This window comes from Aotus nancymaae, unplaced genomic scaffold (assembly GCF_030222135.1).
Source record: "Aotus nancymaae isolate 86718 unplaced genomic scaffold, 86718_ANA_hifiasm-v0.15.2.pri h1tg000057l, whole genome shotgun sequence".
Lineage (NCBI taxonomy): Eukaryota > Metazoa > Chordata > Mammalia > Primates > Aotidae > Aotus > Aotus nancymaae.
Window position 1 is genome coordinate 41,893,575 of NW_026988471.1, and position 487,587 is coordinate 42,381,161.

General features: G+C 43.1%; 2 protein-coding genes and 1 non-coding gene across 8 annotated transcripts; 1 reads left to right on the top strand and 2 right to left on the bottom strand.

Moving 5' to 3' along the window:
• Positions 1-112,796: 112,796 nt before the first annotated feature.
• Positions 112,797-116,991, bottom strand: ZFP36L2 (ZFP36 ring finger protein like 2). The gene is made up of 2 exons (XM_012450608.2): positions 116,650-116,991; positions 112,797-116,136 (listed from the first exon to the last, which is right to left on the bottom strand). Exons 1-2 carry the CDS (start codon positions 116,698-116,700, stop codon positions 114,706-114,708), a joined length of 1,482 nt encoding a protein of 493 aa, XP_012306031.1. The 5' UTR covers positions 116,701-116,991; the 3' UTR covers positions 112,797-114,705.
• Positions 116,992-120,100: 3,109 nt separating this feature from the next.
• On the bottom strand, positions 120,101-477,494 carry THADA (THADA armadillo repeat containing). 6 transcript variants are annotated; one of them, XM_064364035.1, is made up of 39 exons: positions 477,402-477,494; positions 474,640-474,684; positions 474,111-474,210; positions 473,406-473,500; positions 472,258-472,388; positions 468,225-468,373; positions 468,073-468,105; positions 467,801-467,849; positions 462,531-462,718; positions 460,257-460,351; positions 458,790-459,010; positions 456,094-456,785; positions 454,547-454,725; positions 453,124-453,279; positions 451,682-451,804; positions 449,769-449,892; positions 443,808-443,959; positions 440,264-440,471; positions 438,353-438,488; positions 437,933-438,066; positions 435,389-435,547; positions 433,513-433,670; positions 419,583-419,692; positions 404,164-404,296; positions 400,840-400,953; positions 394,795-394,917; positions 381,206-381,297; positions 325,592-325,681; positions 322,895-323,026; positions 291,023-291,191; positions 231,772-231,887; positions 208,501-208,595; positions 181,406-181,785; positions 180,696-180,814; positions 179,979-180,051; positions 176,327-176,480; positions 168,790-168,921; positions 122,359-122,528; positions 120,101-121,307 (listed from the first exon to the last, which is right to left on the bottom strand). In XM_064364035.1, exons 3-39 carry the CDS (start codon positions 474,184-474,186, stop codon positions 120,912-120,914), a joined length of 5,856 nt encoding a protein of 1,951 aa, XP_064220105.1. In that variant the 5' UTR covers positions 474,187-474,210; positions 474,640-474,684; positions 477,402-477,494; the 3' UTR covers positions 120,101-120,911. The 6 variants fall into 6 exon arrangements, with proteins under 6 accessions (XP_064220105.1, XP_064220103.1, XP_064220104.1 ...); XM_064364033.1 differs by having other exon boundaries at positions 437,933-438,069; XM_064364034.1 differs by having other exon boundaries at positions 437,933-438,069; positions 477,105-477,494.
• On the top strand, positions 300,819-300,927 carry LOC135269780 (U6 spliceosomal RNA). Its single transcript, XR_010338038.1, has one exon. It is a non-coding gene; the product is annotated as a U6 spliceosomal RNA (small nuclear RNA).
• Positions 477,495-487,587: the final 10,093 nt, after the last annotated feature.

The window sequence follows — 487,587 nt, forward strand, 5'->3', positions numbered from 1 at the left end:
AAGTCCCATCTGGAAGAATGGATGGAATGCATGACCTTTAAATAACCCCCATGAACTTTACTTCTCTCAACTGAGCTTTTGATAAAACCCGGGCAGCGGGAGGCAGTTGGAGGTTGTAACCGCTGACAAGGGTCTGGCAGGCAGCGCTTGAGCTGGGTGAGGGTGGAGCCGTGGGTCCCTGGCACCTGCAGAGGCATCATTCATGGATTCAGCTATTCACAGACTCCCCCGAAGGCCCAGAACAAGCAGGGCTTTCGTATTTTGCTCTGGCCTGAAGTGGACTGGGCTGAAAGGCTGGTGGATGTAGGAACAAGCCTCAGAGCTGGCTGGGGACACTGGCCTGTGCTCAGCACTGAAAGCCCCCACAAACAGCTTTGGGTTTTCTTTTTCTTTTTTGTTTTTTTGAGACAGGGTCTCTCTCTGTCACCCAGTGCAGTGGGGCAATCTCCGTTCATTGCAACCTCCGCCCCCTAGGCAATCCTCCCACTTCAGCCTCCCAAGTAGCTGGGACTACAAGTGTGTGCTACCATGCCCGGCTAACTTTTATATTTTTTGTACAGACAGTTTCACCATGTTGTCAGGCTGGTCTCGAACTCCTGGGTCCAAGTCATCTGCCCTCCTCTGTCTCTCAAAGTGTTGGGATTACAGGCGTGAGCCACTGTACCTGGCAGAGTTTTCATTAAGGGTAATGAGTCCCTATTTATTATGGGTCCAGACATTATGTTACTACCTCAATGAAGCTTCGCGACCAAGCTACCAGGTAGATACTGTGATTCTCTTCGTTTTACAGATGAGTAAACTGAGACTCAGAGGACTTTGCCAGACACAACACAGCCAATAAGAGCAGAAGCTGCGATGCCCACTCAAATCAGTCCAATTCCAAAGCTCACACACTTTCAACAGCTACACAGTGGGACCCTGCCGCACAGAAAGAGAGATAAAATCTGTGGGAAAAGTGAAAAGGCAGTTAATCTGTGGCATGAGAGAACAGGAAACACATAACTCTCAAGAAAACACCATTCAGGAGAAAGCCAGAAGCCCATTCTAACATTTTGCATTCAAGACTGTGGGGCTTGTGGAAGGTCTGTGGACAGAGCCCCCCAAACATCAAGAGCCTGCTGGGTTGTATCAGTTGCACCCAAGTTTCTGCAAAAGTCAGAGGGCAAGAGGTGTTGCAGAGAAGGGCCCAGGTTAAACAAAGGCTGTGGGTTGTGGGTGGCGGACATTCCATAATTGCTTGTGGAATTGTGGAATGTCCGCCACCCACAACCTGCAGTCTTTGTTTAACCTGGGCCTTCTGTGGAGCTCAAGACACTCCCCAGAAGCTCCGGTGCATCCCTCCCAGTATCAGTGAGCGAGCAATGCAGAGCCCAACACTCCCTGCCTGAGCATAGGCCAAGCTGATTTGGACCAGGGATACCTGATGGGCACAGCCATATGTCCCCCTGTCACTTCCCCAGGAAACCAACAGGCGGGTATATCAGGGATAAAACAGAACCCAGGAACCTGTCCATGGTTGAGCTCCTAAGCACTTCACAGCAGGGCCGGGGAGAATGGATGGACTGTGACTCTCTCGTACTCAAGACACTGAAGCCCAGCCAGGCGTGGTGGCTCATGCTTGTAATCCCAGCATTTTGGGAGGCTGAGGTGGGTGGATAACTTGAGGTCAGGAGTTCGAGACCAGCCTGGCCAACATGGTGAAACCCTGTCTCTACTAAAAATACAAAAATTAGCCAGACGTGATGGTGTGTGCCTGTAATCCCAGCTACTTGGGAGGCTGAGGCAGGAGAATCACTTGAATCCAGAAGGCAGAAGTTGCAGTGAGCTGAGATCACGCCACTGCACTCCAGCCTGGGCGACAGAGTGAGACTCCATTTCAAAAAAAAAAAAAAAAGACACTGAAGCCCCACCTCCTTTGATTGGATACACAGGACATTCTCTTCAGAAGAGGGACAGGAGTGTCCGAGCCACAGGAAAGCTTTTCTCATCATGAGCAATATACCCAGGCTAGGCCCCAGGAAATCTGATGACTCAGGACACAGACATGTTTAACCAGGTGTTAGGGATAAGCTGTACCTGAGCCAGCTGTAAGGGTAAAGCCCATTTCCTGCCCTCATGGGGCTTACAGTCTATAAAAGGGCACAGAGGTAGAAACACCTTAGTGTGTCTTCACAAGTCACTCCTAGAAAACCAAGAAAGGAAGAGGAAGGAGGGAGGTACCTACCAAATAGATGCAGAATCTAACCACTTCTCCTCTCTTACCCACTGTTACCACCATCATCTCTGGCCTGGATGAAGGCAAAGGGTCCAGAACACAGCAAGCCTGCTCTTGGCAACTGCTGTTTCCTCTACCATTCCTGAAATATCCTCATGTTTCAGCATCTTCATGTCTTTGCTCAAATATCTCTTCTCAGTGAGGCCACCCAAGTAAAGTTCACAACAATGCCCCTCTCTCTGGCAGTCCACAAACATTTAATTATGTGCAATACAAGAGGCTTTGCTCACTGGCTCCTTACAGCCCACTCTCTTCAGAAACTTGGGACAAATTCCCCATTGGCCTTGGCCAGAGGCTATTTCTGTGGCTCACAAAAGTGTACCGAGAAGCAGCCTTCCTGCCACCCATTCAGCCAGTGCATGGGATCAAGTGTGGTTCCTTCAGCTTGCTTACCCCAAGGCTGGTCCTCTCCCCTCCTGGATAAGTCCCAGCAGAGCCTGGACAACCTTTCTCTTCCCTCTCCTCCACCTTAACCAAGAGGCCTAGTCCCAGCTGGACCCTGGGAGCCTGACCTGGAGCAGCTCAGGTTCCTGTCAAGTAAAATATGTCTCTCTTTACCAGGCTCCTGAATATGATATTTAGGATGTAGACATTGGCTCTGACCTGTTATATCAGGACTGAGAAGCTTATCACCAAAACTCCCTTTCCCTTCTTCCAAGGTGCCCATCTAGACTACAGTTCCAACTCCCCTGCCATCCTGGATGGCCAGTGGAGTGTGAGCAGAAGCAATGTGTCTCTCTTCTGGGCTGAGGATGTTAGGCAGATGTGCTTCATCCATCTCTCTTTCCCCCACTGCCTGACCTCATGGCCTAGAGACAGCAGAGCCACAGGTGGAAGGAGCCTGGGTGCCTGAATCTTCACTCAGAGGAAGGCTGCTTGCCAGGCACAGCATCTGAGCCTTTATGTGAGTGAAAAAGAAACCTTGTGAGCAGCCCACATTTGGGAAATTGGCTACGACATTAATTTGGTGCTTAAATTTCACCCTTCTCACGCCAACTCTGCTCTGTTTCCTCCACTAATTGCATTTCCCACCTTAACTATGTCCCCTCCTCCCCACACATACCAGACCTCCAGTGATGGCTGAGGAACTTATGGATGAATAATTTCTGCTCCTGGGCTTTGTGAGCTGATGTTGAAGGCAGCCTGGCAGGGAGGGAAGGCTCTTCCCATCACCTCCCTGTAAAGCCTGGTTCCGAAGTATGTGGATTTGGGCAAGACTCCAGTCTTGCAGACTCAGTTTCCTCTTCCTTAAAAATGGAGCAATAGCGTCTGCCCAGGCTACTTCAGAAAGCTTGATACGCAGGAACATCTGCTCAAGCCAGATTCTCTACAAATATCATCTCACACCACTTATCTCAGATGGGGAAACTGAAGCATACAGGGGCTTAAAAGTAACGTGCTCAAGTTCATGCAGTTGGTAAGTAGCTGCCCCCAGCCCTAACTTGGTCCTCCCCATCTTCTCTCCCTAACCAGATGGCACCACCACTCACCTGGGTACTCAACCCAGAAACCTCAGATCCTCCCTGCTCCTCCCTCATCCTCACCTCTTGTCCTTTCCTCCGTCTCTGTTGCCATCACCCTGGTCCAAGCTCCCCACATGCCTCTCACGACTCCTGCAGGAGCCTCCTCACCAGTTCCTATGCAAGTCTTCTTCCACTCCACCCATGCTCACCCCCATAGCAGCCTCAAGCACCTTTTTGGAAATGCAAATCTGGCCATGCCAACTCCCAGGTTAAGCCAGCTCAATGGCTTCCTACTGCTCTTTGTTTTTTTTGAGACAAAGTTTTGCTCTTGTTGCCCAGACTGAAGTGCAATGGAGCGACATTGGCTTACCACAACCTCTGCCTCCTGGGTTCAAGCGATTATCCTGCCTCAGCCTCCTGAGTAGCTGGGATTACAGACATGCACCACCATGCCTGGCTAATTTTGTATTTTTAGTAGAGACCTGATTTCTCCACGTTGGTCAGGCTGGGCTCGAACTCCCAACCTCAGGTGATCCACCCACCTTGGCCTCCCGAAGTGCTGAGATTACAGGCATGAACCATTGCGCCGGGCTCACACTGCTTTTATGACAAAGACTTGCTGGGCATGGTCTGCCAGCTGGTGCAATCCAGCCTCTTCTTGAGCCCCGCCCACTCTGCTCCTCCTCTCTCAATTTCAGTCACAGTGGCCTTCTTCCAGTCCCCTGAACACCCACCAGCCTCCTCCTTGGTAGAAGCACTCTTTGCACATGCTGTTCCTTCTGCATGGAACACCCTTCCTCCCCGTCTTCACCTGCTTGACTCCTAATCACCCTTTGTATCTCAGGTCTGGTGTCACTTCTTCAAAAACTTTTCCCTGACCTCCTTGACTAGCCGACATCCCCCTACAGCACTCATCGCTGTTATTATTTTATGTCTATTTGAGTATTTATTTGACAAATATGTCTCCCTTACATGATTTTTAAGCTCCTTGAGGACAAGAACCATGTCCATTTTGCTCACCATTGAAACCCAGTGGGTGTAGAAATCAGTAGACACAGTGTCCAGCACATAGCAGAACTCAGCACATAGCTGAATGAAAGCTAGAATTGAAATCTAAGTCTTCATGACTCCTCTGCAGATTGCTATGGGGAATTGTATTTGTCTACTTGGGCTGCTATAACAAAATACCACAGATTGGGTGGCTTAAACAACAAGAATTTACCTTCTCACAGTTCTGGAGGCTAGAAGTCCAAGATCAAAATGCCAGCAGGGGGCTGCGTATGGTGGTTCATGTCTGTAATCCCAGCACTCTGGGAGGCTGAGGCAGGCAGATCACTTTAGGTCAGGAATTCAAGACCAGCCTGGGCAACATGGTAAAACCCCGTCTCTACCAAAAAAATACAAAAAAAAAAATTAGCCAGGCATGGTGGGCGCTTGTAATTCCAGCTACTCAGGAGGCTGAGGAAGGAGAATCACTTGAACCCAGGAGGCAGAGGCTGCAGTGAGCCGAGATCACATCACTGCACTCCAGCCCCAGCGATAGAGTGAGATTCTGTCTAAAAATAAATAAATAAATAAAAAGCCAGCAGGGTTGGTTTCTGATAAAGCCCCTCTCCTTGAATCGCTCCTTCCTGCTGTGCCCTCTCACAGTCTCTTTTCTTGGTGCATCCATGCAAGGAGGAGGGCTGTGGCGCGTCCTCCTCTTCTATAAGGACACCAACTTTTAGAACCCTACCCTTAGAACCTCATTTAACCTTTTTTTTTTTCTAAGATGAAGTCTCACTCTGTCACCCAGGCTGGAGTGCAGTGGCGCCATCTCAGCTTACTGCAAACTTCATCTCCCAGGCTCAAGAGATTCTCCCTGTTGTCAGGCTGGTCTCGAACCTCTTGAGTAGCTGGAACCATGAGCAAGCCCCACCACCCAGCTAATTTTTGTATTTTTAGTAGAGACAGGGTTTTGCCATGTTGGCCAGGCTGGTCTCAAACCCTTGACCTCAAGTGATCCACCCACCTCAGCCTCCCAAAGTGCTGGGATTACTAGTGGGAGCCACCATGCCCAGCCTCATTGAACCTTAATTACTTTCTCAAAGGCCTTATCACCAAATAGGGTCACATTGGGAGTCAGAGCTTACATGTGAATCTGGCTGGGAGATACAATTCAGTCCAAAACATTCTGCCCTCTGGTGACCTAAAATTCATGTTCTCTCATGCAAAATCCATTTGGCCCATCCCAACAGCCGCAAACATTTTAACCCATTCCAACATCAATTCCAAGTCCAAAGTCTCACTGAGTATTTAAACCAGGTATGAGTGAGACTTGAGGTATGATTCATCCGGGGCAAAATTCTCTCCAGCTGTGAATCTATGAAACCAGACAAGCTTATGTGCTTCCAAAATATGATGGTGGGACAGGCATAGAATAGACATTCCTATTCCAAAAGGGAGAAATAATTGGAAAGAAGAAAGGGGCAATGGGTCCCAAACAAATCCAAAACATAGCAAGGAAAATTCCATTAGATCTGTAGTCCATTAGGCTGTAGTGCCAGCACTTTGGGAGGCCAAGGTGGAAGGATTATTTGAGCTCAGGAGTCCAAGACCAGCCTGGGAAACATGGTGAAACTCTGTCTCTACAAAAAATACTAAAATTAGCCAGGCATAGTGGTGCACGCCTGTAGTCCCAGCTACTCAGGGGTGGGAATGCTAAAGTAGGAGGATCACTTGAGCCCAGAAGGTCAAGGCTGCAGTTAGCCATGATTGCACCACTGCACCCCAGCCTGGGTGACAGAAGGAGATCCTGTCTCAAAAAAAAAAAAAAAAAAAAAAAGAATAATCCTCTTTGGCCGAATGCTCAGCCCACTGGGGCAGCTGCATCATCCCCACCATCCTAGGTGACAGACCCCATTCTGCAGTTCTGCCAGTCACCTTGTCCCTGAGGACTGGGCAATAGCATTCTGACCCACTGAAAACAAGAAGGGGGCCCCACGCTCTGAAAACAGGAAAAACAACTATCCCCTGGGCCTGGGGTGTGAGTGGCAGCCCTGATAATCTCCATATTGTCTTCAGGGGTCATTCTTCCCTTTTCTTGAAGGATAACATATGTTCAAAACTGGATAACTCTATTGTCCTGTCCTGTAGAATACCAGAAGTCCAACAGCCTTCTTTCATTCTGTTCCGTTTTCTCTGTTTGCTTCAGTCCCAGCTGGAAGTGTTTCTGCTAGTATAATCCCATCTCTATTCCTGGCTTCAGCTGAGATGACTGATTAAGTTCATGAGAATCTTACTATGGAGTGATTGTCCACACAGGACTTTGGTGTTTGCACCAAGCAGAGAAACGTCTTTCTCTTTTTTTTTTTTTGAAATATGGATAGGCTGAGCATTTCCAAATCTTTAAATTCTGGTTCCTTTTTGCATAACAATTCCTTCAACTTATCTCTTTTCTCTTGCATTTTACTATAAGCAGTAAGGAGAAACCAGGCTACACTTTCACCACTTTGCTTAGAAATCTCCTGTGCTAAATATCCAAGGTTCACCTTGGTTGAACAAAATTCAGCCAAATTCTTTACCACTTTTATAACAAAGATTGCCTTTTTGCCAGTTTCCAACATTATGCTTCTCATTCAAGACCTTACCAGAAATATATTTAATATTCATATTTCTACCAACATTCTGTTCATGATGATATATGTGTTCTCTTAGATGATAGAAACTTTCTCTACAGCACTTTTCTTTCTGAACCTTCACCAGAATTGCCTTTAATGTCCATATTTCTACCAACAGTCTCTTCAAGGCAATCTTGGCTTTTTCTAACATGCACCTCAAAACTCTTCAGCCTTTGCCCATTACCTAATTCCAAAGCCACTTCCACATAGGTTAGGTATTTGTTATAGTAGCATCCACTCTCAGTAGCAAAATCTATATTAGAGTTCTCTAGAGAAACAGAACCTATAGGAGATAGAGATGTCTCCTATATATATATATACACATAGATGGTTCACAACTTATGGTGGTTCAAAATTATGATTTCTTTCACTTTATGATGGTGCAAAAGCAGCATACATTCAGTAGAAACCATAATTCAAATTTTCAGTTTGGATCATTTCTGGGCTAGCAATATGTGGTATGATACTCTCTCACAATGCTGGGCGGCAGCAGTGAGCTGCAGCTCCCAGTCAGCCATGCAATTATGAGGATAAACAACTGATATTCTACAGTTTACTGTGTTGCCAGATGACTTTTGCCCAAATGTAGGCTAATGTAAGTGTTCCAACCACATTTAAATTAGGCCAGGCCAAGCTGTGATGTTCAGCAGGTTAGATGTATTTACTGCATTTTGATTTATGATATTTTCCATTTATGATGGGTTTACTGAGATGTATCGCCATCATAAGTCAAGGAACATCTGTCTCTCTCTGTGTGTGTGTGTGTGTGTGTGTGTGTGTGTGAGAGAGAGAGAGAGAGAGAGATTATAAGGTATTGGTTCAAGCAATTATGGAAGGTGGCAAGTTCAAAAGCGATAGAGCCAATGTCTCAGTTTCCATCTGAAGGCCAGCAGGCTACTGCAGAATCAGGAAGAGCTGATGTTCCAATTTTAGGTTTGTCAGGCAGAATTCTCTTTTATTCAGGGGAGGGTCAACCTTTTGTTCTATTTAAACTTCCAACTGATTAGATGAGGCCCACCTTCATTATGGAGGGCAATCTGCTTTGCTAAGTCTACAGATTTAAATGTTAATCCCATTCAAAAACACCTTCATAAAACACCCAGAATAATGTTTGACCAAATATCTGGACACTTGGTGACCCAGTCAAGTTGACACATAAGATTAACCATCATAGGAATCATACCAGAAAACAGATGTGACCAATGCTTAACGAGTATCCAAGACCAATGTAAGAGATTAGCACCAAGGCTGTAATTGTGATTTGCCATTCACTCATTCCATACACATTTATTACACACCTATTACAAGTATCTCGGTTATCTATTGCTGTGTAACAAATCACTCCAAAACTCAGTGGCTTAAAATAGCAATGATTTATTATTTCTCATAATTTTCTGGGTCAGGAATTTGGGCAGGGCTCAGCTGGTTGGTTCTTCTGCTCCAGGTAGCATCTTAGTGCCACTCATTCAACTGGGTTAGCCTAGAAAGTCCGAAATGGCTGCACTAAAATATCTGGTGCCTCAGCTTCTCCATATGGCCTTTCTCCATGTGCTATCTCATCATTCATGAATCTACCCAAGCTTCTTTTCAGCTAGGTGGCTAGCTTCCTCAAGAGCATTCCAATAGGACAAGCCCCAAGAGAAGATGCAAGTGCTTATCAGATCTATACTTGCATCATGCTTATTAGTGTTACATTGTCCAAAGCAAGTTACATGCTCAAGCCCATGAGGGGAAGACAGCAATATGAGGACATGAATGCCAAAAGGTATGATTCACTGGAGGCCACCAATATAACAGTTCACCCCAAGATGTGAGGGGACACTAGTCCTGACTCTTGTCCTCAAGTATCTCACAGACCAGTATAGCACTTCTGAAATTCTCAACATCATTCATGCATTGAGCAAGCCATAATAGGAATTGCTGACATCTGAAAAGTGTCCCATTGTGTAAAGACAGATTATCACATAAGTATAGTCACATATTTATAATTTTCATACATATATTAATGCATTTTTCAACATAAATTTTAAACGGCTGGGTGCAGTGGCTCATGCCTGTAATCCCAGCAGTTTGGGAAGCCAACATGGGTGGATTACAAGACCAAGAGATCAGATCGAGATCATCCTGGCCAACATGGTGAAACTCCATCTCTACTAAAAATACACACACACACACACAAATTAGCTGGGCATGGTGGTGCACGCCTATAGTCCCAGCTACTCGGGAGGCTAAGGCAGGAGAATCACTTGAACCCGGGAGGCGGAGGTTTCTTTGAGCTGAGATGGTACCACTGCACTCCAACCTGGCGGCAGGGCAAGACTCTACACAAAATAAAAATAAATAAATAAATAAAAATTTAATGAAAAATGTTACTAGTTTTGGCCAAGCACAGCTATTCACACCTGTAATCCAGCACTTAGGGAGGCTAAGACAGGAGGATCGCTTTGAGCTTAGGAGTTTGAGACCAGCCTGGGCAACATAGTGAGACCCTGTCTCTACAAAAAAAATACAAAAATTAGCCAGGAATGGTGGCATACACTTGTAGTCCTAACTATTCAGGAAGATGAGGTGGGAGGATCACTTGAGTCTGGGAGGCCAGGGTGGCAGTGAGCCATGATTGGGCCACTGCATTCCAGCCTGAGAGACTGGAAGACCCTGTCTCAAAAAGAAAAACAAAAGTTACTAGTTTTGTATGTTTGTGAGAGGAGACGTTTTACATTCCATGGTATGCTAATGTTGCTCACAGAAAGTTCTGGAAATCCTGGCCTGGTAGGAATTTAAAGCTTATAAAGAAGTGCTTTGGGTGTCTAGGACCATAAATGTAGGCTGCCCACAGTGGATCAGACACACTTTGTTCAGGAGAATGGAAAGCCCTGCTTTCTGTGGAACTGTGTCCCTTGTGTCACTTGGCCTTGAGTGATGGGAGGTCAGGGAGCATCATTGCTGCACCACCTGAGGAGTGCCTGGGCCAACCCATGTCAGTCAATCCCAACACATTCCACTGCATCACTGACCCTCTGTCACCTGGCACCAGAGAGTACCACGCCTCACAAACTGGCAACATCCACCCCACTCTACCCCACCCCATCTCACTGCACTTCAGAATGATTGCAGCTTCAAGAGGCAGTTTTCAAGAGCTTAAAAGTTCTGCCCCATTAGCCAGGCACGGTGGCTCACACCTGTAATGCCAGCACTTTGGATGGCTGAGTCTGGTGGATAACAAGATCAGGAGTTCAAGACCAGCCTGACCAAGACGGTGAAACCCAATCTCTACTAAAAATACAAAAAAAAAAAATTAGCCAGGCATGGTGGCACACGCCTGTAATCCCAGTTACTCGGGAGGCTGAGGCAGAGAATTGCTTGAACCCAGGAGGCAGAGGTTGCAGTGAGCCGAGATCACGCCACTGCACTCCAGCCTGTCGACAGATCAAGACTCTGTCTCTCAAAAAACAACAACAAAAAAACAGTTTACTGGGCTCAGTCACTCATGCCTGTAATTCCAGCACTTTGGGAGCTGAGGCAGGCAGATCTCCTGAGGTCAGGAGTTTGAAACCAGCCTGACCAACATGGAGAAACCCTGTCTCTACTAAAAATACAAAATTAGCTGAGCATGGTGGCGCATGCCTGTAATCCCAGCTACTCAAGAGGCTAAGGCAGGAGAATTCCTTGAACTCGGGAGGCAGAGGTTGTGGTGAGCTGAGATCCTGCCATTGCATTCCAGCCTGGGCGACAGAAGTGAAACTCCATCTCAAAAAAAAAAAAAAGTTCTACCCCAAAGCCTCCCTCCCTGAGGCACTATACAAAGAAAGGCCCCCAACACAGACCACCTCCAGGAGCTCACCGAGCAAATGCCAGCCAGGGCCTACGGCTGCCCGGGGGGACTTCCTGCACTGGCTGCAGCAGAATCCCCAGTAGCTGCTAGGAGATTCCAATTCATTAGGTTGGAAGGGGCCTGGAAATCTTCATTCTTAGCCTCTGCCGTGAGTATTATCACAGGTCACAGGGTGCCAGGCCCTTCCCAAATGCAGGGCTTCTGTGTGGTTGTTTCTGAAAGGTCCCCATGGGCTGCTGCCACTTTAGGACAGTGGGGGCGGGGGAGGGAAACCACCCCTGGGATGTTGCCCCAGCTGATGTCCAGGCAGGACGCAGGTGACCAGCAGCCAGGGATTCGGGTCACTTCACGTGCCGAGTGGGCTTTTTATTTTTCAAAATCTTTATACACATTTGTCTTACACCCTTAGACACAACTTGCCTCCTCAGGTTCTCCTCACAGAACAATTCTCCGAGATTAAATCTGTTTTGAGTTCTATTTTGATAAAATTGGATCCTGGTTCCGAGTGGGAGGAGAGGAGAGAGAGGGAGAGAGAGGGAGAGAGAGGAAGTTCAGGAGGGAGGCAAAAGGCATAGATTTCCAGAACCTTCCTCATGGTTTCCTCTCACGTGCACCTCATCCTGGGCACTCCTACCCCTGAAGACAAAACCCAGCTCTGGCTTGAATCCAGCCCCACCCTTCCTGCCTCCCTCCCCCTCATTCCAAAGCTGCCCACAGCGCCTCTGGTCTCGCCCGGTCACCAGCTCAGCCTGAGTCCTCTCCTCCAGGAACTTCTCCCCAAAACAGCCCAGATCCCCAAGGGTCAGCCCGAGGCTGGTTGCTCAGGAAGGACAGGGTCTGTCCACACAGTCCACACTGGGTGGCAAGGGCCTTGGAGAGCAGTGCTTAACCCCTGGTCTGCAGCACTGGTCAGGCAGTGCAGGTAGGAGCATACTTAGTGTCTCTCCTGGGTCCTGTGGGCAGCCATAGAGCCCCCTACACACTGGCCCATGCATGCAGGTTCCCATCATGTTCCTGTCTGATTTTCTGATTTCACCCCACTTCCTTTATTTTATTTTTATTTTTATTTTTTAGATGGAGTCTTGCTCTGTCACGAGGCTGGAGTGCAGTGGCACTATCTTGGCTCACTGCAACCTCCGACTCCCTGGTTCAAGGGATTCTCCTGCCTCAGCCTCCGGAGTAGCTGGGATTATGGGCATGGTGTCACCAAGCCCGGCTAATTTTTGTATTTTTAGTAGAGATGGAGTTTCACCATGTTGGCCAGGATGGTCTCGATTTCCTGACCTCATGATCTGCCCATCTTGGCCTTCCAAAGTGCTGGGATTACAGGCTTCAGCCACCATGCCCGACTCACCCCACTTGTGAGCAGAAGCAACTCTTGCCTAAACTCTTTTCTAATCCTCGTGAGGGTTTTCCTCGAGAGCACGTGCTGTTAGCCTGGATTGCACCAATGCCCCCTCTCACCCAGAGGTCCGGAATAGATGGGGTTCCATGAATGTGGGAGCTGTTTTATTTCCTTTTTCTCTTTTCTATCTTTCCTATGATGCTGACATTCATGAATTCAGATGAGAAAAAAAGTAGATCTTTCTTTTCACTAGGCTCCCACTGAAAGGCAGCGTTTCCTTCCGATATGGATGTAGGAAAAATCTTCAGTTGTATTTGCAGAACCTGAAGCTTTGTCACCAGTTGAAATCACGGACATTTTTAAATCACATCAGAGTTGTTGCAGGTCTTTTCAAATATCATTTATATTCATCACCACTTTAAAGTGATCACCACTGAAGTGTCAGTAAAGAAGCAAACATATTGCTATATCAGAGCTGTTTTCTGAATGCTTTGATAAGTGTATTTTAGTGACACTGGTTTCTTCTGCAGCCCTGTGGATTTCATTTTACATATTTGAAAACATTATTCCAAGAAGGGGTTCATCCACAGGCTTCATCACGTGCCCATGGGGTTTATGGTACATGAAAGGTCAAGCCCCAGAATTCCCACACTCTTCAGTAGAAAACCATACCCCGAAATGTGTCCCTCTGCACTAGTAATTATGCTTTTGGTGTTCTCTTAATTGAGAAAAAGTTTTACACTTGATCATAGCCAAAAGGTCAAGAAGCGATGAGAAAAAGTTTTAATAGCAACAGCCATTATGCAATGCTTGCCTTGGAGCAAATGTGCATTTTATTCATTACAACAGTATTTCCTAACATTTGAAAACCAGCAGCCATATCGGCAGGAAAGCTTTCCTAAGCCAGTCTGGTTTCCTGAGCCCACCATTCAGGTCCACTGAGTCAGACCATGTGGATCTACTAGGCGAAAGCCTTGGGCCTCAGACTGAGTAACCCCCATGCTCCTGGCAGGAGGCTGAACCCCAGGAATCACTCAACAGGCATGAGCCAACTGGGGCTGCCCTGAATTGTCTGGCCAGGATGGAGCAGGACCTCTGGGTCTCCCTATTTCTCCACCAGCCTCTTAGCCCATTTGGCGTTAAAATAAGAATGCCCAGTTAAATTTGAATTTCCAAACAAATAATGAATAACTTTTAGTATAAATATGTTCCATGCAATATTTACAGCATTCTATACTAAAAACACTGTTTATCAGGAACTCTACCCTCTAGGGGCTCATTCCCAGACAAATCCGTGCCAGGCCCAGCAAAAGACTGCACAAGTCCAGATTCTCTGCTAACAGTTCTTTTTCGCCCAGGCTGGAGTGCAACGGCGCGATCTTGGTTCACTGTAACCTCTGCCTCCCAGGTTCAAGCGATTCTTCTGCCTCAGCCTTCCAAGGAGCTGGGACTACAGGCATGCGCCACCACTCCCAGCTAATTTTTGAATTTTTAGTAAAGATGGGGTTTCACCATATTGGCCAGGCTGGTCTCAAACTCCTAACCTCGTGATCCGCCTGCCTCAGCCTCCCAAAGTGCTGCGATTATAGGTGAGAGCCACCATGCCCAGCCTCTGTTGAGACTTCTACCTCTGCCCAGAGTCTGGCCCTGGAGAGGCACCATTCAGGGTAGGAAGTGGGGCCAGGGAGGTTCCCAACAGCAGCTCATAGCCCCCATGGCCCACACCTCAAGCCATTCCCCATCCCTGGCTAGGTCTCAGATCCCCAGCTATAAAATAAGAGTTCAAGGTGGAACTCTTAACCCCATTGTGGCTCGGAATTAGATTTAATAACATGACAGTCTTTACTGCAGGAAAGAGGAATCTTTAACTTCCACTAGCATGAGAAGGATGTTTCCAGACCCAGAAGGCCTCCACACTCAACCCTACTGAAGCAGCAGGCATGTGCTACCTCTATTCACTCAGCCCTGGAGCCCCCTCATGCAGCAGAAGCTCCCACAAACCTGCCCACCAGGGCCAGGTACCCACACACAGCAGCAGACACACAAATGCACTCACTTGGGGAGCAGTGGGGCACAGAAGCCCTCACACACACGGGACCGAGAAGCATTCCCATATGGTGTACACAAGGGACACACGCCCCCCCATCTAGAGCATGCATGCATGCCCCACCCACACACATGCCCAGACAGGGTGCAGACCGCACGCGTTCACCCTCACACACTCAGCACACACACTCCCGGAAGGCGACAGGAACACAGCCATCTCAGCTGCACCCCCAGCCACCCCACATCTATGGTCCTCATCCTGTACTCCAAATGTCCAAAGTGTTCCTGGGCTAAAGCTTCTCCCAACTGCCTCTGTAAGCTCCTGCAGGGGGGCCAGGAGTGGGAAAGCCAGACAGTGCTTTTTCATATCAGACTAAAGCAATAGATCACCTAAAGGCTGGATTCTAGAAATCAAGATGTTAACTCAAATGGTGATGATGAGGATGATGATGACAGCAGCAGCAAAAGCCACACTTGCCAGCATTCATCGAGCACAATCTGTGCCCCAGCAACTATGCTAAATGCTCAACACACATTCCCTCATTCGACCCTTGCAACCATCTATAAGGTAGGAACTGTTACTGTGCCCATTTATAGATGAGGAAGCTGAGGCTCGGAGGAGTTAAATGTCTCTGTGGAGATTCCAGCATCTGGCCCAGGGCCAACTCCAAACTATAGCCTTACCTTCAAAGCCACATGGTAGGACCCAGGGATGTTCCAGCCCAGTCGCAGTTCAGCAAGTGTACACAGGCGTGTGTGTGCGCGCACACACACACACACACACGCTCTACTCGCAGGAGGGGCTGCTTGGGCAACAATTTCCTTGTGGAAAGTGCTAAAAAGGTCTTGACTGGCAGAGAGGCTTCTGCTTATTCATTCTCCTCCAAGGCCAATCCTTTCCTGGTCTCAGGTGTGGACCCCGGCAGAGCTCGTCTGTGTAAGGCGGGTCTGTGAGATCTGGAGAGGGAGTTGCTCCAGGTCCCCTTGATAACCAGAGACCAGGTTATCTCTGGGAGAGCTGAGAGGGTCTCTGCGGGCTAACTTTCCCCTGCCCTCTGTGTGGACCCCTGCCCCAGGGAACCAGAGCCAGGCCCCTCGTGGTACAAGAGATATTCATACCGGGAGAGTGCCACCTCTGCTCTGCAGCCTAGAGCCCTGCGTCACCTGAGCCCACCCCAGAAGGGCACAGAGACAGCCCCTGAAGAGCCCCCAGAGAGGCCCATCTCAGGGTGACCAGCCTCTTGGACATTCTTAACCCCAACCAAAGTGGGACCACCCTGTGCAGCCTCCACCTCTGCATGGGGGCCTGGCCGACAGCTGCTCCCAGCTGGAAGTTCTTTACGCTCCCCCACCCAGTCAGTCCCCAGGAGACATGAAGGAAGCTTTGATGGAACCTATCAAAGCATTCTTGTTCTCACAGCTGTTTCCCGGAAGGGCAATTAGAGCCACAATAACCCCACACATCTGGTGAAGGGGCCAAAAGCCGGTACTCTACCCTCAGGAGGAGCTGCAGGGAGGAGCTCAGGGAGGAGATGCTGGAGAGGTCCCACCCATCAGCAGAAGGAAAAATGACTTGTGCACATCTGAGACTCAGTTTTGGACCCTGGACCATTAGAACTGGAAGGGGCCAGCCATCCTATCCCCATTTTACAGATGACTAAACTGAGGCCAAGCCACTCCCTGTTCCCAAAGAGCTCCCCACACAGAGCCCACTTCCCCACGGACTCTCTAGACAGACCCTGGCTCCTCCTCTAGCCCAGGTGGGCCTCCACTTAGACACTACCAGGCCTGGAAAGGGCGTGGGAGGGACCTGGGACTGTGGCAGTCACTTGGAGGGAAGGCTCCTGCGCTGTCTCCTTTAGAAGGATGAATATTGCTCCTGCCTGAGCCATTGCCTCTTCTTGGCCACTATATTTATACCTCAATCTCTGAATGTATTTCAATCAGGATTTCTAACCTGGCACTGCTGACATATCAGGCTAGGGGCGGGCTGGCCTGTGCACTGCAGGATGTTACAGCATCTGTGACCTCCACCCACTAGATGCCAGTAGCTCTGCCCCCTCCCCAAGTTGTGACAATCAAAATTATCTCTAGACATTGACAAATGTCCCCTGGGGCAAAACTGTGCCCAGTTGACAATCACTGACTTAAATGAGCATGTAGGGACTGTCCCGTGGGTCTTCCCAGGGGTGCAAGGAAGGAGGTGGCATAGACCTTCCTTCCTGAGGCGTGGAGCATCTAGGCAGATAGGATAAACGTACCTAGGACAAAGCAGTGTGTCTCAGGAGATCCTGCAAAAGTCTAAAGCTGGGAAGAGTCACAGAGACTGAGATCCAGCCAGGGAGGCGACCTAGAGGAGATGGAATTCCACTGGGGACTTATGTAGGCAGTTGGGGGAGGAGGGATTTTGAGGGGAAAGTCTCAAAGACAGTAAGCAGAGTCCAGGATGTGGGGTGACTGGGAGAGCATCTGGGAGAGGACAGGAGGATGACCATTACTGGCTGGATTTTAGTCTGGGGGGTGTCTGTTTGCCCCAGCTGCCTTCCTTCCGGAGCACGTCCCAGAGCCCAGGGAGCAGGGAAGACACTGAGGAAGAAGGAGGGAAGGGGGATTGTGGGGTGGGGGGATAAGGGCAGATCTGAGATCCCGGAGAGCCAGTTAAGGGCTGGCTCCTCCCAGAATCCCCAGCACCCAACACAGAACCAGGCTAAGGTAGAACTGAGATGATGAAGCCACTGACTGAGAAAAGGTTCGACGCAGGAGGAAGGCGCCTGGGCTCCGGAGGGCTAGAGGCTCCTCCACTGATGCCAGCGGGGGGCCCAGCCCGAGGGCCAGTCAAGGACCTGACCAGTCCGCACCGGCCTGACTTCTCAGGGTCTGTCTTTGCCCATTGTCCCCGCCCTGCCACCCCACAGTCCACTTGGGATGGGAGTGGGGTGGGGGCATCCCTAATCGAGGGGTGGCTGCTGGTTTTGGAGTGGACCACCAGCTCCCTGGCAGGCTGTTGATCTTCCTCTGCAGGAGGATTTCAGCAGGTTTCTCAGAGCAGAATGATGCGCTCCTGGGCCTAAGGAACTCCTCTCTCAGACAAAAGCCCTGGATCCCCACGCCCCATCTGGGCTCCCTGAGGCCTGCGTACACGTCCCTCCTCCTTTGGGGCTCCCTGAGGCCTGGGTACACGTCCCTCCTCCGTTAGGGCTCCCTGAAGCCTGGGTATGCGTCCCTCCCCGATGGGGCTCCCTGAGGGTAGGGGCCGCTCCTTCCCCGTGGTCCCTGCAGGGGAAATGTGTGGGCTGGTGCTGCCCACAGGGAGCTTCTGGGCCGGCTCGCCAGCAGGGGGCGCTGTGGACTCAGACACACGGCTCTGGCCAGGGATGGGAGGCAGCTGAATGGGTGGCGAGGTCTCCCTGCAGCTCCTCCTGTCACATCCGCCGCCCCAGCCAGGCTCGCCTACCTGCCAGCCACACAGCAAGGTCTCCACCTCATCACAACTTCCCGGCCCAGCCCCATTGTTCTCCTGGTCCTCTGGCTGAGGAAGCAAGAGAAGCAATTATTATCCCCATTTTGCAGATGAGGAGACTGAGGTCATTCAGATGCCAGAAGAAAGGCAGAAGGGGGCAGTAGCAGGGCGGAGTGGATAGCATCTGGGCTTTGGAACTAGAAGCCACTGGTGTACTCTGTGCCACCTTAGCGGCTCAGACCCCATGTGGTCGCAGCAACCTTTGGGACCTTATTGAGCAAAGCCCTGCAGTTGGAGCCAGGGAGAGGAGTGTGGCAGCCCACACTGTCCCGGGCTGAGAACGAGTCTCACACTGGACCCTGCAGCTGGTGAGGACAGCACGAGGTCCTCAGAGGAAGTGCTGCAGAGGGGAAGAGGCGGCCTTGCCCAAGCCCTCATCTGGGTGGGGAGAGCAGACGGCCAGAAAGGGGAAGAACAGGAACACTGTGCTGGAGAGCCCTGGTCCCTCCACACGGTCTCCCAGGTCCTAGCAATTCATCACAACAGCAGGTGCCACCCGGGCGCCCTGTGCCACCCCTCACGGAGTGCCAGGCCCAACCACCCATCCTGGGAGGCAGGTTGTGTTACCCTCCCATGTGACAAATGATAAAAGGAAGGCCTAGCAAGAGACAGTCACTTGTCCGAGGTCCCCAGTGGGAAGTGGTAAAATGAGATACCCACACTCCAGTCTGCCTGGCATGTAGCCACCACGTGGGGTTGGTAGGCTGCAGTCTGGGTAGAGAGAAGAGGGCCCTGTCTGCGGCCAGGGTCAGGGCTGAGTCTGTAGCTGGGGATGCGCCCAGCAGCCTGAGCACAGGTCACAAGGCAGTTAGGCCCAGCTGTTTCCTGATGCACATGATCTGTGTCCAGCAGGGTCGTAGCATGAAGCTGGAGGGGCCGGCAGGAGTCACCAAGAGGGGAGGGCACCACGGCATCAGAAAAGAGCCCCCAGCAGCTGTGTGAGATTGGCCTTGGAGGTCTGATTGGTTCCACCGGCTGTTCTTAAAGAGATGAGGATCTAAATTACTACAGAAACTGAGGGGTGGTGAGGAACAGGGAAGAAGGGATGAAGCCTTAAGACACCAAAGCGTTAGAACCCACCAGAGAAGAGGGTCAATGAGACACACTGGACAGAAGGCAGCGGTCAGGGGCGGCTCAGCCTCTGGTGTGGGTGATGGGATGCGTGACTATGAGCTAAGATGTGGCATTCAAGTGGAGGAATGGGCCAGTGAGAGAAAGACAAGCTCGGTTAGGATAAATGAGTGTAATGTATGCATGGGCTATGGAAGTAGAAGGGAGCTTTGGGTTCAGAGTTAAAAAGGGAAAACAGGTCAGGCCAGGCATGGTGGTTCTTTGGGAGGCTGAGGCAGGAGGATCACCTGAGGGTAGGAGTTCAAGACCAGCTTGGCCAACGTGGTAAAACCCCATCTCTACTAAAAATACAAAATTAGCTAGGCATGGTGGTGCACACCTGTAATCCCAGCTACTCAGGAGACTGAGGCACAAGAATCACTTGAACCCGGGAGGCAGAGCTGAGATCGCACCACTGTACCCTGGTCTGGGTGACAGAGTAAGACTCTGTCTCAAAAAAAAAAAAAAAAAAAAGAGGGATAAGGGCGCAAACTAGAGCTGAAGTCAGGCTGCACTCTCCCACTGAGGGGAGCAATCAGGGTTGACCAGAATTTGAGCTTAGTCTGCAATCAACAAGGGAAGTACAACAGTAAGAACACCCATTAAATCTGGTTAGGTTTTATCCCAGAAGGAGCCAAGGGTCTGAGCAGACCACAAGCCAAGTTCAGCAATGGTGCCAGTCACTGTCAAGGTGTGCACTTCACTAGAAGCATTAATAAGAACTCAACTCAGGACTTCAAGGGAGCCTAACAGATCTGAGGCCAGATGTTGTCAACTGACCTTAAATCATTAAGGTGGGGTCTCTTTTCTGCAATTTTCCCTGTCCCCTTTCCCTTCTCTACAGGACCCCAGCCTCTCAGTTCACTTTCACACTTAATATCTCAATAGCTCCTCTACTCAACAGGCGAGGAAGCATCTGTCCAGCGAGAGTGGCGTGTGTGGGGATGAGCCCAGGCTTGCTCTGACCTCTCTCTGGGGCCCCCCCTCCAGAAGGTTGAACAGCATTCTGCAGCATTCCAGGATGTGGAGGCAGCAGCAGCGTCCGTGTGCAGAGTGGCGGGGCCGACCTCTGATCCCCTTCCCATGGGAAGAATGAGGTGGGGGCACTCGCCCTGCCCAGGGGTGCTCTCTGCACCAGGACTTAGCCCACAGGGTGATCAGCATGACATCAATGGTGGGGTTTTGGGGTTTTGTTTTTTTCTTTTTCCTTCTAAGGAACAATTTGTTTTGGTCAAATAACTAGAGTAAAGGTGACTGGTGTTTAGACAACTCTTTCCCCAGCCTCTGGCAGTGCCACTGGAGGAAGTGTCCCCTGAGGGTCATAGAGGAAGCTGTCCGGCAGCTCCGAGGGTTGCCCCTTGTCCCTGCCCAGCCCCACCCACTTCCCCTCACTGCCTCCCTCGAATGCCAGGCTTGGGCAGCTTCCCATCACAGATGGAGGTCCAGCCCAGGAGGTCCAGCCCAGGAGACCCACGCTCAGCTCCTCCCTGGGCCCTCTCAGCCTCCCCACTCTGCTGTCCGACTCCAATGGTGGGGAGGAGGTAGAGCAGGACAGTTCGGGGAGAGGAACAAATTCCCTCCCTCATCCCACTGGGATGCAGAGGCGGAGACCAGGCTGAAATTGAACCACAGGCATCTCCGGTCACTTCTGTCACTGCTATACTGACCCTGCCTATGTGCCACTGGGGCTGCAGGTTGGCACTGGGGGGGGTCAAGGTGAAGGGACGCAAGAGGGAATGCTAGGCTGTGGTGGGGAAGGGCTGGCCTGGGCTTCCAGGTGAGGGGCTGAGTTCCAGGGCATGGTGGCCTGGTAACAGAGGTGGGCAGAAGGCTAGCAAGGCTGCCGCACCTGAGCCTATCATAGAAGCTCAAAGGCAGCTGGGCCCATGCTAGACAGAACTTAGGCTGGACTTGGGGGTGCGACCCCAGGATACACTTGGACACATAGCAGGGCAGGCAGCTTGGCTTCCATGAAGGCCTCTGTCTGACAGGAAACCCCCTCTGCACAAGGAGAGAGGGGATGAGCATGGAGCGGGGGCGTCATGTGCTTCCCAGGACTTCACAGCAAAGAGCACCTCCTGGGAGGTAAACTGAGGCCCCTGCGTGCAAAGCAAGAAGCCAGGCCACGCCCCTTGGGGCTAAAGGCCAAGGACCTGAAGGTCCCAATTTACCTGCCCTGCTAGTTTCTGGCAAGAGAGACCTCCACCGCCTTCCCTTCCAGGATATGCCAGGCTGCAGGCTACAGTGCCGAGAAGGAGAAGACGGAGGCGGTGGTGATGTCAACTGAGGAATTAAGTAAGCGGGGAGCTGATAACATCGTCCAGCCAGGCTCGCTGTGGGCAGGGTGACTCACTGAAGGCGGCCCGAGATCACCAGGTGACTGTTATTGTGCCCAGCCTGTGGGGCCGGGGAGGAGGAAGGGGGCCGGGCCGACAGAGCTGTGACAAGTTCCTCACCGAGGCCCCAGTGCAGGGGAGAGACTTCAGTACACGGTGTCCTCCACCTCCCAGCCGGGGCTGGCTCAGGAAACAGCCCTCCCTCTGCCTGCTGCGATTATCTTTGTCCACAGTGTTTGATGTGTGTTTGTGGGGTGTGTCGGGTGATTTTCCTGCCCACAGCTCACTGGGTGCTCCAGGTACTAGCGATTGCTCGCAGCAGAGCAATCACCCCCTCCCTGGTTGGACAACTGTCTGTGGAGACAACACCGGATGGCAAACTGCTAACCGCAACCACGTGGCATCCTCACACAGGGAACAGCCTGTTCCTCCTGCTACAGGCACCTGCAGACGTGCCCCACTCACAGCTCACTTCTCCCTCGGTCCCTGTTGACAGCATGGTCTTTTCCCACCCTCAGGGGCACCATGGACTGTTGTCCAAGTTGAGAACTGTCCAACTGCAGGGGGCATCATTCACTTGGCAGTCTCCGTGCGAGACGCTATGGCTGTCCACACTGGCCCTGCCCCTTCCCTTTTGTAAATTACTTCTCAGTTTCCTCCTCCACCAGAATCATCACACCAAAATCTTTCCTCCATGTATGCTTGCTTCTTGATCACCTGACACTCTCATTCATTCATTCATTCCACAAAAAATTGTTGAGTTTGTGCAAGGTACTATTCTAGGCAAGGGAACAAGACAGACCCTCCCCAAGCTCATGGAGTTCACATTCTAGCATGGGGGGGACATAATGAATCAATAATTGGATACATAAAACTGCAAGTGACAGTAAGTGCCATGAAGAAAGCTAAAGCCAGCCCAGGGGTAGAGGGTGACAGTGCCCTACTTCAACTAGGGCTTCCAGAAACGCTCCTCTCTGGGGAGGTGGCCTCTGAATGGAGACCTGGAGGCAGCAAAGGAGGAAGGCTTCCCGGCAGAGCTGTTCCCATCGGCACCCAGTGCCAAAAGAGGGTTCTGTAAGCCATCCTGTTTCTGCCAGGAGCCTGCGGCATGGCCTGGGGCGCTCAATTCCCAGCGCTGGGTGTCCGTTTCCTCCTTGACAAACAAGAGACCTCATTGCACAGTCTCTTTCAGCACAAATCCACTCACCTGTCGGCTGGAGGAACCTCACGACAGAAATCTGGGTTGGAAGACCAACTCAGCCACCCACAAGCTGTGTCATCTCAAGCAGGCTATTCAGCCTCTCTGAGCCAGTTTGCTTTCCTATAAAATGTCAGGGAATTGTGGAGGATTAAATGAGGGTGTGGAACTGAAACCACCTGGCACATAATAGGTGCTTCATGGATATTTTCTAGGGCTGCGCCTGGGTGAGGTGGAGCAAGGTAGGGCCTGGAGTTGGGGGTGCTGTGAGGAGGTGTGGCTAAACGGCTTTCATGGGGGAGCCTGGTGAGGGCAGTGCTGACCCTGAGATGCACAGCTCTGGTGGCTGCCCAGGTCTGCAGTAGCAGAGCCCAGGAGCTGGCCCAGGCTGGGATCCTGCCTCTACTTACCCAGGACCTGTGTGCTCCCCACTGACAGCAGCCGGAGGGGCAGGAAGGGAGCTGCAGTGGGGCCCCCAAGAACTGTCACTCCGTGGCCTGGCTTTCAACTTCCTCTGGGGCCCGAGCCACTCAGTTCAACCTCTCTTCCTTCCTCCTTCACTCAGCTGTTTGTAGTGAGGGCCAGCCACCCTCCGACTCCAGCCATGGTGCTCCCTCTCAGCTCCCAGAGCCCAAGGCAAGGAGGTGGAAGGTGAATCAGAGCCCACCCTGGTCATCACATCTTTCTCAACACCTGATGTGAGTTCAGGTGCTTAGACCCTGCCGGGAGCCCGAAGGAGCATGCAGGTGCTGAGCAGGTGCGGGGTTTGGGCAATCACAGCAACAGCAGTAATGATAACCAGGCTTCTTGGCTGCCCCAGGCCAAGCACATCGCATCTAAGACCTCGCTTAACGTTCATCCTGAGATGTGGGCGTTTTTATCCCCTTCCATACTTGAGGAAACTGAAGCTCCAGAAAGTAGGGGTTGTGGAGCCGTGGGCGGCAGGGTTCATGGGCCTACTTCCCACTGGAGAGGAGCCTTGCAAGGCAGAGGGGATATGGAGAAGCAGAGTGGAAAGGGTCTGGTGGGTGGACCAGCCTGAGGCTGGGGAAGGGCCTTGCGGGGGATTGCTGTCTCACAGATGCCTGCAGGCCCAGGTGTGGGGTCCCCAGCACCACCACCCCAGCCCAGCCCACAGCTGCTGTGTCACAACCCCTGAAGTGGCTAGGGACTCTGAGTCTCCAACAAGCTCCCAGGTGACCTGGAAGCAGCTGGCTCAGTCTGGGAGGCCAGAGCTGGGCTGTAAAGCCTTCACAAGCCATTTCTCAGATCCCCCTGACTCTGAGCCAGGAAATGATCATCATGGCAGCTAATATTTATGGACAACTTTCCTGCACATTAGGGGCTGTGCTAAGCATTTTGCATATATGAACCTACTTAACCCTCACAATAGTTCTGCGAGGGAGGGAACCTGGGCACAGAGAGGCTAAGTGACTTGCCAATCATACAGAGCTGGCATTGAACCTGGACATCTGGCTCAAGGCCTCACTCATCTCCCCACAAAGCAGGATGCCTGGAGTAGGGAAGGCAGCAGGGCAGGACCTCGAGCACTGGGTCCAAGTGCAGGGCTGGACCTGGCAGGCCCTGGGCGGCAGCAGGTTTCTGAGCAGGGGCCCAGCAGGCTCCCCGGGACTGGCCACATGGTGTGTGCATGAGGGAGCCCTGAGCAGACAAGGTTGACACCACTAAGGGCTGAATGTGGAACCTGTCCCGCAGGGATGTGGTTTTGACATGAGAAGGCAAAAGAAATAACGCTTCCCTCAAAGGACAGAACTGACAAACAAAGCTGGGCACCCATGCCTCAGGCACAAACACTAAAGGTGGAAGTTCAGACGCTAGGAAGAGTGCCCACACCACTTCCTCTGCCCCCTCCCTCCCTGCAGCAAGGCCTAGTACAGATAGGTGCACAGCTTCTGGGCCTGAGGTCTAAGGACAGCCAGCCTAGGGGACCACCTGTCTGTCCACATGTGTGTGCAAGGGGGTCTGGGAGAAGGGGCCTCTGTGTGCTTGCTTGCAGGGGTTACCTGTCTCCACCCCACCCCCCTGCTGCAGCCGCAGAGGACAGACGCCCTGACTCTAATCTGTACCTCTGGGGCCTCAAAACCACAGGCACGTCAGCTGCGCGTGCAGAAGGATGAGGTAGGAGGTGGGGCTACGGATGCAGGGTACGCAGGTGTGCGCCAACATGCGTGTGCGGGGAGGGCACGCCACCCCAGGGAGGGGGGCAAGTGGGGTAGAGGGGTCCAGAGATCCAGTGGCCGCCTGGTTCCTCTCCCTCGCTTGCCCCTGCCCCTGCCCCCTGTCTGAGGAGCAGCCATGGCTTTGAGGACATCCTTCCTCCCTCAGGCTTCTCTCTGCTCTCAGCTCCAGTGCCAGAGACAACCAAAGGAAATGTCTATGGAGCACCTAAAATGGCCTGGCAAGTTCTGGGCACGTGGGAGACATCAGTGAGAAAAGGAAAGATTCCTGCCCTTGGCTGGGCGTGGTGGCTCACACCTGTAATCCCAGCACTTTGGGAGGCCAAGGCGGGCAGATCACGTGAGGTCAGGAGTTTGAGACCAGGCTGGCTATCTCTACTAAAAATGCAAACATTAGCTGGGTGTCGTGGTGTCCACCTGTAGTCCCAGCTACGCGGGAGGCTGAAGCAGAAGAATCGCTTGAACCTGGGAGGCAGAGGTTGCAGTGAGCCGAGGTCACGCCATTGCCCTCCAGCCTGAGCAACAAGAGTGAAACTCCGCCTCAAAAAAAAAAAAAAAAGATTCCTGCCCTCATGGGTCCCCATATTTTGTTGGGGAGTTGCAATAGACAGAATAAATACATTCCTTTCTTCCTCTTTTTTTATGTTTTAATTTTATTTATTTATTTATTTATTTTGAGATAGGGTCTTCCTCTGTGGCCCAGTAGAGTGACACAATCACAGCTCACTGCAGCCTCAAACTCGCATTCTCAAGTGATTCTCCCTACCTGAACCTCCCAAGTAGCTGGGCTACAGGTATGTACCACCACACCTGGCTAATTTTCTTTTTCTTTTTTGTAGGGATGGGTCTTGCTGTTGATCCCAGGCTGGCCTCAAGGGATCCTCTTGCCTCAGCTTCCCAAAGTGCTGGGATCACAGATGTGAGCCACTGCGCCTGGCCTTACATTCTATCATCCTTATGTAGGCATTGGGTTCTATAGAAAGAAAGAGGAAGCAGATGGGGTGGGGGTGCAAGGGGGAGAGATGAGGAGTGCAGGAGGGTGAGGGGCATGCACTCACACAGGTCACAGTAGGAAGCTGGGTGCCCCAGGTAGGCCCCATAGAGAGGCCAGCATTTCAACAGGTGCTTAGAGAAGGAAGAGCCAAGCAGAGTCTGAGGGAAAATATTTCAGGCAGAGGAAACAGCTAGAACAGAAGCCCTGAGGCCGTTGCCTGGCCCAGACAGAGGGAAGGGCAGGCTGCGGGGGGTGGAGGCTCAACTGGCCTGTGCCTCCAGGATCTCCAGCGCAGACCAGGAGAGGATGGCTGGCTCCTGGCCAGGTCGAAATGATTCTCTAGTTTGTCAGGCAACTCCACTAACAGCAAAGGCCTGATTTCCAGAGGATTAAAGAGAAAGGACCCTGCAGTACCTACAGAAGGGGCCAAAGGGTTCACAGAGGAACCAGTGCCCTGGGAGGAAGAAGGAGATGGAGAAGGAGAGGGGTTTACAGCAGAAGGAGCCCTGTTCTGGGGCCCAGCCTGGGGGTGGGTGCAGGGGAGGGAGCAAAGGATGGGACCAGCTACCCTGAGGCCCACAGGTCTCTCTAGGGGGGCAAGTCTCTGCATTCCCAGGGCCCCCATTAGCCCACCCTGAGAGCTCACTGAGAGAGTGCAGTGTAGAGTTCCATCCTCCGGCCTAGAGACTCAGCTGCCACCCACAGGGAGGAAGGGAGCCGGGTACAGCCACCTCTGTGCACCTGCCTCTGCCTGCTGGAGGCCACCAGGCCTGCCTACTAGACCCTACTGAGGCTGGTGCCCCTCATTCCCCAAAGCACCATTAAACAACACACATCGGGGGCTGGGGGAGGTGACCTCAGGAGGTCTAGCCTGATGGTTGAACTTGGGCAGTGATGTGCACCTGCATGCCCACCTTGCCCTGCAGCATGTGGCAGCCGGCATTCTAGGAGGTAGATCCACTCGAAAGCAGAGCCCTGGAGTGTGTGGTTCTGATGGAGGGGGTGGTGGGAGGTCAACAGGAAGGGCTTCTTATGGCCTAGTAAGGGGGCTTCTTGGAGAAGTGGGCTTGACCCGAACCTTTCAGGTTGGGAGCAAATTTGAAAGAGGAGAGAGGAGAGAGGATACCTCCATGTGCTCACACATTTGCACAAACATTTACACTCATGCACACACCCAATCCCCTAAGCCCCCCATCCATAGGTGCTCACAGCCAGCAACATGCACACACACCTCACACACAAAGTATGTCACACACTCAGAAACACACACACCGGGGTATTAACACGCTTATGAGGCACACCAATGCCACAAGGGTCACCCACATACACTCAGCACCAGAAACATACAGGCCCCTTAGAAATGGGCTCGGGAGGCGTGGTGGCTCACGCCTGTGATCCCAGCACTTTGGGAGGCTGAGGTGGGCGAACCACGAGGTCAGGAGATTGAGAGCATCCTGGCTAACAATGGCGAAACCCTGTCTCTACTAAAAATACAAAAACTAACTGAGCTTGGAGGTGCACGCCTGTAATTTCAGCTACTCGGGAGGCTGAGGCAGGAGAATTGCTAGAATCCGGGGGGTGCAGAGGTTGCAGTGAGCCGAGATGGCACCATTCCACCGCAGCCTGGGCAACAGAGCAAGATTTCATCTCAAAAAAAACAAATAAAAAGAAATGGGCTTGGGAGAAGGCGAAGATACGTCTGCTAATCATCAGGAGAGCAGAAGCTGAAAGGTGGCAGTGGGGGGCGTGGAGATGGGGTGACGACAGATATGAAGCCCTAGAGAAGGGCAAGATAGACACACCCACGTGCAGACCACACATCCGTTACAGTCAGCTTCAGGCAGACCCCGCAACCTTCCTGCCTTCGGAAAGACACCGCTTAGTAACTACATGACACAGTGCACGTCATCCAGGCTCGTCAAGGTTTGGTGCTGTCCTCCGTACCGTGAGGATTTGATAACACCTGCTTGCCATGCCAAATTGATTTCCTGTGATTTGACAGGAAAGTCCTGTCTGTATAACTCCAGAGCACTGTTCAGAGTTCAGCCCCTGCTCCCATGTCCAGTGGGATGCCCCTGGCCAGGCCACCCTCCCTCCAGTCTCCCTGCCTCTTCTTACTCACACTATGGTCTTTGGCCTACTATAGCCTGCAGCCACTGCTCTCCTCCTCCACGCTGGCCTCTGCGATTTCATCTTATTCATAGTAAAAGACAAAGTCCTTAGGGCAGGGGGAGCTTCCTGATCCGTCCTCCCTGGTTCCCTTATCTCTCCCCTTCTTTTCTCCTCCAGCCACCTGGGACCCCTCACTGCCCGTCACTCACCCAAGACATGCTCCCCTCTCAGGGCCTTTGCCCTGGCTGTTCCTCTGCCTCGAACATCCCCAGAGGTCCTCCTTTAGGATTTATCAAAGGACTTCTACTCAGTGAGGCCTTCCCAGGCCGCCCTAGCAAACACCGGGCCCTCACCGCAGCACTCTCTAGCCCCCATCCCATTTTTTATCCCTTCTCCTTGGCTTCTTTATTCCCCAACACAGTATATCTTTTATTTGTTTGCTTCATTTAGTCTGTCTCTCTTATCAAAATGAACTCCAAGGGGGCAGGGACTTTTGTCTGTTTTATTCTCAGCTGTGATGCCTGGCTCATGGGACTCAATAAAGATGAAACGAATGAATGACTGAAATGAGACAGAAGTCACTAAGCATTTTTAAAGCACGATTAAGAAATAGAAAGGGACTGGGTGCAGTGGCTCACACCTGTAATCCCAGCACTTTGAGAGGCCGAGGTAGGTGGATCACCAGGAGTTCAAGACCAGCCTGGCCAACATGGTGAAACCCCATCTCTACTAAAACCACAAAATTAGTAGGGCATGGTGGTGCACACCTGTAGTCCCAGCTACTCAGGAGGCTAAGGCAGGAGAATTGTTTGAACCTGGGAGGTGGAGGTGCAGTGAGCCACCTCCACCTGCACTCCTCTTCACTTTGAGAGGCTGAAGGAGGATTGCTTGGGCCCAGGGGTTCGAGACCAGCTTGGGCAGCATAGCAAGACCCTGACTCTACAGAAAATTTAAAAATTAGCCAGGCATGGTTATGTGCACCTGTAGTCCTAGCTACTCGGCAGGCTGAGGCAGGAGGATCCCTTGAGCCCGAGAGTTTGAGGCGGCTGTGAGTTATGATCACACTATTGCATTCCAGGCTGTGTGACAAAGCGAGACCCTGTCTCAAAACACACACACACACAAAATTCCCTTCAACACTATGTAGAGAAAAAGTGAGCTGTCCCGCCAAGCCCTGCCCAAATGTTAGAACCGTGAGCAATAACCAGCTGTTGTTTTGAGCCACTAGGTTTTGTGGTGGCTTGTCACACGGAAGTTGATGACTGATGTAATGGTCGAGATCACAAAGCTAGTAAAAGACCAGGCTGTGGTTGAACCCACATTGGTCTGAATCTCAAGTCCACACTCCTCTCTACCCCACCCACGTTTCCTTACAAAGCTTTCATAGCGTTAATCCTTCTCTACTCCATGGTGAGTTGATAAGTTTAGGGTTGAGCTAGGGGGTGAAGGTTGCTTCGCTGCAACAAATCAAAATTATTATTAGAACTTGGAAGAAGCCACATCTGGACTTGATGTGGGGACAGGAGGTTGGGGGACGGGTCAGTGTTGAGAACAGGCCCAGCCTCTATCCAGGGTGAATCTGGGCCCAGCGGGGTACTGGGACATCTGTTTTCCATCCAGATTCGGAAAATAAAGCTGCTTTCCTCTGCCTACCCCATCCTCCACCTCTGCTGACCCTACAGGAAATGGGAGTTGGAAGTCTGGCTGGCCGGGAGCGGCCCCTCCCCTAATGGGAGCTCTCTGCCTGCTGACACTGGAACAAGACTCAGAGTGCAGGGCCTCGGCTGCCTGTGCTTCTGCGCTCTCTCCCTCTTCCCCTCCCAACCAGCAGGGAAAGGAATTCTCAGGGCCCCCCTTAGTCAAGGAATCAGGTTTTCCCCCTTTAACTGATGGCTGTTGTTCCTGCTGCAGCTATTAGCATACCAAATTAATAAGGACGTTTTCGTGGCAAGAAACAGAACTTCTATTCAACTGGCTTAGACAAGAAGAAAAGTGTGTTATCTCACAGAACAAGAAGTCCAGAGGAAGGGCAGTTTCAAGAGAGGTTAATCCTGCAGTTTAACAATCAAGGACTCAGGTTGTTTTCTATTTCTCTTACCCTCTGCCATTCTCAGCACACCACCTTGTCCTTGGTTAGGTCACCTCATAGTCACAAGATGACTGCCACAACCCCAGACATCACGTCATCACCCAACGGTGTCCATAAGCAGCAAAAACAAGTGAATAGCAGGAAATATCCTTGTCTCTCATTTTAAGATTAAGAAAAACTTTTCTCAGAAGCCCCTAGGGGACTGTCCTTCACTCATCATTGGCCAGAATTGTGCCACATCTCGTGTCCGAGTCTAGCCTAAGCAAGGGAAATATTGCCACTAGTACCAACTCAGCAACAACCTTAAGCCAAAAGGAGAAGGACAAATACCCACAGCACCCAGGCTCAGCGGGTGCCGAGGACAAGCAGTGGGACAGAGAAGGGGTGTCGGGTAGGCCCCAGACAGTGCGCCCTGCTACTCATTCGCTGGGACGGTGCTTCTTTACAAGTGGGGAGAGACAAAGGAGGATCAGTATTTACAAAGTGAGTCAGATCCCTAGATTTTATTACTAAACTACATTGCTTCACAAAGTACTTACAAGGATTGTATTTTACTTAAACAAAATACTCACGGGAAGCACAGTCTCTGCCTCAATCCCAAACATTTCTTAGTATCTGTGGGGGACTGGTTTCAAAACTTCCATGAATGCCAGGCATAGTCGCTCACGCCTATAATCGCTGCACTTTGGGAGGCTGAGGTGGCAGATCTTTTGAGCTCGGGAGTTCGAGACCAGCCTGGGCAACATGGCGAAACCCCAGCTCTACTAAAAATGAAAAAATTAGCCAGGCCTGGTGGCGGGCACCTGTAATCACAGCTACTTGGAAGGGTAAGGCATGAGAATTGCTTGAACCTGGGAGATGGAGGCTGCACTGAGCTGAGATCACACCATCGCACTCCAGCCTGGGTGACAAGAGCGAAACTCCATCTCAAAACAAAACAAAACAAAACAAGATCTCCATGAATACCAAAATCCACAATATTCAAGTCTCCTATCTAAGATGGTGTAGTATTTGCATGTAACCTGCATATATCCTCCTCCATATTTTTTTAAATTTATTTATTTATTTATTTAGAGACAGATTCTCACTCTTGTCACCAGGCTGGAGTGCAGTAGTGTGATCTCGGCTCACCGCAACATCCGACTCCCAGGTTCAAATGATTCTCCTGCCTCAGCCTCCGGAGTAGCTGGGATTACAGGAGTCTGCCACCACGCCCAGCTAATTTTTGTATTTTTAGCAGAGGTGGGGTTTCACCATGTGGGCCAGGCTGATCTTGAACTCCTGACCTCAGCTGATCTGCCCACCTCGGCCCCCCAAAGTGCTGGGATTACAGGCGTGAGGCACCGCACCCGGCCCTTCCTCTGTATTTTAAATCATCTCTTGATTACTTTAAATGCCTAATATAATGTAAATGCTATGTACATAGTTGTTACCGTATATAAGTGTGCATACTATATTGTTCAGGGAATAATGACAACAACAAAAGGTCTATGTATTCCGTACGGACGCAACTTTTTTTTTCAAAACCTGTTTTTTTGAGACAGGGTCTCCCTCCGTCTCCCAGGGTGGAGTACTGTGGTGTGATCTCGGCTCACTGCAGCCTCTGCCTTCCAGGTTCAGGTAACCCTCCCACCTCAGCCTCCCAAGTAGCTTGAACAACAGGTATGCACCACCATACTCAGCTAATTTATTTTTGTATTTTTAGTGGAGACGGGGTTTCATCATGTTTCCCAGGCTGGTCTCAAACTCTTGCCCTCAAGCCATCTGTCTGTCTCGTCCTTCTCATTTTTTTTTAAATTTGTTATTTATTTATTTATTTATTATTTTGAGACAAAGTCTCACTCTGATGACCAGGTTGGAGTGCAGTGGCACAATCTTGGCTCACTGCAACCTCCGCCTCCTGGGTTCAAGCGATTCTCCTGCGTTCAAGCAATTCTCCTGCCTCAGCCTCCTGAGTAGCTTGGATTATAGGCGTGCACCATCATACCCAGATAATTTTTGTATTTTTAGTAGAGATGAGGTTTCACCATGTTGGCCAGTCTGGTCTTGAACTCCTGGCCTCAAGGAATCTGCCCGCCTCAGCCTCCCAAGGTGCTGAGATTATAGGCATGAGCTACCATGCCTGGCCTTCAAATGTTTTTAATAGCAGTTGGTTGAATCTATAGACGAGGAACCCACAGACACTGAGGGCTGATTATATAAAAACCTAGGGGGTGAGGCAGAAACTTTACTTCCTAATCTGAGCACCTACTGAGGTTGTTATGAATATCAATGTCAGACTTAGACAGACTCACGTCTGAATTCTGACGCTGTCCCTTTCTGGTTTTCTAATCTTATTCAGATTGTTTAATCCTTCTGTAACACAATTTTCTTTGTAGGTAAAATGAGGGTAATACCCATCCCTGGATGTTTTATTAATCAATACATTGCCTGGCATGTAGAAAAGCGTGAAAAAGGCCAGGCACGGTGGCTCACACCTGTAATCCCAGCACTTTGAGAGGCCTAGGCAGGCGGATCACCTGAGGTCAGGAGTTGGAGACCAGCCTGGTCAACATGGTGAAACCCTATCTCTACCAAAAATACAAAAAAATTACCTGGGTGTGGTGGTGCGTGCCTGTAGTCCCAGCTACTTCGGAGGCTGAGGCAGAAGAATCTCTTGAACCTGGGAGGTGAAGTTTGCAATAAGCCAAGACTATACGACCGCACTCCAGCCTGGTGACAGAGTAAGACTCCCTCTAAGAAGAGGGGAGGGGAGGGGAGGGGAGGGGAGGAATATTTTAAGCATGTGGAACCATGTGACCCAACCTGGCTATCTCCTGTTGCAATGCCACCTTCCTCTCCTTCCTGAGTCCATCTCTCTCTTCCCGCCCAATCCTCAGTCCCCAGCTCTAGGCTCTCCCCTCTTAGATCCCTCCTACCCCTTACGCGCAGCACTCCTTGTCTGGGCTTCTTCACCTAGCACCTAGACGGGGTGTCCCATCCACATTTCAGACAACGCAACGAGATTCCTCCACAGCTGCCCATGCCTCAGAATCACTGCTCATCAAGTCCAGATGTGTCCACACTCCAGGCCCCCCTTCCTTGCTATCCCCATGAATACTGATTTCTTTGTATGTATTAGTCAGGGTTCTTGGTTGCAAGCAACAGAGAACTAACTCATGGACTTCTCGGCCTGGCTGGAGAGCCAGGCTCACAGCAACCAGGGAGGGGACTGGATGGCAGTCAAAACCCCAGCCCAGATCACACCTTGAGGACAGACCAGAGAGGACAACTGAGTTACTGACCTGAGGACTGGCCCTGCAGCCCCACTGCCCCTGCAACTCCCTCCTGCTGCTGCTGCTGCCTCCCCTTGGGGCAGATGCACTCCATCTCTGCTTCTTTGTATCCTCTGCTTAAGAGTCAGCGTTGCTGAATGCATGTATCTGATTGGCTGAGTCACAAGCCTGGGAAAGTGAGGCCTCGTGCCTAGAGTCTGCCTCTGGGTGAGACTCACAAGGCCAGGAAGGTTCCAGACAGAGGCCAGAGAGTCTGGAAAAAATAAAGGTGGGCTGGGCGCAGTGGCTCATGCCTGTAATCCCAGCACTTTGGCAGGCTGAGGCGAGAGTATCACCTGAAGTCAGAAGTTCGAGACCAGCCTGGCCAACGTGGTGAAACCTTGTCTCTACTAAAAATACAAAAATAGCTGGGCATGATGGTGCATGCCTGTAGTACCAGCTACTCAGGAAGCTGAGGTGGGAGAATCGCTTGAACCCAGGAGGCGGACGTTGCAGTGGGCCAAGATCATGCCACCACACTCCAGCCTGGGCAATAGGGCAAGACTCCATCTCAAAAAAACAAAAAAAAGATAAAGGTCCCCTCTGCTGGGTGAGAAACACTTTGCTCCTGGAGCAGGGCCTGTGTCTGCCTATCCCAGCCCCCACCCCAGCATTAGGAGTGGCTGTGCTCTCAACAGGGCACAGGAAACCCTCCTCAGGTAAGGGTCCCATCCAGAATCAGAGACCACAGGAGCTAGGGGGCCACGCAGTGGCATCTCTGCAAAAGAAGTCTGTGGACTAACATACAACCACCCAGTTTTTATTTGCCAAGTAAGAATATCAGAGAAATAATAAACCACTTTTTTTTTTTATCTGAGACAGGGTCTTACTCTATCACCCAGGCTGGAGTGAAGTGATGCAATCTCAGCTCACTGCAACCTCCGCCTCTTAAGGCTCAAGCAATCCTCCCACCTCAGCCTCCCAAGTAGCCAGGACTACAGGTGCATGCCACCACACATGGCTAATTTATTTATTTATTTTTTGTTGCCCAGGCTGGTCTCAAACTCCTGGCCTCAAGTGATTCTCCTACGTCAGCCTCCCAAAAGGCTAGGACTGCAGGCATGAGCCAAGCCTAACAAATCACTTTCTCCTGGCACCATCATTTCATCTAAAAAGAGAGAAGAGACATCTTAAAGACCAATAAAAGATAAAAAGAGAGGAGAGCAGGTTTTAGAATAAAGCATAATTGGCTGGGTGCAGTGGCTGGTGCCTGTAATCCCAGTACTTTGGGATGCCAAGGTGGGCGGATCACAAGGTCAGGAGTTCGAGACTAGCCTGGCCAATTTTTAGTCTCTACTAAAAATACAAAAAAATTAGCTGGGTGTGATGATGGGTGCCTGTAATCCCAGCTACTCGGGAGGCTGAGGTAGGAGAATTACTTGAACCTGAGAGGCAGAGGTTGCAGTGAGCTGAGATTGTGCCATTGCACTCCAGCCTGGGTGACAGAGAGAGACTCCATCTCAAAATAAATAAATAAATAAATAATAAATAAATAAAGCATAATCCTTTTTACTCGTTGGCTTTAAGAAAAACTCATGATATTGCCCTAAATTTTCAGGCCATTTCAGAACTTTTGTTGGAAACCTGTGAAAAAATCATGACACAGGTGAACTTGAACACGGGCTGTGGATTAGATAATAGTATTGTATCAATGCTGAGTTTCCCGGTGTCACTGTGCAGGAGTTACGTAAGGACACTGTAAGAGAGCATCCTTGTTCTTAGGAAATACACCCTGAAGTATTTAGAGGTAAAAGGGCACAATGTCTGCAACCTACTCTTAATTGGGAAATTTCGGGAAAAAATTACACATACACACATACACATTCACACGCATACACATATATAAAGACAAATAAAAGGGCTAAAATGTAAACAATTAGTATATCTGTGAAAAAGTTATGCCAGAGTCTCTGTGCTACTGTTGCAAATTTTTGGTAAATTTGAAACGATGTCAGAACTAAGTTACCCCAAAAAAAGCCAGCAGTGAGTTAGCAGTGAGTCTCAGGGTTGCTTTGTCCTTGGTACGTCACCTCTTTTGGAAGTGTTTGAATTTTTACGAACATGAATGATGTTTGTACTCAGAAAAAAGAGAGACTAAAATTTTTAAAATTAAAGCAAAAAAGAAAAGGCCATGAAAGACTCAGTCTAGCTTTTTAAATTTTTTTTTGAGACCAAGTCTCGCCCTGTCGCCCAGGCTGGAGTGCAGTGTCGCAATCTCAGCTCACTGCAACCTCCGCCTCCAGGTTCAAGCAATTCTCCTGCCTCAGCCTCCCGAGTAGCTGGGATTACAGGAACACACCACCACGCCTAGGTAATTTTTTGTATTTTTAGTAGAGACAGGGTTTAACCATGTTGGTCAGGCTGGTCTCAAACTCCTGACCACCCACCTCGGCCTTCCAAAGAGTGGGATTATAGGCGTGAGCCACCATGCCCAGCCTCTTTTTTTTTTTTTGAGATGGAGTCTCACTCTGTTGCCCAGACTGGAGTGCAGTGGTGTGGTCTCAGCTACTGCAACCTCTGTCCCCTGGTTCAAGCAATTCTCCCACCTCAAAGGCACCCCCCACCACACCCAGTTAATTTTCGTATTTTTAGTCAAGACAGGGTTTCACTATGTTGGCCAAGCTGGTCTTGAACTCTTGACCTCAGGTGATCCACCTGTCCCAGCCTCCCAAAGTGCTGGGATTACAGGCATGAGCCGCCACACCCAGCCGATTATACTTTATTCTAAAACCTGCTCTCCTCTCTTTTTATTTTTTATTGGTCTAGCATTTGACACTTGCTGATCTGGCCTAAGCTCCCATGCTACAGAAAAGGAAACTGAGGCCCCGGCAGGACTGTGGCTTGCTCAGTGGCACACAGTGAGTGTCGTCAGTGAGGACTCAGCCAGGGCTGCTCCCAGCACAATTCCTTCCATGCCGGGATGCTGCCCCTGAAGCAGAGTGTAGGTCCCAAGGGTAAGGAGGGCCAGGCAGGACTCGACAGGACGTTGGGACTTGTCCCCTCAAGACTGCCAGGTCCCATAGGGATGCATTTCTTCAACATTTTACCCCAATACGTTCCCTTCAAGCCAAGGAGGATGATCAAGAATTGCTTCCTACGTGTTTACTTATTTCTCATATGGGGAAACTGAGACCCTGAGGGTTTCTGGGACTTGCTGGAGATTATCCTGCAAGCAAGTTCCTGGCTCTAAAGTCAAGGGACAGAGTAACTGGCCAGATCTGGCTAAGTTGCCTGAAGCCCAAGTTGGAAAGGAACAGAGGAAAGGGCGGTGAGAACTGGAGGGAAAAGGGAGGGAAAACCTGCAGTGTCAGAGTTGGGAGATCCCCGTGCCCTGAGCCCTTTCACTTTTCATGCGGATTAAGTTCACTTGAGTTTAGAAGAGGAAGAAACAGTTTTGCAGCCGCACCACGTCCCACAGCTTCAGGAGGCATCACTTGCGTGACAGTCTAGGAAAATGGTGCCTCCTGGAGTTGTGCAGTGGACAGTCCATACAGCTATCCATGGCAGCCCTGAGAAGGTCACCTGTTGTTGTTTGTGGGGTGTATGTTGGGGTAGGAAAGGGGAGTAATTAATTCACTGTAGCCTGAATTCACCAGTGACTGATTCCATCCATTCAATCAACCACTATTTATTGCCATAGATGGTATGCCACGTACCACCCTAGGGGCTGGGACTTCCCAGGCTTCACGTACACTCCAGGGAGGAGCCAAGGTTCAGGACAGGGGAGACAGGCAAGCCTCCCAGAACAAAAACCCACAAACCACCCCCACCATTCCTCCTTCCCCTTGGTTCAGCCTTCTCTATCCTTCAGTCTTCTGGGGAAAAGCCCTCCTGACTCCTCTGGGCCCCTCCTCCCACAGTTGCATAGAGCATCGGGTTCTCTGACCTTTCTGTGTCTCCCCTACCAGGTAGTGGGAGCTCCTTGGGCTCTGGGATGCAGTGCAGTTCTTTTCTTTTTTTTTTTTAAAGAGACAAGGTGGAGGTCTGTCACCCATGCTGGAGTGTAGTGATGTGATCATGGTTCACTGCAGTCTCAAACTCCTAGGCTTAAGCAATCCTCCTGTCAGCCTCCTGAATAGCTGGGACTACCGGTATGTGCCACCATACCTAATTTTTTTTTTAATTTTTGTAGAGATGGGGGTCTCGCTGTGTTGCCCAGGCTGGTCTGAAACTTCTGGCCTCAAGCGGTCCTCCCACCTCAGCTTCCCAAATTGCTGGGATTGCAGGGATGAGCCACCACACCTGGCCTCCAGTGCAGTTCCTTCCCCAACCTAGCACCTAAAATTCATTCTCCCATTCATTTAGTCATTCATTCGTTTGTTTTACTTATTTTATTCCACAGTCATTTGTCTATTTGTTTGATGAGAGATGTTAGCTTTTTTTTTTTTGAGATGGAGTCTCCCTCTGTTGTTCAGGCTGGAGTGCAGTGGCACCATCTCAGCTCACTGCAACCTCCACCTCCCGGGTTCAAGTGATTCTCCTGCCTCAGCTCCTGAGTAGCTGGGACTACAGGTGCCCGCCATCATGCCGAGCTAAGTTTTGTGGGGTTTTTTTGGTAGAGATGGGATTTCACCATGTTGGTCAGGCTGGTCTTGAACTCCTGACTTTGTGATCCACCCACCTTGGCCTCCCAAAGCGCTGGGATTACAGGTGTGAGCCACCGAAACCAGCCAGAGATGTTAGCTTTTTTTTTTTTCATGTTTCCAAATCATTTGTATTTCTCTCTCTCTCTCTCTCAATCACTTCTCTTCAACAATATCCAAGGAGCCACTCTGGCCCAGGCTGTTTGCCCTTTAAATCACATAGGCAGTATCTGGGGCCTATGAAAATTTCATGGTCCTGCAAAAAGGTTTGAGACCAGGAGGGAGGGAGGGATGTATTGGCTTTGAATTATTATTACTTTTTTTTTTTTGAGATGGAGTTTCACTCTTGTTGCCCAGGCTGGAGTGCAATGGCGTGAGCCACCACGCCCAACCCAAAATATTTTTAAAAGACCAGAAAGCATGGTGGCTCATGCCTGTAATCCTAACACTTTGGGAGCCCTGGCTGGTGGATCACCTGAGGTCAGGACGAGACCAGCCTGGCCAACATGATGAAACCCCGTCTCTACTAAAAATACAAAAAAAAAAAAAAAAAAAAATAGCTGGGCGTGGTGGCAGTAGCCAGTAATCCCAGCTACTCCGGAGGCTGAGGCAGGAGAATCGCTTGAACCTGGGAGTTGGAGGTTGCAGTGAGCCGAGATGGCACCATTGCACTGCAGCCTGGGTGACAAGAGCAAGACTTGTCTCAAAAACAAATGGAAATGAAAATTATGTCATTTAATGTCAATAAACCATAATTGTATGACAATCTCATTAATTGGAAAGCCTGGAAATCATGAACATTTCGTTACATTTTAAATCTGTTGCTTGGTTTAGATGTTCTCATTTCAAAGAAGTCTCAAATATGCATGATGCTTTTTAAGAAATTAGAGCCTGGCGTGGTGGCTCATGCCTATAATCTCAGCACTTTGGGAAGCCAAGGCAGGCAGATCACCTGAGGTCAGGAGTTCGAGACCAGCCTGGCAAACATGGTGAAACCCTGTCTCTACTAAAAATACAAAAATTAGCCAGGCGTGGTGGTGGGCGCCTGCAATCCCACCTACTCGGGAGGTTGAGGCAGGAGAATCAAACCTGCGAGTTGAGCCGAGATCGTGCCACTGCACTCCAGCCTGTACCTGGGCGACAGAGTGAAACTCTGTCTCAAAAAAGGAATTAAAAATTAGAGTCAATTTTTTGTTGTTGTTTTTTAAAGATAGAGTTTCACTCTTGTTTCCCAGGCTGGAGTGCAATGGCACAATCTCAGCTCACCGCAACCTCCACCTCCTAGGTTTCAAGCAATTATTCTGCCTCAGCCTCCCGAGTAGCTAGGATTATAGGCGTACGCCACCACACCCGGCTAATTTTGTATTTTTTAGTAGAGACGGGATTTCACCATGTTGGTCAGCCTGGTCTCCAACTCCCAAACTCAGGTGATCCACCCACCTCAGCCTCCCAAACTTCTGGGATTACAGGCATGAGCCACCACACCCAGCCTAGAGTCAGTCTTAAACAAATGAACTGTAGTTGGATAATGTCACAATCAGAATTAGTTGAAAATCTTTTGAAAAATTTAACCATAAAATTACATTTAACTTGGGATCAGACTGCATTTTATTATGTTTCATGCGCTTTTTGCAGGGCCTTCAAAAGCATGCATGTCCAATGAGAACACATGGACACAGGGAGGGGAGCACTACACACTGGGGTCTGTTGGGGGGAAATAGGGGAGGGACAGCGGGGCGTGGGGAGTTGGGGAGAGATAGCATGGGGAGAAATGCCAGATATAGGTGAAGGGGAGGAAGGTAGCAAATCACACTGCCACGTGTGTACCTATGCAACAATCTTGCATGTTCTTCACATGTACCCCAAAACCTAAAATGCAATTAAAAAAAAAAAAATGCATGTCAAGGCCTAGGGTGGTTTTCATTTTAAAAGATTATAAACCTGTAAGCCAGACAGATCAGCTCTGTGCCCTCAGAGAGCTTTCTGTCCACAAACAAGCCAACCTTTCAACAAAAGTAGGGGATGGTAAAGGAGATCAGATCTAAGTCTCGGGCTAGCCAAGGACCCCTGACTTCCCTCCCAACCCCCAAGTGTCACAGAGAAGAAACCCTCTCATGCGTCACTCCCCAGCCACAGCCTAGTGGCTCAGCACCAGACTCTGGGATTTGGAGAAAGCTGGAGCAGGGAAGGATGGGCGGACGTGATCCTCTGTGTGGTCTTAGGACCAGTCTGGGTTGAAGGTGAGGGAGGAAAGAGACAGATATAGGGAAGAAAAGGAACAAATTGCCCCAAATGACAACTTGAAACTGCAGAACAAAATGTTTTTCTCTTTCATACGCTCCCCCTCTTTTAAAGGGAAATAGAGCTCTTTTCTTGAAAGGGACCATCTGGGGGTCTAAGTGACAAGTGTGAAGGTTTTAAGACTGGGAGGTGAGCAATTCAGCACCTACCGCCTCCTCCCTGTCTGCTTTCCCTCTCATTGAAACTGAGAGGAAAAGGGCAGAGAGGACCAAAGGACGTCCCACCACCTGCCAGTGGGGAGGTATCAGAACGTGTGTGTGTGTGTGTGTGTGTGTGTGTGTCCGTGTGTGTATGTGTCCATGTGTGTGTGTGTGTGTGTGTGTGTGTGTCTGTGTGTGGGGGTGTATCTGTGTGTGTTTGTGTATGTGTCTGTGTGTGTCTGTGTGTGTCTGTGTATTTGTCTGTATATTTGTGTGTGTGTGTATGTGTCTGTGTGTGGGGGGGGTGTCTCTGTGTGTGTTTGTATATGTGTCTGTGTGTTTCTGTGTGTGTGTGTCTGTGTATTTGTATATTTGTGTGTGTGTATGTGTCTGTGTGTGTGTCTGTGTGTGTGTGTCTGTGTATTTGTCTGTATTTTTGTGTGTGTATGTGTCTGTGTGTGTCTGTGTGGGGGGGTGTATCTGTGTGTGTTTGTGTATGTGTGTCTGTGGGTGTGTGTGTCTGTGTGTGTGTCTGTGTGTGTGTCTGTGTATTTGTCTGTATATTTGTGTGTGTGTGTCTGTGTGTATGGGTGTGTGTGTGTCTGTGGGTGTGTGTGTGTGTCTGGGCGTGTGTCCGTGTGTGTATGTGTCCGTGTGTGTGTCTGTGTGGGGGGGTGTGTCTCTGTGGGGGGGTGTATCTGTGTGTGTTTGTGTATGTGTGTCTGTGGGTGTGTGTCTGTGTGTGTGTCTGTGTATTTGTCTGTATATTTGTGTGTGTGTGTCTGTGTGTGTCTGTGTGTATGGGTGTGTGTTGTGTCTGTGGGTGTGTGTGTGTCTGTGTGTGTGCATTCAAGTGCATGTCCATTCTCCCTCTCCCCCAACAGTCTCTATCTCCAGTCCTTAGCACAGGGCTTGGCGCTGAGTTACGCTCAGTAAGGATCTATGAAAGGCAGCTGCACTGCATGGCACACTGGAGTCAGGTGAGCCGCTTTGGAATCTCACTCGTGCTCTTTTCTAGCTGTGTGACCTGGGATTACAGGCGTGAGCCACCTTGCCCAGTCAAAACTTACATTTGTAAAAGAAGTTTACCTCTCCAAAAAAACCAGATTAGACAGTTTCGAGACTATATTAAATAAGACTAAATAAAGATTTTTTTTTTTGAGATGGAGTCTCAATCTGTCACCAGGCTGGAGTGCAGTGGTGCGATCTCTGCTCACTGCAACCTCTCACCTCCCAGGTTCAAGTGATTCTCCTGCCTCAGTGTCCTGAGTAGCTGGGACTACAGGCACGTGCCACCACGCCCAGCTAATTTTTTTTTTTTTTTGTATTTTTAGTAGAGACAGGGTTTCACCGTGTTAGCCAGGATGGTCTCAATCTCCTGACCTTGCCATCTGCCCACCTAGGCCTCCCAGAATATTTTAATTATTACAAAACAAAAGTCAGTACATCAGGGCAACATCACCTCCACAAATGTTGAGCCGATTCAGGTGTTGCTCGTAGAATCCTAAAGCGTGATGCCTCTGGTTCCTGTGAACAATGTCCACTGTCCACAGTCCACACCCCTCGAGGATACAGCCCAGATCCCAGCAAGACTATGGCTGGGAGGAGAACAGCAGAGCGTGATCCCAAGGCTGCTGTACAGGTAAGGGCTCTCCAGAACCTGGGCAGGAAGCCCTGCTCTATCGCCTCCTCACTGGGTGATGTGGATGCCTCTGAGCTGCAACTTTCTCCCTTCTAGTGGAATAACAGTGCTGACCTCACAGGGTCGTTGTGAGGATTAAAGGAGAGCACACAGGTAAAGCACTTAGCATCATGCCTGCTAACAGATCAACGCACGACTGTTAATAACTCAGAGTAGTGATGAGGGCAAGAGAAGATAAGGTAAATGGGACACACAGTAGAGAGAGTGAGGGAGTGTCAGAGGCCAGGGAGGGTGACACCTAGGCAGCCCCAGCTTCCACCTGCCTAGATGGTCTACTTGCAGCCAGGAAAGAAGACCCCATGGAAGGAGGGGGCGATGGAGGGGTCAGACATTTGATAAGATGGGAGGTCAGCCTGACTTGGTGGCTCGACCAGCCTGGCCAACATGACAAAACCTCATCTCTACTAAAAACATAAAAATTAGCTGGGCGTGGTGGTGGGTGCCTCTAATCCCAGCTACTCGGGAGGCTGAAGCAGGAGAATCACTTGAACCTGGGTGGCGGGGGTTGCAGTGAGCCAAGATGGTGCCACTGCACTCCAGCCTGGGTGACAAAGCAAGACTCCAGTCTCAAAAAAAAAAGAGATGGGAGGTCATCATTGATCACTTCCCTCCTCCCCTCTCACCTCCAGCCCTGCCTGGCCACTTCTCAGGGTGATCAGGCTGGGTACCATCAGTCAGCGGAGCCCTGGAGGGTTCTAGAGCTACACCTCATGCACGGGGGCTCTGCTGAGAGGCAGGACGGAGGGCTGCAGGTGTGAGGCAGGGAGCTGGGACTCCACATCGATCTGCAGGGCCCCAGGCTCAGTCCCCACTGGGCACCTGGGGGCCAGAGGCTGCTCCATTTGAAGTGTGGGCTCTCTCTGCAGATAGGCCAGCCAGGCCCTCCCCAGAGGCTAGGCACCTGAGCAGGTGTGGGCTGGGGGCAGGGGAGTGCAGGGATTTGCAGGCTGTCACTGCTAAAAATAGAGCCCTGCAGCCTGGGAGTCAGCCAGGTGTGGCTGCCACACAGCCTCCCAAAGGCTGATAGGCACATGTCAATTCTGGGCCTGCACAGACACATAAACTCCTTGGCACAGACCCCAGCGGACACTCCTATCCACCAAAGACAGACACTTGAGTCTGTACACCCATGTCCTGACTCAGACCTGGCCCTGTTCGTGTTCGGGCCCCTTCTCCACAGGCTCTCACCACCCTCAGTCACTCACACACCCGGACACTCACAGGCCCAGCAGCCTCCTAGGTGTCCCTGGCTGGGATATCTGCCTCCTGAGGGCAGGGGCCATTGGTTTTGCTCACCGCTCTCTCTCTAATGCCTGTAATGGTGTTTGGCACCTGCCAGTGCTCAGGAAATGTTTGTTCTATAAATAAATGCCACACATGCTTGCACACACACACACACACACACACACATTCCATGATTAATTACCCCACCCTCACCCCTCCCCACCCTGATGCTCTAAGTGGCACATGGAGGTCTGTCCTCTCTGACCCAGCCCCGCACCCATTGTCCAGGCAAGGGAGGGTGGAAGGGGGCCCAGGGAAGCAGAGCTTTGGGAAGCAGCAGCTTTGAGTCCGTGTTTGGAAGGTGAGTGGGGATCCTGGTTTTCTACAGGAAGAATCTCCCGAGGGGGACAGAGCACCATGCCGGAATTCTGAATGGGAAAAGTTCGGGCTGGGTTCATGTCATTGGTAATCCCTTTTGGGAGAAAGGCTGGGTTTCCCCCAGGCTGAGCCCAGCTGTGACAGATGAGACCTATGAGTAGAGCATGCGGTGGCCGCAGAGCCCATGGGTGGGTAGTCAGGGAGTCCTCCCTGGAGGAGGGGAACTTTGTCCAGGTGAGGGACAAGAGGACCGTCTGGGAACAGGACTGGCAGGGGAACCTAAAGCTGTTGGTGTGATTATTTCAGGACTGGCAAGGAAGCATCAGATCTGTTTTAGGAGTTGATGACACCCTCTGGAGTGAGGCGGAAGCTCACCGGGCAGGCCCACGCACTAGGAATTGGGCAGGCCCAAGATGCGGCCACAGGAGATATTGAGAGGCCAGAGTGAAGCCCCTGATCATAGCCTGTGACCGACAACTCGAGGATGAGGTGCCTGGGGGAACAGGCAGGTGACAGAGAGGAGCAGAGACAGACAGGTGGCTAATGGGAGGCCAAACGGATAGACTAATAGATGGACAGAGAGATGGAGGAGGACAGACTGACAAACAGATAGGCTAATAGATGGACTGAAAGGTGGAGGAGGACAGACGGACAAACGGATAGACTAACAGATGGAGCGAAAGGCAGAGGAGGATGGACAGATTGATGGAAAGATAGAAATGGGTGGATGGAGGAATGGAGATTTGGAGTGGGGCTGGATGGGGGTTGGAGAGGCAGGGAGTGAGGGCTGCTGGACCTCTATCCCCACAGTCACCCTCAGGAGCCTTAAGACCCAGCTACTCCCACTCCAGACCTCCCACTCTGCACCTCCCCAGGCCAGGCTGCAGGGAAGCCAATGCCTGCTTGGCCTGGTGCCCAGAGATGCACCTTCCAGCCAGGTACAATCCTGCTGCTGTTACTACTGCAAGCCCAGATGTAGAATCACCTCCAGGTGTTCTCACCAGGGCAGGTGTGCCTAGGATGGGATTGGGGTAGGCTGTATCTATGGACTAATATTCATCAGCCCTCCAGCACCTGGGGAGTGCCCCAATCATGGCAGACACCTGCACCACGCGCACACATGCACGTGCACGCGCACACACACACACAAGCATGCGCACACACAGCCAGTGGCTGAACCACAGTCCACAGACACTCGCTGACACACACAAATGGGCACAGTCACGAATGCCCAGACACCAGGCCCCAGATGCCGCAGAGACACCATGTTGTACAACTTCACAATGAGTCAATCACGTGGTCTGCAGTGTCTGGGGTGACCTGGATCCTCAGACTCACCCACCACTCACGCTGTCATTTACCAGCCAAGACTCACTGAACAGCTCCTGGACCAGGCCTCGTGGGATGGCAGGAAAGCCACCTTCAACCTCTGGATATTTGAAGTTGGACCTTCAAGGGTTCCTTCCAGGAGATGCTGGACCCCTGAGCCTGCCTCACAGGGCCGTTCCTCATCTCAGCGCCAGCCCTGCCTCCTGCCCTGCCCTCCTCCCATTCGCCCTCCCTTCGGCCACATTTTCCACCTTGGGCAGGCTTTCCCTTTTCACTGTGCTTGGGCCCACACAATGCCTGACGCCAGGAATCCCTTTCTCATTGCAATGATCCCATCCTTCAAGACAGAGACCTTTGTATATGACCACTTTAATGGAGTGACATGCAAAATGTTTGTTGACTGCCTGACTGACTGACTTGCTGGATGAAATCATTAGAAGTATAAGTTAGCGGCCAGAAGTGGTGGTTCATGCCTGTAATCCCAGCATTTTGGGAGGCCGAGGGGTGCAGATCTCAAGGTCAGGAGACCAAGACCATCCTGGCTAACACGGTGAAACCCAATCTTTACTAAAAACACAAAAAAGTAGCCGGGCATGGTGGTGCACACCTGTAGTCCCAGCTACTAGGGAGGCTGAAGAAGAAGGAAGAATCACTTGAACCCAGGAGGCGGAGGTTGCAGTGAGCCAAGATCGCTCCACTGCACTCCAGCCTGGGCAACAGAGCAAGACTCCGTCCCTCACCCACAAAAAAAAGAAGTATAAGTTAGTTCAGAATTAGTTCCAGATGGACTGGCCTGGACTTGCCGCTATGGGTTCTAGTCAGAGCAGGACAGCACCCATGGGCTGGAGCATTTTGAGTCCCCAGAAGCACACACTGTAGTGAGTCCTGCACCCTCGCACCCTCCACATGCCATGGGAAGGATGTACAACTGCCCCATGGCAGGCCCAGCCACACAGCCAGGGCTGTGGAAGGGTCTCAGCCATGGTCAGGGGCTCCCGATCTCCTGTTCCCTCTACCACTGACAACAGGGGAAGCCCCGGCACTTTTCTAGGGTGTTCTTCGGGCTGGGGAGTGTCAGAGCAGGCCCTCTGCCAACTCAGCAGGTCGGGGGACTTTGGATGTGCTGACACTGGCTGCCTTGCCACACCTCATGTGGGCCCAGTTGGCCAGAGCTTTGACCGGCCTGGGCCTGGGCCTGGCAATAATCGATTGATTGACATGGAATTTCAATCCTTCAGCAAGGATCAATCACACTTGCATAGAGTTGACGTGGAGTAAGGCCCGTTTCATTTCATTCTTGTAATGACCCTACAGGGTAGATACAGTTCTGATGCCCATTTCACAGTTGTGGAAACTGAGGCACAGGCACAGATAAACTGACTTCCCACCATCAAAGCAGTTAGGAGTGGGCAGTCAAGGTCCACACCCAAGCTACTGGGCTCTGGAGTCTGCACTATGTTTTTTTCTTTTGAGACAGGGTCTCGCTCTGTCGCCAGGCTGGAGTGCAGTGGCGCAATATCTGCTCATTGCAATCTCCGACTCCCGGGTTCAAGTGATTATCCTGCCTCAGCCTCCTGAGTAGCTGGTATTACAGGCACTTGTCACCACACCCAGCTAATTTTTGTATTTTTAGCAGAAACTGGGTTTCACCATGTTGGCCAGGACTGTCTTGATCTCCTGACCTTGTAATCCACCTGCCCCAGCCTCCCAAAGTGCTGGGATTACAGACGTGAGCCACCACACCCAGCCATTTATTTTTATTTATTTATTTATTTTTCAGACAGAGCCTCACTCTGTTGGAGTGCAGTGGCACAATCTTGGCTCTGCAACCTCCACCTCCCAGGTTGAAGTGATTCTCCCGCCTCAGCCTCCTGAGTAGCTGGGATTACAGGCACCCGCCAACATGCCCTGCTAATGTTTATCTTTTTGTAGAGACGGGCTGGGCACAGTGGCTCACACTTGTAATCCCAGCACTTTGGGAGCCTGAGGTGGATGGATTGCTTGAGGTCAGGAGTTCGAGACCAGCCTGGCCAACATGGTAAAACCCCATTTTAAAAAAAAAATTAAAAAATAAAAATAAAGAGACGGAGTTTCAGCATGTTGGCCAGGCTGGTCTCAAACTCCTGACTGAAGGTGATCCGCCTGCCTCAGCCTCCCCAAGTGCTGAGATTACAGGCATGAGCCACTATGCCCAGCCTGGAGTCTGCACTTTCAACCACTATACTTTACCATTCCTCTTCTTTTTTTTTTTTTTTTTTTTGAGACAGAGTTTCGTTCTTGTTACCCAGGCTGGAGTGCAATGGCACGATCTGGGCTCACCGCAACCTCCGCCTCCTGGGTTCAGGCAATTCTCCTGCCTCAGCCTCCTGAGTAGCTGGGATTACAGGCACATGCCACCATGCCCAGCTAATTTTTTGTATTTTTAGTAGAGACGGGGTTTCACCATGTTGACCAGGATGGTCTCGATCTCTTGACCTCGTGATCCACCCGCCTCGGCCTCCCAAAGTGCTGGGATTACAGGCGTGAGCCACCGCGACCGGCCCCCATTCCTCTTCTTTAACATTTTTTATTTAAAAAAAAAAAAAAACTGAGGCTGGGCATGGTGGTTCTTGTCTATAATCTCAGCACTTGGGGAGGCCAATGTGGGAGCATCACTTGAGGCCAGGAGTTTGAGACCAGCCTGGGCAACATGGCGAGATTCCCATCTCTAGAGAAAATTTTAAAACTAGCCACATGTAATGGCACACGCCTGAGGTCCCAGCTCAGGTGGGAGAATCACTTGAGCCCAGGAGGTTGAGGCTGCAGTGAGCTGTGTTCGTACCACTGCACTCCAGCCTGGGTGACAAAGTGAGACCCTGCCTCAAAAAAGAAAAAGAAAAAGTGATATTACTTGCCCCAGGCAGCCTTTGGCATTAGGGGCATGGGCATGTGACATTCCAGGTCTTGTCCAGCCCTGCATCTCACTCACACTCACGCAATACCTGCCTCATCCTGATGTTGCCAGGTGCACCCTGTAACCTCCTGGTTCCTCCACAGCCAGGCATCAGGCTCACAGGAACTTGGTGCTCTCAAGTTTGGGTTCCAGTCGATTCTGGAACATCCCACCCCTACAACTGTCCTTCCCTGCCACCCCCGCTCCGCCCGAGGCCAGCATTCCTGGAAAGCTCAAAGGCACTTGGTTCAGGGGGGACGTTTCTAGACAGCTTCTGCAGCTGGGACTGGGCAAGGCGGAGAGGGGCCCGCCCACAGCCCCACAGGGACTGCATCTTGAAACCAGAATGCTTGGAGTGGCCCTGACGGATCAGTGCTGTGACCATCCTCTGTGGTTGGGGCCTTGGCAGGTGTAAGACCCAGAGTGCCCTCCGCCAACCTGAGGGGCTGCTCCTGGACACAGAGCTCAGGCCTCAAGCATGTCTTTTCACCAGCTTTCCTGGGGCCTGCCCCATTCCTAGAGACAGAGTTCACTACGCTCCTATCTGTGTGCTGGGCTCGGGGCAACGGGTAACCTCCAACAGGTGCCGGCACAGCCTCTCCATGAGCCATCAGGGACCCAGGGTCCCATCAAATCCCCAAAGACTTTCCTGGGCCCACACTGGGCATCAGCCTGGGATTCACCTTCCAGGCCTCCAGCAGCTGCTGAGCGGAGCAGAGGTGGGGAGGCAAGAGCATGTCCTAGCCTGCCTCCTGGCCCCCAGCCCCAGTAACGCAGACCTAGAGTGCTTATTGTTTCACGGTAGGAATCCCCCTGCCCCCTGCAGCACTGCTCCTCTCCCCACCCCCACCACCAGACTAAATGCATTACCCACAACCCAGCAGGTGATGGCCTGCTCCTCCTCCACCATCCTGACTCAGAGGCCTATCAGGTGCCCCTGCCCATGAGGCCTGGCAGATTTGGGTGGGAGGAGGCTATCTGGGTGCCATGGCCTGAGGAGATGGCCATGCTCTTACTCCTCACTGACCTGACCTTTAGCAGGGCCTCTGAGCGTTCTCTGATCTAGAAATGCCACATGTACACACGTGTGCGCACGTGTGCACACATACACACACATACGCTCACACCCAACCGCCCTATGACCTGATGAAATAGTCTGGTGCAGGGCTGAGGCGGGCCAGGGAGGAGAGTTGGGATGAGCAAAAGCAGGGTGTGTGGGGGGCAGCCTCCGGGCCTCTCCCACAAAGGCCACTGCACTTCCAGGCACTAGAAGGCAAAGTGGCTCGGTCTGGGAAAGAGACCTGTGCTGATTGCTCCCTCCCCAGAACAGGCATGAATTCTGGCTGCCCCTTGGCGTAGTCCTCAACCTTCTAGTTCTCCCCCTTTCTTTCTTTCTCTCTCTCTCTCTCTCCTACACATGCCCCTCTGGACTCCTCCCCTGCAACTCCTCAAAATCTCTCACCTGCCCTCACCCCACAGAAGGAGCATCAAGGCCCCACACAGCCTCGGGCGTCTCTCAACCCCTAGGAGCTAAGATCGGGCCCTGGTGGCCCAGTCTTGGGGACTTTCCCCTACCAGGGTTGGCCCTCTTGGGTCCATGCCCCTTCGGCTGGACTTCTGATTGCTCTAGCGGCCACCCCACAGCTTCACCACACCTGCTCCTGCCTGCAACACACAGAGGTTGGCAGCGGCTCTGCACTGCTCCCAGCAGCAGCCGGAGGGCTCAGCGCTGTGGCATTTTTTTTTTTTTTTTGAGACAGAGTCTCACTATGTCACCCAGGCTGGAGTGCGATGGTGAGATCTTGGCTCGCCGCAACCTCTACCTCCTGGGTTCAAGCAATTCTCCAACCTCAGCCTCCTGAGTAGCTGGGATTAACAGGTATGCACCACCATGCCCAGCTAATTTTGTATTTTTAGTAGACGGAGTTTCTCCATGTTGGTCAGGCTGGTCTTGAACTCCTGACCTCATGATCCACCTGCCTCAGCCTTCCAAAGTGCTAGGATTACAGGCTTGAGCCACCGCGCCCGGCCTGTTTTCTTTTGTTTTTTGCCTTCATGTCTGTGCTGTTCTCTGTGCCTGAAATCCCTTCCCCTCTTCCCCTCCTGCCCGTAGCATCATGGCCTGCATGTCAGCACCTACCACTTAGCACCAGCGAGGCGCTGTCCTATCCTCCTAATGAGGCCAATGAAAATAGTCCCATTAAGTATACCCACTGTTGGCCAGGTGTGATGGCTCTCACCTGTAATCCCAGCACTTTGGGAGGCCAAGGCAGGAGGATCACTTGAGCTCGGAGTTCAAGACAAGCCTGGGCAACATGGCGAGCCCTATCTCTACAAACAATACAAAAATTAGCTGGGTGTGGTGGTGTGCGCCTGTAGTCCCAGCTATTTGGGAGGCTGAGGTGGGAGGATCACTGGAGCTCTGGAGGTGGAGTTTGCTGTGAGCTGAGATCATGCCACTGCACTCCAGCCTAGGCAACTGAGGAATACTGTATCAAAAAAAAAAAATTATATCATTGTTCAGAGGATGAAGCTGAAGCTGACAGAGGCCAAGGAAGATGCATTTCTATCCACCTTCCTCAGACTCTCCCTCTGCCTCTTCACCGCCCCACTATACCTGTCCCCTGCCCTGGGCAGGAGAAACTGCCCGCAGCCTACAGCCACTGCCCCTTGTAGTGACTTCTGTTTGATGCTGAGACCTCAGGCCCCAGTCCCTGATTTTTGCCCTCCTCCCTCGGTCTCAGGCCTGTGAGACTGGGTGGCTGGGCCCAGGCCTGAGTCACTGCTGGCCTCACCTGCCCAGCCCTGAACAAGGCAAGTTTTGGTGCAGGTGACCCTGCTGCCCAGAGAAGTGGGTGGTGGGAAGGGTGATCAGGACCTCCTCCCTTTCTCCCCACTCCCGCTCGCCCCACTCCCGGCCACTTACCTCCGTCTTTTCACCCCCACTTCTCTCTCTGTCCAACCCCATCTACACCCTTCCTGCCAGTTCCCACGAAAAGTAACTCAGACCTTGCGGATAGAAGCAGAAGCAGGGCTAAAACTAGGAGAGGAGTCGGGCAGTGCCTCCAGCAACTCCCCCAGCTCGAAGGAGCCCAGCCTGGACCAGACCACCGGGAGCCCTGGCTCAGCACCGGGGTTTAACTATGGGTGCCCACTTCAGCGTGCGTGTGTGTGTTGTGTGTGTGTGTGTGTGTGTGTGTGTGGTGGGCAGGGAGGGGAGGGGAGGGAGAGGCATATACAGATGAAGGAGGGGAAATGGACCATTGGACCCCTGCCCCAACGCCACATTTATTTACTGGGCACCAAGTTAAAAATAGACCCCAAGTGTCCCTAGAGCAAGCCGCAGATAGGGAGAGGGATTCCAGGAGCCCTGGAAACTGTCTGCGCCTCAGGGCCCTCCACGTGACCTCCCTCTCCCTTCAAGATGGATCTATGATTCTGTCGAGTGTCACACACACCCCGTGTTGCTGGGTGGCACCAGGGCAATGTTTTGAGCACTTTGCAGATTGCAGTGTTGTGTCACAGAAGAGCACGGACTTTAAACCTAGACGGGATCCCAGTAAGGGATGACTACACACCTGCCCCACTTCTGGCCTCCATCTTAGAGAGGGAGACTGTGGCTCAGGGAGAAATGACCAGCTCAAGGGCATGCAGAACCAGGCTGGACTTGGGTCCTTGGCTCCCAATTCAGGACTCTTTTTTTTTTTTTTTTGAGACGGAGTCTCTATCTGTCGCCCAGGCTGGAGTCCAATGGCGCAATCTCAGCTCACTGCAACCTCTGTCTCCCAGGTTCAAGCGATTCTCCTGCCTCAGTCTCCCAAGTAGCTGGGACTACAGGTGCCCGCCACCATGCCTGGCTAATTTTTGTATTTTTGGTAGAGACAGGGTTTCACCATGTTGATCAGGCTGGTCTAGAATGCCTGATCTCAGGTGATCCACCTCCCCAAGTGCTGGGATTACAGGTGTGAGCCACGGCGCCTGGCCACAAGTCAGGACTCTTTCCACTGTGTTATATGGCATCCATCACATTGGATTCTGTTTTATTACATCTTGTGTTATGGTATGTTATGTAATGCAGGCAAAGGGCTGGGAGGTAGTGGTTGATGGTGGAAAAGTGGCCAAGCCGGGTGCGGTGGCTCACACCTGTAATCCCAGCACTTTGGGAGGCCGAGGCGGGTGGATCACGAGGTCAAGAGATCGAGACCATCCTGGTCAACATGGTGAAACCCCGTCTCTACTAAAAATACAAAAAATTAGCTGGGCATGGTGGCACGTGCCTGTAATTCCAGCTACTCAGGAGGCTGAGGCAGGAGGATTGCCTGAACCCAGGAGGCGGAGGTTGCGGTGAGCCGAGATCGTGCCATTGCACTCCAGCCTGGGTAACAAGAGCGAAACTCCATCTCAAAAAAAAAAAAAAGAAAAGTGGCCAAAAGGTGACAAAAAAGCAATAGGCTAAGGTCCAGGCAATGAGCCCACACCCTCCCCCACCTGAGATTTCTCCTCCATCAGGTGTAGGGGGCGTGGCTCGCCGGGCACCCAGTGCCCTAATTAGCTCCTGTTGACAGTTTCTGGTTTATGTGTTATCACCTTGGGCCTGCTTATCTTTATCAGAGCCAAAGGTTGATTGGGGCATTCTGGCCAGAGCTCAAAGCAACTCCACTCCAATTTCACAGGGCATTTATGACTACTGTGAATAATAACTCTCTTTCCTCAAGATAGTAGGCCATTCAAGACCTTCCCAGCAGTCCTTGGTGTGAGCCTCACCATCCCCACCAGCAAGACAGCACAGAGTCCCTCTCCCATTGGCCAGGAAGAAAAGCGACCCAGGCCCAGTGTGAGCTGGCCCGGGACCCAGGTCTCCTGAGCCCTGTCCTGAGCACCCAGCAGCAATGCCCCAAGCTCCAGAACCTGACAAAGCGAGACCTCCCTACCAGGGCCACGGCCCCTGCTCCTCCTGCCTCGCTCTCTGGACAAAGGTTTCTGGTCCTTATCAACGGAGGAGGTAGAATATTAATCTGGCCATCTATGCCCCAGCCCTGACCTGCATAGCCAAGCAGCCATCGTCCAGGTGGTGGGAGTATCTGTGCATCGGGACAGAGTGAGGGCAGGGCCCTGTAGGTGACCTTTGTGGCCGCTGGAGGGGCTCACCCTAGGTCTTTTCCCAAAGTCAGCCTCGGAGCCACGTTCTTAGGTTCTCACAGCTACCCTCTGAGCCCCGGGGGATAGATCTTGTCTGAGAAGTGACCCAAACCCTTCCTAACCCCTGAGATTCCTACTTGGACTGCCTTGGGCGCAGCTACCAGAGGGTTTGTCACTGTCAGAATAGACCTGGGTCCGACTCCCAGCTCGGCCATCGTCTCCATCCTTGGTACCCCAGGCAAGCCACTCTACGCACAGACCTCCACTGCATCACTGTAAAATGGGAGTAGACTCTGATCTGTCCCAGAATATCCTCCTTCCCTGGAGATACGGTAGCCGAGTCTGGGTGGTGACCCCTCCTCGTCTGCATAGATCCACCTGGTACTGGATCTCCAGGCCGCTGGATGTCACTCTTTTGTGTTTTACACTTCACTGGCCTCATTTAGGGCCACCTAAACCCCTTAGCTCCTGGGCCAAACCTTCAGGGACCCCAAGGGAGATGGAGATGCCTTGCAAGGATGTCTTTCGAGACCTCAAGGGGGGCAGGTCCCTGCCTAGCAGTTGTGTGTGTGTGTACATCCACCCTCCCCAGGCGGGCAGGGGTGTGTGTGTGTCTGTGTGTGTGTGTGCCCACTCTCCCGAGGCATTGTCTGGAGGGCGTATTGTCCGGAGGGCTGGGCGGTTGCCTTTATGGCCAGGCATAAAAGGTAATCATTGACCACATCAATGCCGCCCTGCGCGTCAGCGCCCCCTGAGCCTCGACGCTGCCAGGCCCTGGATTACTTTACAGTCACATAAAAGGAGCCTCCAGACTGGCCCCTGGGGACTTTGGCCCTCCAGCAGGAGCAGGAGGGGAGCCGTTCCCTGGAGACAGCCTTTTCTTTTAATATTTACTTGGCCAGAGAAGAGCCTCCACCTTTTATCAAATACCACTGCGACGTCTCCGCCCAGCCTGCCTAAGTCACAGAGTCCCCGTCACCTGGTGCAGCTCCTCTTCCCCTCCCTCCTCTGCCTCTCCCTTGAGGACCTACCAGCAGTTTGGACGCACCCAGCAAGGCTCTCAGGCTGGAACTCAGACACATCTGGGAGGCACAGGCAGGAAAACTTGAGCTCAGAGAGGCTGAGAGACTTGCCCAAGTCACACAGCCAGTAAACAACCAACTGCAACAACTCATGGAATCTGCACAGCGTCGGTCTCCGGGCTTGTTTGATTGTGTTCTGCTATCAGGAAGAAACAACTCCCAGCACACAGCTTCAGGATAACTACATTTCCACAAATCATATGCACGTATGACTGAAATGCGTTTAGTAAATATTAGCAAATATCTGCGCATCTGTTCTCATCCCATCTCTCAAACCAGATCAAATCAACAGAACGCACTTCCCGAGTCTCCAATCCAGCTGGGCCATCTGACAAAGAGACAAGGGGGGAATGGGGCTGAGCTCAGGAGGAAAAGTAGGCCTCAGGCAGAAGGATATACTTGGGAAAAGCATTCCAAACACAAGGAACAACTTGAGCAAAACTGAAATAGCAGGAACTGGGCTGGGCAGGACACGATGACTCATGCCTGTAATCCCAGCCCTTTGTGAGGCCGAGGCAGGAGGATCACTTGAGCCCAGGAGTTTGAGACCAGCCTGGGCAACATAGTGAGACCCCATCTCTACAAAAAAAGTAAAAAATTAGCCAGGTGTGGTGGCATAAGCCTGAAGTCCCAGCTACTTGGGAGGCTGAGGTGGGAGGATGACTTGAGCCCAGGAGGTTGAGGCTGCAGTGAGCGGTAATCACACCGCTGTACTCCAGCCTGGGCAACAGAGAGATACCCTCTTTTGGAAAAAAAAAAAAAGAAGAAGAAGAAGAAAAAGAATTGGATGCAACCAACAACAACAATAAAAACCAGTAATACACGCATCGTGGATGTTAGCTGTGACAGGAGGAGAATTAGAAAACTACCCAATTCAATATCTGGCACATAGCTGGTGCTCAGTGAATGACAGTTGCTCTCATTATTAGAATGCTCATTCTCCCTGCTCTGCCTAAAGAAACTAAACTCACCCTTCGATAGCTAGTATCTCTAGTTCAGACTTCACTTTTGAGGACCTCAATAAACATATTATCCCTTTCCCTGGCTTGCCTAGCTCTGGACTCTTAATGGTAATACAGCACTTAGCACATCATGCGACGGTTACTCGTATATATGTCTGTCTGCCAGCCACCCGCCATCTCTGTGCTCCTATACTATATACATACTAGTGGGCCTGGATAACTTCCTGTGACTTGGTTCAAAGTGGCATAAAAAGAGAAATAACACTGGAAGAGAAAGGGAAAAAGGAGGAAGCAGCAGCAGCATACTTTCAGGTACTTTGCTAAGCTCTCCACTTGTATTATTTAGTGAACAATCTTATCACTAGATAATCTCTTCAACCCTATAAGGTAGGTGTATCAGGCAGAAGAGGCTAGTTTATGCTGCAGTAACAAACATCCCAACGTTTTGGGGGTTTTGTTTTGTTTTGTTTTAAAGACAGGGACTCGCTTTGTGGTCCATGCTGCAGTCTGGAACTCCTGGCCTCAAGCAATTCTCCCACCTCCTGAGTAGCTGGGACTACAGGCATGTGCCACCACATCAGGCTTTTTTTTTTTTTTGAGATGGAGTCTTCCTCTGTCTCCCAGGCTGGAGTGTAGTGGTGTGATCTCAGCTCACTACAACTTCCGCTTCCTGGGTTCAAGTGACTCTCCTGCCTCAGCCTCCCAAGTACCTGGGACTACAGGCACGTGCCACCACGCCCGGCTAATGTTTTGTATTTTTAGTAGAGACAGGGTTTCACCATGTTACCCAGGATGGTCTCGATCTCCTGACCTCGTGATCTGCCCGCCTCGGCCTCCCAAAGTGCAGGGATTACAGGCGTGAGCCACCACACCCAGCCATTTTTTTTATTTTTTGTAGAGACGAAGTTTTCCTATGTTGCCCAGGCTGGTCTCGAACTCCTGGGCTCAAGTGATCCTCCTGCTTAGGCCTCCCAAAGTGCTGGGATTACAGCCTTGAACCACTGGTCCTGGCTGTAATCCCAATGTTCTGGTGGCTTAAAAGAGCAAAGATTTATTTCTGTCATGGCAAATGAGCATTGCAGATGACTTGGAGGATTCTGAGCTGTGTCGCGCTAGCCCAGAGACCAGGGCTGAAGGAAGCTTCCTATCAACCATTGCGAATAATCACTTAGTGGCAAGAAGGGGCTATGGGGACTCACATGTTTGCTCTTATTGCTGCTACCTGGAAGGGAGATGTATCCATTCTACTCATATTTCTTTGGCCAAAGCAACTCACATGGCTACACTTACTTGAAGGGGGTAGTGAAGTTACCAGGCGAGTGAAGTTACCAGGCCTGCACCCCCAACTCTGTGTCATGAAGGCCACCATCCCCAGGTGTGCTAGCAGCCACTCCCAACTGTACCACCCAAAGTCCCCTTGTGGCAAAATGTGGGCCCCACCCCTCCAAAGGCTATCCATCTCCCCCTTTCCCTGGAACTCTCCCCACATAGTATCAACACACAAGAATCTTGGTCAGTCTTTATCTTCCAGCAAAACCCAACTCATCAAGGAATCCAGCCTTGACTTTGGTTAGGCATGAAAATCACAACCATATTTCACAGAAGACACCACAGGTCTGGCAACCAGCAATGGGGAGTGGAAGAAAACCAAGGACTGCTGGCTCGGGGTTGGAATGTGATTTTTTATCAAATAATTACATGCTATGTGCAGGCTGGGATCACACGCTTGAGGACGTGCCATGAAGAGAGTCTGTCCATGCATTTCCCAGCACCCATTACCTGCTTTTCCCATCATCGCTTGCAAGGGAGATTCTGTGGGCTCTGAAGGCAAGTCAGCTTTGGTACGTGTGCATGCAAGGGACAGTCGCCCAGAGAGGTGCAAACAGATAAGGAGAGCCTCTTGGGATCACAGCCCTTGCTGGTACCTGGAGAGGGAAGGACAGGTCTGTGTCTAGCTTCTGAGTTCAGGTTTAAGAAAAGCCTTGCATACTTTCAGAGGCCGAGTTGGGTGGATCACCTGAGGTCAGCAGTTGGAGACCAGCCTGACCAACATGGTGAAACCCTATCTCTACTAAAAAAATACAAAAATTAGCCAGGCATGGTGGTATATGCTTGTAATCCCAGCTACTTAGGAGGCTGAGGCAGGAGAATTGCTTGAAGCCAGGAGGCAGAGGTTGCAGTGAGCTGAGATTATGCCATTGTACTCCAGCCTGGGTGACAGAGTGAGACTCTGTGTCAAAAAACAAAAAAGAAAAGCCTTGCAGTGGCTCACGCCTGTAATCTCAGCACTTTGTAGGCAGATGGATCATTTGAGCCCAAGAATTTAAGACCAGCCTGGGCAACATGGTGAAATCCTTAATTAATTAATTAATTATTTGAGACAGTCTCGCTCTGTCACCCAGGCTAGAGTGCAATGGCGTGATAGCTCACTGCAACCTCTGCCTCCCAGGTTCAAGTGATTCTCCTGCCTCAGCCTCCCATGTAGCTGGGATTATAGGTGCGTACCACCACATCTGGCTAATTTTTTTATTTTTAGTAGTGACGGGGTTTCACCATTTTGGCCAGGCTGGTCCTGAACTCCTGACCTCAGATAATCCTCAGCCTCCCAAAGTGCTGGGTATATAGGCATGAGCCACTGCATCCAGCCATTTTAAAAACTATATTTTTTGGCCAGGCATGGAGGCTCACACCTGTAGTCCCAGCACTTTGGGAGGTCAAGGTGGGCAGATCATGAGGTCAGGAGCTCAAAATCAGCCTGACCAACATGGTGAAACCCCGTCTCTACTAAAAATACAAAAATTAGCTGGGTGTGGTGGCGGGCACCTATAGTCTCAGCTACTTGGGAAGCTGAGACTGAAGAATCGCTTGAACCTGGAAGGTGGAGGTTGTAGTAAGCCTAGATCGCGCCACTGCACTCCAGCCTGGGTGACAGAGTGGAGTCTGAGACTCAAGTCCCAAAATATATATATATATATATACACATTTTTTTTTAATTAAAAAAAGAAAAGCCTTCCACATCCAAAAGTGTGTGCTAAGCCTCGCTCCCTCCGAGAAACAGCACAGAGCGATGCCTGCAGCCATGGGTGGCCTTCCTTCTGCTCCAGGGGTGAGTCAAAGGAGGTGCAGTTAGCAAAGGGGTGGAGGCTTGGGAGAGTTATAGGAAAAGAAACGGGCAAAGTTTCAGAGCAAAAGTTTGAGGTCCAAAACCAGCGAGATTCAGAGGCAGGGGCTGCTGGGGGCAGGGACGGTGGGGAATGGAGGAAAAAGCATGGATCCAGGCCTCTGCTGCTTACCAGTTAGGTGACCTGGCAACCCCCAAGCCTCTCTAAGCCTCAGATTCCTGAGCTAGTGGAAGCCCCCAGGTCACAGGGCTATTGTAGGGGTGGATGTGCTCCTGAGGAAAGCTAGCACACGCTTGGCACCAGGCAGGTGAGGCCATGTGCTGCTCTCTGGGCCCCTGGCTGTGTCCCTGGACCCTGGTGTCCAGCAGGGCCTGGTGAGAAATCCTCACTGCCCTAGCCTGCCTGAGCTGTGGAATTGGGAGGGGCTTGTCCAGGAGAATCAAGTCAGGGGGGAACCAGTTACCTGCCGGGCAGAGGCTGCAGAAGTGCTCACCTGGCCTTTTCAGTCCCTCTCAGTCCCTTACTGTCTGTCTCTCAACAACACCCTGGGCACTTGCTGGTCCACTGCCCTGCTGGGGTTTCTGGAGGCAGAAGAAGAAATTCCAGGGCCTGTCCTTGATGGGTTCATGATCTAACTGGGACGAGAGGGGTGGCTCACTATCCAGAAATCATGGAAAAGAGATTGTGGTTTGGAGAGAGCAGGAATTGTTCAGAGGCAGGAGGCAGAACAGGGGGAGGCGCTGGAGCCTGAAGGATGGAGAGGACGGAGTGTGGAGGAGGTGGAGGACACTGCAGGCAGGAGGTGCAGCAGGAAGAGAGGCCGGGAGGTTGAATGGGGAGCAACTGGGTGGGGAATTCAGGGTCCTAGAGGCGGGAGCAGGGGCCAGATTGTGAGTGGTGGGGCTGCCTCTGCTGGGGAGTTATGGTAAGGATAAACAGAAGGGCTCTGGGGCCGCCAAGCACCTAAATAGGTACCCCTATCCATCAAGAGGAGATGGACGTTGAGAAACAGGATGCTGGCTGGGTACAGTGGCTCACGCCTATAATCCCAGCACTCACTTTGGGAGGCCGAGGTGGGTGGATCACCTGAGGTCGGGAGTTCAAGAACAGCCTGACCAACATGGAGAAACCCTGTCTCTACTAAAAATACAAAAAAATTAGCTGGGTGTGGTGGTGCATGCCTGTTATCCCAGCCACTCGGGAGGCTGAGGCAGGAGAATTGCTTGAACCTGGGAGGCGGAGGTTACAGTGAGCCAAGATCGTGCCATTGCACTCTGGGCAACAAGAGCAAAACTCCGTCTCAAAAAAAAGAAAAACAAGAAAAACAAAAAACCAAACAAAAAAAATAGTTGTTAAAATTAATTTAAAAAAAAGAAAAGAGAAACAGGATGCTGAGTTCATACCCACCAGGGTGCAGACAGGGGAGCAGTAACTGTTTCTGGGAGGGATCCTCACCTCCCTATCTCATCGGCCTAGGAGACAGGACCTCACTTGACTGGCCCACAGCCAGAGCCTGGCTGTGTTGACAAATGGCCCTTCCTCCTGGCCTGGGGAGCTGAGATGTGGCATTGTTAAGCTGCAAGTGAGTCACAGAACTTTTCCTTCCCTCTCTTCCTCTCTGCTCTGCTTGCCCCACACCCTGCTCATTCTCTCTCTTACACACACACACCCTTGACTTTCAAAACCTGTGAACTATAAATAAGTGGTTGATCAACATAAATGACTTGATCCAGGCCAGGGTGGTGAGGGGCTTGGCTCAGGGTCCTGGGTATGCGGAGTGGGTATCTAACGCATGAGGACACAAGCATGCAGTCTAGGACACGGCTGCATCTCAATGTGAGCTTGCTGAGGCCAGGGCAGTGTCTAGGGAGTGGAGGCACCTTTGTATTTGTGGGGTTGTGGTGGGAGGGAGGTTTTGGGGGCTGTGGGGTGGGCACAGGCATGCGTGCTGTCTATGCCCCTGAGGGGACAGAGCGTGGGTGGAGAACGTATTTGTGCCCGAGGTGTGTCCACAGGGATATCCGCGTGGTGAGTGTGGGAGGAGGGGGCGCTGGGCATGGAGGAAGTGTGTCTGTCTGTCTGTGTGTGTTGTGGGGGCCAGGGGGGCCTGTGCCTGGCTAGCCAACCTTTGCCTCTGGTTCTGCAGGATGTGACAGGGTTTGTGACCAAGGCTAGTGTCACCCTCCAGTCAGATCAGAGGGTTGGAGATAAACCCAAGGGAGCAAGCGTTGGCAGCTATGGTTGGAGTGGGATCCCATTCCTGGGGGTCTCCAAGAGATCAGGAAGCTCATCTGACTTCCTGAGGGCCTGGCAGCCCCTCCTGCCCTCCTCAAAGTGGCCCACCTGCCACGCCAAGCCCAGCCAGAGAGAAGGGGCACCCGGAGCACAGGGCCTGTGACCATTGCCAGGCAGGGCACAGCCGGGCACCGCAGGGAGGACACATTCTGTTCCCACTCATGAACCCCTCCCACCTGATGCCACCCCAGCTAGACTGAGAACCCCAAGAGGCAGGGCTTGACTTTTCTTTCTTCTCCTAGCCTCAGTCTCCCCAGGTGTCAAAGGAGGACAATGATCTCTACAGAGAGGGGCTAACTGTACTGAGGTGAGCTTGGCGTCGTGGCTGGCAGGGAACAGAGGCTCCCTTCCTTCACCTCCCAGCCTCCAAAGCAAACGTTCAGTTGGGGCCTCCGTGGGGGCAGGCGCAGGTCATTGGGCCATCTCTAGGGGGTGCTGACAGGCAGCCAGCACGAGCCTGCACTCGCCCCTAGATTAAATGAGCAAAAGACAGTTGAAAAAAAAAAAGAAAAGAAAAAAAACCACTCAGACCTGGGGGAGGGGAGAGGGGCTTGAGGCTAAGTGTGAATGGGGGTGGAAGTTCAGCGGGGACTGACTGGAGGTTTGTCTGTGGGATGTGTGACTTCTGTCACCCACTGGCTTAAGAAAGAGCACCAAAGGCCCTTCTGAGAATAATCTCAGGCCAACTTGGGCTGGGCTTCACGGAAGGGATGGAAGGGAAGGTAGTCTCTGGATGCTTGGGTGAGGTCCCACTCCTGGGATGGTGGGAGGAGGATGATGCAGCATCCTTGGGGGCTCCTTCTTTCCCGCTCCTTTGTGAGCCTTACCAAGGCAGGCCTGACGCCCTGAGCCCCTCAAGAGATGACAATCCACAGTCCCCATGCCAGGAGATGTCAGCAGGCAGAGTGATGGGCACTGGAGGGAGGCGTCACTCAGGGCACTGTCGCCTTCCAAAGGCAGCTGCTTTCTCCTGGGATTACCCCCATGATTTGGGGTCCCTGAAGGCAAAGCCATGGACTCCATGCGACCAGGCCTCCTGGGTGCCTGCATCGCTGGCATGGAAGCAGTTCAAGGTCAATTCTGAGCTCTGTGGGGTGGTTCCAGTCCCAAGAGGACCTGCCTCCCTCCGGCACTGCCCATCCATAAAGGGTATTTGTGCCCAGGCAACACCCGCCCACCTGGGGCTGAGGGGCCAGGGCTGCCGCGAACACAGTGCCACAGTGAAAGTGGGACAAACGCGCCTGTGTGCATGCTGGCTGAGGTGCCGGAGGAAGCCTGGTCGGGAAAGAAGTGTTAATGGGCCTCCTTCCTGTCGTGCCCTGCCGTGCCAGCTCCTCGGTGCTCATCCCAGCTCCCTGAAATGCTTGTTTCCGCTCAGGGCCCGCGCACTCCCTCTGTGTCCCTGGCTGCAGATCTGTACCGCTTTGACAAACATCCAGCTCAGTCTTCGGGTTTATGGCTTTTCCGTGTGCCTTCCTTCATGTGGTTGGGAACCAAGCTCTGGTCCCCAGAGCTGTGTGGGGCTGGGAATGGGGCCTGGGCCTGCAGGGCTCCCAGGCAACAGAGCTGGGGAACTGGAATCCTGCTCTCAGGAAGACGGGGTCCATCAGGGAACCACACAGGAGGGCCCACTTAGAAGGGCCAGCACCAAGTGCTGAAGGGGCACAGGCAAGGGAACAGGTCTGCAGGGACAGGCTACAGGAGCCAGGAGGGCGTCCTGGAGAAGGCTGAGCTTGAAGGATGACGGGGTCAGAGGAGACTATTCCAAAAGCAGACAGCACCAGCCCACAGAATGACGAGCAGCATCTGCAAGAAGGGAAGCTGGGGCGGGTGTGGTGGCCCACTCCTGTAATCTCACCACTCTGGGAGGCCAAGGTGGGCAGATCACTTGAGGTCAGGAGTTCAAGACCAGCCTGGCCAACATGGTGAAACACCATCTCTACAAAAAATTAGCTGGGCGTGGTGGCAGGCACCTGTAATCCCAGCTACTCGGGAGGCGAAGGCAGGAAAATTGCTTAACCCGGAAGGCAGAGGTTGCAGTGAGCCGAGATCCAGCCATTGCACTCCAGCCTGGGCAACAGAGTCTTACGGAAAAAAAAAAAAGAAGGCAAGCTGGGACACTCATGGGTTTGTTTGTATTTTTGCTTTTAAATGCAGTATTTGTTAAGCAACAACTGTTCCCTGTTCTAAGTAAGTCTCATGAGTTCATCATCTCATTAAATTTCACAAAAAAAATCACAAATACTGTCAACCCCATTTTATAGGTGACGATGCTGGGGCCCAGGAGGTACAGCAGCATGCCTGGGTAGCACAGCTGGTTAGAGCAAGGATAGAAGCCCTGGTGGCATCCAAGGTAGGGTACATGTGTTAAAGAAAAACTACTGGCCAGTTATGGTGGCTCACACCTGTAATCCCAGCACCTTGGAAGGCCGAGGCTGGGAGATCATGAGGTCAGGAGTTCGAGACCAGCCTGACCAATATGGTGAAACCCCATCTCTACTAAAACTACAAAAATTAGCCAGGCGTGGTGGCGGGCGCCTGTAATCCCAGCTACTCAGGAGGGTGAGGCAGGAGAAGTGCTTGAACCCGGGAGGCAAAGGTTTTGGTGAGCCGAGATCACGCCATTGCACTCTAGCCTGGGCAACAAGAGCGAAACTCTGTCTCAAAAAAAAAAAAGAAAGAAAGAAAAACTACTATACTGTGCATTCTGGTCAGTCACTGTTGGACTTTTGCCTTGAGCCAGTGACTACCCATTTGGTGTCCCTGAGTCCCTGGGTCTGCCTCAGGAGGGTCAAAGAGGAATCAGCTAATTCCAGGGCTATCTGTACCCTCAAAGACACAAATTAGGGCACACTGGGAGCCTCAAGCCCCCAGCATCCACAAGCTGATGCCTCCCACATAAGGGGACACATTTTCTTTTTTCTTTTTTTTTTTCTTTTCTTTTTTTTCTTTTCTTTTTTTTTTTTTTTTTGAGTCAGAGTCTTGCTCTGTTGCCCAGGCTGAAATGCAGTGGCTCAATCTCGGCTCACTATAACCTCTGCCTCCTGAGTTCAAGCTATTCTCCTGCCTCAGCCTCCCGAGTAGCTGAGATTACAGGCACCCATCACCATGCCCGACTAATTTTTTGTATTTTTAGTAGAGATGGGGTTTCACCATGTTGGCCTGGCTGGTCTCGAACTCCTAACCTCAGGTGATCTGCCCGCCTCGGCCTCCCAAAGTGCTGGGATCATAGACATGAGCCACAGCACCCAGACAAGGGGACACATTTTCAAATATACTTAGGGCTGCTCAATAAAATATACACTCATCTGAAAGCATTGCTGAAGGTATGCTTGCAGATGGTCATTTGTCTTTTTATTCTCAAAGGATTTTAAAAGTACAACTACTGTCACAGAGTGCAGGTCTGCAAAGTGGTTCAACTCTACAAAAGAGTGTTTGTATTTTAAAAGTTCGGGAACCACTTTACAAACTGAGACACTGAGGCCCTAGAAGACAGGACTTCCTAGCCAAGTTGCAGAGCCAGCTGGGGCCCAGGGAGTTTAATGTGAGTGGTGTGGGGCTCCCTTCCTCTCTGGTCAGGAAAATGCCCCTTTCATCCCCTCAGAGAAGGGCCCCTGCCCCAGGACTGCAGAATAGGCCCTGGGTGGGCCGCAACCTTGGGAGGCATGAAGCTTGAGGAACTGGAGGGCTGGGAGAAATTCAAGGGCGAGGCTCAGCGGCTCACGCCTGTAATCCCAGCATTTTGGGAGATCGAGGCAAGTGGATCACCTGAGGTCAGGAGTTTGACACTAGCCTGGCCAACATGGTGAAACCCATCTCTACTAAAAATACAAAAAGTTAGCTGGACATGGTGGCAGGTACCTGTAATCCCAGCTACTCAAGAGGCTGAGGCAGAAGAATCACTTGAACCTGGGAAGTGAAGTTTGCAGTGAGAGAAAAAAAAAAAAAAAAAAAAAACAAGAAAGAAAGAAAAAGAAATTCAAGGGCAAGGTTAGATTGTCTCCCAACAGACTGGGGACAACCCCAAGAACTAGGAAAGCCCCCCAGCCTCACCTATTATTTACTTCTCAGAGCCTTATGTGAGCCCAGCATTTTCAGGAAGCCCAGCATTCTTTCATGGAAGAAGCTGGCTCTGTATGGACAAGAAGGAAGACAGGAGAGCGGCCCTGGATATACCATACCACTGGGCTCATGGTACAGACCCCTCAGTGGAAGGAAGCAAAGGAAAGACATTTCTGGGCATTTAGTATAGGCCCAGCACTGTGTTTTCACACGCGAGTATTTTTGTTTTTAATCTCAACAACCCTATGACTCCCATTTATACAGATACACCTCAGACCAGTGAAAAGCAGTTAAAAGGCAGAGCCAACACTTAAACTTGACCCCACACTGTGGCCTGATCTGCATTCTGGCATTCTCCCTAGGCCCTGAGCTGCCAGGAGACGGGTTGCCAGAGGGAAAGAGGGAGACGTGTTGGTCCAGCCCCCACAGTCCCAGCCCAGGCGAACATCCTCTCAGCCTGCCTTTATTGTTCACAAAACCGAAAAAGTGATGATGGTTTTCCTTCCTCTCTTTAAGAAAACAACAGAATCAAAACAAACAGAGAAGGGGAACTCCCCTCCTGTAGCTTTTGCCAGAAATAAGAGGAAGAAATAGTCCCAGTCATGACCTAGGCTGCTCCACTGCTGGAACAGGGTCTGGGAAGGGAAGAGAAAGAACCCCCCATAAAACCCAGCGCTTCTGCTTCCTGATACTGATCTATGCTCAACATCATCCCCAGCAAATCCCCCACTCTCCTTCCCTGTCCATCCCCTCGTACCCAATATTTCACACACATACACGCACAGCTGAAGCAGCTGAAACTTCCCAAAGATCTTTAGTAAATCCTAAGGAAGGGTAAAGAGGAAATAAAAACATACAAGTCCAGGAAATAAAAACAGCCCCCAAAATGCATTCCACCATGTTTGACCTCCCATAGTCATTTCCCACTTGAGACTCCGAGGTTCTACCCCATTTCTCACTCCTAAGCTACCTGCACTGAGGCCCCCAAAGGACTAGAATAGCCTCAGAGGGTCCTTTCAGCAAGCTCTAGATTTAGGCTTGCCTGTATCTCAGCTGCCTCAACAGCCAAAGTCTAGAGCAGAATTCAGCTTATGGTAATACAGAACACCAGCTCCCACCCTCAAAGGAACCCTTTCGTTCATAATTTAATACAGCTTTTAATTCCAGATAGCTTGTGCTGATTGGCTTATTTGGAGTGACTGACAGCCTTCAGAGATCACCCTGTCCGCAGTATACAGGACTGTGGCCTTAAAGGCTCAGCAATGTCATCATTCCTGAGCTTCCAGTAACAGCCCCATGGTCTCATAAAATGGACCTACTTGGTCAGCCTCATTCTTTAACAGGGGCTCTCTAGGGCCAATAGCACCTTTTGAAAACTGTCTGGATAAATTAAGAGGTTTGTCTGTGGTCTGGATTCAAGGTCAGTGGGAGAATAGTTTTTCTCCATTAAGACTAATTAGCCTCAGCAAATACTAAATGACTACTTAGTAATGTACTCAGTACTGAACTTGGTCCTGTCGGAAGTGTACAGATGAAGATATATGAGTCTCAAAGCCTCCCAGGGACAAGAGAGGGATGGTGACAGAGAGAGGATTCTGCCTAAACAATCAGAAAAGAGTCTATATGAAAACTCCTTTAAGAGGTGTTGCAGGGTTGGAGAGGAGAAAGCAATATGTATGACATTGCTAACTGTTTGAGGATTATGGACCACAACACCCTGAGCTCCCTGAGGTCAGAGACTGTCTTGCCCCTGTTGGATCTCAGGGCTGATAGGTCCTGCACTTAGGAAGGGCTCAACTGGCATCTGGGCCACTGTCTGGCCTTCACTGGCAGCAGATGGTCAGAGGAGGTCAAGCAACAACTATTCTCCTGAAGAGGAGACCAGACCAGGGCTAAAGCCAGATCGTCTACCTCTCTGAGCAATCCCTTTTCCTCAGCACCCCCAATGACCCACTCAGCCTTCATCCTTTCTCAACTGAACAGCAAGGCAGTCATCCTCCTTTGCGTTGTACTTTTAATATATTCTCCAAGTACATTAGTGTCACTAAAGTTGGTATACAACCCCCCACTGCTAAATTTGACTGGCTTAATACACACACACACACACACACACACACACACACATATATATTCTCCAAGTGGCCTCGGAGTTATTTTGCCAAAACACGGGTCAGACTGTGTTGTGCCCTTCCTCAGAAGCCTTTGCTGCATCTCCATTGCCTGATAAATAAAGTCCTGGCTCTTTAGCCTGGCAGTTAAGGCTGTTACTGCTGCCTCTCCCATCCCTCCACACCCTGGAACTGGAATGAGCAGAGTGGTTAAAGGCTCAGGCTCCACATGCAGGCTCCTGAGTTAAGATTCTGGCTCCACTCCCTACCAGGTGTAACTTAGGACAAGTTACTGATACTTTCTGAGCCTCTGTTTCCTGTTTATAAAATAGAAATAAGAATGTCTCCCTCATAAAGGTTTTGTGATGCTTAAATAAGGTACTTTTTGTTTTTTGAGACAGAATCTTGCTCGGTCACCCAGGCTGGAGTGCAGTGGCTCAATCTCAGCTCACTGCAGCCTCCCAGGCTCAGGTGATCCTCCCACCTCAGCTTCCCGAGTAGCTGGGACTACAGGCGTGCACCACCACACCCAGCTAATTTTTGTATTTTTTGTAGATATTGTTTTTGGCTGTGTTGCCCAGGCTGCTCTTGAATTTCTAGGTTTAAGCAATCTGCCTGCCTCAGCCTCCCAAATTGCTGGGATTACAAGCATAAGCCACTACGCCCCGCCAAATAAGGTATGCTCTGTATAGAGATATAGTAGGCCCTCCTTATCCTCAGGTTCCACATCAATGGATTCAACAAACCACGGATGAAAAGTATATTAAAAACACTATAAAAATAACAATACAATAAAAAATGAGACAACTTTTTTTTTTTTTTTTTTTTGAGAAGGAGTTTCGCTCATTACCCAGGCTGGAGTGCAATGGCGCGATCTCGGCTCACCGCAACCTCCGCCTCCTGGGTTCAGGCAATTCTCCTGCCTCAGCCTCCTGAGTAGCTGGGATTACAGGCACGCGCCACCATGCCCAGCTAATTTTTTGTATTATTAGAGACGGGGTTTCACCATGTTGACCAGAATGGTCTCGATCTCTTGACCTCGTGATCCACCCGCCTCGGCCTCCCAAAGTGCTGGGATTACAGGCCTGAGCCACCGCGCCCGGCCCGACAACATTTTAAAATAGAGTATAATAAATATTTATATAGCAGCCAGATCTGGTGGCTCACATCTGTAATCCCAGCACTTTGGGAGGCTGAGGCAGGAGGATTGCTTGAGCCCAGAAGTTCAAGACCAGCTTGGGCAACATAGAGATATCCCAGCTTTATAAATTTTTTTTTAATTAGCTGGGCATGATGGTGTCCTCCTGCAGTCTCAGCTAATCCAGAGGCTGAGGTAGGAAGATCATTTGAACTTGGGACTGCAGTGAGCCATGATCACTGCACTCACACCAGGGGCCACAAAGCAAGACCTAAAACCTAGAGACGATTTAAAGTATACGTGAGTCATTCATGCCTGCCTAGCCAAAAATAAAGTATATAAGAAGATATGCATAGGTTATATATAAATACTACACCATTTTATATCAGGGACTTGAGCATCTGTGGATTTTGGTATCCATGGGAGTCCTGGAACCAATCCCCCTGCCACAGTACCCCCCAGGATACAGTGGGAGGGATGACTGTTCACAGAGGAGCCCCCAACACTTGGCTTTCCGCAACATAGTTGTTGCTTGATGAAGGTTTTGTCTTCCTCACTGGCCCAGGAAGCTTCTTGAGGGCAGGTACCATGTGATAGTAGCCTTGTGTCCATACACACACCACCCCCAGGTCCCAGCTCAGCACTGAGCCACTGTGGGAGCTAAGTACTATTGACTGAGTGGTTCTGTAGACGTGACAGTGGGAAGAGCCAAGCCAGAGGGCCTGGGAGATTGTGGATATCATCACCCCCTGGCCTGCTATACTCTTACTCAGTTCTTAAGACCCAGCTCTTTCTGACTCCTCCAGGAAGACTTCTCTGTCCCTCAGGCTGGGTCAGGCCCCTCAGTGTCCCACTGCACACATGGCAGATAAGTCTTGATTGATGCACTGTGATAGAGCAGTTATCTGTGTGTGCAGCTGGCTCCCCAAGAGAAGGTGCCCTCCCTTCTCACTCTTCTCTGGAGTCAGGCTCTGTAGCAGCACAACACCGTTTGGATGAATGAATTAATAAATTTGCTCTGTGATCATGAGCAAATTCCCTCTGTCCTGTTCTCAACAACAGGAAGGCACTAACTTTGCTGAACAAGTGAGAGGAAGGGGGCCTGGAGGTGGAGGGGGCAAGGCCAGGCGAGGAATGGACACCCACTTGTGACACCCACTGTGGGCAGATGGGATCTGTTAGGAGTGGCTACATTGGCTCATTGGGGAGGGCCAGGGTAGAGAACTGTCGCATACCCTGGTGCCTCTGGTGAGGAGCTCTGGTGCCATACGGGAATAGAAGTGCACGGTCCCTTGGCAAGGCCAACTTTTTTTTTTTCTCGGAGACGTAGTCTCACTCTATGGCCCGGGTTGGTGTGCAGTGGCGTGATCTCAGCTCTGCAATCTCTGATTCCCGGGTTCAAGCAATTCTCCTGCCTCAGCCTCCTGAGTAGCTGGGGTTACAGGTGCCTGCCACTGTGCCCAGCTAATTTTTTTGTTTTTTGAGTAGAGACGGGGTTTCACCATGTTGGCCGGGATGTTCTCAAACTTCTGACCTCGCAACTCACCCACCTCGGCCTCCCAAAGTGTTGGGATTACAGGCGTGAGCCACTGCAGCCAGTCCTCAACTTTTTTTTTTTTTTTTTAAAGGAAATCAGGTTTCCAGCCTCTTCCTGTCTAGGGACTTGGTCCCTGAGACCTGCCCACAAGGTCTGCCCACCTGCCCAGGCCATAGCACCAGCCGTGTGACCTTGAACCGGTCACCACTCAGTCCTGGACCTCCAAGTTCTCATCTCTACTGACGGGGCTGCGGTGCCTTCATGGGCTGCTGCCTGCCTGGGAGGGAGCCCAGGGACAGAATCCTGGTTCGCTTGCCACCTCCTGCTGGGGCGTTGGCCCGGGCTGCCAGGTTTCAAGTTTCAACTTTCAGAGTGTTTTCCTGTCTAGGGCACTTTCTATTTTTCACTACTTTTCCTATCACAGCCAAACAACAAAAAAGGAAATTGGTTGAGCCTTCTGAAGACTAAGGGCTGGAAGGGTGGGGGTGGGTAGAACCCACCATGGGAAAAGCTGGAGGCAGGGCTGGGGGAGGAGAGGCCCTTCCACCCGATTCCCCAGCACCCCTACTCCCCTCCCTCTGGGGCTGACTCATTGTTTTGCAACAAACAGCAGGCAGCCAGGGCCCAGCAGTTTCTCAAGTCTGGCCCCCAAGCCGGCTGGGCTCAATCCGGGCCCTCCCAACTGCCCAGCCAGGCCCTGGATGATTGGGTTATCTCCACCCGCATCCCCTTTGTTTGGGGCGGCCACTGGCTCACTTGAGGTAAACAAACTTTGGGCCTGTGTGAAAAGAAAGGAACAGTTATCTCTGAGGCCCTCAGTGGCCTGGCTGAGGAGCAGAACTTTCAGAGGCCTCTCTCCCTAAAGACAGGAGGGATTTCGAAGCAGAGCGTCCAGAAGCCAGCCACCTGGGTTCAAGCCCCACCTCTGCCACTGACTGTTGATGACCTTAGGCAAGTCCCTGCCCTTCTTCTGCTTCAACTTCTTTACCTGTAAAATTTGGGCAAAATGGCCTGGCACAGTGGCTCTGGACTGTAACCCCAGCACTTTGGGAGGCTGAGGGGGGAGTGGATCATTTGAGGTCAGGAGTTCAAGATCAGCCTGGCCAATATGGTGAAGGTGAAACTCTGTCTCTACTAAGGATACAAAAAATTAGCCGGGCATGGTGACAAGCACCTGTAATCCCAGCTACTCAGAAGGCTGAGGCAGGAGAATTTCTTGAACCCAGGAGGCAGAGGTTGCAGTGAGCCAAGATCGCCATTGCACTCCAGCTTAGGCAATAGGGCCAGACTCTGTCTCAGATAAAAGAAAAAAACCTTGGGACACAATAACACCTGCATCATAGAGTTGTTCTGAGGATTGATGAGTTCGTATTTATAAGAGGCTACATAAACGATGTGAGTTTTTTTGGTTTCTTTGGTTTTTTGATTTTTTTGTTTTTGTTTTTTTTGAGACCAAGTCTTGCTCTGTCACCCAGGCTGGAGTGCAGTGGAGCAATTTCGGCTCACTGCAACCTCCACCTCCCAGGTTTAAGCAATTCTCCTGTCTCAGCCTCCCAAGTAGCTGGGACTACAGTCACGCACCACCATGCCCAGCTAATTTTTGTATTTTTAGTAGAGATGGGGTTTCACCATGTTGGCCAGGCTGGTCTCAAACTCCTGATCTCAGGTGATCCACCTGCCTCAGCCTCCCAAAGTGCTGGGATTATAGGTGTGAGCCACCATGCCTGGCCTGATGTGAGTTTTTAAAAGAGCTACATACAAGGGATGTGAAATGGGGAAGAAGGTGGGGCGGCTGCAGGTAACTAAATAAAATAAACTGAACACCCCAGGCCAGGCTCAGAGGGATTTTTCAGTGCCCCCTCCTCGACCCCACACCTGCTCCCAGCACCACCCCCTCCCCAGCAGGCTGGGTTCCTCCACTCTGCATCCCAGAGCCAGGGTATTGATGGTCCCAGCAGGGTGGGTACCAAGGCCCTAAGCTCCTTTTCAAATGGAAGCCGTGCAGGGGAAATCCTCCGGGGAGGTAGGCGCCAGCTTGGGAGGGCTTACTCACAGAGGCTTTGGGGTTTGCATCCAGAGCCTTTGGAATTTCAAAAAGATGTCCCCACAGACGACGGGCCTGCAGGGGTGAAAGGATGGAGGAAGGGTGGCCATGTCACCACCTCTCACCCACAGTGGGCTCTGTCCTACCATTTTCTTGTCTGGACTGATTTTCCCAAAGAGCTGATTTCTCAGGCTCCAGCTCTGGATTCCATCTGGTTCTGGCCCTTCCTAGCTGGGAAACTTTGAGCAAGCTACTTTTTGTCTTTCAAGCTCCGTTTCCTTGTCTGTAACAGGAGATATTAATCCCTGCCTTGCATGGTGGGCAGGGTAGTAGATGTGGCAGCACAGGCCAAGCTCTTTGTGTGGGGCCTGGGTGTGAGGCCAAGGTTCCATGTGTGATGTCCTCTCCCTCTCTCCCACCTCCACCCTCATCTCTACCCCCAGCTCCATCCCTGAGCCACACTGGCCTTGAATAGCTTGGGTCTCAGCTTTTGTACTGAGTGCCTGAGAATCTCCTTACCCCTAAGCTGACTCCATTTGGCAGTGGCTTGGTCGCCCCCACCCCACTCCACCTCCAGCATCCTTTCAGATGAGCCTAAGGGCCTGGGGCCTCAGCCTCTCCCTTCCTGGTTCTCCCAAAGGTGCCAATATTGCACAAAACTAACAGAGTGTACTTGAGAGCCCAAGAGATCGGGGTGACATCTAGACTTCTCCATTCACTGGCAGCATGAAGCTGGCACAAGCGCCGGCACAAGCCACAAGTCCTCTCCAAGCCTCTGTCATTCATTTATTCAGCACATGTTTCTGAGCACCTGCTCTGTGCCTGACACTGCGCTGGGTGCCACAGGTACCATGGTGAATGACACAGACCCGATCCCTGCCCTCGGAGAGTAAATTGTCTAGCAAGGGAGACAAATATTCAATACACACCCAACGCAGTTAGTGAGTACCGCAGAGAGTAAAGGGTGGGATGGGATCAGATTTCCCAGCGGGCCCAAGAGAAGGTATCCCTAAAACTTAACACCAGCAACTGAAGGATATCTAGGAATGAGAGGAGCTGGGGAAGTAGAGATGGGGAGAGCCCTGGACAGATAGCAGAAATAGCAGGTACAAAGGCCCTGAGGTCAGAAGAGCTGGGTACTCCTCATATTGAAAGGAGGGCATAGTGAGGGCAAAAGACAGACCCAATATGAGGATGGGAAGTAGACAGGGCTGAATCTGGTGAAAACACACAGGCCTTGGGAAGGACTCTGGACTAGGACCAGTGAGTGGTTTTAAGTGGTGGGGGACAGGGTTACAGCTCTTGCTGTACTCTGGCAGCTGAAGGGGTAATGGCTTACAGCGGGTTTCAGGAGACCAGGGAGGAGGCTGTCTTCCAGGGGAAGATGTGCTTGGACTAGTAGGGGATAGTGGAGCCAAAGAGAAGGGGCAGAGCCAAGATGTGCTCAGGGAGTGGGTACAATAGGACCTGGTGATAGGGCAGTTAGGGAGGTCAAAGGAGAAGATGTCAAATATACCGCTCAGGTTTCTGACCTGGGAACCTGAGTGGGGCCAGTTACTGAGAGGGGAAACCCCAGGGAAGGGGCAGATTTGTTGGGAAGAGGGAGAGCAGGAGTTTAGGTTTTGAGATCTATGTTTGAGATATCTCTAGCAAGTAAGCAGCTGGATATATCAGTCTTTTTTTTTTTAAGAGATGGGGTCACTAGGCACCGTGGCTTGTGCCTGTAATCCCAGCACTTTGGGAGGCCGAGGCGGGTGGATCACCTGAGGTCAAGAGTTTGAAACCAGCCTGACCAACAAGTTGAAACCCCATCTCTACTAAAAACACAAAAATTAGCAGGGCATGGTGGTGGATACCTGTAATCCCAGCTACTTAGGAGGCTGCGACAGGAGAAGTGCTTGAACTTGGGAGGTGGAGGTTGCAGTGAGCCAAGATCGTGCCACTGCACTCCAGCCTGGGCGATGGAGCAAGACTCTGTCTTAAAAAAAATAAAAAAAGAGAAGGGTCTCACCATATTGGCCACAATGGTTTTGAACCTCGGCCTCAAAAAGTGCTGGGATTACAGGCATGACCCACCGTGTCCCGCCTGGGTATGTCAGTCTTAATTTTAAAAGAAAGAGGCTGGGCACGGTGGCTCACACCTCTGTAATCCCAGCACTTTGGGAGGCCAATCCAGTTGGATCACTTGAAGTCAGGAGTTTGAGACCAGCCTGGTCAACATGGCAAAACCCTGTTTCTACTAAAAATATAAAAATTAGTCAGCATGTGGTGCACACCTGTAATCCCAGCTACATGGGAGGCTGAGGCATGACAATCATTTGAACCTAGGAGGTTGCAGCGAGCCAAGATCAGGCCACTGCACTCCAGCCTGAATGACAGAGCGAGACTCCGTCTCAAAAAAGGAAAAAAAAAATGCCAGGTGCAATGGTTCACACCTGTAATCGCAGCACTTTGGGAAGTCGAGGTGGGCAGATCACCTGAGGTCAGGAGTTCAAGACAAGCCTGGCCAACATGGTAAAACCTTGTCTCTACTGAAACACAAAATTAGCTGGGGGTGGTGGCACACACCTGTAATCTCAGCTGCTCGGGAAGCTGAGGCAGGAGGAGAATCACTTGAACGCAGGAGGCAGAAGTTGCAGTGAGCTGAGATCTCGCCATTGCACTCCAGCCTGGGTGACAGGAGTGAAACTCTTGTCTCAAATTTAATTAATTAATTAGTTAAAAATAAAAGAAAGGTCAGCCAGGTGCAGTGGCGCACACCTGTAATCCCAACACTTTGGGAGGCCAAGGAGGGCAGATCACTTGAACCCAGGAGTTTGAGACCAGCCTAGGCAACATAGCGCAACCTCATCTCTATAAAAATATAAACAATTAGCCAGGAATGGTGGTGCACGCCTGTAGTCCCAGGTACTCGGGAGCTTAGGAGGCTAAGGTGGGAGGATCATCTGAGCCTGGGAGGTGGAGGTTGCAGTGAGCGGAGATTGTGCCACTGCACTCAAGCCTGGGTGACAGAGTGAAACCTCGTCTCAAAGAAATAAAAGGAAGAAATTTTCTAGATTGAAAATTGTTAATCATAGAGGTGGAATTAAAAAGACAGGAATGGGAAAATTGTCTGAGAGAGTAATCATGGCTTTCAAGTAATCAGCCAAAGAGAACTCAACCCAGGACCTGAAAAGCACCCCACTTAAGTGTCTGGTGAAGTCGGAGCCTCAGTTTAATTAACTGTAAAATGGAGGCAGGAGCACCCACAGCTCACAGCGTAACTTAAGATGCTACTAAGTAATGGGTGTAAATTATATGCCTGGCAGACAGCAAATGAGCAATAAATGATGGGGAGGAATGCTGTGATGATGCATTTGGTCAGCGACTTTCTTTAACTGCAAGTGATAGAAACTCAAACTCACTTTAGAAAAAGAGGTCTTTGCCAGGTACAGTGGCTCACGCCTGTATTCCCAGCACTTTGGGAGGCCAAGGTGAGCCGATCACCTGAGGTCAGGTATTCGAGACCAGCCCGGCCAACACAGTGAAACCCCGTCTCTACTAAAAACACAAAATGAGCCTGGGGTGGTGGCACACGCCTGTAATCCTAGCTACTCAGGAGTCTGAGGCAGGAGAATCACTTGAACTCGGGAGGCAGAGGTTTCAGGGAGCCAAGATCACACCAATACACTCCAGTCTGGTGACAGAGTGAGACTCTGTCTCACAAAAAAAAAAAAAAGAAAAAAGAAAAGAAAAGAAAAAGAAAGAGGCATTTGCTGGGTGCAGTGGTTCATGCCTGTAATCCTAGAACTCTGGGAGGCTGAGGCAGGGGGATCATCTGGAGGTCAGGATTTCAAGACCAGCCTGACCAACATGGCGAAACCCCATCTCTACTAAAAATACAAAATTAGCCGGGCATGGTGGCGCATGCCTGTAATCCCAGATACTCTGGAGGCTAAGGCAGGAGAATTGCTTGAACCCAGGAGGTGGTTGCAGTGAGCTGAGATCATGCCATTGTGGATCTCTATTTTACAGTTGATTGTAAATCTCCATTCTACAGTTGATTAAACTGAGGCTCCGACTTCACCGGACACTTAAGTGGGGTGCTCTTCAGGCCCTGGGTTGAGTTCTCTTTGGCTGATTACTTGAGAGCCGTTGATTACCCTCTCTCAGACCATCTTCCCATTCCCATCTTTTTAATCCACTCCAACCGGAGCAACAAGAGTGAAACTCCATCTCAAAAAAGAAAAAGAAGCAGCCAGGCATAGTGGCTCACGCCTGTAATCCAACCACTTTGGAGGCCAAGGCAGGTGGATCACCTGAGGTCGTGAGTTCAAGACCAACCTGACCAACATTGTGAAACCTTGTCTTAAAAAAAAAAAAGAAGCATTTATTCAAAGAATTTGGGTAGCTCCTACATCAGAGGAAGAACTGTCGCAAAGCCACACTCAGTAGAAGGGCACGAATGCAGGCCTCTCCGGGACTCACACTGAATCCCTTCCTGGTGGGATCAGCTTCATTCTCTCCTGAATTTTCTGACTTCCCTGCGGTAGGCAACACAGCTGCTGGCCAGGCCTGCGGTTCACATCTTGATGTCTCTGCACGCAGAGAGGGACTAATACTCTCTCTGATCTCAAGTGAACACGACTCTTAGGGAAAGACCCTGATTGGCAGGGCTTTGTTCAGATGCTACCCCTGCACCAGTCAGTGGGGAGGAACAAAGGAACTGGTGGTGCCATGGCGGGGAGGAGGAGGGAAAGGACAGCTACTAGGTCAGCAAAACAATAGGCAGCCCCTTCACGTTAATGCGGAAAAGTCCTTGCAGTCAAAACTGCATTTAGGTCCGGTGAGGTGGCTCAAGCCTGTAATCCCAGCACTTTGGGAGACTGAAGTGGGCAGATCACAAGGTTGGGAGTTCGAGACCAGCCTGACCAACATGGTGAAACCCCATCTCTACTAAAAATGCAAAAATTAGCCGGGTGTGGTCGTAGGCACAAGTAATCCCAGCTACTTAGGAGCCTGAGGCAGGAGAACTGCTTGAACCCGGGAGGCGGAGGTTGCAGTGAGCTGAGCTCGTGCCACTGCACTCCAGCCTAAGCAAGAGAGTAAGACTCCGTCTCAAAAAAAAAAAAAAAAAAAACAAAAAAAACTGCATTTAGTGCTGATTTAGTGCCTGCAGGCACATTCCCTGGGGCTGTTTCTATCTATACATCCTGGCACTCCCCAGGAACCCCCACCCCACCACCCCAACTGCCAATCATATGGATTCACCAGCAACTTCCTAGCATATCTCTAGCCCATGGTGTCTTCCCCTACCCCCCCAGTCCCCCAGCCCCCAGGCTGCGCCTGTAGATGAACCTCCCCTTGGCCCTATTTTGAAGGGTGCCCCTTCTCAGAGCCTTCAATGGCCAGACCCCAGGATTGAGTTTTCTTGGCCTGACCTCTCCAAAGTTTCTCTCTCTTTCCATCACTGCTGGCCTCATATCAGTTCAACTCACCCTAGACTTCCTCCAGGATGGGACTCCTGACCTCATTAGGCTTTGCACACCATCCTGCTGACCTCCCAATGGCCTGCCGCGAAGTTCACAGCTCACAGCTCACCTGCAGGGTGTGGCTGCCACAAGCCGGTCACTGAAGTGAGTAAGTGCTTTCTGTGTTTCATCTCTCTCAGTCCCTGAACAGACACCACCGTCCCCGGTTGACAGGGAAGAAACACAGGTTCAGCGAGGCTCAGTAATGTGCCATGACTCACACCAATGGTTAATGAAATAACCAGGACTCGAATCCAAGGCTGACTTGACGACTGAGCTGTAAAACTTAGCTCCATTTCACAGGTCAGCAAACTATGGTTGCTTCTGTGCAACCTGACAGCTAAAACGCTTTTTTACATGGTTGCGGAGAGAACATCAAAAGCAGCATAACATTCTGGCGCATGTGAAAATCATATGAAATTAAAATGTCAGTGCCCATTAAAAAATGTTATTGATGGAGGCGGACACGGTGGCTCATGCCTCCCAAAGTAATCCCAATACTTTAGGAAGCTGAAGTGGGTAGATCACAAGGTCAGGAGTTCGAGACCATCCTGGCCAATATGATGAAACCCCATCTCTGCTAAAAAATACAAAAATTAGCCGGGTATAGTGGCTGGCGCCTGTAATCCCAGCTACTTGGGAGGCTGAAGCAGGAGAATTGCTTGAACCCGGGAGGCGGAGGTTGCAGTGAGCCAAGATCGTGCCATTGCACTCCAGCCTGGGTGACAGAGTGAGACTGTATCTCAAAAAAAAAAAAAAAAAAAAAAAGTTACTGAAGCACAGTTATGCCTAGTTATTAGGTACGGCCTTGTCCGGTAGTTGTGACACAGACAGGAGACCACAGCCTCCAAAGCCTTATTATTTTCACATCTAGCCCTTTACAGAAAGCATTTGCTGAGCCCTGCGCTTGAGAGTTCTCCCACAGCCGCAGGGGCCCTAACACACAGCCTACATCTAAGGGTCGATGGAAGACCCTGGAGGAAAGGTAAAGTGGATTTCAGCCCTTTGAACCCCAGGTACTCAAGACTTGCTGAAGATTCAACACCTGCAAACATCCAGAAAATGCTTCTAAACAACCCCTGCTGGCATCCCCCAGCTGAGCCAGACTGTCTGTCCCAGGGTCTGCGGTGGGAGACCTTGGTCCCTACAGGATCTGACTCATCTGGTGGAGTGCTCTTTGGGTCTTGTTTGGTTTTCAAAGAACCTACTTCAAGGGAAGCAGCAGAAGGAAGAAGGCTTCATGGGAAGAATGAGTCAGAAAGTTGTTATGGGGACTATGCGGGACCCAGAAAGAAAGGCCTAAGCCTGAAAGGATAGCAATTGATGGGTGCTGATGACCTGCAGCTCTTGTGGGGAGGAGGAGGAGGAAAATAGGGAATTCTGGAAACCTGTGTGGGGCTTTTGTGTAAATTAGAAAAAGGTGGCTAACGCCTATAATCCCAGCACTTTGGGAGGCCAAGGCCGGTGGATCATGAGGTCAGGAGTTTGAGACCAGCTTGGCCAACATGGTGAAACCCCGTCTCTACTAAAAATACAAAAAAATTAGCCAGGCGTGGTGGCGGGCACCTGTAATCCAGCTATTCAGGAGGACGAGGCAGGAGAATGGCTTGAACCTGGGAGGTGGAGGTTGCAGTGAGCTGAGATTGTGCCACTGCACTCCAGCCTGGGCAACAGAGTGACACTCTGTGGCAAAAAAAAAAAAAAAAAGGCTCCCATTCCTCTAGCACATGTGGCCGTACCCAACAAGGGCACCCTGGTGACACACTACCTCGGTGAGTGGAGAGGGAGCTGCAGTTCAGCCCCACCCTGTCCACCCCCAGGCCGGACACCCTTGTGCAGTGCTCCCACTCCATAGCTGTCTGTGGCAGCCTGGCTTGACCTGAAAGTAGGCAGGTCTGGAACCAGGTTGGGTTTCCTGAGTTTTCCTCTAACTTTGCTCCTCACTCAAGCCCGTCCCCCAGCCTTCCTGGGTTTCGGTTTCTTCTTCTGTATAATGGGAATATAATGGGAATGCCTGTCCTGTCTCCCTCCACCAGTTCTGGGGCTGCAGTGATGGAGCAGATGTGGATACCAGGGTGGAGGGTTTTGATGTCAACCCGATGACCAAATGAAAGCCTTCCATTTGGGGTCCTCCAGAAGCTATTTACAGAAAGAGTTTGTTGTTGTTTTTAAAAACAGATATGACGAAGAAAATCTGGAAAACAATGGGGTGTATGGCTGCCGTCTACCATGGCTAACGTCATTCCTACACCTCTATCTTGCTTTGGGGGCCAGGGAGGGAAGACCCTTGAGCATTATTTCTCAAATATCTCAACTTTCCCCAGGGAAATTGTTAAAAGCAGGTTCTGGCTTCTAACAGGGTTCCAGGTGACACTCAACTGAGGCCAATACTCGGAGTCTCATGGGGCCGAGAAGACCTTAGCACAGGTTGAAGAGGTGAGGCCAGGGTGTGCTTGCCCTGAGGGGCAGTGGGGGCCCTGGCAGGTCCTACCCCGGCAGGCCTTCCTCTTGAAGTAAGGGGCAGGGGCAGCCTCCCAGGACCCAGGGATCAGCCATCAGGCCCCCGCACTGGAAACTGTGGGAGTGAAGACCTCAAGGGCTCAAGCCCTCGGGTGGGGGCAGAAAGAGGTCTCGAGCTGGGGAGGCCGGGAAGAGCTGGGCTTCCCCAGATCAAAGCAGCTTCCCTAGCCTTTGATTCCCCAACAAGCAGCCTCTTTGGACTCGGACTGGAGTTTGGGGCCCGCTGGCCTGGGGACCTGGGGAAGGTGGTGGGAGGCCCTGACCCGCTCTCTTTTTGCATAACAGCTTGGCTGCCTAACAAAAGGGCGGTCCTTAAAAGGCCTTATGGGGCTGTTAAAAGCTTCCGGCAATAGTTTAATTGGGGGCGATTAAAGTATCCTCCCCAGGAAGACCTGCCCTTCAAAGGCGAGCCAGGCCCAGCACCCTGCCTTCAGCACTTCTCCCCTCGGCCTCTCCCCAGCCCTCAGCACCTCTCCTCTCGGACTCCCCCAGAACGGTGGCCCAGCCCTCAGCCTCTCCCCGCCCCAGCCTCAGCCGCACACCTAGGAGGTCCAGGGCTGGACCCTTTGGCCAGCCAGTCTGTGGGGATTCCATCCCAGCCTGGACAGCAGCACCATCTGCTCACACAGTTTGTTCTCTTGGCTGAGTCTGGCACAAGAGGGAGGGAAGGCTGGGTTAGAGACACAAACAGCCCCAGAAATAGGGGACCCCTTGCAGCACTCTCTGTCTCCCCCCAGGATGCTTCAACGGGCAGGCCCTTGTGCCCCTCCTTGAGCTCCAGGTCACCAGCCCTTCCCCAGGACCCCTCCCCCCCGCCCCCGCCTGTCTGGAATTCACGGTCTCTGCTGGGGGCCCCAGCTCCCACCACACATGAATCTTCAGGCATGAGTCCTGGGAGATGCCTGGAAGGGTGCAATCCTCTGAGCACATTCCTTGGAAAGTGTCAGAGATGCAGAGGTGACCAGACAAGGACACCTCCGTGGAGGAGGGGACAGTGGAGGAGTAAGTAGGCAAAGCGATGGGGTGTGATGTGGGTGGAAGAAGCCATGGTGGGGTGGGCCACAGAGAGCCAGGAAGGACTTTCTGGAAGCAACAGCGCCTACAGTTAGAATGTGACCAGCTTAATTGGGCCCATTTGCCAACCCTGATGTTAACAACAGGACCACATCCAGCTTTACTAACAGACTTTGCCCATGCTACCAACTCCAGGCTCCTGGGAGGGAGGTGGGGTAGATGGCCCATCCAGTCTAGAAGAGTCACTCTGGGGGCATCTGATTCTTCTTTTTTTTTTCTTTTTTATTTATTTATTTATTTTTATTTATTTATTTTTTTTTTTGAGACGGAGTTTCACTCGTTACCCAGGCTGGAGGGCAATGGCGCAATCTCGGCTCACCACAACCTCCGCCTCCTGGGTTCCAGCAATTCTCCTGCCTCAGCCTCCTGAGTAGCTGGGACTACAGGTGTGCGCCACCATGCCCAGCTAATTTTTGTATTTTTAGTAGAGACGGGGTTTTACCATGTTGACCAGGATGGTCTCGATCTCTTGACCTCGTGATCCACCCGCCTCAGCCTCCCAAAGTGCTGGGATTACAGGCGTGAGCCACCGCGCCCGGCCCTTTTTTTTTTTTTTTTTTAAAACAGGGTTTCGCTCTTGCTGCCCAGGCTGGAGTGCAGTGGCATAGTCTCGGCTCACTACAACCTCTGCCTCCCAGGTTCAAGCAATTCTCCTGCCCCAGCATCCCAAGTAGATGGGATTACAGGCACGTGCCACCACACCCAGCTAATTTTTGTATTTTTAGAAGAGAGGGGGTTTCACCATGTTGATCAGGCTACATGGTCTTGAACTCCTGACCTTGGGTGATCCACCTGCCTCAGCCTCCCAAAGTGCTGGGATTACAGGTGTGAGCCACCACGCCTGGCCTTCTTTTTTTTCCTTGAGGCAAGGTCTCACTCTGTCACCCAGGCTGACATGCAGTGATGCAAACATAGCTCAGGGCGGCCTCAACTTCCTGGGCTCAAGCCATTCCTCTTCCTCAGTCTTCTGAGTAGCTGGGACTACACGCATGCGCCGCACCTGGCTAATTTTTGGTTTTTTGGGTATGTAAAGAAGGGTTTCTCCATGTTGCTCAGGTTGGTCTCAAACTCTTGGGCTCAAGTTATCCAACCAAAGTACTGGGATTACAGGTGTTAGCCACCACGCCCAGCAGGCATCTGATTCACACATTTCCCCAGAGCCCACCACGGCCCTCAGATATTAATCCATTCTTTTGGTTGAACCGCTAGGGAAGTGTCTTAGGGGCTGCTTTGGATGCAACTTGCCTCTCTCATCCCCTCAGGCCCATCACCCAAGCAAAATCCGGAGCCTTCTGCCCTCAGGTACTCTGTTCCCTGCACGACCCTTGCTCTCATCTCCGCTTCTGCACCTATCCGAGATGGGGTGTCAGGGCCAAGGGTCTTTGGGATTTTCGACTCCTGTGTCAGCACTGAGGTAATGAAAGGCCATGATTTGTTTTTTTTTTTGAGACGGAGTTTCGCTCTTGTTACCTAGGCTGGAGTGCAATGGCGCGATCTCGGCTCACCGCAACCTCCGCCTCCTGGGTTCAAGCAATTCTCCTGCCTCAGCCTCCTGAGTAGCTGGGATTACAGGCACGCGCCACTATGCCCAGCTAATTTTTTGTATTTTTAGTAGAGACGGGGTTTCACCATGTTGACCAGGATGGTCTCGATCTCTTGACCTCGTGATCCACCCGCCTCGGCCTCCCAAAGTGCTGGGATTACAGGCTTGAGCCACCGCGCCCGGCCTGATTTGTTTTTTTTTTTTTAGACGGAATCTTGCTCTTGTCACACAGGCTGGAGTATAATGGCACAATCTCAGCTCACTGCAACCTCCACCTCCCAGGTTCAAGCGATTCTCCTGCCTCAGCCTCCCAAATAGCTGGGATTACAGGCGCCCACCACCATGCCTGGCTAATTTTTGTATTTTTAGTAGAGACGGGGTTTCGCCATGTTGGCCAGGCTGGTCTCGAACTCCTGACCCCAAGTGATCCTCCCACCTTGGCCTCCCAAAGTTCTGGGATTACAGGCATGAGCCACTGTGCCCAGCCAAGGCCATGATTTTTACAGGGTGAGGGTGGGAGGAAAGCAACCCCAAGGCAGGGGGCTGGGGGGCTTAGGGCAGAAGAACAGGTTACAGAGAGTCTCCCTTCTGAGTGCCCTGTGGGGAGGTGTCCCCGGGTGTCCCTCTGCCCTCTTGACAGCTTTCCTGTCCAGTCCCAGCAGCCTGTTCTGACCCTGTCAACAAGCACCACCTGAACCCTGAGCCTCAGTGCCTCCCTCACGCAGGGCTCCTGTCTCCCGACGGCCTTCCACCTGGGCTTCTCCCTCCAACAGGCCCTGCGCTTTGCTGCCAAGCTCAGCCTGACCGATGCTGGGGCTCCCCTCACAAGCCTCTAAGGCTTCGCCTTCAAGGCATCCGGACATTGCAAACCCTCCCTGACCACTCCCCACCCCAATCATTACCCTCACTTCCATCCTCCAGGCAGGACTGTGGCCTCACAGGCTCCTGGTGACCCCAACCATTGCCATGTCCTTTCCTGCCCACACTCGCCCTGGCCTCTGCAGGGAAGTGGTACTTCTCCTCCCTCTGGGTCTCTGGGGGCCCTGCTGGTCCTTCAAGGGACTGCTTATATGTCTCCTACTCCAGGAAGCTCCCCTGAATCTGCCAGTCAAAAACACATTCTCGGCTGGGTGCGGCAGCTCACATCTGTAACCCCAGCACTTTGGGAGGCCGAGGTGGGTGGATCACCTGAGGTCAGGAGTTCGAGACCAGCCTGACCAATATGGAGAAATCCCGTCTCTACTTAAAATGCAAAAATTAGCCAGGAGTGGTGGCATGCACCTGTAGTCCCAGCTACTCGGGAGGCTGAGGCAGAAGAATCGCTAGAATCCGGGAGGAGGAGGTTGCAGTGAACCGAGACCGCACCACTGCACTTCAGCCTCGGAGACAGAGCAAGACTCCATCTCAAACTAATTAATTAACTAATTAAACAAACAAATTTAAAAAAACCCATCCTTCAAATGACTGTAGCACTTACTACATGCCAGGCACCGAGCTCAGCCCTGGACTCATCCAACCCTCACAGCAACACAAGCGTCGAGTTCACTCCACTATCAATTCCTTGTTGTAGATAAGAAACAGAGGCACAGAGAGGTTAGTAATAGACCCAAGATCACACAGCAGACAGCAAAGGGCCCTGAGAGGAGAAGAGAAGGGAGTCCTGCCAGGGCTCTGGGCCAAACCTTCCAGCTGGGCCCTAAAATGAGGCAGATGCCCTGACTGATTTTCAGCAATTTCTCATCTCAGAGCTCTCCTGCTGGCCACACCTGTGGCATTGGAGCAGCTCACAAAGCAGAGCAGCAAGTTGTGAGGCCACATCCAAGCCCCATGTCACCTTAGAGGTCTCTTGGAGACAGAGGGGCAGGTATCCGGAGCGCCTGCTCCCCCACGCCCGTCAGTGTCCCCCGTGAGCTTGTCTGCCTCCTTGGTGACCCAGCCCCAGCATGGAGAAACCTCGTCTCTACTAAAAATACAAAATTAACCAGGCGTGGTGGCACATGCCTGTAACTCCAGCTACTCGGGAGACTGAGGCAAGAGAATCGCTTGAACATGGGAGGCGGAGCTTGCGGTGAGCCGAGGTTGCCCCATTGCCTCCAGCCTGGGCAAGAAGAGCAAAACTCCATCACAAAAAAAAAAATACAAAAATACAGAAATTAGTCAGGCTTGGTGGCGTGTGCCTATAGTCCCAGCTACTGGCGAGGCCGAGGCACAATAATCATGTGAGCCTGGGAAGTGGAGGTTGCAGTGAGCTGAGATCGTGCCACTGCACTCCAGCCTGGGAGACAGAGCAAGACTCTGTCTCAAGAAAAACAAACAAACGAACAAACTGGATGGCCCCAGGCAAACCATCCTGCTTTGCTCAGGACAGGGGTTTCCCAAGACAGGCTTTCCACTCAGAAACTGGGAAAGCCCCAGGCAAGCCAGGACGAGTTGGTCACCCATCTGTTACCCCAGAGACTGGCCTCTGCCCCCAGCAGTTCCCTCAGTGTCCAAAGGCCACCACCAACCCTCAGAGGCCTCTCCCTCCTCCTGCCCATGGGGTGGCGTAAGGCTGAGTGGTACCCAATTGCCCTGCAGGGATGCAGTGGGGCTAGATGAGGGGCAGGGCAATGCTAGTCTGGAGCAATGCCACCCCCCAGCCCAGCCTCACTGGTGGCACCTCTCCCCAAGCCGGCTGCAGGGCCTGGGCCTTTTATCATCCCTCGCACTATCAGGCTGCTGAAGGAGTAGCTCCTCCGTGCCCACCCCAGCTCTGCCCTGACCTAGATAAGCAGAGGGGCCAGCCCAGGAGGAAAGAGGCGAGGCTGTGGCCTGGCTCCTCCCAGCTCGGAATCTCCCTGCCTGGCCCTTGGCTGTACGTTGTCCAGGAGAGCAGCAGAGCCTCCTCTTGGGACTTCCACATCCCAAGATCACAACACCTCTCCAATCCTATGGGCAAGGACGGTAGGCAGGAACTCCTGTGTCCACTTTGCAGATGAGAAAATAGAGGCCGGCGAAGTGACCTGCCCAAGGTCATCGGGCCAGACCCATAGGAAGCTGGGCTGGACAGGGCCTCAGCATGTCTCCAGGCTCTCTGATGGGGCTTCGTGGAGGATGCTTTTTGAGTGAGTCCAGTTGGAGAGACCAGCCTGCAGATGAGAACTGCCTCCCAACACCACCTGTGCCCAGAGCCCTGGTGCCTCCCTCAGGCGGGGTTCCTGTCTCCCGACGGCCTTCCACCTGGGCTTCTCCCTCCAACAGGCCCTGCGCTTTGCTGCCAAGCTCAGCCTGACCGATGCTGGGGCTCCCCTCACAAGCCTCTAAGGCTTCCCCCTTCAAGGCAGCCGGACATTGCAAACCCTCCCTGACCACTCCCCACCCCAATCATCACCCTCACTTCCATCCTCCAGGCAGGGCTGTGGCCTCACAGGCTCCTGGTGACCCCAACTATGCCATGTCCTTTCCTGCCCACACTCGCCCTGGCCTCTGCAGGGAAGTGGTACTTCTCCTCCCTCTGGGTCTCTGGGGGCCCTGCTGGTCCTTCAAGGGCCTGCTTATATGTCTCCTACTCCAGGAAGCTCCCCTGAATCTGCCAGTCAAAAACACATTCTCCTTCAAATGGTTGTATCACTTACTATATGCCAGGCACCACACGGAGCCCTGGGTCTCATCTAACCCTCACAGCAACCACGAGCAGCAAGTTCACTCCACCATTATCACCTCCATGTTGTAGATAAGAGACAGAAGCACAGAGAGGTCAGGTAACAGACCCATGGTCACACAGCCGGAAACAGATCAAGGCAAGATTCAGGCTCTGGCAGTCTGGCTCCCTGGCATCCACTGGACTAGCAGCTCCTTGGGCAGGGACCATGGGTCAAGACCAGCTTCCTGTAGGAGTCTTAGTATTTGCTTAGAGAGCTCAGAGCAGGACCCCTCCCCCAGACCTCTAGCCCTCAGAGCCCCCTCTAGGAGGCAGGACCGGGGAGGAGGACAGAGTTCTGTTTATTACCACTCAGCCCAGTTCCTCAAGGGCCACTGCCTGGCTGCTTTTTGGTTCTGGCAGCCTGGGCCCAGATCTAAGTGTGGGATGAGTGCAGCACCCAAAGGAGGGCTGGGGGCTTGGCTCCTGGGGGCTCCAGAAGCTCCCTGCGACCTCTCTCTACCCCTCAAGTACTCTACAGGCCAGCTCCACGCCTACCTCCTCCAAAAAGCCCCAGCTGCTGACCCCTAGCCTGCCTCCGCCTGCTCGCACAGCCCCGTCCTGCCTGTCTCCTGTCCCAGGCAGGGCCATGCCCCGGGCTCCGTGGCAGCTCCACACGCTCTGCCTGCAGCTCTCTCATGTCCACACTGGCTCCCAGCTGGAGCCTGCGCAGCTTTGAGGGGACACCATGGTTTCTTGGTGTACCCTAAGACTTCAGAACCCCAGAATTGTTCAGTCCTCTGGTGGGTGTCAGCCAGGCCCTGAAAGCCTGCAAACTGGGGGACACAGATGCTGAGTTATCCAGAGAACCTCAGGGCTGGGGCCGGAAGGGGAGGCGCAGCCATCCCGAGGTGCTGGTGCATCCACACGCCCGTGGGATGACCGGGTGCATGGTGTGTGTGTGAGCGTGTTTGTAGGTAGGTGGCTGACCACTCTGAGTGTGTGTGTGACTCATGTGCACTCTTGTGACAGGCTCTGTGTGCAGATATTCTGCTTCTGTGCTTGAATCTGTGTACACAAACATCCCCGGCGCAAGCTTACATGCTATTCCTCCACACCCAGCTCCTACTCATCTCTCAGGGTCCTCTCCCAGCCCTGCCTCAGCCTCAAGGGCTGTTCTGACCCTCCAGCCCATCCCACTGACCTGCTGACCTTCGTCCCAAACACTGCTGGGTTCAGCCCTGGAGTCTGGTCAGCCTTGCTCCCTGAGGGTGAGGTTGACTCCTTTTTAAATTACCGCTAAAGCCTGCTTAGGGAGACACAGACTTATCAATCAACACTCATTGAATGAATTAAAACAAGCTCCAAGGAAAGGAACCGCATTTGGTGGATGGAAACAAGAGTTGGCAGGCTGTTTTCTTTCCTCTTTACCCTTTGCTCTGTCTCTTCCCACCTTACTTTCTCTAACTTGTTTGTTAACTCAATTGTCAGCTGAGAAAGTATTTCCTTGTACACACTCATCTCATTCAAATCTCATGACAATCCTCCAAGACGTGAATAATTATCCTCCTTGCACAGATGAGGAAACTGAGGTTCAGGAAGGCTACGTGACTGGCCCAAGGTCACACAGCCTGGCAGGAGGGGGCAGGGACTAGAACTCTCACATCTGAATGGACACCACCCCCTGTCACTTCCCACCAGTAAGTGCTTCTCGGGGTAGAGGGTAGAGGGCGAACCAGGGGCTTAAAGAGAATTGGCCTCTTCATGCCCTCTCCATGGCCCAAGGTCACCATGGGAGGGAGACGCACCAGGCCCCCCAGGGCCAGGGGTTACCCCACCCAGCCAGCAATGGGAGAGGCCATGAGGTCTGTGGACATTGTCCCTGGGCCTGTGGTTACTGATTTGACAACAGCCCTGTTCCTCCCCAGCCAGCCAGGGAGTTAATGATTAAGGAGGGGATTAAATATTAACCACCTGTCGGGCCATGGCGTAATGTCTCAGTCTGCACCTGAGCCTCCCTAAAAATACCTCCCACCTGCTGTGGGCCAGCCCCGCACAGGGCCTGAAAGCCCCTTGCTGAGGGACACTCCTTCCCCATGCCCTCATCCTGCCCTGGCCCTGGGCCGTGGCCACCCCATCTCACTCTCTCGTACCCACAGCAGACGGGAAGACTCTTTCCTGTCCCTTAGAAGCCACAAGCCACAATCTTGGTGGGCTTTCTGGAGGAGAGGATTTGCCTGAAGCCAGCTGTTGGTGTGTTCCTGGGGCTTGGAGAGTCCGCAGGTTACATTCCCACCTGTGACCTTGTTTATCAGTGCTCTAAAGGCTCCTCTGAATCTACACATCGCAGGCCCCAGCACCCTGGGCTAAAGCAACTCCCCAGCACGCCATTCTTTTCTTTCTTCTAGCAGTTAGAATCTGGGTGCCTTCTCCAGGAAGCCTCTCATATTAACCTGGCCCTAAGCTCTCTCTGGGCCTCTGCTCCACAGCTTCCCTTAGACAGGGGTGATTCAAGTTGGCGTGGGCTGCTGCAGGGCTTTGGGAAACAGCTGCCTCTGCTGGAAGGTCCTTTGAAGTTGAAGTGCACAGCCTCCAAGGGCCGGGGCTGGGACAGCTCTATCGCACCTAAGCCTCGGGCCTGCCCCTGGGTGAGCAGGCAGTGATCAGCCTCCCCACAGCAGGAACCACTGACGGTATGACGCAGGGTTCGCCTGTGTCTTTTTCTATAAATACAGAAAAATGGAATTCTTTATTCAAGTAACAAGTCTATTGATAGGCTCTCATTCCTGCTCGAGGGAAAGCCCCTAGTGATTATGTGGGTAAGTTACTATGGTGGGTAAGCCCCACAGTAGCCTGGGCCTGCACTACCCTCTCTACATGTCCCAGCGAACTGCATTGCCACCATAGACCTAGTGACAGGCATTGTCATCCCCATTTTACAGCTGGGAAAACTGAGGCTGGGTAAAATTCAAGGACTTGGCCACGCACAGGGAGTGGCAGAAGCTGGCCTGCCTGATGTAAAAGCCATCCCAAACTGAAAAGAACCTAACAGTGTTCCTGCCGCAGCTATCTAAGCCCCCAGCTCAGCTTTTTCCAACCACAGTTCCCAACCGTGTGTGTGTTTTTTTTTTGGAAATGGAGTCTTGCTCTGTTGACTTCTGCCTCTCAGGTTCAAGCCATTCTCCTCCTGGGTTTAAGCCATTCTCCTGCCCCAGCCTCCTGTGTAGCTGGGATTACAGGCATACACCACCAATCCCTGCTAATCTTTGTATTTTTGGTAGAGACAGGGTTTTACCATATTGGCCAGGCTTGTCTCAAACTCCTGACCTCAAGTGATCCTCCCTCCTCAGCCTCCCAAAGTGCTGGGATTACAGGTGTGAGCCACCACACCTGGCCTTCTTTTTTTTTTTTTGAGACAGGGTCTTGGTCTGTCACCAAGGCTGGAGTGCAGTGATGCAATCATGGCTCACTGCAGCCTTGACCTCCTGGGCTCAAGTGGTCCTCCCGCCTCAGCCTCCCGAGTAGCTGGGGTCCCAGGTTTGCTCCACCATGCCTGACTAATTTTAAAACAATTTTTTTTTTCAGAGATGGGGTCTCACTGTATTGCCCAGGCTGGTCTCAAACTCTTGGGCTCAAGCGATCCTCCCACCTCAGCCTCTCAAGGTGCTGGGATTACAGGTGTGTGTCACTGCGCCTGGCCCCTTTCTCCTTTCAACTTTCTCTTACCTGCATTGAGACCTGAACACTTAACAACCCCTTATGGCCTCCATTATGTGGGACAGATGACTTTAGCTCTTCCAAGACAGGGTGCCCCGATCTCCTCAGAACTGAGGATATGTCCCCAGGAGACTCCATATGGAGACTGGACGGGGATTTCTCTCTCCCTCCTAAAATGGGGCTCATTCCTTTAAGATGTTTCACTAAGTATTTTGCAGAGACGTCTGGAAGGGCCTGTGGTTCTCCTCTTCCTGCATGTGACAAGTCATCTCCCCGGGGCAGGATGGCGTGGAGTCAGCACTGCACTGCGGTTTCCTCACGCCAGTGCTTGTGTTTACAGGTGAGGAAAGCAAGGCCCCCGGAGGTCAAGAACCTCGCTGGCCCGGTGGCCCCTGCACGAGCTCCTCAGAGCAGCAGCGACATGAAGGAAGGGGATGGCCTCTGACTGGCTCCGATGGGGCTTCCAGGTCCACACCTCAGAGGCTCAGAGGTTTCCTCAGGGGCCCCAGCCCCTTGTCCCACACTCAGAGCTGAACCCCCAGTGCATCCTCAACAACCTCAACCTGCTCCCCTTTGCCGCTCACCCTTCCCTGGACCACTGCCTCCAACAGTCGGGCTACCCCACCCTTGACAGTGAGCCCAGGGTTTGCCAGAGGGCACTGGGAGCCTGGGAAACACACACGTGCTTCTTAGCCAGTGTTCCCATATCCCAGCACAGCACGTACGCTTTGAGTCAGGTTTCCTGCTGGGCCTACCACGCTGTCTTTTGCTCTGTGTTTCTCTCTCTCTCTCACACACACTCTCACTCATTCACAGAAACTCACAAATGTTGATAAATCGGGCGGAGCAGAGAGGAGGGAAGCAACACTTAGAGCCCAGATTGGCTTTAACTGGGGATGCTCACATTTCTGTTTGCATCTCTTTTGCGTGTATTTGCATGGGCTGTTTTGGACTATTCTCCAAGTCCTAAAGGGCACTGGGAAGTAACGGATTTGTGGTCCTCAGGAGGCCCCAGGGCCTCTGTGAGGCCCCCAGATGTGTTAGGTGGGCCCTGGAATGCAGGGAGAATAGGGAGGAGACAGGGCATCTGGTTAAATTGGGCGGGGGCAGGCTAGAGGGAATAGAGGAGCTGGGGGCTGGAGGAACCTTGTGGGCCTTGGCTGGCTTCTTGTGGCAGGGTCCCCCACTCAGTGCCCCGTCACCTGCACCCCACGCTGTCAGTGGGGGGTGGGGGGGCAGGAATTTTCCAAAAGTCCAGATGCCTGGTGAGGCTCCCCTTGTGGGCCAAGTACAGAAGGCAGCAAAGAAGCAAGAGGATGGACTCTGCTCCTAACCCCGACCCTGCAGAGCACGGACCCCCAAACGTCCCATTCTGCACCCACAAAGAGAAGCTTCTCCCCAACACACTCCACTGGAGGAAGGCCTGGCCTTTCCTGTTTGTAAATAGCCTCGCTGAGGTGGGGCCCACATGAGCTTGCCCTTCTGGGGCAGCCCCTGCAGTGCCACCCTCCCTGGCTCCAGGGAGTGTGGTGGGGCCTCCCCCAGGGCAGGACCGCCCTTTCCCAGCCACAGCTGGAGGGCTGTGTCCTGTGGGCCCTGTGAGTCTGGCCCCACCCGCTCCCTGCAGCCAGGAAGTACTGCAGTGACCTCAGCCTCTGCTCACCTGGCGAGCCTGCTTCTCGGTGGGGGCAGCAGAGCCAGACCTTCGGGAACTGTGATCCCGCTGACACTTCAGGGCAACTGAGGCCTTTGGCCAGTTTTGGACCCCAGGGAGTGGAGTAGGGAAGTCAGGATGGGTGGAAGCCCATCCACGTCAGGTGCCATCTGCCTCTGCATGTCTGCTAATGGATCCCCTTTCCCAGCTTCTCTTTTTTTTTTGAGATGAAGTCTCGCTCTGTCACCCAGGCTGGAGTGCAGTGGCGCCATCTCAGTTCACTGCAACCTCTGTCTCCCAGGTTCAAGTGATTCTCCTGCCCCAGCCTCCCAAGTAGCTGGTACTACAGGTGCCTGCCACCACACCCAGCTAATTTTTGCATTTTTAGTAGAGGCAGGGTTTCGCCATGTTGGCCAGGCTGGTCTTGAACTGCTGACCTCAGGTGATCCACCCACCTTGGCCTCCCAGAGTGCTGGGATTACAGGCCTGAGCCACCACACCCAGCCCCTTTTTCCAGCTTTCTATGCCAGGCTATCTCCACTTACTCTGGAACAACTGACTTGAGACTCTTTTTTTTTTTGAGACAAACTCCTCTGTTGCCCAGGCTGGAGTGCAGTGGCGCCATCATGGCTCCCTCAACCTCCTGGAGGGCTCAGGTGATCCTTCTACCTCTCCCACCTCAGCTTCTTGAGTGGCTATGCACCACCTGGCTAATTTTCAAAAATTTTTGTACAGACAGGGTCTCACTATGTTGCCCAGGCTGGTCTTGAACTCCTGGGCTCCAGCAGTCCTCCTACCTTGACCTCCCAAAGTGTTGGAATTACCGGCATGAGCCGCCTAGCCTGGCTGAAACTCTCTTTACCTAAGAATCTTTCCTTGAAACTTGGCCTTCCCATGCTGCCACCCTGAGTGAATACTTAGCAAAATATGTCTGTCTCTAGCCTGAACCACCCTGGGCTATCTGAGTGTGGGCCTGCCAGCTACTCCCCAAGACCCCTGGCAGGTCTGGAACTGGGATTAAGTTTTTCGGGTGTGAGGGGCCACAAGGGGCAGAGGTGAGGGCCAGGTAGGAAAGAGTAGGGGACAGGCTGGGTTTCCTCTCTTCTGACCTGTTCAAAGTATGGGCTCCATCTGCCATAAGAGTAAGTGCAGATTGCCAGCCTGTGTGCCTGTGGAGTGGGAATTCACGGATGGCGAACCTGGGGCTCAGCTGGACAAAGGGGCCTGCTCAAGTCACACCAGTAAGAAGGTGCCAGCCGGGCGTGGTGGCTCACACCTGTAATCCCAGCACTTCGGGAGGCTGAGGTGGGTGGATCATGAGGTCAGGAGATCGAGACCATCCTGGCCATGGTGAAACACCATCTCTACTAAAATACAAATAATTAGCCAAGCGTGGTGGTGAGCGCCTGTAGTCCCAGCTACTCAGGAGGCTGAGGCAGGGAAATCACTTGAATCCAGGAGGCGGAGGTTACAGCGAGCCGAGATCATCCCACTGCAAAAGAGCAAACTCCGTCTCCAAAAAAAAGAAGGTGCCTGTGCAGCAGTAGCAGGTCAAGGCAATGGCCACAGCTCAGTGGCCCAACCCTGATATATACTGAACCCAGGTAGGGGCTAAACTAACTGAGGTCTCAAAGGCTCTGGTACTGAGGAGTTGAGCATCCAAATGATTACAGCTGAGGCTCCAACCCACCCTCAGCTGCTCCTTCTCTAGGCTAGCAGCTCCTCAATCCACTCCCAGCAAGTGCTCTCCCTCCCACCAGTTCATCTGGCTCCCAGTTCAGCTGCAGAAACGGCCCAACCTCAACGTCTCTCTGGAACCCAAACAGGAAGCCAGGGAGAAGGGGGCCAACGGCCAGGGAGCTTTGAGGCTCCTCCAGGAAGTGTGAGGGGAGATGAGAGGGGGTGAAGGCGGGCCTGCTGTCTTGCAGCCCCCAACACTGGGAGCCCACCAAAGCCTGTCTCACTTTCTCATGCCAGGAAGGAGCGGAGCATCCCCCACCCCACCTCCCCAAGGGCAGGGACCAGAAAGGGCCTTGAGGAGAGTGTCAAGAGGTGCTTTTTGGAACCCTTGCTTCTGGGTCACTCTTTTAAAACTAGGCTTTCTGCCAGGTGTGGTAGCTCATGTCTGTAATTCCAGCATTTTGAGAGGCCAAGGTGGGCAGATCACTTGAGGCCAGGAGTTCGAGGCCAGCCTGGGAAACTTCATCTCTACAAAAATACAAGAATTAGCCTGGTGTGGTGGTGGCTGCTTGTAGTCCCAGCTACTTGGGAGGCTGAGGTGAGAGAATTGCTGGAGTCTGACAGGTTGAGGCTGCAGTGAGCTGTGATCATGTCACTGTACTCCAGCCTGGGTGACAGAGCAAGACTCTATCTCAAAAACAAAACAAAACTCTCTCACCAAGGCTGGAGCACAGTGGCTCGATCTCAGCTCACTGCAACCTTCACCTCCCTGGTTCAAGCGATTCTCCTGCTTCTGCCTTTGGAGTAGGCGGGACTACAGCCGCACACTACATCTGGCTAATTTTTAAAAATTTTTTAGTAGACATGGGGTTTCACTATGTTGGCCAGGATCATCTCGATCTCCTGACCTCATGATCTGCCCATCTTGGCCTCCCAAAGTGCTGAGATTACAGGCATGAGCCACCTCACCCGGCCAAGGCTTTCTTTTTTTTTTTTTTGAGACGGAGTTTCGCTCTTGTTACCCAAGCTGGAGTGCAATGGCGCGATCTCGGCTCACCGCAACCTCCGCCTCCTGGGTTCAGGCAATTCTCCTGCCTCAGCCTCCTGAGTAGCTGGGATTACAGGCACGCACCACCATGCCCAGCTAATTTTTTGTATTTTTAGTAGAGACGGGGTTTCACCATGTTGACCAGGATGGTCTCGATCTCTTGATCTTGTGATCCACCCGCCTCGGCCTCCCAAAGTGCTGGTATTACAGGCATGAGCCACCGCGCCCGGCCCCAAGGCTTTCTTTTTTTTGGTGTTTTGGGTTCTCAGCAAAATTGAGCAGAAAGTATAGAATACTCATACACCTCCTTCCTGCCCCATTATCCATATCTCCCACCGGCGTGGTTCACTTGTAATCAGTGAACCTACATTGACACATAGTATCACCCAAAGTCCATAGTTTGCATTAGGGCTCACTCTTGGTGTTATATTTTCTGTGTTTGGACAAATGTATAACGACATCATACAGAGTCGTTTCTCTGCCCCCAACACCGTCTGTGCTCCATCTACTCATTTCTCCCTCTTCCCAACTTGATAGCTTAATTATTACTATTATTATTTTGAGACGGAGTCTCGCTCTGTCGCCCAGGCTGGAGTGCAGTGGCACAGTCTCGGCTCACCGGCTCACTGCAATCTCCACCTCCTAGGTTCAAGCGATTGTCCTGCCTCAGCCTCCCAGGTAGCCAGCACTACAGGAACATGCCACCGCGACAGCTAATTTTTGTATTTTTAGTAGAGACTGATTTCACTATGTTGGTGAGGTTGCTCTTGAACTCCTGACCTCATGATCTGCCCACCTCAGTCTCCCAAAGTTATGGGATTACAGGCTTGAGCCACCATGCCCGGCAGAGAGCTCATTCTTTTTAGCACTTAATAATATTCCATTGTCTGGATGTCCCACAATTTATTTCTCCATTTACCTACTGAAGGACATCTTGATTGCTTTCATGTTTTGGCAATTATGAATAAAGCTACTATAAGTATCTGTGTGCAGGTTTTTGTGCAGACATACATTTTCTTTTCTTCTTTCTTTCTTTCTTTTTTTTTGTTTGAGACAGGGTCTCACTCTGTCACCCAAGCTGGAGTGCAGTGGTACAGTCTTGGCTCACTGTAGCCTCTACCTCCTGGGCTGAAGTGATCTTCCTGCCTCAGTCTCCTGAGTAGCTAGGACTACAGGCACGTGCCACCACACCCTGCTAATTTTTGTATTTTTTGTGGAGATGGAGTTTTACCATGTTATTCAGGTTGGTTTCAAACTCCTGAGCTCAAGCAATCTGCTTGCCTCAGCCTCTCAGAATATTGGGATTACAGGTATGAGCCACCACTCCTGGCCGTGGGTCACTTTTAAGGCAGGCTTTTCCTCACATAATCCTGAGATCCTATTAACTTCATTTCTCATCAGCCCACCCTTGAGGGGCAGGCACCGGGATGGAGAGATACCTGCTCTCAAGCTCTGTGCTGTCACCAGCTCACCATGTCCTTGGCAAGTCACTTTACCAACCTGGCCCTGAGTTTCTCAGCCTGTGAAATGGAGCTCACAGCCCTTTTCCCACCTGAGGGATGTTGGGGAGGCCTCTGTCCACTAGGGAGGAGGATCATGGCTTGGCGTAGTGGTCAGGGCAGTTGTGACTGACACCAGAAACCACGGCCTGTCCCATCTGGGGCTGGGCCAGTGGCGATGGCAACCTAGGGAACCCGACTGGCCAGACCACAGGGAGAAGTGGGGTGTCATCTCTGCACCCCTGCAGCCCTGGCATCCTCAGGCCCTCCAGGACTAGCCAGCAAGGTGTGGCTCCTGCCCAGGGGTCTGCCACAGGGATGGAGGGAGGCAGCTGTGAGCGAACACTCCACAGAGAGCCCCTGGCCTGTGAGCTCCTTCAGCTCCGCCTTCCATCTGCCACAGACTGCGGTCAGAGGCTCAGGGAGAGGACAGGCAGTGGGGACCAGAAACTGTGAGCAAACCCCAGGCATACAGACAGAGGTCTTGCTTCACAGCCCCTGAGTAAAGGAGCCAGTGCTTTGGGAGGCTTAGCTCAATGGGAAGAGAGCGCGCCAAAGCCTGAGGCCCCACCCAGGCCCCTCAGAGGCCGACCCAGCCAATGGGTGGGAGGAAAAATCAGCCAGGTGGGACCCCTACCCTATGCAGTGACTCCTTCATCCCCTTCTGGGGTCCTTGGGTCCTTCATTCCCTTGCGCCCAGCCAGGCCCTGCCCGCAACAGCAAGACCCAACAAACCCATACCGGCTCCCTGCCAACTTCCATTACCACTTTCTTCTTTGACATCACAGAAAAAGAACGGAAAGACCCCTCATCCCAAGTGCTCAGATAACATCTATTGGACATTTAAAAAAATAATAACAGGCTGAGCATGGTGGCTTATGCCTGTAATCTCAGCACTTTGGGAGGCCAAGGCGGGTGGATCATGAGGTCAGAAGTTCAAGATCAGCCTGGCCAACATGGCGAAAACCTGTCTCTACAAAAATACAAAAATTAGTTGGGCGTGTTGGTGCATGCCTGTAATCCCAGCTACCTGGAGGCACGAGAATCACTTGAACCCGGAAGGTGGAGGTTGCAGTGAGCCGAGATTGCAGGGAGCCAAGATCCTGCCACTGCACACCAGCCTAGACAACAGAGCAAGACTCTGTCTCAAAAAAAGAATGCTCAGGGAAGGATTCCAAGGGTCAAGGGGACCCTGAACCCTGAACCTCCAGCTCATGAGAAGCCCCCAGGGCACAGCCTTGGCTGATGGGTCTCTGGATCAGAGCCTGGCCTTCTTAGCCTTCTTAGAGCTGAGCAGCCCACCTGGGTTACAAGACCTCCTACTTGAACTATGGGCTCCCCTGCCACAGGTTTATCTGAGGTTGAACTTGGAGTGAAAGGCTCTTAGGGTCAAAAGAGGAGAAAGTAGAGGCCTCATCTCCTACCCTTAGACAAAGCTGGTGGGTTACAGGAGCCCCAGCCTCCCAAGCCTCGGGCTATGCACACCTCGTCCCTGCACAGCCCCAGGCAGCTGGCCTGCCCTGTCCACCTTCTTCCTCTGAAATCCACCTGAGCTTGGGGAAGGGGAGAACAACCCTCTGTACTGTGATGAGGTCAGAGAGGGGAGATGGGCTGTGGGCAGGTAAAATCCCGGAAGCCTTTCTGTAAGAGGTAGCATGATTCAGCCAAAGTACCATGATTCAGCATTGGGAGGGCACTGGGGCAAGAGTATAAACAGAGTCAGGGTAAAGGTGCCTGGCATGAGTGTGCAACGCGCTGGAGGAGGGTGGAGATCACGCAGTCATTCCTTCAAGTATTTGTTGAGCACAGTGGAAAAAGATCCCTCCTGTCTCCTGCCGCAAATCCCTGCAGCTGACAGTTTAGTTAGACAGACAACGAAGACAACTCTGTAAACTATAGTGTGCTGATTGGTGAGGAGGTTGTGGAGAAACAGCGCAAGAGGGGAGGAATGGCAGGCGGAGCAGCTGCTGCAATGTTAGCTACAGGCCGGGCAGGTGCTGTAGGAGGGCAGGGCCAGGTGCAGGGGCCTTGCCTGGGATGCCAGGTGCAGAAGCTAGGACTTGACCGTGAGGGCAGACAGGACTGAGATGATAGAAGTGAGCTTTGTGGCCAGGCGCGGTGGCTCATGCCTGTAATCCCAACACTTTGGGAGACTGAGGCGGGTAGATCACAAGGTCAGGAGTTCAAGACCTGGCCAACATGGTAAAACCCTGTCTCTACTAAAAATACAAAAATTAGCTGGGCGTGGTGGTGGGCGCCTCTAATCCCAGCTACTTGGGAGACTGAGGCAGAGAATTGCTTGAACCTGGGAGGCAGAGGTTGTAGTGAGCAGAGATTGCACTGCTGCACTCCAGCCTGGGCAACAAAGCGAGACTCCAACTCAAAGAAAAAAAAAAAAGAAGTGGGCTTTGGGGGCCAGGGGCTGCACTCCCACCTATAATCCCAGCACTTTGGGAGGCCGAGGAGGGCAGATCACCTGAGGTCAGGAGTTCGAGACCAGCCTGGCCAGCATGGTGAAACCCCGTCTTTACTAAAAATACACAAATTAACTGGGTGTGGTGGCAGGCACCTGTAATTCCAACTACTCAGGAAACTGAGGCAGGAGAATCACTTGAACTTGGGAGGCAGAGGTTGCAGTGAGCTGAGATTGCACCATTGCACTCCAGCCTGGGCAACAGAGCAAGACTCCGTCTCAAAGAAAAAAAACAGAAGTGGGCTTTGGGGCAGATTGTCCCAAAGCCCTACATTGGGAAGGGATGGGGAAAATAGGGGGATAGAGGTACAGCACTCAGGTTCAGCCCATGGACCCCAGACCAGGCCAGGCTGGAGGCCTTCTAGAATTGGTGGGCTAACAGAGCAGGTCATCCTGGAGGGACAGGCTCAGCCTCTCCTAAAGGGCCTGGAGCCTGTCTGAGACAGGATGGGAGGGAGGGCCTTTTGCTGTGGCTCCATTTCTGATGCCAGAGGGAAACCCAGCTTGGAGGGAGCATAGAAGCCCAGGCCAAGTTCACCTCTGAGCATTTGGATCCTGTGCCACAGTTTCTTCCTCCTTTAAAAAGACAGGGTTACTCTGATGCCCACCTCCTCCTGGAAGCACTCCTTGGTTAATCCCTCCCTTCACAGGGGTAGAAAAATGAGAGTACCCATCTTTCCAAGAGGACACAGCCCTCTTGCTGAGCAGAAACTTCTGTAAGTTCTAGAAAGTATTTCCCTCCATTGACTGCACTGCCTCTATCCACACTGACCTGGATGAAAAACGCTGGCCTGTTGTTCAAGCTTCCAGGCTAGGAACCAGCCATGTGCAGGTGCAGTCCAAGACCTGCAGGATCTTGGGAAAGTGGTTTCTCTGGGCCTTAGTTTTCCTCACCGTTAAAATTGGGGGAAATGTTTGCTGCAGCTCTTCCCTGAAAGTGGAGTAGCAGCAGGTGACATCTGTGACTGCGAAATGTGTGTCAGGCGTGATGTGCCCATCGCACACAGCGTTTCAGGGAATCCTCTCAGTGACCTTGTGTGGAAGACACAAAGGCGATTCCCATCTTGCAGATGAGGAAGCTGAGGCTCAGCGGGGTCTGTGGGCTCCCTAGAGTCATGCAGCTGAGTGACTGTATCCTCTCAACATACCACTCTATTGTTCCCAGTAAAAGATTGTATTCAGTCCTGTTCAGTTACTCAGTCAACTAGCATTTAGATGGCGCCAACTGCATGCAGCCACTGAGTAAGCCACAACCGTGATTTGAGTATCTTGTGGCTGCCCAGCTGGCACTATGTTGGGGAACGTAGGGGGTGGGAGGCAGGGGAGTTGCTGCCCCCCCAAGAGCCTAGAGGTGTGGAGAAACAGGGCTCAGTCACAGGAGATTGTGAATACAGGTTCTGCCACCAGCCACTTCTAGGTGTGGCTGCGTAACCCTGGATAAGTCACTTAACCTCTGTCTGCTGGGGTTCTGACTCCCATAATGGTGGTTAGAACACCACCTCCTATAGGGTTGGTTCAAGGATGGCATGGCATAATAAGAACACCTTGGGGGATGGGGTTTGGCAGAGTATACTCCATAAATTATGTTCATTATCATTATTATTATTGAGATGGAGCCTCGCTCTCTCACCCAGGCTGGAGTGCAGTGGCACAATCTCAGCTCACTGCAGCCTCCAGCTCCCAGGTTCAAGCAATTCTCCTGCCTCAGCCTCCCTAGTAGCTGGGATTATAGGTGTGCACCACCATGCCCAGCTAATTTTTGTATTTTTAGTAGAGATGGGGTTTCACCATGTTGGCCAGGCTGGTTTTGAACTCCTGACCTCTTGATCCACCTGCCTCAGCCTCCCAAAGTGCTGGGATCACAGGTGTGAGCCACTGTACCTGGCCATGGCTATTATTATTAAAATGAGCAGCTGGAGAACAGGGGACTAGTGTGCTTGGCCAGCTTGGCCAGATGTCCGGCTATGTGTCCACAGCAGCCTCAGGAGTTTTCAGAGCGGAGAACAAGGCCTCTGGCCTGGAGCAGACAGGGGCAGCTTTCTAGAAGAGGGAACCTCAGGTGCCAGGCTGAAGGGCTGGAAGCTGGGAGCTGGCAGGAGGGAAGGTGTCTGGGCTGGGATGTGGAGCATGGTCAGGGAGGAGGTGGGCCTTTGAGTGCATGTGAGGCAGACAGAGACAGCTGGCCTGAGGCTACCATACAGGTGTGAACAGGTGAGCCATGAGCCCCACACTGGTTCATTACAAGGCGAGGGGCTCGTATGCCAGGCAGAGGCCTCTGGGATACAGGAGACCCTGAAAGCTTTAAAGAGAGGAGCGCTGTGGGGTGGGGAAGGCCGCATGCCTCACTCGTGGGGGATGCATGGCCTGCAACTGACCAGGAGAAGCCCAGGTCAGCCCTGGCTGGGTTCTCCTTTGGTGCTACCCCTTGGGCCAGGATCAAGAGCTGCGGATGTTCATGCTTACGGAGCTCTTGGGACCCTCAGCCTCAGCCTGGATGCCCCCATCATCACTCCCCAGTCAGCCCACAGGGCCTCAGGCGGCGGAAGGCAGGACCACAGGGGCCTGTGGCAGGGCAGGGAAAGGCACAGCATGGTGTTTACATTTTGCCTCCTTCCCTGCTGGCCTGGCGGTTACACCACTGCGGTTTGTCGGCCCCAGGGAGTGCCTCCCTTACATAACGCCTGACACAACCGCCCCAAAACACACACACGGTGTCCCCCCACACCACTGCACATGCTGTCACGCCGGACTCACCCTACATACTCACACACACTCACAGAGCCGCACCTACCACCTCCACAACTCACACGCACCCTCCCACACAGGCCTTCATCCCAATGCTGTCTCGGAAAAGATTAATTTTGCTCCCACCATGTGCCACACAGGCCAGGCCACCCCCAGTGGCTTCAGTGGCTCTGGTTCCTCAGGCCCTGGGAGCCCTGAGCCCACTGGGACCATGCCAGGCCTCTCCAGGGTCTCCCAGGTGACAGCCTCAGACTGTGGTGCCAGCCTAGGCAGTGGAGGACAACAGGGGGACTTGAGAACAAGGCAGGGAGTTGCAGAAAGACCAGGACCGCGGCTGGAGCCCCTGAGACATGGACTCCAGAAACTCAGAACAGGCATGGGGGAAGGATAGACAGGGGACATGGCCTCTACGGTATTATATTTAGTGCAACATGTTACTATGAGAACAGGCCTCAAGCGTTTAATTGCATGATGGGCCAGGCATGGTGGCTCAAGCCTGTAATCCCAGCACTTTAGGAGGCTGGAGGATGGCTTGATCTCAGGAGTTTGACACCAGCCTGGTCAACATAGCGAGTCTACAAAAATACAAAATAATAGGCTGGGTGTGGTGGCTCATGCCTTTAGTGCCAGCACTTTGGGAGGCCGAGGCAGGTGGATCACCTGAGGTTGGGAGTTCGAGACCAGCCTTGCCAACATGGAGAAACCCCATCTCTACTAAAAGACAAAAAATTACTTGGCCTGATGGTGGGTGCCTGTAATCCCAGCTACTAGGGAGGCTGAGGCAGGAGAATCGCTTGAACTCAGGAAGCAGAGAATGCAGTGAGCTGAGATCACATCATTGCACTCCAGACTGGGCGACAGAGCAAGACTCCATATCAAGAAAAAGAAAAAAGAAAAGGAGGAGAAAATCAACACAGGGTCCCTTGCACCAAGAAACACTGCATCTTTCCCTCTTCTGAATGGCTGGGATGCTCCGCCCTCTCCGTGGGGGCATGCGGCGGCATCATGGCCCCACCACTCATGCGCTGGGAGACCCTGGGCAAGCATCTTCCATTTTCGGAGCTCCATTTTCCTCATCTGTCCCATGAGAGTAAACAGGCCAGTGTCACAGGGCAGGCTGGTTTAGTTGTACACAGTTATTGACGCCTTGCGAGGAGCCAGGCTTGGGGCCTGCAAGGAGGAACATGTTGTTCTTGATTTGAAGGAACTGACAGTCTAGAGAGGAAGACAGACGTAACCAGCCGTTGTGGGACGCTGTGATATGTGCTCTGATAAAGGCCTGGACAGGCCCGGGTGGGCCAGCGTAGGGTAGAGAGGCTAGATCTGAGGTCGAGATTCAGCCGGGGCTGACTGCTGGGGGAAGAGGCGAGGAAGCAGGGGGTCACCAGGGGATGTCCCAGGCAGGAGTGGAGGGAAAGCAAAGGGCCAGAGTGTGAACAGCATCTCTAGCAATCCTTGGCGCTCCCGCGCAGCTGAGGAGCAAGGAGCATGGGCAGAAGAGGGAGGCTTTTCCAGATCCCAGAGCCTCTTTGGACTTGCACAGTGGGTAGTGGGACCCTGTGTATCATCCTAGGGCAGAGAGGAGTATGATCACCCAAGTACTTTAGAAGCTTGCTCTAGAGGAGTGGTGGCCGAGAGGAGGACCAACCAGGGGGTCCTAGCTGACCAGGTGTCCGGATGAGCGTTGGGGAGTCCTGAGTTGCAGAGAAGATAGAGGCAAAGGAGGCAAAGTCAAGGCCTGGTTAGAAAGCAGAGTCAGGTTGGGCGCAGTGGATCACGCCTATAATCTCAGCACTTTGGGAAGCTGAGGCAGGTGGATCACCTGAGGTCAGGAGATCAAGATCATCCTGGGCAACATGGTGAAACCCTGTCTCTACTAAAAACACAAAGCTGGGCATGGTGGCGCAAGCCTGTAGTCCCAGCTACTTGGGAGGCTGAGGCAGGAGAATCGCTTGAACCAGGGAATGGGAGGTTGCAGTGAGCTGAGATAGTGCCATTGCACTTCAGCCTGGCAACAGAGTGAGACTCTGTCTCAAAAAAAAGAAGCAAGAAAAGAAAGCAGAGTCATGAGGTGTGGGCAGCCTATGAGAGAAGGCCTAGAGGGAAGTGAGAGAAGACTGGGAAGCCTGCCACGTTCTGCCATGGGTGTCTAGAGAGATGTGGTGTCACATGCTTGGGGACAGAGACAACTGGAGGGGTTGGTGTGAGGTGCATCTGGGAGGAGGCGAGTCCCAGACTGCTGGGTGGGGCTGAGAGGTGCCACCACGTGTGGGCAGTTAGGTAGAGCTCAGTCCCCTCCCTTCTCCACTGGCACTTTCAGTCTGCTGGATGGAGCAGTAGTTTGGGAATATTCTGGAGTCTCTTGGCCTTTGGAAGGCTGGAGAACCAGCAAGGGCATCATGGGCTATCCTAGGACCTGCTGCTGGAAGTGTCTTTCCTTCCGTTATTGGCATTTTCATAGAACATTCTAGACTCACTGTGCTGTCCAACATAACTTTTGTGATGACAGAAATGTTCTGTGCTTTTTAATGCAGTAGCCCCTAGCTCTGCAGGGCAAATGAATACTTAAAAAGTAGCTAGTGTGGCTGAGGAAGTGAGTTTTACATTTTGCTTAATTTAAATTAATTTAAATTTAAATGGCCACACGCACAGCTACAAACCCTAGGAGTTTGGTGGGGGCAGACCATGGGGCCTTCCTGATGCCCCTCAGATTGGGAGCCTACTGATTAGGAGTGGAAAAATACCCCAAGATGGTAATAACAAACCATAAATATTGCACTTTTTTTTTTTTTTTGAGACTGAGTTTCGCTCTTGTTGCCCAGGCTGGAGTGCAATGGCACGATCTCAGCTCACTGTGACCTCTGCCTCCTGGGTTCAAGCGATTCTCCTGCCTCAGCCTCCCTAGTAGCTGGGATTACAGGCATGCACCAACCATACCTGGCTAATTTTTGTATTTTTAGTAGAGACGGAGATTTTCCATGTTGGTCAGGCTGGTCTCGAACTCCTGACCTCAGGTGATCCGTCTGCCTCAGCCTCCCAAGGTGCTGGGATTACAGGTGTGAGCCACTGCGCCCAGCCTACTTTTTTTTTTTTTTTTTTTTGAGACAGGGTCTTGCTCCATCTCTCAGGTTGGAGCGCAATAGTGTGATCATGGCTCTGCAGCCTCAACCTCCCAGGCTCAAGCAACCTCCCGCCTCAGCCTCCCCAGTAGCTGAGACTCTAGACACACTCCAGCATGCCTGGTTAACTTTTTATTTTTCATAGAGACGGAGCCTCACTATGTTGCCCAGGCAGGTCACAAACTCCTGGCCTCAGGTAATCTTCCAGCCTTGGCCTCCCAAAGTGCTGGGATTTCAGGTGTGAGCCACCATGCCCGGCCATAATACTGCACTTTCTCTATGTCAGTTTCTATACTTACTATGTGGGTATAAATAATCTTGTGATATGGGTCTCGGCATTTTATTTTATTTTATTAGTTTTGAGACCAAGTCTCATTCTGTCACCAGGCTGGAGTGTAATGGCACAACCTCAGCTCACTACAACCTCCGCCTCCCAGGTCCAAGTGATTCTTTTGCTTCGGCCTCCTGAGTAGCTGAGATTATAGGCACGCGCCACCACGCCAGACTAATTTTGTATTTTTAGTAGAGATGGGTTTTCACCATGTTGGCCATGCTGATCTCAGACACCTGACCTCCTGTTCTGCCCGCCTCAGCCTCCCAAAGTGCTGGGATTACAGGCAGGAGCCACTGCGCCTGGCTGGCCCCACGGCATTTTAAAAATGAAATCAAGGCACAGAGAGCAAGAGCAGCTGGCTTATGGTCTCACTGCTGGCGGAAGCAGAGCTAGGCTGCGAGCCCGGTCTGGCCACTCTGCTAGTCTACACATAGTTTCTTCTGTGGGACCCTGAGCAAGGTGCTGTTCTGGATTCTTCACACATGGTGTCATATTTTCACTCGCAAGGGGTCTTAGTGTCCTAAGAACTGCATTATCAGCCCCATTTTCATAGGTAAGAAAACTGAAATTCTGGCTGGGTGTGCCATGTTGGCCAGGCTGAGTTCAAGACCAGCCTGGCCAACATGGCAAAACCCCCTCTCTACTAAAAATACAAAAATTAGCTGGGTGTGGTGGCATGTACCTGTAATCCCAGCTACTCAGGAGGCTGAGACAGGAGAATCACTTGAACCTAGAAGGTGGAGTTTGCAGTGAGCCGAGATTGCACCACTGCACTCCAGCCTGGGTGACAATGCAAGACTCTGTCTCAAAAAAAAAAAAAAAGAAAAAGAAAAAGAAAAAAAAAAGAAAATTAAAATTCACATTTGCTCAAGGTCATGCAGGTAGGAGGCAGCACAGGGCTGAGATTTGAATGCAGGCCTATGGGAGCCCCTGCTTGTAACCCCTCCTGGCCAGGCCCTTCCACAGCCTTCCCCTCCGGCCCCAGCTCCTGCAGTAGCTCTGGACCCATAGGGCTGTTGTTGATAAGCTCCTGCCTGTCCGTCCCACAGACTCTCTGAGCCCTCTCTCAGAAGACTGCTGGATAGAACATCCAGGGACCAGCCACGCCGAGGCTCTTGGCCAAGAAGGATTTGGGTTTGCTTTGGTGAGAATCATTGGCACAGCCCACGCTTATGGAGGTGTCCTGGGTTCTTTCTTTTCCAAGTGCTAAGTAGAGACCCAGAAACTGGCAAGTCTTCAGAGGGGTGCTCCTACCCCTTCTCAACCTGTTTTCTCATCTATAGAATGAGAGGGCTATACTAAGAGGGTTTTGTTTGTTTGTTTGTTTTTTGAAACAGAGTTTTACTCTGTTACCAGGCTGGAGTGCAGTGGCGCAATCTCGGCTCACTGCAACCTCCACCTCCTGGGTTCAAGCAATTCTTGTACCTCAGCCTCCTCCGTAGCTGAGATTACAGGCATTTGCCACCATGCCTAATTTTTGTATTTTTGGTAGAGACGGGGTTTTTGATGATCTGCCCACTTCGGCTTCCCACAGTGCTGGGATTACAGGTGTGAGCCAACACACCTGGTAGTCACTGGTTTTCAAACTTTTTTTTAGCATTAAAACTATTATTTTTTAAAATTCTTACAATTTTTAGAGACAAAGTCTCACTCCGTTCTCCAGACTGGAGTGCAGTGACATGATCATAGCTCACTGCAGCCGGCTCCTGGGCTCCCGTGACTCTCCCACCTCAGACACCCAAGTAGCTGGGATTACAGGTGATTACCACCACTCCCAGCTAGTTTTTGTTTTGTTTGTAGAGATGGGGTTTCGACATGTTGCCCAGTCTGGTCTCTTGCCTGTAATCCCAGCATTTTGAGAGACTGAGGCGGGCAAATCACTTGAGCCCAGGAGTTCAAGACCAGCTTGGGCACAATGGTGAGACGCTGTCTATATATTTTTTAAAAAGCCGGGCACGATGGCTCACGCCTGTAATCCTAGCACTTTAGGAGGCCGAGGTGGGCAGATTACCTGAGGTCAGGAGTTTGAGACCAGCCTGACCAACATGGCGAAACCCTGTCTCTACTAAAATACAAAAATTAGCCAGGCGTAGTGGTGGGTGCCTGTAATCTCAGCTACTTGGGAGGCTGAGGTGGGAAAATTGCTTGAACCCAGGAGGTGGAGGTTGCAGTGAGCCAAGATTGTGCACTGTAGCCTGGGCAACAAGAATGAGACTTGTCTCAAAAAAATAAAAAACCCAAAAACAAAACAAAAACAAACAAAAGCACAGATGAGGCAGGACACTTGGAATGAAGCTGGGGGGTTTCTCAAAGGATCAGGGCTTTATAGACAGTTGGGAGTAAAGCAGGAAGAAAGGGGTGAAGAAAGGCAGCCTGGGGTATTTGAAGGAGCAAAAGCTTGGATTCCTTTGGATTCTCCCTTAACAGTTCTTCTCTGAGCTCAATTTCCTCATCTTTGAAATGGGAATAGCAATAGGACCTCGGTCTTGGGTGGTTATAAGGAATTCGTTAACGTATGTAAAGCTTTGTATATAATAGGAGCTCTATAAATAGCAGCTATTAAAATTGTTAAGGCATTCTGACCTGGAGAACTGTGAGCTTGGGCCAGGGGAGGAGGGGCAGCAGAAGAGGATGAAGCATTCTATTAATAATAGCAGCCAGCCCGAGCTCCTCAACACACCACCTCCAGGCCACAGGCAAGGCACTTTGCCTGTATTATCTCACTTAATCTTTACAACAGCAACAATGGATTAACCCAGTTTTCAAATGAAGAAACTGAGTCTCAAAGAGGCTGTGAACTGTGCTCGAAGTCACCCAGCGAGTAATTCACAGCACCTGAGGATCCGCTGCCCCCATCTGACTCCAGAGTTCCAGCTCTTTCCACATGTGATAACCCTTTGTGCTCTGGGGTGAAAAAAAACCCTTTTTTGGGAGACAGAGTCTTGCTCTGTTCCCCAGGCTGGAGTGCAGAGGTGTGTTATCACTCCCAGCTAATTTGTTAAAGAATATTTTGCAGAGAAGGGATTTCACTATGTCACTCAGGCTGGTCTCCAACTTCTGGGCTCAAGTGATCCTCCTGCCTAGGTCTCCCAAACTGCTGGGATTACAGGCATGAGCCTGGTCCTTTCTTACTTCTTCTTCAGGCACTTTCTGGACCCTATATGTGGTCAATTTCCCTGACAGATGCTCCCTTAGTATCTTGTCCTTCCCTTTATGGCCTGGATTTCAGCTTGTGAGTATATTTTTTGAAAAAACTAAGATGGGCCGGGCGCTGTGGCTCACACCTGTAATCCCAGCACTTTGGGAGGCCAAGGTGGGTGGATCACCTGAGGACAGGTGTTCAAGACCGGCCCAACCAACATAGTGAAACCCCATCTCTACTAAAAATACAAAAATTAGCCGGGCGTGGTGGCGTGTGCCTGTAATCCCAGCTACTCAGGAGGCTGAAGCAGGAGAATCACTTGAACCTAGGAGACAGAGGTTGCAGTGAGCCGAGATTGTACCACTGCACTCCAGCCTGGGTGACAGAGTGAGATTCCATCTCAAAAAAAAAAGAAAGAAAGTTTATGTTCACACATGGACTTGTACACTTGTGCATAGCAGGATTATTCAACATTCAACAGTAGCCAAAAGGTGGAAACAACCCAAATGCCCATCCACTGGAATATTATTCAGTCATAAAAAAGGAATGAAGCATTGATTCCTGATGCAACATGAATGAACCTTGAAATCATTATGCAGACTCCCTGAAGGCAGGAATAACACCTGTCAGCTCCCCTCTCTTAGCCCAGGGCAGGCATTTACTAGACAATGGAGAACTATCTGTGGGATGAATGAAAGGGCAGGGCCAGGCCAGCACACTCAGCGTCCTGCCCCACTGCTGTATGGGCTGAATGCAGGAGCCGGGGAGGGAATCCCCCCAGCTCTGGCCCTCAGCAAAATACGCCTACCACCCTGCAGCGTTCCCGACTTCCATCTGCATAACATGTGGTCCTGGGTCTGTCAAGTCCCACCCAACTCCGGGATTTGATATCCGTCTGGGCATCTTATAGGTGCTCAATAAAGTCCTGGCACATTGGCCTGGTGGGAGCTGAAGGCTCCACAGCTGCCAGGCCAGGGAGAAACCACCAGGTAGCAGAAAATCACATGGCCACAGTCCTCAGCCAAGTTCCTCTCCCTGACGTGCACCCCCCTCTGCTCAGGTTATTAGTGGTGCAGGGGAAACAAACAGCAGGTTTCCAATTACCCCGCAGCCCCTTCTCAAGTGGTGCAGGACTCAGAGACAACCCGCCTGCAAGCAGTCACCACGCCAGCCAGCGCTCACCACGGGGGCGGAGGTGGGATTTAATAAGACAAGGCCTGGGTCTGCATTTCAAAGGCCCAGGTTCCCTCTCCCCATAAAAACCAGCACTGACCCCCGTGGAGGGGACACTGGGGGCCCCACTGCCTGGCCTGTCCCCCTGCAGAGGGGTCACCGGGAATTCTGTGTTTCATCAAATATTGCTGGGCCGTGGAGTTTTATTTGAAAATAATTTTAATTAGCCGGAAACTAGGAGTTTAATAAATGGAAAACAGAGAACTTTCCAAGGCCACAGCTGGGAAACACTTGGTTTTTTAAAAATTCCGCCTGGCGTCCTAGACTGGCTAAGCACCCTGACACGAGGGCCGGAGGAATCCACAAGAAAAACAAAGCTTATTTTTAGAGAAATATTTTAAACTTGGGTTCAGCGAACTCAGGAGTTTTCTGGTCTGTCTCGAGTCCTTAATATCTTTCCTTCTATTTCAGAGCTGCCTCTTGCCCCAGAGGGCACAAGAGCTGCTATCTGACAGGAGCTATTTCTGCCCAGATGAAAATAAAAGGGCCCCTCCCCCCCCAAGTGAATTCTTTCCAAAAATGTCCCTGCAGACCGCCAGTGGCACCGAGGACTGTCCTTGGCAGGTGTGCCCAGCAATGGAGGTGAGTCTGCGGTCCCTACAAGCCGGGGGCCCACTGGCCGCCCTCCCACCCGGCCCAGGCTGGCCTACTGCTCTGCAGGAAGTGGATGCCAGCCTGGCGGTCATTTCTGGGTTTTGAAAGCAGTTTTTAAACTTGAAAGAGCCAAGCTAAGAAGGTCGGCTTTTCCTCCGTAGGTGTTGGTAACACCCACACCCACATACAGACACACCCACACGCACACCGCAGCAGACACAGCCAGACCCAAACACACAGCAACACCTATAGCTGCTCACCCCCCACAGAGCCACACAGCTATCCACACACAGAGGCAGCTACACACAGGCACACCCAAACCCACTCCCATAGATACACACACACACACACACACACCCCTATGCATATCCGCATACACACCTAAACCTCACCTCACAACAGATACACCCACACCCATACATACCCCAAAGACCCACATACCCACCCACACAGAACAGACATACCCAAACCCACACCAGCACTCACACATCCACACACACACAGACACATCCATGTACACCAACCCACACACACCGGCATACACACCAACCCACACATCACAACACACACACCCACACCACACACCCCAAAGACCTACATACCTACATAGCAACAGATACACCCAAACCCACACCAGCACTCAGACACACACACACACACACACACACATCCAAACACAGCCATACCACAGTGAACCACACCTCACATCCCACAGACCTACATACCCACCCCCGCTCCGCCTGCAGAAGCACACGGATCCACACACCAGTACTCCCCTAGGGCGACACCACACCGCAGACCCCTGAACACCTGTGCACGGAGCAACACCCACAAACCTCTGCACACCCAGACAGAGAAGGACACTGGAACATGTACTAATACACTTCCCAGGTAGGTAGGCGCACCCACCACACACGTGCACGCACGCATGCATGCGCGCGCGCATACACACTCACACACACACACACACACACACACACACACACACACACACACACACACACAGACTCTTTCAAGGTCTAGCAAAACCCATCAGGAGAGGCTGGGGCCCTGGAGGTGCCGAGGCTTCCTGCTGCCCCGCTCCCTCCCGCCTCCTCCCTGCCAGGCTCGGCCTGGGGAGGCCTGTCCAGCCGCCAGGCCCCGCCCCGCCCCAGCCCCCGCTCTTCTCCTCCCTCCCTCAGCCGCGCCGGCAGCGGCACAGAACTGGAACTGCCCTGGACTGCCACAGCTCTGCACATCCCCCGGGAGTGTGAACAAGAAAAAATAAACACAATTAGAGTTCACGACAATGGGCCCCTGATGGAAGGTAAGCCCGGCCAGCCTCTATCTAAGGGCTGTGCCGGCTCCCACGAACTTCCAAGGCCGAGGACGGTGCCGAGACCCAACTTCCGGTCTCAAGAAAACTTGGTGAGAGTCACATCCGCCCTCACTTGTCACCACAAGCAGAACTGAAGGAGAGCGGGTGTCTGGGGGCGGTTCCCTTCCGAGGTTCAGTGCTCTCCAGCGGGCTTCTTCCCTGCACGTGGCCGGCCACCCTGGGGTTTTCTGAGCCCCCCATGCAGGTTTAGCACCGAGCCTACTAGTGCCAGACCAGGCTGGTGGCCCAGAGCTCCGCCGGCTTGTTTTCCCTGCGTCGGGCCCACCAGGACTCTGTCATCCGGGGTCCTGAGCCACTGCAAGGCTCACAATCCTCCATCTATTCCCTGGGGCTGGTGCAGAGCTTTGGCTTTCTGAATAGTTTTTTTGTGTGTGCTTTTTTTTTCCTTTTACACACTCAGCAGTAGATTCAGACAGCATGGGGGGTGGAAACTGTGTATATGCACACATCCTTTCTCTGAAATAATTTAGAAGGTGGCACACACTAATTGGGCTGCTTAAAAAAAACCTTAGCCTTCAGACATCCTGTGGAAACGCCATGAAGACATTCTAAACACCATCACATTCAGGGCTCATTTCACAACTGACTACGGAGGAATTTTCTTCCGCAGTTTCTAAGTGTTACTTGGTCTTGGAGCCAGCAGTCCGTGATGGGAATTTTAGTTTGTCATTGCTTGTAATCTTTACTTCTGTTTCCTTAATTTATAAGAAAACTTTCCTAAGGGTGATCAAGCAGTGGGAGAGTTTTGTTTGCTGTTAATTTCCAGACGCTGCAGAAAGACAATGCCCTAGTACCTTCCATTGATCTGGGGCGAGAGGAAATTTCTGAATGATCCCCCTCTAGCTTTGCACGCTCCACTGGGTCTGCGATACAAAACTTCAGATCCAAACGGTTGGGCTTTTCAAACAAACCCGTTTTTAAAAATGAATGTGGCTTACCCCAACATTCCAGCTGATCAAAAGTACTTGTTTAGAAAAATAAGTTTAGGAATGAAGTGGAAACAAGGCCTTTGAAACGCAACTTAACCTAAAATAGCACCACATTTTAGACTTTCTCTCCCCACTGCATATTCTTTATGGTGTAGGGGCCGGGGAGCCTGCAGTCTTCGCCCCTCCTGAGCCCTCCTTGGCCTTGGGCTTCCCCTCCCCCGCTGCTGCGGCCTTCAGCCAGGGGCTGGCATCCGGGAGAACCTTGAAACTGTTTCCCATCCCCTTTGGCAGCGCACAACAAGCACCACAACGCTCCAGTTAACACCAGTGCAATCATCGTTAACGTGAAACAGCTGCCCGAGGCCTGGCGTATCCTCCAGACCGCCCCCTCCCCTCCAGGCTCAGCTGTGAGTCACCAGAGACCCGGTTAAGGCAGGGCCCGTGAGGGAGCGGGGATTCGAGGATTGTTGATGGAGCCCAGCTGTTGTAGATGAGAAAGCAAACTATTGCTAAATCTCTTACCTACTTTGGAAAAAGTGTCTGAACTATGGGTATGGGGGGCGGCGGTCGAGAAGTAAAATGCATGAATTATGAACCCGATTTAAGTTTCTAAAGTGATTGTTTTAAAGTTAGAAAGAACGAGTCACTATAGTAAGATTTTGTTCAACTGTTTTCGAAATCAGCAGGCAAATCTATGTTTTTTCCTACCTTTTTCTAGAGACCTGGGTTGAATGCTTTCAGGGCACTTAAGTCCTCTAAAGCACAGACATGAAGTCTTTTTGCATAAATAACTTGTACGTGTTCATTCCCAGAGGAAGTTGTTCGCATAAGCAAACATCACCCAGATATAAGTTTAACCTGTTTAATCTTCCCCTCCACCCTGAACAAGGACATACCAGGCTTTCCAAAAATCCAGGCAAAACTCCAGTTCTCCGACCCAGAAAAAGCCTGGCCTCACTCTCCACCTCCAGCTCAGCACTGAGGCCTGGCAGGCCACCGGCTGCCGAAAAGATCCTCCTCCCCTTCCCCACCCAAGCAGTTCTGTTCCCAGCGAAAAATCGGACCTTCAGCTGCTACCACAGCCACGTGATCCACTCGGTGACTCACAGTCAGGCCACACCCCTTCAGGCCTCCGGGCCAGGCCCTGCCACCGGCCAGCCAACTCTGGGATGCATCTTATTACCAAAGGGAACAGCTAACTAATGCCCTTGACAGTCCCAATAATTACTTTCAGTTAGAACTTGCTTATAAAATATATACAGGCATGAGAGGGCGCAGGCTCTTCTGAACTCTGGCTCTGCCAGCTCTCCGACCCCCACCATCCCAAGACCTGGGAGTGAATGCCTGCTGTGGTTAGCTGGGGGGAGCTAGAAAACCAGACATTCCTGTTTAAAAAGAAAAGCTCTTACACGTTAATACCTTTTTTCCCAAAAGTTTTATTGGGGGAAAACTACAAAACATTTACAGTACAATGTTTACAGTCACAATTTGTAGTGAACTGATTCCCCAAAATATATTACAACTCAAGTTGACTTATCTTGTACATTCAAAAACCTACTTCTGTCAAAGTAGTCCAGAGAGTACATATAGTGCTCCAACTGTACCTACGTACAAACTAAAGCTACCGCTCATTCATCTGCTGTCCAGGAAAGCTTAGGAAACATTCCTGCCTTTCTACATGAAAAAAAAATAGTACAAGTTTTGGAATTTTCTGTAATTAAACAAGGCATATTCATGTACTACATACTTCAGCACTAAGAGGCGGTCGCTTCACTTTATATCTATATAAAAAAGTGGTAAAAATCTATTCCTTTTGTGCAGTTGAACCCATCCTACATTCAGATTCTCTCAAAGCACTAATAAAATACTTATTTGGTTGAGGAAGATTTAAGGCAAGTTCGGGCCCTTCCAAAGGCACTGTGAGACTCCCCCCCACTCCCCGTTATTGCTACATGTCTTATTCTTGAGTATGTCACAGTAGAACTGGTGGAATAAGCAAACACTTTTTTGCTAGTTTATAAAGTTGGAATTAGAAAAGAGTGCCACATCTAAGCCTGATTGCAAAGTATGTGGTCACTTTTTTCTTTAAAGTTGGATGGGCTACAACCTTTATACATTCTAAGAAAACTCATAGGATGTTCTTCAAACTACTTCCACAGCATCAAGATAGATTTCTGTCAAGAAATCATGCAATCTTTCAAAATTTACGTAAACAAGAAAAGAAATTAATGAAATAAATATTACATACAATCTCTTAAATTAAGAATTTTGTACTCATTTACAATAAAATAACCAAGTGAAGTTACAAAAGGCATATATTACTGTGAAAAGAACATACACTCCACATTTTGCCGATTAATAATGGCAATCATAATTTAACATAATAAAAGAATATATATCTATTGCTTTTCATCATACTTGATAAATACAGTATGAACAAAATTTTCAATGTATACTTTTCACAAGATAATAAATAAGTTAAATAGTTTTTTTCATATTGAGTTGTGGTGCAGTGGTGCTAATCAACTCAAAACAGCTAAAAATTCAGCAGTTATTCTCCAACAATTACAAAGTAAGCTCTGCCCAAGGCTTCCAGAGGGAGCAGACAAAATGGTTCTAAACTAAATATCCACTAAGTGGTGGCAATGAAACCAGTAACCAGTATGGACCTTTGGAATGCAAGGGTTTTTTTTTAAACCCCCAGACATATATAACTCTGTTAAAAAACAAAAAAACACCACATATGGGCTGAGGGATAACTATCAAGGCATATTCCTGGCAGAATATTGGATTCTAAAAAGCTTATAGTTTTAGCAAGGTGGTGGCTGGCTAGCTTGTTTACACCAGTCTGAGACAAACAATTAGGAACTTCTTCCAAGAGGAGAGTTCCCACATCTGGACTTAACTAATGCTGTTCAAGTGAAGAGATGGAATGGTGGTTGATGGCTGCTGGTGTTGGGTTGATTTTTCCTGAAGTCCCAAACTCATTGGAGTCCTAAAAAAAGTTTTTTTTTGTTCTACTCGTATCACAACTGCCCTGTTGTGAATATTTTGTTCAATACAAAAAGTTCGTCGACATTTTTGCTCAAAAGAATGAAACTTCGTAATAAAAATAAACAGAACAAGAGGAAACCGAAAAGGGAGGGGTGGGGGCCCCTCCCAGCACAGAGTTCGAGTCCAAGTGCTGGTAGGGCTTGCAGTCTGCCTGGGGCCCATGTCACCCCCCACACTCCCGTGCCCCCAGCAGGGGCGAGATGGCGAGGGGTGTCCTCCACCATCTCTGAACTGCCTTCCCTTCCTTCCTCCTCACTGGCGCCCTCTTGCCTCAGTCGTCGGAGATGGAGAGGCGGCTGAAGATGGGCAGGCGGCGGCCGGGGTCGAGGCTGGGGGACTCAGAGCCGCTGAGGCTGCCGGAGCTCAGGGAGCCGCTCAGGTAGCTGTCGCGGTCCGACAGCGAGTCCGGGGGGCTGGGGGGCGCGTCGAACACGGGCGAATCGGACAGGCGGCGCGGCAGCTGGAAGCTGAAGGGCGGCGAGGGAGGCGCGGCGGCCCCGGCGGGGAGGGGCGCGCTGGGCGGCGCCGGGGGCTGCGCGGGGGGCGCCAGGCCCTGCTGCTGCTGCTGCTGACTGCGGTAGTAGGCGGCGGCGGCCACGGCGGCGAAGTTGTGGGTCTGGATGGCGAGCGGCGTGATGAGGCTGCTGAGCTCCGGGCCGAAGGCGAAGGCGTTGTTGGCGCAGGAGGTGGACGAGCAGGCTGCGCAAGGGGGCCCCGGGGCCAGCAGGTCCTCGGCGCCCCCGGTGCCGTAGAGCAGAGCGGCCGCAGCTGCAGCCGCCGCGGAGGCGCAGCACGTCGGGGCGCCCGAGGGCGTGGAGGCCGCGGAGGCCGAGGAACAGGAAGAGGCGGAGGAGGAGCAGGACGAGGCCGAGGAGCAGGAGGGCGGCGGCGGCGTGCGCGACGTGGGACTGTCCAGCAGCAACGGCGACTCGAGGCCGCCCGGGGGCTGGTGGTGGCCCGACGGGAAGCCAGAGAAGCTGAGGCTGTGGTGCAGCTTGGGCCGCGGCTCCCGCGGGAAGCCCAGGTGCAGCGCGTCCCGCGTGCCAAAGGCGCGCAGGTCCCCGGAGGCGCCCCCCGACGGCGCGGGCCGCCGCTCATCTGCGTTGTGGATGAAGTGGCAGCGCGGCCCGTAGGGGCAGAAGCCGATGGTGTGGAAGGTGCGGCACAGCTCGGTCTTGTACTTCGGGTGGCGAGTCAGACTGCGCAGCTCGTGGAAGCCGTGCGCGAACTGGCACTTCTCGCCGTACTTGCACGTGCCGCTCTCCTCGAAGGGCCGGCACAGCTCGGTCTTGTAGCGCGTGGAGTTGATCTGGGAGCCGCCGCCCCCCTTCTGCTGCTGCTGCAGGTGCAGGAGGTGCTGGCTGCGGTCGCCGTTCTCGCTGAACGAGCGGTCCCGGAATTTGTTCTCCTTGTTGAGCAGGGCTGTGCCGCCGCCTCCCGACGGCTCCTTAAGGGCGCCATAGGAGGCCGGGCCCCCAGCCGCCGCGCTGCCGCAGCTGCTGCCGTTAGCGGCGCCCGGGAACTTGGGCGAGCAGCTGCCGGGGCTGGGCGCAGGGTGGGCGAGTGCATGCAGGTTGCTGGCCGAGTGCCGTCGGAGGAAGCCCGGCGCGAAGCCCGAGCTGGGGGCGGCGGCCACGGGCGTCCCCACCGCTTTCTTGTCCAGCATGTTGTTCAGGTTGAGGTTGGCCAGGGATTTCTCCGTCTGCCAAAGGGAGGGGAGCGGGGTAGGGATGAAAAACGGAAGGGGAAGACAGACTCTGGGCAAGCTGCAGAGGAACTCCCAGCCTGATTCTTTCCTCTTTTTTGCCCCCCTCTTGGCGGATCTCGACTCGGCCTCCACCCTCCACCCATACACGCGCAAAAGCAGCAAGATAGCGCTGGAAGGAGCGGGAGAGGGGAGGACGCCCACCGCGGGCCGCGCTGGGTTTCGACACGTGATCCTTCGCCCCGGGCGGCCGAGGTGGGCGGCGCGAAGCCCGTCCGGGAAGCCCCGGACAGCGTAGCGGCGGTCCGCAGTGGAGAAACTCAAAGCGACAGCGGCGCCCTCCCTGCCGCTCTCCCCGCCTCCAGGGCGCTCGCACACTTTTTTGCAAACCCTGGGACTTTCCCGACCCAAAAGGCAGGGCGGGAGGGGGGGTTCCCCCAGGACCGGGGGACAGAGGCAAAGTCCGAAAACTGAACGGCTGCTGCCGGCCCGGCCCGCTCCCCTTCGTACCTTGCACAAGAAGTCGACATCGTAGAAGGCGGACAAAAGTGTGGTCGACATGTTTCTGGATCCCGCAGTGGCCGGAGCGGCAGGCAGGGCGGTCGGGAGGAGCCCTCGGGGCGGCGTGGCCGGGCTAGAGCCACGACGAATAACGGGCGAGGGGCGGGGAGAGGCCGAAAGTTTGCCGCGGGGCGAGAGGAGAGGGCGAGGGCAGCGGCGCGGGCCGGCGGGAGGGTCCGGCGGAGTGCGGCTTGGGGGAAGGAGAGAAGCTAGGAGCGCTCCTCCGCGCCCCGGGGTGCCCGGCCCGCCCCCCCCGCGGAGCCGACGGCAGCTCGCGGACTGCTGGAACTCGGCGGCCCGCAAGCGCGCGTCCTATATAGAGCCCAGGGACCTGCGGCTGCCACTGGGCGGGCGCGCCGGGGGAGGGGACAGAACGCGGCCCCCGCCGGGGTCTCCAGGCAACGCCGCCCGCCGACTGGCGGACGTCAGGCGCTTCCCGGCCTCCCATTGGCCGCCGCCAATTTTTTTCCTCCGGGGGAGGGGGCGGGAGGCCTCGGGGCGGGGCCGGCGGCCGGAGCGGCGTGGAGCGCTTGGCCCCAGTGGGTGCCGCCGGGCGGCGGCGGGAAGGCACGGCTCTCCTCTTCGGGGGCTGCGCAGTCGGAGTGCCCTGGTGCGTTTAGCGTGGCCGGGATTCTGCAGCCCCGGACGTGTCTTTCCCTGCCCTGTTCTCCGAGGCAGACCTGTGGAGCTTTTAGCTCCCACCTTCGGTTTTGTGCTGGGCGCGGGAATTGCAAAATGCCAGAATATCGCAACCGTTCGCGCGGCCCGGCGTGTTTGCAAAGGGTGCTCCGGCCAGGAGGCGAGGGCTCGGGGCCTGCGTCCCATCGGTGGCGGCTCCAACTCGACTGCACGTGGAGTCGCAGTGGGGGTGGGGGCAGCCACGCGGGCGGCCGCCGCGGCAGTCTCGCCCGAGGAGCCCGGGCTCGTTTCTCCGCCCCGTCCCCGCCCAGGCTCAGTAAACAGGGCTTGAGCGCCGGGGCCTGCCGGGCAGGGCTGAGTGTCTGAGGACAAGGCGCTGGCTTTGCTAATCACATCACAAGACCTTGAGCCGGGGCCAAAGGCGCGGAGTGGCGCGGGGCGTCCCGGGCGGGGGAGCTGACTCCGAGGACAGGAGGAAGGGCTGGGAGAGCGCGCAGGCATGGAGGCGACTTAGCGCCACCCTTTCCGTCTGTTGGTCTGCTCGGCCTTCCCCGGCCCTCCAGGGCTGGGGGTGCAGCTGTCCGCCGAAGCTCCCCGCCCGGCATAGCCTGGGCCTGTTGCGCCCTCTCAGCCTCTTACCTCCCCGGCCGTGGGGGCGCCGCGCTGGATGAGGGCTGCAGGGTCCGGTGGGGCTGCACGGACGCAGATGGTGGGCGCGCCCCCCTCTTGTTTTCCCTCTCTCGCCAGCCCCACACCCCAACAGCTTGCTCTGGAAAATGCGCTTTGCCAGCGGGCGCCCCGCCCACGTATGGGTATAGAGCAGACACCCCCATCTAGTGCCCGGTGAGGCTAAAGCCGCTGACAGCCCCACTCAGAAAGATCTGGGGTCTGGTCTAGGACACTTACGCTTCGCGTTCATACAGGTTGCCAAAAAGCTTGGGCCTGAAGCTGGAAGGTCCAAGGACCCTCTGGGGAAAGAACTAGGCCTGCCACTCAGGGATTCGAGTCCCTGGAGTGTAGCCTGCATTTCCCACTACTGTACTCCCCTGACGGCCCAGGGAGCCAGAGTCCAGGGTAAGGATCAGGAATGCTGGGCTGGAGTTCAGGCCCTGCCCCTTAGAAATCATGTGGTCTTAGGCAAATCGCATCATCCTTTGGTACTTGGGTTTCCTTGTCAAACGAAGATCATATTCCTGCTTGACTCATTTCTCACGCCTGTCAAGGTGCAAATGGTGTTTGTGAAGGTGTTTAAAAGACAAACAAGGACTAAACCGTCTTTATGTATTAAACCAAATTGACAACGCATAGAGGTGGAGAAAGCCAGGCTTCTGAACTATGGCCAGATGGACGGAGCCAGTCATTAGTGCAGAGCTGTGGGGGCACCCAAATCCTGAACCTTAGGACTCAGAGCTGAGAGTACCAGTTTCACTTTTAGCGCCTACCTTACACTGGCCCCTTGACAGACCTGGGCAACTGCGGTCTGGTTTGTTCTTTGGCGAGATGACCCCAAACATCTCACCAAATGGTGTGAAACAGCCACTTCCCTAGGCACTTGCATTAGGTAACAAGATTTCAGATACAGAACCAGTGAAGCATCTGTTTGAATCAATGTCCAAATCTGGGGTGAGTCCCAGTCAACAGTTGTGAGGACACCCACTTTGTGGATGACGTAGGATTCTGGAGGTAATATGTGGACGTGTTATGGGACATGCTTGTGTACAGAGTACCTGCTAGTATAAAATTCATGATATACCTGCTTTTATTTCATTTTAAATGGAGAAACAAGAAGTGCTGGCCATTTCCAATGAGCTGGGCTTTGTTGGGCCAGTTTCATAATTATTTTCCTATTCTGTGGTTATCACATTTATGCCACCAAGTCCCTGACTTCTCACCAGCCAGGTCTTAGAACAAAAAGTGTTAGGTTGGCAACTTTCCATCAGGTGTGGGCTACACAGCTGCCTAACTAGGTAATTAGTTCAGGATCACAAAAACCACATTTGGGGCCAAGTGGTTGCAAAACCACCCAGGGAATTTCCTGTTCTCTTTAGGACAAAACTTTGGACACTGAGCTGCTTTCCTGTCTCTTCCACCAAAGCCCTTTTCCTATACTTCCAGTACAGCTGCTTTTTTGTTCTTAAATTCCTCTTTCTTTTAGTGAAGGGGTTTTGCTGTGTTAGGCTGGAGTGCAGTGGCATTTCACAGGCATGAACTCCTGGGTGATCCTCCCACCTCAGCCTCCCGAGTAGCTGGGATTACAAGTGTGCACCACCATTCCTGGCTTACAGCTGCGTTTTTAGTGTTAGATGTATTTCTCTCAAAAAGAGATGAATTACATTTGAACTATGAACTTTTCTGCAGTAGGAAATGATCGTAAACTCTCTCTAACCTACCCCTTCAGACTCTGAAACATCAATGAAATTACTCTATGTGATCATTCACCTGAGTATTGGAAATTTTTTTTACAGACTCTAAAATCTGGAACAACTTTATATACTATGATTGAAATGTTTTTTTTTCAGATCAGTAGGATGGAAAATGAATGTAGATGAGGCTACGACCCATCCAAACTGTGATTCTCAAAATAACTTATTCTGAGTTATTCTGGGTAACACTTAGTCTGAAATTATAAATTAAAAATGGTGAACCAATGAAAAACTGGACCAGCAGCAAAACGTATGCAAGAGCGCCACCTGCTGGGTGTGTTAGGAAAAGGGCTGGGCTGGGCGTGAAAAGGCAGAAACATTAAGGTTTCTAGATTAAATCACTGCAAAGGATAAATGTGTTTAATGGCATCTTAAGTGAGTATCTTGTTACTGCCACCAAGCAAATGATAAGTAAACAATGTAGGCATGGAATAAGTCATTTTCTCTGGCTGTCCTTTCCCCAGGCTCCTGCTCACAGCTGAGAGCATGGATAGACTTTCACTGGGTGGCAAAATCAGGTTTCCTAGCATTAGCATACTTTTTTGGGGCTAGGAGGAGCTCTCAATGGCTCTTTTAATAATTAGGATGGAATGTGTAGGTCACTGCAGGACTTACACACGCAGACAATAAAAATAAATTATTTGTGTAAGGTTGATCCTGAATTCTCCCAGGATCCAACATTTGGAACATATTTCTGCTTTGCTAAAATGGAACAAAATTTATAAATCTGACCAAATAGGCTGTTTGCCAACTAATTCATTCCCTAAATAGAGCCAGAAAAGAGGAGGGGGGGAGGCATCATGTGTGTGCTAAAATGTGGTCCCTTCACAGAGAATGCAGGGCAGCTATGGCAGGACATTAGAGGCCTGAGGGATGAAAAAGGCTCACTCAGGCCTGCAGGGGCTGGGGACAGAGTAAATCTGCACCTGAGTCACCTTACTTCCTACAGTAGCAGTAAAGTGGGCTGCCCTGAATGACTGAACTGAAGAAAAGTTTCTCTGTAAGAAGTGACAGAAACCTGGACTCACAGAAGTAGGGGAGGCATGAAGGGGATAACATTTTTCAATTTATGTTCAACACGTTTCCTGCATATTTAGTGGAGGGATAATCCACACATACGCCCAATCCAATCCCCACAATTTTCTTTCTTCAACATGCTGCTTCTGTTCTTGGAAGAGTTAACTGCCTCACTTCTGCAGGAGAGTCCAAAACACTGAGAACTAGTGTGTCTTCCCCTTCCTTTCCTTCCAGAAAGGCCAGCAGCCTCAAGCAAGCCAAAGTCCTTTCCTTTTGAATGCACAGTCTTGTGAATTCTACTGTCTTCACAAACTCAGCAGCTGGTGGAAGCTCTCTGAAGAGCTGAGACAGGAGGTGGCACTGCTCTGACACCATTCTTTGAAGGTGACAGAGCAGCTCAGGGCTTGGGGGATGCCAGCCAGACGTGGAGAGGAGAGAGAAGAGGTGCTTGCAGAGGTATTTCACAAAGATCAGGGTCTCAGCCCAAAAGTTGACTGCTTCTTTTTCAAACAGGTAGTCTTCTTCCACCTAAATCAGATGAAAGCGCTGAAAGTCAGTCTTACAGGGAATGATGACAAGCCCCAGTCCAGACCAAGCAGTGCCCTGCCAGATGCAGGCGGGGGTCCCTTCCCCCACCTGACAGAGGGCGCACTCTTGCCTGTCAACACCCATGTACACACACCACTTGCAGCCTTGAAGGTCACCTTCTATTTTCACTCACTGTATTTCTCCACCAGAGAGGAATTTTTTCTCCATACTTAACATGACCTTGGATAAAGATGTGTTTGTGGTTCAAAGTCAGGATACTTTGGGGGACTGATGCTGAAATGAGACTTCAACAGGGAGTGGGCCCTAGAGCCTAAGGTGCAGCTGGAAATGGGAGAGGAGGGAGGAAAGGTAATCTCTGCAGCAGGCCAGAGAGGAAAGAATCACCACACACAGGACACTAGGCTGTGTCCTGTTTTTATAACACTGTGATTCTCAAGGTCATTTTATCAGACTCTTTATCATGTCTCCACATTTCTCATAAACAGGGACAATGCTTTTTGAACCCTTAGCCTGCTGGGGATGCCAAGAAGGCCAGCTGAGACAGACGCTGGTGGCGATGAACTTTAGTTCTCAGGATGCTTTTGCTGCCTGTCTTCATCCTCAGTTTCCCTATCTGTGACTGCACCCACCTTGGAGGGGGCTAATAATTTTCTTCAAATAGGAAGTTCCCAGCAAAGATCCTAATTCTCTGAAAATGCTTCACCCTCAGACCTGACTGGGAAGTTCCAGGCTAACTCCAGTACTAAACAAGCAGTCTCCATAGTGAAACTCTGCATCCAGGGGCTTCTGAGTTCTCTCCCCTGACTAATCTGGAGGCTGACCATCAGCACCCCGGAAGTCAGCCTGAGAGTGTCCCTGTGCCCGCAGCAGCACCTAGTGGGTGTCTTTCCTAGTGGTTCCTGCTCTGTCTAAGCATGCAGAAACCCACCTTCACCAGTGGGCTGAAGCCCAGCTGAGGCTGTAGGTGCTGCATCCAGCAGGTTTAGGATACTCCAACCCCACCTCCCACTCCCTGACACCTTGGCATCACCTGATGCATGCTCTCCACACAGACCATGAGGTCATCACTCTCTCCCAGCACCCATCCCAGCATGATGGGCAGTCCAGGGGCCAGCTGGTCCCACTGCTGGAGCAGATCACACAGGACAGCCAGGGCCAGGCCCAGAGCGATGGAGGCATCCACCTGGCAGAAGGCAAACTCTGCAGAGACGGGAGAAAGGCGAGCAATGAATGTACTGCACAGGGCTGGCCCAGGGCAGCCTGCAGGACCCTGGGAACACGAAGGGCCTCAGGTAAGATCGCTGCCACCAGCACAGCAGGGAAGACTATTAATCACCTTCTGAATCCTGCGATCTATACTGCCAGAATGAGTCAGGGCTGAACCCACTGTTCCCAGGCCCCCCTAACTTAGCGTGGAGAGCAGTAGTCCGACCTGCAGGACTAGAGAGTTATCTCCCCTCGGCTCCTCCGGTGTCACTGGGAGGATCAGGGAAGCTTCCCCGGCCGGTGTCTCCTCTGCACACCTGCCGGGATTCGACTGGTTTGCCCTTTCCTTGGAAAACAAATCTCCTGGGCACAAGACACATCCTAGAGCAGGGCATCAGCGAGCTTTTCCTTAAAGGGCTGGAGAGTCAGTATTTTAGACTTTGCAGGCCTATACCTCCTCAACTCTGCTGAAAGCAGCCAAAGACAATTTGTAAACAGGTTGTGGCTGTGTTCCAATAAAACTTCATTTATGGACATGGAGATCTGAATTTCATGTGTCACAAGATATTATTTTGATTGTTTTCAACCAATTAAAAATGTAAAAACCATTGATAGCTCACAGGCTGTAAAAAGCAGGTGTGGGCTGTATTTGGCTCTGATTTTGCTGCTCTGTCTTGGAGTTTTTTGCTTTTTGGACCCTTGTCTTCCTGGGTGCCTGGGGGAAGGGCACTGAAAGAGTACAATAGGTGCAGAAAGAGGAAGCGGGAGCCTTGGGGAAACCATCGCTCATTTCACCATTTGACCTTAGACAGTCCTAAATATGGGTTTGGAGGGAGGCTCAGGGGTGTTGCCACTTCCCCTAACAACTCTGCCCCTCCCACCCCAGGCCTGGAGGACGTCTGAAACACGGGCCTGAAAGCCCACTGCACAGACAATGGACTTCAGTAGGCCCATCCTGCACCAACACCTGTCTTTCAGTGATGCACTTCTGTTGAGCCCTGATCTGTCCCAGATCCACACCTCTAACTTCAGCACACAGACTTACCCTGACCATAAGCCCCCGAAGACACTTGCTTGGCACACAGGCAGACAGCTGAGGGAATGGAACAGCAGGCTGAGTTCCCCGCCCCTCAGAGTTACCAGGATAGCCCCACTGAGGGCCTAGTGAGTGCCAGGCCCTGATCAAGGGTTTTCTCCCCAGTCTTTCCAGCATCCTATGGGTTGGGTATGACATCACCCACTTGCACACATCAAGAAATTAGAGTTGGCAACAAGTTTCATGGTGTGTGCAAAGCACAGATTTGGAGAACTGGCATCAATATTCCAGAGGTTCTGATGGTGGGATCAGGGGAGTTAGTGACCCTGCAGTAGGATCAGGACTATTCATAGGTCACACAGCAGAGCCTAGTTGCATGTAAACAGCTGAAAGAACTGATCTCACCATCTTTAGAGCCCCAGGTAAGTCCCCCAGGACACCTGGCCTTTAGTGTCCCCATTCCCCATGCTCCTTGTTGTGCAGCCTGGAACCTAGATTTAAATCAGGAAAACAGAAAAGAGGAGGGGGTGAAGTGCGTTTTGGCTGTAAGTCTGAGACACGTGTTGGCTGGGCTTCTACCTACAATACAATCTCCTTTAACCTCTACCTTACTCCTTTGTGCAGTTCTCAATTGGCTGAGAATCTGTATGGAGAGGGGATACAATTAAGTGGCCTTTTTCTTTTTTCCCCTTCAACTTTTCTTTCTTCCCCCTGCCCCGACAGAGTCTCTGTCATCCAGGCTGGAGTACAGTGGCATCACACTGGCTCACTGCAACCTCCACCTCCTGGGTTCAAGCACTTCTCCTGCCTCAGCCTCCAAATAGCTGGGGCTACAGGTATGTGCCGCCACACCCAGATAATTTTTTTTTTAACCTGCTCAGCTAATTTTTCTATTTTTAGTAGAGACGGGGTTTCACCACGTTGGCCAGGCTGGTCTCAAACTCCTGACCTCAAGTGATCTGCCTGCCTCAGCCTTCCAAAGTGCTGGGATTACTGTTCTGAGCCACCGTGCCTGGCCCCTTCAACTTTTAAGTTCTGGGGTACATGTGCAGGACGTGCAGGCTTGTTACACAGGTAAGCATGTGCCATGGTGGTTTGCTGCACAGATCAACCCATCACCTAGTGATTCATTAGCTACTCATTAAGCCCAGCATTCATTAGCTACTCTTCCTGATGCTCCCCCACACCCTGCATAGGTGGCCTTTTCAAACCCCCATACAATTAAAGACACACATGAGGACCCACATAGGATTCAATACAGAGCAGATGCTCAGGACATCCCTGTTTATGGCTGGAGATCATGAGATCTCTTCCTTTATCCCATTTGATCTAATCTGAACTCTAACATAGAGACTGGCACAAAGAAAACATTCAATGAACAGTAACTAGTGTTACTATCGATAATGAACGCTTTGCTCCTACTGAATCCTTAATCGCTCCTGCCATTCTGCCATACCATAAGGGAGGTATCCCTATTTATCCAACAAGGAAACTGCATTCATAAAGGTTAGGTAACTGGTCCACGTTTGCTGGTAGCTGTGATGCTGGGCTAAGTCTATCTCCAGTGCACAGACTGCCCCTACCCTGCAGGGAGACAATGGAGGTGAGTAAGTCAGACTTGGTTGTATCATCCTTTTTTTTTTTTTTTTTTTTTGAGACAGGGTCTCATTCTGGCACCCAGGCTGGAGTGTAGTGGCTTACTGCAGCCTTGACTTCCCCAGGCTCAGGTGATCCTCCCACCTCAGCCTCCCTGAGTAGTTGTGAATATAAGCATGTGCCACCACATCAGGCTAATTTTTGTATTTTTTTTAAAGACAGGGTTTTGCCACATTGTCCAGGCTGGTCTTGAACTCCTGGGGCTCAAGTGATCTGCCTACCTCGGCCTCCCAAAGTGCTGGGAATACAGGCATGAACCGCTGCACCCGGTAGGTTTATCACTTTCTTTTTTGAGATGGAGTTTTGCTCTTGTTGCCCAGGCTGGAGTGCAGTGATGCAATCTTGGCTCACCACAACCTCTGCCTCCTGGGTTCAAGTGATTCTCCTGCCTCAGCCTCCCGAGCAGCTAGGATTACAGATGCCTGACACCACGCCTGGCTGATTTTATATTTTTAGTATAGATGGGGTTTCTCCATGTTGGCCAGGCTGGTCTCGGACTCCCGACCAAAGGTGATCCACATCAGCCTCCCAAAGTGCTGGGATTATAGGCGTGAGCCACCGCGCCTGGCCTCCCACCACTTTTTTTATGTTCTCCTTAAGGCAAGGACTGAAAGCCCAACAGGGAAGAAGAAAATGTTACCATCCATCAGCAAAATCAGTACCTGCAGCTTAAGTGACACTCTGTTGAGTCCATAAAGAACCTATGGGGTGACTAGAGATGCCACCAGGGAGGCCAGGCTGCTGCACTAGCCCTACCTCCATCCTGCACCATTTTGCCCATTTTGCCATGAGTCATGCTTAGGAAGGGACAGAATTGCTTGAACCTGGGAGGTGGAGGCTGTGATGAGCCAAGATCGTGCCATTGCACTCCAGCCTGGGCAACAAGAGCAAAACTCCATTTTGCCCTGAGTCATGCTTAGGAAGGGGCAGGAGAGTGGCGGGATGACAGGCACAAGGGAAAAGCTGGTGTGATGTGGCCAGAAGTGGGTCTAGATAGAACTCTAACTACCCAGACTCCAAGACTGCAAGGCAAGGAGGAAAGAGGAAGGAACGCTGAGATGTTTTGGGGAGGGTTGGGGAAGGATGAGTTGGATTTAGATCTCCTGCTTGAGGGACCAGATGCAACCTGCCAAATGTTTTTTATTGCCTTGCCCTGTACTAAGACAGCTCAGCCAGAACTGCCTAGATCTCTACTGGCCAAATGCCTTATGAAGGGAGGTTGGAGTAGGGACAAGAATTTTTCACTTAAGCGTGCAGGCCAGCTAGGTTCTCACAGGCTGGCCAGTCCATCAAGGAAACAGGAAAGCAAGCAACAAGTGTGTTTTAAGAATCTGCTGAGAGGCTGGGCTCCTGTGGTCCCCAAATTTTGAGAGGCTGAGATGGAAGGCTCACGTGACACAAGACCCTGTTGCTACAAAAAAAATAAAAAAAAAGAATCTGCTGTGTATCAAAATGATCTTGAAAAAGAAAACAAAATTGGAGGACTCACACTTCCTGATTTCAAAACTTACTACAAAGCTATAGGAATAAAGACAGTGTGGTACTGGCATAAGGAAAGACACAGATCAGCAGACAGAGTCCAGAAACACTTCCTCACATTTATGGTCAAATGATTTTTGACAAGGGTACCAAAATAACTGGGGGGAAAAAACAGTCTTTTCAACTAGTTGTCCTGGGACAACTGGATATACACATGTGAAAAAATGAAGTTGGACCCCTACCTCACACCATATACAAAAACTAACTCAAAATGTATTGAAGACCTAAATGTAAGAGCTAAAACTAGAAAACTCATAGAAGAAAACACAGGAGTAAATCTGTATGACCTTGAATTAGGCAACTATTTCTTAGATATGACATCAAAAGCACAAGCAACATTAGAAAAACTAGGCTTTGTCAGGATGGGTACAGTGGATCACCTGAGGTCAGGAGTTCAAGACCAGCCTGACCAATATGGTGAAATCCCATCTCTACTAAAAACACAAAAATTAGCCAGGTGTGGTGGTATGTGCCTGCAGTCCCAGTTACTTGGGAGGCTGAGGCAGGAAAACTGCCTGAATCTGGGAGGCGAAGACTACAGTGAGTGAGACTGTGACACTACACCGTAGCCTGGGTGATAGAGCAAAATTTCATCTCAAAGAAATGGGCTTTGTCAAAACGGAAAACTTTTGTGCCTCAAAGTAACACCAAAAGAAAATGAAAGGACAAATCACAGGAAGGGAGAAAACAGGTAAAAATCCTATCTGGCAAGGAACTGTATCTAAACTACATAAAGAACTCTTAATACTTAGTAATAATTAACACAGGAAAAGATGCTTAGCATCATTAACCATCAGGAAAATGCAAATCAAAACCCCAGTCGTATTCCACTTCACATCCACCGGGATGGCTATAATAAAAGTTAAGTTTTGGCAAACACGTAGAGAAACTGGAACCCTCATACATTTTTAGTAGGAGTGCAAAATGGTGCAGCCACTTTGGAAAACAGTCTTGCAGTTCTCCTCAAAAGATTAAACCTATGACCCAACAACTGCACTCCTAGGAATGTATCTAAGAGTGAGAAAAAGACATGTCTGCACAAAAACTTGTACCTGAATGTTCAAAGCAGCCTTGTTGATAAGAGCCAAAATGTGGAAATAACCCAAATGTCCATCAACTGATAAATGGATAAATAAAATGTGGTTATAAATTCGTATGATAGAATAGTAATCAGCCATAAAAGGGAACGAAGAAGCAGGTGGTCTAGGTGGGAAGGTAAGACAAACACCCAGGCAACAGCAGGGCCATCAGGTGCTCAATGGAGTTGTCCAGATGCCAAGAGCTGTGGGAGCGGGGGTTGGTGAGAGGAAGACGTCAGTGTGGGGAATAAATCATTTCCAAGGTTGTTCTTCCCACCAGCTACACTGCTAGGGCAAGATGAAATATGCCCTAGAATCTTCCTGGAGTGCTTCAAATAGGTGAGGTTTGCTGGTACACACTTATGTCTGTGTTAGGCCTGCATAAGGGGGATTAACATGCAGTCATTTGGAATCGTGTTGGAAATGCAACAGATCAGCATTTAGAATTGGTTAATCTGGTGCCTTCTATCCTTGTGAATGGATAACTCACTGGGATTGCAGAGGAGGGAAGCAAACCAGAGGCTTCAGGGATGCTGCAGTACGGCTTTCCTCTTGCTACTGCCCCAGCCACATCAGGGCTCTCCATCTGGCCGATGCTTAACTATCAGAAACCCTGTTATGTGCCGATACTCCCTGGTGCTTCTGTTCTGCCTTCATGAAGAGGTCCCCCTGGCCCCCAGGGCTGGAGGTGACAACCCAGGCCTCATGCAGTGTGCTGGCTCCACTACAAATCACAGCCTCTCATTTCTCCAACTAGAGGAAGTGTCATTAATTTCTAGGCAGGTAGACAGGTAAGTCACAGGCTTTGAGGTTGCTTTCAACTGTACTGACTGAAAGATGTCAAAAGTGGATGTTTTCCAGGTGCCAAACTTGAAAATGATTTCAGACCATGGATTAAAAAGCCCACGGTCTGATTTTAAAGTATTGTGGGGGAGATGCCTTCTAGACTAAGGCCATTGGTCAAGTCTGCCTTCTAGTCCTTCTCAAGAGAGGGCAATTGGCACAGTAAATGCTGTGCAAATGGCGAGGGGTTGAACTCTCCCTCTCTCTAGGTCTGGAGAATCTTCCTTCAGGCATCTGAAAAATCCCTCAGCCTTAGCGGGGCTGGCCAAGGTGGGTGGCCCTGCCATCCAACCAACTCACCACACATCTACCCACTCACCCATCAATCTGATATTTTATCTACACACAAGTATTTATTGATCACCTGTGTGTGGACAGGACTGTGTGAAACATGAGGAAAACCTCTCACTCTCTTCCCTCAGACAGTCAAGAGATGTTAGAGGCAAGCTGACCCACACCAAGTGTTAGAAAGCAGTCGAAGATGGTGTGTGACACAGGTGAATTATATCATGAGTATGAGTAATGAAGGGACAGAAAGGAAAATAAATGTGGAGCGGGGAGGAGGCTTCACAGAGGGGACACGGCCAAGTAGGGCAGGTGAGAGGACCCCAAGCTTGGGCCACAGGGAGACAAGCTGCCTACTCACTGAAGGGAGGACTGGACAGCAAAGGCAGCGTTTGATGGAGTGAGTGTTACTGCACTTTGTTTTTTCCTGATAAAAAATACACTCAGGTTTCATGAGGCTGTTTCCAGATAACCTCATTATTTCTAGTCTTGTCCATGGTCTTCTTCACTTCCCCTCAGCAGGGCAAAAGCCTGAACTTTAGCCATGAAAAACAAGCTTGGTTCAGCTGACTCTGCCATTCAACTTTTCCTGGTGCTGCCAGAAGCCTCTCTGTCCCCTGCCTTCCCTTACCCTCTACTCCTAGACTAGCCAGGGCTCTCCACCTTCCAGGGCCATCAGAGCTCAGAGCTGGGATTCCAGGCAGGGCACTCTGTGAGTACATTCATGTCCATGCCATCAAATGCCATCATTTCAACCTTTACTACCGATCAGAGCTCCCAGCTGACCCCTACTGGAGACAAATGGTCCCGAGGAAGGTCAGTGTCCTAAGGAATGGAGCAGGATGGTCCTCCCAGCTTCAAAGAGCCCAGTAGGAAGTCTAGGTCAGGGAACATGGGTGTTTGTGGTATTAGTCTCTGTTCTTTATCTGAAAATTTCATCAAAGAAGAACCAAATGTGCTGGCTACAGCTCTCAAGGGCAGCCCTAGTCCCAGCATGCACTGGGCCAAGTGCCAGGGCCATGTGCAGCACCAGGGCTATGGCTCACCCTCCCTCTCTGCCCTCGTCCACAGCCATCCCTTTCCCCGACTCCCTACCTGGCCATAGTATTAAGTCTAGGGGGAACTCAGACTTCACCTGACCCACGTGGACCCCTCTTCCTCCTTTTTGTTTATGTTTGTTTATTTTTTTGAGACAGGGTCTTACTCTGTTGCCCAGGCTAGGGCACAGTGACACAATCACAGCTCACTGTAGCAACCTCCCAGGCTCAAGACGTCCTCCCACCTCAGCCTCCTGGGTGGCTGAAACTATAGGCATAAACCACCATGCCCCGCTAAGTTTTGAATTTTTTGTAGAGACGGGTTTTTTTCCACGTGGCCCAGGTTGGTCTTGAACTCCTGGGCTCAAGTGATCCATCCACCTATGCCTCCCAAGGTGCTAGGATTACTGGTGTGGGCCACCATGCCTGGCCTCCTTTTTATTTTAAGTCTTAGAGCCTACTGTTTAAAAGAATGTATATTCAGAGACAGAACCCAACCAAACACACACAGCTAGGGTTCTAAGCTGAGTTGTGTCAGCTAAACTGTACTGAACGGTCTCTTGCACCCTGTCGGGACCCATCAGCAGTGTCTAGACAGGAGTGCAAAGGAACTGTTATTACAGCTCACATGGACTTAAAAAACAGGACGTTTCTTATAAGGATCCAATTTTCTAGCATCTTTTGAAAATTCAGAAAATTCGATTGATATCTCTAGGTCTGCATTAGAGGATGGCAATGGCTACCTGGAGCAGGGCGGTGGCCACGCCTACAGAAGGTGGCTGTGCTTCCAGCCTGGGACCACCCTACTGCCTTCCACTGCACCCCTTTCACACTCATGCTCACTTGCCTGGTCTCTGTGGACATGGGAGTCTGTGACCCCTATGTAATGATACAATAGTACTAAGGAAGGCAACTGGCCCCAAGCCCTCCCCTTCCTTTTACAGGAGAGAACACTGAGTCCCTCAGCCAAACCTCTTCTCGGTGGTCTCCCCCTACTGCGATCTGGGCCTTCCCCTCCCTTCAACTCTCTTGGCTTTGATTCACTCGCCATTCCCCGCTCTGGTGTTCCTTCTTCCTCCTTGTAACTTAGCCTGCCCGCCTGTCCCTCAGAACACAGCGCGGATCCTGTGGTGTTTCTCAGCCCACTGGGACCTCCTTCTCTGCTGTATCTGCACAACGCTCAAAGATGCTGAGGGGTGCATTCTGTGGCTGAACCCCGTGTCTTTCCTTTCCCAGGATTGTTCATAAAAGCAACACTGGGTACTTCCCAGATACCACCCACTTAGCACTTGATTGTGGTCTGATACTGTGCAATTTACATGTGACTTGTATTTTCCCCGCTGGGGAAAAAAATCCAAGATTGCAACAATAAGGTCACATAGGTAGACAGAATTATTGTTGCCATTTTACACTCAAGGTGACTGAGATTTAGATAAGTAACTTGTTCAAGATCATATAGGATACAGGTCACAAGTGGTAGGGCCATATATAAATCCAGGCGTATCTGACTCCAGCATATACACACACACACACACACACACACACACACACACATACATACATATATACACACACACACACACACACACACATATATACATAGTTTTTTTTTTTTTTTTTGAAACAGGGTCTGGCTCCTGGCTCTGCCACCCAGGCTGGAGTGCAGTGGCATGGTCTCAGCTCACCACAACCTCCATCTCCTGGGTCAAGCCATCTTCCCACCTTAGCCTCGCTCTCTTTTTTTTTTTTTTTTTTTTTTTAAGACAGAGTCTTGCTCTGTTGCCAGGCTGGAGTGCAAAGGCGTGATCTCGGCTCACTGCAACCTCCACCTCCTGGGTTCAAGCGATTCTCCTGCCTAAGCCTTCTGAGTAGCTATGACTACAGGCGTGTGCCACCACGCCCAGCTAATTTTTTGTATTTTTAGTAGAGACGGGGATTTCACCGTTAGCCAGGATGGTCTCGATCTCCTCATCTTGTGATCCGCCTGCCTCGGCCTCCCAAAGTGCTGGGATTACAGGCTTGAGCCATCATACCTGGTCCCCACCTTAGCCTCTCAAGTAGCTAGGACTATAGGCACACCATCCTGCTTGGCTAATTTTTGTATTTTTGGTAGAGATGGGGTTTTGCGATATTGCCCAGGCTGGTCTTGAACTCGTGAGCTCAAGCAATCTACCCACCTCAGCCTCCCAAAATGCTGGGACTACAGGTGTGAGCCACTGCGCCCAGCCCAGCACCTACATTCTTGACCACTTTGCTAAGCTGCTCGTAAGTACTGAACGAATGGATGGACAGATGGATGGATGGACAGACAGATGGATGAACAGACTGATAATTTTGTTTTCCATTCTTTGCCCTTCTCCACCCTGCTCAGTGCCCCAGGATGCTGATCTCTAAAGACTGCCTTACCCAGGTGTCCTTGCCACCAGCCTTCTAGCTGGATTCTCCTAATGGAAAGGGAACACTGGTATACAGGAGAGCAGAAGAGAGAGGAGTTGGGAGTATTTCTTTCCTGCACCCTCCCTGGAAAGTTGTGAAGATTCCAGCAGTGGCTGCATCCCCCATGCCTAGGACACCTGCGGGGCAGCCCCTCCTCCCCGACTTCTGCTCTCCCAGTTCTCCCTTTCAGCCAGAGGGTGGGGAGGGCTTCCTACTACTCTACTCTAGATGCCTCAGCATCACTACTGCTTCCCTTCACCCATGGTTCTCAGGGTACATCTGCCAGTGTCTGGAGACATGTTGGCTGTCACAATTAGGAGGAGGTAGTGCTACTGGCATGTAGTAGGTAGAGGCTAGCGATGCTACTCAGCGTCCTCCAGTGTTCACAACAGCCCTACTACCCAATCAGTGCCACAGTGGCAAGGACGAGAAGTGCTGCTGTAGGCCTCCTTCCAATCCTACACCGCCATCAACAGTCCCTTCGTGAACGTCTCTGCAAGTGGTCAGTCTAGAACACTGGTCTTTCTTTGGGGTAGATGTGGAGGGGGGGCTCATCTCCTTTTTTCTGAAAGGCATCCCCTAATTCACCCTTCCTCACCAGCTCCTGGGCAGAGAGGTGGCCACAAGTGAGACGCAGCCCCTTCCCGGCCACAGCTTCCGCAGAGCCCTTTCTGTCCTGATGGGGAAATGTGATTCCAGGTCTGAAGGGATGGGATACAACACCATCATTTGAAATTTTAAAACTACTTGAGAGAAAACCTTTAAAAATGTTAAGAATTTGCCTTTTCTTCATGTTTTAGCTATTTTCAAATGGAACAAATGGCCTGGGTTCTCCAGAGTTCCTTCAGGTCCAGCTCCCAAAGAATACAAACTCCACATAAGTGTTATGTGCCTAAAACCTGTGACTGCCTGATGTAAACATGCTTCCTGGTGACCTATGATGAAACCAGAAATACCCTAGCAAATCCTTTGTTTTCATTTTAAAGAAAAGATAATTTCAAAATCTTTATTATTTTTAATCAACAATACATTCCAAAAGATCTTTATTTTTAAAGTTAAAATAACTATGATTTTTTAAATGTGAGCCCACCTCAAATCACTGGGTAAATAAATTTTTTTTCCCCTAACTGATTTTAAAAATGGATACAACCAGTCTGAATGAAAACAAGTAAGCATTTCATAAGAGTTCTTCTTCTTCAATAGGGACATACTTCACCAAAAAGGGGCTGATGAATTATAGCCAGTTAACAACGTACTCAGCTCAAACCCTAGAAAAATACTTGCATTTGTTTACTTCACGAAACCAACAAATAAGGAATGGATTAAAACAAGTATCGGCCGGGCGCGGTGGCTCATGCCTGTAATCCCAGCACTTTGGGAGGCCGAGGCGGGTGGATCACGAGGTCAAGACATCGAGACCATCCTGGTCAACATGGTGAAACCCCGTCTCTACTAAAAATACAAAAAATTAGCTGGGCATGGTGGCGCATGCCTGTAATCCCAGCTACTCAGGAGGCTGAGGCAGGAGAATTGCCTGAACCCAGGAGGTGGAGGTTGCGGTGAGCCAAGATCGCGCCATTGCACTCCAGCCTGGGTAACAAGAGCGAAACTCCGTCTCAAAAAAAAAAAAAACAACAAACAAACAAAACAAAACAAAACAAAAAAACAAGTATCGCTCTCAGAAAATAGCATCTGGGAAAAAGACCTGGTTCTCCAGGGGGCTTACAGCCTGGAGCTGACCCACCAGCCTCCAGCCCTTCCGGGTGCTTCCATTATACCCAGTTTTGAGTGCAACTCACACCTATTTCTTATTCAATCTCTGGAGCTCAGCAGGAAGGGTTACAACATCCATGGGCTGAGCACATGGGCTTTGTGGCTATTCCAGGGCAGGTAACAAAGGCCAGTCCTTGGGGCCCTGGTGTGTGAAGGGACAGCAGGGCAAACAATGGGCCCTGTCCAGCCATCTTGGCCTGCATTTGGCATTCTTGCATTTGGTGATGATTCCTTTGGCCTGAACTGTGTCATTCCCTTCCTGTGCAAAGTGCAAAGCCAGTCCCTCCACAGCAGATGAGCCCCTCCCTCTGCTCCTTGGTGATTTCACTCTGCAGAGCCTCCCAGAGGGTTTGATCGCCTCCAACTCTGCACAGGTGGTAAGTGCCTCGCACTTCATTCCTATCTGCATGGCCACTCACCCCCGAGCACTCCTCCTGGACATGGCAGCACCCAGCCCTCTTCTTTCTTCCCTGCCCATGTCATGAGCCAGTGAGGGAGGCTTCCACAGACTGGTAAGTGCTGGGCAACTTGAGGTCTGCCTTCCGTCAGCCTCCTCTTCCTCTGCCTGGGCAGAGTTCATCACCGGCTCTGAGGACACATTCCACATTCCTTATTGACCAGCCTGGATCTTGAAACTGCTCTTTTTCTTTTCCTTGAAGTCACTTCAGTTTTCTTTAGCTTACTTCACTACTGGAACTTCCTTTTGTAGGAAATTTCTTCTCAGCCTGAGCTCCTAAGACTGACTGGCTCCCTCTGAGCTCTTTGTGAAGCTTCCCTGGCCCTCAGCATCACCTGCCTGGCTTCTCACTACCACCCTCCACCCTCTGAGCTTATTCAGGGCTTGAGGTGAGAGAGAGGAAGAAAGCAAGTAACCAATTCATTTCAACAGAGCTGTCATGAGCAAAAGGCACTGTGCTAGCCTTGAAGAATGTGCCCAGTTCTGTGCTGTAAACACAGCACAGAACTCAAGACAGGGGACTGCCTGGCTCCCAAAACACTCTGGTGGGATACGCGTGGGAGTGGTGCAGATGGTCCTGAGGTGTAACTGAAGACCAGAAATTGAACATCAGAAAAATTCAAGAAGATAATGTTTCTCTCCTGAAGTTTTTACCGCCTCCCAGCCTTACACAGAATCCAGAAAGTTCCCTTATTAGGCACCCCTACCTCACAGCTAGGCTTTTATGGCCTTAATAGAACAAACACAGTATATGGTAATGTAATGAGCAAATCAAGGTATGAATGACTTTTAAACTCACCACGTGATTTTAAGATTTACAGTGTTGAAAATGAAAACGCCTGCGATTTCGAAGTTTTGGGAATTTTGTATCTTGAAAGGGAGTTTACTCCCAGCCCTCTCAAGGCCTTTCCTATCTGTCCTGGGTGGCCAACACTCCCCAGCAGCCTCCCTGGAGTGACTGTACACTTCCCAAAAGCATGGGAAACCACCTCCGACATGGCCCTAGGCTGACGCCGAGTGTGAAGAAGCCTGTGGGGCAGGTAAGAGAAGGGAGAGGTCCACAGAAAACCTCTTTCAGGAACACGCCAAAAAAGAGAGAACAAGTCAGAGATTAGAGGGCAGTGAGACTCTGGGTTTTGGGCCAACTAAAAAGGAGGAAAGCTCAAACTGTGGCAGGATGGCTTGAAATTACCTGCTAAGAGGAGCATCTGAGTAGGGTTTTGGGACCCCAGGAGTCCACTGCTCAGAAAACCTCCCTTCCTTTAAGCACCAGGCCTTCAGTGGAGAGGCTGGGAGAAGGGACTCCGGGAAGAAGCAGGCTTTCTACTTTGCAGTGAATGTCACTAGTGAAGAGAATCAGACTACACTGAAAATGGCAGTACATGAAAAAATTCACAGTAACTGACCCCACAAATCATTTTGTTAGTAATACTGAAAACTGCAACTAACAACAAAACAATGACTGGGGGAAAATTGTGATTTGGTGGAAATAGACACAAAAAACTTACAAGGTCTAAAACTGGGCATGAAAAGTCCTACTAAAATCTTTGAATAAAAATAAAATCACTATTAAAGGCTAGGCATGGCCAGGCACCGTGGCTCACACCTGTAATCCCAGTACTCTGAGAGGCCAAGGCAGGTGGATCACCTGAGGTCAGGCGTTCCAGACCAGCCTGGCCAACACAGTGAAACCCCATCTCTACTAAAAATATAAAAGTTAGCTAGATGTGATGGCGGGCACCTGTAATCCCAGCTACTAGGGAGGCTGAGGCATGAGAATCGCTTAAACTCAGGAAGCAGAGGGTGCAGTGAGCCGAGATCATGCCACTGCACTCTAGCCTGGGCAACAGAGCCAGACTCCATCTAAAAAACAAACAAACAAACAAAAAAAAAGCGCTGGGCATAGTGGCTCATGCCTATAATCCCAACACTTTAGGAAGCTGATGTGGGAGGATCACTCAAGCCCAGGAGTTCAAGACCAGCCTGGGCAACATGGTAAGACCCTGTGTCTACAAAAAAATGTAAAAATTAGCTGACTATGGTGGTACATGCCTGTGGTCCCTGCTACTTGGGAGGCTGTGGTGGGAGGATCACTGGAGCCTAGGAGTTCAAGGCTGCAGTAAGCTGTGATCGCACTGCTGCACTCCAGCCTGGGTACCAGAGCAAAACCCTATCTTAAAACAAAACAAACAAAAAAAGAGTTGATATTTAAGAAAATAAGGGAGAACATTAGGAAATGGCTTCGCTGCTCTGTATAGAATATGTGTGTATATATATACACACACACACACATGCATGCACACACACATATAGAGAGAGAGTCTTGCTCTGTCACCCAGGCTGGAGTGCAGTAGCAGGATCTCGGCTCATTGCAACCTCTGCCTCCCAGATTGAGGTGATTCTCCCACTTCAGCCTCCTAAGTAGCTGTGATTATGCCTGGCTAATTTTTTTTGGATTTTTAGTACAGATAGGGTTTCGCCATGTTGGCCATGCTGGTCTCAAACTCCTGACCTCAAGTGATCTGCCTGCCTAAGCCTCTCAAAGTGCTGGGATTACAGGTGGGAGCCACTCAATCTGCTCTGTATAGAAAATTGATGAAGGAATTAAACTGGACTGTTGGAGTTACAGTGGAAAATAATTTCTTGATGAAATGAATTAATGTTCATATAATTCAGATTAGAAATTTGCATTTATGTAGAGTCACAGTGTCCTCCAAGTCAAAATGTTGAAGTCAAAACACGCGGAATCCATTTTGAAAGTTCTGTCACCTGAAGGAAGAAAAAGGAGGCAAGTCTCCTCTGCATTTAGCCATCACTGAGGGGAGTGCCTTGGGGGCCTCCACAGCCTTCCTGTCCCTATGCTCTTGGCTTCGAGCTCGCATCTGACTGGGCTCTCTGGGCAGTGTGTGCAGTACTCTGGAGCTCTCTGGCTCTAAGGCTCCCTCCTCTGCTGCTTCCTGCTTTATCCTTTCTTCTCCGCAGCATCTCGTGCTCTGCCTTCACCTCTGTAGCCACAGTTACCCGTCCTGACAACTGTGCTCCCTTTTAAGCACCTCTCAAACTTGTCTCCTCTCCATCCCCACTGCCATTTCCTTGGTCCATCCTGACCACCCTTCCTCTCAGAACAATGGTAGTCTTCTTTTTTTGGAGATGGGGTCTTACTACATTGCCCAGGCGGTCCAGAGTACAGTGGTGCAATCATGGCTTACTGCAGCCTCAACCTCCTGGGCTCAAGTGATCCTCCTACCTTAGCCTCCTGAGTAACTGGGACTACAGGCACATGCCACTACACCCAGCTAATTTTGTATTTTTTGTAGAGACAGGGTTTCGCCATGTTGTCCAGGCTGGTCTCGAACTCCTGGACTCAAGTATTCCTCCCACTTTAGCCTCCCAAAATGTGGGGTTACAGGTGTGAATCGCCGTGCCCAGCCAACTATGGTAGCCTTCTAAGCAGGCTCCTTGCTTCCAGTCTTGTCTTGACTTCAAGCTCTCCCCTTCCCTGTGGTCAGGGTGACCTGTTTAAGACAACTCTCACCTGACTACGTCTCAGTCTAAAAGCCTTCAGTGCTTCCACAAAGCCCAAATGGGCTGACATCTTTAACATTAAAGACTCTTTCTCCCTGGCTTCCTGGCCCCTTAAGATCACAGCTCTCTTGTATCCCTAGTGGATTGGCTGCAGCAGCCATGGGTATTTTAGGCTTACAATTTCCTTCATTCTGGGTGGCTGAGTCTCTTTCTCTTAAGTTCTTCCTGAGCTTTGGTCAAATCTTTTCAAGTGACCCTGAATCTTCTCGGTGCCCCCTCCCCTTCTCACCCCCATCCAAACTTTCTTTCTTCTATTACCAGCATCTCTCTTTGGTGACCATACTCTTTTTCCTTCAGTTTATTTCCAGGTCTAACAGAATGATGACACTGTGCCAATTCTCAGTGTCTCGGGAGGTGGGGACAGGGTGGAACATGCCTGCTATTCCTTGTCAGAGCAGACCTGGGGTGGATGTCATCGAGAAAGGACCTCAAGTTCCTCGATAAGTCAAAGAATGACCATGTGACCCATAATTCCACTCCTAGGTACATACCCAAGAGAACTGAAAGCAGGCATCCAAACAAAAGCTTATACATGAATGTTCATAGCAGCGCTATTCACAATAGCCAAGAGGTGCAAACAACACAAATGTCCATCCAGTAATGGACAAATGGATAAATAAAATGTGGAACAGCCATACAATGGAATATTACTTAGCCATTAAAAGAATTAAAAGTGCTGATTCATGCTACAACATGGATGAACCTTGTAAACATTATGTTTAATGAAAAAAGCCAAGCACAAAAGGTCATATATAAATCCATTTATATGAAATAACTAGAATAGGAAAAGTCATGGAGACAGAAAGCAGACTGATAGTTGCCAGGGGCTGAGGGATAAGAGGTGATTACTTAATGGGGACAGGGATTTTTAGGGGAGTGATGAAACCATTCTGGAACTACAGAGTGGTAATGATTGCACACTATTGTAAAAGTACTAAACATTATTGAAACTGTATACTTTAAAATGGTTAATTTTATGTGAATTTCATCTCAATAAAATATAAATATGAAAAAAGAAAGGGGCTGGGCACAGTGGCTCACACCTGGAATCCCAGCACTTTGGGAGGCCAAGGTTGGAGGATCCTTAAGCCCAAGAGTTTGAGACCAGCCTGGGCAACACAGTGCGACCCTTCCTCTATAAAAATTGAGATAAAATAAAATAAAATAAAATGAAAGAACTCTTATGGGGATGAGCAGGAGAGTGTGTCAAGAACAGAAGACAATGGGTAATTTAATTCTGTGCCCCTGAGGCTTTAAAGCAAGGGAGTGGGCAGGAAAGTGGGCCCACTTCAATGAATATTTCTCCCCAGGACACATTCTCCAAAGACTAACCCTAAGAAGGGAGGTAACAGGCACAGATGAAGGTGAACAGAGGGGTTAAATAAAACAAGAGTGAAAAGGGGTCAGGCCTCCTTCCCTGCTTGTTGGGGCCTAGGCTCACACAAGGACAAGAGGACTCGATAGCAAGACATTTCACATCCAAAATCACCTGCATGGTAAGACTCAAATGTAAGTGGATCCTGTGAAACACAGTTTTATGCAGAGAGCAGAGATCAGATCAGATCACAAAGCTGCAGAGAAATCTCTTTACCCAAATTACAGAGACTCACTCGTCTGGTTTCCATTTCACTGCCTGAGTCTGTTTTATAGTTGTGCTTTCTCATGAAGGCTTTTAAGGGAGGCTATTCCCTGACATCATGTGGAAAAAATGTCCAAATACAATTACATTACAGAGCAGCACTCTTGGAAGAGAAGGCAGCCTCGAAGCCTGCTGGTGTCCTATTTCCTCTCCTTTAAACCCATTTGTTGCTCTCTGCTCTCGAAAAGCAGAAACCCCCAATCCCAGCTCTCCTGGTCTGGTTCCTCTCTCTGCCGGCGTGCCGAACACCGGTCTGGGAAATACAGCAATCCAAGGTACCACGGGACTGTGCTCCTGAGTGGGAGATGTGGCAGGGAGCTGTGTCCACCTGGGGCAAGCCCAGCACCTGCCCACAGGCCTGAGCTAGCTTTTCTCACGTCACACACCTCACAATCAAGGTGAGGAAACAGGGCCTCCCTCTGTTGGTTTTCTCAGAAATCTACTCCAAAACCTCCTTTCTACCTCCTCCCCTATCCTCATGACTTTTTTCAGACGTGTCCCCATAATCAGGGAATAGTTTTGCTCAAAAGCTCTTATGAAAAAATAGTTCCCCTCAATCCAAATCTGTTATATTGTGAGCAGATTCTCCATAGGTCTCATCCTTTCTGTGTTTCTTCCTCCTCCTCGCAGAAGCTACCATTCTCTTTCCAGTTGGGGCTGTTCCTTCTGTCCCTCAGTCTCTGACTTGGATGGAACGGCACACTCCTCTGCCACTCCTAGACAATCTCCCTGCCTCCCCCACAATCTCTCTTTTGAAGTCCATACTAACCACCTCCCCATTCTTGTTCTTCAATGACTGCATCATGGCCACCCTATCTGTGACTTCCACATCCATAAAGATGTCCCTCCCAGTAACTGCTTTCACCATTCTTCAGCCTCTTCAATTCAAATACTCCCCATCTCTGATTTTACTCTATTCTCAATTAACCATGATGACATCTGAGAACTTGTCATTATTTAGAATGGTTTCAACTCAAGATCTCAAATTCTAAGTTTTATCATCATTTTGAAATGAACATACTCAGTATCATTGTGAAGGTTTCGTGGTAATTACGTGTAAGGCACTATCATATGTACTTCATATATATTAATTATAATGACCTTTTAAAGTAGGTTTTCTGAGCCCCATTTTATAATGGGGTACAACAGAGAGATGCAGTTTAGAGTTTGGGATTTAAGCCACACAGTCTACACACAATGGCTCCCATATCATATGGCCTCTTTAATATTCCTAATACAACGGTTTAACCTCCTACCTCTTCCACAGAAACTACCCACGTCCCCCAATCCTGACCACATCCTTGACCTTGACCTTTCTCCCAGGCTATTATTCTACATTATCCAGGACTCCCTGAGCCTGTGATGATTCTCCCAGTCCTCAATGCCCTTGTCAATCTGATCTGCCACCAAGCTCAACAATGCTCCCTAGCCACCTCTCCCCAAATCCAATCTACTGTCCTACTTTGAGCCACCAATTCCAGCTGAGCAGCGGCGTTCTGCTGATGGAGCTCTATAAATTCATATTGTTTAATCTCAGCTGGACTCTCCGTGTCCTCTGGTAATTCTTTCCTTCCTATTCTGGTGATTCCTAACTGAACCTCTATATGAACTGTTCCAATTTTTTCTCTGTCCCTACATTTTACTCCCTAACCACGCATTCTTACAGATCATCTTGACTTCTGTAAGGACATTCAACATAAGCTCAAACTTCCGTCCCCGTCAAAGTCAACATTTCTCTAATGACTCTTTTGAAACATTGGCTTGAAGATAGATCAGGGTCCAAGAGATGAGGTTTTAGGGCAGGGGAGTGATGTATATATTTTTATGAGAAGGAATTGCTGGAGGGAGAGAAGGAGAGCCTGAAGACGCCTGGGAGGAAAGGGAATTGTGGCTGGATAGAGGTCATGGAGGAGGCATAAGGTGCTGCGTGAAGGATGTGTGCAGGGGAAGGAGCACCTTTTTATTGCTGAGTTTCAATTGGGGAGGATAAGAAGATAGATGATATAACAGAGTGGTCAACACTTGGCCCCCTTGCCTACCTCCTTACTTTATTTTTTTATTTTGAGACTGAGTTTTGCTCTTGTTGCCCAGGCTGGTGTACAATGGCATGATCTCGGCTCACCGCAACCTCTGCCTCCCGGGTTCAAGCGATTCTCCTGCCTCAGCCTCCCGAGTAGCTGCGATTACAGGCATGTGCCACCATGCCCAGCTAATTTTGTATTTTTAAGTAGAGATAGCATTTCTCCATATTGGTCAGACTGGTCTCAAACTGCCAACCTCAAGTGATCTGCCCGTGCCCAGTCTCCTGCTACTTACTTCTAAACTTCTTAAAGGTGGCTCTAATCTCTCACTATTGAAACTTCTTTCTCAACTCTCACTCATGACATTTTCTCAACCCTCATCATTCTTAACCTGACCTTTCGCAGTGTTTGGCGTGGGTGACCAAGACTGCCCTCTTGATAGTTTTTCCTTATGTGGGTTTCATGACAACGGAACCTCCTGGTTTTCTTGATGTGACCTTGTTACTCCCTTTGCTAGCTCCCCTTCTGAACTACTACAATGACCTAAAAATGCTACCCATCTTTAATTTTTCTCCCCTCTCTCAAGCTATGCAACTATCTCTCTTTTTGCATTCACTCATTCAATATGTAATTATATTAAGTACCTACCATGTGCCAAGCACATGGCAGCTATTAAACTGTGGCTGAATTAATGTTAACGTGTAGCTCTGATCACCTTGCTTATTTGTTAAAAAGTCTTTACTGGTTCTCTAATGTAAATGATATCCAGATTCTTTGGCCTGGTGTTCCAGGTTTTAGCAAACATCTGTTGTTTTTGGTGCCTAGCTTCTTGAACTCCCGACCTCAGGTGATTCGCCCGCCTTGGCCTCCAAAGTGCTTGGATTACAGGCGTGAGCCACCGCGTCTGGCCTTCTGCTGCCTAGCTTCTATCACCCTCCTTTGGATAGCTGTCCCCAGTCTTCCCCCAAGACAGCCAGCCTCCCCCACACCTTTTAGTCCATGTGGTTTGAGTGGAGCTAATCCTACCCTCAACTCCAGGCCTGGGTACCTGCCCCAGATAGGTTCCAGGCCTAAACCTGAACTAACCTCAGAGGCTAGGAATACGATGCCCTCATTGGCATCTGGCCTCTGAGATTAGTTCAAGTATAGGCCTGGACCCCAACTAGAGCCAATAAAATGCAATGGATTATACTGACACAGGACTTGAGTAAATGAATATATAAAGGCTAGAGCTGCTGTAGCCATCTTAAACTCCAAGAAAAGTGTGAGCTGATCGAAAACAGAATCAACCTAGGAGCAGAAGGGAGAAATGCAAGAAACCAGGTCCTCGGGACACTGTTTGAATCCTTGAATTATGCCATGTCTGAAGCCAGTCTTAGTTTTGGAATTCTCAGTTCCGTGATCCAATAGGCCTCCCTATGCTGAAGTGGCAAGGAGACACTCTGTCACTTGCATCTGAAAGAATACTATTCGATTCAAAAGTCCTTTATGTCATCCTGTTTCATCTCAGCCCACTCTACTCATGCGCTTGAGGCTTGTACCAAACTAACATTCCTTTCCTCAACAGGCCTCGCACTTTGCCACCCCTGTCTTTCTGGAATGTTCTCCATCTTTCCCATCTTTTCCTCCTGAAATTCTGCCCATCCTTTAAGGTTTGGCTCTAATGAACTCTCCTCTAAGCAGCCATTCTTCTCTAATTTCCCCCAATGACAAATGTTTGTTGGATAAACTCTAACTGAGCATGAACTGACATGGAGAACCCGGATCCAAGGTTCCTCAAACCTTATGGAGAGACCTTGGCCTCCAACAAACTCGTTCATCTCCCCTCAGGACCTGGGATGTGTTTTCTTGGTCCTCCCACTGGTCTCCGTCCTTGTTTCCTGCACTCTTTGGCCATCACTTCCCAAAAAGTTTTCCTGGGGACACTGGCTTTTTGGAACGTTAGTAGACATTTAAAACAAAACAGAACACTCCAAACTTCAAAACCAAAAAAGACGCTTGACCCAGCTGGAAACAAAAGAGTGTAACTATTTAATAAGTTTGGGAAATTCTGGGTTAAACAAAGATTTCCATTTTAAAAACCTGGAGAGGTAGGGATGGGGCAGAGTATGCAGCTTTTCTTCAACTTACTCATAAAGCAGGTACCAGTGCAGAGGGACGTGCCACATTCTTCTCTGAAAACATATTTAGGTTTAAGGTAGGTGCGGGTTATTTTATATACACATATAAATATCCTACCCTTTGTTCAAGGTGCCTATTTGCTCTGCACAGTGACTATTATGAACACAGAAAACTGTTCATTGTTAAATATGGCATGCTAAGTGGTTTTGCTTTCTGGCAAATCTCCAAACCATAATTATTAAGGGACTGGAGCTGCTGAGGAACTCTTGGGTTACAAGAGGCTTTGATCCTTCGCCTGCCTTCTTTCCCTGACATGAATTTCCACGGGTGTGGCTGACTTTCATTGTTTTCACTGCTGTGGTGCTGCTGTGAAAGTGAAGGATTAAACAGAACTTCAAGGTGATAAGGGATTGGGCCCCCCAGCAACTGCTGAGAGGAGGCTCTGGCTAAACCTCTCTGCCTTTTGGAGACCCAAATGGCTGTAACCAAGGGAATGCACAAGCTCCATCCAAGTCTCGGAGTCGGGGAATGCTGTGGCCTCTAGTATTTGGTTTCCCACACACTCTGGGAAGCTCAGATTTTTAGGCCTCACTCATTATCGAGTTTCCAGCTGGGGTGAAGCCTCTGCCTGTACTAAATGGCTGACAGGACTTCGCTCAGCAAAAGGCAACAGGCCCCAGGTGGGTGAGGCTTTGTTATTTCATTCCCATCAAAGGTGAGAGATCGGATCCAAAATTCTTTGGGCAACTATAGCCATTTGACAAGTGTAGCCCTCAAAGTCATGTAGCTGCCTCCTTTACAGGGTCAAGAGGATCCCTCAGCTCAGGCACAAACCATTAGGTGAAACTTTTGAAAGAGCCAATCTCGTTTCTGCTGAAGCATCTGCTGAAATGTCAAGAGGCCATACATATTCTTTCAGACTCTTTTAAATTCTCCCTGCCTGTAAGAAGAGGTAAGAATGCACACCTGGATGTTCTTGAATCCAAGACAGAAGGAATAAAAACACTCCTCCCAAAATGAAGTGGTAATGTCCTCTTAACTTGGTGAACAAAAAGGCTTCTCTAACAAACAGCAAGTCTCTGGTTTTCCAGAATTAAAAAAAAAAAAAAAAAGAAAAACACTTACGTCTAGGTGCTGTGGTAATCACAGCACTTTGGGAGGCCGAGGTGGGAGTTATCACATGAGCTCAGGAGTTTTGAGACCAGCCTCAGCAGCAGAGCAAGACCTTGTCTCTCTTCTGTTTTTTTTTTTTTTAACCCAGTTAGCATTTGAATTGGGGATGTTGCTCACTTTTTGACATTATATTTATTTATCTTTTTGAGTCAGGGTCTCGCTCTGTCTTCCGGGCTGAGGTACAGGGGCATGATCATGGGTCACTGCAGCCTTGACCACCAGGTGGGCTCAAGTGATCCTCCTACCTCAGCCTCCGAAGTAGCTGGAACCACAGACGCGCGCCACCATTCCTGGCTAATTAAACATTTTTTTTCTTTTTTTGTAGAGACAGAGTCTTGCTATGTTATGTTGCCCAGGCTGATCTCAACCCCCTGGGCTCAAGTGATCCTCCCCTCTCAGTCTCTTGAGTAGCTGGGACCACAGGTGTGTACTATCAAGCCCAGCTAATTTTCTTGTGATTTTTTTGTAGAGATTAAGTCTCACTACATTGCCTAGGCTGGCTGTGACCTCCAGGGCTCAAGTGATCCTTCTACCTCAGCCTCCCAAAATGCTGTGATTATAGGTGTGAGCTCCCACGCCTGGCCAACATTTGTTTTTATTCATATTTTAATATAGACAAAATCACCTTCATTTTATAGAGAAACAAGCCAAGAGGGTAGAAGCAAATAGTTGAGAATAGAGGGTCTCCCTGATTCCCACATCAGTATTCTCTATCCAAGATGGCAACTGTCCTTCAAAGTCTTCCTCCCAGAGGGGAAAAGGCCTCCCTGGTTATTGGTAGAGGTCCCTCTGGTGGTGGGTGGAGAGTGGAGATGGAAAAACAAAGGCAGACAGAGAGAATGGGAGAAAAAATAGACATCAGAGTCCCTGAAGGCAGCAACTAGAAACCGGAAGCTTCTTACACAGGGGGACGTTAGAAAGTTGTCCAGGCTCTACCTGTTATAGGAGGGGTCAGTGTGGAGTTTCCTTCAAGTGTCTGCTCTCTGTGGGAAAGGCAGAGAGGGAAGGCACAAGGTCCTTGGGGCACTAGTCTTTAACCCCAAGCCCTGTGCCTCCCTATGACAGGCTGCTTCTCACTGGAAAGGAATCAGGCGATAAGCATAACGAGGAGAGAGGGGGCTTCTCCCCGGCCTGCTGGGCCCAGTTCCAAAAGACTGGGCTTCGGGACAGCACAGGAGGCTTCTGAGTCTCCTTCTTTCCTGAATGGGTCAACCTAGTGACGTCTCCCTTCACTCTGCCACCTTGATCTATCCCCCTCCCCACCTCCTCCGCTGGCACCTGTTCTAGGAAGATGTGCATGAGTTCATTCCAGATATGGAAGGCCTTTCTCTCGGCTTAAGGTGAAGGTCAGTGATTCACATGGCTAAAAACGAACTTACGGCCACCTATCAATAAAAGCAAAATAAAACACACACAAAAAGTTAAATTCCCCTGCTATTTAAATTATAGCAAGGAACACAAAACCTTATCTAGTAATTACAACCAACACTCAAATATGTAAACTTTAATTACATGTTACGGATCAGTGAGAGCAAAATGAGGAAAAAAGAGGAGAGGTGAGGGTGGGGGAAAGCCACAGACTGAAAGAAAGAAAATCCAGAGACAGGAAGCGAGGCCCCAGCTCAGAAGCAGAGAAGCCAGCGGGAGCAGGAGGGAGGTACAGAAAAGAGGAGTTGGAGGTTCAGGAGGCTCTGGGGCTGAGATGACTTGTCACGCCCTGGACGGTGCTTATTAGGGAATATTACTGACACCTTCTACTGCTCTTGATCCTCACAATTTCAGGTGCATCCCTTAGAAACGGAGAGCTCTAGCGGCCCATGGAGCAGGCTTGCTGGATTAAATATGAGACTGAGTCGGTCTGAATTTCAGGTGAACAACGAATAATCTTTTAGTGTAAGTATTCCCAAATATTGCATGGGGCATACTTATACTAAAGAATAAATTATTTGTTGAAATTCATTTAACTGGGTGTCCTGTATTTTTATTTGCTAAATCTGGCAATCCTACACAAGAGACCAAATCATTCTTTAGATGACAGCCTCAATGACCAGGCCAAAAAAATTTTTTTTTTTCTTTTTTAAGAGATGGGGTTTCTCCATGTTGGTCAGGCTGGTCTTAAACTTCCGACCTCAGGTGATCTGCCCACCTCAGCTGCCCAAGGTGCTGGGTTTACAGGCATGAGCCACTGCGCCCGGCCGACCAGGCCAATATTTACACTCAGGGCCAGGGGAAAATCAAGTTGAGGGCGCTTTTAGAAATGAAGACTGAAGCAGCAGAGAGACTTTGCTAAGCAGGATAGAACTTGGCAACCGGAGGATATCAACCCTCAAGTTTTCTCACCCATTATCTGTTTATTTCCAGCTGTTCTCCAGTACAGCTGAGGCTGTTTTGGCCTCCTCTCCCTGCCAAAGGTCAGAAGAACTAAAAAGAGTAACTCTACACAGGGCTCACATTGGGACTATGGGTAACTTGGCCTGTGAGGCCTCCTGAAGATTCTGGAGGTTCTGTGTTGGAGAGTGAACCTCCTGGAGCACTAAGGAAACAGCAAAGCCAAAATGAACACTTTTTTTTGAGATGGAGTTTTGCTCTTGTTGCCCAGGCTGGAGTGCAATGGTGCCATCTCGGCTCACGGCAACCTCCGCTTCCTGGGTTCAAGAGATTTTCCTGCCTCAGCCTCCCGAGTAGCTGGGATCACAGGCATGCGCCACCACACCCAGCTAATTTTGTATTTTTAGTAGAGACGGGGTTTCTTCATGTTGTTCAGGCTGGTCTTGAACTCCTAACCTCAGGTGATCAGCCTGTCGTGACCTCCGAAAGTGCTGGGATTACAGGCATGAACCACTGTGCCCAGCAAAAACAGTCTTAAACTTAATGTCAACTGCTGTCAGTTTCAGAGTGACGTGACGAAGCCCATTTCACCATGTCAAGGGGAGAGGGGCAGTGAAGCTGCCCTCAACTAGAAGCTCCAGGCACACCCAGCACTTGCTGAAGAGGACCCAAAGTGATGTTGATAGGGGTCACTGCTACTGCCCTTGCTAGGGGGCCAGAAAAGGCTGTCCCGAGGCTGCAACAAAGAGCTACTGCTCCTGAGTGCTGATCTATGAACACTGGCCAGGGAACCTGGCAAGGTCAGGAATCGCAAGCATTGGTTACAACTGAGACAGCATGTGACTGTCCATTTCCTCCCAGTCCCTCCTACTCTGAGTGCATGTCCTGCCAGTTCACGAATTTATGCTTTTTGCCAGGCCCCCGTAAGCAGCAGAAGCCCTACAGGCAGTCATTTATAATATGGAGCTTTCTAGACTTGAAAAAAATTAGACTTACAGAGAATAATAATTTATTATAGCTTCCAGTGGAATCACTCCAGATGTTCTGTTCTGACTTGCTTTTTTCAGTTAACAATATATCACGGATGCCTTTGCACATCGGTTCATACTGATTTACTCCATTATTTTTAACTGTTGCATAGTATGTGGAGGTATTAACATTTATTTAACTAATCCTTTGATGAATATTTAGGTTACTCCTTTTCCTGTTATAAACATCGCTGAAAGGAATACCTTATACATATATCTTTTTGCCCTTGTGCAAATATTTCTATAGGATAAATACCTAAAAGGGAACTGCTGGCTCAACTGGCATAAACATTTAAATATCTATTTCTATAGATACCATTAAACTCTCTCTAAAAATGTACCAATTTATAGTTTCCACCTGGTATGGTCATGCCTGTTCCTTCATAGCTCTCACCCCAGGTGAGAGCAATCTTTTTTTTTTGAGATGGAGTCCCACTCTGTCACCCAGGCTGGAGTGCAGTGGAGTGATCTCAGCTCACTGCAGCCTATGCCTCCTGGGTTCAAGCAATTCTCCTGCCTCAGCCTCCTGAGGAGCTGGGATTACAAGTGCCAGTCACCACGCCCAGCTGGTCTTGAACTCCTGACCTCAAGTGATCCTCCAGCCTTGGTCTCCCAAAGTGCTGGGATTACAAGAGTGAGCCACCTCACTCAGCCAAGAGCAATCTTTTTATTCTGTGCCAATAAAATACAGGGAAATGACAGGGTGCTGATGTTCTAATTGGCATTTCTTTTTTATTAGTGAGGATGAGCATTTTTTTATGCTTGTACTGTTCACATCTTTTTTCTTCTACAAAGTGTTGGTTTTTATCTTTTGCCTCTTTTCTATTATCTTCACTTATCAATTTTTAAAGACTTCCTCGTACATTATTCATAAAAATTTAATTGCCTCATATATTTTGCCTAGAGTCACAGCTACTTGGGAGGCTGAGGTGGGAGGATCACTTAAGCCCGGGAGGTACAATGCAAGTACTTCCTGTGAGGAGAGGTTCATCCACAGCCTTGATTGTGTTTTCCTCTGTATGGGCCTCTAAGGAGTCTTTAATTTTTGTGTGTCATTGGCATAACTTATTTAGAAGACTGTGCTGAAATATCTAAGTGGCATTTTGTTGTTATATTTTTATTTAAAATTTCTAGTGTGCTTGCAATTTGGTCAGAATGTGGCCTAGGAAGATTTATGAAATGGAAATTTTCCTGGTAACATGAAATATGATCAGTTTTTGTAAATGCTATATAGCTATTTGAAATGGTTGTTTATGTTCTGTCAGTGTGCAAGGTTTATACCTATACAAACTTTTAAGTACGGTATTTAAATCCTTTAAGGCCTTATTCATCTTTGGTTTACTTGACCTTTTACATTTTGAGAAAGGAAAGGTATCCTACTATGGCTGCATTTTAGTAACTTTTATCTAATATTTCTTAGAGTGTTTTTGGGTAAATTTTGATGCTATTCTGCCTGATATGTAAAGGCTCATGCCTGTTACATTTTCTTGGTGGATCATAACTTTTATCATTATCCAATGCTTCTCTTCCTGTCCATCTTTATCATACTTTTTGTCTTTGTTTGCCTAATATTTTTATTGCCATCCTGCTTTCTCTTACCATTTGCCTGAAATAAATTTGTGCATTTATTTTTTTTTGAGAAGGAGTCTTGCTATGTCACCCAGGCTGGAGTGCAGTGGCCTGATCTCAGCTCACTGCAAACTCTACCTTCTGGGCTCAAGCAATCCTCACACCTCAGCCTCCTCAGTAGCTGGAACTACAGGCATGCACCATCATGCTCAGATAATTTTTGTATTTTTAGTAGAGATAGGGTTTCATCATGTTGCCTGGTTTGTGATTTTTTTTTTTTTTTTTTTTTTTTTTTTGAGGCATAGTCTCGTTCTGTTGTCCAGGCTGGAGTGCAATGGCACGATCTCGGCTCACTGCAACCTCTACCTCCTGGGTTTAAGCAATTCTCCTGCCTCAGCCTCCCAAGTAGCCGGGACTACAGCCATGCACCACCACACCTGGCTAAATTTTTTTTTTTTTTTTTGGAGATGGAGTTTCCCTCTTTTGCCCAGGTTGGAGTGAAGTGGTGTGATCTCAGCTCACTGCAACCTATGGCCCCTCCCAGTTCAAGCAATTCTCCTGCCTCAGCCTCCCAAGCAGCTGGGATTACAGGTATATGCCACTACACCCAGCTAATTTTTGTATTTTTAGTAGAGACAGGGTTTTACCATGTTGGCCAGGCTGGTCCTAAACTCTTGACCTCAGGTGATCCACCTGCCTCGGTCTCCCAAAGTGCTGGGATTACAGGTGTCCACTACCATGTCCGGCAATTTTTTGTATTTTTAATAGAGATGGGGTTTTGCCATGTTGGCCAGGCTGGTCTTGAACTCCTGGGCTCAGGTGATCCACCCACCTCGGCCTCCCAAAGTGCTGGGTGTGCATTTCTTTATTTTCAACCATTCCATGTAATTTAGGCTTATTTCTTTATCAAAGTGACATAAAGTGACATATAGCTAGCTGGATGTTTCCTTCTTCCTTAGTAAAAGAACTCTAGGTAATGTGCTTAGCCCAAAGACCATGTTTCTTTGCACATCTTGCAGCAAAATATGGCCAGGTAAAGAGAAGTGTTTTATGGGACTTTGGGAGGGCTCCTTGAAAGGGGAGGGGGCACACTCTTTTTTTTGAGACAGAGTTTCGCTCTTGTTACCCAGGCAGGAGTGCAATGGCGCGATCTCGGCTCACCGCAACCTCCACCTCCTGGGTTCAGGCAATTCTCCTGCCTCAGCCTCCTGAGTAGCTGGGATTACAGGCATGGGCCACCATGCCCAGCTAATTTTTTGTATTAGTAGAGACAGGGTTTCACCATGTTGACCAGGATGGTCTCGATCTCTTGACCTCGTGATCCACCTGCCTCGGCCTCCCAAAGTGCTGGGATTACAGGCGTGAGCCACTGTGCCCGGCCGCACACTCTTTACTGTTCTCCTTTCGTTTCATCTGTTACAAGGAAGAGCTAGCTAATGCTTCTAGCAACCATCATGGATGAAGCAGTGACCTTGGGGATGGAAGCCACATGCCAGGAGAGTGAAGCAGAGAGACAGAAGCAGCCTGGGGCCTACCAACCAGCCTGGACTCCCTCATATGGAACAGACTGCAGTCACTTGAGAGAGAGAAAAACTTCCACTGTGTTTAAACCACTCTCTGGCCTTTTTGTTACATGTAGACATCAGGATTCCGAAAAGATACATCAGATTTTGCCTTTCTTTAAAAAGAAAACTCAATCTGTAATCTGTTTGCATTTTTTTCCTTTAGTGATTCGAGAGAATTTCTATTTCAGTTATATTAGCAGTTACTTTAAAATGCTTAACAAACATGTTTGCACATTTATTTTTGAAGCGCATCCTTTAAGACCTTGCTACTCCGAGTATGATCCCCTGATCAGCTGTATCAGCATCACTGGGGAGTTCGTAAGGAATCTCATGCCTTATCTAGACCCACAGAAACAATCTCATTTTAACAAGATCCTCAGGTGACCTGTGTACATATTGCAGTGTGAAAACCACTGCTTTGGAGACTGGTGTCCCCTCCCCACTTCTGTGTAACGTGCAGTCATCTCCCGCTTTCCTACTTATAGCCTGTGACAGCTTCCATAGAGAGCCAAGTCATCAGCAGAGCATCCTTGGCCTTTGAAAATCTGGTCCGCACCTACCTTTGGCTTTAGTTGTTGTCCTTCCCCTACCCTACCCCAACTCTCCACTCCTCATCCTGGACTAAATGTGTCACAAAGTTCCCTAAATGTCATGGTGCTTCCTGGGTCTACACTAAGCCCTCCCAAGTAGCCCACCCAACAGCTATCCCACTTCTTCCTTGCTAATGGAAGTCCAATTTTGTTCTGGGAGGTGATGATTCCAGTTCCAAGTGATAAGCCTAGACCTGTCTCATTCTCCATTGCGTGATACTTTCTCCTTCAACCTACCTTCATTTCTGGGATGGCCATGTACCTGACCTGGCCAAGGATGCATACAGAAATATATGCTGGGGATGGGGTGGGGGGTATTTAAATACCTGGATAAAAAGAACACTGTGATAAGAAACATATGTTTTCATCCCTTCCTTCCTACCTAAAATGTTGGGGTGTATCTGAGGTACACCAGCTATCTTGTAACCATAAGGACAAGCATGAGGTCAAACAGCCAACATGCTAAGGATAAGAAGCAAAAGGACCAAGCCAGGTCCTCAGTGACAGTCTGTTTCTCTCTCCCCCATTCCTCCTTTCTCTTCTATCTGCTCCAAATTCCACCCTCCTCTCAACTCTCCTTTAGTGACTATAACATGGAACTGAGGTATGTTCTAGCCAATAGCTATATTATATTATAATCTTATTTATTTTTAGTTCCAGGATACATGTGCAGGATGTGCAGGTTTGTTACAAGGTAAACATGTGCCATAGTGGTGTGCTGCACCTATCAACCCATCACCTAGCTATTAAGCCCAGCATGCATTAGCTAATTTTCCTCATGCTCTCCCTCCCCCATCTCACCCCTCAACAGTACAGCTAAGCCTTTCATTATAAATACCACCCCGTCTCCCCAAATCTCCCCACCCACCAAATCCACCACTCTAAAATAACAACAGTGGGTTTTTAGTTCCCTGAGACTGAAATTATTTTCCTCCATAGGCTGAGCCAGCTAGCCCCCAAATGGGCAAACCTGCCCTTACTCTCACCTTCTTCCCTTGTTCTAGCTGGCTATGTCATGGGGCACCTTGCCTATTGGGGACTGATTTTTTTTTAAGCCTGTGGTTTCGGGGGAGTGGATGTTGTTGTTTTCAGGTTTCAGACTTCAATTTCAGAAATCGAAGTCTGAATGTAGTGAACTTTTCCCTGCCCCTACATGTGAATAATGACTTGCTGATAGAAGTAGCTTTTTTTTCTCCCCCTCTCTTTTTTTTTAAAGATGGAGTTTCATTCTTGTTTCCCAGGCTGGAGTGCAATGGCGTGATCTTGGCCCACTGCAACCTCACCCTCCCGGGGATTCTCCTGCCTCAGCCATCAGAGAGGCTGGGATTATAGGCATGCGCCACCACACCCAGCTAATTTTGTATTTTTAGTAGAGATGGGGTTTCTCCACGTTGGTCAGGCTGGTCTCGAATTCCCAACCTCAGGTGATCTGTCTGCCTCGGCCTCCCAAAGTGGTGGGATTACAGGCGTCAGCCACCTGCACCTGGCCAGAAGTAGCTTTTTCAAAGATGAAAAGCAATCTAAGATTTGTGGACAAGACTGTTCAAAGAGACTCAGTGCTGTTTGTAGCCAAGGTGGAAATTTCAGATTCCTAGATCTATTCTGGATTGGGAGAAAGGAAGGAAAGGGAGGAGCCTGGGGGGAAAAGAGAGCACAAGGATAGAGGGCAGGGTTAGAAGGGGCTGGGGCAGAACACAGGAAGGTCAGCACTTTGGAAGATTTCTTGAGGCCATCTCTAAGTTCTACAGTACTGTGAACATGACAACAATTTCCAGCAAATGGTGGTGACAGAAACAAATGAACCCACTTTGCTGGCACTGTTTTTCCCTAAGTGCCATTCTGCACACACTTTCAGCAGGCTGGAAGGGAGATGGGGACCAGCACTGCATATTGGAGAGGAATGAACATTTTATCTGAAACTGGGAATGCTGCTTCTACAGGTTCTGACCCCTCGCTGTGTGCTTGGGAAGCCACCAGAAAAAGATTCCTGCTAGTTTCTCAGAGTCAAATCTAAAATATTTGGCCAGAAGCTTGCTTGTGGTTGGACCAATCTCTTACAGCAAACTCCTGCCCATTCCATCCGTCCCCAAAGGCCAGGGGTGGGGGCGGGGGCACTGAAAGGCGGCTGGGAGTGGCCTGACCCTGAGCATCTGCACAACCTCCTGGGCCTTGCGGGTGCCGAGCCAACATTTTTGAGTGTATATTTTAAAACCACAGCTTCAAAGTATAAAAATAGTGTGAAAAATAAAAACAGGACTCACAATCAGAGCCTCAATCACTCTGCTGGTTAGAGAGGTTAGAGAAATAATAAAATTAGAGTAACGAAGCTGAAAACTTTAAGAGCATTCGTTCCCTTGCTTGGCAAAGAGAATCCTGGGGCCAGACTCCTAATCCTGGGGCCCTTCCCTAAGTGCTTAAGGCAGTTCGGCTCCCACTTAAAACGTCTGTTATCACTCCTGTCTCCCCAGGGGAGTTATTTATGAAGAAGCTTTCCCAGCCAGCCTGCCAAGCAAGGCATCTCTAACAGGGGCCGGGCAGGCAGGAGGAGCTCAATGAGAAGCCCACAGATGCTGTCCGACCCTACTTCTCCAAACATGCCCAAGCTGTAACTCAAAACCTGAAAACAACCCGAATCCTTTTCCAAACACAAACCCAACCTCTTCTGTCAGGTTCTATATATTTTCCTGACTCCATTCCCCCACCCCGACCCACTCCACAGCAGAAACCAATTTTCTTAAGAGAGTGGGTTCTTGGGAGTTTTCTTCCTAAGTGTTCTCATTTGGAACAGATTAAGGGGGTGGGGATGATGATCTGATTTTTTTTTTTACTTTTGGAAAAAAATCCCACACACTTGAGAGTCTGAAGCAGAACCACCACTATGTTTTATGAGTGGCCCTTAAAAGAGGGGAATTTCATTTTCTGGTGTTGGGACTGGGTTGCTTGGGGAGCCCCACTCGCCCAATCTAACCTGACCCTACAGGCTCATCAGCGGAGCTCTTGGGCTTCCCGGAGGCTGAGCAGGGACTGACTGAAGCGAAGCTGGCCTCCTCAAACCCCAGGTCCACATTCAACTCCAAACCCAGGCTGTGCAACAGAAGCAATAGGGCAGCCTGCTGTGAGCCACTCTAGAATGTAACTCTGCTGTGATGAAGGCCTTGGCCCTTAAAAGGCTTAGTGTGGGTGAGAGGAGGAGACTCCTGAGAAGGAACAATGTAAGAGCTAAACAGTGTGGGTCGACTCAAGGAGAGACACAAAGACCGGAAAGGCTTTGTGGGAAAGGAGGGCCCAGGGCTGGGCCTCATAGAATTGAGACACTTAGCCAGGTTGACCGGCACAGGGAGGACCTGCACGCGCAGGCACAGTGGTGGAGCAGCAGGGTGTGTGGAAAGAGCCACACTAAGGCGCCTCCTCTCCACTCCCCCATTCCCACTCCTTCTGAGTGTGGCGCCCTCCCTCCTGCCAGTGCTCCATTTTTTTTTTTAATCTCTACTAAGTGTATTCTTCCTCCCCAGCCCCTCTCAATGAAAAAGTTATCTTTCTAGTAAATTCTTGCTATGGGTAATGCAACTGCAAAGCGGTGGGCTGGTTTCCTAATGAAGTTTCTGTATTTTGGGTCATGTGCGTGGTTCTAAGAGATGGAACAGGGATCAGCAACCAAACTTACCAAGTTAGTGAGAATGTTTAGAAAAGAATTCTTAGTATTAATGGTTACTTCCTTTTGTTATAAAATTCGCCATGTGAGTTGCTAACAGAAAAAATGATTAGGATATAAGTAAAGGAAGGTCTGTCGATTGCAGGTGGCATACCACCTGAGAGGTGGACTCCCAACAGTTCAGGAGCAGGCGCTCTATCTCATTCATCCCTGTGTCCCCAGCTGTTAGTGCACATGCAGCTAGCACTTTCCAGAACCTTAGCGATTAGGGCTTGATAAAAATAAGAAGACGGCAAATTGCGGGAAGTAAAGATCCTATCTCCCAAAACCCAGTCTTCCCTCCTTACATAGAAATGGGCTTTTTAGCTGAGTGTGCATCCATGTAGCTCAACACATGATTTCTGAGCCTCTTTGGCTGAGACCTGTGGAAGGTGACAAGGACCTGGCTGAGGAGACCCACGGACATGGTGCATGTGACTTCCAGGCTGGCCCTTCCCTCCTGCCTTCCTGCTCACTGGATTGTGGACGTGGCAGTGGAGCTGGCACTGCCATCTTGGGCCACGTGAGGGATGGTGTGTCTTGAAAATGGCAGAGCACCAAGAAAGAAGGTGTGGGCCCCTAATCATGCTGACCATCACACCAGTCTACTGAGTGTTCTGTGTGAGGAAGAAATAAGCTACTGACTTGTTGAAGCCACCATTAACTTGGTTCTTTCTGTTAGATGCCAAATCTACACCCAGACTAAAACACCAGCTGTTTCATGCTTGAAACCCCAGAAAATACTTCAGAAAGTCCACTTCAAGATATGCCCCAGACTGAGAGCCCTAATTGTACTCCAGTAACTTCAGACTTCAGCTGGAGGCGGGGAGGCAGAGAGGGGGAAAGGAGGGAGGAGAGAGGAGGGGGAGAGGGAGAAGACAAGCTGCCGTCAAGGCCAATTCTTTGTTTTTGATTCCCACATGCTGTTCTCTGCCTCTGCTCCTGTATGTAGATCAGCCTCACAAGAAATTCACTTCTGACAAACGCAATTACTGAAGTACAGCAAGGATTCCCTGGCCATTTTGACATTCAGGGAGGCGTTTCTTACTTTCAGCTCATCACAATGCATCAGTGAGCAGGTCAGAGCACATCTCTCAAATGCCATTCTCCTCCTGACGGTCATCTAGACATTCACATCCAAACTGGGGCTGTGTACTCTTTACAAACAGATATTCTGAAAGGCGCACAGATTCCCAACACGCCATTCCATCTCAGTGTCCATACCCTGCCCCATGTGTCCAGAGAAAAACCGTCGCTGTACCAGCCTGCCACCACCAGAGCCACTCTCCATTCTGCTCTTCTGCCCATGAGAAGTCTTGCCATGGGCGCTGCTGTAATAAAAGAGAGCAGCAAACACAAGGAGGCCCAGGCTTTTGCCCTCCACCGAGCATCCTCTGAGAGATGTGGGAACAGAACTGGAGAGTTTGGTGAGGAGGATGAGGGCTTCCCAGGTCTCTGATGTCACCCTTTATGCTTCCTTGGATAACAGCAGGATGATGAGGAAGCAGGGGCCACTGTGGCTGGTGAGGAGGGCCCCCTGCCCTGCACAACTTCAAGGGCAGCAGTGTCATGACAGCCTGGGTCTGACCTTCATCTGGCTGTCGGGATGGAAGAAGTCTGTGGCTGAGTGAACTTGGGAGGGCAAAGGGCAGGTGCCAGCACTGGCTGGGGTGCTCAGGAGGGGTGCTCCCGCCCGACGGAGTCAGGCCTTAAGCTGGGGCTAGGGGGAGGGCTGCCAGCCAGCAGGCTCCTAGTTTTCCTCACCAAACCAGGGGTGAATGAGAAGCGGGGGGCACATCTTGCCACCCCTGACAGAGCAGTGACCCTAACACCTGAAACTGGCTTAGGTTCAGAAAGGAAGCCTGCTCATCACAGTGAAAAGGCAAATCCTGCTGAGGGCCTTCCTGAGGAAAGCGAGAGTTCCTGAGGAAAAGGAAAGCGCACAAGAGGAGCGTCGAGGCCACGAGCTGGAGAAGGAAGATCACCAGGCACGGGGCTCACCCTGCCCAACAGGGAAGACAACACTGCCAGCCGCGTCAGCGCCAGATGGCCTAAGCCTCAGACTGAGGGCTTATCGTCACCCACAGGGGTCAGTCACCTTGGCCAGCGAGCTCGGCTTTCAGGAGCAGCAAGAGTTGGGGCGAAATGATGCAAAAATGACCCTCATTTCCTCGAAAGGAGCCTGTTGTTGTCTCTCTGGGGCTTAGTCACAGGGAGGCCACGGAAACAATCCCATCACCCCAGCAACCAGGCCCAGCCAGGGTACTCACTGGCACTCGCGCCCGCCTAGCAGATCGAAGACGGGAGCATTAGTTTGCACCTGCTTTTGCACATCACGGGAGCCGGCTGCCAGTGACGCACTTGCTGAGATGCAGGTGAACGTCAGGGGCCCCGGCTCTCCGGAACAGCAACTGATAGTACACGCAACTTGGAGTGCGGCAACTGGAGCCCCGCCGTGCCCGCCCACTGCAGTGGCAGGAATGGGGGTGGAGGTATGGATGATGGCCTACCTTGATCCAATCTCTCTTTTGAGGGAATAAATGAGAAAACAAATAAGTGGCTCCCACATAACTATCTTCCTTCAAAAGCATTTCCCCTCACCCTCCGCCAGGTCACAGGGCGTTAGGACTGCAATTCCTAGCCTCTGTGTTTCCTCCCCTGCAGCCCCACTGACAATACTGAGGAACACCCAGTCAGCCAGGGAGAGAGGCCCAGAGAGACCGAGGCAGCAGAATCCCCGGCTGACTCAGGGCGTGGTTTGATTGCTCACTGCTGAGACATGGGTGGTTTCACAGAACGCTTTGTTCTTCCCACCTTAGTGTTGCTGGAGTTCCTCCAAGCCCTCTTCTCAAGGCAGTGTTCCATCTTCTCTGCCCTAACCCTACACCACCCCATCTCACCACTGCCAGCTCCTCTCTACCCCAAGAGTCTGGATGCTATTCAGGTGGGCATCCCTACATTTCTGTCACTTCCTCTGTATAAATCAAGGCTTGGGGGACGGTAGAGAGGTGCTGTCCTGGGCCTCGGGAGTCTGTGTTGTAGACCTCATTTTTCTACTCACTATGTGACACTGGGGAAACCATTTACCTTTCCTGGGCTTCAGTCTGCACATCAGTAAGTCAGCACTCTAAAACCCTGGAGTCATGGGGTTCCCTCCCTCTAGGAGGGGCGTGGAGAACAGGAACAGCAGCAGGAGGCCCGTCTGCCTTCTCCTGTTGCATCCGCCTTCCATTCCCTTTCCCCAAGGCATATCTGTTATCTCAGCTCTGGTCCCCAACCCATTTTCTTACGCTCTGACTCCAGTGTCTTCTTTCAAACATAACAGTGAGTTTAGAAGACTTTCAATGCATCCCTTTCTCTTAACTCCTGGGTTCTAAACTAGATGCTAGGTTTGGACTCCTTTCCCTGTCTCAGAGAGGCTCTGAGAGGGCAAGGCCTCTGTCACCACAGGGGCCGGAGCTCCAGCTCTGGCTCTGACAATGATCTGCCTTGGGACTTTGGACCCATACCTTCAACTCTCTGAAATTCTGCGTATTTACATTGAAAGTGGAGGAAGTAGGTCCCTATGGTTGCAGCCACTCAGAAGGCTCAGGTGGGAGGATCCCTTGAGCCCAAGGGTTCAAGGCTGCAGTGAGCTATAATCGTGCCTGTGAACAGCCACTTGTTCTCCAGCCAGAGTGGCACAGTTAGACCCCACCTCTAAAAACATAAAAATATAAATAAAATGGAGGGAATAATGAAGTATCTCATAGTATTGTGAGGATCAAAGGGGGTAAAATGAAACAGGAGCATCAAGAGGGAGGTGATGAGGTTCTTCCCCTGCTCCCCATCCCCACCCCAGCCTGCTCAGAGTGGGAAAGAGAGGGCAGATGGTGCTCTGGGAGGAAGGGGCCACCTCCCCTAGGCCTTCCAGATCGATGCATGCAGCCTTGGTCCTGGCCCCCCACCTGGGACATGAATGAGAAACTGATAAGTATCCCTCTGCCGGGCAGTTTCCAGGGCCAGCCCTGTGCTAGGCATGTGGGCCCCTATGGATGAAACTTGCTCAAGGAATTCCATCCTGCATGATTCAGTATGGAATGACGAGGGATGGGATGGAGTTAATCCAGGATTTTCCACAGTGTCCAGTCTTAGTAGATGCTCCATCAGTTCCTCATCAAGCTGTTGAATTAATGTCTCTAGAAGAGGTGAGGACTAAGGCATAACAAGAAAATGCAGTGACCTCAGGACAATTTCATAACACAGAATCCAAACAGCTCCCTCACCAGGTAGATTCAAAAAACACTAAGCTTCTTACTGGGTTTAACTACTTTGATAGATGCGTTTCTCGATTCATTCATTCAATGGATCATCAAACAGTGATTCTTACTGAGCATCTATTATGTGCCAGGTTCTGGGAATATAGCAGCAAACAAACAAGACAAAAATCCTACTCTTTTGGAACTTTTTTTTTTAGATGGATTTTTGTTCTTTCGCCCAGGCTGGAGTAGAGAGTGGTGCAATCTCAGCTCACTGCAACCCCCATCCCCCGGGTTCAAGTGATTCTCCTGCCTCAGCCTCCCAAGTAGCTGGGATTACAGGCATGCGTCACCATACCCAGATCATTTTTGTAATTTTAGTAGAGAAGGAGTTCCACCATGTTGGCCAGGCTTGTCTCGAACTCCTGACACCTCAGGTGATCCACTTGCGTTGGCCTCTCAGAGTGTGAGGATTACAGGCGTGAGCCACTGCGCCCAGCCTCTTTTGGAACTTGTATTCGGGTGGAGAGAAAAAAATAATCAATAAATAAAATTATGCAGAGAATTCAACCAGTGGGGTGAGTGATAGCAAATGACTGATGACTGTAGTCTGAGGCCAAGGCAGGGCCCCTGTGGAGATGACACTGAAGCTGAGATTGGAATGATATAAAGGAGTCAGCCATGAGGGACAAGGGAAGAATATTCCAAGCAGAGGGAGCAGCTACTGCAAAGGCCCTGAGGTTGGAATGAGCTTGAGAGTTGGAAAACAAGGCTGGAGTGGCTACAGGAGGGAAAGGGGAGGAGTGGTATGGGCTGGACTATGTAGACTTTGTATATTACTTTAGGAGGTTGGGTTTTACCCAGATTAAGATGGGAAGCTGAGAGAGAGTTCTGAGCATGAGGGCAGTATCATCTGTTTTACTCCTGAAGAAGCGAACCTGAACTGCAGCGACCAAGAGTAGCGGCAGGAAGACCAGCCTGTAGAAGTCCAGGGAGAGATGGTGGTGGCTTACACTAGCACATGAAACAAACCTGGTAGACAGGCATTTTATAAGTATTTATTGAATGGATGAATATTCTTGATCTGACCACTTATCATCTCATACTTAAACAGTAAGAAAAATCTGTAGACTATCTTAGGTAGGAGTAAGAGAAGGGGTCAGAAAACAATTTAGAGTTTGGTTTCATTTTTTTTTGAGACAGGGTCTTACTCTATCGCCCAGTCTGCAGTGCAGTGGCATGATCATAGCTCACTTAGCCTTGACCTTCTGGGCTCAAGTGATCCTCACACCTCAGTCTCCTCAGTAGCTGGAACCATGGGCATGCATCACTACACTTGGCTAATTTTTAAATTTTTTTGTAGAGAGGAGGTCTCCCCATGTTGCCCATGCTGGTTTTGAATACCTGGGCTCAAGTGATCTGGCTGCCCCAGCCTCCCAAAGTGCTAGGATTACAGGTATGTGCCACTGTGCCTAGCCTCAACTTAGAATTTTCAAATAGACACATATAAAATGATAGATGGCCAGGCTTGGTGGCTCATGCCTGTAATCTCAGCATTTTGGGAGGCCAAGGCAGGCAGATCACTTGAGGTCAGGAGCTCAAGATCAGCCTGGCCAACATGGTGAAACTTCATCTCTACTAAAAATACCAAAATTGTCGGGTGTGGTAATGCATACTTGTAATTCCAGCTACTAGGGAGACTGAGACTGGAGAATCACTTGAACTTGAGAGGTGGAGGTTGCAGTGAGCTGAGATGGCAACACTCTCCAGCCTGGGTGACAGAGCGAGACTCTGTCTCAAAAAAAAAAAATGGCTGGGTGCAGTAGCTCACCCCTGTAATCCCAGCACTTTGAAAGACCGAGGCAGGTGGACCACCTGAAGTCAGAAGTTTGAGACCAGCCTGGCCAACACGGCAAAACCCTGCCTCTACTAAAAATACAAAAATTAGCTGGGCATGGTGGTGTGTGCCTGCAATCCCAGCTGCTTGGGAGGCTGAGGCAGGAGAATCACTTGAACCCAGGAGGTGGAGGTTGCAGCGAGCCAAGATTGCGCCACTGTGACAGAGTGACACTCCGTCTCAAAAAAAAAAAAAGAAATGATTGAAGCAAATACGTTAAACTTGTCTGAAGAGGAATTTAGGCCAGGCTTGGAGACAGGTAGGAGGATATAGTCGAGTAAAGTGATTCTTAACTTTTTTGGGTCATTCTTCTTTAGAAAAAGGTACATGGTACCTGTATAAAATTGAGTCTGGGGCCAGGCTCTGGCAACAGAGCAGAAAGGCCACTTTGAAGACGATCTATCTGAGTCGATTTGAAAGTGCCTACTGGAAGGCAGAGGGAGGAGGGAGGCAGTACTTGGGGAGCCCTTCTAGGGCCTGACCCTGTGATCTGGCAGGAACCAAAAAAAGCACAGCGCCTGTGCGGGTCTGAGACTGGTGGGCAGCCTTAGAGGTTCTGGGGGTGGAGCCATCTGTGACTCAGTGTGAAGTCCCACAGGCCCAGGGCTTTGCTGACTGTGCTGTCTCACGCTCTGGGGACACTGGAAAATGTCACAGTGACCCAGGCCTCCCTATCTCTCCTCCCAGGCTTCCCTCCCCGTTTGCTCAAGGGTCGGAGCATATGAGAAGTGTTCGAACATTCATGCTGGCTCACGGGCTCTGTGTGGGTGATGACGGTGCACACATATATATATGTGGATGTGGAATGGGAATGCATTTTTGGTGAAATTGGGCAGATGTTGGTTTTTTCCTTCTTTGCCTTGCCCCTGGCTACATGGCTGCTTGGACTCACAACCTGACAACGCCACTTGCCTACTGCTCCATTCGCTAACCTCTGAGTCTCATTTTTCTGTATCTCGCTCCTACTTCCCCTGTTCCACCTCCCTGCTGAACACCAGTGTCATTCCAGTCTCTACGGGTCACCATGCCAAGCACAGGAGGCTCCTTCGGTGTTGCCCAGGTAACCCAGGGCCACGGTCCCTGCAGCCCCAGGCTGGCTCTCTGGTCCTGTAGTCCGAGACCCAGACTTCAGAGGTAGGAGTAAGGAGGAACCAGATACTATAGGCCTGCAAACTCAGCCTGGCAGACCCAGACAGTGAGAGACTCAGAAAGGCTGCCACCCTAGTTGGCATGAATCAGTGAAAACTGCTGCCCTTGAGCTGGTTCTAGCAGGGAGGGTCTGCCTGCTTGTTCCGGAGCTTTCTTATTTCAAAGCGTACTCTCATGCTTCTTTCACCACCTGACTGGTGAGAGATCAATCCATTAACACAAATTGAGCGCCCACTGTGTACCTAATAGAAGACAGTCTCTAAGTTCATTAGAGCTAGTTAGGAAGAGAGAACTAAAGCACAGGAAAGAGGAAATGGCAAAAGCATAGAAAGCAAAGCCTCTGGGATGATACAAGAACCAAATGCTGCCGCGGTTCAGGGAAAGGGGAGATCCCGGAGGGCAGCGGTGTTGTCGAGGAGGTGAGATTTAATGCATTCCCACTAAAGGTCCATATTAGGTATGAGGAACAGAAGTTTTATACGACTTTTTGTGGGCAAGAGGCCTGCTAGGAGAGAGGGACCAGAACTACAGGGAGCCAGGACTCCAAGAAAAAAAGTCCCAGCTAATCTGCCTGCCTGCCTACCCGCTACCCCCTTTAAAGGTCTTACATATTTTTTTTCATAAGAAAGTTTCTACCAAGAAGTCATCTGTCTTGAACTGAAACACTGAAAACACACGTGAGATCTGGCACCCCTTAAAATTCCTTGTTCGGTGCCTTGTCTTATCCTGTATCAACTCAAGCAGAAACTGTTTTTGTTGTTGTTGTTTATTTTGTTGCAGAAACTGTTTTTTTTTTTTTGAGACGGAGTCTTGCTCTGTCATCCAGGCTGGAGTGCAGTGGTGCGATCTTGGCTCACTGCATCACTGCAAAAACTCTGCTTCCGGGGTTCAAACAATTCTCCTGCCTTAGCCTCCCAAGTAACTGGGACTACAGATGTGCACCACCATGCCCAGCTAATTTTTGTATTTTTATTAGAGATGGGGTTTCACCATGATGGCCAGGCTGGTCTTGAACTCCTGACCTCAGGTGATCCGCCCATCTCAGCCTCCCAAAGTGCTGGGATTACAGGCGTGAGCCACTGTGCCTGGCCAGAAACTGTTTTGTGAGCCTCACAAATGGAGATGGGAATGGCAGTAGGCCATCAGAATTAGGTGGCCAACACTGGCTGAAGCTCAAAGAGCGAGAGAGGGAGATCTTGTGCCAGGAAAAGCAAGGAGCTTGAGGGCAGTTCAGAAGGCCAGCCCCCTGCCTGTCCTGTCCCCATGGCCCATCCAGCTCCCAGAGGCCCCTGGCTTCTGCTAAGTGGAACATATGGGTGTCCGCCTGGGGACCTCCTGATCTAGCCATCCTTAAGCCCGTCCTGGAGTCCTTCAGTCTAACTCTCTGCAGCATTTCAAGCTAAATCACACCAGATACCTTGCATCAGAGTGAAAGAGCTCTACAAAAAGAAAAGACTCAAATACCCCTGGCTTGTAGAAAAGGCTATGGAAGAACCCCAGTCACCAGATTCTATCTTCTAGGTATCTTTTTTACCTTCTCTGCCTCCAAAGGCAGCTTCACAAATTGGTACCTTCATAGGTTCCTCCTCTGCAGCTCTCACCCAGAACTCTGCCTAACTCAATAAAAAGTTAAGTATTGTCCAGGTGGCTTTTTCCCACACAGAGGCCCTTGTTCAAATGAAATCTAACATTAAATCCCAGATGTGGTATATAAAACACATCTGAGTAGGCCACTTGGTGGAAGCGGGTGGGGAGCTGCAGAGACAGTCTTGAGCATCTCCTGCTCTTGCATTAGAGCTCTTTCCAGAGCATTTCAAAGCCTAAAGTTAGAGCAGGGAAAGGAGGAAGGCGGAGCCTTGCCTGGAGTCCGGCCCACACATTTTTTTTTTTTAATCCTACCTGCAAATTTCAATCCTTTACTCTTAAGTCCTGGAAATGTCATTTCTTCCATTCCTTTCTGCAGGCTCCATGATTGCTATAGAGTGGGGAGGGAGGGACAGAGAGGATCCTGCTGCTGGGGCTCCCTTAAGTCCATACTTCTAAGCGCTGAGGGTGCTTCGGACATTGCAGGGAGAGAGCTGTTAACAGGCTGTGAGTTTCATGCTTCCCTATGCGGCGTGAAGCATGTGCAGCAGATTCCAGCTGGCAAAATAGGTGAATAAGAAATCCATTCTCAGGAGGGCCAGCTAAGCATGGTATTATTTTCTCCAAGCTTTCTAGAATCATGAATGAATTCAAATCTAGACCTAAAGCCAGCCATGCAAAAGGGTATGTTAGGGTGAGGAAGTCTGGACGACTGCATTTAATGCTTGCCTCTTCTGCAGGTTCCAGAAAGTGCCCCTGGGGACTGATAACAAGCTCTGTTAAGGAGCACTGGAGATCCTAGGACAGCTGTGCTGCGTTCTGAAGAAGGAGGACAGACCCCAGACAGTTCATTCTGTTCCCATAGCAGACAAAGGTCTCCTTTGGCCCTCTCCATTTCCACTGTCGATCTCTCCAAGGCCTAAGGAATACTTTGTCCTCGATCACAGTGACTTGTGGCCTCTGAGTGCCTTTCCCGATTTTCTGGTACTTTCACTTCCTGGAATGCCACAGTCCGACTTCTACATCAGTGCCAGAGGCATGTCTCAGTATATTTCCCTGAACACCTCATAGTTTTGAAACCTTGAAGTCACCTCACACTTTCCCTTCTCTCCCACCTCCCATAGCAGCAGTCTCCCTGTTGAGATTACCCAACCCCCAACCAGTACTCTCACACATCAGTCCTCTCCTCTCCATCCCATCCCCACCGAGAGCAGCTGGGAAGGACTATCGCTGCCAGCCCCCAGCTGATTTCCCTGCCCCGCAATCCCCCTCACTCAGCCCCAGCCCTGGCCCATCTCACACACTACTGCCAGAGACTCCGAAAACTTGTTTCTGCTCACATCGGTCTCCTCTGAGTGCCTTCGCACCTCATTCCTGCTTTAAACCCTCTCCAGCTTCCCATCACCTGCAGGAGGTCGGGGGGTTAGCACTGAGTCATCTCACAAGCGGATACCCCTGCCTTGCTCAGTTCATTTCCTGCTCCTCTTCCTTGCCTGGCCTGAACCTGTGTTCTGACCACAAAAATCCACTCACTGCTGCCCAATCAGCCCCTGGGTTCTCCCCAACTACAGGCTTTGGCTCCAACTGCTCTTTCTGTATTGACTGTTCTGCTCTCATTTGTGTCACATCTCTCCCTTCCTTTGGGCCCACTCCACTCTCCAGACCCTTTCCAGAGAGTCCCCACAGAATGCACCTCCTACTTCCCCAAGCTCCTCCTACAGGCTGCTAGGACACAGTCAGAGAGCAGAGCTCTGTCTGAATCCAGCCCTTACTGACAGGTGAGATCTCAGAGGTGTGGAGCTCTCATGTTGTATTTCTTTCTTTGAAGGAAAACTGAGAATTAACTTTAATTTTTTCATTGTAATTTTAACTTCTCAAAGAAGACATTAAATATTAACACAACTTAATAAATAATATTATCTTACTGTGGCACTTAGTCAACCACTGATTTGGAGACAAAAGAAACAACATGTGCTTTTCAGGTAATCAGGATTCCATGGTAATTAACTTGGAACACCAAGGAGGAAAACATCAGCAGTGTATTCCACAAAATCCTTGTATGCTGAAGGAATGTGAAGTTACCGCCAGTGCTTGATATCCTTGAGAGATGGTAAGACAGGACAATATTGTTCTTTTTTTTTTTGAGAGGAAGTCTTGCTCTGTCATCCAGGCTGGAGTGCAGTGGCACAATCTCGGCTCACTGCAACCTATGCCTCCTGGGTTCAAGCGATTCTTTTGCCTCAGCCTCCTGAGTAGCTGGGATTACAGGTGCCTCCACCATACCCCAAAATACAACTAATTTTTGTATTTTTAGTAGAGACAGGGTTTCACCATGTTGGCCAGGCTGGTCTTGAATTCTAACTGCAAGTGATCCATCTGCCTCGGCCTCCCAAAGTGCTGGGATTACAGGTGTGAGCCACTGCGTCTGGCCTAAAACAAGACAATATTGTTCTGATGCATCAGTTGCCTAACTTCTGATTAAAGCAAAAAATCAGGGTGATTTTCAGTCCTCAGCTACTTTTCAGTCTAAAGAAAAAGATCTATATTTTATGCTTAAGAAAATCAAGCGGGGAGGGGTGCAGAATCTACTGAGTATTATATTCCAACAAATGTTTACAGAGCACTCACTGGACATTCTGTGTGTCCTAAGCAAAAGCTGCAATTGGAAAAAGGAATAAATTGCCAGTGGCAGATTTCAGCTATTGGGGAAGTCTGTAGATTGGGGGCTGAGGGGAGCCTGCTTGCATATCACTTGTGGCCTGTTCCAAATGCTGTCCTGCTGAGAGGAAAGATCTCAGCGAAACCTGCCCTGGTGTGCTCACTGAGAGATTATTCAAAAACCAGCTTCTTCCATACAGACAAATAAATGCACAGAGACCATTATGACTGAGGATTCAGCTCCTGGAAGGTTCACCCATCTGGGGAGGCCTCCAAGGAACACAGTCCTGTGTCCTGCCTTGGCAAGCAGCCACAGTAACTGATGAGGGGCCTTGCATCAGTTACAAAGGCTATCTGGCCTCCTCTTCTCTCATTCTGCTGTCTATTAAGGTGAACTTCTTTGCTTAGCTTTGATCTCTTGCCTCAAAACAGTGTTCTTGCTTCTCATTGGGATGATTGATCCAGAGATCTTTCCTGACACCCAGCCCCAAGTCCAGAGAACCCAAGTCCACTAAAGCAGGCACCCTCCCAGATGGCCGCTTGTCCAGAAGTGTGACCTTGCTTCTACTCCACCTGCCCCATCTCTTCCATCCAGCAGCCCATTCTCTACCCACAGCCTGAGCTCCCTTTTGCTTTCGTAGCATTTGCCATTACGTGCACATGACCCCGGGCCTGGGGTTGTAACTGCTTACACTGTGGCTCTGACCTCAGAACTACCCATCTAGGCTGCTCTTCCTTCCACTCCCCTCCTGCCTCCTGGGTTCATGTCATTATCAAATGAGCAGCCAGGGCACAAAGTAGAGAGACTTAACTTACACATAATTATCAGTCACTTTCTGTCACATATGAAATCTCACACAGGAACAAAATGATGGTTTTGTGATTCTTGAGTTATGGAACCACACAGATAACAGAGATGGCCTTATTTAAAATGGATGACAATGTAACTAGCAAAAGATCTAACAGTTTATTAAATTTCTACCTTTAAAAATAATTTTTCTCTAGAATGTTCTAGAGTAGGGGTCAGCAAACTATGGCTAGCATATCAAATCTGGAAAGCTGCCTTTTTTTTTTTTTTTTTTTAAGGAAAGTTTTACTGGAACACAGTCATGCCCATTTGTTTACCTATTGTTTGTGGCTTTCCCACTAAAATGGCAGAGTTGAGACAGAGACCAAATGACCAAGAATGCCTAAAACACTGTCTGGCTCATTATGGAAAAGTGTGCCAACCCCTGTCCCACAGCAATAAGGCAATGCGAAAGGATAAGAACAAGGTACCTGTTGACCGGCAGGTATTTTCTTGTGACATGGCAGTTGTCACAATTTCCGTGGCTGCGTCTCTAACAGCTTGCTCCTCACTCTGCAGAAGGGTAAGGACACACTTCCAGAGAGCAAGTGTATCCTGCAACTCTAAGAAGACCAAAAGGAATCTGAATTATGTAGAATGCAATTAACAGGCAGGTGCAAATACTCTTCAAATCCCTGGTGGAAGAGAGGAGCACTGAATGAGGTACAGCTATTCCTTTTTTTCTGGGTACACGGAGAGAATGTTAGACAAACATTGGCAAAGAGAGGATCCTAAGGGGCAGATGTGAAAATGTCTTTTTTGGGAGTGAGGAGGTAGGCTTTCTGGAGGCAACCAGCCCTAGGCAAGGCCTCCAGAAGATGCTACCCAGCTGAGAAAGACCCTGTGCCCTGCTCTCCTAGGTGAGTCCCAATTCTCTAGAAGAAAACTTTATGCATGAGACTGCTTTGGAAAAACTAGCCCAGTGTTGATTCAAGTGTCTGAGCCTATAAATTCTCAAAGTGAAGCATCAATCAAGATTATGCTTTGGGGGCAAGAATAAAAAAAGAGAGGCTGGGCGCAGTGGCTCATGCCTATAATCCCAGCACTTTGGGAGGCTGAGGCAGGTGGATCATGAGGTCAAGAGATCAAGACCATCCTGGCCAACATGGTGAAACCCCATCTCTACTAAAAATACAAAAATTAGCTGGGCATGGTGATGTGCCCCTGTAGTCCCAGCTACTCAGGAGGCTGAGGCAGGAGAATCACTTGAACCCGGAGGCAGAGGTTGCAGTGAGCCGAGATTGCACCACTGCACTCCAGCCTGGTGACAGAGCGAGACTCCATTTCAAAAACAAAAACAAAACCCAGAATCATCCATGATAAAGGCAGCAGCTTGTGTCCATGTGTCCATGTATGTCAGGGGTCCACTGTCTGACTGCCATTACTCCTGGACACTGACCTGTTTATTCAGCCTGTGCTAGGTGCTGCTGTAGACAATCAACAAGAAAAGATAATATCTTCTCCTGAGCAACCAAAAGGAATATAAAGTCAAAAACACAAAGCAATGAGTTATCAAGAACAAAACTGCGTGGCTGTGACTCACAACAGGAAAGATGAGAGTGGACTGTTGTAACTGACACAGACTTCATGATGAAAGTCAGAGGTGAGCATGGCCTCCCAGAAGGGGTACCTCTGGTCCAGGCGGGGTGGGCCTGGCCTGTGGAGGGTCGTCAGTGGAGGGCCATGGAAGACCACCATGCAGCATCCCCATCCTTTCAATGGGGAAACCACACTGCCCTAAGAACTTTCCTTTGTCTATCTTCTCCCTGATCTGTACATGGAGAACCTGGTTTCAGAGTCACTGATGCTTTAGTCATACCAATAAGAACAGTGGCTTCATTTGGGGTTTTGTTCTCTTCTTTTCGTTAAAGATCTGGCTTTAAATTTTACTCAGCCTTTCAGTCTCCATCCTTTCTGGTTGTTCTGTAGGGTTTAATATCTTTCTTTCTTAATATTTTCCTCTTTTAACATGGTCATTTATATCCTTCCTTCTTTAGTTCCTTTCAATTTTTCTTTTTCGGTAAATGACTTTGCTGTGCCCTTGACTTTTCTCATGTACTTTTTTTTTTTTTTTTATGAGACGGAATTTCACCCTTGTTGCCCAGGCAATGGCGCAATCTCTGCTCACTGCAACCTCTGCCTCCTGGGTTCAAGTGATTCTCCTGCCTCAGCCTCTGGAGTAACTGGGATTACAGGCATGTCCCACCATGTCCAGCTAATTTTGTATTGTTAGTAGAGACAGGGTTTCTCCATGTTGGTCAGGCTGGTGTCAAACTCCCAATCTCAGGTGATCCACCCACCTCGCCTTCCCAAAGTGCTGGGATTACAGGCGTGAGCCGCTGCACCCGGCCTCTCATGCACTTTTTATGTCTTTTGCTTCTACCTATTCAGTACCTTTTTTCATTGAGATGAGGTCTCACCATGTTGCCAAGGCTGGAGTGCAGTGGTGCAATGGCTCACTGCAGGCTCGACCTCCTGGGCTCAAGCAATTCTCCTGCCTCAGCCTCCCGAGGAGCTGGAACTACAGGTATGTGCCACTACATCTAGCTAATTTCTTTTTTCTTTTTTCTGTAGAGATGAGATCTTGCTATGTTACCCAAGCTGGTCTTGAACTCCTGGGCTCAAGCAATGCTCCTGCCTTGTCCTCCCAAAGTGCTAGGATTATAGGCATGAATTGCTGCATCTATTGTTCATGTTCTTATAGGCACAGGACCCAATTTCACATAGGAACTCCAGGTTATTCCATACACATTTTACCTGTTATGAGCTAGGGTTCAAGTAGTTAAAGTCACCTAGAAAATGTGATGTGCTGCAAAATGGTATTAACCTTACTAGAGAGACTTGACTAAAGTTTGTCATCTTTTGCTCTTATTCCTTTGGGTCTAATGATTAAACTGCAATCACACAGCCCCTTCTCAATATCCTTCTGGTTTTAAGAAAAATATCTGAAAGTCACTAAGAAGAAAAAAGTTAAAACAGTATTGAAGAAAACATTGTCTCCCAGAGAAATATAGGGACACGAGACCCTTTATTGGTCTGAACTCCTCAAACATTTGAAATTTGAACCTCACATCTCACCATCTAAAAAACAGTTCTTTCCTTTATTCTGGAAATCCTTTCTCCACACTATACTGAATGCTCCTTGGAGGCAGCGGCCATGTCTGATTCTTGAGGGCTGAGCATGGAAGAGGTACACAAAAACAGAATTCCACTAATAGGTGAGAAAAGAATCATACCATGTTAATATGGGATTCAACATGGCAGGAGAGGGCAAGGTTGGGGTTGAAGCATAGCTTTAGAACCCGGGTTTTCCTTTTATTAAACCCTATGCTTAAAAGCAAAACAAAAAACAAGTTAACACAATTTAAAAATTTTTAAAAAGAACAATGTTTTTCAATTCCTTAGCAGTTTCTCAAGCTTGGTATTCTTACATATCACTGACATGCTACCCGTTCCTATTACTCTTGACACACAGGGTAGCAGTGAGGAGAGACATGGAGGTGTAGAACATGCTGGAAACCAGCTAAGATCCGTACATCCGTTTAATTTCAAAATATTTCCATCATTACATCCCAAAGATACTGATATGGCTTGGATTTGTGTCCCCACCCAAATTTCAGGTCGAATTGGAGGAGTGGATGGTGGGAGGTGAATGAATCATGAAGGCAGATTTCCCCCTTGCTGTTCTCATGATAGTGAGTGAGTTCTCACAAGATTGATGGTTTAAAAGTGTGTGGCACTTCTCCCTGCTCTCTGACTCTCCTGCTCCACCATGGGAAGATGTGCCTTGCTTCCCCTTTGCCTTCTGCCATGATTGAAGTTTCCTGAGGCCTCCCAGCCATGCTTCCTGTTGTGCCTATGGAACTGTGAGCCAATTAAATCTCTTTTCTTCATGAATTATCCAGTTTCAGGTAGTTCTATATGGGAGTGTGAGAATGGACTACTATGGAAAATTGGAACTGGAAGTGGAGCACTGCTATAAAAACATTTCCACCTGAAAATGTGGAAGTGACTTTGGAACTGAGTAACGGGCAGAGGTTGGAACAGTTTAAAGGGCTCAGAAAAAGACAGGAAGATGTGGAAAAGTTTGGAACTTCCTAGAGACTTGCTGAATGGTTTTGACCAAAATGCTGATAGTGATATGGCAATGAAGTCCAGGCTGAGGTTCTCTTAGATGGAGATGAGGAGCTTATTGGAAAGTGAAGGTCACTCTTGCTATGCTTTAGCAAAGAGACTGGAGGCATTTTGCCCCTGCCCTAGAGATCTGTGGAACACTGAACTTGAGAGAAATGATTGAGGATATCTGGCAGAAGAAATTTATATGCAGCAAAGCATTCAAGATGTGACCTAGCTGTTTCTAAAAGTGTACACTGATATGCATGAACAAAGAGATTATCTGAAACTGGAACTTATATTTAACAGGGAAGCAGAGCATAAAAGTTTGAAAAATTTGCAGCCTGGCCATATGATACAAAAGAAAAACCCATTTTCTGGGAAGAAATTCAAGCCTGCTGCAGAAATTTGCATAAATAAAGAGGAGCCAAGGCTGGGCGCAATGGCTCATGCCTATAATTTCAGCACTTTGGGAGGCCAAAATGGGTGGATTACCTGAGGTCAGGAGTTCAAGACCAGCCTAGCCAACATGGTGAAATCCCATCTGTTGGGTAAATGGGGGTGAAACCCCGCCTGTTATCTCAGCTACTCGGGAGGCTGAGGCAGGAGAATCACTCAAACCCGGGGGGCAGAGGTTGCAGTGAGCCAAGATTGTGCCACTGCACTTCAGCCTGGGCAACAAGAGTGAAACGCCATCCAAAAAAAAAAAAAAAAAAAGGCTGGGTGTGGTGGCTCATGCCTGTAATCCCAGCAATTTGGGAGGCTGAGGCAGGCAGATTACGAAGTCAGGAGATCAAGATCATCCTGGCCAACATGGTGAAACCCCATCTCTACTAAAATACAAAAAAAAAATTAGCCGGGCATAGTGGCACATGCCTGTAGTGTTAGCTACTCGGAAGGGTGAGGCAGAGGAACTGCTTGAACCCAGGTGGTGGAGGTTGTAGTGAGCCGAGACTGAGTCACTTCACTCCAGCTTGGCAACAGAGCAAGACTTCACCTCAAAAAAAAAGAATTAAAAAAAAAAAGGCTGGATGCAGTGGCTCACACCTGTAATCCCAGCACTTTGGGAGGCCGATGCAGGTGGATCATGAGGTCAGGAGTTCGAGAACAGCCTGACCAACATGGTGAAACCCTGTCTCCACTAAAAATACAAAACTCAGCCAGGTGTGGTGGTGCACGCCTGTAATCCCAGCTATTCAGGAGGCTGAGAGAGACAACTGCTTGAACCTGGGAGGCGAAGACTGCAGTAAGCCGAGATCACACCACTGCACTCTAGCCTGGGTGATACAGCGAGAATCTATCTCAAAAAAAAAAAAAAAAAAGAAGAGCCAAATGTTAATAGCCAAGAGGATGGGGAAAATGTCTCCAGAGCATTTCAGAGACCTTCACAGCAACCCCTCCCATCACAGGCCCAGAGGCCTAGGAGGAAAAAATGATTTCTTAGGCCAGGCCCAGAGCCTGGTGGCTTTGTGCAGCATTCGGACATGGCACCCTGTGTCCCAGCTGCTCCAGCTCCAGCCGTGGCTAAAAGGGGCCAAGATACAGCTCAGGCCATTGCTTCAGAGGGTGCATACCCCAAGCCTTGGTGGCCTCCATGTGGTGTTGGGCCTATGCGTGTACAAAAAGCAAGAGTTGAGGTTTGGAAACTTCCACCTAAACTTCAGAGGGATGTATCAAAACATCTGGATAACAAGGCAGAAGTCTGCTGCAGGAGCGGAGCCCTCATGGAGAACCTCTATTAGGTCAGTAGAGATGGGAAATGTGGGGTTAGAGCCCCCACATAAAGTCCCCACTGGGGCATTACCTAGTGGAGCTGTGAGAAGAGGGCCACGGTTCTCCAGAACCCAGAATGGTAGATCCACCTACAGTTTGCACTGTGTGCCTGGAAAAGCCACAGGCACTCAACACCAGCCTGTGAAAGCAGCCACAGGGGCTGTACCCTGTACAGCCACAGAGGCAGAGCTGCACAAGGCCTTGGGAGCTCACCCTTTGCATCATCATGCACTGGATGTGAGACATGGAGTCAACGGAGATTATTTTAAAGCTTTAAGATTTAGTGACTGCCCTGCTGGGTTTTGAACTTGCATGGGGCTTGTAGCCCCTTTGTTTTGGCCAATCTCTCCCATTTGCAATGAGGGCATTTACCCAACACCTGTACGCCCATTGTATCTTGGAAGCAGTTAACTTGTTTTTGATTTTACAGGCTCATGGAATGAGGGCATTTACCCAACACCTGTACCCCCATTGCATCTTGGTAGTAGCTAGCTTGTTTTTGATTTTATAGGTTCATGGGTGGAAGGGACGTACCTTGTCTCAGATGAGACTTTGGACTGTGGACTTTTGAGTTGATGCTGAAATAAGTTGAGACTAGGGGACTGTTAAGAAGGGATAATTGTATTTTGCAATGCGAGAAGGACATGAGATTCTAGAGGGGCCTGGGATGAAATTATATGGTCTGGATTTGTGTTTCTGCCCAAATCTCATGTTGAATTGGAGGAGGGGCCTGGTAGGAGGTGACTGGATCACATAGGCAGATTTCCCCCTTGCTGTTCTCATGACAGTGAGTTCTCATGAGATCTGATGATTTTAAAGTGTGTGGCACTTTCTCCTGCTCTCTCTCTCTCTCTTCTGCCACCATGTGAAGAAGGTGTCTGCTTCTCCTTTGCCTTCTGCCATGATTGTAAGTTTCCTGGGGCCTCCCAGCCATGCTTCCTGTTAAGATTTGGAACTGTGAGTCAGTTAAACCTCTTTTTTTCATAAATTACCCAGTCTCAGGTAGTTCTTTATAGCAGTGTGAGAACAGACTAATAAAGATACCTTCAACTTAAAACCAAAATCACTGAATGCAACTAGCAGGTTATCCAGTCACTTTAGCCAGATGCCTAGAAATCATTCTTGAATTTTCCTTTTATATCAACCTCAACACCACCAAGTCCTGTTGATTCTACTTCCTAAATTTCTTTTAAGCCCATCCTCTCTTCCTTGCTGTCACAGATTCACACTTACCCATTCATTTCTCACTAGATTATTCCAACGGGCCTCCCAGGAGAGGAGACAGTTAGGCTTGAGTCTTGACAAATAGAAGTCAGTCAAGCAGTGGTTTGTTTAGTTTAGAGAACTGTTCCCTACTGATGACACATAGGGCCCGTGTTAGGGAGTGGTAGATGATAAGGCAGGAAGGGGGACCAGGGACAGAACAGAAAGGGCCTTATGGGCTGTGCTAAAGGGTGTTTAGGCTTTATACTAAAAGCAGTGGGAACCCACTCAAAGGTTTTAAATAGTGGCCTGAAATTACCAGACTTGCATTTCAGAAAGAGGTTCTTTGTGAAGAAAAGTTTAGGGGGTAAGACTGAAAAACAAGAGGCTAGTTAAGAGTATATTGGTGGGCCAGGCACAGTGGCTCACACCTGTAATCCCAGGACTTTGGGAGGCTGAGGTGGGTGGATCACCTGAAGTCATTCAGGAGTTTGAGACCAGCCTGGCCAATATGGTGAAAACCCATCTCTACTAAAAATAGAAAAATTCGCTGGGTATGGTGACGGCCACCTGTAGTCCCAGCTACTCGGGAGGCTGAGGGAGGAGAACTACTTGAATCCAGGAGGTGGAGGTTGCAGTGAGCCAAGATCGTGCCACTGCATTCCAGCCTGAGTGACAAGAGAAAAACTCCATCTCACAAAAAAAAAGTGTGTTCGTGAAAATGATTAGAACATGAACTAAGATGGCAGGAATATATCTGAAAGACATAAAGGCAAGGTGCAAGTTGCCATCTTTCACCTTCCCTTCTTTTTAGGTAAGAATATCTATCCATATTTTAAGTGAGTTTGGTACAACAGACTCTCCTCTCAGCACACTTACCAAGAATAGGACGGGGGTTGGTGAGGAAAAGTGGTGCAGTACTGGTGAGGACTTCAACAGCGGCCAGCCTAGACTCTGTAGGAAGATGGTCTTCACAGGACAAGATGACCAGCTGAACCCACTGTTTCAGCTCAGCAGCTATCGATTCCCTGTTCTAAAACACAGAACAGGGAATCAGTAGTTCAGAAGAGACAACCAAGGGCTGACCTACATCAAACTAGGGCTGCAGATTAGCTCTTAGCTCCATGAGAAGAAAGCTGTTTCTCAGTTGCTTTTCTATTCCAACTAGAGAGAAATATGCCCAAGGAAGAAAATCTGACTTGTCTTTCGGTAATAGGGAATCACTAAAACTAGACAGCAAGTTCCTTTAGTCTTTTTCTTTCTTTTTTTTTTTTTGAGACAAGGTCTTGCTCTGTTGCCCAGGCTGGAGTGCAGTGCTGCGATTCTTGGCTCACTGCAACCTCTGCCTCCTGGGTTCAAGCGATCTGCCTCAGCCTCCCGAGTAGCTGGGAGTAAAGGTGTGTGCCACCACACCTGGCTAGTTTTTATATTTTTAGTAGAGACAGGGTTTCACTATGTTAGTCAGGCTGGTCTTGAACTCCTGGCCTCAAGTGATCTGCCCGTCTTGGCCTCCCGGTGTTGGGACTACAGGCATGAGCCACTACCCCTGGCCTTCCTTTAGTCTTTTTGGATGCAAATCAGGTTATGAGAACACTGGCATACTTGATACCTCTGGGAAAGACCAAACTTGTGGGGAAAGACCGTCCAGCAAATAATAACTTATTGTCACCAATAACCAGATACTCCTCCTATAGCAACAGAACCCCAGATTTTTGGCTGGGCCCAAGGGCACCCAGCTAGAAACTACATGTGCCAGTCTCTGACATTTGGGAGTAACATGTGATTAAGTTCTGAAGACTGGGATGACACTAGAAGTAGTAGTATTTGTGCACTTTCAAGTCATGCCTTAGGAAATGGCCATGATCTTTATTTCCTGGGTTTCCCCTTCCTGCTAGCTAAACAAGGATAAGATGGCAGAAGCTGGAGCAACCAGGTGGGGACCTAAGATAGAAGCTATGTGTTTAGGACAGCAGAATAGCAAAGTATGAGAACCTGGTGGCTCAACACCGTCAAGCTACATTTGCTTTGGATAGCTTCTATCTGATTTAAGCCACAGTATTTATGAGTTTCTGTTACAACATTTAAAGCAGCATCACAGGCTGGGCACAGTGGCTCACAGCTGTAATCCCAGCATTTTTGAGGCTGAGGCGGTTGGATCACCTGAGGTCAGGAGTTCAAGACCAGCCTGGCCAATATGGTGAGACTGTGTCCCTACGAATATACAAAAATTAGCTGGACATGGTGGCTCATGCCTTTAATCCCTGCTACTCAGAAAGCTGAGGCAGGGGAATCGCTTGAACCCAGGAGGCAGAGGTAGCAGTGAGCTGAGATCATGCCACTGCACTGTAGCCTGGGAGAGAGAGCAAGACGAAGGAGGGAAGGCAGGGGAGAGGAGGGGAGGGGAGAGGAGGAGAAGGAAGGGTTGGACAGGGGAGGGGAGGAGTGACTTTAAGACACACATAATAACTGGTTAGAAACAGCTTCGGATAAGAATAATGCCTTGGCAGGCTTGTTAAGCTGCCTGGTGACTTCTGTCTTAGAACTTGGTGTTTTTTTTTTTTTTTTTTGAGACGGAGTCTCACTCTGTTGCCCAGGCTGGAGTGCAGTGGCATGATCTCAGCTCACTCCAACCTCCATCTCCTGGGTTCAAGTGACTCTCCTGCCTCAGCCTCCTGAGTAGCTGGGATTACAAGCACGCGCCACCATGCCTGGCTAATTTTTGTAATTTTTAGTAGAGATGGGGTTTCATCATGTTGGCTAGGCTGGTCTCAAACTTCTGACCTCAGGGTGATCCGCCCACCTTGGCCTCCCAAAGTGCTGGGATTACAGACAAGCCACTGCGTTTGGCCCTGGTGTTTTTTTTTTTTTGAGACAGGGTCTCACTCTGTCGCTCAGGCTGGAGTGCAGTAGTGTGATCTCTTGGATCACTACAACCTCCGCCTCCGGGGTTTAAGTGATTCTCCCGCCTCAGCCTCTGGAGTAGCTGGGATTACAGGCACCCGCCACCATGCACAGCTAATTTTTGTATTTCTTGGTAGAGATGGAGTTTCACTGCTGGTCAGGCTAGTCTCAAACTCCTGACCTCAGAGTGATCCACCCACTTCAGCCTGCCAAAGGATTGGGATTACAGACATGAGCCACCATGACCGGCTGGTGCTTTTTTCTTCCCCCTGGGCTATAGTTTTTTAGCAAATCATCTCCATTCCTGTACTCTCTCCACCCCACCTGACTTTCTTTTGGGCTTTCTGTATCTCCTAGTGATCTCCTAGGTTTGGCTCCCTGTCCTGCCTTTGAATGACAGATCCAAGGAAATTGGGCCTGCTTGTTAATTTCTACCCTCGGTTTTATCTCTGCCCAGCCTCATGCTCTCTGAACTTCACAATCTCCTCTATGAAGTCTTCTTCAGCCTCCAAACTCTCACTCCCTCCACTGGGTTCCCACGGCCCCTGCACATCTTCCTGCTAGAGCATATAATGTAGTTATCTAATGTTCTCTTTCTTTCATTAGACTGTATCTCTAGTCTCTGCTCATCTTTGTATTTCAGTACCTATACATCAGTGCTAGGTTTATTGTAAGGGCTCTGGATTCACAGTTTTTTATGCCATCACCATTAGTGTGGCTGTGTGGAATCCAGATCTTCAGGTGATTTTTCCTGTGGTATTGGCTGCCTTCTACTTGTGATTCTATGATGGTGCTATCCCAAGAAGCTTGTTTTTCTTACTTTTGTTCTACTTCACTATCAAAGGACATGTAAAACAGGTGGGGTGCATCTGGGCCTCCATCCAGAGCCAGCTGGGCCATGTTCTGGGGGAATATTTAAGCCTTAGTGATGTATTTTCATACTTAGTTCATTAGGTTGCAAATATTTTTGGAAGTGACATGTTTATTCCTCTTTAAATAAAGAGTCTAGCTATAGAAATAGGGAAGCAAACAAGGGATCTGAGGATAAGTGTTTTGAGGGGAAGGTCCTGTTGCCCCTAGGGACTCTAATTTAAAAAAAGCCTAAAACAGGCCAGGCACAGTGGCTCACGTCTGTAATCCCAGCACTTTGGGAGGCCAAGGCAGGTGGATCACCTGAGGTCAGCAGTTCAAGACCAACCTGGCCAACATGGTGAAACTCTGTCTCTACTAAAAATACAAAAAATTAGCCAGGTGTGGTGGCAGGCACCTGTAATCCCAGCTACTCGGGAGGCTGAGGCAGGAGAACTGCTTGAACTTGGGAGGCAGAGATTGCAGTGAGCCAAGATCATGCCACTGCACTCCAGCCTGGGCGACAAGAGCAGGACTTCATCTCAAAAAAAAAAAAAAAAAAAAAAAAGCCTAAAACAAGAGAAAAGAAAGGTGGTGTTCAAATAAGTCTTCTTGAGTTATACTTGAAGTGAAAAAGCAGCATGAACAATATTTCTGTAGATGTTACATACACATGTCACAGGGGTTCTGCCTGCTGAGACAGTTTACTTCTACTGACACCTTCTGAGTAAATGAGAACACAAAAACCCAGGTCCCAGAACAAGAACAGAACCAGCCTTACCTCCACATATGTCTGCATATGGTGGGAAATGATTTTAGAGGCAAGTCTCAGAGCTACACTCTGTATTTCAGATCTAGAAAAATAAACAAACAAAAAATCACACAAAATTACAATCAAACATATTTCATACATTGGTTTTTTTTTGTTTTTTTTTTTGAGACAGAGTCTTGTCTTGCTCTGTCGCCCAGGCTGGAGTGCACTGGTGCAATATTGGCTCACTGCAACCTCCGCCTCATGGTTCAAGAGATTCTCCTGCCTCAGCCTCCTGAGTAGCTGGGATTACAGGCGAGCACCACCACACCTGGCTAATTTTTGTATTTTCAGTAGAGACTAGGTTTCACCATGTTGGTCAGGCTGGTCTCAAACTGATCTCATGATCCACCTGCCTCGGCCTCCCAAAGTGCTGGGATTACAGGCATTAGCCACTGCACCCGGCTGATACACTGTTTTTTGCAGACAGTCTGTAACCTATGCAGATGTGAACACTGGAAATCTCTACCTCCTGGTTACAAAAATGCCTCTGGAAGCAATTACCTTTGGTTATTAATGTGAATCACTGATATCACTCTATTGCTTGAGTTTAGAACTCTTAGGCTGAGGCTTAGAAGAATATACAGGACCTGAGACCTGAGGCCAGGATTGTGAGCAAGTTCATTACATAATGACCGATGAGACCAGACACCCTACCAGGCTACATGGGAGGCACTGGGGACAAACCTTTCATTGGAAGCAATATCCATCGTCCAGATCAAGAACTCCTTTGGGGTCAGATGGACACAGTGCTCCGTCTGGGGAAGCCACTCACTAGGGTTCATGCAGTGGAGAATTTTCAGTATCTGTTAAGTCAAATCCATGAAAAAAAAGAGAAGTAAATACTCAGGGAAAAGTCTCCAGATGTTAAATAATAGTTGTATCAACAAGGGGGTCTATCTTTCAAAAGGCCCTCACTGACTTATTTCCCCCATAATACCTTTGGGAGACTGAAGCAGGGTGAATGACTAACCAGAGGACCTCTAGTGATGGGATGGGAGCCAGATGCCCTGAGTCCTAGGCCCCTGCCCTTTCCTGGATTATGCTTTCCAGGTGGCCATCTGCCCTGAAATAGCCATGTCAGCAAAGACTACCTCTGACACACTCTACAGTGAATTTTTAATGATCTGTTTCCTAAACATCCCAAAGTGGTTTGCTCTGTCTTTGTTTAATCTCTGCCATCAATACCCCATCATCAAAAGCTTTTCTTGGTGCCCTAGGTATGAGGCCGTGCAAACCATCATACAAAGAGAATCTTTATCCACTGGATGCCGAATCTACTTCCTACTGCCCCAGAGAGCACAAACCCAATCTTGTCTCCATGATCCCACCATTCCAGTGGCTCACAAAAGAATGTGGGGAGTGGAAAGGGGCTGTCAGTACATCAGAGGCCTTACCTTGCAGAAGCATTCTGGGTGACTCTCCTTCATGGCCAATAATAAGAACTTCTCTCCCATGTTGCACAGCAAGGGTGGCAGTCCCTTCTCTCCGAGTCCAGAGGCTGCCGACAAGAACTTTTCCAAGAGAGCTTCCAGTGTCAATGAGCGTACTTCAGGGAAGGCAGATTCTAACAGCTGAGAGAAAGAGATGGGGACGTCCCTCTCCCGCTCTCCACTCTTGGCTGCTGCGGCCCACACTGCAGCAATGGCTAGTCTGGTGAGGCTCTGGAGGTACTGGGGCAGGCCTGGCACCTTGAAGGCACTGGGAAATCCCGTTATTAACTCTGATGCTGAGATAATCCCTCTGACTTCCTCCCAGAAGCCAAGATTCTCCAGAACTAAGAAGCAGAAAAAGCAAAGGGAAAGAGATAATCACTTTAACTTTCCACAAAAGGGTAAGAAAGAATGAAAGACTGAAGACACTGGGTGAGACTGGCAGATGTCTTCCATAAGCACATTTCAAACAATGTCATCAGTGGCCCACTAAGGTTCAGACTTCTAGTCCATGACAATTTCTATTTAGGTAATGTATCATTTTTCCAACAGGGGGACAAAGGCATTACTATTACAAGTTGCGTTTCCGGCACCTCTCCTCAACATTCAATCAATATGAACTCAGTGACCTCTTGTCACGTCTAGTATAAACTTCCTTCAGGGGCTCGGCTCCCCTCTGTAACCCCTCTTCCCAGAAGCTCTTGGTTGAACCCTACAGTACCTTGGAGCTCATGAGACAGCTTATTCCATTGTTAGTAGATCTAATTGTCAAAAAGCTCTTTTTGTGTTTCTACTCATTGGCTTTATGCTACGTTTTGAGGCTCCCAATGATCGCTCTTTAGGCATTTGATTACAATTCTTGTGTCCCCCATCTTCTTCAGGTGAAACATGCCTACTTCCTTCCCCAGATGATGGGGTCACCGTCTCTCATTATTCTAGCTGCTTTCCTTTGAACATGCCGCACCCTCTCTTAAAAAATGGCCCACAGGTAATGCACATGAAATAATCCCATCGCTGTCCCTCAGATGACCCAGCCATGGTTGGTGATTGTTGAGCAGGAGGAAGGGGTCAGTGGGAGGTGCTGGGTGCTGAGGTGCAGTAATGTGCATCCATTCCAGAAAAAAAAAAAAAAAAATGGCCCACAGGCTGGATCACAACTCTCCTGCATGGTTTGACCTGCAAGACTATTACTTTCCCTGTTCTGAACTGGAGTTGCATCACACTGTTGACTCACATGGAGCATAAAGTCAACTGAAACCACAGCCCTTCTTTCTTGACATGGTCTGCTGATGGAGGTGAGTCATCATCTTCCTCACACTTTGTACTCAGTACTTAGGTCGAGATGGGTTTTTGTTTGTTTATTTTAAGCCCAAGCATATCCCTGTTAAATTGTATCTTCCTGTTAAGTTTTATGGTCTGTCTTTCAGTTGCTGAGATCTTTTCATAGTCTCATTTCTCATTAAAAAATTAAAAACCAAAAACATATTGCCTGCTTACTATGTGCTAGGAGCTAAATAAGATCACTGCCCTTAAGGAGTTTATAGTCAGTTTAGTTTGAGAAAGAGAAACGCATAAACAGGTAATGCCAATATAATGGTTTAAATGATAACCTAAGTCTCAAAGAGGAAGAGAGGTGGTAATGTGTTAGGAACACCAAAGACAAGGCAACCAGCTGAGCAAAGGCTAACAAAGGCATGAAACGGAATGGACCATGTGGGGAACTACAGGCCATCCCATAACACTGGAGCATGAAATTCAAGGTGGGAAAGAGCAGGAGACAAGGCTAGGGAAGAAATGTGTCTAGAACACAGAAAGCCTCCTAGACAATGTGAAGCAGATAGTTCTGTGTGCAAGGGAATGCCACTGAGGGGTTTTTTAAGCAATAAAGTCAGGGGCCCATTTTCACTAAAGTGCTCTTCTTGTTGAGAAGGCAATATTAGAGGCAGGGAGACCAGTTACAACACTACTGCACCGTAGTCCAGGAGAGAAATGATGAGGGCCTCAAGTTTGGAAGGAATTGGGAGAAGGTGGGTTTAAGAAATTAGACTAAAGGTCTGAAGCCAAGGTGATCATTTAAAAAGGAAAAAAGAAAGAGAGAAAAATACTGAAGGGATAAAACTGGCAGGACTAGGGAATGAGGGTGCAGAATAGGGGAGGAGTCTTGGGTACCTCCCAGTGCCCAGTTCTTCACACGTGTACTTCATCTAATAGAAGTCAGGTAAACCAGCCAGGTGTGGTGGCTCACGCCTGTAATCCCAACACTTTTGGAGCTCAAGGTGGGAGGATTGCTTGAGCCTAGGAGTTCGAGACCAGCCTGGGAAATATTGTGAGAATCTATTTCTATAAAAAATTAAAAAAATCAGCTGGGTGGGGGAATCACTGGAGCCCAGGAGGTAGAGGATGCAATGAGCCATGATGCTGCCACTGCACTCCAGCCTGGGTGACAAAGTGAGACCCCATCTCAAAAATGCATAAAAAGTAGTTGGCAAACTTCAATTCACATGAATGCCTAAATGACCACAATCAAATAATTACTAAAAATGTGAGCCAGGTGGAGGGTGGAGGCCTTTGGTGAGCAGGCTCCCTGCTGGCCCTTGCCTCAAATCCTCTTTAAGGCTCTTACCAATTCATTAACTAGCCCTCTTTGGTTCTAGTCATCCCCAGTTATGAACCCTCTTAACTATATCATTCTGTCCGTCAAGTTTTATCTACAAGAACTTAGGACAGACTTCACCAAATGCCTTGCCAAAATTTAGATATTATATTCATAGCATTCTCTGATAAACCCTCACTGAAAATTGTACTCATGATGTTAACAAGTTTATCCTGGATTGGCTTACCAGAGAGCATTTAAGTGATAAGCATTTATAGCTAATAAAACACTGTTCACATTCATCATCTCATATAACTCAGAGAACTCTGCTGACTTCTAGAAAGCTAACATAAACATAATGCAAATGTAAAACATTAAGGTAATACTTAGAAAAATTTATCTGAAATTGAAAATTTGCATAGGCTTGCAATTTGAGAATTAAAAAGTACAGATTTATGTAACACACCAAACTGTTTCAAAGTCTGCCACAGGGGGCAAAATGGGGACTGGACTTGGGCTCCAATATGATGGTATTCCATGGAGGCCACCATCTGCGGCTGCAGACACACCTCTACTCTTAGCTCAGATGTTGCAGAAGTCCCAGCTCACCAGTAGGCATCTCTTTATTTTTTTATTTTCTCGGAGACAGAGTCTCCCTCTGTCGCCCAGGCTGGAGTGCGGTGGCACGATCTTGGCTCACTGTAACCTTTGCCTCCCGGGCTCAAGTGATTCTCCTGCCTCAGCCTCCACAGTAGCTAGAAATACAAGCAGGCACTATTACGCCAGGCTAATTTTTGTATTTTTAGTAGAAACAGGGTTTCAACATGTTGCCCAGGCTGGTCTCAAACTCCTGACCTCAGATGATCCACCCGCCTTGGCCTCCCAAAATGCTGGGATTACAGGTGTGAGCCACTGAGCCTGGCCAGGCAGGCATCTTTATAAAGCAGTGGGGGAAACCCCAGGCAGTTGGGATCTTCAACCTCTGTGTCATCTCTGTTTCAGTGTCTAAAAACTCAATCTCATAACAATTTAGCAATAAGAAGAGCACAGTACTATCATCTCCAGGTACCATTTCCCCATCCTTCCTACCCACTGCTGCCAGAGGACAACACTAAAATCAAAAGGAATTTCATTTGTTAGGCACAGTCAGAAATACAGCTCAGAAATCTGCTCTTAAAATTGTAATTAAAAACAGGAAGAACTATCTGGGCCGTTCTGGATAATTTTTAAAGGAACTTGTTATCTGAAAGAGATGCAGTCCAGGCTGAGTTTAAGTGTAGTCTGCTGGACTTGAGAGCTGCACACCCAGACCCATTTGCCTGGTCTGGGGCCTTAAGAAGGGATGACGTCACTAGGAAGCCAGGGAATGAAGGCACTACCCCAAAGAAGGAGGAGATGGGGAGCAAGCATGTTGATGAAGGGAATGAAGGGACGTGTTCCTTTGGGACTTCTTGACCTACACTGCCTGTGACTTGAGTATTAACTCTGTAAGAATTTACTAAGCATATACAGGTTGAACATCCCTAATCTGAAAATCTGAAATCTAAAATGCTCTAAAATCAGAAACTCTTTAAGTGTCGAAATGATGCCACAAGTGGAAAATTCCACACTTGACCTAATGCAGTCAATACACAGATGCAATATATTCAGTGCCCCCAAGGAAAAAATAAAATCACCTTCTGGTTATGGGTATAAGGTATGTATGAAACATAAATGATTTTTGTATTTAGACTTCGTTTCCATCCCCAAGATATCTCATTGTATATGCAAAGAGACCAAAATCCAAAAAAAAACCAAACCTGCAATCTGAAACATGTCTGGTCCCAAGCATTTTGGATAAAGGATGCCTAACTGTATTAGATACTTTGGGAGATACAGAGATACAGAGCTGAGAAAGAAAAAGATCTGTCTCAAAGAGCATTTTTTTTTTTTTTTTGAGATGGAGTTTCAGTCTTGTTGCTCAGGCTCACCGCAACCTCCGCCTCTTGGGTTCAAGCAATTGTCTTGCCTCAGCCTCCCAAGTAGCTGGGATTACAGGCATGCACCACTACGCCCGGCTAATTTTGTATTTTTAGTAGAGATGGGGTTTCTCCATGTTGGTCAGGCTGGTGTCAAACTCCCGATCTCAGGTGATCCACCTGCCTCAGCCTCCCAAAGTGCTGGGATTATAGGTGTGAGCCACTGCGCCTGGCCTCAAAGAGCTTTAAGACCAATGGGAGGACAAAGAACAAGTATACAATAACAACTATAAAGATATGGCTGGGTGCAGTGGCTCATGTCTGTAATCCTAGCACTTTAGGAGGCCGAGGTGGGTGGATCACCTGAGGTTGGGAGTTTGAGACCAACCTGGACAACATGGTGAAACCCTGTCTCTACTAAAAAAATAAAAAAATTAGCCAGGCATGATGGCAGGTGCCTGTAATCCCAGCTATTCAGGAGGCTGAGGCAGGACAATCACTGAACCTGAGAGGTAGAGTTTGCAGTGAGCCGAGATCACGCCATTGCACTCCAGCTTGAGCGAAGAACAAGACTGTCTCAAAAAACGAAAACTATAAACGTCACAAAATGTTTAGTGCCCTAAAATTTTTACTAATAAAAGCTGACATTTGGGCTGGCCACAGTGGCTCATGCCTGTAATCCCAGCACTTTGTGAGGCCAAGGTGGGCGGACCACCTAAGGTCAGGAGTTTGAGACCAGCCTGACCAACATGGCTAAACCCCGTCTCTACTAAAAATACCAAAATTAGCCAGTTGTGGTATTGCATGCCTTTAATCCCAGCTACTCAGGAGGCTGAGGCAGGAGAATTGCTTGAACTCAGGAGGTAGAGGTTGAGGTGAGCCGAGATCATGCCATTGCACTACAGCCTGGGCAACAAGAGCAAAACTGTCTCAAAAAAAAGCTAACATTTGTTGAGTATTTAGGTGTCATGTACTATTCTGTAATTATAAAATATTACATATCCATGATTTAGTGCTATGAATAAAAATTACTTTTATTTTGAGACGGAGTCTGTCGCCCAGGCTGGAGTTCAGTGGCACCTCTCAGCTCACTGTAACCTCAGGCTCCCAGGTTCAAGCAATTCTCCTGCCTCAGCCTCCCAGGTTCAAGCAATTCTCCTGCCTCAGCTTTCCGAGTAGCTGAGATTACAGGTGTCCACCACCATGCCCAGCTAGTTTAGTTTTGTATTTTTTTAGTAGAGACGGGGTTTCACCATGTTGGCCAGGCTGGTCTCCAACTCCTGACCTCAGATGATCCACCCACCTTGGCTTCCCAAAGTGTTGGGATTACAGGTGTGAGCCACCCCATCCAGCCAAAAATTACTTTTAGAACTGAAACTTGTTGATATTATTCTGAGCACCTAGACAAGCACTAACTCATTAATGAGGTAGGTTCTATTATTATTCCTATTTTACAGATGAGGAAACAGAGAGGTTAAGTTACTTGCTCAAGATCACTAAGGAAATGGTAGGTAAAGAGAATACATACTAAAGTCGTATGAAAGACCAAAATGAATGTGATGGCATTGATTTTCTACTGGAAAAAATTGAAAAAGGGCTTTTAAGAGGGAACACAATTTAAGGCCTTGCTGGGAGAGAAGAGGAGAGGGCAAACGTGCCAGGGAGAGTTAGGAGAGAATAGACACCAAGAGACATTTAAATAAGTTTGCCGAATTAATGTCTCAACAGAGGAGCAGCAGGACAGGTTAGGTCTCTAGCCAAAAGGGAGAAAATTATCAAGTGATATTCATTTAGGCACTTTCTCCAAACTGCTGCTTGGAAAAAATATCGTTTGTGCAGCAACTCTGACTCAGGGAGATGCCCTGAAGCTGAGGTCTTAAACTTGAGCGTGCATCAGAAGGCTCTGGAGGGCTTGTGAAATCACGGACTGCTGCCTAGACCTCAACCCAGAGTTTCTGATTCTAGAGGTCCTGGGTAGGGGCTGATGATTTGCATTTTCAACAAGCTCACAGGTGAAGCTGCTGCTGCTGATCTAGGTATTTTAAAAACCACTGCCCTCAAGTGAAGGTAATGACTAAGGTTATTAAACCACACATGCCTGAATTCCACTCTTGTAGATTTTGATTCAGTTGGTTTCAAGTTGGGCGCAGACAGCTGTAATCTTAAGAGCTGGCAGGTAATTCTGCTCTGCACTCCAGCTGAGAACCACACTTCTCAGAGCCAACTTCCACGTGGGCTGGCAGGGTTTATGGGTGGGTAGGGCGCTGGAGTTCTAAGCAGAGCACAGCTGACTGAAGCGCGGGACTTCACAGTAGTGAAGAACTAGAAAATTCACCATGCCCCTATTTGTCTTTCAAATAAAAACACCAAAGGAGAGAAAATAACCAAGAATTCAAAAGAATGAATAAGCACTATAAATGTTCCTGCCAGGCAGGCCAGCCAGCTAGCCAGACCTTCAGCAATGTAAACCCTGGCTTGCTATGTGCAAATTCTGTTCTAGGTCTCAGATGTAGAAGTGAATTAGAAAGACTGGCTTTGCTCTCGTGGAGCTTCCATTTGGGTGGGACCATAGGAACCACGTTCCCCTATTCTATCTTAGTACCCAGAGTGAGAGGATCTCTAAGTAGAACAGGAGGTTGGAGGCAGAAATGTCTAATACTTCAGCATAAGCTACTACAGCGACTAACAAAGAAGTGCTGCTTTTCTCTTGCACAGTGGTTCTCAGCCCAGGAAGCACATTACATTCACCTGAGAGCTTTAGAAAAATACTTAGGTCAGGGGCACTTGACCACATCACTGGGTGAGACCTGGCAGTCTAGTTTTAAAGTGACCTAGGTCCAGCAGGGATCGACGGCTACCGTTTTAGTGGTGGAGTCTGTTTCCTGCTGTAGAGTTCGTCAAAGGACTTTCACAAGCGGGATTTTCCCCTGGTACAACAACATGTGTGTTACCACAAATAGTCTAGATGAACACGTGGTACTTACTTTGATTTCGATGAGTGCCCTTCATTTGCTGGACACAAATAACTGAAATTAGATCCTCAGTCTGAAATTCAGCAGCCTTCTTCTTTAGCAGATTGTAATTTTTAAACCTTCTTTGCCTTTTCATTTTTTTAAAAAAAAGAAAGGGCCAGGCGCGGTGGCTCATGCCTGTAATCCCAGCACTTTGAGAGGCCGAGGTGGGCAGATCACAAGGTCAGAAGATAGAGACCATCCTGGCTAACATGGTGAAACCCCATCTCTAATGAAAATACACAAAATTAACTGGGAGTGGTGGCACGTGCCTGTAATCCCAGCTACTCAGGAGGTTGAGGCAGGAGAATCACTTGAACCCGAGAGGGGTGGGTTGCAGTGAGCCGAGATCATGCCACTGCACTTCAGCCTGGGCAACAGAGTGAGACTCTGTCTCAAAAAAAAAAAGAGAGAGAGAGAGAAAAGAGATAGTTTATCACAAGCTGGTCTCGAGCTCCTAGGCTGAAGTGATCCTCCGGTATCAGCCTCCTAAGTAGCTAGGACTACAGGTGCATGCCACCACACCCATCTGAAACCTTAACTTTTCTACTCGCAATCTCATTGCTCTGGATTTCTTCTTTGTTGGAAAGCCAAATGCTTGAGTGAAATAATCAAGTCCCTGCTTTAATGGCTCCATTGTATTTTTTGGAAGTTAGGATGATTTTTTTCTCTTACTGGCTGGGGCTTTTTTCCGCCCTCCTTGTTTGGAAAGTCTTTGCACTTTCCCACCAGTGCAGTCATCTCAACCTCTCAAGTATGTGTGACTGATTCTTGCATCCAATTTGATTTCATTTTTGGAATTAACTTATTTTTTCTTCATTCTTCGGAGCAAGTATATTTCTGGCCTTCAAGGGAATGGCTGAATGGCTGGATTCACATGGAAGGACAATACCTCCTACTGTGCTATGTCCTGGTTCCCTGGAGAAGTTAATTACTAATGAAATGTCACAATGTGGCAGACTGGTATAAGTTGCCAGCTTTTTATTTTGCAAAGGATGTTAAAAACCTACCATGTATTATTATCACTTCATGAAAGAAAGCCTCTTACCCCCGCAAAAGGGAAAAAAACCATAGTGTCATCATAAAAGAAATTTGTGGCTGGGCGTGGTGGCTCATGCCTGTAATCCCAGCACTTTGGGAGGCTGAAGTGGGTGGATCGCCTGAGGTTAGGTGTTCGAGACTAGCCTGGCCAACGTGGTGAAACCCTGTCTCTACTAAAAATGCAAAAATTAGCTGGACATGGTGTCAGGCACCTGTAATCCCAGCTACTCGGGATGCTGAGGTAGGAGAATTGCTTGAACCTGGGAGGCGGAGGTTGCAGTGAGCCGAGATGGTGCCACTGCACTCTACCCTGAGCGACAGAGTGAGACTCCATCTCAAAAAAAAAAAAGAAAGAAATTTGTTTTTAAGAAAAATTGTAGCCAGGCATGATGGGATGCACCTGTAGTTCCAGCTAGTTGGGAAGCTGAGGCAGGAGGACTGCCTGAGTCCAGGAACTTGAAGCTACAGTGTGCTATGAGCATGCCTGTGAATAGCCATTGCACTTCACCCTGGGCAACATAGTGAGACTCCATCTCTAAAAACTAAAAACTAAGAAGAAAAAGACAAATTTGCAATAGTATCATTTTGCTATAGTTTCCTTGTGACATGGGCTGGTGAAATCACCAGGGAGCAGCACTAGTGAATTACAGTTTTGGAGAAGTTGATAAAAGCTTCTTGAGGCTGGTCTGTTTGGATAGCATAACTATTAGGAACCTCTGTTCTCAGGAAGAAACTGAAGGAACTTTGCAGAGTCCTTCATGACACTGGGCAGAGTGTCTTGTATGGAGTATGGTGGCCCATTCACGCAATTCCCTCTGGTAATATCAGATGTATTATCTTAGCAGTTTTTGGTTCTTTGGTAGGTCGGAGATTCCAGTGTAATGTCTGCAACCTGAGCAGTGATTGGGAAAGTTAACTTTAGATCTCAAAACTGCCACTCCCTAACCAAGGGAGAGTGCTAATTTCGACAGGTTGCTCAAAGAGGATTTCACAGTAGCACAGACCTTGAGCAGAATGGCATCATACTTAGCATGTCCTGTTCTATCATTTAGGGAAGTCTGTCTCCTCCCTAGAGAAGAAGCATAGCCCCAAAGGGAAGGCCTGTGGGCCATTTGCCTTTGATCTTCTGAGCTATTCATATCGGTTTGTTAAATTAAAAAAAAAATCAATATAATTTTTAAAAGGTGCATGTTAATCTAAATAGCTTTAACAAAGGGCATTCTGAAAAAACAAGTGGATAATATCATTACCACATAACTATGGATACAGTGGAGTTACACCATAACAGCATTTAATTTAGGTGAATTTAACTTTGGTGGGAGGAGGGAGGAATAATAATTAGAGCAGGCAGTTTCATCTGGCATTCCCATCAGCGATCAATGTTCCACGTAAGGTTGCTGTACTGTTACCTCAGACCAGCGGTTCTCAAACTTTAGTTGCTCACCCCGAGTTACTAATTCATTAAGTCTGGGCAGGGCCCCCTCAAAAGTTACATTTCCTAACAAATTCCCAGGTAATGCTGATGCTGCTGATGCAGGGACTACACTTCCACCTCAGACCCTCTGAGATCATCCGTGCTTTCCACAGTGTAAACATCTTGCCATGATGAATGTTTAATTCTAGCGTTTAATGGTATTTGTTTTTGTACACCATAGCCCTTCATCATAAGTCAACCCCTTCATCTAGTGCTCAACCAATGAGCTCCTGCATATTATACAGTTCCTGGCCTTCACTCTTATGTCACTCATCAAGATAGCCTGATCATCCTGTGCCAAAATAAAAAGGGCAAGAAAAAGAAAATGCAAGGCCCGTTTGGCAAGAAAATGCCAACATTTTCTTGGCCCCAGCAAAGATGGCTATGGGGGAGGCAAAAGCCCCGGTAGTCATACACGACTTGCTCTACTTAGAAGCAGCAGTCAGTATCCACGAAGGCAGAAGGATCCTCTTCAGGACTGAAAACACCAACCCAACAAAAAGAATGGTTTCACTAGTATAAAATGTCACTTATGGAAATACTGTGCAAATGGCAGTGATACTGGTCATGCCACTGTGGAAGGTCATCTGCCACCAAGTCTCAGAAGAAGATTCCTCATTCTGTCTGAACCTGCACATGCTGTTCCTTCTGCCTCAAAGGAATGAATGAATGAATGAACAAATGAATTAATTTCTCCTTTGCAGACATAATCATTCTAAAGTTTTCTCTATCCTCCCCTTTCTCTCCCAGTATCTCTGCCGTCCTTAAATAAGTAGGAGATGAAAAAACACAAAGCAGACTTCACTTGCTTTCTTTTTTTTTTGAGACAGAGTCTCACTCTGTTGCCCAGGCTGGAGTGCAGTGGTACAATCTTGGCTCACTGCAACCTCTGCCTCCTGGGTGCAAGTTATTCTCCTGCCTCAGCCTCCCGAGTAACTGGGATTACAGGCGCCAACCACCAAGCCCAGCTAGTTTTTGTATTTTTAGTAGAGACAGAATTTTGCCATGTTGGCCTGGCTGGTCTCGAACTCCTGACCTCAAGCGATCTGCCCGCCTCAGCCTCCCAAAGTGCTGGGATTAAAGGCAGAGCCACCATGGCCCAGACTTCACTTTCAATGCATTGCAGACGGCCTACTTTTGCTTTTTCTACTTCAAAGAATTGTAGCGTTGGTCAGAGCTCTGTAATCAGATCCAACAAAAGTTTTGATCTGAAATGGTGGATAAACTGGTTCTAAAAATAATCACAGATGGTAATTTGTACACTCTGAACATTGATGTCCTGTTACGCAATTTCTTAGTTAAAAAAAATTTATTTCTAGAGAAAAGGAAACCATAGGAACAACAATAACAACGAAACAAACTGATTTAATAAATCTTGGCTTCTCCTTATCAAGGGGAAATTCCATTCTTCTATTTAATCCTTGCCCCTCCCAGTAAACTGTAATCCTGACCCCAGGGGCTATTCCAGTTATAAACATGTTGAATGACTTGGTGGAGGGATTTGGAAACTAACTTTGTCTCACCCTGAACTAGTACTGGTTGTTTATTTCTTGCCTAGGTTTGTTTCTGGTTCTCTGAACCCCATCATCTCTGCTTACACAGGTGTGGCCCCCATTACACATATCCCTTGGAAAACATTCCTTCTTTCCCTTGTCCCAGCATATTCTCAAAGGCATGTATTTTTCAAGTGTAGGACTCCCCATCAGCTGCTGAGGAAGGAGGATGTGCTTCTGAGGATACCCTGAAGACTATCCTGGCAGCCCACAAAATCAAAACAGTCTCTCTGGCTTGGGAGACAGCAGGGACAGAAGAGCTCAAAGGGTCTGGGTAGGCTAAAGATGAGCTCATCAGGGCCTGGGTGGGACCCACAGCTTTCACTTTTGCCTCCACCCACCATCCCATCTCAGTCTTTGCCCAACACAGGGAGGAAGTCCAGAACTACTGTGGATAAACACGTGACAACCCAAAGACACAAACACAGTTATTTCTAAGCATACACTATTTCTGGTTTCCTTTCCCCTTTCCTTTTTCCTTTCCTCTTTCCCCTTTCCTTTCCCTTCCTCCTTCCCACCCTCTCTCCCTTCTCTCTCTCTCTTTTGTTTTTTAAGACAGGGTCTTACTCTTGTTATCCAGGCTGGAGTGCAGTGGTGTGATTGCAGCTCACTGCAGCCTTCCCAGGCTCAGGAAGCAATGGAAATAAGCCTGGGAGGTGATTCTCCCAACTCAGCCTCAGTCCCAGGGAACTGGGACTACAGGCAGGAGCCACCATGCCTGGCTAATTTTTGTATTTTCTGTAGAGATAGGGTTTTGCCACGTTGCCCAGGCTGGCCTGGAACTCCTGGGCTCAAGCAGTTCACCTGCCTTGGCCTCCCAAAGTGTTGGTACTAGAGGTGTGAGGCACTGCACCTGGCCTACTTCTGGCTCTTTTGGTGAACTGGCCCGAAGGACAGGATTGGGAATCAGAAATTTGCCCACCATGACCCTGTTTAATTTAAACTTTTACTCACAAAGGACGGGGCTTCTCTTCCACACTTAGTCCATGGGATACTGTCAAACCAGCTTGGGAGTCAGTTGCTAACTGAGAAGATTCCTTTACATAATGGGCTTACCTCTGTTGCCTCACCTGTAATAAGAGAGACTAGGACCACCCATCTCAGTCCCTTGCTAGTGCTAAAATTTAGTTCTGGGAATGTCCCTCAGGTTGAGGGTCTGCAGAGTCTAAGACTGAAAAGGTTCCTGACACCAATGAATTGTAGATCAAATCAGTGATGTTGCAAGGTGCAGTATACAAAATCCAACAAAATCTGGCTGTACTAGGAGTGCTCCCATTTTAATGTGAAGTCCAGCCCCAACATGGAGAGAGGAGTTAGGTTAGTTCTGTCAGGTAAGCAGTGGAAATGAGCCTGTGAGTAAGGACCCAGCTGCTTCTACCCTGGATGTGAATCAGGCCATTCATTTTTTTGTTCTTGCTATCAGTTTTATTTCTTGATAGCTGCTGTTCTCCCAATGTTGGCTTTTTCTTGTACTGTAACTTTTCACAATTTTTATGACATTTACCCCAATCCTCTGAGGGTATTATGCCCACTTCACAGTTGAGTAACCAAGAGGCCTCAAGACAAGGTGATGGAGGTGATTTCTACTTCTGCCTATGAAAGATTAACCATTACAGGAATTGTCCTTCTACCATAAACAATTAGAAAATAGAACAAAATGTATGAAATTATTGTTTTTAATCCTTGGATATGAGCAGTGCAAGACTCAACAAGAAGACAATAATAAGGGAAGCTTTACAATTGCCTGAGCTTACTGCCAAGAGGGAATTTCTAAGCCCCAGTACAGAGAAGAAGAACCCTTCCCAGAGGTCTTGCTCAGTGAAAAGATGAGAGATGAGAGTTTGAAGACTCAGGAAGCTGGAATTTGTGGGGCACAATACTGGAGATGGCAAATCTATACAGTGAGAGAGCTCTGGAGATCTGTGGACCAAGGGACCCTTCAATCTTTCAGCTGAACACTGATTTGCACATGCATGGGGTGAAACTCTAAGAGGCTTAAGAACTGCAAGAAAGCAGTGAGCTGGACAATTCCTGGAGCTCACGTAGGCTCACAACAGTTTTGTGTTCTCCCACCCAGAGTAGAGACCTTGTAACACATGGGACATCAAGTAGGAACTCAGAATAGGGGAGCTCCATCTGCCCTACACTAAAGGTTCCTCTTTGGATTGAAACCACTAGAACTAAGCTTAAAAGCAAGTCTTGGAAGAATCCAACCAATCCTAAGAAACTCAACTGTGTGCTAAAACAAAGTCTAACACTCTAAAGAATAAAACAAAATCCAACACTCAACAACATAAAATTAACATTGTCTGGCAACTAATAAAAAGTTATAAGTATGCAAAGAAGTGGGAAAATATAACACATAACCAGGAGGAAAAATTAATTTAAAAATATCCTAAGATAACAGCAATAATGAAATTAGAAACAAAAACATAAAAACAGTTATGTACACATGCTACATATGGTCAAGAATCTAGAGGAAAACTGAACATGATAAAAGGAGATATAGAAGATATAAAAAGGACACAAATGAAACTTCTAGAAATGAACAATATAGCATCTAAAATTTTTAAAAAATCACTAGATGAAAATAATAGCAAAGGCTGGGCATGGTGGCTCACATCTGTAATTCCAGTACTTTGGGAAGCCGAGGCAGGGAGGATTGCTTAAACTTAAGAGTTCAAGACCACCTAGGCAACATAGTGAGACCCGGTCTCACTTTTTAAAAAGAAAATAGTAGCAAATTATACACTGCAAAAGAAAAAGTTTGTGAATTTAGAGACAAAAAAATTGAAGCTATTAAAAATAAAACAGATTAAAAAAATGAGCATCAGTGATGTATGGGACTTCAAGTGACAATTTACATGTGAATGGGGTCACAGAAAGAAAGGAAAAAGGTGAAGGGACGGAGGAAATATTTAAAGCAATAATGGTGTTTGGGCTGGGCGCAGTGGGAGGCCAAGGTAGGAGGACTGCTTGAGCCCTGAAGTTCAAAACCAGCTATGGGCAACAAAGCGAGACCTTGTGTCTACAAGAAATTTAAAAATTAGGGCATGGTGGCATGTGCCTGTAGTCCCAGTTACTTGGGAGCTGAGGTTGGAGGATTTCCTAAGCCTAAGGAGTTTCAGGCTGCAGTGAGCCATGATGGTGCCAATGCACTCCAGCATGGGAGACAGTATAAGATCCTGTCTCTAGAAACGAACAGACAAAAAATGGTGCTGAAACACTGGATAGCCATAAGCAAAAAATAAAAAAAGAATGCCAACCATATCTCATGATACACAGGAAAGTTAACTTGAGATAGATTACAGATCTAAATGTTAAATGCAAAACTACAACACTTTAGAAGAAAAATGAGAGAACATCTTTGTGACCTTGGGATACGCAAGGATTTCTTAACTAGGGCACAAGACACAAAAAATGAATAAACTAGACCTTATCAAAATTAAAAATGTCTTCTCTTCTAAAGACACTGTTAAGAAAATAAAAAGTGAAGCCATAGACAGGTAAAAACTATGTGCAAAACATTTATCTGTATAAAGGACTTGTATTTAGAAAAAAAACCTCTTACAACCCAGTAAGACAAACAACTAGAAATTAAAAAGCAATGTATAAAAGATGTGAACAGGCACTTTACCAAAAAAGACATACATAGTCAGATGTAACACATGACAAGATGCTCAACATAATCAGCCATTAGGGAAATGCAACCAACAGAACAATGAGACACCGCTATACACACTGGAATGGTTAAAATTAGTAAGAGGAATAATACCACATCTTGGTGAGAATTAGAGTGACTGCACTTCTCATGAATACAAAGTGGGAAGGCAAAGTGGTAAACATTTTGGTAGTTTCTTCTAACATTAAACAATCCTTATCATGATCCAGTAATCCTTTTCTTAGGTTTTTACCCAAGAGAAATGAAAACACATGACCAAACACTTCTATGTGAATGTTCAGAGCAGCATTATTCACAATCTCCAAAAAGTGGAAACAACCCAAATGACCATCAACTGGTTAATTAGTATAAACAAGCCATACACACAATGGAATACTACTTAGCAGGAAAATGTCACAACTCACACCATATTGACAGAATGAAGGATAAAATTACAACATCATCTCAACAGACAAAGCAAAGTCGTTTGCCAAAATTCAACATTCTCAAAAAAACTTCTTCAACCTGACAAAGGGCATCTATAAAAAAACCCACAGCTAACATCATACTTAATGGTGAAAGAGTGACTGCTTTAAGACCCCCTAGGATGAGGAATGAGACAAGATGTCTGCTCTTGCCACTTCTATTCAACATTGTACTGGAGGTTCTAGCTAGAGCAATTCGTCAAGAAAAATAAATAAAAAACATTAGACTGGAAAGAAAGAAGTAACAACTATCTTTATCACAAATAACATAATCTTGTATAAAGAAAATTCAAAGGAGTCCACAATTAAACTATTAGAGCTAATAAATAAGTTCAGTAATGTTGCAGGAAAAAAGATCAAAATACAAATATCCACTGTAGTTCTATACAGTAGCAACGAATAATCCAAAAATGAAATTAAGAAAATAATTCTAACAGTATCAAAAAGAATAGGAACGAATTATTTAATGAAAGATGTGCAAGATGTATATGTGCACTGAAAACTATAAAACACCACTGAAATAAAGAGACCTAAATAAATGGAAAGACATTCTGTTTTTGTGGGTTTGAAGACATCATATTGTTATGATGCCGATACAGATTTAATGCAATCCCTATCAAAATTCCAGCTGGCTTTTTCTTTCCTCCTTCCCCACCCACCCCCTGCCCCACCCCCATTTTTTATTTTTTATTTTTATTTTTTGCAAAACAAGATGATCCCAAAATTCACATGAAAATGCACGGAACCCAGAATTGGCAAAGCAATGTTTAAAAAGAAGAAAGAGAACTCACACATCCTGATTTCAAGTTACTATGAAGTAATGGTAATCAAGACAGTGTGCTCCTGGAATGAGGATAGATATATAGATCAATGGAATAGAATTAAGAATCCAGAAATAAACCCCTAATTTATGGTCAACTGACTTTTTGACAAGGGTGCCAAAACAATTCAATGGGGGAAAGGATAGTCTTTTGAAATACAGTGCTGGGATAAATGGATAGTCATATATGCAAAGGAATGAGGTTGGATCTGTACCTCACACCCAATATAAAAATTAACTCAACATGGATCATAAACTTATGAGCTGAAGCTCATAAGGAAAACATAAAGGAAAACATGGGTACAAATCTTTGTGACTTTGGATTAGGGAATAATTTTAGACATGAAATCAAAAGCACAAGCAACAAAAGAAAAAAAATAGATACAATGGACTTCAAAACTAAAAAACTTTTGTCCATCAAAGAACATTATTGAGAAAGTAAAAGTCCACAGAAAGGGAGAAAATATTTACAAACTGTATATCTTATAAGGGATAAATATCTTGAACATAAAAAGAACCCTTACAACTTGAGAATGGAAAGACAAATAACTCACTTAAAAATGCCCAAAGCATCTGAAGATACTTTTCTTTGAAGATACACAAATGGCCGACTAGCACTAGAAAAGATGCTCAAGCTCATTTGTCATTAGGGAAACACAAATCAAAAGCACAATGAGATCCCACAACTAGGAAGACTATTAATAAAACAGATGGACAATAGAGTTGGTGAGGATGTGGAGAAACTGGAAACTTCATACACTCCTGGTAAAAAGACGGTTGCAGACTCTTTGGAAACAATTTAGCAATTCTTCAAAAAGTTAAACTGAGAGTTGGCATATGGCCCAGACATTCCACTTCTAGGTAAACACCCAAGAGAATTGAAAACACTGGGCCTGGCAAAAACTTGCCCATGAATGTTCACAGCAGCAATATTTGTAACAACCCAAAAGTGAAAACAACCCAAATGTCCATCAAACTGATGAATGGATAAACAAAATGTGATATCGATATACTGGAATATTATTCAGCCATAAAAAAGAATGAAATGAACAACACTGATGAACCCTAAAAACATGTTAAGTGAAAGAATCCACACATGAAAGGCCACAAACGTATGATTCCATTTACATAAACTATCTTAAACAGGCTTTCAAAAACTACTTGCATAAACATTTAACTGACATGGGCAACTACTTACAGATTATCTGTAATGAGGGGCTGGAGTTGGGAAAGGCAGGAACACAGAATATTGAAACCACAGATGTGGCCGGACATGGTGACTCATGCCTGTAATCCCAGCACTTTGGGAGGCCAAGGCAGGAGGGTTGCTTAAGCTCAGGAGTTTGAGACCAGCCTGGGCAACAAAGGGAGACCTCTCTCTACAAAATAAAAAATTAAAAACAAAAAAACCACTAAGTGGGCATGGTGGCATGTGCCTATGGTCCCAGCTACTTGGGAGGCTGAGGTGGGAGGATTGCTTGGGCCCATGAGGCTGAGGCTGCAGTGAGCCATGACTGTGCCACTGCACTCCAGCCTGGGTGACAAAGCTGGAAAAATAAAATAAAATATAAGAAATCACAGATGTTCTGAGACCCTAGTTGCTCACTAGAACAGTGTTTCATTCCTGGGATGAAAACGTGGGTAGAAAGTTTCATGACATAGTTCTTTCAGAGATACAACTCTCACATTACATGAGGCCCTTAACTTTGGTCACAGAAATGGACAGCGAATAAGGAGTCAGGAAAGTTCAACCTTTTCACTAACCAGCTGTGTAACCTTGGGTAAGTCACTTAAATTGCTATGATCTCTGAACTAAATTTCTAAAAAATTGTGGGCCTCTGTACTCAGCATGAAGTTTGGAATTAACAAAGAGTAAACACCACATTAACCTAGCAATCTAATAACATACCCTATATTATTCTGACTTCTGAAAGACAGCTAGGAATCATCTGCTTATTTTAGAAGCTCACTGTTCCCTGGGAAAGATAATTTTGGCACAAGCAGCAGTTCAGATGACAGTTCCAGTGTTTTGGAGAAAACCAACTAATTTATTGACAACAAAGCCTGCTTTTTTTTTCCTCCTTGAAATTTCATAGCTGTAGGCTCAGAAATACAAAGTCCCCAGAATACTCTAAAAATATGTTCTTAATTCCTTTTTATTTCCCACCCAGAGCCGAGAGAATAGCACCAACTGTGTCATATTAAACACATCTGCACCCAACACTGATAAAGCGCATGACCCAGGAACAGATAAGAATTGTTTTCAATTTGTTCAAATGGAAATAGTTAAATTTAACCTAATTAGACCAAATAATCAAAGCAGGTGTTTGTAAGACGCCAATGTTTGTTTTCATTCTCCGTAATTGTTCAGCTATATTTCCCAGGAACTTAGGTAAAGGAAATTGATCTGTCATAAAAATCACTGGCCTATTTGTATCACACATGTATTATTCATGTTGTAGGCAGTACAAATACAGGGCATTGTTGAATACCTCTCACAGATTTTACCACTTAAGCATCATCAACATCTAAGCTGGCCTGTGGGGTGCGGGGTCGGGGGGGTGCTTTTGTTACCTAACTTCCATCACATAAATACAAGCAGTAATAAATAAGAACCTGTTTTCTAATCGTACACTAATCTACAAAGCACACTGACTTGGCATTTAGACTATTTAGAGTTTCTGACTCCACTCACACAAGCTGGTCACTTTTGAGACATTTAAAAGAAAAATAATAACAATAATAAAAGTCGTATTCCAGTAAAAACAAAATGTTTATTGCACTTGGCAGAGTGATGAGATCTGAACTATAAATACCAACTAACAAAGAAACCACAAAATGTAGTCACCAGCATTCTGGTATTAGGAAGTGTTTTGTGCAGTGGCCATAGGTCCACTTTCCAAGGGAAAAAGGGCAGGTGGCTGCCCGGGAGCAGTCAAGCATGCTCTTTCTAATAACACGCTCCAGCCCTGGTAGGCTCTCATATTATTCCACACACGCTCGGGATGGAAAACAGAAACACAGGCAAGAAACGCCCCATAAAAGCCTGTGACTTGGAAGCTCCTGAAAAGGGGATCCCTCTCTGAGGCCTGGGGGTTCTGCAGCAGCGACATAAGCCTGGAAAGTTGAGTCCACAAAGAGGGTTCTCGGATTCCCTTCCCTATATGAGTGACTGGTGTTTCCTGACTCTGGCCTTGGCTGTGCTGTGGGGTCACAGTACAGGCAGTTGGAGAGCTCAGGATCTGCAACCTTAGCACATATGGGACGCTGGGCACTTCTCGCTATGCCTCAGTTTCCACGTGTCTATGATGAAAGAACATTAGAACTTTCTTCATTAACGTACATAAAAATGCTTGGCACAGTGCTTGGCATAGAGACAGATGCTCAATAAATGTTGGCCATTATTATTATAACCCCTCCAAGGAGGATGAGAATGAAAACAATGTTTCCTAAAAATGAGAGTATAATGGACATCCTATCCACATTTCCGGGGTAGGAAAACAGCCTTCTGAGATCACTTGTATGAAAGGTATAGATGGACAAATCCTTATCCACCAAAAACATTTCTATCTCAGATTGCTATGTCATTTCCTTAGCATTAATCCTCTTCAATAGTCATATTTCAATATATTATACATACATGTAATTATAAAAGAAAAAGTTGCATTAAATTTATAAAACGGAGACTAGGAAAGGAAAAGCCCACTCACAAACCTACAAAGAGAGCTTAAAATGAAAGTGTGAAAATGCAGGTAAGTATCTGTTTAAATACTTGGTAAAAGAAAATGTTCAATTCAACAGCTGTGACAGACACAATTTTAAGGGGTGTGGGCATAAGAGAAACAGAAAGTCCATCTCTCAGAGTAAAAGGGGTAAATATTTAGTCAAGTCTCAGATGGTATTTCTGTAAACAGAAATTTCAATGGAAAGTTTCCAACCTGAGAGCAAATAATTTAAGAAGGGTTTAAAATAAGAATTCAAGCTCTTGTCTCCATGTCCCTGCCCAGCCTGAAACCCAGAGCTCTGTCTTCCTTGTTCCCTCAACTATAACTGGGGACTATAATTTTCTTTCCATTCCAGCAGGAAACTGATATATACTAATGATGACAGCTGGATTCAGAAGAGGAAAAAGAATACAGGGGACAGAGAGTCCCTGTGGGTTTAAAACTCAAAACAAAACCCCCAGATTTGAAATTTTTAAAACCTAGTTAATGGCTGAGGAAACCTCAAATGATTGGGAAGCACTCAGATAAAAGTTTGAATTACACAAAACACATCATTATCTTAAGCTTTTCTAATCATCTTCTCTGCCTTTCTCCTTCACTGTTTTTCTCCTTGTTTATGCTCCCAGCCCTTCAATGTGGTTCTAAGATATTTTAGAGGTAGGAACAGCCTTCCAAGGTCATTTACAGAATAGGATTGGAGAGGGGATGAGCCCTAACATCCAAAAAAGTTTCTGGGAAAAAGCTCCTCCATCCAAATATGTTTCCCTGAAACTGTTATTACTTCATTTCCTTTGGAATAATCAATCCCTTTCAAGATTTATATTTAAATACATTTAATGTTTAAACATATGTATATATACATTATTAACGAAACAGAATTATGTTTCATAAAATTACTAAAATAGAAAACGAGAGAAGGAATCTCCCCTGTAATCCCACCATTCTAAAATAATTACTTTTACCGTAGCGCTCCCTTTAATTCTAGTCTGGTCTTCCATTCCCCACTCCCTACCTCCCAAACCCCTAATATTGATTATCAAAATGGCTGGGCAAAGGCAAAGTGAATGAATCTCTAGTTATATTCTTTTTTTTTTTTAAGAGACAGGGTCTTGCTCTGTCACCCAGGTTGGAGCGCAATGGTGTGATCACAGCTCACTGCAGCCTTAAACTTATGGGTTCAAGGGATCCTCCCACCTCAGCATCCTGGGTAGCTGGGACTACAGGCACATACCACCGTATCCAGCTAATTAAAAAAATATATTCTGTAGAGATAGAGTCATGCTATGTTGTCCAGGTTGGTCTCAAACTCCTGGCCTCAAGCAATCCTCCTGCTTTGGCCCCCCAAAGTGCTGGGATTATAGGTGTGAGCCATTGTATCCAGCCACTTACATTCTCTTGGAGTGGCACTAGGAACTTGGTTTCCATAAGGGTCCTAAAAATCCTGTAAGGATGAGGGCAGAGAAAGAAATGTCACATTGTCTTAAAAACCACACAGTCCTACTCTCTGTCTTGTATCTTCCAATAATCTCCTTTGTCTACAGGGTCAAATTCAAGCGCCTTAGACTTTGGCCTATGAATGAGGCCTTCCATGACTGGGTTTCTGCCTCCCCAGCCTTACGAGTCACACCCGACTGGCCTTGAACCCAGCACTCTAGTGACCATGTCCCTTTGAATGCGGTGCTGATTTGTGCCCTTACAGCTTTGGCCATGCTCCTACCTCTGTCTGTAATACCCACCTCCACCTTGCCCATCCTGGTGAATCCCTACCCACTGACAAAACTCTGTTCAACCACCTCCTCTTCTAGGAAGTCTTTCCTGTCCTCTCAAGTAGAAATGATCTAACTTTCTTTAACGCCTCCAATGTGTCCCATACATACTTCCTTTAATACAGCATCTGAAAAATCCTTTACTGCACCTACTTATAAGCCCAAGGCATACTCATGTCTATCTCCAGATATAAGTGCTCAATATGTCTCTGAGGCTAGCAGGTCTGATGAATGAAAAAATAAATAAGAAAAAAACATGATCTTTTTCTGGATCAGCCAGAGGGACAGGGGTAACCCTAACCAAGTGGACTCCTGACATTCTAAGCCAAGTATGTTATACTGCAGTGTTTTCCTAGGAAAGCAAGCCTTTCTTCTTTCCTGAAGATGTTTAAAAATATGTGGAGAATAGTGAAGGTGAGGAGTTGAACACAGTGCTGCCCGGCTGGAGGAGACTGGATTAGATGCATAGCTTCCAGCGAATAGTAATGACAAGAATATTAATAATACTTAATATTTGTTGAGCATTTACTCTGTGCCATGCAAAGCACATTCTTCACACAGAGCTTTACATGTATAAACTGCAATCACTCTAAGATAGAGATCTTATTATCCCCTTTTACAATGGAAAAACCATCCCAAAGCAGCTAAATAACTTGCCTAAGGTCACAAAGTTAGTAAGTGGCAGATCCAGGGTTCAAACCCAGAGGTCTGGCTTCAGTCTATGTGGTATACTTCCTACTCTGAGCTTTGTGAGCTAATAATGGAGGCAGATGTTTATATACATATATATACGTATATATATTGCTTGAATTCAGAAAAAGTCGCATCTGATACATGAGTTTAAATAAAATCTGTAATTTGATAACAGCTGTTACTATTCTAAAAACTGAGGAAAACTGCATTTCAATCAAACAGTTAATAAATCCATTTTATGAGGGCCTACTATGTGTTCAGATGACAAAGAATTAAGACATGGTCCATTCTTTCAAGGACCTTATATGCTAAGACTATAATTTCATCACATTATTTTGAAAGTATATTGAAATCTACATGTCAAAATAAGTGATCGCCATATTTGGTGATGTATTTATCTATTGCTTAACCTGTTTCAGGGAACAATTTATAAAACACACAAGTATAGATTTCACTACATTAAGCACAGTTTATTTTTACCCCAAAGAATGCTTTCCATCTTAACTGCCACTTTATTTGGTATTTGGTAAGTTCTAAAAATCTATTCCATCCTCAAAGAAAGAAAATATACTCCCACTATTTGTGTGGATGTATTATATGAACATGCACATTCACACAGATAGATACACAGATACATAAATATATACATATCCACCGATTTTATGAGGGCAATTCTCTAAAGACTGATCAAAATTTGTGCTGTCCAATAAAAATATGAGTCATATATGTAATTTAAAATGTAAACAGCCACATTTTTCATCATTAATAATGTTAGTTTAATGTGTCTTTCGAATTATAATGATGTCATTTGCAATTCTTCCTATCTCTCCATTTGACAAAGTTAAATACTTTCAAAGTTAAATACGTATATTTCAATGGCAGTTTTACTTTTTTCTTTCTTATTTTTTCCCATTCTAGTTGCCACATTTAAGTTATTTTTTTTTCTGGAGACGGGGTATCACTCTGCCGCCCAGGCTAGAATGCAATGGCGTAATCATAGCTCACTGCAGCCTCGAATGCCTGGACTCAAGTGATCCTCCTGCCTCAGCCTCCCATGTACCTAAGCCTACATATGCATGTGGCTAATTTTAATTAATTAATTTATTTTTGAGGCAGAGTCTTGCTCTGTTGCCCAGGCTGGAGTGCAGTGGCACAATCTTGGCTCACTGCAACCTCCACCTCCCAGGTTCAAGTGATTCCTCCTGCCTCAGCCTCTTAAGTAGCTGGAATTATAGGCACATGCCACCACACCTGGCTAATTTTTGTATTTTTAGTAGAGACAGGGTTTCACCATGTTGATCAGGCTGGTCTCGAACTCCAGACCTTGTGATCTGCCCACCTCTGCCTCCCAAGGTGCTGGGATTACAGGTGTGAGCCACCACACCCGGCATATTGTAAATTTTGTTTTTTACAGATGAGGCCTCACTATGCTGCCAGGCTGGTCTCAAACTTCTGACCTCAAGTGATCCTCCTGCCTCAGCTTCCCAAAGTGCTGGAATTATAGGCTTGAGCCACTACGTCTGACTTCAGCTGCCACATTTTAAAAAGTAAACAAAATAGGTAAAATTAATTTTGATAATACATTTTAAATTTAATCCAATATATCAAAAACATCATCATTCCAACACATACATAATTAATATAAAATTATTGAGAAATTTTATTTTTAACTCATACTAAGTCTTTGAAATCTAGTATGTATTTTACACTAACAGAACATCTCATTTTGGACCAACCACATCTCAAGTGCTCAAGATCCACATGTGACTAGTGGCTGCAGTACTGGATAGTGCAGGATAAAATATTCATACTATATATACAGGATAAAACATTCACACTATGTATACAGGATAAAACATTCACACTATGTATACGGGATAAAACATTCACACTATGTATACGGGATAAAACATTCACACTATGTATACGGGATAAAACATTCACACTATGTATACGGGATAAAACATTCACACTATGTATACGGGATAAAACATTCACACTATGTATACGGGATAAAACATTCACACTATGTATACGGGATAAAACATTCACACTATGTATACGGGATAAAACATTCACACTATGTATACGGGATAAAACATTCACACTATGTATACGGGATAAAACATTCACACTATGTATACGGGATAAAACATTCACACTATGTATACGGGATAAAACATTCACACTATGTATACGGGATAAAACATTCACACTATGTATACGGGATAAAACATTCACACTATGTATACGGGATAAAACATTCACACTATGTATACGGGATAAAACATTCACACTATGTATACGGGATAAAACATTCACACTATGTATACGGGATAAAACATTCACACTATGTATACGGGATAAAACATTCATACTATGTATACGGGAAAAAACATTCACACTATGTATACAGGATAAAACATTCATACTATGTATACAGGATAAAACATTCATACTATATATACAGGATAAAATATTCATAGAATATTCTAGTTGCCATACTAGAATAAAAGCGTCCTGCCTCACATCTTACTCGGCAGAGTAACAACTTTAAGAGGAGTAATATATAGATGGAAGTGAAATAATGCTAAGTTATTAAACATAGCTTGTGAAACTCTAAATGTTAACAGTTTGGAGAAATAGATGGTTCAAAAAAGCCAAAGTCATCTTCAAGGAACCCAGTTCATCGGTCAAGGTTGGACAGTTGGGGAAGAAAGAAGGTATTTTACAACATGTAAGGGTTAACCATTCTAGACAAGGAATTATGGCACTAAATAGGCCAAGAAAAACTCGGTTCAAATAAACTAATGATGATAGTCAACCACAAACTCAAAATCCCAGTGAACAAATTTGTAAGCAATGAACAAATCTGTGATGGCCAAACCCCTTTAGATACATAGGCAGAGAAGTATTATAAAGCTACGTGGAATTTGGAACTGAAATACAGAAATGGTGGAAATCTAAAGCAATTTACTTGGTAATACTGGATTCATAATCTCTTTATAAACTCTGGACTCCAGTTAACTCAAGGGTAAACTAAAGGAGATGCAACTCTGGGGTCCCTTACAGCCAGGGCGACCAATAATTTATTATGCAAACCTGGTCACTTTCAAGAGTAAAAGGGGACACTATTAATAATTATGCTAGGAAAAGAGGCATAAACTGGGATTGTTTTATAGCTATAAAACCACACGATTTTACACTACAAAGAGGATACAACAGCTACCCCTATCCAGGGATGTGGAGTTGATGAGAGTCTAGCATGTTCTTATTACCTCTGCATGGCCACAAGGGTTTTGTGGGCTAATATACATCGATCCGGGTGAGATGGTTTTGCATGCTCCCACCTCCCCAACCTCCTTCCTGCAAAGCATTTTAAATTGGTTTGAATTTGGGAACAGGGTTCCATATGGACAGAGCTGGACACTGACAGCCTGAATGTATTTACTGAAGAGACAACAAATCATTGACAGACTAAATGTAACAGAGGAAAGGCCTGGTCTGCTTGCACTCAGAATCCGACTTTGTAATTGTAGCCTCCTTTAGACAGGTCTAATCAATTAGAAGAGGCTGATTTTAACCAGTTGCAGGTTCATTACCCTGCATTCCAGTTTGTGTTGATGAAAATCAGTTTCAGTCCGTGGCCTGGAATTCATGTACAGCACTTTCGGCAGCTTCTTATATAAACACATCAAAAAAATTTTATTTGGAGTTGCCCTTCTCCCTTAAAAAAGAAAACCACTTTGTGAATCATGATTAAGAAAGAACAACTGAATGTGGATCTGGGGTCCATACCCAGAAACATACATGACCAAGAAACATGAGGAAAGTCAGAGCCTGAGGCAGCAACTCGTAAGTCCATTGGTGTCGAGGTCGATTTGAGAAGAGTCTCAAATACCCAGCATCAAATGAGCCCAGCTCAGTCATCTCCACAGAATGGAACAGAATGAACTTGCAGCTATTCAAAATGATGACCTTTCAAAGAAAATACCTAAAATAGCAAAAAGCCAGGGCTGTAGAAGCACAGAGGGTATCTGAGTAGAGTTCACTCTTCCCTGAATGATCAACTAGAAAATAAATAACAAACTTCCAAACAAAGAACAAGTTTCCCCGAGAAAATTCTATGAGGGAACTATATGACATTGTCTAATTTTGATGTGTGGTTAGTTTTTAAAAAGTAGAAGGTGGAGCAGTGTGTGGCAGAGCCACTCAAAACGTCATCTACATTTCAAAGATGTGCAACCATTCCAAAATATAGTATAACTATGAATCATACCTGGCTGGTTGTCCTTTGTAGATTTGTTGAGGCAGCAAGTCAACAGGAAGAGAATATCAATATATACAGCTCTGGTCACCAAACATGGATTTTGCCTAGAAAGGTAAAGAACAGAATATATACTGATATTTTATCTCCCTTAAGTCTGGGTCTCAGGAAGGAGAACATGGGTATTTTTTATGGTATATGATGGGGTTTAAGCAGCTATGGCAAATGGTAAGAAAAGATGTACAATCATTGATGGCAAGAAAATAAGCAACTCGTGAGAAAATGAAATCCTTGACCATATGATGGAGGCCAAGGCTATGTGTAGACAACATAGATAAAAACTCTATGCTTTGGCTTCAAATAAAATAAAATGAAAACAAACAAATACCAAAATCATATCCTGGTTAGTTGAAAACAAGATGGGGCAGAAGGGGTGGGGAGATGGTATTCTATTATTCCTCTCTTAAGTGTAGAAATTCGGAGAAAAAAAATCATCAGACATGAAAATCAGATTTAGTGTTTTGGAGAAGGAAAACTAACTCACATATGAAAAACCGTATCTATGGATTTGAAATAACTAGTTCAACAACAGACATGTGGCAAGATTAACAAACATTGGGGATGACATTTTCCTCAATAAACGGAATTTTTTCTTCATTCAATATACGGAGCAGCTCTTTGAACCACACAGTGGAAACAGTAGGTGGGCTCAGATTTGGGGGTCTAAATACAAAAGGAAGAACAAAGACTTTCTTTTTAAGAACAGTACTGAAAGGCCTTGACTCTTGAGTGTCTTTGGCATAAAAAGGCCAAAACATCTTTGGTGTACTAATAATAAAACGTGAGTAGTAGAGACAGTAGGGACAGACCTACATTTGAGTCCCGGCTTTCCCACTTATTATTTATGTGACCTGAATCAGACTCCTGACCTGTAAAATGGGAACCATATTATCACCTCTGCTATGGTTTGAATGTCCCTGCTAAAACTCATGTTGAAATTTAATGCCATTGTAACAATGTTAAGAGGCAGAGCCTTTAAGAGGTGACTGGGTCATGAGGGTTCTGTCCTCATGAATGAATTAATGCTGCTATCTCGGGACTGGGCTAGTCATTTGGAGCGTGGGTTTGTTATGAAGACAAGTTTGGCCTGATATCCTCTCTCTCTCGTGTGCTCTATTCTGCTTTCACCCTTCCACCCGTACCAGATGCCCGTGCCATGCTCTTGGACTTCTCTGGCTCCAGAACCATAAGCTAAATAGATTTCTTTTCTTAATAAATTATGTAGTCTGTGGTATTCTGTTACAGAAATAGAAAATGGACTAAGACAGCCTTACTGTGAGTCACTGTGAGTGTTCAATGTGGTACAGGAAACTTAAAATGCCCATCTCAGTGCCTGGCCATGGCAGATGTTCCAGAAGTGTTCATTCCCTGCCCTTGTCTACTTCCAACACGGATTAGGAGATGGCATTGAAACTGGCACAAGTGTTCTGGCTAGTGAGTTTACATGTGGCTTAATCCTGAAATCTATCCTTCTCATTTCCTATAAACAAACAGTTTTACCATTTCCCTAAAGTTTATACACACCTCTATCCTGAACTGCCTATATCTGGAGCTGGCATATGTCTAACACGAAAAATGTATCAGATACGTTTTTCATTTTTTAAGACAGAGTATCACTCTGTCACCCAGGCAAGTGGCGCAATCTCGGCTCACTGCAACCTCCACCTCCCAGATTCAAGTGATTCTCTTGCCTCAGTCTCTTGAGAAGCTGGGATTACAGGTGCATACTACCACATCTGGCTAATTTTTTGTATTTTTAGTGGAGACAAGGTTTTTCTATGTTGGCCAGTCGTCTGGTCTCAAACTCCTGGCCTCAAGTGATCTCACCCACCTTGCTTTCCCAAAGTGCTGGGATTACAGGCGTGAGCTACCACACCTGCCCTGTATCAGATACTTCTGATTAAGATCTGTCCGGTATTAAGGGTCTCTTTGTTGCTGAACTGCCCCAGTTCAGCCTCACTTACATAATTGCTTGCTCTCTGACCTTTACCTAGTGAAACTGCTAGTTTATACATAATATACCTCAGGTCTGGCCTAATTTCATACCTATACCTAGTTATTTTTAAAATTTCATTTTTTTGTTTTTTTTTTTATTTATTTGGTGACAGGGTTTTGTTCTATCACCGCAGCTGGAGTGCACTGGCATGATCTCTGCTTACTGCAATCTTGACCTCCTGGACTCAAGTGATCCTCCCACCTAAGCCTCCTAAGTAGCTGGGACTAGAAGTGCACACCACCACGTCTGGCTAATTTTTGTATTTTTGTTTTTTTATAGAGACAGAGTTTCATCATGTTGCCCAGGCTGGTCTCAAACTCCTGGGCTCAAGCTATACACCTACCTTGGCCTCCCAAAGTGCTAGGATTATAGGCATGAGCCACTGTACCAGGTCTAAAATTTCATTTAAAAAAAAGTAGGTATTTGAGAGGCTGAGGCAGGCAGATCACCTGAAGTCAGGAGTTCGAGACAGCCTTGCCAACATGGTGAAACCCCATTTCTACTAAAAATACAAAAAATTAGCCAAGCATGGTGGTACACGCCTGTAATCCCATCTACTCGGGAGGCTGAGGCAGGAGAATCACTTGAGCCTGGGAGGCAGAGGTTGCAGTGAGCCAAACAGCCCATTGCACTCCAGCCTGGGTGACAGAGCGAGACTCCGTCTAAAAAAAAGTAATACATGCAAAAATAATAGAAAAAGCACAAAAGGACATGCAATGAAAATGAAGTCCCTTTTCCACAACCCTGCCCCCTGCCCACATTCTGTTCCCCTGAGGCAACCACTATTACTACTTTCTAGCACGTCCTTCCAGGCACATTCTATTCTTTTATAAGCATCTATCTGCTACCCACTTGTTGATATACATGGTGGCTTACTATATATATTAGGTTCTGATCATTCTTTTCACTAATATATTTCGGATACCATTCTATTAAGAACATAGAGATCTGCCTCATTTTCTTTTCTTTTTCTTTGTTGAGACAGGGTCTTGCTCTATCACCCAGGCTGAAGTGCAGTGGCATGACCACAGCTCACTGTAGCCTCAACCTCCTGGGCTCAAGTGATCCTCCCACCTCAGCCTCCCAAATACCTGGGTCTACAGATGCATGCCACCACACCCAGCTAATTTTTAAAATTATTTTTTTAGAGATGGGGTCTGGCTATACTGTCCAGCCTGGGGTTTTGCTTTTTAACCTTGCCCCTATCTTTTGTCTCTAGTTTACCCTGGGACTCTCAATCATCACTTCCTGCTGTTACTCTTCCATTCACTATGGAAAGCCCACAATCTATGAAAACTTCAATGATATCATTCCCAATGGTAAAGATTTCTACTGTTTAACTGTTGGGTCTGCCCCCTGCTAAAGCAAGAGCCACTCAGGGAGGAAAGCCAGTGGCCTGAGAAAGCAGGTAGGGCATCTCCTGTGCATCCAGCCTTGAGCTAGGTGCAGGGAGGACGTGCATAGGAGATGGCTTCTGACCTGAGAATTTTGTCTAGTTTTGGAGACAAAAAACAAAGACAAACTTTAGAATAGGATGTAAGGCGTTAAGCCAAAAAACAAACAAACAAAACCCACCAGGGTAGACTGGAGAAATGAGGTTATACTTCCAACTGGGCCATGTAAGATGGGAAGAATCCAGAGACAAAGTTGATAAGGAAGGGCATTCTGAAAGAGGATAAGTGAGAGGGAATTCATTTGGCTTCTCCAGATCTGAAGAGAGCCAGCCTGGGAAGATGAGATAATGCGTTGAGAATGTAGAAATAAGAGCAAGGCAGGTCAGGCTTTTAAGTGATTGGATACTTCACGCTAACTGGGTGTTCCTCAGTATAATAATTGACTGCCTGCTCCCATGTGGCCTCACAGAGTCATAGCTTCTTGCCCCAAATGTTTTTCTGGTTTTCGGTGGAGCCTTACAGAGCCATAAAGAAAAGTTGTTGAGAAACTTGTTTGACTTTCAAGTCTGATGAAGAGACCGGTTTCCATGAGATTTTCAGCTAAGTTAGCATATTTTTAAAAGTTTCTAAATGAATAGAGGAAAGGTTGAGGATCTTTAGAGCCTCCTGCCAGACTGAAGTGTTTTGCATCTTCCCTAGGCCCGGTACAGGCTGGTGACCTTACTGGCCTCCTGGGACACTTCAGGAATCACGGACTGCTCCCACAACTGTGAGGCTTGGGGCCAAGTCTGATGTAGTCAACGAGATCACGGGAGGCTCCCTCAAATGCCGCTGCTTTGGAGTCCAGGAAACAGAAGATCTGCGGCCACAAAGGAGGCCATCCATGGCTTCTCCTTTGAGATGACTCTGAGAGAAATTCTGGCCTGGAGCCCACTGCTCATGACTCCACCCTTGAGGACAGCCAAGGCCTCATAACATAACCTGTCTGGAGTCACAGAGCTGGGCTTCACTCTGAACTGGCTTCTAAGTCAGGAAAATAATTTTTTTTCATTCTTTTTCTCTTGCTATTACTTGGTGTTTGTTCTGACTTGGAAATGGTGCACTGTGAGTTTAGGGTGAGCCAGAGGTTTGTTCTCAGTCTGTCAAGCCACTTTGATGATGGGAACAAAATCCCAAAGAACAGCACGCCAGCTGGACAGGAAACTAAGCCACAGGGTTTTGGTGGGCTTGGGGATTTTTTCTACCCCCAAATGGAAAAATCCTGGCATGGAGCACGGCATAATGAAGATTTATAGTGCTTGAAAAAAATCAGAAGTGATCAGGTTCTAGCAGATGCACTGAAAAGCAGCATAACAGTGGCTTTCGAAGGAGGAAAAGGAATCCAGTACTATGTGGATGAAGTTGACATACAGAAGGTGAAATGAAGGCCCTGTTAAGACTCTTGTTTTCTTCCACTCTTTTTTACCATTTGTTCCTTACAAATACCCACTTGAGAACCTGATTAATATGTTTTTGCCTTGGGAAATTGCTGAACTTCTTTAAATCTCCTGCCCTCTCTCCTAGAAATTGGGAGAAGCAGAAGGCAGGGAGAGAGTGGGGCTTCCCAGACACGTCCACAAAGGCCCCAGTGTCTAGAGGACAGCAGGAGTCTTGGGAAGTCTGTGATAAATTATTCACTTTTCCTGTCCCTTCCGGAATCCCAGTGGCTGCAGGTTTTTTTTGTGTTTTTTTTTTTTTTTTTAAACTGAGGCCTATTCATTCAGAAGACATTTATTAAGAGGCTACTGAGAGCCAGGAATAGTGGTGGGTTTGGAAATATGAAGATGAAGTGATTCAGTGACACAGTCACTGCCCTCAAGGAACTTAGAGTCCTGAATAGTGTTTTTCAAACTGCAGGTTATGATTCATTTAGTTGGTTATGAAATCAACCAGTGGGTGGTGGCCACCAAAAAGGAAGGAAAGAAGAAAGGAAGAAAGGAAGGAAGAGAAGGAGGAAGGGATGGAAGAGGAGAGAGATGGGGGCAGAGGAGGAAGGGAGAGAAGGAGCTAGGAGGAAGACAGAGGGAGGAAGGAGGAAAATAGAATCAGAGCGTATCAAAGTAGTGTAGTAAGGGTAAGCAACGTTTCATTAAGGTTTTTGTTACATATCAGGTTTCCATAAAGTCCTTGCCAAGCATGAATTTTTAACAAGTTATCTTTAAGATGTAAATAACCAATAAAATGCAATAAGCTTAATGGTATCAAGAGAATTATGCTTTGTATCCAAAATGAGAGTAGATATGTTGAAAGCAAACATTCCTTAAATTAAATATGCTATATCTTGAGCAAATTCCCTCTGTTACATTTTTGACAGATGATTTCTATCTTATATAGCTACTAAAATTTCAGACTATGCATGATTTCATGTGTGTGTGCACAGTATATACACACAAACATACGCATTAGGACATATGTAAAAGCTATTTCTTGTTATGAATGGCTGTCAAAAACAAAAACAAAAAAACTTGAAAACCACTTGTGTGGTTGGGAAAACGCACAACCACTCATGCTAGAGTATGATGGGTACCCCAAAAGGAGAGGCTGACAGAGTAACTGTTTGTCTGGGTGAGTCAGGAAGGGCCTTGGCAGAGAGGTGGAGAATGGGGAGGACGCAGACCAGGGCAAAGTGACCCCGACAGAGGAAGTAGCATGTCCAAAGACTTGGGGACATGATATGTTTAGAGAATAACAAGTGCTAAAGGGAAAATGGTATGGGGGGGATAGGCAGGAAATGATACAGGATGAGTCAACAGGGTCCCAAAATAGAAGTGGTCTTTCAGAGCTCCAAAAGTTCCAGAGAGTGAAGACCCCAGTGGGACCCTGTCAGCTCAAGTCACACTGGACAGCTGGGGTCCCCACTCAATACTGTGAAGCCTTGGTGGGTTCCCTGGAAGAGAGAGTGAATTCACTTTGGACATACCAAGCTCCACCAGAATTCACTGCCATCTTCAGAGGGCTGGACACTGCTGCTCTGGCTTTAGGTTGCTAGTGTCTGTTAAGGTCTCTAAGACCCATGCCTTAACTTTATTAATACAGAAACATTTACTGAGAAGTATGGGTGATATCCTACCTGGGGTGGTAAAGGAAGGGAGAGGAAAAGGTTCTGGCTTTGCAGAGGTTATGATCTTGTTGGGGGAGGGGTACAGGTAAAGGGAAAAAATACACATAAAAACAATCAGCATGTCATGGAGGAAGGCTCTAGAGGTATTGGAGAGATCTGAGCTTGTAAAAGAGAAGGAATTCCAGAAAATCAAACAGGTGCAGCTGGCAGGCTCATCCTAGCCTATCTGGGCTCATTCTCTTAGTTCCTATATAAGCAGCTCAGATCTCTTCTGTTCTCAAACACAATAAGCAAGAAGCATTAGAAGCTTCTTGCCACGGAGCCAGCACTGGAGTTAATGAAGCAACATCCTAGGGACAACCAGCAGGCCCATAACGGGCTGAAAAGAAAGAAACCAGATTGAGAGGAAAAGTAGGTGAGGTGCAAAGGGAGAGAACGCAGATGAGGAGGAGAGTGGAGGTTAGAAGAATGGGAGAGGGAGGCCGGGTGCGGTGGCTCACGTTTGTTATCCTAACACTTTGGGAGGCCGAGGTGGGTGGATCATGAGGTCAGGAGTTCGAGACCAGCCTGGCCAACATGGTGAAACCCTATCTCTACCAAAAATACAAAAATTAGCTGGGCGTGGTACCACACGCCTGTAATCCCAGCTACTCGGGAGGCTAAGGCAGGAGAATCACTTGAACCCGGGGGGCGGAGGTTGTGGTGAGCCAAGAATGCACCACTGCACTCTGATCTGGGCGATTGAGGGAAAGTGGTGGAAGAGAGAAAGGGGAAATTAGTCTACACCATGTTTCCACATCCTGTTAAGATCCCTCCACTTGACACATGTCCAGCCACCTTATGCCCTTTATTTAAAATTCACTTCAAGCTGGGTGTAGGTGGCTCAGGTACCTAGAATCCCAGCTACTCTGAAGGCTGGCATGGAAGGATTGCTTGAGATCAGGAGTTCAAGACCAGCCTGGGCAACATAGTGAGATCCTATCTCAAACAGCAATAACAACAACAAACCCCCCTAAAAACCAACTCGCTTCAAAGCCCCTCCTCTATTTCTTGAGGATTACCTTCCTGACTACCCAGAAAACTACCTCTAAGGACAAGCTGAACGGCTGACTCGACCCCGGATATTTTGTTAACCCTTCTCTGGTCTCCAGATCCCACTGGCCATCTTCATAGTCTTGGCAGTTCACATCACTGTAACAGCCGTCCACAGACCAGACACTGCCTCTCTTTGTATTTGGTTATATCCTGTGGATAGGAGTTAGGAGGTACTTCTTTGATGGAGGCCACATTAAGTCATGTAAATATGGAAGTATAAATTAAATAAAAAGAATCCACCTCTGCCATTCCGATTTCCATTTTTTTACCACGCCCCACAGCCAAGTAACCATCATGTGGCACTCATAGAGAAACAATAAGGTATCTGTTTAAACCAAAATGCAAAATGGTGAACTGTAGAATATATATATTTAAACAAGTTATTTCCCCCACTGTAGCATGGAGAGTTTAGCTGAGCACGCAGGGCCAGCTGGCAGCAGCATGCAGGACCTGGCTGGCTACCAGGGACTGCTCGTTTACCTTGCCCTCTCTGGGGGAGGTGTAACAGCAGAGCTGCATTTTTATGGTATGCCCCAACATCCATCCTGCCTTTCTTGGCCTGGAGCTTTGCGAGTGTTTATACTCACAGCCACATGTATATGCGGCCCCACAGCCCTCCTACTTGGATTTTCCTTTTAAAGTGAAGCCATCCTCTATGCCCTGCTCTGGTGGTTGACCAACTTATAGGGAATTCTTACAGAGTCACCACGCACAAAGTGAGAGACTGTGAGTCTGTCCAGAAAGTGACTGAAAGTCCAGCCATGCACTGCAGAGCACAGTGGGCTTTCCCTGAAAGAGCAGGTTTTGGTCCTGGGGAATGTAATCTGTGAAAGCAGAGGGTCTTACCCACTCTGCCAAGGTTCTGGGTAGGCATTCAGCAAGGCCCCAGCAGTCTGCAGTAGGTACTTGGGTCCTCTTTTTAGGTTAGGGCCAAAGCCACAGCCTCCTCTGTTTCCCTTAGGAATGCTGCTGCTGGAGGAAGCCCAAGGCTTCAATGCCATGGCTTTGCCTTTCCCTCCTAATATTAATCACCTGCCTTTTCAGAGAGCCCCCAGGGAGCCTCCAGAATCCTCATATTTTTCAATCTTTCTATTAGGCATCTTGTTCTCATTACTGTACTAACACTCAAGCTATGTGCAGAGAATGATGAAAAAGAGACCTTGGTGTGGGGCTTGGGGTTTGTTCAAAGACTGGGGAAACTGCTTTAGAGTGTGTATGTTTTTTATTCCTTTTATGAGAGATGCGTGTTTCCCTCCCTCTGTGACTTGTTTAAAAGTAAAGTTTAATATGCTGCCAGAGAAATTGCTGGTTAATAACTTAATAAGCTATGTGCTAGGAATTATGGGAGAAAAGTAGTACCCAAGAAAACTTTTATTGTACAGTTTGGGGCTTGGAAGACATATACCTTCAATTCTTACAAAGAATGTTAACAGAAGTCCCCTTTCTTTTCAAACCTTACTTTCTAAAAGCATAAAAAAGAATAAATAGGTGAGGTGAATAAAATCTTCCGGATGCTGCCGGAGCTATGTAAATCACAAGGTAAGAATTTCTAACAGCACCGCCAACAGGACCACGGTCATGTGAACTTGGCAAGGCACACACTTGGAAATTAGCCCTGGTAAAAATAGTAGTAGTGATAATAACAATATCAACATCTTACTATATTAAAAGTTTTCTCTTTAAAAATATTCTTATTTCATTTTATCTTTATAAAATTCTTAAGGAAGAAAACAGACATTATTATTCCCATTTTTATAAATCAACAAAGTAGCCCAAGATTAGGGCAGAAACCAAGAATAGAATCAAGGTTTTCTAAACAACAAACTGTATCTATGTGTCCCAAACACAATCAGGTGAACAGTGAGTCAATGGGCCAAGCGATCAGAGACCACATAGACTGGTGCTATATGCTGGTAGCCAGTCTGGTGAAAAGCATGGCTCCAAGTGCAGCAGTTTTTGTGAGGACCAGCATAAAGGCACGTTTCCAGCATGGCAATTATGCTGATAGAGACTTCCTTATTTGACAGTAGACATTTCCTGTATCTTCTCAGCACATTTATGTTTATACTTCCATTACTCACTATGCCCTCCCTTGCTCTCTTCTATTTCACATCTTCATTTTAGAGTTTCCCACTTTACAGATGAAAACTAAGGCCTGAAGAAATGACAGGCCACACCTTGCTGGTCGGTAGTCCAGCAGGGGCCGGACCCCGGACTTACTAACCCTGAGTATACTCTGCCTCTCCTCAATGGCAGCGCACTGTGTTTTCTGGCTAGAGGCTTCCACTCACCAAGTGCCTCTAGACGTGACTCTCCTTATGGTTATGCAGGAACGCAGAGCTTGCAACTGGTGAGGGCCCCTCTGGCTTAGGGAGTCCTAGAGTGAGCCCCTGAACTTGTCTGGGAAGGTGTTATTCCCAGAGGCCCCAGGCCAGTCTAATTGCTGAGGAAGCCTGGTCATCACCAGGGGAAGGAAAGAATAGTGAGACTTTGGAGGACCTCTCTCCAAGATGCTCCCTTGGCCCATTCATGTAAGACCAGCTCATGTTGCCTTCAGCCCTCCTGGAGGTGGCTGAAAGCCTGGCTGCATGGGACAAACATATCAGGGCTGAGTAGCTCAATATGACGGCAGACGAGTGCTCCCGCCAGGCCGGGACACTGCTGTAAAGTCTGCGTCAGTTACTGACTTCAATTAAAAGTACTTCTCTACCAGGTCACTCCTGGAAAACAGCTGTGTGACCCAGAAGAACTCATTTACGTGTTAAAATTTAGGGACAGCCAGCCAGCTGAGAGTGGATTTCTGAGGAAAAGGGATATAGAATAGCTAAGTTTTGATGGCAAGAAAGTCTGGAGCATGCAGACCTATCCATGGAGGGCAGCTCCTGAGAGAGGCCCTGGCAGCCCAAGGACATGGAGTTGTAGAATTTTCCACAAGGATGATCAGGCACCAGGAGAGGAAGAAAGCGGGTCAAGAGACAAAAAACAAACTTGCTATTTACATCCCTAACTTGAGCCATCTTCTGAAACAGCCACATCTTTCAAGTAGGGAGAAGTTGCCTGCCCCCGTGTCAATTACCTTTTCTACAAATATCGGCTTAGATTAGATCACTGTTTTGAAACAGGGAGTCAGGGTGCTTCTCTTAGTCTCTTCTGGGGCTACCAATGTGAGGGAAGCCATATAGGTGGGTCTCCAGGCCCCCACGACAACTTAAAACCATATTGAAACCATCTCTACTATCTTCAATATCTTGAATTTCCACATAAGCTTATTTGAAGAAAGAATTCCACCAGATGAGATGATCTCTAAATTACCTTTACTGTTATAAATTCTGTGACTCTATGGTATTCTTAGCAATGTTGGAAACACAAAAGCCATGTGGTCTCAAGTGCATACAAATATCTCTATTCCCATTACTAGTAGGCAGGCAACAGGGGCTTCCAGGTGACAAGGACTGCTGATAGAGAGATTTCTATTAATCCTGAAGAGAGACTAGAAACTCTGATGACCACTGAAGGAGGATGGAAAGATTTAAAGCATTCAGTGTATTTCATGTGCATATAGATAGCAGCCTACTTACCAGTGTCAGCCAGAGCTTGCGGACTTCCTCTTAACTCCTGGATCAAGTCCATATTTCTCTGGCTGACATCTGAGGGCTTCCACAACTGGTATCTTATCAAACTTTGCACTGCTCTCTACAGCACAGCACCTCTCCTTCAGCTCAGTCTCCTCATTGGCCCATGATCTATCATGTGCACTCCTTCTAGTGTCCCACTGCACACGGTGTCTGCCATCTTGACGTGTTCTTTTCCCACCACTTTTTGGTTTTTCCAAATCACACTCTACTCTCAAATATCTAACTCCTCTTAGAAGGCCTTCCTTGACTATCTCAGTTCACATTCTTTACTCTTGTACTTACTGTATGTACTTCTATGTGCTTCACTGTCTAGATTTTCTTTTAGATTCAGCCATAACTAAACTCTGACAACAGAGACTCCATTATATATATATAACTATATAACTAACACACACACACACACACACACACACACACACACACACACACACACACACACACACGGTTCCTACAATGCTGAGCACTGTACTAAGATTCCTTTTTCAGACTTGGGCAATGAGACCTTCACCATTTATTGGCAATAAAGGTTCTACACCAGTATAACTTTACTCAGCCTCCAATCTGAGACAATATTTTTTTTTTGATGGGAGACAGAATCTTGCTCTGTCACCCAGGCTGGCATGCAGTGGCACTATCTCAGCTCACTGCAACCTCTAACTCCCAGGTTCAAACAATTCTTGTGCCTCAGCCTCCCAAGAAGCTGGGATTACCAGCCCATGCCACCACGCTAAAAAATTAACCTTATCTAATGATTAAACTCACCTATCCTTCTCTCTCCTCCTGAAGACTTCCTTGACAAACTGGCACTTATTTCTCCCTTCTCTGCTTCTGTAACACACTTTGACTCATTCTAGCATTGACACAATCTTGTTTATAGTTAACTAAATCCTTACTTGTCTTACTTGTGGGATTTCTGAAACAATTACCATTCATTCATATATTTCCCACTGTGCCTGCTACATTGCCTTGTAATATTTGTGACTCTGAATTGACTCTAATTCACTGGAAATGGCTTAAAGAAGGTAACAAAAGTACTGATTTATCCAAAAGATGGCAGATGTTACATGCTAAAGAAAGAAAAATAACCCACTATATTAGGGCTTTACATAATATTATGAGAATGTGCTGAAGACACTTAAAACCTGCACTCCCTTGCAAGCTGAGCAATGACAACATTGCCCAAATCTTCCAACAGCAACACCCCAATAAGCCAACAGCTACAAGACAGAGATTTCTGAGCCCTCTATTGAGCTAACTGCCATCTCCAGGTTAGGTCTGCAGATTTCTATATTTAAAAAGTAGAAAGGATCAGCAGTTGGGGGTTGAATTCTTGGTGTGTGTGCAGTTGCGTAAAAGGACTATTTTTATTTTTCGCTGCAGTATGAAGAAGCTTTGATCTTGGGCAACTTGCTCAAAGGCCCAGTGTAATATATTGATCACTTCTGACTGCTTTTACCCAGACTAGTTTCCATAAGCTCAGTCTGTCAACAAGAAATACTTCATATATTTTCAAACTTCACTTCTGCTCAAACAGCTTATTCCTTTAAAACTTGAGGCTATATTTTTTAAAAGGAATATTTAATGAAGAAAATGTTTTGCACCTTGTCCCATTGGCTTGGGTTGAAATGTGATAATGTCTCTTTTTGTATTTAAAAAACACAAACAGGATCTCATCTGGAGATATCATGACCTTAAACATTCCTGAGACGTCTGGAAGGGAAGCAAACATATGTCAGCATGCTTGGATCTAAAATATACCAACTGCATTTCTCTCGCCATTCAAATCTGCATGAGGCTCAGGTGACTTTGAATAGGCTGGGCTGGAGGATTAAAGAGGGGTCCTAATGAGAACCTCTCTCTTCCAATAAAATCTAGCAATTGAAAAGCAGTTACTACCCTCTTCCATTTTTTCCTAATAATTTTTTCTAAAATTAAAAAAAGGAGGATACTTTTTTAAAAGAAAAAAGAAAAAAATGAGAGAAAGAAAAGAAACAAACCAAAAAGCAAAACAAAACCCCCAGTAACGCCTGGAAACTTGCTGTGTAGCTAGCCATCCCTGTTATAACTTGCTTCCCTTAAAGTTTTGGCAGGGACCACAAATGATAGCCTTAAAATGCCATATGATCATCTGAATATTTTAACCATCATCCTGGACTGGATTCATTTCCACGGCATGGAAGTGAAACAGCAACCTGCAGCTGTGGCAAAGGGCTGTGGCCTCTTTTTAAGTCATTGCGAAAGAAGGATCTCTTTCTTCGGGAGTGGACCAGTCCACGAGGGATTTGGGAAGGAGCTGACAGTGGGAAAATGGAAGCAGACCTAAACCCCAGTATTTCTGCCTGGGAAGTGCAGTCTCTTGTGTGAATAAATCTGGTGGTTAGAAAATAAATGCTGTTTTCAGCTGTTGTGAAGCAAAACAGAATCCTAAACCAGAACTTCTGCAGCTGGCCACAGACCCCCTAGGGAAAAACTGGGATTGCCACACAAAAGCCTCAGTTTTGTCTCTATAAGCATATTTTCCTTACACATTTAAATCCACAGGCCCTCCAGGAGCACACCACTCAGCTCAATGGGGTCCAGTAAGTAAGAGAGGAAAGGGAGAATGGCTGGGAGTGTGGATAAGGGGGTCACAGAGGAGACAAAGTTGACTGAAGTGTACGGCCGAGGGAGACGGAGAAACAGACGAGGTGCACATGGAGGACTGCTTGGGGTGTGAGGGGCACTTACAGGGAAGCAGTACAGGGACGTGGATGGATCATACAGTTAATCACTTTTGCAAATTAGAATTAACTTGGGGTAGCAAGTCATTAGGTCCATTAGAGTAGGTTTTCAACAAACATTAGCTCCCTCTACTATCTTGTCCCCTCATCAGCACTGTTTTATGCAAAAATTTATTTCCAAGGTTGCTTTCCTCCTAACCTTGGAACCTGGTCTTGTATTTCTGAGAGCCTGTTTTTCTCACCAGAATATCAGACTGTTATTTTTCAAAATGATAAACACACTGCATGCCAACAAAGCACTGGTCCCACACCAGGCACCGAGGCCACTGGGATGGCTGCCCAGTCAAGGGAGTATGGACTTCCCAGAGAGCCGTGGGGCCATGAAGCCCCTCAGCATAGGTCATCCCAGGTGCGGAGGGAGAGAATCTTGGGCTGATCCCTTCAGTAGCCTCAGCCCTCTCCTGCAGCTCTAAGCTCAGCCACAAGCCCTTGAGAATCCAGGGCATGGGGATGGGAGTATTTCAAACAGGGGAGCTAGATGATCACAGAGCCTGGCTCTCTGACCCTGGCTCTTCAAGGTATGTACTCTGTCCCTGGGACCTGGTCAAAATGGAGGATCTGAGGCCCTACCCAAACCTAGTGAATGAAAGTCTTCATTTTAACAAGATTCCCAGGTGACTCACGTGCACATTTTCTTTCTGAGAAGCACTGTTCTCTAGAATGCTTAAATTACCGCCATTCAAAACCCTCACATAAAAACACTGTCTGCACTGTCTGGACAGATGGAGGCAGTGTGGTGAAGTACAAAGAGCCCAATAAGGTGCTGGGAGCTAAGTCCTCAACTAATGTTAGTAGTTGTCAGGTAGGATGTTAATTCTGGTGAACTGTGTGAAAACGGACAAATCCTCCAACCTCTGTGGGCTGTAGTCCTCCACATATACAGGGGTGAGAGTAGACTATTCATACAATAAACTTCATGATGCCTTCCAGTTCTAAAATTCTAGGTCAATGATTCTATTTGATAAGAGTCTGTTCTGTTGCTCTCTTTACACTGAAGTAGTGGTTTTAATATACAGTTGTAGTATTTGATATCGCCTGGCATACAGCAGGGTTCAAGAAGTACTGTTGAATGAGGTAATACAGGGATATTCTATTTAAGCTTCTACTCAATAAAACCAGGCTGAGTGTGGTGGCTCATGTCTGTAATGCCAGCACTTTGGGAGGCCAAGGCAGGAGGATCACTTGAGTCCAGAAGTTCTAAACCAGTTTGGGCAACAGAGCAAGAGCCTGTCTCTACTTAAAAAAAGTTAGCCAGGTACAGTGGCACATGCCTGTAGTCTCAGCTACTTGGGAGCTGAGATGAGAGGCTCGCTTGAGCCGAGAAATTCAAGGCTGCAGTGAGCTATGATCATGCCACTGCATTCCAGGATGGGTGACACAGTGAGACCCTGTCTCTCAAAAAAATTTTTTTTCATGCCACCACTCCTGGCTAATTTTTGTATTTTAGCAGAGATGGGGTTTTGCCATTTTGGCCAGGCTGGTCTCAAACTCCTGACCTCAGGTGATCTGCCTTGGTCTCCCAAAGTGGCTGGGATAATAGGTGTGAGCCACTGCACCCAGCCCCAAGTTAACATTCAACCATTAACCACACCACAGTATCAGGTTTAAATGTTACTTCTGAGGGCCAGTGACATAACTTAAAATACAGGATCAGAAACTCTGGGGGTGGGGTCTGGCATCATAGGGTTTAAAACCTCTCTAGACGATTCTAAAATGCAGCCATGTGCATTAAGAACTAGCATCAGCCAATCTGCTACTTAACAAATGCCAATAGCAAGGGACACAAACTCCTGTTTCCATAGGAGCTCAGAGGTAACCTAATGAGAGATGCAGCCAGGCGGAGGTCGTGGAGAAGCACAGAGTAGACCCATCAAGAGAGGGTGGCTGGGATTTAGTTTTGGCCCGCTGTGGCCACGTGGGAATTGGAGCCTGGTGGTGCCAGATCTTCCCGTTTTTCAAAAGAACCTGTGAATCTTGATTTACTATGAAATTTCTTCAGTGAACACACTATTAGTCTGAGCCCTCTGGCTGAAAGTGCACAGCAGGCCAGTCGCACTCCAGCGAGGGCCCAGGGAAAGACTCCTTCTAAAGAAGGTAAAACAAAGTGCTAATGCAGGGCAATTTCTGTGTGGTAATATAGGAAGTAAAAACTGAAGAACTATCTGTACCCGTTGGACTTATCTATTAGCTCATGCCAAGCTGAACTGCTAACTAAAATGGCTGGCATACATGGGGTCTGTCTTCCCAGTTGTTTTCACTGTAGAAAAGATTTTTTTGTATTAAGGCAGTTTTGAGAAGAGTTAATGAAATAATATTTACAAATCTCCTCATATGAAGCATGGCACAGAGTAAGCATTCAAAACATAAACGTTTTCTCAACTAAATTTTCTATATCTTAGTTAAATTGTTGGTGGAGGTCTCTCATGCACTGTTGGCAGGCAGATGGACTTTTTTAGAAAACAATCTGGCAGTGTACACCAAGACTTTTTCCATTTGTCCTTGACCAATTTATTCTACTTCTGGAAATCAAACCTAAGGCAATAACCCACAATCACACACACTCATACACATATATTCACATACATAAACACACACACACACACACACCCCCTCATGCACAAAGCTTTCCCTGAAACATCATCTGTGACACTAAAAAATGGGAAACGAACTGAATGCCAGCAGTGGAGCGATGGTTACGTAAATTTAATGAGTAATTATTCAGGTGACAAAAATATATGGCTTTCAAAAATGGCGTTTTCAAAGATTTTTGTTCTTAATTCAAAAATAGGCAAAAGCATTTTATTTTTAGAGATGCACAGGTGGTAAAACTAGGAAGAAAAACAAAGAAATAATGATCATAAAAAGTCATGACAGTGATAACCTCAGAGGAGTGATAGGGTATGTTTTCTTTCAAATATTTTCTACTAAAATGTTTTAAATTATGTAAAATATACATAATATAAACTTTACCATCTTAACCATTTATTTATTTATATTTATATATATATATTTTTGAGACAGAGTCTTGTTCTGTCTCTCAGGCTGGAGTGCAATGGCACAATCTCGGCTCGCTGCAACCTCTGACTCCGGGTTCAAGCAATTCTCTTGCCTCAGCCTCCCAAGTAGCTGGGATTACAGGTGACCACCACAATGCTCAGCTAATTTTTCTGTATTTTTAATAGAGACGAGGTTTCACCATGTTGGCCAGGCTGGTCTCGAACTCCTGACCTCAGGTCATCTGCCCGTCTTGGCCTCGTAAAGTGTAATCTCAGCCATTTAGATTACAGGCATGAACCACTCGCACCCAGCCCCATCTTAACCATTTTTAAGTGTACAGTTTGGTAGTGTTAAGCACAGCCATAGCATTGTGCAACCAATCATCAGTTTTTTTTTTTTTTTTTTTTTTTTGAGACAGAGTCTTCCTCTGTTGCCCAGGTTGGAGTGCAGTGGCACGATCTCGGCTCACTGCAACCTCCATCTCCTGGGTTTAAGCAATTCTCCTGCCTCAACCTCCTGAGTAGCTGGGACTACAGGGACTACAGGTGTTTGCCACCACACCCAGCTAATATTTGTATTTTTAGTAGACACGAATTTCACCATATTGGCCAGGCTGGTCTCAATCTCCGGGCCTCAAGTGATCGGCCTACCTCAGCCTCCGAAAGTGCTGCGATTACAGGCATGAGCCACTGTACCCGACCTCCAGAACCCTTTTCATCCTGTAAAATTAAAATATTACACCTATTAAACAATTCCCCATTCCCTCCTCTCCCTAGCCCTTGGCAACCACTATTCTACTTTCTGTCTCTAGGTCTTGACCACTCTATGTACTTTGATTAGTAGAATCACATAGTATTTGTCTTTTTGTGATTGGCTTATTTCACTTAGCATAATTTCTCCAATGTGCTGGAATTTCCTTCCTTTTTCAGGCTAAGAAATCTTCTGGTGTATGTATACACCATATTTTGTTTAACCATTCATCATTCATAAACGGATAACTGAGCTGTTTCCATGTTTTAGCTTTTGTGTGTAATGCTACCATGGATACGTCTTTGAGACTCTGCTCTCAAATCTTTTGGGTATGTACTCAGAAGTGGAATTGTTAGATTACACAGTAATTCTATTTTCAATCTTTGAGGAAATATCACAGTGTTTTTCACAGTATCATAAAGAGTTTTAAATAACAAATGCTCTCAAGATAGTGTTGAGTGAAAAAACGAAGCTATAACGCACAAAAACAGTATAACCTTGACAAGGTTAAAAAAAAAAGCATAGGAAAAAAGATGAAGGAATTACATACAACTCTTGACCAATAATAGTGATTTAAGGACTGTGGTAAGAACAGACTTTTACTCTCTTCCAAATTTTGTACCTGACTAATTTCCTGGGATAAGCATATAGCATACAACAATGAAGGGAAAAAACGTGAAAAAATTTTTAGTATGGCACATATTTATTTCTGGTCATCACATCCATTGCATGCATGCATTCATTCATTTGTTTATTGAGACAGAGTCTCTCTCTGTCGTGCAGGCTGGAGTGCAGTGGTGTAATCTGAGCTCACTGCAACCTCCGCCTCCCAGGTTCAAGCAATTCTCATGCCTTAGCCTCTTGAGTAGATGGGACTATAGGTGTGTGCCACCACTTGGCTAATTTTTTTTTTGTATTTTTAGTAGAGATTTGGGTTTTACCATTTGGCCAGGGTGGTCTCAAACTCCTGGCCTGACTGATCCACCCACCTTGGCCTCCCAAAGTGCTGGGATTACAAGCATGAGCCACAGGGCCCAGCCCTGACAAACATTTAGTTCACTAAGTTTACTAAAAGAAACACACATGCAACATACAAGCATATACATACACACTTATTTTTTTCCTTTTATAACCAACGAAGGAGACACTAGATAACCAAATTTATTTCTGAAAAATTTAAGCCTAATATAATACTAATTATAACTCTCAGCCAAAGTAAATAAGCAATCCAGCTGGGACAGCCGAGCTGGAATCTGCAAATAGCAAGGGCAACAGGGCATGGGGCTCATGTCTGTAATCCCAGCTTACTTGGGAGACTGTGGTGGGAGGACTGTTTGAGTCCAAGAGTTCAAGTCCAGCACAGGCAATGCAGCGAGACCTCATCTCTAAAAAGAAAAAAAAAAAAAAAAAAAAAAAATTTTTTTTTTTTTGTAATTAGCATGAGTGTCAGACTAGGAAATTCCTCTTTCATGATACCCACTGGCATCCTTTCCAGGCCAGCAGCAGACCCCTATTAGACCCCTATTCTCATTTCATTTCTGGTCTAGGTCAGTTTAGTTTTCTTTCAGCAGTTAGTGAACTGCCTTAGACCCATGAAAGAGACAGTAAACTGGATCAAGAAGGGAGGGGTGGAGGAAAAGGGGAAGGAAAGGACTTGAAGGATTAATGAGCTTTCCATTAAGGCTTTGACATCTTGGAATGAAAAGCAGCCTGTAAGAGCAGAAGCCCAGTCCTTTCCTGAGGCCATGTTGCCAGCTGACCATTCATCACCAAAAATTCCCTAACAACTCCATGGCTATTGCTTAATTACCTCATATAAATCCCTATTAATCTTGCATAGTCAAAACACAAATATATGACAAAAGTCTTCATTTTATGTGCCCTTAATTTCAGAGTCAAAATTTATAAACTGAATTGGTTATCCAATAGCTCCAATGAATTCTTTTTAAAACCTTCTTTGAGAACAAAAGCACAAATACATATCCGCTAGCATTTTTATACTTATGGGACTGAACAAACTCAGGCTAATGATCAAATAAATTATAGAAGTTTAAAAAGGGTGTTGGTGTTAAAATTTAAGCCAACATTTTTTTCTTTGCAATAACATTAATTTTTTATAGCTTATATTCAAAAGATACAGAAAATTCTTAGTAGGCTCGAAGGAACATTTATTCTTCTTTCATGTGTAAATTACCAGGGACATGAAAAAGCCTCTTCAGCAGCTGAATTTGGAATACTCTGCATTGTAATATCTTCATGGGAAAGGCAGGTGAGAAAATAAAGACAGGGGTCTGTTCTGAGAAGGGACCGCTAGGACCAGAGGGGGTTCATCTGAGCATGGAGTTAACTAGTATAGACAGATAACTCCCGGAACAAGAGGACCTCAGGGACAGAGCAGGCAGGTGACACACTGAGGCTTCATCGCTTATACCCAGTTCTATATTTGCTATTTAGGAACCTCAAACTTTTCCTGTCAATGATGTGGATAATATAGGAAAACTGATACATAACTTTGGAATGCATTGTGCTTTGGCAGTATGTTTTCCTTCCAAACTCTATTCCAGGCTCTCAACACATCCTGATTAATACTTGTAAAAGTGTGCTGGGGAGCAAAAGGAAGCCTGGTGCTAGGAACCATTTACAGACCACCCACAAAGTGGAAAGTTCACACTTAGATAATAGAGAGTTGACTGTACTGGAAACAGAAAAAGTGGCTTTCCTAGATTCTGGGCAAGGAAGGTGGAAACCCAGTAAATTGCAGTGATTCATGCCTTTGTCTTCTAGAGCTGGAAAATCATGGAGAAAAATCAGAAGTAGGGTGGGGAGCAGAGGGAAGGAGAACGGAAAGCCCAATTAGAAAAACAGCAATAGGGGCCACAGGACGGGTTTTAAAAGGCCAGGAAGATTTCTCTTCCTCTTAGCTACAGAGGAAGCTGACGGCAGCTTTGTCAGCCATCTTCAGGCATCGCCCAACATGAAGGTCCACTTGATGGCTGGCCTGCCACTCCATCTGCTCCATCCCATCCCACAAGAGGTAATGGACTCAGGAAGCCAGTGGATAATGACTTTCTATGAGATGCATGAAGAAGTAGCAAGCTGAGGGGGCAGAAACTCCTTCCTCACAGTGCTTTAAGAACTGGAGTGTTAGGATACTTGGGACAGTCTTGGCTAGAAGCAGGGTTTCAGAGGATAATTTCTGGAGAGCCCTGGCTTCTTGATTCCCAGAAATAACAGATAGGAAGAAGTGGCCTATTAACCGGCAAACAGCTGAGGATACTGATGTGGTATGTATCTTCGGGAGGCTAAGAGTCATGCAGAAGGCAAATGGTACTAGACTTGGGGAAACACTTTATGGGTAAGCAACTCTTACTCTCTAAATAAAATGGAGAAAACAGATTGGGTGCAGTGGCTCACACGCCTGTAATCTCAACACTTTGGGAGGCCAAGGCAGGTGGATCACCTGAGCCCAGGAGTTCGAGACCAGCCTGGGCAACCTGGCAAAACTCCTTCTCTACCAAAAAAACCCACGAAAAACAGCTGGGCATAGTGGCATGTACCTGTAGTCCCAGCTGCTCAGGGGACTGAGGCGGGAGGATCACCTGAACCCCGGAAGGTCCAGGCTACAGTGAGCTGTGGTAGCACCACTGCACTCCAACCTAGGTGACAGAGCATGACCCTGTCTCAAAAAAAGAGGAGCAAAAACAGACTAACACACTAAAAATGAGAGGCTCCCAATAACTTTATTGGCATTTCAGACACAAGATAATTTCTCCATCAATATCCCTATCCAAAGTGATTAATGCTGAGACAATCATCAAGACACACATATCCACACATTGGGAAATCCACCACTGGCTCCTTCACCAAAAGGTTTCTTTCAGGAGCTTTCACTGTGTGGCCTGGCCATCCTTCCTCAGTCCCATTCTCTGCCACTTGTGCCTTATACTTTAGGTTCCTGAGGGCTAACTTCCTTATGGTTCTCCAAACCTACTTTGCCACTTCATATTGCCTGTGCTATTACCTGAGCCTGGAATTCCCCTACATGTCTTGGCCACTTGGTTAAACTCTGGTTCACTCTTGATGGCTGGTTCAATGTCAGCCCTCCCTCACCGCTTTTCTGGGCTACTGCCGTACTTGCTACAGACATCCGTTGTAACACTTAATATACCAGGCGAAAATTATGTATTTACACACCTTTCTCACTTCGTGGAAGTCCCTGAAGCCAGGACTAGTTCTTTTATATTTTTGTGTCCCTACATCTCCTCTTTGTGTCCCTACAAAGGCTGGCAGGTAGCCTGTGCTCAACAATGCTCTGTTGAATTAAACTGATTTGAGAGCCTCACACAACCCATTACTTGATTTGCCATAGAAAGTAGGGAGCCCAACAACAGTGACCAAAAGCACAGAATTTTATTTATTTTTGAAACAAGGTCTTGCTCTGGTCACCCAGGTTGGAGTGCAGTGGTACAATCATAGCTCACTATAGCTTTAAATTCCAGGGCCCAAGCCATCCTCCTGCCTTAGCCTCCCAAGTATTTGGGACTACAGGCATGCACCAACATAGCTGGCTAATTTTTGTTGTGGTTGTCGTTTTGTAGAGATGGGGTCTCATTGTGTTGTCCAGGCTGTTCTTAAACTCCTGGGCTCAAGCAATCCTCCTGCCCCAGCCTCCCAAAGTGCTGGGATTAAGGACATGAACCACCACACCTGGCCAATATACTGACCTTTAATCAAATGTGTGCACTATGGCAGGACAGGTGGTAACACGTGCCTCTTCTGAAGCTACTCTGCTGGAACTTGCAGAGGACCTACAGGGCCCTCTGCTGTTAACACTATCTTACCAGAGTCCTGCAACACAGATTTTGAACATGGCATTACAGAGACGACTCCCTGTATCTTAAGGAGAAATTCATTTTACTTCTTCCACTTTCACACAGTAAATGTTCAAGTTCCAGGATAAACTAACAATGGCAAGGATGAAAAATATGTTTCTACTCTTTTTTGCCTGGTTTGTTCAACCTACCCTACTACCCACCTAAGAATGGCAACTTCTATCCCCTCTTGCTATTCACACCCTGTTCCTCAGTGCCCACTCAAGCCTATAGCAATCTCTAATCTCTGAGTTGTCATGGCACCTAAGAGTTTGTACCACATTATTTAATCAATTACTGCCGTTCATTTTTATAACCTAACAGAGGACTGGGCACAGAGCAGGTTTCAATATAATCAAGCTGATTGGTGGGCAGATAAAAAGCCATATTACATGCCCCTCAGTCACTTAGCAGTTTTAGAAAAATTGTCGAGAAAATATTTTTCTTTCTTTACCACAACCCAAAGTTCTAAAAGGATAAATACTCCAATAAGTTTAGAAAATTCATGCCAATGACTTTTAAAACTCCCCACAACTAGAAACAGCAATTCTCGAATGTATTCCTAACCCCTGATAACTCCTTGCTCATGTGGGATTTTAACATACCTCTTAGCCAGCCAGAGCTTGGCTTTGGTACAAAGAGTGATGTCAGTCAGTTCGTGCTGGAAGTCTGAATTCGTTCTGTGTTTGGAGTCTGAGTAGGCTTGCAACAAATGAAAAACCTAAACCAAAAAAGAAAAAAAAAAAACAATATCCTGCTGTGAAAATATATTTTTCCTAAATGCTCAGTTCCTCCCTTTTAGGTTTCCTCAAAATATTCCCCTCAGAAAATAGACACCTGCAGAACGTAGCTCTGGTCTCTTTTCAGAAAACCATATTGGTTTTGGAGGATGTAGTTGTGGTGAGAAACCCAAGTCCTTAATCCATACCTGTGCTATGGGTTTCTGACACAGTACCCAAAACTGATGACTGTGGTCCAACAATCATTTGCTATAAGAGTTTCTTAGTTACAAACAACCTATACATTGATTTCAGCAAAGAAATGCAAATATCTTTATGTTAGCAGTTTCGTGTGAAAATAAAATGTGCCTTTCATTTTTTTTATTAGGTTTTTTTTTTTTTTTTTTTTTTTTTGAGACGGAGTGTTGCTCTGTCGCCCAGGCTGGAGTGCAGTGGCACGATACCAGTGCACTGCAACCTCAGCCCCCCAGGTTCAAGTGATTCTCCTGCCTCAGCCTCCTGAGCAGCTAGGATTACAGGTGCAAGCCACCACGCCCAGCTAATTTTTGTATTTTTAGTACAGACAGGGTTTCACCATGTTGGTCAGTCTGGTCTTGAACTCCTGACCTCATGATCCGCCTGCTTCAGCCTCCCAAAGTGCTGGGATTATAGGCAGGAGCCACCGTGCCCAGCCAAAATGTACCTTTTAAAGTCAAAGTCTTCAATTTAAAGAAAAATATATTGTTTGAAAGTCTAAACTGGTTTACATGTCTGGGTTCATTAGAACAGTCTTGGCTAAAGTAGTAGGCCAAACTAATTCTTGCCTTAGCAAATACTGGGCAGTGATGTTTGTAACTATTTAGGTTTCTTTTAGCAGATCTTCCCTTCCACATCAGAAGTGAACACAGCAATGCAGATGTGCCCCACTTACACATGTATACCTGTGTGTATGCATGTATGCATGCATGTATGTATGTACTGGATTCAGCAATGACATCCACAAGTGGAGTACAAATCTATAGCAGACAAAGAATGAGGACAGGGCATAAATTACATCTTTTGACCTTGGCTAGCGCCTAGGAGAAAAATGCATGTCAGAGAAATCCTTCAGTCTCCAGCCCCCTTATCTAAATCAAGAGGAAGAGGTGGGTGCAGCAAAGTAAGTACAGATAAACACACTAAGAACTCTGAATGTCTATTTTAATAAAATCTGTTTTCTTTCCCTATTATATCCTCCTCTAGAGCTGTGAATGATTCTTTCTATGTAACCAGATTCAACATTTTCCTTTCTCTCCTGTCAACAAGGGGCTCACAACAGTGAAATAATTGAGAGTTAGATATGGAAGGGGGTAATGAGAAACAGAAAGAGCCAGATAAAATCAATCCAGAGTCATCAGACCCTAAATGGGTGAGTTGGCAGGTTTTACTGGGTCAGACGTCTGCAATCACCAACAACAAATACATGTCAAGCACCTTCTGTTTAGAGAATCAAAATAATTTTTTTCTGAACAGAAGTAACTATACAGGAGAGTGCACACAAGTCCCAGTGTGGAGACTGAAAATGATTTCTCTAATAATGGATCTGTTATTTCAGAAGCAACAGATCAAATGTCGCGCCTTCACCACACCCCCGCAGGGACCCAAACCGCCTGTCGTGGAGTCTGGAGCAATGGGTCTGGTTGGAGCTTTTTAGGTGGTGATTGCCAGAGGCAAAAAATACCTCCCTCAGCCTGAATCCCCACTGTCCTGAAACAGCTGGCAAAGTCACTGGGCTTTGCTTTACTTTTCTCTACAGCTGCACAAAACCAACCACCAGGGCTTTTCATAGTGTCACAGGATCGCAATTAATCAGCAGACACCAGCAAAATACACGACTTCGGATTTACTTGTAAAGAAACCTGTGAGATTTTCAAATGCTTCTCATTTAGAACCAAAAACTTCAAAAATAACTCCTGATGGATGTTTAAACTTAGTCCTATATTTGCTCACCTTACTTGGCAAAAACAAGACTGTTTTTGAAACGCTTGGTAGCTCTGGTTTATGAAAATCAGCCTACAAGTCCATCAATTCCGTCATGTTGGGCACAAACCAGACAATTGTGATCCTGGTTATTCACCAGGAATGGAGAGTGTCTATTTACATGGGACAAATGGAGAGACAAGTACACTGAAAAGAAGCTTGTTAAAGGGCCAGCATCAGAGCAGTCAAAGAAAAAATGGGGCAGGGAAGAAGAGAAAGAAGGGAAGACAGTGGAAGAAGAAAAGAAGAAAAAATTTATAAGCAAATGTAGGAAACAGGTTAGTTTTTTTGAGATATTTTTCTTTAAAAAAATTAATAAAAATATTTGAATACACAACTACCCTCATAAGACATTTAGTGTGTTGGATTCAAGAAAAATGAGACCATCCTTTGGCATGAGGTCCAGGTATAAGGTCAGGCCCTCTCGAACTAGGATTTGATCAAGGTCAGACCCAAGAGCTCCAGGCAGCTCCCAAGAAGGGCAGTTTGTCCATCAGCTCTTAAAGGATAGCAGGGGCAAGGCAACTCCTTCTCCACTTTCCTACATTTCTGGTCCCAAAGAATTCTGAAGCTAAGAAAGTAGTCAGGCTCAGGCCTGTACTGAACCAAGCACAGAGAAACCAAAGTTGCCAGAACCAAGGAGGATGTTTAAACTGATCACACATGAGAACTCTGCGAAGTTTAGTGTCATTTTAGGTGTCCAAAATTGGCAACTGAATCCAAACACTGTCAACAAATATTTGTTAAACAACTCTTATTACCAGGCACTGTCCTAGGGGCTGTAGCAGAGATCAGATAGTTCCTCACTTTCCTGTAGCTTACATTCTAATCATGGATAAATGAAAAATCAGTAGCTTTCCTGACTCTGCCTGGTCATGATGTATAACCTGCATGGCAGCATTGCCATCACTTTCCTTTTGATGCTTGACCTCCTCCTCCAATAAGTCTGATGCACTGTAGGAATTCAACAAGCACCTGCCAAATAAAAACGATGTTGGTATTTGGTGCCTCTTCCTACATTCACTCCTTTAGGGTACATTCCCTTGGGTTTGGTGAGTTATTGCAGGTGCCAACTGCTGTGTCTGGAGTGGAAGGGAGAGCTCAATCATGCTGTGCTCCTCATCCAGGGGATGGCTCATCTGATAGCAGAGGCAGGAAGGCTAGATTAGCGCTAAGAATCCAGCCTTATGGGAAAGTGGAAGAGCATGGGTTTTGGAGCCGGGCAGACATAGGTGTAAACCAATTATCAGCTGTGGGGCTTTGAGTAACTTAACCTCTGTTTTTCCATGGTAAATGGCCTATAATAATATCTAACTTATAGGACTGTAGAGAGATTTAAAGGAATATATTTACGACTAGGCACACATTAGGCATGTGATAACAATGCTGATTCTTTTCTGTGTTCTGTCTGCTCCCTCCCTTCTAGCCCCATTCCAAAAATAAACACAGAAGACTTTGCAGAAAGAGTGATATGCATATTTGGCCTTGAAAACAATCTTGCCAGAATCAAGGGAAGGGTATGCAGACAGGGACAACAATTAAAAAACATTTTAAGGGTATTAAAATATTGGTAATGCCAACAAAAAGTGAATTTTAAACTATGGACTTTAGTTAATAATAGAGTGTAAATATTGCTTAATTAATTGAAACAAATATACCACACAAATACAAGATATTTATAGTAGAAGAAAATTGGGGAAGGAGGTGAGGAGGAGAAAAATACTTGGGAACTTTCTGTATTACCAGCTTAACATTTCAAAAAATCAAATTGTTCTAAAAATAGTCTATTAATTTTTAAAAATGTTGATACTGTTTAGGGGAGAGAGAGCAAGTGGTCCTGTGTGCGCAGGGCACAGCCAGGGTATGCACAGGGTGGTGGGAGACACAGCTGGAGAAAGGAGTTGGGTCAGGTCAGGGAAAGACCTTAAAGGCAATGTTAAGGAATGTGAACTTTATTCTACGGATGGCAATGATTTTTTCAGAGAGTGCTCTTGGGTGATGAGAGCTGTAATTTGGAGAAGAAAGCAAGGGGCAGTGTGGAGGTCATAGCATCAGGGGTGGATTGCCCAAGACTACGGCAGTAGTCTAGGCAGGAGGAGGTGAAACCAGCGGTTCAAAACCAATAGTCTGGAGGCCCAAAGCGGCTGCAGATGTTTTATTTAGCCCATGTAGTACTTTTAAATCGATCTGTATGAATCGGGGGATTTCACATTAAAGTCATCCTGATTTCCCATTTATTTTGAGAAATTTGATCTGGCTATAGCAGCCCACCTTCCTGTAGGGTAGACAGTCACTTGGCCAGGCTGAGCAGCAGGAACTGGCCCTGGAGATGAGAACGACACTCTCTGGCCCACCACTGTCACCACTATTACTATTGCCTGTTACTCTAGTCACTAAGGTGGAGGGTCAATGGCTTTTATCAAAGCTCTTAGGCAAAAAAAAAAAAAGACTTCTGAAGAATCAAGAAGAAAATAAAATACTTACTGAACCCAACTCTCTATTAAAAGTTTGAAAACAAAGAACAGGCAGAGAGCCCCTGTGTTTATACTCATCCCCACTTGGTTCACTTACCTGCCTGGCACGGGTAGGATTCTGATTGTGATACCCCCACTGTACCCCAATTTACACTATAACAACAATGGAAGGAGAGGAAAGGATGTGTTTGAGAGAGCTTCTGCGGGCTGCAGAGGCAGGGCTTGGCAACTGCTTTAGACATGGAGTTGAGCGGCAGGAAAGAGCCTCTTAACTTGGGCAGCTGGTGAACAAGGGGCACCTTTCAAGATGGAGCTCATAAGAGAATCTGCAGCAGGCTTGGGAATGAGGGAGGGGAATTAATCAGTTTGGTTGGGAATATCCATGTGATGATTGCTTTACTTAGGGTTTTATCTCGCAAAAAAAGAATTCTTTTGAGACAAAAGGGAGCTCTATTAATAATCACACTGGGAAAAACAGAGGACAGATGTTTACCCCTAGCTGTAATAGGTCCCTTGGAGAAGGGTTAGATAGAGGTGGACTCAGAGGTCATCAGCAAAAGAAGCAGGAGAAAGCTTTGTTGCCTTAAGATAGTTACAACCCAATCAGAAAAAGACTGAAAGCACGTATGAATAAAAATAAGTACAAGCCAACAGCATCACCCGTGACTATCACAGGCATGGAGCTGCTGAGAAATGGGACTGTCAGCCCTGCCCTGAGGAGCGGGTGGTCGTGGAAGCAGCTGGGAGGAGCAGGGAATGCACTGCAGGAGGGTACGAGTGAATAGACTGATTTCTTGCCCCTGAGATGCAAGCCTTAATGAAACTTTGAGGGGAACTGAGAAGTCTGGAGAACCTGGAAGCAGTTACCCTGTTCCCCACCCCTCCACTCTAAACAGAGAGAGACTCAGGGGAGCCCTGGGCATCTGTGCAAAGCATGGAGTCCATTTTGGCAGCTTTGAAATGCTCTTTGAATAAATGCCATGAGCCTAAAGAGAGTCATGAGGCAGTTCCCTGAAAAAACTTGCAGTGCACCAGTAAAATATGTCTAGTTTATGCTGCTGGACTAAAATAGCAACTTATGTTAGACAAGATCAAGATGATATACGGTTGTTTGGGAAGGCAACGCTGAGATGGGTTTTCCTCTTCACCAAGCATGGCTTCCAAGCAATTTTCCCCCTTATAAAATCAACAGCAGCTGAGCTCCAGAAACCAGCAGGATCCAGCAATAACAGGACAAGGTTAGGCAGGCTATGAAAAAGGACAACTCCAATAAGAAAAGAGATGCTCATTTCAAAGGTCAGATATAAATGGGGTAAACGGATTGTAATCATTTAAAACCTCAAACTCTGAAGATCAAAAATCTTTCCACTTTTGCAATTGTATTTTCTTAAAAGCAAATTCTGTTTTTCCCTTGCGGCATGCAGACTACAGGTGAATATTTTTGACCCTATCACCTTCAGCCTAGTATAAAATTTCTGTATCTGCCATTTTGCCTAGTTTTCTCCCTGCATTGCTCCAACTGCCAAAGCTAAGTCAGTGAGTGCCACATTTTTCCAAGCTTAGTGTTTACACAGGATTTTATTTCGGCTGGTAAAACATCTGTATTTTTTCAGGGACTTAAATAAATGGTCTATGTGGGGAATGTACAGTATAGGGTGATGTCAGGCCCCCTTTTTTCTCAACTCACTGGGCAGAACAGGCAAACATTGTTTCAGCCTGTAGTTGGGAATGTGAATATTTATCCTGTCGACTTAATTCACACAAACAGAACTGCAAGCAGGCAGGTAGGCAGGCAGAAGTATTTTATGGCTGTAAGTCAGACTGAAAGGAGGGTAAAAGGGAGATGACTGAGGGAGGAATCTAAACTTTCTAATTCACAGAAACGAGCCCAACCACATAACTGCTGGGAAACAGATACAGCAAAAATTATTCAAAATGCAGACTGTGGGAGAGAGATCCAAGATGGCTGATGATTAGCAGCTCGGGCACGTACCTCCCAGTGAAAGCGCAAAGAACGAGAGGACGTCACACTTTCAGACGAATATTAGTTGCTCACGGACCAGGAGATTCCCAGTGGAGGAGCTCCACGGGTCGCCAGGGCGACTCTTGTGGCCGGCGTGGCGGTTTTGCTGGTACCTTAGCACGCCAGTTCTTGGTGCAGAGTCCGGAGATTCCCGGGCAGAAAAGCACCATCAATCTTAACACCGCTGTTTTGGCCGGCTCAGTGGATTGCTCAGATTTCGGCGCTGGGAATCAACAAGTTGGACGTCAGAGACCCAGTTAGAAAGTCGGTAATTATAAAGATGACGGACGGACAAATATATAATGAAGGGAAGAAACCAGCGTAAAAAGGTAGAGAATACTCAAAATCAGAATGCCTCTCCCTCTACAGGGGATTGCAATTCCTCATCAGTAACGGAACAAGGCTTAATAGATTACACGTGTGTTCCAATAACAGAAGCAGGTTTCAAAACGTGGGTGATAAGAAACTTCTGTGAATTAAAAGAACTTGTTCTAACCCAATGCAAAGAAACTAAGAACCTTGAAAAAAGGTTTGACGAAATGTTAACGAGAATGGACAATTTAGAGAAGAATATAAGTGAATTGATGGAGCTGAAAAACACAACACGAGAACTTCGCGAAGCATGCACAAGTTTAAACAGTCGAATTGATCAAGCAGAAGGAAGGATATCAGAAGTCGAGGACCAACTCAGTGAAATGAAACGAGAAGACAAGAATGCAGAAAAAAGGATGAAAAGGAATGAGCAAAGTCTCCAGGAAATATGGGACTATGTGAAAAGACCTAATTTACGTTTGATAGGTGTACCTGAATGTGATGAAGAGAATGAATCCAAGTTGGAAAATACTCTTCAGGATATCATTCAGGAAAATTTTCCCAACCTGGCAAGGCAGGGTAATATTCAACTCCAGGTAATACAGAGACCACCACAAAGATATTCTTCAAGAAGACCAACCCCAAGGCACATAATCGCCAGATTTATTAGGGTTGAAATGAAGGAGAAAATACTAAGGGCAGCCAGAGAGAAAGGTCAGGTTACCCATAAAGGGAAACCTATTAGACTTACAGCAGATCTCTCAGCAGAAACCCTACAAGCCAGAAAAGAGTGGGGACCAATATTTAACATCCTTAAAGAAAAGAACTTTCAACCCAGAATTTCCTATCCAGCCAAACTAAGCTTTATGAGCGAAGGAAAAATTAAATCTTTTGCAAACAAACAAGTACTTACAGAGTTCACCACCCCCAGGCCTGCTTTACAAGAACTTCTGAAAGAAGCACTATACATATAAAGGAACAACCAATATCAGCCTTTCCAAAAATATATCAAAAAGCAAAGAACTTTAACACAATAAAAAATTTACATCAACTAATGGGCAAAACAGCCAGCTAGCATCAAACGCCGGTATTAAACTTATATATATTTTAATTGGATAAAAAGTCAAAACCCATCGGTATGCTGCATCCGGGCCCATCTTACATGCAACAATACACAAAGACTCAGAGAGAAGGAGGAAGATTTACCAATCAAACAGAGAGTAAAAATAAACTAATAAACAAAAAGCAGGAGATGCAATTCTCGCCTCTGATAAAGTAGACTTTAAAGCAACAAAGATTAAAAGAGGTGAGGAATGACATTACATAATGGCAAAAGGATCAATGCAACAAGAAGAGCTAACGATTCTATAGATCAACGAGATAGAAAATTAACAAGGATATTCAGAACTTGAACTCAGACCCGGAACAAGTAAACTTAATAAACATTTATAGAACTCTCCACTTCAAATACACAAAACATACATTACCACCTCACACCTATTCCAAAGGTGACTAAATAATTGGAAGTAAATCACTCCTCAGTAATCGCATAGCATTTCATAGGTTTAAATTAAATATTGGTTGGCTGTTTGTTATCTTCTTCCCTTATTCCTTCCTGACTACATCATTAAGTATAATTATCAGTATAAAAGAGGTTTTCAATACCCATTACTAAATTGCATTCTAGCCTGGGCAAGAAAGCAATACTCCCATTCTCTCTCCCTCTTTCTTTTCCTTCTCCCTCCTCCCCATTCTCTCTCTCTCTTTCTCTTCCTTTTTCCTCCTTCCTATTCTCTCTCTCTCTTTCTCTTTAAAAAAAACAAACAACAACAACAAAAAAAAACAAAATGCAGACTGTGTTTGTATGTGAGTAGAGGACAGGGTGGGAAGGCAAGAGGAAGGAAGGTCTCTAACATACACACACTGTGTCATTTGCAGCCATTCCAATGCGGGCTAGGATTTGTTTTCCACTTCAGGCAAATTAACTGGAACCCCAACTCAACTACAGGCTTCTTAGGAGCACCCCTCTTACCTCTGACTTACACAGTGCAGGGTGCCATGCTTACTGAGGTATAAGTACCCACCTATACCATCTGTACAGAGCTCAACGTGTTGTTTTTTATTCACAGCCCAACTGGGCTACAGCCAGACCTTGGGATAACTGAACTCCTCAACCTGGTCATGCCCCAGAAGAAACGGCTTAGTGGGCATGTGCTGTCCACACTAACCCACCAATCTGCTAGAGGGCCAGCCTGGAAGCATTTCATGTGGTTAAACCTCAACCTGTTTATCAGGTAAGAATACATCCTTGGGATGGTCTTGCTAAGTTCCCAAAACACGAAACCTTACTGTGTTGTGCATGGCTGCCAGGAAAAGGATGCTAATTACAAAGTGTAATTACTTCCTAGCTGATTCTGGTTTGGGAAGACAGGAAACAGGTCGTTAATATCTTTAATGACTGCAATGTACAAAAACACAAAGCCTGCTGGGGACTTGAAATTCACTTGGGGCCTCAAATCCATCCCCTCCTTTCTATGAACACTCCCACTATTCTAGTTAAGGAGCAAGAAGACTTCGCACCTAGATGACAAAAACAATTTAACTGCCTGGCCTCTGCCTCCAGCACTTACTTTACACATGGCTGGCAGAGAAATATTCCTAAAGCCAAGCTCTGATGACATCACTCTCAAGTTCAAAATCCTTCAATGACTTGCAACCTCCTAAAGAATGTGCTGGGCACTAAAGGCTCAATCTACCTTTCTAGATTTAATTCCTGCCTCTTCCACTTGATGAACCTATTCTGTGGCAACAAAGAAAAATGTTCCATTTCTAACAACTTACAAATGCTTTCCCGGCCAGGGCGTTCCATCCATTTATCTCCCCACCCTTTCCAACTCCACCTACTGAAATTCCATTAAAAATGTAAGACCCAGCTTAAACGTCACCTTCCCCATAAAATCCTCTCCAGCTTTCCTCAGCTACCCCCACTCCCACTTTAAGACTCACTGTTTTTCTCCTCAGTGTCACAACATCTCATTTCATTTGATGATTTTTTAAAACTTTTTAATCCCGTCATCATGGTTATCAGTCTAAACTATCCTTTCCTAGAGTGTAGAGCTCTTTATCTGGCAGGGAGAGGGGATCAAAACAGAGCATTCATTGATTTGGAATTCTACCATAGTCTTGCTAGGGCTGGCAGGAACAGAAGCTGCATTTGCAGGAGCAGCTAAAGCCACCTCTGTAAACTCTGGTCACACCAAGGTGTTGGGGGAAATACTATTGACAAGAAAGAAAGTATACATTTGTCTTGTATCATCTCTCACCTGTTCTAAATTTTACAAAGTAATTATGAGTTCCTTCATAGGGGAGGCTCACCAAAGGTCCCCAACAAGGGCCCCCAAGCTGTTGGTTAAGGGCAAGGTTTCGACAGTGATGTCAATGGTAGTCAACCTTAACCCAACATACAAATGAAGACTTGCATATGCAGAATTTAAAATTAACTAAACACTAACATAGTATCTGCTCTAACTAAAAAGTCCCTAATTTTAGAACACAGATACATTTCTGAAAATCTAGTTATAAAATTATTTGTAAGATAAACCTGTTTAAATTCTTTAGAAAAGGCTGTATTATATTTGATAATTTATCTTCATTATATATCTGGATCTTCAACTACTGAGTTTCCTGAGAGAGTATCAAGACCAATAAGAAACTCTTAAAACTTGCTAATGAAAAATTAGTAATGTTGATAACTATTTTATATGCCTGTTGGCCATTTTCATGTCATCTTTGAGCTATAAAAGAGATGTATATTCAAGTTCTTTGCCCATTTTTAAATTGGGTTATATGTTTCCTTGCTAATGAGTTGTATGAGTTATCCGTAAATCTTAGATAATAAACTCTTATCTGATTACATGGCCGGGCACAGTCGCTCATGCCTGTAATCAGAGCACTTTGGGAGGCTGAGGCGGGCGGATCACCTGAGGTCAGGAGTTTGAGGCCAGCCTGGCCAACATGGCAAAATCCTGTCTCTACTAAAAATACAAACATTAGACAGGTGTGGTGGCACGTGCCTGTAATCCCAGATACTCAGGAGACTGAGGCAGGAGAATCACGTGAACCTAGGAGGCAGAGGTTGCAGTGAGCAGAAACTGCACCACTGCCTTTCAACCTGGGCACCAGAGTCAGACTCTGTCTCAAAAATGATAATAATAATAGTAACAATACAGATAATTTGTCCAGTCAAGACAAAGTTAATTTTTTAAAATAAATTTTATTGTGTATATTTAAGGTATAAAACATGAGGGAGAGGAGAGAGTGTGTGTGTGTGTTGCTATAGAGAAATAAATTAGCATACTCATCATTTCACAAAGTAACCAGCATCCCTACCACTGCCCTCCAGGGCAAGAGTGGATTATTAACTATAGTCCTCATACTGTAGTTAGATCTTTCAACTTATTCATCCTACATATTTGGTACTTTGTGTCTTTTGATATATCTGATTTCCTGTTCTATATTCCAATCCTGGGGTAACCACTAACCATTAGTTTAGTCTCCAGTTCTATATATTTGACTTTAAAAAAAAAATTCCACATATAATTAAGATCATGTAATACTTTTCTGTGTCTGGCTTATTTCACTCAGAAAGTGTCTTCCTGGTTCATTCATGTTATAGCAAACAGCAAGATCTCCTCCTTTTTAAAGGCTGAATAATATTCCACTGAACATAATATCTCTTAGTTTTTTAAATTCATTCAACCATTTATGAATACCCAGGTTATTTCACTTCCTCTGGACACACAGCCAGAAGGAGGATTGCTGGGTCTTACGGCAGTTCTGTTTGTAATTTCTTTACAAATCTTCACACTGTTTTCCATTATGGAGGCATCAATCTGCATGTCCACCAATAGGGTACAAAGGTTCCCTTTTCTGCACACCCTTACCAACACTTATCTCTTGTTTTTTGGGTAACAGCTATCCTAAGAGGAGTGAGGCGGCATCACATAATGGTTTTGATTTGCATTTCTCTGATGATTAGTGATGTTGATAACTATTTTTTATACCTGTTGGCCATTTTCATGTCATCTTTGAGCTATAAAAGAGATATGTATTCAAGTTCTTTGCCCATTTTTAAGTTGGGTTATATGTTTTCTTGCTAATGAGTTGTATGAGTTATCCATAAATCTTAGATAATAAATCCTTATCTGATATATGGCTTGCAAATACATTTTCCCAATTTGTAGGTTGCCTTTTTTCACATTTTATTTATTTTTTAAGATGAAGTCTCACTCTGTCACCCAGGCTGGAGTGCAGTGGCGCAATCTCAGCTCACTGCAACCTCTGCCTCCCAGGATCAAGCAATTCTCCTGCCTTAGCCTCCCAAGTAGCTCAGACTACAGGCAGAGGCCACCACTCCTGCTAATTTTTGTACTTTTAGTAGAGACAGGGTTTCACCATATTGGCCAGGCTGATCTCGAACTCCTGACCTCAAGTGATCTGCCAGCCTCGGCCTCCTAAAGTGCTGGGATTACAGGCATGAGTCACCGCACCCAGCCACATTTTATAAATTTTTATGGGTATATGGTAGGAGTATACCTTTATAGGGTACCTAAGATATTTTGATACAGGCATACGACGTGTACTAACAATTTATCATTTCTCTGTGTTACGAACATTTCAATTATATTCTTTTAGTTATTTTTACATGTACAATAAATTATTATTGACTGCAGTTACCCTGTTGTCCTATCAAATACTAGATATTATTCATTCTATCTAACTATATTTTTGTACCCATTAACTAGCTCCCTTTCCTCCTCTCCCCAGCCTCTGGTAACCATCATTTTACTCTCTATCTCCATGAGTTCAATTGTTTTAATTTTTGGCTACTACAAATGAGTGAAAATGTGAAATGTGCCTTTCTGTGCCTGGCTTATTTCACTTAACATGGAACCTCTAATTCTATCTACATTTTTGTAAATGACAGGATCTCATTCTTTCTTTATGGCTGAACAGTACTGCATTGTGTATATGGACTACATTTTCTTTACCCATTTGATATGGTTTGTATTTTGGCTGTATTCCCACCCAAATCTCATCTTGTAGTTCCCATAAACCCCATGTATCGTCGGGGGGACCCGGAGGGAGGTAATTGAGTGGTTATCCTCATGCTGTTCTCATGATAGAGTGAGTTCTCACGAGATCTCATGTGGTGGTAGCACTTCTCCTTGCTACCACCACGTGAAGAAGGATGTGTTTGCTTCCCTTTCTGCCATGATTGTAAGTTTCCTGAGGTCTCCCCAGCCCTGCAGAACTGTGAGTCAATTAAACCTCTTTCCTTTATAACTACCCAGTCTCGAGTGTGTCTTTATTAGCATTGTGAGAACAAACTAATACACCATTCATCTGCTGATGGACACTTAGGTTAGGTTGATTCTAAATCTTGGCTATTATGAACAATGTTGTAATAAACAAGAGAGTGCAGATATCTCTCTGATATACTGATTTCCTTTGAGTTTATACCTAGCAGTGGGATTGCTGGATCATATGGTATTCTAGCTTTGATTTTTGAGGAACCTCCAAACTATTCTTCATAGTGACTATACTAATTTACATTCCCACAACAGTGTACAAAGGTTCCCTTTCTCCATGTCTTTGCCAGCATTCATTATTGCCTGTCTCTTGGTTAAAAACCATTTTAACTGAGGTGAGATAATCATACGCTTGCCTTTTCATCTTGTTTATTGTTTTCTTTGCTTGCAGAAGCTTTTTAGTTTGATATTGTCCTTTTATTCATATTTGCTTTTGTAGCCTGAACTTCTGGTGTGACAGCCAAGAAATCACTGCCAAGGCTGACGTCAAGGTTTCCCCGGTGTTTTCCTCTTAGGGTTTTATGTCTCAGGCCTTACATTTATATCTTTTATCTATTTTGAGTTGACTTTTGTGTATGGTATAAGGATCCAATGTCATTCTTTTGCATGTGGGAATCCAGTTTTCCCAGCATCATTTACTGAAAAGACTGGCCTTTCCCCCGTTGCAGACACAGTTAATTTTAAGGCAATACAGGAGAGGAGGAATTGATAGTGGCATAAATGAAACAAAATTAGTCAAAGATTGATAACTGTTTGAAGCTGAGTGATGGATACATGGGGATTCATTATATTACTTGTGTATATTTAAAAATTTCTATAATTAAAAATTTGAAAAAAGATTTAGTAAGGGAGGGAAGAAGGGAAAGATAAAATAGCTAAGTGCACAGGACACAAAAATAATATAGGAAGAGCTTATGATCTAGTGCAGAAGGTAAGATGTACATACTGAAATTTAAGGTAGAAAACGGTTAAGTGCTATAAGAGAAAGAGAACAAAAGGTCTAGAAACAAACTCATTAGAAATTTCGCACATGGAAATTAAGTAAATGATAAAAGTGACATCTAAACAGTAGTGAAAAGATTGATTTATTTAATAAATACTATTAAGACAAGCAACTAGTCCTTTGGGAAATGATATAGTTGGATTCCCACCTAAAGCCTTGAACTAAGATAAATTCCAGATGGAGAAAAGAATCAAATGTAAAAAAGAAACTACAAAAATGCTAGAAGAAAATGAAATATGTTTTACATCATGTTTTATAATCATCAGGTACAAATGATTTTTAGAAGAACAAAAAGCCTTGAATATGGGAAAATAAGATGTATAAATATGTCAACATAAAAATTGAAAATTTTTATATAGCAAAAACTACTATGAAGATTCAAAAGTAAAGGGAAACCAGGGGTAAAATATCTGCTAATTCCCCTAAAGAACAAAATTTGCAAACCAGTAACAAAAATGAAAATAACTGAATGAAATATGGCAGGGATTCTCAAACTTTCTCAATTCACAGCACCTTTAGTACCTCACTAATTTTTTCAGGGTGCCCTAAGGCCAAAGGAAATAGCTAAGAGTTCCATTTACTAAGTAGTTAGGTCCAAACGATCCAGTAAGTATTTATGTCTTAACAACTTAGTGGCTGTGTGAAAAAATAAACATATGTTGAAAGAAAAAATATTTTCCTTTCATTCTTAAATAACCACAATTACTGACTAATGGGATGTATGTGCCTACTGGATACTTCATGACTTCCCCAGCCTTGGACTCCACCACTCATTCCTGTTTCACATTGATTTTCTCAGGGCACTTGCTTTTTTATCACAGCAACTACCAAATGCTCAACTTTGCAAAGATACCACATCATCAAAAGGAATGTAGTATGAGCAATGTTAAAAACTATAAATTACTTTGTGCTAGTAATTCACATAATGTCTGACAGGTGGCAAGTGTCACAGTGCTTCTCTCTGAAATTTAAACTATCCCATGCCTTGCCACATACTTTGGGAACTGCAAATATTTAGCAAAGAACATAAACAATTCACAGATGAAATACAAATAGCCAATAAATGTATCCAAAAATGTTTAATTTCATTAGTGTTTAAAGAAGTGTAATAAAACAATGAGTTGAGTTTTTTTTTTTTGATTTTTTTTTTAATCTATAGATTTGGGACATAATTATTTGTTTTAAAAAAAAGAGTAAGACTCAATTGATAGATGGACAAGAAAACAGACACTCTCAGTCATCACTGCTGGAAGTTGTCACAACCTTTTTGAAGGGTAACCAGCAGAGTTATGTTGTATATATAACATATTCTACACAAATCGTACCCAATGGAGTTGGGCAAAGCAACAACTTGAAAGTCCGGCATTTGCTATCAAAATGGAAGACATGCACTTTCTTTAATTTTGCAATAGCCACTTCTAGGAGGTTACAGAGAAACAGATAAGGGCAAAGGTACAGATGCTCAAGGATCATTTTTAGCAGCAGCAGTTGTATATAACAGGGAAGTTTAGAAACCACCAACACAGGACCAGTTGAAAAGAGTAAGGGATAGTCCTACATATATCCTGTCATGTATAGACAAACTGTAGAGCCATTAAAAAGAAGTTGTAGATTTATATAGACTCAACTGGAAATATCTCCAAGTCATACTGTAAAGTAAAAAAGGAAGCTGCAAAAATACTATGATCACATTTTTATTGATGATAAGTTGTTAATAATTAGGGGAGTGGAATTTTTACATTCAATGCTGTATAATTCTGTAATTTAGAAAGTTTTACAGTAGAAATGCATTACTTTTCAATTTTTTTCAAATTCTGAAATTACAGACTCATAGCAAATTGTAAAAACATCAGAGTCAGTATACCTTTCACTCAGCTTCCCCCAATGGTGATACCTTATGTAACTATAGTTCTATATCAGAACCAGAAAACTGACATAGGTACATTACTTTTAACTAGACTGCATACTTGATTCAGCTATCACCATTTTTTACATGCATCCATTTTGTGCGGGAGGAGGGTGCAATTTTATCTCATGTATGAATTTATATAGCCACTACCCCAATCAAGATACAGGACTGTCCTATCACCACAAAATACATCACTTTTAGAGTCAAAAACAACAAAAGCTAAAATATATTCCTTTTTTGTCATTTATTCTCTAACTCCCTACTCAATATGAAAATTCACATACTAAATATTGGGACAGGTGGCTGTGTGGTATTTTCACCAAGAGAAAGAAATCAAAGAAAAGAAACTTTGGCATTCCCAAGGCTGTTCCTCTCTGGTCTCCTCCTTTGACTTCTCAGTTCTGTGCCCAATGTGGCTGGAAGAGTAGGTCAGAGGAGAAACCCACTGAGGGCAGAGAAGGCTATTGATGGGGGAGATATAGGTGGCAGCCTTCTTAAGAGCCACAATTGTATCTCCAATGTTGTCTCTTCAGTAGATGAGGCCAAAGGAAATGTTAAATTATATTAATTTGCATTTCCAGATTTTAGAGCAGCTATAAAATTTGCCTTGTAAAAAGAGACTGACTTACAGAAAACTGTTTGGCATTCAGCATTGGGTAATGCATGTTACTCTGAGCTGCCCGGTGAAGGGGTTTGAGGCAACTGGACTTAACTGTACCTAAAGGCCCCACAAACCTGTGCCTGGGATGGAGCCAGCCTCAGGAGTTTCCTGGCTTCTAATGCACTGTGAGAACAGACAGACTCCTCTTTTAGAAAAATAAAGATGGAAATTTTTTTTCCCCCTCTTTTGGTTGCAGCCTATTTCAAAGGTCATCAAAGTAAACAAAAGGAAAAGACTGTGAATCTTTAAAAGTCAAAAAGTGACAACTGTTTACAAAGTGACTGTTTATATTTTCACATGGAGGAAGGGAAAAAAATGATTCCTCTAAGCCCGTAGGAATGGAGATTTGGGTGGTTGCCCTTCCCCCTCCATCTAGTTTGTTTGTTCATTTGCCACTCAAAACCTCTAGCAGTGAGGTCCAGGAACATCTGCTGCATCCATTTTATGCAGAATTATTAAAGTCTACTAGACAGCTGGGGTTCGTGGAATAAACCAGGCAATGTCTTAAGCAAAAACCTCTGTAGCCCTTATTGATAACTGCCTCCCACAGTCCTGCAATTATGTGTAATATCTAGTCATAGAGAAAGAAAGCAGTAAGGCCTCTCAAAATCTTGAGCCCCATTTCCTAAGAGGGCACCTTTGTTCCGAGAATGGTGACTCTGTGATATCTAACTGAAGCAAGAGGCCAGTGATATAAGTCCTTATGAGCCTCCTTGGATCCCCGAGAGTCATCAAAAAAATCCTTTTCTGGCCGGGCATGGTGGCTCATGTCTGTAATCCCAGCATTTTGAGAGGCTGAGGTGGGCAGATCTCTTGAGGTAAGGAGTTTGAGACCAGCTGGCCAACATGGCGAAGCCCCGTCTCTATTAAAAATACAAAAATTAACTAGGCATGGTGGTGGGCAGCTGTAATCCCAGATACTTGGGAGGCTGAGGCAGAAGAATCACCTGAACCTGGGAGGCGGAGGTTGCAGTGAGTCAAGATTGCGCCACTGCACTCCAGCCTAGGTGACAGAGTGAAACAAAAAACAAACAAGCAAACAAACAAAAACACAAAAACTCTTTTACTCTTAGGAGTTTTTTTGGTTGAACTGACAATAAACTCTGGACAATCTTCATGGATGAGCTGCTAACTGGATTTTGTTTTTTAAGAGATGGCATCTCCCTGTGTTCCTGTGTTGCCCAGGCTGGACTCAAACTCCTAGACTCAAGGGATCCTCAGCTTCCCAAGCAGCTGGGACTACAGGCACGTGCTGCCCCCAGCTCTAAAAGGATTTTATATCTATTATTAGATATATTCCAAGATAATGAAATGTAGATGGTATTAAAATAATCACCTAAAAGGTACCTTCTAACATGGTGTGCTGGGCAAATTAACCAAAGTACAATTCTCAGTCTATTACAAAGATTTCATATTATTTCTACTCATCCATTCAGGCTTAGCTCACCAATTCCCTTTGCAAAGTTCTCCCTGACAATCCCAGGTCACAGTAATCATTCCATCCTCTCATGCCATAGTACTTATCTGAACCACTCATTTGGCACCTAGGATATGTTATCTTAATTGCTATTTATCTTTTTATGTAAACCATGTCGTTTTATCTCCTACAGAGCCTGGCTGGAGTGCAAACGTTTGTTGTTTTGATTTTAAATTTAAGGCAATTACCATTTGGGCTGAGATAAACAGTACTTGTAAGGCAACAGTTAACTCAATAATGAAAGTAAACAGCAAGACTGCTTGCAAATGGTTTGGCATACAAAGTAAGATGACCAGTGACTATAAGTCCTCAAAACTGGAATATGTTTGTGTCATGGGCCATCAGCCTTTTAAGTCCTAGCCTACTGACATGTCAGGTTATTTACACAAATTCATCTTTCCCCAAGCTTCTCTTAAGGAAACTAATCATCTTCCTTCTAAACCTACTTCAGCTCAAACACTGATGCCACTATGAAATCATTCCCTGGAACTGTTATTTGTTAAGTCAATAGCTGAATGAAACAATGATTTTCTCTAAGCAACCACTCATCTAACCCATCTGTCCTTAAACCATTTTGGTCTTTCCCTTTCACTATATTGCTGGAAGGCTATGAAGATTGTTCGGGAAAGTTCAAAGAGAAGTTGTTATGGATTTTCCATATAAACAAGCCCTTTTAGCCAATTATTGGGACTGACTATAGTGGGACAATAGGATATTTCTCTTGGTGCCCACTTGACTCATACTGATACTAGACTGATACTTTAGTCCTCAGGCTAGGAGTTCTACGTATGGAGTTTATTCCCGGGAGACATCTGACAATGTCTAGAACATTTTTAGTTGTCACAATTGAAAAGGGGTGCTACCAGCATCTACCACAACTGAAAGGGGGTGATACCAGTAGGCAGAGGCCGAGGATGCTGCTAAACATCCTAGAAGGCACAGGACAACTTCTTACAACCAAGAATCCAGCCCAAAATGTTAGTTGTGCTGAGACTGAGAAAACCTGGCCTACTATCATATCACAGGCTTTGTAGTAGAAAATTATTTAATCTCTTTGAGCCTTAAGTTCCTTATCTATAAAATAAAGCTAATAACATATCTCATGAGCTTGCCATGAAGTCTAAAAGACAATTGATATACAAGGTGCTTAGTAATTCCTCTTTAAAAAATTAGTCAATTCTTTGACATAGCCTACATGTGGTTTTAATTCTATGGTGCAATTTACGGCATCTCTCAGTGCTGGTGTAAAAGGGAGACTCACCTCACCCCGCTCCAGCCATCTGGGTCTCCTGTTTTCCTGGCTCTGCATTATCAGTAGCTTTCTTTACTCCTCTGTGCTGCCTGCTGATGTTCTTTTTTGGCAGGTGTTTTTACCTGGCTGCTGGAGTGTTGTTCCTTAGCAGTATTTTTCTTAGTAGTCTGTGATGATTGTCCCAGAAACTGTGCTTTCTGACTAATCATCTTACTACAGCTCATCACAATGACAAATGTATGGCAAGGATAAATCACGATTATCCCTCAGGTGCTTTAAGAAATATAGTATTTGTTATCAAGGTTGCCCTTTTTATCATAAGTTAAATTTTCTGCGTTTGTGTTGTACATCTAAGAGTAAGTTCTACCACTCAGTGTCTTAGAAAAAAATAATCTGGTGACCCTTGAAGGTATTAACTCTATTAGTTATGACCCTCAAGAGGTTTATTCTTGATATTGTTTCCAATTGAGCATGCTCCATAAATTCACATAGCCAGAGGTATAATTTCTAGCCTCTTTGGACTGATCTGAGAAAGTAAAACTCTTTAAAATAGGCTAAGAGAGCACATTCTTATTTTCCTTAGTATCCCAAATGACCCAAATCAGGTAACACTTTAACAAACTTTAGCTCCCAACTTAGGTCATTTTCTAGGTGAATCTGTCCAGTTTGCTTTTACCTTATTCAAAGGAAGCAAAGTGGCTTTCCTGTGTGTATCAGTCTCACAAAATAGATAGCTAGACGTTTATATAATGAAGCCTTATGATCTTACATTTGTAGTCCTGCTTGAAAGGGTATGAATTATGTGTGCATGTGTTTAAAATTCTATAATTTTTGATTTACAAAAAAAGGCAATATAGTACAGTTATGTATTATTTAATGACGGGCATATGTTCTGAAAAACATGTTGTTAGGTGATTTCATCACGTTATTGTACTAAATACTGTAGACAACTGTAACACAATGGTAAGTATTTGTGTATCTAAACATAGAAAAGGTATAGTAAAATATGCTATTAATATGAAGGATTTTAAATGGTGCACCTGTATAGAGCACTTATCATGAGTGGAGCTTGCAGGACTGGAGGTTGCTCTGGGTGAGTCAGTGAGTGAGTGGTGAGCGAATGTGAAGGCCAAGGACATCACCGTATACCACCATAGACTTTACAAATACTGTATACTTAGGCAACACTAAATTTATTTATTTACTTATTTATTTGATAGTCTCACTCTGTCACCCAGGCTGGAGTGCAGTGGCGCGATCTTGGCTCACTGCAACCTCCTCCTCCTCCTGAGTTCAAGCAATTCTCCTGCCTCAGCCTCCCGAGTAGCTGGGATTACAGGTGCACGCCATCACACCTGGCTAATTTTTTGTATTTTTAGTAGAGACGGGGTTTCACCATGTTAGCCAGGCTGGTCTCAAACTTCTGATCTCAGGTGATCCACCTGCCTCAGCCTCCCAAAGTGTTGGGATTACAGGCGTGAGCCACTGCGCCCAGCCACTAAGTTTATTTTTAAAATTTTCTTCAATAATACATTAACCTTAGTCTGCTGTAACATTTTTACTTTATCAACTTTAAAATTGTAAAAACTGTTCGTTTTGTAATAACACAGCTTTAAATGCAAATACTTGTACAGCTATACAAAAATAATTTCTTTATATCCTTATTTTATAAGCTTTTTTTCTATTTTAACAGTTTTATTTATTTATTTGTTTTTGACTAAAAACTAAGTCACAAACACATACATTAGCCTAGGCCGACACAGGGTCAAGATCATCAATGTCACTGTCTTCCACTTGCACTTCCACTGGAAAGTCTTCAGAGACAATAACACACATCAAACAGTCACCTTCTATAATCACAATGCCTGAGACTGTTTTATAGTTCACATTTTCTTAGGTAGCCACCTCCTATGATAACAATGCCTAAAGTAGGAATACACGCTAAAGTAACCATAAAAAGAAAGTAAACACATAAACTAGTAATATAGTCTTTCGTTGTCATTGAGTATTAGATACTGTATGTAATTATATGTGCTATACTTTTATTTGACTGGCAGCACAGCAGGTTTGTTTACACCAGCATCACCACAAACATATGACTAATGCATTGTGCTACATCATTAGGCAATAAAATTTTTTTTGCTCCATTATCTTTTTTTTTTTTTTTTGAGACAGAATCTCACTTTGTCATCCATCCAGGTTGGAGTGCAGTGGCACAATCTCAGCTCACTGCAACCTCTGCCGCTCAGGTTCAAGCAGTTCCCCTGTCTCAGCCTCCCAAGTAGCTGGGATTACAGGCATCTGCCACAGAACGTGGCTAATTTTTGTATTTTTAGTAGAGATGGGGTTTCACCATGTTGGCCAGGCTGGTCTCGAACCCCTGACCTCAGGTGATCCACCTGCCTTGGCTTCCCAAAGTGCTGGGATTTCAGGCACGAGCCACCTCACCCGGCCTGCTCCATTATAAACTGATGGGACCACGATTACATATGCAGTCTGTGGTTGACTGAAATGTTATGTGATGCATGACTGTAGTGAATCCCAATTTTCTTGAAATTAAAAGTGAACTCTATGTAGAACGAATCATATCTCTATAACAGGCAGTTTCCCGGCTACCATGAAAACTTTGTTTATTTAAAAGCCTTTGAAGTGGCAGAAGAGAAAGGGAGATTTCTCATCTGATCTAGAGGGATGTCTTCAACTTTGGTTATCACTGGTCATTTTTATCATTGGAAAAACAAATGGAAAGACTGAGCTCAGCTTAGCATTATGAGGAACGTGCTTATTGAGAAAAAGGCAATATTTGAATTGCTAACCATTTCTCTCTCTTTTATTTCTTGGCACATATTTAGCAAGTTAAATGGGTTCTATGCAATGAAATAAAATTAATTTCACTTAAAAAGTAAAATACTGATCAATAAAAATTACTCCCTAGTAAACTGTACACAGATGCATAGGGATTCAGTCAATGAAAGATCTAAGGTGTAGTGAAAAAAGCTCACTGGCTGAAGAACGTGGAGTTTTAACAGGAAAAGGTCACAGATGAAGAGGTCAGAGTGATCTATGATCACCTGGATCTCCAATCTCCAATTTCTCAGATCTTAAAAACAATTCAGTGAAAAAAGTAGGAGATTTGATATGAAGGTGGGGAAGAAAGAAAGAGGTAGCCAAAATACAGTGGAAGAATATAAACAGGAAAGCAAAAAAGTTTATGTACAATATTTCTTAATATTAGAGGAAACTGAGGCCAAGAAGCAAACCAGCAAGATTCCCAATGAAGTTACCATCTAAGTAAAACAATAAATCAAGATTCCCTACATTTTTATGGAAAACGGTATGGTACTTTCTCAAACATTAAAAATAGGATTAACAAGTAACCTAGCAATACCACATCTAGGAATATATCCCAAATAATTGAAAGTAGGGTCTCAAAGAGATATTTGTACAACCATGTTCACAGCAGAATTATTCACAATAGCCAAAGGTGGAAGTAAACCAAAAGTTCACTGACAGATAAACAAAATGTGGAATAACATGCAAAGGAATATTATTCAGCCTTAAAAACGAAATTCTGGGGCTGGGTGTGATGGCTCACGCCTGTAATCCTGGCACTTTGGGAGGCTGAGGCAGGAGGATCACCTGAGGTCAAGAGTTTGAGACCAGCCTGGCTAACATCATGAAACCCGTTTCTACTAAAAATACAAAAAATTAGCTGGGCTTGGTGGCGTGTGCCTGTAATGCCAGCTACTCGGGTGGCTGAGGCAGGAGAATTGCCTGAACCTGGGAGGCAAAGCCTGCAGTGAGCGAAATCACGCCATTGCACTCCAGCTTGGGCAACAAGAGTGAAACTCCATCTCAAAAAAAAGGAAATTCCGACACATGCCACAACACAGATAAACCTGGAGACATAATGCAAAGTGAAGCCAGTCACAAAAAGATAAATACTGTATGATTTCCCTTATATGAGGTATCAAGAGTAGTCAAATTCATAGACACAAGAGAGTAGAATGGTAATTGCTAAGGGCTGAGGGAAAGGAGAAATAGGATACTATTGTTTAATGGGTTTAGAGTTTCAGTTCTGCAAGATGAAAACGCTCTGGAGACTGGCTGCACTTCAATGTGACCACACAACACTACTAAACCGTGCACTTAAGAATGGTTCAGATAGTAAATTTTTTGTTATGTGTCTTTTATCACAATTTAAAAAGTTTTAATTAAAAAATTCCCTACATTCAAGTCAGTATTATTCAATATTGTATGCTGTATTCAGTAATATTTCGGTGTCACGTTTTGAATTTTCTGACTATAGGATTCTTCATCTATTAAAAAGCCTTGTGGGTGAACTACACATTTACCTAACATTACCAACTGGTATTGTGAGCCTGCATTAATTAAATGTTCTGAGAAATCAATTTTGACTTCTTTTAATCCCTTACCCAAACAAAAAGCTAGCAACAGGTGCTGATTAGAAATAGCAAAGTCTATCATTAGAGGCAAACTACAAGATTGTAGTAACTGTGAGGGGAGGAACAATTATTGAGTGATGCTTCAACACTGGATGGTACAGACCTGCTTTACCAAAGTCCATGCTTTTCCAGTTTCTCTACTATTATGTTGGAGAGAAAAAACCCCATAGACCAAAATCCTGGGCAAAATTTGATTTTTAAAAAACTTTCTCCATTGCTGACTACTTTACAAAGTATGCTTAGCAGAGAAGATGCGGTTAAGATGTGGATTATAATTATCAGTGTGTCATCAGTCATCTTAAGGAGGGACAAACGTTCATTTTATATCATATACTTGTGCTGAACCATCTACTTTACTTGCCATACAAATCTAGTTTCTCTTTGCTCAAAGCTAAAAGCCCTCTCAACATCATTAGCCCCTTATCTTCATCATGTCCACTCCATACCACATTTTTTTTTGGAGAGGGTCCTGCTCTGTCACCCAGGCTAGAGTGCAGTGGTGTGATCACAGCTCACTGCAGCCTTGATCTCCTGGACTCAAACGATCCTCCCACCTCAGCCTCCCCAGTAGCTGGGATTGTAGGCATGTGCCACCATGCCCAGTTAATTTTTTTTCTTTTTTTTTTTTTTTTGTAGAGACAGGGTCTTACTATGTTCCCCAGGCTGGTCTGTAACTCCTGGTCTCAAGTGATCCTCCCATCTCAGGCTCCCAAAGTGCTCCCACTGTGCTTGGCCCACACCACTTTCTAAATCTGTTGATAACTTCCTTTTCATTTACCTATATTGAAATCAACTTAAAATTTCACAATTAAATTCACCACCTCAACTCAACATCAACATAGTTCTTTTTTCTCTTCTCCATTCCCCCAACCTCTATCCAACCTAACACCACAAGTTAGAAAACCTATGGGCTCAAATTCTGACTTTCTTCTCTAGTTCACTGTCTACAGCAATGACACCTCTCCTAACACTAGCTTTCCAGTTGTAAAACTGAAGGAACACCACCACCCTGCCCCTATCTTTTAGGATAAGGATGTCATGAGGCCCAAGAGTTTACATGTACTACTGATCTACATGATCTTCATAAGATGTATCATGTGCAATTACAATTATTATTGTTATCTCTGCCTGTGTTTCCCACAACCCTTACTTCATGCCCCTTGATCCTAACCACAAAACATTGTGTTACTAAATTGTTCACTCAGTCTCCTGTTTCCTTCACTCCTGCCTTTGAGCAGTCTTGCCAGCTGCCCTTTAAACTTGGAAGAGTCTCCCACTGCATCTGCCACGCTAATACCATGAGCTATTTCAAAAGCGTTCTCCTTACTCACGTCTCCCTGCCCACTTCTCCACATGAATGAGCAGGAACACCCTTCCTAGCGTGGAACAAGTGATAAAATGAAATCGAGAACACTTTTTGTCCATTAAATATTTGAGCTGAGAAATTTCAGGGTTTTCTTAGTGTCCTTAATGGTCCTTTAACCTCAAAAGCAGATTCTTCTTTGTGACATGTAATATATAAAGGAGAAGATAGACCTTCTCCTCCCTTAGATCTGAAAACAATAACTTATCTCTTATATGAACAAGGTTTTGTACATTACATCCCTCTCTTCCACCCTTACTTACACCCGTATTTTCCAAATCTGCCTGATCACAAGAATCAGCTAGGTTGTTTATTAAGAAGGTAGATTCTGGGGTCCCATCTCAGACCTACATGACCCAAATCTCCAGGATAGGCAATTGGGAATCCATATCCTCATCAGTTCCCCAAGTAACTCTCACGTCAGATAAAGCTGGGAAACACTGACAGCCTATAAAATCTTCCTGTTTCTGTTAGTGTCCTAACAACCAGAGATCTGAAGACATACAGGCAAATGACTTAATTTCTTTAGAATTTAGTCATGAAATTTGTACCTCCTCCAGCCACGCTATGAGTATGGACTGAAAATTAATTTGGACTTAAAATGAACACTATGTGATTCTTGTACTCCAATGTTTCTATTTCAGGTTTGTTGGTTGTGTCTCCTCAATTATGCTGTAAGATTCCAGTGAAGAATTTAAACTGCTTTACAACCATTCAGTGCTTAATTAACACAGTACTGAGCATTTAACTGAAACTCAATTAAAACCTTACTGATTAATCAGTAAAGCCACCAATCAGCTCAAAAAAACTCTCCATCTTAAAGCCTACCTGAATAGCACTGAATCCTTCCCACACCATCAGTTAATGAGGAGAATGAGAATGTAAACTTAGGGTTTGCCTCTTGGCCTTAAAGAGGAAAGCAATTATTCAGCAATTTGGCCAGATTTCTAGAAACTTTTGTTATACCTTGTCTGACTGCCTAGATTTCTCATAATAGAGTCAACTTCCTTTCATCCCTCATGGATTACTGCTTTGACCCTGTGTTCTTTCTACCATCATGCTGGAGAGATCTGAGTTAATGATTTGCATCTGATAGTGCACCATAAAAATTCAAGTGGCAGGCCGCTTTCAGGCAAGGACATACAGGAACACCCTTCTCACAAACAAACAGATGTTTCATGTTGAACACTGCAAATGTTCAAGGGTGCTTATTTGAAAACATTTAAAACATGAAGATCATTCTAGATTAAAATATAAATAAATTATGTCAAACAGAATGGAATATAGGCCCCTTTCTAAAACAGAGAAAGATCATCACTTACATAATATCCAAAAAAATAGTTAAGCAAACAATAGGAAGCTAATTTACTCAAGAAGTTAATACTGAAAACAAAAGTTTCAACAGGGGTGTATCACAGGTATGTTCAAAATTACATTTTTTCAGAGGATGAAACTACTCTCAGTTAAATAAAAAGCTTCAAATGTCAGTAATGAATGGTCTGAATGATGAGATTCATCCCTAAAACTCAGTAGATTTCAAAATCAATGCAAAGGCAAGGCTATTTATAAACTCTACTTCCCATCAACCTCAGCAAGATGTCAACTAACAATAACAAGTTAATGTTTTCCAGCAATCTCCACTGTGCTATTTAATTGCCAGCACTCAGGCCAAGGTAAACTCGAAAGTAACAAAAGAGCTAACATCACAATCAAAGAACAAGATTAATGAATATTACGTTTCTGCTTTGAAGTGAACACTGAAAAACATGCCCACGACATTTTCTTTTTCAGCCGCTGGAGTTTGAATTGTGCCAAATATTTAATATAGTAACTTGAAAGTAGATTTTTATAATATTTATTCTATTTTTAATTAACCATAGGCTTCAGTCCTTGGGAACCTTTTTAGATAAAAAAAAAAAATCCTCTTCATGGTACTATAAAGTATATAATTCCTTAAATTATCAAATATAATTCTTAAACTCTGACCACCACTCCTAATTCAGTTTTGTTCCAGTGGCAATACAACTTGAAATGCCAAATCAGAAATGTATAGCTTGATGAGCTTTTACATATGTCTAATTATATATTATAACATTCTTTTGCAATGGTGGTTAAATGGTAGAATTTCCACACTGATTACAATGTTAACAGTTGATACTGATTTTTCACAATATAAGAAACAGCAATGCTCAGTTTTTGTTAAGAGGGGAATGAATTTTCACAAGTAAATTCTGTTTTTTATGTTAAACAATATTCAGTAAGAAAGTGCTCTTATAAAAATAAAGACATAGAAAAAAACAAAACATGTATTTTTGTTTGTTTTTTTAATCACAAAGGGGAGAGATCACTGACTTGATTTTCATTCTTTGATTCTTTTGTTAACTCACCCATGAATGCATCAACTCCTCAGCAAACAGAATAAATTAAACCTTCATAGTTTCTTCAACTAAAAACTATTTTGCTGTCCATGGACTGAATTACTTTGGTCTGTTTGCCAAACCTCCACACGCAATTTGGTCCCTTAATTGCTAAGAGGGTCTGCTATCATTTCCCTTCTCTGGTGCACTAAAAAAGATCGCTTGTCATTTTAGTAGCTAGGTTTATGTGCTAACTTTCCCCACTGTTTAAATATCTACTCCCCAAGCCAGTGATGGATTATAAAACCCAGGCCCCAGGATATACAACTCATGCTGGATTTCTGATGGTTGGGATAACTCATTCCTGGGTGTTAAGTTTTTGTCATCATTCATCCAAATGTATTCTCCCATCTTTGGGATGACTGTTGTCACCTCCTCACAATATAAACTTCTTTCTTAGTAGTCTCCAAAGACTATGTGGTCAACTAAATGATATGCAAACATCAGTGGCAAATACCTAAGAATGTGGATACAGCAAAATAACTGGGAAAAGACTAATCTGAATGCATGAGAAATCTATTTAAACAAAAAATAAGTTTAAAGAGCTGCTAGTTTTATTAAATATGATGAGTAATGTAAACTAAAACACATAACTGTCAAGTACTATTTATGTTCTGAATCTGAATACATTCAGAAGATTCATTAATAATAAATATCATGGAGGAAGGTAAATTTTTGTAGTCCTTGTGTCAGAATTACACAAATAAAACCCTAAAATAGTAAAATTCAAATTAATGAGATTTCTTCTTTATTCTAGAAAAATTTCACTCTTTTTAATGATGAAGTGATAGGTGAAGTGGCCACTAAGCCTGGGGCTCTAAGGTCAGGAGTTTCTAACCCCTCTGGCAACTTTGTATTGCAGAGTGTGAATGTCCTCAAATCTCCACCAACTCAACACAGCCAAGAGAGGGGAGTTTCTACAACATGAGTTTTCTTGTTCTGCTTTGCAGCATTCCTGTTTCATGTCACCACAAAGGAAACAGGTCATATAAACAGCATTTCAAAGTGGTTCGACCTCCAATGTGACAAATGCAGAGCATTAGTCTAATAAGTTTTTTTTTTTTTTAAGACATATTCTCACTGTTGCCTAGGTGGGAGTGCAGTGGCACAATCTTGATCTCCTCCATAGCAGCTGGGATTACAGGTGTGCGCCACCACACCTGGCTAATTTTTTGTATCTTTAGTAGAGATGGGGTTTTGCTATGTTACCCAGGCTAGTCACGGACTCCTGGCCTAAAGTAATCTGCCCAAAGTGCTGGGATTATGTAAGCCACCATGCCTGGCCAAGTCTAATAAGTATTTGAACTCTCCACTGGAATATCCCAGAAACATTTATTTCTAATGCTACTAATAGGAAAACAAAGAGAAAAAAAGAAAAGAAAACACTATCACTATCACACCCTTTGAATTACTCAAAAACAGCAGTTCATTCATTTAACAAACATGTATTGGGTGTTTAAAGCTAAATGTTATGGGAGTGTACAAAATAATGACAAGTTTACATGGTTATGTAAAGTACAATATATGACACACACTTTAAATCATAAATGATGTTCAAGAATTAAAAAGCCCAACATTTTCACTATCCCTATGAAAACTGTCAACTTTAAAAGACTACTAGAACTGCTTATTCTCTTGATGCAAGTTATCACTGGCATCCAATAATTTCCATTTTCTCTAAAATAATTTGTGTTAGTACATGACTAGGTTCTCTTAAGGAAAAAGATTAACAGTTTGTAATAAATCTCAATTGTTACCTTTTTTTTTTTTTTTGAGACAGAGTCTCACTCTGTCTCCCAAGCTTGGAATACAGTGGCATAATTTTGGCTGACTGCAACCTCCACCGCCCGAGTTCAAGCGATTCTCCCACCACAGTCTCCCAAGTAGCTGGGATTACAGGCACATACCACCAGGCTCAGCTAATCTTTGTATTTTTAGTAGAGAAGGGGTTTCGCCATGTTGGCCAAGCTGGTCTCGAACTCCTGGCCTCATGTGATCTGTCTGCCTTGGCCTCCCAAAATGTTGGGTGGGATTACAGGCATGAGTCACTGTGCCTGGCCAAGTCTAATAAGTATTTAAATTCTCTATTGGAATACACTAGGAAAACTTATTTCTAATATTACCAACAGATGTTCTTTGTATTGATTGCAACATCCTTCTAGTTCCCTTATTAACAAGTTAAATAAAATCTTACATGCATGTTCATTTTATATTTGCCTGAGAGTGATTTTACCTTAATGAAATTATACTTTGCCAATGTCAATTTTCCCCAAATTGCTCTACATGCAACGCAATCTCAATCAAAAAAATTTCACCTATCCTATTTATTATTACACATCAATTTTGGAATTTTGGAATTAAACTGCCAAGTGAAAGTTTAAAAAGTTAAAATTTTTATTGGACAAGCATTAAGCCTATGTTTGGAGAAAACTGACATCTTTATAATATTTAGTCCTAACAAAAGGATGTAATAATCTTGGGGAACGCCCAAGACAGTCAATGGAAAACATATTAGTGTACAAAAGATCTTTTCAAATTATATTGCAAACGAGAGTTAGGTGACAAGGTACAGTATGGTACTGAAGTTAGGAATATAGGCTCTGAACTCTGGATCTGTCACTTTCTAACTATATGAGCCTCAGTTTCCTCACTGTAAAATAGTATTCACTTTCTAGAACCGTTATAAGGAGTCAATGAGAAAATATGTGTAAGTGCATGTAAGTGTTTGACTCAAAGATAGTGTAATAAAAGTGATGAGTAATAGTATTATTACAAAGCAAACATACAGAAGTCAATTACTTTCAAAAGTAAAACGGCGCAATCAAAAGATATAACCAATAAAAGTACCCACTGATAGCAGCAATAAGAAATATTTTAAAAATGCATTCTGTATGAAGAAACCTTTAAGATGTAATATTGTTGATGACATATAAGAAAACAAGTGGAAAGGCACATATCATTCAATAACACACAAATATGTTATGCACAGTTAATAAGTTAACCTATTAATTTAACGTGATCCCAATTTTAAAAATGACAATAGAAATAGGAGACTATACAAATTGATTTAAAGTTCACCGAATATACTGAAAAAACAATACTGAAGGGGAATTCGTCTCCACCAAATTGTAAAATATATTATAAAGCTACTGTGAGCAACTGGTGTATGAATAAACAAAATGTTCAAAGGAAAAGACTAAAAATCTAGAAAATAAGAGCAACTACATACTGAAACTCAGTACATGACAAAGACAGCTTTCAGTCAGGGGAGGCAAGATTTATTTCCCAATAAATGGTTGTGGGACAAAAAAAAAAAGAAAAAGAAAAGAAAAGAAAAACCATGCAAATAATAGTTACCGTTTATTAAGAAACTATACCATGCCATCCACTATCCTGGGAATTTGTACATGTAACATCTCTATTCCTTACAGCATCCTTGCCAATTATGTGTTATCATTATTTTGCAGATGAGTAAGCTTCAGTTCAGAGTTTAAGTGACTTGCCTTAGACCAAATATCTAGAAAATGGGGAAACAGAATATCAATTTCAGGTCTGCCTGGATCCAAAACTTCTTTCCATTATATCATCCTCAAGCCACTAAATAATAAATGGAGCAATAAACACTGCAGAATTATGAACTGTGTATACCAAGTAGGAATGAAGTAAATATAATAAAACACAGTATTTTCTCTCTATTCTTCTTAACTATACAATGATAAGTACACTTGGGGTCCCTGTCTGATTTATACTTTATCATTGTAGCTTCTTGGCTTTTCAATTACTGAATGACATCTAAGATGACTGCACCTTATAAAAGAAATTCTTTCCAAAAGAGAAGAGTTAAAGTGAAGCTAGCATGCACTTCAAAATATATGTGAGGGAAAAAGAAACTGTTTTCTTTTTCTAAATACGAGGTCACAATTTTAGGAAACTGAAAAATCTGTATGCCAAATGAATATAATGCTGGTTATTCTGACTTTCCTCTGCTGGGCAGTAAACCTCTTGAACTTCTATTTTTGAAAACCGAGGCATCCCTTTAATCCTGTTACGGAACTGCTGACAGTGTTAAGACAGCAAAGGAAAAGCTGCCCAGGGCCTGTACTAGGAAGGTCTCCAAGAAAAGGAATAAAACAAAGCACAAGCACGCAAAAGCATTTTGCAAGAGAATTTTGTGAAATCAGTGTCAGTGTTCACAATCCAACACAAGAAACACCACCCAAGTGCAAGCTGTTTCAGACTAAAAGGGGCCCCAGAAGCCAGATCAACATTGTGAAACCCTCAGAGCCAATATTTACAGCATGGTTAAAGTTGTACCTGCAGAAAATAGAACATCCCTTCTCTCTGGCCTCTCCAAGGATTCCACACATAACCAGCAATGCTGTCTTCTATTTTATTTGGTGCATATAAAGATACAGTTCAGAATACACATGCCTTCCCATCTCACTGCATTTAGATGGTCAAGACACAAGCACACTCTGCTGTACGCACTCCTGAAGTAAAACCCTCCTTAGGATGATTTGTTTTCTACAAACAGCTGAGACAATTGAGCCAACATTTTTAAAACAGAGAACCATCTGCTCTTCAAAAATGGTCTCCATTTGGCTCAAGTCACTTTCAAAATTCTCTTTAATTCTATAGCTGAAAACAAACAGAAGCAATGTCACTTCCCCAAACTACATGTGGTGTTAGAGACTTACTAGGATCCCTCAGACAATGATAAAGATTCATATTCTAAACATTCCGTCTCGGTTACTGAAGGCCATATGTTAAATGAATGAAGCCTATTTGTGTCTCACTTAGAAGCAAAACACTTAACACCTGCTTGGAATCAACAGCAAAGACTCTTGCTAGGTTTCTGAGGCCCAAATACCACACTGGAATTAAGTCAAATGTCAGCAATGACTGACATTCAGAAGGGCCTCGCAGAGCCTCTGGCAATCTAGACACATGCAACTCGCTTATCTCTACCCATCACTACTCTGAGGCAAACACAATGTTTCTTGATGTGAGATGACTAAAAAGTAGGGTGATGTAGAATGAGCTTGTCCGGGGAAGTAAGATTCATGGGCTCTGGCTCCTAAATGACTGTGTGACTTCACACATAGCTAACATTGCAGTCCCTACTGTGTGCCAGACACTGGGAGTTTAATGTTGAGTAAGGCACAGTCCTCAGCCTCAAAAAATTCAGGTCACCTCCTGAGGTCTGTATTCTCATTCATGGAGTACAAGGCTCAAAGGCCACCTACAGGTTTAAAATTCTGTGATTCAACACAATCTATTATTGGGCAGAACATAGCTTTGGGAGTGGCACAGTATCGTGGAAATAGAAGGCAGCAGTGCTGAGGTGGCATAAACAATAGCACCTCCACTGAGCTATCTGTGGAGGTGTCTAAAAATGCCTTTGGCAAAATTATAAATTGTTTAGAATTGTTTAGAGTTTAGATAATGGTCCTTTCCTACTAGAATATTTAATATGCTCTTGTATGTGCCATTATCACAGGCCTGGAAGGGGATCAACCTGATAACTGATTCACACCAAGGGATTTGAAAATTCAGTCGATGCTTGGCTGAGGTGATGCATGAAGTTTCCCCCTCCTCTTTAGACAATATTTTTTTTAAAGGAAAAAATGTGTTAAATATACAAAGCTCAATGGCAAGAAAGGGAATCTGCAAATGCCAGATATAAAGAAGGAACCTAGAGCCAGGACAATGAGTGACAGATGAGGTGGAGTGACCCAAAGAGGAATTAGATGCTGAGCTGAGAGCACTAAGCAAAGCTTAGAGTGATGAAAACCTGTTCCACTCACTAGAAAGCTTCATCATCTGGTCAGGGGATACGGCAAAGAATATAGTTACCTTGGGGCCAGAGGTGAAAAATGTGTTCCTTATAAGCAATCAGAATTTCAGGTTTGAGAGAAGCACATGCAGCATAGGAACAAGAAATTTACATTAATACTGGGTCTTCATCTATGAAAACCATAGGAAGGGGCCTAAAAAGTTAAACACAAAACCACCAGAAAGAACTGCCTCTATCATCCAGTGCTCAGGGGACTGCCAGGAAAAACTGCCCCTGAAGAGCTAAAAAACAATTACAACCCTTGGGAAAGGCACCAGACACATCAAAAGGCAGAATTCACATTCCAGGACCTATAGAAAACCAGAAACTTGAAAAAGACAAGATAAACAGATACTTTGTAGAATGTCCCTCAATTTGGGTTTGTGTAGTATTTTCACATGATTAGACTGAGGTCATAGATTTTGGAGAAAATACTACAGAGGTGATGTTGGGCACTTGAGAAAAAATTAATAGAAAACAGTCAGAGAGGAGATGATCCAAGATGGCTGAACCCATGGCAGCTCAGCAACACCTCTGCTGGCAGACTGTGACTAGGCTACCTCCTCGCTGGGCAGGGCATCTCTCAAAAAAGGCAGCAGCACGTCAGGAACTTATAAATAAAGCCCCACCTTTCCAGGACAGAACACCTGGGAAAAAAGGGCAGTTATGAGTTCTGCTGCAGCACTTACACATACCTGCCCAGCAGCTCTGAACAGAACAATGGAGCTCACAGCTCAGTGCTTGAGCTCCTATAAGGGACAGACTGTCTCCTCAAGCAGCTCCCTGACTCCCGTATATCCAAAGAGACAACTCATAAAGGAGAGCTCAGGTTGACATCTGGCAGGTATCCTTCTGGGACAAAGATAACAGAAGAAGAAACTGGCAGCAACCCTTACTGTTCTGCAGCCGCTGCAGGTGATCCCCAGGCAAGCAGGGTCTACAGTGGACCTCCACCAGTCCTACAGCAGAGGTTCCAGACTATTAGAAGGAAAACTAAAAAAACACAAAAAAATAACTTCATTATCAACAAAAAGGACATCCACTCAGAGACCCCATCCGAAAGTCACCAACTACAAAGACCACAGGTAGATAAATCCACAAAGATGGAAAGAAACCAGGGCAAAAAGGATGACAACACCCAAAACCTGAATGCTTCTCATCCTCCAAGGGATCACAACTCCACACGAGCAAGGGAACAAGGCTGGATGGAGAATAAGTCTGATGAATTGACAGAAACAGGCTTCAGAAAGTGGATAATAACCAACTTTTCTGAGCTAAAAGAACATGTTCTAATCCAATGCAAAGAAACTAAGAACCTTGAAAAAAAGGTTTGATGAAATGCTAGCGAGAATAAACAGCTTAGAGAAGAATATAAATGAATTGATGGAGCTGAAAAACACAAGAACTTCGCAAAGCATACACAAGTTTCAACAGCCAAACTGACCAAGCAGAAGAAAGAATATCAGAGATTGAAGACCAACTCAATGAAACAAAAAGAGAAGGCAAGATTAGAGAAAAAAGAGTAAAAAGAAATGAACAAATCCTCCAAAAAATATGGGATTATGTGAAAAGACCTAATCTATGTTTGATAGGTGTACCTGAATGTGACGGAGAGAATGAATCCAAGCTGGAAAACACTCTTCAGGATATTATTCAGGAGAACATCCCCAGCCTAGCAAGGCTGGCCAATATTCAAGTCCAGGAAATACAGAGAACACCAAAAAGATATTCCTCAAGAAGAGCAACCCCAAGGCACATAATTGTCAGATTCACCAGGGTTGAAATGAAGGAAAAAATGCTAAAGGCAGCCAGAGAGAAAGGTCAGGTTACCCACAAAGGGAAGCCCATCAGACTCACAGCAGATCTTCTGGCAGAAATCCTACAAGCCAGAAGAGAGTTGGGGCCAATATTCAACGTCCTTAAAGAAAAGAACTTTCAAACTAGAATTTCACATCCAGCCAAACTAAGATTCACAAGTGAAGGAGAAATAAAATCCTTTACAAATAAGCAATTGCTGAGAGATTTCATCACCAACCAGGCCTGCCTTACAAGACCTCCTGAAAGAAGTACTAAACATAGAAAGGAAAAACCAGTACCAGCCAATCCAAAAACGTACCAAATGGTAGAGAGCATCGACACAACGAAGAAACTGCATCAACTGATGCGTAAAACAACCAGCTAGGATCAAAATGGCAGTATCAAATTCACACATAACAATATTAACCTTAAATATAAATGGACTAAATGCCCCAGTCAAAAGACACAGACTGGCAAATTGGATAAAAAGTCAAAACCCATTGGTGTGCTGTATCCAGGAAACCCATCTCATATGCAAGGATACACACAAGCTCAAAATAAAGGGATGGAGGAAGATTTACCAAGCAAATGGAGAGCAAAAAAAAAGCAGGAGTTGCAACCCTAGTCTCTGATAAAACAGACTTTAAACCAACAAAGATCAAAAGAGACAAAGAAGGACATTACACAATGGTAAAGGGATCAATGCAACAATAAGAGCTAACGATCCTAAATATATACACATCTAATACATGGGCACCCAGATACATAAATCAAGTTCTTAACGACCTACAAAGAGACTTAGACTCCCACACAATAATAGTGGGAGACTTTAACACTCCACTGTCAATATTAGACAGATCAATGAGACAGAAAATTAACAAGGATATCCAGGACTTGAACTCAGATATGGACCAAGCAAACCTAATAGACATTTACAGAACTCTCCACCCCAAATCCACAGAATATACATTCTTCTCAGCACCACATCACACCTACTTTAAAACTGACCACATAATTGGAAGTAAATCACTCCTCAGCAAATGCAAAAGAACAGAAATCATAACAGTCTCTCAGACCACAGTGCAACCAAATTAGAACTCAGGATTCAGAAATTAACTCAGAACCACACAACTTCATGGAAACTGAACAACTGGCTCTTGAATGTTGACTGGATAAATGATGAAATGAAGGCAGAAATAAAAATGTTCTTCAAAACTAACGAGAATGAAGACACAACATACCAGAATCTCTGATACACATTTAAAGCAGTGTCTAGAGGAAAATTTATAGCAATAAGTGCCCACATGAAAAGCAAGGAAAGATCTAAAATCGACACCCTATTATCAAAATTGAAAGAGCTAGAGAAGCAAGATCAAAAAAACTCAAAAGCTAGCAGAAGACAAGAAATAACTAAGACCAGAGCAGAACTGAAGGATACAGAGACACAAAAAACCCTTCAAAAAAATTAATAAATCCAGGAGCTTGTTTTTTGAAAAGATCAACAAAATAGACCACTAGCCAGATTAATAAAAAAGAAAAGAGAGAATAATCAAATAGATGCAATAAAAAAACGATAAAGGGGATATCACCACAGATTCCACAGAAATACAAACCACCATCGGAGATTACTACAAACAACTCTATGCACATAAACCAGTAAACCTGAAAAAATTGGATAAATTCCTGGACACGTGCATTCTCCCAAGCCAAAAGCAGAAGAAGTCAAAACCCTGAATAGACCAATAACAAGGGCTGAAGTTGAGGCAGCAATTAATAGCCTACGAACCAAAAAAAGCCCAGGTCCAGATGGGTTCACAGCCGAATTCTACCAGACATACAAAGAGGAGCTGGTACCACTCCTTCTGAAACTATTCCAAACAATCCAAAAAGAGGGAATCCTTCCCAAATCGTTTTATGAGACCAACATCATCCTGATACCAAAACCCGGCAGAGACTCAACAAGAAAAGAAAACTTCAGGCCAATATCCATGATGAACATAGATGCAAAAATCTTCAATAAAATACTGGCAAACTGATTGCAACAGCACATCAAAAAGCTTATCCATCAAGATTAAGTAGGCTTCATCCTGGGGATGCAAGGCTGGTTCAACATACGCAAGTCTATAAACATAATTCACCACATAAACAAAACCAAAGACAAAAACCACATGACTATCTCAATAGATGCAGAGAAAGCCTTTAACAATATTCGACAGCCCTTTATGCTAAAAACTCTCAATAAACTAGGTATCGATGGAATGTATCTCAAAATAATAAAAGCTATTTATGACAAATCCACAGCCAGTATTATACTGAATGGGCAAAAACTGAAAGCATTCTCTTTAAAATCTGGCACTAGACAAGGATGCCCTCTCTCATCACTCCTATTCAATACAGTATTGGAAGTTCTAGCCACAGCAATCAGGCAAGAAAGAGAAATAAAGGGTATTCAATTAGGAAATGAAGAAACCAAATTGTCTCTATTTGCAGACGACATGATTGCATATTTAGAAGACCCCACTGTTTCAGCCCCAAATCTCCTGAAACTGATAAGCAACTTGAGTAAAGTCTCAGAATACAAAATCAGTGTGCAGAAATCACAAGCATTCCTATACACCAGTAACAGACTCAAAGAGAGCCAAATCAAGAACGAACTCTCATTCACAATTGCTACAAAGAGAATAAAATACCTAGGAATACAACTAACAAAGGATGTAAAGGACTTCTTCAAGGAGAACTACAAACCACTGCTCAAGGAAATAAGAGAGGACACAAACAGATGGAAAAACATTCCATGCTTATGGTTAGGAAGAATCAATATTGTGAAAATGGCCATACTGCCCAAAGTAATTTATAGATTCAACGCTATCCCCATCAAGCTACCTATGACCCTCTTCACAGAACTGGAAAAAAAAATCTTAATCTTTATATGGAACCAAAAGAGAGCCCACATAGCCATGTCAATTCTAAGCAAAAAGAACAAAGCTGAAGGCATCACGCTACCTGACTTCAAACTATACTACAAAGCTACAGTAATCAAAACAGCATGGTACTGATACCAAAACAGAGATATAGACCAGTGGAACAGAACAGAGGCCTTGGAGGCAACGCCACACATCTACAACCATCTGATATTTGACAAACCTGACAAAAACAAGCAATGGGGAAAGGAGTCCCTGTTTGATAAATGGTGTTGGGAAAACTGGCTAGCCATGTGCAGAAAGCAGAAACTGGATCCCCTTCCTTACACCTTACACTAAAATTAACTCCAGATGGATTAAAGACTTAAACATAACACCCAACACTATAAAAACCCTAGAAGAAAACCTAGGCAAAACCATTCAGGACATAGGCATAGGCAAGGACTTCATGACTAAAACACCAAAAGCATTGGCAACTAAAGCCAAAATAGACAAATGGGATCTAATTAAACTCCAGAGCTTCTGCACAGCAAAAGAAACAATCATTGGAGTGAACTAGCAACCAACAGAATGGGAAAAAATTTTTGCAGTCTACCCATCTGACAAAGGGCTAATATCCAGAATCTACAAGGAACTAAAACAGATTTACAAGAAAAAAAAACAAACAAACTCATTCAAAAGTGGGCAAAGGATATGAACAGACACTTTGCAAAAAACAACATATATGAGGCCAACAAACACATGAAAAAATGCTCATTATCACTGGTCTTTAGAGAAACGCAAATCAAAACCACATTGAGATACCATCTCACGCCAGTTAGAATGGCGATCGATAAAAAATCTGGAGACAAAAGATGCTGGAGAGGATGTGGAGAAACAGGAACACTTTTACACTGTTGGTGGGAGTGTAAATTAGTTCAGCCATTGTGGAAGACAGTGTGGCAATTCCTCAAGGACCTAGACATAGAAATTCCATTTGACCCAGCAATCCCATTACTGGGTATATATACAAAGGATTATAAATCGTTCTATTATAAAGACATGTGCACATGTATGTTCACTGCGGCACTGTTTACAATAGCAAAGACCTGGAACCAACCCAAATGCCCACTGATGATAGACTGGACAAGGAAAATGTGGCACATATACACCATGGAATAGTACACAGCCATTAAAAACGAGGAGTTCACGTCCTTTGTAGGGACATGGAAGAATCTGGAAACCATCATTCTCAGCAAACTGACACAAGAACAGAAAATCAAATACCACATGTTCTCACTCATAGGTGGGTATTGAGTAATGAGAACACATAGACACAGGGAGGGGAGCATCACATACTGGGATCTGTTGGGGCGCACTAGGGGAGGGACAGCTGGTGGATAGGGAGTTCAGAGGGATAACATGGGGAGAAATGGCAGATACAGGTGACAGGGATGGAGGCAGCAAACCACATTGCCATGTATGTACCCATGCAACAATCCTGCATGTTCTGCACATGTATCCCAGAACCTGAAGTCCAATAAAATATATATATATATTTAAAAAAAGAAAAAAAGAAACCAGTCAAAGAGATAATGGAAAGACTAAAAGATAGAAGTAAACACAGAACTACCATGAGGAAATAAGAGGCAGATCTGAGGGGAGGGGAGGATGGAGGAAGAGACACCTTCATTGAGGTAGAAAATTCCATGACAGTGAAATACTTATTTCACTTGTGTCACTAGACATAGGCAACTGAAAATAGAAATCAGTGAACTGGAAAATACATCTGAAGAAATATCAAGAATAGAGCCTAGAAATAAAACCATGAAATGGCAATATTAAAAGAGATGGAGATAAAGAATATTTCAGAATTTAATAAAGATAATAGTTCATATTTAAAAACTTCACCATGTCTTGAGTATAATAAATATAACTAATGATCACCTAGGAACATTATTAAAAAACTATAAATCATTCAATAACAGAAAAATCTAAAATCCCACAAAAGTAGATAATCTACAAAGGAATGAAAATCAAACTGATGATAGCTGTCTCATTATGACAGATGTCATAGACAATACAACAGTATCTTCCTTTTTCTTTTTAAGACAGAGTGTCACTTTGTGGCCACAGGTAGAGTGCAGTGGCGCAATCTGGACTCACTGCAACCTCCATTTCCAGGGTTCAAGTGATTCTCCTGTCTCAGAGCCTCCCAAATAGCTGGGATTGCCTGCATGCACCACCATGCCCTGCTAATTTTAGTATTTTTAGTAGAGGTGGGGTTTCTCCATGTTGGCTAGGCTGGTCCTTGGTCTCCTGACCTCAGGTGATCTGCCTACCTTGGCCTCCCAAAGTCCTGGGATTATAGATATGAGCCATCACACCAGTCTAATAATATCTTCAAAGTGTTGAAGGAAATAAGTGTCAACCTGTACAACCTCAATTTGAGGATAAGACAGAAATTAAGTAGACAGAAATTGAAATCAGAAAAAAGGAGTGGGATGCAAGAAAAAATTATGAACAGAGAAATTGGTTTAATCTGTTAGCAAGCATAAATACTGAGTGTAAAATAATAAAACTAATGACTGATTAAAACCAAGGTAAGCCCAGTAGACAATAACAATGTGGAAGACAGGAAAAGCAAATACAGTATTCTAATGTCCTTATCTTCTGGAGAGGAGAAGTAAAGATAATATCTTTAAAATTTTATGGACAACCTCTTACAAAGATAGATATGGATTCTGCAACTTCCAAAAGAATAAGGAAAAAATGGAGAGAGTTAAAAAAACACACAGAACTATTTAATACAATTATAAAAGGAAAGAAAACAAGAAGCAAAGAGAAATGTGATAAATAGAAAATGTGAAATAATATAACCAAACAGTTCAATGATATCAGGAATCATAAGTAATGTAAATGGATTTAAATAGCCTACTAAAAGACAAGAACTATAAAACTACAATGAGCTATTATAATACTACACACTTACTAGTACAGCAAAGACCCAACAAGCTGATGACAGTAAGTGCTGACAAGGACTCAGAGCAACAGGAACTCTCATTCACTGCCAGTAGGAATGCAAAATGGTACAGCCATTTTGGAAGATAGCCAGTTTCTTATAAAGTTAAACACAGACTTATCATATGACCCAGCAATCTGCTAGGTACTTACTCAACTGATTTAAAAACTTATGTTAACATAAAAACCAACTTACAAATATGTAAAGACTAAAAGTGGAAGCAACCAAGATGTCCTTCAATAGGTGAATGGGGTAAACAACTTGGTGTATCCATAAAATCAAACAGTATTCAACAATAAAAAGAAGTTATAGCTTCAATATGGATGAATACTAAAAGTATTTTGCTAACTGAAAGAAGCCAGAATGAAAAGGTTACATATATTTTATGATTTCATTCACATGACATTCTGGAAAGGGCAAAACCAATCAGTGGTTGCCAGAGGTTTGTGGAGATACAGGAATGCTTACGGGAAGTGCAAGAACTTTTTTAGGGTGTGGAACTAATCTATACATTATTGTAGTGGTGGGTATAGGACGTTATACATTTGTCAAAGTGCACAGAACTTTATAGTACAAAGAGTAAAGTTTAACGTATGCAAATTTTTAAAAACTCAACCAGGAGATTAGGACAAAAGAACCCGACTGTGGCGAAAGAATCTAACTGTACTACAAATAACTTTGGAGAATGATGTTCTGACTAGAAACCCTAAGACTAAAAACAAAAGAAATGTATACACAGTATTCTAGTATGTAAGGTGCTTTTCTCCCATCAGTACGGGTTAAAAATTCTGAAACATCTGTGCAACTATACTGGGATTGAAGAAATAAATGAGTAGTATATGACAGAAGTTAGGTTTCCCACTGTTGGACAAAGGTTACAGATATGAGAGGAAGCAAGCTAAAATGAACCACGCGGTACTAGAGAAGCGTCAAGGACATCAGTATGAACTCTCGTTTAGCTTAAATATAATGGTAGAAGGACAGAAACAGAAACAGATATGCGTGCATAAATGGGTTAATATATGTATATGTATTTCCTCGCTCTGTCCACTGAGAGGGCTTAGAAACAATGACACCCCAGTAAGCCATGAGCATACCCAGTGCCCCGATCTTGGTTTCAAATACCATTCTCCAATAAAAGAAACCAGGTCTCCTTGGAGAAATGACTAATTCAATATCTAGAAAAGTAAATATAAAGGTAAGCCTGGAACATCTTATGCCAGAAACGAAGAAAAATGGCCAGGCGCGGTAGCTCATGCCTGTAATGCCAGTTCTTCGGGATGCCAAGGCAGGCGGATAACCTGAGGTCAGGAGTTTGACATCAGCCTGGCCAAACTGGTGAAACCCTGTCTCTAAGAAAAACACAAAATTAACTGGGTGTGGTGGTACACACCTATAGTCTCAGCTACTCGGGAGGCTGAGACAGAAGAATCACTTGAACCTGGGAGACAGAGGCTGCAATGAGCCAAGATCGCGCCACTGCACTCCAGCCTGGGCGAGACAGAGTGAGACTTTGTCAAAATAAATAAATAAAGGGAAGAAAAACAAACCGAGAGGACGAAGGCATGTCAAAGGCACCCAGGAGCCAACCTGAGAGAGCTCCCAATAGCTAAAGCTGGAACAACTGGAGGAACAAAACAAACAATGTAATACTGGATTACAATCCAAAGTACAAAATAAGTATCTGCGAGTCCACACTAATTGAAATAAATAATTGAACAAATAAATAAATGGGAGAGAAGAGACAAATTTCCCACACAGAAGAATTCCAAATAAGTAATGTCAGTACTCCCCCTACCTAGCTTCAAAAAGTGAAGCTCAACTTCCTTCCCCCAACCCCCTGAGTGTGGGCTGTACTTAGTGACTTGATTCCAAAGAGTAGAGTATGGGAAAAAAGAAAGGAGAGGAGAGTAACTCTGCAGTGGAGAAACCTGCCAAACACAACTTCTAAGCCATGTGATTAAGGTTAACATCAACAGTGATAAGCCTTTTTTTCTTTTCTTTTTTTTTAGATGGAGTCTCATTCTGTCCCCCAGGCTGGAGTACAGTAGCATGATCTTGGCTCACTGAAACCTCCACCTCCTGGGGCTAAGCAATTCCTCTGTCTCAGCCTCCTAAGTAGCTGAGATTACAGATGTGTGCCACCACACCAGGCTAATGGTTTTATTTTTAGTAGAGATGGGGTTTCATCATGTTGGCCAGGCTGGTCTCGAACTCCTGACCTCAAGTGATCTGCCCACCTCAGCCTCCCAAAGTGCTGGGATTATGGCGTGAATCACTGCTCCCAGCCAGTGATAAGTCATATTGACAGCATGTGATAGCATGTATCCTGGATATGACATGATGAGAATGGCAAATCACCTTAGTGGTCTGCCTCCCAGAAACCCATAATCCTAGTCTAGCCATTAAAAAAACAAACAGATAAGCCCAAATTGAGGAACTTTCTACAAAGTATCTGACCAGTAGTCCTCAAAACTGTTAATACCATCGAAAACATGAAAAAAGCATGAGAAACTGTCACAGATCAAGAGTCTAAGGAGATATGGCATCTAAATGCAATGTGGTAACCTGGATAGGACCCTGACAGAAAAAAGACAGTAGGTCAAAACTCGTGAAATTTGAATAAAACGTGGTGTTAACAGTAATTACTTCCTTAGCCATGACAAATGCTGCATATGAACATAAGACAGTAACAATGGGAGAAACTGAGTGAGGGGTGAACAGAAACTTCTGTACTATCCTAGGAACTTTTCAGTACATATAAAACTATTCTTAAGTAAGAGGTTTACTTAAAATGAGACAGTAACTATCAGATCGCATACTGAAACAAAATCCCACATATGTTCTTCATGAGAGACAACTAAAACTTGGTGAGACAGAAAGAATGAACATAAAATATAAAAGATATTCAAGAAATACCAATCAAAAGAGAGTTGGTATCACCATATCAATACCAGACAAAAATGGAATTTGAGCCAAAAGGCACTAACAGTTATAAAAGAAAAAAATACTTAATGATAAAAGGAATGATTCTTCGAAAAAAAGTATAACAATCATGAAGATTCTAGCCACTTCATGGATACTGCTGCAAACTGTTACACTAAAATGTATAGAATTAAAGAAGAAACAAGACAAATTCACATATAGGAGCTTTTGACACATTGCTTATAAAGTGACAGATTAAGCAGATTTTAAAAATCAGTAAGAATATAGAAGATTTAAGTAACACAACACACATAGTCTTCCAAGCACACAATTTACAAACTACCACACTAACATACCACAAAAATGGTCTCAAAAAAATCTCAATCTATATAATTATAAATTGTGTTCTCTGATCACAAAATAATATTATAAGAAAATTTAACTATAAAACCTCAATATAAATGTTTAAATTTCAAAAAATAATCAATAGGTTAAAGAATAAATTATGAAAATTTCCAAATACTTAAAAGTGGACAATGAAAGCACCATGCATGAACACTTATGGGATGGGACTAAAATGGCATCAAATGAACATTTATGGCCTTAAATGTACATATTGAAAAAGAAAGAATATTAATAAAAGACGCATCTAACCACACAGAGATGACTGACAATATCAAAATCGGTTCTTGGAAAGGTGAATCAAACCAATCAACCTGGGGATCACTATATGCTTAGCAACAGGTGTTTTGAAGACAGAACATAAGTAAGGCACAATCCCTGAGTCTTGGTGAGATAAAGAATTAGGTGATAGCTAGAACACAAAGCAAGATATGACTTATAGTATTAAGGATTACCATCAGCATTTTAAGCTAACATACCAGATAATTTGCATCACACCAATCTCCCTGTTGGTCATAGAAGCAAAGGCATAATCAATCACTGAATGTTAGGTTCAGTTGGTCCAACCATCTAGGTGCTAGCTGGAAGCTCCAGTACAGCATCCTGAAAAAGGCTCATCTGAACTAGTACTTAAACATTAATGAACATGTGAGTTTAACTGTGGATCTTGTAAAAACGCAGAGGGTTGAGGTAGCCCAAAATGCTGCATTTCTAACCAGTTCTAAGCAATGCCGATGCTGTGGCTCAGCACCACACTTTGAGCTACAAGGTTCTCTAAACTGTGCCTGACCTCAGGAAATGAGTGCTTACTAACACTCCACAGCAACCTATTGCCCCTGTAAAAGGTCAGTTTAAAAAAAAAAAAAAAAGAAGTGAAAAACATTGTCAATCCTTAATTTTATGCCAAAATACCAAAACATATTCACTTGAACATAAATTCTGTGGCAGACTTCCTGGTGTTATTTTTGATTTTTTTTAACTAAAATTTTAGATGTTTTTAGGCCTCTACCATCACTTCTGGTCCACTTCTCTCTCTCTCTCTCTCTCTCTCTCTCTCTCTCTCTCTCTCTCTCTCACACACACACACACACGCGTGCACACACACACACACATGGGCGCACTACCCACCCCTCACTCCTCAACTTCTCTATAGGAATTTTAAAATGACCCAACTTACTACGATCAATGCAGTGCTATCTAAGAGTTAACTTCTGAAATGGATAGACAAATGAAAACTATGCATCTCTACTCATCCTCTCCTTTGGGAGGCAGAAGTAAAAATTCAGAGAAACAACAACGGAGAAAGAGCAAGCACAAGGGGAGAGTAAGAAAGTAAATCATACATCTTCCCAGAACAGATCACAAAGACATGTTTACTGTACAATATAGTTCTCCTTCTGCAATGAGGCCGTAGAGCTCCTGAGGAGGGGCGAGGTGCGTGAGCAAGAGCCTACGACTCCTTAGGGATTACAGGCCAAGGGACACTGGTATTGATTTTAATCAGAAAACTACCCAACTCAGTACCCTTTGAATTGGCGGATATGGTTTGTAATTACATCTCTAATTTAAGAGTTTCCTTTGAAGAAAAGAACATCAACTCAAATTTCTAGCATCTTCTTCCTAAATGTACACATACATATGTATGTTCAACTATGAATTTTAACAAATTACTGCCTTATATCTCTGTTTTCCATATTCACATCTAAAAATCAGACCTGACGACTACTGCAGTTTTCTCTCAAACTGATCAATGCATACTTCTTTTCACTGTGAGAAAAATTTGGGGCTGGATGCAGTGGCACATGCCTGTAATCCCAACACTTAGGGAGGCTGAGGCAGAACTGCTTGAGCCCAGGAGTTCAAGATCAGCCTAGGCAACATAGCATGACCCCATCTCTACAAATAAAACAAATTAAAATAAATAAAATAATTAAATTAAAAAATAATTTGGAGGCCAGTTGCAGTGGCTCACACCTGTAATTCCAGCACTTTGGGAGGCCCAAGGCAGGCAGATTACCTGAGGTGAGGAGTTCTAGATAAGCCTGGCTAACATGGTGAAACCTAACTCTACTAAAAATACAAAAATTAGCTGAGTGTTGTGGTGCACACCTGTAGTCCTCGCTACTTGGGAGGCTGAGGTAGGAGAATCGTTTGAACCTGAGAGGTAGAGTTTGCAGAGAGCTGAGATCGCACTACTACTCTTCAGCCTAGGTGACATAGTGAGACTCATGTCTCAGCATGGTTTCACCATGTTGGTCAGGATGGTCTTGATCTCTTGACCTCGTGATCCACCTGCCTTGGCCTCTCAGAGTGTTGGGATTACAGGCGTGAGCCACTGCACCAGGCTGTCTAAAGATTTTTTTAAAGGTTTAAGAAGTGACTAAGAAAAAAAGTGTCAAATAGCACATGTAAGATGTTAATTATACTGATCTCGCTGAAGATTAACAAAGGTGATGGAATTTTCTGGCACTTGAAAACTCTTCAAAGTTTAAAAAAAAAACTCTTAAATCCATTTGGTATTAAAAGAAAAAACTCCAAACAAACAATTTTAGACCCCTTTTTAGAAATATGATTCTTAGGAAGCTAATGAAAAATGTCCTCCTCACTAGAAATTTTACTTTATAAAGATTAAAAAGGCATCCCAAATAGGAAAATGACCAAGGTTCTAAACACCTATTCCATATGAATGGGGGTTCAGCAGTAAATATCAGCATTAAACATCTATCTGATGCCTATACATACCTCAACAACTGCTTCAGAGTGCTACCAATTCAAGACTATAATACACAACCCACTAATTAATAAGGAAAAAAGTGGAGGATGAGGCAGGAAGGCAACAGTCTATCCTCATTTGGCCAAAAGGATGAACATTTTCAAGTGCAAATTTATACCTCAATTAATAATCCCATTCACGTGATGTGAAGAGAAGGCACAAAATATGCACGCTACTGACAGTAACAAGAGAAATTCGAGTAAGATTTAACTGTTTTTTCCAAACATATGCCATATCCAAAACAGAAAGACTTCATTTTAATATAACAGATGCAGTTTTCCTTTTTTTTTTCTAAATAGACAAAGAAAAACATGTATAAGAATAATTTGACAATTTCTAAAAGCAATATTAAGGATATGCTTTTAAAGGTCTTATTTGTATGTATCATAACACTTTGTATTATGTATTGACAGTAGTGACAGACTTACTACTGACTTTCTAGGTATTTACATATATGAGGTATATATTATATTTAAGATTCTTTTAAAAAATAATATTGACATAATTACTATCTCTACCATGTACTTTCAGTACCCATTAGATTTATTCACCAGTGTCCTTTCTGAGGTCTGAATCTGGGAATATGGAGAAAGCTTTATGCTTAACACGAAGAAAAAAATTTTATATTTTGGGTTTTTAGCAGAACCTCTGTTCTTAGAGAAGATTTCTTCACACAGCCTCTTGTCCCCTACCCAAGAGAGGATCAATTAAATAGACAGCAACTGTACCTAGCAATTCATCAGTGTTTCAAGTAAAGAAGTGAGAAAATTTTAATTACGTGTTATTTTCCAAAGCCTCCTTAGGTAAACAGAACCTAGAATTGTACTATACTCTCTGACTCTGGGGAGAGGAGAATTCAGTTTCAACCATACGTAATGAAAATGGATCAGAGGCAGGTTGGAACAAGGACATGAAGCAAGCTATAAACAGCTAGGATTTTAAAAGTGAGCTGGCTTATATGTTCACAGCACGTTTCCAGAGGAAAGAGAGAAAGAGAGGAAAGAAAGTGCTTCCTTAGTGACTCCAGTCTGAGTGTTGTATCCCCCTGCCTTTTTACTTATGCCTATGCACAGCCTCACTGTAGTGTGCTGAGCCACAACTTGTACCTGGGTCAGGAATGGTTTCTTTTGTGGCCGTTGATACTTTAAAAACTGTATCCCACCTTGTCCCACAGGATGATGGGGAAAATCCACTGGTACCAAGGAATAAAGGTTCTCAACTAGGGGTAATTTTGCCCCTGCCTCCGGCACCCCCACCCCTAAGAGAACATAGAGAAATGTCTAGAGACATTTTAGGTTGTTGTTGTCACAAATGAAGGAGGAGGGGTGCTACCAAACACATTGCACAAGGCAGACACCCACAACAAAGCACGTCAACAGTGCCAAGGCTGAGAAGCCCTGCCACAGAAGCCAAGGTGAAGTGGGTGGTGATACAGAGAAATGTAAGAAGGTCATGAACAATCATACGGTCTCAAATAGGAAAAGAGTTTCATTACTTATTTAAACTTTCCTTTAGGCCTGTGTGTTGATTTTACTTCGGGCCTCTGGGGTGGCTGCCAAATTGGCTACACTCAACCACAGTGCTTTTAAATGGTCAGCTGAGTCCTCAGTAACTCAAATACATCAGGTACCATAAATATATCTAAGAGCTATAGAACAAGTACATAAACTGTGCAATCTCAAATATGCTACCCCAACAAAAACAAACGTATTACCTTTTGCCTTTCCCATTTGCATATACTAAAAACAAACAACAACAAATAATACTATTTTTATTGGATGGGAACCACCAAACAAATCCCTTTACATTCTGGGACCACATACCATCAGATAGTTTACAGGTATTCTAGGAAATGACAAGTCTGATAGTGTACCCACTGTGGGATGTTTTGTTGTGTTCTATTTTTAAAGTATATTCAGAATTATCTTCAGTCATATGAAGTCTCAAACAATAAGAGTGGGATGGCTGGGAGGGGATGGAAAGCATGTCTTTCAAGATAAAAAAAAAAAAAACCTTGGAAAGTGCTAGATTAATCTATCTAGGAGGATCCTATATCTCCTTTCACTTTATGAACTTCAAATTTCTCCCTTCCCATGATAAAAGAGTTCCTTGTCTCAGACAGTGTGAGACACTGATTCATCAAGTTTCCGATGGGGTCTGGGGTCTGAGGGAGAGGATGTAATTCAAAACAAAACAGGTGCAAGGAATAACAACCTGATAGGCAGGAACTCTGCTCTTAAAAATCTGAGCTAATCTCAGCTCTTATAATCTTTAGCATGATCTACAGGAAGGCAGAGAAGAGAGTGACTGACCAGAGGAACCTCTCTGTAAAATATGATAACACATAAAGTCAAAATTGCTAAAAATGGACTTATTTCTCTCATGCACTCACATATCAATAGGAATCCTCACTTTTTACAGTATTATTTCAATGTACAACATTAATTTTTTTAAACAGTTTTCTTTAGCTCAAGATCTTTTACTCGCCATCTACATCAGTGAGTCTTACATTTTTTAATCACAACTCCCCCACCCCCCACCCCCACCAGTAGCAGTGGTGGTGGCAGTAGCAGCAAGTGTTAATAACAGCAACTAACATTTACTGAGAAATTACTATATACCAGAGACCTTACTACCCATTTCCCACATATTAACTCATTTTTTTTTTTTTTTGAGACGGAGTTTCGCTCTTGTTACCCAGGCCGGAGTGCAATGGCGCGATCTCGGCTCACCGCAACCTCCGCCTCCTGGGTTCAGGCAATTCTCCTGCCTCAGCCTCCTGAGTAGCTGGAATTACAGGCACGCGCCACCATGCCCAGCTAATTTTTTTTTTTTGTATTAGTAGAGACGGGGTTTCACCATGTTGACCAGGATGGTCTCGATCTCTTGACCTCGTGATCCACCCGCCTCGGCCTCCCAAAGTGCTGGGATTACAGGCGTGAGCCACCGCGCCCGGCCTATTAACTCATTTAATCTTCACGGCCACCCTATGAAGTAATTTTATTTTCTCATTTACAGAGGAAGACACAGAGGCACAGAAATTAAGTAACTCATCCAAAATAACATAGCTAGTAAGCAGCAGAGTTAGGCTCCAGATGGAGACAAGCTGGCTCGAGTCCGCTCTTGCCTATTACCTGAGCACATGCTCCCAGCTTTTGTGTACTTATTAACTTAGAAATTATATACTACTCTATTAATCCACTATGTGCATTACATATCAAACGTAAAATAAGAGCTAAAAGCCAGGTACACCTGTAGTCCCAGCTCTCTGGAGGCTGAGGGAAGGGGATCATTTGAGCCTGGGAGTTCAAGGCCAGCCTATGCACCATAGCGAGACCCTAGTATCTAAAAATAACCATAATAATAAAAAACACACTAACATATTCTTCCACGTACATTACTGTCTTGCAGGCCCCACTTTGAAGGGTATAGGCCTACAGAACCCAAACTGCTTGGTGTGGCATTTGTGGTTGCTCACATGCTGACCTGCACCCACCCTGCCATTCACACATCCTCTCTCCTTGACACAACAGACTGGTTTGCTCATTGCCTCCTGCAAACACTTTCTGATGCCCTCCTTCATGCCTGCTCATCCCATGTCCCTTGCCTTAGAAAGCTAGTTTAAAGGTTTCTCTCAAGGCCCAATGTTCCCCCGAGGCCTTCTCTGACCTCTCCAGCTCATCCTGGTCTTGCTTCTCAGATGTGTGTGATCTGGGCTACATGCTTGGTGCACATAACATGTAGCCATGTTATTTCTGTGTAGCTGTCTGCAGTGTCAACGGTTTATTTTCCAGGTAACTCATAAGCTTCTTGAGAGCAGAGGATACGCTATAAATTAACTTTTCTTTGTATCCTCCATAGTACCTGACATAGTATGATGTACTTAACTTTTCAATAAATATTTGCTAAACAGAAGAATAAACATTCTCCATATTTACTCTACATCTCTAAGGCCCAGGTCCAGAGAGTTAAGGTAAAGGTCATACCAGAAAGCAGAGGAAGTTAATATGATGGATACTTTGCTCTTTGCCTAAGCTCATCAGAACCATGACAGACTGACCTTATTCACTGTGATTCCAGAGCAGAAGGGCTTCAGAGTCCTCAGCAATCCTGGTATCTATAGTAATGACAACCTCACTTTAGGGAGCTCTTAAGTTTCTAAAGTAACAGCATTCTTCCTGGCCTTGTTTATCCATGACTATCCGCTCTATTGGCACTTTCCTATGGGTAAAAATAGTCTCAAATATACACTTGGTATATCTGCTTACAGATGTCTGAAGCCAGCAGTTTCAGAAGAAAAGATATCTACTCTTTATCTTTATTCAAAATATAAGTTTTCTCATGTCTTGTGATAGAATTTGCTCAAATGTTATTTCCAATGGTGACTACTCTGACATGCCAACCGCCCTCCTCCCGTACCTATTCCTGATTCCCTGTAGCCTATTCTGTTTGTTCTTTTCTCTGCAATGATTATTACCTTCTAACTATCTAATTTACCTATTATATTTACTACAGTAATTTCTGGTATGTTTTATTGAATGTTTATTTCTTGAACATTTCTTACTGTCTCCCTGCTGCTGGAATATAAGTGCACTGAGAGCAGTGATCTGGGAAGGCAAGGATCTGTTTCGTCTGTTCTGACGTAGTCCAAGTACCCAGAACAGTGCTTGGCATGTAGCTGGTGCTCAATTAGCAGTTGTCAAATGAATGAATAAATAGATGATATCAAGTCCCATTTTACTCACAACCTGAAGGCCCCAGAGAGAACCCATCTCCCCTGACAATATTCCTTTTCCTCATCCAGAGAAGCACAAGCTCAAAAGCTTCAAACAATCCTAAGCTTGAATCTCAGTTTTGCTTTTTACTGTTTAATCTTGCATAACTTTAGTGAAACCTCACAACCCCTCTCGCTCTCTGTTTTCTCACCAGTAGGATGGGAATAATGCCTATCCTCCAGAAGAGGCTCTGTAGGAACTCAGTAACTGTTATATCACACACACATTTTTTCTCTAACTAAATATATATATATATATATCTCCTCTTTTTGCCATTAGTTCCCCTACTGTAATCCTGAACAGTAACAAAATCCTGAGGACACATCAGCTGGCAAATCTCTAAGGTCCACATGCCACCTGACTGATACTCTGAGTTCTGAGCACTTCACAACAGAAGTACATTGCCTGGGGAACAGTGACGGTGTAGTACAGTCAATGGTCCAGAACCTGGCAGCTAAGAGCTGTCTCCAACACCCAGAAAAAGCTCCCTAAGTAACAGATACCAAATAAAAGCTTTTGGATGTTTATAAGGAAGGGATTAATTCATCTTCAAAAGGAGCATTTTAATTAAAAATGACTTTTCTGGGCTTATATCCAGAAAGGAATATATTGCCAAAAGGTAAGATTTAACAAGATTTAGTTCTTTCTTTCATTTTTTTTAAGAGCCCAGTGCTTCCCAATCCTTTTCACATCAAGGCACACATAGAAAGTAATCTTTCTTTGGCACTGTGGGATAAAACCAATGATGCTGCTCCCAGCTGCAGGTGACTGCCTAGAGGCTCCAGACCTGCCAGGCCACACTCAGACTCCCTGAGAGCTGAAGGAATCGATACATACCTTGGCACAACCATAGCCACCCCACTGGAGAAACTCTGCCTTAACCCTTCTTGGACTGGGGACCTTTCTAGCAACAGACTTTTCTCCTTTCATAGTAACACAAGTCCTCAAAAAGAAAGAATAAATCTGGCCACCTGACAAGTGTGAGTATTTTCTTTAAATTATGACTCATTCCAGAAAAAAAGCACACAGACTAGAAATCCATTTATAACTGACAACATCAGCATAGTTTCATGCTTTGGTTTTTGATTTTCCATTCTGAAATAATATTTTCAAGGCATAAAACAAATAACAATGGAGACGGCCAACATCTTAGGTTGCCAAATGGAATCTATCAAGGAATGTTCCATTTCTGGACAGCTGGACTATTTTATGTTTCACAATTTTGTACTTTTAAGAAATATAAATGATATTAAAATTCTTAAAGCATTAAGACACTGTCTTACATGGTTACATTTTTAAAAGATGGAAATGGTAATTCTTTTATATTTAATCACAAGGTTTGATGCAACAGGAATATTAATAGAAATACATATGTATCTTTTCTATAAATGTTCATTTGCATCCTTATTTAAGAAACTCCAGTAGAGTTGACACTTAAGGCTACCTCTATCACTGACTGTCTATTTGCTTCCACTGCTCCTGTCTGTAGCACAGAGTGAAGGACGGTTGGTTCAATCCCTGCTTCTTGCACAGTGATTCCTTGATACAACTAGCTGGCTGAACTCACCTATCTTTACTTCTTTCTTTGTTTTCTGGTTTTCTTTCCATAAAGGTAAGGCTAAGGTGTACTCCAACTTCAGTCTTCATGTGTCCCATCCAGCCCAACACTACTGTTCCCATCATGTAAAGATTCTGGCTCTACAGCAAACACAGAGTATATCAGGGTGTTCCAGACTCAAGAAGAAATGGCCTCAGTTTCAGTCTCCTTTTAGGCATGATACTCTACGTGGCTGTATATCTTCTGTCTCCTCTTCATTTCTGTTACTCCTAGTCCCCAAGGGCTGGCTCACTTGGCTTCTAATCCCCAGCTCTCTTTAAGTTTGCCTCAAAGGCAAACTGCTTGTGTTTTCATGACTTCCTACAACAGGGTAAGCAAGCTATATTGTCTGCTGAATTAAATTTAGTCTTGACCACCTTCTCATGGTCCTATCAGCTCCTAGATCTAGGATCCATAACTCCTATGGTTACCCAAGTTGGAGAGGTTTGTCAAATGCTTAAGGATGATAGAAGGTGTGGCAACAGTGGACCTCGCTATAGCCTAGGTCCCAAGGGAGGATCTGTATTTCCAGATACAGAGTTAGTAGTATTAAATGGAAGACCAAAGAGAAGTGATGACAGAGAGATGAGTGGAGAGGGGAGGGTACAATATACCTTTTACGGGTCACAGCTTCCCTGGGTTTCACTGACTTCTGTCTCAATAACACTAACGGATTCACTTTGTTTCCATTGTATCATAACATACCCAATTAAATTTAGGAGAGCAACTGAGTGATAAAGTTTATCTTTAGATGCATTCTTGGTTCATTTTCCCTAGCCAAAAAAAGTTGTTATTCACATCAGTCAGAGACAGCACATTCTAAAGAAAAGAGGAACATGGGCTTTAGAGTTTAATACCTTATCTTGCCCGGGCGTGGTGGCTCATGCCTGTAATCCCAGCACTTTGGGAGGCAGGTGGATCACTTGAGGTCAGGAGTTCAAGACCAGACTAGCCAACATGGTGGAACCCTGTCTCTACTAAAAATACAAAAATCAGTTGGGTGTGGTGGCGGGCCTGTATTCCAAGCTATCTGGGAGGCTGAGGAAGAAGAATTGCTTAAACCCAGGGAGCGGAGGTTGCAGTGAGCCAAGATCGTGCCATTGTACTCCAGCCTGGGTAACAGAGCGAGATTCCATCTAAAAAAAAAAAATGCTAAATTAAAGGGCATAGATCGCCTTTTATTTGTACATAACAACAACAGCAGCAAAAGCCATACACACAAAATAGACAGGAAATGAAAAAACTGAAAATTCAAACTGTTATTTCAAATGGTATACATTTTCTTATGAATCACCAAAATGTGAGTTAAGTACCAAAGAATCAGAATAAACCCTTCCTCATGATTGTTGGCCACGCTTCTCCTCAATATTAGAGAGTTTTCTGAACTCCAATATGACTTCTTGAGGGTGATAAGTAACCTAGTAATAATGTTAAGTTCCCAACATTAAAAGTTCTGGCAACAAAAACAGAAGGTTAATTCTACTTAAAAGACAGAGCAGTCCTGCTAGTGATGTTACCAAATGAGGTACTGTCCATGGCTCTTACCTAGCCTTTACTGAGATTTAATGTCATTTACCCCTGGCTTTCATCAATCTGCTGTATAACCTCACCTTTTCTAATGTGTGTTACTTCCAACCATTTCAACACAGCAATTATGAACCTCTGGTTTTTAAAATGATTAAGAAACAAATCCCACATGTGGTATAATTTGAGTCTTCCATAGTCCCAGAAAATTCAGATATCAGCACATTTCTTGTTTTCAAGGTATACTATAGAAATACTCTGAGATTTGATATATTTATGTAAACATTTTCAAAGCAGTCAAAATGTATAATTCAAGAAAATGTTCTGTGAAAGAATTTGTTTTTTGATTATAAAATGATTTCCTGCTTTTGAAAAAAATTACAATTTTGTATTTACTTAGCTGGCTCTGAAGGTCCAAAGGAGATTATCATTCCTTTCAATCCCTAACATCTCTTTTCCAGGTGCAGGCTTTTTAATGATTTCAAAGGTAGCTTTATGTGGAGAAGGAATCTAGAAGCTGTAGAAAGGAAAGAGAAAAAGAGCCCTCCCCAACTTAACCCCTATGTTTTCCCGTAACGAACCACAGGATGGACAGAACTGGGACAACACAGGTGCAGCACTCCAAAGAACATGCCAGAAAGACTTTCCATATCTCTTTGACTTCTTCTTTTCAGTCAGGGTAAACCAACCTTGATAAAGGCAGGAATCTGTCTGACAAACATGAGTACGATACCAACAGCCACATTTGCTGGCTTTTATTCAACAAGCCCTTCATCTCACCAATACTTAGGAACAAGAGCAACTGCCACAACAACCCCAGAGTTATAGGGTTTTAACTTTTCCACGGGATTTCACATTTTATCTAGCAGAAAAAGTAAACTTAAGAATATCAAAAGCAGCCCAGAGACAGCACAAACGACCATGTTTTGCTGCTGGGCAGACTGGGGAAGTCCAGGCAGACCTGTCAGTAGTGGGTGTGGGAAACGAGGCTGGGAGGTTCATTTGCACAACTGTGAGAGAGCCCAAGAAGCAACTCCAACCAAACTACTTGGAGAAAGTTCAGTAACAAGTGGATCTTCACTAAAGAAAATCTGATGGCTGATCCCCTGGACAAGCTAGGCCTTCCTTCTAACTCCGATATGGTTCACGCTTTGAAAAGGCTGTTCTACATTCCTCATCATTCCAGCCCTGCTCTTTTGAAGCAGCAGCAGAGTCTGACACAATCAAGAGACATAAATTGCATGACAGAGCAAATGATAATCTTTGGGCCACCATGGTCCATCTTTAAGACTAAGAAAATAACCCCTGCCCCTCTCTTTATCACAGAGATGTAGTGAGAACTCAAGGGAGATGAGTGCTCAAGAATTTATACTAAAGAAACCACCTAAAACCCATAATGTATATAACACAGACCAGATGATCTCAAACTGCAGTCTGGGACTATGCAATCTTTTCAAGAGGTCCACAAGACAAATTATTTTCAAGTGATGCTAACAAAATAGTTTCCTCTTTTGTTCTCATTCTCTCAAAGTGTACAGTGGAGTTTACCAGAGGCTACAAGGTGTGTGATGAAGTCATTATTTTTATGACTAATGCAGTATGTGCTTGTAAGTCCTCGTGTTTTAACATTTTCTCAAGTTTCTTTTCTTTTTGTTTTTTTTCTTTTTTTTTTGAGACAGAGTTTTACTCTGCTGCCTGGGCTGGAGTGCAGTGACATGATCCTGACTCACCGCAACCTCTGCTTCTGGGGCTCAAGTGATTCTCGTGCCTCGGCCTTCCAAGTCAAGTAGCTGGGACTACAGGTGTGCACCACCACACACAGTTAATTTATGCATTTTTAGTGGAGATGGGTTTCGCCATGTTGGCCAGGCTGGCCTTGAACTCCTGGCCTCAAGTCATCAGTCCAACTCAGTCTCCCAAAGTGCTGAAATTACAGGCATTAGCCACCGCACCCAGTCTGTCTCAAGTTTACTTTCTAATTAAATATTGATAGACAAAACTCTCCAGAAGCCGCAACAGCTGTTAAGAGTGTAAACAGGTCCTGAGACTAAGTTGAAAACTAGTCAACCTAGAACTGCAGTCCCACCCAAACCAGCAGTTCCGACCCAGGCTGCCGTCTCATCCACTGGGAACCTGTATGCTGCTCTCTTTGCATGGGAGACTCCTTCCCTTCCTTTACTTGGCTAACCTCTTTCAGCCTCTACTTAGATGTCGCCTCCTCTGGGACACTTTCTCTGATTTTCCAGACAAGTCTGGTGGTCCTGCTATGTGTTCAACCAGCACTTAGCACACTGCATTGTGATTATTTTCTGGTTCTTGTCTTTGGCTTCTTCAAGGCAAAAATGACTTATTGCTACTGGACTGTGACACAGTGGTATGTAGTAGACATTCAGTAAATATTTGTTAAATATAGAAAACAACCAAGGAACGGCCAGGCATAGTGGCTCACGCCTGTAATCCCATCACTTTGGGAAGCTGAGGTAGGTGGATCACTGGAGGTCAGGAGTTTGAGACCAGCCTGGCCAACATGTCGAAACCCCATCTCTACCAAAAATACAAAAATTAGCGAGCGTGGGGGGTGGGGGCAGGCTTGTAATCCCAACTTCTTGGGAGGCTGAGGCACAAGAATGACTTGAACCCAGAAGGCGCAGCTTACAGTGAGCCGATATTGCACCACTGCACTCCAACCTGGGCAACAGATTCTGTCTCAGAAAAAAAAAAAGTTCTATCTTGCATTCTTATTACCTAGGGGAAATTAGTTACAAGATAATTAGTTTTCTTTATAGTATAGGTCTATTTAAATTAAGAGTAACAATAATGATTATCTGTATATCTTGCGGTGCACCAGGCACTATTCTAAGCACGTCATATGTATTAATTCACTTAGTCCTCACAAAGTCCCTATGAGGTATATGCTACTATTATCCTCATTTTAAAAATGAAGACACAGATGTGTAAGTAATGAGGGGTAGATCTGAGATTCACACCCAGGCAGTCTGGCTCCAGAGCTTCATCCTGTTAATCACTCCACATACTGCCTGCCATGTCAGCAGTGTCGAGCTCAGGCTTATAACGTGTATTGAGATCTCAAGGCTGTCTCTCAACTCTGTTCATAAACCAGGAACATGACCTGACATGTATATTCCACTCCTAGCCCCATGCTTGTGTGAGCGACTATAGCAGCCATGTGAACAGAAGACCTCACCAATATTACCTGTCCTCAAGTTAGCGTTGAAATAGGATAGTTTCAGTAAAAAGTCTCTTTCTCATTTACTTTTTGTATGTTACTTTTTTCTAGAAGAAATGCTAGGTTAAAAACAATAAACTCGTATATTTATTCAAAATACTAAGTTTTTTTGGTAGCTCAGGGAAAACAGGAAAGTTCAATCCTTCCTCACACTAAGGTGGTGTGCCACAGGGCAGACTCTCCCTGATGTGTGTCACTCTTCCTGAGCCTCTCAGGCTACCCTCTCTCAAGAAATGCTTTCAGTTTCACTCTGAATAGGTAGTGGCCCAAAATGTTCTGCAGACATACTTGATGGAAAAGACAAAGTTTTATCTGGTTCAGAGAGGTAAGGCCAAGTGGGAGAAAGTATACTATAGAAAACACAGGGTGTATTACAAAAAAAAATCTTGAGAGACTCACAATGTAACACTGTAGTGATATTTGGGATGAGAAAAGCATAATTAGGAGATACCTGATCTTTCAGAAGTAAAAAAAAAAAGTTCTGATAAAGTTAAAGGCCTGTGTATCAAATCTTCACCAGCTGACAGTACATGAGAAATCAAAGTTTATCTTATGATGTTTGACAGAAGTCACACAAAGCAACTTTACTTACCTGGAGAAGTGTTCCATGAATATGGTTTTGCCGGAAACACTGGTCAGTGCAGCTGGGGAGTGTGGCCAACAGAGTTTGGATGGTATTAGGAATATGATCTATCATAACAAATGGGACCAAGGCACGAGCTGCCATTTCACGGGAATGGTAGACAGGTGAGTGACCACACCTGGGGAGAAATAAAAACACAAGACCATTCTACAGTCATGTCCACATCTGTGTCTTTGTATATACTTAACATTCTATCTAGCTTGGGTTAGAACATCCAGGGGCTGAGGGGAGACAGGAGCTGCTTCTTATTCCAAATGATGTTTTGTAGCAGTATTAGTTCTACAGGTGACTTTGCTTTGGTTAAAAACATCATTAACATCCGTAATTCTTTATCATGAAGAATAAATGTAGGCAGGCTTGGGAATAAGACAATAAACAGAGAGTAGAAAAAACAACTTACTCATTAACTGTTTACTGTGTATTTATGATAAGCAAAGGTACCATGATAAGTGCCATAAACAATAAGACAGTTACCATTGTCTGTGAAGAGCCCATACTTGGGCTGGCCAGAGGAAAAGCACATTTGAAAAAAACGACCAAAAGTACGAGACAGTGTAGGAAAAGTGAGAAGCAAGTGACCTTGACATTATAACTATAGAAAATCAAAAGAAGGATGGAACTCAGGAAAGCAAGCATGATTCAAGTAGGCCAAGAAAAATCTGAAGTCATTTCAACTGGGGACAAAGTGCTATAAAGCAAGGGTAGAAACATTCAAGGTATAGGTAGGTATGTCTGAATAATGCAGAGGTTCATGAATAACAGTAAAAGTTAAGGCTGAGAAGTGGGTGGGGCCACACTGGGGAGTGCCACAGATGGCACAGTACATGGTCTGAACTTATTGTTAAGAGAATAAGAGATGGACCTTCAAATCACCAAATCCTTGCCTCTGGGCTGACTCACACCCAAAGAGGAGGAATAAAAGTCCTGGACAAGTGCTATTTTGAGATTCTACGAAGGTCACTGTAAAGTCAGGTCATTTAAAGCCTCTCGACTTTATAAACACTCAGAACCTGAAAGACCATAACATTTTGTTGAAACTGTGCACTGTAAAGCCTTCACAGATAAGAGATTGATGATTTGAGAGGAAAGTCCAATATGGTAAGCTTAAAAACTCAAGAACCAGCTTAAGCAAGTTCTTGACTAGAACTCTCAAAACTTCATGATTTTTTATCCAATTAAAAAAGTAACTCAATTTAGAGAAATATCTTAGACAACAAGAACAGGGAAGACCAGAAGAGGGTAGACTCTGCAGAGAAAAAGAGATGGTGTCTTGACTTTTTCAAAATTAATCAGTGTTCACAAAGGAATTACTTGGTAAGAACTAGGCCATTAGGGCCACATGGCCATGTTGGCTTAGGAAGTAGAGGGATAGGGCCCTACTACAGCAATGTTTCTAACACCCTAGAGCTTATCGCCAACATTTATTATAATGTGACAACAGAAAAACAGATATAATTTCTGTACAAATAGAACAGCCTGAGCAGAATTGCATCATGGTGTTGGGGGAGGTAGGGAAAGAGAAGAAAGACGTATGGAGTAAGTTTTAAAAAAAAAAGTGTCATTTCCCCACCCCCTCAAGACAGTTAGGTCTGTCAGGTAGGTCCGGCAGCACATATAGTTTCAGGATGGAGAAGTCACCTCACATTTCTGTGGGAAAACAGAGAGCTATGGTTACAGTAGATAGCTGGACAGTTCCCCACAACTCATCTACTTTCTCACTTATTCTTTTTAAATGATTAAATGTTTAATCCATAATTGGCAAATGCAGAAAAATGTTTGCTTTGGCCTATAGGGAATGGTAGGGGTGGGAGTCAGGGAGAAAACTTCATTTGACCAAAAAAAAAACTCTGAAAATGTTTTGAGATTGAATTAGCAGATGACCTCACTCTGTACAGCAAAGTCATTTGTTGGAAGCTTCTCCTAGGGTCTGTACCCCACGTCTCTAACACACACTCTTTGTGTTACAGTGAGTTTTATGTTACCATAAGGGCTCTTGTATATAAATGTTTCTTTTCAAATACAAATAACTCTGACATGGTTACAGATGTTTAGTTTCCAATTAGCAGTAACTGTACACTAAAGAATGCCCTTCCTTTTGCTCCTGACCTTTGTAAATGATGATTTCCCAAAGGATTCTGGAATCCATACAGGAGGAAGAATGGAAAGTGGGGAAAGTGCCAGAATTTTCTGCTTTTGGATACCCTGTGTTAGGGTAGTTTCCAAATACACACAACCAGGTTAAAAAGCAAAACAAAACCTCTCCTCAAAAAAGTAATGCAATTACCAAAAAAGAAGCCAATTCTTGAAGCAATATTTAATTAACATTCATTATAAAGCAATGGTTAAATATTATTTCAAAATCCTTTCTATTACAAATTCTTTAGATGGAAAGATTAGATCACAGATGAATTTATATACATATATAAACACTAAGAAAAAAAAATTCTAGGTTACTGTTTTCTTACCTACTGGAGGCAAGGAGGGGTCTGATGAGAACATTTAGAACCTATTGCTATAAGAACAGAAAATTAGAACACTTGGATTTTCATTCTGCTTTGGACATTGAGTTCTGTGACTTGGACAAGTCATAGTAACCTCTCTGAGTCTCAGTACAGATGAGAATGGTGGCAATGCTTTCTACCCAGTGGTCTGATGTGATAACTAAGAAAACATTCCAAGAAGGAAGATCTTCGGAAAGTCCAAGTTTTTAAGTGCACTGTGCCTGTGTCTAGTAATAGCACCAGTGTATTCAAGAATTACAGGCCTGTAAGTGGCCCCAATAAGAGAATTAAGACCATGTGGTGAATTCTGTGCTGTTTTAAAAAGGTAAGACAACATGTTGATAATATGAAGGCAAAGAGGGTCTTTTTTAGGCCACCATTGAAAGTTTTGAGGAAGAGTCTTAAGCCCTTCTGAAGTAAGTGAGATAGCCCCTGTCTCTCTAAGTCTCAGTTTCTTCTATAAAATGAAACAAATATACTTAAGGTCTCGAAGGTCACTTCCTCTTTTACCATTCCTTGAAAATCAATTCCTCTAATAGCCCTAAGCTGTGTTCTAGGCCTGAATACTAGGTCCTCCACAGAATCTGCAAGGTACGCAGACACCAGTGTCTTGAAACCTCTAGCCCTCTCACTTTGATAAACCCTTTCCATGTTCATTTTAATTACATGTTTATTGACTGTCTACCATGTCCTTGATGCTGTGTGACATGAGACATGACACATTTTTAATAGGAATACTTGCACCCCACAATTGAATAGTCCTTGACAGTTGATAAAACTCCTGCACATCTGTGATCTCTTTACTATGCAACATTCCTGTAGCACAAAAGGACATTACAGACCTAAATTAACAGATGAAAAATAAAATGAAGCTCAGAAAGGCTAAGTGGACTCTCTGAGGGCTAAGTCCAGGATGCATACGCTGCGCTCAGGTCAGACTGTGATCCAGAGCTCTCTGGCTATCCCAACCTATAGCTCACATCTGGAAATTAAGGGAGCACAAAAATAGCTAACAAAAATAGCTAACAAAAACATAAACGGTAATTTACACGTGGCAAATTTCTAAATGAGTGGGTTTTTTTAAACTTTTTAAGGATCATGAAAATATTTCAGAAACTAATGTAAACTATGGACTCTCTCACAAGAGGAATATATTTATGAATATATACATATACACACAATTTCCCATGCAAATTCAGGTTCTTGACATATATCCAAAATCCTTGGGGTGGGGGGAGTTTCCCAGACCCAGGTGGAGAACCTCCCATTGCTCCTTTGCATAAACCAATGACCACACAACGCGGCTGTCAGGTGTGTGCTCTGCTGCATGTGACACAGCAGTGGAGAAGAACACTGCTCACAGGGAACCACCAGCTTAGAGGGGATATAAGACTGCTCATCACAAATTTGTGGTATCCATGGAGACATACACAGCTGTAGAGTGGCACAGAAAAGGCAAGTGGGAGGCAGAGCTGAAACAACTTTCTGTAACAGATAAAAGACCTTCAAATGAGGGCGAAATACACCCTTGGACTTAAAACTTCAGGAACCAGAAGAGTTCAGAATGCAGTATCCTGGGCAAAAAAAGGACCATTCTGCTGAGATCATGCTGACTTCACCACCTTTTACAGAGTTGGGGCTAAGCTTTATCCAAGTGTTCTCTTCTCATATCTACTCTCACAATCTGTTCTTTTTTTCTGATAGGTTTCAAAGGTAAGTGGCTGCACATCACCAAAACTGTCTCTGCTCACCCACAGCTGTAGGGACATCTACTGAGTATCCAGTACAAGCACACACTGGGTCAGGTACCAGAGAATTGGAGAGAAAAGTCACTGCCTAGGCCACAGGGAACCTACAGTCTAGTGCAGAAGATAAAAGAACTAGCCAATGATTCTCAGGCCCTGAGAAGTAAACACAAGCTGCTGCTGCTGTAAGTGCAACACCTGTGTGTGGGAGACTGGTCTAGAAGATCATGCCCAGCTGTGCCTAAGTGGGGAGAGGCAGAGAGTACCTGGGTTTGGCCAGAAAGAAGTACTTCCCAGACCTGAGGCTTTCCCTATGTGAACCCAAACTGCTCCTGAGAGCACCCAGACAAAAGGAAGGGAATTGAGATTAAGTGACTACTATGTGCCAGTACTGGCTCTGTGCTTTGGATACACTATTTTGATTATTTCATTAATCATCATTCCAAGGTCAGTGTCATTATCCCTATTTTAAGATGAACAGAGTGAGGATTCCCAGCATACTTTGGGTCATAAAACTATGATAAAGTCTGCATTTTAATTAGGGTCTGTCTACCTACAAAATTCGGTCTTTCTAAGACTTTACAATGCAGTTGCCTCAAAATCCTGAGAGCCTTGGAAAAGCCCAATGCTTCCAAACATTCAACCTAATCACACTGAAGTATGAACGACTTACAGAACCAACCAGTCTCTAATTTTAGACCACAAAGCAGAACAACGAAGGTGATCCTGATAACAGTTGACATTTCCTGAGGATTTACTAAAGACCAGACTCTGTATGTGGTATCTCATTTAAATCCGACAAGCCAGAGTGACAGAGAAACTTTGTAGGCCATGTGGGGGAGGGAACTTTAAGGCTCAGCAGCATTGAGCAAGTTCCCGTAGGTCACAGGAACCAGAGGCTTCAAAGTCTCCAAACGGCTTCAGGATCCAGCCAATATCCTCTTCCACCCTACCTTATTAACATAATTAACATTCCCCCAGCTCCTCCCCATTTCTGGGTCCACCTCCAGTCCTGCTTCTTACTTTTCAGGTGAGGCTGTACCATGTACAAAACAAAGGCCCCCAAACTTCTGCCAATGATGAAAAGGACCATCCACTTGCTCTAGATGTCCCTATTTAACCAAGCGGTTAGCATCTTCGGAGCTGGGCTGAATTCAAAACAGCTATGTCTGACCCTGACCCCATTCCCCCATAATATACCCCCTCAAACCTCTCACTAAAGTTACTCAAGAATGCCAGCCATGCTATTATGGTCTGTTTGTCCTACAGCATGGCTGTCAGCTCTTGGGAAACGGTCATCTACAGACAACCGAAAATTGAGACAATCCTACCTTACAGGCCGTCTCTAAAGGCTGGATGAGACACAGCAGGCTGAGGCTCTGGATTATACTCCTTTCAAAAAAATCTTTCTTTCTATATATCTTTTGTTGGCAAGCCAACTGAATGTTATTCTCACTAGAATAATGTCCTTTTACTCTTGTACTCTTGTAATGAAGAGGGGAACTCCTCTTTATCTTCTGAACTATGCTAAGGTATTACATTTTTGTTTAGAGACAGGGTCTCACTCTGTCACTCAGGCTGGAGTTCAGTGGCGAGATCACAGCTGACTGAAGCCTTGGATTTCTGGGCTCCAGTGATCGTCCTACCTCAGCCTCCTGAGTAGCTGGGATTACAGTCGTGTGCCACCATATCTAGTTCATTTTTTTTTTTTAAGTAGAGACAGGGTTTCATACACCTGCCTCAAGCGCTCCTCCCACTTTGGCCTTCCAGAGTGCTGGGATTATAAGCATGAACCACAGTGCCTGGCCTCTGCTAAGGTATTACCTTTTTTGGGAAACTTTACTATACCTCCTCTGATCAGAATCAATCACTTCCTTCCCTCTGCCTACTGCAACTGCATATTGAGCTCTGCCAAAGCAGGCAGTGCAGCTCACTGACCTATCCCAAAGCAGCTCTCAGGCATCATCATATCTGCTAGACTGAAATGACTGAGAACAGAAACACGGTCTTCATAGTTCTTTACCACAGAGCACATAGACAGGCATTAAGAACATGCTCTGGAATCCAGCAGACCTAAGTTTACATCCGAGTTCTGACACTTACTAATGTGTGACTTTAAATGTAAACCTCCTAAATTTTTATCTTCTACAAATGGAGAAAAGGAAGAGAGCTTATTTCATTGGGCTGTTGTGAAGCTTAAATGAAATAATGCATGAAAATAAAATGCCTTGAAGACAGGTAGGTGGAATAATTTGGAAATAAACCTTTATACATATTTACAAATTATTTGTCCTAGTGTTCTCTGTCTCAACAAATGGCTGAGGAAACCAAACAGGCTCCAAGTGCTCACAAAGGCCAACCCACCTCTCTTCCCCTAAATGAGCTGGAAAGGAGAGGAGGTTTGAGTTTCTTTGGGGCCTATTCAACTTGTTTATGTGAAACTCATTGGTTTATTCACCTGGTGCAGGGCCCAAGTCTATTTTCTGTCAACTCTACCATTATTATACCCAGATTTCTTTTTCTTTTTTGTAGTGTATCGTTCATAGTTTCAAATCTTGCCTTCAGGAAAACATATACAAGTGTGGGTATGTGCGTATGCATGAAGAGAGAAACCACAAAAAATATATATATTTTTAAAAAGTTCATATCCAGTGAATTGGAAAAAGCAGATATTTCTGCATGTCCTGTAACTATTAAATATGTTTTTGTTATAAATGTGGCATTCCTGAAGCCCCTTTCCCACATTCTCAGGTGAGTTCAGTGATGGCCAAGGTTGCCAGATTCTCTACTTGTTCTTCCTATGCCAATATTCCATTCATCAAAGGATGTACACCACCACCTGAACTAGCTGCTCCTTTTCCTGCAACTCAAACTGCTAGCACACAGAAGATGCATTCACTGTAATCTTGCCCTCTGCATAGCTCATGGATTTCTTTATTGAAATATATTTCTTGGAAAAGTAATGAGTTCGGGGCTTTTAAAGTTTGATTTTTTAAAATCCTTGGTTTGGGTAGTAAGGAGAAAATAAGAGTTGGAGACAGTAGCTAAACTAAAAACTGCACATTTCCAGAGTGGATGGACATACACACAAAGCAACTTCACACAGAATGTTTAGTTTAAAAATGTATCTATCAAGCCACTCAAAGTTCTTTGCAAATTAATTCAAAGCAACACGTTAAACCCTTAAAAAAAATCTACGAAGAAATGCCAACAATCATAAGCCACAACAGAACATCTGAAAACTGTAGTGTGTGACCACTTGAGACAAGCACAACCACAGAGTCTAAGCCTCAGAAAATGCATGCTCTTGGGGTCACCTTCACACTGCCTCCCAGTGACCCAGGCTGACAGGCCACAGGCTATTGATTCCAGTGAAATATCAGCTGCTGGGAGCTAGAAATCAGCCTCCATCATCTGGGCATCCCTCCACTTGCCCCAGCAAGAAGTGCGCATGGCATTCAGTGGCATGGTATTCAGTGACCTGATGGCAGAAACACTGAGTCTCGGATGCAATGGCTATGGCTACTTGCATTCAGACTATTCCTTTTAGTGCTAGGAAATAAGGCAAGGGTATTTTCCAACAGGGAGGGGTGAAGGTATACAACGTGGTAGTTACTTTAAAAGCTCTGTAAACAATGTGCTTTAATTGTTCAGAATTAGAAATATTCTTAAATAAATGAAAAGATGCATAATTTCTGAACGCTGATTTCTGGTTACCTGCTGATCAAAATGTAGAGAATGAAAATTACATTTCATCTGAAATTTCATTAAATGTTTCATCATTTTTTGAGACAACAAAAAATATAATTTGAAACCAAAATTTTCAGATCCCAACCAAATGCTGGAGATTTTTCTCAGGGGCACTGAAATGTGCTATACCTTAGCAATAATTCTTTCCTGACTCTGGGAAAAACATGGAAAGGAATTCATAGCAAAATACATACAAAGACATTGGAAGGCGCAGAAAATGTCTTTCCTAAGCAAATAACAATAACCACATTCCAGATCTACCCTTGGGGTTCTTGGGCTGAGATGAGCTGCGTGCAAGGCAGGAGCTGGGCTGCAGCATATGCAGACTCCAAGAGCGGCACATCCCTTTAAATTGCGAAACCCTTCACGATGTTTCTGCTTTGGCTCCACAAACAACCAAGAAATGAGCACATTCAGGCAGCCACTGACTCTTTAAAGGGGCTGAACGTAATAACACTTGGCCTCTCAGCATGTCTCCTCCTTTCCTTGCACGCAGTGGACGGGTCTGAGAAATCAGTAACAGGCTGGCTTTCCTTTGGTGTTGGTCACTGCTCAAAGGCCAAGTTCTCAAAGTGATTTAATACAGTTAAAACTCAGGCCATTATCCTTTAGAGCAAGAGATTCCATATTCACAGTGATTGATTTTTCAGTTCACAAACAGAAATGAGTGGTGATTTTAAGACACTACACAAAGGAACAGAGAGAATTTACCATCTTATTTTTGTAAACCCTATTAATATGTAACTCTACTACATATAGATAGGAGGTTTAGAAAGGAAAGTTTTTATTGCCATTAAAAAACTTTTTTCTAGCTTTCAAATTTTCTAGAACCTAGGATAGCTCTCTATTGTCACATTAAATACATATTCTTATTCTGGTATTCAAAGTACCCTAATTCTAGCCCCAGATTGAATGGACAAATCATAGGTGCTGAGTGTATTTTTCATTGACCAATTTAACTTTTCAGGTGATTATCTCTGACATGATATTAAAATCTTAGACAATCTAAACATCCTGTGAGTCAAGGGAATGCTCAACATACACCAATTTTATTAACTTCCCTTTTGACAAGAATCTGTTACATTTCTAAAAGATTCTGATAGCCATGCTAAAAGAAGGAAGGAAAAAAGGAATTGAATTGAAGGTAAGAACATCCAGATGCCAAGTAATGTGCTAGGTACTTTAAAATATTTTCTCTTATTTTTAGTACTCCAATAAACTCTTTAAAATAAAGTACATAGTACTATATAAATATATGTGAGTTTTCACTCTAGATAGTCTGGTGGGAACATAAAAAGAATGATGAAGTCCCAAATAAAATGTAACCACAACCAAATAAAATGCCCTGTGCCAATATTTTTGTTGTTGTGATAATGAATGAGGAAACCTTTACAGGCAATTTATCCCACTAATTTCAATGGCTGGAACTCATATTTGCAGGTCTCATACATAAGGAATTGGTAGTCTAAACATGTTTCCTCCTGTTCTAACTAATGTTAAACAAAACAATGTCTAAAGCTTTATAAAATATTATCTTTAAGGAAGACAAATTAATCACCAAGACTTTGAGGCAAATCATCCATCAAGTTGCAGCCATCAACCAACAGTTTTTGAAGAACTCCACGTCAGACTGCAACAGTTCCACAAAGGCTATGGCAGTGTCCCCGATATCCTCCATCAGTACTGACCACCTCAGGTCAAATCACTTACCTGTCATTCAACAGTCATTCAAAGAATACTATTAATTTTGTGCTTGCCTCGGCAGCACATATACTAAAATTGGAATGATACCGAGAAGATTAGCACGGCCCCTGCGCAAAGTATGGTATTTATTTAACGACAAATTTGAAATGCCCAAATAAAAATCTTCAGCATTTGTAATGACAAGAAAAGACACATACATGTCAGCACGTTGGCAGAATCTTCATGGGCTTAGGAAAAAATATACAGTCATCAGCTTTAAGTGACTTTTTTGGTGAAGTGAAACCTACTGTGAAGCAGAAGGACTTACACGGTTTCCTTCGTGTCTTTTACGAAAGGCTACTTTTAAGACATCTTCAAATTAAAATATTAGTATCTAACAATGTGGCCACAGCAAATTAGATAATGTCCTTTCACATCCTCATCTGTAAAAGCATATTAGAATAAGTGACCTCTAAAGTCACCTTCAATAACAAAATTCAATAATGGATGTTTAAACATTCCAGGCAGATAGCTATCTTTTTTTATTTTAAAATATCATTATGACCTCTCTTAACTTGTTCCATTGCTTAATCTCGTAATATTAATGCTAATAATAAAAGTTTTATGGCTAACCCTAACCATACTCAGTCTTTCTATAGTTGGAGCCAATTTTCTCTAGTTTGAGCCTCCGTGGAAGTGCAGACAAATGACCAGTGTTTTCTACACACAGGAAAACCCTTCATTAACGATACTGGAATCCCGTCGTTAACGCACCCTTTACTCTTTTTTTACCGGAATCCAGTCATTAACGCACACTTGCAACTCCTTTCATCATGTAGAATCTCTTCTCTAGAATCTCAGTAATTATTTTGCATCTACAGAGGGTTAAATGAATCTTCCCGATGCCATCAGCTAAAACAATGATTGGTGCTACTGCTGTATGAGAGAAATTTGAGGATTTCTTTTAATTTGATTGGTTTGCAGAGACTGCAATTTGTTTTTGCTAAAGCTAATTAATGCCCCTGAATGACCCTCCTTATGTTTCACAGCAACACTTCATAAAACCAGAAAGAATGAGTTTTAAAAATAATAAAGTACAAGGAAAGTTTTGAAAAATTCCCAAAAGTTGGTTTTTTGGCCTGGAAAAATGACACAAAAGAGCAACAGATATTGAGATATTAGCAATAGACTCATTCAAGGTATCTTTTCTCAAATGAAAACTGCAATTAGGTAAGTTGAGTCGTATTTCAGCAAGCCTACAGTATCCCAAACAGAATCTTGTCAGTCAGTTTTTAAATACCCCGAGAAAGTCTGACATCCTCCTTTGGTTATCCCAGTGCCCATGTTTACACTGCCAGTCAAAAAAATACTTCCTTAAGTATAATTATAATTTTTCGTGCTGCAATTTAATTTTTCTGGTTCCACATGCCAGGGAAAGAAAGAAATCTATGTCTTAAAGACTTGTCTCCAAAATATATTTGGAATAATAAAAAAACAAAGCCAGGCATGGTGGCTCACACTCGTAATCTCAGCACTTTGGAAGACCGAGGCAGCAGGATTGCTTGAGGCCAGGAGTTTGAGACCAGCCTGGGCCAGCCTGGGCAAAGTGAGACTCTGTCTCTACAAAATAATAATAATATGGTGGCATGTACTTGTAGTCCTAGCTACTCAGGTGGCTGAGGCAGCAGGATCACTTGAATCTAGGAGGTTAAGGATACAGTGAGCTGTGATTGTACTACTGTACTCCAGCCGGGGTGGCAAATCAAGACCTCATCTCCTAATTAAAAAAAAAAAAAAAGGGGGGATGGGGGGCGGGAGGGAGCGCAAACAACCTTACAGAAAAATTGGGCTTCAAACAGACACTTCAGCAAAGAAGATATATGAATGCCAAATACATGTAAAGATGCTCAACATCCTTAGTCATTAGTGAAGTTTAAAACCACAGAGAGATAGTACTACATACTCACTAAAAAGGCTAAAGTTAAAAAGACTGAGTATACCAAGTGTTGGCTAGAATATGGAACAACTAGAATTCTCATACTCTACTAGTGGGAATATATATTCACTTGGGAAAACAATTTGGCAGTTTCTTAAAAAGTAAATATATACCTATCATTCACCTCACCTGTATAATTCCTGTGTATTTCCACTAGAGAAATGAAAGCCTAAGTCCATATAAAGACTTGTGCATAAATGTTCCTAGCAACTTATTTGTTGCTAGTTGATGGACACAACACAAATGTCATTCAACAGGTAAGTACACAAACAAATTGTGGTATATCCATACAATGGAATACTGTTTGGCAATAAAAAGAAACAAGCTATGGATACACATAATGACATGGCTGAATCTCAAAATAATTATACTAAGTAAAAAAGCCAGACAAAATAGAATGCATCCTGTATGATTCCATTTACATAAAATTCTAGGAAATGCAAATTAATCTATAGTGACAGAACATACAACCACCATTGCCAGGGAGGTGGGGGAGGGGAGGTTGGGTAAGGATTACAATGGGTGATGGTTAGGTTCATTACCATGGCAGTGATGATGGTTTTATGGGTATATAAAAACATCAAATTGTGTACTTTAAACATGTGCAGTTTATTTTACATCAATTATACCCCAATAAGGTTGTTTTTAAAAGAATAATCTTTCATATACATTAGAAAAGTTAAGTTATACATCCTGTCTTGTTTTCTTAGCCTCCAATTCCATCTCCAAAACATCTCAAGTCTTCTCTTCCTCAGATTAAACAAGCCCAGCTATTTCCTTTAAACTTTTACAACCAGAATTAACGTTTTCTTGTACTCTTTTAAAAAGTAAAATCAATAAACACTTAAATCCTAAAAATTAATCATGCAAGAATTAAAAACAAAAAAATATTTTTTAGGACAATGTTCTGAATCTTTCACATGTTCTAGACAGGCTCAGAGAAGTTAACTGGCTTGCCCAAGCTCACAAAGGGAATGAATACAGAAGCTGGGATTCAAAGTCTGTCTCACTCCAGAGCCTATGCTAGTTCCAAAAACGAGTGTTTTCCATCTCTGATATTTTTACCACCATAAAAATGAACAACAACAGCACATACTAAAAGAAATTCAATTTTATTCATTTTAAGTATAATTGACAATTCCAACTATTCAATCAAGTGATGCCAAATTTGTTGGGTCAGCTTTAATAAACTCACTTGCTGTATTTAGCTGTATGATTGTGCAGTGGTTATTAAGGTAAAAGATTCCCCTCTCCCCATCCTGATTAGATTAAACCTGCTTTCTAATATTTTGAACAGCCTTTTAATTTGCTTATTCCATCATGAAAAGGTAATTTTCAACTCATACCAGTTTTAGTCACCCTAAATTCTGACAAACAGAAGCGAAATCAGTTGACTAATCTCTAATATATTCCAAACAAATGCACAATGGAGACTGCTGTGCAAAGTTTAAAGATGAAACAAAACTGATTACACACACCTATACCCTGCCACTAATGAAAAATATACTAGTGTTACAAGTATACAATTTCAACGGTGGTGGTATCTTTGTTCAGAAGCACGGTATATTACTATATAGCTGAAGCCCTCTAGCATTTAATTAGGTTACTAATTAGGAGAATCACATTACCTTCAAGTCTTTCCCTGGATGTGACCAAGGCTTAGTATATTAATTTCATGGTGATTGTATTTTAAGGTGGGAAACATGTCAATAAAGAATACTGGTTACTCCTTCAAAGTGTCCAGGTGATGAGATTTCAGCTGTGGCAGAGTTTGAGACATTAACTAGAAGAAAATACTGCTAATTCCCACTGCCAATTTTGATGATCAGGAGATATTTTATGTTGCATTTTAAGCATAAGTATCATTCAAAGTCTTCACAGTGGGTATACACATGAACATAAAAAGAAGAAAATTAAGTGATATTCTTTATTTCCATTTGAATTCAATCAGTTAACAAATTTAGCCTCAATTCAGTATCATCTTACTCCCCAGCTTTCCTCCTTGCCTATCAAAATAATAATAATAATAATAAAGTCAGTGCAAACTGTCTGAGTCACTCTTCAGTCATGCCAAGGCCATAACCTTCAACCCAAGATTAAAAATAAAGTGCTTTGTGTGAAATTCAATACTGTTTAACTTTTGGGTGCTAAAAATCTAATAAATATAGCATTTCAAAAGAAATTAAACAATCTGGATCACTTCTGTTCATTTTCATGATTTCATCAGCATATTTCTATGGCTTTGACTACATTTGCTAGTATTCAGATCCTGGGTAAATTGGTGGAATTTGGCATCTCTTAGTTTATAATCTGTATCACCAGCTCGTACAAGTCACAGGAAAGTTCTCCACTCCCCAATATACTTCAAAGCATTTCATTTATTATTCAAATGGTTCTGACAAAAACATTAGTCAAGAAGAAAGTAAAGAAATCTTATTTTTTAAAAGACACACCTTCCACACCAGACTGCTTTAACTAACCATGCAATTCTTGGCAAAGTCTTTATTTCCTAAAGAATACATTTAATTCCAATTTTTCTTACCTCTAGAAAGTCAGGGCTTTTTACTTGTTTTCACTCAAAGTGAGCTTTTACATATTTGAAGTTTACCTTAACTTCCTCCTAAGTTCCTATATTTTCTAGCCTTTTATAAAGAAAATACCAAATTTAAATATGTGAAAGGTATTGAAGTCATAATGAACGTCTCACAACTACCTTTAAATGATGACAGGAATGAGTGCATGAGTTCATGTATACACACTTACAGGGAAAAAAAAGAGACATCTTTTAGTCAGAGTTCTGAGTTTAGGGCATTTAGGGTTAACCATAAAAACCGCTTCATGATTTGAAATAGTGTTATTTTCTTTCTTTCTCTCTGTCCCCTCTTTTCTCCTTTCTATCCTAAAAATTCACACCGTAGCTATCTCATAAGGCTATTTTCTTTATTTTCCCCTTCCCCCTTCCCTTCTTTCTTTCTATCCTAAAATTCATACTGTAGCTATGTCACCAGGTAACATGTTTGCAGGATCTGAGAAGTTTCTTGGCTTCATGAGAAAAACATAACAGTCTAGTCCTAAAACCCCACTGCCCCCACCGCCCCATTACCAGTGAGGCTAGGAGGGCTGGTAAGTCAGCAGTCTTAAAGATGGGTTGGGTTTTGGACAGAATCTAATATAGCAGCATAAGGTGAGATACAAATTTAATATGGACAAGAAAGATATGCTTGGCTACTTAATGGCTGCCAGATACCACAATGGGGTTATCTTACCTAATACTACATTTCTAGTCGTGGACCATTTAAATGCCACTATTTGAGAATCAAAGACTTAGGCACTACTATTTCAGCCATCAAGAGACCCACTCCCACTTCTTTTGGATCATTTGTAGAAGGAGAGTGGCTATCATGGTTCAGAGTCAATCATTTTCAAGATAGAAAGGGCTCTTTCCAATCCCAAACTTCCTAGTATGTTCTTATGATGGTGGCAAAATGGTCTCTTCGTATTCTTCTGTTTATTAAGGTATTTGGTACTCACAGTCCCACAGTTCTTAAATGGATACATAATGCTTTATATGAACAGCAGTCCCATTCAAAATAATGTGGGCCATGCAGCCCACCCATATGGTATAGTTGCCCCTCAGAATCCTAAAAGGATTGGTTCTAGGACTTGTGAGATGCTGAAGTCCATTACGTAAAGTATGCACAGTATTTGCATATAACCTATCTATGTATATCCTCTGGTACACCATAAATAATCTCTAGAATACTTATAATACCTAATATAATATAAATGTTACATAAGTTGTTACGTTGTATTGGTTTTAAATGTGCATTGTATTTTATTGTTGTGTTTTTATTTTTTCTCCGAATGCTTTTTGATCTACAGTTGGTTGAATCCATAAATAATTGGATGAGGGCCAACTGTATTTCCAACTGTGACTGAAGTACTGGAGCTGTCAGGAAGCAAGTAATAATTATTTTTGTTGTGGTAAAGCACACATAACATAAAATTTACCATTCTGACCATTTTTAAGTGTACAGTTCAGTGACATCAAGTACATTTAACAAGTAGTTTTATTTTAGATTCCACTGGATGCTGGCCTTGATACGTGAATATCTAGTCATTCAATGGTTGATACTCATGGCTTCACAGAGATAAATGTCATTCTATTTCCAGGTAACCTCTTGGCTAGGTATTTGAAGTTAGAGCTCATCTAACATACTATAGTTTGTAAGCTTGAGGTGAGGAATAAACTACCAAAATGAAGCATTTGTCTACTTTCTTCCAGATGAAAGATAGAAACTTTGATCTTCTCTTCCTTGCTATTAAACCTTTCAGAAAATAAGGAACCCACTCTTCCTTGAGCTTTGGGATTTTTACAAACTTCAGACTGCAGTTCAGAACACAGACTAGAAACTGTCCAAGGAAAACATGCCCCAAATGAACAGGATGTAAACAAAACTATAACTAGGTAATTAATGGTAGGGACTTGACTCCCCTCACTGCTTCTCTGATAACAATCTGGCATTTTATCAGTAGGGTCTTTTATCTGGAAGGGTTCACTGTGTTCTGCTGCTTGGAACTATTCTGGGAGGGAACAAAGACAAGCTTTCATCTTAAAAAGAAAATGGAACTACATCTAGAAGGAGTAAGAAAGAGTCAAGTCATTAAAAAAAAAAAAGAAAACTCCAAGTCTTCCCCTGTCAGAAAGGAGAGGTAAATGGAAAATAGGAAGCCCTGTTTCACTGAAAACACGAAAGCAAATTCTAATGGGAAAGAAATCACTGCAGTCTTCCAAAGGTGGCAACTTGCTTTCTCCCTTTGTTTCGAGTTCTACATCTTCTCCCCAGTTGTATTCTATTTATCTTCCTATCAAAACCAGAGAAACTTAAACTAATTCATGCTATGGTATAAATGACTACTAATAACTTTAAGTAATTTATGTCCCACTGAGATGTCCCTTTTAGAAGGAATCAAAACCATATACTAAAAGAATGAAAATCTCCAAGGTTTAGCTCACAATGGAGGAGGCATCTGAGAAAATTCAGTGGGCAGAGGGCACTGCTTACGCCCTGTCAGATCATTTAATATAGGTTTCAATTACTCTAGGGGTAAAGCTGGTCTGCATCAGTGGCTACAGTGGAGTCAGATCTGGCCCTTCCAGTTGGCTTCATTCCTAGGGAAAAGGGGACTGTTGATGGGAGTGTGCATCTGTTGTATTGAAGGTGCTCCCTTTATTCTCTCTCCAAACATGGGCACTCCACTCAGACCTCATGACAATGTCATGGATTGGTTATGGAAGGACTCAGGAAAAAACAGGGATTTAAATTCTTCATCCTGCTTAGAACCCAGGAGTATTTATCCAAGGTTGGGCCAGGGTGGCTGGTCAATTCCAAAATCTACAGCCTGGGGCTTCTATGCCAGATCATGGACTGCCCAGCAACACTAGTTCTCTTCTGTCAGGCTGTAGAGCCCCCGAGGTTTATATCCAGGGCCCTCGTGACACTTCACAGTGGGTCAGGCAAGGAGGAGGACACAAGGAAACTGCTCTGCTGGCTAGTTTTCAACAGATAATTCTATAAGGACATGGCATTCTAAAGCTGCTACTTTAGGGACGTGTTCAACCATGCAGCAGAATGCAAATCTCTCCCTAGTCTTTTCAAGTTTTTCCTAAGTCCAGTTTTCATTCTGGCTACACATTAAATTCTAATGCCTTAAATCATGAAGAAAAAAAGGGTGGGGGGGATAATAAATGATGGAATTATATTAATTATATGACCCTGAAGCTCAACTAGAAAAAAGAATTATATTTTTTAAGTTTCTTTTCAGTAGACTTACATAGATAATAATTAGTATTAAATCAAGTTTTACTTTTCATTTGATCCAAACCAGAAAGAAGCTGAGCCTTAAACTCTAGTTTTATGGCAAAGGGATTCTCCTGGGGAAAAAAATGAACAACCATTCAAGCAAGAAACAGACAAATGCTACTCACACATCACCCAAAAAGATGGATTAGTTTCTGAAAATATTTTCTGCCCACTGCCTTGTAAATTCTTCTCTTGTCTGTGCTGACATATCCTTCAGTAACAATTCAACTTTTCCTTGGCTACCTAGATATATTTCCACAGTTTCTACTAAAACAGATGGTGCTTTCCTGTATGATGATAATAACTGAAAGGGAGCAGGCTTATTTCCACAGGAGCCTGTATATTTCATACAAATCTGTATTTTGTTAATGCTCTGGACACTGTAGAGACTGAACAGAAAAAAATCTCATTAACGTGGGCACACCTAAATTTGGTTTTGTGATTTTTGAGACTGAGGCTGAACTACAGCCTACTGTAGGACTGAGAGTTTTCATCTAAAGTAGACAAAAATGTGGCATCTCTTGGCGGCTGGGGGTCAGGGCACAAATGTCTTAGAACAGGAATTTTCCCTCATGCAAAAAAAAACCCAGGGGACACATCTCATCCTCCATGTACCCTCCACACAGGTTTTGGCTGGTAATCTTTGGATGATAACGAAAAGTGGGAAGTAGGACTGTGTACATAAAAAATATAAAACAGATCAATGAAGGGGGATGTGAACCCACTTCAGTGGCCTTGGAGTACAGAAGATCAACTAACACCTTAACCAGATGCTATTGTTATTTACCCACTAAAGCAGTTTCCTAAAGTTACTATGTGCAATCTGAAGTAACAAAACCTTCCTTTCATACTATTCAGTAATTTAAACACTTCACAGATTTTAGATTTCCTTTTTTTCAAATCAGTTTATAATTACTACATAAGAAAACATTGGCAGTTTAAATACTTTTCAACATGAATTGATATGCCTGTGACTGTTTTCTTTCTAAGAGAGTAAAAAGAGAAACCATCAAGTTACTATATGTGAAAGTACACTGTAAGCTTAAATTCTTATGTAAACATTTGCTACTATTGGTTTTTTTTTCCCTAGCAATCCTAAAGATTTTCAAAATTATGTAAAGCAGTGGAAACTTAAGATGACATACTAAAGACAGAAACCACAGTTCCAAGAGTTTTAAAATTATGCATAAATAGCAACCCACAAATAATCTCATTAAGATTTTATGCATCTTAGCCTCAAGCCACATTCTCTCTTTACTAAGACACTTGTAACTGTGCAATGACCCATGATTTCCTATAATAAGGAAAATTTCTTTTGTAAGAAATTCTCAGTGTTTCTCAACAATCTCAAAACTTCAGTTGAGCCAGTTTTATTTCGCAACCTGCCACAACCACTTAAGCTTTACTGCAAGTTTTTCTTCCTTTTCTCCTGATTTCAGATTAGAAAATGAGACTACTACCAATGAAATGCCCAAGGAGGGAAATCTCAAGAAAGCAAAGCAAATCCAGATGTTTGTTAGGTAAAGCTGCAGGTTAATTTTGGCATGCTGAGAATGACCTTGTCACACACACTTCACAGATACAGCATCATAAACAGATGAGCAAAGCAAGTATTACCATGTTAAGAGCTAGAATAGCTAAAGCAGTTGCTAACAGCATGGGCTCTAGAGCCAGACTGCTTAGGTTCAAATCCACACCTTGTCCCTAACTAGCAGTATGAGGTAGGTAGGGTACATTTCTAAAGTTCCTACTTCCCAACATTCTCCTGTTCTGTGGAATGGCATAATAATGACAATGACCTGATAGTGTTGGCATCATGATTAAATGAGTTAATATGTGTAAAGTCCTAAAATATTGCCTGGCTCATAGTAAACATTTGCTAATTATTATCATTTATCACTAATCAGGATGGAAAAAGTAAGAGCAAAAAAGATAGAGATTAGAAGCATCATGGCTGGGTATGGTGGTTCATGCCTATAATCCCAGCACTCTGGGAGGCCAAGGTGGGTGGATCACCTGAGGTCAGGAGTTTGAGACCAGTCTGATCAACATGGAGAAACCCTGTCTCTACTAAAAATACAAAATTAGCGGGGTGTGGTGGCGCATGCCTGTAATCCCAGCTACTTGGGAGGCTGAGGCAGGAGAACTGCTTGAACCCAGGAGGCAGAGGTTGCAATAAGCCAAGATCACGCCATGGCACTCCAGCCTGGGCAACAAGAGTGAAACTCTAGCTAAAAAAAAAAAAAAAAAAAAAAAAAAAAAGAAGAAGCATCAAAAGGATACCTCATTATGCCAAAAACCTTATCTGTCTGATTCACTACTGTATTTCTAGTGCCTGACACATAATTGTTTTCAATAAATATCTGTTGAGTGAATGAATAAATGAATTCACCCTGACTCCCGAGTCACTTTCTGACTGTGGGCATATTATATCTACTATCTCTGGGTCTTGGCTTTTTCACCTCCAAAGAAAGGTACCAGCACCTGCTAATTGCTACCTCAAACTGATGATAATCAACATAAGCAAAGCAAATCACTTCAAACTTATTGGAGGGCTTTTGGAAGTCAGTGATTTTTTTAAACCAATGTTCCTTTGTTACTAGGTATGCATGACCACAGTCATTGACAGTGGGAGGATCCTGAGTCCTGATACTGATATGCTTCCCTTCAAGAAGCCCCTGACTACAACTACAGGTAGAGCATGATGTCAGAAATTGTACTGGGCCCGAAAAGAAGGCTGCTCAAACTTCAGTGTGCAGAGGTAATGGTGGTTCTCTGGGAGTGTCTGTGGGACATGCAGAAGGAGCTGTCCAATAGAAAGTTGAATTTATGATTCTATGTGAGTTCTAGATCAAGGACTAGATAAGTGTAGGTGAGTGGCAACCCCAGAGAGAGCATGCAAAGCGAAAAAGGAAAGGTCTGAGGGCAGGACAAACAGGTGTACCAATGTTTGAGAGGTAGCAGGAGGAAGGGAGCTCTCCAAGGAGAGAAACAACAGCCAGAGAAGCCACAGAAGAAAGAGCCCAAGAAGACAGGACTCTGCAATAGCATCAAACTCCCGAGAAAAAGCAGAAATGATAAGGAATGAAAAGCACCCAGTGGCTTTTTTAACAAGGAGGTCACTCCTATTTTACCTTTGTTGGTGCAGTTTAGTGAGGTGGTGGATGAAGCAGCCAGGCTGCGTGGGTTAAGGAATAAATGGGAGGGGAGAAGTGGAGACTAAACACAGACCACTTTTTCCAAGAGTCTGGCTATAAAACAAAGGAGAGGGCTGTGGGTAGGTACAGTGGGTTTCTCCATGGAGAGCTCACACCTGATGGCCTCCATATCTTCTCTTGCAAACGAAAGGTGATAAGAGTAGGGGTGCTGGGTTGGGCAAGGGCACAAAATAGGCCCTCAGTAAGGGCCAAGGCCCAGAGGGGAAGGGAAAACTGTTCCAGTCAGGGAAAGATAACCGCAACATGCTATGTCATTATTTTTCCTTGTCCTCATTTGAAGCCTTCTATAATTTATCTTTACCTTCTTATTCTATTTCTCAATTCATATTTTCTTCTGGAAGAAAAAATATATTTTTGATCTAAAATGTTCCCTACTGTGTAGGATGACTGCTTATTAGTCAGCATTTGGGGCTTGGTAATCTGAAATCCTTTAATTCGACATTAAAAATGCTTGCTGAGTACCTTCACTACAATTTTTGAGAAACAATTTAAGAACAGGGAAATAAAAGCTCTGTATGGAAAAACACTGTTAAGACATTTTAAAATGTTAAATATTTCTAAATTTAAATTTTTTCCTACTACAATTTCATCACTTCCACAAGACTTAAATGCAACACTCAGGACAAATATTGTTCTTTCTTAAAGTTACCAAAGATGCACCATCAATGGTTTCTCCTGTTAAACAGCAAACCATTTATTTTGTGAATTTCCTGGGTCACCCCTGGTTCAAGTGGAAGCAAAGCTCTTTATGATGCCCTCCGAGTTATGAATCATAAAATTCTCTATCACAATCTTCCCTTGTTGGATCCCCCTGACTTTTCACTCCTCTCACATGACTTGTTAATGACCACAGGTGATTTTTTAAAGTCCCTGAGATGGCAGGCTGAACGCCCACATTTTTTCCTACCTTACTACTTAGGAAAGCCTCCTGGATTTCTCCACCCACTGATGCTCTTCCCCTTGTTTGTAGGCCTCAATCCTTAGTGTATATTAATATACATGATGTCAGATTCACAAGCATGTATTTTATGTTATTAGCTAGACGGTTAAGTTCTTTAAGCAAAAAGACCTTTTTCTTTACTTTGCATCTTACCCAAGACCTAACACTAGAGCTAGGTACACAATGAATGTTTAACAAATACTTGGTTCATCAATTAGATTCTTAGATTCTAACTTCTAGTGTGAATGGCAGCAATAGGCCATAGATTATCATTATTGTCAGAAATTTCACCTAAGAATGGGACTGTGTGCAGATCAGATCACTTGTTTTAACATGACCTGAACTGGCCTGTTGGTATAATAGACAACATTGAAGAAAAGCTGGTCCCTACAAGTTCTGTTTTTCTAGTTTGCTTTGTCAATGCATTTCATAAGAGGTGAACTCCTCATTCCTTTTACTCAAAAACATATTTAGAAAACGGTTTTAAAGAGATCTGGCACCAGAAATGAAGTTGGCCAGGCCCCTATCTAGGAGCTAACAGATAAAAATTGGTGACAGATGACAAAGTATCTTTTTATGCCAAAACTATTTGCAAAAAAAGACACACAATACAAAACATAGTTTCATGCTACCTGTTAAACCTCAGCTATCGCTGGGTAGAATTCAGAAATTCAGAGAGCCATGAGCTAGCCCTCCAAATAAAGTGCTAGGCACAGTAACCAGGAGGAAAGTAAGCAGCTGTCTCAACAATGTTATTTCACCAGCATTAGGAAACAACCTTCCAATCTCTGCTTCTAGATCCTCCCTATATAAGGCCTAAAATGCCACCATCAGAGTTTTACTGCTTTATTTCAAAATGTATGTACCTGAAATATACAAATACCCCATAGAAGATAACACTGGGGGCATTTACATGTTTTGCAAGTTTGGCCTATAAGCAAAGAAGAAAACTGAGCAGCACTGAACACCTGTGCTTCAACAATCTGGTCTTAAGCCTGAACTGGTATCAGTCACACTAGTGCAACAAGGGGCCAGGGTTTCCATAGACAGTTGGGGTAGCAGATCCCTTTTTTCACCCAACAACTGTTAGCAGATTAGGATAGTTGAGCAGTGGGGGAAAGGTAGGGGCATACTCCTTTCCTATAATCCCCTTCTCTAAACCTCATGGAATTTAGTAGTAACCACAAACCAGGTAGTTTTGGACATGTAGGTTGGCCAGGGCAAGAAGTTCTATGTTAACAGTACTGGCAAAGCCCTATTCTCAGGTGTTTCTACTTGTAATGAGCAAAGCTTGGGCACTGCTGTACTCTCTTTCCAGGCAACTCTCTTCAAAGAAGATCCTTTGGGAAATTTGGACAATAAAGAGTTATCTATTATAACCACTCTTTAGAAAAGCATCTCTAACTTTTCAAAAACTCAGATATTCCTTTGCTTGTCAGAAAACAAATGTGGCTTAAGCCAACATCTGGAATGGAGAAAAATACAGCAACCACAAAGAAAGATAATTAAATTAATAAAGAATGCTTTTCAGACATAACATCTCATAGGCCAAAAATATGTTTTCAGAACTATCCAGAACACAGCTATAGAAGTTACTTAGAGGCTAAATTTTAGTAGATTAATTCCTGGTGGGCACCATTTAAGAGCAAACCACTGTGACTTTTTGGGCCATGCCAAGAATTACACCCCAACTTCGTTTCTTTGAGAGATCAAGGGAGCCATAAACAAAAATGTACAAACATTGTCACAGGATTAGAGGCAGGTTGATCACTTCATTCACTGCACATTTAGAATCCATAGCTGAAGTGTTCACCTATTCTGAAATAAGGCATCCCAAACAGACACCTTGATGATATCTAGCCCAACCTCAGGTGCACTGCAGAAATACACTCAACATGTGATCAGTTTTCCTTGAAAACTTGAAAACACTTTCACTGATGGGAAAGCTCAGTATTACAGAAATATGTTCATTTCCTTGATAGAGAATACTAATTTTCATCAAATTCTTCTTTAATTAAGAGCTGAAATGTATCTTCCATTTTTCCATTGGGGCAAAAAAGAGAAGTTAGGCATCTTCTGCCATATGGTAGCCTCTTAAGTATATAAAGATCATGATCATGTTGCCACTAAGTCTTCTGCAGTCTAACTCTTTCCAGATGTTTGGTTTCCTCCTCATCTTGGTCACTTCCCCTCGATAGATATTAGTTTTGTCAGTGACCTTCCTAAAATGGGGAGCCCAGAACAGGACAATAAGTAAATAAGGGGCTTTAGGCTAACCAACAGAGTTCAGGGGGACTAACCTCCACTCTCTGGAAGCAGCAACAGTGTCACACTGCATTTTCATGGTTCACCTGGCTATCTCATTCACCAAGATATTTTTTCTCCCACAAAAATGGCTGTGAAGCCATATAGCCCTCATTTTGTATGTATATAATTTTGACTTTTCTTTAAAAAATCAGAATTTTTAAAATTCAGATATCTCATAAAAAAAGATATCTCTATTAAATGTTATCTTGATAGTCTCAGCCCATCAATCCAGTCTTTCAAGGCTTTTTTTTTTGGGAGGGGGGACAGGGTCTTGCTCTGTCACCCAGGCTGGAGTGCAATGGCTCGATCACAGCTCACTTGAGCCACCTTGACCTCCTGGGCTCAAGCAGTCCTCCTACCGCAGCCTCCCAAGTAGCTGGGACTACAGGTGCAAATCACCGTATCTGGCTAAGTTTTAAATTTTTTATAGAGACAGGTTCTCCCTAAGTTGCTCAGGCTGGTCAAGGCTACTTTGAAACTTACTTTTAAATGATGAACTGCATCAGACATACAAAACAATGACAACAACAAAAAATCTAGAGAATAAGATGACGTTCAAGCATTTGCCCAACACCCAGTTTAAGAACACATCACAAATAAAATTGAAGTTCTTAGTATATGGCTCCTCAATTTCATCCCTTTCCTCTCCATTCCAAGGTAATGGTCTTGTGCCTGAATTTATGTTTGTCAGTCTTACGCTTGAAGGTTATTTTGAATCTTAATTCACTCACAAATTTGATAAGCATGTAATCTAGCTTGTCTTCATTTTTTTAAAGGTTACTTTTAGCCACTAACAGCATAATCATAAAGTATCATGTTATAAAGTTGCAAGAGATCCTTTCCCTACCTCCTCAAAAGTTTTTACTTGGATCTTCCAGCATGTGAAGCTATGTCACCAGTGTCGGTCTTTTTGACTTCATATACCTACCAAATAAGTAGCTTTATTTTCAAAAAGTTGTATGCTATGGCAGTGGTGTTTATCAAACATGTTACCAATTATTTGAAGTTTGATATCATTTTTTATTATGATTATGCTTAAGTTCTGAGATATATGTGAACAATTTGTCTGCATTTAAGTACATAATTTAAATGTTGAATAAAGCTACATTGTTAGCATCTACTGGCCTAGTAATCCCATAAAAATAATGAGGTGACTTGGGCATGACCTGCTCGTAGGGAATCCTTACTAGTTCTCTGCAAATAAAGTGCAAAGAACTCCCAAGTGATATGTTTAATAATTCAGTAAAAAACAATCAATATCAACACGATTGTCTGGTCACTAATAAAATATGGCTTTACTCCTCTCTTCTGAAAATCCTTCTGCAGGCTCCTGGCATGACATTCCCACCCCATCTTTCCCAAGAATTACTGACATGGTTCTGGACTCACTTGCCCTCAAGGCTGTCTTGCATCTGGGTGTAGGGATGTGCCCTCCCTCATAGGACACTGCTCTTTTTCTGTACTGCCTCACCTACATCTGATTTCAGGGTCTTCCTTCTGGCTTACTGGCAGAGGACAAAGCATGGGTTGAAAAAGTTTATTGTCTTTCTATCACCATTATGCTATCTATCGACCTCTTCCTCCTCTAGAATTTTTCTTAGCAAGCAAACCAAGGAGCTTTATCTTCTATTTTGTAAGCAGAATGATCCCCATTACATAGATCTATGGCCTGAAACACACAGAGGCTGCTCTCCTACATGGCTCTTCCATTCATGCTACGTTAACCTGGGAGGCTTTCCCCAACATGTTTTGGCTTGTTTGTAATTCCACGACTTTGAACAGAAAAATGGCACCTCCCTCTACTTCTATTTTTATAAATCCAGGGTCCTCTCATTTGGCTCTAAAACCTGCAACAGGGTAGCTGCAAGGTGGGACTCTATAAGTGGCTCACTAGAAGGCAGTCAGAAGAGACAAGTTCACAGTGTAGGAAAGTGGCCAGAGAGAACCTAGGTAACATGCGGTTCAATACCTTAATGTGATAGAAAAGGAAACAGAGGGTCACAGAGGTGAAGTTACAATAAAAGCAAATGTCAGAGCAGAGCTCATATTCAAACTGAAGACTCCTCAAAGTCCAGGTAAAACACAGAATCCAATCAAGCCTCTTTTCTATAAAAACAGTAACCGGGGGGATACAAAATGTAGCTCCAACATTGTAGAACAAGAGGTCCCTTGAGTACGTCACAAATACACAGACTGATCCAACACAAAAAGTCTCACTTCCAAATTAGTTTCATTTTTTTTCTCAATCTAACTCTTGTGCCCAAACCAGAGTGAAGCAGAGAAAGGTAACAAAAAATAAACAAATGAAAGCACCCCACAGCTGCTTCTGCATGGAAGGAAGGTAAGATTTATTTTGCAAAAATAAGCACTGAGCATTAAAGAATGGCATAAAATGGCGAATAGCGAGATGAAGAGATTAAGAAACAAACGCTACAGACATTCAAAGGGAGAGGTGATTAGGAGCTGAGGTAGAGAGAAAGTGATGAGGGCATTACTTACTTCTCAGGAATATTTTAACTACTGTCTGTCTTCCTCATTTCTCTCTCTAAAAAGCAAATCTTGTTCTCTATTTATCTACAAGAATTCTGGGAAGACAGAGCAGATAGAAACTTAACGTGAAGCCTTGAAAGAGAGTTTCCAGTGTTATAATCACAAATGAAAGTAGAAGTCAACCATTGTCTACTGCAGAAACCCCAATTCTATGCCATGGAAAATAAGGTCTTTCAACTTCATAATCTCAGTAAGGAGCAAAGCGATAATCCCTCAATTTTTGTAACTTTCAAGAAAAGGAAAGGAGTCAATGTCATTTCCCAGTATCATAGGCTTAAAAGGACCAACAAATTCTTAAGTTTTTGTACCCCCAACTCCCTCTTTAAGACTGGTAAAATCAAAAGATCCCATGAAATATTTAAAAAATACACAAAACACGTATTTTCTAAGGCTGTGATTACTGGTTAGAGTTCCATATTTCAACTAAAAAACTTTCCATTGAATAGGTTCTTCTGAATGATTTCTACTGCCACATGTTTAGTTAAGATTGTATTGCTATTTGTATTTCAATATCTGGCAAAGTGCTGGGCACGGTGGCTCATACCTACTACTAAGTCCAGCACTTTGGGAGGCCAAGGTGGACAGATCGCTCAAGGCCAGGAGTTCCAAGCTAGCCAGATCAATATGGTAAAAATACAAAAATTATTTAGGTTGGCACAAAAGTAATTGTGGTTTCTGCCATTAACTGGGCACAGTGGCATACACCTGTGGTCCCAGCTATTTAGGAGGCTGAGGCATGGTAATCACTTGAACCTGGGAGACGGAGGTTGCAGTGAGCTGAAATGATACACTCCAGCCTGGGCCACTGCACTCCAGCCTGGGCAACGGAGTAAGACTCCATCTCAAAAAAAAAAAAAAAAAAAAAAGTCAGAGAAAAGAAAAGCAACCCAGGCACAACAGTGTGCACCTGCAGTCCCAGCTACTTGGGAGGCTAAAGCAGGGGATCACTTGAGCTCAGGAATTCCAGGTCCAACTGGGCAACATAGTGGTACTCCATCTCTTTAAAAAAGCAAGAAAGGAAAGGAGGAGGGAAAAGGAAAGGAGAGGATATTTCACTGAAAACATTGTTCTAAAGAGAACAATGACTAAATGGATTGGGGAAATAAAATGTACTGAAAGTCATCTGCAGTGAAAATAAACAAACAAAAAAAGGTGGTGGCGGGGGCGGAAGGGGGCTGCGAGTAGGAGAGAACCTTTAAAAAGTGCTTCAAAAGGGCAGTGAAGGGATTTCTCCTGCAGGTATTAACCAGATCTCAGTTATCTGCAGTAGAAGGCACTTTCTGTCTTAACTGAAACTTGCATACATACAAGTAGCCACATTGGTGTAGAGAGGGTAAAGAGCCTGTCCAAGTGTCACAGTTAGTGATTCAGTAGCAGAGCTTAGACAAAATAAGGTCTCTGAGCCCTGGGCCTTTGTTCAGGACTCTATGGTCCAAGGTGTGGGGCTTATATGATTAGAGCTCTTTGATTGGAACTTGAAACTTGCTTGTGAAAGAGAACTTAGAGCTATATGCCCAGAAAAAAAAAAAAAAAAAAGAGATATGTGCCCAGAGACGTTTTGGCATCTGAAAAGACTTTCTAGTCTCTAGAAAGCCCAGAGAAGCAGGCCCTGGTGAGTTATATTCAGAGAGTCACTCACGATTCTTTTTAAAGCATGAATCACTCTGCTTTGAGGTACCTGAACTGAAGAATGAATTAATAGTCTAAAATTGAAGGCATCACATTCACATGGTAAAGGGCTGAGTATCTGGATCCCACACAACATCAGAACATAAAATACACTGGATTTTTAAAAAGTTGTATACAAGATGTTGGGATTGACATTATCATTTCTGTCCCAAGAGGATGCAACAATCGTAATGGCATACATGCATAATTTTGGAAAATCCAAATCAGTGACTTCTAAGACTTAAATCAAAGAAGAAAATCAACAGAGAAATAAGCTTAGATATACTCTTGAACACAGGATAAACAACTAAAACTACAAATAATACTTACAAATACCTTACAGAGAGGAAGGAAATAGCAGGTAAGCAGATATAAGTCAAAGGCAAACAAAAAGCTGTAGTTGGCTCTTTTAATCTTCTTCTCATTGTGCAATTCACTTTTAGCAGTCAAAGCAACCTTTGCACTACTCCCACAAACTGAAATTTTTTTCTTTAGCCAAACTCAGAGTATCCATAAGCCTGATTAGAACCCTTCCAAGTATATAAATTATCCTTAAAAATGGAACAAATATCAAACACTGCTGATCCACTGTGCAAACATACATCCATCTTTTTAGCTATTATCCCAAGTCAAAACAGCCCACTCTTCCACAAGCCCTGGAATGATAGGTTTTATGATCACAAGCCCTGGAATGATAGGTTTTATGATCAATCTTTCACTTTCTTCATGAATAATTTTCTCAGAGGTCATGTAAATCAAATGCATACAGTTTTATCATATTCACTATTCTTAAAAAATATGTTTATAGTTTACCTCCCCAGTGAACATTTTGGAGTAGCATGGGTTGTCCCTGTGGTTGGTTGGCAAAACCCCAAACTAACTAAATCTAGGGCCTTCCACTTTACCACAGAAGGTGGTCAAGAAAGTAGAGCCAGGGTTCGTCTGTATCTGGCCACAAATCAATCCTATAACCCCAGGCAATTGTCACCATGAGTCACACATGGTTGACCATTCCAATGAGCTACTTTTCCTACAGAAAAGCAAAATAAAGAACAGATCCTATCATTGATAGAGACATTACTTCTATATCCAGAAGACAGCATGTACTCAGATGTACCAACTGTGGATATAGGCTCTTCATCTCTCTCAGTTGCGTAAATTTCAGACCCTATAGGCCTATTCAGTGTAGCTAAGTTACTGGCTACTCAAAAGGCAACCAAAATAAAAGGTTATTTTGGTATAACAGAAAGAGTACATCTAATACTTTTGACAAGCCCTGCACTCTTGTGTTCAAATTCTAGCTCTGCAACTGCTTTGCTCTCTGAACCTCAATTTCCTCAACGGGCAAATGAGGGTGATAACACCTCTTCTCAGAGTCACTGTAAGCAAAATGCCCAGTTCACTATCTGGCAAAAAGACAGGGCTCAACAAAGGTTGATCTACTTCCTACTGACTTCTCTGCTCAGAACACTTTCTTTCTTGTTTTCTGCATTCCTGGGTCAAAATCTCCTTCTTAATAAACTCTTTAAATTGTCTAACCAAATATAGTATGACCCTACGACTGTCTAGCTTATTAAAATTTGTGTGTGTGTGTGTGTGTGTGTGTGTGTGTGTGTGTGTATCTCTGTGTATGTGATGGTATTAAATTTCATATTCTAAGTTTGTGATCTACAGACCAGCAGCACTGGCATTACCTGGAAGACCATCTGAAAGTCAGACTCTCAGGACTCACCCCAGGTCTAATGAATCAGAATTTATATGATCGCCAAGTGATATGTTTACATCTTGAGGTTTAAGAAACACTGTTCTACAACACAGATGGGCACTCAATAAATCAGAGCCTAAAGATTCTGAACTTAAGGAATCAATTGTGGCACTTCTGCTATTGGTGGTTTCTACATGAATCTTTACTTCATAGAGCACCTTACTTACTGGAAGAAAGCAACTACTAACCGCAGCATTTTCACTGGAAGAAGGGACTGATTGCAAACTTCTTACTTTGTATTTTTAGAGATTAATAAATGATGCCCTGAGTACAGTGGCTTCAAAGCAATTTTTAAATCTTCTATATTAGTGGAATATTTGTTTTCTATAATAGATACTTTGAATATAATGAGTAATATCAGAATTCTGATTATATGTAAACTAAACAACATTTTGGAAAGGTACTTTCCATGTAGTAATTTCTTATTACTAGGATGCAATGAACAACAGATTGAGTAGTAAAAAGCTTCCACAAATTCCACAATGTTGAGGTACCTGAACTGAAGAAGTTAGTTCTTAAGACAGAAGACAGGTTCTAAAGCAAATCTCTGTTTCTAATGTAAACTGCAATTCTGTGAACATGCCTTTCCTGCTTGCATCAACTTTCTGAAAACATTTCTTAGTTCTTTCCAGTTATTCATGAAAGAACAATTTTTAAGGCCCCTGAAAGTAAAATTTACCACCCAAATTCCTAAAATTAATCACCAAATGCTTGATGAAGGGGACTGGTAAGTTTGTATATCAGGAAACAAAAACCAGTCTGCATGAGTCATCTCTGTGATCAAAGATAACACAGCCACAGCCAGGGCTTGGGGCAAACAAATAGTTCCAGCAAGTACATGCCAGAATCTCATGTTTAATGGTTTCTCACATTAAAATGCATAAGTCAGCTCTGCAAAACAAGGAAGTGGAACCCAGGACAACACATAAATAAGTAATGCTCTCTTGAGTTTGGATTCTTATCCTTCTGCTCTAAATCCACTTCAATTTTTGGTAGAAGACAAAAATGAAGGTACTGTTTTGTCAAGAGGTAAGCAGAAAGGTAAGAGCTAACTAATACAACAGGCTTCTGAAATGTTTCATAAGAAAATTTTAATACTTTTTGGAGGCCTACAAATTTAGGCCTTTGATCCAAAATGAACAAAGTAATCAGAAGATGGCAAATGCCTGAAAAGATGTAACACAACAAGTGGTAATAGGCTCCAAAAGAAGAGAAACCTGTTATCCTTTTATTCCATGAATACTCTACATTCATGACTTTTTTCAGGTACTACAAGCTTGAAAGAGAAGGTGAGTGGGAATTCATGCCACACAACATTGCCATTTACATGCCACCCACTGCACCATCTAGCAGACTCCTTTGGAGTGAAGAGTCAGATGTCCTGATGACCTCTTGAACCCATGGACAGAAGATATATACCAGAACCGGGCCTGTCCCGTGCTGGCCAGGCTCAACACAGAAATAATGCAAACATAGGGCTATGTTTCTCAAAAGGAGTATCTGCTATCAACAACATACAACCACTTGCATTGGAGCAGACAGGACTCAAGGAAAACATTACTTACACAGGTTCTAATGAGATCCTGTACCCATGATATAAGCACCTTCCTCTGAAATTCTGGGGACAACAGCAAGAAGGCCCAGGCCTCTGCCTTCACAAGACCCCTCCCAAAGTTCTGTGTGTGTGTGTGTGTGTGTGTGTGTGTGTAAAATAGTTACATATATATGTTATATATACATATATATAAAATAGTTTCTGAAATAAGAATAAGATAAAATATTCCTGTAAAACTTCCACACCCACCCCCACCATTTCCAGACAGCATGACGTTACCTCATAATGAAGGGAACAAAAGGTCCCATGCTGAGAGCAGAAGAAGTGCCATCCATCGGGGAAGGGTAGAGTCTCTCCAACACCAAAAGTAAGAGAAACATGCTTGGATGACGATTTGGTTCTCCTGTATCACTGAGAAAACAATTATTACACATAAAGAATTTCACATTCAGGTAGTGAAGAAATCCTCCTTCAAACATTTTTCTCATTAAACGATTATATATATGGCCGGGTGTGGTGGCTCACACCAGTAATCCCAGCACTTTGAGAGGCTGAAGCGGGTGGATCACGTGAGGTCAGGAGTTCAAGACCAGCCTGGTCAACATGGTAAAACCTCACCTCTACCAATACAAAAAATAAGCCAGGTGTGGTGGTGCACACCTGTTAATTCCAACTACTCGGGAGGATGAGGTGGGAGAATCACTTGAACCCAGGAGGTAGAGGTTGCAGTGAGCCAAGATTGGGCCATTACACTCCAGCCTGGGTGACAAAGTGCGACTCCATCTCAAAAAAACAAACAAACAAAAAAAAAAGTATATAAAGTGAGACTCTACAATCAAGGGGAGAGTTTTTCTTTTTTTTTTTTTTTTCCTATGTTCACTTCATATCTCCCTAATGTGCATCATAAGAAAATATTACTGGCAAAACAGGGGATTGGGCTTTTGAACAGGATCCTCTTCTCAAAGCTAACCATTTGCATAATTAGAGTCTGCTATTTTGATTAGAATTGCTCCTATAGTAGAGAGGGGCCTGTTCTAGAGCATGAAATGTGAAACTTTCAACATCAAAATGTATTTAAGAAAGCATGGGCTGGGTGTGGTGGCTCACACCTGTAATCCCAGCACTTTGGGAGGCCAAGGCAGGCAGATCACCTGAGATCGGGAGTTTGAGACCAGCCTGACCAACATGGAGAAACCTCGTCTCTCCTAAAAATACAAAAAATTAGCCAGGCATGGTGGCCCACGCCTGTAATCCCAGCTACTCGGGAGGCTGAGGCAGGCGAATCACTTGAACCTGGGAGGTGGAGGTTGTGGTGAGCCAAGATCATGCCATTGCAGTCCAGCCTGGGCAACAAGAGCGAAACTCAGTCTCAAAAAAAAAGTATGAACAGGAAGTCACTAAAGGCCAGAAAAGCACATTTGCATAAACTACTAATGTGAGCAAACGCATCATAAACAGAAGTAAAATTCATTAATATTTGATTTTTTAATTATAGACAATAAGTGCACATTCACACCACGTGTAAAATTACAGGAAAAATACAAAACACATGCTCTAAGATGTCCATACTAAAAATTCCACTACTACCAGCATTAGAATGTGATTTTTTTGGGGTGGGGGGAGACGAAGTCTTTTTCTGTCGCCCAGGCTGGAGTACAGCAGCGTGATCTCGGCTCATTGCAACCTCCGCCTCCTGGGTTCAAGCAATTCTCCCGCCTTAGCTTCCCAAGTAGCTGGGATTACAGGTGCACACCACCACACCTGGTTTATTTTTCTGGTTTGTTTGCTTTTTTGGTTGTTTTTTTTTCTTGCTCACTCTGTTGCCCAGGCTGCAGTGCAGTGGCACGATCTCAGCTCACTGCAACCTCCACCTCCCTTGTTCAAGTGATTCTCCTACCTCAGCCTCCCGAGTAGCTGGGATTACAAGAGTGTGCCACCACACCCAGCTAATTTTTAATTTTTAGCAGAGACGGGGTTTCACTATGTTGGCCAGGTTGGTCTCAAACTCTTCATCTCAGATGATCTGCCTGCCTTGGCCTCCCAAAGTGTTAGGATTACAGGTGTGAGCTGCCACGCCCGGCCAATTTTAAATAGAGACAGGTTTTTGCCATGTTGGCCAGGCTGATCTCAAACTCCTGGCTTCAGGCGATCAGCCTGCTTCAGCCTCCTAGAGTGCTGGGAATATTGGTGTGAAGACAATGGTGAACTATAAAACTGGAAGTCCTCTTAATGGCTTGCTCTCTGTTTCCAACGACACTGGCCACTTTCACTAAGGTAGAACAAGACAATTTCTGAATATAAGTGATCATCTTAGTCAGCTAATTGCTATAGTTTCACGATGGCAAGTTGTAACAAGTCAGTAATAAAAAAAGACAGGTGTGCATAAAGCAAAATCAATATGTAAACACAGATTTTTTAAAATAATAGGATGAAAATTATTCATAACAGAAGAAATCACCATGTGATTCTTAGTTTCTATAACAAGGAAAATGGAATTAAGTTTGATAAAATTTAACATAAAATAGGATTTTTAAAATATAAAGACAAGATTTTACACAGCTTTTCAGGTACAAATCTACTATAGAAAACCAGGCAACATGATATAATTATAAAAAAAGCGCTTTTTAAAAAAAGCTAATTTTATTACAAGGAAGCAGTCTGACCATGCACAGTGCCTCATGCCTGTAATCCCAGCACTTGAGTAGGCTGATGTGGGCAGATAGCTTGAGCTGAGGAGTTTGAGACCAGCCTGGGAAACATGACAAAACCCCATCTCTACAAAAAATACAAAAATGCGTAGGGTGTAGTAGCCACTACTGTACTCCAGCCTGGAGGTGACAGGGAAAGACCCTGTCTCAAGGAAAAAATTTTAAAAAAGGAAGAATTTTATTAAAAACAGTTGCCTAGAGGGAAAATCTCAATCACTAAGTTAATATGACCATGAGTTCATTTTGCCCCACCCAATTCTCTTCTTACCTGTCTACCGTATTGGCTACAGTTTCCAACTGTTTGAGAAGAAAAGGATAGAGTTCTGGGAAACGAGAGAAAAACTCTCTCCCTGTCATTCTGTGAAAGGAGGAGGAAAAAGGATGAGTTATTATTATTTATTCCCTTTGATCTGACAATAAAGCCTTTTTTTAAAAATAGGAAGATAACAAGGTCATTTGTTTGGACATTTAATTAAATACAGTTAAAAACAGAATCTACAGCATCTTAAGAGTTTAACAATCAACATAAAAGATAATGTTGATTTCTGAAGTGCTCTTAATACATGAACTGTTATCTCAAAATTTAAGATTATGTATGTTTACAAATATTTGATATTATATTCTGTCAGGGGAGAAATATGTAAAGTTTCCAAGTTTCCATAACTGATTTGGACTATAAGTAGAGTCAACACCTGATTGACTGAGACTGACTCAGCTTCAGTGGTAAGGGCAGGTCTAGACCAAGCTTTCTCAACCCTGGCACCAATTACATTTTGGACCAAACAACTCTTTGTTTCAAGGGGCTGTCCTATATATTGTGTCCTATACATGTTTAGCAGCTTCCATGGCTTCTACCCACTAGGTGCCAGTGCACAACATCCCTCCCCAACAATCATGACAATCAAAATGTCATTAGACATTGCAAAATACACCCATTTTGTCACGGGACAAAATGGCCCCTGACTGAGAACCACTTGGTTTAGAGTACGATTATCAGAAGTACAGTCTTGGCATGTGAAGGTCTGGAAATCCAATCCCTGCTGAACTTCTAAGGATTATCTTTTCTATCTTTATAAAAACTTCTCTTGAACTATGAAAGTAAAATATTTCCTCAGACTGCACCACTGACCAAAAAGCTCAAGCTAAATATAGCATTTAGGAACATACTGTCTCCATAACTATTAAAGAATTACTCTGAAGGGGTGACGTAAATATTCCCTAATCTACCCACTTTTATCAACTCTACATGTTATGTTCCTATTAATTGTAATACAGAATATCACATTTTTTAAAAACTAAAACATTTTTACACACAGCAAAATGCTCTGATTGAGTGTACCATTCAGCCCACAAATGCATATTCGTGTAATCCACACCCCTATGAAGACTCAGAAAATTTCCATCATCCCATAAAGATCCCCCATGCCCCTTTTCTCAGCCAACTTCCACCCCACAAAGGAACCTCTGATTTGATTTCTATCATCACAGTTTGGTTTTGTCTATTCTAGAATTTCCTATAAATCTAATAATACATTTTCTGTCTCACTTTTTTTCACTCAGCACAGAGTTAATGAAATTTATCCATGTTGTTCGACCTATCAATATAATCTGGTTCTTTTTTTGTTAAGTAGTATGCTATTATATGAATCTATAAGTTTATTAATTCTCCTCCTGACAGACATGGGTTCTTTACCTTTTTTTTGCTATTATGAATAAAGCTGACGTAAAATTCTTATGTTAGACTTTTAAAGAACATATTTTCATTTCTCCTGGATTAATATCTGATAATAAAACTGTAACATGTCTAACCATTTAGGAAACTGACAGTTTCCCAAAATAATTATACCATTTAACACTCCCAACAATAAGGTAGATTTCTGATGGAAATTTCTACCTTTTTTTCAACATTTGCTGTTGTTTTGTTTTTCCTTCCCTTATAGCCGTCCTGTGGGTATGCAGTGTCTCCTGTGATTCTGATTTGCATTTCCTTGATGACTAACGATGTTGAGCACTTTTCATGTGCTTTGGTCAATGGTATGACCTTTTGTGAAGTAGCTCTTAAATATTTTTGCTCATTTTTAATAGGTTGCTTCTCCTTGGTCATATACCCTCTTCCAGTCTGTGGTTTGACAACTTATTTTTTAGATAACGTCTTTTGATGAGCAGAATTTTAAAATTTTTGATAGAAGTCCACTATTTAATCAATATTTTTCTTTTATGATTCATGCTTTCTATGGCATAAGAAACCTCTACCCACGTACATAAGAAGATATCCTATGTTTTCTTCTAGAAGCTTTATGGTTTTAGCTTTTACACTGAGGTCTATGATCCATTTTAAATTAATTTTTGTGTATAGTATGAGATAGAGGTCAAGGTCCTTTTGTTTCCACATTGGTATTTCATATTTTTAATAGGGAGGTGTTCTGTTAAAAAAAAAAAAAAAAAAAAAGATAAGCCTTAAAAAGGAGATGTGGCTCACGCCTGTAATCCCAGCACTTTGGGAGGCCAAGGCAGGTGGATTGCTTGAGGTCAGGAGTTCAAGACCAGCCTGATCAACATGGTGAAACTTCATCTCTACTAAAAATACAAAAATTAGCCAAGCATGGTGGCGGGCACCTGTAATCCCAGCTACTCTGGAGGCTGAGGCTGGAGAATAACTCGAACGTGGGAGGCGGAGGCTGCAGTGAGCTAAGATCGCACCATTGCACTCCAGCCTGAGAAACAGAGCCAGACTCAGTCTCAAGAAAACAAACAAACAGGGGAAAAAAAGGAGATGTGTTATGCTCATAGAGGATTTCATATTAGAAAGATGATATTCTCCCCATTGATTATAAATGCAATGCAATTCCAATAAAAGCAGTAAGTGTGTGTGTGTGTCTGTAAGTGACCTGAGAAGTTGATTTATTTTATTTTATTTATTTGTTTTGAAACAGTCTTGCTCTGTTGCCCAGGCTGGAGTGCAGTGGCAAAATTTTGGCTTACTGCAACCTCCACCTCCTGGGTTCAAGCGATTCTCGTGCCTCAGCCTCCCGAGTAGCTGGGACTACAGTTGCACACCACCACACCTGGCTAATTTTTTATATTTTCAGTAGAGACGGGGTTTTGCCATGTTGGCCAGGCTGGTCTCCAACTCCTAACCTCAGACAACTGGCCCACCTCAGCCTCCCAAAGTGCTGGGATTACAGGTGTGAGCCATCATGCTCCGCCCTAAGATGTAGATTTTAAAATGGAAATACACACACCAAGGGTCAAGAGTAAGAGTAGCAAAGAAAATCTTAAAGAAGAACAAGGTTGGAGGACTCACCCAGATAGCTAGAAATACCATAAAACTCAAGTAATTGGGACTGTGGGTACAAGTAAGCCAATAAAATAGAGTAAAAGGCACAGGAGCAGACATATATTAACACACGTACAAAAACCTGATTTGTGAAAGAGCTAATACTGCAGATCACAGAGAAAGGTACTGTGGTAACTGATTATCCACACAGGTAAAATTACAATTGGTCCCAATCTCCCACTGATACGGGAAGGGGGCAGGGAAGTGCTGGGAGGAGAAAGGCGGGTCCCTGGTGAGGGCTCCACCCCCGGCCTATGCCCAGGGACCTAGGTGAGGACAGGCGCTCTTGCCTTCACCCCCAAATGCTGCATTTCCCAAGACCAGTCTGGCCCACCATGCCCCCATACTGTGCCTATATAAACCCCCGAAACCCTAGAAGGCAGGCACACAAGCAGCTGGACGTCAAGAGGGGCACATCCACAAAGGAACACACAAGTGGCTGGATGTCAAGAGCACACCAACAGGCACCAGCAGGCTGGCACACCAGCAGGCCATCCACTGGTGGGACAACTTGGAGATTGGCCAGGGCAGTCAGAGAGGAGTCAGGCTGCTGAGTGGCCCAACCCCAGGGAAAAACCATCTCCCTTCTGGCTCCCCCATCTGCTGAGAGCTACTTCCACTCAATAAAACCCTGCACTAATTCTCCAAGCCCACATGTGATCCAATTCCTCCAGTATACCAGGGTAAGAACCCTGGAATACAGAAAGCCCTCTGTCCTTGTGATAAAGCAAGGGGGTCTAATCGAGCTAACACAAGTCGCCTATGGACGGCTAAACTAAAAGAGCACCCTGTAACACATGCCCACTGGAGCTTCAGCTGTTTTCACTCCTAGACACTGCTGTGGGGTGGGAGACCCACAGCCTGCCTGTCTGTATGCACCCCTGGAGGTTTGAGCAGCGGAGTGCTGAAGAAGCGAGCTACACTCCCATCACACACCCTGCGAGGGGACAAGGGAGCCTTTCCTGCTTTACCACCATATATAAAAATTAAATTCCATTGACATCAAGGTTTGAAAACAGCATAAAGAAATAGCCGGGCGTGGTGGCTCATGCCTGTAATCTCAGCACTTTGGGAAGCCGAGGCAGGTGGACTACTTGAGGTCAGGAGTTCCAGACCAGCCTGGCCAACATGGTGAAATCCTGTCTGCACTAAAAATATAAAAATTAGCTGGGCGAGGTAGCATGTGCCTGTAATCCCAGCTACTTAGGAGGCTGAGGCAGGAGAATCGATTGAACTCGGGAGGTGGAGGTTGCAGTAAGCCAAGATTGTGCCACCGCACTCCAGCCTGGGCTACAGAGTGAGATCCTCCTGCACCCACCCCCGCCCCCCCCGCCGCACTCCCTCACCACACCCACAAAGAAATGCATGAAGTTTTTTTTACCTTTTTTGAAAATTTGGGATTCTGCCCTGAGCATTCCTGGCATGATGCTTCTTTCTTTCCCCTAATGACAAACCCAGGCAGCCTAGTTAGTACACCTTCCATGTGGCAGCCTGGCCAAAAGGGCCCTAGGAAATTCCAACTTAATTCTATTTAGCCATCTGGATTCTCCTAAAGGATTAACCTGGTCCTAAATCATAAGATAATGACTGCTTGCTTGAGTACACTGCTTACTGAGTATTCCTAAGGTGGCCCATGTATACATAAAGGGTCTCTGTAAGATTTATAAAAATGCCTTGTCCTTCTTGCACCTGACTATTCTAGACAAAAGATCTGGTTGCAAGTAGGGAACAACTGGAAAAAAGATGAACTTAGAAATAATGAAATGGAACAACTGATTTTGAGGAGGTAGAGAGAATAATCTTGACACCTGGGAAGAGACTATCTCAGACCCCAGGAGGTACAATAAAAGGAAGAATGTTAATGGTGTCTGTTTTTTGAAATTGTCCCTAGAGCCTTGCCCACAAGGAAAATGCTCTGCTGTTCCCCCAAACTGTCATGAGCACATTAAATTTAACCAGCTGCTGAGTCTGGGATCCTCCCTCAGATGGCCTGAAGCACAACTTGATTTATTTCCCCTTAACCTCACTGAGGAGTCTATCAGAAACTGTATGTTACAGCCTTGGCTCCAGCACCTGACCCTTCCTTGCAAAACACCTGTCAGTATCTCTGAATGCCCTTCCCTTTTCTGTAGCCATAGCTCAACCATTGCAAAGGACAGCTGAATGCCACTCAGCTGTTGGTGTGGGCAAAACAGGATAGGTTGGAATGGCTGCACTTAAGCAGTCCCTCCAAAATCAAGGACTAGAATAAATTCTTTGGACTAAACTAGAAACTAAGGTTTACCAGCTGATTGTTAGGCCACATTGGAGGCACTGTCAAAATATGCTCCTCAACTGATGTAGGGAACTCCCCAAACTAAACAAATGCTTTCTTTACAGGGGTATTAGGTGTGTCCTTGGGACTCTGTTTCTTTTGTGAAAACAGGCATTACCTCTCCCCCTAAAACACAGTGATTTGCACCTTAGGGGTGGTTGCAAGCAACTTTCAAATGTTTAAGGAAATACCTCCAGTAGATCATATAGCTCTAAGATGACTATGAAGAGCTCTCCAAAATGAGGTTATGCATAGTTATTCACAGAAGCTTCCCAGAGGTATAAGCAACTCATTTTTTTTGCACACCCTGTGGTTGGTTGGTCCTGCTATAAGGGTCATTCAATTGAAAACATGGTACAAAATTTATCAACTGATATTAACTGAGGTAATCACTGATAGCACTTCAGCCCAAAAAGCTATTCAGGTTTGCTTCAATTCATAGGGCAAGTCATAATAATATAAATGAAAAATTTTCTTAGACTTCCAATTTAACTGTATCCAGGTTAAGATAAAGTCTATACAACTGCTAATATGTTCTGCTGTACCTGGCTTAATAAATACCTTGGGCTAAATGGAAAGGTCAATACAAAAACTTCAAAAGATAGCCATTTGGGTTTCTACCATAGACACTATTGGTTTGTGGGATTTGTACAAGTGATTGGATCCGAGATGCTGAGAGGCATAGTTGATGACAATACTGAAAGCTGAGCTCATCCTGCTGCTTGCTGTCCTATTGGTAGTAAACTTAATTAAACGTTCTATGAGACAAACTAGATTTGGTACCAACTCATCAGTTAGATTAATCAAAGGAGCCAACAGTGTGATGTATTTCTTCATGGGAAAATTCACCAGAATTTTCACCAGAAATGGGAGACAGATGCTGCTGAGAGACAAGCTGAGTTACTGCCACTGTGCCACTACTGCAAAGTGAAGCACTGACTGCCCTTTGTTCTGAACTTTCTGGACTCTATTCAAGGATGTTTATATAATGAACAGTGTTGGAAGTTACAGTGTCTCCCTCTGGAGCAAAAGGCAGACATGTTTACTGCCCATTATAAAGGATTCAGGTTCCCTAACTCTGAGTTCCCCTCCCATAAAGATACTTACTGCATGTACAGGTATTATCTATCCTCTTCACATTGCCCTGTGAGTACTGGAACTTAAGACACTGACACAAAAGTGCTTATCCTCTGGCTATTGATACTGTTGTAACACACTGCCCTTCATCTCTGACCCCAAGTCTCTCATGTCTTCTACCAGTATCTATGAAACTGTGCCACGCTAACTTACTGGCTTGCGAGTAAAATCTGAGACCCTTCAATGTTCTGGACAAGGAGGCTATTCTGAAAGGAATGAGGGCAATTTGAGAACTTCAGGTCCACAATGGCCTACGATGTGACATTTTAAGTATCAAAGTAATAACAACTGTGACAGACTGAAACACATCAAATAAATTAAAATGTAGTGACTTCATAAAAGCTCATGTTACTAGTCACCACTGGAAGGTGCTAGGACAGCAACTTAATACTTTGAAAATTAATAAAGGGGGAAAAGCATTTATCCTTTATTCCCTGAAAAAAATTGTATTACATAGTAACAAGTAATTAAAGATAGTTGTTTTTGCAGAAGATTTCAGTCAATAAATGGAAAAGAAATAATAGAAATAACCTTTTTATAACCCCTAATAAAAATAATGGGTCCAAGCAATAATTATTAATGGAAGCTAGAACGGTTAGGTAAAAGGTTGATAGGAAACTTTATAATGGAAGAATCAAGATGACACAACTTGACTACACTGATCAATCTTAGCATTACTTAAAGCAAGATCACTTTAAATGCATCACACATTAGGAAGGATACATATTACCAACAAAATACTCTTGTCTAAAGAAAACATTATTCCACACATAATCGCCAGGTTTCACTTATAAATCAACATCAGGGGAAGATTATAAATTGTTATTGAGTAACAGAAATGTAACAAACTAAGAAACTTAAACACAAGCCAGAGTTGAAACACTCACCTTTCTCCCACCCTGTCCACAGTGTCTCAAGTTCTTCTGTAAACCAGTAGAAAAGCTCACTGATAGCTCATAGGACACCTAAAGTGCCTAAAATCTGCATGACAAACTATTTGTAACAAGTAGTCGTGTCTCATAAAGAGGTCCTATACACCAGTAAGAAAAACACAACTGCCAACTGCCAAAAGTGGGCAAGGGGATATTTGCAAAAGAAATATAAATTTCTAATAAACATATAAAAAATAAATACAATATAATTTTTAAGACTTGAAATGGATGAATAAGATTGGCAAATGTAGATAACTGCTGAATCTGAGTGGTAGATACACAGGGTTAATTATACTTGTATTAGGTCATTTTTGCATTGCTACAAAGAAATACCTGACACCGGGTAATTTATAAAGAAAAGACATTGGCGGGGCGCGGTGGCTCACGCCTGTAATCCCAGCATTATAGGAGGCCAAGGTGGGTGGATCATGATGTCAGTAGATTGAGACCACCCTGGCTAACATGGTCTCTACTAAAAATACAAAAATTAGCCGGATGTGGTGGTATGCAGCTGTAGTCTCAGCTACTCAGGAGGCTGAGGCAGGAGAATCGCTTGAACCCAGGAGGTAGAGGCTGCAGTGAGCTGAGGTCATGCCACTACACTCCAGCCTGGGTGACAGAGTGAGACAAGGAAAGGGGAGAGGGGAAAGGGGAGAGGGGAGAGGGGGGAGGGAGGAGGGGGGAGGGGAGAGGGAAAGGGAAAGGAGAGGGAAAGGGAAAGGAGAGGGAAAGGGAAAGGAGAGGGAAAGGGAAAGGAAAGGGAAAGGAAAGGGAAAGGAAAAGGAAAGGGAAAGGAAAGGAAGGGGAGGAGAGGGAGGGGAGGGGAGGGATTGGGTTTAATTTCTTAATAGTTCTGAGTCTTTATAGTAAGCACAGTGCTGGCATCTGCTCAGTTTCTGGGGAGGCCTCAGGAAGCTTACAATCATGTCAGAAGGCAAAATGGGGAGCAGGCACATAACACGGTGAAAACAGAGGCAAATGAGACACAGTGTGGGAGGGAAGTACCACACACTTTTAAATGACCAGATCTTGCAAGAACTCACTCTCACAAAGACAGCATCAAACATAAGGGATCTGACTCCATGATCCAAACACCTCCCACAGGCCTCACCTTCAGCACTGGGGATTACAATTCAACATGACATATGAGTGGGGACAGATATCCAAACTATATCATACTATTCTCTTCATTTTGACATATGTTGAAAATTCCCATAATAAAGTTTTTAAATTAAAAATAAAAATACAGGCCACAAATGGGGAGAACATTTGCATACATATATCTAAGAATTACATAATTAGTATCCAGAATATACAAAGAACTCAAGTGAATGACTGACTAAAAGACAACTCCATATAAAAATGGACACACCAATCAAAATGCAATTCAGAGAAGATAAACATTAGTGGCCAAGAAACAGTAGAAAAGATGCTAAACTGTTAACAAGAGACTATTTTACACCTTCAAATTGGCAAAGACTAGTAAGTCTGGTAATCCCACATACTGAATCTTTCAGACACTGGTGATGGAAATGAAAATTACTACAATTCTGAAAAATAATTTGGGATTTTCTTGAAAGTCAGAGATGTGTTTACCCAGTGACTCAAAAATGTTACTCCAAGGTAAATGGCCTAGATAAACTCTTGAACACGGGCATCAGAAGGCTGGTACAAGCATATGCAAAGCAGCCACATATTCATCAACAACATGAGTAAACTGTAGTATAGTGGTCCCTGTGTGTAAGCTTTAAAGAATAATGCCATAAGCACTTTGGGCTGGGCATGGTGGCTCATGCCTGTAATCCCATCACTTTGGGAGGATAAGTGGGTGGATTACCTGAGGTCAGGAGTTTGAGACTAGCCTGGGCAACATGGTGAAACTCTGTCTCTACTAAAAATACAAAAATTGGCTTGGCGTGGTGGTGCATGCCGGTAATCCCAGCTACTCAGGAGGCTGAGGTAGGAGAATTGCTTGAGCCAGGAAGGCAGAGGTTGCAGTGAGCCGAGATTGCACTATTGCACTCCAGCCTGGGCAACAAAACGAGACTCTGCCTCAAAAAAAATAAATAAATAAAATGAAATGAAATGAAAAATAAATACTTTCTGGATCTACTATCTAGCTAAAGAAGTGGAACATTACAGTAGTCCCCCCTTAACTGAGGGAATCTATTTCCATACCCCTAGTGGATGCCTAAAACTGTGGACATCACTGAACCATATATATACTATGTTTTTTCCTGTACATACATAGCTGTGATAAAGTTTAATTTATAAATTAGGCAAAGTAAGAGATTAACAATAATAATAAACTTGAACAATTACAGCAATACATCGTAATAAAAGTTCTCTAAGTAATTTATACTGTACTCACCCTACTTCTTGTGATGATGTGAGATTTTTATCATGTGAGATAAACTGCCTATGTGATAAGATAAAGTGAGATGAATGACATACCATTTAAAACTTATAAACTGTCTCTTTCTGGTTTTTCCACCTAATATTTTTGAATCGCCAGTGACTAGTAACTGAAATCACAAAAAGCAAAACCATGGATATCCTCATCCTTGGTTTCAGTTCCCCAGTCAAATATGGTTCAAAAATATTAAACGGAAAATTCCAGAAGTAAACAATTCGGAAGTTTTAAACTGAGTGTCATCAGATATTTAGATATATAGAGAGATACTGAGAGAGAGACAGAAAAAGCACACTCTCTTAACTTTTATTATAGTATACTGCTATAATTGCTCTATTTCATTATTAGTTACTATTGTAACTAACAATGAAATAAAGTATTTATTTTTCATTTCATTTCATTTTATTTATTTATTTATTTTTTTGAGACAGAGTCTCGTTTTGTTGCCCAGGCTGGAGTGCAATAGTGCAATCTTGGCTCACTGCAATATTTATTGGACATTTTAACCAAAATACGTTCATTTCCTTTTTTACTTGTTAGGTATTTTAATGGAAAAAGTAAAAATCCAAAGGTTAAAAAATAGACACTAGACTCCCCCCAGTGCCCTTCCTCATAGAGAACTGTGTAACAGCATTTCAGCTTTCCTATTTAAAAAATTCAGTGCATACAGGTACATACTTTTACTTTACAGTTCTTTTTTCTACAAATAATCATATTATATACACTTTTCTGCATCTTGAGTTTTTTTCACCTAATCTGCAAAATTATTCCATGTCAGCCACACTGATCTATTTTCTTCCATTTAATGGCTACAGAGTAATCTACTGTATGGTTGACTGTAATTTACTTAATCCCTAATGATAGGCCTTTTGGTTATTACCAGTCTGTTGCTGCTACAAATAACTATATGTACATTTCCTCATTAATGAATTGCAAACTTGGGTTTTATAGGGTCACTGTTTTACCCAGGGAGAAAGCAAAACCATTCTACTACAGGTCATTGTTATATTCTTGACCACCTCAGAGCAAAAGTGATCAAGAATATGCATTTCCACTGTTAATGCCCTTTCCTTGGCTCTTGATTCTGTGAAGAGGAGTCACTTAAAGGTAAATGTCTGAGTTTAGCACTGGGATCCCTGAGTATATTTGCTCATTGAGAATCTCTCACTATACAGACAGAAAGGCAATGGATATGTCGTCTTAAGGAATCAGTTATTAATTTCCAGAGGAATAAATGGCCTGCTATCTTGATTGATAAGACACGTATTCTCACTTATGCAGACCATATGATTCTATCACTATGATTTAGAAACTGCCTAACAGATAACTGGCTCTGCTGACCATGATACCATTGAGAAAAGGGCTGTGGAGCTACTATTCTAGGATTAAAGTCATTATTTTAATTGAATTAAGCTAATTGCCCCAAACAGCAAGTTACCTCATTCAGTTACCTTAGCAAATATTTACCAACTAGTCTATCTTGGAAGGTATATGAAGAAGGTGCTTACTCAAAATTAAACTTCAGTGAACATTTTAACTAATTGTTTTGTTTTTAGGAGCAAAGTAGATTTTTAACATCCTTCCAAAAAATATACTGTTAAAATTATTGTGGCCATGCTTGATGGTACAGACTTCCAAGTATCAACTATGCACTTGTCAGGGCTTTTTTTTGAGACAGAGTCTCGCTGTCGCCAGGCTAGAATGCAGTGGCGTGATCTTGGCTCACTGTAATCTCCGCCTCCCAGGTTCAAGCGATTCAACTGCCTCACTCTCCTTAGTACCTGGGATTCATACCACCACGCCCAGCTAATTTTTTAAAATATATTTTTAGTAGAGATAGGGTTTCACCATGTTGGCCAAGATGGTCTTGATCTCCTGACCTTGTGATCCACTTGCCTCAGCCTCCCAAAGTGCTGGGATTACAGGCATAAGCCACCACACCAGGCCAGGTTCCTCAATACAGAAATGTTGACCCTATTTCTGGTTTAACTCAGCTGAAAAGCCAGAGTCCCAATTTACAACAAACACAAAAGAGCTGAGCTCCATGTACTTTCCAGGGAGCAACATCTCAACTCTGTATTAGTCAAAAGCTAGTAAAGACATGCTTATGTAGCATGTCTGAAGGATATGCAATATTAACAATTCTTGTGTATTATAAAATAGACTCCCAAGAGGTAAAGGGTAGGAGAACCAGAATTATCTAAGGAGCTTATCCAAATTTCACTCACTTCTGATTCTCAACTACACCAAAAGGTCTGTAGACTCTAGCATCTTGAACCCAGAAATTAGGCTGATATTAACACCAGCCTCGAACTAACCATGACCACACTAGTTTTCATAGTTATACTGTGTGAATAATCATCATTTATAATATTGCCTCTATATGAAAGAATTTCATAGGTTTTGGACTGCCCATGTAAGGTCTGTAATCTAGCCTTACTTTAAAAGGACAAGATCAAGGTCATATTTTAGGCCATATTTGAATCTCCCTGCCCTGAATCCTAGAATATGTGAGTCTTCTCTCTCACTTGCTATTTAATCAAAACTGTAATGTGATTTTTTTTTTTTTTTTTCACGAAAGTAGCAAAATTTTTTTTTAAAGTACCTACATGCTCATGTTGGGCTCAATCCCATGAGTCAATGCTCTTGGAGCTTAAAACCGGGTTAAGAAGACAGGTATACACATAAGATGTAACTAATAGCATAAGGCAAACCGCTAAAATAGTTAAGGGAATGATGTTTACAATAAGAGTTAGAGTTGGAAAATATATCTTTTGGGTTTGAGACATTATGGACAGTTTTGTGGGGAAAATGGAAACCAAGGCCAGGCGCGACGGCTCACAACTGTAATCCCAGCACTTCGGGAGGTCAAGGTGGGCAGATTCCTTGAGGTCAGGAGTTTGAGACCAGCCTGGCCAACATGGTGAAGCTCCATCACTACTAAAAGGTCTGTACAAAAATTAGCTGGGGGTGGTGCTGCATGCCTGTAATCCCAGCTACTCCAGAAGCTGAGGCAGGAGAATCACTCGAACCCTGGAGGCGAAGGTTGCAGTGAGTCAAGATCGTGCTACTGCGCTCCAGCCTGGGTGAGCGACAGAGGGGAAGAAAGAAAATGGAAACCAAAATGAGCCTTGAAAAATTAGTAAGAATGGATTAAAAAGGAGAGAAGACAGCATGGAAGGGAAAAGTAGGTAAGATGCCTGGATGACAAGAGGACTTCACAACAAAAGAAGGAAGAACAATGTTTTTTTGTGGCATAAAAGTTTTTAGAAATTTGAATGTCCAACTAAGCAGCTCTGCTGTCTTACGGGCTTCCACAGTTTCTGAACAGGAGATGCTACAAGAGCAGATGGACTAGGCTAGAGAGTAGAAACACAGTGACGCCACGCACCTCCATTAAATGTGTCCCTTATCACCTCAGCTACAGCACAGATTTCTGTAGGTTAAGGACCACGTCTTTTAGTTCCAACAACATTCCATGCTCTCTCTACCCTCCAGACTGTGGCAAATATTGTACCTTCTGCTAGGAATACTTCCACTCCCACCTCTGCTGCCCACCGCACCCCTCTTCTCAGACTAACTCCAAATAATCTTTCAACTTTGGACTTAGGCAGACTTCTTCCAGGACACATTCTCTGATATCTCTAGTCTAGCTTAGGTGCCCATCCTCAGTTGTACACTACACCCTGTGCTTTCCCTAACACAGGTAGCACGTCACACATGAAACTTCTTGTTTTCTTGCTTATTTTGCCCACTAGATTATAGACTCTGCACAGGAAGAAACCATAGCTAACTTCCTTTTCTCCATAATATTTAAGACACTGAGTATGATGCCCAGTTTACAGCTGGTGCCTAATAAACAGCTGCTGAGCGAGTGAAGCAAAACAAAAGGACACAGTCCTTAAGACAGGCAAGGAGAAAAGAAATTATGACTAAAATAGTAACAATAATTTCATAAAGTACATTATCAGCTATAAATGTAGTGGCATTCAGAATCATCATTTGAGTTAATAAATTGAGTATCCTGCCAGAGCTTGAAATGTTCTTAAACACAAATAAATAAGGCTTGTCTCACTGGTTTACAAACAGTTCAATTCTAGTTCATTCAATCAAGCAAAAAGACTAATAAGTTACTGCCACAGATATAGCAAGCCCTGGGGGTAAATTCTCCAGTGAAGGCATTTCAAATGTTTATCTATATGATCAAAAACTAGCCAGATACCTTTATGAAAACAATAAAAGTGATAACCAAAAAGGAAAAACTGAATCTCTGTAAACTCAAGCTCCTAGGAAGAAAAAAGAAGACCACCAAAAATTGTGAATGGGATAAAACAGACGTAAGTGAAAACAAAGAAATCAGGATGAAGAGTGAGAATGAAGCAGCTTTAAATTCAGAACTGTAAGACTATGCAAAAGGTGAGTTATTCCCTCTTCCACCAGGTAAGAATATGCAGACACAACCAACTGATGAGAGGCCCTTAGGGAAACACAGACGCTATTTGCAGATCTCTACTTGCCTAGCACCAGGCATAAGGTGCAGAGAGCAAAAGTGGTGGTAACCTCCACCAACATGGCAACCCTTGGCATGATCCGTTCATCGCTAGATTCCACAGAGCCCAGCCAGGGCCTGGACAAAACAGGGTGGCAACAGAGGTTTACTGAATCAATGAAAACACCTGCCAGGCACCATTTTGTTTTATTTTAAAAGCTTTATAAAAATTATTCTAGCACTATAAGTTTGTTGAGGAAAAAAACAGATGATAAAGAATACTGCAAAGAGAAATCTAAAGATCACCACAAATTTACCAACCAAATTTAGCAACCAGTCTAATGTTTTGATATATGTCCATCTACACTTCTCTCCTCATATACTGTTCTATAATTATAATTGGCTTATTGCACTTAACAGCGTATCAAGAACAGTTCCATATCAATCTGAAGCCGTTGTAACACAGTACTTTCTGTGTGTTACACTCTCTGTGCTTCTCTTGTGTGTGAACATTTGTCCGGCCATACATTCCTGTGGGGCACTAACCTTGACACCAACCAAGAACTTACTCCCACTTGGGTTAAGCCATATGTGGAACGCTGCTACTCCAGCTATGTCAACTTGTCTGCATATTCCACATCGAATCTTGGTAATGCCGAGTGTTTAGTGTGTGAGTTTTTAGAGCATCTGAGCTTTGGCCATTTTGGTTGGTTTTCAATCTAACCTGCCATCTAATAGCCTAGAAAAAATCTGAACGAAGCTTCAATTTCTCATAAAAACCCTGTCTTCAAGATCTGCCACACATACAAAAAGTTGCAATGCCAGAAGCATATGCTTCTGAACGTAACAAAAGCATACAAACGAAAACTATTGTGCAGTGAAAAAAGGCATTTGGTAAAACGCATTAAAAAAAGAAAGAAGGTATTCACTCCCGACCCCCCATTTCTTACATACACATCCATATCATTCTTAATCATCTCAAAGCCACTATATGGGAGTAAGGAATTGCATAGGAAACAGCAGTAAAGGTGTGGGTTGTGTCCAGTTTTTAAAAACAGGACTCATTCACAGGCCATGGAGCAAACACCATAAACCTGGTCACTGGATGAAAACAAATGCTGAAGGCAAAAGCCTGGGGGTTTTCAGTTGGTATTTCAATTGGAAAGCCAATAAACTACTAAAACTGAGTTATTCCCTAGATTCTGGCCTATAAAACCAGCCCACAGGAGAGAAATCATCTAAGGGCCTGCGTCTCCTCACCAGTGAATGCTGATAAAAACAGCAAGTTCATCTTAAGAAAAATAATACCACCCCCCACCGCCCCCCAACTGCAAAGGAAACAAACCTACAAAGAAGACAAAGTATGCATACGCGTTTCAAAGGGTATTATCAGACACAAACTAATAAAATACAAACAGCTAATAAAAAGAAATCCAGGTTTGAAATCCCATCAGGAAGCCCATCTCTGATTTTGTTCTTGGCATCCTCTCCCTACCTCAGACTGGGCCTTCAGCATTTGTTTACATCCAGTGACCAGGTTTATGGTGTTTGCTCCATGGCCTGTGAATGAGTCCCATTTTTAAAAACTGGACACAACTCACACCTTTACTGCAGTTTCCTATGCAGTTCCTTACTCCCATAGAGTAGTTGACAAAAGAATGAGTGATCAGAATGAGATGTCAAGAGTCCCATGGTCAGAAACTCACACTCAAGAATTTTGTGTAATCACAGCGATGTTCTACCAGGAAGCCCTTTCATTAGTCTTCAAGCAAACCATGTTTGAAGGAAAACATCTTCCTCAGGGTCACTGTTTTGAGCACACCAACTGATCGGGGCTCCTACCAGTATCCTTGTTTTCCTGACAGTTCTCTCTAGGTGCCATGAGATTTTCAGACTTGTTTTTTTGAGACAGGGTCTTGCTCTATCACCCAGGCTGAGAGTCCAGTGGCATAATCAGAGCTCACTGAAGCCTCAAACTCCTGAGCTCAAGTGATCCTCTTGCCTCAGCCTCCCAAGTAGCTGAGACTATAGATAGGCACGTGCTGCCATGCCTGGCTAATGTGTTGTGTTGCTCTTCTAATCCTTCCCTTTTAGAAGTTGGTGAATTCCCAAATCACTAAACTGCCTATTACAATACTATCTTGGGAGAGGGAAGTGAAAGGCCTTGGTCCTGGAAGAGCCCTGCCATTCCCCCTGTGAAGTCACTGGCCCAAATGTGGGCAAGGAAACACATTTCCACTCCTTTATATAGCCAGTTGCTGAGTAAATGTGAATCTCTTGAATTCCTCATGTGTGCAAGGTCCCATTCAGGCAGCTTACATGGATATTTTTAAACTAGGAATTATTTTTTAGAAAATGTTTCTTAAAAATCATTTCTAAAATCTCAGAATCAAGTTATCTCTTATAGTTTAATTCAATAATCATTTACTAAATAGTTTGTGATAGACTTTTTCCAAAGATGGTCAACAGACTTCTATCATTCCTTATAGGTACATGCCTCCTTCCTTCCAAGAGGTAGGTCTACTTTCCCTTTCCTTAACTCTAGGATGCCTTATGACTTGCTTTGATCAGCAGAAGGCAGCAAAAGTCACACTGTGCTAGTTCTGGCTTAAGCTTTAAAAAGCATGTCAGCTTCTGGATTCACTCTCTTGAAGTCCTGACTATCCTGCTAGAGAAAGGCCACTTTGGCCCCCAGTCATTTATGCTTCTACTTCCAGCTCCAGACATGTGAATGTGAAGCCACGTTGGTTGTATCAGCCCCAGCTGAGGTCTCAGATGAATGCAGCCACCTGAGTGATCCCAAATGACACCACATGCTGAAGTACTGCCCAGCTAAACACGGCTGACATATGGAATTGTGAGAAATGATAAACTGTTATTTGAAGTCATTAAATTTTGGGGTTATTCGTTATGCAGCAGTATGCAACTGAAACACAGTTACAATACTGAAGGCAGTGAGTTAGACTCTGTGGAAGAGGTAATACTAAACAAAAGAGATGCTGATAACAAGAAACACATAGTTTACCTTTACTATATTGATTCTCTCACAGTTCTAGAGGTTATCAAAATCAAAGTGTCAGTAGGGTGTCTCTAGAGACTTTAGATCATTTTGAGAATCCCATTTTGATCTCTTTCACCTGCTGATGGCTGTCAATATTTCTTGGCTTGTAGCTGTGTATTAGTCCATTTTCACAATGCTATGAAGAAACACCTGAAACTGAGTAATTTATAAAGAAAAGAGGTTTAATTCACTCAGTTCTGCATGGCTGGGGAGGCCTCAAGAAACTTAAAATCATGGTGGAAGACATTTCTTCACAGGGCAGCAGGAGAGAGAATGAGAGCCAGGCAAAGGAGGAAAAGCCCCTTATAAAAATCATAACTCCCCCGCAATGATTCAATTACCTCCCACCAGTTCCCTCCCACAATATGTGGGGATTAAAGGAACTACAATTCATGATGAGATTTGGATCAGGTCACAAATCAAACCATATCAAGCTCTATTACTCCAATCTTTATCACTGTGGTCATACTCTTTTCTTACGTCCCCCAAATCTCCCTCTGCCTCCTTTGTATGGGCAATTTCATTAGGTCCCACCCAGCTAAGCCAAGATAATCATCACCCCAACTCAAGATTCTTAATCACATCTACAAAGATCCCCTTTTCCTTTCAAGGTAGCATTTATAGATCCCAGGAATTAAGATCTGAGATCTTTGAAGGACCGTTCATCTACCTGTCACAGATGCTAAAACGCAAGAGTTAATAAGGCACTGCAAAAACTGATTACAGGAATTGGAGTTATTCCTGTCGTATCCAAGTAAATCAGAGTCAAGGAAATCGGGGAAAAAGCATTCAGGACACAAAGTGCCAGCTCCAGGAACTGTCTCAAAAGCCCAGCTGCTGAAATGACCTGCCACATAGCCTTATCTAGTTTTATCTATCATAGTTTTATCTAGTAGCTGCTGAAACGACCTGGCATTTTACCTACCACCATGACTCACCCATCAGAGCTTGCTAGCTCCCAAAAGACTTGCTAGCATGAATGAACTTTGTTTCAAAACATTTTATGTAACATTTCCCTTTCCCAGTAAAATCCCAACCTTTTCCTTTGTTCTTTGGACCTACCAAAAACCACCCTGGTCTTTGCATATGCCCCAAATTACAATTCTGTTTTTACATATGTCCCTAAATAAAATTTTCCACTTAGAGATTTGTCTCTATGTTATCTGATTTTTGACAGCATTAAGGGGGAAAGAATAAACATAACTAGGTTTTCTGAGGCAATTGTTGTTCCAAATCTTTAAAGCAATGGATTACTTATTTCAAATAAAATATCAATTTTTATTAATAAAACATCAAAACAAAACCAGAGAAAGGATTCTGGGAAGATGGCTAAGTAGAAAGCACCAGGAACCTGTGTTCTCACAAAGGCAACAACTGCACTGGCAGAATGGGTCTAGTGTAACTATTTTGAAACTCTGCAGTCTATCTGAAGGATTGGACAGTAATTGCAGTCAATTTTGGTCTATTTCAGCTCCTAGCACTGTAGTAGCTAACCAATCCCTGGCCTCATGGCAGGCAACTATGCACATGCTCCAGGATCAGCTTATGTAAAGCTTGTGGGATAAGGATCCTGCTCTCCAAAAATTTGGGGATCTGTATTTTGATCAATGGTTGCTGTTCTGATCTTGGAGATACAAACACACAGGCAGGCAGCCATTGTTGCAACCCTGTTCCTACAGTTACAAACCCCTCCCCTCTGGCTGAAGCAGCTTCTAAGGAATTAAAAGGGCAATTCACTTTTCTTTTTTGTTGTTGTTGCTTTTCTTCATTTTTCTCTTTCTCCACTTTTAGGAGCCAGATATTTCAAGTCTAGGACATTCAAAAGTAACCACATTATCAAGGAAATGTAGAAGGTTTACTGCACAGACCCAATGAAAGGTGCAAGCTCAAAAAAGACCTGAGAAAAACTTAAGTTTACACATCAGGCAGACCCCCTGACATGGACACGGACACGGCCTACCACAATCAAACAACAAAAGTAAAAACAAAAGTCAGCAAACCCTGAGAAAGAAGGAGAATCTGATTTCCAGAGTTACTACACTATTAGATTCAAGCATCCTGTTTCCAACAACAACAAAACAAAACAAACAAAGCCCTGCTAGGCATACAAAGAAACATGGAAAAATAGCCAACTCAGAGGGAGAGGGAATCCCAACTGGAACTGTCCCTGAGAAAGACTACGTGGTGGTCTTGCTGGACAAGACTTTAAAACAACTGTCATAAAGCTGTTCAAAAAACTGAAAGAAGATATGGAGAAAGTCAAGAAAATGATATATGAACAAAATGAAAATACTGATAAAAGACTTAGAACCCTAAAAAGAAACACGTAAAAAAAAAACCCTACAGCTAAAATGTACAAGAACTGAAGTAAAAAATTCATTAGAGGGATTCAAAGGCAGATTCAGTAGGCAGAGGAAATAATCAATGAACCTGAAGATAAGACAATGCAAATTATTGAGTCTGAAGAACAAAAAGAAAAAAGATTAAAGAAATGTGAAAAAGTCCAAGGGATCTGTGGAACACCATCAGGTGAACAAACATGTATTATGGGAGTTCTAGATTATCTGAAGAAATAATAACCAAAACTTCCCAAGTTTGATGAATGACAGGAATATAAACATCCAAGAAGCTCAATAAACTTCAGATAGGATGAACTAAAAAAGACTCAAACACACTAAAACCAAACTGACAGAAGACAAAGACAAAGAGATAAGCTTGAAAGCAGAAAGAGAAGCCAGGGCAACATGGTGAGACCCCATCCTACAGATACTTTAAAAAATTAGCCAGTCATGGTAGCGTGCTCCTGTGGTCCCTGATATTTGGGAAGCTGAGGTAAGAGAATCACTTGAACCCAGGAGGTCAAAGCTACAGTGAGCTGTGATTGCACCACTGCACTCCAACCTGGGTGACAGGGCAAGACCCCATCTCAAAAAAAAAAGTGTCTTGTTACACGCAAAGGGTCCCGAATAAGATTATCAGCCAATTTCTTATAAACTTTGGAAGCTAGAAGGCAGTGGGCTGATATATTCAAAGTGTTGAAAGAAAAAAAAAAAATCTGTTAACCAAGAATCCTATACCTGGCAAAACTGTCCTTCAACTGTGAGGGAGAAATTAAGACATCCCCAGACAAATAAAAACTAAATGAGTTCATTACCACTAGACCTGTCCTGCAAGAAATATAAAAAGATGAAATAAAAGGACACTGGACAGTAACTTGAAGTCATATGAAAAACAAAGATCTCAGTAAAGGTAAATACATGGGGAGTTATAAAAGCTAGTATATTGTAACTCTGGTTTATAACTCCACCTTTTATAATCTACAAAAATTTAAGAGACTAGCATATTTTTTAAAACTATTAGATTAGATTATTTTAACTTCATACTTTATTTTCTATATAATTTAAGTGATTTATGCACAAAAATAAAACAACTATTAATGTTTTGGACATACCTGTATAAAGATATAAATCTGTGACAACAGTAACTGAAAGGGGGTAGAGAAGCCATATAGGAGCAGAGTTTTTGTATACTATTGAAGTTAAGGTGACATAAATTCGAATTAGAATGTTACAACCTTAGGATGTTAAATTTAAACCTATGGTAGCCACAAAGAAAATGGTTATAGAATATACACACATATACAAAAGGAAATGACAAGGAAATTAAAACATTTCACTGCAAAAAATAAACATAAAAGAAGCCAGTACTGCAGGAAAGAAGGAACAACAACAACAAAAAAGCTTCTATATAAGGAATATAGAAAATAAATAGCCAAATTACACAAGTAAGTCTCTCATCAGTAATTACTTTAAATGTAAAAGATTAAACTCTCCAATCACAAGACGAGAGAATGGCAGAATGAATAAAAAAAACATGATCCAACTATATGCTGTTTACAAGAGACTTGCTTTAGATCTAGGGACACAAACAGATTAAAAGTAAAATCACAGGAAAATATATTTCTTATAAATAGTAACAGAAGAGAGCAGGGTGGCTATAAATAAGCCAGTCACAAAAAGACAAATACTGTATGATTTTGCTTCTATAAAGTAGCTAGAATAGTCAAATTCATAAAGACAGAAAGCAGAATGGTGGATTCTGGGGGCTGAAGGAAAAGGGGAATGAAGAGTTATTGTTTAAGGAGTACAAAGTTTCAGTTTTGCAAAATAAAAGGAATAAATGGTGGTGATGGTTACACAAGAATATAAATATGTTAATTTCACTGAACTATACACTTAAAAATGGTTAAAAGTCTATCTCCTGTCAATAGGATGTTAGCTCCCTGAGACTAAAGACTATCCAATTTCTGCTCTGATCCCAGCTCCCAGAATGGTGTCTAGTACATAGGAGGCATTAGTAAATATTTGCTGTCTTCTTGCTACTTTTTAGAACTTCCTACAAATCCTGCCCCTTCTTTTCAGCCACAAGGGTCCCGTGTTAATCAACCTGACGCTAAAGATATATACAAGATTACAGAAACTCTCATTTGTTAACTCTAAAGAGCATCACATAACCTCAGTCAGGAATGTGTACTAAAGGTGCAAACAGTTCAAACAGTACTACATTTGCTTCACCTACTATACTATCAAGAAATCACAGGCTGGGTGCAGTGGCTCATGCCTGTAATCCCAGAACTTTGGGAGGCTGAGGTGGGTCATTCACCTAAGGTCAGGAGTTCAAGATCAGCCTGGCCAACATGGTGAAACCCTGTCTCTACAAAAATATAAAAATTAGCTGGGCATGACGGTGCATAGCTGTAGTCCCAGCTACTCAGGAGGCTGAGGCAGGAGAACCACTTGAACCCAAGAGGTGGAGGTTGCAGTAAGCTGAAATAGCACTACTGCACTCCAGCCTGGGTGACAGAGTGAGATTCCATCTCAAAAAGAAAGAAAAAAAAAGAAAAGAAATTGCCCAACAATTCCTCTCTTTTACTCATAAAAATGAATAGACTAGCATATGGTCCAATATTCTTAAATAAGATTTTTGGTTTCTATTCTAACATTTTGTTCAGCTAACTCTTTTAACTAAGATTAATATTAATATGCCAATTTATATTGTTCAAATGAGGGGCTGGTGCTAACATTCCCATATTTCAAGGAACATAATAGAACTGCAAGTATTTTCAAAGATCTACTACTCTACTCATTTCATTTTACAAATGAGAAAACTGATACACAAGGAAATGAAGTGAGTCTCCCAACATCAAAATACAGCTTGGAGGCAAATACAGAACTAGAACCCAATTCTCTGATTTCCCAATCTAGTCATTAGACATTCCAAGGTTTCTATTTTACAGGTAATCCAACTACTTCTGTGCTAGGCATCTGCTTAATAAGCAGAGGACATGCTGTGACCCAGACAGTCCAATTTTCAAAGGAGTTCATGTGTCCCCATAGTTTGGTTGGATGGCAATCTCTCCACTGCTGTCAATCAGCCTAGTCAAGTCAGATTTAGCTTCCTCACCTGAGCTTCTACTCCGACACACTGAGCCAGGCCCACCCACTGAACTTACTCGGGTAGATGAGCAGGCAAACTGCCAGCTAAACTAATCTTTAAAAATCCAATCATCTGCTGTTACAAAGCATTTCTGGAGATCAATGGAACACAGATAATTCCATTTGGTCCAATAAGTCTCCTGTCTCTCCTGTATTCAAATTATGAGAGTCTTACTAATGTACTAGAATATCCCTTACTACCCTCCACCCATCCCCAAGAAACATCTAACTCCCATGCAAATCAAACCAGAAAAGAGTGGGTGTATTTGTTCTTATTCAGGCTGAACCCTTCATTTTTCCCCAGTGAACCTATGCTTTTTGTAAGTCTGTGAACACTCAGGCCAAGACTTATATACAAGAAAAACAAACAAAAAAAACCCAAGTAGTCACTAGGCAAATGTTACACTCCCAGTTAATACACAATGCCACAATGCTGTCTAAAGGTATGATGTGATGTCTGGTGTACGTATATTTTCTCAAATTCACAATTAGAAGAAATAAGACTCAGAATACAAGGTGTTGATTTTCTTCAGCTGCAGAAATATGGAAAATAATCCCTTATTTAATGGACGTCCATCTCAGACTGCAGGAATTAGTCTTCCCTCTGAAGAACTGCCTAGAGGCACTCAAAAAATAGGATAATTTTCAACAGATTGGCTGGATCTCCAGACAGAGAGGGAAAGCCAGCATTTGGCAGAGTTGTGAAAAGAACATTTTGGACATCTTAGCCATTTGTTTTTGGAGAGCTAGAAAACTAATCTGGAATAACTATAACTCGCGATTATTATTAAAAACTCTTAACCTCTTGCTCCTAGTGCTGGAAACAGGAAGTAGGTTGTTTTCTGTATACATGCAAATGAAATTTATTAAATTAGGTAATCCAAGATGAGAGTCCTGTGTTTGGTTTTCTCACAAATGCTGGATTTTTTAAGTACTCTGAAGTTAGTAGAGACTGCCACCTCTTATAGACCCTTGAAAGGAATTTGTTTGGCCCTAAGAGCAGCCTGTACACTGAAATCACACAGAGGCAGCCTTTCAACATGGCTGGGAGTCATTCCCTTACATGTGTGTTTACCCTTAACTGCCAGACCCCAAATCATTCAAAGGCTAAAGCTGTGTTTGCTGCTTCAACTGTATTTCTTATTCACCTAGCAGAGGAGAACAACATAGCATGCACTTTCTACATTTCATTTTTTTTAAGAGACAGGGTCTTGCTCTGTCACCCAGGCCAGAATGCAGTGGCGAACATTCATGGCTCACTGGGCTCAAGTGATCCTTCTGCCTCAACCTTCCAAGTAGCTAGGACTATAAGCATACACTACCATGCCTGGCTAATTCTTTTTTGTAGAGATAGGGTCTCGCTATACTGCCCAGACTGGTTTTAAACTCCTGGCCTCAAACGATCCTCCTGCCTTGGCCTGTCAACTTTTTTTTTTTTTTTAATTTTTTTTTTCTTTTTTTTGAGACAGAGTTTTGCTCTGGTTGCCCAGGCTGGAATACAATGGAGCTATCTCGGCTCACTGCAACCTCCACCTCCCGGGTTCAAGCAATTCTCCTGCCTCAGTCTCCTGAGTAGCTGGGATTACAGGCATGTGCCACCATGCCTGGCTAATTTTGCATTTTTAGTAGAAATGGGGTTTCTCCATGTTGGTCAGACTAGTCTCGAACTCCCAGCCTCAGGTGATCCACCCACCTCGGCCTCCCAAAGTGCTGGGATTACAGACGTGAGCCACCATACACGGCCAATGTTTTTTTTTTTTAATAAATAAAGGAATAAATCTGGTCTCTTTTCTTTCCTTCTCTTAAGTTATATTCTGTTAATTGCAATTAATATGCACTCATCTTAAAAAATAGGCAATATACAAGTAAGTAAGTAGTAAGAGAAATTTCACTTTGCCCATTCTATATATGCACATATAAAAACATTAAATTAACCAGGTTCAGTTGCTCGTGCCCATAATCCTAACACTTTGGGAGGCTGAGGTGGGAGAACTGCTTGAATCCAGAAGTTCAAGACCAGCCTGGGCAACATGGTGAAAACCCATCTCCACAAAAAATATAAAAATCAGCCAGGTGTGGTGGTGTGAGCCTGTAGTCCCAGCTACTTGGGTGGCTGAGAAGGGAAATTCTCTTGAGCCCAAGAGGTCAAGGCTGCAGTGAGCCAAGATCTCATCACTGCACTCCAGCCTGAGTGACAGAAGAAGACCCTGTCTCGAAAAAACAAAAAACAAAAAAACACCAAAAACACACAAACATTAAATTACACATACACAGTTATGTTACATAATACTGTTTAGCAAATAACTTTTAAAAAATACTTAGGTGCTGTACTCATGTATGTCCTGGAAAGAAAAAGATGCTTTCCTTGTCCTTAATTTAAAAGAAAACTTTTAAGAAGGAAATCATATGCCCTCAGAATTTGAAGGTAATGCTCTATTAACTTCTAACTTCTAAGTCCATTGTCATTTTGATTCTTAATTCTCTGTATGTGAGCTATTTTTTTTCCTCTCCCTTCATAAAATTTTGGACATGATGACAGGTCTTGGTGTGAATCATTTTTTATTCACTGTACTAGGATTCATGTTCTTTAGTTCTACATATTCTTTTGCTATTTGACAATTTTCTCTGCTCTCCTTTCTAAACTTCTATAAGTTGAATGTTGAACTGCCTGATAATCTTCTAATCTTACTTCTTCTCTCCCATGTTCCATCTCCCTCTCTCTAGGTCAATCTTTGGAAGTGTCCTTTTACTATCTTCCCTACTATGTACTGTAAGTTTTACTTGGGGTATCATATTTTTAAATTTTCTAATGCTCCTTCTTATTCACAGACAGCTCTTAATCAATTTCATCTCACCTCCCTGAGAATATAAATTACTTTTTTTTCCATCTGTTCCCTATACTATATAATACCTGCTTCTATGGAATTCCCTTTTTAAAAAAAATCTCTATTTTTCTTTCTACTGCTGATTATAAATTTTAGGTGGCAGCTGTTTCTTGGTATGCCTGTAGTACTTCTCTCCATCATACACACACACTGTCTTTCTCGCATGCACACGTGCTCGCTCTCTCTCACACACACTACAATGCAAAGAGTAATTCTGTCAGTTAAAAACAGGAACATATTAAATGTTATAATGTGTGAAACAAGCGTCAGAGAGCAGGCTAACAAGAAGAAGACACAAAAGAAGCCTATCCTGAATAAGCAGTATTGTAGAAAGTCATTTATGCAAAGGATAGGTTCTGGCTTATACTCATCCAAACACACTTTCCACTACGTAAATCTGAAAAACATCAATTCTAAATGCAGAATTAAAAGATTTTTCTCTTCTTTCCTATTCAGCTATGACTAAGGAAATAGAGACACAATAGTTACTAAGGAGGTAGGAAATCTTTCCAGCTAACCAACTTTTACATTCTGTTCCTTATGGTCAAAATGTTGACCACACTGCGGTAACTCTTTTTGACTTTATGACCTTATTACTAAGACCATCAATTATATTCACTGTTATTTGAGCAGAGGAACTGCTCGATTGCCAAAAGACTACTCTACAGTGCTATTTAACCTTTCCCAACAGAGACTCATTGAAACTGGGAATTTGGTAAAATGTTTTACCTAACCTTGCAAAGATACTTCCTAGTAAATATTTGAAGTATATAAATACCTCCAAGTAGTCTTAAAAATGTGCAAAACTCATCACGGTTAAGGCAAATACCCATTTAAATTATATAATCACATTAAAAGTTTAAAAAATGTCACGCATTCAAAAGTAATATTCCATATAAACTAAAGCAGTTTAATTACTACTTACTTATCTGCCTATATTCAGCCTATTTCCAACAGCAATTTCAAAAAATAATATGCACAGCATTTCATTTCAGAAAAGGCTGCTACTACATCATGGAATAGAATGTGAAACCATGTTCCACAGATTATTTATTCTGTGGTGGGGTAGGAATGAGGAAACGCAAAGTAGAGAAAGAGCAAAGGTCTAGAAGCAGCCTGACCACAGGAATACTCCACAGTGGCAGTGTAACCTTGGGTGATTTGTTCAGCCTTGCTAAATAATTTTACATTTGTTTTCTATAAAATGGGAATAATAGTGCCTACTGAGTGGAACTGCTATGAGAAATGAGATAATGCATCAACAAATCACAAATCTAACTTTGTACCTTCTCAACAAATTACACACACATTGTTCTTTTGTCTTGGCTCTTGCCACTCAGTCCTCTTCCTTTCCCTCAGCACTTTAAAGATGAGATGAAAAGAATAGAGAAGAAATTAGTATAAATTACCATTAAGTTCAACACACTTGAGATACTAAGATCCAAGAGTACACTAGAGAACACAATTCACTTTCAAACTTACAATGCAAATAGCTTTTAAAAATACACAAAGTATAGGCATTGAAAATATGATTAAAATTTGGGTGTGGCATGAAAAATTTTACACAGCATTCTGAACATGTTAATACCTACACTTTTGAAGGAATCAAACACTAAATTTTATAAATGTGTGCCAAAGGCAAGGAAGAAAGCTATGAAGTGGGATGGAATGTTCCACATCAGTAGAGAAAACATGCTTAGGATATCTACACACACACACACACACACACACACACACACATGCACACTGTGTGTGAGGTGATTAAAGGAGATGAAAATGGCAGTATATACAATGCTGCTCTCACACTGTCCTACTCACACATAATAGGAGAACAATATTTGGTTCTGATGTGCCCATTCTAGTAGTAAAAGCAGGCCCTCTGGTTGGGCATGGTGGCTCACGCCTATAATCCCAGCACTCTGGGAGGCCGAGGCGGGTGGATCACGAGGTCAGAAGCTCAAGACCAGCCCAGCCAAGATGGTGAAACCCCGTCTCTACTAAAAACACAAAAATTAGCTGGGCATGGTGGTGGGCGCCTGTAATCCCAGCTACTTGGGAGGCTCAGGAAGAGGCTGCAGTGAGCTGAGATCACGCCACTGCACTCCAGCCTGGGAAACAGAGTGATACTCCGTCTCAAAAAAAAAAAAAAAAAAAAAAAAAAAGTAGACATTTCAAAATTTTACTGCTTCACTTTTTTCTCCTGTAAGGCCAAATTCATTCTTTTTATTCACTTCCACCTCCTTTCTTTGCCCTTCAACAAGCAGTACTCCATTATGAAGTCTATTATATGAACATATACACAAATAGGTGGAGATCCTTCAATAACAAGTTTACTTCCTTTTGGAAAGGGAAATCATATTTCTCATAATTATTTGTAATTACAACAGACTAGCTAGTAGTTGAGTCTCTACTAAAATAAGTTAAAGTCGCTCTAACTTTTCCAAAAACATCTTCAAATTTGCGAGAAAACGAGGAGCCTACAAAAATGACTGATACAAAGACTAAATAAAAACAACAAATTGAAGGAACAGTTACTGATAGTTTTCTTATGTAAATTCTGGCATTCCATCTTATTTTTAATTAATTCCATTAAATTGGTGTTTCATAGGTCAGAGGATTTTATGACTATACACCAAAAATGTTGTTTAAATGCCAGTTACAGTGAACGGTCCACAAATATTTTCTAACACTTTTTTTTCCTTTTGTCCAATACAAATTGTTATTGCCTCACTTTTTTCTCCTTTAAAACCAATTTCATTCTTTTTATTCACTTCCACTTCCTTTCTTTGCCCTTCAACAAGAAGTACTCCATTATAAAGTCGATTCCATTCTTTCTGCAATCTACATAGCACCAAATTAATCTGCAAGTATACAAGGAAGAGAAAGGGAAAAAAAATCCCAGGTGATAGGGGATATCCTTACATATACACAAGGTCTCACTGTCCTCCAACTCTCGACAAAAAGAAAAAGAAAACAAGCCATAAATCGAGTGGCCAAGGCTTATTTATAGACAGGACAAAGGGTAGCACAGGACAAAATGAAAATACAGCCAAAGAAGACTTAGTCCTCTCTGGCCTAATTTAAATGGGGTTACTCAAGTTCATGGATTGGTAATGTATGATGTTGCAAGATAAGATGAATCAAAGAGTCATCACTAAAATATTGTTTTATTCTAAGGACAGACTGCATCATATGTTTTGACCTAAAAGATATGACTCACAGGGAGCCCAGGATTCCTTTTCCTGTCTTCCCTGAAATGCGAGAGCGAAAGCAAAAGGGGTGAAGGTGTCACATACCAAGAGTCCAACACCACTTGCAAGATGGTTTCAATTGTGCTATTCATCAGATATGGAACTTGGGTAAGTCACCTAACTTCTGAATCTCAATTTCCACATCTATTAAATGGGGATAACTATACCTAACCAAATTAACTTCCTCACATGGTTACCATTAGGATCAAATGAGATAAGAGATCTGCAAGTACTTTGAAATCACCAAGTTCTGCTGATTTGACCACCTATCTTTCAATTCTGTTCTCTTCTTTCAATCCCTACTGTCATTATCCTAATTCCGATCACCAACATTTTCATCCTGGCCTACAGCTCTGGTTTACAAATATCAGACCACGCACCAGTGCCCATTCATAAAGAAAATGAAAACAACAACAACAAAAACCCACAGAGCAACGTAGTAAAATTCTGGATAAAGCTAAAGGTATTCTATTTAAATATCTAATATTAATTTGAAATTCCTAAGGGGGGACAAATATAATGTGGTTATATGTGAAAATGTCCTTTATGACATGATTCTGACATGTAATATGCTTTTTATTGTACTTATTTAACAAAATTAAAAGTTTTATAACTATATTATGCTGATCCTCAAAATAAAAAAAAAATTTGCTGGTTCACAAAATAGAAAAGTCTAAGTAACACTTGTTTACATTATTTTAACAAAATTATTCAAACAAACTGATCTCCCCAGTCTTGAGCTCTTCTTTCCAATCCAGCCACAGTGTGTTGTCCACACATCGGCCAAAATGATCATACTAAAGCAAATTCTGTTATACTTGTGCTTAAGATACTTTCTTTGCTCCCATATCCCTGAATTGGCTGAAAAGGTACCCAGCTCACTTCAGGCTGCCCTCTCCACCCTGTGCATTTTCATCCCCAGACTTTTGCACCGGAGCGGTCACCCTCAGCTCCACTCCACTTTCCCAACTCAATGTTGCATATCCTTCCTCTCACCCATTATCTTTCTTGCTCTGGGGTGTCTTCCTTGACTCCCCCAATCCCAGGTTACATGTATTTCCCATGTGCTTTTATAAATGTTGACATCCCTTCTTGTAGACCTTCTTTCACACATTTAACTAATATTTACTGAGCTTCTGCTATGTCAGGCACTGCTCTAGGTGTTGAAGATACAACACTGAATGAGGCAAATGCTCACCCTCCAAAGAGCTGATATTCTAATAAAAGAAAATAGACTAGACACTAAAAGCCAAAATAATAATAAGGAAGTAAAATATCCCGTGGTTGTTCATCACTGTATCTCATGAACCTAGTGCAATGCCTGGGTCCTAGCTGGTTCTCAAAGAATATTTGTTGAATGAATAAATACACACATGTCAAACAGTGCTGTGTGAATGTGAGGGACTGACTACTGTGTACATAGGTCCATATTGACTATTAAAATCTCTCAGTCTGGTCCAAGCTTCCAGAAGCCGAAGCATGCTGTGTCAGTCAGACAGGGCATTCACTATTGTAGACTTAGTTTTTAAAAAACCAAGTTTGCCGACTTGTTTTTTTAAAAAACCAAGTTGGCAAAAGTAGAAATTTTATCAGTAATTTTCAGACCAAATGAGTTCAGGACTGAAGTCTCAAAAGTCACAACTTGGCAAAATATGCATCTTCCTCAAACTCAAAACACATAAAATTAAAAAGAAAATCAGTTCCTTATATAGTTCAGACACAAGGATGCTGGCTTCATGCTATATCTAAAAGGTTAATACTGGAAAAGTCAGTAACTACCATGAACAAGGACCTTGTCAGATCACTGTCAAGGCATAATCCCACCTGAGTTATCATCTGCTAAAGTGAATTAAAGTCAAGAAAGTAAACATTTAATGAATATTCACTTGCCTTTGCTCCAAAAAGGATCTTAGGAATAAGCTTTCCCTTAATTTAAAAAAAAAAAAAAAAAGTAAGCCAGAAAGCTGAAATGAGATCTGAGGAACACTTCAACATGGGTCAGCCAGTCAGCATAAAGCATTGGCAGTACCCAGGTGAAACTGCTCCAGAGTGTGACTATAACACCATTCTGTTCATGCAAAGATTTGGAAAATAGATTTTCTGGACAGAATTGGGCCTAACATCTCCACTACCAAGTTGAAAAGCCAAAAAATAAACCTGGTACAAAGGTACTCAGTGGTTCTGAAAATAGCTTGCTGTCTTTAGAGACTGCAAAGAAATCAAACCCTGGGCCTGAGACATGCAGCAGTCAATCAAACAACTGCCAGGTATATATTAAGCTTTATGCTAAGTGCTCTGAAGTACACTTGTACATCAAAGATACAATTCTAAGCCTCAAGGAACTTAATCAAGTTTACAAGACAGAAATGAATGGGAAAACAAAAACCAACCACAAATGAAGGGTTGGCATGGTAAGAGCCATAGAAGTGTATAACATGACTCTGGAGGCCAAACTCGTGGGGAAGAGCCCACAGAGGAATGCTCCAGGAAAGCCCGTTTCACAACAGGGATTAACCAGGATGTAGACACATTTGGAAAAGCAGAGGTCCTAAAGTATTCTAGGTGAGGCTTGGCCTTGCGGAACAGTTAGGATTCACCTCTCCCAGGAGTGTGGCGAGGCTGGAGGAGGAGGAGAAAAGTGGGTGGAGAAGGGAATGGCACAAGGACACTGTTGAGGCAGAGGTATGTAAGGCTTGCCTGGGGACAACAGTGAAGGCTACACTAACACGCTCTAAGAGAAAGCAGGCTGGACTGTGGAAGGTCTCAAATGTCAAGCTAATGAATTTGAACCTTATTTCTCAAATACTGGAAAGCTACTTGAAGTTTTGGCATAGGAGTAACATAATGAACTGTGTCTGGGTCTGTGCTGAAAAGTTTCTCCTAAGTCTACACTGCCCACACAAAATATTAAAGAGAGAATTTTTAAACAATGTGCCAAAAGTTTAAAAACCAACAAATTTTCATAGGTATCTAAATAAAATCATATCACTGTGACTAACTTTTAGATCATTCAGTAAATCACATATACTTGAGTAAGTGCAGGAACCAATGAAAGGTCCATTTTAAGCACTAAAAAATGATTTTTGAAAGGTAAACCCAGTCCTAACTACATCCACTCCCTGACTTGGCCCTCCCCCAAACCTGACTAGGGTCTTTATTTTGCTTTAAGCATTACAGATTTCCTTATGTACCTGGAAGGAAGAGCTGTTAGTCATCAATCTGGATGGTGTGGGTTAATAGAGTCTTTGTTCAGAAAATTTAATTATAGGTTTGAGCCTTGGAAGAAAACAAAATGAAAATACTGGAGGGGACTTGGCTAATCTGCCAACTCAGCAGTCCCATGGACCTTCAGAGATGTCCCCTGTGCATCGTTTGGAGAGGCAGTTTTTCCCCTGGTATCTGTGGCATGGCCAGTCCTAGTTTACTCCTCCTTGCTTCTCTGGCCTAATCTCTGGCTTCCCTGCACTACTGCTTCCAGCAAAGGTTCTACAATCAAAGGCCTGAAAACGTTCAAATTAATTCTGGCAGTTTCATACCCCTCAGAGGTTTCTGCCTTCACATGGGCAACTCAACTGTGTTAGTTTGCCCTGGCTCCAGGCAATACCACAGCTTTACCACCTTTGACCTTCAAAAGGTGCCCAGAGGGAACAGAGTTTAAACCCATGCTTTAATCTATCTTAACATTTACCAAACAATTTCACTCTGGCAAGTAAGTATCTGAGGAAGCCTGCTGAATCAAGGGTATTTTGGGCTGCCTTTTATACTTTGTTGGTTACTATAGAGATGCCAGAATTTAAAAACAATAAATAAGGAACAGAATAACATTTTAAGATACTAGATTTTGAAAATGTTCTGAGCAACAAAGGAGAAAACCCTGGTTAATAAAACACCTGCTTTCCAAACCAAGAGCCACGTAGAGGCATCTTTCCACAGAAACTCTAAGATTCCTGCCAGTGTCACAAAAGGGTAAGGCACCGACCAAAAAATGTCCGTAAAAGCCATCTGAAAAGTATAAAGAGAATTTCCCAAAATAGTAAGGTGAACTTCAAGTGCCTGAAAAATCTCTAAATCAGGTTCTCCTAAAGCACAGTAAAGGTAAACATTTCTAGTTTAAAAAAGGATAGGGGAGGCTACCTTTTAGTTTGATGTTTTAATTTCCAACTAAAATAGAAAGTAACAACTCTAACATGTTCAAACATTCAGATTCCTAGAGAAAAGTAATATTTACATATATATGGAAATTATTAGAGCAACATTTAATTGAAAAGTGAAAGAAACTAAACTCAGAATAGGCCATTTTGGAAGGAAGAGCAAAGAATTTTGGTTTCTCTTCATTTCTATCATTGTCTCATACACTGAGCCCTATGGTTGGCATTTGCGGGAATACAAAGATGACTTTGGCTTTCAGTTCTCCCTCAGTGTTGGGGGGAACCCCAAATCAAAATCACAAAACAAAAAGCCACCTTTTTTGGAAAACTGTCTTAAATATTAAAAGGCATTTCCAGCTCAAAATATAAAGGTAAACACTCTCACAGAGACACAATTATTTGGGTAGAGACATGTGGTTAATATTTCCTAGGGAAGAAGCAAATGAGAAAAGGTCAACGGCAAAAGTCAACTGAGAAGAGCTGCAACATCTCAGCAATTTACAAATTTAAAGGAGAGCAACAGTTTGAGGGTGAGGAATACACATACCACCTCCATTCATCATAAGCTGAGGTTTAAGGGAACATCTCTTGCTTCTCTGGGGTGAATACCACAACATCTGCTCTCTGGTCATAACAGCAACTAAGCTGATTTACGAAAATATTCTCTCCCTCTTTCTTAGAGCTGTTCATTCATAATTACATGATTTCTCTTGGGTCTTGGTTTCCTTAAGATGTGTTTATTCTGCACATCTGCTCTCCCTGTACCTGATTACACAAAGGTATCAGAAAGAGCAAACCAACAGGTATAAAGAGACCAGCCCTCAAAACAGATCAAAGCAAACAGCCTGTGGAGTCCTTTGGAAATCTTGGCTGGCAGCTCTTGTAAATAAAAGTGCTTCTAAAGCAGAAAGCATTCAACTACCGTATTTATATAGGGCGTGATTGACAGGTCAGTTATTAACTTCATAAAAACACAGGCAATGTTAACTAGCAAGAATGTTTGTTCTAGCTGTTCTATCTGAAGGAAAATGAAATCCAAGATAGAATGGCTTGCTCTCTGTTTCTTTTAAGTATTTATTTTAGAACCGTGCAGTATAAAAGAATGTTTTTTCAAGTCAGTGAACTTAAGCTATTTTGCTTACTGTTCTGGAATTTAAGTATGTTGTTATAATTCTTTAGAAAACAAATGTTACATTTACTAAAGGCAAATTCCAATGGTGCACCATGATCTTTTCAAGCCCTCAAAAAATTTATATTCTTTTGAATTACTAAAATCAAAGAAATTTTACATTAATTAATCTTTCTTCCAGTAACTAAAGTATATGAAATCATGGAAGCAAAGAGCAGGACGATTTCCTCCCAGTGCTCTAGATGCAGGCATGTGTTCCTTGAATTGCTTATAGTAGCAAGTCTAAAATTTGCCAGAAGTTAAGAATAAACTGATCTCTATTTTATTAGTTATTTTGAGGGGTTTTCTTTATTACTAACGCATTCTACTCTGTAAGATCATTTACAACAATATTATAGGGTAGTATATTTCATTTTAAAAGTTATCTCAGATAATCTCAGTTGTATACTGATATATTGTCAGAAAATTCTGTAGAAGAACTAAAATCCACTTTTCCATGCAATGGTTTTCATCCATGAAGTTTAATATGGTTAGCACTCACTCCCATCCCCAGTGGGTAAAAACAAAAATGTCAGCCTATGTTTCTGCAACTTGAAGAGCAATTTCTGTAATAGTAGCTTTGAACAACTACATAACAAAGGAATCTAAAACTTTTGCTTCTATCCAGTCAATACTCTCACTCATCTATAAAATGAGTAACTTAAAACAAAAAGTAACAAAAAAAAGAAGTAGAAGGAAAAGCAAGTTTTACTTTTTTGAATCAATGAATGAATACTTTCAAGACTGGAATTCTATAATGTTGGCATTCCTAGTCAAATAAATGCTTAAGAAGTGGACTGGTATTTATGTGCATGTTTGTTTATGTGTGTTCAATATCCTCAGGCCTGGGTTTTTTTCCATGTAAATGTAAGTTTTGTTAAATGCCTCTTGAATTAAGTTAAGAAGGCTGTTAGCAAAATGTATCACTCTTAGCAAAGGCTGTCATCATATAAACTACATAACAAGCACAAGAACAAATCAAAATTCCCCAGAAAATTCATCTTTGCTCATCAGTACATTTAATGTACCACAATCCCACTTCCTCCAGCATTCCTACAAACAACAGTCTTTCAGAACACAGAATTCTTATGAAATAAATACTCAGCCTTAGAACATGCCCTGGCCTCCTCCCCTATCCACTCCTCCCATTTCCCCCGCAGGACTATATTTTCAAACTAGAATATTTGTTTTGACAGACTTCTGCTTGCTTAATTCTCTGGCAAAGGATTTCTTGTATACCCCTAGCCAGTAACGAACATTGTGCCAGAAATATGCAACTGTTGGCATGACAAGAATAGGGGGAAAAAACCCTGCCGGCAAAGACTTCCAGAATGAAGATAAAAGCAGGTACATTTGGATGAAAAGAATCTGTTCCCTTAACGTATTATAATTTCCTCTTGTTTTCCCTGCTTCTCATTATCATGAGGAAAACCTTGATTTTCAGTTTCACATACCTTCTCTATACTATGTAAAGCAACGGGAACTATTCTCTAAATCTTGGTTTCTAATTAAAGAATTATTTATCCAAATGAAAAATGTAGGTTAGCTAATCCTACTCAAAGAGTAAATCTCCAAAACAATTTCTTAATAATAGTTTATCAGGAATATTAAAATCCATTGAACTTATTTAATCCAGTGGAATACTTCCCTTTCATTATTGCTCCAGTTACATTTAAGGACTTAACACTCCAAAACTTAACAATGCAAGATGGCTCCACCTTCCCCGAATGAATTCAGAAGGGCTGGGCGGGGTCTCACACAGCTCTCCTCTGAGAGCACAGGGTGTGGGTGAAGTGCCTCCTTCTACAACTACCCAGATTCTTGGGAGGAGGAGCCCACAAAGTAGAGTTTCTGCATGGGTGGATTCAGGCACTTTCCAGAAAAACACAACAAAATACTCACAGATCTTGAAAAGAGCAAGCCTGTCCCAAAGAATATCAGTTTACTAAAATAATCTCTGCTGAGAGAGCCTCTTCCTCCATACATCACTTAAATATTGATACTTCCCAGAGTCTACCCTGACCTCTCTGGGTGACCTCATTCACTTTCCTGGCATAAAATACCGCCTATACATGGAGGATTCCTTCATCTGGCCTAGACCTCACTCCTATGCTCCAGACCCCACATACCTAACTGCCAAATGGACATCATTTTGGATCTGCCATTGGATGTCCCCCAAGCATCTCAAAACATAGGGGCAAAACTGAACTTGGTATCTTCCTCCACCAGTCTGTTCTGTCTCCTAAATCCTCACCGCTGTAAATGGCACCATTAGCCCCAGAATCCATCCAAGCCACAAATCTGCTGTCCTGCCACTATGTTTCCTCTTCCCTGGTCCCCTTGTTTTGCATCAAGTCCTATCAAATCTACTATCTTAATATCAGTATCTGTCTCTCTATCCTCCTTGTCTGCCTTATTTCCAACCTGAACTCATGTTCCTCTCTTCTCACCACTTGGTCCATCCAGAATTTCCCAACGTGTGTCTTATAAAACACAGCTCTTCACTGGATATTCCACTAAAAGGATTCCATGAGTCAGTATTTTAAATGAGTAGTCAGTGCTATGACCGGAGAGTCATAATGCACAGCAGCATATTAAAGTCTTCAAGAAATTCCAAATTGAAAAAACATGTTCACATCAACCTTTCACTACTATCATCTGTCCTCCTGGTTCCCCTTCCCCCTACAGTTTTCTTCACTTGGTTAACTTCTACTCATCCTCCAAGTTCAGGCCCTGACTCTTACAGGAATTTTTCCCTACCAGTCCCTACTCACCCCTACTCTGTGTGTCCACACCTCCTTGCACACCTCTATATGAGAATATTCATGCTACTAGCACCTAGTTTGGAGTATGTCTACTCTGCTTGATTCTGAGACCTCTGTGGGCAAAGACTTTGACTTATTTACCTCCTAATGCCCAGCACATTACGTGGCACATAGCAGCAGGTCAATATACTCTACTGAGTAACTGAATGCTTATAAGAGTTAATTGTATTGTGCATTTACTCTGTGCCAAGTACTCTCCTAATCTCTTGGCATGTAGGAACTCACTCAATTGCACAAAAACCCTAAGAGATATTTTCCCCATTTGAGACACGAGGCAACTGAGGCAGAAAGGATGAATATGTTTCATTATTCTTCCAATATGACCTTATTTTCTTATCTTCAGCAGGATACATGTGAGTAATTTTACTTCCAAGGAAAGAGGATGTGATTAAACACCACGGGAATGCTGCTTGGCAGAACTTTGTTACTTTAAGAAATACTGTATATTATTAAACAAAAAACTTTCATGTAGTGCAAAAATAACTGTGCTAGAAGTTATATCTGAATTTGGACACCAGCTCTGCTTCACACTAGATATGAGACGATGTAGCAAACAATCCCAGTTCCAAGTGTGCCATTAGAAAAGGGACAATAATACTTACAGAGTATTACTGCCAGGAATACAGGACATAAGTGTGTAAAAGCCCTTTATTGTACTGAAGGCTAGTATACTGATGCTACTACCATCATGAACAATACAATGGAACAATGTTTACCTTCGCACATATCAAATATTTAGAACTGATTACTATATACTTCTAATTTTATTACCCTGTGGGTAAACTGGTCCAAATAATTGGAAAAGTTTTCGAATCTGCAGAGATTTCTCCTGAAAGTTGAGAAAATTTCTACTAAATTGAACCAATCAAACTACATCTGTTTTGAGGCTCACAGTATAAACTGGGAATAAGAAAAATCACTGACTATTAATTTTAAAAAGCTTGACAACAGTCTTAAAAATTTCAACAAAATTATGACTACCACAACTGACTAAACTATCTACACTGTAGAGACTGTCTACACTCTTCTGTCACTAATGGAATCTTATATAATATAGCCAGTGCTCTCAGCCCTAAAAACTATGAACAGCTCAGTAGATAAATCTCAATAAGCCTCCACATCAAACAGACTGGAAGAAATCAAAAGACCGCTGAGCTAAGCCAGACCAGGCTGATATTTTGGTTTATTGGTTAACTGTTATGCTTGGAAAGGCATAAAGCTTAATTGCAAGGCTTGAGGTATATGTAAAAAATGCCTGACTTAAGTAAAAATACTGATCATAGCATCTGTCACTAGTTAAAATATGCAGAGATCTTTATCCAGGATATTTTCCTTGTTTATATTTTAAGTAAGTGAAAATAGCCAGTCACAGGGTGACTAAACATGAATCATTGTTTCAGCTTTTTGAGAATGCTTGGTGTAAATTAGGGAGTAACGCTGTTGTTAATCCAAGTCATGTGAAAGTTAAAAAGGGGGAAAATCTGGTTTAGTTTATGACTTCTTGTGGTATTAACCATAGGTTTTTACACAAATATTAATGAATACAACACTTTGAAACACTATATGGAAAAGTGAAATCCGGTGGTGTTATTTGGATCTTTTTACCATTTTCTACTGAATAACTAACTCCATTTGGCTGAACAAGCAACAAAATTAAATATTTTTTAAAGGTCCTAAGAGAAAATTCTCCAATAAAGGGTCAGTAAAGCTTTTAGTAAAAGACTGAAAACGAGGTCCTCCTCACTGCATTGCCCTAATTTTCACTGCTACCAAAGCTACTTGGTTATATTCAATTAGCATTTACATAGTGCTTTAGGACAGGCAAAAAATTTAAAATACAATCCCCCACCGCCTTAAGAACTTGGTATCTGAGAGCATATAACAATTCACAAGAAACAATACCAACGCAAGGAAGAAAGATATATAGAATCTGGAGCACATCAGAAAGGGTCCTAAGGAAAGAAAGACCAAGTGCTGGGATGATCATTACCACGTTTATTCCTCACAACTCTAGAAGCAGATACTATTATCATCTCCATTTTATGATGACCCTGAGGCGAAGCAACTGAGGCGCAGAGGACTAAACTAACTTGCCCAAAGTCAGAGCCAAAAGTTAAGTCTAGGTCTGCCTATTTCAATAAGCATTTTTATAACAACATCATCGCTGCCCACCTACTACATTAGGCAGACCCTGTATAAGGCACTAGGGTACAAAGGAGCATTAGCTCCTGACCCTCCCCTCAAGCAAGCCAGTCAGCTCAGGGAAGATTTCCAAGAGGAAAAAAGATTTGGGTGGAACTCAAAGGATTGGGGGAAATCAGCATACTGTAAGCAAAAGAGGAGGGATAGGCATTGTAGGAGAGAAAAAGCAAGAACAAAAGTATCAAAAGGAAAAGCCTAACAAGTTCAAGGGAACAATAGGGAGATTGACTTGATTAGAGTGTGTTTATTTGTTGGGGTGGGAGAAGTTAGCCAGTAGGGGTTTAGTAAATATTTGTGGGTTTGAATAATAGCAGATAAGGTGAAAAGGGCAGGTTCAACTTACAGAGGGCCTTGAAAGCTAAGCCGGAAGAAAATACAATTAACAACAAATAATGTGGACAAACATGCACCCTCACTAATAATAAAAGCAGTGAAGATTGAAAACACATGGAAATTCCCCTCACATTCCCTTAAATGTGCATTAAAAAAATAATTATACTCTCTACCAGGAAGACTACACATAACTGGTAAATTTGTAAATTAATAAATCTTATTTTTAAAAATGCTTGGCTATTAGTTTCATTGAATGTTTATATTCTTTAACCCAGAATTTTCATTGCTGACAATTTATCCCCCCAAACAAATCCAAAAACATGCCTCTCTCTGCATAAGAGAATATTCACTGCACCACTTTTTATAATACAGAAAAATTAGATGGAATGTAATGCTCAATGATAAGCAGCTGGTTAAAACAAAAAAAGTTTTTTAGAAAGTGTTTTAAAAACGCAAAGGACCAATTAGATGGGTACAGACTTTAGACTGTAGGCAACAGAAAGCTACTAAAAATTCCTAAATAGGAAGGTGACATGGGAAAAAATGTTTTTCAAGATCAACTTATCAAGAATCTGACAATGGCCGGGTGCAGTGGCTCACACCTGTAACCTTAGCAATGTGAGAGGACCAGGCAGGCAGATCACAAGAGTGAAATACAGAGAGGCTAGACCTAGCCTAGACTACAGCATAATCCATTCATCCACCTGGCTCCCGAAGACTCTGCAGTGTCACTAGACTTAGCTAACCTATTAAAATCAGTAGGGAACTGGTAGCAAGGAAAAGATCATCTCCGTTGAATAATATTCATTTTGAATATAAGGAAACGGAGCTCATCTATGAGATGGGTACTGATACTGGGGAGGACCCAAGGGACAAAAGACTGACTATAGTAAGAAAAAATAAATGTAAGAAAAGAGTTGGAGTCGACAGGCTTACTGAAAATATACAGGTGTTTTTCTTCGATTCAGAATTGCACTCAGGTCTCTAAAGATCTGTGGTTCTAAGTTAAGATATCAAAAATTACAAATTTCAGGGGAACAGAGAACATAGCTAAATGCTCATTTACTGTCACCCCCAAAATAAAAATACTGACAATTATATCATAGAGTATCTCTGATTATAAAGGATATACATCTGGATGGGCATGGTGGCTCACGCCTATAACCCCAGCACTTTGGGAGGTGGAGGCAGAAGGATCACTTGAGCCCAGGACTTTGAGATCAGCCTGGGCAATGTAGTGAGACTCTATTTCTACAAAAAATTTAAAACGTCGTGGTAGGGCATGGTGGCTCATGCCTGTAATCCTAGTACTTTGGGAGGCCGAGGCAGGCAAATCATAAGGTCAGGAGATCGAGACCACCCTGGCCAACATGGTGAAATCCCGCCTCTAATAAAAATACAAAATTAGCTGGGCATGGTGGCACATGCCTGTAATCCCAGTTACTAGGGAGGCTGAGGCAGGAGATTAGCTTCGACCAGGAGTTGGAGGTTGCAGTGAGCCAAGATCAAGCCGCTGCACTACAGCCTGGAGACAGTGCAAGACTCCGACTCAAAAAAAAAAAATTCGCTAGGCATGGTGGTACACATCTGTAGTCCCAGCTCCTCAGGGGCAGGGCTAAGATGGGAGGATCACTTGAGTCTGGGAGGTCAAGGTTGCAGTGAACTGTGATTGTGCTACTGCACTCCAGCCTAGGCGACAAAACAAGACCCTGTCTCAAAAAGCAAAATAAAGTAATATAAAGAGTACACATCAAAAATTAGTAAGTTTCTCTGAGAAGTAGGGAAACCTCTTATAAATAGCAAACACAACTCCAAGCATTTCCTAACACACAGGCTACAGCATATACATCACAGACAGAATATGTAACAATAACCAAATATTTCTTGGGTTATACTAGAATAATACTATAACATTTGGTTCCTAATTCATGATCATTTCCTCTTCTTCATTCTTATCACTATTGTTACTTCACAGTAAGACTTATCGGTTCTATAATTATTTTGTGCCTGTTGGTTTTTGTTGTTTTGTTTCATTTTAAGCACACTGTATGCTCCCTAAGAGTATGTCGCTCTTGTGCCTTCATAATGGTGGCACTAAGTCTGGCATACAGTTTGCACACAAAGCCACTCAAGACTAAGATAAATGAACCAAGAAACATGTTTCCTTTTGCTATTTTGATTAAAGAAATTCTACAAAGAATGATATTAAACATAAGGCCCTGAAAAATCATTAAACTTCAATTTAACAGGGATTGGGGGAAGAAAAGTTTCTAGAGAAAGAAACCTCAACAGAAAACGCCATGGATCCCATGGAATTCGATTTTCATCGGAGAGCCAACCAGTTTGGCAATGCATGACAGCACAATTTTGAAGGTAGCCAGGGCTGAAAACAGAAAGGATAAAAACAGGCAAGAATGGTATGTCCAGGTGTGGAAAGGCCACAACTTATAGTCATATGGCAACTGAAATACATTCTTCCAAAGACATAAATGCTATAAATGATGACACTGCAGAGAGCCCACAGAAATTACTTACTTTACCACTGAAAGATTATATTTTATAACAATGAAAAATTGAAACCTATGCTACTGTAATATTGATAACTAATCAAAACAAGAGAATATCATTGAAAGAACCTCTTCTATTTCCTTGAAATGTTTGTTGAAGTTAAACGGAAAGTTGGCTTAATTAAAGCATAAAAGAGATGGAGATGCTGACCTGGTGCTAGGTTTCTGGGAAAAACTGGGCACTTGCCACTCTTAAAGGCTAGTGACACTGTGTTTTTAGTACATATAATTTCATTTCCAAATACAGTCACCTGTCATTTAACAGAGGGATATGTTCTCAAAAATACGTTATTAGGCAATTGCATTGCAGAGTAAACATGGTAAGAGTGTCCTTATACAACCCTACATGATACAACGCATTACATCCCTAGGCCATATGATATAGCCTATTACTCCTAGGCTACAAACCTGTAAAACATGTTATTATACTAAATATTGTAGGTAATGCTAACACAAGGGTAAGTCTATGTGTATCTAAACACACTAAGCAAAGAAAAAGAATACAATATGCTGTAAAAGATAAAAAATGGTTCACCTGTCTAGGGCAGTTACCATGAATGGAGCCCGCAGGACTGGAAGCTGTTCTGGAGTGAGTCAGTGAGTGGTGAGTGAACATGAAGGCCTAGAAAACTACTGTGCACTACCGAAGACTTTATAAACACTGGATACTTAGGCTACAACAAATTTGTTTAAAAAAAATTTCCTTCTTCAATAGTAAATTAATCTTGATTTACTGTAACTTTTACTTTATAAACAAAATTTTTAACTTTTTGATCTTTTGCAATAACAAAGGTTAAAAAACACTATTCAGCTGTACAAAAATATTTTCTTTCTTTATACACTTATTCTATAAGCTTTTCCTATTTTTAAAAGTTATTATTTTACTTTTTAAACTTGTTTGTTAAAAAGAAAACATGGGCCAGGCACGGTGGCTCAAGCCTATAATCCCAGCACTTTGGGAGGCCAAGGCGGGCAGATCACGAGGTCAAGAGATCGAGACCATCCTGGCCAACATGGTGAAACCCCGTCTCTTACTAAAAATACAAAAAAAATTAGCTGGGCGTGGTGGCATGCACCTGCAGTCCCAGCTACCAGGGAGGCTGAGGCAGGAGAATTGCTTGAACCCGGGAGGCGGAGGTTGCAGTGAGCCGAGATCGCGCCACTGCACTCCAGCCTGGCACCTGGCAACAGAGCAAGACTCTGTCTCAAAAAAAGAAAAAGAAAGAAAACATGAACATTAGCCTAGGCCTATACAACATCATCAACATTAGCCTAGACCTATCCAAGGTCAAGATCATCAGTATCCCACCTCTACACTCTGTCCCACTGAAAGGTCACCAGGAACAATAACGAGCATGGAGCGGTTGTCTCCTATGATAACAATATCTTCTGGATATCCCACCTCAACCTGTTTTATAGTTAACGTTTATTTTTTTTTAAGTAAGTAGGAGTACACTCTAAAATAATGATAAAAGGTATATTAAATACATAAACCAGTAACACTGATTTTTTTCCCCAGTATCGTGCTATCATATATAATTGTACATGCTAGACATTTTTTTTTTTTTTTTTTTGAGACAGAGTGTCACTCTGTTGCCTAGGCTGGAGTGCAGTGGCACAATCTCGGCTCACAGCAACCTCCACCTCCCGGGTTCAAGTGATCTTCCTGCCTCAGCCTCCCGAGTAGCTGGGATTACAGGTGCTCACCACCACACTGGTTTAATTTTTGTATTTTTAGTAGAGACAAGGTTTCACTATGTTGGCCAGGCTGGTCTCGAACTCCTGACATCAGGTGATCGACCTGCCTCAGCCTCCCAGAGTACTAGGATTGCAGGCATGAGCCACAGCACCTAGCCCATGCTAGACTTTTATATGACTGACAGCACAGCAGAGGTAGGTTTGTTTACACCAGCATCACCACAAACATGTGACTAACACATTGTGCTAAGACATCACAGGGGATAGGAATTTTTCAGCTCCACTATAATCTTATGGAAACACTGTCATATATGCGGTCTGTCATTGACTGAAATGTTATGTGGGGCATGACTGTACAGGCAGGAGAGGCATATCATCAATACTGCTCTGTGCTTGTCAACCATGACCTGAATCACTTACTGTCTTATAGATAGAACAAAAGAAGGAAGAAAGATGCAGAAATAGGTGAAATTTTCTCACCTTAATGGAAGAAGAATTAAAGAGATAGGAAGGAGGAAAGCAGTTAAAGAAGATGTGTGTTTTAAGAGCATGACGAAAAGCTCTGTTCTGGGTACAATTTCACAGTGGAGCTAAAGTGAGGAAATGGGAGGAGTGGAACACACTGGCTCTTCCCCTGAGAGAGAGGAAAGGAGTTCACAGAGTACTGACAGCTTTCCACTTTGTTTTACAGTTGTGTTTATAGCTGAGTTCAAGTCTTATCTCTCCTCCTCCACTGTTCTCCAAAGATTTCGACCATATTTTATAAATGTCTGTACTCCCCTCAGTGCTCAGATCCTTGAACCTAGCAAATGTCTCTGCTGAATGAATGATGAAGAAAAAAAATGTTGAATCACCTAAACAGGACACCAATCATAGTAAATGGAACCAGTGGCATAGGAAGGCTCTGCTTATGAGGGCAAAAGAGGGAATTAAGTGAATTAAAGGAGGGAAGTATGTAACTGACCATTTAAATATATCTAAATCAACCTCAGGTATTTAGAATTTGAGTGATCACAGAGATAAATAAAAGAAAGATAAAGATGTCTAAAGAGCATTAGATGCCTCTAGAATTGTGCTTATAGAGTGAAAATTCTAGTCCTCCAAAATTTAGTAACCTCACTATTTCTTCCTCAAGAGAAGTTAGTCTGACCCCATCTTTCACTGAGCCTGAGTGATCTGCCCTGACCCAGACCATCTCATGGATCACTTCTATGGAGGGAGTAAGTGCTGGAAAAAACATTTATTAGAGTTTAGAGGGTGGGAAAGAAAGAAACTTAGCAGACAGACAAAGAGGGATTGTTCAGGACAATTGGCCTAAGTTGAATTCAGAGACCAAAAAGTCACATCAAAATACTTTGGTTCATAAATAAAAATAATTAAGCAATAATTCCAACAAATTTAGAAAGATGGCTGGACATGGCGGATCACACCTGTAATTCCATCACTTTGGGAGGGTGAGGTGAGCGGATCACTTGGGCTTAGGAATTTGAGACCAGCCTGGGCAAATGGCGAAACCCCGTCTCTACAAAAAGTACAAAAATCAGCCAGGCATAGTGGCGCCCACATGTAGTCCCAGCTACTAGGGAGGTTGAGGCAAGAGGATGGCTTGAGCCCAGGAGGCAGAGGCTACAGTGAGCCAAGACTGCGTCACTGCACTCCAGCCTGGGTGATAGAGCCAGACCCTATCTCAACAAAGAAAAGAAAAGAAAAGACTATTTGACTTCACACCATTTGGCCTTACAAGAAGAAAATCAATGTTATAATATACAGGTCAAATTCCAAAGTGAATTAGAGTTCATATTAAAAAACAATGTTAACATTCTGTTAGCCTGTTAGAGATTAGCTCTGAACCAGGGAGACATTTCATATCACAGAATAGCATTTTCTTCGTTAGTAACTGATCACATTCTACTCAGAATCTCTATTCTAACGTTCCACAAAACTTTGTAAAGTCATGTGTAAAGACACAGACTTTGTTCCTGCGTGAAATTTTTATAATGCAAGCTGCTTACAGGAATGAATTCTATGGAACTATATATCCAGACACTTGCACTACTTCACATCTTTTAGTAATTACATAAAGGAAATACATAAAGGAAAAAAAATTGCCTATTAAGCTAAAATACTGCATATATAGTCTTCCTATGTAAGTCACTGTTCTTAACACAAACATTTTCAAACCTTTTCAGATAGCCTAGAAGAATGTAGCAACAGACATCATTAGTTGCCTAATCAATAGTTATTCCTCTATCTCATCCTTCCTTTTAACAGAATTGATTTTGGTTGGGCATTCACCCTTCTCAGTAGTCACGTGCTTCAGGGAGGACTAGCACCAAGCCCAGACCCAACTGATGAATCCTGATTAGTCTAATTATAGTGGATCTCTTTCCCTCACTAGGGATAAGCTGGAGCATGCTAAGATGTTAACTCTGGCCAACTAGATATGAAGAAAAGTATGTAGAGGGTGGAGGTGGGGCCATGGGGACATAAACAGGAGGAAATGCTGTTGCTCTTAAAAAGAAACAGAAATGCACAAGGCCACTGGGTATCGTGCCTAGACACTGTAGTATCTGGATATGGCTGGAACTGTAGCCATCTTGCAACCATGAAGGAAGCTTGCCTGGGGCTCATGGCATCATGTCAAGGATGGCATAGTAGAAACATAAGGAGAAATTTGAGTCTCTGATGATGTTTTCAACCTTAAAAGAAGCAATCCTCTTTAAAACTTCCTGGTTATATAAGGGATAATAAGTTTTCTGTGTTTAAATTTTGATTTGGGTTTACAGTTACTTGCAGCCAAAAGCGTTCTAACTGCATAAGTCTGAATTATTTCAAGCCTCTGGGTAAATGTTTACAGATGGCGCTGTTACTGTGGGGATTAGGGATGACAACAGAGTATGCCACTTAATTTACTAGCAAGACTGTATTTCAAAGCTGGTTACTATGCTATGTCCCTCTCCCTGTCTGCACTCTTCCCCCACCCCACCAACAGATACATCAATCGCAGTCCTACCAGTTGGGTACTAAGCTTGCTGATCAGTTCATCAACTGTATTATAGGCACTATCTTCCCCATATTAATAGTTAAGTCTTTGGGAAAATGGAAATTAACTTCTTCTGACAAAATGGTAGAAGATTCTAATGCAGAATATAAAGTTCATCTCTCAAAGAGGCATTTTAGTCTAGAATTTTTAAAGACCTACAATTATGAAATTTTCCTAGATTCAAATGTATTGACTACCTACTATATGTAGGACACTATTTTAAATTTTTATCTGACAACTTGGGATACATCACAGTGTTTTTAGCTGTAACTAAAACTAAGGGAGGGGAGGGGAGGGGAGGGGAGAGAAACAAATCTCCATGGTCAAATAACTTAGGGAAATGCACATACTGCATGCTATATCCAACTCCTGAAGATTCTCAAAATGCATTACAGCACATTAAATGGTCTGAGAAACCTGTCATTATTTAATTCATCTTTTCTAGTCAGTGAATAACAGAAAAATCTATTTTTCACTAAATATCTTTTAATTTCTTGAGAAAACTAGTATTCCTTAGAACAAACACAGGACATATATTCCCCATTAACATAGCCGCTACTCAATTTAGAAGTGGTACACAAAAAATAAATGCAGAAATAATCACACCAAGCTGTCACCATGCTTTAAAATCTACAGAGAGCTACTTACTCATGAGCAACTACCATCACATTCTCCATGCCCAACAGCCAGTGGTACAGAATACAATCACTTTTCAAATAATTCCTAAAGCAATGGTTTTATCACAGAATACTCTGATATAAAGACTTCTAAATGAATCCTAATGTTCTGTAAAATTCAAACTAGTCTCCTGCATGTCTCTTTTACTCACTCACTGATAGAGTCTCAGAACCTAGTACAGCACCTATGCAGATTAGGTGACCAATGAATCCTTGCTCTAGGAATGAATGACTGAATGAAAACTTCCATCATGTCCTCTCTGTCCTAGTCTGATTCATCTTCTAATTTTCTTAGACATGTACAATGTGTGTTCCAACTTCTACATCTCCGTTTATGTTACATAATCCCATATGCAACACTCTTCCCTACCTATTCAAATCCTGACCATCCTTTCATGTCCAGATTCAACCCAGACTGCTACATGGAGACTAGCCTCATCCTCCTCTGATCTCTTATCCCCTGACGGTCAGTACCAGAGAGTCTGATACTCACATTTCCTAAACTAGTTCCCATGTTGGTCTTACCTCTCAATAAATGCTAAACTCCTTGAATCTCAGACATGCTATAAACTACTTTTGTACATACTAGGATGCCAAGGTACATAAGGAGTATTCAATGAAAAAATTAAGAGTACATTTCATTAAAAAGTTCCATGTATAACAACAATAGTTGGAAATTCCTGAAATTTCCAAATTGTACATTACTAAAATCAATAGCTACAAGGACCAAGTTCTGAATAAAGAAATATTATCAAGTTCTAAAGAAACTGTTCCCTCTGCCTTTAACTTCTTTGACTCCATTTTCTCATTTGGAAAATAGCTCTGCAGTATTTCTCTACAGGTACTGAATGAGCAAGAAATACTGCTTGTAAACCCCCTGATAAATGAAGACTTTATCTCATAGTCCTGGAAGCAATCCTGACGTCTTGAATTATGTAATCCTGGTATTACATTATATTAGTCTGGCTCATATAAAATGTAAGCTACAAAAATACCAAAGCTAAGAAAAAATATTTACTCATGCTTTTACTAAGATGCAGAAAGAGGATGCATGCATTGCCAAAATTCCATAGAACATGCTCAAACTAAAGCAACAATGCCTTAGTTATTAAAGAAGGCAATGGCCTGAAGCAGTACTTAGAAATAAAGATTACTTGGTCCACGCAAGAGTCAATATTTAAGAACACAATGACTAATTCCCACTTCAAGTTCATGAAAACATTTCTTTTTAAGAACTTCTTTTCAGTTAAAAACTTTATTTGTGGTTTTCTTACCTGTAATCTATGAACCTAAAAATGAACAAAAACTTGTAACATGAAACTCTCCAGTTGGCCAAAGTGTCAGTATAGACTTAATGCTGACTTTAAGAACATCTCAACCAGGATTACACAAAACTTGTACTTTACCTCTCAGGCTCCAAAAATACTCATTTATCTACTCTGCCTAAAGAACCAGAATGAATGTTCATTCTACAAACAACCCTGGAAAATGCACGAATGACACTCCAGACTATACCAAAACACTGGAGCTCTTAACTTACTTTCAAATAATTAATATTTACAATCCTTTGATTAAAGTGACTCTTTGAGAAAATAAGCTTCCTATTTTAAATTAGAATAATCTGAATCCAAACTAGTATTATTGTTGCTAACAGAAACTTCATATCTAAACAATGGACTGATTTTTTAAAATGTTCTAGTTGAGCTTATTGTGAACTAAAAATAACCATTAAATTATATCACCAGCACTATCTCTGTGACCTTGCAAAAATTACATAACTTTTCTGCACCTCAATTTTAAGATCTCCAAAATGAGAATAAGACTAGATGACTTCCTAGGTCCTCTCAAAGATAAAAACAAATAATAATGGTTATTAGTATCAATTGAATTAAAGATATCAATGAAAGATATAAGCACAGAATCTAAAAAAGGTTAAGTCTACAGAAATCATATCATAAGCAAGAACTGTCATAAACCTCAAAATGCTCTATCAAGAGCACCAAACTATTATCAAATATAAGAGTTTTATAGAGATAAATGTTTAAAAAAAAAAAAAAGTTAACTTCTTGCTAGCAACAGTGATATCCTTATTGGGGTAATTTAGTTCATTCTCTACTTTCTAACCAGAAAACTAAGATTTCTACCTTCTTGGTTTTATGACAGTCCTGGTTGACATTAGAAGCCTTGCACCTTGCTATTCTCTCACCTCTGTCTACATGAGAACATCGAGGGGCTCACTGAAGTAAATAACATTCATGCACCAAAAAGTATACAATCCTTATTGTCTTTCACCATCCAGAGAAAGAATCTTAAAGTCAACTCAAACCAAATTCTCCTCCTGTCTGCTCCTACTTTTCCTCCTAAAATCAACCTACCATGTGGGAGATGTCAGATTATTGGTCAACATTCAGACTCTAGGTGAACTGGCTAATTTCCCATAGAGTCTGACAAAATAAAATCTAAAGCCAACTCCAAAAAGGTGATTTCCTGCTCTTGAAGGAATCCACGTTTGGTGTGTAACATCATGTGCTCTGCAGATGGAACTCTCTTTGTGTTCTAGTTCTGCCACTTTCTGGCTGTATGGCCACAGGCAAGTAGCTAAACCTCACCAGCCTTAGGTTCCTCTTCTGTGAAATGAGGATGATACTACCTACCAAACAGAGCTATGATCCCAGCTAAGTTAGATATGTATAAAGGGTCTGACATGGTCCACACACTAAAGAAATGTTACCTTCCTTCACGACTTCTCCTTTCCTTCTAGACAACTGAACAGGGACTCCAGCACCACAGATAATTACCATATTCTTCATCAGACCAGGAGTCCCCTAGGGCAGAGAGTATTTCTGATTTATCATTGGATCCCAGTAACTAGCAGAGTAAAAATACAATAAATGCTTGTTCAGTGGAGAAATGAGAACTCTTTTGGGTATGAGGATGTTAATATTACCCTGGCTGCTCACGCCTGTAATCCCAGCACTTTGGGAGGCTGAGGCAGGCGGATCACAAGGTCAGGAGTTTGAGGCTAGTCTGGCCAACATAGTGAACCCCATCTCTACTAAAAAAAAAAATACAAAAAATTAGCCTGGTGTGGTAGTGTACACCTGTAATCCCAGCTACTTGGGAGGCTGAGGCAGAAGAATCACATGAACCTGGGAGGCAGAGGTTGCAGTGAGCCAAGATTGCACCATTGCACTCCAGCCCGGGATAAATAACCCTGGCCACAGTCAAAAGAAAATTCTGATTTTCAACTTGGCCAAATAGGGCTTGCTACAAGCTACTATGTAGTTCAAAGCAAATAAGCTATTTTGAATTCTAATAATTACATTCTCTAAAATATGAAAACCCAATTGCCCTGCAGCTTTTAATTTTAGTTTTGAGAATTCAATTCTTTCTCCAACAATAGAGTGGGTAACCACAGAAACTTGTGGAATCTTTTTTCCTAGAAAACATGAAGAACGGGAGAGAAGCCAGTCTGTCTGGAAATTGCTTCAAAATCTCTCTATAAGCAGGATGCTGGTCTGGATTAGATGTCCCTTGAAGGATCCTTCCAGACCTACAGCACTAAAATGTTAAGAAAAATAACTAAAATAATTCTCTGTCACTTATACTGTGGAAAATAAAATAAACACAATTTAACATCTCCCAACACAGTCACTGGAAACAATTTTACTTGGATCTTGCCATGCGTTTAGAAACCCATTTTCTTCTTAAATTGCACTAAATCATTCTGAGCTATTAATTTGACTATGAGCTCTCTTTAATAAGCTAGAATAGAGACTGTACTTAACACAGTAAACAAGACTACTATTTTTTGTTACTATTTCAATTTGTTACTGTTTCCATGTACCCCAAATCTATTCATTTTCCAAAGCTTTGTAAGAAATACTACTTCCCCCCAACAAATACTCCACTCAATTCTCCCGTTAATAAATTTCTAATGTGTTTGTTACTCACATCACACTGTATAGGTGATTCTTATATGGTGTCTCCTATTGGTAACTGACTCACATGTAACAATTTGTGTCTCCCTAACTGAACCATAAACTTCTAGAGTAAGATCCAAGTTTTATATTCCTCAAGTACTCCCCTATTATGTTAATACTAACTTCATGATAAGTGCTTTCAAGTTATCATTGGCTCACTGATTGATTTAAAGTGGAGAAAGAGCGCAAAAGCTTAGACGATGCTGTACATTAAGCACCTGTATGAAGCTTTGGAAAAGGAGACACTCCAAGAAGTCAAAAATAAACCTTTTCTGATTGCTACATATTGACATGTGTCATTAGCTGGGACTCACAGCTGAAAGTTCATACACACAGGTGCTAAAAAGGGAAAGACCTAGAGCTAAACGCCATATTAGTTTAGCTCCCATCCTGCAAGGAATGAGGAGCTATGAAGGTGAGCCCACTCACAGGGATAAGGAGAACATTTTAGAAAGCACAGCATACTCCACAGGTTGCAGAGCTCTGCTGGTTCTGATTTTACATAGAATCAGTTCTTCATTCTGTCCGACCAAGTCAGTCAGGCAGCAATAAACAGAAAGAAAAAACATTTAAAAAATTAAAATGTAATAACATTATTTTAAAAACACAAGTAAAACTTGTGTTTTCTTATTCTTTAAAATCCAATAAACACATCTAAAATAAGACTAATGGGTGTAAAAATTCAGTCATTACAAGTACACTCTACACACTTAACAGAGAGGCAGATCCTCTGCTCTTTTCTTTATATATGAAACAGGAACTTCTTGTCTCTACTATGTGGCAGGTACTGTTCTATGGCACTGGGAATACATCATTTTACCAAATTTACAATTCCAGTAACATTATGTAAAGCCTTACTTTAGTATTTTAAAGAGAGAAATGACCTCAGGGATATATTCCAAAACTCTTACTTTACAGAGAAGAAAACCAAAGCCCAGAGAGGCTGGCTATCTTGTCTCGGTTGGTTATAGTGGCTATATGGTAACATAGGCAGCAGTAGAAACCAGATTTCTTATTTCTCCTCTAGTAACAAAATTTACTTATTCATTAAGCAATTATTACTATATGCCTCCTGTATGCCAGAGATTATGCTAGGCACTAGGTACCCAAAAATGGTTAAGATACTGACCTTGTCCTGAAAAAGCACAGTCTTAAGAGCAAGACAATCACATGAGTATAATCACAGAAGTGGTAATAGAAAGAAAAACCAAACTGTATCTCTAATCACCTAGGACTTCCGATATTTTAAAGAAAATAAACTTCTAATAGTTTGTTTTATCCTCACAACAGCCCTAGGATTACACAGCACAGATCTTATTATTCCTGGTATATAGATGGAGAAACTGAAGTGCAAAGCGGATAAGGAAGCCCATTAAGGTAATCTCCAGTGGCAGCAAAATGCCTACAAACCAGGTTTGTTTACTTCAAGTTAGACCTTTTTCCCCATTAGATGGAAAAAGCAGATGTTCTTTTCATGTCCAGTTCCCTCTAACCAAGAATACACATTTCCAAGATTATGAGCAGGACAATCTGTGGTTGTGAAAGGAAACAACTGACTTGTGAGGTGTGTCACCAGCTGAGGTTAGTTATCCAATGGGTAAGTAACCAATCAAGACATCACTATTACTAGCATTCTTCAAGCGCCCATTACATACACGAAACAGATGAAAAAGGTCCTTCCCTCAGGAAGTTAATATTGTAAGGAACAGGCATATAAACATTTAAACAAAAAGTGACATAATTAAACAAACTACAACTAAAAGAACCATCACAAGCAACTGCAAATTTAAGACACTAAAGGTTTTGCAGAGCAAACCTAATGGGAGCTGCCAAGAAATATATCTTCATGGGTTACACAGGGAACAGAAGCCTTGTATGCCTAATGGTCCATACCGAACTTTGGATTACTCAAATTAAAAGCTCTCACCAAAAATGTTCTTAACATTTAAAAACTTAAATGTCTCATTTCTATTTCCTTTTTTATAGGAACCTTATATATTTTGTAACCTTTCCTATCCAAGGGTAATAAATTTATAATGGAAGTTTCTACCAGTGTGACTCTGGCAGAAAATTAAAATTGTATGGTATCACTGCCATATTCTTCCACCCTCAGATATACACTAAATGAAATAAAACTGATCATTTTTCTCCCACACATGTTAAAATTTACATATATTTATAAATATACTCAAGAATCACTTCACAAAAACCAAAAACTAGGCTGGGCACGGTGGCTCACGCCTATAATCCCAGCACTTTGGGAGGCTGAGGCAGGTGGATCACGAAGTCAAGAGATTGAGACCATCCTGGTCAATATGGTGAAACCCCATCTCTACTAAAAATACAAAAATTAGCTGGGCATGGTGGCACACACCTGTAGTCCCAGCTACTCGGGAGGCTGAGGCAGGAGAATTGCTTGAACCCAGGAGGCGGAGGTTGCGGTGAGCCAAAATCACGCCATTGCACTCCAACCTGGGTAACAAGAACGAAACTCCGTCTCAAAAAAAAAAAAAAAAACTAAAACTATTTTTCTTCAAGTTCAGTTTTAAACATTAATTTTACTTGTTTGATGACTTAATGTCTTATTTATACCAGTGTTTACCAAGGCCTTATAACATGACCCAACTGTTTTAAACTATAGCACACTGGAGAATTATTAACAAAATAGACAAAGCTAAGGAGAAACAAGTATTAGTGACTTCCAGTTAGTGACAGGAAGAATTTCTTTAAGAACAGGCTAAAAAATAAGAAATATAATCATCCTTCCAAAAGAATAAAGTTTATTTATTTAAAAAATACTACTCAGTTAAAAATAATAATTAAAAAGCTCTCAGGTATTGCCTGAACATACTCAAGGGATTTATACTTACAGCCAGTTACCTTCCTTTCAAATATCTGGTGAATGTTACAGGGTGACAAGAAGCAATTTAAATGATAATTCAGAACTACCACAGAGGGCTTCATAAGAGTTACCACTAGCACATCACAAAATGATTTCATATTTTTTTAATTCCTAAGATTTAGTTCCATCACACAAACACACATTTTAATAAATAACAGTTTAAAACTTAAATTTTGAAGCATGATGATTTCTTAAGGTAGGAAGAGGGCTTTGAATATAACTCTAGATCCTCAAGAGAAAGACCACTGGGCCAAACCGGATCCTAAATAAAGTGAAGGAAGTACTTAAACATGCAGCAACAGTGACATCTAGTGTTAACAATTTTGAGCCAATTAGATGACCATTAAATCCTCTTAAATGCTAAAGAATAACCATTCAAAGCTTTTCTTCTTCAAAAACAAACAATTCTTGTGCATTTTTATCTAAAAACTACTCAAAATCAAAATGGTTCCACAGGTTTCTTTCCAGGCCTAACAAAAAAGCTGTTTTGTTAAGACAAAAACAAATTAGAGGGTAAACATAAAACTAAAGACCAAAAGTAAAAAGCACTGTTTATTTCTTGTGGTTAACATGTATAGGTACTTCTCTTAGTACCAGAGTTTAATGCAAAGGTAATCAGAGACATGTTCTAATGAGAGGATCATAAACATTTAAACTTCCACTTATAAAACTAAAGATATTATGCAAGCTAGGATAACATCTACAAGTAAAGTTAGGACATTTCAGGAATACTTAAGATGCAAATTTTTTTAAAAAACTAGTTTTGCAGAGAGAAACAAGCTCTACATTTCACCCCGTTACCCTGCTAAATTTGTGTTGCTTTGAAAGTTACACTTATTAAACAGTTGATATTTTTTCCCAAGAGTTTAGAACTTGGCAGCGTAGGTTAATTCATTATAGTATTTTTATAGTTTTATGCTCTAGATGAATCTATAACAGCAGGCACAATTTCAAAAATTGTTTTTGGCCAGGACAACACTGTATTTTTTAAAAAAGCAAAGTTAGCCTTAGATGGAGCTTACCTATTTGTTTTGGAATGTTCATCCTTTACCCTTTTAACTCCAAAAATTCTTGTGATCAAGGCACTAAAGAGAAGTGTGGATGAATTTCGCACCTAATGTACAAATGAAAACACAGTAAGAGTTAAATATTCATGGCATGAAACCAACATTACAATGCTCAAACTAGATGATGCAAAATCATTATCTAACTGGCTAGTGTGAAGCTAAAAAAATAGGTTTGTATTCATAAAATAATTTTAAAAAATACTTTAATCAATTGAATGACTTAAATTGAGCTCTACAACCAAATCACATCCACACAACACATCCTTTTCCTATATTTCTAACATTACCATCAATGTTTTTCATTATATCTCTGCACTTACAGCACCAAATAACACTTCTTTTTTAAAATTCATTTTTCCATATTCTTCCTATGAATATCCCAGTAAAACCTCAGCTCTTTCCACTTATTTTCTGAAATCATTTACCTATGAGAAAATACTTATAAAACCTAACTTCAAAGAACCAAGTACAGTGGTGGACACCTATAATTCCAGCTATTTGGGAGGCTAAAGTCGAAGGACTGCTTGGGCAAGAAGTTTGAGACCAGCCTGGACAATATGGTGAGACCCCCGATCTGTTAAAAAAAAATTTTTTTTTTTAAATAAATTAGCTGGGTGCCATGGCACATGCCTGTAATCCCAGGTAGTCAAGAGGCTGAGGCAGAAGGATTGCTTAAGCCCAGGAGTTTGAGGCTGCAGTAAGCTATGATTCTGCCAGTGCGCCCAAGCCTGGGCAACAGAGTGAGAATGTGTCTCTAAAAACATAAAAACAAAACTCAAAAAACCTAACTTCAAAGAATCCAGGTAATTAATATGGCCAAGAAAATAGTTAACATACAAAATGTTGCTTATCAGCTGTACAATGCAAGTAACTTATCAAGTAATTTCAACATTGAAATTATCTGATAACTTATTAGTAAAGAGGCAGGAATTATCATTAATAAACATATATTATTTCTCCAAGATGATAATAATCTTTTCCATATCTTTTCCAAACCAATGTGTCAAGATACTTTGGAAGATCCTAAAAGGGTCTTGACTGTTTTGGTCTTGCAGGATTCCTCAATTACTCTGTCAAATCAGTGTAGAGAAGTCTATGTACTCACTTTGCTACAGTGTGGAAGGCCCTATACCAGCATCATGGATAAGATCCAGAAACAGAAAACACATACTTACTGGTATTATAGACCTTATGCTCTAATTCAGTAAGTGCCATAACCATATGGTGTATTAAATAGCAATATAGGTAGAAATATCACTAAAAGCAACAACATAAGGTTTAGAAAACAGCTTCCTGAAAGCACTGCCCTCAGAGTCACAAGCTCAAATGCCCACAGGAACAATGAGGACAGAGGCAGCAGAGGACTTTGTCTAATGTAGTCAGTGTCAGCTGAGTTGCTGCCATGAGGAAATATAAGCCCAGTTTTGCCAGATCTTCTGCTTTTTCAAGAGAAGTCAGAAACCCTGACTTCTCCCAGTTTTTATGTGAAATCTATTTTGAAATGCTGGCAGGAAATTAAAGGAAAAAAAAAACACACACCATGAAAGCCAAATAAAGCAGTCGTGGGCTAGTTTGTCCTACTGGCCACCAGTTTGTAACCTGTCTTCTAGAAGCCCAGAAGTGACTCAAGTCATGCATGGTAACCCTAGAAGTGAACTCTACAGATAGACTAGCACAATCCATATCAAAACCGCAATAAAACCCTAAAACTGGACAGATCCACTTATGTTCATTCAATAGCCAACAAACATTCATGGAGGTCCTACTATATGCCCTAACTTAATCCCCAAACAACAAATCAATCCATGCTGTTACTTCATCAATATAATCTCTGCCCTCGTTTAGGTCTGAATTATCTCTTACCTGATCTAGTGAAGTAGTTTCCAAAGGCTTTAGGTCTAAGATGACTTGGTAAAGACATCTGAAACCTTCACTCCTCTCAGAAATCAACACAAAGCCACAAAAAGAGAAGGAAAACAGAAACACAGACTCCATCTTGCCCCAAGACATACTTTCTAACAAAGGCTGCCAGATGCAATAAAATTAAACCAGGAGTGCCTAGAGATGTTGAGAAATGCACAACTTAACACTATAGAGGACTATTTTACAAAGTGAATGGGCACCCTCAGAAACAAAACTCCTTTGACTCAATAGGCTGCCCGCAGGAGACACATAATGTCTTTTTAGTAATATTAAGATGGACCAGAGGGTTCCAAACCTATCTGCCTGATCCATCCTGATATGGTCTGAATATTTGTGTTCCCCCAAAATTCATTTGTTGAAATTCTAACCTCCAAGACATTAGGTGGTGGAGGCCTTTGGGAAATGATTAAGTCAGGGGATAGAGCTCTCATGAATGGGATTAGTGCCCTTATAAAAATGGCCCCAGTGAGTTGCCTCACCTCTTACACCATGTGAGGACACAGCAAAAAGGTGCCATCTATGAACCAGAAAGTAGGCCTTCACCAGACACTACATGTGCCAGCATCCTGATCTTGGACTTCCCAGCCTCCAAATTGTGAGAAATAAATTTGTGGCATTTTGTTATAGCAGCCCAAAGGAACTAAGACATCTCTTATAAAGTGCCCTCATTAGGAATCAATGATGATCATTATGTTTTCCATTAGGTGTAGCAAAATCACGATATTCTATAGGCCTCCTGCATTAATCATTTACATCCTCAGAAAAACTAAAAAAAAAAAAAAAAGCTTTTCCTCATCTATTTGGTTACCCTGTTCATCAGTTAGTAAAGAATTATTTCCATATATTGACCATTTTCAGAATAATGAGTTCATACCATATCAACCTCCAAAAGGGGCTGAATGTTTTTTCGGTTTTAAAAATAATTTTTAAATCATTTTTTAATTGAGGTATAACTCACATATCATAAAATTTACCATTTTAAAGGATGCCATTCAGTGGTTTTTACTATATTCACAAAATGTGAAGCTATCGCCACTAACTAGATTTCACGATATTTCCATTACCTCAAAATGAAACTCTGGATCCATTGGTCCTCACTCCCTATTCTCCTGCAGTAGTAGGAAAGCAGAATCTACTTTCTGTCTCCATAAACTTGCCTTTTCTGTGTACTGCATATACATGGGGTCATGCAATATGTGGCCTTTTATGTTTGGCTTCTTTCACTTAGCATAATGTTCTCAAGGTTCCCCCATGTTGTAGCATATATGTTACTCCTTTTTAATGGATGAATAATATCACATTGTGTATATATACCATATTTTAAAAATCTGTTCTTCATTTGATGAATATTTGGGCTATTTCCAATTTGGAATATTATGAATAATTTTGCTAAGGATATTCATGTACAAGTTTTTGTGTGAACATGTTTTTATTTCTCATGGCTATATACCTAGAAGTGGTATTGCTTGGTCATATAGTGAATCTATGTTTAACCTTTAAAGAACCACCAAAATGGTAACACCATGTCATAGTCTCACTAGCAATGTATAAAGGTTCCAGTTTCACCAGTTCTCCAATTTCTCCACATCCTCCCCAATACTAGTTATTGTCTGTAAATTTTATTTTAGTGGGCATGGAATGGTATCTCACTGTAGCATTTCCCTAATGACTAACAATGTTAAGCATCTTTTTCTGTGCTTATTGGCCACCTGCCTATCTTTATTTGGAGAGATATATATATATTCTTTGTCTATTTTAAAATTGGGTTGTCTTTTATTATTGAGTTGTAAGAGTTCTTTATATATTCTGGGCACTCCACTCATCAGATATATAATTTGCAAACATTTTCTCCCATTGTGTGGGTTGTCTATACTTTCTTGATGGTGTCCTTTGAAAAACATTTTTTTTCTTGATGCTGGTTAAGTTTCATTTAAAAAATATATATATATATTTTTAACTTTTTTAGAGACAGCCTCTTGTACTGTTACCCAAGAGGAGTACAGCAGTGTGATCATAGCTCACTGCAGCCTTGAACTCTTGGGCTCAAGCAATCCTCCAGCCTCAGCCTTCTGAGTATTTGGGACTACAGGTGCACACCACTATGCCCAGCTAGACATTTTTAATTTTGATCAAGTCTATTAATTGTTTTCATTCGTTACTTGTACTTTAGGTGTCATATCTAACTAAACGTTACCTAATCCAAGGTACAAAAATTTACCTATGTCCTCTTCTAAAAGTTTTATAGTTTTAGCTTTTACATTTAGGTTTGTCATACATTGAGTTATCTGAATATGGTATGAGATGGGGATCAAATTCATTCTTTTGCATGTGGATATCCAGTTGTCCCCGTACCATTTGTTGAAGGCTATTCTTTTCCCATTGAATTGTCTTGGCAACTTTGTTTATTAAATGTGGGGATTTATTTCTGTGCAATCAATCCTAATCTGCTGATTTATATGCCTATCCTTATGTCAATGCCACAGTATCTTATTTACTGTTTCTTTGCAGTAAGTTTTGAAACTGGGACCTGTGGGGCCTCCAACTTTGTTCTTTTTCAAGATTGTTTTGGTTATTATGAGTCCCTTGCATTTCCATATGTATTTTAAGATCTGAAAAAAAAAAAGCCAGAAAGGATTTAACAGAGATTGGGCTGAATCTATAGATTAATTTGGGGATTATGTCATCTTAACAACATTAAGTCTGCCAGTGATGAACACAGGCCATCTTTCCATTTATTTGGGTCTATAATTTCTTCAGAAAATATTTTATAATTTTCAGCAAACTCTTGTACTTCCTTTGCTAAATTTATTCCTATGTATTTTATTGTTTTCGATGCTATTACAAATTGAACTGTTTTCTTAATTTCATTTTTAGATTTTTCATTGCTAGTGTACAATTAATTTTTGTTTGATGACCTTGTGCCCTGAAACCTTGCTAAGCTTGTCTATTAACTTTAATTTCATGTGTGTGGATTCCCTAGGATTTTCTATATTTAAATCATGTTACCAGAAAATAGAGATAGTTTTGCATCTTCCTTTACAAACTGGATAACTTTTATTTTTTATTCTTTTCTAGTTAGCCTAGCTAGAACCTCCAGTACAATGCTGAATAGGAGTGGCGAGTGTGGATTTCTTTGTCTTGTTCCTGATTTTAGAGAGAAAGCTTTCAGTCTTTTATCATCAAGTATATTGTTAGCTATGGATTTTCTATTGATACCCTTCATCCAAGTTGAGAAATTTCCCTTCAATTCTTAATTTTGTTTTTACATGAAATAGCACTAGATTTTGTCAAATGCCTCTTCTGTATCTGCATAAACAATCACATGGTTTTTGTTCTTTAGTCTAATCACATGGCGTATTACATTACAATGGTCCTCTCTCATCTGCAGTTTTGCTTTCTGTGGTTTCAGTTACCTGTGTTATAGTACAATAAGGTATTTTGAGAAAGATCATACTCACTTAACTTTTATTATGGTCTATTGTTATAATTGTTATCTCTTATAATATCTAATTTATAAATTAAATTTTATCACAGGTATGTATGCATAGGAAAAAACATAAGCTATAGGATTTAGTACTAACCATGGTTTCAGGCATCCACTGGGGGTCTTGGAATGGATCCTCCTCGAACTTGAGGAGGGAACTACTGTAATTGACTTTTGTATGTTGAAAATATATACTCTGTTGTATAACTGTATAAGTTATACAGAAGAACATTTAAAATAGTTATTGAAAATGTAGAGCAAAATAGCATGAAAGCCTACTTCCTAGTTAAGACAGAAGAGTGTCTCCTAGGTTTCTATGTGTGGTATAAATGGCTCAAGGATATCTGCTTCAGATATTGCTTTTTATGTTTTAGTATTTCATCCATATTTTCTGTTCCCATCCATTATAAATAAAGCTAACAAGGAGGAAACTAAAGTAGACAAAGAACTGAGAAAGAGTTTGTGACTAACAAACTGCATCATCGACTCCTAATTCACTGAACAATAAATTCGAATATGAATCACTGCTAGCAATCTTAATGTGAGTAATACAAAAGGTCATTAGCAGGGCTAATGTATTTTGAAAAATTCATAGTAGTAATGGCAATAAAAACATGTCCCTTTTTGAAAGGATGGATGGAAAACAGTAGGTTGGTGCAAAAGTAACTGCAGCTATTGCCATTGATAAGAAAAAAGGAGAGCGAAGACAGGAAAGAGTAGTAGTAAAGTTAAAAATGGAGAAATAATAGCTGTAATGAGTGACAAAATGATGGTGTGGTCAACAATGGACCGCATATTTAATGATAGTCCCATACGATTATACCACCATATTTTTACTGTACTTTTTCTATGTTTAGATATACAAATAATTATCACTGTGTTACAACTGCCTACATACTCAGCATGGTAGTATGCTATACAGGTTCGCAGCCTAGGAATAACAGGCTATATCATACAGCCTAGGTGTGGATATACATCTAGGTTTGTGCAAGTATACGCTATGATGTTCACCCAACAATAAAATCCCCTAGCGACAGATTTCTCAGAATGAATTCCTGTCATTAAGTAATGTGTGACTGTAATTCCAGGTAAAATCTATCCTTCTCACAAATGAAACATTTCCTGCTCCTGACCTCCCTCTCCATCAAGCCCTAAAAAATATGGTTGATAAGAACTTGGAATTCGACTGCAAACTGACAACTGTTACCAACGTTTTTCTCTTCTATTCATTGAGTGTATAACTTTTTCTTTCTATTTTTGCATGAAAAGTTTTCATGTAGACTTGTTTAAGATACAGAAGAGGCTGGACACAGTGGCTCACACCTGTGATCCCAGCACTTTGGGAGGCAAAGGCAGATGGATCACTTGAGGTCAGGAGTTAAAGACCAGCCTGGCCAACATGGGGAAAACTGTGCTGTCTCTACTAAAAACACAAAAATTAGCCGGACATGGTCACGGGCACCTGTAATCCCAGCTGCTTGGGAAGCTGAGGCAGAAGTATCACTTGAACCTGGGAGACAGATGTTGCAGTGAGCTGAGATCGCACCACTGCATTCCAGCCTGGACAACAGAGTGAGACTCTGTCACAAAAACAAAACACAACAAAGAACCAGAATAGTTAGGTAATTAAAACTGGGTTACACAAAGTTTTCTGTCTGTGTGTACATGTATATATGTGTATATTTTTTAATCTATGTATAGCTTTTCTTATATAATAGAAACACTCCCTTGAAAGATATTCAAAAAGTATTAATGAACAGCCTATTATGTGCAATGACTATGTGATATGGTCATTTACACACTATACACCTTACTTTTATTAGGCAGTCAATTGCTTAGGGGCAGTCAATTTCTTAAGGATGGGATCCACATATGACACTTAATATTTTGTCCAGTGTACATGGTATGAATTTATAGCAGAAAAAAATATTTTCTGAAAAACTAAATGAGATTTGGGTTCTAACTCGCCTTCCATCACTTCTTAGCCATGTGACCTTGAAAAGACAGTTAAAACTTTGGGTCACAAGTCTATCATCTGTAACCCAGGAAAACTGTGCTGGGATTTCGGGGCCTATGATTAAAGGAAGGGCCAGCCAGATTCGAGAGTTCCTGGTGACCCTCTTCCAAAGTAGCACCACACTTCACTTATGAGCAGACAAAAGAAGAGACAGGGTTTCCACTAGCCCATATAGTACATATGAGTGAATTAGAAAAATCCTCTAGGTCAATGAAGCTCCATGCCAAGGCATGTAGCACAATGAATAGAGCACAGCTAGGTTTCAGCAGTACACAGCTTTCAGCCTGGTACCCTTGTGGCAACCTCATAACTATCAGACGGCCTGGAGATGCTGCTGTCAACAGAGGCACAGAGTAGTCATGGCAGCACTACTTGGCAGCTCTAAGAGGATCTTTTTCCTATTCCTCTGAAACCCACTGCTTGTTGTGAACCAGATTAGCCTGGGGGAAGCAAGCTAAATATACACCAGATAAAAACATAAATCTAGCCAGGTGTGGTGGCTCATGCCTGTAATCTCAGCAGTTTGGGAGGCCAAAGCGGGTGGATCATCTGAGGTCAGGAGTTTGAGACTAGCCTGGCCAACATGGTGAAACCCCGTCTCTACTAAAAATACAAAATTTAGCCAGGTGTGGTGGCGGGAGTCTGCAATTCCAGCTACTTGGGAGGCTGAGGCAGGAGAATAGCTTGAACTGGGAGGTGGAGGTTGTAGTGAGCCAAGATTGCACCATTGTACTCCAGCCTGGGCAACAAGAGTGAAACTTCATCTCAAAAAAATTAATTAATTAATAAACCCAGTACGGGTCTTAGAAAGACTCTTAAGTGGCATACTCAGTGGAGTTTTGGGCAGGCTCCACTGAGGAAGCTGAGATTTGCCTGTCTTGCAATGATGATGCAGGGAAAGAAGATCAGGTCTCCCCTAGTCGCTGAACATAATTAAAAGAGATGAGTGATATTTTTAAACAAAAATTGCCCAATAAATTCTCAGGTTCCACTAATTATTTTCTGTTATTTAAAATTTTAACTAAACTGGTTGGTTTCAGCTCTGAAATATTAAATAAATATAAATAATATATTAAATACTATCATTTCTCACCATCTTTACTGAGCCATCTTTTGGCAGAACTATTACAATAGCTTCCTGATTGGTCTTCCCCCTTCCTTCTTGCCACCTTACAATCAAGTCTCCATGTTTACCTACATTAATTATATCCCATGACTCCCTGCTATAAATTTCTTTTATGGAGGGTTTTTCAACAGCAGTGGAAGTCATTATTTCAAACCTCAGGTTTGTCCCGACTATATCCATGGAGGTTCTGGTTCATCCAGCCATTTTCAGACTCAGATGAGATGCTACATCACAGGACACGGGCTCTGGCTTCCCTAGCAGCTGCGCGAGGGTTGTGCCAACACCAGCCCAAGTTGTGGTAATGCCCCAAGAGATGAACTTTGACCAGTAAGAGACAAACATATTGGACTGTTCCAAAAGGCTGTAGTTTCACATGGTCTAGATAGAAGATGTACCATGTACAAGACAACCAGCTCAGATTTTCTGCAAGATTAAGGTAACCTTGGTAATATTGTTCATCCTTCCTTGCCTTACTTCCCTTTCTCCTTCATTCCTGCTGGTCTTGGTTAGTATCATTCAATAACATGTTAGGACCCAGGCTTTACTTCCAGCTCTGTTTCCTAAGAAAACGGGGCCAAAACCCTAGAAGGTAGGTAAAATATACTTTCTTTGTGTTCCTAAAACACTCAAACCTCTCCTCTACAATAGCACAGATTGTGGAGTCAGACAGATAATAGTTCTGTGTCCTTAGGCAAAGTTATTTCATCTCTCTGAGCCTTGTTTTCTTCATCTATAAAATGAGGATTATACCAGAACCTACCAAGTTAATAGAACCTACTAAGATAATCAATCAATAAATTATGCCAGGTACATGAGAAATACTCAATAAGACAGCCATTATTATGATTATGTGTTATCTATCCTTGTATTTCTAGTGCTTAATATAACATCTACAATACAGTAAGTAGGTATGTCTAATGCCTAAAATATTTACACATTTTCTCTGTATTTTAAAAAAATGTTTACTAGGTAGCAAAGTTTGAGAGAGCTGCATGGTTTCAATACAAAAGACTGAGGAATCTGCAAAAAAAATTAAATATACATATGAATGCTTTCTGAAACATGTTTCTTTACCACAAATTAAAATTAAGTTCATTTTACATGTATGTTTTTCCTAATTATCAGGAAAAACAATTCAGTCAAAAAGTACAGCTGCAGCCAGCTTTAGGCACAGATATATTCCTGAGACGATGTGTACAATCAAAGTACTGCAAATCAAACCATATCTCACATGCAGTAAGGAAAAATCACTTAAAATCACTTCAACAGAGAATGCTTTTGTAAACTGTCTTTATAAGTGAATACTTCTTCACATCCATTAAGTAGGTTGACTTATAATTTTTATCTTAGTTTAGACTTTTATACAGAAGAGAACCCTCAAAAATATTAAGTAACAGTATTGATCATTATAGCTATGATATTTATTTCCTCTAGTAAAGCAACCAAACTGAATAGAAATGATTCCTTCATAAACATTGTTAAAAACAAAGATCCCAAGAAATAAAATTATTAGAATTATGAAATTAGAAAGAAAATAAAAGCACTTTATATATATTTATGCAGCCTTTTGTGGATATGTGTGCGTACATGTACTATGCACATGTAAAGTCCACACATAAAAGAGAGAAAGAAAATGAATCAGAACGCTCAAATCTGTATGGTGATTTAACAGGTGACTTTTACTGTTCCTATTATGCTTTTCTTTGTTTCCAAAATTGCTGCGGTGCACATGTATTACTGTTTAAGGTCTCAAAAAATAATCTTTTCAAAAAAAATGAATCACTGATTTCTGATAGTTTCAATTATACCAAAAAGTTGGATAAATCACCAGGTTTCACTCTCTGAAAGTTCTTTAACGGAAAATGTTTCTTGGTTCATTTGGAACTGATGGCTTGAAGAAAGCAATATTGATATTTCTGGCAATCACTTTAATGATTTCCAGTATTCTTGATGGTCAAGCCACATTCCTACCTCTCTGACTCTACTGACAGTATAAAGGCATAGCTCTACTTCTTGTAAGTGCAAAAGGTAAACTCTGTTTCCTCAAAAGTAGTTATGCAATGCTCTGAGACAGAATTCCGTAAGTGTGTATCTCTTACAGGAAGACACACGCTTTTCTAGGCAAGAGTTGGCAACCTCAAAGAATTCCTCTTCACAATGGGAGTCTGTGCCTTTGGCTTCCACTGCAAAATACTTACTTTCAATTAGAGGCTTATCATACAGGTAAGAAATGGTTTGTGTAGCTTACTAACTGGAAAGCCTGACTTTCTAGTAAATACTCCACTCTGCAGGTTATGTATTAAGATCTAGCTTCTTCTCTCCTCTCCTTTGCCAGGCTTTGTACTTTAAGCCACATTTTCAAGCATCTATAAACCAGAGGTTATTCTCCTTACTCCAGAAGACACAATGATATAGGAAAACAAACTATAATGTTTCTCCCAGAAATCATAAGAAAACACATGAAAAATTGCTTTCTTAAATCCAACAATTATACTGGGTATTGCCTACTATCTTTAAAGTTTTGAATAAAACACTTCTGGACAGTGACTATATTACAAAAGAAAATGTGACTCAGTATTTAACCCCTTCCATTTCAATGCCGTGCATCTATTTTTTTCAACTTTTGATAGAGTTTATTTGTAGCACTAACTCAAAACACTAATATCAGAGTCCATTCATTCCAAAACACAGATACATTTACGTACTCAGAGTTGTTTTGTTTCCAGATCAACATCATTAATCATTAGGGAAATGCAAATCAAAATCGGAATGAGATACCACTTCACACCCATTAAGATGGCTATTATAAAAAAAAAATGATAAGTTTTGGTAAAGATGCAAAGATATTGGAACTTGTGCATGGCTGATGGGAGTATAAAATGGTGCTGCTGCTGGGGAAGAAGTTTGTTCATTTCTCAAAAAGTTAAACATGGAATTACCATATGATATACCCAAAAGAACTAAAATGACTCAGATAATTTATACATCAATATTCACTGCAGTATTATTCATAATAGCCAAAAAGTGAAAAAAAAAAACTGAAATGTCAATCAATGAATGAATTTGGATAAAGAAAATGTGGTAGCTCAATATTACCGATCATTAGAGAAATGCAACCAAAACCACAATGAGATACCATCTCTTGCCAGTCAGAATGATGATTATTAAAAAGTCAAGAAACAACACATGCTGGTAAGGCTGTGGAGAAATAAGAATGCTTTTACACTGTTCATGAGAATGTAAATTAGTTCAACCATTGTGGAAGATGGTGTGGTGATTCCTCAAGGACCTAGAACCAGAAATACCATTTGCCCCAACAATGCCATTACTGGATATATATCCAAAGGAATATAAATCATTCGACTACAAAGATACATGCAATGTGTATGTATTGCAGCACTATTTACAGTAGCAAAGACATGGAACCAAACCAAATGCCCATTAATGATAGACTAGATAAAGAATATGTGGTATGTATACACTATGGAATACTATGTAACCATAAAAAGGAATGAGATCATGTCCTTTGCAGGGACACGGTTGAAGCTAGAAGCCATCATCCTCAGCAAACTAATACAGGAACAGAAAATCAAACACTGCATGTTCTCACTCATAAATGGGAGTTGAACAATGAAAACACATAGACACAGGGAGGGGAACAACACACACTAGGGCCTGTTGGAGGTGGGAAGGGAGGGAGAACATCAGAACAAATAGCTAATGCATGCGGAACTTAAGACCTAGATGACAGGTAGGGCATGATGTCTCACACCTGTAATCCTAAAACTTTGGGAGGCCAAGGCAGGCGGATCACAAGGTCAGGAGTTCAAGACCAGCCTGGCTAACGTAGTGAAACCCCATCTCTACTAAAAATACAAAAATTAGCTGGGCATGGTGGCGTGGACCTGTAGTCTCAGCTACTCGGGAGGCTGAGGCAAGAGAATCACTTGAACCCGGGAGGCGGAGGTTGCAGTGAGCTGTGATCACACAACTGCACTCCAGCCTGGGTGACAGAGCAAGATTCTGTTTCAATTTAAAAAAAACAAAAAACCTAGATGACAGGTTGATAGGTGCATGAAACCACCATGGCATGCATTTATCTATGTAACAAACCTGCACATTCTGCACATGTATTCCAGAACTTAAAGTAAAATAAAAATCAAAAAAAGAAAATGTGGGGTGTGTGTCTGTGTGTGTGAGTGTGTGTGTCTGTAGTGATAAACCAACACATACACATACACCACAATATGAATGAACCTTTCATATACTACATGAAAGAAGCCAGTGACAAAAGGACAAATATTGTACGATTCCATTTATATGAGGTATTAGACCAGGCAAATCCACAGAGACAGAAAGTAGAATAGAGGTTACTGGGGACGAGGGAGATGAGAGATGGGAATCGGTGTTTAATGAGTACAGAACCTCTGCTCGGGATGATGAAAATGTTCCAGAAAAGTACAGTGCTGATATACATTGTTGTGAATGCACATAATGCCACTACACTGTGTATACTTAAAAATGGCTAAAGTGGTAAATTAAAAAGAAAGATAAATGGCTGTTTAAAGAAAAATAATAACAATGTAGTGTGGGTTTACAACACACATAAAAGTAAAATGCATGACAATAACAGTACATAGAATGGGAGGAGAGAAAACAAGTGCACTATTATTAAGTTCTTATACTTTAAGTGACATGGTGTAATATCACTTGAGGGGAGACTGTGATAAGTTAAAGATGCCTACTGTAAACCCTAAAGCAATCACTAAAATAAGAAAACAAAGAATGATGGCTAATAAGCCAACAAATGAGTGAAAATGGAACCACGAAATATCAAGAATCAAAAATGTAGCTTGATCCAAAGATTTCTCCCTTAGAGAAACTTCATGTTAAAGTGCAGGAAATATTTTTTATCATCCAGTGAAAGATTAGGTTATTAAAACCTACTCAGACATATAATTAAATCAATGAAAATAAATAGCAACAGCACTTACTGCCCAGACCGGTGATGTAAAACCCAGAATTGCAGCCTTAGCTCCATCAGCTACATAAGGAATAATATTTTCTCCCAGGCGTGTATCTCTGAACAACGCTCTAAGGATATTTAAAGCATGAACCTAAAACAAGAAGTTCAAAATTAATTGTGGGTTGAAAACTGTGGCAAATCTAAATCTAAACATATCCAATAGCACGGTCTCAAAACAAAATATTTACAGCTAAGTGCATTAACAAACCCAAAAGTTGATTCTCTGAAACAGAAATAAACCTCTGACAAGACTAACCAAGAAGAGAGGAGAGAAAGAAGGCACAAATACATAATATTATCAATGTCGAAGCAGACATGACTACAAATAAATCAAAGAATACATTTAAAATAATATTAAACCAAATAAAAAATAATAGATAATCTTAATCTTAAGCTGTGAAGAGAAGACTCTCAAATTTCTAAGTCTAGTATAGCCTATCAAAACAAGGTGAGGGAAAATGGTAGCATCCACTGAAGTTAACATATACATACCTATTAACTGCTCCTAAGCATATACTAAATGGAAATGTACATGTGTTCATCATTCAGTATGTACAAGAATGTTCTTAAAAATGCTATTTTTAATACCCCAAATTAAAAACTATCTGAATGTTCATAAACAGTGGAAAAGATAAATAAATTATATATGATTACACAGCACTAAGAATCAATAGATTACAACATGGATGAAGATCAGAAACATAATGTTGACCAAAAAAAATCATGTCAAAAGTATGGTTTATGATGTTTTTGAACCATTGTTTCACCGGTCTGGGCAACAAAGCAAGACCCCCTATCTCTACAAAAAATAAGAATAAAAAAACTGGCTGGGCACAGTGGCACACACCTGTAGTCCCAATCACTTGGGAAGCTGAGGCAGTACCATTTCTTGCACCCAGGAGTTTGAAGCTACAGTGAGCCATGATTGCACCACTCCACTCCAGCCCGAGTGACAAAACAAGATTCTGTATCTAAAATAAATATAATAATAATAATGTATGATCTCATTTAGGTAAAACTCAAAAAACAGATAAAATTAAAACTAGAGTGTTGGAAGCTAGGCTAGTGGCTACTCTTGGAGAGGACAGTATGGACTGGAAGAGAGCAAGAGGGGGCTTTCAGGTGCTACAAATGTTCTATTTCTTGATGGCTGCAAAAGTGCGTGCACTTTGTGAAACTGTACACATGATTTGTATACTTGTCTGTATGTGTACTATAATTCCATCAAAAGACGCACATTTTAAAAAACAGGACAGGGACAGCATGAAAAGGAAAACTACAGATGGAAAAAATAATATTAAATTGAAAAATGATACAATTCATGACATTTGCAAATTCTAGAAGAGATTTATCCCAAAAGATGCAAAAAATATTCAATAAAATTCAATTTCCTTAATAAGATGATGGGTTGATTAAAAATTGCAGCAAATATCAGAAACAATGTAAGGATGCCTACTATCTCTCTTTCTATACCAAACTGCACTATAAGTTCCAGGAGCAAAGTACAATAATAAAAGACTAAAAATTAGAAAGTTAAAACAAACTTAGCATTGTTTGTCAAAGATATGATTATCCATTAAAAAAATCCAAAAGAATTTATAGATAAAGCATTTGCTGTATTACAGCAAAATTCTGGTAGGTTGCTGAATATAAGCACAATAATAACCCAAAAATCAACTGCATTCTTCTGCAACAGCAACAGATAACATAATTTTTAAAAAATACCATTCATAATTGCAAAACAATAAGATATTAGAAATAAATCTCAAAAATAATCTATAAGACTTCTACGGGCAGAGCACGGTGGCTCACACCCGTAATCCCAGCACTTTGGGAGTCTGAGGCAGGCAGATCACCTGAGGTCAGGAGTTCAAAACCAGCCTGGCCAACATGGTAAAACCCCATTTCTACTAAAAATAAGGCTATGGTAGTGAATGCCTGTAATCTCAGCTATTCAGGAGGCTGAGGCAGAAGGACTGCTTGAACCCAGGAGGCAGAGGATGCAGTGAGTCAAGATCGTGCCATTGCACTCCAGCCTAGACAATGAGAGTTAAACTCTATCTCAAAAAAAAAAAAAAAGACTTGTGGGAATTATTTTTAAAAATAATAAATGACATTAAATAATCTGAATAAATGGTGAAATGAGCCATGCTCATTAAAGATTCAATATTTAAAAAGATAATTTTCCCAAATAAATCAATATATTTAAATTCCAAACAAAAATCCAAAGGGCTTTTTATTGAGTTTAACAAGCTAATTCTAATCTTTTTATGGAAGAGTAATGGGACAAACACAGCCAAGGTCATTCTGAAGGGAAATCAAAAAAAGAGATTCACCTTGCCAGATATTATAACTTTGTATAAAGACACAATAATTAAAATAGTGATTTTAGGCCAGGTGTGGTGGCTCACACCTGTAATCCCAGCACTTTGGGAGGCTGAGGCAGGCAGATCACTTGAGGTCAGGAGTTCAAGACCAGCCTCGCCAACATGGTGAAACCCAGTCTCTACTAAAAATACAAAAATTAGCCAGACATAGTGGCACATGCCTGTAATCCCTGCTACTCGGGAGGATGAAGTGGGAGAATAGCTTGAACCCAGGAGGTGGAGGTTGCAGTGAACCGAGATCATGCCACTGCACTCCAGCCTGGGCAACAGAGCAAGACTCCGTCTCAAAAAAATAAAAACAAAAATAAAATAGTGGTTTTGCTCCAGGCATAGATTAATAGACCAATGGAAGAGAGCACAGAAACAGAACCACCTATCTATGAAAACATACAATACAGGCAGTATGAATCAAGAAGAAAAGGATGTATTATATCAGAAATGTTTCTGTATTCATTATCCAAATGGCAAACATTATTTTATTTTATACATAAACAAAGACACATTACAGGTAATACAAAGACTTGTATACACTCCAGCCTGGGTAACAGAGCAAGATCCAGCTGTAAAAAGAAAAACAAAAATAAAAATAATATGGTTTCATTTACATAAAATTATGACAAGTGTGACAAAAAACACTTTAAAACTTTTAAAAGAAAATATAAAATAACTTTCTTGGTTGAGCACAGAGGTTCACGCCTGTAATCCCAGCACTTTGGGAGGTCAAGGCCGGGGGATCACCTGAGGTCAGGAGTTTGAGACTAGCCTGGCCAACATGGCAAAACCCCATCGCTACTAAAAATACAAAAATTAGCGAGTATGATGATGGAAGTCTGTAATCCCAGCTACTCAGGAGGCTGAGGCAGGAGAATCGCTTGAACCTGGAAGACAGAGGTGCCTTGAGCTGAGATCATGCCATTGCACTCCAGCCTAGGAGACAGAGTGAGACTGTCTCAAAAAAAAAAAGAAAAAAAATATAAAATATCTTTCTGATCTTGGGGCTTAATTTCTGAAAAATGTACAACCCAGAGGAGAAAGCTGACATATTCTATTTTATTAAAATTTAAAATTTCTACATACTAATAGAGACCACAAGCAAAGTAAAAAGAGAAACCATAAATTGGGAGAAGATACACGTAATTCAAATAATCAAAAAGAAATCAGTATCAAGAAAATATTTTTAAAACAACAACAAAAATCCAACTCCTACACAACAAAAATGAAGGGACAAATAACGAATATTAAAGTAAGCAAAGTCTTTCAACAGATAATTCTCAGAAGTAAACCAAAAGGCTAATAAATATATGAAAAGATGTTAAAGCTAACTAGTAATAAGAAAAATGCAAAATAAAACTAGAAAATACCATTTTACACTACGCAGAAAGTCAAAAACTGATAATACAAAGGTGTTGGTAAGCAATGGAAATTCTTATACTCTGCTGTTAGGAATATAAATTAGTTCAACCACTTTGGGGACAACACAACAGCATCGAATTGAATGTATGTACCTTAACCCTGCAATCCTACTGCTAGGTATATAATCTGGAGAAACATTCACATGTGTAAAGAGACACACAAGAATGTTTGTTTTAGCACTGTTTCTAATAGAAGAAAACCGGAAACAACCCAAATGTCCATTCAAAGAAGAAGGGATGAAATGAAATAGAGTAAGATAAAATACTGTTCAGAAATGAAAATGAACAGGAGCTGAACGGGAGCTTTCTAATCTTAAATATAATGTTGCTAGACAAAACCAAAGTATAAAAATGTGGATGACAACATTCATGTAAAAGGAGATAAAAGTAGGACGAAAATGCTTGGGAATGATTATCACTAATTTGGGTTGTGATAACAGCTGAGGAGGAATAAAGGGGAATGAGATGTGGAAGAAGCCACAACATTTAAACAGTCATTTCTTAAAACTGGAATTGGTTTCAAAGATGTTTATTATTCACTATACATCACTTATGCTGAAATATTTCAAAGATACATAATAAAAATAATAAAGAAATGAACCATGGGAGGGGAGAAGGAAAGCAAATTATCAACTAAAAAACTTAGAAAATTGATCAGAGACAAAATTTTTAAATTTCACCGATTTCATAAAATGCCATTAATCAACTTGGAGGAGGGCAATAATTATCCAGCACTCGTTAAAACCAAGCCCCATTATTTTTAGATGTTCTTATAAAAATAGCACAGGTTCAGCATCCCAAATCCAAAAATCTGAAATCTAAAATGTTCCAAAATCCGAAACCTTTTTGAGTACCAACCAAGATGACATTCTAAGGAAATAGTCATTGGAGCATTTTAGATTTTCAGATTAGAGATGTTGACTCGTTCAGTATAATGCAAATATGCAAAAATAAAAAATAATCTGAAATCCAAAACATTTCTGGTCCCCAGCATTTCAGATAAAAGATACTCAACATGAACTTTTAAAAAGTGATAGTCTAGGAAAACGGAATCAATTATATTTTTTCACATTTCACTGCAAAATGTCTTGAAATAATCATTTTTGAAAGTTAATTAACAACATTTTAGTCAATGTTTTAAAGAAATAAAGACATTTCATATCTGTGGGCACTGGCCACTATGGGCCATATGACTATGTTCCACATGACCGTGGAAAACAATCCCCCTTCTTTTCCACAGTCCACATTCTGGCCCATCAGCTCCCTTTAACACCTCCCACAGGCTCTAAAATAAAATCATATGTACCTATTGTACTTGATTGTAAACTTCAGCTCTCAATCTGTTCCCTGACCTAGCATGGCCCTTTACAGTTGGGTAGGAGTGTCCTACTATAGAGCTGGGCAAGGTAGCTCACACCTGTAATCCTAGCACTTTGGAAAGCCAAGGCAGACAGATTCCTGAGATCGGGAGTTCTGAAACCAGCCTGTTGGCCAGGCTGGCTGGTCTCAGGTGATTTGCCAGGTGTAGTGGCCCAGGCCTGTAATCCCAGCTACTGGGGAGACGTGAGGCATGGGAATCGCTTAAGCCCAGGAGGTCAAGGCTACAGTGAGCCAAGATGGCACCACTGCACTCCAGACTGGGCAACAGAGCGAGTCTCTGTCTCAAAAAAACAACAAAAGGAGTGTCCTACTATGAAGCATTAATTGAGGAATTCCAGACTATAACGTACAAGCAGTACTTGGTAGGTATTAATATTTACTCCCTAGTGGTGAAGTGGAGCTTTGAGGAGTGCTTTAACATCATACATATAGGTTGTGGCTAAAAGGAGCTAATGTTAGTAAAATATAAACATCCCAAAACTTAGATACTACATTTAAAGGAAATTTTCAAAATGTACACAGACTCAAAGAAGCACACATGAAATTCTAAAGTGCTAGCATATACATTTTCAAATTTTTAGATGCAATAATATTATATCTTTTATAAGCTGGATGTTTTCACCAGAGTTTAAAAATTGTTTGTTTTGATTAATATATTTAACTAAAGCAATGATTTATTTTGTGGACAATAAAGACAAAAAAAGAAAAACTATTCAAACAAGCTTGAAATGTCTGTCCAATGTTCAAGAGTTCTTTATCACCAGCTGACACTTTTTGTTAAAAAATAAAGCAAAATTTAAAACCATTGCAGGGTTTGTGTGTTTCCATGATTACCTGGGGGACTGTGCTCTGTAAGTCATCTGTAGGCCCAGCCAAAGAGATTAACTCTTTCATTGTTATTTTCAACAAATCCATTTTGCCTTTCTTTGGTTCAGATGCCAACAGTGCCTATGGAAAATGCAAAAATTACAGGGTTCTTAGTTTTCATACACTTTTTTGCTGCTTCCCTGGATCAATCCCAAAATGCAAAATCCCCTTAATAAAAACATAGTTATCAAAGAAGGTTAATTAAGCCATGTGGCCCTGGGCAAGTGGTTTAACATCAGTTTTACAGATTCTTCATCTCTAAATTTAGGTGAAGGTGAAATCATGTCATTTCTAAGGTCACTTCCAGTTTGTTCATTAAATTTTACAATTCTAAAAGGCTAAAAAAAAATGACTCTTATTGACAACTCCTTAAGAACCTTAAGTAGATGGCAGTTCTCAGATATAGTAAACAAATCAGTTTTAGTAACAAATTTATCCAACAAGAAAATTCTCTTAAAAAACAAAAAAATCTCTGGATTAAATTTCTTGTAAGAATGTTAAGGCTCCCTGAAGATTAAGCGGTTAGTTAATTCTTCAGAAAAGAATCATTACTTGGAGGAGTAATCAAATCAAAGCATTTGAAACTCCATGGAACCAAAAGAAATACTACAAACACCAAAGAGGCCCTATATTTGAATTTTTCAGTAGCTTCTTATTTACTTTGTATCTAATACTTTGCAAATATCCAATAAACATAAAAAGGGTATTAAACCACCTAAGGCAACAAAAAGGAATGAGGTACTACTAATATATATTACAACATGGATGAACTCTGAAAACATTGTGCTAAGTGAAAGACGCCAGACACGAAAGATCACATATTGTATGATTCCATATATTTGAAATGTGCAGAATGGGCAAATCTATAGAGCTGGAAGGTAGATTAGTGCTTGCCTAGGGCGGAGTGGCAGGGGCAGAGAGAAATGGGAAGTGATTGCTAATGAGTATGAGAGGTTTCACGGGTTGAAGCTCTAACACAAAATAATGGCTGTACAGCTCTGTGAATATACTAAAAACCACTGAATTGTACACTTTAAAGGGGTGAATATATAGTATGCAAATTATATCTCATTAAAGCTGTTAAAAAAAATCACTTTAGTCACATTCTCAGACTCCCCTCCTCCATATCTACTTTTCATGTTTTCATGTTTATAGCTACAGGCTCTCAAGAGTGACAGTTTCAAGGTAGTCAGCTTTTTCTGAAGCATTTGAAATCTACAGAAGAGGAAAATAAAGACATACAAAAAAATAGTTTGGTTTAGAAGAAATTTCTCATAGTTTATTTATGCTCAGATAACATATTTTTTAAATGACTTCAAAAAAACTTCATGTCTATATTGAACATAATTTTTAGTAAGTATACACAAAAGGTAAACTCATAAACTATGTAGACAGTTCTTTTCCATACCTAGCACTAAACAGATTTCCACCAAAACAGGAATATAACTTTATTAGTAAGTCACACTAAGAGAAATAAAGATTCTCTTTAAACAGGTATTTCTTTAAATTTAGACTTCATTCAATTAAAATAAAGTGAAAAGCTACATGCAATTACTGAAATGTCTTCAGGGAAATGAAATGACAACAGATCTTGTCACCCTGGCTTTTTTCTCCCAAAGAGCTCGGTAAAGTTACGGCATTCTTGCTAAGGCTAGGGTAAGAAAGTGCACCTTCTGATTACTCACTATGACCAGTACTTAGTACAAGCTGGGCACCAGAGCTGGAAAAAGCACACTGCACAAATATGCAGTGAGACCTTGATGCTGTCTTAACATCTGATCACAGACAGACAAATGACATGTAAAAAACACAAGGTCAGAGTGAATTATGGGAAGGAGAATGAACTACACTGATCTAGAATGGGTCAGATCAGATCAAAGTTGATTTATGAAGGTCACCAAAATCTGTAGAGCAGAACACCTTCAATGATCTTGTCACCAAAAAATCCTAAAGAGACTTTAGGAATTTAAGGGAGGAATAAGAAAAAGAAGGAAAAAAACATAGGGGCATGAAAAAAACCAGAGACTTCATTCCATTTATTTTCAGTGCTTTTATTATACCACTGCATTACTGGATTTAATCTTACTATATTAAACAAAGGCCTTTCAGGATGGGGTCTGATTTAGTATTATGAAGACACTGGTTTTTATTCTTTGGGTTCATGAAGGTAATAGTCTTAATTTCTAAATAAAATATTTTCCCGCTAGGCGCGGTGGCTCACACCTATAATCTCAGCACTTTGGGATGCCAAGGTGGGCAGATCACGAAGTCAAGAGATTGAGACCATCCTGACCAACACGGTGAAAACCTGTTTCCACTAAAAATTCAAAAAAATAGCTGGGCATAGTGGCATGTACCTGCAGTCTCTGCTACTCGGGAGGCTGAGGCAGGAGAATTGCTTGAACCCAGGAGGAGGAGGTTGCAGTGAGCCAAGATCGCGCCACTGCACTCCAGCCTGGGACAGAGTGAGACTACGTCTCAAAAAAAAATTTTTTTTCCCCTACCAACAGCGATATCTAAATGTGCTGATATGGAGCAATCTTTAAGGTATACTATTAAGTGAAATCAAAGAGCAAACAGTATATATAGTATGCTTTCATATATGCTGACAAGGAAAACGGACTCACACACACATATTCCCATATGAAGAGAGTTTCGGGAGTCAGGCTGCCTGGGCTCAAGTCTTAACTCAGTTCTTACTGTCTCTGTGGCCTTTGGCAAGTCACTTGACCTGCCTAAACCCCAGTTTCTTCATCTGGAAAACATGGATGATGATAGGGTACAGGAAAGGAGTTAATGAGGTAATGTATGTGAAATAATCACTAATAAATGTTAGCTACTATTATGATTATGATTATTTTACGGATGGATGTTTTATAGAAGAATTGAAAAGAAAATGTTAACACTGGTTGCCTACCAAGAGTATTGAAGGTCTTGAGATGAAAGGAAGACTTTTTTTTAAAAATAAAGTGGGGGGGTGGGGCAACATGTGCATTTCCTGGAAGTGAGCAATGAATGTACCACGGTGATGTCTGCCTGCTTAATACACAGACAGAAATCTATACCACCCTCTATTTATACTACAAGATTGACCTTTTAGAGGGTTTGTTCCAAGAACAGATCTCGTCACAGGAACACACCGTCCCCACATTAAAACAAAGCCACAAATGCTATGTTGCTGAAAAGACAGAAATGTCCTTTATGTAATATACTCACATGTCAAACAGGTTAGGATATACTAAGATCAAAAGACAAATATAAACTAACAGCTAGGGTCCCACAGATAAGTACCTGTATGTAGAAAGGAATTCCGGCACTGCGCCTTGTAGCACAGAGTTTAGATGAAGGATCACTGCATTTAATTTCCTCTAAAACACTCCATAGCCACTGCTCTGGCAGCTTTTGCAGATCCACATTTGGGCACCTAAAAGGCATATATAATCAAACATTCGGAATTAGGTATCAAAGTTAAAAGTATAAACTATTGATGTACATTTACACTGTTAGGAAATATTCTTATGTTCTTATATTCTTATAATGAGAAGTAGGGGTGAAACTAAAAAATATCTCACTTATACTTTTCACCTACTTTCCTTTTTATTATGGGTCTTAAGATCTAAAAATTTCATTTCATTTCTTGCAACTGCAGTGTTTAAAGCATGTGTCTTGTGTGCAAAATAAATTTTAATACGTAGGTTTGCAACCACACTCAAAATGTTCTGAGAAAGGTTGATCATGCTCTCACAGATATTTCATACGCTACAACTCAAGACTTACAACAAAGAAGAATATAACTTTATGGTTTACTATAATTAATGTTCCATGTTTATAGGGATTACATATATTCAAAAAAACAAATTTTAAACTGTACTTTAGTAATCATTGTCATCTCTCTCAAAATGAGGCCTACTACAAATAAAATTTTTACTAGATCCTCTGGAGAATTAAAGTAATTTACCTGGGATGAGGCATAAAACGTTTTGAGGCTATTTCAACATCACATCAGTGAGCTTCTGGATTATTACATTAAGTGTTATCTTAGAGCGCTCAAGAACATTTAATTTTTAGAAAATTTTTAAATGTATGCCCTACTAGACTATATAACATTGCCCAAGAAACGCCAAATTCAGTGGTAGGTGGACACAATTATCTTAGGAAGATAGTATCTGGTTTTAACAGAAATTAACATATGAAAATGAACAGATAAAGTCTAAAGGAAAAACACCCTTTTTTAAGTTGATGAAGAAATGCTGCAGAAAGATAACCGATTTCCAATTTATAGTGAGAATTAGATCTCTTAGGAACACATTTGGGGTTTTTTTCTTTATTCTAGTTTGGTGTAAAATAGGTAACTTCAGTTACTGACTAAACATTCTAAATAGCAACTCAGATTCAGCTATGTTTCACACAGAACAAAATATATAAATACTACTACTATAAAGGAGGCATTTTTAAAAGTTTGACATGGACCTAAAAAACATTATTTCAGCCATAAATGTTACAATTACATCTCCCTATTCCTAGCAGGCTCTGTGATTCTAAAGATTTCCTTTTAGCATGTCTTAAAATCCATCACCTCACCCCTGCCTCTTCGACATTCCTGTCCTCAGCCACCAGAACCAGCTATCAAAACTCTCAACCACTAGATTAAAAGAAATTCAGAAACATAACAACCAAATGCAGTGTGTGAACCTTGCTTAGAACTTGATTTAAACAAATGAAATGTTAAACAGATACTATCAAGTAATAGAGTACTGTTTTTCTTTTCTTTTCTTTTTTTTCTCACTTTACTCTTCTATAAAATGAAGGTTGCTGGGAGGATTGAGTTTGTTCTTACGTCTAATAAATTCTTAATGGTCATTTTCTACAATCATCTGTTATTACGAGAAAAGCGTGTATTAGAAGAGTTTCAATTGAACAGACAGAGATGCAACAGATGAGTTTCCATTTTGACAGGACATCTCCCTACATATACAATGCAAGTTAATATTAATAATATGAAAAATATACAAATATAAACCCCAAAACCAGCTGAGTTCAAAAACAAGATAATCACCTGGGTAACAATGAAAAGAAACACAAAGTAGTGGGTGTGCTGATACCAGAGAGCCACAGGGTTACAGATTTAGAAGCAGTAGTGGCGGCCAAAGAATTTCAGCAGCCTCATCTCTCTTGAAAAAAGGTCTACTGCCAGAGCTGCCTGAGGCTGTAGCAGTAGGAAAAGCCATGGGCACAGGGGGCCTCTTAATCAGGCTGACTACTAACTCAGTGACTAGATCTATGATATCCCCAATTTCACTGTGGGGTGGGAGACCCAAAATACCACTACGTAATCTAGTTCCTCTGATAGAAAGAGCCTAGAAAGAGATCAACAAAGAAAACAAAAGGCTCCCATCATAGCCAGCAAGCCAAAATTCAAAATTCAGAAGTAAATTTTATATTAAGAAAGACGATAAAAAAAAATCAGTAATTAGAACATAGATTCACTCCATATAAACTAATTTTATGGAACAGTCTGACAAAGACCTTAAATTGCTATGTTTAGGATACTGAAGCGATAAATAAAGGATAACTTCTATTTAAGGAGAGTAACTGGGCATGGTGGCTCACATCTGTAGTCTTAGCAACTCAGGAGGCTGAGGCAGAAGGATCACTTGAGCCCAGGAATCCAAGGCTACAGTGAGTTATGATGGCACCACTGGACTCCAACATGGGTGACACAGACCCTGCCCCTTAAAAAATAAATAAAGAGCAAGAAATCATGAAAAACAAGCCAAGCTGAAATAAGAACAGACATGTATAAAAATACAAAAGATTAGAAATATCACAAATGAAAGTATACTTTCAGCCAAGCACGGTGGCTCACGCCTGTAATCCCAGCACTTCGGGAGGACAGGCAGGCAGATCACTTGAGCCCAGGAGTTTGAGACCAGCCTGGGCAACATGGTGAAACCCTGTCTCTACAAAAAAAATAAAATTAGCTGGGCATGGTGGCACTTGCCTGTAATCCCAGCTACATGGGAGGCTGAGGTGTGAGGACTGCTTGAGCCCAAGAGGCAGAGGCGGCAGTGAGCCGAGATCATGCCAAGGCACTCAAGCCCGGGTGACAGAGTGAGACCCTGTCTCAAAATAAATAAATAGATAGATAGATAGATAGATAGATAGATAGATAGATAGATAGATAGACAGACAGACAGACAGACAGACAGATAGATAGAAACAGATAAGATGAACTCTAAAGAATTCATGACTTAGAAGATAGTTTTCTGGGAAATTTACCCAAAACAGAATGAAAAGAACATAAAATATATATGTGTGTGTTTATACATATGATAGTTCTAGACCTAGACATAGCATAGCAAAATTGTGATTAATAAAAAAACTTAAAAGCCGTAAGCGAGTTAAAGAAAATAGGAGATTTACAAAGGAATATATGTTATACCAAAGACAAGTTTCTCATTGGCAATAACAAAAGCACTAAAGGAAAATAACTGTCCACAAGAATTGTATACCCCATAAAAGCACATTCAAAAGCATAGGTACGAAAAAGACAGTCTGAGATATAGAAAGAGTAAGTCTGCCTCCCAAAGACTCTCACCAAAAGAAATCCTAAAGGATGTACTTCAACAAAGTATAAACCCACAGTAGTTTCAATGGGGTGTCTACTAAACATACCAAATTTAACATGCCCCAAACTAAACTCCTGATTTTCCTCCAAAAACCTACTCTACCCACAGTCTTGCTGATCCTAATAAAAGAGTAACAAATCGATCTCTTCCGGGGCTCAAGCCAAAAACTTTGTAGTTATCCTCTCTCTCTCAAATAGCAAATCTAATCTGTCAACAGACCTTGTCTGCTGTATCTTCACATTATATCCAGATTCAGATCATGTTTTACTATCTCCACCACTTTCCAAGTCATCACTATCTCTTTCCTGTAGTATAGCAATATTGTAACCCTGTAATCGGTCCTTCTGTTTTCACTATTACAGTCTACTATGAACAAAGCAGGAAGAGTTATCCTTTTAAAAGACCAGATCATGTCACTCCTCTGTTCACAAACACTCTAATGGCTCCCCATTTTACTCAGAGTAAAAGCCAAAGTCTTCACACAATGTCTTAGGCTGTCTCGTCCTCATAACTTCTCTGATCTCATCTACAACTCTTTCCCATGCTCACACTACTCTAGTCATAAATGGTTAACCTGATGTACCCTAAATACCTTCCCTAAGCCCATACCTCTCAGGACTTTTGTACCTAACATTCTCTCTGCCGTGAATGCTCTTCCTCCAGGTATTCCCACTGTCGTTGCACAACTGCTAATTTTAGTATTCACTATCCCTTCTAGTACATGCAATATTTCACACTAATGTTTAAAAATTGGATAAAATAAGGGGGTAGAAGAAAGAAAAGCTACATAATTTGTTCAAGGTTACATAGCAACTAAGTGGCAGAGAGAGAATTAAAATGATACTGACACCAAAGCCCTTGCCTCATAAAAAGACATTATTTCAATGTGCCTGCCCTAAATGCTCAGGTCTGGCTCATGATGAAGATACTATCAACTCTCTATCGTTTGTTTTAGTGGATTTCACTATTTCATTTTTTAAAGGACTCTATCAAGTACCTAGTAGTTGCTTTGCACTATGCTACACCTTAAAACAGAACTGTAAAATAAAAATTCCAAAGGACACATGATTAACAAAATGTTTTCACGTGGCTTTGGAAAGTATTACCAGATAATAATATTTTTAAGACATTATCTTCTTCAATCATGTTTGATTCAGGTTACTTTTCAGATTGATTTCAATCCCTGAACATCTATCATTAGGGTGGGGGGGATAAAGTATTAATAGTTCTAAATGAACTGGATGGCATGAACGGAGCGCTAACTAGAAAATTAAACTCTCTATGGAAAAGCCACTCAGTGGATAACCTGTTTGTGACTGACTTGAAGTGAACTGTGTCTCATTTGTTTTTGAGGTACTCCAACTCCCTTGGGGAACTGGGGAAGTTTATTACTATTAATAAACTGTTTTCTTATATTAACTGAATGATTCATGGTAGCCTAAAGAAATTACTTCACCTGCAAACACAAAACAATTAATTTCACATTTAAACACAACATACATTTAAAGCCAATATACTGAAGCAAAATTCCCAGAAAAGTATCAAGATTCAAAGTGCCAGGAAGATAATTATGCATAACTTCAACTAAGTAAGGGTAAGCCTCTGCCAATATCTATATTTACCAAACAATAATTTACTTTCCAAGCACAAGAAGGAAGACAATCCTTTCCCTTTCCCATAAACACAGACTTTTACTTTGTTAGGTTTAAGAACCAAGTGGCAGCTTAGAAAGGAATAGTTACTTTCTGGGAACAGAAACTTTATGTCCATTTATTTTACACATTCATGAAGTTCCTCATTTTTTCATCCAGTCTCCTTCCCGCTTCTATGCAACTCTATCACACACACATGTGTATGTTATTTGTTCATAATCTTAAAGCGACCTACTAGGGTCCACAAGTATTAACGTTTGTACAATTTCCAAGATACCTTCTATTTTTATATCCATGTGGTTAGAGACTATCAGAAAACAAAAAGATTCCCAGGGAGCACAAAATCCAAACTCCTCATCCTGGCTCACAAAGCCCTATGTATTTGGACAATCTCATTAAACTTCATCTTATACCATTCTGTTCTTTTTTTTTTTTGAGACGGAGTCTTGCTCTGACACCAGGCTGGAGTGCAGTAGCACGATCTCAGTTCACTGCAACCTCCACATCCCAGGTTCAAGTGATTCCCCTGCCTTAGCCTCCAGAGTAACTGGGACTACAGGCGTGCGCCACCATGCCCAGCTAGTTTTTTGCGTTTTATTAGAGATGGGGTTTCACCATGTTGGCCAGGATGGTCTCGATCCCCTGACCTCATGATCCACCTGCCCTGGCCTCCCAAAGCGCTAGGATTATAGGCATGAGCCACCACACCCAGTCCATTCTGTTCTTTAATGCACCATGGACTTTGGCACGAGCGATTCTCATTGCTTGGAAAGCTCTTCTACAGAAAGCTGCTGCTTCTTGCCATTCAGGCCTTGGCTGAAATATTACTTTAGTCTAGTAAGAAAAAATCTTCCTTATCACCAAACTTTATCACATAAAATATATACTGCTAGCAGATCATTATTTTCTACATCTCCATGTATCAAGGACACATTCCTTCCTGTTTACTTCTCTATTCCCAGCACCTATAACAGGGCCTGGCACCCTACAGGGAGCTCAATAAATGTTTGTTGAATAAATGAATGGCATATAATTTACTAACTCCATTGAGTATAGTATTCTAACAAACCAGGTTGACAAAGAAAGAGGATGTAACAACTAGAAAAGAAAGTATAATAAAAAATGTTTTCCAATGAGAAGAAGTGTCACTGTTAGTGCCAGCAGCTGATTCTGGTGCTTAGGTTCCTATAATAAGTACAAACACATTCAGCAAATCTCCACCTATCAGGGTGACAGTATTCATACAAGAATATTTCCTACTGAAATCTTCAAACAGCCTATCAAAATCAGCTCTATTAACCTAACTGCTACCCCAAGAGATCATTTTTCTCTCCAAGACCCAAGAACGAAACCAAGTACAGGGTTCAAAAGCAAGTATAGTTAGGGTTCATGAAAAGTGTTATTTAACCTATGTACACTTGTGAACATGAAGTAGAAACTATGTTTCATATGAGCAATGTCTCTGAGTGTTAACAACAGTTATAAAATTTAATTCAAGATGGTAACTTTTTCCGTTCTTTCTTAAGGCTCTTTAGGAGATCTCCTCCAGGCCCATAGCTTCATCTATTTCCTCTGCTTGGCTGACTTTCAAATACATACCTCCAGCTGGAGTGACCAACTGTCCCTATTTGCCTGGGACTAAGGGATTTCCCAGAATGCTGGACATTCACTGCTAAAATACTGGGGGAGTCCCAGTTCACACTATCTACAGCCTAGACCCCTCTGCCAATCTCCTGACCGGTATTTCCAACTGTCTGCTATTTGCTAGGTAGCCACCCCACCACATCACCTGAAACTCAGCATGTTTAAAGCATTAGCTTCCCTTCCTCCCATCATGCCCTTCTTGTCTTGCTTTCCTTCATTATTGGCATTAATTATTCTTCTCATCTACTAGGACAGACAATTCAGTGAGTGGATCTTTGTCTTGGTCTTTAACATCTATCTTGTAAATTATTTGACTTACTTGTCTAATCCCAAAGATTAAAATGCTAGGTTGAAAGTTCCTCTAACAATAAGGTCCGTGGTTTACCAACATTGTTATCCTACATATAATGCCTACCTATCACAATTCCTTACAGAAAGCAATAATCAATAAACTTTTGTTGAACTGCTAATCTCTGAAACACTATGAAATTCCAGAAAAACATTTAGATTCTAGTGCTGGCTCAATCACCAACTACATGTGTGGCTATAGATTAATCACTTGATTTCTCAGTGCTTAAGAATGAATATCAAATTATAAAAATGCTTTGAAAATTCAATAAAAATTCCCTGGGTTATAAATAGAGAAGAAGATGACTCTAAAATACATAAATACCTAAAGTTCCTGATGAGAATGTCCCCAAAATGCCTTATCATGGTCTCATACAATCCTTAGTCCCTTGTTCAAGTCCTCATATCCCTCTCTTAGTTCCACAGAGTTAAATGTTTCCTATTTAGACTCTGGTAATTACGTCTAGGTTAACAGTAACTCTGGTCTACCATATCATATTCTCAATGGTCAAAGAGAGCTCAATCAAACACAGCATCTGGCACACAGTAGATGTTTAAGAAATCTTTTGTTGAATAATTAAATAAGGAGCAACTAGTGCTGGTGACAGCTGACACACATTAGTTATGCCTGAAGGTAGGCATAAAATTGACAAACCAAGTATAGAAAGGGGGGAGGTGGAACTGTAAGTCTTCTCAACGGTGAGGTCACTGTGCCTATAAAAAACAGAATACAGTTCTGACTATTCAATGAACCTTCTGTCTGCTCTCCGGCAAGGAACGATTTCTTTATAAGGAAGTGATTTCAAAACTTCAGGGTTGCTGGTGTTTATGATAATGAGGGAATTGAAAGGTAAAAATGAAACCATGCAACGTTCCTAAGAACAATGCAGCAAACCCTAGTTGTTTGTTTTGGTTCTTCATCACACAATCCAGGGGCTAGCAAGGATATAAAAAGAAAGATTCCGGGGTGAAACAGTCCTTGGTTCTTTCAGCCAACTCCATGTAGTCACCAACCACAGCCATGGGGAATTCCAAAGTCCTGCTTTTGTTAGTGAATACCTTTCCACTAAATAAGCAGACATCCTCTTTGTCTGAAGGCTTTTTTGTTTTATTTGACTATCTTGTCAAATTGATACAAAATATACAGTGTCTTTAGCCTGTCTACATTGTAAAATTGCAACTTTCTTAAAAGGGGTTCAAGGTTCATCATAAACAACTCAGTAACACAAAATGTTATTAATCTACAAAATATGGCCAGACACAGTGGGTCATGCTTGTAATCCCAATACTTTGGGAGGCCCAGGTAGGAGGATCTCTTGATCCCAGGAGTTGGAGACCAGTCTGGGCAACATGGCACAAGCCCATCTCTACAAAAAATTTAAAAAAAAATACAACAAAATTAGGTGGGCATGGTGGTGCACACCTGTAATCCCAACTATTTAGGAAGCTGAGGTGAGAGGACTGCTTGAGCCCAGGAGGTTGAGGCTGCAATGAGCCAATATCACACCACTGTGCTCCAGCCTAGGCAAAACAGCAAGACCCTATCTAAAATATTTAAACATACACACACACACACACACACACACACACACACACACACACACACACATAAAACAACAAAAACAGTTCACCAGTTCTCAAGGAAGCTTACTAAAGATGTATCCAGCTTCCCTCAGTCTTTCATACCCGAAATCCTGACATTCCCAATCAGAAACTAGAAAGCAGAACTGTATGGAGAGTAGAAATTCTTAGAGGGAGAGAGGGAGGGAAGAAAGGATGCAGGGAGGGAGGAAGGGAAGGAAGGAGGGAGGCAGGGAGGGAGGGAGGGAGGGAGGAAAGGATGGAAGGAGGGAGGCAGGGAGGGAGGGAGGGAAGGAGGGAGGCAGGGAGTGAGGGAGGGAGGGAGGAAGGAAGGACGGACGGACAAACAAAAAACAGGTGGGGAGGGCCGAGCATGGTGGCTCATGCCTGTAATTCCAGCACTTTGGGAGGCAGAGGCAGGTGGATCACCTGAGGTCAGGAGATCAAGGCCAGCCTGGCCAACACGGCAAAATCCTGTCTCTACAAAAACACACAAAAAAAATTAGCCAGCCATGGTGGTATGCTCTTGTAATCCCAGCTACTTGGGAGGCTAAGGTGGGAGAATCACTTGAACCCTGGAGGCAGAGACTGCAGTGAGCCAAGACTGCACCACTGCATTCCAGCCAGGGCAACAGAGCAAGACTCTACCTCAAAAAAAAAAAAGTTAGGGAGTTTTGTTGTCGTCGTTTCTGTGCTAAGTGCTAAGTGCTATGGCCTAAGCCCCTACTAAAAGTAACAGAAATGAACAGGCCAGGCTATAGCTGGTATTTTCAGGCCTTTGCATTGTCTTGAGCAGATCACTGAAGCAAATTATTGTTCCATAAACAGATTACTCCAACTTCTATCCACAGAGCTATCTCACTCCTACTGGGTAAGTATTCTAAGATAAGCATAAAACCCGCAGACTGAAATCAAATTACCTAAGCTGTATACCCAACTAATTGGTCATTAGACTATTTTGTACCAATAAATCCAATTCCCTGACTACAAAGTGGCTTTCCAATGGCTTCAACTATCCAACTACATGTAGCAGCACAGAGCTATTTTTAACTTATATAAGTATTGTTAACTGAGAAATGTCACCTTCATTTCCTCAAACTCTTTCAGTATGATTATTTTTTATAACTTAGAGTATTTCCCAATCGCTAATTATTCCATAAGCTAAATTCCCTACTCCATTCAATCTTTGGTCAAGTATTATATTTATTATTTCAAGGTTCATGTTTATTATTTCAATGAAACTAAACACTAACAAATGTGTGCAGGAAGGTTGTGTGCATGTACGTTTTAAAAAGGGAACATAACCCTGAAGCACGAGGAAACTTTAAGCCTGAAAAATGATTTGCCCAAATGAAATCCTGTTAGAAAGCTACATATCAAGAGAATCCATCTTAACCTCCCTCATCACTATTATATATTATTGAGGCTTACTGCAGGCTAAAACATTAGGGGGCTATTTTGAAGACTTAGCTGCAGGCACAGGCGATAATAACAATGACCAAATATAAATTGAATTACCAATCAGAGGGCCACGGGAAAAGGGCAACATATAGTGGATTAAAAGAAGTGGTTGGAAGATGTACCAGATAGTTGGTTCTCTCAATTATTTAATATAATCATTCCCTAAGATCTAGGAGAAAAAAATAACATTAAAAATAATTCTAAAACTTTACTTAAAAAGCTGGCATAGAGGTTATTCACTGAGAACAAAGTACCTCTGCTACTGTGTCTAAATGACAAAGTGTTATTATGAAAACTTTAAATGAGTGTTCAAATATTAAGAAAAATGGTAATATCTGACTCAACTACTACAGTAGGCTTGAAAATGAAAATAAAAATGCAGAAGTCACTAACAAATCACAAACCAAAGACACAAAGACAGAATTTATACATCAAGACAGTCTAGTTTTCTCCAAATTCTTTTAATCCATAACAGAAATGGGAAATTAAAAGGATTTTCTCTCTACAAAGAACATGACTCCCAGGGTGGCTCATCCCTTAGTTATTCTTTATTTAATTATTATTCATATTTCCAATAAAATTCATAGGACACTCAGTGAGAAGTAAAACACATTTGCCAATTGAAATGTAAATAAAAGTTTAGGTTGGGCTTGGTGGCTCATACCTGTAATCCCAGCACTTTGGGAGGCCAAGGTGGGGATATTGCTTGAGCCCAGGAGTTTGAGACCAGACTGAGCAACATGGCAAAATCTCATTCTCCACAAAAAGTACAAAAATTAGCCGGGCGTGGTGGCAGGCACCTCTAAGTCCCAGCTACTTGGGAGGCTGAGACAGGAAGATTGCTTGAACCCAGGAGGCAGAGGTTGCAATGAGCCAAGATTGTCCTACTGCACTCCAGCCTGGGCAACAGAGAGAGATTCTGTCTCAAATAAATAAACTATATTAAAAATAAAGTTTACATGAAATTGTATATTCTTTCATCTAAAGTTGAGAAACTTTTCCCCCAAATCTTACATATTATATTCGGCATTTATTTCTTGCTTAACTGCATATTCTTTAGAGACTTGGTCTTTCATTCTCCTGAAAGGTAGAATAAATTATTTTTGCACTGTTATATTTAAATTGCTTATTAAAAGTTTTCTGTTGAATTTGAATCATAGCAGCTATAATTAACTGACGAAAGTTTAAATATATATTTAAATGATTTCTCTCCACTGTAATTGTTGATGTCCATGAGTCAGTACTAGTATTTTATGACAAAAACTGCCAAATGTCCCAATTTAATTTTTTCAGGCCAATAATGTGAAAATGATTATAATTACTGCAATAAATAGATTAAGCTACATTTCAACAACTAAAGCAATTTGATTATTTGAAGAGTAAGACAACATCAAGCACTCACAAATCTCCCTTCTAGATTTAGAATTATAATCAATGATTTTTGTCCCCTTATAGTTAAGTTTATAACTTATAGTTGGACAAATGAAAGTTAGATTCCCAATTTAACATCCTAGTTTAGAATTCTGTTCATTTTCATTGGAACAACTACTTCAAATAAGATCATAGAAAGGAAACAAGCAAATATGAACGTCACCAGAAACTTGAATTTAGAGTTTTATGACATTAATAAACTTAACCATGCCAATCAAATGCTTAGACAAGTAATCATGCACAGGCAAGCAATTATATTTTTTTAAGGAGAATATGAATATTTCACTTACTTCTAAATAGAAAGTACTATATAAGAAAATCAGATTATAGAAAATTAATACACTATTTGTGTGTTATGTGTGTTGCAAGTGTTGCTTACAAAAGATTCCCAGAAAATATAATAACATCTCCATTCCTATTTATTCTTAGATGATTGTTTAATAGTGCAGCCAGTTTACATTTGAAGACATTTTGCATAATCCTATTGAAAACCTATTCAAACAATGTGGCTCATGTTTAACTCTTCAGTTATGTATCCATTAATCATCTTTAAGTGCTTCCTTCCTTACCACAGCTGTAGTTCAAGAGGTGGCCAGCAGTTGGCCTCCATTTCTGCGGATTTTCATGAATGCCCGGATTTCTCTTTGCAAACTTTTTAAATGTTGTATGCCTAAACAACTTTTTCATAACTTAAGAGCTTATAAAATGCTTTCAAAAGGACTCCAAAAGAAACAAATTTTCTTTTAAAAATAAAAACCAAACAAAAGGAAGCCACACACACTGTTAAGATGTTCTCTGCAAAACATTCTGTTCAGCAGATTTGAAATGTCTCTAAAGGGATCAAGAACTACTTGGTTTGAAAGCAACAGTTGAGAACTCATAAAAGGATAGCCAACAGTAACAGCCATGAGAAAATCTTTTAAGTAGATAAGGATGGTTAAGATGCCAGGCATTGGGCCTTCCCTAGTCTCCCCACTCCTTTTATTTGGAATGCCTTCAACTGTACCATTCAACCACAGTTGTTCAAAAGCCTCTGTCCTTAGTCCTCTGTTCTTTTTTCCTTTCATGCTCTCCCACAAAGACTGCAATCTTACTATGATATTTTTTGGAGACAATTCACAAATCTACATCTCTGTTTCTGTTACATCACCCAAACTAATCTTCTAACAGCTAACTGAAATATTTCCACCAGGGTATGCCATCATTATCTCATACTCAAGACATAAAAACCAAAAAAACTTGTTCATCTTTATCAAACCATTCCCTCTCTCAACTTCCTTGGTTTTGTTAACCCAAATCAATCTCATTTGTCTGGTGACCATGACTCAGAATCACAGAAGCAACCATGAACACTTCCTGGTAACCTCCACTACTCACATTCAGTTGGTTCATGTGGCAGATGGCATTTTTCAAAGATAGCCACCACAGTATCTCCTATGTACATATACTTCTACAATATGATCTTGCCACTTTGCCATCAAAAGGTGGGCTGAATCCAGGCTGGCCCTAAGATGCACTTATAATTAAAGGAATGTGACTAAAGCAATGCAATGAGATTTCCAAGGCTAGGTCAGAAAAGATCATACAGCTTCTGGTTGGTTCTCTTGTAATACTCCCTCTGGGGGAAGCATGCTGCCATATAAGAATTTTAACCCCAAGACTACCATGCTAGGATGAGAGGCTACATGTAGTCCCAACTGGCCCAGTCTTCTAGATAGTCCCACCAAGGTACCACAAATGCGAGTGAAGCTGTCTTAGATCCCTTGTGACCAGTTCATCTGCCAGCTGAATGCCACCAATTGAACTCAATAAATACGCTAAGGAGAAGAATCACCCAGCTGAGCCCTGCCCAAATTCTTCAGATACAAAATCATAAATGTAATAAAATGTGTCCATAGCTTTCCTTCTAAGTATACAATACATCATGGGAGGAGTTGTTACTACCCATGTGGGGCCAAAAGTTAACTAAAACCCCACCTTTGTCTCTATTCCCAGAGCCATCACCGAAGAGGAAGCCCTCATCACCTCAGATCTACTTTGTTATAACTGATTCCAGGCTCTCCTTATTATAATCTGTCATTACAATCTATCTAACCTAAAATTTCCAACCAAAAAACTACTTTTATATGCCAACCCAACAACCAACATCAATCTCACATTTTACATTTGTGGGAAATTCTATATTGCAAAGCGGTCTTCATAAGTATCTCTTTTATTTGATTCATACAACAAAACCCAGAGATCTGTCAATAAGGCAAATAATCTCTTATTTAAAGATGAAGAGATCAAAGGTTAGGGAGGTTAATTTTTGTACAATCTCACTGCCAATAAATGGAATGAATATACACAGAACTAAGAGCCTAAGTCACAGATGACTGCTATTCCTCCATTCTATGATGCTGCCTATGAGCTATTTCAGAGCAAAAATATTTGATGTCTCTCTCCATCCCTGCTACAGTAAAACTATTTCCAAGATACTCTATAATTTGGCCTCGACCTATCAACTTGCTTGGTATTTCATACTAACCCCACCACTACAGGAAGGTTGGCTTATTTATTCACCTAACAATAAACCATGCCAATTCTAGCCTCTGAACATTTACTCACAATATTTCCTTCTTTCAACTCATACATTAGCACAAATTCCACCTCCTCCCTGAAGCCCTACCAGCCTATCCCCATTGCTTTCTCTCTCTGCTATTCCTATATGATTTATAAATTTCATCCATAATTTAGCAGTTTTATCTTGTTCAAGTGTGTTGGTGTTACTTCCAGGCTGGTATTCAGTCAACACACATCCATACATAGAGGCTGGGTGTGGTATAGAGCCAGTGTTGGTTCTGACCAGTCAGTGCTCACAACATACCTTTTGTTAAATATTTTGAATTTCATCTCTACTTATTTCTGAATCTAAACCATAAGATCTTTAATAAGAGGAACTTCATCTTATAAAAAAGCATTTCATCATCCAAACCAAGCACAGTACTAAGCACACAGCTGGTATTCATATATTCTTGTTAAATGATTTAATGGGAGTGCAGCGTGTTGTGTTTTGAGGAAAAAAAATGTTCGTAAGTCATGTCTACACTGCAAACAAAAAGTTGAAAAGATAAAATATTTTCAAGATAGGCAGGTTTAATGTCAGAGACTTTTTTTTAAAGTATCATTTAAAGACATTCTGTGCAGCCCATAACTGCCAAAATGTTTTATAAATGTTCTTACCAGGCATGTGAAAAAAAAAAGTTTCAAAGATATTCAAGGAATAGATGTCTTAACAGCCCAAAATAAAATGTTTGCTGAGGCTACAAGGCTGGCAGAACTCTGCCTCATTTCAAAAAGTTTCCAGGCAATGGAAATGTTTTCCTGGAAAATACTACCTTTTATTTAGAGAACACTTGCCATGAACACTTAGTCATTAAGTAATTTAAGGTTTCCTCACAAGCTCTTTGGAGGAAATCTATTATATGAATGAATGAAATTATCTGTAACTATAATGTCAAAAAATACATTTGGTTAAATATATGAAATCTAAGTAATTTTCCAGGTAAAAGGGAAAAAAAATCTTTTCTATTTTTTAGTCTACTTACTGTTCTTTTAAACTTTTCTGTAAGAAAAATTTATGAAGAAAAAAATAAAATCCTTAAGTGTGTCTCTAATACAAACCCCCAAAATTACAAGGCTTATTTTATTCCAAACACCAAGTAATTTTCAAACAGACAAAACATTAATTTCAATGAAAAAAAAAAAAAACCAGTAATTTCAAGCTATTTTTAGCAAAATCTTTGAGTTTGCTTCAAATCACCTTTCAATGAGAGAATAACTCAGTTTAGACATTTCAATCAAGTTTTGTAGTCAACCAAGTCTTATTCTTTTAAACATCAAAAGCCACAACTAAATTCTACTCCAAGCACATGCTTCGTACATTAGTCTTTTTAAAATATAGACAAAAGGATATTTGTTTTACCTGTTAAGTACTTCAGTGAGTTTCACAAAACCAGTATAAGCCAGTTCAAATGCTCCTCTGTGCCTGGACTGCAAAAGGTTTTGTTTAAAGTAATCTCCTATTTCTTTTACCTTAAAAAAAAAAAGCAAAAACAAATGTTCAATTTATGTTTACATTTGCAAATGTATTTATATCAGTAATATTTTTTAGAATCCAGGTCTAGGGCTCCATACATTTAGCACTTACCATGTGATTGAACATGTTTTAAGCATTTTTTCTTTTTTGAGACGGAGTTTCGCTCTGTGGTCCAGGCTGGAGTACAGTGGCGCAGTCTCGGCTCACTACAATCTCTGCCTCCAGGGTTCAAGCAATTCTCCTGCCTCCGTCTCTCAACTAGCTAGCTGGGATTACCGGCGCCCACCACCATGCCTGGCTAATTTTTATATTTTTAGTAGAGATGGGGTTTCACCATGTTGGCCAGGCTGGTGTCGAACTCCTGACCTCAGGTGATTCACCCGCCTCGGCCTCCCAAAGTGCTGGGATTACATCTATGAGCCACTGCACCTGGCCGTTTTACGCTTTTTTTTTTTTTTTTTTGAGACAGAGTCTCACTCTGTCTCCCAAGCTGGAGTACAGTGGTACGATCTCGGTTCACTGCAACCTCTGCCTCCCGAGTTCAAGCAATTCTCATGCCTCATCCTCTCGAGTAGCTGGGACTATAGGCACTTGCCACCACACCGGCTAATTTTCTGTATTTTTAATAGAGACGGGGTTTCACCGTGTTAGCCAGGATTGTCTCGATCTCCTGTCTTTGTGATCCACCTGCCTCGGACTCTCAAAGTGCTGGGATTACAGATGTGAGCCACTGCATGCCCTGCCTTTTTTTTTTTTGAGAAAGAGTCTCGCTCTTGTGGCCCAGACTGGAGTGCAATGATACAATCCTGGCTCATCACAACCTCTACCTTCCAGGTTCAAGCTATTCTCCTGCCTCAGCCTCCAGAGTAGCTGGAATTACAGGCATGTGCCACCACGCCTGGCTAATTTTTTTGTACTTTTAATAAAGACAGGGTTTTTCCATGTTGTTCAGGCTGATCTCAAACTCCCGACCTCAGGTGATCCGCCTGCCTTGACCTCCCAAAGTGCTGGGATTACAGGCATAAGCCACTGCGCCTGGCTTTTTTTTTTTTTTTTTTTAACAATAGCTCCTCTAATCCTCACAATAATTCCATGAAATAAGTACTATCATTATCTCTACTTCACAATGGGAAAACTGAGGCCCAGAAAGGCTAAGAAACTTATCCAAGGTTACACGGCAAGAAAGCATTGGAACCAGAACATGAAGCCAGGCAGTCTGGCTCCAGAGTTGACCATCTTTAACTGCTCCACTAGAACCACCTTCCTATGTCATCTTCACAAATGTCAGTGTGTTTTCTGTTACAGCGCATAACATTCAACTCCAACAGAAAATCACATAAAGCGACAACACGCACACACATAGGTCTAGGTGAAATAATTACCTTTTTATCTTTTTAAAAATTTTCTTTTTTATTGTGGTAAAATATATGTAATATTTATCACTGTAACCCTTTTCAAGTGTACAGTTAAGTGGCATAAGTACATTCACACTTTTGTACAATCATCACCATCATATATTTATAAAACTTCTCATCTTCCCAAAAGGAAACTCCATACCCATTAAGAAATAACCCGTATTACCTTTCAGAGACATAAAATTGTTCATGACAATGCAGGACATGGTACAAAGGACCTCCGGAAAAATTACTAGGCTTCACTACAAGACAGAACCATGGAATTTGCCAGAATGTCACCCAATGGCTTTCCTACATGCTGTCTTTCTCCACAGATGATTAGACAAATAAGAAATATGACCTTTTGGTTGTTCTTGTTTTTTGTTTGTTTGCTTTTTGGTTTTTGTTTGACAGGATCTGGTCTTGCTTTATCACTCAGGCTGGAGTGCAGTGGTGCAATCATAGCTCACTGTAACCTCAAACTCCTAGGCTCAAGCAATCCCCTCACCTCAGCTTCCTGAGTAGCCAGGACTCTAAGTGTGTCACCACACCCACCTAATTTTTAAATTTTTTGTAGAGACAGGGTCTTACTATGTTGCCTAGCCATTAAGTCCAGTGGCTATTCACAGGTGTAATCATTGCGCATTTCAGTCTCCAACTCCTGGGCTCAATGAGTCCTTCTGCATCAGTCTCTCGAGTAGCTATAACTATAGGCATGTACCAGTGTGGCTGGCCAGATTATTTGTTTTGAAGAAAACATAACTGACAATTCATTGTTGACTAAGGTTTTGAATAGAATTAACTTTAAGCTGATTGGGCTATAAAAGCCCATCAGATTTGGTGACTACTGTCTTCTAAAAATCAAGATTTTATATAAAACTCAGGATCAAAGCTGTAATCAGCTATTTCTTGATCCACATCTCCTCAACAGATCACAGGATGGTAAAAGACAAGCTGTCTCAAGATATCTCAGATATGCTTACCTAGAAACACCTTGTACCTCAGCATAGGGACTCGATTAGTATTCTGTACACAGTAGAGAAGATAAACAGTAGAATAGTTAACCATGTAATTATGGGCAAGTATCTAAGTTTCCTCATCCATAAACTAGGGATAATACCAGCATTTAGCACATAGGTTGTATTAAAATGAGTAATAAACTGAAAAGCTCAGAACAGGCCCATAACCTATAATCCAATTCAGTTCAATATGAGCTGTGACTAGGATTCTAAATAGAGCAAAAATAAAGATGTAATCCACACTCAAAGTACATCTGATTATAAAGACATACTAAGTGATAACACGTGGAGAAACAAGAATCAGATAAAAGACTAACAAAGAACCAAAAAAGCAGTATATCATGAATTTTTTTAAATTTCTAACTCTTTAGCGTCCCAAAGAGTGACAGGTCATGTTCTTCAGCTAGTTTTCCTATAACGATCTGATGACACTCTTCATCTTAATATCTTTTAAAGACCATATACTACTAGTTGTCAAGATCCACAGTCAGGTAAGCCTTATTTTATCTTCAATATGGTAAGTTCAGGGCATAGTTTGAATAGAATTATCAAAGCTTAAATCCGAATTAAACCCATAAAATAGGGCTGAAGCCCAATAATCCTATAAAATAAATAGCTCATGATAGCCAGCTTAAAAAAAATAATACTAATACAAAATAAGAACTAGAACAGCAATTAGCTTATTTGTAACGGCCATCATTTCAATTATTACAGAAACAAAAGATTTCTAAGAAAGTACTTAAAGTCACAGAAAATTAAAACAGAAAGTCAATGAGATGAGGTTTCTCTAACTTCCTAAATTTTTTCCCCAAAATGTTGCAGATATTAAAACATCCTTCAGGAAAACATAAATTTTGTCATTACTGACAAAGTGTTTCTCTGGATTTACAACAGTTCACAATTTACTCCTTAGGAAAAGCTCAGCTTTTCATTGCTTCCTTTATTCAAACTCCCTTCGAAGGGGTCTAAAACAAAAAGCATATAATAAAAATCAAAGACCTCAGAAGTATGATCAGTAGGTGGTTTTCTCAAGGATGAACCTCAACCATAGGTATTCCCGACACAGAAAACAGAATGACAGTCTAAGGACAAAACTGACATGCAGACAGTTTTTCATCTCATTTTACACTTAATAACTTCCCAATAAACCCACATAGGTAATACCTAGGCTTATTTTTTTTCCTTTCAAAGACAATATAAAATTCCTCTTAGACAACAGTATTTCTTTAGCACCATGTAAAATGCTTAGCAGCTTAATGCTGTGGTAGACAGAAAAGACGAAAACAAGATGCCTGTCCTCAGTAGAGGCTTTTAGTTCACTTCGGCAAAGAAAACCAATATGCTGTCTGGTACCCATTAGAAGCATAAGTTCCAAAAAAATGGAAGATCCTTCTGCACTGGAATAACGAGAAAAGGCTTCACATCCAGACCTTGAACAGGTTATTACAGTACTTGGTGGACCAAAATGAAAGAGGGTAATTAACATGAGAAGAGGCTGGGAGACCAGAATGACTATACAAACATTAAATAAGTATGTGCTAGCTACCTGACAGATACTTTGCTAGGTCTTTTTATATCAAAGAATGAGCATACACAGACAAGTGTAAGTAAACATGGCTGAATGACCTAGAAGTTTCATGCTAGAAAACAGTAAGGACAAGGCTACATGGTAGAGATGAATCCAATTACAAATGAGTAGTGGGCTTAGCAGTGTGGTCTATGAGCAGCTGAACAGAGAAGAAAGGCCAAGTTGACAGCCTCCCAATGGATAATCAGACTATGGGAAACGGATTTAACTCAAACCACTTACAAAATTAGTAACAATAAAATCAGAAAAATAGAATTTGAAATTTTGATTTTTAAAATGAAAAAGTCCTCTGAAAATTTCAACCCAATTGCCTATTCCATACCATTGAGTTTCTATTTAAAGTTCACAGAAAGTTTTCTTTTTGGGCAATGTCTGTACAAATTAATATTTTAGAATTAACTATTAATTTTTTATTTTTTTATTATTTTTTTATTTTCTTAACTATTAATTTTTACTGCATTTCTTTCTAGTCCTTTTTTTTCCCAATGAAATTCAACATCTACTCACAATTTTTTTTAAAAACCTCTTAGCAAACTTGGAAGAGAAAAAAACTTCCTTAACATCATAAAGAATACCTATAAATATCCAACAGGCAAACATCATAGACAACAGTGTAGTTTGTTGTTGTTGTTGTTGTTGTTTTTAAATCCTCTTTAAAATCAGGAATAAGATAAGGATTCCTACTGTCACAACTTCTACTGAATTCTATTCTGGAGCCACTATCCAGCACACTAAAACAAGAAGAAATGAGAAGTGTAAAAAATATGAAAGAGGCCAGGTGCGGTAGCTCACTCCTGTAATCCTAGCACTTTAGGAGGCTGGGGATGGTGGATTGCCTGAGCTCAGGAGTTAGAGACCAACCTGGGCAACATGGTGAAACACCCATCTCTACTAAAATACAAAAAATTAGCTGATAGTGGCGGTGTGCCCCTGTAGTCCCAGCTACTCAGGAGGCTGAGGCAAGAGAAATGCTTGAGCCCGGGAGGCGGAGGTTGCAGTGACTTGACATAGCATCACTGAATTCCAGCCTGGGCAACAGAGCAAGACTCCATCTCCAAAATAAAAAATAAAAGCATATGCAAGTCAATACACATAATCCATCACATAACAGAACCAGTAACAAAAGCCACATGATTATCTCAATAGATGTAGAAAAGGCCTTTGATAAAATTCAACACCGCTTCATGCTAAAAACTCTCAATAAACTAGGTATTGATGGAACATATCTCAAAATAATGAGCTATTTATGACAAACCCACAGCCAATATCATACTAAATGGGCAAAAGCTGGAAGCATTCCCTTTGAAAACTGGCACAAGACAAGGATGCCCTCTATCATCACTCCTATTCAACATAGTATTAAAGTTCTGGCCAGAGCAATCAGGCAAGAGGAAGAAATAAAACCGTAAAAACCCTAGAAGAAAATCTAGGCAATACAATTCAGGACATAGACATGGGTAAAGACTTCATGACTAAAACACCAAAAGCAATGGCAACAAAAGATAAAATTGACAAATGGGATCTAATTAAAGAGTTTCTGCTCACCAAAAAAAACTATAATCAGAGTGAACAGGCAACCTACAAAATGAGAAAAAATGTTTGCAATCTATCCATCTGACAAAGGTCTAATATCCAGAATCTACAAGGAAATCAAACAAATTTACAAGGAAAAAGACCCCATCAAAAAGTGGGTGAAGGATATGAACAGATACTTCTCAAAAGAAGACATTTATGCTGCCAACAAACATATGAAAAAAAGCTCATTATCACTGGTCATTAAAGAAATGCAAATCAAAATCACAATGAGATACCATCTTACGCCAGTAAGAATGATGAGTATTAAAAAGTCTGGAAACAACAGATGCTGGCAAGGATGCAGAGAAACAGAAACGCTTTTACACTGTTGGTGGGAGTATAAATTAGTACAACCATTGTGGAAAACAGTGTGGCGATTCCTCAAGGATCTAGAACCAGAAATATCATTTAACCCAGCAATCCCATTACTGGGTAATTAACCAAAGGATTATAAATCATTCTACTATAAAGACACACGCAAACGTATGTTTATTACAGCACTATTTACAACAGCAAAGACTTGGAACCAACCCAAATGCCCATCCACAATAGACTGGATAAAGAAAATGTGGTACATGTACACCATGTAATGCAGCCATAAAAATGAATGAGTTCATGTCCTTTGCAGGGACATGGGTAAGCTGGAAACTATCATCCTCAGCAAACTAACAGAGGAACAGAAAATCAAACACCACATGTTCTCACTCATAAGTGGGAGTTGAACAATGAGAACACATGGACACAGGGAGTGGAACATCACACACCAGGGCCTGTTGAGGGGTGGAAAGCAAGGGGAGGGAGAGCATTAGGACAAATATCTAATGCATGTGGGGCTTAAATCCTAGATGATGGTTTGATAGGTGCAGCAAACCACCATGGTACATGTGTACCTATGTAACAAACCTGCACATTCAGCACATGTATCCCAAAACTTAAAGTAAAATAAAAATTTTTTTAAAAAACTCTTACTGTTTACAGATGACATTATCGACATATAATCTACAAATAATCCACGAATTATTAAAAGAGTTTAGTAATATAGATGGATATAAGACAAATATTTAAAAAGCAGTTGTATTTTTATAGCCCAGCAAGATAAAGTTCAAAAATGTAATTTTTGTAAAGATGCATTTACAATAACATCAAAAATTAAACTGTACCTTGAAATAATTTAACAAAGACATGTAAACAATTTTATGGAGAGAGATTTTTTAAAGCATTTTTAAACATTCTTTTTCATAGACAAATGATTATCCGTATTTATGGAGTACGCAGTATGTTTCAATACATATAATAAATAGTTATCAGATCAGAGTAATTAGCTTATCCATTATTTCCAACATTTATCATTTCTTTGTGTTGGGAACATTCAACATCCTGCTTCTAGCTATTAGGAACTATTAATATATTTAATATTGCTAACTATAGTCATCCTATCAAAATAGAGCTTATTCTTCCTATCTAGCTGTAATTTTGTATCCTTTCACAACTCTACCTATCTTCCCCCTCTCAACTACTCTTCCTAGCCTCTAGTATCCTCTGTTCTACATTTTACTTCTTTGAGATCAACTTTTTTAAGTTCCACATGTATGAGAATATGCAGTGGTTTATTTTCTGTTCCTGGCTTATTTCACTTAACATAAGGTCCTTCAGTTCCATCCATGTAGCTGCAAATGACAGTATTTCATTCTTTATTATGCCTGAATAGTATTCCATTCTGTATATATACCACATTCCTTTATCCATTCATCTGTTGTTGGACACCCAGGTTGATTACATATCTTGTCTATTTTGAACATTGCTGCAATAAACATGGGATTGCAACACTACTCAATCATAGGGTTGCAGCACTCTATCTCTTCAATATACTGATTTCCTTTTCTTTGGATAAATGCCCAGTAGCGGGATTGCTTGATCACATGGTATTTCTACGTGCAGTTTTTTAAGGAATCTCCATACTGTTCTCCAAAGTAGCTATACTAGTTTACATTCGCACCAATAGTAAGAGTTCCCTTTTCTCCACATTCTTGCCATCATTTGTTATTTTTTGTCTTTTTGATAACAGCCATCCTAACTGGAATAAGATGATATCTCAATGTGGTTTTGATTTGCATTTCCCTGATTTGTGATGTTGAAAATTTTTTCATGTATTTGTTGATTTCCATGTTTTTGAGAAATGTCTGTTCAGATCGTTTGTCCATTTTTTTTGCTGAGATATTTGAGGTCTCTGGACATTCTGGACACTCTGGACACTAATCCTGTCAGATGAATAGTTTACCAATTTTTTCTCCCATTCTGGAGGTTGTCTTTTGGCTCTGTTAATTGTTTCCTTTGCTGTGCAGAAGGTTTTTAGTTTGACATAATCCCACTTCTTTATTTTTTTGTTGTCTATGCTTTTGAGGTCTTATTCATAAATATCTTTTCCCAGGCCAGGCGGTGGCTCATGCCTGTAATCCCAACACTTTGGGAGTCCAAGGCAGGCAAATCACCTGAGGTCAGGAGTTTGAGACCAGCCTGGCCAACATGGTGAAACCCCATCTCTACTAAAAAAAATATAAAAATTAGCCAGACAAGGTGGTGCATGCCTGTAATCCCAGCTTCTAGAGAGGCTGAGGCAAGAGAATCATTTGAACCTGGGAGGCAGAGGTTCGTTTGAACCTGAGACTGTGCCAATGCACAGTCTGGGTGACAGAGCAAGAATCCATCTCAGAAAAAAAAAAAGAAAGAAAGAAAAAACACCTATGTTTTCCCACATTAATGTCCTGAATAAATGCCACTATTCAAGTAGTTTTATAGTAGTCTTTACCATTTATTATTTTCAGTCTTACATTTAGGTCTTTTATCTATTTAGAGTTTTTTTTTTTTTTTTTTTTGAGACAGAGTCTCGCTCTGTCACTAGGCTGCAGTGCAGTGGTGTGATCTCGGCTCACTGCAACCTCCACACCCCGGGCTCAAGTGATTCTCCTGCCTCAGCCTCCCGAGTAGTTGGAACTATAAGTGTGCATCACTACGCCCAACTAATCTTTGTATTTTTAGTAGAGACAGGGTTTCACCGATTTGGCCAGGATGGTCTCTATCTCATGACCTCATGATCCACCTGCCTCAGACTCCCAAAGTGCTGGGATTACAGCTGAGAGCCACTGCACCTGGCCTATCCTTTTTGAGTTGATTTTTGTATAGAATGAGAGGTGGTGGTTTAGTTTTATCCTTCTGCATATGAAGAAAGCATACTCAGTTTTCCCAGCACCATTTATTGAAGAGACAGTCCTTTCCCCAATGAATGTTCTTGGAGCCTTTATCGAAAATCAGTTGGCTGTAGATACATTAATATCTGGGTTCTCTATTCTGTTCCGCTGGTCTAGGTGTCTGTTTTTATGCCAGTACCACACTTTTTTGTTGCTACAGGTTTGTAGTATATTTTGAAGTCTGGTAGCATGTTACCCCCAACAAAATAATTTTTAATTAACATACATCTCAGGATTTTTAGAAAGCAAATTAAGATCAAAATGCAAGAACAAGACACTGGTTTCTGTTCTTAAAATTAAAAAAACACAAATTTAAATTCTAATCACTTCTCTTTTTTAAATTAGGATACCCTGCTCCTTTTTATAAAAAGTATCTCTGGGAAATTAACATTATTTTATGGATTTACATGGTATAAATTTCCACAGGGGAAGAAGTTACATGCCATGTTTCCAGGCACCTAAAATTCACCAACAGTCTAATTAAGGGATCTAAACATTCACCTAAAGCATAAAACACACAAAAGACAAATATAAATATATTTTAAATATACTCTTTATCTAGAGAAGGTAAATTTTGAAATCTACTACTAATGCAAAGTAATTAAACACAGTTCTCTTATTTGTGAAATGGAGCTAACACTAGAACCTACTTCACAGGATTATTGTGAGAAATAAATAAGATTATGCATTTAAGTGTTTATCAGAGTACCTGGTAAAGAGTATCAAACAATAAATGTCCATTTTATTTTTATCTTATACTATAAAATAGTGAGACTTAATACCTAAGCCTTAATTTAAATTCTGACTTTAAGACACAGTAACTTCTAATTTCACTTTGGTTAAATGGGATGTTTTACAAAAGTTTACATTCCGGCAAAACAGTTAATGTTTTAAACTGTACCTTCTCTCTCCTACAGTGATTTCTTAATAATTTTTGGGATTTCTTCAATGCTCAAACACTGTTCTCTACATAACAACAAAGGTAATAATTTTCTACCACTCAGATATCATCTTACGAGAATGTTTAGTCTTTGCTTTCCAGCAAATTCTTAACTATGAGCATGTTAACTGTTGCCCTGTACTCTGACTTTTTAAAATGAATTTCTATCTGGTATCCCCTATTGCGTTTCTAAGCCCTTTAAGGTCACAGAAGCACATATTATGTACTTCTTTATTTTCCCAGGATATCCTTGTAGTAAGGCAGTCAATAAATAGGATGTGGTTACATGCACAACTTCATTTCAAAGCTTAAAAATTGGAACTTGCACTGAGTGCAATGCAATAAAATTACTTCTAATTTCAAAAAATTAAACTCTGGCAAAATAAAATATAAAAGGCAATTTCTTTAAGATTTGTGAATAAACATACACCCCATTTGTAGTCCATTACAGAAAATCTAAAATAACAACAAAAGACACTACTGAGGGAATATATCAATACAGTTAGCTCTGGGTATCATAAAAGTTACAACACAACCTAGCGTAGAATTTTCAGGTCAGGCATGGTAGCTCACACCTGTAATCTTAGCCCTTTGGGAGGCTGAGGTGGATCACTTTAGTCTAGGAGTTCAAAACCAGCCTGGCAACATGGTGAGATCCTATCTCTACAAAAAATATAAAAATTAGCCAGGCGCTGTAGCACATGCCTGTAGACCCAGCTACTTGGGAGGCTTAAGCCCAGGAGGTTAAGGCTGCAGTGAGTCGAAATTGAACCACTGCACTCTAGCCTGGGCGCCAAAGTAAAACTCTGCCTTGAAAAAAAAACTATAAAAGAATTTTTTAAAATAGCAATTTCTAGTAGTTGGCAATCTTACCCATGTGATTTCTGTGGCAAAGTACTTGGGGAGGGGAGAAAGCATGAATGAAAAAAAAAAATCTACCCAGTAGTTTCTTTTTAGGAATACAACAGAAATACATATAAACTTAAGTTCATATAGCACTCCAGGTAGAGGAAGCTATTTAAAAAAAAATCAGTAGGCACTGGGTATCAGATACCCCATGTAAAGAGAACCAACAAAATGTAACAAGCAAAAGCTCCACATCAGCAAAACATCAAGCTTGAAAACTCCACACACATCAACTAGTCAGGAAGTTGTGAGATAAGGTTGTCTGTGCTGCTTACTCTTGAAGGGTCTCCACTTACATCCCTCAAAGTTAATTTTATCTCTGCCTCTTGCACAGCGACGCTATGAAGGAACCTTTCATTATGTGATTACAGTGGAAATCAGACATGCCTCTGAATGAACACATTTTCCTCCTGGAGAAACTGGTGAGAGCACATTGCTTCACAAGTGCTCTAGAGAAATCAATCATTTGAGAAAAAGTTCAGTAGCAAGTCATCTTACTGTCCTGTTGCTCGTGAAAGTTTACCTGCGTATAGGAAATAGGGAAATTTAAATTTATAGAAAAATTAAATGAGCAGCTCAGAACAAAGGCAGCACTGTGCCATGTCAGAACACAGCCTGGCAAGGAAAAGAATTGGGTTCCTGTCCCAGAGCTGCCACAAACCAGCTTTGCAATCTTGGGCAAACCAGGTGACGTCCAGGGTTCAGCTTCCTCTTATCCAAGAGAGCTGGATAGTATCATCTCTATGATCCTTCCAGTTCTAATGGTTTGTGACTATGTCACTAAAAACTCGGAATTATAAACAAGCACCATTTCTTCTCCCCACACAGCAACAAAAAACCTCAAATTGTAATCTCCCTACCTATTATATACTCCTATATGGGGGATTTAAGTGGCCACCCCTTCAATAAGGGGCTGTAAAATCAGGATGGTCTTAAAGGGACTGTCATCTACATTCAAGTCTTCAAATTTCAAAACAGAACAGAATAGAGTTATATTTTAGACTGTATGGAATGGCTTCCTTCATTCAATGAGAGAAAAGTAGATCACAGTTATTACTTCGAAGAATAAGAAATCCAAGTTCCACATTCTCCCCTAGAACTAGGGTTGCATTCTGCCTGCAAGTCACTTCACTGCCTCCATGTATCCTGGTCTGTGGCAGTCACATTCACCTAAGGTTTGACTTTTAAATTCACAGTTTTGCCACTAGGCACAGTAGATCTAGCTTTGCCAGGGCAACTATGCCCTTGGAAGGGTGTACCTCAGGTGTGGCCCAGCCAGTCCAATGCAAATGACATTCTTCTCTGTCATTTACATTTTTAACTCTTGAAGGTTTTAAGCACATGCAAGTATATTTAATTATTAATTTAAAGGAATTTCATGGGACAAAATGTTATGTTTGAAAGCAGGAATCCTCCAGTAATGTAAATAACACTAATTTGATGACTTTGGATTTTTATTGACTCCTAAACTGAGGTATTTCTTTAGCTAAAGTCAGCAAGATGAATAATCAAGTTTTCCACAAACGGTGGGGTTTCAATGTTAGAACACTGCTATCACATGTACATTTCATCGCTTATATATTTCATCGCTCATTCAGTCATTAGTTTCTTCTCACACCTACGTATGTGAGGTTATCATGTGAATGGCAACATGGAAAAATGACTGGACCTCATTAGAATGAAAACTAATCTTTTACAGAAAGACAGGGTCTTATTTTTTATTCAAGCAGTCATTGGAAAAATTCTTTGGTTTATAAGAGCCTTTTTGTGATAATTATTATTTTGTTTTGATTACAAACATCTCTTTTATTTTACATCAATTCCCAATTTTAACATGGTTACCGCACATAAATTAAATACTTAAGATTTGGGTGCTATGCAAAAGGTGTCAAGGCAAAATAATGTTCATACGAAACTTTCAGGTCTTTCTCAGTTAAAGTAAAAGCAAAATACATTACCCTTAATTTGTTTTTTAAACACTACCCAACAAACCCAAAAAACTAAATGTTTTAACTTGTCCTTGGAAAGAGAAGTTGGGAAATCAAAGGCCTCCAGCACATGTTTACTTCTTAGCAAGATGGTGCGCATCGGTGAAGTAATCATTAATCATAGCTGGATTCCTCAGCAAAGATGTTGGCATTGGCACTATAGCCAGTCACCAGCAATGACTGCAAGTAACTCTAGGACACTAACGCCTATTTGATTTGGAAGAGAATAAGGAACATAATGATGCCTGAAGTGTACTGTGTGCCTTTGCCTTTCTTCATCTTAGGGCCTTGCAACATCACAAGTCCAGCTGTTAACCAGATGCATGCAACATAAGCCACAGAGTGTGAGAAAAAAAAGTATCAACATTATTTCCATGGAACTAGTCATGTCATTACTCCAGAAATAATCAACATTAGCATACTACAATATTTGTTTTGTTCTTGAATTGTAATACCCTAGGGAAAAAGTTGTCTTTATTTTTAAAAAGTTAAAAATGAAAGTACATGTTATATATCTTTGCTGAAAAATGGTGGGAAATGGATTTGTCAAAACCATATGGAAAGGAAGAGGGAATCAATTAAAAACAGAAATCTAATAAATCTAAAATATTTCCAAATGAAATGCTTGTGGTAAGCTAATTTCTTGTAAACACTGCACTCAAGTCACTTGAACAGTCCCAGATGGTGAACTAACTCTGTGGTCTTAAAACAAAAGTTAGCCAAAAAAATCAAGAGAATACAACTTTATTATCAACCCAGTGGGAAACACGAGATCCATAATCAACCAACATGTTACTTTTTTTCTTTACAAAATTTAAGAGATTTGTGGAGTTTTAATAAATAGACCATTTTAGCTAAAGTTTACGTTTGTGTATGTGAAATGGAGAAATAAAAATTAAAGTGATAATACTACAGTTAAAAGTGAGGTAAAATCTACAGTTATTTATACACCTTAGAAAAATATTTTCAAAAATGCCACAGTTTTGAAATGTATTATAAAGTCTAACATTCTAAATTACCATGAACTTTCTTCAGTTGACATTTGTATGATTTTATTCAAGAAAAATTTTAAACCTTTTTTTAAAGTTGGATTATAAAAGAAAGTTTGTGATTTATGGGTTGACCAGAAATTATACATGGTGGAATAAACATCTGCCTTACCTGCTCTACCGTCAATAATCCATCAGAAGATTCTGGCACAGACCGCATGGGCAGAAGCTGGCACAACATGCCTAAAAGTAAAGCAACTTCCTTCATACTTCTCCAACAACATACCAGCACCATCTGAGCAGTTACATCACATGTTTTCTCTTCTTTACCTTAAACATAAAAACACAACTATTGCAACCTTGATTACTCATATCCCAGATTTCTAAAAACAAGCTTATTCATAATTTCCCCAAGAATAATCTGCTTGAACAAACCAATTTGTCAAATGTTGTATTTATTCAGGAGAAAGAAAGCTAACATTTGTCAGGCATGTGTTATGAGAAGAAATCACGCTAAGTTTTTTTTTTTTTCTTTTTTTGGAGACAGGGTCTTACTCTGTCACCCAGGCTGGGGTACAGTAGCACGCTCACGGCTCTCTGCAGCCTTGACCTCCCAGGCTCGTGCAATCCTTCCACCTCAGCCTCCCTAGTAGCTGGGACTACAAGTGTGTACCAGCACACCAAGTTAATTTTTGTATTTTTTTGTAGAGACAGGGTTTCATCATGTCACCCCAGCTGGTCTCAAACTCCTGGACTAAAGCGATCCTCCCACCCGGGCCTCCCACAGTGCTGGGATTATAGACATAAGCCACCATGCCAGGCCCAGTATTTTTTTTAATTTATTATTTTCAAATTAAATTTTAAAATAAAACACAGTATTGTTCCAAAACTTAAGTTTAATCTTTGGAAATCAGTAAAACAAACTCTGCCTCTCTGTCATAAAGTATGATACGGATGACTATAATACACACCTTATTTATTTTGGGAGGATGTCTGTTGCAATTGTAAAGGAGTAGAATAGAACTTTTAAAATCAAAGGAAAATACAAATTATCTTTCAAAATATATTTAATTCCCATGGCCAATAAGCTATAATTAGCCTTACTTACTCTCTTGCTCTAGTTTTAGGAATATTTTGGAACTGATATTTTTTTTAAATCCAAGATGGACTATTATATTAAACAAAAGAGCAGGCTGACAAAATGATACTTACAGTGTAATCTCATTTGTGTTTTTATTTAAAAAGCCCAATGCATTAAATGGATAAGTATACATACACATAAATATATTGAGTAACTATGAAAGAATATATTGCACTAAAGAAGGAAGATGTGGAATTGGAGAGGAAATTAAGAGGAATTTAATTGTTTTTAATTCATATTTACCTCTGTTGCTTGAAACTATTACAACAGGCATTATATTTATGTTATTTTGTGTAATTTAAAAATTTAAGTGTGGAGAATTTTTTGTATAACAATATCCCCACCTAGTGGAGAATGTAGAACATGTAATACATCACTAAGAAATTAGTGCTTCAAACGACTTTTTGCAGCACTGTAGAAAATTCAATAACTAACGAACAAACAAGATATAAGAACTCGAATTCTTGAGGCTTGATACAACAAAGCAGCTCACATTTTACTAATAAGGTTTGTTTCCTTTAAAAGGCTGCTTGGCTTTAAGAACTCCCACAGCAGACAATAATTTTAGAACCACAGTGCTAGGAGAAGTTCATTGCTGCCCAAACCCAGGTTCATCGTACAGCACTGCTCTTACATCACCTGGGCTGTCAGGGCAGGTTTTATCATTCAAAGGCTTTTTGTTCTAACAGCTTGTATGCTGCACAGCGGCACCTAATATTTTGGTAAAAGTCTTATAAATGCATTCCTAAACCCAAGTCTTTCCCAAAACCAAATTTTTAAAAAGCTTTATTTTCTAGAAATGTTCTGCATAGATTTGCAACCTTTAATTTACTACATAAAAAGGGCATTCTGTACATTTTACTTGTTACTTAAACATGAATTACAGTATCAATTTTATACAAGTTACCTTTGATTTCTGTAGAAGTATCAATATTCAGCACACTGGCATTCAAGTCCTCCATATCAAAGTTATTACATTCTTTCAATATTTTGGCTTGGTTAAAATAATCATTAGTATCTCGTGGCTGAATCTCATTCAGAATCATCTGTAAGCGGTTTGCTGACTCTGAGGGAAAGAAACGAGAGTTCACGAAACCCCAGTAACACATCAGATGCCAAATTTCCCTTAGGGATACTTGCCCTCAAAAAAATCTACAATTTTCAATACTTGATAATCAGCTCTATTAGAAGGGACTCACAAGGTGGATAACATGAAAATTATTTATAGTTTTCATGATGCTTGAGTGTATTTTTAAAACATGGCAATTTAGACTGAAATATAACCAAAAAAAAAATCCAAATGAAACTGTCCACAGGACGAAGGCTGCTATGTCATCTACCTGCTTTTCTTAGTGTTGTCCAAATATCTCAAATATGGTGCTCAATAATGTCAAAGAAGTGAAATAAACTTCAATAAGTTTAGTTTTAAGAGGCTATTTATGAAGAAAAAATGAAGCAGGCAACAGAAAAATAGAAAAAAAAATCAATATTTGATTTAAAAAATAAATAATAAAAAATAGAAAAGAGGTTATTTCCCTATCTATAATACAAGTTATCAAAGTTAAAGATAGGTAAAAAGACATTTTTAAAAACCCATCAACAACAAAAACAATCTTTCATAAGACAGGAATATCATAAAGACTCCACAGCTTTGAAACACATTATGTAATATACTGCTTTCTAATTATGATTTATAGTCTTCATAATTACATTAAGCTTCATTTTTATTCCCTAAGCACTCACTGGATTAGGAAATATAAGCTCCCTGAATGCAACACTTTGTTCGTTACTGAGTGGCCAGTGCCTGTGGCAGAAACTGGCTCACAGCAGAGGTTCAGGAACATGAGTTGAAGGAATGAATGGATGGCTAGGTAATAAGGAGTTAGCCAGGCTCAGATATTCAAAACTAGCCATGAGTAATCATCTGAAATCAATCAACGAATCAAAGAACTGCTATTTATCAGACACCTCTTATTTTTACTTATATTTAGGTACTATGGGAAATACAAACACTCAAATTACTATCATGATGATTCAATCAACATCTTATGTTCCTTCCTGGAATTTTGCCAAAAATAAATTTTAACAGCCATAAAAAAGTAACACTGGCCCCAAAAGAAACCATGCAAAAAAACAAGAAAAGATCAGAGAATAAATCTGTAAGAATCCTATCCATTCAATTTTACAGCTTTTAGGGGAGACTTTTCTCAAGAAATTTAGAATGCATGGCAGATAACAAAGGGAAGAAGCAGCAAAAATGAAGACAACCAGAGGTAATAAAGCAGGCAGAATGCAGGAAAAGTCTGTGGGCCAAAGACAGTTTTTGAGACCAACTGATATCTTAAAATTCTTCACTAATAAAGGTAATGTTAGTATCCTCTGCAGGATCTACTCAGTAGGTTAACAGAAATATTCAAGGTTTCTCATCCAGAATATATGAGTACTTCGCTGACCCAAATATTAGCTATACGACTGCATGTTCCTTATTCTTATGCACTGCTCAAGCAGAAAATCCAAAGCGTCAAAATTTGGTATTTAAGGCCAGCACAGCGGCTCGCACCTGTAATCTCAGTGCTTTGGGAGACCAAGGCAGAAGGATTGCTTGAGGTCAGGAGTTCAAGAGCAGCCTGTGCAACACAGGAAGATCCCATCTCTACCAAAAAAATATTAATTAAATAAAATAATCAGGCTACATAAGTGTGTCTTGGTATCATGAACCATCACCAAACTTCTAACTCATTTTTAGGAAGGAACAAAAACCTAATATTCTCAATCCAAAACACATAACTCCACATTACCTTAATTACCAGCCCAAGATATTCAGTGTATTGTATACTGCATGTTTATGATACACTCAGTTTTTCTAATACAAGCCTCTCATTTGCACTCTACATTTACAAACTTTATTTCAACACCAAATGTAAATTTATTTTATGATTTTTCTGTATATAAAGAGGGACAATCCATTTTAGTACAGGTTAAATATCACTTACCTGAAATGCGTGGGACCAAAAATGTTTTGAATTTCAGATGTTTTTGGATATTGGAATATGTGCATGGCTGAGCATCCCTAATCTGAAAATCCAAAATCTAGATGCTCGAATAAGCATTTCTTTTGCGCAGCCCACTGGTGTTCAAAAAGTTTCCAATTCTGAAGCATTTCGTATTTCCAACTTTCTGATTTGGGGATGCTCAACTTATATAGTATCATATAACTCAAGTTACCCTGGGGTAGGAGGTACCTTGCTCATCCCCTGGTTTGAGGTTTTTTTTGCTATCTTTTAATAGTTAAAACTATTGCTAAAAAGCAGAAATACCACAAATAATAATTTTTATTATTTTCTCTGCAATTTAGCTTTTATATCTCCACAAAGAGGTAATTAGGAAAAAAAAAAAGAAAGACATAATAATCAAACCACAGCACTCTAGACTGTCTTCTTCGTTTGCTGACCTGAATCAGTGTCCATTGGGATGAGACCTTCAGGCGATGAGCTCTGAATGACTGGAGACACCACAGCAGAAAGCCTGTAGGACATCAAAAGGAGCCTCTCTACCACAGGTTTCCACTCGCTCACCAACTGCAGGCTGCTGCAACAAGGACGTTAGGGAAATTTATACTAAAAGCAAAAAATCAGATTTTAAAAATGGAAATTATTAGATAAAAGGAGTTGAATTTGTGTTTCAAAACTGTGCAATATACAAAATATGTGAGACATAAAAACATATACAGATACGTAAGTTTTTAAATCTGATTTTCAATTTTATTCAAAGCAATAGACTACATTCCTTTCCCAGGACACATTCCAGTAAGAAGTTAAAGCTCAGAAATGAATGGATTTCTGAGACAGGAGACAGCTGTGGAAATACTTACTTTAGAGGTAACTTCTGCAAAGCTCCTGTTATACAGTGGACTCGCCCATACATTGGAAATGATGCTGCTGCCTGAAGCAGAGAATTTTCAGCCTGAGATACTTCTTCCTCAAGATTTTCCATCAAGCATTTGATAACTAGAAAAAGCAAACACAAAATCAAAGTAACATCAGTTCTAAAACATTTATAAATGTGCAAACAGCACAACAGTTCCCATTAATATACCCAACTCAAAAGAACTTTACACTAGAGTTTTCTAATCAAAAAGAGATCTTTAAAGGTTATCCAGCAGGGTTGCTCATTTCTAGTTAAGGCAGAACTGAATGTCTTTCCCTAAACTGCCTGTATCCATTACAGCATTCACTCTTAGTCCTTTCTCCAAAACATCCTCTGGCAAGGGTAACAAACCCGAGGCTTTGGCATGTGCTAAATGGAAAGCAGATGCCTTTCAAATTAAAAAAGAAAAAAAAAGTTTCAGATTTTAGATTTTTCAGAATTTGAAATATCTGCATCATACTTTGAACACTGCAAATGTGAAAATCCAAAATCCAAAATGCTCCAAAGAACATTTCCTTTGAATGTCATGTTGGTACTCAAAATGCTTTGGATTTTGGAGCATTTCAGATATTGGATTACAGATGCTCAATCCATATGTAGAAGACCTACATGAGAATGTTTACACTGGCATTATTTATTTAGGGAAAAAAAGCCCATCAACAGGAGAACGGATTCATAAATTGTGGTAAATCGGTATAATATATAAAGTACAACTGAGATAAAATTCAGTATCATGTAAACTGAATATTTTTTAATAGTATATATGCCAGAGGCAATATCATGAAGAAAAACAAGATAGAAATTAACAAAAAATGCAGCTACAATAAAAGAAAGGTTTCAAAGACATAGATGCTATTGTATGACTTAAGCTGTGATCACCAAGCTTATGAACAAAACTTTTGAATTTTTTACATATTTATATAAATTACATGTATACATATATTTAAGCCTTCTATATGTAAATATTCTTTGTATGTTTGAAATATCTCATAAAGTTCTAAAATGTCTTGAATTGAAAGCCTTTATGTGAGGCATGCACTCCCTATTCACCTCAACTGCAGTCCTCTTCCCACTGTCTCAATAGGGTCTCCTTTTAAGTCCAGCGGTGAAGCAATTCAAGCAGGCAAGTGTCATCCTCCACAGTACTGTCATCTATCTCCAGATCTCTGGCCACATTCCTACCAGAACTACTCATAGCCTCCTCTTTTTCTCCCATTACTAGTTCTCTTTTTCATGGCTGTTTCTACCATCTGGGAAATAATCATTTTTAACTCTCTTTCTATATCTGATCTCCCTTTTCCTATTAAAAAAAAAAATCCCTGTCTGTCCTTATTTCTAGTACAACTCCAAAACGAAGACTGACTAGCATAAAATTAAGTACATGAATCCCCAAGAAATATTTGTTGAAAATCACTAGATCTGAACAATCTCAGACCCTAGGTTTTGGAACTATCTGGGAAGCAGGGGTGTGACAGTTAATTAAAACATAAACCCTGACAAACAAAGGAACTCTGCCCATATAGAAATAATGAAGATGGTCTCTCTCTAGTCACAGTATAACTTATACAGAAAAAAAAGCAAATTTTTGTTGGAGAAAGAAGTCATTCTCATTTAAGAAGAGCTTATTAATATACATTTGTATATGTACTTGTTCAACATAAATCCTGTTTAGAAAACAGTATTATAGCTGAGTAAACTGTTCATTTGCATAATAAGAACCCATGGTGCTTTTATATGCTGATAAACTTTTAAATAAAAAAACAAAAGTATATGTTTAACCATCAGATAGTCTAACCAAATGAATACTGAGAGAGTAAGATATTGGTTTTGATAAGAGCAAAACATCAATACAAACCCATTAGTGTGTTCCTTTCCACCACAGCAGCAGACCTATCTCCATCACCACAAGCAAACTGAGTTACGTAGGCAGACAAGGATGACGGTAGAGCATCCTGCCAGATTAAGAAGTTCAGCAGGTAGGAAGCTGTCACACAGTCGTATGGTTTGGTGCTTGTGCTGAGCTCCAATGCTGCCTGAAATAAGCCTTGCAGTTTCTCCGAATCCTAGAATAAAGCATAGACTCAGTAACTGTCAAATTAAAGATTTCTTTAATTTAAAAAAATAGTAAATATTTAAAAGCACAGCCTGGAGCTGGGTACAGTGGCTCGAGCCTATAGTCCCAGCGATTCAAGAGGCTGATGTAGGAGGACTACTTGAGGCCAGGAGCTCAAAATCAGCCAAGAGAACACAGTGAGACCCCATCTCAAAACAACAACAACAAAAAAAACACAGGCTGGGTGCAGTGCCTCATCTCTGTAACCCCAGCACTTTGGAAGGTCAAGGTAGGAGGATCACTTGAGGTTAGAAGTTTGAGACTAGCCTGGGCAACATGGTGAGACCTCATCACTACAAAAAAACTTAAAATTTTTTTTTTAAAACTGTCTCTTTCTTCAGCAAAAGTGTACTTTGTCCTGCAGAATTTTGCTATGACCACAGCCAGACTATCTCCATTATTTCTATGCAGGACAGTTCGTCAGTCTCTGAGGGCTTGTTTCACCTGGGCATCATATGACTGCCCTTCTCCCTTCCTCCTTCCTATACAGGTAGTTCACCGGAGAAAACTGGAAACCCACTGGGACGCTGTACCTGGCGAAACTTCATGTGTGTGGAAAACAACAGTGATCAGTTCAGCCTCAGAAATTATGCCTCAGAGCTCCCACACCTAGATCTCCCAGAAACATCCACTCCCATCACCTGTCCTAAAGACACAACAAAGGACAGTGTGCTGTTGCAGTCACGGAAAGGCACTGGGCTGACAACAGAAGACATGATTCCTAGTCCCAATTTCAACAACAAGCAAGCTGTGTGTTTACCAGTCTGGAAGTCAGGATTTGGCTGTTCAATAATATTCTGATTCTACCAGGATTATTCCATAACTATCTAATGTAAGGAAAAAATAATTATAAACTCAATTTTCAAGTTGATTATAGGTCTACTAATATTTGATGATGTTTTATAATTTCACAACAGCAAATATCAAATGTGCTGATTTAAATACTGGTTTATTTAAATTTAAATTCTTTACTATTTGATATGTTTATTTTCTGTGACCTAAATAAAAAAACTTAAAAGTGGTGGCCAAAAGTTCAAGTTTAAGTAAGTATTAGAAAGAACCAATTAAGCATCTAAGCCATTTTTTAACTGACAGTTAAGTCCCTGAACTGCTTTATTAACCATTAGTAAGAAAGATAATAAACAGCCTTTGAAGTCTAAAATGTCTTTGTTCCATCATCTTAGGTCAATCAAAGTATAATATGAAGAAAGACCTAGGATATATACCTCCACAGAAAAAAGGAGAGTAAACTAGGTAGTAGAGTCAAGCCATTTATGAGAAAAATATGTTATCAAAAATATGTATGTACATGTCCTTAGAGAGATCAGGTTAGCATTCAAAAACTGCTGTAAACTTAACTATACGAAAAAATTAATTATATATTATATAAGGGACACCCAAAGAAAGACTTTGGAAATATAATATTGTGATGGTTAATACTAAAAGTCAACTTGAATGGACTGAAGGATGCAAAGTATTGTTCCTGTATCGTCTGTGAAGGTGTTGCCAAAGGAGATTAATATTTGAACCAGTGAACTGGGAAAGGCAGACCCATCCTCCATCTGGGTGGACACAATCTAATCAGCTGCCAGTGCAACCCGAATAAAAGCAGGCAGAAGAACGTGGAAAGACTAAACTGGTTTAGTTTTCTGGCCTATATCTCTCTCCCATGCTGGATGCTTCCTGCCCTGGAATATCGGATTCTCCCTATTCTTCAGCTTTGGCTTCCTTGCTCCTCAGCTTGCAGACGGACACTGTGGGACCTCACCTTGTGATCATGTGAGTACATACTCCTTAATAAACTCCCCTTTATATATACATCTATCCTATTAGGTCTGTCCCTCTAGAAAACCCTGATACAAATATATAATTAATATTTTTAAATCTTGAATGCCTATTTCTTTGACTATTTTACTAATCTGTAAGCCAAACAGAGAGTATAACCAAAATCCTATAGCAAACCACATGTGGTACCAAAGTTCCTGAATTCTACAGCTAGTGTCAATATACCAAGCACAAGTTTATCAAACTAGAGATGCAGAGGCCCCCTAAGCCCCTTCATAGTTTATATAAGGGTCAAGTCTTTCACATTTATGCGATCATATGCCTTCTCCATCCAGGTACTCTCAAAATATTTGCCAAGAATGAGGCATAGCTATAGACACAATACAAGGTGACATGTGATGAATGATAAGGCAAGGAGGGATAGAGAGAGGAAGAGAAAAATCTCGTCTTTACAAACTGTGTATAATAACGAAAGTTAGCAACCTGAGCACCAAGGAACTTTCCGCTCACAAGGGTACCTGAAAAATCACAGGAATAGGTGGATACTGGACAGCAACTCCCAATACAAACCCTAAGTCAAAAAAGATAATGTTCTGAGATCTTACATAGCCACCTAGAAGCCACAGAAACAGACACTGTCCCCTCTGGCATGTGATCCAACAGAATCCCACTGCACCTACAAGCTACCATGCCCTAAACACAGCTGAACAACCACAGCCTAGACCATGACTCAGCTGCAGCAGGCAACCTCAGCCTTTATAGAGCTCTAATAGAAAACCACAGTTAAGCTCCAGAACCAGTACTCTGCTGGTGACCCAAAAGCCCTAGGAGAAGCTTCAAGGGCAGAGCTGAGAGCCTGGGTCTGGAGGTTCCCTGCAGACTTATCCCCATGCAATGCCTTCACTTCCAAACCCACCTTTAATTCCTACCCCAAAGTGGGAAGAGCAATGTGTCAAGAAGAATGGAGGGGTTGGGGATGAGGTAGAGCACCTAGGGACTGTTGTTAACCTCAAGTACTTGGTAAGTTTCCATCTCAGTTTAGCTATTGCTGGTTGAAAAACCAGAAACATGCTCTCTACCTCTTTTACACTCAGTTTCTCAAATGTATGAAGAAGGGAGATTATCTCAAAAAATGCAAGTTTCTGTAAGCAATGTGCTCTGATCGAATATTACAAGTCCAAGGGAACAGGGGAAACCATAGTTAACTGAAATCTACCAATAATCTTGTAAACAATAAAACCTACCACCTCCTACACCTCTCTTTTTATCAAAGCAATTAAAAAAAGCAAAGCTCAATTGATTTGGGCCTTACTTACTTTTTACTATTTTCTCCTTTCCCACCAACCCAGAAATAGTAGAGAGGTGTTAATGACAACTGAAAGAAGTAGTCCAAAAACATAAAAAGGCAGATGCAAATGCATGGATAATCCTCAGATTGCTTTATCTGCTGACAGAAAGTTTCCATGCATATACCACATTTATACTGGAAAAGTCCAGATACCTGAAAATGTACAGCTGTTTCCGATAACTTCATCAGAAGATCAAATGCTAAAATTTTCACGTCTTCAAAAGTACTGGTGAAACATTCCATGAGTGTTTGGAAACGACCAACATCAATATCATGACTCAGCTGATATACTGTATAAATTCTACCTAAAAATATTTTTAAAACCAAAAGATTTAAAAGTGAACAGAAGGAAATCAATCTTCTGAAGTTATATGACCAAATTTATAGAAAATTAGTACCAAAAAACCACACTTCATACTTTACCCATGATAGCATAAAATAACTTTTCCATTATTTTATTTCTTAAAATGACAGAGTAAGTACAGTTCTCCAAGTTAAAAAATATTTTTAACCATTCCATTCTCTCTCAAAAGATATTATATGAAAGATTCCTAAGTTATTGCTAAAAATAAACAAAAACAAGTAAGTTTAGAAACATATCTTTTTTAAAATCTTAATTAAAACTTCTTGACCTAGAATACAAAGTCCTGGGCAGGTGCAGTGGCTCACGCCTGTAATCCTAGCACTTTGGGAGGCCAAGGCGGGTGGATCACCTGAGATCAGGAGTTCGAGACCAGCCTGACCAACACAGTGAAACCCTGTATCCACTAAAAATACAAAAATTAGCCGGACGTGGTGGTGCATGCCTATAGTTCCAGCTACCTGGGGGGCTGAGACAGGAGAATCACTTGAACCTGGGAGGCAGAGGTTGCAGTTAGCTGAGATCACACCACTGCACTCCAGCCTGGGCAATAGAGTAACACTCAGTCTCCAAAAAAAAAAACCAAGTCCTACCATATCTTAGAATGAACAGACACAGAATGATCAGTATGATGAGTCAAAGATAAAGAAGGACACTTTTGGCCATTCAGGGAAAAAGCTCAATTCCTCTACAAAATGGAAAAAATTAAACTGGTTTCACTCATCCCTATAACAACACGTAGTGCTAAAAGATAATGGAGCAATGTTTACAAAATCCTCAGGGAAGGAAGGTGAGAAGAACTTTGCATATCAAACTCTTATTCAAGTGTAAGAGCAACAGAAACATTTTATAATATGCAAGAAATTAAGAACTACTTTTCTCCAGAAACTCTTAAAGAAAAAGGAATTTCAGCCAACCAAGGGATGAAAAGAAAAAACTATCCCAAAAGTATGATGGCAATCACAGAATCCACTTAATTCTAGGATGAAGACTCAAGAACTGTGGAAAAACAGGTTTCATGGCAAAATGTGAAGAACATTTAAAAACAGTTAAAAAGTGAACCCCTAAGGAGAACTGAAAACATGCTTAGGTAATTTGAGGAATGTAAATTGAGATAAAAGTTTCTCACTTAATCTTAATTTACAAGTTAGCACAACCCTATGAAATTCCTAGAGCTGACACCTGAAGTTTTTGTCACTTTAACAACTCTGCTCAGATTTGCTTCTTGTTTTCCAATCTGACTGCTTTTTTTTTTTTTCTTGTATAATTGTTGGCCAGGCTGGTCTCGAACTCCTGACCTCAGGTGATTCACCTGCATCGGCCTCCCAAAGTACTGGAATTACAGGCATGAGCCATCACGCCCAGCTGTTTTTCATTTCTTACAGTGTCTTTGTCTGGTTTGGGTATCAGGGTAATGATGGCCTTATAAAATGAGTTAGGAGGTGTTCCCTTCAGTCCAATTTTTTGAAAGAGTCTGAGAAGGACTGGTGTTAATTCTTCTTTAAATGTTTTGTACATTTCACTAGAGAAGTCACTCACCCTGAACTTTTCTTTGCTGTGAGCCTTTTGAATACTGATTCAATCTCTTGTTATAGGTTTGCTCACACTTTCTATTTCTTCTCAAGTCAGTAATTCTCATGTTCCCAGAAATTTGTCCATTTCATGTAGATTATCTTCTTGGTGTTAACAGTTGTTCACTGTATTGTCTTATAATCATTTTTATTTCTGCAAACTTAATAGAAATGTTCCTACTTTCAGTTCTGATTTTAGTTATTTGTACTGTCTTTTATCTTATTTAGCAAACTTTGTCTATGTTGTTAATCTTTAAAAAGCACAACTGGTTTCGCTGATTCTTTGTATTGTTTTTCTATCCTCTATTTCGCTTATCTCTGCTCTAATCTTCTTGTTTCCTTCCTTTTGAGTTAAGTTTGTTCTTTTCTTCTAATTGCTTGAGGTAGAAAGTTAACTTGGTTATTAACTCAAGATCTTTTAATGTAGGCATTTACAGCTATAACTTTCCCTATAAGCACTGTTTTTGCTGCACTGCTTACATTTTGGTATGTTGTATTTTTGCTTTCATTCGTCTCAAAATATTTTCTTACTTCCTTCATGATTTCTTCTTTTATCCATCAGTTGTTTAAGAGCTTTGTTCAAATTTGAAGCCTTTTCTGACACCACTGTATGAAGCCACTAACACTCCCCATCCTCCTAGGTCTTCTATATATCCCCCTTAGCTTCTTGAAATTTTTTTTTTTTTTTTTTGAGACGAGTTTTGCTCTCATTACCCAGGCTGGAGTGCAATGGCATGATCTCGGCTCACCGCAACCTCCACCTCCTGGGTTCAAGCAATTCTCCTGCCTCAGCCTCCCCAGTAGCTGGGACTACAGGCGTGCGCCACCATGCCCAGCCAATTTTTGTATTTTTAGTAGAGACGGGGTTTCACCATGTTGACCAGGATGGTCTCGATCTCTTGACCTCATGATCCACCCGCCTCGGCCTCCCAAAGTGCTGGGATTATAGGCGTAGGCCACCACACCCAGCTGAAATATTTTTCATAAAACTTATCTACATCTTGTACATACATAATCTACATAATCTGGTATCTATATAATGTACTGGTAATACATACAAATTCTTATTTTGTTCATTCCTGTCTCCCTCCACTGAAACATAAGCTCCAAATGAAGAAACGCCTTGTTTGGGACAGTGAATATCCTTGGCTACTAGACATGTAATAAGCACTAAATTAGTATTTAATTGTTGAATTTTTTACCATCAATATTGTGCATTTGATTCCACATAAGAAAGATGCATGCAACTTACTCTTCTTGGTCTAGGAAAGGCAGAAACCATTTGACTAATCTCAAATCACATTCCTATCACTGAAGTTCTTGAAATGATGATGAAGGAAATTTACATCTCCAATCCTGTACTTCACAGTCAAGTTCTGAAGCCTCCTTTAAAAGTAACAGCTACAGTATGGCTTACTCCATTTGCATTACCTCCCAGTTGTCTAACATAATTACGATGGCATAAATCACTGCCCAATTATATGCAACTCATTCATTAGGAAGGTGACTCAGGTTTTTCATTTTTAAAGTACATTTAAATTTATTAAATTACTCTGTTGACTGAAAAATTATAGGTATGCTTCAGCCTAGTTTTATTTTCCACACACTTATGTGCAGCTACAACTACATTAAATGTGCAGGAAACTTTTTGTTATATGATTGAAGTAATCAATCACTCTCAGGTAAAAACATATTTTCTAAATAAAGCTGAAGTAGTATTAAAATTCTATGAATTGATGGGAGACTCCTGCATTCACTGAATGCTGTAATCAATTACCACAAGCTTGGTGGCTTAAAATCGCAGAAATCTATCGTCTCATAATTCTGGTAGCCAGAAGTTCAAAATCAAGGTGTCAGTAGGGCCATGCACTCCAGAGGCTCTAAAGGAGAACCTGCTGCTTGCCTCTTCCAGGTTCTAGCAGCTGCAAGCATTCCATGGCCTCTAACCATATCACACCAATCTCTACCTATGCTGTCACACAGCCTCCTCTTTCTTTTGTTTGTCAAATTTCTGTCTCTGTCTTGTAGGATACTTGTGATGACATTTTTGGTCCATCAGGAAAATCTAGAATTATCTCACCTCAAATCCTAAACTTAAGCACATCTACAATGACACTTTTTCCACGTAAGGTTTGCATTCACAGCTTCTAAGGATTTGATGTGGATGTGTTTTGGAGACCATTTTTCGGCCTGCCACCCCCACTTAAATAAGGTGATCATATTTCTCATTATTAATACTTGAACAATCCAATATCATCAATACCATTATAGGATGTCCTGTGAAGAACACATCACCTATGCAATATTCCTGCAAAAATGTACAGCATGAATCAAATCATGAGGAAACAATGAGACAAACCCCCACTGAGACATATTCTTCCAAAATGTTAATATCATGAAACATGAAACTTTCCAGATTAAAGGAAGCTAAAAAGAGGCATAACAACAAAATGCAATGCGTGATCTAGGACTGCTTCCGAGATTGTGGGAAGTTTTTTTTTTACTATAAAATAAATGACCATTTGGTGGGACAACTGGCAAAATTTAAATACAGATTGCATATTAGATTAAAGCATTGTCTCAACATTCAATTTTCTGAATTTGATCACTGTATTACATTTATAAAATTAATAAAAGACAGAGATAAAGCAAATATTGCAAAATATTAATAACTGACGAATCGGCCGGGCATGGTGGCTCATGCCTGTAATCCTAACCCTTTGGGAGGCCGAGGTGGGTAGATCACAAGGTCAGGACTTTGACGCCAGCCCGACCAACCTGGTGAAAGCCCATCTCTACTAAAAATACAAAAATTAGCTGGGCGTGGTGGCACATGCCTGTAATCCCAGCTACTCAGGAGGCTGAGGCAGAAGAATTGCTTGAACCCGGGAGGCGGAGGTTGCAGTGAACTGAGATCGCGCCTGGGCAACAAGAATGAAACTCTAATTAAAAAATAAAAATAAAAAACCTGATGAATCTAGGTAGAGGGTACATGGCTATTCATTGAACCAGTCTTCAAACTTTGCTGTTGATTTAAACTTTTTTCAAAATAAAAAAACTGATTTTCCTCAAATGAAGCAAGCCTCTATTATGTCAGCTAACTGTCGTCCTGTCAAAAAATTACATTTTGCCCAATTATTTAAAATAAAAATGAATCCGGCCAGGCATGGTGGCTCATGCCTGTAATCCCAGCACTTTGGGAGGCCGAGGCAGGCACATCGCGAGGTCAGGAGTTCAAGATTAGCCTGGTCACCATGGTAAAACCCTGTCTCCACTAAAAATACAAAAATTAGTCAGGTGTGGTGGCGGGCGCCTACAATCCCAGCTACTTGGGAGGCTGAGGCAGGAGAATCACTTGAAACCAGAAGACAAAGGTTGCAGTGAGCCGAGATCGCGCCACTGCACTCCAGCCTGGGCAATAAGAACAAAACTCTATCTCAAAAAAAATAATAATAAAATAAAAAGAATCCAACGATAGCTTAAAGCTCCCTGATGCTTCGGCCATTCCCTGTGAAAGAGCAGCTGAGCAGGATATTTTCCTATTTAACCACAGTTAAGGAAGACCTAGCACAAGCAAGAAATCCCACTTTATAACACATATACACACATGTACAGGGAAAAAAGAATCATTTCTTGTCAAAAAGGAAAAAAAACCAAAAGATTCAAAGAGGGAAATGAAATTTTACCCTCTTGAGAGCCACGCAGAAGGAAAAACAAAGGGTATCATTAAATCAGAATACTTGGAAATTACATCCTCATGTTGTCTTTCCGAAACCAGACTGAAGCGTATGAAACAGACAGTGTTAAGGGAAACCACATTTTAACCACAGAGACTCACTCAGAAATATTAAATATAATAGAAGCTATTATTATTTCAAATTTTAAATCTTAAAGAACAGATTGGGTACTATCTTAAAACAGCAAAAAACAAATTAGGGAGGTAAGAGCTGGAACTCTTTCCATAATAAGCATAATCCATGAAAATTATAGTTTGGGGCTGGCAAATACTGATCAATGAAAAGGGAGATAGTTTCTTTCTCTTCTGTCCTTTACTGGCAATTTCATTATGTACAAGCAACAATTATATGGTAAGAATAAAACCTCAAAGAAAGGCAACAAAACTGAAACTTCAAATTAAGCAAATAAAAAAAATTCTTTCCCCAAACATGATTAAACACTTACCTTCTGGAACATGAAAAACTTCAGCTATTGAGCCTAAAATGGTTAAAGCTGAAAATCTAGTTGAGTAGGAAGATCCAGGAAACAATGCTTCAAAAAGACTATTGCAAATGGATGACATAAAATTCTTAAAAAAAAAAAAAAAATTACAGTCAGTATAATTATATCACAATAGGTTATATTTAGAGTATTAAACACCCTTCAAGAGTGGGTGTTTTTGTTTTTAATTAAAAAAGTACATTTCAAAAATGATACCAATTGTTCACTTTCTTAATAATTCAGGTTGGCACCCTGACCATAAGCTATATCATGACTTTAATGAACCCTATCTTTGCAGAGTCAACAAGAAGTATAATTTCTATTGTAGCCCAGACAGATATGTACATTTTTTTTGTTAAAGGCAGAGTCTTGTTGGGTTCAACAGCCCTAGTCTTAACTGACTCTACATAAGATCCCTGCAGTCATTTCTCAAGTGAAGTACATGTTGGGGATTGACCCTTTAGGTCCCCACAAGCGCTAAGAGTTTACTAGGTTATTAATTCTATTAGGTTTCAAAGGAATAGGATCATTACTGAAAAATATCCTAGTTAAGCTATTTTTAAGTAAAACAGTATTCACATTAAAACACAACAAGGGCTAGGCGCAGTGGCTCATGCCTATAATCCCAGCACTTTGGGAGGCCGAGGTGGGTGGATCACCTGAGGTCAGAAATTTGAGACCAGGCTGGCCAATATGGTGAAACCCTGTCTCTACTAAAAATACAAAAATTAGCCAGGCGTGGTGGCAGGGGCCTGTAGTTCTAGCTACTCAGGAGGCTGAGGCAGGAGAACTGCTTGAACCTGGGAAGTGGAGGTTGCAGTAAGACAAGATGGTGCCACTGCAGTCTAGCCTGGCTAGAACAGAGTGAGATCCTGTCACAAAAAGAAAAAAAAAGTGGATGTATCCTTTGTTTGACGGCTTTTTATCTCTTAAACACAAAATTGAAAACCAAGGGCATCCATAAGAATGTTTACAGTTATTAGTATGTCACAGTACAAATGTATCATTAATCTATTAATCTACCTCTTCCTCAAAATAAATAGGTAAGCTCTGTCTTCTATCTCGGCTTGCCAAGTTACCTGTCTTTAACCTTGCCTAACACAACTTTTAATTATTGTCTCAATCACTTGAATAAATAAATTATATAAAGACAAACTTTTATTCCAATAATACAACAAAATAAATTCAGAAGTTGAAAAAATGAATTAAAACCTTGTAACAAAGGGAAGTTTACCATTGTAAGTGGAAAAAAAAGGATCTGCTTCTCAAAGGTGAAATTTGGGGGAAGAACAGTGAAAATCTCAATCTGTTCTGCTGAAAAGAAATTCAAGATTGTCAAACTAAGACCTGGCCCGGACTACAGCTGCTGTACCCGGGTTTCCAACCATTTCATTAACACAATGCCCGAAAATCCAGCCCTACTCTTCAAGCTCACTCCGATGCAAGACAGCCAGCAAGCTTCCTCCAAAGCTGAACCACGGGCCAAGACTCATCAAGCCTCTGTGAGTCATGTCAATCTACAGAGAAAACAGGCCCAGCAACAGCAGTCTTCTGCCCTGGAGAGGGGCGGAGTTCAGTACAATCAATTACCCTTCTATTAAAGTACTAAATTCATCTGGCCCATATAAGCTGAAAGTGATTGAGATTAGCCAATGAACGTCATTCTGTAACAGTCCTCCACTACAGCACTGGTTTCAACACTCAGGGCTACATCAAGTGGAGTACCAAAGCACCAGAAGAAATATGTAACACTTAGCTTGAAAAAGAAGAAGCACAGAAACTCAATTCAACAGACTTCCATTTATTTCCCTTTAATGCTTATTCACAGTACTTTTTAGTTTTTAAACAATCTCTATGTTTAGAAATATATCACCTACCTTATACTGCTGTAAAGAAACAGAAGGGTGCTGTTTGGTTAACTCATTCTGTGGTTCATGTTTGGATTTACTCTGCTCCAATTTATAAAGCACCTGAGAACTTTCCTGTATCCTACAAAACAACTTTTGAGATAAAAGAAATGAAGCAGAGGTGAGCCACACATTAAATTTAAATGTCAGCCTGAGAGGCAAAATTCTTTAGAATGAAACTTCAAGGAAGGAGAGTACTGATTTTTAATCTCTTAATATTTTATAATGTTTCTTTTGGACAGAAAATTAACATTTTTTTTTTTTTTTGAGACGGAGTTTCGCTCTCCTTACCCAGGCTGGAGTGCAATGGCGCAATCTCGGCTCACCGCAACCTCCGCCTCCTGGGTTCAGGCAATTCTCCTGCCTCAGCCTCCTGAGTAGCTGGGATTACAGGCACGCGCCACCGTGCCCAGCTAATTTTTTGTATTTTTAGTAGAGACGGGGTTTCACCATGTTGACCAGGATGGTCTCGATCTCTTGACCTCGTGATCCACCCGCCTCAGCCTCCCAAAGTGCTGGGATTACAGGCGTGAGCCACCGCGCCCGGCCGAAAATTAACATTTTTATACCAAAAACAAAGTATTATTGCAAAGCAGAATACAATCATCAAACCACAGTTTTCCTATTTCCTTTAAGTTGGCACAAACCTGAAGATGATATAGACACTTCCCTACTCCACCAATTCTTCACCCCATAAATGTGTTATGCGACTAATTCAAGTTGGATTATTTGATAATGACCATTTTATGAGGTGCTTAAAACTATAAAAATGCAAGGGTGTTCTTTCTCCTGTTACCAAGTTTTCTAAAAACTACCTTACACCCTAAGAACTCCAGCATAGGTTTTTTTCTTTAAAAAAAGAGCCCAAGGTTGATTTACTACACCAAAATGAAAGACTTTTGGCCACACGTGGTGGCTCATACCTGTCATCTCAACACTTTAAGAGGCTAGGTGAGAGGATCACTAGAGCCCAGGAGTTTAAGACCAGCCTGGGCAACAGTACGAGACCCTATCTCCACAAAAAAATTTAAATATTAGCCAGTCATGGTGGTGTGCCCCTGTCATCCCAGCTACTTGAGAGGCTGGGGTGGAAGAATTGCTTGAGCCCACGAGGTTGAGGCTACGGTGAGCTATGATCACACCACTGCACTCCAACCTGAGTGACAGAGCAAGACCCTGCCTTTAAAAAAAAAAAGGTGGGGGGAGGGGTGTGTGCTTTTCACTCTGGATTTTAATCCCAAATGTAAGCTTTATGGAATCAGAGAACAGGTCACAGGAGGGACATCATGAAGAGATGTGGTAGCCCAATTCCGTGACCATTCCCATGCTTTCCCAAAACCTGGGCTCTTTTTTAAAACGCTTTCCCAAACAAAGTTCACCACTTCCCTTTGCCTTCTAATGGGAAATTCTACCTTTTTAAGAAGAGAACAGATCTGCTGCCGCACTCCTGGAGACTGGCTGTTAAGATTATATGTAATAAAGAACTGAATCCACTGCATTTCTTCCACGGAAACAACTTCTGTGCTTCGATTACTTTCACAAAGCAAGCCTAATGTATCTATCCTTACCTAAAAAACACCAAGCAAGAAAATGTTAATATTCTAATAAATAAGCAAAGCCTAAATCACCTGAATTGTTTACTTACATAGGCTACGAAGAAAAAAGTAAACTTCAGTGCACCGATAGGTACCTCAGAAAGATTTCTTAATCTCAAAGATCCTATGGTTATTTCCTATAAAATTCTTTTATTAAATATGTAAATTGGGGATTTATAAAATGCAACAATCTTTAAGATTTTTATTCCATGGTAATGCTCAGCTTCATTCCTTTTTCTCTTTTTTTTTAGTGACCCCTTTATCCCATCACCTCACTCTTATATTACTGCCAGGCACTTCTAACTGGTTTGCTGGTTTCTTTTTGCTCCAACTCTGGAAACCTAAGTTTCCACTAATATAATTCCTTGCTGAAAACAGAGTGGCTTTGGTTTAGCTTAATAAAACCAACTGGTGCCTGGGAACCAATGAAGTCGTTAGCCTAACATTAGACCCTTCCAAAAAATGTATAGAACACTCCACCCTTGATAAGCAATGTCCTTAATCATCCTCCAGACCTTGTTCATTTGGGTCCCTCCATTTTGTATACTGCTCCAAGGCTTCCTCTCTCCTAATCATATCTATCGCTTTTCTAATCAAGCAACACTTACTCTGATCAGTCTATTCTGAGCCTTCAGAGCAAGTTATTATGTATTTAAGGGCACGCAATGGCACACTTGTATCTGTATTGTCAGTTCTAAGAGTTTCCCGTTGTTTAATACAAGTCTTCTTACATCCTCAACTAAACTTTCAATAGCCTGAAGAAAGGATCTACTGAAGACGGGTACGGTGGCTCACGCCTGTAATCCAAGCACTTTGGGAGGCTGAGGCAGGTGAATCATGAGGTTAGGAGTTCAAGACCAGCCTGGCCAAGATGGTGAAACCTTGTCTCTACTAAAAGTACAAAAATTAGCCGGGCATGGTGGCAGGTGCCTGTAATCCCAGCTACTTGGGAGGCTAAGGCAGAGAACTGCTTGAACCCAGGAAGCGGAGGTTGCAGTGAGCCAAGATTGCGCCACTGCACTCCAGCATGGGTGACAGAGCGAGAGTCCATCTAAAAGAAAAAGAAAAAAAAGAAAAAGAAAGGATCTACTGAAAGTTTAGTTGGAAGACTGGGGTTCTACTCATTCTCTTTATGAACTCCCTAAAACAGTGCAGGACACAATGGAGGGCCCTCTATATTAAACTGCTACATGAAAGGGATCTACTGCATATACAAATCCAGGTAATTTTCTTTACTTACTTGGCAATGGTGATGAACTAAGCCTTGCTTTATTCTTGTACCAGACACGAGGTTCTCCCAGGTATCAGCTGCAGACTGAAGATGTCCATGAGCTCTAGCTATTCGCAGGCATGCCATCAAAGCCCCCAGAGCCCCCCTGCTATTACAAGACCCTAAGGATGAGAAAGACTGCTCTTGTCCTGAAAGCACAGTAACAAAGACCATTACTGTATTATGCAATGACTACCATACTTATCAGCTGCTAATTTTCATGTTTCCAATTAATATTTTATTTCAATAAATAAAAATCACATTTTAAAGTAAATTCTAACATAAAGTTCCTATTCTAAAATAATCATTATTTAAAATGATTTGTTCTTTTGTCAATCATTTCAAGTAAGCATAATTCTCTACTGTTAACATAAAGAAGTCATTATTCACTTGCTAACATTTTCACTTTTTTCCTAACACCTAGAAAGTGAATCAGGAAGTAAAGTAAGAAAAAAATCAGGTGGAGAAATAAACACATCAGTGGCTACAGACTATTATTTCTCTAAAAGAAAACGCTAAACCTATTTGCATATTTTGGAGTGACTGTTTCTAGTCACTAGTAAAGAAGATTAAAAAGTAAAGAAGACTAGTAAAGAAGATTAAAAATGGATCACAAAGGGTCTGCTGGTTTCAGAGGCTAGGACATCAGCCATTACCAAGAAGACAGGGCAGCTTGATATAAAAAAAAAGACAACCTTACTTCAGAACAGATTCTTGAATCCTGCATTTCAGATGGCTTTGCAAAAAGGCAAGAACTATTATTGTCAAAAATTACAAATAATGGCTTATTTATGCATACAGGAATCAAATTTTCCTCCTATCTCATGGTTACTCTTTGAAGCATGAAAGTTTTTAACAATTTTAGTTGAAAATATTTCTTAAAATTATACTGTAGCATGCTACATTCTTGCTTTGTTAAACAGAAATGATAATTTTAAGATTTATATGCTGTGTCATGATCATCACTTTAAACATCCTGAATTATGTTTGAAGGCAGTGATTCCTGTAGGGTTTGTGAGTTTCAATGGGATGTTTACCCCTAGTCTAAATAACGATAGATGGCTATTTCTCGAGATCATGCCTCTGAATTTTGTCCCTTCCCCAGAAAAAAAACTTGCTACTGCCAAGTTACCTGTCTTTAACCTTGCCTAACACAACTTTTAATTATTGTCTCAATCATTTGAATAAATAAATTATATAAGACAAACTTTTATTCCAATAATACAACAAAATAAATTCAGAAGTTGAAAAAATGAATTAAAACCTTGTAACAAAGGGAAGTTTACCATTGTAAGTGGAATCATTCTTTAGCTTGTAGAAATGACTTCAGCCAAAAAACTCCATTCAGCTATATACAGGAACATTCGTTTTAAACTGAAACATCTATCATTAATCTCCTCCTTTACTATTAATAGAAGTGATAATATTTAAATTTGAATATGCTTAGTATCTGCATAGCTGCTTACATTTAAGCATCATAACTAGAAATTACTAAAACAAAAATGCATTTTTCTTACCAGTTTTAGCATCAATAGAAGTCTGAAGAATCTTTACCATGTACTGTAAGCTTTCAGGGCTGTAACTTAATAATTTTGGCAAGTAATAATCAATCACGTAAGACTTTTGATCCAAGTTTCCTTCACACAGTATAAAAAGGAGAGGAGAAACCCAAGTCTCATGCCACTGGACAATCCAAGTACTCTCAGCAGTCTGAGATTTCAAATGACTCTTATGATTTTTAAACATGGTTTCCAAGAGGTCACTTGCATAAGGTACCAGTGACTGGTCCCCCATCACCTCTAAGATTTGAGATGGAATAGTTTTATCTATAGCCAAAATATGTTCAATTCCTATGCACTCTACCAAACAACCAAGGCATGTGTACTTTCCTTTAATATGCCATTCCAATCGTAGAAGACTCTCAGTCAATTCCACAAAGAAAGGATCAGGAACCAAATCTGCACCTTCCACAGTGAGCTGGTGCATTTGGAGAAGATTTCTGAACATGATTTTGGTTTGGTGTCTCAGAGCATCCAATGGATGTTCCCAATGGGTATAGACATATTCCAAAAGTCTCCCAACTATACTTGAATTCCCATTCAGGCTGTCCCTTAGGCTCGGGGAACTTGATTCAAGAACTTGTATAGCTGAATTAGTCCAGGATGCCAAGATTCTAGACAGAAACATTTCCAGCGTTGGCTCTTTAATCCTGAAGAAAAATGAGCCATGAGCCATTATCGTAAACTGACTAGTAAAAGAAATTTCGTTTTATAATAATTTAGACTTTAAAATATTAAATACAAAGAATGAACATAAATTTCAATCATTATTAAATTTATAAGAACAAAAAACTACAAGTAAAGCCAAAACAGATCTGAAATTTCTATATGAATCTTTTCACCTTGTAAAAAATAATCCAGAAAGGAGTTCAAGACCAGCATAGGCAATACAGTGAGATCTGTCTATAAATAATTCAAAAAGTTAGCTGGGTGTGGTGACACACACCTGCAGTCCCAGCTACTTTGGAGGCTGAGGTAGGAGGATTGCTTGAGCTTAGGAGTGAGACTGGAATGAGCTGCGATCACGTCACTACACTCCAGCCTAGGTGACAGAGCAAGACTTTGTCACAAAAATAGTAACAATAGTCCAGAATGGGACATAGGAAAATTTGGGGGATGATGGAAATATTCAATATTCACTACCTTGATTGTGGTGATGACTACACATGTAATTTATTTATTTATTTATGTTTTTGAGACGGGGTCTTGCTCTGTCGCCCAGGCTGGAGTGCAATGGCAAGATCTCAGCTCACTGCAACCTCTGCCTCTCAGGTTCAAGCAATTCTCCTGCCTCGGCCTCCCCAGTAGCTGGGATTACAGGCGCCCACCACCGTGCCTGGCTAATTTTTTGTATTTTTAGTAGAGACGAGGTTTCACCATTTGACCAGGCTAGTCTCAAACTCCTGACCTCAAGTGATCCACCCGCCTCAGCCTCCCAAAGCGCTGGGATTACAGGTATGAGCCACTGCACTCAGCCTACACATGTAATTTAAAACATAAGGAAAGCCAAGGGTTGGAGATGATTGGGGAAATGGGGCTTCTCTATGATAAAAAAATATTCTAAAGTTGCTTGAATTAATTTTTAAAATGTTAAAAATTAATTTTAGAAATGTTGATGGTTTACCAGACTTGTGAGGATCATTTTAGATTACCTATGTTAAAGTTCTTCATAAATTCTAAAGCACTACACATACAGAAATTTTTATAGTTTTAAAATATGACGGTAAAAAAGAATTTGAGGAAAAGATTTTTAAAAAAGAAAACAATGATAGCATAGAGAATATTAAAAATTAATTTAGAAATGGTGGTTGTTGTACAACTTTGTGAATAATAAACTGAATTGTACGTTTTAAACTTAAGAACTGCATAGTATATAAATTATAGCTCCAATATTTAAAAAATTATTTTAGTTTTCCTCCTTTATTCGTATGTTCATTATTATCAAGCCAGATACATGTTTTGACATTTTATATACATGATCACTTTCAGCCATTATGGCAAAAACACAAAAATACAAAATACTGCCCCATGAAGTCAGAAGACCTTCTAACACTGCTGCTTCAGGTTCTTATTAGCAATATGCTTGTAGGTAAGCATTTACTTTTCTAAGGCTCCCTTTGCCCATTCAACAAATTAGTTTCTTATCCTATTTATTAGCCATATGAGCATCACATTAAATTACCTATGTGGAAGTTCTTCATAAATTCTAAAGTATTATACATATAAAAATTTTTATAGTTTTTGAACATAATATTGAAAATGTTAAAAATGAATTTTAGAAATGTTCTTTATAGGCTAACCTGCAGCAATAATTTTATTGATTGATTGACTGATTGACTGAGACAGGATCTCACTCCGTCCCCCAGGCCTGAGGTGCAATCATACCTCACAGCATCCTCGGCCTCCTGGGTTCAAGCAATCCTCCCACCTCAGCCTCCCAAGTAGTTGAGACTACAGGCACATGCCCCACACAAATGGGGTCTCACCATGTCACCCAGGCTGGTTTTGAACTCCTGGCCTCGAGCGATCCCCTTGCCTCAGCTTACCGGGAGGGTAGCTGGGATTAGAGGCACAAACCACTCCAGCTTTTGGGCTGCATCTTTTAAATGTCTTACAAGCGAAACAAAATATGAAACAGTAGCATCAGAACTCACTGTGAACTCAAGGTGAACAAAACATGTGCAGTATCCAAGAGCAGGGCCTCCCCACTTGGGCCCATGCTCCCATTCTGCCAGTCCAACATGGCAAGTGTCCCCTGACACAGGAATAAGACAGCTGACTCAGAGACGTCAGCACAACAGAGGCTCCTGCAGCTGCTCATAAACCACTCGGGGGTGCTGGTACAGTCCACTGAATGAAGCAGCAAACTGCTAATCTGGAAAAATATGGCAGAGCTAATACATACAAAGCTTTTAAAACTTTTTCAGAGAGATTTCAAAATACAAACCCAAAACATCTCTTTCCCCTAAACTATCCTAGGAAAAATGACTAAACCCAACAATAAAATAGCCACAAATGTTACGATAATTATACTAATGTTAAAGGGAAAAAAATTACATCAAGTATGTGAATGATTTTGCTGGCTGGCATGTACTGGCAGAGCACAACACATCACCACCTGCAAGTGGATAAGCTTAACAAGTGCTTTTTTTTTTTTTAACATACTTTTAGAGGTGATTTGAGAAATAAACATTTTCAACTTATCCAAAGATAACTACTTTGTGTGATCTCATAAAATAATGCACATATATTTTTCTAAGGTCAGCTAAAAAAAAAATAAGTTTCCATATAATATAGCAAGCAAAAAAAGAAACCTACTAGTAAAAAATACAAAGATTGTGAGCTAAATTATCAAATTATACTTTCTATAAGAAGCAAATTTACTGAACAATTGACTATCTAGCATGCTGCACATCTAAGGTACATGATTTGGGTTATTCTTAATAAAGAACATATTTATCAGAAAAGTTATTACTGTGTATATATCTATGCATTAATATGCATAATTTTAACGTTAAAAATATCATTTAAGATACTAATCAGAGGTGACACTGAACAAATAGCACTAGAAAAAACTACAATATACATCAAAAATATTAATAGTGATTATCTTTGTGAGATGGACTTACAGGTGACTGTTACTGTCTTTTTGTTATTTTTGCTTTATCTGAATTTTTGGAATTGTCTCTTATTATAAGAGAAAAGGGTCATCAGAAAGATCCAGACAATGCAAAAAAAAAAAATTAATTCAGTTCTTTAAAAATATTGTTAACTGTTTTAAGAGACAAGGTCTCACTCTGTTGTCCAGGCTGGTTCAATCTTATCCCACTGCTGCCTTAAACTCCTGGTCTCAAGTGATCCTCCCACCTCAACCTCTCAGAGCTGGGATACAGCTGTGCATCACCATACCTACCGTATCTAGCTAATTTTTTTATTTTTTGTAGAGACAATGTCTTGCTAAACTGCTCAGGCTGATCTCAAACTCCTGGTCTCAAGTGATCCTCCCGCCTTGGCCTCACAAAGTGTCGGGATTATAAATGTAAACCACTGCACCAAGCCAAAAATATTTTTTAAACATACTCTCCCAATAAAGTACAATTCTAAAAATGAGATGCACTTACCAAATGAGGAGTCTTTTCAGATGGGTGCAACATAGTCTTAATAAAAAGAATAATAGCTAATCCAGATGTGCTCTGTATAGTCTGTAATAGATCATCTATTTGGAAAAAAAGGAGAGAGCTTGTGTTAAATGATGAATATTCTGGTACAGTGGAAAGAGCAGATGCTGAGCAGCCAGACAGGCCTGGGTACAATTTCTAGTCTGACCATTTCCTGGGTGAATAGTCTTACAGAAGTTATTTAACATTCCAGGGACTCTGTTTCCTCTTCTGTAAAATGGGATAACTCTTAACTGACACAGTGTTTGTCAGGTTTAGATGAATAATGAATATAAAGGCTTTTAAGCCCAGCATGTAGATACTCAATAAATGTGATTCCTTCCTCTCTCCTCTAATATCCACTTTCTTCCTCTTCAACTACTGCTTCCCAGAAAACCTAACAGCAACACCACCTGTCCCCTCCCCTCCACCAATGCCTCTGTATCCCAACCACCACATACACAGACTTCTTCATAAAGAGATCTCAGGGCTTGTGTAAAGAATGTACATAAGTAAGTGCTAATTACAAACTTTGCTAGCACTGACACTGTACCCATAGCAACCAAACAGTTTTGACTTGGTATCTTCTTTTTATCTCTATTAGCCTCTAATACCTGGGGCTATCATTCAACCTGGGGAAAGAAGTATGACATCATAAATTATGTACTAAATATCCACTCTGCCCTTCATCCCTGATAACAAAACTGTGACTCTGATTGAGGAAGCTACACACCCAGCCAAAACAGGGTACTTGCTTCTTCACTCTTCTTTGCAACTAAAGGTAAGCATATAAGAGAGTTCAGGCCAACAGGATGTAAGCCAAAGTCATTTGAGTATCATGATTAAAAGTAAAAGATGCAACTGGCCTTCCTTCTTCCTGCCTTGAATAAAGACATGTCTGGAGCTACAGCAATCATAAGGCAACCATGAGGCAACAAATGTGGATGAAAGCCAACTTGTTAAAGATGGCACAGCAGAAAAGCAGAAAATGTGTGGGTCATACACTGCCTATAGCAGTTCTGGATTACCTGCCTCTGAACTTGTTATGTGGGAAAGGAGGTCTGGTTTTCAGTTACTTGCAGCTAAACACTTTACTGATTTTTATAAAGCTTTAAAATGATGGAAAAAATAGTACTGATTAGATGCCATCAACTTTTCAGAAAAGAAGGTACCTCATATTAAAATCATGTCTTCTCTACATTTAATTAGAGAATCTTTTTTTAAAGACTAACAGAGTCCTCTTTTAAAAAGCAAATAACCTCTGAAAAGTTTTCTGTAAGTTATGTCTTAATAAAAGTACTTTAATTACTTTCCTTTCAGTACCTGAGAACCCAGGCAAAAAGAAAAATGGAAATACTAATTGGACAAAATATAGCTAGGACTTTCATTATCAGGGTTAAAAACAGTGAGATGCTATTGTTTTCCAATCAGCCTAGCAAAACCAGAGTCAGTTACTGTTTTTTACTAACAAGAGCTTTAAAGAGATCCCATGAGCATGTTTTAATTAAGTTACATTCATACATATATTACCATATAGAATGGGAGATGAAGAGAAAAAGGATAATTTAACTTCTTATATAAATAGTTGTGTTAGGTATCACTTTTTTATTAATCTTATTATAATAATAAACCACTGATTCCAAAAGCATGTAAGAGAGTTATAACCACCGATTCCAAAAAAGTGACTGAAAACAAATGGATGCTTAATAAATTATTAAAAGGTGATCACCCTTGAACCTATCTTCTAAGGCAAGAACTAGAACTCAGCCATCCTGGGTGCAGTGGCTCACACCTGTAATCCCAGCACTTTGGGAGGCTGATGTGGGCAGATCACTTGAGGCCAGGAGTTTGAGAACAGCCTGGCCAACATGGCGAAACTTTGTCTCTACTAAAAATACAAAAAATTAGTCAGGTGTGGTGGCACCCTCCCATAATCCCAGCTACAGGAGGCTGAGGCATGAGAATCACTTGAACCTGGGATGTGAAACCCAAGATGCAGAGGTTACAGCAAACCAAGATCTCGACACTGCACTCCAGCCTGCGTGGCAGAGCAGGATTTGGTTTCCAAAAAAAAAAAAAAAAAAAAAAGAACTAATACCATGTAATCCAGGGCCTTCCTCCATGTTGAGAAGCATCTCAGTTAAGTATCATATTTCATACTATCAGAAGGAAAAGCTGATTGGCACTCAATTTTAACTGTCAACTATATATCATTTGCATATAATTTGTTACACTTACCATCGATTAAAAACTTGGTAAAAATACTCAGCAATCCACACATATTTTGCCATATGGGAGAACTAGAAGCCTTCCAAAGATCTTCCTGGAAATCCTGTACTTTCTGTACTAATACCATTGAAACTCTAATGCCTACCAGTAAGTCATTCATTAACTGTGTTTGAATAATATGATTTCCAGCACATTTTCTATAAAGAAGAAAAGACATTACAAAAGGAAATTCAAATAAAAGTGTGAACATTTATAATTCTCTGCAAAATAAATACATTCCTCAAAGGCCCAAAATCAGTTTTAAATTATAATGTTTTCCTCTCTCTTCCATCCCCATAAACATTCCAATTATGTAGACATTAATTGCAAACTTTCAATACCCTTCCCTTACCAACATGTCCCTCTTTCTCAGCCAATAACTAACTTCACTTCTTTTAGGGCAAAGATAAGAAATCAAGAATGAGTGACAGAACTCAGACCAGGTGAGTGAAGTGGCTCACACCTGTAATCCCAGCACTTTGGGAGGCTGAGGCAGGCAGATCATTTGAGGTCTGGAGTTTGGGACCAGCTTGGCCAATGTGGCAAAACCATGTCTGTACCAAAAATACAAAAATTAGGCCAGGTATAGTGACACACACCTGTAATCCCAGCTACTCAGGAGGTTGAAACAGGAGAATCATTTGAACCCAAGGCAGAGGTTGCAGTAAGCCAAGATGGCACCATGGCACTCCAGCCTGGGCAACAGAGCAAGACACCATTTAAAAAAAGAAAAAGAATAAATGACAGAACTTAAAAACATGAACACTTCCTCAATGTTGATATATTTTTCCTCCTTTTTTTTTTTTTTTGAGACGGACTCTTGCTCTGTTTCCCAGGAGTGCAGTGGCGCAATCTGGGCGCACTGCAACCTTGGCCTCTGGGGTTCAAGCGATTCTCCTGCCTCACCCTCCTGAGTAGCTGGGATTACAGGCATGCCATTCTGCCTGGCTTATGTTTATATTTTTAGTAGAGATGGGGGTTTCTCCATGTTGGTTAGGCTGGTCTCGAACTCCTGACCTCAAGTGATCAGCCCACCTTGTCCTCCCAAAGTGTTGGGATTGCAGGGGTGAGCCACCATGTCCAGCCCCTCCCTGACTTCTAAAATGCCAGGCTCTCCTAGATTTTCACCTATTTCACCAACACTCCTTCTCAGCTACCTTGACTAAATCAGCCTCTTCTCCCTGATCTTTTTATGCCAGTAATCTCCAGGACTCAGTGTTTATTCCTCTTCTTTTCTCCATCTAATTCTCTCCCTTGCTGATCTCTTTTAGCTTATCGGCTTTAAATTATATCTACATGCTGATAATTCCCAAATTTTTAACTCTAACACAGAGCTTTCTAATTCCTTCCTGGTATATCTAACTTCCTGGTATTTTTACTTGGATGTCTAACAGACATCTCTAAATGAGTGAACTTATCTTCAACTCCAAATCTGCTATACCTGCTGGATCTTCAACCTACAAAAACACTGCAATCACCTTTGCCTCCTCTCCTCTCCATCCCATCTATAAGAAAATCCTGTTGGTTCTAACTTCAAAATACATCTAGAATCAGACCAACTCCACTGCTACATCTTGGCCTGAGCCACTCTCATCTCTCCCTTTGGTTATTGCCATAGCCTCCTAACTGGTCTCGCAGCTTCTGTCCTTGTCCCTCTCAGTCAGTTCTCAACACAGCAAAACACAGAATAATCCTATTAAGGCAAAAGTTAGGAAAAACAACTTGGTAGTTCCTCAAAAAGTTAAAAATAGAATTATTTTATGATTCCACTTCTACATATATACCCACAACAGCTGAAAGCAGAGACTCAAAGATATATATACTTGTACACCAGTGTTTATAGCAGCATTATTCACAACAGCCAAAAGGTAGAAAGAGACCAAATGTCCATTGACAGATGGATTAACAACATGTGGTCTACACATACAATGGGACGTTACTCAGCCACAAAAAGGAATGAAATTCTGATATATGCCCAACATGGATGACCCTTGAAAACAAGCCTGTAATCCCAGCACTTTGGGAGGCTAAGGCAGGGGGATTGCTTGAGCGCAGGAGTTTGAAACCAGCCAGGGCAATATGCTGAAACCCCATCTCTACCAAAAATATAAAAACTAGCAGGGCATAGTGGTGGACATCTGTGGTCCCTGCTACTCCAGAGGCTGAGATGGAAGGATTGCTTGAGCTTGGGAGGCAGAGACTGCAGTGAGCCAAGATCCTGCACTCCAGCTTGGGTGACAGAACCAGAGCTTATCTCAAAAAAAGGAAACATAAATGAAATAAGCCTGACACAAAAGGGCAAATATCATATGATTCTATTCATAAGCAGCACCTAGAACAGGCAAATTCCAAAAGACAGAAAGTAGAATAGAGGTAACTTGGGGCTATAGGAAAATACTTTTTTAAAAAAATAAAATTTCCTTTCTTTTAGACACACTGAATTTGAGGTACCTATAAAACGTCCAAGCTGAGATGTCCACAAGCCAACTGACTGTATCAGTCTACCACTCAGGAAAGAGACCTAACTTGGAGTAATAAATCTGGGAATCCTGAGTATATAGGTCATGGCTGACACCAAAGTCGATGTTAATCAACAGTTCAAAAAATAAAAAGGACAGAACCCTCCTTTACACAATGAGCACAAAAAGAAGAGCAGCAAAAAAAAAAAAAAAAAAAAAAAGACAGTCAAAGAGCTCCTGCTGAGGCAAAAGGCTACCCTGAGTGAAAGACGACATACAGGTATTATTTCTCTTCTCTCCCAGAAACTCCTTAAACCAATAGCCATGGGATTTAAAATATAAAACAAGATAAATTCTTAAAGGCAACCAATATGCAACAAGACAATAACAATAATATTTCAGAAGCTGCAAAGCAGATGGATGAGTGATAACTGACAGCAGAATCAAGAAATGTGGATACTGGCCGAGCACGGTGACTCATGCCTGTAATCCCAGCACTTTGGAAAGCCGAGGCGGGTGGATCACCTGAGGTCAAGAGTTGGTAACTAGCCTGACCAACATAGTGAAACCCCATCTCTACTAAAAATGCAAAAAAATTAGCTGGGCGTGGTGGCAGGTGCCTGTAATACCAGCTACTCCGAATGAGGCAGGAGAGTCACTTGAACCCAGGAAGTGGAGTTTGCAGTGAGCCAAGATCGCACCATTGCACTCCAGCCTGGGCAACAAGAGCAAGACTCCATCTCAAAAAAAAAAAGAAATGTGGATACTAAGCCAGGGAAAAAGCCCAGAAGCCACTTATTTGTAGAGTCCCAAATAGCTCAGAAAACTGTTGGCACTAGGTATTCCTTGATGTGGAGGTAAATGTAGGATTGAAGACAGGAAGACTGAATAAATACCTCCAAGCCAGCAGACTTGTTTATCTTTAGACAAAGTAAAACAGGTGTCTGGAGAGGAAGACAGCACACACCGATAAGGCAGCAACATATTCCAAAAAGGAGAATTAGGTAAACACATGCACAATGCATGCCAAATGCTGAGACCTCAGCCTTCTTCCCTCACTCAGCAACCAGAATATTAAGACAATGGTTTGGTAGGGCCGGGCGCGGTAGCTCAAGCCTGTAATCCCAGCACTTTGGGAGGCCAAGGTGGGTGGATCACGAGGTCAAGAGATCGAGACCATCCTGGTCAACATGGTGAAACCCCGTCTCTACTAAAAATACAAAAAATTAGCTGGGCATAGTGGCGCATGCCTATAATCCCAGCTACTCAGGAGGCTGAGGCAGGAGAATTGCCTGAACCCAGGAGGCAGAGGTTGCGGTGAGCTGAGATCGCGCCATTGCACTCCAGCCTGGGTAACAAGAGCTAAACTCCTTCTCAAAAAAAAAAAAAAAAAAAAAAAAAAAAAAAAAGACAATGGTTTGGAAGATTCTTCCATGGCAAATCCAGTACCTAAGCAAAAAGGCCTAAAAATACTGACAACTTTAGGTTTCCCCAAGAAAGAGTTTCCCTGAGAAAAAGTGCAGCTAAACTAGCCTACAATAAAACCTGCAGTCAACTCCACCCATAGGCACAGACATTCAAATCAATTCTCAGTGTCCCATTATTAAATATGACTACCCTGGCTGGGCACGGTGGCTCATGCCTACAATCCAAGCACTTTGGGAGCCAAGGAGGGAGGATCACTTAAGCCAATGAGTTCAAGACTAGCCTGGGCATTACAGTGAGACCCCATCCCTACAAAAAATGTAAATTAAAAAAAAAAAAAAATTAGCCAAGCATGGTGGCACACACCCATAGTCCCAGCTACCTGGGAGACTGAGGTGGGAGTATCACTTGAACCCGGGGAGGCAGAGGTGCAGTAAGCCAAGATTGTGCCACTGCACTCAAGCCTGGGCAACAGAGCAAAACCCTGTTACAAAGAAAAAAAAAGTTTATATATAGATATAGACAGATAGACAGATAGGCAGAGATACACATAATTGCCCAGCCAAGGATCCCCAGACTTCTGAGGAAAGCTTCTAGTAGGAAATATACTGAACAAAACCAGCAAACAGATAAAAGCAACTTGGAAGAAACAGAGACTACTATGTAAAAATGATTTAAAAAAAAACACAAAAACTATCGTTAATATATCCTCAAAGAAATAACAGGATATTTCACTGATGAAATAAAAACAGGATGCTATGAAAAAGGAACATGCTCAGGTGAGGAAAAGAGTTCTTTCATTTATTATCATAATAATTCATTACATTTTAAAATTTTTATTTAAATATTTTAATAAATTTTAAATATTAAAATTTTGTATTTATTAAACATCACACCTCTAAAAAATACATTTAAATAATCGGGTCTAATATTAATGGAGAGAGGGGCTGGGCATAGTAGCTAACACCCGTAATCCCAACACTTTGGGAAGCCAAGGTGGGTAGATTACTTGCGTCTAAGAGTTGAAGACCAGCCTGGGCAACACAGTGAGACTCTGTCTCCAAAAAAATACAAAAATTAGTCAGGTGTGGTGCATGCCTATAGTTGCACCTACTTGGGAGGCTGAGGTGATAGGAACACTTGAGCCCAGGAGGTTGAAGCTGCAATGACCTATGATAATACCACTGTACTCCCACCTGGGTGACAAAGAAAAACACTGTCTCAAAAAAAAGAAGAGTAACAACATTAATAAACAGGGATGAAAATACCACATTCTGAGACTTTAAATTTTTCTTTGTACAAAGACAATGTACAACTCCAAGTGTGCACACACAAATGCCAACATACAGCACTTGCCTATTTTCTTCCAGGATTTCAATTAAACTCTTCTGCAGAAAATGAAGCACTGAAACAAAAAGAATATGACAAACCAGAATTTAAAACAGTGAACTTTAACTTCAATAACTTTTATATCACTGTTATCTAAAAGGGTATCATGATAGAGAAGTAAAAATTTAAAAAGAAGGAGCATGTCGGACCTTGGTTATCTACAATGCTCTACCCATTGCCAAGAAACTTAAAAGAGCCAGTTCCAAAATGACTCATGCAACAAAATAAATAGGACTTACCATTTTTAAGCAGATTATTAACACTTGCTCTACCTGTAGAGGTAAAAATGAACACTGATAAGGAGTTTCATGATCAAAATCAGTATCATTTAAAAACTATGATGTGATGAGAAGGGTTAGCCAGAAAAAGGCCTAGAAAAGTGCTGCCTTACCCAAGTTAAAGTTCTCCATACAGGAAGATATATTGTCAATTACTTTCCTATAAGAGTATAAGTCAGTAGTATTCAATTCTTCCTGAAGACGAGAAGTAAAACTGTGTATAGCCGCAGTCAGAAAAAATTCAGGTAGGCTATTTAGTGAGCTAGAAAAAGAAACAAGTATTAAAAAAATCTAACAATCTAATAGCCTCAGAATATGTGGGGAGGGAAGAGAATCATACAAATGTGGGAATATTAAACTAAACCTTCAAAAAACAGCCAGAAAATTACAACTCAACACTACCATCACTGGAATTTCCTGGCCTATCAGCTCTTGTCTGGTCTCCCTGCTTCCACCTTGATTCTCTCCCCTCTCCCAGATTATTCTCAAGAGAGCAGGGAGTGACACTGTTAAAACACCATGTCACCTCTCTTCCTAAGGCCTCCAACAACATACTTCTCTGCTATAGTACTAGCCAAAGTGTTTACAGTGACCTATAAGGTCCTCCCTACACAACCTGGCCCTACCATTAGCTCCTGACCTCATCTTTTTTTTTTTCTATTTTTAAAATGGCGCATATCGCAATCTTGACCTCATTTTGATCCGTGTTCACTTAGCTCTAGCTACATGGCCTTGCTCTGTTCTGACATGCCAGTCTCTGCTCCTGTTGTTTCCTCCAACCAAAATACTCGTCCCTCAAATATACCCAACAATCACTGCCCCATCCCTTTCAGGTCAATCTCAATTACCTTATCACAGCTAAGCAAAGCTACATGAAGTGATCACAATATTTTAAATTGCAACCCTCACCCCATCCTTGATATCCCCTTTCCTCCCTCCCAGCTTTTTCTCCATAGCACTCATGCCAATCTAATATCCTATAATTGTTAATTATTTTGTCTATTTTCTATCTTCCCCTTAGAATGTAACCTCTATTCTAGACTGTTTCATGTATTCTACCCCCAATTCCTAGAAGAGTACTGAAACATAGTAGGCAGTCAATGCAAATTTATCGAATGAATAAATTAAACATATCAACTTTGCCTCAATTAATCTAAATCAAAACCGATAGGCTTTGTTTTAAACATAACTGGACAGTTCAAAGTTTTTCTAGAAGAAAAGAATTCAAAAATGGAAATATTTAGAATAAGAAGAATCACTAGAAGGATGACTTACACTGATACATAATTAAAACATATTATTAAACTATAGTAAATAGAAGTGTGGTGTTGATGTATGAACAAATGGACCCGAATCAGAAACCAAACCCATGTTTATATAGGAACATATAACACAATGAGGTGGCATTCCAAATATGTGGGCAAAGATGGACTATTCAACAGTTTGGGTAAGTGGTTTCCCATATAAAAAAGAAAACTAAATTGAATCCCTACCTCACACTACACTCAAAACTTAATTCCAGATGGACATAAAGGTTAAGCAAAAAAAAAAAAAAAATAGTATAAGGCCTGCAAATAATGTTTTAAATAATCTTGTATTAAAGACAGTATATGTAGCAAGATACAAAACTCAGAAAAACACATACACACAAATTAGCTGAGTTGATAACCATAATAAAATTTTAATTTTTGTAAAGACAAGACACCATGAGAAAGTTTAAAGACAAGTAACAAAAGAATATATTTGGCATATCACCTATAGAGAAGTCTTATAAACCAAGAAAACATTCTAACAAGAAAATTTACAAAGGACATACAATGAAAAAAAAAATAGTGACTCAAACTCCATACATGAAAAAATGTTCAATAACACTAGTAATCTGGGATATGCAAATTACAATGATAGCATTTTCACTTATTAGATTTTAAAAGATTTAAAGATTGATATTATCCAATGTTGGAAATACATGAAGAAGAAACAAGGACTCTAACTCAACTGGTAGTCTGAGGGAGTACAATTTAACAATATCTATCAAAAATTTCAGTAGGCCTAATTTTTGGTCCAGAAATTCCACATCTTGGAATTTATCTCAGATAACTACACATACACATACATGATTAAGAATATCACTGCAATGGGGGAGTGATTAAATTGCTTTAAACCATGCAATATAAATCATGTAATATGTACCATATATAGATGTATACATGCCATATATATGGTACATTTAAATTTTGGTATATTTATATTATGGAATATTTATAGCTGTTAAGAATAAGGACTGTCGGCGGGAATGTAAAATGTTGCATATGGAAAACAGTATGACAGTTGCTCAAAAAATTAAAAATAGAATTACCATATGGTCCAGCAATCCCACTTCTAGGTATATATCCAAAAGAACTGAAAGCAGGATCTCAAAGAGGTATTTGCACACCCATGTTCATAGCAGCATTATTCACAAGAGCTCAGCAGTGGAAGCAACCCAAATGTCCATCGAAAAGATGAATGGATGAACAAAATGCAGTATATACATACAACAGAATATTAAGCCTTATGAAAAGAAATTCCTGCCATATGCTACAGCAGGGATGAACCTTAAGGACATTATGTCAAGTGAAATAAGTCAGTCACAAAAATATAAATACAAATATTCCACTAAGATGAGGTAATCAAATTCATGAACGGAAAGTGGCTGCCAATGGCTGGGTGGGAAATGGGGAGTTGTTACTTAATGGGTATAGCATCTCAGAGCTTTGCAGACAACAAGGTTCTAGAGATCACTGCACTGCAATGTAAATATACTTAACACTACTGAACTACATACACTTAAAAATGGTTAAGACTCAAACATCATACGTTCTCACTCATAAGTGGGAGCTAAGCTATGAGGATGCAAAGCCCTAAGAATCATATAATGGGGGCCGGGCACGGTGGCTCACGCCTGTAATCCCAGCACTTTGGGAGGCCGAGGCGGGTGGATCGTGAGGTCAAGAGATCGAGACCATCCTCGTCAACATGGTGAAACCCCGTCTCTACTAAAAATACAAAAAATTAGCCGGGCATGGTGGTGCGTGCCTGTAATCCCAGCTACTCAGGAGGTTGAGGCAGGAGAATTGCCTGAACCCAGGAGGCAGAAGTTGCGGTGAGCCAAGATCGCGCCATTGCACTCCAGCCTGGGTAACAAGAGCGAAACTCCATCTCAAAAAAAAAAAAAAAAAAGAATCATATAATGGACTTTGGGGACTCGGGGGAAAGGGTGAGAAGTGGGAAGTGGGTAAGGGAGAAAAGACTACAAATTGTTAAGTACAGTATACACTGCTCAGGTGATGTGTGCACCAAAATCTCAGAAATCACCACTTATTATTATGTAATATTATGTACTTATTATGTAACCAAATACCATATGTCCCCCAAAAACCTATAGAAATAAAAAATAAAAAGAATTCATTAAAAAAAAAAAAGTTAAGACTGATGTTTTAAGTTATGTGTCTTTTATTATAATTTTTTTTTAAAAGGATTATATGTGACACGGAAATATCTCTAAGACATTCTTTAGTGAAAAAAACAGAGCATTACGTACAGTAAAATCTCGTTTATAAACATATATATATATTTTAAAAAGCAGAATGTAGCACACATATGCTGACCTCAAAGAAAAAGTCTAGAAAGATAAATACCAAAATGTTAAGTGACAATCTTTACTAAGAAAAGTGAGATAAGCCAGAAACAATGAAATGGAAGCCCTACTTTTTATTTTATATACTTTTATATAGTTTGAAATTTTTACATCAAGCCTATATTCCTGTGTTATCTGTGTAAATATATATTTAAACCAAGAACAAATAGGACAAAAAGAGGAAAAAACAGCAAGATGACATTTAAACATAACCAGTAAGTGTAAGTGGATTGAGCCAGGAGTCAGCAAACTACAGCCCACAGCCTGTTTTTTAAGTCTGTGACCTAAGAAGGCCTTTTATATTTTTAAAAAGCTGTAACTAATCATTGAAAACAGAGAAAAAACCCACATGAATGAACTTCTTGTGACCTGTTATCAGTTCAGTTTTATCAAAACAGGGAAGGAACTTTAGTTACTTTTGGTCAAATTCAACATTTATAACACCCAACTTCCCTTCCTTTTTTTCTTACCTTGACAATACTTTCTTCAAGGGATTCTTTAGACTCAAAGAAAGATAAACGCCTGCTAAAATATCCAAACAACTTTGAATAGCGGGATCACACACACCATTTTTATCTACTTTCTCCAGTAGAGGCACAATCTGTAATACAAAACAGTGAAGTCATTTTTCTAATATCAAGTATAGCAAAGTAACATAGTTAGATATTCTTTAAAGTCTCAATTGCTGGGCACAGTGGCTCACCCCTGTAATCCCAGCACTTCGGGAGGCTGAGGTGAGCAGATCACTTGAGCCCAGGAGAGTTCGAGACCATCTTGGGCAACATGGCAAAACCCTATCTCTACAAAAAAAATACAAAAATTAGCCAGGTATGGTGGTGCATGCCTGTAGCCCCAGCTACTCAGGGGGCTGAGGCAAGAGGATCACTTGAGCCCAGGCAGTTGAGGCTGCAGTTCAGCCAAGATCGCACCAGTGCACTCCAGCCTAGATAAGAGAGTGAGACCCTGTCTCAAAAAAATAAACAAAGTGTCAATTATAATGTGAAGTGTTTTCCATACTCCACTGTCAAGGATACCAATTTAAACACCTATTTCGCTACTTATTAACTTTTTAAACTTATGTCCCCAACTCTCCCTTTACCCTCCAGACCAACCTCCACAGAGAATCACAGACATGTTAATGGCTTCAGCTAAAGAACAGTTGTAGCACTATTTAAAAAACCAGTAATACATTTACTTGCTTTCCAAAAAAAAAAAACTATGCGTGCTCAAATGGTAAATCCTAATATTGAGATACTAATAAGTAAAATATTTATATTTTAAATTAACTTTTAAATGTGCCTGCTTAAAAGTTTTGAAGATTCATATATTTAAAACTTCATATAATTAAAAATTCTCCACAAAAGAAGTACACACAATTATCTTCTACCTTCTACCTTATCTATTTACAGCTCAATTATGACAGAAGCCTGAATATGGCTTCTATTGCTGCTTAGAATAAAAGGATATTATACAATGAACAGAAAAGAAAAAAATACCTATTCGTTAATGATAAACTGATATGCAATAATTAGGAGCCAAAAACTGTCAGTGATTTTTAAAAATCCTTAATAGCATAATACTCTTAAAAATGCATCCATTAATATCAATTCAGACTTACCTGTTTAACATAATGGATTTGTGACACTCCATCTGTGAGTTGTACACAATGTAACAGCAAAGAAGCTAGATTTTTCCCTTCCACATCAGCAAAAGCTATATGACACATACAGAAAAAAAAATATTCAATGATTTAACAGTAAGTTAAATATAAGTTTGCTTTTGTTGTGCATTCTACATAATTTTTGATGTATAAACCAAAACGACAGGCAGAACATAGTCTGCAGACAGAATTTTAGGAAAATTGTTTTACATCCAAAACATAAAGAAAACTAGAAAGAATTTGAGTATTACGTGCTAGGGAGTCCCAGAGATTAAAATACTCTGCTTGCAAACTAGAAAAGAAATATATCGGGCAGGGCGCAGTGGCTCACGCCTGTAATACCAGCACTTTGGGAGGCCAAAATGGGTGGAGGTCAGGAGTTCAAGACCAGCCTGGCCAAGATGGTGAAACCTTGTCTCTACTAAAAATACAAAAATTAGCCAGGCGTGGTGGCAGCTGCCTGTAATCCCAGCTACTCAGGAGGCTAAGGCAGAGAACGCTTGTACCTGGGAGGCAGAGGTTGCAGTGAGCCGAGATCACACCACTGCACTCCAGCCTGGGCAGCAGAGTGATACTCCATCTCAAAAAAAAAAAAGAAAAAGAAAAAGAAAAAGAAAAAGAAAAAGAAAAGAAAAGCAATAAGGGAAATCAGAAGTTACCTACATTTCAAAGTTTCGAGGTCCTGATGACAAATGGTCAACGCAGCAACTTGCATTTCTTTCTTCTTCTTTATACCCATTTTAAATAGAATTAACAGTAGTCACTGCAAGAAAGAAGACTTTAAGGCATTAATGTAAGGTTTCTCAACATCAGCACTATTAATTTTTGGCCAGATTCATTCTTTGTTGAACAGGATTAGCCTATGCATTATGTTTCATGCATCCCCAATCTCTACCCACTAGATGCCAGTAGCGACCTCCTCCCTCCCACGTTGTGACAACCAAATAGTGTCTCCAAACATTGCCAAGTGTCCCCTGGGGAGCAAAAATGCCCCAGAATGAGAACCACTGTCTAAGAATTTCTGATCTGAAAGAGAAAAATTTTTTAAGCTCAAGAGTTTATTACTGTCTGAAGTTACTTTTACCTGCTATGACTCAGTCTTTGTATTTTAAAATACAGCAAACTTTCCTTTGAGTGAACACAAAAAAAAAACTAGCATAGTTTTTCCAAAAATAAGTTACTTCAAACTAACCTGTGACTTGTTAAATTAACAGGAGGTGCCACTGTATCTTGATTTCTGCAAAAATGAAAAAAAAATTTTTTTGAATACTATTTTCTTGAGTTTGTTTTTATTGATACTTAACAAATCAATGGGTTCATAACAGGCTAAACAACCCAACTCAAAGACTACACACTAATAGCACCATGCCATCTGGAAAGAAGTTGATGGGGAAATGTCATATGGCCCTTTTCCTGGTGCAGTTAGCATTTTTAGCAGCATTTATGATGCAAGTATTAGAGGGTATAATGTAGTATATGCATAAAATACACAAATCTGGAAGAACATATTGGATGATGAATCAGGATTAAAAACAGGTCAATACACTGGAATAATCAGCAATATGAAATTTACCAAGATGAAATAGAAATAAACGTAAAGGGCTGCATTTAGTTTAGGGAAAAAACCACAGAAATCGAGGATGGGGAGGCAGAGGGAGGCAAAACGTAGTTTGAAACACCTCAACAGCACAAGATGACTGCCAAAACCCACAGAAGTCAGCCACATCAAAGGAATGCATGATTCTTCACTCATCCAAACAGGTCCGGTGACAGGTAGAGCATTAGGTACAGCACTGGTGGCTATACTTTAAGGAGCCATAACAAAAAATGGAGCTGATTTCTGAAGGACCTAGAAAGCACCTTCTTCAGAGAACAGCTCAGTTAACCAAAGGTGTGTGGCCTGGAGAAAAGTCAACAGGACAAGAGCCTTAGCTGCTAGACTGTTTTGGAGGAAAAGGGAGATTTCTTTTCTCTTGCTGTAAAATTAGTAAAAATCAGTACAAGCTACAGAGAGACACATTCCAGATCAATACAAAGGAAAAGCTCTACAGTCCCACTAAGGACTGGGCTACCTTTTGAACAAAGAATTTCCCAAAACCAGGAATATTCAAACAGAAGATGACTAAAGACTGAGTATTTTCTCTTGGCCACCTGAAATAGCCCCCTAACTGGTCTCCCAACTTCTACACTTACCTCCAAAGAGTTCATTCTGTTTACAGTCATCAAAGCAATCTCTTTTTTAAAAACTCTCATCAAATTGAATTACTTACTCTCTTCCTTAAAACTTTCCAAAGGTTTCCAAGTACACTTACAATAAAATCCAAACTTGAGGCTGGGCGTGGGGGCTCTCACGCCTGTAATCCTAGCACTTAGGGAGGCCTCGGCAGGCGGATCTCCTGAGGTCAGGAGTTCAAGATCAGCCTGGCCAACAGGGTGAAACCCCATCTGTACTTAAAAAAATATATACAAAAATTAGCCAGGTGTGGTGGCAGGCGCCTGTAATCCCAGCTACTCTGGAGGCTAACTCAGGAGAATCGCCTGAACACAGGAGGCAGAGATTGCAGTGAGCTGAGATCGCGCCACTGCACTCCAGCCTTGGGCAACAAGAGCGAGAAACTCCTTAAAAGAAAAGAAAAAAAAAGATTTTGCCCTTCAAGGCCCTTAATAATCTGGCCCTGCCTTCCTCCACTCTTCATCTCAAACCTCTCTCCTCTTCACCATCCCAAGAAATTTGCACTTCCTGATGCTCTTATTCCCACCTAAGAGGTTTTACACTTCCCAATTATCTCTGCCCCTTAATGTTAATTTCACATCTTTGCAAGGCTGACTCCTTCTCACCATTCATGTTTCTGCTGCAATATTACCTCCTAGAAGCCTTCCATGACAACTCTATCTAAAATGCCACCAATCCAACACACATACACACCATTTCTGCTAATTTTTTTCACAGCACTTACTACTACCAGAAATTACACTAACTTGTACATTTATATATTGTCTGTCTAACTTAGTAGCAAACAATGAAGGCAGCAACCTTAATCTGTTTTGTTCATGTTTGAAGTCTCAATTCCTAAACCAGTGCCTGGCACATAGTAGGTGTTTAATAAACACTTGAAGAATAAACAAATTAATTAACAAACATTTGTCAAAGACGTTTAGAAGAGATATATGTCTTTAAGGGCAGGAAGGTAGACCACCTAGTATCTAAAATCCATTCTACATCTAAGTGACATTCTACATCTTAAGAACCTATGGTTTGGGAAGTAAGAAGTCGATACAGTAATGGCAGGTGACCAACCACTTAACGAAAAATGGACCCAACTAGAAAAGTGCTGACAACAGAGATTTGTAAAGGGATGGTCAGATCTAGAGGAACTGAGGCACGCTTTCTCAGGAAGCGACCATCGTACAAAGCCAGAAGAGACTGGGAAACGTAACTAGGGAGACTATTCTCTGGTGAAAGTTAAGCAAGTTTACAGGAGGATTTGATCTTGCAACTCTGAGGGCTAAACAAAAGCAGACTCGGTAATTATGCCTGCTCAAAGGATGCCTAAACGTGTGTCCTGAAGAACCGGACTCCCCAAGGGAGTAAATCCCGTGTCTACCGCAAGGCCAGAAGGTGCCCAGTAAATTACACTCCTCCTAGGTCCCACTTACTGCTTCCCTTTAGAACGCCGCTTCACTTTACACCTTCCTGGCTGACTCCCACAAACATTCTCTGGGCGATTTCTGAACCACGTGGAGTTGAGGAAAGACGGAAAAAGTGGTTAAAGTGCTGTCTCCATGGAGACTTTAGCGACCGGAAATCAGTTTCACAGCCGCCGAATCCTGGCGATGCTAAAAGACGGGAATTGGTGTGGCTCGCAAGGCGGCCCTAGCAAAACTGGCCGAGCCAAGAGGTGGAGAGTCACGCGCTACTGCGGGTCTGGCAGGCAGGACACCTGGGAGCCAAACCTCGTGCTCGTGGACGTCTGAGAAGAGTCGCAGGCGTCTGGTCGAGTCCCGGAAGCTGGTCTAATTCTACCGCATCTCCGAAGCTCGCCAGAAGTCAGTTGTCGACTACCGGGTCAGGGCGAAGGGAGGGAGGGAGGGGTAACCTGTGAGAGTCATCGCGAGAATTGACCAAATGCAGCTTCTCCAATCAGGAGTTCGGCAAGGCCGTGACGTTCCGGGTTTGGTTAATCCGCGACTTCACCTTCAGTGCCGCGCGTTTCTCGTGGCGTTGTGGCTGACGCGTCCTCTTGGGACGGCGCCCACCTCATCCTCCTCAGAGGCTTGGACGTTTGGGAAGCGCTTTTGTCCCAGCCCAGACCTTCCACCTTTCTCCCACTCCGTTGGCCTAGTGCAGATTCGAGGAGAAAACTGCGTCCGGGACTCGGAAACGAGTCCAGGGAGTTTAGAGCCTGCGAGATAGGACAGTGGGGTTGGGCAGCGACTAAACGGAAGCCACGAGAATAATTCGGACTAAAATGAGAAGTGCTGAACTAACTTGTGCCAAAGTGCATTTATTCATTCAATAAATAGTTAATGAACTCTATTGTGAGAGCGTCGCCAGGCGCTATCCTTGAAAGTTATCCCCTACTGAGGATACATATATTACGCAGCGCATACAAATTGTCAGATGGTTCAGTCCTTGAAAAGTAAATACAATAACTAAGGCCCACTGGGAGCTGCGACAGCGGGCAAGATCAGGAAATAGACATGATGCTGTCTTCAGGAGTATTTGGGAAATAGTGAGAAACAGTTCCGTAAACGTTAATGACTTAAGTTTTTAATGATTATTTTCTGAATTTTTAATATCACTTTGCCTTGTTTTTATTTGTAGTTTACTACATACGTATGTATCACTATCTTGTTTTGTTCAATTTTGAACTTTATAGAATTGTGTATGTATTATCCAGCAGTTTGCTGCTTTCAGCATTGTTTTTCGTATTCACCTACATAAAAGCTGGTGGCTGTAGTTCTTCATTCACTGTTGTGCAACTTTCTATTGTTTAATATACTTCATTATGTATCCATCCTGCTGCCTCAACATTTGGATTATTTCCAGCTTTTGCTCTAACAATGCTGCTGTGAACTATGTTGTGCATGTCAGCTGGTGAGTGTGTGCAGACGATTCTATACTGTATTTTTTTCTCATATTTTTACCCGGACTGATAGTAAGAAATACATTGTAGACTTTGGAACCATGGACATATACGTACTCACACAAAACTGAAATAGAAATTCCTTGAAATATTGCTTTACAGAAGCTGTGAGATTTTCTTTATTTCCTTTTTCTAAATTATGGTAAAATACGCATAAAAATTTATTTTAGCCATTTTCAAGTCTTATGTTTTATATATATATATATATATATATAGTTCCAGGCCTACTGAAATAATTATATAACTCAGTGGGTCCCAACTCTTTTTTTTTGTTCTGACCTAACCATTTTAAAGCAGCAGACACTGCGACTCTTCACCCTACACAATGGGAGGTGGGATAGGAGGCAAACATAATAAACATCTGTTGAAAGTTGAAACTATTGTTAAAACTTCAAATTAAACTTAGAGTTAAATTGAGCAAGGGGAAAAAATGATTCACAAATCGGGCAGCCTCCAGAATCAGCAGATTCGGAGAGACTCCAGGGATGCCTGGTGGTCAGAGCAAATTTGTAGACAAAAAAAGGAAAGTGATGTACAGAAAACAGAAGTGAGGTACGGAAGCAGCTGGATGGGTTACAGCTTGGCATTTGCCTTACCTGAACACAGTTTGAACAGTCAGCATTATATAGAATAGTTGAAGTATGGCTGCTGGGATTGGCTGAGACTCAGCTATTGTTATAGAAGCATACTCCTAAATTAGGTTTTCAGTCTTGTCCACCTACTAAGTTAGGTTATGGTTTATCCTCAGGGACTCAAATATGGAAGTACAGAGGCTGTCTCAGGCCGTATTTAGTTCAATTAAACACTACCATGGAAAAAATAGGGGAATGCAAGGTGAGAGTATATGGGAGATACGCTGCAACTTTAAATAGGGTAATTAAGGTAGGCCTCATGGAATAAAGATCTGCAAGAGACATTAGACACTTGGGGAAGGGGAAACGTTCAGTACAGAGGGAGTACAAAGTTTCCAGGGCAGGGCTTGCCTTTTGGGAGAATAGCAAGGAGTCAAGAGTGTCTGGAGCCAAGCGAGGTAAGTAGTAAGGAATGGGACAAGGGGCTTCGGATTATGAAATGCTTTCACATTATTTTATGGACTCTGACTTTCACTTTTAAATGAAGAGTGACTTTGAGCAAAAGAATAATTAATTTACATTTCAAAATAATCACTGGAGCTACTTTGTTAAGAAGAGACTGTAGGTCGGGCACGGTGGCTCATGCCTGTAATCCCAGCACTTTGAGAGGCTGAAGCGGGTGGATAGTCTGAGCTCAGGAGTTCGAGACCACTCTGGGCAACGTGAAACCTCATCTCTACAAATATACGAAAAAATTAACTGGGCATGGTGGTGTGCACCTGTAGTCGCAGCTACTCGGAAGACTGAGGCGCGAGAATCACTTGAGCCCCGGAGGCAGAGGTTGCAATGAGCCAAGATGGCGCCACTGCACTCCAGCTTGAGCTGCGGAGTGAGACTCCATCTCAAAAAAGAAAAAAAAAAAAAAGACTGTAGAGCCTGCAGGAAGCCCACTGAGGCTGCTTCGATAAACTAGGTAGGCAGGCAGGATGCTGGTGGCACCGACCAGGGTAGTAGCAGTGGAGAGCAAGAAGTGGATAGATTTTGGATCTAATTTGAAAGCAGCGCTAACAATTATTTTCTGAGGGATAGAATATGGGTATGAAGAAATGAAGAGTCGAAGATGAGTCCAAAGTTTCTGACCTCAGCACCTGAAAGGATGAAGTTGCCGAAGTTTACTTGGAGCGGATTCGAATGGGTTTAAAAGAGCCTGGGAAGAGAGGAATCGGCAAGATCAAGTAGAAGCAACTCCTTCTAGTCCTTCTGTTACACGAGGGGCAGATAAGTGGAGTGGTAACACCTGGAGGAAGTAGGGGCAAGAGAAGGTGTAAGCAGACAGGGAGGGTCTCCAGAGATTCTAGAAATGTAATCAACTTAAACAATCAGCTTGCTTTACAGCATGCTGTCCTGCAGCCTAGTTTCTGCACACTCTCTGTAAAATGTGGTCACCTTGATGTCAAAATCAGCTTCTGTAGAGGTGTGGTGGTTTGTGTCTGTAAACCCAGTGCTTTGGGAGGCAGAGGCAGGAGAATCGCACAAGGCCAGGACCTTGTCCCTACAAAAAAAAAAAAAAAAAAAAATAGCCAGGTGTAGTCCTAGCTACTCGGGAGGCTGAGGTGGGAGGATTGCTTGAGCCCAGGAATTGGAGGCTGCAGTGAGCCATGATCAGACCACTACATTCCAGACTGGGGTGACAGAGCAACATCCTGTCTCTAAAAAAAAAAAGAAAGAAAGAAACTAACTTCTGACAGACCCTAACAATTTACAGATAAACCCAAGTAAACTTTCCTCATTACTACACTAAAGTCTCCACCCCAAATGTGCTGACATAATGACTCACTACATCTACACAACTGGGACCCCTCCTCTACACTCCCCCTTCTCTCACCCCATAAAACCCTCCATCACTTTTCCTTAGGAAAACACTGCTTTAAAAAATTCTCCCAGTATCCTCCTTATCTGTGCCAAGTAATAAAACTCCTGTTAATCAAAACCTACGTTCTCCTGATAAAAGAATTCAGCAAAGTTTCCAGATACAAGATTAATGTACACACATTAGTAGCTCTTTTATACACTGACAGCGACTAAACAGAGAATTAAATCAAGAACTCAACCTCTTTTACAATAGCTTAAAAAAAAAAACTTAGAAATATACCTAACCAAGGAGGCAAAAGATTTCTATGAGGAAAACTACAAAACACTGCTGAAAGAAATCATAGACTACACAAACAAATGGAAACACATCCCATGCTCATGGATGGGTAGAATCAATACTGTGAAAATGATCATACTGCCAAAAGCAATCTACAAATTCAATGCAACCACCATTAAAATACCACCATCACTCTTCACAGAATTAGAAAAAACAATTCTAAAATTCGTGTGGAACCAAAAAAGAGCCTGCATAGCCAAAGCAGGACTAAGCAAAGAGAGCAAATCTGTAGGCAACACACTACCTGATTTCAAACTATACTGTTAGGCCAGAGTCACCAAAACAGCGTGGTACTGGTTTAAAAATCAGCACATAGACCCATGGAACAGAATAGAAAACCCAGAAATAAACCCAAATATTTATGGCCAACTGAACTTCAACAAAGCAAACAAAAACATAAAGTTGGGAAAGGACACCCTCTTCAACAGATGATGCTAGGATAATTGGCTAGTCACACATAGGGAAATAAAACTGAATCCTCATCTCTCACTTTATATGATAATTAATCAAGGTGAATTAAGGACTTAAATCTAAGACCTGAAACTACAAAAACTCTAAAAGATAACACTGGAAAAACCCTTCTTGACATTGGCTTAAGCAAGGATTTCATGACCAGGAACCCAAAAGCAAATGCAGTAAAAACAAAGATAAATAGTTCGGACTTAAAGAAACTAAAGAACTTTTGCACTGCAAATGGAACAGTTAGCAGTTTAAACAGGCAACTCACAGAGTAGGAGAAAATCTTCACAATCTATACATCTGACAAAGGACAAATATCCAGAATCTACAACAAACTCAAACGATAATCAGTAAGAAAAAAACAAACGATCCCATCAAAAAGTGGTCTAAGGACATGAATAAACAGTTCTCAAAAGAATATATACAAATGGCCAACAAACACGAAAAAATGCTCAACATCACTAATGATCAGGGAAATGCAAATCAAAACTGCAGTGCAATATCACCTTACTCCTGCAAGAATGGCCATAGTCAAAAAAATCAAAAAACAGTAGATATGGGTCTGGATATGGTGATCAGGGAACACTTCTACACTTCTGGTGGGAATGTGAACTAGTACATCCACTATGGAAAACAGTGTAGAGATTCCTTAAAGAACTAAAAGTAGAACTACCATTTGATCCAGCAGTCCCACTACTAGATATCTACCCAGAGGAAAAGAAGTCATTATGCAGAAAAGACACTTGCACATGCATGTTTATAGCAACAGAATTCACAATTGCAAAATCTTGGAACCAACCCAAATGCCCATCAATCAATGAGTGGGCAAAGAAACAGATATATATATATATGATGAAGTACTGCTCACTTGTAAAAAGGAATAAATTAATAGCATTTGCAGTGACCTGGATGAGATTGGAGATTATTATTCTAAGTGAAGTAACAGGAATGGAAAACCACACATGGAATGTTCTCACTGATATGTGGGAGCTAAGCTATGAGGACACAAAGGCATAAGAATGACACAATGGACTGTGGGGACTTGGGGGGAAGGATGGGAAGGAGTCAAGGGATAGAAGACAACAAATATGGTGCAGTGTATACTGCTCGGATGATGGGTGCACCAAAACCTCACAAAGCACCACTAAAGAACTTACTCATGTAACCAAATACCACTTGTACACCAATAATTTATGGGGGGAAAAATTAAAAATAAATAAATGAAGTTCTAAAAAAGAAAAAAAGTCCTGCATTCTCATAGAGAGTCATCTGTTACTTGCCAGACAGCCAAACCCCAGTTATTTCCAGGTAACAAAGGTTTGGTTTTAAAGATTGAAATAGTGACGTCTTTGAAGAAGATATCCTTGTTTTTGCTAGGCACCTAGTGGCACTATCAACCTGAGACCACTTTTAATTCTCTGCTTGAGGTTTTTCAGCATGAATTTGAACTACAAACTTTTATAAAGTAACTGTGTATCTTATTTGTAAAAATATGTTCCAAAGAAATTTTTAAAGGATCCTTAATATATAAAAGTGTAAATGAAAACACTTGACAAGGCTGGACGCAGTGGCTCATACCTGTAATCCCAACACTTTGGAAGGCCAAGGCAGGTGGATCACTTAAGGTCAGGAGTTTGAGGCCAGCCTGGCAAACGTAGTGAAACCCTGTCTCTACTAAAAATACAAAAATTAGCCAGCCAAGGTGGCAGGTGCCTGTTGTCCCAGCTATTCAGGAGGCTGAGGCAGGAGAATCACTTGAACCCCTGGAGGCAGAGGTTACAGAGAGCTGAGATCACACCATTGAACTCCAACCTGGGTGACAGAGGGAGATTCTAGATCAAAAAAAAGAAAGAAAGAGAGAGAGAGAAAGAAGGAAAGAAAGAAAGAAGAAAGGAAGGAAGAAACAAAGAACGAACTTGACATAGTAACAGTGGACTAGATAAAATCATAAAAATTAATTCTTCTGTCCACATTTTCTTCAATGTAGTTTAGCATTGTAAATAGGTATCTATTTACAATGATACCTTCCACTCAAAATAATATCTTCCACTCAATTAGAAAATAATATCTTTCACTCAATTAGAAAAGGAAATTTTAAAAATAATAATTATTTAGAGCTGGGCGCAGTGGCTTCTGACTGTAATCCCAGCTACTTGGGAGGCCAAAGCAGGAGGACTGTTTGAGCCCAGAAGTTCGAGACTGATCCACCTGTGAATAGCCACTGCACTCCAGTCTGGGCAACAGAGAGAGACCCTGTCTCTACCAAAAAAATTATTATTATTTTATAACATAATTTTATATGTAATTATTAAGATTCTTTTACATTTGAATGGACATTTGAATAAGTAAAATTTGACCTTTTAAGACCACAAAGAAAAAGCTTTAATTGCCTACATAATTACTACCTGTTCATGAAGGTCCCTCCATCAACCAAGACTTCAGAAGCAGCATGACTGACCAGTCAAAAGTAAGGTTCTCTCCTAGGTATTATTTTCCATACAGAAAAACATAATAGTGTTTCCCAGTTTCATAATCACTCTTACATCTCCCAAAATGATCATGTATGGTACTCTGTGAACAATGCATGGTGCCATGTATAATATATATATATTAAAGAATCCCCCATAAAAAACCTTATTGAATAGTTTTGTTGTTGTTGTTGTTTTAGACGGAGTTTCGCTCTTGTTGCCCAGGCTGGAGTGCAGTGGCGCAATCTCGGCTCACCACAACCTCTGCCTCCCAGGTTCAAGTGATTCTCCTGCCTCAGTCTCCCTAGCAGCTGGGATTATAGGCATGCACCACCACACCTGGCTAATTTTGTATTTTTAGTAGAGATGGGGTTTCTCCATGTTGGTCGGGCTGGTCTCAAATGCCCGACCTCAGGTGATCTGCCCGCCTTGGCCTCCCAAAGTGCTGGGATTACAGTCGCGAGCCACCACGCCCTGCCTGAATAGTTTTATATCTAAAATGAAGCCCAAAAGTATATACTAGAGCTATGAATATGAATATTTTGTTATTTAATGCTTGGCCTCAAGTCAGTGAAAGAAAGCAAAGTATTGTGGTATTACTTATATATCTATTTATCTATCTTAAAACAATAAACATGTATTATCTTATTATCTCTTAATTTCCATGGGTAAGAAATTCAGTTTGGCTGGGTGCATCTGGCTAGGAGTCTCTCATGAGGTTTCAGTGAAAATATTGGCTGGGGCTATGGTCCCCTGAAGGTTTGGCTGAGGCTGAAGAATCAGCATCCAAGTTGACTGACTGACTTCTTGGTGCTGGTTGCTGACACAAGCCTCCAGCTCCTCCCTACATGGACCTCTTCCCAGTTGCTTGAGCCATCTAACAACATGGTGAATAAGCAAGAGAATACAAAATAGAAGCTTCAGTGACTTTAATGGCCTAGCCTCAAAGCAACACAGCATCATTTTGACAGTATCCTATTGGTTACAAAGATCAACTCTATTCAGTGAGGGAGGCACTTCATAAAGATGTGCATACCAGGAAGTCAGTATCATTGGAGGGCCATTTTGGAGGCTGGCTACCATAGTGTATTAGGCCATTCTTGCACTGCTATGAAGAAATACCTGACACTGGGGCATGGTAGCTCACGCCTGTAATCCCAGCACTTTGGGAGGCCACGGCGGATGGATCACCTGAGGTCAGGAGTTGAACACCAGCCTGAATAATAAGGTGCAGCCCCATCTCTACTAAAATTACAAAAATTAGCTGGGCATGGTGATAGCCACCTGTAATCCCAGCTACTCAGGATGCTGAGGCAGGAAAATTGCTTGAACCCAGGAGGTAGAGGTTGCAGTCAGCTGAAATCACATCATTGCACTCCAGCCTGGGCGACAAGAGCAAGACTCCATCTTTTAAAAAAATGCCTGAGGCTGGGGAATTTATTTTTTTAAAAAAGGGGGTATAATTGGCTCATAGTTCTGCAGGGTGTCCAGAAAGCATTGCACCAGCATTGTCCAGCATCTGCTTCTAGGGAGACCTCAGGAAGCTTACAATCATGATGGAAGGCAGAGGGAATAGGCACATCATGTGGCAAAAGCATAAGCAAGAGAGAGAGAGAGAGAGAGAGAGTGGGGGGGGAAGTAGGTGCCCCACGCTTTTACAAAACCAGATCTTTCCAGAACTGACTCACTTATCTCCAAGGGGATGAGCTAAGCCATTCATGAGGGATATGCCCCCCATGATCGAAACACCTCCTACCAGGCCCCACCTCCAACACAGGGGATTACATTTCAACGTAAGATCCAAACTATATCACGTAGTAACGATAACACCTTTGAAGATTTCCCTTGCTGCTTAAAATGCACTAAGAGATCATAACTAAGGAATGACTTATTTATGATTTATTTGAATACAATTTCCATAGAGTTAAAGAAAGAATAATGTTCATGTTTTCTTACAAAGTTATTTACCTTTAATGACACAGTTTCATATAAGACAACATAGAATTTAAACATAAAACTAGGTTGATTTTAGGAAGCATTTTAGATGTTCCTCAAACTTTCTCTTCCTGAATAATCCCTTCCTGAGGGTCCGGGCACTGTGGCTCATGCTTGTAATCCTAACACTTTGGGAGGCTAAGGTGGGCAGATTACTTGAGGTCAGAAGTTCGAGACCAACCTAGTCAACATGGTGAAACCCCGTGCCTACTAAAACTACAAAAATTAGCCAGCCATGGTGGCAGGAGCCTGTAATCCCAGCTCCTCAGGAGGCTGAGGCAGGGGTATCACTTGAACCCAGGAGGCAGAGGTTGCAGTGAGCCAAGATCATGCCACCACACTCCAGCCTGGGCGACAGAGCTAGACTGCATCTCAAACAATAATGACAACAACAAAAAACACACCCCCCAAAAAAACTGCACAATCCCTTCCCACATAAGAATGTGTTGTTGCTGTTGTCTGTTCCTTCCCCATACGCCAAGTTCCCACCTGAGTGACCTCAGTATTCCCTGAAAGCATTGTCTTTTCATCGACCATGCTCTCTGCTAGGAAGTCTTTCTTACTCTCACCTGAGAAACTTCCTCACACTTGAGGCTCCATCTCAAATTTTACCTCCTCAATGAAACCTGACAAGAAATTCCTATTCTCCATTGTACTTAGATTTCTGTCTCAGTGATAGCATCATCAGTTTGTTAGTCCATAGTAATTATTCATATGCTTATTTGTCTTCCTACTAATTTACAAACTTTTCCACGTTGGACACCATCTTTAGATTCCTAGTGCCCAGCACAGTGCCCAGCTTGAGTAGCTCTGTGAATTGTTGAGTTAAACCGGCCACCAATTCCTCTGCAGTGGCAGTTCGCTGCTTACTTTACCACTGTGTGGCAGCAAACTACAGAAGTATTTCCACCTTTTAATAAGGAGTAGCGCTGAGATGAATATTCACAAGCTATAGACAACATTTCTTCTGGGAGTGGAATTACAGGGAACCCTCATTGTCTATGCTGTGTATTTCTGGATTGTTTTAATGATAGCATATTTTTAATGCGAAATATGGCATTGACACAGAAAAGTACACAAAACAAATCTTTATACAGGGATGCAAAAGTATGTTAGAATAATTTGTCAGCTCAGTTGAAATGATATACTGAATTTATTATGAAATACAACTATCAAATAGAAAATTACTTTGTTCCCAAAATTGCTCAATACTATGTTTTTAAATTCATCCATATTGTTGCTTGTATTTTTCATATCAAAATTTAGAAATAAGTAAAAATAGTTGTAAAA

What these genes read in the sequence shown, in the direction of transcription:
- ZFP36L2 (XM_012450608.2), bottom strand. Translation starts at nt 116,700, where the DNA reads ATGTCGACCACACTTTTGTCCGCCTTCTACGATGTCGACTTCTTGTGC. An exon ending in ATGTCGACTTCTTGTGCAAG is followed by an intron (nt 116,137 to 116,649) that starts GTACGAAGGGGA and finishes TCCCTTTGGCAG; the next exon opens with ACGGAGAAATCCCTGGCCAA.
- THADA (XM_064364033.1), bottom strand. Translation starts at nt 474,186, where the DNA reads ATGGGTATAAAGAAGAAGAAAGAAATGCAAGTTGCTGCGTTGACCATT. An exon ending in ACCCAGAATGCTTCTGCAAG is followed by an intron (nt 180,815 to 181,405) that starts GTAAGGCCTCTG and finishes TTGACTTAACAG; the next exon opens with ATACTGAAAATTCTCCACTG. An exon ending in ATATGCAGACATATGTGGAG is followed by an intron (nt 176,481 to 179,978) that starts GTAAGGCTGGTT and finishes TCTGTGTTTTAG; the next exon opens with AACAGGGAATCGATAGCTGC.